Source organism: Oncorhynchus nerka, linkage group LG13 (assembly GCF_034236695.1).
Source record: "Oncorhynchus nerka isolate Pitt River linkage group LG13, Oner_Uvic_2.0, whole genome shotgun sequence".
NCBI lineage: Eukaryota > Metazoa > Chordata > Actinopteri > Salmoniformes > Salmonidae > Oncorhynchus > Oncorhynchus nerka.
This window is the reverse complement of record NC_088408.1, coordinates 19,146,856-19,551,855: the sequence shown is the minus strand read 5'-3', so window position 1 is coordinate 19,551,855 and position 405,000 is coordinate 19,146,856. Positions and strand designations below refer to the sequence as shown.

The window sequence follows — 405,000 nt, the reverse complement described above, 5'->3', positions numbered from 1 at the left end:
GACGAGACGAGACGAGAGGAGAGGAGTGGACAGGAGAGGAGACGAGAGGAGTGGAGAGGGAAGCGGGAGAGATGAGGGATCATTTGTGGAAAGGAGAGGAGAGGAATTGAAGAGGGAAGAGGCTAATGTGGGGGAGGTGGAATGAATAACAACACATCCACAATGGTGGGATGCAGAGGAGAGAAAGGAGGGGAGAAGAGGGAGGGTAGGAGAGGGGTGGGGCTCCTGTAGACTATACGCATAGGGAAACCACTGCATTCTCCTCTCTCTCTCCCTTCCTCTCTGTCTCAGTCACATGCAGACAGGGAAGAAGTGCACCTTGCAAGGCTCTTAGCTACGCTCTTAGCTATGCTATACACCCTGTACTTAACTGCTACTTAACATAGAAATTACCCTCCCGCAGTTTTATCAATGAAAGAGCCTGTCTATTTCCCTCTGCATAGCTACAACTAGGACACATCTCTCCCTCTCCCTCTCCTTTCTCCTTCATTCTCCTTCTCTCTCTCTCTGTCTCTCTCTGTATCTGTGATGCTCTCCTAACAGAGCTGTTGTGGTGGGGGAGGGGAAAGACAGAGCTGAAGAGGGAATGGAGGCTGAGTCACAGTCTACAGACAGACGATGCCTTCCAGGTCCCTCCAACCTTGGTCCTCCTCCCTATTCACATAACCACATCTGCTACCCACGATAACCCCCGCCTCCCTCCCCCTCCCTCCCGTCCTCCTCCATTCATTGTGTCTAAAAGTGTATACATGACCTTTTAATTACGTGCCTCCGAATGACCTCTACTGTCAGCTTAGTTAGTTGGTGGCGTGTAAATATTTGGGACATGGGAAGGGAATGTGGAGTGAGACCTCCCCCACCACCTAGTGGGGGAGGTTGGGTTCTGCATGTAGTGATGGGCGTTGTTTGACTGCAGTTGCAAACATGGTTTAGGTTGACCAGTCTGAGGTGAATTTTGTCGTTACATTTTCAGGTTACCATATGTGTGTGTTTATATGTGTACCGGGTATTGTGTACTGCTTGCTTGTTCACATTTATTAATCACTGGCACACACGCGCACGCACACACACACACACACACACACGCGCACACACACACACACACACACACACACACACACACACACACACACACACACACACACACACACACACACACACACACACACACACACACACACACACACACACACACACACACACACACACACACACACAGTCGGCCAAATATGTGTATTCAAATGTGATTTAACACAGAATGAAGACCTACCGTCTACAGTCCACTCTTGGTTATAAGACCACACAACAGCCCATAGACTCCTCTACTTCACTAAATCCCATTGTGAAATATAGAGCTGTAATATGGGTCAAGGACACTCACTTACACAGCAACAGTTCTCATAAAAGTCACTTGTAATTGCAGACAATTCATTTGAAACCCACTGATGAATTGACTGACACTTCTGACATCGCTCTACAACATTCAGATCAAAAGCCATAAAAGGACAGTTCAACTGGGACATGAGAGAGATATACGGACATTAGACTAGAATGGTAACAATTTGGCCACCTGTCTGGATGCCAGTCCCCTTTAGCCTGATAAAAATTGCATTCCATCAATCTTACAGCCTTGAGGGGAGCCAGATACTCTACTTTAAGTGGATGAGGTTTGTCCATTTGGCCTAATATTGGCATCCAGTATTTCCTCTAACATAGACCACAGCATTCACTGTGTAAAGCTCTCGATACACGGAGAGCTGTTGGGACTAGGGGGTGATGGGGTTTAGAGTACTGCTCAGCACACACTCACCTCTACCCAATGGAACTTCACGTGGATCTAGATGGACTGGATGGGTGTGTCAGCAGTATGGTGAACATACTTATCCCATCACAGGGCTTAGTGGAGCTATCACCTATTTCAATATTGCAAAACAAAATAAACAGTCCAAATCAAACCTCTCAGATCGACAAGAAATGCCCCCACCACCAGAAGCAGGAAATGCGCCAGAATTTAGCAGCCAAACAAAAGTCATAGGTCCTAGTTGTGGGACCCTGGTTGTGGGACCCTAGTTGTGGGACCCTAGTTCTCAGACCCTGGCTATGTCACAAACGGCACCTGATTCCCTACAGAGTGCACTACTCTATAGCAAATAGGGTGCCATTTCTCTTTAAAATGTCTTCACTGAGAAGACGAGGCCATGTCTGCTGAGGCGGTTGATGAGAGTAGTCCTGGCAAACGCTGCTCCTGGACTGCATGTGAACTCCTCCTCTGTTAACCACAGCACAGGGTTTAGTTCTCGCTCCTGTATCTGTTTACATTATCGTGTATCTACCTTCACAATGTCATGAGAGAGAGAGAGACTTGATAGGAAGGAATTGTGGTTCATTCAGAATGGTGATCGCTGTCTGTACAATAGCGACAGGCGTGGCTCTGTGGACCAATCAAAGTCAACATAGTAAATCAACACACATGATGTGTACCAATGATAATCAAGACGTAGATAAGAATAAGCAAAAAACTGTGGACGGTGGACAGACCATGAACAGACACAACCCTGGCCTGCATTACTAGCAAACCAAACCAACACATCAACCAGAGACTGAGCCAACCTGCTCCATGTTTCTGGGTACAGATCCTAGCGTTGGGTGTTCCCTGAGAGGGGTGCAGAGCCTCAGCATAACCATACCTGAAAATCATTAGACTGAAAGATCTTCGCTCCATCTGTTAGAGGAGAGGGAGCAGTGACAGGGAGCACTCAAAGTTGTGACTGCTAGCCTCCACTTCCATAAACTGATCAAATGAATACAGTGCCTCATTTTAAATAATAATGAATTAAATATGTTTCTACTTATCTAATCAACGATACCTGCATCCAAAACTTGAATAAGCATAAAACATTTATGGCGGTTCTTCTCACTAGACACATGGCTGACTGGACCATTCATATAAATGTCTCATCAGGCCTGAGTCGACTACAGGGCCTGCTTCCTGCTGGGTCCAGCCTTGGTGAGCACGCCAAAGGAGAACTCTGGAAACTGAGGAGCAGAAAAATCAACCAATTAACTGGAAAATTTAGCTCATTACCTTAATGTCCAATACAGATCATTTTTTCTTGTTATCGTTTTCCAGTACAGTAACTGTGTGCTATATTCACACAGATCTGACAGCTATAGAGGTTAGCTCAGCGAGGGGCTCACAGTTCAATGAAGAGGAGGCTATTCAATTAAATTAAATTCAATTCAATTCAATTCAATTCAAGGGCTTTATTGGCATGGGAAACATGTGTTAACATTGCCAAAGCAAGTGAGGTAGACAACATACAAAGTGAATATATAAAGTGAAAAACAACAAAAATTAACAGTAAACATTACACATACAGAAGTTTCAAAACAGTAAAGACATTACAAATGTCATATTATATATATATATACAATGTACAAATAGTTAAAGGACACAAGATAAAATGAATAAGCATAAATATGGGTTGTATTTACAATGGTGTTTGTTCTTCACTGGTTGCCCTTTTCTCGTGGCAACAGGTCACAAATATTGCTGCTGTGATGGCACACTGTGGAATTTCACCCAAAAGATATGGGAGTTTTTCAAAATTGGATTTGTTTTCGAATTCTTTGTGGATCTGTGTAATCTGGGGGAAATATGTCTCTCTAATATGGTCATACATTGGGCAGGAGGTTAGGAAGTGCAGCTCAGTTTCCACCTCATTTTGTGGGCAGTGAGCACATAGCCTGTCTTCTCTTGAGAGCCATGTCTGCCTACGGCGGCCTTATTCATTTGTCTCGTCTCTCTACTCTGCCCTTCTTTCACTGCCCTTAATATGGCCAACCAACTGTGACTGTCCCTTTATTTTACAAGATTGGTAACCAAGCTTCCTGATTAAGCTAATTACCACACACATCTAATGTGGAAAAATACACTGTATGGGCCAATATGGACTCTAGTGCACTCTAGTGCACTATGTACTGTAATGAATAGGGTGTTAGGCCCTGGTCAGAAGTAGTGCACTATGTACTGTAATGAATAGGGTGTTAGGCCCTGGTCAGAAGTAGTGCATTATGTACTGTAATGAATAGGGTGTTAGGCCCTGGTCAGAAGTAGTGCACTATGTACTGTAATGAATGGGGTGTTAGGCCCTGGTCAGAAGTAGTGCACTATGTACTGTAATGAATAGGGTGGTAGGCCCTGGTCAGAAGTAGTGCACTATGTACTGTAATGAATAGGGTGTTAGGCCCTGGTCAGAAGTAGTGCACTATGTAGAGTATAGGAGCTTCAATCTCCAGATGCCACCAACACCTTCATGCACAGAGTACTGAACCTGGGGAGGGAGGAAAGGGAAGGAGGGAGAATGGGAGAGAGAGAGAGAGAGAGAGAGAGAGAGAGAGAGGGGGGGAGAATGGGAGAGAGAGGAGAGGGAGGGAGAGAGAGAGAGGGGGAAAGAGAGAGGGAAAGAGAGAGGGAAAGAGAGAATGGGAGAGGGAGAGAGAGGGGGGAGAGAGAATGGGAGAGAGAGAGAGAGAGAGAGAGAGAGAGAGAGAGAGAGGGAAAGAGAGATTGGGAGAGAGAGGAGAGGAGAGGGGAGGGAGAGAGAGAGAGGGAGAGAGATAGAGAGAGAGAGAGGGAGGGAAAGAGAGGATGGGAGAGAGCGAGGAGAGAGAGAGAGAGAGGGAGGGAAAGAGAGGATGGGAGAGAGAGGAGAGGGCGAGGGAGAGGGAGAAGGAGAGAGAGAGAGAGAGAGAGAGAGAGAGAGAGAGAGAGAGAGAGAGAGAAAGAGAAAATATATATGAATAACATTTATCACGTGTATGTTCCTGTAAGCTACTGATGCCAGGTGAAACGTACAGTAGAGGTAGGACACATCACAGGCATTATATTCCCTAGTGCAGCATTGTTGTCCAGAACCAGTGTTGAGACACTCCACAGACATAATGAGGAGAGAAATATGATGAATCACTTGAGACTGATGTATGACTCATTATCATCTAATTCTCTCCACATGAAGAAAGACATGGGTTGTTTACAATCTTTTTTCTCTCCACATTGGATGTTTGTGAGTAAATGAGGCTTCACCAGAAACAGTAGCTAGTAATTTAAAAAATATGTGGACGGTCGCTGTTGCTTGACCTAATTAGCTGTAGTGAAAGCAGGGAAGGGGAGAGAGTTGAAGATACTGAGGTAGACTATGGACATGGCAGGAGTTCTACCTATAATATAATACACACTTTTAGCGCATGAATTCCAGTCATGCGTGCATACATTTTAGATACTAGGTGGTCCCGGGAATCAAACACACTAACCTGGCGCTGCAAGCACCATACTGGACCAACTGAGCTACAGAGGACCACCTACATGGGTACAGGTGGGTACAGTACACAACAGTAGATGGGCTTGAACAGTGGGCTTGGTATTGAGTAGGTTGGGTAGCCATGATGGATAAAATACTGGCTAAAGAAGGGGTAGCCAGGTTACCAGTCCATTTCTGCTTTGGTAAAATTGGTCAAAACAGCTACTCATCACCAAGACAACAATGTAGCATTATTGAGTAATTGAATGCAGGCAGACATGGTCAGGTCCAGAGGGTCAAGGTTTGTTGTTGTGTTACATCTTAACGTTGACTCCTCCTCATACAGGAAGCGCTGGAATCTCCTGACCACCCATGGGTCTGAGCCAATGAAAGATATGGCATGCTGGACAATCTGCTTACTGAAGAACAGGCTAGCCCTGAGGAATACACACACACACACATACATACACATACACATGCACAGGCATATACACACACACACACACACACACACACACACACACAGTCATAGTACTTCCAAATACACTCTCGATTTGCACCATCACCCACAGAATTCAACACAGACAGAGAGAGACTAATTTCATCTATAGACTTGTCCTCTAAATCCACCTCAGCATTGCCAAGAACCGACTGTCCCATACCAATAAAATGACATTACTTTGAATGGGAATGCAGTGAACACAGACAGTCTGTACATCAGAGATCTGCCAATACCTCTTCTTGACTTTGGCTCCTACAATGGGGAGAGGTTGGTGGTCAAATTTCTTCCTCAGCTTTCTCAGGGAGCCGCTCTATGCAAAGCCGTAGATGGCTTACTTCCATGTCACAGCCTCCCTACAGGGAAGTGAGGAACATCTCTTTAGCCAAGTCACCATCACAACAAACTGTTAAAGAGATATTTCACTTTAAAAATTCAGTCTGTCAGAATTCACCATGGCAACAAACATATTTTTAAGGGATAGTCCACCCCTAAACGAACATTTGGCTGATATTTTCTATCCTCAAAAATGGTTTATGAGACCACATCTCATGTGAATTGTCAATTCTTCACAGATGGCTGCCGGTACAAACACGCAGACATAAACAAAAACATTCACGAACACAACTAACAGTGCAGCTCTCTACCTTTTTAAACTGGTCCCTGGTGTACAGGATGCTCATGTCAGCTGGGATGGAGTCAAATCCACAGCTGCCAATCACACCGCTCTGCTGAGGTGGTCCAGCTGCTTTCTCTCCAGGAACTATGGACCTTAACACAACACGACCATACAAACTACCATTCAAACACTATGCCAATCGAGCAAAGGTTCTGTTGTCTTTTCAGGTCTGATATCTGATTCAAGGTTAATTTTACAGTAATGCTATTGGTCAACTACTCAGATTTTGAATGTAAACAACTCTGATGTTATAAAAGGGTCTTAGGTTCATTGTCTCTTTCTCTTTTTGCTCCTGATCTGTGCTGGTGAATCTCTCCCATAAGCTATTGGCCATGGCACTCTCTCTCTCCCATAAGCTATGGGCCATGGCACACTCTCTCTCTCCCATAAGCTATGGGCCATGGCACTCTCTAACTCCCATAAGCTATGGCACTCTCTCTCTCCCATAAGCTATGGGCCATGGCACTCTCTCTCTCCCATAAGCTATGGGCCATGGCACTCTCTCTCTCCCATAAGCTATGGCACTCTCTCTCCCTCTCTGATCATGCTTAGAATAATGCCTTTATTAATGCATTGTAGATTAAGCTTTCTGCCTTGTAAATGTAATCATTCATTTTACAAAGTAATGAAATACACTTGCATTTAGAATTCCATTCCCCAACATTTCTTGATAGCCTATTAACTCAACTATTTTTTATTTTACCTTTATTTAACCAGGCAAGTCAGTTAAGAACAAATTCTTATTTTCAAATTCAATGACGGCCTAGGAACAGTGGGTTAGATTTGTACCTTGTCAGCTCGGGGGTTTGAACTGGCAACCTTCCGGTTACTAGTCCAACACTCTAACCACTAGGCTACCCTGCCGCCCCACTATGGTCTCTTGCATGATGCTAAATCATCTTTATGGAGTCAGGTAGTCTTATTCCGGGTCGCATATGAGATATTTATAATATCATATATATCCAATAATACCTCACTACAGTAAGTGGTGACCCCGACGTGATGCTCAGACCTCCAAACAATGTCATAAAGTGTGATTGAGTCATCACGCTGGGCCTTGGTGCCTGCAAGTCGCCAGTCGCGAGTATCACCTGCTTTCATTCTTGCACTATGTGTATGTGTGTGTGTGTGTGTGTGTGTGTTAATCAACTCCTCATCACCTTATCAGAAGTCAAAAGTATACCATCATCTCCTTATATGATTCCCATATCTTTGCTTTTGCCAACATATTATTATGGTCCATACATACTGATAGAGCAGAGTCTACTGTAATGTACTGCAGTACCCAGGACACAGCTACACAGTCAGAATATTCCTTACAAGCTTAATGCGCAGTGACAGTTTTCCAATTATCATTGGGGGACAGGAGTACCTTGGGAGTCTGGACGAATGACAACTCAGGCCCACAGCTGTGAGAGGCCAACCAGACGCCTCCTTCCTCCCAGGTCTCAACAACAACAACACTCATTATAACTGGCCCCACAAAGTTGAGAACAACCAGTCCTTGTTGGCACATGATGGCCCATGAGTCTGCTTCGGAAACATCAGCCATGAATATTTCAACTTCAGTCCTCTAATAGCTCTGGCTTACCTGGAAACTGAGATCAAAGTTGTCCTGAATGCATGCACTGGTTAAAACACCCATGTTTACAGTGAATCATAGTAGCTGTCCTGAATGCATGCACTGGTTAAAACACCCATGTTTACAGTGAATCATAGTAGCTGTCCTGAAATGCATGGTTAAAACACATGTTTACAGTGGTTAAAACACTGGTTAAAACCACGTTTACAGTGAATCATAGTAGTTGTCCTGAATGCATGCACTGGTTAAAACACCCACGTTTACAGTGAATCATAGTAGCTGTCCTGAATGCATGCACTGGTTAAAACACCCACGTTTACAGTGAATCATAGTAGCTGTCCTGAATGCATGCACTGGTTAAAACACCCACGTTTACAGTGAATCATAGTAGTTGTCCTGAATGCATAAACTGGTTAAAACACCCATGTTTACAGTGAATCATAGTAGTTGTCCTGAATGCATGCACTGGTTAAAACACAAGTTTACAGTGAATCATAAATGCATGCATTGGTTAAAACACACATGTTTACAGTGAATCATAGTAGTTGTCCTGAATGCATGCACTGGTTAAAACACCCACGTTTACAGTGAATCATAGTAGTTGTCCTGAATGCATAAACTGGTTAAAACACCCATGTTTACAGTGAATCATAGTAGTTGTCCTGAATGCATGCACTGGTTAAAACACCCATGTTTACAGTGAATCATAGTAGTTGTCCTGAATGCATGCACTGGTTAAAACACCCATGTTTACAGTGAATCATAGTAGCTGTCCTGAATGCATGCACTGGTTAAAACACCCACGTTTACAGTGAATCATAGTAGCTGTCCTGAATGCATGCACTGGTTAAAACACCCAAGTTTACAGTGAATCATAGTAGTTGTCTTGAATGCATGCACTGGTTAAAACACCCACGTTTACAGTGAATCATAGTAGTTGTCCTGAATGCATGCACTGGTTAAAACACCCACGTTTACAGTGAATCATAGTAGCTTAATAAAATAAGCATTTAGACTGATCATACAGTTTGGAAACATTTGCGTTGTAAGACCAGTTTCACTGTTACTGATCCCACAAGGCAGTGGGATCACTATTCATTCATAGAGTAATTGGTTTATTTATTAATTGATTAATTAATTCAGACTTAGTCATTATAAATCACATACAGTTATAACACCAACTGGGATTAAACTGCAGTATGCACCCATTTAGTGTTTAAATATTAAGTTGTGTTGTTGTTTGCCCGTAGAGAACAACTACTGCGTGTGCATACTGTGTGTGCATACTGTGAGTGCCTAGTCATTCGAAGGCAACTGAAACTGTTGCCGCTGTAAATCATTATATAGTAGCCTAGTCAAACCATGACTAACATCAAATCTTTATTTTACTGGCAGCAGGTAGTATACACTTGCTTCTCTTTTCTGGTTAGGCTAGTGTACTCTGGTATGGAGCGTCACTCTTGGAGGCGTGGTTCAGACCTCCCTCCAGCCACTGTCTGCTCTGTCCAGCCAAGGCCCATTTCAGAGACCCACTGGGACCTTCGGCGCTCTGAGCCTCTTCCACCACAAACTGCCTGTTAAAACCAGAGGCTCCGAATATGATAATATTGTCAGGCCTGGCAGAGGTTACAGTCAACATTGTGCACTAATGCCTATTTACTCAGTGCAATGTGTAAATGGATCTTGGGCAGGGCAGACTACTCTAAATCGCCCCTAGTATTGACTTGTGTTGTGATGTCAACCAATGCAACTACTATAATTTCAACCAATGCATTTCAACAATGGTAGGCGGAATATAGCCATAATGAAATACTACACCACATGGGTTGGCATAATCTGAAATAACTCAAACTTTGTCTGAAAACATATAAACTACGCAGAAGTCTTGATTGAGTCGACTGAGCTGTAGTCCAAAGCTTAATAGTATGCAGTATAATTAATACTACATTGATATTTTTCTAGATTCATAGTGGCTGGTTGGGTTTCAAGGTTTACTGAGACATCTTGTGGCCAGTTGGTGATATTACATCTTGAGTGGAGGCACTGTGTGTAGGCTACAACGTTGCACAACTCATGCCAGTGTGAACTGTAAAATAACATCAACATACCAAGTTTCCTTAATATAATGTATATTCCATCCATATATTCCATTCTACACCTGCATTGCTTGCTGTTTGGGGTTTTAGGCTGGGTTTCTGTACAGCACTTTGAGATATCAGCTGATGTACGAAGGGCTATATAAATCAATTTGATTTGATTTGATTGAGAAAACGAGTCAACAAAAATACGGCAACATTTAAACATGGATTGCATGATGCAACACAATAGTAAACAACATACGGTGAAAATTAGAGGCAACATTAATTGACATTACTCAACCACAACCATTTAGAGAGCATGGAAAGAGAAGACAAGACGTTGACCAAAGACAACCATGTCAGAGGCAATAGATAGAACAGAAGTCTGGGACAATGGTAAACTGGGACTTCCTGTCTGATGTCCATGAAACACAGATTTGTGTGTGCTCTCTGTGCTGTGCTCTCTGTGCTGTCTGAACCAGCAGGAGAACACAACTATCAGTCAACTAAGCACTGTGTGTCCTGGAGAACTACTGGGTCTAGATCAGGGTTCTCCAACTTTGGTCCCGGAGAGATACTGGGTCTAGATCAGGGTTCTCCAACTCTGGTCCTGGAGAGATACTGGGTCGAGATCAGGGTTCTCCAACTCTGGTCCTAAAGAGCTACTGGGTCGAGATCAGGGTTCTCCAACTCTGGTCCTAAAGAGCTACTGGGTCTAGATCAGGGTTCTCCAACTCTGGTCCTAAAGAGATACTGGGTCTAGATCAGGGTTCTCCAACTCTGGTCCTGGAGAGATACTGGGTCGAGATCAGGGTTCTCCAACTCTGGTCCTAAAGAGCTACTGGGTCTAGATCAGGGTTCTCCAACTCTGGTCCTAAAGAGCTACTGGGTCTACATCAGTGTTCTCCAACTCTGGTCCTGGAGAGATACTGGGTCGAGATCAGGGTTCTCCAACTCTGGTCCTAAAGAGCTACTGGGTCTAGATCAGGGTTCTCCAACTCTGGTCCTAAAGAGCTACTGGGTCTAGATCAGGGTTCTCCAACTCTGGTCCTAAAGAGCTACTGGGTCTACATCAGTGTTCTCCAACTCTGGTCCTAAAGAGCTACTGGGTCTACATCAGTGTTCTCCAACTCTGGTCCTAAAGAGCTACTGGGTCTACATAAGTGTTCTCCAACTCTGGTCCTAAAGAGCTACTGGGTCTAGATCAGGGTTCTCCAACTCTGGTCCTAAAGAGCTACTGGGTCTACATCAGTGTTCTCCAACTCTGGTCCTAAAGAGCTACTGGGTCTAGATCAGGGTTCTCCAACTCTGGTCCTAAAGAGCTACTGGGTCTACATCAGTGTTCTCCAACTCTGGTCCTAAAGAGCTACTGGGTCTACATCAGGGTTCTCCAACTCTGGTCCTAAAGAGCTACTGGGTCTAGATCAGGGTTCTCCAACTCTGGTCCTAAAGAGCTACTGGGTCTAGATCAGGGTTCTCCAACTCTGGTCCTAAAGAGCTACTGGGTCTACATCAGTGTTCACCAACTCTGGTCCTAAAGAGCTACTGGGTCTAGATCAGGGTTCTCCAACTCTGGTCCTAAAGAGCTACTGGGTCTACATCAGTGTTCTCCAACTCTGGTCCTAAAGAGCTACTGGATCTAGATCAGGGTTCTCCAACTCTGGTCCTAAAGAGCTACTGGGTCTAGATCAGGGTTCTCCAACTCTGGTCCTGGAGAGATACTGTGTGTGCATGGATTTTGATCCAGCCTTGCAATATAGTCCTCAGATTGGACCACAGTTAGCAGAATCAGGTGTTACTGCTGGGCAGGAATAAAAGCCTGCACACCCACTAGATCTCTGATTTGGAGATCCTTGACGTACAGTAGATATACGTAAACAACGTCTATTCATGAAAGAAAGGGAATGGATTTGTATTGAATACGTTAAGATATACTCATAGAATAAAATACAAACAAATGACATTAAGGGATGTACGGATACATGAGCAGCACAACTAGACAAAAGTGCCTGAGATGTTGAGTAATCCGTACAGTACTGAATGTCATGACTACATTAAAATGCATTACTGTATGAACATTGACCTTAGTTCATATTGTCATACCAAGAGCCATACATACGGTATCTATCATGCATATTTGTATTGATATCGTTACTCGGTTATCAGCAAATTACTTCACAATTTGCCAATTCCAGAGAGCCGTTCTTCACAAATGTGGACTTTCATTTGCAGTGGTCAACAACCATGAGTTCCTTCAGGGGAATGTAGGAGTAATTCCAAACCCAAGTCTCCACGTACAAAAACATCTGGAAAATGTACAACACGTAGGCTACATTTGACAAGTCAAGGAGTCAAGGAGACAAGTCAAGGACTCGGGGCAACAAGTCGAGGAGGAAGTGTCCTTTCAATCCCCAACAAGTCTTTGTTTTTTAATAGCATACTGTACCCCAAGTTTTACTATGAGGCTCTCAAATCCAGATAAACATATTTACTGTTTATCGAATTGTATCTGTTCTTCAGATAAACATATTTTCTAATGAAACATTTGAACTGGAATATACAGGTAACTACCAAGATAAAGGAAACACATGAGTAAATGAGGGATACAAAGGATATTGACAGCAGGTGCTTCCACACGGGTCTGGTTCCTGAGTTAATTAAGCAGTTAACTTCCCATCATGCTTAGGGTCATGTATAAAAATGCCGTTGCCCACTATTTAGGGATCTAAGTGCTTCCACACAGTGTGGTTCCTGAATTAATTAAGCAATTATCATCCCATCGTGCTGTCTGTCTGTCTGTCTGTCTGTGTCTGTCTGTCTGTCTGTGTCTGTCTGTCTGTCTGTCTGTCTGTCTCCAGATCTCAACCAAATTGAACACTTATGGGAGATTCTGGAGTATTTTCCACCACCATCAACAAAACAACAAACAATGTCTTGTGGAAGAATGGTGTTGCATTCCTCCAACAGAGTTCCAGACACTGGTAGAATCTATGCCGAGCTGTATTGAAGCTGTTCTGGCGGCTCGTGGTGACCCAACTCCCTATTAAGATACTTTATGTTGGTGTTTCCTTTATTTTGGCAGTTACCTGTACTTTACAATGCTATGCTTTGTTCCTCTGTGGTTTTGGGAGCTCTTTTGTGCAGCGTACACAAGTTAAAAACAAGAGGTTAAAAACAAGATGGGAGGCAGTGTTCTGGAAACAGTTTGGACTGCATCTGAAAAACGTCTCCTGTTGGGTCACTGATCATAAGCCCATTCAGTCTTTATTTCAGGCCCTTCCACAGAACAACAATGACCTTATGACCTTGACTGCTACAGTAGGTAGGTTCTTCTGTATGTTGAGTCCATAGACTGCTACAGTAGGTAGGTTCTTCTGTATGTTTAGTCCATAGACTGCTACAGTAGGTAGGTTCTTCTGTATGTTTAGTCCATAGACTGCTACAGTAGGTAGGTTCTTCTGTATGTTTAGTCCATAGACTGCTACAGTAGGTAGGTTCTTCTGTATGTTTAGTCCATAGACTGCTACAGTAGGTAGGTTCTTCTGTATGTTTAGTCCATAGACTGCTACAGTGGGCTACTGAGTCTACATCGTCTGCAGCAGTAGGTAAGTGACTGTATGTCCTGACTGCAGCAATAAGTGACTGTATGTCCTGACTGTATGTCCTGACTGCAGCAGTAAGTGACTGTATGTCCTGACTGCAGCAGTAAGTGACTGTATGTCCTGACTGTATGTCCTGACTACAGCAGTAAGTGACTGTATGTCCTGACTGCAGCAGTAAGTGACTGTATGTCCTGACTGCAGTAGTAGTCCTGACTATGATCGTATGGGCATCCAGTGGCTGAACCTATCCAGGAAGCGTTGTACGTGCACAACGTAAAAGTCTATGTTGTGAGAGAAATCAATGCAGATGCTACTGTATGTGTCCGCTAGGGTGCAGTACAGAGCCGTCCCGCCCAGACTGATCACCACGGTTACCAGGCACAACAACAGCAGGATCAAACACGAGTCTCCGCCCACCTCGTCTGCACAGAGAAAAAAACATACTAATTAATATTTTGAACAAGATAATGGTGGTTGGTGCAGATGGTATACACAGATGGTATGAGGTGTTACTACAATGTTATTATATTTGTATTAATTTATAATACGTATAGCTTGTATAGACTGTGTGGGGGGGGGCATGGTGCTCACAACACCAGGGTTGTGGGTTTGATTCCCACAGGGGACCAGTATGTATATATATATATATATATATATATATATATATATATATATATATATATATACACTCACTATTGTCAGTCGCTCTGGATAAGAGAGTCCACTAAAACATGCGTGTGAGAAGACAGAGGTTGTTTTTGGGCTGATCCATACCTGGTTCCATGCCGTCCTCTGGCTGGCTGAAGTGCACCTTTCGTTTGGAGTTGTGTTTGGCTGCATCGGGACCCTCAGGGGGCAGGCCATCTAACGATGCCCTGCTCCTCTTTAGAATGGACACCAGGCCATCTGCTGAGGAGCTCTGGATGGGAGCAGAGTGCTGGGAGTCAGAGATATTATTACAGGGAATAGATGGAAAATAAAAGGCTATATCTGAAATGGCACCATGTTCCCTATATACAGAGCTACATTTGACCAGCTCAATAGGGCCACCTAGAGGTGAAATGATGTATATGTTTGCACAACAAACTGCAATGATGCACAGATGTAGGATTTGATCACCCTGCTGTTGCAGGAAACGCAAACTGTATTCAAGATCTATAAAAAGTTGTAATGTTTTGTCATTTGAGGACGTCATTGTCACAACCATTGACTGATTTATCGAACAGGACCTGTATGTGAGCTATTTGTTCTACAGGCGTCTATTGTGGCCCTTTAATGACATCATAGCCTCTGTGTCCTGTCCTCAAATCTCACTGAGTTCCACCCATGGCCACATTGCTTGGTGTGGCACAGGACATGGAATGAAGTAACAAACACAGCCAACTCCGATTACAGACCCAGCTCCTCTGCCAAGACTTCTCTGGGCTCCCTTGAGCCTGTCCAGGGCTGTGTGTCAATCCAAAAATGTGTGTCCCCTCCCAAACAAGAGACAGAGACCGAGAGAACAGGCAGAGACAGAGACGGAGAGAGAAGAGACAGAGAGAGAAGTGAGAGACAGAGAGATGAGGCGGTAAACATGAGGCCGTTAATGTCTCAGTGTTTCCTCACCTCCTCCACTTGAGACAGTTTGTCCAGGTCTTCGGCTGAGGCTTGGGGAACCCCCGATGGCCACTCCACCACCTGCACCTCCTCTTCTGGACTCTCCTCAAACACCTCCTCTTCATCCACCCCCTGCTCTTCCTCCTCCAACTCTTCCTTTCCTCGCTCTCCCTCCTCTCCTCCCTCCTCCTCAGCCATGTCAGGGAAAGCTCCTGTTGACGTGGTCTCCTTAACATCCTCCTCACTCTGTCTTACAGGGTTGTTGACTCTGACTGCAGAGACAAGAGAAGTGTTGCTTAAAGCACGGACACAACGGTAGCGTTTGCCAGCCAAGAGTACTCAGCACCTCTGAACAGAGTGTCGGATGTAATTTGCAAACCGAGTGCAAACCGGTTCTACATGTAGAATCACACAAAAATGGCATCAGTTAGATGGCCACCAACAAACACAACGAACGAACGGCGACAGAACAGCAGATGAACAGGAGAAGATCAGCAGATTGATTACAGTACTACTGATCACCTGGCTTCACCATAGACAGACACACACACACTAACAGTACTGTAGATATAGCTGAGACAGTACGGAAGCATCATCTGGCATCAGATCCCATTTTATGAGCCCTTATTGATTAGAACCAAACTACAGTCTGAGGCTTTCCAGTGAACAAAAAGGACGATATCATCAACCTCGTATTCACATCTCTAGGCTAAGTGGCCATACTATAATATTGATTTAGGAATTCAAATGATATGTTTTGTGTTGACCTTTTCCATGATGGGATGGTGACCTTTCTTTCTCTCTCCCATCACACTGCCCCCTGGTGTTGTGGCTGTCTTTCAGCACCGTGTCTGCCATGCTCTGGGGGGAGAAACAGCTCTATCATGAATGTCACACCACAAAAACACTCATCTTATGTGATGGATTAAGAAACATGATCAAAATGATGGTGTGTAGTGTACTGTTATTTATTTTCTTACCATTTTCGCACTAAGCATTGGTCTATTACGAGAGAGAGAGAGAGAGAGAGAGAGAGAGAGAGAGAGAGAGAGAGAGAGACACAGAGAGAGACACAGAGAGAGAGACACAGAGAGAGAGAGTCAGATTGGGTAAACTGATGTTTTGAAGCCATTTGATTTAAAAATGTTAAAGCTAACATGACCGGAGGCCACTACAGCAAGTTGGTGTCTGGCATCCAGCTGAATCAATCTACCACAAGCTACTGGGTCGTTGAACCAATTAGGTGCCTTTTCAGTTGTGTAACTCATAAAAAGAGTTTGAATTAAAAAAAACATTTTCCCATCTCAAAAAATAAAATAACGGGGTTGACAATTTCATCTTACTGTAAATCAGCCATAAATCCCCATGTGCTTGTTGTGTGCAACAGGGAGGGGCAATTGAATGCAAGCTTCAAAAAACGAAAACATTTTGAAAAAATGTCTAGCCTGTCTATCTCTGGGTAACAGGGTTGACGTGTTATGTTCGACCCACTCAGTTTTCCACCACAAAACACCAGAAAATGGTCAAAAAGAGTCAAACCAGCTCACCTGCTTTTACACTATGATTAGATGTTCAACATTTCTTTAGAAGAAAAAAAACATTTAAAAAGGAAGAGTTTCACGATATTAAAAAGATAGTTCAGTTCACGTAAGAGGGTTGAACTTAAAATGAGAGCCAGGTTGTTGTTGTTTTTTACCTTAAAATGAATCACATGAAGTAAATAATTATCTTCAGAAATGACTAGGGCTTTACAATGATGGTGAAAACTTACATGGGTTAAAATCTTCCTAAAAGTCACATAGGATATAGGACATAGGATATAGGATATAGGACATAGGATATAGGACATAGGATATAGGATATAGTACATAGGATATAGGATATAGGACATAGGACATAGGACATAAGATATAGGATATAGGATATAGGACATAGGATATAGGACATAGGATATAGGATATAGGATATAGGACATAGGATATAGGACATAGGATATAGGATATAGGACATAGGATATAGGACATAGGATGCACAGAGGGACAATTTTGACTCTTTAGCAAGTCTTTATTCATATTCAAAATCAGATTTATCGAATTTTCCAAAAGGTCTATATTAAAGGGCACTTCATTTAATAAGACAGGCTTTTAAAATGCAATAATTGTGTACAATTCCTACTTGAAATACCAAAGGTACGCAAAAAGGCACTAATTTCATGGAACGCCCCTACGAACACACCAAGCGACATGGGCAGGGTTCTGTGACTGAAAACATTTCTGAGTCTATAGCTTAGTAGAGTAAGTAAGTCAGTCAATCACGGATTACAAAAAGAAAACCAGCCCAGTCACGGACCAGGATGTCTTGCTCCCAGGCAGACTAAATAACTTTTTGCCCGCTTTGAGGACAATACAGTGCCACTGACACGGCCTGCAACTAAAACATGCGGACTCTCCTTCACTGCAGCCGAGGTGAGTAAGACATTTAAACGTGTCAACCCTCGCAAGGCTGCAGGCCCAGACGGCATCCCCAGCCGCGCCCTCAGAGCATGCACAGACCAGCTGGCTGGTGTGTTTACGGACATATTCAATCAATCCCTATCCCAGTCTGTTGTTCCCACATGCTTCAAGAGGGCCACCATTGTTCCTGTTCCCAAGAAAGCTAAGGTAACTGAGCTAAACAACTACCGCCCCGTAGCACTCACTTCCGTCATCATGAAGTGCTTTGAGAGACTAGTCAAGGACCATATCACCTCCACCCTACCTGACACCCTAGACCCACTCCAATTTGCTTACCGCCCAAATAGGTCCACAGACGATGCAATCTCAACCACACTGCACACTGCCCTAACCCATCTGGACAAGAGGAATACCTATGTGAGAATGCTGTTCATCGACTACAGCTCGGCATTTAACACCATAGTGCCCTCCAAGCTCGTCATCAAGCATGAGACCCTGGGTCTCGACCCCGCCCTCAGGAGGCTGAAGAAATTTGGCTTGTCACCGAAAGCACTCACAAACTTCTACAGATGCACAATCGAGAGCATCCTGTCAGGCTGTATCACCGCCTGGTACGGCAACTGCTCCGCCCACAGCCGTAAGGCTCTCCAGAGGGTAGTGAGGTCTGCACAACGCATCACCGGGGGCAAACTACTTGCCCTCCAGGACACCTACACCACCCGATGTCACAGGAAGGCCATAAAGATCATCAAGGACAACAACCACCCGAGCCACTGCCTGTTCACCCCGCTATCATCCAGGAGGCGAGGTCAGTACAGGTGCATCAAAGCTGGGACCGAGAGACTGAAAAACAGCTTCTATCTCAAGGCCATCAGACTGTTAAACAGCCACCACTAACATTGAGTGGCTGCTGCCAACACACTGACTCAACTCCAGCCACTTTAATAATGGGAATTGATGGGAAATTATGTAAAATATATCACTAGCCACTTTAAACAATGCTACCTAATATAATGTTTACATACCCTACATTATTCATCTCATATGTATATGTATATACTGTATTCTATATCATCTACTGCATCTTGATGTAATACATGTATCACTAGCCACTTTAACTATGCCACTTTGTTTACATACTCATCTCATATGTATATACTGCACTCAATACCATTTACTGTATCTTGCCTATGCCGCTCTGTACCATTACTCATTCATATATCTTTATGTACATATTCTTTATCCCCTTACACTTGTGTCTATAAGGTAGTAGTTTTGGAATTGTTAGCTAGATTACTTGTTGGTTATTACTGCATTGTCGGAACTAGAAGCACAAGCATTTTGCTACACTCGCATTAACATCTGCTAACCATGTGTATGTGACAAATAAAATTTGATTTGATTTGATTAAATGAGCATTAGTTAATTAAGGTGTGATTTCATGTCTAGACAAGAATCACTAGCGTGGGATGCTTATAATCAACATTCAAATATAGGGTATGATCTCACATATTATGACTTTAGCTAATAAATCAAATGAAAATGAACAAATGAAAATATACATTTAAATGCAGACCGTGTTTGCTGTTCAGATTCCTTTGATCCCTGTATGGAGCGGTAGTATTGTGGGTGGTGACAGACTGTGACAAACTAAAGTAAATAGGCATGATTTGCTTTCCCTTCTACAGACACAATCAGTAACACTGCTGCAACTAACTGTCCAAGTGATTGTGCATTTAGTCCCAGTTCTAGAACAGCACTATAACACATCAGTAAGTATCTAGCTCACCTCTGGTGCGTCCTGCAGATCTGGCTCAGCATTTCTATGTGTTCCTGTCCAGTGCTGTTGGTCTCAGCTGGGGAGGTGCTCACTGCTACTCTGTTACGCTCTCTCCACTGGCTCTCTGAAAGCACACAGAACACACAGGTTATGATTAACACACACACACACACACAGTGCAATTGGAAGAATGACAGGGTTATATTTTGTCAGTGATGGGTTCAGGACTTCAGGCTGCAGTGACAGAACAGATGTGTGGAGTAGAGTGCAGTACCCCAGTCCTCCTGCAGGGCAGCAAGATTGGACAGGAGGCGCTCATGGTACAGTTTCTCCAGCTGCAGGAACTGCACCGCCCACTGGTCTGATAACCATTAGCAGTTAAGGAAACCAGATACCACAACAGCCAATAACAGCTGTCCCTGAGGCTGTCAACTCAGGATTCAAAAGACAGGATCATATTAACAAACTTGTGACAAATAAGCATCTGGTGTTTTGAAGATGACATAAATAAATACTGGAATTTTAAAGCTACTCCAGGACATGTTCTGCTGCTCAATAAATAAAATATTTGACCAGAATATGTACTTTACTATTTTTCAGTCGACTGTGTTGGATTATTTCCAGTAGAACCCTTTTCTCTCCCCAGAACTTCCACACCCGGTTCTCCCAGAAATCAACCACCACTATGGTTGCATCTTAGGGAATAGGGTGCCATTTGAGAAGCACACTATGTCTCTGGACATAGACACAAACCTTTCACATCCACACACAACTCTCTCTATACCGCGGGGCCCAGTTACCATGGTAACAGAGCAAACAGGGCGACAGAGTAGACTCCAGCTTGGAGACTCCAGAGGAAACAGACTGCAAGGGACAAAGGGAAATCCACCCGTGACAGAACAGGCCAAATACTAACGACCTCGCCACACACGAAAATACCCCACCAATAGAAACTCAGAAACTAAACATCATATTCCGCTCTGCCCAGCACACTTGGAAACACGTTATCTTGGTTACCCAGAGGTCAAATTCTCTCGCAAATGTTTGTCATTTCCTATTTGTCTTCTGGGGAAAATGCCATTAACAATTGTGATAACCTTTGTGCAAAGGAAGGAAGCGAAGTCTCCTCCCTCTCAAATGGAAATTTGAGGCCAAACCCCTTCCCCCTGCTAATTTCACCTGTGTTTATAATGGCCAAAAGAGACTGTTTGTTTTTATGCATTTTTACAATATAGACAATTTTGACTTTGTGTCTGTGGAATCTAGTAGAAACAGTTTATCACCTGCTGGGAAATCACTGCACAAGCACCGCCTTGGCCCAATCCAGATTCATTCAAATAATCAATGAAGAAAACCCAAAACCAGGAACTGCTGCTGCTCGTAATCACATAGTTCTACGTGAGCCTTGACAGATTCTCGTTTGTCCACGTGAATCTGTCCATGAGAGATTAGGAAACACTTTTTAAAAAATGGTCCCTTTCCTTCAGCCAGTTGAATGGATCTTAAAGTAACATTATAAATACTGTCACCACAGTTCCCAGAGTGACATCATAAATCACTGTCACCACAGTCCCCAGAGTGACATCATAAATCACTGGCACCACAGTCCCCAGAGTGACATCATAAATCACTGTCACCACAGTCCCCAGAGTGACATCATAAATCACTGTCACCACAGTTCCCAGAGTGACATCATAAATCACTGTCACCACAGTCCCCGGAGTGACATCATAATTCCCTGGCACCACAGTCCTCAGAGTGACATCATAAATCACTGTCACCACAGTCCTCAGAGTGACATCATAAATCACTGTCACCACAGTCCCCGGAGTGACATCATAATTCCCTGGCACCACACTCCTCAGAGTGACATCATAAATCACTGTCACCACAGTCCTCAGAGTGACATCATAAGTCACTGTCACCACAGTTCCCAAAGCTTCGAAAGAAACACACTGCAATTCAACAGCTCAATTAAAACAAAAGACATAGTGGAGATAAGTATTAGGAATGTGATGGCAAGGATACAGTCCTCATCCAGGGAGTAGGCCTCTGCTATCTGAGAAGAACGAGACAGAGAGAGAGAAAGAGTTAACATCTGGCAATGTTAACATATGTTTCACATGCCAATAAAGTCCTTAAATTGAAATTGAATTGAGAGAGGGGGGGGGGGAGACATTACAAACCGACCTGCTTATTCTGTTACTTGGATAACTCACTCAGAATCAGACTTGTACGTATGTCGGGACTTTACTTAAAAATATAATGTGCTCTCAATATGTTACATAAAGGAAATACATAAACTAGATAGTTTAATTTAGAAAGTAATTAATTTAATTTAATTAGAAATGTATTTTGCTGAAGAAAAATGGTGTACTTGCTTTAGCTGCAGACTCTAGAATAGATATTCTCGTGCTTGGGAATGAAGTATTGGAAGGTATAGGGAAAAAAGACTCAAGATGGGACTCAGATGTCACGTGGTCAATAACAAGGCGTTGTGTGTCAGGTTCACTTATAACATGACGCACAGCAGAACTCAAAACAACTCTGCCTGTCCCTGCCTCAACTCTGTAGAGCCACACATACTCCAGATGCCATGAGATTTCCCATAGAGGTCAACGCCTGTTTACAAGGAGTTTACTTCTCTTGGCCAGTTATTCTGCCAATACTCCACTGATTGTACCAGTCTGATCACAGAGCAACTCTTTCTTCTGTATCAGTGTATAAGAGGCCTGTCCCAAATGGCACCCTGTTCCCTGTATAGAGCACTACTTTTGACCCGGGCCCATAGGGAATGACCATATGTAGGGAATAGAGTGCCATTTGAGACGTAGCCCTTAGTGTTGCCGGTCCTTTCAATGGGGAGTCTAAATCATAGCTTGCTCTTTGTTCCATGATGATCAGAATTGGCAAAGACAGAAAAACAACTACAAGACTATTACAGTACTATGGGGGCCAACGTAGTGGCAGAATAAGATTAGAACAGTGTACAGAGAAAGGGCATCATACCTTTAAAAATGTGCTTGTCTTGTCCTAGTGGCAATGAATTTGCTGATAACTACTTTAATGAGGGAAACAATTACATGTTGTTGTCTCACCTAGCTATCTTTAGATTAATACACTAACTGTAAATCACTCTGGATAAGAGCATCTGCTAAATGACTAAAATGTCAAATGTAATGATTACATTTCTTAAAGCTTGATTTATTCTCCCTACAAACGAAAACAAAACAGAACGGAAAGACAAGATGTTTCAGTGGCAAAAAATAGGTGACAGAAGAGGATGGTACAAAACACAATCGGCCCTTAGGACCAATCCACAGAGGACCAGAACACAGAGGACCAATCCACAGAGGACCAGAACACAGAGGACCAATCCACAGAGAACCAATCCACAGAGGACCAATCCACAGAGGACCAGAACACAGAGGACCAATCCACAGAGGACCAGAACACAGAGGACCAATCCACAGAGGACCAGAACATAGAGGACCAATCCACAGAGGACCAATCCACAGAGGACCAGAACACAGAGGACCAATCCACAGAGGACCAATCCACAGAGGACCAGAACACAGAGGACCAATCCACAGAGGACCAGAACACAGAGGACCAATCCACAGAGGACCAATCCACAGAGGACCAGAACACAGAGGACCAGAACACAGAGGACCAATCCACAGAGGACCAATCCACAGAGGACCAGAACACAGAGGACCAGAACACAGAGGACCAATCCACAGAGGACCAATCTACAGAGGACCAATCCACAGAGGACCAGAACACAGAGGACCAATCCACAGAGGACCAGAACACAGAGGACCAATCCACAGAGGACCAGAACACAGAGGAACAATCGACAGAGGACCAGAACACAGAGGACCAATCCACAGAGGACCAAACACAGAGGACCAGAACACAGAGGACCAATCCACAGAGGACCAATCCACAGAGGACCAGAACACAGAGGACCAGAACACAGAGGACCAATCCACAGAGGACCAGAATACAGAGGACCAATCCACAGAGGACCAGAACACAGAGGACCAATCCACAGAGGACCAGAACACAAAGGACTGTGTGAGGGTGAAAAAACACATACACACACAAACACACACACCTGGTGTAGAGACTGTGGCAGCAGTGTGTGGTCATTGTGTTCTCCCAATGACTGTAGTGAGGCAAGCAGGTCAGGGCTGGGGCCTGGGTGACCACTTCCTGAAAGCACACACAATGTCATGTGCAATACAAAGTTGATGAATAGAGATGGTAGAATGAATAGGTGTAACATTTTAACAGGGATGCAGTAGAATGTATAGCTGTAACATTTTAAAAGGTATGCAGTAGAATGAATAGGTGTAACATTTTAAAAGGTATGCAGTAGAATGTATAGCTGTAATAGTTTAAAAGGTATGCAGTAGAATGTATAGCTGTAACATTTTAAAAGGTATGCAGTAGAATGTATAGGTGTAACATTTTAAAAGGTATGCAGTAGAATGTATAGCTGTAACAGTTTAACAGGGATGCAGTAGAATGTATAGCTGTAACATTTTAAAAGGTATGCAGTAGAATGTATAGCTGTAACAGTTTAAAAGGTATGCAGTAGAATGTATAGCTGTAACATTTTAAAAGGTATGCAGTAGAATGTATAGGTGTAACATTTTAAAAGGTATGCAGTAGAATGTATAGGTGTAACATTTTAAAAGGTATGCAGTAGAATGTATAGCTGTAACAGTTTAAAAGGTATGCAGTAGAATGTATAAGTGTAACATTTTAAAAGGTATGCAGTAGAATGTATAGGTGTAACATTTTAAAAGTTATGCAGTAGAATGTATAGGTGTAACATTTTAAAAGGTATGCAGTAGAATGTATAGGTGTAACATTTTAAAAGGTATGCAGTAGAATGTATAGGTGTAACATTTTAAAAGGGATGCAGTAGAATGAATAGGTGTAACATTTTAAAAGGTATGCAGTAGAATGTATAGCTGTAACATTTTAAAAGGTATGCAGTAGAATGTATAGGTGTAACATTTTAAAAGGTATGCAGTAGAATGTATAGGTGTAACATTTTAAAAGGTATGCAGTAGAATGTATAGGTGTAACATTTTAAAAGGTATGCAGTAGAATGTATAGCTGTAACAGTTTAAAAGGTATGCAGTAGAATGTATAAGTGTAACATTTTAAAAGGTATGCAGTAGAATGAATAGTAACATTTTAAAATGTATAGCTGTAACATTTTGTAACAGGTGTAACATTTTAAAAGGTATGCAGTAGAATGTATAGCTGTAACATTTTAAAAGGTATGCAGTTGAATGTATAGGTGTAACATTTTAAAAGGTATGCAGTTGAATGTAGAGGTGTAACATTTTAAAATAATCTGTTAGATTTGACCTTTTGAGGCTACTCTTAAGGTGTTATCATGGCAGCCATAAAGAGTAAGGACATTCTAGTGCTCTAGTAGCAAAGATACCATTTGTGCTTGTCTTTTGAAACAGCTTGAGGTAGGTGACCCAGATATACTACACAGTAAATATGTCCCGTATACTACACATGCAGTACTGAACGAGAGGTGTGCTTTATGCAGAGTGCTAGGCTACCTGAGGCAGTTCCAGTGTTGGTTCTCTCCTCTCTCTGAGTAGTATCAGTGTCTGGGTCTCTGGAGGGGCTGCTGCTCTTGTTACCCATCCTCTCCTTCACGCTGTTGTTCTCCTCCAACTCAGTGGTTCCCAAACAGTGGGAGGGATGCGGCTGGCTGCCTTAGGGTTGCCACTTACTAGTATTGGATTCTGGCTAGAGATATTGATTTGGTTCAGGATTACTCTATGGGTCACAGAAAACTCCAAAAGCTTTAGGTCAGCTTAATAAAATGTGGGATCCAATGTTCTAGGTTTACCAGTTTGTTGTTGTTGTTGTTGTTGTTGTTGCAGTTTGGAAAATATGAGTAGACGGTTGTATCATCAGTGAGTGGATAAGGTCTATTATTTCATCTCTTTGAATTCTGGTCTTCTTGTTGGGGTTGTTTGGGGCTCTCCCTGATCCTCGAAAACCCTTGACCAGCTCACCAAGGAGCTTATTCCTCTCCTCTTCAACACCCTGCTGGATATAAACAGATGTTATTGTGTTAGTATCAGCGTGTGTTTCCAACCCAGAGATAAACTGCATTATTTCCTTACTGACTGCACTCCTACTTGAGTTAGTGAGAAAACTCAATGTGCAGAAGAGTAGGAGTGAAATGCTAGTTATTTTGCTGAGTGAATCTTTTCTGAGAGAACTCTTTGTGTTACAAGCCTGACCTCCAGGGGACCAAACATACACAAAATAATCTTGGTTGGGGGCCACCTGGAGGTCGGGGGCCCCCCAGATTGCATATGAACACATGATAAGCAATGGCAACATGTGTAGAATTGCAGGGAATTAGCTTTAAAACTGTGCAAATGTCTCTCTTTCCCCATGGCAAAATGTGTAGACCGGCCCTGCACACACACAGAGACAGAGACAGAGAGAGACAGAGAGACAGACAGAGAGAGAGAGACAGAGACAGATAGAAAGCCAGTTGACACAGTGTTTAATAAACAACCTCCATCATAAGACCTAGCCTACATTTATGCTTGAATGAATGACCAGAGAGTATGGATGGAAAATGCACAGAGTGTCAGCTCGGAACACTTGGTGTCATGTGGATGTGAGCGGGTTTAGAACATAGAACTAGAAAATAGAATGTGACAGTTAGAACACAGCTTAGAGCAAGGAGGACTGTGACTCATATGGTGTGAATCCTGTCTACTGTGTAGTAGTGGCTGGCCTTTACCCTCCTATTATCAAACCACTGTGACTGAGCATTACTCATAGCTCTTACATAGATTTAAAGTGACAAAACTCACGGAACATTTGCACACCATTTCTCAACCATGTTTGTATCATCCAACCTGAAACTGACAAGACTACTGATTACAATTAACCTTTTTGATATATAGAGTAATATGTAAAACAGAAATGTTGTCATTTCAGAGGTCTATTTGGTCTTATTGGGTTATTTTTCTTGTAGTCATGTGTACTTTTATTTTGTGACGTTTGCAGGACCATGTATTTAAATCAAGGCTACTTCATGTCGCCAACCAATAGTGAAGAATTGATGCTGAAGCTGATGCGTTCTGCTTTCAAGTGCGTGCTCTGCTCGGTGTTGTCAAAATTATCAGTACAAGCCAAACCTTTCATGTTGTTTCAATTCATGTAAATACTGTTTAAGTCTACACAGTAACAGTAATAAACAGGATTCATGCGCTACAATATCGCAATTTACAGTATATATGTTCACCTAATTAACAAGTTCATGTTTATTATTCGGCAAGGAAGAGCAAACATTTCAGGCTAGTCCAATAAATGTTGCCGATTCAAAAAGCCATTAATGCGAAATTTAGGCTATAGCTTTATGGGCTAACATGCTGTCATAATTATACCCGAAGAGCACTCAATGATAACAACAGTACAAACTGTGGTACAAACTGTGGTAGGCTACCTCATCACGCGGATGTATTCATACTCACACATGCAGTATAATGTCCCGCGGTAGAGAGCAGATATGTGGGTGAAAATCATCGGAACGGTCATCAACGGTCATACAACTCAATCCCTTCCATTCTGAACGCGATGTTGTAAATGCACATGATGCTATAATCGTGAGTGTCACCGTGGGTAGTGATTTTTAGAATCTGTCAACTAAAGGGATGTTCTCTGCGGATCCATGGTTGTTTACGATCTAATCCGGGAAATTTCTGTTGCAGCTCCTCATTGCAAAATATATCACTTTATTGTACAAACAACGGAGGCAATGGGGACATCTTCTGGCTGAACTCTTATATCCCTCACCGATTGGCCTGCAGTAACTAACTAGAGGAATGGATTTATGGGCTTGCATGTGTTTTTTTGCCCAGTATTTACAAAATGTGGGAAAGTATTGTGTAAAAGGCATCTCCTTAGAAACCGTATATAACAATATATATTACAGAGCTTTGGTATCATTCTCATGGAAAGCTTATTCAATATCTGTCACTTGATATTGCACTGGTGTATCATCAGTAAAGTAACTGAGTCCGTGTTCTTCTAGCCTACTCCTATATGCATGTGCTTGATACCTCTGGGGGTCCTCTGTGCATGTTTCCATTATAATTAAATGGTCAAAATGTATTTGAATAATCCCATGGGTAACTTACTATTTAAAAAGATGCATAGCCTTCGTCTGTGTATATGTAGACAATATTTCTAGAAATGGTGATTCAAAGTGTGAAATCCAACAGTCACAGTGTTGAGAATCCTTTGTAACAACGTGGGGGCACATCCAACACAGGCAGCTCAGTAGTATTAACCCTCTGAATGACCCTTATCATACTGTACGTCTGTCCTTTCTAGATATAGTTGCCCTGTTCACATCTGCATTGGTATTTTCATGGAGACTTCAAATGAGTCCTAAATGATGGTGAAGTAGAGCAGAAAGAGAGACAGGCTGGAACGGGGAGCGATCTGTGTATGTGTGGGGTGGGGGCGGGGTCTGACTTTGTAATGGGCTACCTTTAGAAGTGAACTCTGGCTGACTGGGCATCCTCATTACCTTCCCACTGGAAAACAGCCGTAGCGACGGCAGCTAATGGCTAAGCTGTTGCATCATGTTACAATAATGTACCTTAAAGGCCCAGCACTGCTAAAAAACCTGATGTTCCTGTGTTTTATATACATATCCACACTAACAAGTTGAAATAATATTGTAAAATTGTGAAAATTATGATAATACCCTTTTGGTTTAAGAGCTGTTTGAAAAGACGCCTGAAATTTCAGCCTGTTTTGGTGGGATGGTCTTTTGGCCTGCCTGGTGGTGACATCACCAGGCTGTAAATTAGTTATTTGACCAATAAGAAAGATAGTCCAAACCTCTCTGCCAATAAAAGCTAGTTTTCAGTTTCCCACTCAGACTACTCTCAGACAGTCCTAGCAAAATTCTTTCTTGAGAAATGTATTTTTGCTAAAAATCTAATCACATTCCGTAAATACAATAGAGCAGGTCTTAATACCCATAAAACCTAGCGGTCAAACATGGAAATGGTTCCAATCATTTTTCCACCATTCATTTTTCCCATAGGGTATATTTGAAACACTAAAATAAGGACTGTGACGTTTTGACAACCATGTAAATCTCTCTCGGACAAGGTGACTTTTATCAATATATCTGGCGTTATTTACTCTCAGATTCAAACATGCTAATTAGTATCGAAATAGACATCATGCAAGACTACAAATACCTGCAAGCTCCTGCACATCATCTCTAGCTGACACTTTTGCTAACAGGTATTGTGTCAATTTAAAACTTGCACAAGACAATTCACAGAATTGTCCATTTAAAGAAATGTTCCATTACTAAATTTAGCTAACATTAGAAAGTTAATCCTGAGATTCTGTCCTTTGTCTCGATTCAGCAGTCTAATCCAGATCATCATGGCATTTGTACAGTAGTTTTTTATGATTGTCACATTAGCAACTAATCAGCATTTTATTTTGGGGTGTTAAATGCAGGCGAATATATTGAATAAAGCCACCTTGTCCTAGAAAGTTTTACATGGTTATCAAAATGTCACGCCTAAATAAAATAGGAAATAGTAACACAATAAAAACAATAACGAGGCTTTATACAAGAAGAACCAGTACTGAGTCAATGTGCAGGGGTACTTTATACAAGAAGAACCAGTACTGAGTCAATGTGCAGGGTTACTTTATACAAGAAGAACCAGTACTGAGTCAATGTGCAGGGGTACTTTATACAAGAAGAACCAGTACTGAGTCAATGTGCAGGGGTACTATATACAAGAAGAACCAGTACTGAGTCAATGTGCAGGGGTACTATATACAAGAAGAACCAGTACTGAGTCAATGTGCAGGGGTACTTTATACAAGAAGAACCAGTACTGAGTCAATGTGCAGGGGTACTTTATACAAGAAGAACCAGTACTGAGTCAATGTGCAGGGGTACGAGGTATTTGAGGTAATTGAGATAATATGTACATGTAGGTTGGGTGTGACTAGCCAAAAGTGACTAGGCAATCAGGATAGATAATAAACAGAGTAGCAGCAGCATATGTGAAGAGTGAAAGTGTCTCTATGTGTGAGTGTGTGTGTGTGTGTAGTCAATATATGTGTGTGTGTGTGTGTGTGTGTGTGTGTGTGTGTGTGTGTGTGTGTGTAGTGTCAACTCTACTGATGGTTTTGTCATTAAAAAATGTTGCATTATATAGTGCACAGGTTCTCAAACTTTTATATTCAGGCCTCCCTTCCAACACAAGCACTGTTCATTGGTGGAGAGAAAATGTTGCAGGTTTAAGGTTTATTTCCTGCAATTCTACACATTTTGTCATGGGGTACAGAGAACTTTTAGCTGTTTTAAAGCTCTATCATTCAATTGTATACATTTTGACATGTCTAATGCGCATTTGTGTGATATTTGAAAGACTCAAACATTACAACAAAATCTTTGTGCTAAAAAACGTTAGCTGACATGGGCTAGTTGATCTGGACATTTCTGGCAAGTTATAAATATCTCTCTAAGGTACAATACACAATGACTGATATGATAAGAGGAAAATCCCATTTCAAAATGGCACCTTGTGAATTCTACTATTATAACTTTCAACAGTAAGACTGGCTTCCTTTGTTATGATTTTGTAATTTTGTCACCAGAATAAGACCCTGGATATTTATTAGAAAGGAGCATCAAGCTCATCACCAGCTTGCACTTTCCCCACCCTGTGAAGTTCATCGTAGTTGATTCCATCTGTAGCCTAATAAACTGCATGGTTTCCTGAGTCGTAGGAGGACCACACACCATATCATCTCGTGACTCCAACTTTACTTTGTTATGACAGTTATTATATCAATATTTGCACATAAAGCCAAAACACTTTTTATACATTGATTAAAACCGCCATTTCTTGCCTAATTAATTTTACCGCCGACACAAAAAGATCCCACCATGTCGAACGAACAAATTGTCTGTCGCCATTTATAAAATTGTACACATACTTTGTTTCCATCACAGCTGTCCTGATCATTTTAATATGCGGTAACTTTACTCACATAAAAACTGTTGATGGAAGCGTGGTCAATCTGTAGAAAATGCTTCCTTTATCTACCGTTTCCATTAACCTGGGGTAACTTTACTCACATAAAAACTGTTGATGGAAGCGTGGTCAATCTGTAGAAAATGCATCCTTTATCTGCCGTTTCCGTTAACCTGGGGTAACTTTACTCATATAAAAACTGTTGATGGAAGCGTGGTCAATCTGTAGAAAATGCATCCTTTATCTACCGTTTCCATTAACCTGGGGGTAACTTTACTCACATAAAAACTGTTGATGGAAGCGTGGTCAATCTGTAGAAAATGCATCCTTTATCTACCATTTCCATTAACCTGGGGTAACTTTACTCACATAAAAACTGTTGATGGAAGCGTGGTCAATCTGTAGAAAATGCATCCTTTATCTGCCGTTTCCATTAACCTGGGGTAACTTTACTCACATAAAAACTGTTGATGGAAGCGTGGTCAATCTGTAGAAAATGCATCCTTTATCTGCCGTTTCCATTAACCTGGGGTAACTTTACTCACATAAAAACTGTTGATGGAAGCGTGAAAATCAATCTGTAGAAAATGCATCCTTTATCTGCCTGCCGTTTCCATTAACCTGGGGTAACTTTACTCACATAAAAACTGTTGATGGAAGCGTGGTCAATCTGTAGAAAATGCATCCTTTATCTGCCGTTTCCATTAACCTGGGGTAACTTTACTCACATAAAAACTGTTGATGGAAGCGTGGTCAATCTGTAGAAAATGCATCCTTTATCTGCCGTTTCCATTAACCTGGGGTAACGTTTCCATTAACCTTACTCATATAAAAACTGTTGATGGCGTGGTCAATCTGTAGCGTGGTTTCAATCTGTAGAAAATGCATCCTTTATCTGCCATTTCCATTAACCTGGGGTAACTTTACTCATATAAAAACTGTTGATGGAAGCGTGGTCAATCTGTAGAAAATGCATCCTTTATCTGCCGTTTCCATTAACCTGGGGTAACTTTACTCACATAAAAACTGTTGATGGAAGCGTGGTCAATCTGTAGAAAATGCATCCTTTATCTGCTGTTTCCATTAACCTGGGGTAACTTTACTCACATAAAAACTGTTGATGGAAGCGTGGTCAATCTGTAGAAAATGCATCCTTTATCTGCCGTTTCCATTAACCTGGGGTAACTTTACTCACATAAAAACTGTTGATGGAAGCGTGGTCAATCTGTAGAAAATGCATCCTTTATCTGCCGTTTCCATTAACCTGGGGTAACTTTACTCACATAAAAACTGTTGATGGAAGCGTGGTCAATCTGTAGAAAATGCATCCTTTATCTGCCATTTCCATTAACCTGGGGTAACTTTACTCACATAAAAACTGTTGATGGAAGCGTTGTCAATCTGTAGAAAATGCATCCTTTATCTGCCGTTTCCATTAACCTGGGGTAACTTTACTCACATAAAAACTGTTGATGGAAGCGTGGTCAATCTGTAGAAAATGCATCCTTTATCTGCTGTTTCCATTAACCTGGGGGTAACTTTACTCACATAAAAACTGTTGATGGAAGCGTGGTCAATCTGTAGAAAATGCATCCTTTATCTGCCGTTTCCATTAACCTGGGGTAACTTTACTCACATAAAAACTGTTGATGGAAGCGTGGTCAATCTGTAGAAAATGCTTCCTTTATCTGCCGTTTCCATTAACCTGGGGTAACTTTACTCATATAAAAACTGTTGATGGAAGCGTGGTCAATCTGTAGAAAATGCATCCTTTATCTGCCATTTCCATTAACCTGGGGTAACTTTACTCATATAAAAACTGTTGATGGAAGCGTGGTCAATCTGTAGAAAATGCATCCTTTATCTGCTGTTTCCATTAACCTGGGGTAACTTTACTCACATAAAAACTGTTGATGGAAGCGTGGTCAATCTGTAGAAAATGCATCCTTTATCTGCCGTTTCCATTAACCTGGGGTAACTTTACTCACATAAAAACTGTTGGAAGCGTGGTCAATCTGTAGAAAATGCATCCTTTATCTGCCGTTTCCATTAACCTGGGGTAACTTTACTCACATAAAAACTGTTGATGGAAGCGTGGTCAATCTGTAGAAAATGCATCCTTTATCTGCCGTTTCCATTAACCTGGGGTAACTTTACTCACATAAAAACTGTTGATGGAAGCGTGGTCAATCTGTAGAAAATGCATCCTTTATCTGCCATTTCCATTAACCTGGGGTAACTTTACTCACATAAAAACTGTTGATGGAAGCGTGGTCAATGTGTAGAAAATGCATCCTTTATCTGCCGTTTCCATTAACCTGGGGTAACTTTACTCACATAAAAACTGTTGATGGAAGCGTGGTCAATCTGTAGAAAATGCATCCTTTATCTGCTGTTTCCATTAACCTGGGGGTAACTTTACTCACATAAAAACTGTTGATGGAAGCGTGGTCAATCTGTAGAAAATGCTTCCTTTATCTGCCGTTTCCATTAACCTGGGGTAACTACTCCGATACTTGGGAAAAACCTCCCTTTCCTTTAAACAACATTTCATGAAATAACTAAAAACGTGTAAACTCTAACCACTTATTTTCCTTCATAGTTTGTTTGCCTAACCATTACCATCATCCACATAACTTTTTTTTTAAATAGCAAACTCTGCTTTTTTGTGCAAGCAATTGTTCTTGGGGGGGGGGGGGTAGTTACCCCACGTTACCCTACGCAAGTTGCAACGTTGCTTTTGTCAAATGAACCTGGGTCAATGGAAATCTACTGTTACTCTTGTTTACTGTGGTAGTGTTTTGTCACCCTTCTCCAACTAGTTTTTAAAACAGTAGTCTGTGTTGGCATTATTAATAACACATCAGGATGTTGTGCCAAGCTTCCAGCTCTCACACGAAGCCATTCGACTCAGCTGAATGAACAAAGCACAAGAGGGTACACAACCACTGTAGAACAGTTTCAACTTTGGCATGAAAGTTGTAGGACACAGTACACACCAATACCATAATAAATACAGAGAAATATGAAGACATGTAGCTTATAAAGTGTTGACACACAACATGCTGATACTGTAAATAAGATTCATAAAACAAACATCATGGAGTGTGTGTCAGAGGAGGCTGGTGGGAGGAGCTATAGAAGGATGGGCTCATTGTAATGGCTGGAATGGAATCAATGGAATGGAGTCTAACATGTTGTTTCCATGTGTTTGATGGATTTGGAACCATTCCATTGATTCCATTCCAGCCATTACAATGAGCCTGTCCTCCTATAGCACCTCCCACTAGCCTCCTCTGGTGTGTGTGTGTGTGTGTGTGTGTGTGTGTGTGTGTGTGTGTGTGTGTGTGTGTGTGTGTGTGTGTGTGTGTGTGTGTGTGTGTCATCCAGGTGAAGCTGTGGTATATGTATCAGTGAGTCATTGTGATTAGTTGGAGTGTGTGTTGGAGTGCCTTGAGCTGATCTATCAACATAACAGTGAATATTGATCTGCATGAGTCAGAACATACATCATTCAGTGTGAGTGTGCTCTGTGATCTTCCGCGATTTCACTCCCTCTTCTTCATGAGAAGTCCACACTGAGTGATACTTCAACCTACTGGTAGGGAGTTGAAATACAAATGTTTATGTTTTCAAGATGAATTCAGATAAGCACCAAAAAAATGGTCAAAACTTTTCTGTGACGGTGGTATTACATCGTGGCGTTCTCTCTGTACCACTATTAACAACACTGGGAACAAAATGACACAAAATGAACACTAAATACCCATGAATCCTTGCTGCAGTCCGTCCGACGACATCTCCTCGCTTGCCGGCCCTTGGTGGCAACGTCGAAGCATGTGACCATCATGATGTTGGCCTTGCAGAGGTTGACCCTGCTCTCCAGCTTCGCCGTGACAACCTCCAAGGCTTCCAGGCAATCCAAAGAGTCCACCTCAAACGTCTGCCACGGGTCAACTACACAAACACAACGTGAGATTCATGTTTCTAGCCATCATCTCAAAATAACATGAATGAGGAAGGCCTCTGATGACCAATATTAGCCACCTAACATAACATATCCTCACCAACACACCAGACAAGCATAGGAGAGAAGAAGAAGTTTAAGGGCCACAGTAGGATGGAATATTCTATATATTAGACTGATTCTATGACAATACCAAGAGTCAATGCAATGGTTGCTGAAAAGAACTTCACAAACTTCATAAATGCTTTTGTACAGTTGCTATTGCATTGGTCATTCATGAAAAGAGGAATGTCCACACACCTTAAAGTGTAAGTCCAGTTGCTAAGAGAAATAAACTGACTAGTTCATTAATGTCTGATGAATCTACAGAAAACCCCCACACTCCTGGTTCCATTTCTCTGGCTCCAGCCTAAGGTTATGTTTGGCCAGCTCCAGCTCTGTCTTCAGGCTCTCATCTCCTCCACCCTCTGCTGACGGTGCTCCAGGAACATGAGTTTGGCACTGAAGCAAGCTATCCCCTGTTAACAGCAACACAGCCATTTAAGGGCAAGGTGAGCTTCGGCTAAATATCTGATCCAACTCAGAGTTTTTCACAACAACAAACCTAAGTATCCTGGATGTGTCCCAAATGGAACCCTATTCCTAATACATAGTGCACTACTTTTGAACAGAGCACTATGGGCCCTGGTCAAAATGTTTCACTATATACAGTACCAGTCAAAAATGTGGACACAGCTACTCATTCCGGGGTTTTTCTGAATTGTTTACTATTTTCTATATTGTTGTATAATAGTGGAGACATCAAAACTATGAAATAACACATATAGAACCCTGTAGTAACAAAAAAAAGTGTTTGACTCGTTCTGTATATGTAGGGATTAGGGTGCCATTTGTGACACATCTTCTGACTATATTCACCTTAAATGAGAAAATAGTACATTTTCAATGGCTAGTTCATAATTCTATGTATTTATGAATGTATGTATGTACGGTATGTACAGTGTCTTCAGAAAGTATTCACACCCCTTGACTTTTTCCACAATTTGTTGTGTTACAGCCTGAATTCATAAATGTATTTGTCACGTCTGCTCCTGCTCCTCCCCTCCGGCGTACGACGTCGCCAATGTACTAACCACCGGTCCTGGGATTCATCATTACACACACCTGGCACTCATCATTACACACACCTGGCACTCATCATTACACGTACCTGTTACTCATCATTACACGTACCCGTTACTCATCATTACACACACCTGTCACTCATCATTACACATACCTGTTACTCATCATTACACGCACCTGTCACTCATCATTACACACACCTGTCACTCATCATTAAACACACCTGTCACTTATCATTACACACACCTGTCACTCATCATTACACATACCTGTTACTCATCATTACACGCACCTGTCACTCATCATTACACACACCTGTCACTCATCATTACACACCTGTCACTCATCATTACACACAGCTGCCACTCATCATTACATGCACCTGCCACTCATCATTACACACACCTGTCACTCATCATTACACACACCTGTCACTCATCATTACACACCTGTCACTCATCATTACACACAGCTGCCACTCATCATTACATGCACCTGCCACTCATCATTACACGCACCTGTCACTCATCATTACGCGCACCTGTCACTCATTATAATTCACACCTGGACTCCAGTACCTTCATCATTTCCTCCCCTTTATATGTCACTCTCCCATGTTCACTCACTAGTTGGTATTGTTGTTGTGTATTGGCGTTCTGCCTTATGTTAATGTCATGTTCTTAGTTTGGTTTTATTAAAACGTTTCACCTGCACCTGCTTCCGCCCCATCATTACAATATTAAATTGATTTGTTTTCGCAACCCCATAATGACAAAGTAAAAACATGTTTTTAGAAATGTTTTTAGACATTTATTGAAAATGAAAAACATAGTTTGTAGAATACTTTGTCGATGCACCTTTGGCAGCAGCTACAGCTATGCGTCTTTCTAGGAACGTTTCTAAGCGTTTTCACACCTGGATTGTGCAACATCTGCCCATTATTCTTGAAAGAATTCTTCAAGCTCTGTCAAATTGGTTGTTGATTATTGCTGGACATGGAGCTGGTTAGTACCTTCAAGTACCTGGGAACAGTGTTGGACAACAAGTTGATGTTTGAGGAGAACACATCTGTGAAAAGGGACAGCAGAAGTTTTTTCTTTCCTGAGAAAGATTAACTTGTTTAATATCAGCAAGACAGCCAATAACACTGTTTTACAGGAGTTCAATTGAATCCGTACTGATGTTATCAATGGTGGCCTGTTTTGGCAATCTTAATGTTTGCAACAGAAATAGGTTCGCGCTCCAGCAGGTGTATCTCACTGATCATCCCTAAAGCCAACACCTCATTTGGCCGCCTTTCGTTCCAGTTCTCTGCTGCCTGTGACTGGAACGAATTGCAAAAATCGCTGAAGTTGGAGACTTTTATCTCCCTCACCAACTTCAAACATCTTCTATCTGAGCAGCTAACCGATCGCTGCAGCTGTACATAGTCTATCGGTGAATAGCCCACCCATTTTTACCTACCTCATCCCCATACTGTTTTTATTTATTTACTTTTCTGCTCTTTTGCACACCAATATCTCTACCTGTACATGACCATCTGATCATTTATCACTCCAGTGTTAATCTGCAAAATTGTAATTATTCGCCTACCTCCTCATGCCTTTCGCACACAATGTATATAGACTCTCTTTTTTTCTACTGTGTTATTGACTTGTTAATTGTTTACTCCATGTGTAACTCTGTGTTGTCTGTTCACACTGCTATGCTTTATCTTGGCCAGGTCGCAGTTGCAAATGAGAACCTGTTCTCAACTAGCCTACCTGGTTAAATAAAGGTGAAATAAAAATAAATAAAAGGTTGGACAGGGGGGTTAAGGTGGACAGCAAGGTCATCGGGGTGCAATAGGCACATCTCTCAGTGACATTCAGAAAGCAAGTGGTGAGGAGAGTTAACAGCAGCTCATGAATCAGGCACTTGTATCTACAACAACTTACAATATGACCATTTGGCAAAACTGGTTGAAATTACATCATTATCACGTCATTTCAACCAGTTTTGTCCAGTTTTGCTCGCTGGGTGTGCATTCAACTAAGGAATTACTCAGATCCGATCTTACCATTGTTGCTCCTCCTATTAGGGTTCCTCCCAATCTGGGTCACACTGATAATAGATCAGCTCTTATCGCTGATAGAGTCTCTGTTGGGTGTGTTGCTCCTTGTGGCTTCTCTGTCTCTTACCATGCTCTCATAGCCACTGCTCACCATGCTGTCCCTATTGGTCAATAACGCTGTCTTCCCCATGGCCGGGGGCAGCTCCCCGCTCAACACGCTAGTGACATCACTGGCATGCCCACTGAGGTGGTTGGGCCTGCGAGGAGCAGTCAACCAGGCATAGGGCGAGGGTACAGGGTGATCAGGGTGAGCCTCTCCCATCGATCCACAGGTAACTCCGGCCGCTGCCGGGGCTAGTCCTCCGGAGGCCCCTCTAAGCAGCTCTAAGATGTGCCCATTGATGACCCGGACGGGGGACTTTGGTGCAAGGCGTGGTGGTGGGGTCTGAGGCGACCGGGTCTGGTTACGGCTTAGAGACTTGGTGGACCAGGGTGGACTTTGCTCAGGACTCTTCCCATCAGGGGAAAGACCGGTGCTCCTGTTGATGGACTGATGGAGATCCTTGAGAGAAAAGCTGAGGTTCTTGGTACTAGGGATGGAGATCCGGCAGGCATTAGGGCTGGTCATCATCAGTTTCCCTGCCGCAGAGAGCTTAGACCGGCCGGATCTTGGAGACTGTAGGGCTGTGTTGGGGTCAGTTATAAAGGTTGACCTGCTGGTTTTGGGAAAATTGACTGTGTTGGGGGTGTTGTTATGCGTCAAGGGAATGGGCCTAGGGGCCCTCCTTGGGCTCCTGCTGGACCAGGATAGGGTGGGATGGTTTGACTCCCATTCAAAACTTTTGTACTCCTTGGAGCTCACAGAGGACAGGCTACTGCCTTGGTCCAGAGTGTGGAACTCCAGAGGTATTCTACCTAAAGAGTTGGTCCTGTTAGCCAACTGCTCTAGTTTAGCACTGAACAGCCTACTGCTTTCCTCTACAGGGAGTTTCAGCTTCCCGCTATCATGTCTAACACTCAGAGTGGATGGCATGGGCTCCAACGGTGAACTACTGGCTGTGCTGAGAGAACTGTCACTAGTTCTCTGTCTCTGGGTATGCTGCTCCAGGCTGTACTTCCGAGCTGGTGAGAAGGGGAGAGGGAGGCTCTCCCTGGCCCAGGAGAAGATCCCCTGCCTGGCTGAGGATGGCCTCCTCTCCAGGGTCACCCTGGGACTACCAGGGGTGGATGATGTAACATCTGGTTCCATATTTGTATACTCCTCTCTCATCAGACTATAGCTCTCCTGCTTGTTGATATTATGCCTGCCTCTTGGTAGACTGGCTATTCTGTGTTGGTTAGCTGCAGGGTAACCAGGGTTACAGTTCTCTGGTGTATTCTGGCTGCTTTCACTACAGTCCCCAGACAGCTTTGCAGTAATTAAGGAAGAGGGAACAGGTAGGAGGACTCGGTCATGACAGGTGAGGGAACAGGTGGTAACGTCCCCTCTTCTGGGATAGCACCTATTTGCTTGGTTACCATCCCTTCCATTGGCTCTATTCTCTGATGACATCGTCTCATAGCAATCAGCCTCTTTCCAGGCATGTGTGTCACATGATGCTGTACCACTAGTTTGACCCAGAAAAGACATCAACACGCTCTCGTTGGTCTTCCTCTCGTAATTCCTTTCATTTCCTGAACCTTTTAGATGATCGTCCTTCTCAGGTTCAGCTGAAGTATCCACTGGCATGACGAGAGTGTTAGACACCCCTCTGGGATGAGACCCCTCCACATCACTACCCCTATTAACATCAGCGAGCAAGGGGTTTATAAAGGAGGGTAAGAACCTGTTAATCACCCTGTAAAGAGAAGACATGGCCTTGGGTTTGGTGTTGACTTCAACAGCCATGGTCTTAGTGGTATTAGCATGGTCCATGGCCTTGATAGTGGAGCCTGTAGTAGAAGCTGGATCTTCACTGAAGTTACTGATAATCCTGATGGGAAGGGAACCCAGTACAGACACTGAAGCCTGGCCAAAGGAGGAGTGGGCATCCCTGATTTTGATGATGTTCCTCGCCCGGCCTCTACTCTCCAGAGCCCCACTGATGGTCACCTCCTCCTCCGTATTGAACACCAGCTCGTCCTGACCCGTCTGGCCCAACGGCTGCTGGACCGTCACTGTGATGGTAGCCTTCATATCCTTTAGGTCTAACTCTGTGGTGGACAGCTGGGGAAGCTGGGGAAGGATCATCTCTCCTAGGGGAACACTGGTAGCCAAGGAGGAGGTGGAGGACTTGGGGAGAAGAGGGATAGAGAGAGGGGGGGGGGGGGTATCAGGGAGCTCTTGACCGCCTGAGAGGTCCTGGTTTTGGGTTGCAGCCAGTCAGACATCTCTGGGTATCCAGCTGGCTCCAGAGACAGTGGAAGAGGAGGATGTGAGTTTGGTACAGGGCTGATCTGATCTAGATTTCACAGTGCTGTTGTAGGTAGCTGTACTCAGAGGTGTTGCCCCGGCTCAGGCTCTGGCAGACTGAATGTAAACTGATAGAGCCACAGGGGTATGGTTGGTCCTTGTTGGAGCTGGCTGCACTGCCATCCTCACAGTCATACAGACCAGAGTCCTCTCTCTGAAAACTGTCGACCGGAAGACTGCCATCTGTCACCAAGCTCTCTTTCTCAGCCACAATGGAAAACTCACTTCACTTCAAATCCATATTCAGTGGTTTAAAGAAAGATGTATTCTCCCCAGTCTCAGGTCGGCCTAAGCCATCTTGGGGGACTGGAGGGGACTGTGGCAGAAGGTTCTTTTAAGAATGACTTGGTAACCGTCTCGCTCCTGTTGATGCACCCGAGTCGCTCCTGCAGCTTGGCGAACGTGTCACACTTAAGACTCAAGTCCCTCTCACACTGGCCCACTTCTTCTGCTGTATTCTGAAAAGTTGTTCTTGGATGATGCTCTCACTCTCCTTCCTCTCAGTCTCCTTCCATCGCGCACCAGCGACTCCTGTGGCGGGCCGGGCGCAGTGCGCACTAACCAAGGTTGCTAACCAAGGGTGCACGGTGTTTCCTCCAACACGTTGGTGCGGCTGGCTTCCGGGTTGGATATGCGCTGTATTAAGAAGCAGTGCGGCTTGGTTGGGTTGTGTATCGGAGGACGCATGGCTTTCAACCTTCGTCTCTCCCGAGCCTGTACGGGAGTTGTAGCGATGAGACAAGATAGTAGCTACTTAAAACAATTGGATACCACGAAATTGGGGAGAAAAAGGGGTAAAAATTCAACAACAAAAAAAATGTGTCTTATTTTATTTTTATTTGATTTCACCTTTATTTAACCAGGTAGGTCAGTTGAGAACAAGGTCTCATTTACAACTGCAACCTTGTCAAGATAAAGCAAAGCAGTGCGACACAAACAACAACACAGAGTTACACATGGAATAAACAACCGTACAGTCAATAATGCAATAGAAAAAAAGAAAGTCTATATACAGTGTGTGCAAATGGCATGAGGTGGTAAGGCAATAAATAGGCCATGGTATCGAAGTAATTACAGTTTAGCAAATTAACACTAGAGTGATAGATGTGCAGATGATGATGTGCAAGTAGATATACTGGTATGCAAAAGAGCAGGAAAGTAAATAAAAAACAATATGGGGATGAGGTAGGTAGATTGGATGGGCTATTTACAGATGGACTATGTACAGCTGCAGCGATCAGTTAGCTGCTCAGATAGCTGATGTTTAAAGTTAGTGAGGGAAATATAAGTCTCCAGCTTCAGCAATTTTTGCAATTCGTTCCAGTCATTGGCACCAGAGAACTGGAAGGAAAGGCGGCCAAAGGAGGTGTTGGCTTTGAGGATGACCAGTGAGAAATACCTGCTGGAGCGTGTGCTATGGGTGGTTGTTGTTATCGTGACCAGTGAGCTGAGATAAGGCTTTACCTAGCAAAGACATATAGATGACCTTGAGCCAGTGGGTCTGGCGACTAATATGTAGCGAGGGCCAGCCAACGAGAGCATACAGGTCGCAGTGGTGGGTGGTGTATGGGGCTTTGGTGACAAAACGGATGGCACTGTGATAGACTGCATCCAGTTTGCATAGTAGAGTGTTGGAGGCTATTTTGTAGATGACATTGCCGAAGTCGAGGTTCCGTAGGATAGTCAGTTTTACAAGGGTATGTTTGGTGGCGTGAGTGAAGGAGGCTTTGTTGCGAAATAGGAAGCAGATTCTAGATTTAATTTTGGATTGGAGATGCTTAATATGAGTCTGGAAGGAGAGTTTACAGTCTTGCCAGACAACCAGAATATGTAGAAAACTACAAATCCCTAAGTCGGAACCGTCCAGCGTAGAGATGGTAGTCGGGCGGGCAGGTGCGGGCAGCGAACGGTTGAAAAGCATGCATTTAGTTTTACTAGCATTTAAGAGCAGTTGGAGGCCACGGAAGGAGTGTTGTATGGCATTGAAGCTCGTTTGGAGGTTTGTTAACACAGTGTCCAAAGAAGGGCCAGATGTATACAGAATGGTATCGTCTGCATAGAGGTAGATCAAGGAATCAGCCACAGCAAGAGCGACATCATTGATATATATATTGTGTTACTGTCTACTAAGAGTTAGGCCACCCAAGGTTAATTGAATAATATTTTTGTCACCATTATTGGCACCATGGTAAGAAATCTCTAATTCAGTCATTTACATACTTTAGCCTTCTTCTGTGTCAAATCAAATCAAAATCAAATCAAATCAAATCCAATTGTATTTGTCACATACACATGGTTAGCAGATGTTAATGCGAGTGTAGCGAAATGCTTGTGCTTCTAGTTCCGACAATGCAGTAATAACCAACAAGTAATCTAACTAACAATTCCAAAACTACTGTCTTATACACAGTGTAAGGGGATAAAGAATATGTACATAAGGATATATGAATGAGTGATGGTACAGGGCAGCATACAGTAGATGGTATCGAGTACAGTATATACATATGAGATGAGTATGTAGACAAAGTAAACAAAGTGGCATAGTTAAAGTGGCTAGTGATACATGTATTACATAAGGATGCAGTCGATGATGTAGAGTACAGTATATACGTATGCATATGAGATGAATAATGTAGGGTAAGTAACATTATATAAGGTAGCATTGTTTAAAGTGGCTAGTGATATATTTACATAATTTCCCATCAATTCCCATTTTTAAAGTGGCTGTCCTACGAATGTGTGAGGCGATCTGGACAGTTGACAGTGTCTCTGAGCAGTGTTCTGGTAAGTCAGTCACATGGGCCAGCACGGTTGTACTAGTTAATATTACCCAGAGACCCAGAGACTGTAGCAGCATGGTCACTTTATTGTCCCTGTGGCGAGCACAAAATAAAACCATCCTCGTCATCACCACCATCCTCATCACCGTCATACATTATACATAAAGAATACAATTATAGTATATACATACATACAATTTCATTATCTACTGCATGAATCAATAATTTCCTGTTTCATTGCAATGTAATACAATCAATGTTAGAGTCTCCCGTATCTAACCTGTTAGGGATGTTTTTGATTCCATTGTTGAGCAAGGCCAGGATAACACTGCCCAACTCTGACTCAGGACGTGCAGTTCTGCTGCCAGGGGTTCTACTGGATCCCTTTATACTGTCAGCCAGGTCTATCATAATCAACCTGCTATGACCCCCTTGTACTGAGGGTGGAGAGGAAATCAAATACAGGAAACAAAGGAGGAAACTACTGAGATCGTCAGAGAGAATATTGGAGAACTGAACAAAGTATTCAAAGCATTCTTGAAAAACAAATTTGGTACAGTTTATTAAGTCAGAAGATGAAATCACCAGATGCTTATTAGTTGGATAGCCTACTCACAAGTCTGCCAGACAGAGTACAAGTTACGCACAGGTCACAGACCAAAGAGCACACAAATAAATAACTAAGATTGTGTTACTGTCTTGGAAAAGGTCTCTGAACTAAATGTGTACACATTAAAGGGAGGTATCATAAACTTAGCCATGTGTAACATATGGATTTGCATTAGTATACGCATCAAATGTTCCAATGTAAAGTTACACATCTCTTTTCAAATTTCTTTGTTATTACATAAAACCGATCAGTCATGTCGGTAAATATTTTTCCGGGGTATGATGTGATATGGAGGACCCGGCAAGCCAGCCTATTCCCTATAATGTAAACTCCAACATAAATAACTTTAAATATATAACTTCAAATTAAATCAAATTGGTTTAAATGTCATTTTCAGTCAACTTACAAGCAAATACTTTATGAATTTATTGTTCCAAATCAACTCAGAGTTAGCCAACTAGCCAGCTAATGTTAGCCCTACTAGCCTGCTAACATTAGACCTACCGCATGAGTCAGAGAGTTGCTATCAACACCTAGCTTACAGCTACATTAAACCAACATTTTGTAATTACATAACCCCATCTAACCAGTTATCAAAGAATGTTAGCTATATGCAGTTATCTTAGCCAGCAAGCTAGCCAGCCAGCTAACATTAGCAAATCAGCTACTAGCCTAGCCAGCCTAGCTAATCACCATGGTTATGGTCGACGAGCTAGAGCCCAAATACTGGAGACCAGGTAGAACACAATTACCCAACACAACTAAAACATAACCACAGATTAAAAACAAAGAGAGAAAAAATTAAATAAAAAAAGAGATGTACAGATTGACAGCTGGGGCCCATCCGGCTCCGTTAGCTGATTCTCGGCTTCACCGGGAATCAGAGAAATCAAAAATAGATTACAGATGTCCATAAACTAGCACTAAGCCAAGGTGGAAAAAGTTACAAAACTCCCATTGCCTACATCACAGAGAACATACCAAATAGATGACAAAACAAAAAGGAGAACCGACAAGGTATTACACAATTAGAGCTAGCAGGTATGATTTTCTCTTTCGTTTTGAGCCATGGCAAGAAGGCACCAGAGCCTGCCATGCTAATGGGTTCCTACTAATCAAATCAAACTTTATTTGTCACATGCACTGAATACAACAAGTGTAGACCTTACCGTGAAATACTTACTTACAAGCCCTTAACCAACAGTGCAGTTCAAGAAGAGTTAAGAAAATATTTACAAAATAAACTACAGTAAAAAATTATAAAAAGTAACACAATAACATAACAATAACGAGGCTATATATAGGGGGTACCGGTACCGAGTCAGTGTGCGGGGGTACAGGTTAGAGGTCATTTGTACATGTAGGTAGGGGTGAAGTGACTATGCATGGATAATAAACAGCGAGTAGCAGCAGTGTCCAACACAAATCGGGGGGGGAGGTCAATGTAATAGTCCGGTGGCCAGCTGATTAATTCAAATCAAATTTATTTATATAGCCCTTCGTACATCAGCTGATATCTCAAAGGGCTGTACAGAAACCCAGCCTAAAACCCCAAACAGCAAACAATGCAGGTGTAAAAGCACGGTGGCTAGGAAAAACTCCCCTAGAAAGGCCAAAACCTAGGAAGAAACCTAGAGAGGAACCAGGCTATGTGGGGTGGCCAGTCCTCTTCTGGCTGTGCCGGGTAGAGATTATAACAGAACATGACCAAGATGTTCAAATGTTCATAAATGACCAGCATGGTCGAATAATAATAAGGCAGAACAGTTGAAACTGGAGCAGCAGCACAGTCAGGTGGACTGGGGACAGCAAGGAGTCATCATGTCAGGTAGTCCTGGGGCACGGCCCGAGAGAGAGAAAGAAAGAGAGAATTAGAGAGAGCATATGTGGGGTGGCCAGTCCTCTTCTGGCTGTGCCGGGTGGAGATTATAACAGAACGTGGCCAAGATGTTCAAATGTTCATAAATGACCAGCATGGTTGAATAATAGTAAGGCAGAACAGTTGAAACTGGAGCAGCAGCATGGCCAGGTGGACTGGGGACAGCAAGGAGTCATCATGTCAGGTAGTCCTGGGACATGGTCCTAGGGCCCAGGCCAGTTGAAACTGGAGCAGCAGCATGGCCAGGTGGACTGGGGACAGCAAGGAGTCATCATGTCAGGTAGTCCTGGGGCATGGTCCTAGGGCTCAGGTCCTCCGAGAGAGAGAAAGAAAGAGAGAAGGAGAGAATTAGAGAACGCACACTTAGACTCACACAGGACACCGAATAGGACAGGAGAAGTACTCCAGATATAACAAACTGACCCTAGCCCCCCGACACATAAACTACTGCAGCATAAATACTGGAGGCTGAGACAGGAGGGGTCAGGAGACACTGTGGCCCCATCCGAGGACACCCCGGACAGGGCCAAACAGGAAGGATATAACCCCACCCACTTTGCCAAAGCACAGCCCCCACACCACTAGAGGGATATCTTCAACCACCAACTTACCATCCTGAGACAAGGCCGAGTATAGCCCACAAAGATCTCCGCCACGACACAACCCAAGGGGGGGCGCCAACCCAGACAGGCTGACCACAACAGTGAATCAACCCACCCAGGTGACGCACCCCCCAGGGACGGCATGAGAGAGCCCCAGTAAGCCAGTGACTCAGCCCCGTAACAGGGTTAGAGGCAGAGAATCCCAGTGGAAAGAGGGGAACCGGCCAGGCAGAGACAGCAAGGGCGGTTCGTTGCTCCAGAGCCTTTCCGTTCACCTTCCCACTCCTGGGCCAGACTACACTCAATCATATGACCCACTGAAGAGATGAGTCTTCAGTAAAGACTTAAAGGTTGAGACCGAGTTTGCGTCTCTGACATGGGTAGGCAGACCGTTCCATAAAAATGGAGCTCTATAGGGGAAAGCCCTGCCTCCAGCTGTTTGCTTAGAAATTCTAGGGACAATTAGGAGGCCTGCGTCTTGTGACCGTAGCGTACGTGTAGGTATGTACGGCAGGACCAAATCAGAGAGATAGGTAGGAGCAAGCCCATGTAATGCTTTGTAGGTTAGCAGTAAAACCTTGAAATCAGCCCTTGCTTTGACAGGAAGCCAGTGTAGAGAGGCTAGCACTGGAGTAATATGATCAAATTTTTGGGTTCTAGTCAGGATTCTAGCAGCCGTATTTAGCACTAACTGAAGTTTATTTAGTGCTTTATCCGGGTAGCCGGAAAATAGAGCATTGCAGTAGTCTAACCTAGAAGTGACAAAAGCATGGATTAATTTTTCTGCATCATTTTTGGACAGAAAGTTTCTGATTTTTGCAATGTTACGTAGATGGAAAAAAGCTGTCCTCGAAATGGTCTTGATATGTTCTTCAAAAGAGAGATCAGGGTCCAGAGTAACGCCGAGGTCCTTCAGTTTTATTTGAGACGACTGTACAACCATTAAGATTAATTGTCAGATTCAACAGAAGATCTCTTTGTTTCTTGGGACCTAGAACAAGCATCTCTGTTTTGTCCGAGTTTAATAGTAGAAAGTTTGCAGCCATCCACTTCCTTATGTCTGAAACACATGCTTCTAGCGAGGGCAATTTTGGGGCTTCACCATGTTTCATTGAAATGTACAGATGTGTGTCATCCGCATAGCAGTGAAAGTTTACATTATGTTTTCGAATAACATCCCCAAGAGGTAAAATATATAGTGAAAACAATAGTGGTCCTAAAACAGAACCTTGAGGAACACCGAAATTTACAGTTGATTTGTCAGAGGACAAACCATTCACAGAGACAAACTGATATCTTTCTGACAGATAAGATCTAAACCAGGCCAGAACATGTCCGTGTAGACCAATTTGGGTTTCCAATCTCTCCAAAAGAATGTGGTGATCGATGGTATCAAAAGCAGCACTAAGGTCTAGGAGCACGAGGACAGATGCAGAGCCTCGGTCCGATGCCATTAAAATGTAATTTACCACCTTCACAAGTGCCGTCTCAGTGCTATGATGGGGTCTAAAACCAGACTGAAGCATTTCGTATACATTGTTTGTCTTCAGGAAGGCAGTGAGTTGCTGCGCAACAGCCTTCTCTAAAATTTTTGAGTGGAATGGAAGATTCGATATAGGCCGATAGTTTTTTATATTTTCTGGGTCAAGGTTTGGCTTTTTCAAGAGAGGCTTTATTACTGCCACTTTTAGTGAGTTTGGTACACATCCAGTGGATGTAATTGTTCAGCAGTCTTATGGCTTGGGGGTAGAAGCTGTTAAGGAGCCTTTTGGTCCTTGGCGCTCCAGTAGCGCTTGCCATGCTGTAGCAGAGAAAACATTCAATGATTTGGATGACTGGAGTCTCTGACAATTTTCCTCTGACACCGCCTATTATATAGGTTCTGGGTGGCAGGAAGCTTGGCCCCAGTGATGTACTGGGCCGTACGCACTACCCTCTGTAGCGCCTTACGGTCAGATGCTGAGCAGATGCCACACCAGGCGGTAATGCAACCGGTCAGGATGCTCTCGATGGTGCAGCTGTAGAACTTTTTGAGGATCTGGGGACCCATGACAAATCTTTTCAGTCTCCTGAGGGGGAAATGTTTTGTTGTGCCCTCTTCATGACAGTATTGGTGTGTTTGGACCATGATAGATCGTTGGTGATGTAGACACCAAGGAACTTGAAACTTTCAACCTGCTCCACTACAGCCTCGTTCATGTTAATGGGGGCTTGTTCGTCCCACCTTTTCCTGTAGTCCACGATAAGCTCTTTTGTCTTGCTCACATTAAAGGAGAGGTTCTTATCATTGTCGTCAGCAAACTTGATGATGGTGTTGGAGTCGTGTTTGGCCATGCCAAACTGAGGGGCCCCGGTGTTGAGGATCAGCATGGCAGACGTGTTGTTGCCTACCCTTACCACCTGGGGGCGGCCCGTCAGGAAGTCCAGGATCCAGTTGCAGAGGGAGATGTTTAGTCCCAGGGTCCTTAGCTTAGTGATGAGCTTTGTGGGCGCTATGGTTTTGAACGCTGAGCTGTAGTCAATGAACAGCATTCTCATATAGGTGTTCCCTTTGTCCAGATGTGAAAGGGCAGTGTGGAGTACGATTGGGAATGTGTCATCTGTGGATCTGTTGGGACAGTATGCAAATAGGAGTGTGTCTAGTGTATCCAGAAGGATGCTGTTGATGTGAGCCATGACCAGCCTTTCAAAGCACTTCATGGCTACCGACGTAAGTGCTACGGGGCGGTAATCATTTAGGCAGGTTACCTTCGCTTCCTTGGGCACAGGGACTATGGCGGTCTGCTTGAAACATGTAGTTATTACAGACTCTGTCAGGGAGAGGTTGAAAATTTCTGTGAAGACACTTGCCAGTTGGTCCACACATGCTTTGAGTACACATCCTGGTAATCCATCTGGCCCAGCGGCTTTGTGAATGTTGACCTGTTTAAAAGGTTTTGCTCACATCTGCTACAGAGAGCATTGTCACACAGTCATCCAGAACAACTGGTGCTCTCATGAATTCCTCAGTGTTGCTTGCCTCGAAGAAAGCATGAAAGGCATTTAGCTCGTCTAGTAGGCTTGTGTCATTGGGCAGCTCGCGTCTGGGTTTGCCTTTGTAGTCGGTGATAGTTTTCAAGCCCTGCCACATCCTATGAGAGTCAGAGCCGGTGTAGTGGGATTCAATCTTAATCCTGTATTGATGCTAAGTTTGTTTGATGGTTCACCTGAGGGCATAGCGGGATTTCTTGTAGGCGTCCGGATTAGTGTTCTGCTTCTTGAAAGCGGCAGCTCTAGCATGTAGCTCGTTATGGATTTTGCCTGTAACTCATGGATTCTGATTGGGATATGTACGTACGGTCACTGTGGGGACGACGTCGTCGATGCACTTATTGATGAAGCCGATGACTGAGGTGGTATACGCCTCAATGCCATTGGATGAATCCCAGAACATATTCCAGTCTGTGCTAGCAAAACAGTCCTGTAGCATAGCATCCGCGTCATCTGACCACCTCCGTATTGAGAGAGTCACCGGTACTTCCTGCTTTAGTTTTTTCTTGTAAGCAGGAATCAGGAGGATATAACTAGGGTCAGATTTGCTGAGTGGAGGGAGGGGGAAAGTATGCATCTCTGTTTTTTCTCTGGTTGCACATGTGAGATGCTGGTAAACATTTGGTTAAACTGATTTAAGTTTGACTGCATTAAAGTCCCCGGCCACTAGGAGAGCCGCTTCTGGGTGAGCATTTTCTTGTTTGCTTATGGCCTTGTAGAGTTGGTTGAGTGCGGTCTTAATGCAAGCATCGGTCTGTGGTGGTAAATAGACGGCTACGAATAACATAGATGAGAACTCTCTTGTTAGATAGTGTGGTCTACACCTTATCATAAGGTACTCTACCTCAGGCGAGCAATACCTCGAAACTCATCTTGCACCAGTTGTTCCTGACAAAATTACACACACCCCCACCCCTCGTCTTACCAGACGTAGCTTCTCTGTTCTTCCGGTGCATTGAAAATCCCTCCAGCTCTATATTATCCGTGTCGTCGTTCAGCCATGACTCTGTGAAACATAAGATATTACAGTTCTTAATCTCCCGTTGGTAGGATAATCATAGGTCATCAATTTTCTTTTCCAATGATTTCATGTTAGCAAGTAGAATTGATGGCAGTGGGAGTTTACTCGCTTGCCTACGGATTCTCAAAAGGCAGCCCGATCTGCGTCCTCTTTTCCTCCGTCTTTTCTTCACACAAATTACAGGGATTTGGGCCTGTTCATGGGAGAGCACTATATATTTCTTGTCGGACTCGTTAAAGAAAAAAGCTTCTTCCAGTTCATGGTGAGTCATCCCAGTTCTGATGTCCAGAAGTTATTTTCGGTCATAGGAGACGGTAACAGCAACATTATGTACAAAATAAATTACAAACAACGCAATAAAATATAACAATTGGTTATGGCATGTAAAACGTCAGCCATTTCTCTTCGACGCCATTTTAACTAGATAACACATCCACAAAGTCTCCATCTGCTCCTTGTTTACATCACACTTCCTCATGATTGGTGGATTATACCTCACAACCTCCAACACTTAGTCTGGAATGTAATTACATACTAGCATGGCTAGTGGCTAACGTTAGCCAGCTTGAACTAGCTACTGAGCTAGCATACGAATTTGGTAGCACAGAGTAGATCCTCCATATGGCGTTGAGAAGTTTAGAAGATATCTGGAAATAAGTTAATAAATATTTAATAACCCAAAAACATAACTATGTTTGTACTTATAGGTAACCAGATCGTGACTGCAACTAATTTACTAAGTCTTTGACCACACTGTGTTGTTACATTGGTGAGTAAAAACTCCTACGCTTCACATGAAGCAACATGCAAAGTTATTAATGGGTTGCATCCCAAATGGAACCCAAATGGAGTAGGGTGCAACCATAGTTTGTGCAGGAGTTATTATATCTACAATGTACAGAAATTGAAACATTTACATTACATTTACATTTAAGTCATTTAGCAGACGCTCTTATCCAGAGCGACTTACAAATTGGTGCTTTCACCTTATGACATCCAGTGGAACAGAAACCTTTGGCACCGCCCTCTGAGAGCTGCTGTTGGACGTGCAAAGTAAAGAACATATGGGAGCCGCTGCAGGAGGACCATGGTGAGGTGATGTCACTGCAAGTTCTGCTTGTCGGGCCGTTGGCACGGTGGCGTGATGCGATGGCTTCATCCAGGAGAAAAGCAGCTTTCTCAGCGTTGGGGGCAGAAACTACACTGAGGTGCTTGAGCTGCAAGGAAGGAAGACAACATGTTTTATTTAATTATTTAGATTTAAAATTATATACACTGCTGTTCAAAAGTTTGGGGTCACTTAGAAATGTCCTTGTTTTTGAAAGAAAAGCAATTTTTTTGTCCTTAAAATAACATCAAACTGATCAGAAATACAGTGTAGACATTGTTAATGTTGTAAATGACTATTGTAGCTGGAAATGGCAGATTTTTTATGGAATATCTACATAGGCGTACAGAGGCCTGTTATCAGCAACCATCACTGCTGTGTTCCAATGGCACAATGTGTTAGCTGATCCAAGTTTATTTTAAATAGGCTAATTGATCAGGTGCTTTTACACCTGCATTGCTTGCTGTTTGGGGTTTTAGGCTGGGTTTCTGTACAGCACTTTGAGATATCAGCTGATGTACGAAGGGCTATATAAATACATTTGATTTGATTTGATTTGATTAGAAAACCCTTTCACAATTATGTTAGCAGAGCTGAAAACTGTTGTTCTGATTAAAGAAGCAATAAAACTGTCCTTTAGACTAGCTGAGTATCTGGAGCATCAGCATTTGTGGGTATGATTACAGGCTCAAAATGGCCAGAAACTTTCTTCTGAAACTTGTCAGTCTATTCTTGTTCTGAGAAATTAAGGCTATTTTATGTGAGAAATTGCCAAGAAACTGAAGAGCTCGTACAACGCTGTGTACTACTCCCTTCACAGACAGTGCAAACTGGCTCTAAAAAGAATATAAAGAGGAATGGGAGGCCCCGGTGCACAACAGAACAAGAGGACAAGTACATTAGAGTGTCTAGTTTGAGAAACAGATGCCTCACAAGTCCTCAACTGGCAACTGTTATGTTTGGGGCAAATCCAACACAACCCTGGTGGTGGCTGCATCATGTTATGGCTATGCTTGTCATCGGCAAGGACTAGGGAACAGAGCCAAGCACAGGCAAAATCTTAGAGAAAACCTGGTTCAGTCTGTTTTCCAACAGACACTAGTAGACAAATTAATATTTCATTAGGACAACCTAAAACACAACCTAAAACACCTTAATCAGCTTGATATTCTATGGCAAGATTTGAAAGTGGCTGTCTAGCAATGATTAACAACTAACTTGACATAGCTTGAAGAATTAAAACAATTCTAATATGCATAATACTTACAATATAGGTGTGCAAAGCTCTTAGAGACTTATCCAGAAAGACTTGCAGCTGTAATCGCTGACAAAGGTGATTCTAACATGTATTGACTCAGGGGTGTGATATTTCTGCATTTCATTTTTTATACATTTGCAAATACTCCTAAAAACATGTTTTCACAACATGTGGAATAAGTAAAGGGGTCTGAATACTTTCTGAAGGCCCTGTATGTAGAGAGGGAGAGAGGGGGATAGAGGGACTCTAGCACTCCGGACCTGCACAGCAAAAATTGTAATATTAAATGTTGTTCAATGTGACAATGCCAAAGTCACATGTTTTTCTGTGTTCGTAAGACCTGGGGCTTCATTAAGAAAATGTACTTATGCACACGAATGAAAAAAATAAAATGCAGAACTGACGATTCCATGTTTAGCGTAACAAAGATTCAAGTCTGTTCTATAAGCGTTTCAAATTTCTATCTGATCTGAACCGTCCACAACAATAACACCATCGATCATAATTTACCTGCATTCCATAGATGGGGTCCTCATAGAGATATAGGTCTGCTGGTGGGCTGTCCGAGGTTGCCTGACAGTAAGTCCCTGAGGACCTCGTCCTCCCCACAGACATCAATAGCAGAGACAGACACAGCCAGGCTGGTCCCAGTCCTCCCCCTCCTCCTCTCCATGTGACTGTAGAACCAGGAGATGGCACACGGGATGACCCCTAGACTCTGGCTACTGCTATCACTACCCATCATGGTGTGGGACTTATCTGTTAAATACAGCAATAAGGCACACATCACAATCAGTTTGGGTTCTCGTTCTGTGTGTGTGTGTGTGTGTGTGTGTGTGTGTGTGTGTGTGTGTGTGTGTGTGTGTGTGTGTGTGTGTGTGTGTGTGTGTGTGTGTGTGTGTGTGTGTGTGTGTGTGGCACGCATGTGTGTGCTTGAGAGAGAGAGAAAGCGAGTGAGGGCATCTTGGGAAACAGCTTGTGGGGGGAGGGGCTTAATGCCAAGCTTCTTAAGACGAACGTGATCTAATTACACAAACCACAACAGGCTCATTGGAACTAGCAGTATTTACAGTACCTAGAGACCCTCAACTGCACTGCCATCCAGCATCATGTTATGTCTCCACTGTAGGGTTAAATTGGAAGACAGAGGGGATGGACAGGACAGAATTCCCCCAAATTAAGGTTTTAACTAAGCAGTGTCAATTGTCCTTACACAAAACAATCAAAATACAGTCCTCTGAAATGGCAGTATTTACAGAACATATTTCCCTGATTTTAAGAAGAAAATGTATTAATATTAACAGATTGGATTTACGAACAGCACTTTAACATTGTATATCACTGACACTTATTATCAGACACGTATCCTCCTCCATTACACTCTGAAAAAAGACGGCACTTAAATCACAAAGGGTTCTTCCCTGATGCCCACAAGGAACCCTTTCTGAGTATTTTTTTTTTTGTATTCTTCTTCTTTATTTATTCAGTCAAAACCCACTGAGACCATGGTCTCATTCCCAGTGGTACCCTGATCACAACAGTACAACAACCAATACAATGTAAAACAAAACAGAAATCAATACAAAACACAACATTTATGAAAAACAGTTACAGTCCTCAGCTACTAGGTTAACACCCTAAATGAGATTAATTAGACTATCCTTACAAACAGGTGGCCAGCTGAAGCAAAATGGTCATTAAAAGCCCCACAAATGTCCATTTTGTCTAGTATGGGACAAGAGGCTGTTAAAACCTGCTGGGGCAAAAGGGGGGTGGAGTTTTGCTCCAAAGATTTGACCACTTTCCAAAAGTTAGCTGGATTACCACCACTATCTGACACAATTCAAGAAATATGTTGATTTTGCTTTTGTAACCAGAGATAGACATATATTTCTAAAATGTCTGAAGGACCAATAAGATGTGGAATCAGTGAGCATGGTTACATGCACGTAATAATGTGATTATTGTGGATATAATAGTTTGTTTCAAATGTTTATATGCTTTGCAGGAAGAACAGTTTCCTTAATTATTCTGTTTACATGGACACATCCGGCTACTGATGGGACTTTTTATAAATGCAGGAAATTGGCAATCAAAATAAATGTTATACCACAGTGACTATGCTATTTGATTCTGAGTTTTGACATATAAAGAGTGTATGTGAAAAGTGCATACTTTCAGTTTTTCTGAACTCACTTCTCTCATGGATAAGAGGGAATCTTGCGCTACCCGGTGCTGGTACATGTGCAGATCAAATACACCACTGGAACGCTGATTAAGCTGTTTACACGTCATAATATTTAGAAAGATTGCTCAGAAAACCAGGTGTTTTAATCGGCGTATGCTTACTTCAAGTAAGGCCTAAAGCCGATTAAGATAAACAGAGTAAGGGGTTTACATGACTAATACCATACTTGGCCTTCTGCCATAATCAGGATAATATAAAATGATTAGTGTGCATGTAAACTTCCTCAGTCAGTCCAAGCTACATGTCTTTCCTGTCATTTCACAGACAACTCATGCGTGAACCAAGGATTAGATCTGTCTTTCACCCTTAGTATTTTGTGCGGTGCATGTTCATCTGCAACAGAGTTAAACAGGGAAATAAAACAATTAAGAGCCTGATCCGAGTAAGTGATAGTTAACACAACCCAACAGTCACTCAGCCTCAGCTCAGACAAAAAATGTTGCTCACAAAAATTCCTAAAACATCTTTTTATAATAATGCATAAGCGAGATTTAGGTATCTTAACATCTCTTATGCAGGCAACTGGACAATGGTCACTGAACTCAATGGCGAATATCACATTTGCTGTAAACTTTTGAGGGGTATTTGTTAGAATAATATGTAAGAGAGTAGGTTTTTCAGGGTTTTTTAAATTGGATTTAGCATAGTTGGACCGCAGGTCAGACAATTTGTTAAGAGCACATAAGGAGACAGAGGAAGGGCAATAAATTACCATTACTGTCAAATGGGCATTATTACCCAGGCCCACATTTAGGACTAGACATTCAAATTGCTTAGTGACAGGGGTGGTGATGGATACAGAAACAGTCAAGTTGTTCTCTAAAAACATTATATCCAGTCAGAGACAAATCAGAGTCCAGTATAGACTTCTTTAATAACCAAGATTCAGTTATAACCAGAATGCCCGCCAGATTTACAATAAAATACATTTTTGAAATCAAACTTCCAGCATTTACATGAATTACTCCAAGGCCGCAGCTGCGTGAATTCAGATCAGACGGAATCTCTAATTCGAACATGCCATGTTCAGCCGGTAACCCCCTATTTATTCGAAAATGCCATGGGGTTGGCTTGAATTGGAAGCTCACTCTAATTGAATGAGGTTAAAGGTGTCCACATGCTTCCCAGTTCAGTAGAGTTTGTGCAAATACTATGACAACATTTTGTGACGTTTGTTCGTTTTGGACTTTGCTGAGGGTTTTTCGGCTGTTTGGGGGGACACATTTATTTCTGGAGGCAAGCCAAAGTTCGGAGCCGAAGTCTACGCCCCTGTAACGGTTTTCTAGGTGTGGTGAAGGAGAGTCGGACCAAAACGCAGATTGCGATCCATGTTTAATCAATAATAATGAAACACGAACTTTACAAAAACAATACAAAACGTAACGAAAACCGAAACAGCCTATACTTGTCACCTAACACAGCGACAGGAACAAAGACACTAAGGACAATCACCCACCACAAACTCAAACAATATGGCTGCCTAAATATGGTTCCCAATCAGAGACAACGATAAACACCTGCCTCTGATTGAGAACCACTCCAGACAGCCATAGACTTTGCTAGATAACCCCACTAGCTACAATCCCAATACATACACACCAAAACCCCAAGACAAAACACACCACAATACAAAAACCCCATGCCACACCCTGGCCTAACCCAATACATGAAGAAAAACACAAAATACTTAGACCAGGGCGTGACAGCCCCGTCGTCTGTGATTGGTCGACAGTAGGGATTCTTCAATAAATTCTTTGTTGTCATTGAATGAGCGATGACTCGTTTTCATGCACATTTTTTTCACTGAAAAATACTGCACTAAACATCTATGTAGTTAGATGTAAAATTGCGCGACTAAGATCTCTTCTGCAAAAACATATGAAGATCCTCCAATGCCACCACTCATAGGCAATAGATGGATGAAGCACAGAGGAGGAGAGGTGCAAACTCGCAGCACCACTTTGACCTGTAGGGAGAGATTTCAATGATTTTTCAGGGGGACTATTGGGAGCTGGGATGAATTGATGTTGGCCAGAGGAGGGAAATGAGATCTACAGCATGAAGTTTCTCTCCGTCATGTGAAGTGATACCTTGAGACTCCATTAGCCAACTTGAATAAGTCAAGACTTGAATAAGTCAAGAGCTACAGGTAACTATGTTGAGACTATTTTCTAAATAGGTTGCTTTAGTAAAAACTAAGAGTACTTAAAGAGGCAAGCAGCAGTTGTTCCATCCATTTTTGGACTTTTGTAAATTCATGATATGTACCCATTGATTCTTGAAGATTATACTGTAACTTATAAATGTCTCATGAGCTTAGTTCAACTGTCATACCCCATCAGGACCCAAAATATAAGCTTGTTTAACTCCAATGTTTGTAAACAAAGTAAACATAAACAAACACTGAATAGCCTAAAAACATGGTTAAAACAACCATTTTATATCATGGGTGGTCAGTCCTTGCATCCAGCCCCATCCCTCAACGTTGTGCTGAAACAGTGTTGGGGAGGACGCTTTGTTATGGTTTCAACTGCTGATTGAAATATTCCATATGGGAAAAACACCAGCTAAAACGCATTCTTCAAACGAGAAAACCCATAGAACCAAAACGGCATAAAAATCCATGCATTATTAAACTAAATCCTAGACAATAACACCTAAAGCATCAGATAGGATTGTAGAATAGTCAAAGTAGCTGTTGATATGGGTCACAGGCAGGATCCCTATTAAAGCAGGTTGGAAATGACAGACACGTCAGTTGCGTTAAACCCTGCCAGTCTCCCAGCTTTCCTGATTCTATTCGCTTCTATCCACTGCTATTTATATGTTCCCTTTGAAATAGGTGTAAGAAGAGGTTAAGCTAAACGGAAAAGAGATTTAGCACGGCTAGGCATCCGAGGAGAGATTTCTAACGTTACTCTGGTGAATAGTATGAAATAGGTAGGCAGCATATTTCTACAGTGCTGGACCCCTGCTGTTCACGAGACGGCGTCTCTTTTATATTAACTTGGTTAAAAGAGAAGTATGTCAAGCAAAACCTGTATTAACAGTTAATAAACTACACATTGGTGGTGGATGTTTATGTACTTGTCATGTATTGTCATGTTATGTCTTGTTCCTGTTCTTTCTCTTCACTTCGTTTCCCCCTGCTGGTCGTATTAGGTTACCTTCTCTCCCTTTCCTTCCCCCAGCTGTTCCTCATCTCCTCTAACTACCTCGTTTACTCTCTCCCACCTGTTCCCTTTTTTCCCTCTGATTAGGTCTCTATTTCTCTCTCTGTTTCTGCTTCTGTCTTTGTCAGATTCTCGTTTGCTTCACCCTTGTCCCGTCCTGTCGTAATCTGCCTCTTCATCAGATGCTACGTGTGATCAGGTACCTCTGTCCTCTACAACCCGCGCCTACCCGGAGAGACCAGCAGTCTGTTGCCGCTAACCCTGCTATTCTCCTCTGCTGCTAGAAGGGGACTCTCCTGTAAAGATCAGAGGACTTTATGATTTATTTGTCGCCCTCTCTGCGGGTTGTCTATTTTGTCAACCGATACATCTGAAGAGGATTTATGTCTTCCCTGTGTTTGGACATTAAAATACTCTGTTTCTGTTAAACCGCTTTTGGGTCCCCACTCACCTGCATAACAGAAGAATCTGACCAAGAATGGACCCAGCGACTTCGGATCCTCTCCACTCAGCCGTCGAGATCCAGGGAGCGATGCTAGGCAGACACGAGCAGGAATTGTCTGCTGCTCGACATGCCGTTGAGACCCTGGCCGCCCAAGTCTCCGACCTCTCGAAACATATTCACCATCTCCGCCTCGATCCACCGGCTACTTCCAGGGCTTCCGAGTCTCCGGAGCCCAGAATTAATAACCCGCCGTGTTACTCTGGGGAGCCCACTGAATGCCGCTCGTTCCTCACCCAGTGTGATATTGTGTTTTCTCTCCAGCCCAACACGTACTCCAGGGGCACAGCTCGTATCGCCTACGTCATATCTCTCCTTACTGGACGGGCTCGTGAGTGGGGCACGGCAATCTGGGAGGCGAGGGCTGAGTGTACTAACCAGTATCAGAACTTTAAGGAGGGTTTTTGATCGTTCTGTTTTTGGGGAAGAAGCTTCCAGGGCCCTGTCTTCCCTATGTCAAGGTAATCGATCCATAACTGATTACTCTATAGAGTTTCGCACTCTTGCTGCCTCCAGTGACTGGAACGAGCCGGCTTTGCTCGCTCGTTTTCTGGAGGGTCTCCGCGCGGAGGTAAAGGATGAGATTCTCTCCCGGGAGGTTCCTTCCAGCGTGGATTCCTTGATTGAACTCGCTATTCGCATAGAACGACGGGTTGATCTTCGTCACCGAGCTCGTGGAAGGGAGCTTGCGTTATCCGTTGCCCCCCTCTCCGCATCACTACCATCTTCCTCCACTGGCTCAGGTGCTGAGCCTATGCAGCTGGGGGGTATTCGCATCTCGACTAAGGAGAGGGAACGGAGAATCACCAACCGCCTCTGTCTCTATTGCGGTTCCGCTGGTCATTTTGTCATTTCATGTCCAGTAAAAGCCAGAGCTCATCAGTAAGCGGAGGGCTACTGGTGAGCGCTACTACTCAGGTCTCTCCTTCAAGATCCTGTACTACCTTGTCGGTCCATCTACGCTGGACCGGTTCGGCAGCTTCCTGCAGTGCCTTGATAGACTCTGGGGCGGAGGGCTGTTTTATGGACGAAGCCTGGGCTCGGGAACATGACATTCCTCTCAGACAGTTAGGGAGCCCACGGCCTTGTTCGCCTTGGATGGTAGTCCTCTCCCCAGGATTCAGCGTGAAACGCTACCTTTAAACCTCACTGTCTCTGGTAATCATAGCGAAACCATTTCTTTTTTAATTTTTCGTTCACCTTTTACACCTGTTGTTTTGGGCCATCCCTGGCTAGTGTGTCATAATCCTTCTATTAATTGGTCTAGTAATTCTATCCTCTCCTGGAACGTCTCTTGTCATGTGAAGTGTTTAATGTCTGCTATCCCTCCTGTTTCCTCTGTCTCTTCTTCACAGGAGGAGCCTGGTGATTTGACAGGGGTGCCGGAGGAATATCACGATCTGCGCACGGTGTTCAGTCGGTCCAGGGCCACCTCCCTTCCTCCGCACCGGTCGTATGATTGTAGTATTGATCTCCTTCCGGGTCGAAGATTATTTGTCTGTAGCTCTCGACGCCGGTACCGTAGTCCCTTCCTCCTCTCCCGCCGGAGCGGGGGTTTTTTTTGTTAAGAAAAAGGACGGGACCCTGCGCCCCTGCGTGGATTATCGAGGGTTGAATGACATAACGGTTAAGAATCGTTATCCGCTTCCCCTTATGTCTTCAGCCTTCGAGATCCTGCAGGGAGCCAGGTTTTTCACTAAGTTGGACCTTCGTAACGCTTACCATCTCGTGCGCATCAGGGAGGGGGACGAGTGGAAAACGGCGTTTAACACTCCGTTAGGGCACTTTGAATACCGGGTTCTGCCGTTCGGCCTCGCTAACGCTCCAGCTGTCTTTCAGGCATTAGTGAATGATGTACTGAGAGACATGCTGAACATCTTTGTTTTCGTTTACCTTGACGATATCCTGATTTTTTCACCGTCACTCCAGATTCATGTTCAGCACGTTCGACGTGTCCTCCAGCGCCTTTTAGAGAATTGTCTTTATGTGAAGGCTGAGAAGTGCTCTTTTCATGCCTCCTCCGTCACATTTCTCGGTTCTGTTATTTCCGCTGAAGGCATTAAGATGGATCCCGCTAAGGTCCAAGCTGTCAGCGATTGGCCCGTCCCTAAGTCACGTGTCGAGCTGCAGCGCTTTCTCGGCTTCGCGAATTTCTATCGTCGTTTCATCCGTAATTTCGGTCAGGTGGCAGCTCCTCTCACAGCCCTTACTTCTGTCAAGACGTGCTTTAAGTGGTCCGTTTCTGCCCAGGGAGCTTTTGATCTCCTCAAGAAGCGTTTTACATCCGCACCTATCCTTGTTACACCTGACGTCTCTAGACAGTTCGTTGTCGAGGTTGACGCGTCAGAGGTGGGCATGGGAGCCATTCTTTCCCAGCGCTCCCATTCTGACGACAAGGTCCACCCTTGCGCGTATTTTTCTCATCGCCTGTCGCCGTCGGAACGTAACTATGATGTGGGAAACCGCGAACTGCTCGCCATCCGCTTAGCCCTAGGCGAATGGCGACAGTGGTTGGAGGGGGCGACCGTTCCTTTTGTCGTTTGGACTGACCATAGGAACCTTGAGTACATCCGTTCTGCCAAACGACTTAATGCGCGTCAGGCTCGTTGGGCGCTGTTTTTCGCTCGTTTCGAGTTCGTTATTTCTTATCGTCCGGGCTCTAAGAACACCAAGCCTGATGCTTTATCCCGTCTCTTCAGTTCTTCAGTAGCCTCCACCGACCCCGAGGGATTCTCCTGAGGGGCGTGTTGTCGGGTTGACTGTCTGGGGAATTGAGAGGCAGGTAAAGCAAGCACTCACTCACACTCCGTCGCGCGCTTGTCCTAGGAACCTTCTTTTCGTTCCCGTTCCTACTCGTCTGGCCGTTCTTCAGTGGGCTCACTCTGCCAAGTTAGCCGGCCACCCCGGCGTTCGGGGTACGCTTGCTTCTATTCGCCAGCGTTTTTGGTGGCCCACTCAGGAGCGTGACACACGTCATTTCGTGGCTGCTTGTTCGGACTGCGCGCAGACTAAGTCCGGTAACTCCCCTCCTGCCGGCCGTCTCAGACCACTTTCCATTCCCTCTCGACCGTGGTCTCACATCGCCTTAGACTTTATTACCGGACTGCCTTCGTCAGCGGGGAAGACTGTTATTCTAACGGTTGTCGATAGGTTCTCTAAGGCGGCTCATTTTATTCCCCTCGCTAAGCTTCCTTCTGCTAAAGAGACGGCACAAATCATCATTGAGAATGTTTTCAGAATTCATGGCCTTCCGTCAGACGCCGTTTCGGACAGGGGTCCGCAATTCACGTCTCAATTTTGGAGGAAGTTTTGCCGTTTGATTGGGGCTTCCGTCAGTCTCTCTTCCGGTTTTCACCCCCAGTCTAACGGTCAAGCAGAACGGGCCAATCAGACTATTGGTCGCATCTTACGCAGTCTTTCTTTTCGTAACCCTGCGTCTTGGGCAGAACAGCTCCCCTGGGCAGAATACGCTCACAACTCGTTTCCTTCGTCTGCGACCGGGCTATCTCCTTTTCAGAGTAGCCTCGGGTACCAGCCTCCTCTGTTCTCGTCCCAGCTCGCCGAGTGCAGCGTCCCCTCTGCTCAGGCTTTTGTCCAACGTTGTTAGCGCACCTTGAAGAGGGTCAGGTCTGCACTTTGCCGTTATAGGGCGCAGACTGTGAGAGCCGCTAATAAGCGTAGGACTAAGAGTCCTAGATATTGTCGCGGTCAGAGAGTATAGCTCTCCACTCAAAACCTTCCCCTTAAGACAGCTTCTCGCAAGTTGACCCCGCGGTTCATTGGTCCGTTCCGTATTAATCCTGTCGCAGTGCGACTTCTTCTTCCGCGACATCTTCGTCGCGTCCACCCGGTCTTCCATGTCTCCTGTGTTAAGCCCTTTCTTCGCGCCCCCGTTCGTCTTCCCCCCATCCTTGTCGAGGCGCACCTATCTACAGGGTCCGTAAGATTTTGGACATGCGTCCTCGGGGCCGTGGTCATCAGTACCTAGTGGATTGGGAGGGGTACGGTCCTGAGGAAAAGAGTTGGGTTCCATCTCGGGACGTGCTGGACCGTTCGCTGATCGATGATTTCCTCCGTTGCCGCCAGGTTTCCTCCTCGAGTGCGCCAGGAGGCGCTCGGTGAGTGGGCGGGTACTGTCATGTATTGTCATGTTATGTCTTGTTCCTGTTCTTTCTCTTCACTTCGTTTCCCCCTGCTGGTCGTATTAGGTTACCTTCTCTCCCTTTCCTTCCCCCAGCTGTTCCTCATCTCCTCTAACTACCTCGTTTACTCTTTCCCACCTGTTCCCTTTTTTCCCTCTGATTAGGTCTCTATTTCTCTCTCTGTTTCTGCTTCTGTCTTTGTCAGATTCTCGTTTGCTTCACCCTTGTCCCGTCCTGTCGTAATCTGCCTCTTCATCAGATGCTACGTGTGATCAGGTACCTCTGTCCTCTACAACCCGCGCCTACCCGGAGAGACCAGCAGTCTGTTGCCGCTAACCCTGCTATTCTCCTCTGCTGCTAGAAGGGGACTCTCCTGTAAAGATCAGAGGACTTTATGATTTATTTGTCGCCCTCTCTGCGGGTTGTCTATTTTGTCAACCGATACATCTGAAGAGGATTTATGTCTTCCCTGTGTTTGGACATTAAAATACTCTGTTTCTGTTAAACCGCTTTTGGGTCCTCACTCACCTGCATAACAGTACTATAAAGCATTGAGATCCTATAATTCGGTGACGTGATTCTATGTGTAATTGTATGAGGTAAAGTGTGAAAAATGCCTTTGAGCATCTGTAAAAGCACTGCATACCTTCAATTAATGATCAATTATTATGAATTCATTACATCCTATATATCCTGAGTAAGAATTCTATGTTAACTGATTTCCACAGGTCCAGAGATGAACTCAGGAACACTGTGGATTTAAAGGCTCTAGGAGGTTTTATGTTCAGTTAGCTAAGACCCCAACAGCCACCCCACTAAGATCCCTCTGAGGTCTGACTCTGCACATGGGAAGGAACAGAACCTCACAGAATCACTACATGAAGTCAATGAACCACATAATAATGCTAAATGAACTGAACTGAACTTATAAAACCTCTCTCTCTATCTCGCTCTTATAAAAGCTGTCAAGTGTGATTTACTTGATATCACAAAGCAGCACTTTAGGGCTGCATGATGTAATATCTGAGCATTGATGATGATGAATCATAATAAAAGCCAGTGATGGGAGCTAGTCAGTCTGCTATCAGTCTGCTATCGGAAGGAGGATTGCTTTGTAACTCCTTCCCTGCAGAACAGATACAGGAGTCGTCTCTAACTCTATTCTATTGACCTTGTGTCGCGTTCTAGTTATGGGGGCTGAATCATTCAAGAAGCCATTTACTGAGAGGGGGGGAGAGAGAGAGAGAGAGAGAGGGAGAGAGAGAGAGAGAGAGAGAGAGATTCTCCCTGCGTTGCTCTGGGCTGAGTGCAAAATTAACCTCTTTCTCAATGTCAACAAAACAAAGGAACTGATCATGGACTTCAGGAAACAGCAGAGGGAGCTGATCATGGACTTCAGGAAACAGCAGAGGGAACTGATCATGGACTTCAGGAAACAGCAGAGGGAGCTGATCATGGACTTCAGGAAACAGCAGAGGGAGCTGATCATGGACTTCAGGAAACAGCAGAGGGAGCTGATCATGGACTTCAGGAAACAGCAGAGGGAGCTGATCATGGACTTCAGGAAACAGCAGAGGGAGCTGATCATGGACTTCAGGAAACAGCAGAGGGAGCACGCCCCCATCCACATCAATGGGGCAGCAGTGGAGAAAATGATAAGCTTCAAGTTCTTCGGTATATACATTACTGACAATCTGAAATGGTCCACCGACACAGACAGTGTGGTGAAGAAGGCGCATTAACGCCTTCAACCTCAGGAGGCTGAAGAAATTCATCTTAGGCACTTGAGCCACAGACTGTTCACCCCGCTGCCATCCAGGAGGGGAGGTACGTACAGGTGCATCAAAGCTGGGACCGAGAGACTGAAAACCAGCTTCTAGCTAAAGGCCATCAGACTGTTAAATAGTCACCACTAGCCGGCCTCCTCCCAGTATCCTGCCCTGAAATTAGTCTCTGTTACTAGCCGGCTACCACCCGGTACTCTACCCTGCACCTTAGAGACTGCTGCTCTATGTACATAGTCATGGAACACTGGTCACTAATAATGTTTACATACTTTTCTACCCACTTCATATGTATATACTGTATTCTAGTCAAGGCCTATACCATTTAGCTATTGCTGTACATATACAATTATGTCCTACTGTCACGCCCTGACCTTAGATACTTTTTATTCTTTATGTTTGGTTAGGTCAGGGTGTGACACAGGTGGGAAAGTCTTTGCTTTCTATTTCTTTGTTTTTGGCCGTGTGTGGTTCCCAATCAGAGGCACCTGTCTATCCTTGTCTCTGATTGGGGATCACATATAAGTTGTCATTTTCCTTTTGGGTTTTGTGGAATCTTGTTTTTTGTTTAGTGTCTGTACCTGACAGAACTGTGTGCTTTCGTTTTCTATTTTGTTATTTTGTTCGAGTGTTTTTTGAAAATAAAAATCATGAACACTTTCCACGCTGTGCTTTGGTCCACTCCTTTCGACGAGAGTCGTTACACCTACATATCCTACATATATACTACATATTATATTTATATACTGTACATAATGTCTATACATCCCATAATATACATATATATTTATTCTCCGACATAGCTCGTCCTAATATTTCTTAATTCCATAGTTTTACTTTTTAGATTAGAGTGTATAGTTGTGTATTGCTAGATATTACTGCACTGTTGGAACTAGGAACACAAGATTTTTGCTACACCTGCAATAATATCTAAATATGTGTATGCGACCAATAAAATGTGATTTGATTTGCAGGTGGGATGGGATGTGATGAGATGAGATGGGAGGAGATGAGATGAGGTGGGACCCAGGCCTGTGTCACGCCCTGACCTTAGTTATCTTTGTTTTCTTTATTATTTTGGTTAGGTCAGGGTGTGACAAGGGTGGTTGGTTTAGTTTTTGTATTTCTAGGTGTTTTTGTCCTGTCTAGGGTTTTTGTATATCTATGGGGTTTAATAAGTCTAGGTATATATAGGTCTATGGTGGACTGAATTGGTTCCCAATCAGAGGCAGCTGTTTATCGTTGTCTCTAATCGGGGATCCTATTTAGGTTGCCGTTTTGGTTTTGTGGGTTATTATTCTATGTTTAGTTGCCTGTTTGCACTAGTCATATTGCTTCACGGTCCGTTTTGTTATTTTGTATAGTTTTGTTCAGTGTTGCATTCGTTTAAAAAATAGAATGTACGCTTATCACGCTGCGCCTTGGTCTCCTCCTTATGACGACCGTGACAGAATAACCCACCAAACCAGGACCAAACAGCGTGAAAAGGAGGAACAGCGCTTAATGGGGAAATGGACCTGGGAGGAGATATTAGATGGAGCAGGACCCTGGACACAGCCGGGGGAGTATCGCTGTCCTAAGGAGGAGTTAGATGCAGCGAAAGCGGAACGGCAGTCCCAAGATAAAAAATTGGGAGGGGGTCACACGAGGAGATTGCATGAGTCAGGTCGGAGACCTGAGCCTACTCCTCGTGCTTACCTCGCATTGGCCGGGCTAGAATGGGCATTCAGCCAGGAAGGAGGCTGCCGGCTCAGTGCTCCTGGTCACCAGTATACCTCTTTGGACCAGGATATCCTGTGCCGGCTCTGCATACTGTGTCTCCGGTGAGTCTGCACAACCCAGTGCGTCCTGTGCCAGCACCCTGCATTTGCAGGGCAAAAATAAACATCCAGCCAGGACGGGTTGTGTCAGCTCTACACTCCAGACCTCCAGTACGGCTCCACAGTCCAGTACGCCCTGTTCCTCCTCCCCGCACTCGCCCTGAGGTGCGTGTCCACAGCCTGGTACCACCAGGGCCGGCACCATGCACCAGGCCTACAGTGCGCCACGGCAGTCCAGAGTGTCCAGTGACAGTACCCAGTCCAGAGCGTCCGGCGACAGTACCCAGTCCGGAGCCTCCAACGACGGGCCACAGTCCGGAACCTCCAACGACGGGCCACAGTCCAGAGCCTCCAACGACGGGCCACAGTCCGGAGCCTCCAACGACGGGCCACAGTCCGGAACCTCCAACGACGGGCCACAGTCCAGAGCCTCCAACGACGGGCCACAGTCCGGAACCTCTAACGACGGGCCACAGTCCGGAGCCTCCAACGACGGGCCACAGTCCGGAAACCTCCAACGACGGGCCACAGTCCAGAGCCTCCAACGACGGGCCACAGTCCGGAGCCTCCAACGACGGGCCACAGTCAGGAGTCTCCAACGACGGGCCACAGTCCGGGGTCTCCAGCGATGGGCCACAGTCCGGGGTCTCCAGCGACGGGCCACAGTTCAGAACATCCGACGATGATCCATGGGTCAGTGCTACAAGAGCGGACTCAGTGTAAAGAAGGGGGGCGGCGTCCAGAACCAGAACCGCCACCAAGGTTAGATGCCCAACCAGACCCTCCCATATAGGTTTAGATTTGCGGCCGGGAGTCCGCACCTTCTAGGGGGGGGGGGGGTACTGTCACGCCCTGACCTTAGTTATCTTTGTTTTCTTTATTATTTTGGTTAGGTCAAGGTGTGACAAGGGTGGTTGGTTTAGTTTTTTGTATTTCTAGGTGTTTTTGTCCTGTCTAGGGTTTTTGTATATCTATTGGATTTTAGTATGTCTAGGTATATGTAGGTCTATGGTGGCCTGAATTGGTTCCCAATCAGAGGCAGCTGTTTAACATTATTTTTTATTAACTTTTCCATGAGTTTTCCCGAACACTCCAACTTCCCAGCACGGTGGGTCCAACAGTGTCAAATCCACTGGCCCTTACAGGACCTCTCGAGCCGACGCAAGGTCCCGCCAGAGATGTCCTGGATAGGACATCTGTCCTCGGACACAGAGCTCCATGAGGGGCGGTCTGTTGATTTCCAGTACTCCTGCAATACTGTACCGCTCACAGTCTGAGTCTCAGAGTAGAATCTGGTTGATTTACATTGAGGAGCATCTGTTGTCTGTGAAATATACACAAATACCACCTTAATAAACTGCAGGCAAGAAAACAAACATGAGTTGAAAAGGGGTGTTTTGGCTGTCCCCATATGGGAACCCTTTTTGCTTCCAGGTAGAACCCATAAAAGGGTTCCCATATGGGGACAGCCAAAACACCCCTTTTCAACTCATGTTTGTAGAATCCTCTGTGGAAAAGGTTCTACATTAAATCCAAAATGACTCTACCTGGAACCCAAAAAGGTTCCGCAAAGGTGTATCCTATGGTGACAGCAGAAGTACCTTTTAGGTTCTAGATAGCACCTTTTTTTCTGTGTCCCATGATATCATTTCAACCTAATGTCATCAAATAATAAGTACATACTTAGGCTGTGGGTTGCACAGTTCCATCTAAACAACTTAAGATAAATACTGAATAATTTAAAAAAAAATGTAATATTAAATCAAGTGTCCTTTACCCAAAACCTTCAGTTCCCTGCTGTGGGACATCTCTCCTTCTCGCTCCGAGTGAGAGATGCCATAGCAAAAGGTTACATAACGGAACACTATAATGGAAAATGTAACAAAGGCAAAAAGAAGGATAAAGGATATGCTGTCCACTTTAGTCAGTGTTAGTTTTTTTTTGTACATGGGTAAAAAAAAAAAAACTTAAGGAAAGATATTAAGCAATTATGTTATTGTAACCCAGTATTCCAACTTGCACGTCTTGTCATGTTGAGCTAGTGGTGGCGGTGTGAATGAAGGTGCGTGTAATGTCAGAGCGCATCAAGAGGGAGAGCGCTCCCACACAACTAATTATTGCTTTTCTTTGTGCATTCTCCTAGTTGTCCACATGGAGGCAGTGAAGTGCAAACTATAAACACAGTTAGAATGATAAACCAGATATTTCACCAGATGTAAAAATGTGAAGCATCCGGTTGGAGTTTCCACTCCTTACCAAATATGGTGATGAGAGGAATATCACTGTCCGGTCGTGGGAGAAGATGGAGCGAGATGGACTTTGGCCAATATTCTGCTAATTTTCTTATCGATGAAACAATTGATTTCGATAGTTTTCTGTTTCCAAAACTAGAATCTGAAACAAAGATAGTGGACTACGTTTTGTAGGCTTTACCCTTTGCCAACGTTTTTTTTTAAAAATGCGTTGTTTAGGAGTGCAAGGTCAAAATTGAGTTATTGCACACGCGCACTTTGCAGAGTAGGTGTTCCTTAACGAAAATATGCAAAAGAAATGCCATTAGGTTCCCACTAGCTTGCGCTTGGCTCTGCCCACCTCCTTGCGTGGTCTGACCGCTATGATTCATTTGCTCCCATTGAAAACGACAGGCTCTGGTCTGTCTTGGGTTAGTTATAAAACATCTTTGCTATTAACGTGGCACTCGAGTTTGTGGTCTGTATGTGAAATAATCCGATTTCATGTCGAACGGTTTGTGCCTAACATAATGCTTGTTTAGATATTATAGGACATATTTTCAAATGAGAAGATAGTAAGTGTGTCTAGAGGACATTCCATGAACCAGGGCTGTGTTCAGTACATAAAATCACGAGGAGGCTGGTGGTAGGATAGAACGGAGTGGTTTCCATACGTTTGATGTGTTTGATACCTTTCCAGTTACACCATTCCCGCCATTACAATGGACCCGCCCTCCTATAGCTCCACCCACCATCAAATCACATTTTATTTGTCACATACACATGGTTAGCAGATGTTAATGCGAGTGTTTGTCAAAATGCTTGTGCTTCTAGTTCCGACCATGCAGTAATATCGAACAAGTAATCTAACAATTTCACAACAATTACCTTATACACACAAGTGTAAAGGAATGAATAAGAATATGGACATAAAAATATATGAATGAGTGATGGTACAGAACGGCATAGGCAAGATGAAGTAGATGGAATAGAGTGCAGTATATACATATGAGATGAGTAATGTAGGGTATGTAAACATTATATAAAGTGGCATTGTTTAAAGTGGCTAGTGATACATTTATTACATACATTTTTCATTATTAAAGTGGCTAGAGATGAGTCAGTATGTTGGCAGCAGCCACTCAATATTAGTGATGGCTGTTTAACAGTCTGATGACCTTGAGATAGAAGCAGTTTTGTCTCTCGGTCCCTGCTTTGATGCACCTGTACTGACCTCGCCTTCTGGATGGTAGCGATGTGAACAGGCAGTGGCTCGGGTGGTTGTTGTCCTTGATGATCTTTTTGGCCTTCCTGTGACATCGGGTGGTGTAGGTGTCCTGGAGGGCAGGTAGTTTGCCCCCGGTGATGCGTTGTGCAGACCTCACTACCCTCTGGAGAGCCTTACAGTTCAGGTGGTGATACAGCCCGACAGGATGCTCTCAATTGTGCATCTGTAAAGGTTTGTGAGTGCTTTTGGTGACAAGCCAAATTTCTTCAGCCTCCTGAGGTTGAAGAGGCGCTGCTGCGCCTTCTTCACCACGCTGTCTGTGTGGGTGGACCATTTCAGTTTGTCCGTGATGTGTACACCGAGGAACTTGAAACTTTCCACCTTCCCCACTACTGTCCCATCGATGTGGATAGGGGGCTGCTCCCTCTGCTGTTTCCTGAAGTCCACGATCATCTCCTTTGTTTTGTTAACATTGAGTTTGAGGTTATTTTCCTGACAGCCTCCTCTGACTAAAATGGAATGGAATGATCACGGAAACAGTGCTGTACTGAATGACCATTTGAAACACAGGGAGGGGTTGGCTTGTAGCTTCAAAACACACCTCTTCCCTTTAAAGAGTAACTTTAATGAAACCAGATGTTTTAGACTTAGTTATAGTGAAAGACGTCAATTCTGGTCATCATTTTTGCCATTTTGTTGCAAAAGTGATATATTTTGGTAGTTTAGTAGTAAATCTAGCTCCTTTTGCCCCTAGCAGGTCAAATCTACCATTGAAATCGTGATGTGGAGGTGTTCAGTATGAAATACACTCCCTTCTAGATGTGCTGTGTGGTAACACCCAATGATATATATAAACTAGATTACTAATACCTTTGTAAAATAGATTTTGGAAGCTATAGAAATTAATTTAATAATGTCTACATTCACTTTTTTATTTTACTAGGCAAGTCAGTTAAGAACAAATTCTTATTTTCAATGATGGCCTAGGAACAGTGGGTTAACTGCCTGTTCAGGGGCAGAACAACAGATTTGTACTTTGTCAGCTTGGGGGTTTGAACTTGCAACCTTCCAGTTACTAGTCCAACGCTCTAACCACTAGGCTACCCTGCCACCCCAAATGTATTGCAAAGGACAAATCGAGCACGATGCCGCATCGCCATGCGCTTCCCAAATGTTGTAAGGATGCAGAGGGCTCCATATAGCGTTGTATAGCTCCACATCAACAAGATTGGTTGACTGTAGATGAGGGTCCTTTATAAACACAAACTCACTTGCTTGACAACTTCCACCACAACAGCTCTGCGCCGCTATGTGAAGCGCAAGAAGTATGAAAGCCCTCACTTCTGCAGAAGTCCGTAAATGCTGCACGGCCAATGCAGACAGCAGATTGACCATGTAGAGCCTTTAAGCAAGCAGCGCGATGTCCTTTACACCCACACACTTCTAATTATGAAACGTGAAAGCATACCTGTGAGAGGGGATGCCTTGGTAGTACAGTTATGGTCAAAAGTTTTGAGAATGACACAAATATACATTTTCACAGTCTGCTGCCTCAGTTTGTATGATGGGAATTTGCATATACTCCAGAATGTAATGAAGAGTGATCAGATGAATTGCAATTAATTGCAAAGTCCCTCTTTGCCATGCAAATTAACTGAATCCCCCAAAAAACATTTCCACTGCATTTCAGCCCTGCCACAAAAGGACCAGCTGACATCATGTCTGTGATTCTCTCGTTAACACAGGTGTGAGTGTTGACGAGGACAAGGCTGGAGATCACTCTGTCATGCTGATTGAGTTCGAATAACAGACTGGAAGCTTCAAAAGGAGGGTGGTGCTTGGAATCATTGTTCTTCCTCTGTCAACGATGGTTACCTGCAAGGAAACACGTGCCATCATCATTGCTTTGCACAGCAAGGGCTTCACAGGCAAGGATATTGCTGCCAGTAAGATTGCACCTGAATCAACCATTTATAGGATTATCAAGAACTTCAAGGAGAGCGGTTCAATTGTTGTGAAGAAGGCTTCAGGGCGCCCAAGAAAGTCCAGCAAGCGCCAGGACCGTCTCCTAAAGTTGGTTCAGCTGCAGGATCGGGGCACCACCAGTACAGAGCTTGCTCAGGAATGGCAGCAGGCAGGTGTGAGTGTATCTGCACGCACAGTGAGAAGAAGACTGTTGGAGGATGGCCTGGTGTCAAAAGGGGCAGCAAAGAAGCCACTTCTCTCCAGGAAAAACATCAGGGACAGACTGATATTCTGCAAAAGGTACAGGGATTGGGCTGCTGAGTACTGGGGTAAAGTATTTTTCTCGGGTGAATCCCCTTTCCGATTATTTGGGGCATCCGGTATAAAGCTTGTCCGCAGAAGACAAGGTGAGCTCTACCATCAGTCCTGTGTCATGCCAACAGTAAAGCATCCTGAGACCATTCATGTGTGGGGTTGCTTCTCAGCCAAGGGAGTGGGCTCACTCACAATTTTGCCTAAGAGCACAGCAATGAATAAAGAATGGTACCAACACATCCTCTGAGAGCAACTTCTCCCAACCATCCAGGAACAGTTTGGTGACGAACAATGCCTTTTCCAGCATGATGGAGCACCTTGCCATAAGGCAAAAGTGATAACTAAGTTGCTCGGGAAACAAAACATCGATATTTTGGGTCCATGGCCAGGAAACTCCTCAAACCTTAATCCCATTGAGAACTTGTGGTCAGCTCCTCAAGAGGCGGGTGGACAAACAAAAACCCACAAATTCTGACAAACTCCAACCATTGATCATGCAAGAATGGGCTGCCATCAGGATGTGGCCCAGAAGTTAATTGACAGCATGCCAGGGCGGATTGCAGAGGTCTTGAAAAAGATGGGTCAACACTGCAAATATTGACTCTTTGCATCAACTTCATGTAATTGTCAATGAAAGCCTTTGACACGTATGAAATGCTTGTAAATATACTTCAGTATTCCATAGTAACATCTGACAAAAATATCTAAAGGCACAGATGCAGCAAACTTTGTGAAAATGTATATTTGTGCCATTCTCAACTTTTGGCCACGACTGTACACGTTGGTTTATTGGTTTTGGGTACTGTATAAAAACCTAACGCGTTGTTTTTTAAACTTTATTTAACTAGGAAAGTCAGATAAGAACAAATTCTTATTTTCAATGGCGGCCTAGGAAGCGTGGGTTAACTGCCTTGTTCAGTGGCAGAACAACAGATTTGAACCTTGTCAACTCTGGGATTTGATCTTCAAGACGATAATCACTTTTCCTCCCAACACAATACCGCAATAAATGTGACATTGAGAATCATTTATTTTACAGCCTGTTGTCGATTCGAATTTACACCATAAGTGGCAATAAATGTCAGGATTTAGGCACCTTATCACAGTGAGCTAACTCACAGTTCAGAGCTGTATTTCTTTGTGATTCACATACATTTATTATTAGAGCGTGGCAGTGGACTTGTACCTGATCCCCCAAAATGTTGGGGATCATTTACACAACCCCAAAAGGAATATTTATGAGCAATTCATCCAACCACAACTTCTAACCTGAATGCATTTTTTGAAGATTTGAGGGGGTTGGTCAACGACTGAAATTGGGGTCGGGAGTTAACCAAAATATGTCAGTCATTGCTTCAAGCCACACCCCGGGACACACACCAAATGGAGCAAATGTACCTCAAAGTATGTTCAAGAATGTACAAGAACGTTTGAGGAAAATGTGCCATTCAGTAAATCGTTCCGCAACGTAGTAAACGTTCAAGTGAACTGAACTCTCCCCAAGCTGCCACAAAGTCATGTTGTGGGTTTTATGGTTGGAGTGTCTGGGAAGGAGTTGGAGTGATTCTCTGTGATCTTTTAAGGAGGAGTCTGGGAGAATCTCAATTGCATTCTCCTCGCGTCCTCTCTCTCACCTCCTTCTCAAAACCCATTGGATGAGAAAGTGAGAGGTCGGCAGGAAGAGGATCTATTCTTAGAATGGTGGGAAGGCGGTCATTGTTAATGATCATTTTTGTTTTTTTATTTAACCTTTATTTAACTAGGCAAGTCAGTTAGGAACAAATTCTTATTTACAATGACAGCCTAGCCCAGCCAAACCCAGACAACGCTGAGCCAATTGTGTGCCACCCTATGGGAATGGAATTAATGGAACTGTATCAAACAACAAACATATGTAAACCATTACAATGAGCCCGTCCTCCTATAGCTCCTCCCACCAGCCACCACTGTTCAGAATAGGTCTTTATGGACAGATAATTGAATACGTGTGTGTGTGTGTGTGTGTCCTTAGGGTCATTTTTAATGTACTTATTTATTTTCATGGCTAAAAATGTAGCCTGCTGTGCTTGGTATCTCCAAAATGCGCATAGACAGCTTGGATCATTAAGTTTGCCGAAGACAAAACAATTGTAGGCCTGATCACAGACAACGACAAGACAGCCTATAGGGAGGTCAGAGACCTCACCGTGTGGTGCAAGGACAACAACCTCTCCCTCAACGTGATCAAGACAAAGGAGATGATTGTGGACTACAGGAAAAGGAGGACCAAACACTTCCCCGTTCTCATCGACGGGGCTGTAGTGGAGCAGGTTGAGAGCTTCAAGTTCCTTGGCGTCCACATCACCAGCAAACTAACATGGTCCAAGCACAGTACATCACTGGGCTGTATGCCAGTATCATACCACCCTGCACACCACTGCTGGCTTGCTTCTGAAGCTAAGCAGGGTTGGTCCTGGTCAGTTCCTGGATGGGAGACCAGATGCTGCTGGAAGTGGTGTTGGAGGGCCAGTAGGAGACACTCTTTTTTTTTTTCTTTTTTTTTTTATTTCACCTTTATTTAACCAGGTAAGCAAGTTGAGAACAAGTTCTCATTTACAATTGCGACCTGGCCAAGATAAAGCAAAGCAGTTCGACACATACAACGACACAGAGTTACACATGGAGTAAAACAAACATACAGTCAATAATACAGTAAAAAAAACAACAAAAAAAAAACAAGTCTATATACAATGTGAGCAAATTAGGTGAGAAGGGAGGTAAAGGCAAAAAAGGCCATGGTGGCAAAGTAAATACAATATAGCAAGTAAAACACTGGAATGGTAGTATTGCAATGGAAGAATGTGCAAAGTAGAAATAAAAATAATGGGGTGCAAAGGAGCAAAATAAATAAATAAATTAAATACAGTTGGGAAAGAGGTAGTTGTTTGGGCTAAATTATAGGTGGGCTATGTACAGGTGCAGTAATCTGTAAGATGCTCTGACAGTTGGTGCTTAAAGCTAGTGAGGGAGATAAGTGTTTCCAATTTAAGAGATTTTTGTAGTTCGTTCCAGTCATTGGCAGCAGAGAACTGGAAGGAGAGGCGGCCAAAGAAAGAATTGGTTTTGGGGGTGACTAGAGATATACCTGCTGGAGCGTGTGCTACAGGTGGGAGATGCTATGGTGACCAGCGAGCTGAGATAAGGGGGACTTTACCTAGCAGGGTCTTGTAGATGACATGGAGCCAGTGGGTTTGGCGACGAGTATGAAGCGAGGGCCAGCCAACGAGAGCGTACAGGTCGCAATGGTGGGTAGTATATGGGGCTTTGGTGACAAAACGGATAGCACTGTGATAGACTGCATCCAATTTGTTGAGTAGGGTATTGGAGGCTATTTTGTAAATGACATCGCCAAAGTCGAGGATTGGTAGGATGGTCAATTTTACAAGGGTATGTTTGGCAGCATGAGTGAAGGATGCTTTGTTGCGAAATAGGAAGCCAATTCTAGATTTAACTTTGGATTGGAGATGTTTGATATGGGTCTGGAAGGAGAGTTTACAGTCTAACCAGACACCTAAGTATTTGTAGTTGTCCACGTATTCTAAGTCAGAGCCGTCCAGAGTAGTGATGTTGGACAGGCGGGTAGGTGCAGGTAGCGATCGGTTGAAGAGCATGCATTTAGTTTTACTTGTATTTAAGAGCAATTGGAGGCCACGGAAGGAGAGTTGTATGGCATTGAAGCTTGCCTGGAGGGTTGTTAACACAGTGTCCAAAGAAGGGCCGGAAGTATACAGAATGGTGTCGTCTGCGTAGAGGTGGATCAGAGACTCACCAGCAGCAAGAGCGACCTCATTGATGTATACAGAGAAGAGAGTCGGTCCAAGAATTGAACCCTGTGGCACCCCCATAGAGACTGCCAGAGGTCCGGACAGCAGACCCTCCGATTTGACACACTGAACTCTATCAGAGAAGTAGTTGGTGAACCAGGCGAGGCAATCATTTGAGAAACCAAGGCTGTCGAGTCTGCCGATAAGGATGTGGTGGTTGACAGAGTCGAAAGCCTTGGCCAGATCAATGAATACGGCTGCACAGTAATGTTTCTTATCGATGGCGGTTAAGATATCGTTTAGGACCTTGAGCGTGGCTGAGGTGCACCCATGACCAGCTCTGAAACCAGATTGCATAGCAGAGAAGGTATGGTGAGATTGAAATGGTCGGTAATCTGTTTGTTGACTTGGCTTTCGAAGACCTTAGAAAGGCATGGTAGGATAGATATAGGTCTGTAGCAGTTTGGGTCAAGAGTGTCCCCCCTTTGAAGAGGGGGATGACCGCAGCTGCTTTCCAATCTTTGGGAATCTCAGATGACACGAAAGAGAGGTTGAACAGGCTAGTAATAGGGGTGGCAACAATTTCGGCAGATAATTTTAGAAAGAAAGGGTCCAGATTGTCTAGCCCGGCTGATTTGTAGGGGTCCAGATTTTTCAGCTCTTTCAGAACTTCAGCTGAATGGATTTGGGAGAAGGAGAAATGGGGAAGGCTTGGGCGAGTTGCTGTTGGGGGTGCAGTGCTGTTGACCGGGGTAGGAGTTGCCAGGTGGAAAGCATGGCCAGCCGTAGAAAAATGCTTATTGAAATTCTCAATTATGGTGGATTTATCAGTGGTGACAGTGTTTCCTATCTTCAGTGCAGTGGGCAGCTGGGAGGAGGTGTTCTTATTCTCCATGGACTTTACAGTGTCCCAGAACTTTTAGAGTTAGTGTTGCAGGAAGCAAATTTCTGCTTGAAAAAGCTAGCCTTGGCTTTTCTAACTGCCTGTGTATAACGGTTTCTAGCTTCCCTGAACAGCTGCATATCACGGGGGCTGTTCGATGCTAATGCAGAACGCCATAGGATGTTTTTGTGTTGGTTAAGGGCAGTCAGGTCTGGGGAGAACCAAGGGCTATATCTGTTCCTGGTTCTAATTTTCTTGAATGGGGCATGTTTATTTAACATTGTTAGGAAGGCATTTTTAAAAAATATCCAGGCATCCTCTACTGACGGGATGAGATCAATATCCTTCCAGGACACCCCGGCCAGGTCGATTAGAAAGGCCTGCTCGCTGAAGTGTTTCAGGGAGCGTTTTACAGTGATGAGTGGAGGTCGTTTGACCGCTGACCCATTACGGATGCAGGCAATGAGGCAGTGATCGCTGAGATCTTGGTTGAAGACAGCAGAGGTGTATTTAGAGGGGAAGTTGGTTAGGATGATATCTATGAGGGTGCCCGTGTTTAAGGCTTTGGGGGTACCTGGTAGGTTCATTGATAATTTGTGTGAGATTGAGGGCATCAAGTTTAGATTGTAGGATGGCTGGGGTGTTAAGCATGTTCCAGTTTAGGTCGCCTAGCAGCACGAGCTCTGAAGATAGATGGGGGCAATCAGTTCACATATGGTGTCCAGAGCACAGCTGGGAGCAGAGGGTGGTCTATAGCAGGCGGCAACGGTGAGAGACTTGTTTTTAGAGAGGTGGATTTTTAAAAGTAGAAGTTCAAATTGTTTGGGTACAGACCTGGATAGTAGGACAGAACTCTGCAGGCTATCTTTGCAGTAGATTGCAACACCGCCCCCTTTAGCAGTTCTATCTTGTCTGAAAATGTTGTAGTTTGGAATTAAAATTTCTGAATTTTGGTGGTCTTCCTAAGCCAGGATTCAGACACAGCTAGAACATCCGGGTTGGCAGAGTGTGCTAAAGCAGTGAAAAGAACAAACTTAGGGAGGAGGCTTCTAATGTTAACATGCATGAAACCAAGGCTATTACGGTTACAGAAGTCATCAAAAGAGAGCGCCTGGGGAATAGGAGTGGAGCTAGGCACTGCAGGGCCTGGATTCACCTCTACATCGCCAGAGGAACATAGGAGGAGAAGAATAAGGGTACGGCTAAAAGCAATAAGAATTGGTCGTCTAGAACGTCTGGAACAGAGAGTAAAAGGAGGTTTCTGGGGGCGATAAAATAGCATCAAGGTATAATGTACAGACTTTCCTTTGGTCTAAAAAATATCCCAATGCCCCATAGGGTGTCGTCTTTCGGATGGGATGTTAAACGGGTGTCCTGACTCTCTGAGGTCATTAAAGATCTCATGACACTTATCGTAGGGGTGTCCTAGCTAAATTCCCAATCTGGCCCTCAAACCATCATGGTCACCTAATAATCCCCAGTTTACAATTGGCTCATTAATCCCCCTCCTCTCCCCTGTAACTATTCCCCAGGTCATTGCTGCAAATGAGAACGTGTTCTCAGTCAACTTACCTGGTAAAATAACAGAAAAATAAATAAAACTGGGGCCAAGCTTCCTGCCATCCAAGACCTCTTTACCAGCTGGTGTCAGAGGAAGGCCCTAAAAATTGTCAAAGACTCCAGCCACCCTAGTCATAGGGGTAGGGTTAAATGTGGAAGACACATTTCAGCTGAAGGCATTCAGTTGTACAACTGTCTTGGTATCCCTCTTTCCCTTTCTACCCCCAAGCCATAAGACCCCTGAACATGTAATCAAATGGCTACCCAGACTATTTGCATTGCCCCCCCCCCTTTTACGCTGCTGCTACTCTCTTATTATCTATGCATAGTCACTTTAATTATTATACCTACATGTTCATATTACCTCAATTACCTAGATTAACCGGTGCCCCCACACATTGACTATGTACCGGTACCCTGTATATAGCCTCACTATTGTTACACACTCTGCTAACCCTGATGTCCTTGCCGTGTCTGAATCCTGGCTCAGGAAGGCCACCAAAAATTCAGAGATTTCCATACCCAACTATAACATCTTCCGTCAAGATAGAACTGCCAAAGGGGGAGGAGTCGCAGTCTACTGCAGAGATAGCCTGCAAAGTAATGTCATACTTTCCAGGTCCATACCCAAACAGTTCGAACTACTAATTCTGAAAATTACTCTCTCCAGAAATAAGTCTCTCACTGTTGCCGCCTGCTACCGACCCCCCTCAGCTCCCAGCTGTGCCCTGGACACCATTTGTGAATTGATTGCCCCCCATCTAGCTTCTGAGTTTGTTCTGTTAGGTGACCTAAACTGGGATATGCTTAACACCCCGGCAGTCCTACAATCTAAGCTAGATGCCCTCAATCTCACACAAATCATCAAGGAACCCACCAGGTACAACCCTAACTCTGTAAGCAAGGGCACCCTCATAGACGTCATCCTGACCAACTGGCCCTCCAAATACACCTCCGCTGTCTTCAACCAGGATCTCAGCGACCACTGCCTCATTGCCTGTATCCGCTACGGTGCCGCAGTCAAACGACCACCCCTCATCACTGTCAAACGCTCCCTAAAACACTTACATTTACATTTACATTTAAGTCATTTAGCAGACGCTCTTATCCAGAGCGACTTACAAATTGGTGCATTCACCTTATGACATCCAGTGGAACAGTAGTGCACTTCTGTGAGCAGGCCTTTCTAATCGACCTGGCCCGGGTATCCTGGAAGGACATTGACCTCATCCCGTCAGTTGAGGATGCCTGGTCATTCTTTAAGAGTAACTTCCTCACCATATTAGATAAGCATGCACCGTTCAAAAAATGCAGAACTAAGAACAGATACAGCCCTTGGTTCACTCCAGACCTGACTGCCCTCGACCAGCACAAAAACATCCTGTGGCGGACTGCAATAGCATCGAACAGTCCCCGCGATATGCAACTGTTCAGGGAAGTCAGGAACCAATACACGCAGTCAGTCAGGAAAGCTAAGGCCAGCTTCTTCAGGCAGAAGTTTGCATCCTGTAGCTCCAACTCCAAAAAGTTCTGGGACACTGTGAAGTCCATGGAGAACAAGAGCACCTCCTCCCAGCTGCCCACTGCACTGAGGCTAGGGAACACGGTCACCACCGACAAATCCATGATTATCGAAAACTTCAACAAGCATTTCTCAACGGCTGGCCATGCCTTCCGCCTGGCTACTCCTACCTCGGCCAACAGCTCCGGCCCCCGCAGCTCCTCGCCCAAGCCTCTCCAGGTTCTCCTTTACCCAAATCCAGATAGCAGATGTTCTGAAAGAGCTGCAAAACCTGGACCCGTATAAATCAGCTGGGCTTGACAATCTGGACCCTCTATTTCTGAAACTATCCGCCGCCATTGTCGCAACCCCTATTACCAGCCTGTTCAGCCTCTCTTTCATATCGTCTGAGATCCCCAAGGATTGGAAAGCTGCCGCAGTCATCCCCCTCTTCAAAGGGGGAGACACCCTGGACCCAAACTGTTACAGACCTATATCCATTCTGCCCTGCCTATCTAAGGTCTTCGAAAGCCAAGTCAACAAACAGGTCACTGACCATCTCGAATCCCACCGTACCTTCTCCGCTATGCAATCTGGTTTCCGAGCCGGTCACGGGTGCACCTCAGCCACACTCAAGGTACTAAACGACATCATAACCGCCATCGATAAAAGACAGTACTGTGCAGCAGTCTTCATCGACCTTGCCAAGGCTTTCGACTCTGTCAATCACCATATTCTTATCGGCAGACTCAGTAGCCTCGGTTTTTCGGATGACTGCCTTGCCTGGTTCACCAATTACTTTGCAGACAGAGTTCAGTGTGTCAAATCGGAGGGCATGTTGTCCGGTCCTCTGGCAGTCTCTATGGGGGTGCCACAGGGTTCAATTCTCGGGCCGACTCTTTTCTCTGTGTATATCAATGATGTTGCTCTTGCTGCGGGCGATTCCCTGATCCACCTCTACGCAGACGACACCATTCTATACACTTTCGGCCCGTCATTGGACACTGTGCTATCTAACCTCCAATCGAGCTTCAATGCCATACAACACTCCTTCCGTGGCCTCCAACTGCTCTTAAACGCTAGTAAAACCAAATGCATGCTTTTCAACCGATCGCTGCCTGCACCCGCTTGCCCGACTAGCATCATCACACTGGATGGTTCCGACCTTGAATATGTGGACACCTATAAGTACCTAGGTGTCTGGCTAGACTGCAAACTCTCCTTCCAGACCCATATCAAACATCTCCAATCGAAAATCAAATCAAGAGTCGGCTTTCTATTCCGCAACAAAGCCTCCTTCACTCACGCTGCCAAGCTTACCCTAGTAAAACTGACTATCCTACCGATCCTCGACTTCGGCGATGTCATCTACAAAATTGCTTCCAACACTCTTCTCAGCAAACTGGACGCAGTTTATCACAGTGCCATCCGTTTTGTCACTAAAGCACCTTATACTACCCACCACTGCGACTTGTATGCTCTAGTCGGCTGGCCCTCGCTACATATTCGTCGCCAGATCCACTGGCTCCAGGTCATCTACAAGGCCATGCTAGGCAAAGCTCCGCCTTATCTCAGCTCACTGGTCACGATGGCAACACCCATCCGTAGCACGCGCTCCAGCAGGTGTATCTCATTGATCATCCCTAAAGCCAACACCTCATTCGGCCGCCTTTCGTTCCAGTACTCTGCTGCCTGTGACTGGAACGAATTGCAAAAATCGCTGAAGTTGGAGACTTTTATCTCCCTCACCAACTTCAAACATCAGCTATCTGAGCAGCTAACCGATCGCTGCAGCTGTACATAATATATTGGTAAATAGCCCACCCATTTTCACCTACCTCATCCCCACAGTTTTTATTTATTTACTTTTCTGCTCTTTTGCACACCAATATCTCTACCTGTACATGACCATCTGATCATTTATCACTCCAGTGTTAATCTGCAATATTGTAATTATTCGCCTACCTCCTCATGCCTTTTGCACACATTGTATATAGACTCCCCTTTTTTCTCTACTGTGTTATTGACTTGTTAATTGTTTACTCCATGTGTAACTCTGTGTTGTCTGTTCACACTGCTATGCTTTATCTTGGCCAGGTCGCAGTTGCAAATGAGAACCTGTTCTCAACTAGCCTACCTGGTTAAATAAAGGAGAAATAAAATAAAAAATAAAAAATAAATGTTATTTTACTGCTGCTCTTTAATAATTTGTTACTTTATTTATTTTTTTGTGTATTTTTCTTAAAACTGCATTGTTGGTTTTAAGGGCTTGTAAAGTAAGAATTTCACTGTAAGGTCTCTACACCTGTTGGATTCGGCGCATGTGACAAATCAAATTAGATTTGATATTTCTTAGTCCTGATAGAGTCCTTCCTGCTCTATCAGTTATTACGGTAATCCACGCCCATGTCCTTCCCCAACACTTGAATACGGGAGGGATCTGGTACCACCATTTGCGCCGACAAGCCCTTCTGCCATTGAAAAGTGCTAGTAACGCTACTGCCATTTGGCGCAGTTAAATATAGCTAGCAGCTACATCAATTTGCATAGCGTGGCGTCTTTACAGAATTTCTCATATTTGCCATTTTAAATCGTGTTTCAGTTTAGTATTTTTATACAGATATAAAAATGAGTTCAATTAACGTAAAAAAACTGAAAGTTAACGAGTTGAAGGACGAGCTGAAAAAGCGTCAGCTGTCGGACAAGGGGCTGAAGGCCGAGTTGATGGACCGGCTGCAGGCCGCGCTTGACGAAGAGGCCCTGGCTGGAGATGATCCCATCGGGCTGGAGGCCGCGGAGGGAGGCAGCTCTGGGGCCGCTGATGATCAAGAGGACATGGGAGAAGACGAAGAAGACGACGAGGATCCGGTCGAAGAAAGCATGGAGGCCAACGAGGAGGAGGAGAATGGAAACGGAGAGGGAGACCCCGCCGTAGAATGCGAGGAGAACGCGGCTCAGGAGGACGACGAAATGGGCGAGGTGGAGGATGAAGACATGGATCCAATGTTGAAGGAAGGTGTGGACGACATGGAGAAAATAACGTTAGACGCAGAGGATGGTGAGCCTGGAGATCAGCCAGCAGAGGGTGAGTCGCTGGTTCCATTTGAAAATCCCTGGACTGGTTGTCACATGTTTTTTTGCTATACGGGCTGTTTTCGTGAAGCCTGATTGATGTATATTGATTAGATAGGCTAGTGTAGCTAGCAAATCGGGGTAATATTGTTTAACTTGGTCCTAACGTACTGCATGGAGACTACCATTGGACTCACGCTTGATGTAATTTTAGCTGAATGGGTGGTTAGCATGCTAACATAGTTAGCATTCTTTTGTGTAGTTGCTAACTAGAATAGCTAGCTCGCGATTCTAGCGGACGGTGGACAATATTCTGCAGGCGCTGGTGGGCTCGTGGTTCTAAATGGTTAACTATATGACTCGGAGTATCCTAAATTCCTATACAAACGGTTTCTCAAACTGGTTCTAGAAACGTAGCTAAAGGCAAGTATTTGAAAACAGTAGTTGGCTAGTTATCTGATTTAGATAACACTAGCTGGCTAAGATATTTTGAATGAACGAGCAAGAAGTGGCTAACTAGCTTTTAAGCTAACTAGCTAGTTAGTCGCGAATGCTATTGTGGGGGAAGGGGGTCAATCAAAAATAGTCTGCAGTTGTTTTTTTGTCTGACTTGTCGCAGTATGCTATTCTATTGACCGCAACATCTGAGACGGGTGAACAATGGTCTATTTCCCTGACCTTTTTTAATTAATAGTAACTAACCGTAGCTGGGTTATTGTACCCATTTTACTGTGTTTAACGTTACATCTCCTTACATATGTCCTCCAATTGTTGGCCGGCTACAATGTAACCAACCTTACTCCCTGGTCAAAGCAGCCTTTTAGCCTTCTACTGTCTTCCATCACATTCAATGAAAGTAATGAGGTCCTAATGGACTAGTAGTTAGTCATCTGTGTGGGCTAACCCTACCACAGTCACAGTGCGACCTATCCTTTCAATAAAGGAGCACCTCATTATATTTTTCTTTTATTTCCAAAGGGGATGCGGACAAAGACACGAATGCTGATCAGAAGAATAAGAAGGGTGTTAAGAGACGCCGGGAGGAACATGGAAGGGGCTACTTTGAATTTATTGAAGAGAACAAATACAGCTGGTAAGGATGGGAGACAAAATGGCCTTTGGTATGTCTGAAGCGCCATCACAGCTATGTGAACTGTATTGGCTTTAAGCGCCAATGCATTAACTAGCGACAAAACCCTCACTTAACTTACTTTTGTCAACATTACTTAAGATTCATACATGTTTGAATTGAGGGTCATCCCTGGCTTTTAAATGAACCTTACCATTTAACCCATGCAGTGACCACATGCACCTGTAAATGGACTGCATAATATAGCAAGAGGAATGAACAGTAATGTTCTTTTGTTCCCCATTCGGTCTCTTTGTGCAGGAAGGTTTACTGTGTACACTGACAAGGTGACGCAACACTGCTAAAAAAAGAAATGCATGAGAGAGTAGTGGGGGGGGGGTTGCGTAAGGGTACAAGGATGTAGAACTTTTTCCTGGACGCTCGAGTTGCAGATTGGTACTCTCCACGGACTGCTCATTGTTCCTGCTCGCATAGTATCTGTCTTTTCTGATTGTCTCTCTCCACTTTGTCATTTTATTTGGTGTGGTTGATGTTTTTTTTACAGGGATGCTTTCTCGCCGTACAGTCACACTGTGCATCATGGGCTGGTTTCCAGGGTACTTCAAAGTACTTCAAATGGAGATTCCCATTGAGCTTTTTAGTCCAAGACTAGGCTTGATCTGTCTGGAAAACCGCCTCCATGTTTATCTGGAACTATATTTGTTTTTTTCATTGACCAAGTGGACTGTTATCTTGTCATCAAGATGTCACTCTAGCCCAGGTTTCTTCAACCCTGTTCCTGGAGAGCTATCCTCCTGTAGGTTTTAACTTCAACCCTGTTCCTGGAGAGCTATCCTCCTGTAGGTTTTCATTTTAACCCCAGTTGTAACTAACCTGGTTCAGTTTATCAACCAGCTAATTGTTTGAATCAGGTGCGGTAGATAAGGGTTGTACTGAATTTACAGGACAGTAGCTCTCCAGGAACAGGGTTCAGAAAACCTGCTCTGACTGGTGTAAACTAAGAAACCATTGACTGTGCAGCAGAGGCCTTAGTAGCTGTTGGCTAAATCAATCATGGAATCTCCATCGCACCACCCTGGATAACCTCTGGCAAGACTATATGATCCTTGGTCTGAGTGCAGTCTAACTAATGTGTAGATAAGCCAAAGATGGTGCAATTAGTGGTTCCCCGGCTACATATATATAGATATAGATATAGATATAGATATATATAGATAGATAGTCAGGTCTAGTGTGGAGAGAAAAATGTAAACAAATTTATACCCACTCACTACTGTCAGTCGCTCTGGGTAAGAGTGTCAGCTAAATGATTAAAATACAAATGACCACTTAATTTACATTTTAATCTAAGCACAGTGCATTTGAGGACAGAGTAAAATTACCAACCCAAATAGTGTTGGCACAAATGTGAATTCCCCCCCCCCCCATGTGACTATCTCTTGTTCTAATTGGTGCAGAGACTCACATTTTCTATCAATGCTACATTATGGTGTTTCTCTTCCTGTGCCCGGGGCAGTGTTTAATCCTGACGCAGTGTTTAATCCTGCAAAGGCTTCCGTCTACATTCTGTGGACAGACATTTATCCTTGTGTTGTAATCCTCGCCAGTGTAAATATTTGTAGGCTAGTTTTATAAACAACTCTTCCCCCTGGGAAACGGCTTGACTCTGTTTCTGAATTCCTTCAAGTTAAGTCAGTGTAGCACAATATTCATCTTGTTACTATAGTCCCTAGAGTACAGTGTAAGCCCATCTAGGTTATATGTGGAACTAGCTTGTTTGCCTCTCTGTTCCGTGACCATGGGGCTGCAGCTTTCACCTTTAGTGAGAGCAGCGCCACACAATTAAATACATCCAGCATCCTTTTATCCTTCTTGACCCTACCAGGAATCTCCACAGCCATAAACACAGTTTCTGCACACAAGAAGGCCTATTGGCTATTAAGGCTTTTTATAATAAGAAATATAGCCCCTAGGACTAGTTAAAATCTATATTTATTTAATAATAATTCTCCATCTCTTTGAGGCATCAGTGGACCACTGCAGGTATGTATTTGTCTTGTCGTGATTTCTTTAAAATACACCGGACCCCAGAAGCTTAAATGTTGGAGTTCTATTTCCGCCCATATTCTTCTTGACTATTTCCATCGATGCCCTCTTCTTCAGAGAGGTCATCCCAACTGGATGGCCACCCTGGTAGGGCATTCTGGTTCCGTGCGACAGGTTCTAATTCTCTGACATTGTTACTGACTGGCTTTGTTCTCTTTCAGGTCTAGTCTCAAGTCTCCACTGCCACCCCTGGAAGAGGAAGATGAAGAGTTTGACGATACAACAGTCTGTCTGGACAACTGTGAGTTATGTTTGGTGTATAGCGTGGCCGACAGTGCTGGGTTTATTTAATCACTCTACAAACGCTCAGAAGCCATAGCTCCACCTCACTGTCTGTTTGCCATGTCGTTCAATATTCTCACGTCTCTTCTAGTGTGTAGGAATACGGCTTAAAGACCAATGTGTGATGGGACACACTATATGGCATGTCAGGGAATTGAGAAGATAACTGAATAATTGATGCATTTGTTTGTCATCAGATAACTGCGACCTGCACTTCAAGGTGTCCCGGGACCGGTACAGCGCATCCTCTCTCACCATGGAGAGCTTTGCCTACCTTTGGTCTGGGGGCAGGGCCTCGTACGGCCTGACCCAGGGCAAGGCCTGTTACGAGATGAAGGTAGGGAGAAACACTGCTTCTCTTGTCTAGCCCAGTTGTCATTTCATTAGTAATTGTGAATTCGTAATGTTTTGACCTCAGAAACCCATAATCATTTTTCACCATTTTATAATATAAATGCACCATCAGATTTTATCACCTAGTTGCGCCCTCAAATTGCTATTTATTTATTTCAGCTTTATTTAACCAGGTAGGCCATTTGACGACAATTTGTCATTTCCAACTGTGACCTGGCCAAGATAAAGCAAAGCAGTGTGACAAAAACAACACTTACACATAAACAAACGTACAGTCAATAGCACAATATAAAAATCAATGTACAGTGTGTGCAAATGTAGGGAGGTAAGGCAATAAATAGGCCATAAAGGCAAAATAATCACTATTTAGCATTAACGTAAAAAAAAATATATAGATTTGTAAGCCATCATATTAACATTACCAATGTATTATTGTGGTTCTAGTTAACTGAGAAGATTCCAGTGAAGCACATCTTCAGTAAGAACATGGAGGTCCATGAGGTCCAGGTTGGATGGTCCATGGCTACTGGCAGTCTGCTCCTCGGTCAGTATTTTCATTCTATAGGTTTTTTTCTCCAAAAATAGAATGGTTCTTATGGGGTGTTGGCGCTCTCTAAAGGCTGTTAGGAAGCATGACATGTAACTTGAAATGATATAGCCTGTTTCAGTTGTAGTTTGCAAGGTGACTATAAAATGAGTGCAGAAACACTGAAATCCAGAAATAATTTCATGATACATTTCTAATTCTCTACTTTTAGTTCCCTGAACCAGTCAACTGTGTATCATGTCTGATGTGAGTTGTGTTGTGTCATTGCAGGTGAGGAGGAGCATTCTTATGCCTACTCTGGCAAAGGCAAGAAGACTACCAACTGCATGACTGAAGATTTTGGAGAGACTTACGATGAGAACGACGTCATCTGCTGCCTCATCGTAAGTAGCCGGCCTCCATTTATTCGTAATAGTTGCCATAATGTAAATGAACAGGCCGATTTTAAAATTAATTTTCAGACTTTCTGTGATGTCAAGAATACCTCATCAATGAGGCAAACGCACACAATATTTCTTTATATGAAAACCTGATTTGTATGCCACACCCTCTGTTCATAAAGTAAAACATTTCCACCTAAACCGGTTTGACGACTTCCTTGTTGGTACCAAACATTTTGGCCTGTCAATGTTCCATTGAAACTACAAGCTTAAAAATATATATATATATACTGCTCAAAAAAATAAAGGGAAAACCTCAAATAAAACATCTTAGATCTGAATGAATGAAATTCTTATTACATTTTTCTTTACATAGTTGAATGTGCTGACAACAAAATCACACAAAAATGATCAATGGAAATCAAATGTATCAACCCGTGGAGGTCTGGATTTGGAGTCACACTCAAAATTAAAGTGGAAAACCACACTACAGGCTGATCCAACTTTGATGTAATGTCCTTAAAACAAGTCAATGAGGCTCAGTAGTGTGTGTGTGGCCTCCACGTGCTTGTATGACCTCCCTACAACGCCTGGGCATGCTCCTGATGAGGTGGTGGATGGTCTCCTGAGGGATCTCCTCCCAGACCTGGACTAAAGCATCCGACCAACTCCTGGACAGTCTGTGGAGCGAGACATGATGTCCCAGATGTGCTCAATTGGATTCAGGTCTGGGGAACGGGCTGGTCAGTCCATAGCATCAATGCCTTCCTCTTGCAGGAACTGCTGACACACTCCAGCCACATGAGGTCTAGCATTGTCTTGCATTAGGAGAAACCCAGGGCCAACCGCACCAGCATATGGTCTCACAAGGGGTCTGAGGATCTCATCTCGGTACCTAATGGCAGTCAGGCTACCTCATGGACACATGGAGGGCTGTGCGGCCACCCCACACCATGACTGACCCACCGCCAAACCGGTCATGCTGGAGGATGTTGCAGGCAGCAGAAAGTTTTCCACAGCGTCTCCAGACTGTCACGTGCTCAGTGTGAACCTGCTTTCATCTGTGAAGGGCACAGGGCGCCAGTGGCGAATTTGCCAATCTTGGTGTTCTCTGGCAAATGCCAAACGTCCTGCACGGTGTTGACGACTTCCTTGTAATAATAATAAGGCAGAACAGTTGAAACTGGAGCAGCAGCACGGCCAGGTGGACTGGAAACAGTCATGTCAGGTAGTCCTGGGGCATGGTCCTAGGGCTCAGGTCCTCCAAGAGAGAGAAAGAAAGAGAGAATTAGAGAACCCCCACCTGTGGACGTCGGGCCCTCATACCACCCTCATGGAGTCTGTTTCTGACCGTTTGAGCAGACACATGCACATTTGTGGCCTGCTGGAGGTCATTTTGCAGGGCTCTGGCAGTGCTCCTCTTTGCACAAAGGCGGAGGTAGCGGTCCTGCTGCTGGGTTGTTCAAATTCAAATCAAATGTATTTATATAGCCCTTCATACATCAGCTGATATCTCAAAGCGCTCTACAGAAACCCAGCCTAATACCCCAAACAGCAAGCAATGCATGTGTAGAAGCACGGTGACTAGGAAAAACTCCCTAGAAAGGCCAAAACCTAGGAAGAAACCTAGAGAGGAACCAGGCTATGAGGGGTGGCCAGTCCTCTTCTGGCTGTGCCGGGTGGAGATTATAACAGAACATGGCCAAGATGTTCAAATGTTCATAAATGACCAGCGTGGTCGAATAATAATAAGGCAGAACAGTTGAAACTGGAGCAGCAGCACGGCCAGGTGGACTGGGGACAGCAAGGAGTCATCATGTCAGGTAGTCCTGGGGCATGGTCCTAGGGCTCAGGTCCTCCGAGAGAGAGAAAGAAAGAGAGAGAATTAGAGAACGCACACTTAGATTCACACAGGACACCGAATAGGACAGGAGAAGTACTCCAGATATAACAAACTGACCCTAGCCCCCCGACACATAAACTACTGCAGCATAAATACTGGAGGCTGAGACAGGAGGGGTCAGGAGACACTGTGGCTCCATCCGAGGACACCCCCGGACATGGCCAAACAGGAAGGATATAATCCCACCCACTTTGCCAAAGCACAGCCCCCACACCACTAGAGGGATATAGAGGGTTGTTGCCCTCCTACGATCTCCTCCACGTCTCCTGGTGTACTGGCCTGTCTCCTGGTAGCGCCTCCATGCTCTCGACACTACGTCTGACAGACACAGCAAACCTTGCCACAGCTCGCATTGATGTGTCATCCTGGATGAGCTGCACTACCTGAGCCACTTGTGTGGGTTGTAGACTCCGTCTCATGCTACCACTAGAGTGAAAGCATCGCCAGCATTCAAAGGTGACCAAAACATCAGCCAGGAAGCATAGGAACTGAGAAGTGGTCTGTGGTCACCACTTGCAGAACCACTCCTTTATTGGGGGTGTCTTGCTAATTGCCTATAATTTCCACCTGTTGTCTATTCAATTTGCACAACAGCATGTGAAATTTATTGTCAATCAGTGTTGCTTCCTAAGTGGACAGTTTGATTTCACAGAAGTGTGATTGACTTGGAATTACATTGTGTTGTTTAAGAGTTCCCTTTATTTTTTTTGAGAAGTGTGTGTGATATATATATATATATAATAATTTTTCTATTGCAGAACTTTGAGGGCGAGGAGGTGGAGATTTCCTTTTCTAAGAATGGTAAGGAGCCAGTTGTGGCCTTCCAGGTCAGTAAGGAGTCCCTGGCAGGGAGAGCTCTCTTCCCCCATGTCATCTGCCACAACTGTTCTGTGGAGTTCAACTTTGGCCAGATGGAAACACCCTACTTCCCCCAGCCAGAGGGCTACACCTTCCTGCAGCAGGTCGCCATGGACGACCGTGTCCGCGGACCCAAGGGACCCAACACCAAGAAGGAGTGTGAGGTAACTATGGGAACCCATAACGTCACTGGCAGTGACTTGTTTGACACGAAGGCCTCCCTAGCAATGGGGATCTATCCTTGGGTTCAACCAATATTTCAGAATAAACGTCTAGCAAAATGTAACAAATACACAAAATAAAACATTCAGGCGCCTTTTTCTCACTTGTATGTGCATAACTCCTACCATCGTTACTGATCTGTTGTGTATACGTGTGTTATTTTAGGTGATTGCTATGGTAGGCCTGCCCGGCTCAGGAAAGACCACCTGGGTGAACAAGCACATCCAGGAGAACCCTGGGAAATATTACATCCTGGGCAGCGACACTATCGTGGAGAAGATGATGGTCAGTGTTGTTCTGACTCATGGTGTTTGGAGCCTCCAGTATTTTAGAATGTGTTCTCTGTACTGTTCTGAGGATGGGTTCTAGTTGTCTGTCAATTTAGTTTGTGAAATTAACTTCCAGTCCTATCCAATGTTCCCTAAAAAAAACATGTAGGCACTGAACAAATTTCAGGTCTGAGCGCAAACTTGAATGTAGTGAAAATTCTTTGCAACTTCCAGTGCACGTTTACTGTGATCACGGAGGCTGTACCTGCTTTAAGTTAGTTTCAGACAGTGGTCAAGTAGGCTACTATAGCTATTTCATTATAATGTAGACCAGAGTGGCCAACCATCAAAAACAATGGAGAAAATGCATCATAGCATTTTAACACAGAAATAAATGTTCAATCATTCAGCCTACATTAACCTGTTTATCCACTTGTATATCAGACAAGGAGGTGACAATGTTGTTTGATGCCAGAAACCACTTTACAAATAAAATGCATTATTAATCACATACCATTATTACAGAATCAGACAAATGATGCTACCCTCTGCCTATTGGCTACATAGATTATTCAAACCTGTTCCAAAATACAACACTGCCCTTTAAGACAAAGACCTGTACATGTTTTGTTCTCTTCAAATCAAATGTATTTATAAAGCCCTTCTTACATCAGCTGATATATCAAAGTGTTGTACAGAAACCCAGCCTAAAACCGCAAACAGCGAGCAAAACAGGTGTAGAAGCACGTAGGGCGCAATCCCTCCACCATTGCTGACTACAACTGATCTATAACTGGGCTAATAACTCACTAACTAGCTAAGAATGTGAACAAAATGTTCATACGTGACTACTCTCACTTTGATCTCAAAACAAGTGCATCTACTCACGACCACTCATGCTGTAAATGCATTCCAGCTCAAAGTGAGTGGCACAGATCCATATATGGCAATGGTCTATTTGCATATAGGCTTACTGCAGCTCTGATTTGTTATGCTGCACTGGTTTGTGTAGAGTACGGTTTGATTCGTGCATGTCAATACAATAGAATCCTACTCCGATGCGTTCTGCCTACAACAGTCTCTTGCATAGTTTTGCATACCAAGTCTTGCAAAGTAAAAATTTTTTTCGATATGTTGCTTTGAAAGTGACTCTCATTGATTAGAACACAATTCTCAAAGTAAAGGGATAGGTTGATCGTTTTAACTAAGGGGGAGAACTCTGAACTTCACTCAAATTTCTAATCTCGTGCTTCTCTGTGCGGGCTAATATTTCTTCTGCGTAGCAGTCCTGTGGGAGCTGTGCGCAGCTTAGAGGGAACATTGGTCCGATCCTAATGGTTGTATAAGCAGTCCCTGGTCATTTGGCACGGTAGGCCTATAACCTGTCCTATGTATATGTGGTATCTTGTGGCACAGCTATTCATTTTTCTCTGTGTAGATTGGAAGCTTGAAGCGTCAGGCGAAGGACACAACTAAGCTCACGGCCATTTCCCAGCGTGCTCCTCTCTTCCTGGGCAAGTTCATTGAGATCGCTGCTCGCAAGAAGAGGAACTATATCCTGGACCATGTGAGTCTTCATATTCTATACAATCACAGCCAATGATTTCATACACTTTAAACTGACCTTTTAGTCTGTCTTATTGTGAATAAAGTATTAATCTTTGAATATACATGGAACAAACGGTGTACTGTATGTAAATACTGATGCGTACGTCATGATATAGGGTACAAAGGCATGTATGAGAGACAGTCTAGCACTGGCCTATATAAAGTGCCAACAAAGCAGCTCAAATCCTTTTTATTTCTACTCCCACAATCAGTCAACATTATTAATTTCCCCCATCCTTCCTCTCCCCAGACCAACCTGTCTGCCCCAGGCCAGAAGAGGAAGATGTGTCTGTTTGCTGGGTACCAGCGGAAGGCTGTGGTGGTCTGCCCCTCAGACGACGACTACAAGGAGAGGGCCCAGAAGAAGGCAGAGAGCGACGGCAAAGACGTGCCCGAGCACGCTCTCCTCAAAATGAAAGGTAACGACGTGAGCTACTATACTAATAAGTGTTAAAAGTAGACTGGCCTCCTGTGCTAAAAAGCTAGCTATTGTTATCACTAATCCAGAAGCCTTCAGAAAGTTGTAGTAAAACGGTAAGGACACGTACACTGATTTTAACCTCCCAAAAAACTGACTCGTTTTCATATAAGCATGGCTAGCCCCTTGACGCTTTGCCCAGTTGTGGCTGTCTGTCACAAGTGGCCACATCAGGGGGGCAGAGTGACCTTCTCCTAAACTCTGTCAGGGGCACTACCCCTGCCTCTGGACCTGGTGGGAAGAACACAGCGCTTTCCTTGATCCTTCATCACTTCAAATCTTTTTTTTTTTTGTTATGGTGGACATCATAAGCTATTAGTCATACACTAGTCTTTCATTGGGGCTGTTACTTGACCATCGTTTAATGGCTCTTCTCGTGTAGGATTCTTCACCCTGCCAGAGGAGGGCGACAGCTTCGCTGAAGTGAGCTACGCTGAGCTGCAGAAGGAGGAGTCCTCCAAGCTAGTGGAGCAATACAAGGAGGAGAGCAAGGCGGCCCTGCCGGCTGAGAAGAAGCCCAACCAGGGGGCCTTGACCCCCAATAGAGGAGGTGTTGTCCGGGGTGGAGGCAGAGGCAAGAACCAGTTCAACCGCGGAGGAGGACCTGGCCAGAGAGGAGTTGTACGAGGAGGCTTCCAGCAGAGGGGCAACTTCAGAGGAGGTGGGTTGTTGGCCATATTGGTCAGATTAGGGATTTGGTCCAGTTTTAGCCTCGCAACCAATTGATAAAATGTTCCTTGTTTTGTGTGCACTTATCTGATAGAACTGGACAGGTGAAGTCCAATCAAACCACTTTTTCCAATCAAAGGCCTCTGCCCTTATACTTTTAATTTCTCCTTGAATTATTGAGTAGTAGAGAAATGGCTTCCTAATCATTAAAGATGCACCGCCGGTCTAATGTGTGTCCAACATGTCTGCCCCCACCCAGCTCCAGGTCCTCGTGGTGGGTTCACTCGCCCCCCTCGAGGCTTCATGCCCCCTCCAGCCTTCAGGGGTGGATTCGCCAACCGGGGTAACTTCAACAGGGGCGGCGGCCTCATGGCCCCCCAGCGTGGGGCCCCAAGAGGGGGACCAATTAGGGGCAACATGGGCTACAGAGGTGGAGCCATGAACAGGGGCGGTCCAACAATGAACAGAGGTGGAGCCAACATGGGCCGGGGAGGTGGAGCCAGCATGGGCCGGGGAGGTGGAGCCAGCATGGGCCGGGGAGGTGGAGCCAGCATGAGCCGGGGAGGTGGAGCCAACATGAGCCGGGGAGGTGGAGCCAACATGAGCCGGGGAGGTGGAGCCAACATGAGCCGGGGAGGTGGAGCCAACATGAGCCGGGGAGGTGGAGCCAACATGAGCCGGGGAGGCGGAGGAAACAGGGTCAACTTTAACCAGGTGGGTTGGGTTGATGCAATGGAGAAATACACGTTGGTCCTGCTTTATTTGAATATTCCCCTATAGAGGGTGTGCAGATGCTCAAACGATCGACTGCAACTTGTTGATATTAGCAACTTGCTAGGGTTGGTGGATAGTTGAACATTTCTAAACCATCTTTAGGAGACTATCCAAATAGTGTTAGAAAATGTTAATGTTACCATAGTGAATTGAATAGGGAGATGTTAATAAGTGTGTTCCCTCCCCAGGGGTTCCAGCCCAGAGGAGGCAGCAGCCGTGGAAACTTCGGCAATAAGAGCAGCGGATTTGGTGATGGCAGGAATGCTGGAGGTCGTGGTGGCGGATTTGGGGACAGTAGAAACTCTGGAGGACGTGGCGGGGGATTTGGGGACAACAGGAACGCTGGAGGACGTGGCAGGGGATTTGTGGACAGCAGGAATGCTGGAGGACGTGGAGGCTTTGGATTCGGCATGGACAAGGCTCAGGCCTTCAACCAGAGCTGGCAGCAAGGGGTGAGTTTCTGTTTGATGTCAAAGGGCAAATCTTAACTTGTTAGCCTTGTACTACAATTGATACCACTGACTTTGCTGGTAACTGCTTTGAGGGAAAATGTACATGATGTGGTTCTCACCTAGTTACACTAAAAAGGTATGTGGACATGTGCTTGTTGAACATCTCATTCCAAATTCATGGGCAGTAATATTGAGCTGGTCCCCCCTTTGCCACTATAACAGCCTCCCCTCTTCTGGGAAGGCTTTCCACTAGATGTTGGAACATTGCTGCGGGTCCTTCCTTCCATTCATCCACGAGCGTTAGTGAGGTCGGGGACTAATGTTGGACGATTAGGCCTAGCTCGCAGTCGGCATTCCAATGAATCCTAAAGGTTTCCGAGAGGATTGAGGTCTGGGCTCTGCGCAGGCCCTCAAGTTCTTCTACACTGATCTTGACAAACCATTTCTGTATGGACCTCGCTTTGTGCATGGAGGCATTCATGCTGAAGCAGGAAAGGGCCTTACCCAAACTGTTGCCACAAACTCGGGGGGCCTAGCCCGAACCATGAAAAACGTCCCCAGACCATTCCTCATCCACCAAACTTTACAGTTCTTACAGTACTTTCAGGCAGGTAGTGTATTCCTAGCATCCGCCAAAACCAGACTGCTAGATGGTGACGCGTGATTCATCACTCCAGAGAATGCGTTTCCACTGCTCCAGAGTCCAATGGCTTTACACCACTCATGGAAACCCATTTCATGAAGCTCCTGACAAACAGTTCTTGTGCTGACGTTGCTTCCGGAGGCAGTTTTGGAACATGGTGATGAGTGTTTCAATCGAGGAGCATGTTTGGCCTACCACTTCGCTGCTGAGCCGTTGTTGCTCCTAGATGTTTCCGCTTCACAATAACAGCACTCAGTTGACTGGGGCGGCTCTAGCAGGGCAGAAATTTGCCGAACTGACTAGTTGGAAAGGTGGCATCCTATGACTGTGCCACATTGACAGTCACTGAGCTCTCAGTAAGGTATGCTCGATTTAATACACCTATCATCAATGGGTGTGGCTGAATTAGCCAAATCCACTCATTTGAAGGGTGTCCACATACTTTTGTGTGTATAGTTGTTTCTTATTTATTTCTGTCTGCGTCTAACTCCCTGTATCTCTGTCCCCAGTTATGGAACCAGAAGCCATGGAGACAGCAGTATCAGCCAGGATACTATTAAAGACTTTCTGATCAAAAGGACTGGTGGAAAATAATGGAAACCCACCACGAGCCACAGACGTCAGTCTCTCCCACCACCTGTTTTTTTTCTAGAACCAACTTTTAAATTAAAAACAAAAAATACGACAAGACTATGGAGCAACATTCCACATGAGGAAAGAGTCTCTTTGAAGCTTTATGGGTTTTTTCATTTGATTTTGTACATTTTATGATATTTTTCCAAATTTTAAAGAAATCCCATGCTTTTAAAAAATCCCATGTTTGAGAAATATACCACAACATTTTTGCTCTGCTTCAGTGAAATGTTTGAAAGATTTTCATGGTTGTGCTTTTCTTTTTCTTTTTTTTTACTAAATGTAAATATTGTTTGTTGTATAAGGAGTGAGAACACTTACTAACTGAAAGGAACCATCTTTTGAGGCATGGTAGCAATATTATTGTTAGTGATTGTATATGTAGTCCGTAAGCAACAAACAGTTATTTTGCGTCAAACGCCATTATTAGATTTGTCTATTGTTATTTTTCATTATAACGTCAAGCATGTAATCTAAACTCCATAGATCTACAATAAACAACATATTTGCTTTTTTACAAACTTCTATGGCTTATGACTTTTAATTGAGTTCAAAGGTTACCTAAAGTACCTTTTGAATGGGCAATGGCCTGGTTTGCTACTTCAAACAACAAGGACATCCGCCCTCATCTCACCACAGTTGGCGCTTCACATTATGCTACCTATTGATGTAATTCATCCATCATTGATGCACAACTAGCTTTTCTTTTCATCTCCAATGATAGTTTATTCTTATTGAGAATCTTTTGCAAGAGCGACTAGGGGTTTATTCCCTAGGGAGCAAGTTAAACGGGGAGGGAGCTTTTGAAACCGGAGTTCCAATAGAAACTAGTTTTTCGTTGCAAACGTTTTCAGTTTTTGATGACACCCCTGTTCATCTGGATGCATTGTACTTTAAATAACTATTTGAGCAAAGTCATTTCTATAGGACAGTTGATTCCGTAGGATATTGGAAGCCATTTTAGCACTACATTATGCCTTTGATATTGTCATTTTGTGATTTGTATATGTCTTGATATTTAGGGCACATTACTGATTGTGGAACCTGACGAGGCTTGCTTCTCGGGTGTAGATTGAAGTGTGCTTTTATTTAATTTTTCCATATGTTTATTTGGTGTTGTGGCATTTTTATAACCTGGTTAAGCTTTGATTGCTGCGTTTGTAAATAAGACTACACATTAGGCTAGTCCTACATGACCAAACAAACCATTTCCACCATTGTTTACGTTTAATGTTCTGTGCTATTTGAACCTAGCCTGATTGCCAGTCTGTGCTATCATGCCAACTCCTTGTCACTCATTGTCAATGGGAGATGGCAAGAGCACAAACATCTGGGACCAGGCTAATTTAAACCACTGTTTTAATGGAAGAGTATATAAATTATGTGGCTGGTTTAGCACATGTTCAACACTCGGTTGTATGCTATATTGAAAATGGGTGGTGGTAAAAACTACAGCAGTTTGCATTTACACCAGCAAATAAAGGGCTACGTCATGTCAGTGTATACCCACCAGTGTATACCCACCACCCTCACTGATACTAGATGTGAGCGACATTGAAACATTCAAAACTCTCCTTCTGTAGTGTGTGTGCGTAATGGAGGTTCCAGAGACCTGAAGACTTGCGTTAACTCCCGAATGCTACAGCGTTGGCTTAAGATCAGTGGGCTAACAGTCTTGTCACACAGACGATCCAGGTTCAAACCAAGTCAGTCATATGGTTAAGTTGTGTGAACCCTCTGATCAAATGAATTGGTGGCAGTGTAGCTGGACAATGGCAGCTCTTACATTTAACCTCATGCAGCTCAGGCCGAGTAGCCTACCAGCAGTGTTAAAGTGATGTGTGTTCCACTATAACATTGTGTTTCTAGATCACTGAAAACAATTGTATTGAGAGTCCATTTTGTGATTGTTTCATTAGCTTATTTAACATTTTATGAACATGGTGTACTGTATATAGTTGACCACCTTTTTTCTTCTCTATCATTCCAAATTGTATGGATGACGAACTGATTTCCGTTATGCTTCGTGATAAAGCAAGTGAAAAATAACTCAACCAAACAGATACATTTTTCATTAAAGTAATTTGTTTCAGCAATGTGTATTACTTAACTGAGTACTATTCAATATAATATAGTCATTAAGTTGTAGGTAACTTTTGGCTTATCTCCCTGCTGAGATCTCTCTTTTTATTGAAAAAATGTTTTGATATTTTGTGTTTCAGTTATGTTTTTCAAGTATTTTTGTCAATAAAGTGAATGACGCTGATGAAATTGATTTTTATTTATTTATACAAAATAGAGCTTCTCCCTCAATCTCCAAGGGGAGGTTTCCTGGACACAGTTAATCCTAGGACTGGACTAAAAATATTCATTTAGAATCTCCATTAAAAGTACTTTTTAGTCCAAGATCAGGCTTAATCTGTGTCTGAGAAACCTGCCCTTAAGGTTAACTTTATATCTGAACGTGATGTAAAAAGGAAACCTAGCTGCCTATTGCTGCTGAATCTAACATTTCAGAAGTCTGGATGACACCAGCTGCTTTTCCAAACCAGGAGCACACAACAGGGTGCCTGGGATTGTCTCTTGGTAATTGACTTTGAGATGTGTACCCAGACTGCCCTCAGCTCTAAAGCCTTATGTACCCCATTAAAATGACAAGACCCCCCTCGCAGGCTGCAAGTTGAGCCTTGATATTGTCTATAGAGTTCTCTTCACGGGACTATGTCTGAGGCCTATTTATCTGCTAAACCAGATGTAAACATGGAGCTGTAAATATGCGCTCTGAGATTTTTTGACAGTGTCTGCTCCCTATTGGAAGCAAACAGCCAGCACACTCAGTCAGGAAGCCGATGCTCAACAAATCTGTTTAACCATGCCAGCGCATACCTAATGCTCCTTCACTGAAAGAAGGTATTAGTCATTAGATCTGTTATTGACTTAGTACCAACTAAATACAGTGTTAAATGGGGAGATAAGGTGTAGGCTTAGCTGGAGACAAGTGTACTGTTTGTGTGATGGGTGTAAGAATGCTTTGATGGCTATAGCCTGACATAGTGTGATGGGTATAAGAATGCCTTGATGGCTATAGCCTGACATAGTGTGATGGGTGTAAGAATGCTTTGATGGCTATAGCCTGACATAGTGTGATGGGTGTAAGAATGCCTTGATGGCTATAGCCTGACATAGTGTGATGGGTGTAAGAATGCCTTGATGGCTATAGCCTGACATAGTGTGATGGGTGTAAGAATGCCTTGATGGCTATAGCCTGACATAGTGTGATGGGTGTAAGAATGCCTTGATGGCTATAGCCTGACATAGTGTGATGGGTATAAGAATGCCTTGATGGCTATAGCCTGACATAGTGTGATGGGTATAAGAATGTCTTGATGGCTATAGCCTGACAGTGTGATGGGTGTAAGAATGCCTTGATGGCTATAGCCTGACATAGTGTGATGGGTGTAAGAATGCTTTGATGGCTATAGCCTGACATAGTGTGATGGGTGTAAGAATGCCTTGTGGAAAATAATAAAATCAGACTTCTTAATTTAAAAAAAAGTATATTTAATTCTGAAATCATCCATAGTATTTACAGCTTTTACAGTTTTTTCTGAGTAATACAGTATACAACTCATAAAGTCTAAATTATGAATGAATTATTTACAAAAAAATTATACAAAGTGCTTGTGAATAGAATTTGTCTCAAGAGATCTGTCATGCTCCCTCTTATTATATTCCCACTTTCAATATAAAAGTACTTGGAGTTCATTTGGAGGTGCCCTGCCCAGTCTACAACGCTTGACTTCAAACTATGGAAATGTTGTCCATGGTGCAGGCACACGACTCCACGATCATGTTGGGGAACTCGGCCACTTCTATCTCCGTGTAGTCACCCTTCTTGACCAGGTACATCATGGGCAGCGGGGCGCTCTCCGCGATGGTACACTTCCGCTCCCCGTAACCGTAGTTTCGCTTGGGCTGCTTGCACCCTCCAGCGCATCGGTAGGCCTGGTAGCCCGCTGGTTCGATTATCCAATACTGGGTCCACGTGAGCGCGCGGAAATTGATGAAGTATTTTTCTCTGCAGCACGTGTCCTTATCTGGATTGATTTCACAGTCACCTCGAGACCTAAGCAGAAAATGAATAGGGAGTCGTTAGTTAACTTGCACTAATTGATGCGTAAAGGTAGGGTAATTGTTACTGGACCAACGTAACAATATTTAAAAAATATTTGGAATCTGTATAACAAAGCGCGCCTTACCCAAACTCTTCGAGGTTGAGTGTGTAGAGGATCAGCTCAGGTTTTCCCAAGGTGTTTTCCGTCTGGTCCTGGGTGGTAAAGTGGACACTCTTGGCCATTTCTGCCGCGTAGCTGCCAGGTCTCTCGCCCTCGATCCACACCTCTAGGTTCATAGGTGTTTTCTGCTGCCTCTTTGACCAATAGTGCACACCCTGTGTGACATCAAAGCTTATCCAGCCAGTCTCATGGATGGGGATCAACCTACAGGAAATAAATGGTTGATTAAAAACCTTGCACATAGGTTCTACATCATAAGAACAAAGAACAACACATTGCCTAAAGGAAATGATCTGGACATGAAATGGCTTTGCGTAAAATCTTACCGTGAGTCCACCAGAGATGTTGTGTTGGAGCCGTTCTCCAGCATCTCTACCCAGTAGATGGAGACTCTGGCGTTGTTAACCGGACGGTGGTTCCTCCTCTCGGGCATGGAGCGCTTGTGAGGAGGGGCTTTCTTGTACAGTTTCAGTTCGGCCATGGTCACCTCGCTATTATGGGGGATGCGGGTGTCCATGTCAAAGACCATCCGTTGCCGAGTGGTGTCCGAGTACACAAACTCCCCATAGATGTCTAATAGAACAGAACATAGAAAGTATTAAGTATTGAGTCTAAAATTCTCACTAACATGCATGGGTTGAAACTATGAGTGCACACAAAATGCGAGTACCCAAAACAGTAATTTGTGCACCTGTGCCAAACTCGGTCTGCAACAAGTATGTATAACATCCAAGCAATATATTGCTATTTTTATATATATAATCAGATATATTTATGTCTCAAGCAGGCCTACTAGAAAATGATCTTACCTGCATTTCCTGGGATTCCCCTCAGAATCCCCGCCAAGCTTGGCAGAGACCTGCGCCGCCTTTCGTGGTGCAGCTTCAGCATTGACAGGTATTTATTCTTAATGTGCGCAGGCATTACAAGATTCTCCAAATCCCTTTTGTGAATTTTCGGAACTTCATCCAGTCCTAGTTTTTGAAGCAGGGTATCCTTCATGTCCTTGTGCGTGAAAGCTTTGGACACGGTGAATAAAGCCGCAGCACACAAAACGCAGGCACGGAGAAAATCCATCATAAATCTTCCCAACGGGTGTCTTGTCCAGCAAGGAGAAGACAACTACAGTAGCAGAGAAGCTCAGAGCGAGAAAGTGGTCCCCTGACATCAGGGGGCCCTTATAAACACCTGGCCCTCCCAGTCAGTCATTCGCATATTGAGAATGAGGGGGTTGGGCAGGGTGAACGATAGACTATCTCAACAAAAGTGTGACATTAAAAACAACGTCCCCATCAGGGACATCAGAAGTGCCATACTTTAAACGGCAACTATTTCATCAGATTATATTGTATCAGTATAATTTATAGATTCATTTAAACACCATTCCTCTAAAATCGTAAAGGGATTTTATACAATTTATATCCTTCAATTTTATACAAAGCATTTGTAAAATTCAGTCTCCTCCATATCATTGAGAAGTCTAGTGATGTTTGTGGCAAAAAAAAAAGAATACGTTGCAGTAAGAAAACTCCTAAACACAGCATAGTTATTGGGTTGTTATGGGTTGAGAATATTGAATTGATCCAGAGGCATACATGTAGTAGCCTATTTGTAGTATGGTTCTAAGTAATGTTAGTTTGCAGGATGAGATGATTACAAATGGGTTGGTATTAAATGTTCCTATATGTTAAAATCATCCCAAAGGATGGACACTTGATTGATCAAATATTTTGATCAATACTTAAGTATATTTAATATATAATATATATTTATTTATAACAAATGCCTTCCCATTGACTCGTCTTCTTGTTGTCTACATCTGCACAGGTGTTCCAGACAGACCCTGCCCATGTGAACCTGTGCTGTACCCTACACACCTACACAGCCTACACACCCTGATGTGTACATTCCACTGGACAATATAAAGCAAGCCCAGTCTGGCAACTGTCTGTCAGTGTTTATTTCTGTCTGTCTAGCAGCCATTTTAGTTGATCAGGGGCACCATGTATGGCCCATCACTTGTGTGGGGAGGAGGGGCCAAGGGGATTAGATGTTTATTCCAAACCCATCACCCCTTCTGCCCCTCGGACAGATTCAAATGATTAGCCAAACAGACAGTTAATCCAAGGGCCGGAGTGAGGATGTGGATTGGGAGGCTCTTCACATGTTGATGATTATCTTATTCCATTGCAGGATTTGCCTTGCCTATTTTGTCACACAAACATAAGAAGAGGGGCTGGTTTTCCTAGAGTGGGCCCTAGTCTGTGTTTGTGTATTGGGGCTTATTTGTTCGGAGATGTCAGACAGACTAAAGGAGGACACAGGAAGCGTAAATGACAGATGACTGTCAGGGGGACATTGTTAGCCGCATCTGAAGACCACACTCGATGCCCTCCTCTGGAACTACTGTTTTCAAGGCTGTTACAAAATGTTTATTCTAGTGAGCCATTTACCTTATGTTCATATTCTTATATTTTATTATTGTTGTTGCATTGTCGAGAAGGAACCTGCAAGTAAGCATTTCGTTGGATAATGTATACCATGTGTATCCTGTACAGTATATACGACTAATAAAAGCTTGAAACTTGTTTCCCATTTATTAGTTAAAGTGCCTGAAATGTATGGCTACTATATTTGACCTGGGTCAAATAGACTTGTCAAATACCTAAACTATGCATGATTCATTTTACCTGGTACACTGCCTATGTGCACCAAATTATATGACATCAATTTGACCCAAGTCTGCATACATCAATCACTACATCCTAAAGTCTACATAAACATGTGAAACAATTATTTGCATTTTAAGAAATATTCAAATCAATACTACTTATATACATTATAGGCTAAAATAATTTCCACACCAGTGAACATGTGATCCTTTCACTAACAAAGTAGTTTGTTATGTAAAGTTAGCATATGCAATAAGATTGTCTGATGATTAGAAACACCACAGGAGACATGTGAATTCAGACCAGATGCATTGGGTCAGCCTATACATAGCCTATGGATCTCAGTGATCTCTTGAAAGCACAAAACTTTCCTTTCCATTTGGACCCCTAATTTAGTAAATTAAAATACCTTGTGTGATATTTGTCAGTCTTTCCCCCTTCCCTTCTCAATCACAGACAAGACAGGACAGGGCGCTGGTTCAAAGCACAGATGCATCTGATTCTCCCAATGTGCCATTCCTCTTCAATCAGAGGCCTGCCAGCTCCTACAATCAACAACAGAAGTGTTAGTTAACATCTCACATCTGCATTAGAAAAGCTGTCCAATTTATCTGTGATCCGCTTCCTTTTGTGAAACATAACCCCCCCCCTATGCATCTAAACATTACAAAATGGTATAATGATGCACATGACTGTAAAATCAAACATCCGTTCTCCTTCCATGGTTTGAATTGATTATAGAGAAAGAGCTTAAAATTACATTTATCAAAATGTAAAGTGTATGAGTTTCTGTACATTTGCATGGACTTCACTTCAGCACAAAATCAGCAGGCCAGGCCTATTATTTTGAGCATCTCAAATGAGAGAATGAAGCTGTGTGTAAAAGTCAATATTGAAGTTGTAGCCCACATGATTTAAATGACATTACACTATTGTCACTAACTTCCTAATTATGCTATATCCTGCCTGATCTCAACATCAAATATTGAAGAAATGCAATGTTTGCACGTGAATTGCTCTACTTGTAGGCTAATTGCCCAGTGTTCAAGTGGCCAATGTTGGCCAATAATCCTGTGCAGGGACCAACATACCAGGCTGGACAGTCAGTTGTATGGGCTATTTAATTGACAAGGCTATAGCCTAATTATATTTCATATTTTATCACAGTTAATAGGGTCTCCAAAGGAATAAGACTACTTGGTTTTATCATGGTAGTTTATTTCTGTCTGTTCAGAGACTATTGGAGACTTACTATCTTGAAAAGGAATATTGTATCAAATTGCCTCTATGCCCTACCTAGGCTACAATAGTATACATCTATCTACTGTAGATGCTTAATTGACAGGTGAGATTTCATATTTGACGTTGTTACGAAATGATTGACAAACATGATGTAATCAACTAAAGTAACTTTTAATTACCTTCTGGATGACTGTCAAATCTACAATCGGTATCTGTTTGCAACTAGTTTCGATTCAAAACATCAGTAAAAGGAGTCGATGAAGTTCCAGGGCTCTCCAATCCTGTTCCTGGAGAGCTATCCTCCTATAGGTTTTCAATCCAATCCCAGTTGTAAACTAACTAACCTGGTTCAGTTTATCAACCAGCTATGTATTAGAATCTGCTGGGCTAGATTAGGGTTGGAGCGAAAATTTACAGGACGGTAGATCTCCGGGAACAGAGTTCGAGAGCCCAGCGGTAAACGAATGAACGAACGTAAGTAATATCCTTGAATCAAACCTACCGGTACAAGGCAACCATCCCCATCCAATAATTATACAGAATTGATGGCTGTGAAGATTCGCCAGGGGGCGCGGTTGTTCCAAGATATGTCATCAGATCCAATTTGCCACTTCCTTGGCCTAGTACTAGCCTGTGTTGAAAATATAATAATACAAATGTTTGCTTTAATATTTCAACACCGATACGCATATTTAATGGCACAGAATATAACGCAATGGTTTTATACCTTCTCGATCATCATAGGGGTGGTAGAAGATTTTTTAACAAAATAAAATATCGTTTTTGAACACTATTTCCAACTGTTAAACACATGTTTGAACTATTGTCTTTGAAATGTAAATGCCTTTCATGTTGATAGCTCGGCAACACCATATTATGCTAGCAGTACTTTTATTTCTGATAATAAGCTGCAAGAATACAAACATTGGCTGATACGCTGGAAGATAATGCGGTGATAATTAATATTATTGTCAATCAATGAAGTCAATAGTTCACATATTTGACATCTGGTGAGGTCCATTGAAAAATGAAAATCTATTAGATTATTCAAATTTTCCTGACTGGTAACTAAAGAAAAAAGCTAGCCATGTAAACTACTTTGTGATCTATCCCAAAATGATTTAGTGTTTGTTGCTTGCTAATGCTGTGTTCACAACATCTTGTAATTTCATTTTTTTAAAAGTGAAAGCAGCTCTGGATATACATTTTAATGACCTCCATGTTTGATTGTATTGTCCAGTTCAAACGTGATGCACCCAACTCGTATTTACTATTTCACAAATGGTAATTACTACCGTCCCACTTTGTTATGAATGCAGCATTACTCAATGCAATGTGCAGATACAACAATAAATTGTGTTAAGCAATTAAAGGGCCTGTTCTCATTCTTAAAATGTGTCATTCCATTCTATACCAATCAAATGAAATGCTGAATACACGCTGAATACAACAGGTAGACCTTACCGTGAAATGCTTATTTATGAGCCCTTAAATAAACTAAGTTAAAAAATCTATAAAAACTACACACAATAAAATTAAATGTCGGGGATGGCAGTGTGGGCGGCAATGGCAGTGGGGCAGCGAAGCAAAACCATCATGTATTTTGTGATAAAAGCACCACATTTGGCACAGAGGTAGATTCATGGGTTCCGATTTTACTTTTCGTAGCAGGTTAAGAGAATTAACTTAGTAGGTTAGGATAATTAGGTTAAGGTTAGGAAAAGAGTTAGGGTTAGCTAAAATGCAAAAAAAACCACCCCAAAATCTTTTTATGTAAATTTGACAAAAGCTGGATCCCTTCTAGCCATGTACCCTTAAAATATTTAGATATGGAGCCACCCCAGATTTGGTCCCTGGCGGCACGGCAGCCATTTTTCTAAATGGCTACCTAATGGTGTCACTATTTTGAAATTCAGAAGGATTGTTTTAAGATGAAGGCTACAAATTGGCTAAGAGTTAGATTTATGGACCCAGAAAACATTTAGATTATGGAGCCAACCCAGATTTGGCCCCTGGGGGGTGTGGCAGCAATTTCTTTAAATAGCCACATAGGGCAACACTATTTTACAATTTAAAAGGACTATTTTGAGGTAAACACACCATATTTGGTACAGCAGTAGATTTATGTAGCCTTAAAAGATTAAGATATGGAGCCACCACAGGTTTGGCCCTCGGGGGCCGTGGCCACCATCTTCCAAAATGGCCACTGTCGGTTATACAATGTTATAATTCTAAAGGCCTTTCGTACTCCTTGTAATATACTGTGTGTTACTGTTAAACCTTTTGGTTTTCAGGAGATCCAGGCCAGAATATGTGATTTAAAAAAATCTAAGAAGTATAGGTTACTTTCTATAGATTTAAGGGTTGTAAAATAATTGTACAGTCTGCAGCCTTTTAGTAAAATGGCTGCCATGGCCCCCAGGGGCCATATCTGTGGTGGCTCCATATTTGAATCTTTTCAGGGTACCTCAGTCTACATCTGAGCCAAATTTAATCTGCAAATCTCCAAATAAAATCTCTGTCCATTTCATAAATTGACTGTCATGGCCCCCAGGGGCAAACTCTGTGGTGGCTTCATATCTAAATCTTTTGAGGATACATGAATCTACCTCTTTGACAAATTTTGTGTGTTTATCTCTAAATAGTCTTTCTGAATTGTACAATAGTGTTATCCTATGCAGCCATTTTGGGGTGGCTCCATATCTAAATATTTTTAGGGTCGATAAATCTAAATCTGGAGCCTTTATCTTAAAGCTGCAATATGTAATACATTTTTTGGGTGACTGACCAAATTCACATAGAAATGTGAGTTATAGATCTGTCATTTCACAAGGGGTTGGTGGACCATTAATTAGGGAGGATGGAGTGGAATAGGAGGAACGGTATCAAATACAGCAAACACATGGTTTTGATGTGCTTGATGCCATTCCATTTTCTTCACTTAGGCCTGTTCAGCTGGTGTTTCTGTGGTAGCAGGGCAGGGGGACAGGATCCAGAGCGCTTCCAGTAGGATGCATGTGTCTGTTATGCAGGGTTGGGGATCAATTCTATTTCAATTCCATTTGCTGTCATTCTTATTGAAAGCAAGTCTAAGAAGCGTTAGATCAGTTCTATGAGTGCTACTTCTATGCTTCTCTTTCTTACGTTGTGTTTTTGTGTCTTTTACTTTTGGTTTTGTACACCAGCTTCAAACAGCTGAAAATTCAATATTTTTCATGATGGAAAATATATTTCAGTGGTTTAGATGCAACAATGATTATCTACACTATACTTGCTTGTTTAGTCACATAGACTGAAATTAGGCTAACTATTCAAATTTTAGTAACCAGGAAATGGCAGAGCGATTTCTACCTAATGCATCTTTAAAACAGTCCTTCTGAAGGGTGGGTATGATTTGTGGAACGCTCCAACAGGAATATGTTCCAAAAACGTTGTAAATAACAATGTTGTCAACAAACAACGCGTACAAAGTCGTATAGCGGCAGAATAAGATACTGGGTAGGGAGTTGGCTATTTAATAACTTTTTTCAATCACCAATGTCTGTCCTCACTCTGGTAGCCTATGGACAAACATTAAGAATAAGCTTCGTGTTGAGTTGATGCCTGTTTGGAAGCTAGTTAGCTAGGTGAATTAATCATGCTACTTTGTATGCGTTGTTTGTTGGCAACCTTGTACTTTACAAAGTTTTTAGAACAGATTACTGTTGGAACGTTCCACAAATACCCACCCCTTCTGAATTCCATAATAATGTTACCATCAGTGGCCATTTTGACAAATGTGTGCCACGCCCCCCTAGGGGCGGCTCCATATCTAAATATTTTCAGGGTACATCAATCTACCTCTGTGCCAGATTTTGTGCTTTTATCACAATATGCACGATAGTGCCTATTTCTTTCAGTTTCGCCACCTAGCTACAACGACCGCAGTTTCCATTCACAATATTGTCCGCTATCCTTCCAGTATACCCTCGCGTCCTACAGGACAGCAGATGCTGTGACGGCAGTGTGTGACGGTCGCCATGATGAGCTGGGGTTTTGCCTGCAGCAAGCTGTAGTTCGAGAACGGCAAGCGACCGACGTGGGAAGCAAGGGGGAAGGCGGTGTACTGGATTGGTATGAGCAAGAATGCAGCTTTTTTCTTGACGGGAAAAAGCTCAACCCCTCAGAGAAACCGCATTTTCGACGGATACAGCAATGGACATATATTCGAACCATAGTTTTAAACTGTGAAGAGGGCCAGGCAGTTGATTTTAAAATAATTGAATTTAAACGAAAAAACGAGCTAGTTAAGCCTTGCGCCCTTCCATTCTCAGACTCAACAGAGGAGGGGCATTGCATTGAGGCTTTGTAGCATTGCAGATCTAGTGTTGATGCATTTTTTCCGCTGCAGTTTGGGATAACCACATATCAACATCTCAGGGGATTGTTATAACTGCATTCTCACGGGTAATATTTTCACTGGGGGTATTTTTGACAGGAGAAGACTGGAAAAAATACGTAAGGAAATACTACAAGCGGCTTTCATTAGCCTACGTCAAAATCTGCTGGCCAGGGCAGGGTCTGCGATTGTGAGTTCTCCTTTGTGTTTTGGGGGAATAGGATAAATAAAATGAGGAAATATTACATGGCTCACTCACCTCCGATATACTCTATATATACCTTTGTGAGAGGTGGATCATGATAGTTCTATTTTAGCTCGCTATTAGCTTGCTTGCCTCAAAGTTTTTATTCATTTTGCTACAAGGTGAGACCGAGACAAGCTAAGCGAACTTCTTCTGTTCGTCCCTGGTCAGCCGGAATATAAGGTTTAGCTAACTATTTAAGTGAGTTAATATAATTTCCTCTACCAGCATCACCTGACTACAGTTTGAATCATGTCGGGAGAGGTCCGTTTGAAGAAACTGGAAAAGCTGATCCTGGACGGCCCAGCTCAGTCAAATGGCCAATGCCTTAGCGTGGAAACGCTATTGGATATCCTTATCTGCCTTTATGATGAGTGCAACAACTCACCCCTCAGAAGGGAGAAAAACATCTTGGAGTTTCTGGATTGGGGTAAGTTCCCCCCCCCTTTCTTTTGATGTAATGGTGGTGCAATGTGCCCCCCCCCCTTTTACCACATACCTTTTAATAGTAGTAGAGACCTCAGCACAAGGCCTGGTCATGAAGGAGCTGCTATCCTCTTAGCCTAGACCACCTCCACAGCCCCGTTTTTAACTTCAAGGCAATTGTGCTTTTCTTGTGTATGACTGTTTTAGGGTACTTTATATCCAACTTGAGTCGTGTCCCATAACAAATTGACTTTACACACCAACAGCAAATGTTACCATTTGTTGTAGTGGCAGTAGCCAGGCAGTGGCCTAGCACGAGCCCCAAATGTCATGGAACGTTTGCAATGGTGTAACCTCTTCCCCCCACTCACGGTCGTTGAAAAGCAAAGCACACAGGACCACACACAACTTAATCATTTGTTGAAAAAGCGAACTGTGTGTGTAACGACATTGGTGGTTTGGTTCGAGCACCAATGGAATGCGAACGAGCTTTTATCTGAATGGTCCAGTGGTAACTCTGTATGGGTATGCCTTACCGAGATGCCCAAGTGCCAGGTGGGATTTAATTTGGACATTTACCCCGTGTTAACACACTGAGCCAGCCAGAGGCTAGGGGAAACACTGCAATATGTACTGCAATTAGATGCTTTTATTCAGGACTCAGCCATTTCACTGACAGTAGCGGCAAACAATGGAAATCATTTCACTTTTACAAACACCATAGAGACACTATCAAAATAAGTGTGTGCTTCATTTAGGCTAAGGGGTTGTAATGTATTGCGAGTACATGTAGCCTACTAAAATTAAGCATATTTCAACACATTTGGTGGTGTCCTCCTTTTGACCTCTGAGCTTACCACAAGGTTTGATGACATGATTTGACAAATGCTTCATAACGTAATAGTGCTTATACCCAGGCCTGTCACATGAAACACCATTCCCCAAAGATGGATGAGACACTTAAATTCAAAATACACCTTTCACTTTAACTTTAATGTTCACAAAACATAATTCTCAAAACATTGCCATTATAAAACACCATCATGTTATAAAGTACAAGACTAGCTATGACTTATGTCATCCCTGATATCCCCTTCATCAGCCCACAACAGTAGACAAACATTACTATAAGGTTTGCTTTTCATCACTTAGCTTGGTGACCTCATTTTGGTTGATATGGCAACAGACCCCTGTATAACCTGCCATCGGTGAATGGACCAGGCCTAGTTCACCATATCCTTCCGTTATGACCTTATAACACTGACTACCTAGTAGTAAGCAGAAGATTGGAAGAGGCGTTGACCTGAATTACACTATTTTTAAGGCTCAATTATGAAATATGTAACAATTGTTTTATCTGCATTGTTTATTTGCTATTAATGGAACTATGTTCATTCTAAATACTGTCCAGCACAATGCTACAGCACTAGCCTATATTATACACTAATAACAATGTTATAGGCCTAAAACACTCTACTATACTTTATGATACTATACTATAGGCCTACTATCTATGTAGCCTGAGAAGTTGAAGTCCAGATATGAGGAGGATCAGAATAAACAACAATCTGTTTGAGAATGAACTGTTGTTGTGGTTCTGGTATGGTGTGGGTATGATGTGGTGTGATGTTGTGGTGTGGGTGTGATGTGGTGTGATGTTGTGGTTCGGGTGTGGTGTGGGTATGCTGTGGTGTGATGTTGTGGTATGGTTCTGGTGTGGTGTGGGTATGATGTGGTGTGATGTTCTGGTATGGTGTGGGTATGATGTGATGTTGTGGTGTGGTGTGGGTATGATGTGGTGTGATTAGAGGTCGACCGATTATTATGATTTTTCAACTGCGATACTGATTATTGAAGGACCAAAGAAAGCCGATACCGATTAATCGGCTAATTTTGAATTTAAAAATATATATAAATACATATACACTGCTCAAAAAAATAAAGGGAACACTAAAATAACACATCCTAGATCTGAATGAATGAAATATTCTTATTAAATACTTTTTTCTTTACATAGTTGAATGTGCTGACAACAAAATCACACAAATTATCAATGGAAATCAAATTTATCAACCCACGGAGGTCTGGATTTGGAGTCACACTCAAAATTAAAGTGGAAAACCACACTACAGGCTGATCCAACTTTGATGTAATGTCCTTAAAACAAGTCAAAATGAGGCTCAGTAGTGTGTGTGGCATCCACGTGCCTGTATGACCTCCCTACAATGCCTGGGCATGCTCCTGATGAGGTGGCGGATGGTCTCCTGAGGGATCTCCTCCCAGACCTGGACTAAAGCATCCAAACCGGTCATGCTGGAGGATGTTGCAGCCAGCAGAACGTTCTCCACGGCGTCTCCAGACTCTGTCACGTCTGTCACGTGCTCAGTGTGAACCTGCTTTCATCTGTGAAGAGCACAGGGCGCCAGTGGCGAATTTGCCAATCTTGATGTTCTCTGGCAAATGCCAAACATCCTGCACGGTGTTGGGCTGTAAAGCACAACCCCCACCTGTGGACGTCGGGCCCTCATACCACCCTCATGTAGTCTGTTTCTGACCGTTTGAGCAGACACATGCACATTTGTGGCCTGCTGGAGGTCATTTTGCAGGGCTCTGGCAGTGCTCCTCCTCCTCCTTGCACAAAGGCGGAGGTAGCGGTCCTGCTGCTGAGTTGTTGCCCTCCTACGGCCTCCTCCACGTCTCCTGATGTACTGGCCTGTCTCCTAGTAGCGCCTCCATGCTCTGGACACTACGCTGACAGACACCGCAAACCTTCTTGCCACAGCTCACATTGATGTGTCATCCTGGATGAGCTGCACTACCTGAGCAACTTGCGTGGGTTGTAGACTCCGTCTCATGCTACCACTAGAGTGAAAGCACCGCCAGCATTCAAAAGTGACCAAAACATCAGCCAGGAAGCATAGGAACTGAGAAGTGGTCTGGTCACCACCTGCAGAACCACTCCTTTGTTGGGGGTGTCTTGCTAATTGCCTATAGTTTCCACCTGTTGTCTATACCATTTGCACAACCGCATGTGAAATGTATTGTCAATCAGTGTTGCTTCCTAAGTGGACAGTTTGATTTCACAGAAGTGTGATTGACTTGGAGTTACATTGTGTTGTTTAAGTGTTCCCTTTATTTTTTTGAGCAGTGTATAATTGTAATAATGACAATTACAACAATACTGAATGAACACTTATTTTAACTTAATATAATACATCAATAAAATCAATTTAGTCTCAAATAAATAATGAAACATGTTCAATTTGCTTTAAATAATGCAAAAACAAAGTGTTGGAGAAGAAAGTAAAAGTGCAATATGTGCCATGTTAAAAAAGCTAACGTTTAAGTTCCTTGCTCAGAACATGAGAACATATGAAAACTGGTGGTTCCTTTTAACATGAGTCTTCAATATTCCCAGGTAAGAACTTGTCGTAATTATAGGACTATTTCTCTCTATAACATTTGTATTTCATATACCTTTGACTATTGGATGTTCTTATAGGCACTATCTTATTGCCAGCCTAATCTCGGGAGTTGATGGGCTTGAAGTCATAAATAGTGCAATGCTTGAAGCACAGCGAAGAGCTGCTGGCAAATGCAGGAAAGTGCTGTTTGAATGAACGCTTACGAGCCTGCTGCTGCCTACCACCGCTCAGTCAGACTGCTCTATCAAATATCAAATCATAGACTTAATTATAATATAATAACACAGAGAAATACGAGCCTTAGGTCATTAATACGGTCAAATCCGGAAACTATCATTTCAAAAACAAGACGTTTATTCATTCAGTGAAATACGGAACCGTTCCGTATTTCATCTAACGGGTGGCATCCCTAAGTCTAAATATTGTGGTTACATTGCACAACCTTCAATGTAATGTCATAATTATCTACAATTCTGGCAAATTAATTTTGGTCTTTGTTAGGTAGAAATGGTCTTCACACCGTTCACAACGAGCCAGGCGGCCCAAACTGCTGCATATTTCCTGACTCCGCTTGCACAGAACGCAAGAGAAGTGACACAATTTCCCTAGCTAAAAGAAATTAATGTTAGTAGGCAATATTAACTAAATCAAATCAAATGTATTCATATAGCCCTTCGTACATCAGATGATATCTCAACGTGCTGTACAGAAACCCAGCCTAAAACCCCAAACAGCAAGCAATGCAGGTGTAGAAGCACTAAATATGCAGGTTTAAAAATATATACTTGTGTATTGATTTTTAAGAAAGGCATTGATGTTTATGGTTAGGTACACATTGGTGCAACGACAGTGCTTTTTTTTCTGCGAATGCGGATGTGGTTCTGGTATTGTGTGGGTGTGGTGAGGTTCTGCTGTGGTGTGATGTGGTTCTGGTATGGTGTGATGATGTGGTGTGGTTCTGGTATGATGTGGTGTGGTGTGGTTCTGGTATGGTGTGGTTCTGGTATGGTGTGGTTCTGGTGTGGTTCTGGTATGATGTGGTGTGGTTCTGGTATGGTGTGGTTCTGGTGTGGCTAACTGTTGAACTCCAGTAGAAGACATCCACCCCACTGGGCCTCTGGTTGGTTATATCGGCAGCCTGTCCTCTCATACCCCTGCTACTTTTCATACATTGATTGTGGTGGTGAGGATATTTTAAACACACCATACACCTCACTTAGTTACTCACAGTCCTACCCAGGCCATGTGTTGATGGGCATGGTAGAAGTTAGGAGGGTCTGTGGGTGCTGATGGGGTTGATTGTGATGTGAAGGGCCAGGACATCCTTATCACGATGCTGGATGTTCTACTTTTCCCTGTGATGATTCCACAGGGCCAGCTAACAGGAAACACAGGGACTGGATGCTGGGCTCTTTGGGCACATGATGTCATACCAGGAAGTGGCTCTGCTGTGTATTGTGTTGGTCACTGCTGTCCTGCAGCCTGTGACTATAAAGACAGCTGGCAGTGGTCAGGTCACTCACTCACACTCTTCATTTATTAATTAATACACACGTGTACACACACACATTTAGTTGGTGAAGGTTCCTTTTCCATTCTCCCGAGAGGGATCACCATCATGTAGGGGTACTATTGAGTCAGAGGGCGGCCATGTCACGTCACAGTGGATGTCTTCCCTGAACCCTCACTCCATATCAGACCATTGAAGTGGCCTAAACATAGCAGACCAACAGTCGGTTACGTTTTCATGGCCTCCCCCAAATCCTTACATAGCACACGTACCCACTTCTAACAGTTTCCCAGCTCAACCAAACAAACCACCTAACCAATAGAAGGTGAAGCTGAGAATGAATCCTATTTTCTAGCTGCAGGAAGCTGAACCTCCTATATATGAATGACTGGCCCTGGTTTTCTCACCACTCTCTCCCAGAGGGTAGCCTACAACTCGGGTTATTAGCAAGCTCTGATGACCAAGAGGTTTGTAAATGTCCGTCATCTGCCGCTGGGATGACGCCTGTCTCCCGGCTGTGGATCCAGCAGGCCAGGCAGTATTTACAGAACATTTTGGTGTGAATATGAACTCACACACACACACACACACACACACACACACACACACACACACACACACACACACACACACACACACAAACAATCACACATGCAGGACACACACGCACACAGGCTGAATAAGGACCATTACTCTACTCATAAATTACTTCTAAATTAGTCAAACCCAGAGGAACAATTAGCCCCCCCCCCATCCGAGTCTAGACCAATGACACAGAGTGACATTGTTTTCTGAAATTATTTTTCACTTGTGAAAGGATGAATTTATGCAAGGCTTACTAGTTGAACTGTTATGGCTGAAATGGATGCGGAGCCAACTGGCAAAGACATCCTACTGTCTTTCCCTTCACTTAGGCCTGTTCAGCTGGTGTTTCTGTGGTAGCAGGGCAGGGGGACAGGATCCAGAGTGCTTCCAGTAGGATGCATGTGTCTGTTATGCAGGGTTGGGGATCAATTCTATTTCAATTCAGTATTTTCAAAAAGTCTAATGAAATCCCAAGTGGTAGTCTGTGGGTCGTCTACTCAATGTGTCTGAAAAACACACCGTAAACAAAATATTTGTGTTATTTCAGTCTGGTATCATATTGGATCAGTGCCCAGATTTCTGGCTTCAACCGGGAAAACTATTAAAAGCTCAGAACAGGCCCGTCAGAACAGGCCCAGCAGAACAGATCAGGTCCAGCATCTTAGTGGTGCTGACCTAGTATCAGTATAGCCTTTTAGATCATAATGAATATAATTCAAATCAAATTTGATTTGTCACATGCTCCGAATACAACAGGTGTAGTAGACCTTACACTGAAATGCTTACTTACAAGACCTTAACATACAATGCAGTTTTAAAATATTAACTAAATAAACTAAAGTAACATTTAAAAAAAGGAACACAATAAAATAAGAGGCTATATACAGGGGGTAGCGGTACCAAGTCAATGTGTGGGGGTACAGGTTAGTCAAGGTAATTTGTAGGTATGGGTAAAGTGACTGCATCGATAATTAACAGCGAGTAGCAGCAGTGTAAAAACAATGTCGGGGGGGTGGTCAATGTAAATAGTCCGGGTGGCCATTTGATGAATTGTTCAGCAGGCTTGGGGGTAAAAGCTGTTAAGGAGCCCTTTGGACCCAGACTTAGCACTCCGGTACTGCTTGCTGTGCGGTAGCAGAGAGAAGTCTATGACTTGGGTGACAGGAGTCTTTGACAATTTTCTGGTCCTTCGCTGACCAGTAGGGAACCTGATCCCAGATCAGTATTCCTTCATGGCTGAGATGCTGGGTCCGAGTTAATAAATAACATGCAGAAAAACCAGGATATCTCTGCCTTTAGTTTGTTCCCCCTCTCTACCACAGGATGTTGACCCACACAGAGGGCTTGGCATGGGGCAGCTGTAATAGTAGAGTTATATGCCAAATCTCTGCTTGCTCCCAGGCCAGGTTTTCTCTCTCTCCTTCTCCCCATTCCTTGTGCCCTCTGTATGTATGTATGCCTTACTGGGTGTGGCTGGGAAATAGGCCTACAGACAGACAAACACACACGAATATAGGAAGCATACAGACGGTGCATTGCAGTCATTCTTTCAACACAACAGGACCAAGAAAAGAAACATTGCCACATACTAAGTCCCCCAAATGATGCTATTAGATAGCAATAAACAATGTATTTTGTGGTGATGTTGAGCGTCAAATGTCTTGTGATGATGGGTTAATTAGGTGGCCGGGCGCAGGCAGGCCAGTGAAAGCCTGTGGTAGCTAGATAGTGAAGGAGAAGGGAGTGAGTGCTTTGTGACCATGTGTGTGTTCCGTAGCCAGAGCATCCCTGTATTTGTGGAGGCTCAGCTGTGTGTAAAAACGCTGACTAAGCCAGGCCCCAGCCCTTCACAGCTCAGCTGTGGAATTTGGAGTGGAGGCGCAAATTTAGGAATACAAAAGCTGTTTAGGGGATAGCTTTTTGTCCACTTAAATGTTTTTGTAAATTAGCAGACGCTCTTATCAGAGTGACTTACACTTGGCTAGGTGAGACAACCATATCAGTCTTTTTGTTGTTGATGGGGGTGAATAGCCTACTCTTTGAAGAGGTAGTGTTTTAGACCCTCTCTCTCTCATCTCTCTCTTCGCCATACTTTCTGTCATTCTCTTTCTCTCCATTGCAACCTCTTTCCATCTCTTTCTCTTCCATATCATCTTTCTCTTTACATCTCTTTCTCTTCCATATCATCTTTCTCTTTCCATCTCTTTCTCTTCCATATCATCTTTCTCTTTCTCTTCCATATCATCTTTCTCTTTCCATCTCTTTCTCTTCCATATCATCTTTCTCTTTCCATCTCTTTCTTGCACCTTCCCTCTCCCCGTCACTCGATCTCTATGTTCCAGTCTTGCCCCTCCCCTTTTCTCTCCATAACTCCATCCATCCCCCCTTTTCCTCCTCTCTACTCCTCCATCCCCCTTTTCCTCCTCTCTATTCCTCCATCCCCCTTTTCCTCCTCTCTACTCCTCCATCCCCCTTTTCCTCCCTCCTCTATCCCCCTTTTCCTCCTCCTACTCCTCCATCCCCCTTTTCCTCCTCTCTACTCCTCCATCCCCCTTTTCCTCCTCTCTACTCCTCTATCCCCCTTTTCCTCCTCTCTACTCCTCTATCCCCCTTTTCCTCCTCTCTACTCCTCTATCCCCCCTTTTCCTCCTCTCTACTCCTCTATCCCCCTTTTCCTCCTCTCTACTCCTCTATCCCCCTTTTCCTCCTCTCTACTCCCCTATCCCCCCTTTTCCTCCTCTCTACTCCTCCATCCCCCACACCCTTTTCCTCCTCTCTCAGGCAGGCCCGTGTTCCGGTATGGTCACCAGTCAGTGACAGTGTGTGTTTGGTATGGTGACCAATCAGTGTGTTTGGTATATTGCTTTGAGTTTGGAATGTCTGTGGTTCTTCTCCTGATTCTATATTACCACCTAGCGTTTCTCTGGTAGAGGGTAGAGTGGCCTTGGCTTTTGGTGTGTTATGATTTTGAGGATGACCTTCTCTATTTTCAGGTATACACTGGGCTGTGTACAGCAGTGGATGTTAAGGCCTTTTTACTGGTACTTTAGAATGACAAATAATAAACAGGCCGGACTACCTCTATCTGGAAAACAGTAAATGCCTGTCATTCACAATATGTATCGGAGGCCTCATATGATGAAATGGATCTGGTGGTGACTAACCTCCCTCAATGTTGTCAACTAGATTTCACTCATAAAATGAGGCTTCTCTCCTTAGTAGACTAATCAGATCTCTTTGTCTGTGCCTTCTTTTCTACACATTCACAGTGTGTGAGTTAATGTAGTGTATTGAAGGTTTTTGGGGGTTCCTCTTTTTCTCGGGGTGTGTGTGTGTGTGTGTGTGTGCATGCGGATCCTGTTGTTATGGTGGAGTGTTCTCTGACCTCATCCTCCTTGCGTAGTCACAGGAAGCTGTAGCTAGATGAGCAGTCCAGTGACGCTGCCTTCCCTTGCATGCCATCACATCATCGGGAAATCCTGTGGTCGCTCTGATTGTCATCTCAATTGTCTCTGGGAAGGGACGTCTCTGCTGCTGCCCCTATATATAGACCAATACCTCATCTCTGCTTTCCCCCTAGTGGAAGAGCTGAGAGTGCTGCAGGGACAAGGACCATGTCTCTTAGGCTGTCTGTGGATCCGTCAGGTTCTGTCTGTGGATCGGTCAGGTCCTGTCAGGGTGGGAGATTTATTTGACATGAACGTGCCTCTTAGGGCTGTCTGTGGCTCCGTCAGGTTCTGTGGATCTGTCAGGGTGAGTGGAAGGGACTCAGGACTGTGTGCCCGACAGCTCTGTTCATCTGCTACTTTGTTGTGTGTTTTCCTCTTTATCCCCAGAAGGCTTGCTGGATGACATGCTTTAAAGAGACACTGCACTTCCTGATTTGGCCTCGTTTTTCATCAACGTTCATTTAGACATGCTAGCGGCCATGACTGAAGGCAAACAAATGTTTCCACTGCGCCGCTGTCCTACAACACAACATTCTATAACTGGATAGTTTTGTCTCGTCTTTCTAGGAAACCGATCCCAGAAGTAATATCCATACAGGTGTAGGTTACATGTGGGCATATCACAAACATCTCCCAGCTTGACAAATCAGAAAAAAGACTAAACATTTTCTGCTGTAAATATCATATTGATGTTCTTCTAAAGACCGTATGCCTACACTTTAACTAACACATCTCAATCAGTTGTGTGTAGAGAACAACTTCAGCTGTCTAACCAGAACTAGAATGACATTCTATTTGTCTATTTGCCCAAATCTAAGGATTTGGCTGTTTAATACACTGACATGCACAGCTCTCCCTCTCTGAAGTTCTGTCTTCAAATTTGAATTGTCACATGCTTTGTAAACAGATGTAGACGTACTCACAGGCCCTTCCCTACAATGCAGAATACAGTCAAATTATAATAATAGAAAAAAAATAAAAAATTAGTAACACAAGGAATAAATATACAATGAGCAATGATAGCTTGGCTATATTTTTATTTAACCTTTTATTTAACTAGGTTAAAGTTAAATATATATAAATGAGTTTACCGAGTCGATGTGCAGGGGTACGAAGAAATTGAGGTAGATATGTACTAGAGGTCGACCGATTATGATTTTTCAATGCCGATTATTGGAGGACCCCCCCAAAAAAAAAAGCAGATACCGATTATTTGGCCGATTTTTGCATTTTTATTTATTTATTTGTAATAATGACAATTACAACAATACTGAATGAACACTTTTATTTTAAGTTAATATAATACATCAATAAAATCAATATAGCCTCAAAAAACATGAAACATGTTAAATTTGGTTTAAATAATGCAAAAACAAAGTGTTGGAGAAGAAAGTGAAAGTGCAATATGTGCCATGTTAAAAAAGCTAACGTTTAAGTTCCTTGCTCAGAACATGAGAACATATGAAAGCTGGTGGTTCCTTTTAACATGAGTCTTCAATATTCTCAGATAAGACGTTTTAGGTTGTAGTTATTATAGGAATTATAGGACTATTTCTCTCTATACCAGTTGTATTTCATTAACCTTTGACTATTGGATGTTCTCATAGGTACTTTAGTATTGCCACTGTAACAGTATAGCTTCCGTCCCTCTCCTCGCCCCTACCTGGGCTCGAACCAGGAACACATCAACAACAATCACCCACGAAGCATCGTTACCCATCGCTCCACAAATGCCGCGGCCCTTGCAGAGCAAGGGCAACAACTACTTCAAGGTCGCGGAGCGAGTGCTGTCACCGATTGAAACGCTATTAGCGCACACCCTGCTATCTAGATAGCCATTTCACATCGGTAACACCAGCCTAATGGTACTCTAATCTCGGGAGTTGATAGGCTTGAAGTCATAAACAGCTCAATGCTTGAAGCACTGCAAAGAGCTGCTGGCAAATGCAGGAAAGTGCTGTTTGAATGAACGCTTACGAGCCTGCTGGTGCCTACCACCGCTCAGTCAGACTGCTCTATCAAATCATAGACTGAATTATAACATTATAACACACATAAATATTAGCCTTAGGTCATTAATATGGTCGAATCCGGAAACTATCATCTCGAAAACAAAACGTTTATTATTTCAGTGAAATACGGAACCGTTCCATATTTTATCTAACGGGTGGCATCCCCAAGTCTAAATATTGCAGTTACATTGTACAACCCTCAATGTTATGTCACAATTATGTACAATTCTGGCAAATTAATTATGGTCTTTGTTAGGAATAAATGGTCTTCACACAGTTTGCAACGAGCCAGGGGGCCAAAACTGCTGCATATATTTCCTGACTCTGCTTAATTTCCCTAGTTAAAAGAAAGTCAAGTTATCAGGCAATATTAACTAAATATGCAGGTTTAAAAATAAATACTTGTGTATTGATTTAAGAAAGGCATTGATGTTTATGGTTAGGTACACATTGGTGCAACGACAGCACTTTTTTTCCCCGCGAATGCGGTTGTTAAATCATCACCCATTTGGAGAAGTAGGCTGTGATTCAATGAGAAATTAACAGGCACTGCATCAATTATGTGCAACGCAGAACACGCTAGATAAACTAGTAATATCATCAACCATGTGTAGTTAACTAGTGATTATGTTAAGGTTGATTTGTTTTTTATAAGATACGTTTAATGCTAGCTAGCAACTTACCTTGGCTCCTTGCTGCATTCGTGTAGCAGGTAGTCAGCCTGCCATGCAGGCTCCTCGTGGAGTACAATGTAAGGCTGGTGGTTAAAGCGTTGGACTAGTAACCAGAAGGTTTCAAGATCGAATCCCCAAGCTGACAAGGTAAAATCTGTCGTTCTGCCCCTGAACAAGGCAGTTAAACTACTGTTCCTAGGCCGTCATTGAAAATAAGAACGTGTTCTTAACTGACTTGCCTAGTTAAATAAAGGTAAAAAAAAAAAACAGCTTCAATCGGTGTCCAAAAATGACGATTACCAATTGTTATGAAAACTTGAAATCGGCCCTAATTAATCAGCCATTCCGATTAATCGGTCAACCTCTAATATGTACATATAGTAAAGCGACTAGGCAACAGGATAGATAGACGGTAGCAGCAGTGTATGTGATGTGTGTGTGGCGATGGTGTACCTGTGTGTGTGTTGGAGTGTCAGTGTAAGTACGTGTGAGTATGTGGGTAGAGTCCTGTGTGTGTGTGTGTGTGTGTGTGTGTGTGTGAGTATGTGGGTAGAGTCCAGTGTGTATGAGTGTCAGTATGTGTGAGTATGTGGGTAGGGTCCAGTGTGTGTGTCAGTATGTGTGAGTACCGTCTGGTATAGAGGTCCTGGGTGGCAGGGAGTTCAGCCCCAGTGATGTACTGGGCCTTAACATGTGGACATTGAGGAACTTGAAGCTCTCGATCTGCTCCACTAAAGCCCAGTTGTTGTGAATGGAGGAGTGTTCTGCCCTCATTTTCCTGTAGTCCATGATCTGAAGTCGATGAACAGCATTCTCATGTAGGTGTTCCTTTTGTCAAGGTGGGAAAGGGCAGTGTGGAGTGCAATAGAGATTGTGTCATCTGTGGATCTGTTTGGGCGGAATGCAAATTGGAGTGTGTCCAAGGTTTCTGGGATAATGGTGTTGATGTGAGCCATGACCAGCATTTCCTAGCTACAGATGTGAGGGCACAGAGTCTATGGTGGTCTGCTTGTAGGTACTACAGACTGGGTTAGGGAGAGGTAGAAAATGTCAGTGAAGACACTCAGCGCATGCTCTGAGTACACGTCCTGGTAATCCTTGTGAATGTTAACCTGTTTACAGGTCTTACATCGGCTATGGAGAGCGTGATCACACAGTCATCCGGAATATCAGGTGCGCTCACGTACGGTTCAGTGTTTCTTGCCTCGAAGCAAGCATAGAAGGCATTTAGCTGGTTTGGTAGGCTTGTGTCCCTGGGGCACCTCTCGGCTGGGTTTCCCTTTGTAATCTGTGATAGTTTGTAAACCCTGCCACATCCGACGAGCGTCCGAGCCGGTTTAGTAGGATTCAACCTCAGTACTGTATTGCCGCTTTGCGGGATTTCTTCCGGATTAGTGTACTGCTCCTAGCCGTTAGCTCAGTACGGATGTTGCCGTACTGTCACTGTGGGTACTACATCGACAATGCACTTATTAATGAAGCTGGTGGCTGATGTGGTAAACTCCTCAATGCCATCGGATGAATCCAGGAACACATTCCAGTATGTAGCGAAACAGTCCTGTAGCTTAGCATCCGTCTACGGTGGGTCAAGTCTACAGTGGGTGATGAAGTCCCTTCCATGTATGTAATATATTACAGGTTATAGACATGTGCAGTCAGGTGGCAGGAGCGGTGGAGTACATGACTCCATCCTGGATATGACTGAGTTTTACTCAACCCACGGGTCCAGCAGGCGGAGTTCAATATCTACAGGCAGATGTGAGATGCAGGAGGATTGCACTCTTCTCATACTAAGTAGCCTACAGAATAATATGAGAAGAATGCAATACGTAAACTTACATATATATTCTAAACAAAGTGTTTACATTATCTATACTGAACAAAAATATGAATGCAACAATTTCAAAGATGCAACAATTTCAAGGAGTTACAGTTCATATAAGTAAATCAGTCCAATTGAAATAAATTCATTAGGTCCTAATCTATGTATTTCACATGACTGGGAATACAGATATGCATATGTTGGTCACAGATACCTTAAAATGAAAAAAAATAAAAAATAGTATGGGCATGGATCAGAAATTAAGTCAGTATCTGTTGTGTGACCACCATTTGCCTTATGCAGGGCGACACATCTCCTTTACATAGTTGATCAAGCTGTTGATTGTGGCCTGTGTCCCACTCCTCTTCAATGGCAGTGCAAAGTTTTGGGATATTGGAGGGAGCCGTAACACGCTGTCGTACACGTTGATCCAGAGCATCCCAAACATGCTCAGTGGGTGACATGTCTGGTGAGTGTACAGGCCATGGAAGAATTGGGACATTTTCAGCTTCCAGAAATTGTGTACAGATCCTTGCAACATGGGGCTGTGCTTTATCATGCTGAAACATGAGGTGATAGGAGAGGATGAATGGCACGACAATGGGCTACAGGATCTCATCACAGTAGATCTGTGCATTCAAATTTCCATCGTTAAAATGCAATTGTGTTTGTTGTCCATAGCTTGTGCCTACCCATACCATAACCCCACCGCCACCATGGGGAACTCTGTTCACAACATTTATATCAGCAAACCGCTCGCCCACACAATGCCATACACATGGTCTGCGGTTGTGAGGCCGGGTGGATGTACTGCCAAATTCTCTAAAATGAACATTAAATTCTCTGGCAACGGCACTAGTGGACATTCCTGCAGTCAGCATGCCAATTACACGCTCGCTCAAAACTTGAGACATCTGTAGTATTGTGTTATGTGACAAAACTGCACATTTTAGAGTGGCCTTTATTGTCCCCAGCACAAGCTGCACCTGTGTAATGTGTAATTATCATGCTGTTTTTATCAGCTTCGTGATATGCCACACCTGTCAGGTTCATAGATTATTTTGGCAAATTTTCAGTTTTTGATTTGTTAAAAAAGTTTGAAATATCCAATAAATGTCGTTCCACTTCATGATTGTGTCCCACTTGTTGTTGATTCTTCACAAAAAAATACAGTTTTATATCTTTGTTTGAAGCCTGAAATGTGGCAAAATGTCGCAAAGTTCAAGGGGGCCGAATACTTTCGCAAGGCACTGTATTTACTTTCAAGTGTAACAGTTGAAGCCCTCTACTCACCCTGGCCCAGGAGTAGTCCATTGTGGCACCATGGATGAGGGGCACCTCCTTACTACAGACAAGACACAAACACACACAGAAACTCACGGGCCTCCCGAGTGGCACAGCAGTCTAAGGCACTGCATCGCAGTGCTATAGGCATCGCTACAGAACCGGGTTTAATCCCAGGCAGTGTTGCAGCCGGCCACCACCGGGAGACCCATGAGGTGGTGAACAATTGGCCCAGCGTCGTCCTGGTTATGGGAGGGTGATCTGGTGATCTGTCATCATTGGCTTTGCCCCAGAAAATACACAATAATGTTGTTGCTTGGTGGCATCTTTTATGGGGTTAGCTGAAGCCCTCAAATGCTAGCTAGCTAGTTTGCTTGATTAGTTAGCAGGGCTCATACAGTAGCTAGCCAGTTTAAAACATTATTGAAAACAAGCTGGCATCATGCATCAAACATGTTGTCAAGTTTGCTTGCATCGCAGTGCTAGCTGTGCCACTAGTGATTCTGGGTTCGAGTCCTGGCTCTGTCGCAGCCGGTGGTGATCGGGAGACCCATGGGGCAGTACACAATTGGCCCAGCGTCGTCCTTGTTAGGGTAGGGTTTGGCCGGCACGGATGTCCTTGTCCCATCGCGCACTAGCGAGTCCTGTGGCGGGCCGGGCGCAGTACACGCTGTAGTGTTTCCTCCGACACATTGGTGCGGCTGGCTTCCGGGTTAAGAGTTGCAGCGATGAGACAAGACTGTAACTACCATTTGGATACCACGAAATTGGGGGAAAAAAGGGGTTAAAAAATAAATATAAGTTTTTGATTATTCATTAGCTAGCAGGGATCAAACCTGTCTTCAGGTGCAACGTTAGCTGTGCAAGTCTTCCTCTCACATTACTTGTTAGGGAGGGGCTATGTATTTAGCTATACATCACAGTATCATAGCATCGGCTCTCGGACCAACCCAACCGGCTACGAGACAGCTTCTATGCTGCCCCCTATCCTAAAAAAGTGAATATTTTCAAAATTCTTCAAGGTCTGTCAAATTGATTGTTGATCATTGCTAGATAACCATTTTGCAGGTCTTGCCATAGATTTTTTTTGCCATAACATTGCCATAACAAAGGAGTTGAATACTTATTGACCCAAGACATTTCAGCTTTTCATTTTTTATTAATTTGTAAACATTCTACAACAGAATTTCTCTTTGACATTATATAGGGTATTGTGTGTAGGCCATTTACAAAAAAAATCTCTATTTAATCAATTTTAAATTCAGGCTGTATATCAACAAAATGTGGAAAATGCCAAGAGGTATGAATACTTTCTGAAGGTACTGTACACATGCGCACGCATGCCGAGACAACGCACACACACTTTCACACTCATCATATGCTGCTGCTCTGTTCTTTATTATTACTGTTATTCCTGTCTATCCTGATGCTTAGTCACTTTACCTTTATGTACAAATCTGCCTCAAATACTCTTTGGGGAAGCTGTTCCAGTGGGCGAGTTCATTTTGTGCAACCCGGTGCCCTGGGTGGGAGGGGTTCACTAATTTTTGACCATTCCATTGGTCCTCCTAAGGAGAGGTCTCCGCCCGCCCGGGGCAGCAGCCACGCAAAAAGCGAAGTCGCCTGGTCTTTTCCCAGAAACCACAGTGCAACAACGTAATTGTAATCTAAACGCAACCTTCGTTTACCCGTTATGACACACACACGTTCCAAACTCTGGTTTGGACAAGACTGACTTGACCAAAATGTTTCTGGCTCGTTGCCACAAAGGGATTAGTTGGGTTTTAGGTAAAAGGGTGAGAATGTTCAAACGTTTAAACGAAATTGGGATCCTTAACGTTAAGAAAAATGTACGTCGAGGCAGGACGTAAACGGCATAATATCCGCAACAACTAAGAGCAAGGCTCAACAGCTGTTTTGGTTCCCTAGCTAGCATGCTGTGAAAAGCATGATTCGAACCCGTGCACATGCGCAGATACTGTGTGAGAGTGAAGTGTTGCATGTCAGTATCATGTTCATTGATGATAGGCCCTGTTTTTACTGCTGTTGGGAGACATTGGAAGCCAAGAAATTGCAAGATACAGCTTTTGATTGCCTATAGAAAGGCAAAATATATCCTGGTTATAGTATGGTAATACGTTATATCCTGGTTATAGTATGGTAATACGTTATATCCTGGTTACAGTATGGTAATACGTTATATCCTGGTTACAGTATGGTAATACGTTATATCCTGGTTACAGTATGGTAATACGTTATATCCTGGTTACAGTATGGTAATACGTTATATCCTGGTTACAGTATGGTAATACGTTATATCCTGGTTACAGTATGGTAATACGTTATATCCTGGTTACAGTATGGTAATACGTTATATCCTGGTTATAGTATGGTAATACGTTATATCCTGGTTATAGTATGGTAATACGTTATATCCTGGTTACAGTATGGTAATACGTTATATCCTGGTTACAGTATGGTAATACGTTATATCCTGGTTACAGTATGGTAATACGTTATATCCTGGTTACAGTATGGTAATACGTTATATCCTGGTTACAGTATGGTAATACGTTATATCCTGGTTACAGTATGGTAATACGTTATATCCTGGTTACAGTATGGTAATACGTTATATCCTGGTTATAGTATGGTAATACGTTATATCCTGGTTATAGTATGGTAATACGTTATATCCTGGTTACAGTATGGTAATACATTATATCCTGGTTACAGTATGGTAATACGTTATATCCTGGTTACAGTATGGTAATACGTTATATCCTGGTTACAGTATGGTAATACGTTATATCCTGGTTATAGTATGGTAATACGTTATATCCTGGTTACAGTATGGTAATAAGTTAGCCTATTTATGACAATCTGATTTTGTCCTCCTGTTAGGACCACATCTACATAAACATGTCCTGTCCTCAGGAGAATAGGAGTAATGGGCAGGGTGTTGTTGTGGACGGCTCACATACTGTTGGCGTACATCACAGATTGGCTTGTTACTCAGTCATTTGATTATGTTATTATGTCAGAAACAAGAACCGAACAACCCCTGACCTTCAAACCAACCTGGTTACAACTACTGACTGCAGTCCAAAGACTTCTTCACCTCGGGCACTCATCTAATACAAGCAATTTTGAAATATCTTCTCTTTGAAATATAATTCATTCATGAGTAGTTACATTTGTCTTTTGTCTTCCTCCCGAGCAAGGTGCACGTTGAGACACGTACGAGCTGTAGCCAGATGCATATTTTCGGGGATGCTTGCTGCTTATGGTTACAAGTTTCATAATTGACACCGTAGTTCCTTCAGAGAGATCTAATTAGTAGTGTTCTCTGCCATAGGGATTGGTTGTGGCCTAGAAAGTGTCTGCTATGCTGTGAACCGAAGGACTGCAGAGGAGTGTATATATAGGTTTTTGTCCCCCTCGTTTATTCTTGTGGGCAGAATGTGGTAATGGTGTAGGATTCTTCAGAGTTTTAACTGCGCGGCACCTCTTGTACACATTGTATCCTTGTTCGGAACCTAAGGCACCTGCAATGGATAACTGAAAATGCAGACTTGGCCCAAGAGAAAGGCCTAGCCTACATCTGTCATGTCACTGTCCTTAAACACGGTCTGGTCTAAAACCCTTTCTTCCTATCAGTAACAGAAGACAGCTTGCAGGTCAGTACTATGTAATACTTCCTGGGTTAGGTCATGATTGTGGAACCAGCACATCCTGTTATTAGCCTGAAGTGTAGTGCTTGGTGTTATGATGTGAGGATGTAGTCAGTATAGAGGTTAGCTCAGTGTTAATTAAGGCATTCGCACATCACATTTCACACGGTTCTACATGTAAAATCGGTGCGCACTAGTTTCACAAGTTACATTCAGAGGTGCTAAGTACTCTCGAGGCCAGAGTAAGAAGTTCAGCAGACCCCCTTTAAGCCGAGGTGGATAACCTGCACACTTCTCGAGGGCTACAGTAGGCAGCGGGCAGGGTGTAGTAGGCAGCGGGCAGGGTGTAGTAGGCAGGGTGTAGTACGCAGCGGGCAGGGTGTAGTAGGCAGCGGGCAGGGTGTAGTAGGCAGCGGGCAGGGTGTGCTAGGCAGCGGGCAGGGCTACAGTAGGCAGCGGGCAGGGCTACAGTAGGCAGCGGGCAGGGTGTAGTAGGCAGCGGGCAGGGTGTAGTAGGCAGCGGGCAGGGTGTAGTAGGCAGCGGGCAGGGCTGTAGTAGGCAGCGGGCAGGGCTACAGTAGGCAGCGGGCAGGGCTACAGTAGGCAGCGGGCAGGGTGTAGTAGGCAGCGGGTAGGGCTACAGTAGGCAGCGGGCAGGGTGTAGTAGGCAGCGGGCAGGGTGTAGTAGACAGCGGGCAGGGTGTAGTAGGCAGGGTGTAGTAGGCAGCGGGCAGGGCTACAGTAGGCAGCGGGCAGGGTGTAGTAGGCAGCGGGCAGGGCTACAGTAGGCAGCGGGCAGGGCTACAGTAGGCAGCGGGTAGGGTGTACTAGGCAGCGGGAAGGGCTACAGTAGGCAGCGGGCAGGGCTACAGTAGGCAGCGGGCAGGGCTACAGTAGGCAGCGGGCAGGGCTACAGTAGGCAGGGTGTAGTAGGCAGTGGGCAGGGCTACAGTAGGCAGCGGGCAGGGTGTAGTAGGCAGCGGGCAGGGTGTAGTAGGCAGCGGGCAGGGTGTAGTAGGCAGCGGGCAGGGTGTAGTAGGCAGGGTGTAGTAGGCAGCGGGCAGGGTGTAGTAGGCAGGGTGTAGTAGGCAGCGGGCAGGGTGTAGTAGGCAGCGGGCAGGGTGTAGTAGGCAGGGCTACGGTAGGCAGCGGGCAGGGTGTAGTAGGCAAGGCTACGGTAGGCAGCGGGGCAGGGCTACAGTAGGCAGCGGGGCAGGGCTACAGTAGGCAGCGGGGCAGGGCTACAGTAGGCAGGGCTACGGTAGGCAGCGGGCAGGGTGTAGTAGGCAGTGCTACGGTAGGCAGCGGGGCAGGGCTACAGTAGGCAGCGGGGCAGGGCTACAGTAGGCAGCGGGGCAGGGCTACAGTAGGCAGCGGGGCAGGGCTACAGTAGGCAGCGGGGCAGGGTGTAGTAGGCAGCGGGCAGGGCTACGGTAGGCAGCGGGCAGGGCTACGGTAGGCAGCGGGCAGGGTGTAGTAGGCAGCGGGCAGGGTGTAGTAGGCAGGGGGCAGGGTGTAGTAGGCAGGGTGTAGTAGGCAGCGGGCAGGGTGTAGTAGGCAGCGGGCAGGGTGTAGTAGGCAGCGGGCAGGGTGTGCTAGGCAGCGGGCAGGGCTACAGTAGGCAGCGGGCAGGGCTACAGTAGGCAGCGGGCAGGGTGTAGTAGGCAGCGGGCAGGGTGTAGTAGGCAGCGGGCAGGGTGTAGTAGGCAGCGGGCAGGGTGTAGTAGGCAGCGGGCAGGGCTACAGTAGGCAGCGGGCAGGGCTACAGTAGGCAGCGGGCAGGGCTACAGTAGGCAGCGGGCAGGGCTACAGTAGGCAGCGGGCAGGGCTACAGTAGGCAGCGGGCAGGGTGTAGTAGGCAGCGGGCAGGGTGTAGTAGGCAGCGGGCAGGGCTACAGTAGGCAGCGGGCAGGGCTACAGTAGGCAGCGGGCAGGGCTACAGTAGGCAGCGGGCAGGGTGTAGTAGGCAGCGGGCAGGGTGTAGTAGGCAGGGTGTAGTAGGCAGCGGGCAGGGTGTAGTAGGCAGCGGGCAGGGTGTAGTAGGCAGGGTGTAGTAGGCAGCGGGCAGGGTGTAGTAGGCAGGGTGTAGTAGGCAGCGGGCAGGGCTACAGTAGGCAGCGGGCAGGGCTACAGTAGGCAGCGGGCAGGGCTACAGTAGGCAGCGGGCAGGGCTACAGTAGGCAGGGTGTAGTGGGCAGGGTGTAGTGGGCAGCGGGCAGGGTGTAGTGGGCAGTGGGCAGGGTGTAGTAGGCAGCGGGCAGGGTGTAGTAGGCAGCGGGCAGGGTGTAGTAGGCAGCGGGCAGGGTGTAGTAGGCAGCGGGCAGGGTGTAGTGGGCAGGGTGTAGTAGGCAGCGGGCAGGGTGTAGTGGGCAGGGTGTAGTAGGCAGCGGGCAGGGTGTAGTGGGCAGGGTGTAGTAGGCAGCGGGCAGGGTGTAGTAGGCAGGGTGTAGTAGGCAGCGGGCAGGGTGTAGTAGGCAGGGTGTAGTAGGCAGCGGGCAGGGTGTAGTAGGCAGCGGGCAGGGTGTGCTAGGCAGCGGGCAGGGCTACAGTAGGCAGCGGGCAGGGCTACAGTAGGCAGCGGGCAGGGTGTAGTAGGCAGCGGGCAGGGTGTAGTAGGCAGCGGGCAGGGCTGTAGTAGGCAGCGGGCAGGGCTACAGTAGGCAGCGGGCAGGGCTACAGTAGGCAGCGGGCAGGGTGTAGTAGGCAGCGGGTAGGGCTACAGTAGGCAGCGGGCAGGGTGTAGTAGGCAGCGGGCAGGGTGTAGTAGACAGCGGGCAGGGTGTAGTAGGCAGCGGGCAGGGCTACAGTAGGCAGCGGGCAGGGTGTAGTAGGCAGCGGGCAGGGCTACAGTAGGCAGCGGGCAGGGCTACAGTAGGCAGCGGGTAGGGTGTAGTAGGCAGCGGGAAGGGCTACAGTAGGCAGCGGGCAGGGCTACAGTAGGCAGCGGGCAGGGCTACAGTAGGCAGCGGGCAGGGCTACAGTAGGCAGGGTGTAGTAGGCAGTGGGCAGGGCTACAGTAGGCAGCGGGCAGGGTGTAGTAGGCAGCGGGCAGGGTGTAGTAGGCAGCGGGCAGGGTGTAGTAGGCAGCGGGCAGGGTGTAGTAGGCAGCGGGCAGGGTGTAGTAGGCAGGGTGTAGTAGGCAGCGGGCAGGGTGTAGTAGGCAGGGTGTAGTAGGCAGCGGGCAGGGTGTAGTAGGCAGGGTGTAGTAGGCAGCGGGCAGGGTGTAGTAGGCAGGGCTACGGTAGGCAGCGGGCAGGGTGTAGTAGGCAAGGCTACGGTAGGCAGCGGGGCAGGGCTACAGTAGGCAGCGGGGCAGGGCTACAGTAGGCAGCGGGGCAGGGCTACAGTAGGCAGGGCTACGGTAGGCAGCGGGCAGGGTGTAGTAGGCAGGGCTACGGTAGGCAGCGGGGCAGGGCTACAGTAGGCAGCGGGGCAGGGCTACAGTAGGCAGCGGGGCAGGGTGTAGTAGGCAGCGGGCAGGGCTACGGTAGGCAGCGGGCAGGGCTACGGTAGGCAGCGGGCAGGGTGTAGTAGGCAGCGGGCAGGGTGTAGTAGGCAGGGGGCAGGGTGTAGTAGGCAGGGTGTAGTAGGCAGCGGGCAGGGTGTAGTAGGCAGCGGGCAGGGTGTAGTAGGCAGCGGGCAGGGTGTGCTAGGCAGCGGGCAGGGCTACAGTAGGCAGCGGGCAGGGCTACAGTAGGCAGCGGGCAGGGTGTAGTAGGCAGCGGGCAGGGTGTAGTAGGCAGCGGGCAGGGTGTAGTAGGCAGCGGGCTGGGCTACAGTAGGCAGCGGGCAGGGCTACAGTAGGCAGCGGGCAGGGCTACAGTAGGCAGCGGGCAGGGCTACAGTAGGCAGCGGGCAGGGCTACAGTAGGCAGCGGGCAGGGTGTAGTAGGCAGCGGGCAGGGTGTAGTAGGCAGCGGGCAGGGCTACAGTAGGCAGCGGGCAGGGCTACAGTAGGCAGCGGGCAGGGCTACAGTAGGCAGCGGGCAGGGCTACAGTAGGCAGCGGGCAGGGTGTAGTAGGCAGCGGGCAGGGTGTAGTAGGCAGGGTGTAGTAGGCAGCGGGCAGGGTGTAGTAGGCAGGGTGTAGTAGGCAGCGTGTAGTAGGCAGCGGGCAGGGTGTAGTAGGCAGGGTGTAGTAGGCAGCGGGCAGGGCTACAGTAGGCAGCGGGCAGGGCTACAGTAGGCAGCGGGCAGGGCTACAGTAGGCAGCGGGCAGGGCTACAGTAGGCAGGGTGTAGTGGGCAGGGTGTAGTGGGCAGCGGGCAGGGTGTAGTGGGCAGTGGGCAGGGTGTAGTAGGCAGCGGGCAGGGTGTAGTAGGCAGCGGGCAGGGTGTAGTAGGCAGCGGGCAGGGTGTAGTAGGCAGCGGGCAGGGTGTAGTGGGCAGGGTGTAGTAGGCAGCGGGCAGGGTGTAGTGGGCAGGGTGTAGTAGGCAGCGGGCAGGGTGTAGTAGGCAGGGTGTAGTAGGCAGCGGGCAGGGTGTAGTAGGCAGGGTGTAGTAGGCAGCGGGCAGGGTGTAGTAGGCAGGGCTACGGTAGGCAGCGGGCAGGGTGTAGTAGGCAGGGCTACGGTAGGCAGCGGGGCAGGGCTACAGTAGGCAGCGGGCAGGGTGTAGTAGGCAGCGGGCAGGGTGTAGTAGGCAGCGGGCAGGGTGTAGTAGGCAGCGGGCAGGGCTACAGTAGGCAGCGGGCAGGGCTACAGTAGGCAGCGGGCAGGGTGTAGTAGGCAGCGGGCAGGGCTACAGTAGGCAGCGGGCAGGGTGTAGTGGGCAGCGGGCAGGCTTACAGTAGGCAGCGGGCAGGGTGTAGTGGGCAGCGGGCAGGGTTACAGTGGGCAGCGGGCAGGGTTACAGTAGGCAGCGGGCAGGGTGTAGTGGGCAGTGGGCAGGGTGTAGTAGGCAGCGGGTAGGGCTACAGTAGACAGCGGGCAGGGCTACAGTAGGCAGCAGGCAGGGTGTAGTAGGCAGCAGGCAGGGTGTAATAGATAGCGGGCAAGGTGTAGTAGGCAGCGGGCAGGGCTACGGTAGACAGCGGGCAGGGCTACGGTAGGCAGCGGGCAGGGCTACGGTAGGCAGCGGGGCAGGGCTACGGTAGGCAGCGGGCAGGGTGTAGTAGGCAGCGGGGCAGGGTGTAGTAGGCAGCGGGGCAGGGTGTAGTAGGCAGCGGGGCAGGGCTACAGTAGGCAGCGGGGCAGCGCTACAGTAGGCAGCGGGCAGGGTGTAGTAGGCAGCGGGCAGGGTGTAGTAGGCAGCGGGCAGGGCTACAGTAGGCAGCGGGCAGGGTGTAGTAGGCAGCGGGCAGGGCTACAGTAGGCAGCGGGCAGGGCTACAGTAGGCAGCGGGCAGGGCTACAGTAGGCAGCGGGCAGGGCTACAGTAGGCAGCGGGCAGGGTGTAGGCAGTAGGCAGCGGGCAGGGTGTAGTAGGCAGCGGGCAGGGCTACAGTAGGCAGCGGGCAGGGTGTAGTAGGCAGCGGGCAGGGCTACAGTAGGCAGCGGGCAGGGTGTAGTAGGCAGCGGGCAGGGCTACAGTAGGCAGCGGGGCAGGGCTACAGTAGGCAGCGGGCAGGGTGTAGTAGGCAGCGGGCAGGGTGTAGTAGGCAGCGGGCAGGGTGTAGTAGGCAGCGGGCAGGGTGTAGTAGGCAGCGGGGCAGGGTGTAGTAGGCAGCAGGCAGGGTGTGCTAGGCAGCGGGCAGAGTGTAGTAGGCAGCAGGCAGGGTGTGCTAGGCAGCGAGCAGAGTGTAGTAGGCAGCGGGCAGGGTGTAGTAGGCAGCGGGGCAGGGTGTAGTAGGCAGCGGGGCAGGGTGTAGTAGGCAGCGGGGCAGGGTGTGCTAGGCAGCGGGCAGAGTGTGCTAGCCAGCGGGCAGGGCTACAGTAGGCAGCGGGGCAGGGTGTGCTAGGCAGTGGGCAGGGCTACAGTAGGCAGCGGGCAGGGCTACAGTAGGCAGCGGGCAGGGCTACAGTAGGCAGCGGGCAGGGTGTAGTAGGCAGCGGGCAGGGCTACAGTAGGCAGCAGGCAGGGTGTAATAGGCAGCGGGCAGGGTGTAGTAGGCAGCGGGCAGGGTGTAGTAGGCAGGGTGTAGTAGGCAGGGCTACAGTAGGCAGCGGGCAGGGTGTAGTAGGCAGCGGGGCAGGGCTACAATAGGCAGCGGGCAGGGCTACAGTAGGCAGCAGGCAGGGTGTGCTAGGCAGCGGGCAGGGCTACAGTAGGCAGCGGGCAGGGCTACAGCGGGCAGGGCTACAGTAGGCAGCGGGCAGGGCTACAGTAGGCAGCAGGCAGGGTGTGCTAGGCAGCGGGCAGGGCTACAGTAGGCAGCGGGCAGGGTGTAGTATGTAGTAGGCAGCGGGCAGGGTGTAGTAGGCAGCGGGCAGGGTGTAGTAGGCAGCGGGGCAGGGCTACAGTAGGCAGCGGGCAGGGTGTAGTAGGCAGCGGGCAGGGTGTAGTAGGCAGCAGGCAGGGCTACAGTAGGCAGCGGGCAGGGTGTAGTAGGCAGCAGGCAGGGTGTAGTAGGCAGCGGGCAGGGCTACAGTAGGCAGCGGGCAGGGTGTAGTAGGCAGCGGGCAGGGCTACAGTAGGCAGCGGGCAGGGTGTAGTAGGCAGCGGGCAGGGCTACAGTAGGCAGCGGGGCAGGGCTACAGTAGGCAGCGGGCAGGGTGTAGTAGGCAGCGGGCAGGGTGTAGTAGGCAGCGGGCAGGGTGTAGTAGGCAGCGGGCAGGGCTACAGTAGGCAGCGGGCAGGGTGTAGTAGGCAGCGGGCAGGGTGTAGTAGGCAGCAGGCAGGGCTACAGTAGGCAGCGGGCAGGGTGTAGTAGGCAGCAGGCAGGGTGTAGTAGGCAGCGGGCAGGGTGTAGTAGGCAGCGGGCAGGGCTACAGTAGGCAGCGGGCAGGGTGTAGTAGGCAGCGGGCAGGGCTACAGTAGGCAGCGGGCAGGGTGTAGTAGGCAGCGGGCAGGGCTACAGTAGGCAGCGGGGCAGGGCTACAGTAGGCAGCGGGCAGGGTGTAGTAGGCAGCGGGCAGGGTGTAGTAGGCAGCGGGCAGGGTGTAGTAGGCAGCGGGCAGGGTGTAGTAGGCAGCGGGGCAGGGTGTAGTAGGCAGCAGGCAGGGTGTGCTAGGCAGCGGGCAGAGTGTAGTAGGCAGCAGGCAGGGTGTGCTAGGCAGCGAGCAGAGTGTAGTAGGCAGCGGGCAGGGTGTAGTAGGCAGCGGGGCAGGGTGTAGTAGGCAGCGGGGCAGGGTGTGCTAGGCAGCGGGCAGAGTGTGCTAGCCAGCGGGCAGGGCTACAGTAGGCAGCGGGGCAGGGTGTGCTAGGCAGCGGGCAGGGTGTGCTAGGCAGCGGGCAGGGCTACAGTACGCAGCGGGCAGGGCTACAGTAGGCAGCGGGCAGGGCTACAGTAGGCAGCGGGCAGGGTGTAGTAGGCAGCGGGCAGGGCTACAGTAGGCAGCGGGCAGGGTGTAGTAGGCAGCGGGCAGGGTGTAGTAGGCAGCGGGCAGGGTGTAGTAGGCAGGGTGTAGTAGGCAGGGCTACAGTAGGCAGCGGGCAGGGTGTAGTAGGCAGCGGGGCAGGGCTACAATAGGCAGCGGGCAGGGCTACAGTAGGCAGCAGGCAGGGTGTGCTAGGCAGCGGGCAGGGCTACAGTAGGCAGCGGGCAGGGCTACAGCGGGCAGGGCTACAGTAGGCAGCGGGCAGGGCTACAGTAGGCAGCAGGCAGGGTGTGCTAGGCAGCGGGCAGGGCTACAGTAGGCAGCGGGCAGGGCTACAGCGGGCAGGGCTACAGTAGGCAGCGGGCAGGGCTACAGTAGGCAGCAGGCAGGGTGTGCTAGGCAGCGGGCAGGGCTACAGTAGGCAGCGGGCAGGGTGTAGTATGTAGTAGGCAGCGGGCAGGGTGTAGTAGGCAGCGGGCAGGGTGTAGTAGGCAGCGGGGCAGGGTGTAGTAGGCAGCAGGCAGGGTGTGCTAGGCAGCGGGCAGAGTGTAGTAGGCAGCAGGCAGGGTGTGCTAGGCAGCGAGCAGAGTGTAGTAGGCAGCGGGCAGGGTGTAGTAGGCAGCGGGGCAGGGTGTAGTAGGCAGCGGGGCAGGGTGTAGTAGGCAGCGGGGCAGGGTGTGCTAGGCAGCGGGCAGAGTGTGCTAGCCAGCGGGCAGGGCTACAGTAGGCAGCGGGGCAGGGTGTGCTAGGCAGTGGGCAGGGCTACAGTAGGCAGCGGGCAGGGCTACAGTAGGCAGCGGGCAGGGCTACAGTAGGCAGCGGGCAGGGTGTAGTAGGCAGCGGGCAGGGCTACAGTAGGCAGCAGGCAGGGTGTAGTAGGCAGCGGGCAGGGTGTAGTAGGCAGCGGGCAGGGTGTAGTAGGCAGGGTGTAGTAGGCAGGGCTACAGTAGGCAGCGGGCAGGGTGTAGTAGGCAGCGGGGCAGGGCTACAATAGGCAGCGGGCAGGGCTACAGTAGGCAGCAGGCAGGGTGTGCTAGGCAGCGGGCAGGGCTACAGTAGGCAGCGGGCAGGGCTACAGCGGGCAGGGCTACAGTAGGCAGCGGGCAGGGCTACAGTAGGCAGCAGGCAGGGTGTGCTAGGCAGCGGGCAGGGCTACAGTAGGCAGCGGGCAGGGTGTAGTATGTAGTAGGCAGCGGGCAGGGTGTAGTAGGCAGCGGGCAGGGCTACAGTAGGCAGCGGGCAGGGCTACAGTAGGCAGCGGGCAGGGTGTAGTAGGCAGCAGGCAGGGCTACAGTAGGCAGCGGGCAGGGTGTAGTAGGCAGCAGGCAGGGTGTAGTAGGCAGCGGGCAGGGTGTAGTAGGCAGCGGGCAGGGCTACAGTAGGCAGCGGGCAGGGTGTAGTAGGCAGCGGGCAGGGCTACAGTAGGCAGCGGGCAGGGTGTAGTAGGCAGCGGGCAGGGCTACAGTAGGCAGCGGGGCAGGGCTACAGTAGGCAGCGGGGCAGGGCTACAGTAGGCAGCGGGCAGGGTGTAGTAGGCAGCGGGCAGGGTGTAGTAGGCAGCGGGGCAGGGTGTAGTAGGCAGCGGGGCAGGGTGTAGTAGGCAGCGGGGCAGGGTGTGCTAGGCAGCGGGCAGAGTGTGCTAGCCAGCGGGCAGGGCTACAGTAGGCAGCGGGGCAGGGTGTGCTAGGCAGCGGGCAGGGTGTGCTAGGCAGCGGGCAGGGCTACAGTACGCAGCGGGCAGGGCTACAGTAGGCAGCGGGCAGGGTGTAGTAGGCAGCGGGCAGGGCTACAGTAGGCAGCAGGCAGGGTGTAGTAGGCAGCGGGCAGGGTGTAGTAGGCAGCGGGCAGGGTGTAGTAGGCAGGGTGTAGTAGGCAGGGCTACAGTAGGCAGCGGGCAGGGTGTAGTAGGCAGCGGGGCAGGGCTACAATAGGCAGCGGGCAGGGCTACAGTAGGCAGCAGGCAGGGTGTGCTAGGCAGCGGGCAGGGCTACAGTAGGCAGCGGGCAGGGCTACAGCGGGCAGGGCTACAGTAGGCAGCGGGCAGGGCTACAGTAGGCAGCAGGCAGGGTGTGCTAGGCAGCGGGCAGGGCTACAGTAGGCAGCGGGCAGGGTGTAGTATGTAGTAGGCAGCGGGCAGGGTGTAGTAGGCAGCGGGCAGGGTGTAGTAGGCAGCGGGCAGGGCTACAGTAGGCAGCGGGCAGGGTGTAGTAGGCAGCGGGCAGGGTGTAGTAGGCAGCGGGCAGGGCTACAGTAGGCAGCGGGCAGGGCTACAGCGGGCAGGGCTACATTAGGCAGCGGGCAGGGCTACAGTAGGCAGCGGGCAGGGTGTAGTAGGCAGCAGGCAGGGCTACAGTAGGCAGCGGGCAGGGTGTAGTAGGCAGCAGGCAGGGTGTAGTAGGCAGCGGGCAGGGTGTAGTAGGCAGCGGGCAGGGCTACAGTAGGCAGCGGGCAGGGTGTAGTAGGCAGCGGGCAGGGCTACAGTAGGCAGCGGGCAGGGTGTAGTAGGCAGCGGGCAGGGCTACAGTAGGCAGCGGGGCAGGGCTACAGTAGGCAGCGGGGCAGGGCTACAGTAGGCAGCGGGCAGGGTGTAGTAGGCAGCGGGCAGGGTGTAGTAGGCAGCGGGGCAGGGTGTAGTAGGCAGCGGGGCAGGGTGTAGTAGGCAGCGGGGCAGGGTGTGCTAGGCAGCGGGCAGAGTGTGCTAGCCAGCGGGCAGGGCTACAGTAGGCAGCGGGGCAGGGTGTGCTAGGCAGCGGGCAGGGTGTGCTAGGCAGCGGGCAGGGCTACAGTACGCAGCGGGCAGGGCTACAGTAGGCAGCGGGCAGGGCTACAGTAGGCAGCGGGCAGGGTGTAGTAGGCAGCGGGCAGGGCTACAGTAGGCAGCAGGCAGGGTGTAGTAGGCAGCGGGCAGGGTGTAGTAGGCAGCGGGCAGGGTGTAGTAGGCAGGGTGTAGTAGGCAGGGCTACAGTAGGCAGCGGGCAGGCAGGGTGTAGTAGGCAGCGGGGCAGGGCTACAATAGGCAGCGGGCAGGGCTACAGTAGGCAGCAGGCAGGGTGTGCTAGGCAGCGGGCAGGGCTACAGTAGGCAGCGGGCAGGGCTACAGCGGGCAGGGCTACAGTAGGCAGCGGGCAGGGCTACAGTAGGCAGCAGGCAGGGTGTGCTAGGCAGCGGGCAGGGCTACAGTAGGCAGCGGGCAGGGTGTAGTATGTAGTAGGCAGCGGGCAGGGTGTAGTAGGCAGCGGGCAGGGTGTAGTAGGCAGCGGGCAGGGCTACAGTAGGCAGCGGGCAGGGTGTAGTAGGCAGCGGGCAGGGTGTAGTAGGCAGCGGGCAGGGCTACAGTAGGCAGCGGGCAGGGTGTAGTAGGCAGCGGGCAGGGTGTAGTAGGCAGCGGGCAGGGCTACAGTAGGCAGCGGGCAGGGTGTAGTAGGCAGCGGGCAGGGCTACAGTAGGCAGCGGGCAGGGTGTAGTAGGCAGCGGGCAGGGCTACAGTAGGCAGCGGGCAGGGTGTAGTAGGCAGCGGGGCAGGGCTACAGTAGGCAGCGGGCGCAGCGGGCAGGGCTACAGTAGGCAGCGGGCAGGGTGTAGTAGGCAGCGGGCAGGGTGTAGTAGGCAGCGGGCAGGGTGTGCTAGGCAGCGGGCAGAGTGTAGTAGGCAGGGGGCAGGGTGTAGTAGGCAGGGGGCAGGGTGTAGTAGGCAGCGGGGCAGGGTGTAGTAGGCAGCGGGGCAGGGTGTGCTAGGCAGCGGGCAGAGTGTGCTAGCCAGCGGGCAGGGCTACAGTAGGCAGCGGGGCAGGGTGTGCTAGGCAGCGGGCAGGGTGTGCTAGGCAGCGGGCAGGGCTACAGTACGCAGCGGGCAGGGCTACAGTAGGCAGCGGGCAGGGTGTAGTAGGCAGCGGGCAGGGTGTGCTAGGCAGCGGGCAGGGTGTGCTAGGCTAGCCTTCCTTTGTGTTTCAGGTCATTTAGGTAATTAATTGGGGAGGGAGAGAGTCGTCTCACCTACTTCTCAAGGTTACAGTAGTTGATTCACACCTTGAAAGCTATGTTAGGTACTCCATATAAAAGTCAATATAGCCTTCATGTGTTTTGGCAGCGCAATCAACTGACAATATTTTCTGACACTGACATGTCTTTGAAGGTCAGCATTACCCTTAGCTGTTGGCCTTATTGTGTCCTATCCAATTAATTCCATAATGGGGCATGTAATAAGGACTGGGACTAAGGAACCCCCTTCATCACCTCCCAGGGCAATCTGATATGTAGGCCCCGGTTCTGGCCTTGGAGGACTCATAGACACCAGTAAACTCATGTGTTCCTTCATTTGAGAAATGGGCACTTGTGTTCTACTATCAGTAAAACCAGCAGATACCCTGACAGCTGTATCTCTCTCCCACCCTCCTGCATGGTCCACATGTCTCAAGAGGTCCGCCTAGGCGGTTAAGTCCCCTCTAAACTAATCTCTCTGTTAAGTTTCAAGTTTTAATGTTAACTACAGTGAAATGTCTTTCTTGCCAGCTCTAACCCCAACAATGAAGTAATCAACAACAATATAATAGTAAAAATGACAAGGTAGAACAAAAACCCACAAGATAAAGAAATAAGAACACGATAAAGTGAGCTGTGTTCAGTGGGGTTTGTAATGACAGACGGTCAAATCAAATTCTATTAGTCACGTGCCGAATACAACAGTGAAACGCTTACTTACGAGCCCCTAACCAACAATGCAGTTAAAAAATATGGATAAGGATAAGAAATAAAAGTAATATGTCATTAAAGAGCAGCAGTAAAATAACAATCGCGAGACTATACATGGGGCACCGGTACAGAGTCGATGTGCACCGGTTAGTTGAGGTAACATATTATTAAAAGTGACTATGCATCGGTGTGGCAGTAGGTAGGATCCCACTTCTGACACCAGCAGGGAGGCATTCCTGACCATGTTTAGTGCTAAGTCTACATTAAATTATTATGCCCAAAGGGTTTGTGTAGCCTCCAATGATACAATTGTGTAACTTAACAGTGTATCTGTCAATCTAAGCTGAACTCTGCCAGACAGTTCATGTTGAGCTGAGGTGGCATGTGTTTCACATTACGCCAAAACAGAAACTCCAGTAATTCGATGTTCTCATCATGCTGGCATTTTGCTTGATGCGTAGCCTTACAGTAGTCATGACCCAACGCCGATCGAATCAGTTTGTCTCGTCCCCACCCGTCTCTCCTCAGCTTTCTTCATCTTTGAAGTATCCTGTTTGTATGTTAACCGCAGCGAAAGTGAGGCACAGCCTGTTCCGTTTCCAAAACGGCCTACGTCCCTGCTACACATCGGACAATGTGAACAATATGAGAAAATCGACTTACTGGAGTTTTTAGGTAATTGTGTGGTCAAAAGTAGTGCACTTTAAAGGGTACCATTTGGGCCGCTCCTCATTTCATGCCCTGCTCTCCTAGTACTTTGGAGGGCTTGGGGGGACGACATAGCACTTTGAACTCTGGTGTCACTGGTGTGCAGTGCAGCAATAAAGTAAATGTATTGCTCCGATGCATGTTTACGTGCTATGTAAGTGATTCCCAGGATTCCAGACATGTTTATGTATTTAGGTACTTGTTAATGATTTAATGGTTGCACCCTCCTTTCGATGATGGGCTGACATATGGCATATATACCAAACATGACAAAATACATGCTTTGGATTCTATTGAAGTCCCCTTGGCTTATTCACATCAGTGGAGACATGTAGACTGAGACTTGAAGGGGTGAACAGCAGTGTGCAGCGTTTTCCTTAATGTTTCATGGTTGACGTTTGGGTCCCCCTCGTTAGAAGCTGCTTGGGTCCCCCTCGTTAGAAGCTGCTTGGGTCCCCCTCGTTAGAAGCTGCTTGGGTCCCCCTCGTTAGAAGCTGCTTGGGTCCCTCTCGTTAGAAGCTGCTTGGGTCCCCCTCGTTAGAAGCTGCTTGGGTCCCCCTCGTTAGGAGCTGCTTGGGTCCCCCTCGTTAGGAGCTGCTTGGGTCCCTCTCGTTAGAAGCTGCTTGGGTCCCCCTCGTTAGAAGCTGCTTGGGTCCCCCTCGTTAGAAGCTGCTTGGGTCCCCCTCGTTAGAAGCTGCTTGGGTCCCCCTCGTTAGAAGCTGCTTGGGTAGTAGCCTATTGGAAAGTACACGTTATTTTTGGGGACAGCACCACTGACTGTGCAGGGGTTTCCCCGGACGACGGCACCACTGACTGTGCAGCGGTTTCCCCGGACGACGGCACCACTGACTGTGCAGCGGTCTCCCCGGACGACGGCACCACTGACTGTGCAGCGGTCTCCCCGGACGACGGCACCATTGACTGTGCAGCGGTCTCCCCGGACGACGGCACCACTGACTGTGCAGCGGTTTCCCCGGACGACGGCACCACTGACTGTGCAGCGGTTTCCCCGGACGACGGCACCACTGACTGTGCAGCGGTTTCCCCGGACGACGGCACCACTGACTGTGCAGCGGTTTCCCCGGACGACGGCACCACTGACTGTGCAGCGGTTTCCCCGGACGACGGCACCACTGACTGTGCAGCGGTTTCCCCGGACGACGGCACCACTGACTGTGCAGCGGTTTCCCCGGACAACGGCACCATTGACTGTGCAGCGGTTTCTCTTGCTAAATTTGTAGCCTAATTTGATCATTTATTTAATGAGGAAGTCCAGTTGAAATGGAGAGTCTCCTATTCAATAGAGACTGAGAAGGCAGCTTTAGTATAAATGTTAGATACTGCTGACGCCGTCAAGTCCTGAGGTCATACAGCCATTTTGAGTTTGAGGGGAAAGGTAGCAGTCTGGACACAGATCCCTTATTAGGTGACTAGTGAAAGACTACAACTATCACCCAATAGATTTTGTATACAATGGAGGAGGGGGGAAGCAGAAGGCCATTCTTTCCCGGTCAGGTCATGTAGTCAGGAAAAACTCTTGGTCCTAAATAATATCATTGCTAAACAACTCTGGTCACGTGGCCATGCAGGGAAAAAAAATCCTATCCACACTTATTACAAGGTCTCGCCCCACCACTTATTTGTCAATCACCACCTTCCGGAGACACCTGAAACCCCACCTCTTTCAGGAATACCTAGGATAGGATAAAGTAAACCCCCCCTTAAAAGATTTAGGAATATGCTTCCAATAGTGCTGTGAAAACCCATTCCCAGGCCTGACCTAGTGTAACAATACAAGGTGTCTGTCTCTCTCTCCTGGAGACAGCATTTTTTTGTTGTTACCTCACTGGCCATAAATAATCCCTCTCATGGCTTCCAGATGCTCTCTGTAATGGATGTAAGATCTTCTCTCTCTCCTGTACTTGTTTCTGTTTCAAGTACAGAGAGGGTAGAGCAAATTTACATTGGCACATGTATGCAGGCCAGCACACATGGAGAGGGACTTGTTCAAAAGAACACGCACACCTGCTTACGCACGCAGGCCTAGGCCTAAACACACAGTATTGAAAGCACAGAACGCTACGGTGACGCCCGGTTACCATATTGACCATGACATTCGGTGAATGAACACACTTGTCTTACGCTCTACAGAAGTACAATATTTTCATTCAGCTGCATCGTAGTGTCTGTGGATAATAAACTTCTTCTAATGGGCCTGGATCTGTCTGAGGAGCAGCATCTGGGCTAAACCAGTCCGTCTGTGGATTAGTAGGATCCACTCATGTTTTTCCAGTTGTTCTGCATACAGTCACTCACAAATCCTGTATTTCTGACCACTGGAACACTCATATTAGTGACATTGTCAGTATCGCTCTAGTAATAGTGAACTCCGTTGCTAAGCTCTCGCAAAACCATCAAAGAAAAGCCCTCCAGACAAAGTCACGGTTTGGTTGGATAGTCACGTTTAAAGCACTACAAAATGACGTGTGCCACACCTTGACATAGCAACTGTTGCTATGTTTGGCCGACCTGTATATTTTGATAGTGAAGATAAAGATGTAGAACTGGAAGACCTTTGTCTGAAGCTCGGAGTAAAAAGGGTGTGATGTACATTTCTTCACTCTAGGACAAATCAGCACATGATCGTTGGGTATATCTGAGCGAGACTGGGGCTGTGTGTGTTTGCGTGTGTGCGTTTGTGTGTATGAGACCATGTGTCTAGGCCTAGTAACTAATCTTGTGTTCAAGTTCACTACATCCACACAAATGGTTTCCATTTATAAATCAGACTGATAAACATTCTCGCAAGGCAGCTGTGGGCTTGCCTTTGTAATAAACCTTTCTGCACCAGAATGTATGCTAGGCTCGTTCTGTGGAAATTGACTGCTGTTATTTATTTCTTAGGCAGTAACTGATATCGTCAGTCCTGGGCTGGCATTTGCTCTGTACACTCCTAGTGAGACACCCTTTAACTACGAGCACAACTGTGCATGTCAGCTTTAAGGAAAGGGAGTTGGGCTACAGTCTCTCTTCAGGCCCTTTGTAGTGGTAGTGGCCTGGCTAGTTTTCTGGGCTTTCCGACAGACTTTCTCATCATCTTGGTGGTTTTGCCAATGTTTGCCTCACTTACCCACTCATCAGTGAACTGCAGTAAGTGTCTCCCCTACTCTACTCCGGTACTCTCCTCCCCTACCCCTCTCTCTTAGTAGCCCCTACACATGGTAGCAGACTTGGGGTCAGTTGAAACAAGTCTGATGACCTACATACAGTGCCTTGCGAAAGTATTCGGCCCCCTTGAACTTTGCGACCTTTTGCCACATTTCAGGCTTCAAACATAAAGATATAAAACTGTATTTTTTTGTGAAGAATCAACAACAAGTGGGACGACATTTATTGGATATTTCAAACTTTTTTAACAAATCAAAAACTGAAAAATTGGGTTCAAGGGGGCCGAATACTTTCGCAAGGCACTGTATTAGAAGCTGATCTATGTATGGTCAGTTGTCTTCAATTTCATGACTTTATCAGGTACAGGTTTATATACAGGGCCTTCAGAAAGTATTCAGACCTCTTGACCTTTTTCCATATTTTATGTTACAGCCTTATTCTAAAATTGAATACATAAAACAATTTCCTCAGCAATCTACACGCAGTACCCCATAATTACAAAGCAAAAACAGGTTTTTATAAATGTATTAAAAACAAAAATACCTTATTTAAATAAGTATTCAGACCCTTTGCTATGAGACTCGAAGTTGAGCTCAGGTGCATCCTGTTTCCATTGATCATCCTTGAGATGTTTCTACGACTTGGTTGGAGTCCATCTGTGGTAAATTCAATTGACTGGACATGATTTGGAAAGGCACACACCCGTCTATATAAGGTCCCACAGTTGGCAGTGCATGTCAGGGCAAAATCGAAGCCATGAGGTCGAAGGAATTGTCCGTAGAGCTCCGAGACAGGATTGTGTCGAGGCACAGATCTGGGAAGGGTACCAAAACAATTATACAGCATTGAAGGTTCCCAAGAACACAGTGGCCTCCATCATTCTTAAATGGAAGAAGTTTGGAACAACCAAGACTCTTCCTAGAGCTAGCCACCCAGCCAATCTGAGCAATCAGGGGAGAAGGGTCTTGGTCAGGGAGGTGACCAAGAACCCGATCACTCTGACAGAGCTCTGTGGAGGTGGGAGAACCTTCCAGAAGGACAACCATCTCTGCAGCACTCTACCAATTAGGCCTTTATGGTAGACTGACCAGACGGAAGCCTCTCCTCAGTAAAACGCAAATGACAGGCCACTTGGAATTTTCCAAAAGGCACCTAAAGACTCTCAAACCATGAGAAACAAGAATCTCTGGTCTGACAAAACCAAGATTGAACTCTTTGGCCTGAATGCCGAGCATCACGTCTAGGCTAGGAACCCTGGCACCATCCCTCTGGTGAAGCATGGTGGTGGCAGCATCATGCTGTGGGGTTGTTTTTCAGCAGCAGGAACAGGGAGACTAGTTAGGATGAAGGCAAAGATGAATGGAGCAAAGTACAGAGAGATCCTTGATGAAAACCTGCTCCAGAGTGCTAAGGACCTCAGACTGGGGTGAAGGTTCACCTTCCAACAGAACAACAAACCTAAGCACACAGCCAGGACAATGCAGGAGTGGCTTCGGGACAAGTCTTTGAATGTCCTTGACTGGACAACCCGATCTAACATCTCTGGAGAGACCTGAAAATAGCTGTGCAGAGACGCTCCTCATCTAACCTGACAGAGCTTGAGAGGATCTGCAGAGAAGAATGGGAGAAACTCCCAAAATACAAGTGTGCCAAGCTTGTAGCATCATACCCATGAAGACTTGAGGCTGTAATCGCTGCCATAGGTTCTTCAACAAAGTCCTGAGTAAAGGGTCTGAAATCTCTATATTTCTTTTTCAATAAATTAGCAAAAATGTAAAAATGTTGCCTTGTCATTATGGGGTATGGTTTGTGCCGGCCAGGGGTTTGTGCCGGCCAGGGGTTTGTGCCGGCCAGGGGTTTGTGCCGGCCTGGGGTTTGTGCCGGCCAGGGGTTTGTGCCGGCCGGCCAGGGGTTTGTGCCGGCCAGGGGTTTGTGCCGGCCAGGGGTTTGTACCGGCCAGGGGTTTGTGCCGGCCAGGGGTTGGAGTGTGATAGCAGAGCTGTGTGCCAGGTAGGGCAGACTGGCTGTCTCCCTGCCATGCCAACTAGGCCTAACTGGCTGGCTGGGAGAAGAGTGGGGGAATAAGGGAGAGGTTGAGCTCTCTGGATGTTTGTTTTATTTCAGCAGGCATTTCCCTTTTTCACAGGGGCTTATGTTTGGAGAATATTTTTCCTGAACAGAGCCAGGTTGAATGTGTGTGAATTCATGGCAACAAGTAAAGTGAGAAGTGTGTGCCAAGCTAAGCGTCGGCTCGTTCTACTTCCAACAATGTGGACACCGGACATAAGGAAAATGTCAGACTCTTGTGAAATATTTGTTGAAAACCCAGTAATTGCTAATGCCATTTCCCAAATTACTTTCAGTTGTTGAAAAACGCGCACTCTTACAATACAAATAAACACGGAAGGGACATCGGTATTCGTCATACCACACAGCAAAATGAAGTAGTAGCCTGTCTGTGTGTTGTAGTAATGAAGTAGTAGCCTGTCTGTGTGTTGTAGTAGCCTGTCTGTGTGTTGTAGTAGCCTGTCTGTGTGTTGTAGTAGCCTGTCTGTGTGTTGTAGTAATGAAGTAGTAGCCTGTCTGTGTGTTGCAGTAATGAAGTAGTAACCTGTCTGTGTGTTGCAGTAATGAAGTAGTAGCCTGTCTGTGTGTTGCAGTAATGAAGTAGTAGCCTGTCTGTGTGTTGCAGTAATGAAGTAGTAGCCTGTCTGTGTGTTGTAGTAATGAAGTAGTAGCCTGTCTGTGTGTTGAAGTAATGAAGTAGTAGCCTGTCTGTGTGTTGTAGTAATGAAGTAGTAGCCCGTCTGTGTGTTGTAGTAATGAAGTAGTAGCCCGTCTGTGTGTTGCAGTAATGAAGTAGTAGCCCGTCTGTGTGTTGTAGTAATGAAGTAGTAGCCCGTCTGTGTGTTGTAGTAATGAAGTAGTAGCCTGTCTGTGTGTTGTAGTAATGAAGTAGTAGCCTATCAGTAAAGGTTGTTGTGGGGTGGTGTTTTGGTCTGGTCTGTTCTCTGTGGATAGTGAGAAGATCAAGGGACTTCCCCTGGCTGGCTGTGACCTTTGCAGGGCCTCTGACAGGGGAGCCAGGGTACTCTGGATCAGCCTGCATTTTGATAACTGGACCAGGCTGGAAGACTAACAAGTGGATGGATGGATGGATGGAATGAATGAATTACAATTTGATGTGAACCAGGTGTTCTGCTTACACGTGCAAAAGGGTTGACCTAAGCAAAGTGCTCACAGATCTGTAGGCCTCGGTCAAATCCTAACAACTTGACCATAGGCATTAAATAGATCTTTATTATTATGTTCAATAGAACTTTACATCTCCTACTCCTACAGTATTCCTACCCTGGTGAGCCAACCAACTGGCAGTCTACCTCAGGGTTATTGGAGGATCGTTCCAGTAAACAAGGAAGTGGATGAATGGTCTTTCTCCACAAAGTAGGGAAATGCTGCTTGTGTTTTGGCTCCAGCTTACCTTTGTGAGTCACATCGGTGACCCACATTGGTCCATTTCCGCCCGGAGTGCTAGGCTAGGGTAAATGTGAGGGTAACAATAGACAATTTTATCACTGCCCTCTGTACATCCGGACCACTGTCATTTACTATAGTCAAAATAATAGATTGACCCTATATCAACCATATCTCAATAGGTTAACCCTATATTTGTTTTATTTTTTATTTATTTCACCTTTATTTAACCAGGTAGGCAAGTTGAGAACAAGTTCTCATTTACAATTGCGACCTGGCCAAGATAAAGCAAAGCAGTTCGACACATAAAACAACACAGTTACACATGGAGTAAAACAAACATACAGTCAATAATACAGTAGAAACAAGTCTATATACAATGTGAGCAAATGAGGTGAGATAAGGGAGGTAAAGGCAAAAAAAAGGCCATGGTGGCGAAGTAAGTACAATATAGCAAGTAAAACACTGGAATGGTAGATTTGCAGTGGAAGAATGTGCAAAGTAGAAATAAAAGTAATATTATATATAATATTAACCCCTCAGCATACAGGGCTTGACAGCCTGGAAGAGAGACACCTGATATCACTACTAGTGACACTTGCTTTGTCACATTTGAAATATACAGCAATTTTTTTTATTCTCAGGTTTTATGAATTTAATCTTGATTATGCACAATTGTTCGACTTTGCGTATTCTCAGGTCAAGTAACATTTTGTATAAATGCCAACCTTTGTATGAAAACCGGCGTAGCCTACACAATATTTACCTACACTACACACTATTTATAAATGAGTCCCCAGAATGCTAACCTCTCTTTCTCTCCTGCAGCCAAACCCTTCACCTCCATGGTCAAACAGCTGCGCCTACACAAGGAGGACTTTGAGATCCTCAAGGTGATTGGACGAGGAGCCTTTGGAGAGGTAAGCTAATTTTGTGACTTTTTATTGTACGTAAAAATAAAAAAATAAAATAATCACCAGGAAGTTTCTTTAATATAAATAATCTTGCAAGTCATCAGCAAAGACCAAAGCATTTTAAGTGTAGCCTCCATAGGGCTTAGAAACAAATACAACAACCAAACAATGCATGCAAATACAATATAGTCAAGGAATTCAGTCCTAAAAAATGTTTTCATTTAGGAAATCTGTTCCCAAGTTTTCACACAAATAAAATATATGTGATGGTGTCTCAATGTAATATAGGTATGAAATTGTTATCTTCAAATACAATCCATTTTTTTTGTTTCAATTTGCAGGGGGAACAAATGATTATCAATATTTTCTGAGTTATCTACCCCTGCTCTGTGATTTCAGCAGCAAGGCTGGCCGCTAGGCTACATGCTATCTGCATGACTCAACATGTAAGAGAATGCTTTGTTCTCTTCTTCACCATCATTGTGGAAGAAGAAAATACTTATTTAAAAAAATGGAACTGAAACCAAACCTTTATTTTTCTTATTCACAGCTTGGGGGCCTGAGTTGAAATATCGTTTTTATTACGTCTTCTATTGTGTGTGATCTCAAACCTGGGGAATGTTGGTGAGCTAGGCAGGTAGCTAGCGATGGCAGCAGAAACTCAGCTATGTAAGGTTTCATGATCTGTGACACATGGTTGTTGTATATTATAGTTTGTTAGGTTAGCTGCTGTGCTGCTGAGTGACCTGGGATCAAATACTATTTGAAATGATTTCAAATACTTTATCTGTGGTTGATTGAGCTTGCCTGGCTTCATACACCAATGGAATAGTTCCAAACCGGCAAACTCTACCCATCTGCCACTCCAGGCAGGCTAGAGCAAAAGCTGAAAGTATTGGAAAGACTTGGAATATTGTTTGAACCCAGGTGTGGTGGAGCATGTTGGTTGGCGCTATGCCCAGTGCTGAGTTCACTATGGCCTCTTTCAGACCCTTTTTATTGGGGTTTTATTTCACGGTGAGTGGAAGAACAACATGGTTGTGCCCCAGCCCTGGTCCCTAACCCAGTACCAGACTACAGCTTCACGGTTGATTGCCTCTACTTATTGTATTTATGATATAGGCCCTGTGTTTACTGTGTCCCATCTAGCAGCCTAAGTCTGTGCTTTCTGTGCTGTGTCAACAGGCCCAGATCTGCCAGTTTATTTCATAAAGCCTAGTATCTGTAGCCTACATGCTAATCAAAGCATTTGAGTTGGCTAGAAAAAGTGGCTGGATTTGTGTAATTAATTAGTTCCATTTAAAAGTATTTACATTCACAACAACAGTTTCCAGTGGTCGGCAGGCAAAGACTGTAGGATTAGATCTACTTACTGATAATGAGGTCATTATGATTTGAAAGGTCTCTGGCCAGAGGTCTCTCTTATGTCATTCCAGTGGAACGCTATCATAGGGTAACTGAAAGGTTATCTACCATTTTATTTAGTATTTAACCTTTATTTAACTAGGCAAGGCAGTTTAGAACAAATTCTTATTTACATGGACGGCCTACCAAAAGGCCTCCTGAGGGGACGGGGGCTGGGATTAAAAATAAATCAAATACAGTATAAATATAGGACCAAACACACATCACAACAAGGCACAACACTACATAAAGAAACCTAAGACGACAACATAACAGCAAAACATGACAGCACAGCATGGTAGAAACACAACATAACAACATGGTAGCAACACAAAAACATGGTACAAACATTATTGGGCAAAGTCAACAGCACAAAGGTCAAGAAGTTAGAGACAACAATACATCATACAAAGCAGCCACAACTGTCAGTAAGAGTGTCCATGATTGAGTCTTTGAGCGACCCAGGGATGTGTGTACTTTGGGGACCTTTAACAGAATGTGACTGGCAGAATGGGTGTTGTATGTGGAGGATGGATCTCTCAGATAGGGGGGAGTGAGACCATTCACATCTACTGATGACCGCCTTTCCCAGGGAGGAGTTTAGCAGAATTCCAGAAAATATCTCAGGTTTTTCAGAAATCCCATTTTGAGGCCGTTTATTCTCTTCTGTTTAAGGAATCCTCCTACTGGTATTTCTGAAAAATGTTCCCAAAGTTCCCAGTTTTTTTCTCTCAGACATACCAGTTGGAGTTAATACCAGTTAAGCAGGGAGAGAATTCTCAAAATAGGATTTCTGAAAAACCTGGGATATTTGGGAAAGGTTCAGGAAAAATGGTCAACTCTACAGAAGAGTAAGAAGTGGGAAGCTATGTGAACTGAAAACGGAGGCGAAAGAGGACATTTATGAGCAGGGTCTTCTCATAGTCAGCTGGGAGAGAGACCGCGTCTGTCTGTTCGTTGGGAGAGAGATTTAGGTGTCTGTGCGTGATGTTTCGGCTCTCCTGATTAATTGCTTTTATAACACTACAGCTGTCGTACATGTCAAGCTCCGACACATGTCTGAGTGGAGAAGGCTAAGAAAACGGAGTGGGGGGATTACACACGCTATACACAGGGACACTGCCAAGAAGCTTCCCCCCCTCTCCTCCTCCTCCCACATCAGACCAGCAGGAGAAACCCAAACAGCAGAGGAATGTTGTCATTGTGTTGAATTTAGCATTCTCCTTATTTTTCTTCATCTCAGACTCCAATAAGGCAGAGTGTGTTTTTTATTGTGAGTGTTGCGTGTACTCTTGTGTGTGTGTGTGTGTGTGTGTGTGTGTGTGACTGTGGGGATGATTGGTGGTTTAAATTCCTTCCATGGTGGAGGAGGGAGTTGTGGGGAAGCTGAAGTGAAGAAGGCTTTCTCAGGTGTCCTCTGGCTGGCAGGCAGGAGGGAAGAATCCTGCCTGCTGAAGTCCTCTGTCCTCGCTACAGTTGCAACTCAACTCGTTTTAGGAATGCTCTTTACTACACTCATGTCTAACCATGGGGGCTGAATGGGGCTGTGTTAGAGACTACCTAACAGTAGTTTAGCCAGCTAGCTTTCCTATCCTTCCTGCAAACCCATTGTAATGAGTGTTATCTGTGCTGCCGTGTGGCTATGGCACGTTGAGGCCCTTGAGCCGAAAGATCCCAGCTGTGTGTGTCTCAGGGGTCACTATCTTCATGTCCTAGGTCACTTCCTGTCCGCCTTCCTTTCTCCTCCCCTCCTCCACTTCTCCTCCTCTAACTCTGGCCGTGTTTCATTCCACAAAGATGCTCACTCCCCTTCTGCCCTCGTTCACTCCCCTTTCCTGATCTAACAGGAGTGGGTCAAGTTCAGTAGGGAGAAAACGTTTTGGAACTGAACGGATTTATTTCCCATGGTTTGCCCTATTGAACATGACAGGAAAGATGTAATTAATTTGGTGGATGGAAACTTTCTCTCCTCAAACTCTCCTTCTCTCCCATGCTTCCTGTAGGTTGCTGTGGTTAAGGTGAAGAATGCAGACAAGGTGTTCGCCATGAAGATCCTCAATAAGTGGGAGATGCTGAAGAGAGCTGAGGTGAGTTCTGGCTAGTAACAACAACCGCCATAGCATTACAGCAGTGTTAAATGCTAACAACCGCCATAGCATTACACCGTTACAGCAGCGCTAAATGCTAGCAACCGTCGTAGCATTACAGCAGGGCTAAATGCTAACAACCGCCGTAGCAGTACAGCAGGGCTAAATGCTAACAACTGCCATAATGTTACAGCAGCTCTAAATGCTAACAATCGCGATAACATTAGAGCAGGGCTAAATGCTAACAACAGCAATAGTATTATAGCATTTGCTACTCTGGGCTAAATACTAACAGCCATAGCATTACAGCACTACTCAGGGCTGGATACTAAGTTGAGTTAGCATTATGTAACTCCTTGGCTTTTCCATAAACATTGCATTAAACATTCAATGCAAAATGTTCATATAATTGTCAGTTACATGTGCATGTCTCAAGTTTAGAATATTACATGTGAATTTGAATACATAACTTAATTCAACTTTAGCAGACGCTCTTATCCAGAGAGACTTACAGCAGCAATTAGGGTTAAGTGCCTTGCTTCAAGGGCACATCAACAGATTTTTTCACCTAGTTGGCTTGGGGATTCGAACCAGTGGACTCAGTATATCTGTTGCTGCTGTGCTTTTCTTTTAATTGGCAGCTGTTCACAGTGGTCTGTGTGTGTGTCTGTGTAGCCGTTCCCAGTGGTCCCCCGGGCTTGCAGTTTTCATACCTCAGGCTCATAGAACCCAACTCCCCACTGTGTCTGGCTGTCTCTGGACATGGGAAACTGTCTGCAATATAAACGCAACTCTCAAACCCATGTCGTCATTAATGTTCCCCATGACATAGTCTAGCTACAGGTTGTTCATACAGATGGAAATAGATTAATTTTACTATTTTATAAGTTTGTTAGAAAGTGTAATTGAATTGAAAATACTTAATTGACCCCTAAAGGATCTGAAACTGTGTTTCCCACATAAAGATAGAAATACAATCTATTAATTCTATGGTTGTCCACCACTAGCAGACACATGAATTCAGTATACACACAGGTTGAACCGAAGTGTGATGGACCAAAGTGTGTGCCAATGAGAGTAGCTACAGTACATTCCATTCATTCTGTTTATATAATGATTACCCTTTTGACCTCTCCCTCAGACGGCGTGTTTCCGGGAGGAGCGGGACGTGCTGGTGAACGGGGACAGCCAGTGGATCACCACCCTGCACTACGCCTTCCAGGACGACAACTTCCTCGTAAGATCTCCACTAACTTCCCCTCTATTCATATGGGTTTCAATATATGGTATGTCTGCATCCCAAATCGTAACCTATTGCCAATAGGACTCTGGTCAAAACTATGACCACTGATTTTAAGGGGTGTAAAGGGTTGCGTCCAAATGGCATAGGGTACTGGTCAAAAGTAGTGCATTATATAGGGAAGAGGGTTCCATTTGAGATGAACACAAGCTATGGTTGATGGTTGACGGTAAAGGAGGGAGGGATGGGTGGTTGACGGTAAAGGAGGGAGGGAGGGATGGTTGACGGTAAAGGAGGGAGGGATGGGTGGTTGACGGTAAAGGAGGGAGGGAGGGATGGTTGACAGTAAAGGAGGGAGGAGGGAGGGATGGATGGTTGACGGTAAAGGAGGGAGGGAGGGATGGTTGACGGTAAGGGAGGGAGGGATGGTTGACTGTAAGGGAGGGAGGAGGGATGGTTGACGGTAAGGGAGGGAGGGAGGGATGGTTGACGGTAAAGGAGGGAGGGAGGGGGATGGATGGTTGACGGTAAAGGAGGGAGGGAGGGATGGTTGACGGTAAAGGAGGGAGGGATGGATGGTTGACTGTAAGGGAGGGAGGGAGGGATGGTTGACTGTAAAGGAGGGAGGGAGGGAGGGATGGATGGTTGACGGTAAGGGAGGGAGGGAGGGATGGTTGACGGTAAGGGAGGGAGGGATGGTTGACTGTAAGGGAGGGAGGGAGGGATGGTTGACTGTAAGGGAGGGAGGGAGGGATGGTTGACGGTAAGGGGAGGGAGGGAGGGATGGTTGACTGTAAAGGAGGGAGGGATGGGATGGTTGACGGTAAAGGAGGGAGGGATGGGATGGTTGACTGTAAAGGAGGGAGGGATGGGTGGTTGACGGTAAAGGAGGGAGGGATGGGTGGTTGACTGTAAAGGAGGGAGGGATGGGTGGTTGACGGTAAAGGAGGGAGGGATGGGTGGTTGACTGTAAAGGAGGGAGGGATGGGTGGTTGACTGTAAAGGAGGGAGGGATGGGTGGTTGACTGTAAAGGAGGGAGGGATGGGTGGTTGACGGTAAAGGAGGGAGGGATGGGTGGTTGACGGTAAAGGAGGGAGGGATGGGTGGTTGACTGTAAAGGAGGGAGGGATGGGTGGTTGACGGTAAAGGAGGGAGGGATGGGTGGTTGACTGTAAAGGAGGGAGGGATGGGTGGTTGACTGTAAAGGAGGGAGGGATGGGTGGTTGACTGTAAAGGAGGGAGGGATGGGTGGTTGACGGTAAAGGAGGGAGGGATGGATGGTTGACGGTAAAGGAGGGAGGGAGGGATGGATGACGGTAAAGGAGGGAGGAAGTGGGGGAACACTAGAGGAATACAGAGAATGTTACTTGTACACTATTATATAGTATTATTATTACTACTACTACTTTGTCAAAGAGATTTATTCTCTCCTCCCCTCTCTCGGCAGTACCTGGTGATGGATTATTATGTGGGTGGGGACCTTCTCACCCTGCTTAGTAAGTTTGAAGACAGGTTGCCGGAGGACATGGCAAGATTCTACCTGGCTGAGATGGTGCTGGCCATCGACTCAGTGCACCAACTGCATTACGTCCACAGGTGAGTCAGACAGACAGACAGACAGACTCTTTAATGAAGCAGAGGGAAATGTCCCTCCTTAATGAAGCAGAGGGAAATGTCCCTCCTTAATGAAGCAGATAATTTTTTACCTATTATTTAACTAGGCCAGTCAGTTAAGAACAAATTCTTATTTACCATGACAGCCTACCCCGGTCAAACCCGGATGACGCTGGGCCAATTGTGCGCCGCCCTATGGGACTCCAAATCACGGCCGGTTGTGATACAGTCTGGAATCAAACAAGGGTCTATAGTGACGCCTCTAGCACTGAGATGCATTGCCTTAGACGGCTGCACCACTCGGGAGCCCATAACCTTACATGCACTACCGGTTAAAGGTTTTAGAACACCTACTCATTCAAGGGTTTTTCTTTATTTTTACTGTTTTGTACATTGTAGAATTATAGTGAAGATATCAAAACTATGAAATAACACACATGGAATCATGTAGTAACCAAAAAAGTGTTAAACAAATCAAAATATATCTTATATTTGAGATTCTTCAAGCCACCCTTTGCCTTGATGACTGCTTTGCATACTCTTGGCATTCTCTCAAACAGCTTCACCTGGAATGCTTTTCCCACTGTCTTCAAGGAGTTCCCACATGCTGAGCACTTCAGTCTGCTTTTCCTTCATTCTGCTATCCGTCTCATCGCAAACCACCTCAATTGGGTTGTAGTCAGGTGATTGTGGAGGCCAGGTCATCTAATGCAGCGCTCCATCACTCTCCTTCTTAGTCAAATAGCCCTTACACAGCTTGGAGGTGTGTTTTGGGTAATTGTCCTGTTGAAAAACATATGATAGTCCCACTAAGCCCAAACCAGATGGGATGGTGTAATGCAGCAGAATGCTGTGGTAGCTATGCTGGTTAAGTGTGCCTTGAATTCTAAATAAATCGCTGACAGTGTCACCAGCAAGCACCCCCACACCACAACACCACCTCCTCCATGCTTCACGGTGGGAACCACACGTGCGGAGATGATCCATTCACCCACACGTGTCTCACAAAGACACAGAGGTTGGAACCAAAAATCTCCAATTTGGACTCCAGACTAAAGGACAAATTTCCACCTGTCTAATATCCATTGCTTGTGTTTCTTGGCCCAAACAAGTCTCTTCTTCTTATTGGTGTCCTTTAGTAGTGGGTTCTTTGCAGCAATTCAAATCAAATCAAAGTTTATTTGTCACGTGCGCCGAATACAACAGGTGTAAACCTTACAGTGAAATGCTTACTTACAGGCTCTAACCAATGGTGCGAAAAAAAGGTGTGTGGGTAAGTAAAGAAATAAAACAACAGTAGAAAAACATTTGAAAAAAGAGTAGCAAGGCTATATACAGACACCTGTTAGTAAGGCTTATTGAGGTAGTATGTACACGTAGGTATCGTTAAAATGACTGTGCATATATGATGAACGGAGAGTAGCAGAAGAGTAAAAAGAGGGGTTGCCTGGTGGTGGGACACAATGCAGATAGGCCGGTTAGCCAATGTGTGGGTACATACCAGTTTAGGTGGTATGTACATGAATGTATAGTTAAAGTGACTAAGCATATAAGATAAAACAGAGAGTAGCAGCAGCGTAAAAGATCGGTTGGGGGGGAGGCACACAATGCAAATAGTCTGGGTGACAATTGGTTACCTGTTCAGGAGTCTTATGGCTTGGGGGTAAAAACTGTTGAGAAGCCTTTTTGTCCTAGACTTGGCATGTGGTAGTAGAGAGAACAAAGTCTATGACGGGGGTGGCTGGGGTCTTTAACAATTTTTAGGGCCTTCCTCTGACACCGCCTGGTGTCAAGGTCCTGGATAGCAGGCAGCTTTGCTCTAGTGATGTACTGGGCCGTACGGACTACCCTCAGAAGTGCCTTGCGGTCGGAGGCCGAGCAAATGCCGTACCAGGCAGTGATGCAACCGGTCAGGATGCTCTCGATGTTGCAGCTGTAGAACCTTTTGAGGATCTCAGGACCCATGCCAAATCTTTTTTGTTTCCTGAGGGGGAATAGGCTTTGTTGTACCCTCTTCCTGACTGTCTTGGTGTGTTTGGACCAATTTAGTTTGTTGTTAATGTGGACACCAAGGAACTTGAAGCTCTCAACCTGCTCCATTACAGCCCCGTCGATGAGAATGGGGGCGTGCTCGGTCCGCCTTTTCCTGTAGTCCACAATCATCTCCTTAGTCTTGGTTATGTTGAGGGATAGGTTATTATTCTGGCACCACCCTTCTAGGTCTCTGACCTCCTCCCTATAGGCTGTCTCGTTGTTGGTGATCAGGCCTACCACTATTGTGTCGTCAGCAAACTTGATGATGGTGTTGGAGTCATGCCTGGCCATGCAGTCGTGGGTGAACAGAGAGTACAGGAGGGGACTGAGCACGCACCCCTGGGGAGCTCCAGTGTTGAGGATCAGTGTGGCAGATGTGTTGCTACCTACCCTTACCACCTGGGGGTGGCCTGTCAGGAAATACAGGATCCAGTTGCAGAGGGAGGTGTTTAGTCCCAGGATCCTTAGCTTGATGATGAGCTTTGAGGGTACTATGGTGTTGAACGCTGAGCTGTAGTCAATGAACAGCATTCTCACATAGGTGTTTCTTTTGTTCAGGTGGGAAAGGGCAGTGTGGAGTGCAATAGGGATTGCGTTATCTGTGGATCTGTTTAGGCGGTATGCAAATTGGAGTGGGTCTACGGTTTCTGGGATAATGGTGTTGATGTGAGCCATTACCAGCCTTTCAAATCACTTCATGGTTACGGATATGAGTGCTACGGCTCTGTAGTTATTTAGGCAGGTTGCCTTTGGGTTCTTGGGCACAGGGACTATGGTGGTCTGCTTGAAGCATGTTGGTATTACAGACTCAATCAGGGACATGTTGAAAATGTCAGTGAAGACACCTGCCAGTTGGTCAGCACATGCCCGGAGCACATGTCCTGGTAATCCGTCTGGCCCCGCAGCCTTGTGTATGTTGACCTGTTTAAAGGTCTTACTCACTTCGGCTACGGAGAGCGTGATCACACAGTCGTCCTGAACAGCTGATGCTCTCATGTATGCCTCAGTGTTGCTTGCCTCGAAGCGAGCATAGAAGTGATTTAGCTCGCGGCTGTGCTTCCCTTTGTAGTCTGTAATAGTTTGCAAGCCCTGCCCCATCCGACGAGCGTCGGAGCCGGTGTAGTATGATTCAATCTTAGCCCTGTACTGATGCTTTGCTTGTTTGATGGTTCGTCACAGGGCATAGAGGGATTTCTTGTTAGCTTCCAGGTTAGAGTCCCGCACCTTGAAAGCGGCAGCTCTACCCTTTAGCTCAGTGCGAATGTTGCCTGTAATCCATGGCTTCTGGTTGGGGTATGTACTAGAGGTCGACCGATTTATGATTTTTCGACGCCGATACCAATTTATTGGAGGACCAGAAAAGCCGATGCCGATTAATCGGACGATTTTTTAATTATTATTTTATTTTAATTTTTTTATTAGTAGTACCTTGCTCAGAAAATGATAACATATGAAAGCTGGTGGTTCCTTTTAACATGAGTCTTCAATATTCCCAGGTAACAAGATTTAGGTTGTAGTTATTATAGGAATTATAGGACTATTTCCCTCTATACCATTTGTATTTCATTAACCTTTGACTATTGGATGTTCTTATAGGCACTTTAGTATTGCCAGTATAACAGTATAGCTTCCGTCCCTCTCCTCGCTCCTCCCTGGGTTCGAACCAGCAACACAACGACAATTAGCGAAAGCTAACTAGCTAGCCATTTCACCTCGGTTACACGAGCCTCATCTCGGCAGTTGATAGGCTTGAAGTCATAAACAGCGCAATGCTTGACGCACAACGAAGAGCTGCTGGCAAAACGCACGACAGTGCTGTTTGAATGAATGTTTACGCGCCTGCTTCTGCCTACCACCGCTCAGTCAGATACTTGTATGCTCAATCAGATTATATGCAACGCAGGACATGCTAGATAATATCTAGTAATATCATCAACCATGTGTAGTGAACTAGTGATTATGATTGATTGTTTTTTATAAGATAAGTTTAATGCAAGCTAGCAACTTACCTTGGCTTACTGCAATCGCGTAACAGGCAGCCTCCATGTGGAGTGCAACGAGAGAGAGGCAGGTCGTTATTGCGTTGGACTAGTTAAGGTTGCAAGATTGGATCCCCCGAGCTGACAAGGTGAAAATCTGTCGTTCTGCCCCTGAACAAGGCAGTTAACCCACTGTTCCTAGGCCATCATTGAAAATAAGAATGTGTTCTTAACTGACTTACCTAGTTAAATAAAGGTTAAATAAAGGTGCAACATTTTTGGGGGGGCAAATCGGCGCCCAAAAATACCGATTTCCAGTCACTGTGGGGATGACGTGCTCAATGCACTTATTGATAAAGCCAGTGACTGATGTGGTGTATTCCTTAATTTCATCGGAAGAATCCCGGAACATGTTCCAGTCTGATAGCAAAGCAGTCCTGTAGTTTAGCATCTGCTTCATCTGACCATTTTTTTATAGACCGAGTCACTGGTGCTTCCTGCTTTAATTTTTGCTTGTAAGCAGGAATCAGGAGGATAGAGTTGTGGTCGGATTTACCGAATGGAGGTAGAGCTTTGTACGTGTGTCTGTGTGTGGAGTACAGGTGATCTAAAATTGTTTTTCCTCTGGTTGCACATTTAACATGTTGATAGAGATTTGGTAGAACTGATTTAAGATTCCCTGCATTAAAGTCTCCGGCCACTAGGAGCGCCGCCTCTGGGTGAATGGTTTCCTGTTTTCTTATTTCCTTATACAGCTGACTGAGTGCGGTCTTAGTGCCAGCATCCGTCTGTGGTGGTAAATAAACAGCCATGAAAAGTATAGCTGAGAACTCTTTAGGCAAGTAGTATGACCTGCAGTTTATCACAATATACTCAACTTCAGGCGAGCAAATTCTAGAGACTTCCTTAGATTTCGTGCACCAGCTGTTGTTTACAAATATGCACAGACCCCCCCCCCCCCCCCCCCCCTCGTCTTACCGGAGTGTGCTGTTCTATCCTGCCGGTGCAGCCTGTATCCCGCTAGCTGAATATCCATGTCGTCATTCAGCCACGATTCCGTGAAGCATAGGATATTACAGTTTTTTATGTCCCGTTGGTAGGATATTTGTGATCTTACCTTGTCTAGTTTATTGTCCAATGATTGCACGTTGGCGAGTAATATTGACGGCAACGGCAGCTTTCCTAGTTGTCTTCTGCGGGTCCGGATGAGGCATCCGGCTCTTCGTCCTCTGTGTCGCTTCCTCTTGCGAATAATTGGGATGTCTGCCCTGTGGGTTGTTTGGAGAATATCTTGTGAGTCCTGCTTGGTGCTGTTGTTGTTGAAGAATTCTTAGTCTAATCCGAGGTGAGTGATCGCTGTCCTGATATTCAGAAGCTCTTTTCTGCCTTAAGATACGGTTGGAGAAACATTATTTACAAAATGAAGGCCTGATTCACACAATCTCCTCTGAACAGTTGATGTTGAGATGTGTCTGTTACCTGAACCCTGTGAAGTATCTATTTGGGCTGCAATTTCGGAGGCTAGTAACTCTAATGAACTTATCCTCTGCAGCAGAGGTAACTCTGGGTCTTCCTTTCCTGTGGTGGTCCTCATGAGACCCAGTTTCATCATAGCACTGCCGGTTTTTGCGATTACACATGAAGACACTTTCAAAGTTCTTGAAATTTTCCGGATTGACTGACCTTGATGTCTTAAAGTAATGATGGACTGTTGTTTCTCTTTGCTTATTTGAGCTGTTCTTGCCATTATATGGACTTGGTATTTTACCAAATAAGGCTATCTTCTGTATACCACCCCTACCTTGTCACCACACAACTGATTGGCTCAAATGCATTAAGAAGGGAAGAAATTCTACAAATGAACTTTTAAGAAGGCACACCTGTTAATTGAAATGCATTCCAGGTGACTACCTCATGAAGCTGGTTGAGAAAATGCCAAGAGTGTGCAAAGCTGTCATCAAGGCAAAGGGTGGCTAGTTTGAAGAATCTAAAATCTAAAATATATTTTGATTTGTTGAACACTTTTTTTGTTTACTACATGATTCCATATGTGTTATTTCATAATTTTGATGTCTTCACTATTATTCTACAATGTTGAAAAATAAAGAAAAACCCTTGAATGACTAGATGGTTTAGTATATATGTAAGGTCACATTTACTGGGTTGTATGAAAGAAAATAACTCTAAAAATAGAGGTTTTGTGGTGGTCCCCTGACTAACGCCCTGGCTGTGAGGGAGTTTTGTCATAAGGGACGTGACAGCCAATAGGAGAAGCCCTCTGCCTCTAAGGCTGTGTGGTAGGAACCACTCTTCCCTCTGACACACAGGAAGTGGTCACCAGTCCTCATCTACATAATGACAGTGTTGACGCTGAAGAAGCCTCAGATGAACGATTTGAGAGAGAAAGAGCCCAGGGGCTAGGGTGTGCCGTGCTGGCCCTATAGTAACATTGATTGTCCCATAGCACAGCAGCAGTATAGACTCAGTGTCGAGATGGGGACCCACTAATTGTATGGTGTTTTACGTGGAGTCGGGGCGGAGGGGCGGCGGTGGTCGTCTCGTTCCCCTTTGAGGCCCTCTGAGACATTTTGGGCTGGTAATGACAGGGTGTATGTATGGGGGTTGTGGTGGGTTCCCCCTCTCGGGAGAGATTGGCGCGCTTGGTTTGTGGAGGGTGGAGACATTAACAGAAGGTCCCCTGAGGAGGGTGTGTTCTCTGTGTGGGTGTGACTGAAATGACAATGCATTAACCCTGTAATTTCTCCAATATAAGGCCAATTAGAATAACTTGAATCAGTGCATATAGGCCACATTTGTGAAGTAAGGATGGCCTAGTTATAGAAATGGTCTCTGTCAGTCAAGAGGTTCATGCTTGTGCCGATGTAAGCATAATGCCTTGTCAGTACCACAAACATAGCTCACTGTTTTATGTTGAAGACAATACCCTGCCAAGGAGAATTAAAGGTTAAAAATGAACTAAGAAAATAGTGTAGTGGCGGCCCCCTCATTAGTGTCATCTACAAGTCCATGCTAGGTAAAGCTCCGCCTTATCTCAGTTCACTGGTCACGATGGCAACACCCATCCGTAGCACGCGCTCCAGCAGGTGTATCTCATTGATCATCCCTAAAGCCAACACCTCATTCGGCCGCCTTTCGTTCCAGTACTCTGCTGCCTGTGACTGGAACGAATTGCAAAAATCGCTGAAGTTGGAGACTTTTATCTCCCTCACCAACTTCAAACATCAGCTATCTGAGCAGCTAACCGATCGCTGCAGCTGTACATAGTCTATTGGTAAATAGCCCACCCATTTTCACCTACCTCATCCCCATACTGTTTTATTTATTTACTTTTCTGCTCTTTTGCACACCAATATCTCTACCTGTACATGACCATCTGATCATTTATCACTCCAGTGTTAATCTGCAAAATTGTAATTATTCGCCTACCTCATGCCTTTTGCACACATTGTACATAGACTCCCCCCTTTTTTTTCTCTACTGTGTTATTGACTTGTTAATTGTTTACTCCATGTGTAACTCTGTGTTGTCTGTTCACACTGCTATGCTTTATCTTGGCCAGGTCGCAGTTGCAAATGAGAACTTGTTCTCAACTAGCCTACCTGGTTAAATAAAGGTGAAATAAAAAAATAAATAAGTGTGTGTGTGAAGGGCTGTGTGTGAAGCTGAGCATGGTCAGTGATCTGCATTGCCTAACCCAGAGACTAACAGACCAACTCAGCAGGGCCCAGCTTTCTGTTAGCAGGGCCCTCATCTGGCCTGTGTGTGTCTCTCATTGTGTGTGTCTCTCATTGTGTGTGTGTCTCATTGTGTGTGTGTGTGTGTGTGTGTCTCATTGTGTGTGTGTGTCTCATTGTGTGTGTGTTTGTGTGTCTCTCATTGTGTGTGTGTGTGTCTCATTGTGTGTGTGTTGACATCTATTGATCAGGGCCATATGTGTGTGTGTGTGTTATTACTAATCAGAACCATGTGGGCTCCACAGCCCTGTTTCCACCTGATCTAAGAGCCCAATCTCTTTCATCAGACCGACCACTGGCCACAGACATCTCATTACCTTTTAATGTCATCTATCATAGACCCTGCAGCCCTGTTGTAGAAATGGTCATGAATAGTACATGAATTAGCAATGGCCAATGGTGAGTATACACGGTATCTGTATGAGCGTGCTTCCAAACAGTGGTGATGAGGTCCCATAGAGCCCTGTGTGTGTCCTTATCTCGGTCTCTGTGAGGAGACACACAGTGTGTGTGTGTGTGTTGTCTTGGCGGCCAGATGGCCCTTACAGATGGATGCTGGTGAGGTCTTAAAGGAGATTACCTCCCTCTATTCTCAGCCTTAAGACTTCAGGAGCCCTGTCCTGCCTGGGACCGAGCAGACCAATTAGCCACGCCCCCAACAGTCACGTCACCGCAGCCCTACTGGAAGGGAGGGAGGAAGAGAGAGAGGATGGGAGAGACAGGGAGGGTAGGAGAGGAAGGGTATGTCCATCACAGCAGTAAGATGTGACATGTTGTCACAAGAAAAGGGCAACAAGTGAAGAACAAACACCATTGTAAATACATCCCATATTTATGTTTATTTATTTTACCTTTTGTACTTTAACTATTTGCACCTTGTTACAACACTTTATTAGCCATAATATGACATTTGAAATGTCTCTATTCCGTTTGAACTTTAGTGAGTATGTTTACTGTTCATTTTGTCTTGTTTATTTCACTTTGGTTTATCTATTTCACTTGTTTTGGCAGTGTAAACAAATGTTTCCCAATAAAGTCCTTTGAATTGAAAAGGGGGGGTGGATAAAGACACGGGTGACAGGGAGGTAGAGATGAGGCAAGAGAAAGAGACAGCGGGAGGGGGAAGAGGGGTGGTAGCCATGTTCTTTGTTTGATCTCTGCTCAGGGTTTCACTGGGTTTTAATTGGTTTATCTGGAGGAGGAACTCATGATGGCATGCTGGATGACAGGAGAGACACACACACACAGTACACACAGGCTAGGGCCAGGTCTGAGCCTATCAGGAAAGTGAGAGGTTAAAAGACACCCACGGAGGTGTTAAGTAGATGTTAGCGCAGGTGCACACTGGGAAAAGAGTTTGTTCTGAAGAGTATGCATGTCAGTATTGAGTCAAATCAAATGTTATTGGTCACATACACATATTTAGCAGATATTATTGCGGGTATAGCGAAATGCTTGTTATTCGACCATATTCCTAGTCACCTTGCCATGGTTAAATACAGCTTTTCGCTCTTTAAGTTTTGTGCAAATGCTGCCGTCTATCCATGGTTTCTGGTTTGGGTAGGTGTTAATAGTCACAGTGGGAACACTCACATGGTTGGCGGAGAAGGAACAAACAGAAATGACTTCATTGTATCATTTTAGCTAGACTTGAGCCGACTGTTAGGTCTACTTTGTAGGGGGGTGTCCCGTTGGTCTACCTTTTATCCCATTGACTTGATTCAACATGAAAAGAAAATCTCCTTCTCTCTTTGTCTCTCGGGTCAAGTCCCAAATGCCACCAGGCGTTATTCTCTATTTAGTGCACTACTTTTAACCAGGCCCTATTGGGCTCAGGTCAAAAGTAGAGCAGTATGTAGGGAATACTGTGTCATTTGGGCCATTACCTCATTATCCTGCTGTCCAGAGAGAGAAGCCTTTGTTCTTTGGGTTCAGGGAACCTCCCCTCTCTCCCTTCTCCCCTCCAAATCCTCATGCAGCCAGAGCTTCTGTTTAACTGTGGCTGCTTATCAGCAGGAGGTACACCCCTACACCCCATCCCTCCCCAGGCAGGATGTACCCCCATACTCCCTGCTACACCCCATCCCTCCCCAGGCAGGATGTACCCCCATACTCCCTGCTACACCCCATCCCTCCCCAGGCAGGATGTACCCCCATACTCCCTGCTACACCCCATCCCTCCCCAGGCAGGATGTACCCCGTACTCCCTGCTACACCCCATCCCTCCCCTGGCAGGATGTACCCCCATACTCCCTGCTACACCCCATCCCTCACCAGGCAGGATGTACCCCCGTACTCCCTGCTACACCCCATCCATCCCCAGGCAGGATGTACCCCCATACTTCCTGCTACACCCCATCCCTCCCCAGGCAGGATGTACCCCCATACTCCCTGCTACACCCCATCCCTCCCCAGGCAGGATGTACCCCCATACTCCCTGCTACACCCCATCCCTCCCCAGGCAGGATGTACCCCGTACTCCCTGCTACACCCCATCCCTCCCCTGGCAGGATGTACCCCCATACTCCCTGCTACACCCCATCCCTCACCAGGCAGGATGTACCCCCGTACTCCCTGCTACACCCCATCCATCCCCAGGCAGGATGTACCCCCATACTTCCTGCTACACCCCATCCCTCCCCAGGCAGGATGTACCCCCATACTCCCTGCTACACCCCATCCCTCCCCAGGCAGGATGTACCCCCATACTCCCTGCTACACCCCATCCCTCCCCAGGCAGGATGTACCCCGTACTCCTGCTACACCCCATCCCTCCCCAGGCAGGATGTACCCCCGTACTCCCTGCTACACCCCATCCCTCCCCAGGCAGGATGTACCCCGTACTCCCTGCTACACCCCATCCCTCCCCAGGCAGGATGTACCCCCGTACTCCCTGCTACACCCCATCCCTCCCCAGGCAGGATGTACCCCGTACTCCCTGCTACACCCCATCCCTCCCCAGGCAGGATGTACCCCCGTACTCCCTGCTACACCCCATCCCTCCCCAGGCAGGATGTACCCCCCGTACTCCCTGCTACACCCCATCCCTCCCCAGGCAGGATGTACCCCGTACTCCCTGGTACACCCCATCCCTCCACAGGCAGGATGTACCCCCATACTCACCCCTATACCCCATCCCTCCACAGGCAGGATGTACCCCCGTACTCCCCCTATACCCCATCCCTCCCCAGACAGGATGTACCCCGTACTCCCCCTATACCCCATCCCTCCCCAGGCAGGATGTACCCTCGTACTCCCCGCTACACCACTCCCTCCCCAGGCAGGCTCTACCCCGTACTCCCCGCTACACCACTCCCTCCCCAGGCAGGATCTACCCCGTACTCCCTCCCCAGGCAGGATGTACCCCCATACTCCCCCTACACCACTCCCTCCCAACTAGAGTCCCCTCACCACTCCCATCAGGCACTGCTCTGACTCACCCACGCTTCTAAACCAAACCCTTATAAATGGGAAAGATGGGCAGTCTAAAAATATAACTTTAATAGGAAGCTGATTCAGTGGTAAATATGATCATCAGGCACTGTCTAAATGTGTAACTTTAATAGGAAGCTGATTCAGTGGTAAATATGATCATCAGGCACTGTCTAAATGTGTAACTTTAATAGGAAGCTGATTCAGTTAGACGCTGCTATAAAGTAGGAGCAGGCCCTTCATGTGATGTTGACTGTTAACAGTTGAGGAAGGACCTGTCAGTAGCTTCTACAGTGCTTTTATGTGCTTCTCTGTACTGAAGATTAACATTCATAGAACATGTGGAGTCATTTCAGTTTGTCAGAGATGCTGGGTATCAGAGAATGTCTGTCTGTGTGTATGGTCTTGGCGGCAGGTAGCCTAGTGGTTAGAGTGTTGGGCCAGTAACTGAAAGGTTGCTGGATCGAATCCCCGAGCTGACAAGTTAACCCACTGTTCCCCCCGTAGGCCGTCATTGTAAATAAGAATTGGTTTAATAACTGACTTGCCTAGTTAAATAAGGCTAAAAAATATATATACAGTGGCAAGAAAAAAATGTGAACCCTTTGGAATTACTTGGATTTTTCATAAATTGGTCATCAAATTTGATCTGATCTTCATCTAAATCACAACAATAGACAAACATAGTCTGCTTAAACTATATTGAATACATCATTTAAACATTCACAGTGTAGGTTGGAAAAAGTATGTGAAGCCCTAGGCTTATGACTTCTTCAAATGCAAATTGGAGTCAGGAGTCAGCTAACCTGGATTCCAACCAATGAGATGAGATTGGAGAAAAAAAGGCACAGCACACCAACATCAACACCTCATCCCAACTGTAAAGTATGGTGGAGGGAGCATCATGGTTTGCGGCTGCCTCAGGGCCTGGACAGCTTGCGATCAGCGACGGGAAAATGAATTCCTAAGTTTATCAAGACATTTTGCAGGAGAATGTTAGGCTATCTGTCCGTCAATTGAAGCTCAACAGAAGTTGGGTGATGCAACAGGACAACGACCCAAAACATGGAAGTAAATCAACAGAATGGCTTCAACAGAAGAAAATATGCCTTCTGGAGTGGCCCAGTCAGAGTCCTGACCTCAAGAGAGCAGTTCACACCAGACATCCCAAGAATATTGCTGAACTGAAACAGTTTTGTAAAGAGGAATGGTCCAAAATTCCTCTTGACCGTGGTGCAGGTCTGATCTACAACTACAGAAAACGTTTGTTTGAGGTTATTGCTACCAAAGGAGGGCCAACCACTTGTTAAAACCAAGGGTTCACATACTTTTCCCACCCTGCACTGTGACTGTTTACACGGTGTTCATTAAAGACATGATAACGTATCATTGTTTGTTATTAGTTTAAGCAGACTGTTTGTCTACTGTTGTGACTTAGATGATCAGATCACATTTTATGACCAAATAATGCAGAAATACAGGTATTTCCAAAGGGTTCACATACACACACGAAAAGGTGTGTGTGTATTTGGTTTAACTATCCAGAATACCTCACAAGGATAGTAAAACAAGGGGAAATGATTTTTTTTAGGCATAGTGTTTAGGGTTAGAATTAAGGGTTAGGTTTAGGGTTACAATTGGGGTTAGGAGATTTAATTTATTTAACTAGGCAAGTCAGTTAAGAACAAATTCTTATTTACAATGACGGCCTACCAAAAGGCAAAAGGTCTCCGTGGGGACGGGGGCTGGGATTAAAAAGAAAAAAAGAAGTAAAATATAAATATATTAAAAAACACTCATCACAACAAGAGACAACACTACATAAAGAGAGACAACATAGCAAGGCAGCAACACATGACAACACAGTCAGGGTTAGTGTGTGTGTGTACTTACTCGATTTGATTCGGCAGTGCCTATGAATCACAACTCAGTACAGTGGTGTGTAAAATCCTGTCACCAAAACTACTCTACGCTATGAGACGACGCAGCATTTGATGTGTGTTTGTGTCACTGGGGTTTGTTTCAGCAACCCCGGTATTTATTTGTGTGTCGATCATGTGTTGATAAGGCCTGTGGTTGTTTATTCATTTTTTTAGATGGTAGATCTAAAAAGACTCCAACACCATCATTACGTTTTCTGATGACACAACAGTGGTAGGCCTGATTACCGACAATGATGAGACAGCCTATAGGGAGGTGGTCAGAGACTTAACATGGTCCAAGCACACCAAGACAGTCATGAAGAGGGCATGACAAAACCTATTCCCCCTCAGGAGACTGAAAAGATTTGACATGCATCCTCAGATCCTCAAAAGGTTTTACAGCTACACCATCGAGAGCATCTTGATGGGTTGCATCACTGTCTGTTATGGCAACTGCTCAGCCTCCGACCGCAAGGCACTACAGAGGATAGTGCGTACGGTCCAGTACATCACCGGGGCCAAACTTCCTGCCATCCAGGATCTCTATACCAGGCTGTGTCAGAGGAAGCCCCTAAAAATTGTCAGACTCCAGCCACTCTAGTCATAGACTGTTCTCTCTGCTACTGCACGGCAAGCGGTACCGGAGCGCCAAGTCTAGGTCCAAGAGGCTTCTAAACAGCTTCTACCCCCAAGCCATAAGACTCCTGAACAGCTAATCAAATGGCTACACAGACTATTTGCATTGACCCCTCCCCCCCATTCTACACTGCTGCTACTCTCTGTTATTATCTATGCATAGCCACTTTAATAACTCTTCCAACATGTACATATTACCCCAATTACCTCTGTACCGGTACCCCCCTTGTATATAAACTCAGCAAGAAAATTGACGTCCTCTCACTGTCAACTGCGTTTATTTTCAGCAAACCTAACATGTGTAAATATTCAACAGCTGAGACCTAAACTGAACAAGTTCTACAGACATGTGACTAACAGAACTGGAATAATGTGTCCCTGAACAAAGGGGGGTCAAAATCAAAAGTAACAGTCAGTATCTTGTGTGGCCATCAGCTGCATGAAGTAATGCAGTGCATCTCCTCATGGACTGCACCAGATTTGCTAGTTGTTGCTGTGAGATGTTACCCCACTCTTCCACCAAGGCACCTGCAAGTTCCCGGACATTTCTGGGGGGAATGGCCCTAGTCCTCACCCTCCTATCCAACAGGTCCCAGACGTGCTCAATGGGATTGAATGAGCAGTGTGGCTGGTGGCATTATCATGCTGGAGGGTCATGTCAGGATGAGCCTGCAGGAAGGGTACCACATGAGGGAGGAGGATGTCTTCCCTGTAACGCACAGAGTTGAGATTGCCTGCAATGACAACAAGCTCAGGCCGATGATGCTGTGACAAACCGCCCCAGACCATGACGAACCCTCCACCTCCAAATTGATCCCGCTCCAGAGTACAGGGCTCTGTGTAATGCTCTTTCTTTCGATGATAAATGTGAATCCGAACATCACGCCTGATGAGACAAAACCTCGACCCGTCAGTGAAGAGCACTGTTTGCCAGTCATGTCTGGTCCAGCGACGGTGGGTTTGTGCCCATAGGCGACGTCGCTGCCGGTGATGTCTGGTGAGGACCTGCCTTACAACAGGCCTAGAAGCCCTCAGCCAAGCCTCTCTCAGCCTATTGCGGACAGTCTGAGCACTCATGGAGGGATTGTGCGTTCCTGGTGTAACTTGGGCAGTTGTTGTTGCCATCCTGTACCTGTCCCGCAGTTATGTTTGGATGTACCGATCCTGTGCAGGTGTTACACGTGGTCTGCCACTGCGAGGACGATCAGCTGTCCGTCCTGCCTCCCTGTAGCGCTGTCTTAGGCATCTCACAGTACGGACATTGCAATTCATTGCCCTGGCCACATCTGCAGTCCTCATGCCTCCTTGCAGCATGCCTAAGGTATGTTCACGCAGATGAGCAAGGACCCTGGGCATCTTTCTTCTGGTGTTTTTCAGAGTCGGTAGAAAGGCCTCTTTAGTGTCCTAAGTTTTCATAAGCTGTTAGTTTCTTAATGACTGTTCCACAGGTGCATGTTCACTAATTGTTTATGGTTGAAGTTCTTTTGATTTTTACGAAATGTCTTTGAAAGACCGGGTCCTGAAAAAGGGTTGTTTCTTTTTATGCTGAGTTTAGTCTCTCCATGAGGAGGAGATACACTGCAGTACTTAATGCAGCTGGTGGCCACACAATATACTGACTGTTACTTTTGATTGTTAGCTTATTGATTTATTGTTAATATACTTAGTGTATTGTTACTATACTGTTAGTGTAATGTTAGTGTATTTATGATGTATTGTTACACTAACAAAACACTAACAGCATATTAATAAAAAAATCAATACACTAACAATATAGTATTGATGATGTATGGTTACTATACTGTTAGTATATTGATCTATTGTTAGTGTATTGATTTTTTTTTATTAATATGCTGTTAGTGTATTGCTACTTTACTGTTAGTGTTGGTGATGTATTGTTACTATACTATTAGTGGATTGATGATGTATGTAAAAAAAAAAAAATAGATATACATTTTGCCTTTATTTAACTAGGCAAGTCGGTTAAGAACAAATTCTTATTTTCAATGACGGCCTAGGAACAGTGGGTTAACTGCCTGTTCGGGGGCAGAATGACAGATTTGTACCTTGTCAGCTCGGGGGTTTGAACTTGCAACCTTCCGATTACTAGTCCAACGCTCTAACCACTAGGCTACCCTATACTTTTAGTGTATTGATTATGTATTGTTACTATACTGTTAGTGTTGATGTGCTGTTACTATACTGTTAGTGTATTGATGATTTGTTAGCGTATTGATTTATTGTTAATATACTTAATGTATTGTTACTATACTGTTAGCGTATTGATGATGTATTGTTACTATACTGTTAGTGTATTGATGATTTGTTAGAATCGTATTGATTTATTGTTAATATACTTAATGTATTGTTACTATACTGTTAGTGTATTGATGATGTATTGTTACTATACTGTTAGTGTATTGATGATTTGTTAGCGTATTGATTTATTGTTAATATACTTAATGTATTGTTACTATACTGTTAGCGTATTGATGATGTATTGTTACTATACTGTTAGCGTATTGATGATGTATTGTTACTATACTGTTAGTGTATTGATGATTTATTGTTAGTGTATTGATTTATTGATACTATACTGTTAGTGTAATGTTAGTGTATTGATGATGTATTGTTACTCTAATGTTAGTGTATTGATGATGTATTGTTACTCTAATGTTAGCGTATTGATTTATTGTTAATATACTTTGTGTATTGTTACTATACTGTTAGCGTATTGATGATGTATTGTTACTATACTGTCAGTGTAATGTTAGTGTATTGATGATGTATTGTTAACATACTGTTAGTGTAATGTTAGTGTATTGATGATGTATTGTTACTATACTGTTAGTGTAATGTTAGTGTATTGATGATGTATTGTTACTATACTGTTAGTGTATTGATGATGTATTGTTACTATACTGTTAGCGTATTGATGATGTATTGTTAACATACTGTTAGTGTGTTGATGATGTATTGTTACTATACTGTTAGTGTAATGTTAGTGTATTGATGATGTATTGTTACTATACTGTTAGCGTATTGATGATGTATTGTTACTATACTGTTAGTGTATTGATGATGTATTGTTACTATACTGTTAGCGTATTGATGATGTATTGTTAACATACTGTTAGTGTGTTGATGATTTATTAGTGTATTGATTTATTGTTACTATACTGTTAGTGTAATGTTAGTGTATTGATGATGTATTGTTACTATACTGTTAGTGTAATGTTAGTGTATTTATGATGTATTGTTACTATACTGTTAGTGTAATGTTAGTGTATTGATGATGTATTGTTACTATACTGTTAGTGTAATGTTAGTGTATTTATGATGTATTGTTACTATACTGTTAGTGTAATGTTAGTGTATTTATGATGTATTGTTACTATACTGTTAGTGTAATGTTAGTGTATTGATGATGTATTGTTACTATACTGTTAGTGTTGATGTACTGTTGCTATACTGTTAGTGTTGATGTACTGTTGCTATACTGTTAGTGTATTGATTTATTGTTAATATACTTTGTGTATTGTTACTATACTGTTAGTGTATTGATGATGTATTGTTACTATACTGTTAGTGTATTGATTTATTGTTAATATACTTTGTGTATTGTTACTATACTGTTAGTGTATTGATGATGTATTGTTACTATACTGTTAGTGTTGATGTATTGCCACTATACTGTTAGTGTAATGTTAGTGTATTGATGATGTATTGTTACTATACTGTTAGTGTATTGATGATTTGTTAGCGTATTGATTTATTGTTAATATACTTTGTGTATTGTTACTATACTGTTAGCGTATTGATGATGTATTGTTACTATACTGTCAGTGTAATGTTAGTGTATTGATGATGTATTGTTACTATACTGTCAGTGTAATGTTAGTGTATTGATGATGTATTGTTACTATACTGTTAGTGTGTTGATGATTTATTGTTAGTGTGTTGATGTACTGTTAGTGTTTTGATGTATTGTTATTGTACTGTTAGTGTATTGATTATGTATTGCTACTATTAGTGTATTGTTATTGTACTGTTAGTGTATTGATTATGTATTGCTACTATTAGTGTATTGTTATTGTACTGTTAGTGTATTGATGTGTTACTGTACTGTCTAGTATATTGTTGCTATACTGTACTGTGTATCAATGGTGTATAGGTAAGGAGACTAGTGAAGACAAGGGCTTGACATTGTCTGCATTATGTGTGATGTAATATCAGAATAGTGGTCAGGACAGGGTGTTCTGGTTGGGACAGAATAACCAAGCCTCTGTCTGCCTTGTGGGGGGGTAACCTTGTGAGGGGTCTGCCCTATTGGCAGTAGAGGCTGCAAGGGCAACGAACAGCCCAAATAAACACAAGGCTTAATGATGGGAGACTAAAGGCATCCAGGAGCAAACAAACTTTCTCTCTCTCTCTACAGAAGCAAAATCTATTTTTCACTCTCTCACACCAAACACTCACTAGTGTTGCGTTAGTGGTTTTTGCTCTTTCATTCTCTCTCCCTCCCTGTCTCCCCCTCCTGAGATATTTGTGTTTTTCATTTTATTGCACTCCCCCTCTCTTCCTCCATTCCTAGTTCTCTTTCTCAGAGTCATCGGTATATTTACTTTGGTCTCTCTGTCTTCTGTCACCTTCAGGGACATCAAGCCAGACAACATCTTGATGGACATGAACGGTCACATTCGCCTGGCTGACTTTGGTTCCTGCCTCAAACTCATGGAGGACGGCACGGTGAGTAGGCCGACATGTACCAGTCAAAAGTTTGGACACCTACTCATTCAAGGGTTTTTCTTTATTTTTACTATTTTCTACATTGTATAATAATAGTGACGACATCAAAACTATGAAATGACACACATGGAATCATGTAGTAACCAGAAAAGTGTTAAACAAATAAAAATATATGTAATATTTTAGATTCTTCAAAGTAGCCACCCTTTGCCTTGATTACAGCTTTGTACACTCTTGGCATTTTCTCAACCAGCTTCATGAGGTGGTTTTCCAACAGTCTTGGAGTTCCCACATATACTGAGCACTTGTTGGCTGCTTTTCCTTCACTCTGCTATCCAACTCATCCCAAACCATCTCAATTGGGTGATTGTGGAGGCCAGGTTATCTGATGCAGCACTCCATCACTCTCCTTCTTGGTCAACACAGCCTGGAGGTTTGTTTTGGGTCATTGTCCTGTTGAAAAACAGATCGTCCCACTAAGAGCAAACCAGAGGGGATGGTGTAACCCTACAGAATGCTGGTTAAGTGTGCCTTGAATTGTAAATAAATCACCAACCGTGTCACCAGCACAGCACCATCACACCTCCTCCATGCTTCACTGTAGGAACCACACATCAAATAAAATTGTATTGGTCACATGCACATATTTAGCAGATGTTATTGCGGGTGTAGCGAAATGCGTGTGTTTCTACCTCCAACAGTGCAGTAATATCTAACCATTTCACAAAAATACACACATCTAAAGTAAAGGAATGGAATTAAGAACGTATAAATATTTGATGAGCAATGTTGGTGGCATAGACTAAAATACAGTAGAATAGAATACAGTATATACATACAGTTGAAGTCGGAAGTGTACATACATCTTTGCCAAATACATTTTTTCACAATTCCTGACATTTAATCATAGTGTAAATTCTTGGTCTTAGGTCCGTTAGGATAACCACTTTATTTAAAAAATGTGAAATGTCAGAATAATAGTAGATAATTATTTATTTCCGGCTTTATTTCTTTCACCATTTTCCCAGTGGGTCAGAAGTTTACACGCACTCAATTAGTATTTGGTAGCTTTGCCTTTTAAATTGCTTAACTTGGGTCAAATGTTTTGTGTAGCCTTCCAAATTCCCTTGGGGGAATTTTGGCCCCATTCCACCCGACCGAGCTAGTGTAACTGAGTCAGGTTTGTAGGCCTCCTTGCTCACACATGCTTTTCCAGTTCTGCCCACACATTTTCTATAGGATTGAGGTCAGGGCTTTGTGATGGCCACTCCAATACCTTGACTTTGTTGTCCTTAAGCCAGTTTGTCACAACTTTGGAAGTATGCTTGGGGTCATTGTCCATTTGGAAGACCCATTTGCGACCAAGCTTTAACTTCCTGACGGATGTCTTGAGATGTTGCTTCAATATATCCACATAATTTTTCTCCGCCATGATGCCATCTATTTTGTGCAGTGCACCAGTCCATCCTGCAGCAAAGCACTCCCACAACATGATGCTGCCACCCCCGTGCTTCACGGTTGGGATGGTGTTCTTCAGTTTGCAAGCCTCCCCCTTTTTCCTCCAAACATATTGATGGTCATTATAGCCAAACAATTCTATTTTTGTTTCATCAGACCAGAGGACATTTCTCAAAAAAGTATGATCTTTGTCCCCATGTGCAGTTGCAAACCGTAGTCTGGCTTTTTTATGGCGGTTTTGGAGCAGTGGTTTCTTCCTTGCTGAGCAGCCTTTCAGGTTATGTTGATATAGGACTTGTTTTACTGTGGATATAGATACTTTTTTACCTGTTTCCTCCAGCATCTTCACAAGGTCTTTTGCTGTTGTTCTGGGATTGATTTGCACTTTTCGCACCAAAGTACGTTCATCTCTAGGAGACAGAACGCGTCTTCTTCCTGAGCGGTTTTACGGCTGTGTGGTCCCATGGTGTTTATACTTGCGTACTATTGTTTGTACAGATGAACTTGGTACCATCAGGCGTTTGGAAATTGCTCCAAAGGATGAACCAGACTTGTGGAGGTCTACAATTTTCTTTGCTGATTTATTGATTTTCCCATGATGTCAAGCAAAGAGGCACTGAGTTTGAAGGTAGGCTTTGCAATACATCCACAGGTACACCTCCAGTTGACACAAATTATGTCAATTAGCCTATCAGAAGCTTCTAACGCCATTACATTATTTTCTGGAATTTTCCAAGCTGTTTAAAGGCACAGTCAACTTAGTGTATGTAAATGTCTGACCACTGGAATTGTGATACAGTGAATTTGAACCTCTCTAGGGTACGTGGCATGGTAGCGCTCCACCTCGTCAACAGCCAGTGAAACTGCAGGGCGCCAAATTCAAAACAGAAATCCCATGATTAAAATCCCTCAAAAATGCATGTATTTTACACCATTTTAAAGATACACCTTTTTGTAAATCCAGCCACAGTGTCCGATTTCAAAAAGGCTTTACGACGAAAGCAAACCAAACTATTATGTTAGGTCAGAGCCAAGTCACAGAAAAACACAGTCAAAGAGAGGATTTTTCCAGCCAAAGAGAGGAGTCACAAAGCGCAGAAATATAGATAAAATTAATCACTAACCTTTGATGATATTCATCAGATGACACTCATAGGACTTCATGTTACACAATACGTGTATGTTTTGTTTGGTAAAGTTTTTATTTATATACAAAAATCTGAGTTTACATTGGCGCGTCATGTTCAGTAGTTCCAAAACATCCGGTGATTTTGCAGAGCCACATCAATTTACAGAAATACTCATAATAAACATTGCTAAAAGATACAAGTGTTATGCATGGAATTTTAGATACACTTCTCCTTAATGCAACCGCTGTGTCAGATTTTTAAAAACTTTACGGAAAAAGCACACCATGCAATAATCTGAGTACAGCGCTCAGAGACAACCCAAACAGATATCCGCCATGTTGTGTAGTCAACAGAAGTCATAAATAGCATTATAAATATTCACTTACCTTTGATCTTCATCAGAATGCACTCCCAGGAATCCCAGTTCCACAATAAATGTTTGTTTTGATCGATAATCTCCATCATTTCTGTCCAAATACTTCCATTTTGAAAGCGCGTTCAGTACACAATCCAAACTCATGACGCGCGGTCACTAGCAGCAGAAAAAGTCAAAGTTCCATTACAGTCCGTAGAAACATGTCAAACGATGTATAGAATCCATCTTTAGAATGTTTTTAACATAAATCTTCAATAATGTTCCAACCGGACAATTCCTTTGTCTGTAGAATTGCAATGGAACAGAGCTAACTATCACTTGAACGCGCAAGACTGAGCTCGTGGCTCTCTGGCAGACCTCTGACTCATTCCCCTCTCATTCGTCCCCACTTCACAGTAGAAGCATCAAGCAACGTTCTAAAGACTGTTGACATCTAGTGGAAGCCTTAGGAAGTACAATATGACCCCATAGACACTGTGTATTTGATAGGCCAAGAGTTGAAAACTGCAAACCTCAGATTTCCCACTTCCTGGTTGGATTTTTTTCTCAGGTTTTTGCCGGCCATATGAGTTCTGTTATACTCGCAGACATCGTTCAAACAGTTTTAGAAACTTCAGAGTGTTTTCTATCCAAATCTACAAATTATATAAATATTCTAGCTTTTATGGCTGAGTAGCAGGCACTCTTTTCATCCAAAATTCATCCAAAAATGCTGCCCCTTCCCAAGAGAAGTTAAGTGAAATAATCTGTCAACAATTGTTGGAAAAATGACTTGTCATGCACAAAGTAGGTATCCTAACTGACTTGCCAAAACTATAGTTTGCTAACAAGAAATTTGTGGAGTGGTTGAAAAATGAGTTTTAATGACTCCAACCTAAGTGTATGTAAACTTCCGACTTCAACTGTATGAGATGAGTAATGCAAAATATGTAAACATTATTCAAGTTGTCAGTGATTTTAAGTCTATGTATATAGGGCAACAGCCTCTAAGGTGCTAGTGATGGTTATTTAACAGTTTGATGGCCTTGAGATGTCTGTCGTTCAGCTACTCTGTGCCTCACAAAGACACGGCGGTTGGAACCAAAAATCTTACATTTGGAATCATCAGACCAAAGGACAGATTTCCACCGGTCTAATGTCCTTTGTTCGTTTTTCTTGGCCCAATCAAGTCTCTTCTTCTTATTGGTGTCCTTTAGTACTGGTTTCTGTACAGCAATTCGACCATGAAGGCCTGAATCATACAGCAGAGGTAACTCTGGGTCTTTCTTTCCTGTGGCGGTCCTCATGAGAGCCAGTTTCATCATAGCACTTGATGGTTTTTGTGACTGCATTTGAAGAAACTTTCTTGAAATTTTCCAGATTGACTGACCTTCATATCTTCGTAATGATGGAACATCATTTCTCTTTGCTTATTTGAACTGTTCTTGCCATAATATGGACTTGGTCTTTTACTAAATAGGGTTATCTTCAGTATACCTCACCTAGTCGCAAGACAGCTGATTTGCTCAAATGCATTAAGAAAGAAATTCCTCAAATGAACTTTTAACAAGGCACACCTTTTAATTGAAATGCATTCTAGGTGACTACCCCATGAAGCTGGTTGAGAGAATGCCAAGAGTGTGCAAAGCTGTCAAGGCAAAGGGTGGCAACTTTGAAGAATCTCAAATAAAAATTATGTTTTTATTTGTTTAAACACTTCTTTGGTTACTACATGATTCCATTTGTGTTATTTCATAGTTTTGATGTCTTCACTATTATTCTACAATGTAGAAAATAGTCCAAATAAAGAAGAAGAAAAATAAAGAAAAACTCTGGAATGAGTAGTTCTGCCCAAACTCTCTCTTTCTCTCTATCCATCTTTTTTATATTTTCTTTGCACACAACCCAAACACCTCCAAAAACCACCAACCGCCACCCCATCAAACCCTGGGCCCCTCTAGGCTTCCCGTTTGGCTGAAGCCCCTTTAGGCCTTCTCTGTGTCTGATTTCATGGCTGTGCCTGTGGTTAAGACTCTTCTGCTAATTAAGCTGCTCCGAGGTGGTTGGCTATGTGGCTTTGATGAATAAGTTGAGACCTTAGAGGATCCGCCTCTCTAAAGCTGCTGTGACTGGCGCTTCTTTGGCCTAGTCTCAGGGAAGTTTGATTTATTTAGTATGTACTCTATGGCATGGCCTTGTTTAGGTTTGGTGGACATATTTGACTCCAAACACACTGTAGACGCGCAATTAACAACACCAGATTACAGATTATTTCTCTAACATTAAAAGGATTTGTGCAGTTTGAAGGAAGTTAGAGGTAGATTCACGAGCCAATGCTATGCGTATCCTGCCATACCTGTAGACTTCTAGTCATTGGACTAATGCTAGTTAGCATTGGCTGGCGAAAGACTTCCTTCATACTGCACGCAGAGACAAAAAAATGGTATTCACAAGTTCGTCTGACTCTGGGCAAGTGGAAAATTGGTTTAGGCCTAACTGCCAGAATCACACAGTATCCCTTTAATAAAGTATGATATTATTTCTATGGTTTGTCCCCCAAGCCATCCATCGAACCATCGATGTGTCTATGCCTCTATCCATCCACTCATCTCCTGTGCCTGGTCTCCCTCAGGTCCAGTCGTCAGTTGCCGTGGGGACCCCGGACTACATCTCTCCGGAGATCCTGCAGGCGATGGAGGATGGGAAGGGGAAGTACGGTCCAGAGTGTGACTGGTGGTCCCTGGGGGTCTGCATGTACGAGATGCTGTACGGGGAAACCCCCTTCTACGCCGAGTCACTAGTGGAGACCTACGGCAAGATCATGAACCACAAGGTGAGAGGGGGGGGTAAGACTGGACAGAGGCTGACTGTAGCTACCCTGGGGTGTATCATTTGATTTATTTGACCAATCAAAACCACAGCTCTACCACACGTGTAGCCTATACAATGCATTGAAAATCCTAGAGGACCACCCAAAAAGTTGTACAGCCCATTTCCATTGTGGTCCTCTTTTTTGAGGCTGTCAGGCAGGTTAAGGCTTACCGGTAGTGACATTGTACCTACTGTACTAAAACACATCTTGACTAAGACACATTTTTTATTCAATGGTTCAAGACGAGCGTGATTGTTTAGGTGTTGTTGGGCTCTTTGGTGTTAGTACTTTCTATACATAGTTTTATTCTTTCTGACTCCTCCTCTACCCCTTTTCTTCTTGTTCCTTTCCATCGACCGACAGGAGGAGTTAGGGGCTGCTGTGAGTTTCTTTTTGGAGTCTGATTGCCCAGTCCCAAATGGACCCCTATTCCCTACCACCTATGCACTTGTAGATTCCTCTTAGACCTCCACAAGTGCATAGAAAGTAGGGGCTAGGGTTGATTTGGGACTGGGTCTGAGTGTTAGTTGTTAAAGTTTGAGTATGTTCTGTTCAAGGGCTGAATGTATCAAGCTTTTTAGAGTAGGAGTGCTGATCTAGGATCAGTTAAGCTTTTTAGATCATATAAATGAGATTAAATGGGCCTGATCCTAGATCAGCACTGCTAAGAGGAATACTCTGAGAGAATTGATGCATACAGTGCATTCGGAAAGTATTCATACCCCTTGACTTTTTCCACATTTTATTACGTTACTGCTATATTATGAAATCAGTTAAGTAAAACATGTCAATCTACACACTACCTCATAATGACAAAGTGAAATGTTTTTTTTATTTTTAATTAAAAAAAAAAATTGAGCAGTTTTTATTAAAAATAACAAACAGAAATACCTTATTTACATACGTATTCAGACCCTTTGCTTTGAGACTCAAAATTGAGCTCAGATCTGGGGAAGGGTACCAAAAAATGTCTGCTGCATTGAAAGACCTTAAGAACACAGTGGACTCCATCATTCTTAAATGAAAGAAGTTTGGCCAATCTTAACAATCAGGGGAGAAGGGCCTTGTTCAGGGAGGTGACCAAGAAGCCGATGGTCACTGACAGAGCTCCAGAGTTCCTCTGCAGAGATGGGAGAACCTTCCAGGACACCCATCTCTGCAGCACTCCACCAATCAGGCCTTTATGGTAGAGTGGCCAGACGGAAGCCACTCCTCAGTAAAAGGCACATGACAGCCTGCTTGGAGTTTGCCGAAAGGCAGCTAAATGACTCTCAGACCATGAGAAACAGGATTCTCTGGTCTGATGAAACCAAGATTGAACTCTTTGGCCTGAATACCAAGCGTCATATCTGGACGAAACCTATCACCATACCTACAGTGAGGCATGGTGGTGGCAGCATCATGCTGTGAGGATGTTTTTCAGCGGCAGGGACTGGGAGACTATTCAGGATCGAGGCAAAGATGCGCGGAGCAAAGTACAGCAAGATCCTTGATGAAAACCTGCTCCAGAGTGCTAAGGACCTCAGACTGGGGTGAAGGTTCACCTTCCAACAGGACAATGACCCTAAGCACACAGCCAGGACAATGCAGGAGTGGCTTTTGGACATGTCTCTTAATGTCCTTGACTGGCCCAGCCAGAGTCTGGACTTGAACCCGATCTAACATCTCTGGAGAGACCTGAAAATAGCTGTGCAGCAACCCTCCCCATCCAACCTGACAGAGCTTGAGAGGATCTGCAGAGAAGAATGGGAGAAACTCTCCAAATACAGGTGTGCCAAGCTTGTAGAGTCATACCCAAGAAGACTCGATCGCTGCCATAGGTGCTTCAACAAAGTACTGAGTAAAGGATCTGAATACTTATGTAAATCCAATATTTCAGTTTATATTGTAATTAATTAGCAAAAATGGCAAAAAAACTATTTTTGCTTTGTCATTATGGGGTATTGTGTGTAGATTGAGAGAACAATTTAATCCATTTTAGAACAAGGCTGTAATATAACAAAATGTGGAAAAGGTCAAGGGGTCTGAATACTTTCCGAATGAACTGTACAACCCCAGGTCTGTTATACTTCAGCCCATCCTGACTCCAAACCACACCGTTCTACCTTCATAACTCTCCCCCTTCCCATCACCTTTCAACTATGCCATCTAGTTCACCCAGCCATATTTGTTGAACAAATGCCCTGTGTGCACATTAAACCATTACATGTTGGCTAGAACTGTACTGCTTTCTACTGCAACAGGATAAACATGCATGGGCCATATACCATTTTTATTTATTTTTACATTTCTTTGTCAGGGGCCATGTACACAAATAAATACATGAAACGTGAAACGATGTGTACGAAGATTATTCTGCCAACAGTATGGAACTATTCCGCTGTCGACTGCAACAGGGGAACGTTGTGTTATGAGTAAAAAATTAATTAGAAATACAAATATTTGACCAAACTGGACGTAAACAGTATATCTAGGCTGCATCCCAAATGGTCAAAAGTAGTGCCGTAAATAAGGAATAGGGAACCATTTGGGACGTAGGGTATCTTCATTGTTCAGACTCCTTTCCCTCTCCTCTTACCCTCTGCCGGGTGCCCAGGAGCGTTTCCAGTTCCCCCTGCAGATGACCGACGTGTCCGAAGACGCCAAGGACCTGATCCGACGCCTCGTCTGCAGCCGGGAGCACCGCCTGGGCCAGAACGGCATCGACGACTTCAAATCTCACCCCTTCTTCTCTGGTAGGGCCTGATGTTTTAAAACCGTGTGTGTGTGCTAGGGTTTGTCTTCAAATCTCACCCCTTCTTCTCTGGTAGGGCCTGATGTTTTAAAACCGTGTGTGTGTGCTAGGGTTTGTCTTCAAATCTCACCCCTTCTTCTCTGGTAGGGCCTGATGTTTTAAAACCGTGTGTGTGTGCTAGGGTTTGTCTTCAAATCTCACCCCTTCTTCTCTGGTAGGGCCTGATGTTTTAAAACCGTGTGTGTGTGCTAGGGTTTGTCTTCAAATCTCACCCCTTCTTCTCTGGTAGGGCCTGATGTTTTAAAACCGTGTGTGCGTGCTAGGGTTTGTCTGTCAATTATTCTCTGGTGTCATTTCCAGGAGTTGATATAGATAACCTCTTACCTTGTTAATTGGTGTTGAAGTTAGGCTGGACAGTAGACGATGGTATGAGAATCGTTACAATAACAAACCATGATCACAGTTTACCAGTCATATCATGTTTAATGTCATTCCTTTCAGGCATTGACTGGGACAACATCCGTACGTGCGAGGCCCCCTACATCCCAGAGGTCAGCAGCCCCACAGACACCTCTAACTTTGACGTGGACGACGACTGTCTCAAGAACTCAGTAAGTCTCTTTCTCTATGGGACTACATCAAGACTTAGACTCTCTTACTCTCATCTTTCAGTCTCTCTCTGTTTCCATCTTTTATCTGTCCATCTCTTTCATCTGTTTGTAATGTTGTCAAGGTTGACTTGTTCTAAAATAGGTTTTGTGTTATTTCAGGAGACGATGCCCCCTCCCTCACACACGGCCTTCTCTGGACACCACCTGCCCTTCGTAGGTTTCACCTACACCAGTAAATGGTGAGTGGTCGCTAAGCGACAACCTCCGTTTAGTTTCCAAATGAACTTCCACATCTTCGTCAATACATACAGCATACAGAAAAATACATCTTAACCTGGTCCCAGATCTGTTTGTGCTGTCTTGCCAACTCCTATGGTCATTGTCATGTTTGGCATAACAATGAGGATAGGCTATACAGCACAATCAGATCTGGGACCAGTCTACTTCACTCCTACTTCTCTATCATCTGATCTAACCTCAGCCACACTTCCACGAGCACTCAGTTTCCACCGTTGAGAAAGCATTGACTGGTCTAATTGTTTATCTTAGCCTGAAGGCTAATGGTGGTTGCGCTCTCTCTCTCCTCTCCTCTCCACTCTCTCTCTCTCCTCTCTCTCTCTCTCTTCTCTCCCTCTCCCCTCTCTCTCTTTAAGTTCAATGTCAATATAAGGGGCTTTTTTTGGCATGGAAAACATGTTTATTTGTATTTATTTATTTCACCTTTATTTAACCAGGTAGGCCAGTTGAGAACAATTTCTCACGTACAACTGTGACCTGGCCAAGATAAACAAGTGAAATAGATAATAAACTAAAGTTGCCTGGTTGCCCTTTTCTTGTGGCCACAGGCCACAAATCTAGCTGCCAATAGAAATGGGAGTTTTTCAAAATTGGATTTGTTTTCAAATTCTTTGGGGGTCTGTCTATTCTGAGGTAAATATGTGTCTCTAATATGGAATGAATCTCTTTCTCTTCCCTATCTCTCCCCCCTCTTCCCTATCTCTTCCATATCTCTCCCCCCCTCTTCCCTATCTCTTCCATATCTCTCCCCCCCTCTTCCATATCTCTTCCATATCTCTTCCATATCTCTCCCCCTTTCATATCTCTCCCCTTTTCATATCTCTCCCCTTTTCATATCTCTCTCATATCCCCTTTTCCTATCTCTCTCCCCCTTTTCCCTATCTCTCTCCCTATCCCTCTTCCCTATCTCCCTCTTCCCTATCTCTCTTCCCTCTTTCTCCCCCTCTTCCATATCTCTTCCATATCTCTCCCCTCTTCTATCTCTCTCCCCTCTTCCCTATCTCTCCCCCTCTCCCCTCTTCCCTATCTCTCTCCCCTCCCCCTATCTCTCTCCCCTCTTCCCTCTCTCTCCCCCCTCTCTCCTCTAACTCTCTTTTCCCCCTCTCTCTTCTATCTCTCTCCCCCTCTTCCCTATCTCTCTCTCCCCTCTTCCCTATCTCTCTCTCCCCCTCTTCCCTATCTCTCTCTCCCCCTCTTCCCTATCTCTCTCCCCCTCTTCCCTATCTCTCTCACTCCCCCTCTTCCCTATCTCTCTCTCCCCCTCTTCCCTATCTCTCTCTCCCCCTCTTCCCTATCTCTCTCTCCCCCCTCTTCCCTATCTCTCTCTCCCCCTCTTCCCTATCTCTCTCTCCCCCTCTTCCCTATCTCTCTCTCCCCCCTCTTCCCTATCTCTCTCTCCCCCTCTTCCCTCTAACTCTCCCCTCTTCCCTATCTCTCCCCCTCTTCCCTATCTCTCTCTCCCCCTCTTCCCTATCTCTCTCCCCTCTTCCCTATCTCTCTCCCCCCTCTCCCTATCTCTCTCTCCCCCTCTTCCCTATCTCTCCCCTCTTCCCTATCTCTCTCTCCCCCTCTTCCCTATCTCTCTCTCCCCCTCTTCCCTATCTCTCTCCCCCTCTTCCCTATCTCTCTCCCCCTCTTCCCTATCTCTCTCCCCCTCTTCCCTATCTCTCTCTCCCCCTCTTCCCTATCTCTCTCTCCCCTCTTCCCTATCTCTCTCTCCCCTCTTCCCTATCTCTCTCTCCCCCCTCTTCCCTATCTCTCTCTCCCCCTCTTCCCTATCTCTCTCTCCCCCTCTTCCCTATCGCTCTCTCCCCCCTCTTCCCTATCTCTCTCCCCCTCTTCCCCCCTCTTCCCTATCTCTCTCTCCCCCTCTTCCCTATCTCTCTCTCCCCCTCTTCCCTATCCTCTCTCCCCCTCTTCCCTATCTCTCTCCCCCTCTTCCCTATCTCTCTCCCCCTCTTCCCTATCTCTCTCTCCCCCCTCTTCCCTATCTCTCTCCCCCTCTTCCCCTCTCTCCCCCTCTTCCCTATCTCTCTCTCCCCCTCTTCCCTATCTCTCTCTCCCCCTCTTCCCTATATCTCCCTCTTCCCTATCTCTCTCTCCCTCTTCCCTATCCTCTCCTCTTCCCTCCAGTACCCTGTCCCCGGGGCTTCCTAGGGAGGCTCTCTCCCCCTCTTCCCCTATGGATGGAGTCTCTCCCCTTCCCTATCGCTCTCTCCCCTCTTCCCTATCAGGAGAAGACTGAGCTCTTCCCAAGCTCTTCCCTATCGCTTCTCCTCCTCCCCTCTCCTTTCCTCCCTCCTCCCTATCTCTCTCTCCCCCTCTTCCCTATCTCTCTCTCCTCCTCTTCCCTCCTCCCCCTCTTCCCTCGCTCTCTCCCCCTCTTCCCTCCTTCCTCATCTCCTCTCCCCCTCTATGTTGTCTCTCTCCCTCCACCCAGACAGTCTCTTCCCTGCAGCACGCTCTCAGGAGAAGGACCCACTCGTCCCTCAAGGAGGTGGAGATCTTCTGAAGACTGAGATTCCCTATCTCTGCTCATTCCCCATCTTCCCTATCTCTCTCCCCCCTCTTCCAAATGTTCTACTGTCTCCCCTCTGTGTATCACAAATGTTCTACTGTAAAGGTCCCTATCTCTATAGTAGAACACAAATCTTCCTGTAAAGGTTTCTCTGTAGTAGAACACAAATCTTCTACTGTAGGTTTCTCTGTCTCTAGAACCCCTCTTCTACCTATCTCTCTAGTAGAACCAAATCTTCTACCTAAAGGTTTCTCTCTCTGAACACAAACCTCTTCCCTATAGTAGAACACAAATGTTCTACTGTAGGTTTTCTCTGTTTAGTAGAACACAAATCTTCCCTATCTCTCTGCTGTATAGTAGAACACAAATGTTCTACTGTAAAGGTTTACTGCTGTTTAGTAGAACACAAATGTTCAACTGTTTACTGCTGTCTCCCCTCTTCCCTATCATCAAGTGTATGATAGAGTAGGACTGAAATCATTGAGAGATCCAGAGATGCTATTCTAATCCACACGGTGATCTGTACCTTATTCTCCCCATGAACATGTCTCTCCCCTCCAGACCCATTTGTCTGACCGGGGCTGTCTGAGGGAGGCAGGTGGTAGCAGTCAGACACAGATGGATGGATGTGTCCAGCGCAGTCTGGAGGAACAGTCTGGCCAGTTAGAAGGCCTACGAGAGGAGGACACGATCAGGAACCTGGAGAAACAGATGAAGACTCAGCTCAGGCGACCTGCACAAAGCTGTTTTCTCTGTAGCACCACCTCACACTTCTCCTCCTCCCCCTCTCCTTTCCTCTCCTCCCCCTTTCCTCTCCTCTCCTCCCACTCTCCATCCTCTCCTCCCCCTCTCCTTTCCTCTCCTCTCCTTCTCATCCTCTCCCTGTATGTTGTGTTCCAGAGTCCACCCAGACAGTCCAGGCCCTGCAGCACGCGTCAGGAGAAGGACCAGCACCCGTCCCCTCTAACAAGGAGGTGGAGATCAGGAGTCTGAAGACTGAGATTGACATACTCAAGAAAAAGATTGCAGGTGAACATTCAACATTTTACTGTAAAGGTTGTATAGTTGGTTGTATAGCTGTATAGTAGAACACAAATGTTCTACTGTAAAGGTTTACTGCTGTGTAGTAGAACACAAATGTTCTACTGTAAAGGTTTACTGCTGTATAGTAGAACACAAATGTTCTACTGTAAAGGTTTACTGCTGTGTAGTTGAACACAAACGTTCTACTGTAAAGGTTTACTGCTGTATAGTAGAACACAAATGTTCTACTGTAAAGGTTTACTGCTGTTTAGTAGAACACAAATGTTCAACTGTAAAGGTTTACTGCTGTATAGTAGAACACAAATGTTCAACTGTAAAGGTTTACTGCTGTGTAGTAGAACACAAACCAGCCAGGTCAGCATTTACATGCATAGCCAAGTGTATGATAGAGTAGGACTGAAATACATTGAGAGATAAACAGAGATGCTATTCATAATCCACACGGTGATCTGTACCAGGGTTTGGATTCCCACGGGAGACCAGTACAAAAGCATGAACATGTATGTTCTTATCCAGAGCGTACATTTAGCGTCTGCTAACTGACTACAATTTGAAATGTACACTATAATGGAACATGCATCATAGTGAAATGTAATTTGTTGGCCTTCTGTAATGTGTGTTAGACTCAGGTCAACAGGAACATGAGTTAGAAGAAGCTTCATCAGTCCGTAGAGAGATGGAGGATTCATGTAAACACATCAGGAACCTGGAGAAACAGATGAAGAGTCTCAACCTGGAGAAGGACGACCTGCACAAGGTGTGTTTCTCTCTGTATAGCACCACCTGGGTGTGTTTCTCTCTGTATATAGCACCACCTGGGTGTGTTTCTCTCTGCCTATCCAGGTTCTCCTTACCCAAACCAGGTGTGTTTCTCTCAAAATAGCACCACCTGGGTGTGTTTCTCTCTGTATATAGCACCACCTGGGTGTGTTTCTCTCTGTATAGCACCACCTGGGTGTGTTTCTCTCTGTATAGCACCACCTGGGTGTGTTTCTCTCTGTATATAGCACCACCTGGGTGTGTTTCTCTCTGTATAGCACCACCTGGGTGTGTTTCTCTCTGTATAGCACCACCTGGGTGTGTTTCTCTCTGTCAAGGTACTAAACGATATCATAACCCTGGGTAAAAGTGTTTGCTCCGTCTTCATAGCACCACCAAGGGTGTGTTTCAATCTCTATTCTTATAGCACCACCTGGGTGTGTTTCTCTTTGACAGAGTTCACCACGGAGGGTGTGTTTCTCTCTGTATATAGCACCACCTGGGTGTGTTTCTCTGTATATAGTACCACCTGGGTGTGTTTCTCTCTGTATATAGCACCACCTGGGTGTGTTTCTCTCTCCAAATGAGCTTCAATGCACCACCTGGGTGTGTTTCTCTGTAAATATAAAACCAAATGCATGTGTTTCTCTCTGTATATAGCACCACCTGGGTGTGTTTCTCTGTATATGTACATCACCTGGTGTGTGTTTCTCTGTCACATCAAACATCTAGAAAATCAAACCAAGAGTGTGTTTCTCTGTACAATAGCATCACCTGGGTGTGTTTCTCTGTATATAGCATCACCTGGGTGTGTTTGTCTGTATATAGCACCACCTGGGTGTGTTTGTCTGTATATAGCACCACCTGGGTGTGTTTGTCTGTATATAGCACCACCTGGGTGTGTTTGTCTGTATATAGCACCACCTGGGTGTGTTTGTCTGTATATAGCACCACCTGGGTGTGTTTCTCTGTATGTAGCACCACCTGGGTGTGTTTGTCTGTATGTAGCACCACCTGGGTGTGTTTCTCTGTATGTAGCACCACCTGGGTGTGTTTCTCTGTATGCCCACCCATTTTCACCACCTGGGTGTGTTTTTATATGTTTTTTTACCATTTTATTTATGTTTTTATTTACTTTTCTGCTCTTTTGCACCACCTGGGTGTGTTACCTGTACATGACCATCTGAGCACCACCTGGGTGCTTAATTGCAAAACTGTATTATTTTCTCATGTCCTTCACATCATTGCTCCAGCAAATGCCCATTTTATATGTGTTATTGACTTGTTAATTGCTTACTCCATGTGTAATATTGTTGTCTCAGCTCTGCAGTATGAAAAGGGTATAAAACTACCTGGACCCTGAGTCTATCTGAAATAAATACCAAAAAGCAGATGTATTTATCCAAAACGACAGTGAGTGCATCCATTTTCGTATGGATGGCCCCAGCAGGAATCGATTTTGACAACCCTGGCGTTGCAAGTGACCATTCTCTACCAGCTGAGTGCCGTTGGACCGACGACCACCCAGTCTGACCAATCAATCTGTACACGTCTTCCCTCCCTTTAGGACTTAATGGAGGCCAGCGGCAAGATGAAGAGTCAGTCTAAGGAGTTGAAAGAGGCCCACAGCCAGAGGAAGCTGGCCATGCAGGAGTTCTCCGAGCTCAACGAGCGTCTGACTGACCTCAGATCAGCCAAGCAGCGCCTGGGCCGTCAGCTCCGGGACAAGGAGGAGGAGATGGAGGGTTGGTCCCAGAAGGTGGAGGCTCTACGGCTGGAGGTGCGCAAGGCCGAGAGGGCCAAGAAGGAGGTAGAGTAGTCACGTGGTTCCTGTGGTTCTTAGAGGTGTGTGTGTGGGTCTCTACTTTGTGTGTGTGGGTCTCTACTTTGTGTGTGTGTATGTGTGTGTGGGTCTCTACTTTGTGTGTGTGGGTCTACTTTGTGTCTCTCTGTGTGTGTGGGTCTCTACTTTGTGTCTCTGTGCGTGCGTGCATTAACCCCTTGGTGTCTCTCAGATGGAGTCCCAGTCTGAGGAGCAGACAGCTGATGCTCAGAAGGAGAGGAAACTAAGAGAACGCTCCGAGCAGTACAGCAGACTGCTAGAGGAGGAGCTGGATGGACTCAAGGTAACACACACATACTAACACACACTTTTTTTATATTTCCTTCTCACACACAAACATATTTGGATTTTAGCGTCTTGTAGTCATAGATGCTTATTTTAGCCATTTGAAATGGCTAGCTAGTTAGCGGTGTGCTAGTACCGTTGGATCGGTGACGTCACTTGCTCTGCGGCCCAGGTGTTTTGTGGCCTGACTGATAATGCTACTTCATGGCTGACACGGTAGATGTGTTCAGAGGGTCCCCGGTTCGAACCCAGTCTGGGACAGCGGCGGAAGCAATGCTCTTACACACACACCTGGGGTGTATTCTCTAGGAACCAACGTGAGGCAAACGGAACGAAATGAGGGACTATTCTGAACTTGTCCAATAAGAAACGCGCGCTTTTGTTACAAAACGCTTTCCATTGCAAAATATTTTTACTACGGTGTTCACTCATTTAATACACTCCTGTAATTTCTCTGTTTTCCTGGTTGTGTGAATGTGGCCAACTCCTCTCTTCCTCTAAACCAGAAGCAGGTGGAGCCATCAGCCTCGGTGGTGGGCTCGGACCAGAGCCAGGAGGTGGGGAAGCTGCGGGCCGACCTGGAGAAGAAGACTGGGTTCTACGAGGAGGAGCTGAGCAGGAGGGAGGCGCAGCACGCCAACGAACTCAAGGTCCTCCGCAAGGAGCTCCGCGACGCTGAGGGACAGCAGCTCACCCTGCAGAAAGAGATCCTGGTCCTCAAAGACAAACTGGAGAAGACACGCAGGGAGAGGTGTGTGTCTGTCTACATGTTTATGTCTTTGTGTGTGTGTAATGGGTTATGTGCGGTAGGGCCTTCCTAGGTTTGGATGTCCACAACACTAGAAAGCACTCATAAAGACATATAGGACAGTTTATCCAGAGATGTAGACATGGCATTCAGACGTGGTCTCTGTAGTAGCTATATATAGCTTGTCCTCTTCCTCCTCTTCCCAGCGAGGGTTATACAAGGTCAACATGGTTACCGTTACTTCACAATGGCCTCTAGTGTGCTGTACTCGCAGTGTATTTTGATCTTGGATAACTGCTGATACTACGATAGCTAATTTTTCCACAGCAAACAAGGAAAACCCAAACGAAACTCTTTCCTCCTCGATGTCAGAAATTGGGAAATAAACAATCTATAGGTGGAAATGTGACAAAATAAGACAGTTTAGTTTCCCTAAAGAAATGGTCTGTTTCATGTTCCTTGCCAAGGTTCTTGTGAGTATCATGGTACTGGTGACAACCCTACCTTCTACTGTAACCATTCTCCTTAGAAGACCCTTATACATCTCTTAGAGTTCCTTAGCTCTAACTGCCATTGTTGGTCTGTTTACTTGAAGATTGTCATTCAAATAGATTTTTAGTCCAGGAATAGATATACTAAATAAATCCGGTACCGGGAAACCGGTCTATAGAGTTGTCATATTCAGTAGGACAGTTACTCTCTCTTCCTGTAATATTATAGAGATGCCTACCTAACTGTCCTCTTCCTCTTCTTCCCAGCGAGGGTTATATGAGGTAAACATGGTTATAGTTACTTCACCCTGGCCTCTACTGTATTGTACTCCGTGAGGTTTAACTTGAGTTAACTTCTCTCCCCTGACCTAGCTCCCGAGAAGACCCTCGTTCCTGTGTTAGTCCCTTAGATCTAACTGGTGTTATCCCCCCCTGCCTCTGTCCAGGTCGAAGAAGCAACATTGCTCTAACGATCTCTTATACAGTCTGGAAGCTATCAGGATGTGCTTTTCTACCCTCTAGCTTAGCATTCCTGGCTAGCCTCGTTCATACAGACATTTGGAGACTCTCTCTGAATAGCAGGTTCAGTGTGTTATTGGTGTCTGTGTGTGTGATGATGGATCATATCTGTGTGTGTGAGACAGCCAAAGCGAGCGGGAGGAGTTTGAGATGGAGTATAAGCAGAAGTATGAGCGGGAGAGAGTCATTCTGACCGAGGAGAACAGGAAACTCTCCAACGAACTGGACAAGGTGAGATGTTATATACACACACACACACACACACACACACACACACACACACACACACACACATACACACACACACCCTGACCTGAGGTAACCGCCGCCACCAACCTTCTCTCCTGGTAAAGCCAATATAATCACTGTTCAATATCCACCTTCAAAACAGACCACGGTATCCTAAACAGGCAAATGCAACGTCTCGTTGGATCCCAAACTATTGACCTTGGAAGCGGGAAATATGGGAATGAGAAATGGAATTTCCCAAGCAAAATATTTTTGTAGGAGTGATATATTGGACTAAAAGTGCTGTTTGTTTTTGTGGTATTTCCTATTACGGTAAATATGAAGAAAAGACTGAGTGCCTTGAAGTTGATAGCATCCATGGAAAACAGGGAGCATTCCCTTTCCTGAACAAAACCTGCCAGGGAGGGGTAGTGAGAACAACATTCCCCAAGCCTTCCTGAACACAACCTGCCAGAGAGGGGTAGTGAGAACAACATTCCCCAAGCCTTCCTGAACACAACCTGCCAGAGAGGGGTAGTGAGAACAACATTCCCCAAGCCTTCCTGAACACAACCTGCCAGAGAGGGGTAGTGAGAACAACATTCCCCAAGCCTTCCTGAACACAACCTGCCAGTTGTAGAACAACATTCTAAAGGTAGCCTTCCTGGGGTAGTGAGAACAACATTCCCCAAGCCTTCCTGAACACAACCTGCCAGAGAGGGGTAGTGAGAACAACATTCCCCAAGCCTTCCTGAACACAACCTGGCTTGCATACTGAAAGCCAGAATACAAGGATGATGATTTTTGGTGGATATATCCTTCTAAAGGTAGCTGTTTCCAAAGAGATCCTATAAATGTGAGGGAATCTTACCTTGCAAATATTATGTTTAGCCTGTTTAAATTATCCTTCAAACTGTTTTACAACCAACAACTATCTGGCCACTTATCTGATAGTAGCAATATGGTAGTGAGAACAACATTCCCCAAGCCTTCCTGAACACAACCTGCCAGGAGAGTTGGGGGCATTAGTGGAGAACAACATTCCCCAAGCCTTCCTGAACACAACCTGCCAGAGAGGGGTAGTGAGAACAACATTCCCCAATTTTGTCAACAAAAACATTCCATTCCTGAAAAACACAACCTGCCAGAGAGAACACAATAGGATATCTTTGACAACAACATCGGTTTTGGTAGTGCAGACAAATTGGCACCCTATTTACTTCTCAACAGGGCCCATAAGGGTCTGTTCAAAAGTAGTGCACTATATAGGGAATGGGGTACCATTTGGGACACTGACCCATTTGATTGTGTTGTTTCACATACAGTACCTTCATACTGAAAGCCAGAATACAAGGATCAGATGATTTTTGGTGGTTGTATATCCTTCTAAAGGTAGCTGTTTCCATTTGGAGAGATCCTATAAATGTGAGGTTAAAACATGGAATCTTACCTTGCAAATATTATGTTTAGCCTGTTTAAATTATCCTTCAAACTGTTTTACAACCAACAACTATCTGGCCACTTATCTGATAGTAGCAATATGAACCGGAATGAATTTCCTACTGTCAAACCATTACAGGAAAACACACTCCCTCTGCAACTGTCAATGAGCGTTCCTCCCCTCCTCCCTCTCTCGCTCCCTTTGCCCTCTCCTCCTCCCCCAGTCTTCCTCTGCCCTACCTTTCCTTACCATCAATCAATCAATCTATCAAATGTATTTTATAAAGCCCTTTCAGCAGTTGTCACAAAGTGCTTTTCAGATACCCAGCCTCAAACCCCAAAGACCAAGCAATGCAGAGGCAGAAGCACAGTGGCTAGGGAAAACATTAGTGTGGGAGAACCAGGCTCTGACACCACCCTTCTCAACATGCTTTTTATCGCTTTGGCGTTCTCACACAAGTCCTCTTCTGGCTGTGCCAGGTGGATATAACCGACACAATTATAAGAACGGGGTTCCTTGATCAGTCATTTAGGCCAGATTGTTCTTCAATATGTTCAAATATTCATAGATGACCAGAGAGGAAGGGCCATTGATCAAATAATAACCATAGTGGTTATAGAGGGATAGTAGCAGGAAGAGGGGGCTCACTGATCCGTCGACGTTCCTCCCGTCTATCAACAGGTCAGCACCTCAGGTATAAATGTCAGTTGGCTTTTCATAGCCGAGCATTCAGAGGTGGAGACAGCATTTCTGGGAGAGACATAATTAGTAGGTCCGGGACCAAGTAGCATGTCCAGTGAAACAAGTCAGTGTTCCATAACCACAGCAGATAGATTAGCAGCACTACTGGTTTGACTAACCAACAGTGGGACGGGATGTGTGGGGGTAGGCAGCCATGGGGTGACATTGTCATAAGAGACTGACATTTATAACACCGTCTTGAGGAGTGATCCGGGGTGAGGGCTGCAAGACTCCTTCCGTTCCTCCTTGTCACTTTTTAACAACTCCCCGGGAGGGCAGACATGGACGGGGGGAGGTCAGTAATTCTCTCAATATCTTGTCCATGGATCACTCAGGACACCAGATAGGACAGACTGACCTTAGCCCCTAGGCACATAGACTATTGTAGCATAAATACTGGGGACTGAGACTGGGGGGGGGGACATTGGCACCATCCAAAGTTACCCCCTGGGCCAAACTACAATCAATCCTAAGACTTTCTGATGAGATGAGACTGAGTCTGGCCCACCTAATCATCCTCCACCATGGATCGGCAGACCAGGTTTTTCTATTGAAATACAGGAGCTCTATAAGACTCTGGTTACCTTGTCTCCCAGGCTCTCTGGGCAACTATCCATGAGCCCAGCCTGCCCCTCTAGTGGTCCGCCCACAATAACCACAGCAGATAGAAAAAGGTGTTGTCCCTTGAAACATTGCTGCAAATTACCACACTATATAATATCTATGGCTCTGATTGGCTCTGTCCTCTCTCTTCTGTCTTCTCTCTTCTGTCTTCTCTCCTCTGTCCTCTCTCTTCTGTCCCAGGACACCTAGGACAGACTCTTCTGTCCATAAATCTCTTCATTTGTCCAAAGTTACCCCTGGGCCAAACTCAATTCTAAGACTTTCTTCTGAGTCTGTCCTCTGTCTAATACAGGAGCTCTATAAGATGCCCTTCTGCTCAAATTACCACACTATATAATATCTCTGATTGGCTCTGTCTTCTCTCCTCTGTCTTCTCTCCTCTGTCTTCTCTCCTCTGTCTTCTCTCCTCTGTCTTCTCTCCTCTGTCTTCTCTCCTCTGTCCTCTCTCCTCTGTCCTCTCCTCTCCCTCTAGCTGACGCCTATGTTTGAGAAGCTGAGCATTAGCAACAGACAGCTGGAGGAGGAGATGAGGGAACTGGCTGACAAGAAGGAGAGTGCTGCTCACTGGGAGGCCCAGATCACTGAGATTATCCAGTGGTGAGTGACGGAGACATGTATACAGGACATACGTTCACTCTCAAATACACGTCCGCGCATGCTTGCTTACACACACGTACTCTACTTACATACTTACTTACTCACCCCCACTCACTCACTCACTCACTCAGGACCCCAAATATTTCAAAGGTCATACAGATGATTTATTGGTCTTTACAATCTCTTCTCCATTCAGAGAAGCTGTCTACAACAGCTGATAGAGAGCAACAGAAAGAAAGAGAGAGAGGAGACCGAGAGCAATACCTAGCTACTGCTGCTTGGCTCTCTTGCCTGACAGGCAATTTGCACATATCACACATACATGCTCACTGTACCAGTGAAGTGAAGCAGCGATGAGTGGTGCCCCCTGCCTGCCACTCCAGGCCACTGCAGTAGGAGAAACAGGAAGAGTGTGTCTCAGAGCTCCTTTATAGGAGGAGACCTAGTCAGTACAACTGAATGCATTCAACTGAATTGTGTCTTCCGCATTTAACTCAACCTGTTCAGGGGCAGAACAACAGATTTTGACCTTGTCAGCTCAGGGATTTGATCCAGCAACCTTTCGGTGACTGGGCCAACGCTCCGACCCGCCATTTGACCTGTTTCACTGCAAGTACTATTGGGTAAACTGTACGAGTGAAATGGAAATGTACGCACTCCCCCTGAGACTCTCTCTGAGAGTGGGGTCATGGACAGGGATCTGAGACTCCCTCTGAGAGTGGGGTCATGGACAGGGATCTGAGACTCCCTCTGAGAGTGGGGTCATGGACAGGGATCTGACACTCCCTCTGAGAGTGGGGGTCATGGACAGGGATCTGACACTCCCTCTGAGAGTGGGGGTCATGGACAGGGATCTGACACTCCCTCTGAGAGTGGGGGTCATGGACAGGGATCTGACACTCCCTCTGAGAGTGGGGGTCATGGACAGGGATCTGACACTCCCTCTGAGAGTGGGGGTCATGGACAGGGATCTGACACTCTCTCTGAGAGTGGGGGTCATGGACAGGGACTCATCCCGTCTGAATCTGCCCAGGGTCAGAACAACAGCTTTTTCACCTTGTTGGCACGGGGATTCGAACTTGCAAGAATTCGGTTACTGGCCCAACTTTCTAACCGCAAGGCTACCTGCCGGACCACAGGGACCTCTAGTGGGGGAAATGTGTATGTACAGACCAGGGAGGATGTGACTGGGACTGGAGGAAGCCTATTCACAACCCTGCATGTATTTACACATAGAAGCTGTACCAAATGGCACCATATTGCCTATTCAGGTCACTACTTTTGACCAGAGCCCAAACCCATAGGGCTCTGTTCAAACGCAGAGCACCATATAGGGAATAGGGTGCCATTTGGTACACGTCCTTAGTATAATACTCATTAGGGTAATGGTGAGTTATTGTGACCTTAGCTGGCATGTAGTTTGTGTTAGGGAGGCCCAGTTAAAGTCAAAGGTTTGATGAGGATATATGTAACGTATACTGCAGATAGTTGTGAGGGCTGTTCATATACCGATAGCTGTATTTATTGACTGTGTGACAGGGTCATCCTGAGTTCATGTAGAAGGTCTGGTACATGGCGTGATTAGTGTGATGCCTAGGGCTAACTATAGGGTGTGTGTTTCTGTGTGTGTGCGCCAAACAGGATTGTGAGTGTTTGCATAATGATGTGAGTGTATGTTATGGAAAGGTTTGTTTGTGCATAATATGTGTGTGTGTGTGTGTTCCAGGGTGAGCGATGAGAAGGATACGCGAGGCTATCTCCAGGCTCTGGCCAGTAAGATGACTGAAGAACTGGAGGGACTGAGGAACACCAGCCTGGGAGCCAGGGCTACGGTGAGACGTGTACTTATATATACGTACACAGTGCCTTCATAAAGTATTCAGACCCCTTGACTTTCTACATTTTGTTAGGTTACAGCCTAATTCTAAAAACATTAACTCCTCAATCTACACACAATACCCCATAATGACAATGCACAAACAGGTTGGCACACCTGTATTTGGGGAGTTTCTCCCATTTATTTTCTGTAGATCCCCTCACGCTCTGACAAGTTGGTTGGGGAGTGTTGCTGGACAGCTCTTTTCACGTCTTCAGAGATGTTAGATCGGGTTCAACTCCAGGCTCTGGCTGAGCCAGTCAAGGACATTCAGAGACTTGTCATGAAGCCACTCCTGCGTTGTCTTGGCTGTGTGCTTAGGGTCATTGTACTGTTGGAAGGTGAATCTTCGCCCCAGTCTGAGGTCCTGAGCCCACCGGAGCAGGTTTTCATCAAGAATCTCTCTGTACTTTGCTCCGTTCATCTTTGCCTCGACCCTGCCGCTGAAAAACATCCCCACAGCATGATGCTGCCCCCACCATGCTTCACCGACGGGATGGTGCCTGGTTTCCTACAGAGGTGACGCTTGGCATTCAGGCCAAAGATTTCAATCTTGGTGTCATCAGACCAGGGAATCTTGTTTCTCATGGTCTGAGTGTCTTTAGGTGCGTTTTTGGGAAACTCTGTGTGCCTTTTACTGAGGAGTGGCTTACGTCTGGCCATTCTACCATAAAGGCCTGATTGGTGGAGGCCTGTAAAGATGGTTGTCCTTCTGGAAGGTTCTCCCATCTCTACAGAGTAACTCTGGAGCTCTGTCAGAGTGACCTTTGGTTTCTTGGTCACCTCCCTGATCAAGGCCCTTCTCCGATTGCTCAGTTTGGTCGGGCGGCTCTCGGAAGAGTCTTGGTAGTTCCAAACTTCTTCCATTTAACAATTATTGAGGCCACTGTGTTTTTGGGGACCTTCAACCGTTACCCAGATCCTGTCTTTGAGCTCTACAGACAATTCCTTCGATCTCATGGCTTGCTTTTCGCTTTGACACACACTGTCAACTGAGGGATCTTATATAAAGCAGGTGTGTGTGCCTTTCCAAATCATGTCCAATCAATTTAATTTAACACAGGAGGACTCCATTCAAGATATAGAAACATCTCAAGGATGATCAATGGAAACAGGATGTAACTGAGTTCAATTTCGAGTCTCATCACAAAGGGTCTGAATGCTTACGTAAATAAGATATTTGTTTTTTATTTTTAATACATTTGCAAAAATGTATATCATTATATGTAGATTGATAAGGATTCTTTTTTAATAAGGCTGTAACGAAACGTGGAAAAAGTCAAGGGGTCTGAATACTTTACGAATGCACTGTACACACACACACACACACACCTCACATCTGCATTGAACTTTCCCTTCTTTCTTTACCTCTGTCTCGCACTCTCCCTTCCCCCTACAGCAGGACATGCCGTGGAAGGTGCGGAGGTTTGCTAAGCTGGACATGTCAGCCCGTCTGGAGCTGCAGTCTGCACTGGATGCTGAGATCAGAGCCAAACAGACCATCCAAGACGAACTGAACAAAGTTAAGGCCTCCAACATCTCCACTGAGTGGTACGTCCACTGCTGCTCTTACTTACTTACTTACGTCTACTTTTAAGCTCTTACTTAGTCTAAGAACTACACTGAGAATACACTGAAATCTTTACATGGGATGCCAGGCACAATAAAGTGCAGTACATTGCAATCTGTAAAGAAAGTCTGAACCACCATTGCTCTGTTACACTTGCATGATCTGATTTGACCTTGTTGACATTCTCTTGTTCCTCCATCCTCCTCTCTCCTCAGTAAACTGCAGGAGTCGGAGACTAAGAACCAGGACCTGCTGGCTGAGATGGAGAGGCTGAAGAAGGATACAGAGGAGTTCCGCCTGCGTAGGGGTGAGACTGGAACCATCACCTCTGACCTGTGTTACTCCTCTCCACCCCATGTTTTCTATTTGAGTGACAACCTTTTACTTTTTCTATGGAATAACTGGACCAACTAAGAAATGGGAGAGCGCCACATTTTTTCTGTGCTAAAGCCACTTCACCGTACAGCATGCTGATGTGATGGTTGTCTTCTGTAGGTGTGAAACACCAGGACTCCCAGAACTCTTTCTTGGCCTTCCTCAACGCCCCCACCTCAGCCCTGGACCAGTTCGATGTAAGTAACCTAAATAATTTGTTCTGAATTCCATTGTCTCTGATTCATTTAAATATTAGATTCATTCTTTAATCAACCTTTATTTTTATTTAAAGAATTGTGAGTGGCTGTTCCTTCCTTCACTTAAAAGGCAACATTGATTTTGTTCAGAACATTCATTTTCTTTTATTGATTTAGTTTCTTTCATTTGTATGAATATGTCACATCTTGTTTTTATTTGGTTCTCCATGCTTCCATGTTCTGCTATATCAGGACTCTTTCTCCTCATCCTCATCCTCTTTAATTGAGTTTTGGGAAGACGTAAGTTTCTGTTGGGCAGTGGGCAACTTAACGTGTGTGTGTGTGTGGAGCCTTAGACTGTAGATAGACTATAAGCTAACTAGCTGCCTCGTAAAGAGTGGTGATGTCATTTGATCCAGTGTTTGTGTGAGTTCGTGACCCCTCTGTGTCCATTTGTGTGCGTGTCTGTGAGCATCGTTTGAGAAGGTGTGCAGGTGCACACTTCAGGAAAAGGCTGGATAATTGTGACATAGCCATTGAGTGAGGGTTTGGGCTCCTTGGCTTTTAGCGCAGACTTCAAGTGGAACTGACACCATGTCATATATGAAACAAACAGATATCCTGTTATGTATCATATTAATATCAGTCAAAAAGATCAAATTCCCAGTTTATGCTACAAAACCAACTTTATAAGAGGTTTTAAAAGTAGGTTATATTTGACTCAACATTCCATGACGTAGAGTTTGGAGAGTAAGGCATAGTTGGGAGAATATATGGATACAGTTTAATGCATGATCAATGTACTGTAATTCAATCCATTTCTTGGTAGTCCAACATATTGCTATCAGGTTGTAAATCTCAGCTGGCCTGGTACATTGTTTGCTGCCTCCAGCCATTCGGGATTCAGTTTTAATGACTCAGTATTTTGAACAAAAACGGACGGGTGTAACCAAGGCTGAGAAGGTTAATACAATGAAACTAACAAGGGCAATGATCACAAGTCAGTCATAACGTGGCTCATAGGCTAGCTTATCTATTTATGTAGCAATTTATTTAGCACGCTTAAAACATGCAGTCTTAACGTTAGCTAGCTTCTGGGAGGATGACGTGTCATTGGGTGAGTGACCGACTTTTCCCCTCATATCTTTGTCTCTGGCTACAGCTAGAGTTCTAGGTGTCATTTGGTTAGCTAGTAAGAAATGTGAATCACTTTGCTAGCTAGCTATTCTGAGCTTGAATGATTGTTTGTTATCCACAGTTAGCATATATCTTAGTTGTCAATCAAATGTATTCGATCAAATGGGCAGGGAAGCAGGCAAGTTCCCATTCAATTATAACTAGTGGGTTGGGACTAGTATGCATTGGCAGGCAAGCTGCAGAAGGGCGAGCCAGCTACTCTTTCCCCATCGTTTATCAGTGCAATTTTGGTGGAAAAGTTAGAGGGTTTATCTACTATTCCCTCATTAGATTTGAGCTCATCTCGTTCTGGCTAACATTAGTTGTTGATCTTGTTGTTGTTGATGTGCATAGGCAACTGAGGGAGAGCTAGCCAACCTTTTCATGGTTGTTTGACTGTAAAGTTCCCAAATGTAACAGAACTCCTGTGGTATTTATATAATTGCAGAAATCCATTCAGTTGTATTTTGTTGCTTTTGGCAAATGCTGCCTAAAGATGTAATGGCATGCTGTTACTACAGCATTTAAACACACAGTCAAAGTGAATGATGGCAGGCCCTTGTGACAAATGACTTATTTGCATATAGGCCTACTGTAGCTCTGATTGGCTATTGCGCACCGGTCTGTGTAGACTCCGGTCCTGGACAAGACCGATGTTTGTTAGGTTTTATTTACTGCAGTGTCTATTGATTGTCAAAAAGCACAGCTGCTTTCCCCCTCTATATTGCTATAGAATTTTCACAAATACCTTACTCTGTCGTTCCCAAACATTCTATGAAGGTATGAACACTTAGATATGGTAATTTACAAGTTGTTGCATGTCAGAGAAAACAGAAACGAACATTTTAATTAAATTATTCATACCCCTTGACTTATTCCACAATGTATTGAAAATTAAATACAGAAATGTTTTATTTACATAAGTATTCACACTCTTGAGTCCATACTTTGTAGAAGTGATTACAACTGTGAGTCTTTATGGTTAAGTCTCTGAGAGCTTTGCAAACCTGGATTGTATGTATTTGCACATGTATTATTTGGTTTATTCTTCAAGCTCTGTTTGTTGATCATTGCTAGACAGCCATTTTCAAGTCTTGCCTTACAGTTTTGACTTAAATCTTGAAAATCTAACTCAGCCACTCAGCAACATTCAATGTATTCTTGGTAAGCAACTCCAGTGTATATCTGGCCTTGTGTTTTAGGTTATTGTCCAGCTGAAAGGTGAATTTGCCTTTCAGTGTCTGGTGGAAAGCAGACTGAAACAGGTTTTCTCTAGGATTTTGCCTCTGCTTATAGCTGTTTTCCATTTCTATATATCCACCCCAAAAAAGATCTTGCCAATGGCAGGCATAGCCATAGAATGATGCAGCCACCACCAGCTTGTAAACATGAAGAGTGATACTCAGTGATGAGTTGTCGGATTTGTCCCAGACATAACATTTCGTATTCAGGACAAGAAGTTAATTTCTTTACCACATTTGTTATTCAGTATTACTTCAGTGCCTTGTTGCAAACAGGATGCATGTTTTGGAATATTTTTTATTTTGTACAGGCTAGTATTATGGAGTAACTACAACATTGTTCATCCGTCTTTAGTTTTCTCATATCACAACCATTAAACTGTATCCGTTTTAAAATCACCATTGGCCTCATGTTAAAATCCCTGAGTGTGTTGATACACCATCCAAAGCCTAATTAATTAACTTCACCATGCTCAAAGGGATATTCAGCGTCTGCTTTTTTGTATTTTTATGTCTACCTTCTTTGCAAGGCATTGCAGGCTTTGTGGTTGAATCTGTGCTTGAAATTCACTATTCGATTGAGGGACCTTCGAGATAATTGTACTGTATGTGTGGGGTACAGAGATGAAGTCGTTCAAAACGCATGTTTAACATTATTAGGGTTGCACATTTTGGGGAATATAGGTGGAAACTTTCCGTGGGAATTAACGGAAATATATGCAAATGACATGTTTTGCATTGGATATATTTACCATATCATATGGAGACAGAAACATAAACCTTTTACCTCATCAAATACAACAGGTGTAGACCTTAGTGAAATGCTTACTTACAAGCCCTTAACCAACAATACCAAGAAGAAAAGTAAGATATAAGAAAAACAAATAATTAAAGCGCAGCAGTAAATAACAATAGCAGGGTTATACACAAGGGGTACCGGTACAATGTGTGGGGTCAGTGGGGGGGGGGTACAAATAGTCTGGGTAGCCATTTGATTAGCTGTTCAGGAGTCTTGTGGCTTGGGGGTAGAAGCTGTTTAGAAGTCTCTTGGACCTAGACTTGGTGCTCCGGTACTGATTGCCGTGCGGTAGCAGAGAGAACAGTCTATGACTAGGGTGGCTGGAGTCTTTGACCATTTTTAGGGCCTCCCTTTGACACCGCCTGGTATAGAGGTCCTGGATGGCAGTAAGCTTGGCCCCGGTGATGTACTGGGCCGTACGCACTACCCTCTGTAGTGCCTTGCGGTCGGAGGCCGAGTAGTTGCCATACCAGGCAGCGATGCAACCCGTCAGGATGCTCTCGACGGTGCAGCTGAGGACCCATGCCACATCTTTTCAGTCTCCTGTGTGGGAATAGGTTTTGTCGTGCCCCCTTCACGACTGTTAGTGTGCTTGGACCATGTTAGTTTGTTGGTGATGTGGATGCCAAGGAACTTGAAGCTCTCAACCTGCTCCACTACAGCTCCGTTGATGAGAATGGGGGCGAGTGTAAACTGAGTGTAAAACATGGTCATTGTGGATGTTCAATTATATTCCTCTTACTATAAAATAATGGCATGGTACTTATACGCATATCTTATCAGTTAAATGAACAAGCCAATAGCCTATGGCATGGAACATAGCCAGATAACATACAGTAGGCCAACTCATTCTGTTCTAGTGAAATACATTTTCTTCATATCATAATGTTTCTTTAGACCTGACTGAAATAAATAATGGATTTATTATGATGGTGTTTATTCAACTGATTTATTATACTTTTTTTTTACATGTAGATGTTCCAAAGGCATATCAGCGGCTTGTACTCCGCTTGCTTGGAGGCCTGGAGATACTAAACATGTTTATGATAATTAACTGTCAATTACCGTGACACCGCCTGCCTTTTGCATAACCGCCACAGCCCTAATTGTGTGTACATTTTGAATTCAAGCTATAACTCAACAAAATGTGTAAAAAGTAATGGGGTGTGAATACTTTCTGAAGGAAATGTATATGAACAGCTTTTAATAAGATTTCATGTTGCTAAAACGCTGTCAATTCGACTTTAAAATAATTTTGTAGACTGAGGATTCCTTGTATTGTATTTATTAAGGATCCCCATTAGTTCCTGCTAAGACTGCAGCTACTCTTCCTGGGGTCCAGCAGAAATGATGGCAGTAATATAGTTTCTAATACAAACATTTTTTCTCATTAAAATACATTTTACAACAGATTTCACAATTCATTAAATGTCTTCTACTCTTCTACAACACACATTCCAGGTGTACATGTGTATAGTGTGTTTGTACCTTTGTGTGACTCTTCACAGTCCTCGCTGTTCCATAAGGTGTATTTTTCTTTGTATTTTTTTTTACATCTGATTCTACTGCTTGGGTCAGTTACTTGATGTTACTACTTGAGTTCCATGTAGACATTCACTCTACGGACATTCTTTAAAGTCATCCATGGCTACTTGACTTTGAGTCCAGACACTACAGAACATACCTCTGTTTAATACCCTGTTGTGAGCTTCCCTTTCACACGGTAGTACCATCACGAGTTCCCAGATTAGACCTAGAGTCTACGTCCCAAAACAGCACCCTATTCCCCACAGTGCACTGGGGCTCTGGTGAAAAAATGTGCACTATGTAGGCAGAGATTTCCCTACCCAGTCCTTCAGTGCAATGTGGACATCTTCAACAAATAGATAGGACACAAAAAAGGAATGGTAGCCTATTTAATGTTTACATCTCTCCATTTCTCCATCCCTCTCTCTGTCCCTCTCTCCCCCCACTGAAGCGCTCTCCATCAGTTGGGCCAACTAGCAAAGGCAGACGTGTAAGCTAAGCAGCAGCTCTGTGCTTGTTATTTTGTCTGTGCCCAATCATCCTCTGAATCATCCTCTGAATCTCAATCCGGTCTTTTGCATGAATGGGAATACATTGTCTGTGTTGTGTTGATTGTGTGCTTGGGGAAAAAGCAACCTTGGACTTTCAAATAAGTTATATCAAATGCTTCCTTGTAAAGGAGCCTGTTACTGCAATGGCCTGCACTGTAGGCCTCCAATTAGCTACACTAGCCTAGCCTATATGTTGTTGTCCTCCAAGATTTCCCCAAACCAAAAGCATGGTGTATGGTGGTGCTGTTCTCTCTCGTGGTACGGTCAGCATGGTCAATGGGTTATGTGTAGCGCCCCTGTCATGTGCATGGTTCATGGGTTTGTGGTCCAACCTCTAGGCTTCCTAATCACCAATGGGATGGTCAGTCCTATATCTACTATGACCACAATCCCCATTTACCTTTTTAATACTCTGCATCTACCTGGTTCAATGGATTTCTTGCTTTTCCCTCTAAGCATGGATGGTGCTTTTTGGTCCCTCTTGGTTTCCTTACTTTCTACCAGCTCCCAAACACCATGGCTGCATTCCAAACACTTAACAGACACACCCTCTCCCCTCAGCCCTCAAATTAAGTGGACACTTCTGATTACGTATCATGACGTCTGATGAGTTTACAGGGAGGAAGGAATTCATTTTAAATGGACCACCCTTGCCCGGAAATTCATCACTCGTTCGTCCCCCGACGGTAGCTTGTGGGTGCTTTATATGCGCTACAGTCAATTGAGTGCATGTCTACTTATATTAAATATGTAATTATTAATTATTAATATACACCAACTGTACGATAGTTATCAAGTTAATTAGCTAACTAACGTTAGCCTGCCTAGCTGGAACAGAAGGAAAATGTTTTATTTCTACCATTTCCAAAAGATAACCAAACAAAAACATCATTACTTTTACGAGGAGTGTTTGTGCACAATTTCTAACTTTGTTTTTACTTACACTTGTATGTTGAATCCATATTGACGTTGGGGTTTTATGTTTGGGCTTTTCTTAGCGGATGTACAATCGTCTCAAATTGAATTATGGGGCCCCGAAGTGAACATAATTGTACACTTGCAAACTAGAGGTCGACCGATTTATGATTTTTCAATGCCGATACCGATTATTGGAGGACCATAAAAGCCGATACCGATTAATCGGCCGATTTTTTTTATTTATTTATTTATTTGTAATAATGACAATTACAACAATACTGAATTAACACTTATTTTAACTTAATATAATACATCAATAAAATTTTCATTTTGGTTTAAATAATGCAAAAAACTAAGTGTTGGAGAAGAAAGTAAAAGTGCAATATGTTCCTTGTAAAATATGTGAAAATAAAAGAGAGCCGCACACTCTTGGAGCTCAGATGCAAAAATGTAATACCAACGTTTCGACAGCCAAGCTGTCTTCATCAGGGTATAATCACAAACACTGCGGGATGACTCGTTTATATAGTGTCAAAAGACACAGGTGTCTGTAATCATGGCCAGGAGTGGCCTAGTATCATTGGTTAATAATCAAATATTAAAATGTCATACAAAGAACAGCATACAAACAAATGGATAGCATACGATCATAGATTAATTTGACTATACAAGTTTACAAACAATTACAATGGCAAAGTCACAATAATCACAAGAATGGCTTCAGATCAAAGTCTACGTTGAGACCGAAGGGCGCAAGGGTCTTTAAATTAAAGATCCAGGCAGCCTCTCATTTTAACAATAAATTATCAAGGTCACCCCCTCTCCTAGGGAGGGTGACATGTTTGATGCCAATATAACGCAGAGACGAAATCGAGTGGCCTGCCTCCAAGAAGTGGGCCGCAACTGGATAAGTAAAGTTTTTACACCTAATGGTGCTACGATGCTCTGAGATACGTACTTTTAATTCGCTCTTTGTTTTACCTACATAATTTTTACCACAAGGACAAGTTATAAGATAAATAACTGCACATAATAACACCTTTTATTGGGATCGATTTCCCTGTTTGTGGGTGTTTGAAGGATCTACATTTATAAGTGCCATTGCATTGAGCACAGCCATTACACTTGTAATTTCCATCCAGTAGGGGCGCAAATAGACATTGTTCAGGAATATCTTGGGGTGGTAAATCAGAGTTTACCAATTGGTCTCTGAGATTTCTGCCCCGCGAGAATACGACCAAGGGAAGGTCCGAAAACACATTACCGAGACTATCCATGTAAAATATGTGCCATGTAAGAAAGCTAACGTTTCAGTTCCTTGCTCAGAACATGAGAACATATGAAAGCTGGTGGTTCCTTTTAACATGAGTCTTCAATATTCCCAGGTAAGAAGTTTTAGGTTGTAGTTATTATAGGAATTATAGGACTATTTACCTCTATACCATTTGTATTTCATTAACCTTTGACTATTGGATGTTCTTATAGGCACTTTAGTATTGCCAGTGTAACAGTATAGCTTCCGTCCCTCTCCTCGCTCCTCCCTGGGCTCAAACCAGCAACACATCGACAATTAGCGCGCGCTAACTAGCTAGCCATTTCACTTAGGTTACACGAGCCTCATCTCTGGAGTTGATAGGCTTGAAGTCATAAACAGCGCAATGCTTGACGCACAACGAAGAGCTGCTGGCAAAACGCACGAAAGTGCTGTTTGAATGAATGTTTACGCGCCTGCTTTTGCCTACCACCGCTCAGTCAGATACTTGTATGCTCAGTCAGATTATATGCAACACAGGACACGCTAGATAATATCTAGTAATATCAACCATGTGTAGTTAACTAGTGATTATGATTGATTGTTTTTTATAAGATAAGTTTAATGCTAGCTCGCAACTTACCTTGGCTTACTGCATTCGCGTAACTCCTTGTGGAGTGCAACGAGAGAGGCAGGTCGTTATTGCGTTGGACTAGTAAGATTGGAACCCCCGAGCTGACAAGGTGAAAATCTTTCGTTCTGCCCATGAACAAGGCAGTTAACCCACTGTTCCTAGGCCGTCATTGAAAAGAAGAATGTGTACTTAACTGACTTGCCTAGATAAATAAATATTAAATAAAGGTGTAAAAAAAAAAAAAGCCAAATCGGCGTCCAAAAATACCGATTTCCCATTGTTATGAAAACTTGAAATCGGCCCTAATTAATCGTCCATTCCGATTATTTGGTCGACCTCTATTGCAAACTCCATTAGAAAACGAGGGCTGAGTGGCTTACGTTGCAAACTTCCCTTGCTTGGCTAACCATTTCGACCGACGATAAATATGGTCGTGGGGATTTCCCCCAAGGGCTTAAAGCGAGAGGGTAAGTGAAGGAGGGTGTGTCTGAGTTTGAAACGCAGCCCATGTCTTCCATATCCTGTAACTCCTTTTATTCTTTCTTTCTACCTCTCTTTTCTCCAGGTGGACTCTGTGGATAACTTCACTCCCTCCAACACCCCATCCAGGGACGAGGACTCCAAAAAGTCTCGCTCACGGTCGCCCTCCATGGCCAGCGACGTAGAGCCCATTGAGGTGAACGCTGACCTCTGAATTTTGACCACTACACTGGTTTATAGCGTAGGTATATATTTCGCTGTACTCAAATCTCTCTCTCTTCTCCCACACTCTAGTTGATAGACCCACGAACAGTCCAGACCCCCACCATGCGACCAGGAGGCTATGGTAGTATCGGCCGCTCATCACCCAAGGTAAGACCTGACATCCTCCTTGTTCTACTGTTTTAACCACAGTCAATACTTTGTAATGTCAATCCCATGGACCTGACAAAGACCAAGCTAAGATTAATATGCTTACCGTTTCTGTACTTAAATAAAATGTCCCTTTAATGTGTGTGCGTGCGTGTGCGTGCGTGCGTGTGTGTGTGTGTGTGTGTGTGTGTGTGTGTGTGTGTGTGTGCGTGCGTGTGTGTGCGCGTGCGTGTGTGCGCGCGTGTGTGTGTGCGCGCGTGCGCGTGTGCGCGCGTGTGTGTGTGCGTGCGTGTGTGTGTGTGCGTGTGTGTGTGTGTGTGCGTGCGCACAACCTTTCTGTATTTGTCCTGTGTTTTGACCAGCCGTCTGTTCTCCTCTGTTTGTCACCTGCAGCCCAAAGCCCACCAGTTTGTGGTGAAGTCCTTCAGTGCTCCCACCAAGTGTAACCAGTGCACCTCTCTGATGGTGGGACTCATTCGCCAGGGCTGCACCTGTGAAGGTAGAACAGGGGAGAAGGGGAGTGATAAACGTGGGGAGGAGGAGAAGAGAGGGAGGAAGACAGATGGGAGAATGAGGAGAGAGGGGGATAAAGGGAGGAAGACAGATGAGAGAATGAGGAGAGGGGGGGATAAAGGGAGGAAGACAGATGGGAGAATGAGGAGAGAGGGGGATAAAGGGAGGAAGACAGATGGGAGAATGAGGAGAGAGGGGGATAAAGGGAGGAAGACTGGGATTTGAGAAAAGGGAGTGAAGGAAAAGCTAGGATGGAAGCAGGAAGAGTGAAGTGGGACTAGACCGAGGTGGCAGTACATTCTCTTTTAATGCTTGATGTGGCTATACATGGATAAAACCCCTCCTTCTCTCCTGTCTGGTCCTGTAGTGTGTAACTTCTCGTGCCACGTGACGTGTGCTGACAAGGCTCCAGCGGTGTGCCCCGTGCCACACGACCAGACCAGGGGGCCGCTGGGCATCGACCCTCAGAGGGGCATTGGCACCGCCTACGAAGGACACGTCAGAGTACGTAAGACACAGAAGATTGTATTTGTTTATGCACTCGTTCAAAAACTTTTGGTTGAAATTTCCTGCTGGAGTAGCTCCCTACATGTGAATTAAAGTGGACCTTTAAAAACGTCTATCTTACCTTGTATGTATAGCCTCTCTATCAGGGGCTGACCTGTGTGTGTTTGTGAGGTTTGCCTGTTAACGGTGTGTGTGTGTATAATAAAATATGTCTGTCTGTAGTACTGGGATGGGAAAAAACCCTGCGCAACCAATAGCTCCCCAAAAAAAGGGTCTGGGTCTATGTGGGAGACTAAAGTGTTTGTCTGTCCCTGTGTGTGTTCCCAGGTGCCCAAGCCCACAGGGGTGAAGAAGGGTTGGCAGCGGGCGGTGGCCGTGGTGTGTGATTTCAAGCTCTTCCTGTACGAGCTGGGAGAGGGCAAGACCACAACGCCCAGTGTGGTCGTCAGTCAGGTCATAGACATGAGGTAAGGACTACAACCTGAGCGCTGTCTGAACTACAACTCCCATTGATGGGAGAGAGATGGCTGCTTATTAGTATTACCTATGGGTTTAGTTCTTTAGTTCACTCTCTCTCCTTTTTTGTTTTCCAGGGATGAGGAGTTTTCAGTCAGCTCTGTTCTGGCGTCGGACGTCATTCATGCCAGTCGCAAGGACATCCCATGTATATTCAGGGTTAGCCTTTTATTCATGAATACATACATGTATACATTCATACTTTTACTCAGTGATTACTCCCCCACCTTGTTCCACAGTCTTCAGATTTCTCACATTTTAACAATACGTCTGCTTTTGTTTGGGAGGCCGTTCTGAAAGCTGTCTCCTCTCTTAGTACCTCTGACCTCTTACCCCTCCAGGTGACGGCATCCCAGCTCTCCCCCTCCTCCAGTCATAAGCCTTCCATCCTGATCCTGGCCGACAGCGACCACGAGAGGAACAAGTGGGTGGGACTTCTCAACGAGCTGCAGCGCATCCTCAAGAAGAACAAGCTGAAGGAGCGCTTTGTCTACGTGCCCAAAGAGGCCTACGACAGCACGCTGCCGCTCATCAAGACCACGCAGTCCGCCGCTATTATAGGTTGGTGGAGGACGCACACACAGCCTCTTTATTTTGGCCATGTAGTACTGAAGTCAATATATGGACATGAACAAAACTCTATCTGACTAGTTTGTAGTGTAGAGCCATTACATGTTGAGCTGCAGTCTCCCTCTGTCTTTACCATGGTCCTAATGACTGCAGTACAGATGCACCTTTGGCCACGCAGTAGACTCTGAATCAAATGTCCTCTTGTTGTTTTCTCTTCAGATCACGAGCGTGTTGCCCTGGGCAATGAGGAAGGCCTTTATGTCATCCATGTCACCAAAGATGGTAAGACTTAGGACCCACCTGGAGACGGTGAGACTTTAGGACCCACCTGGAGATGGTGAGACTTTAGGACCCACCTGGAGATGGGGAGACTTTAGGACCCAGCTGGAGATGGGGAAACTTTAGGACCCACCTGGAGATGGGGAGACTTTAGGACCCACCTGGAGATGGGGAGACTTTAGGACCCATAGGACCCACCTGGAGATGGGGAGACTTTAGGACCCACCTGGAGATGGGGAGACTTTAGGACCCACCTGGAGATGGGGAGACTTTAGTACCCACCTGGAGATGGGGAGACTTTAGGACCCACCTGGAGAGGGTGATTCACTTCACCCATTATGCAGTTGAATTCTCACCACGTTAGCTATCACAGTGGAGAAGTTTTTGACCACTCTCTCTGCCTGCTCTCTCCCTCTCCTCTCCCCCCTCCTCTTTCCCCTTCTCTCCCCCTGACTGTCTCCCTCTCCTCTCCCCCCTCTTTCCCCTTCTCTCCCCCTTCCTGACTGTCTCCCTCTCCTCTCCACCCTCCTCTTTTCCCCTTCTCTCCCCCTTCCTTTTTCCCCTTCTCTCCCCCTTCCTGACTGTCTCCCTCCTCTCTCCTCTCCACCTTCTCTCCCCCTCTTTTCCCCTTCCTGACTGTCTCCCTCCCCTCCCCCTCCTTTTTCCCCGTCCTCTTTCACTTCCTCTTCTCCTTCTCTCTTCTCTCCCCTCCTCTGACCTCTCCTGACCTAACAGAGATCATCCGTGTTGGGGACAATAAGAAGGTCCATCACATTGACCTGGTCCCCCAGGAGCAGCTCCTAGCGGTCATCTCCGGCCGTAACCGCCACGTCCGTCTCTTCCCCATGGCCGCGCTGGACGGACGGGAGATGGACTCCTACAAGCTGGCCGAGACCAAGGGCTGCACGGCGCTGGTGTCCGGCTCCGTCAGAAACAACTCCTTCACCTGTCTGTGTGTGGCCATGAAGAGACAGGTCATCTGTTACGAGGTGGGTGGTGTGTGCAGGAAGGATGGGGTTGGTGGGACGTTTACAAACAACTCCTTCACCTGTCTGTGTGGCCATGAAGAGACAGGTCATCTGTTACGAGGTGGGTGGTGTGCAGGAAGGATGGGGTTGGTGGGACGTTTACAAACAACTCCTTCACCTGTCTGTGTGTGGCCATGAAGAGACAGGTCATCTGTTACGAGGTGGGTGGTGTGTGCAGGAAGGATGGGGTTGGTGGGACTTTTACAAACAACTCCTTCACCTGTCTGTGTGTGGCCATGAAGAGACAGGTCATCTGTTACGAGGTGGGTGGTGTGTGCAGGAAGGATGGGGTTGGTGGGACGTTTACAAACAACTCCTTCACCTGTCTGTGTGGCCATGAAGAGACAGGTCATCTGTTACGAGGTGGGTGGTGTGTGCAGGAAGGATGGGGTTGGTGGGACGTTTACAAACAACTCCTTCACCTGTCTGTGTGTGGCCATGAAGAGACAGGTCATCTGTTACGAGGTGGGTGGTGTGTGCAGGAAGGATGGGGTTGGTGGGACTTTTACAAACAACTCCTTCACCTGTCTGTGTGTGGCCATGAAGAGACAGGTCATCTGTTACGAGGTGGGTGGTGTGTGCAGGAAGGATGGGGTTGGTGGGACGTTTACAAACAACTCCTTCACCTGTCTGTGTGTGGCCATGAAGAGACAGGTCATCTGTTACGAGGTGGGTGGTGTGTGCAGGAAGGATGGGGTTGGTGGGACTTTTACAAACAACTCCTTCACCTGTCTGTGTGTGGCCATGAAGAGACAGGTCATCTGTTACGAGGTGGGTGGTGTGTGCAGGAAGGATGGGGTTGGTGGGACGTTTACAAACAACTCCTTCACCTGTCTGTGTGTGGCCATGAAGAGACAGGTCATCTGTTACGAGGTGGGTGGTGTGTGCAGGAAGGATGGGGTTGGTGGGACGTTTACAAACAACTCCTTCACCTGTCTGTGTGTGGCCATGAAGAGACATGTCATCTGTTACGAGGTGGGTGGTGTGTGCAGGAAGGATGGGGTTGGTGGGACGTTTACAAACAACTCCTTCACCTGTCTGTGTGTGGCCATGAAGAGACAGGTCATCTGTTACGAGGTGGGTGGTGTGTGCAGGAAGGATGGGGTTGGTGGGACGTTTACAAACAACTCCTTCACCTGTCTGTGTGTGGCCATGAAGAGACAGGTCATCTGTTACGAGGTGGGTGGTGTGTGCAGGAAGGATGGGGTTGGTGGGACGTTTACAAACAACTCCTTCACCTGTCTGTGTGTGGCCATGAAGAGACAGGTCATCTGTTACGAGGTGGGTGGTGTGTGCAGGAAGGATGGGGTTGGTGGGACTTTTACAAACAACTCCTTCACCTGTCTGTGTGTGGCCATGAAGAGACAGGTCATCTGTTACGAGGTGGGTGGTGTGTGCAGGAAGGATGGGGTTGGTGGGACGTTTACAAACAACTCCTTCACCTGTCTGTGTGTGGCCATGAAGAGACAGGTCATCTGTTACGAGGTGGGTGGTGTGTGCAGGAAGGATGGGGTTGGTGGGACGTTTACAAACAACTCCTTCGCCTGTCTGTGTGTGGCCATGAAGAGACAGGTCATCTGTTACGAGGTGGGTGGTGTGTGCAGGAAGGATGGGGTTGGTGGGACTTTTACAAGCCGTTTTACTCTTTCGTGTGTTACAAATGATGTAATATAACTTTGCTCATAAAATATATTTTAAACCAATATATAGGCTCTATTTATGGCATTATGAAGGGTCGATTAAGCCTAAAAATATTAAAGAATTAACTCCCAAAATAACAACATGATGGTTCTATGTCTCCCAGGTGAACAAGAGCAAGGCACGTCACCGCCGACTGCAGGAGCTCCAAACCCCAGGTCCCGTCCAGTGGATGGGTCTCCTGAGCGAACGGCTGTGTGTGGGCTACCAGGCTGGCTTCACGCGCTACAGCATCCACGGGGACTGTGCCCCGGTCACCCTGTTGCACCCTGAGGACCACACCCTAGCCTTCATATCCCAGCAGGCCCTGGACGCGCTTTGTGCCGTGGAGATCTCCTCCAAGGAACTACTGCTCTGCTTCTCAGCCATAGGGGTCTACGTGGACTCGCAGGGCCGCCGCTCGCGCCAGCAGGAGTTGATGTGGCCTGCCGTGCCCAACTCTGCCTGTGAGTTCTGAACCAGCACAACTGTGTTAAAGCCCAATTCTGCCACTTTTCAACCTCATTCACTATCCAGCACCATACTAGTGTCTTCATGTGTGAAACAGAGCGTTTTTCTGATCTGTGGTTAAAAAGAGAAGAAGAAAGGTCCTAAAAAATTGTTTCTCTGTGACATCACAGGGTACGATTAAAATATTTTTTTAAAACATTGATATTCAAAACCTGCAGTGAGTTTCTAGCTCAAGGGAAGCTATTGTCTTGCTCACCACGTCACCGCACATTTCATAGTGTTTTAAAAATCACTTTTTAAAATGTTTCAAATTTTTGATGATGTAATCGGGTAGAACTTTAACTATGTTGATACTGGGTTTGTGCTGGAGATAATCAACATGAGATTGAAAAGTGGTGGAGTTGCCCTTTAACCTTTTCATAAGCCAAGTGTTTTATATAAGGTTTTATTTCTCCATTGTTTACAAACAACAGGAACCAAATCAAACCATGCATATTGCCTCTGAATATGTTGAAAACTATGGTGTGGATGTGATGGACTGTCAGTCCTTGCTTCTAGAGTGTCTGTGAATTTGTGAGGGGTTACATTTCCCTAGCTCCATCCCAAAAGCACCCCGGGGTCTGCCGTTTTGCTGAAAAACCAATCCCAGAATGCACACTACCGTTCAAAAGTTTGGGGTCACTCAGAAATGAGAGCAGCACATTTTTTTGTCCCTTTAAAATAACGTCAAATTGATCAGAAATACAGTGTAGACATTGTTAACAATACAGGTGATTTTTAATGGAATATCTACATAGGCTTACAGAGGCCCATTATAAGCAACCATCACTCCTGTGTTCCAATGGCACATTGTGTTAGCTAATCCAAGTTTATAATTTTAAAAGGCTAATTGATTATTACAAAACTGAAAACTGTTGTGCTGATTAAAGAAGCAATAAAACTGGGCTTCTTTAGACTAGTTGAGTATCTGGAGCATCAGCATTTGTGGGTTCGATTACAGGCTCAAAATGGCCAGAAACAAAGACTTTTCTTCTGAAACTCATCAGTCTATTCTTGTTCTGAGAAATGAAGGCTATTCCATGCGAGAAATTGCCAAGCAACTGAAGATCTCGTACAATGCTGTGTACTACTCCCGTCATAGAACAGCGCAAACTGGCTCTAACCAGAATAGAAAGAGGAGTGGGAGGCCCCAGTGCACACCTGAGCAAGAGGACAAGTACATTAGTGTCTAGTTTGACAAAGGCGCCTCACAAGTCCTCAACTGGCAGCTTCATTAAATAGTACCCACAAAACACCAGTCTCAATGTCAACAGTGAAGAGGCGACTCCGAGATGCTGGCCTTCTAGGCAGAGTTACAAAGAAAAAGCCATATCTCAGACTGGCCAATAAAAGATTAAGATGGGCAAAAGAACACAGACACTGGACAGAGGAAGATTGGAAAAAAATGTTATGGACAGATGAATTTAAGTTTGAGGTGTTCAGATCACAAAGAAGAACATTGGTGAGACGCAGAACAAATGAGAAGATGCTGGAGGCGTGCGCGACTCCTTCTGTCAAGCATGGTGAAGGCAATGTGATGGTCTGGGGGTGCTTTGGTGGTGGCAAAGTGGGAGATTTCTACAGGGTAAAATAATTATTGAAGAAGGAAGGCTATCACTCCATTTTGCAACGCCGTGCCATACCCTGTGGACGGTGCTTAACGCCGTGCCATACCCTGTGGACGGTGCTTAACGCCGTGCCATACCCTGTGGACGGTGCTTAACGCCGTGCCATACCCTGTGGACGGTGCTTAACGCCGTGCCATACCCTGTGGACGGTGCTTAACGCCGTGCCATACCCTGTGGACGGTGTGCGTGCCATAACGCCGTGCCATACCCTGTGGACGGTGCTTAACGCCGTGCCATACCCTGTGGACGGTGCTTAACGCCGTGCCATACCCTGTGGACGGTGCTTAACGCCGTGCCATACCCTGTGGACGGTGCTTAACGCCGTGCCATACCCTGTGGACGGTGTTTAATTGGAGCCAATTTCCTCCTAAAAATAACCCAAAGCATGCAATAACTATTTAAGGAAGAAGCAGTCAGCTGGTATTCTGTCTGTAATGGAGTGGCCAGCACAGTCACCGGATCTCAACCCTATTGAGCTGTTGTGGGAGCAGCTTGACCGTATGGTACGTAAGAAGTGCCTATCGAGCCAATCCAACTTGTGGGAGGTGCTTCAGGAAGCATGGGGTGAAATCTCTTCAGATTACCTCAACAAATTGACAACTAGAATGACAAATGTCTGCAAGGCTGTAATTGCCGCAAATTGAGGATTCTTTGACGAAAGCAAAGTTTGAAGGACACAATTATTATTTTAATTAAAATAATTATGACCTTGTCAAAGTCTTTACTATATTTCCTATTCATTTTTCAACTCATTTCATGTATGTTTTCATGGAAAACGAGGATATTTCAAACTTTTGAACGGTAGTGTAGCTTTAAGCCTGAAGCTGACGTTGGCCTTCTTTCTCCTCACCAGGTTACAACGCCCCCTACCTGTCAGTGTACAGTGAGAATGCTGTGGATGTTTTTGATGTCAACACCATGGAGTGGATTCAGACCATACCATTGAAGAAGGTGAGAGTATAGGACTGCAGATGTAGCGGAGGGCCGTTAGTCGAATTGGTGTGTGTGCATGGTAGGTTTAACCTTTGACCCCGTTGTATCTTCCTGAAGGTGCGACCTCTGAACCCGGATGGATCCCTGAACCTCCTGGGTCTTGAGACTGTGAGGCTCATCTACTTCAGAAACAAGACTGCAGGTCAGTGACACACAGGAAATGCATCTAGACTGCAGGTCAGTTAGAATAAATCATTGAGATGTGTACCTCTCCTGAGTGTAATTCTCATTCTAATGGTCGTATTCCACAATAGGATTGTCGTGATTTTTTGTTGTTGATGACGTGGTCAATCTTGTTAATATTCCAGAGGGTGACGAGTTGGTGGTTCCTGAGACGTCAGACAACAGCAGGAAGCAGATGGTTCGCAGCATGAACAACAAGAGACACTTCTCCTTCAGAGTCCCTGAGGAGGAGAGGATGCAGCAGAGGAGGTACACTACATAGTACATACTACATAGTACACACTATGTACGGTGCATTCGGTAAGTATTCAGACATTTCAGACCCCTCAACTTTTTCCACATTTTGTTACGTTATAGCCTTATTCTAAACTGGATTAAATAAACATTTTTCCTCATCATTCTACACACAATACCCCAAAATGACAAAGCAAAAACAGGTTAGTAGAAACTGTGGCACGTTTACTAAAATCAAAAACAGAAATACCTTATTTACGTAAGTATTCAGACCCTTTTGATATGAGACTCAAAATTGAGCTCAGGTGCATCCTGTTTCCATTGATCATCCGTGAGATGTTTCTACAACTTGAATGGAGTCCACCTATGGTAAATTAAATTGATTGGACATGATTTGGAAAGGCACACACCTGCTTTATATAAGGTCCAACAGTTGGCAGTGTATGTCAGAGCAAAAAGCAAGCCATGAGGTCGAAGGAAATGTCCGTAGAGCCACAAGACGGGATTGTGTCAAGGCACTGATCTGCTTCCAGCCTATAGACAGAAAGCTCCTGCGCTCAGGTCTGTTCAACGCTGTCCCTCCAATCGGATTCCACGCTTCAAGATTGCTTCGATCATGAGGACTGGGATATGTTCCGCATTGCGGCGAACAACAACATTGATGAATACGCTGATTCGGTGAGCGGGTTTATTAGCTCGTACCCACAGCATCTATTAAAACATTCCCAAACCAGAATCCGTGGATTCATGGCAGCATTCGCGCAAAACTGAAAGCGCGAACCACTGCTTTTAATCAGGGCAAGGTGACCAGAAACATGACCGAATACAAACAGTGTAGTTATTCCCTCCGCAAGGCTATCAAACAAGCTATGCGTCACTATAGAGACAAAGTAGAGTCTCAATTCAACGACTCAGACACGAGAGGTATGTGACAGGGTCTACAGTCAATCATGGACTATTGAAGGAAAACCAGCCCCGTCGCAGACCAGGATATTCAATCAATCATTATCCCAGTGTGCTGTTCCCACATGCTTCAAGAGGGCCACCATTGCTCCTGTTCCCAAGAAAGCTAAGGTAACTGAGCTAAATGACTGCCGCCCCGTAGCACTCACTTCCGTCATCGTGAAGTGCTTTGAGAGACTAGTCAAGGACCATATCACCTCCACCCTACCTGACACCCTAGACCCACTGCAATTTGCTTACCGCCCCAATAGGTTCTCAACCTCAGGAGGCTGAAGAAATTCCACTTGTCACCAAAAGCACTCACAAACTTTTACAGATGCACATTCGAGAGCATCCTGTCGGGCTGTATCACTGCCTGGTACGGCACCTGCTCCGCCCATAACCGTGAGGCTCTCCAGAGGGTAGTGAGGTCTGCACGACGCATCACCGGGGGAAAAGTACCTGCCCTCCAGGACACCTACACCACCTGATGTCACAGGAAGGCCAAAAAGATCATCAAGGACAACAACCACCCGAGCCACTGCCTGTTCACATCGCTACCATCCAGAAGGCGAGGTCAGTACAGGTGCATCAAAGCAGGGACCGAGAGACGGATGTTTTTCAGTCTCAAGGCCATCAGACTGTTTAACAGCTATCACTAACATTGAGTGGCTGCTGCCAACATACTGACTCATCTCCAGCCACTTTAATAATGGAAAAATTGATGTAATACATGTATTACTAGCCACTTTAAACAATGCCACTTCACATAATGTTTACATACCCTACATTACTCATCTCATATGATATGTATATCCTGCACTCAATATCATCTACTGCATCTTGCCATCTTTATGTGATGTATCACTAGCCACTTTAAACTATGCCACTTTTATATGTTTACATACCCTACATTACTCATCTCATATGTATATACTGTACTTTATACCATCCACTGCATCTTGCCTATGCCGTTCTGTACCATCACTCATTCATATATTTTTGTTATGTACATATTCTTATTCATTCCTTTACACTTGTGTGTGTTTTAAGGTAATTGTTGTGAAATTGTTAGGTTAGATTTCTCGTTGGTTATTACTGCATTGTCGGAAGCACAAGTATTTCGCTACACTTCCATTAACATCTGCTAACCATGTGTATGTGACAAATATAATTTGATTTAAAGACTCGCAGACCATGAGAAACAAAGATGCTCTGGTCTGATGAAACCAAGATTGAACTCTTTGGCCTGAATGCAAAGCGTCACATCTGGAGGAAACCTGGCAACATCCCTACGGTGAAGCATGTTGGTGGCAGCATCATGCTGTGGGGATGTTTTTCAGTGACAGGGCCTGGAAGACTAGTCAGGATCGAGGGAAAGATTAACTTAGCAAAGTACAGAGAGATCCTTGATGAAAACCTGCTCCAGAGCGCTCAGGACCTCAGACTGGGGTGAAGGTTCACCTTCCAACAGGACAACGACCCTAAGCACACAGCCAAGACAATGCAGGAATGGCTTCGTGACAAGTCTCGGAATGTCCTTGAGTGGCCCAGCCAGAGCCTGAACCCGATCGAATATCTCTGGAGAGATCTGAAAATAGCTGTGCAGCAATGCTCCCCATCCAACATGACAGAGCTTGAGAGGATCTGCAGAGAGGAATGTGAGGAACTCTCCAAATACAGGTGTGAGCCATACCCAAGAAGACTCAAGGCTGTTATCGCTGCCAAGGGTTGTTCAACGAAGTTCTGAGTAAAGGATCTGAATACTTATGCAAATGTGATATTTCATTATTTATTTTTTGTGTCTTAAAAACCTGTTTTTGTTTTGTCATTATGGGGTATTGTGTGTAGATTGATGAGAGGGGGGAAAAACAATTTCATCCATTTTAGAATAAGACTGTAACATAACAGAATGTGGAAAAAGTCAATGGGTCTGAATATTTTCTGAATGCACTATAGTAAACACTACATAGTACACACTGCACACTACATAGAAGACACTACATAGTACACACTATAGATGCTTCTTATTCAGAGACCCAGAGAATGAGAGATGGCAGCAGAGGATGTACACTATTACACCCTACATAGTACACTATAGACGCTTCTCCTTCACTCTCCACAGGGGCATTCAGTCAGCTGATCTGTGTTTGTGTCCCTTATGTAGGGAGATGCTGAGAGACCCAGAGATGAGGAACAAGCTGATCTCCAACCCCACCAACTTCAACCACGTGGCCCACATGGGACCTGGAGACGGCATCCAGATTCTCAAAGACCTGCCCATGGTAAGAACCCCAACAGTCCATTTCAGTCTGCTTTAGTCTATACCAGATCCTCAGTAAAGACCTGCCCATGGTAAGAACCCCAACAGTCCATTTCAGTCTGCTTTAGTCTATACCAGATCCTCAGTAAAGACCTGCCCATGGTAAGAACCCCAACAGTCCATTTCAGTCTGCTTTAGTCTATACCAGATCCTCAGTAAAGACCTGCCCATGGTGAGAACCCCAACAGTCCATTTCAGTCTGCTTTAGTCTATACCAGATCCTCAGTAAAGACCTGCCCGTGGTAAGACAGACCACTACAGTCCATATCAGTCTGCTTTAGTCTATACCAGATCATCAGTAAAGACCTGCCCGTGGTAAGACAGACCACTACAGTCCATATCAGTCTGCTTTAGTCTATACCAGATCATCAGTAAAGACCTGCCCGTGGTAAGACAGACCACTACAGTCCATATCAGTCTGCCCGTGGTAAGACAGACCACTACAGTCCATATCAGTCTGCCTGTGGTAAGACAGACCACTACAGTCCATATCAGTCTGCCTGTGGTAAGACAGACCACTACAGTCCATATCAGTCTGCCTGTGGTAAGACAGACCACTACAGTCCATATCAGTCTGCCTGTGGTAAGACAGACCACTACAGTCCATATCAGTCTGCCCGTGGTAAGACAGACAACTACAGTCCATATCAGTCTGCCCGTGGTAAGACAGACAACTACAGTCCATATCAGTCTGCCCGTGGTAAGACAGACAACTACAGTCCATATCAGTCTGCCCGTGGTAAGACAGACAACTACAGTCCATATCAGTCTGCCGTGGTAAGACAGACAACTACAGTCCATATCAGTCTGCCTGTGGTAAGACAGACAACTACAGTCCATATCAGTCTGCCCGTGGTAAGACAGACAACTACAGTCCATATCAGTCTGCCTGTGGTAAGACAGACAACTACAGTCCATATCAGTCTGCCCGTGGTAAGACAGACAACTACAGTCCATATCAGTCTGCCCGTGGTAAGACAGACAACTACAGTCCATATCAGTCTGCCCGTGGTAAGACAGACAACTACAGTCCATATCAGTCTGCCCGTGGTAAGACAGACAACTACAGTCCATATCAGTCTGCCTGTGGTAAGACAGACCACTACAGTCCATATCAGTCTGCCTGTGGTAAGATAGACCACTACAGTCCATATCAGTCTGCTTTGTAAAGACCTGCCCGTGGTAAGACAGACCACTACAGTCCATATCAGTCTGCCCGTGGTAAGATAGACCACTACAGTCCATATCAGTCTGCTTTGTAAAGACCTACCCGTGGTAAGACAGACCACTACAGTGTGTCCGTAGATTTCTGCTCGGTATTTGTTCCTCTTTTATCTGTGTTTGTATGTTTGTTGTCGTTTGTGATTGAATGTCAATATGTGTGGTCATCATCTCTATATAAATTGTTGTATGTATGCATATGTGTTCATATTTGTATCATTATGTGAATATGTGTATTCACACATTTTTCTGTCTTTGTGTTTTCATCTCCATAATCTATATATCTTCTGTGCTCATCTGTCGGTCTCTGTCCTCATCCGTCCCCGTCGGTCTCTGTCCTCTCCTGTCTTAATGCAGAACTTGCGTGTTCAGGAGAGTCGTGCTGCAGGCTTCAGTGGCTCCGTGTCCATCCCCTCCATCACTAAAAACAGAGCCGAGCCGGGACGGTCCATGAGCGCCAGCAGTGGACTGGGCATCCGTAAGTACCACACTACCAAACACACTAGGCTAGTAGGCTTGATAAAGAAATATTGTATAATAAAAAGGGGATTAAAAAAGCATTGTTATAAATCTAGGACTGGGTAGTGAAATGGTGTGCCTGTTACTAATGAAAAATGGAAAGTAGATTTATATGCATTTGTGTTGTATTGACTGATACAAATGATTATCTTCCATTCCTACCTCCCCCTCTCCCCTTCTCTGTCCCTCTCTCTCCCCATTCCTACCTCCCCCTCTCCCCTTCTCTGTCCCTCTCTCTCCCCATTCCTACCTCCCCCTCTCCCCTTCTCTGTCCCTCTCTCTCCCCACTCCTACCTCCCCCTTCTCTCCCCTCTCCCCTTCTGTCCCTCTCTCTCCCCATTCCTACCTCCCCCTCTCCCCTTCTGTCCCTCTCTCTCCCCATTCCTACCTCCTCCTCTCCCCTTCTCTGTCCCTCTCTCTCCCCATTCCTACCTCCCCCCTTCTCTGTCCCTCTCTCTCCCCATTCCTACCTCCTCCTCTCCCCTTCTCTGTCCCTCTCTCTCCCCATTCCTACCTCCCCTCTCCCCTTCTCTGTCCCTCTCTCTCCCCATTCCTACCTCCCCCTCTCCCTTCTCTGTCCCTCTCTCTCCCCATTCCTACCTCCTCCTCTCCCCTTCTCTGTCCCTCTCTCTCCCCATTCCTACCTCCCCCTCTCCCCTTCTCTGTCCCTCTCTCTCCCCATTCCTACCTCCCCCTCTCCCTTCTCTGTCCCTCTCTCTCCCCATTCCCCCTCTCCCCTTCTCTGTCCCTCTCTACCCATTCCCCCTCTCCCCTTCTCTGTCCCTCTCTCTCCCATTCCTACCTCCCCTTCTCTGTCCCTCTCTCTCCCCATTCCTACCTCCTCCTCTCCCCTTCACTGTCCCTCTCTCTCCCCATTCCTACCTCCTCCTCTCCCCTTCTCTGTCCCTCTCTCTCCCCATTCCTACCTCCCCCTCTCCCCTTCTCTGTCCCTCTCTCTCCCCATTCCTACCTCCTCCTCTCCCCTTCTCTGTCCCTCTCTCTCCCCATTCCTACCTCCCCTCTCCCCTTCTCTGTCCCTCTCTCTCCCCATTCCTACCTCCTCCTCTCCCCTTCTCTGTCCCTCTCTCTCCCCATTCCTACCTCCCCCTCTCCCCTTCTCTGTCCCTCTCTCTCCCCATTCCTCTCTTTCTTCCCTTTCCCTTTTTATTTCTCTCTCCAGGTTCGTCATCTCAGAACGGCAGTGCGTTGAGGAGAGAGCTCTCTGGGGGTAGCTACAGCTCTAAGCGCCAAACCATGACCTCTCCCTCCGAGAGCTCCTTGTCCTCCGGAGGGGGTATGGACGGCTGCAGCGACGCACCCCTCTCCCAATTCGACAGAGAGGTATGTGACCAGCCTAGCGTACTCCCTCCCTAGGGTGCCTGGGTGAAGTGCACTTGATTAGGGCTAATAAAACTAAACTACTAACAATTGGGTAGAATTGTGTTGAATCGGGTGAATGTCTCATATGATATACCATTAGGACATGAAGTTGTTCTGATCAGTCATATCTCGTAGTGTTCTGAGTTGTATTTTGGTTGTGATAGTTAAATGGATGGGTCTGAAATAACGTTTAATGAATCATTTGAGCACAGTTGCTCTAAATATGACACGGATCACTCAGGTGAGAAATGGTGCCATATCAATACACAGAGAGTAAAAATACTCTAGCTGGTGACCAATGACGTGGAAGACCTATAATATAGAATATATCAAACATATACATATCAAAGTGTTCCCCATAACTCTGCCACCACCACATCCACCACCCAGCCTCCGTGTTCTCGTGCCTCTCGCCCTTCGCCTCATCCCTTCCTCAATCCGATTGGTTCCTGGCACCAGCATGCTATCCCCATCACAGCCCCTCACAGGGAACTCAAATCGGCCCCCTACCCTACCCAATCCTGACCTCAGCCACCCCCTATGGTTATCTGCACATGGCCTCTCCTCTCCCACCCGCAGCCTCAACCACCCACCCAGCCAGATGTATCTACAATTCACCCTTAACTACGGATTCAGAGTCAGATAGTTCTTCATCCCCATGATGATTCAAGTTAGATTTGGCGTATAATAATCTGGTCCTAGATCTGTGATTAAGAGCAATTTTTACCTCAAGCATCTAGCCATCCTCCAACAGTGATTCTAGCCTTAGCTAGCCATCCTGCCTTTGGCTCCCTCTTCTGGCCTGGCTGTCTACCATACCAACCCCCTCCCTCAGACCTGGCTGACTGTCTACCGTACCCCCCCTCCTTCAGACCTGGCTGACTATCTACCGTACCCCCCCTCCCTCAGACCTGGCTGACTGTCTACCGTACCCCCTCCTTCAGACCTGGCTGACTATCTACCGTACCCCCTCCCTCAGACCTGGCTGACTGTCTACCGTACCCCCCTCCTTCAGACCTGGCTGACTATCTACCGTACCACCCTCCCTCAGACCTGGCTGACTGTCTACCGTACCCCCCCTCCCTCAGACCTGGCTGACTGTCTACCGTACCACCCTCCCTCAGACCTGGCTGACTGTCTACCGTACCACCCTCCCTCAGACCTGGCTGACTGTCTACCGTACCACCCTCCCTCAGACCTGGCTGACTATCTACCGTACCACCCTCCCTCAGACCTGGCTGACTGTCTACCGTACCCCCCTCCCTCAGACCTGGCTGACTGTCTACCGTACCACCCTCCCTCAGACCTGGCTGACTGTCTACCGTACCACCCTCACTGTTCCTCATACCTGGCTGACTGTCTACCGTACCACCCCCACTGTTCCTCATACCTGGCTGGCTCCATCGTGATTTGTGCCTGCCCCCATCTCACTCCCCCCAGCCCTCTCTACGCTCCCCCAGCCCCAGCATGTTGTTCTCTGGGCTGGGCCGCTGAGTCTGTAACTCTTACCTCTCCAGTGGCAGGCGGTCTCACCATCGGAGAAGACCCCTGATCTGAAAAGGGCTTTAAGGACCCTGCTTAGTAAGATGAAGGTAATGTCAGCACCCATACACATACAACCAACCCAGACACACTGTATCCTCAACCACACACACACACACACACACATACATACAACCAACCCAGACACACTGTATCCTCAACCACACACACACACACACATACATACAACCAACCCAGACACACTGTATCCTCAACCACACACACACACACACACACATACATACAACCAACCCAGACACACTGTATCCTCAACCACACACACACACACACACATACATACAACCAACCCAGACACACTGTATCCTCAACCACACACACACACACACACATACAACCAACCCAGACACACTGTATCCTCAACCACACACACACACACACACACATACAACCAACCCAGACACACTGTATCCTCAACCACACACACACACATACAACCAACCCAGACACACTGTATCCTCAACCACACACATACATACAACCAACCCAGACACACTGTATCCTCAACCACACACACACACACATACATACAACCAACCCAGACACACTGTATCCACACACACACACACACACACACATACAACCAACCCAGACACGCTGTATCCTCAACCACACACACACACACACACATACATACAACCAACCCAGACACGCTGTATCCTCAACCACACACACACACACACACATACATACAACCAACCCAGACACACTGTATCCTCAACCACACACACACACACACACACATACAACCAACCCAGACACACTGTATCCTCAACCACACACACACACACACATACATACAACCAACCCAGACAAGCTGTATCCTCAACCACACACACACACACACACACACACACACACACACACATACAACCAACCCAGACACACTGTATCCTCAACCACACACACACACACACATACATACAACCAACCCAGACACGCTGTATCCTCAACCACACACACACACACACACACACATACAACCAACCCAGACACACTGTATCCTCAACCACACACACACACACACACACATACAACCAACCCAGACACGCTGTATCCTCAACCACACACACACACACACACATACAACCAACCCAGACACGCTGTATCCTCAACCACACACACACACACACACATACATACAACCAACCCAGACACACTGTATCCTCAACCACACACACACACACATACATACAACCAACCCAGACACACTGTATCCTCAACCACACACACACACACATACAACCAACCCAGACACGCTGTATCCTCAACCACACACACACACACACAGTCGTGAAGCTTTGCCCCAAAGCCACCATCAGTCCCCCTCCTGTCCACTGCACCATTTCAGCATCTGATGGCCATGTCACAGATGCCCTGCCCCCCCTTGTCTCTGGCTAGAGGGTTGTTGCTCGTCCCCCTCTCCCCTGGCCTGCTCTAGTGTGGCTCCGCTCTTAGGTACCTGAATTGGTTTTCAGAATAGTGTGTCACCATCCTCTACCCTGCATGTTTTGTCTGTTTCCATATTCTCCCCCTGTGGCCTAACCCTGGGACCTAACCCCCTGGGACCTAACCCTAACCCTGGGACCTAACCCTAACCCTGGGACTTAACCCTAACCCTGGGACCTAACCCTAACCCTGGGACTTAACCCTAACCCTGGGACTTAACCCTGGGACCTAACCCTAACCCTGGGACCTAACCCTAACCCTGGGACCTAACCCTAACCCTGGGACCTAACCCTAACCCTGGGACCTAACCCTAACCCTGGGACCTAACCCTGGGACCTAACCCTGGGACCTAACCCTGGGACCTAACCCTGGGACCTAACCCTAACCCTGGGACTTAACCCTGGGACCTAACCCTAACCCTGGGACTTAACCCTGGGACCCTAACCCTGGGACTTAACCCTGGGACCTAACCCTGAACCCTGGGACCTAACCCTCTGGCCTTCCCCTTACACTAACCCTCTGGCCTTCCCCTTACACTAACCCTGTGGCCTTCCCCTGACCCCAACTCTGTGGCCTACCCCTTATACTAACCCTGTGGCCTAACCCTAACTCTGTGGCCTACCCCTTATACTAACCCTGTGGCCTTCCCCTGACCCCAACTCTGTGGCCTACCCCTTATACTAACCCTGTGGCCTTCCCCTAACCCTAACTCTGTGGCCTACCCCTTATACTAACCCTGTGGCCTTCCCCTGACCCTAACTCTGTGGCCTTCCCCTGACCCTAACCCTGTGGCCTTCCCCTGACCCTAACCCTGTGGCCTACCCCTGACCCTAACCCTGTGGCCTTCCCCTTATACTAACCCTGTGGCCTTCCCCTAACCCTAACTCTGTGGCCTACCCCTTATACTAACCCTGTGGCCTGCCACTAACCCTGTGGCCTACCCCTTACACTAACCCTGTGGCCTACCCCTTACACTAACCCTGTGGCCTACCCCTTACACTAACCCTGTGGCCTACCCCTTACACTAACCCTGTGGCCTACCCCTTATACTAACTTTGTGGCCTTTCCATGACCCTAACTCTGTGGCCTTCCCCTGACCCTAACTCTGTGGCCTTCCCCTGACCCTAACTCTGTGGCCTTCCCCTGACCCTAACTCTGTGGCCTTCCCCTGACCCTAACTCTGTGGCCTTCCCCTGACCCTAACTCTGTGGCCTGACCCTAACCCTTATACTAACCCTGTGGCCTTCCCCTAACTCTGTGGCCTACCCCTTATACTAACCCTGTGGCCTACCCCTTACACTAACCCTGTGGCCTACCCCTTACACTAATCCTGTGGCCTACCCCTTACACTAACCCTGTGGCCTACCCCCTATACTAACCCTGTGGCCTACCCCTATACTAACCCTGTGGCCTACCCCTATACTAACCCTGTGGCCTACCCCCTATACTAACCCTGTGGCCTACCCCTATACTAACCCTGTGGCCTACCCCCTATACTAACCCTGTGGCCTACCCCCTATACTAACCCTGTGGCCTACCCCTTACACTAACCCTGTGGCCTACCCCTTATACTAACTTTGTGGCCTTTCCATGACCCTAACTCTGTGGCCTTCCCCTGACCCTAACTCTGTGGCCTTCCCCTGACCCTAACTCTGTGGCCTTCCCCTGACCCTAACTCTGTGGCCTTCCCCTGACCCTAACTCTGTGGCCTTCCCCTGACCCTAACTCTGGCCTTCCCCTGACCCTAACCCTTATACTAACCCTGTGGCCTTCCCCTAACTCTGTGGCCTACCCCTTACACTAACCCTGTGGCCTACCCCTTACACTAATCCTGTGGCCTACCCCTTACACTAATCCTGTGGCCTACCCCTTACACTAACCCTGTGGCCTACCCCCTATACTAACCCTGTGGCCTACCCCCTATACTAACCCTGTGGCCTACCCCCTATACTAACCCTGTGGCCTACCCCCTATACTAACCCTGTGGCCTACCCCCTATACTAACCCTGTGGCCTACCCCCTATACTAACCCTGTGGCCTACCCCCTATACTAACCCTGTGGCCTACCCCTTACACTAACCCTGTGGCCTACCCCTTACACTAACCCTGTGGCCTACCCCTATACTAACCCTGTGGCCTACCCCCTATACTAACCCTGTGGCCTACCCCCTATACTAACCCTGTGGCCTACCTCCTATACTAACCCTGTGGCCTACCCCCTATACTAACCCTGTGGAAACCCAACCCATGTATCTGATCATAACCATTAGTGTCTGTTCTGACTGATTATCAGGAATATCCTCTGGATACTGTGGCTCTCCTCTCTCATAGGCCATTACGGTACCTGTGGACAGTTGTTGCGCCCACAGCCGAAGCCTACTGTAGAAATAGCCATAGAAGTGAAACATTGTTTGTGAAACAACAACTCCCTCACTCTACCTCCCTTTTAAAGTGTTGAAAAATTCCCTTCACTATCCTAAAATTGCCAGGTTTTCCAGATATCCTAGTTGGAAGATTTCCGGAATCAGGATGAAATGAGCAGGACATTTCTGGAAAACCTGTCGATTTGGAAAGTTACTGGAGTATTGAAACCCTACTAGGGAGACACTCTCAAACCTGGTTTCCCTAACTAGTGTCTCAATGCTGTCCACGACATTACACTGTACTATAGTAGGCATGGCATATCATTTTGGAGGACCAACAATGTATGCAGGCTTTTGTTCCACCTCAGCACTAACACACACACACACACACACAAATGTGATAAACTAATTGTGGTATAGCTTCAAGACCAATGGTACAGTGCCTTCAGAAAGTATTCAGATCCCTTGACTTTGTTACATTACAGCCTTATTCTAAAATGTATTAAATATCATATTTTTTCAGCAATCTACACACAATACCCCATAATAACAAAGCAAAACAGGTTTTTATAAATGTTTGCAAATTATTCAAATTAAAAAACAAATACCTTATTTAAATAAGTATTCAGACCCTTTGCGATGAGACTCGAAATTGAGCTCAGGTGCATCCTGTTTCCATTGATCATCCTTGAGATGTTTCTACAACTTGATTGGAGTCCATCTGTGGTAAATTCAATTAATTGGAAGTGATTTTGAAAGGCACACACCTGTCTATATAAGGTCCAACAGTTGACAGTGCATGTCAGAGCAAAAACCAAGCCATGAGGTGGAAGGAATTGTCTAGAGCTCAGAGATAGGATTGTGTCGAGGCACAGATCTGGGGAAGGGTACCAAAAAATGTTTGCAGCATTGAAGGTGCCCAAGAACACAGTGGCCTCCATCATTCTTAAATGGAAGAAGTTTGGAACCACCAAACTCTTCCTAGAGCTGGCAGCCCGGCCAAACTGAGCAATCGGGGGAGAAGGGCCTTGGTCAGGGAGGTGACCAAGAGCATGATGGCCACTCTGACAGAGCCTTCGAGAAGGACAACCATCTCTGCAGCACTCCACCAATCAGGCATTTATGGTAGTGGCCAGACGGAAGCCACTCCTCAGTAAAAGGCACGTGACAGCTAGCTTGGAGTTGTCCAAAAGGAACCTAAAGACTCTGACCATGAGAAACAATATTCTCTGGGCTGATGAAACCGAGATTAAAGTTTTTGGCCTGAATGCCGAGTGTCACATCTGGAAGAAACCTGGCACTATCCCTACAGTGAAGCATGGTGGTGACAGCATCATGCTGTGGGGATGTTTTTTCAGAGGCAGGGACTGGGGGACTAGTCAGGATCGAGGCAAAGATGAATGGAGCAAAGTACAGCAAGATCCTTGACAAAAACCTGCTCCAGAGCCCTCAGGACCTCAGAATGGGGGCGAAGTTTCATCTTTCAACAGGACAATGACGCTAAGCACACACAGCCAAGACAACACAGGAGTAGCTTCATGACAAGTCTCAATGTCCTTGAGTGGCCCAGCCAGAGCCGGACTTGAACTCAATCGAACATTTCTGGAGAGACCTGAAAATAGCTGTGCAGCAACCCTCCCCATCCAACCTGACAGAGCTTGAGAGGATCTGCAGAGAAGAATGATGTGCCAAGCTTGTAGAGTCATTCCCAAGAAAACTCGATGCTGTAAGACTCCCGAGTGGCGCAGTGGTCTAAGGCACTGCATCTGAGTGCTAAAGGCGTCACTACAGACCCTGGTTTGATCCCGGGCGGTGTGCCAACCGACCGTAATCAGGAGTCTCATAGGGCGGCGCACAATTGGCCCAGCGTCATCCGGTTTAGGGGAGGGTTTGGCCAGGGTAGGCCGTCATTGTAAAATAAGAATGGGTTCTTAACTGACTTGCCTAGTTAAATAAACGTTCAATAAAAAAAACTTTTTTATCGCTGCCAAAGGTGCTTCAACAAAGTACTGAGTAAAGGGTCTGAATACTTATGTTAATGTGATATTTCAGTTTTTTTTTAAATAAATTAGCAAGAAATTCTAAACTTGTTTTTGCTTTGTCATTTGGGGGTATTGTGTGTAGATTGATGAGGGGAAAAAACAATGGAATACATTTTAGAATAAGGCTGTAACGTAACAAAATGTAGTTAAAGTCAAGGGGTCTGAATACTTTCTGAAGGCACTGTATGTGTTGATTATTTGAACCAGGTGTGTTTTGAGCTGGGCTGGAACATAATGGCCCTGCCACTGACTGCTGAGTACTGTAGTAGTAGACAGCAGACCGGACCTCATGTAGGCGCTTTGCTCCAGCCAGTCACTTCCGGTCAATCGAGCTGCTCATTGTCTGTTGATGTGGAAGGTTTCTAGCGCTTTAAGTCCTTGTTGCCTAGCGCTCCATGTGATATGAAGTGATGTCACCATGTCCACATCAGCAGACACACACACAGGTCCCTGAGGACTTGTTGACCAGCCTCGATCTACTGGAACTCATTGGAGGGATCAGTTGTGTTCAGTAGGCATGAATTTGAGAAAACATTTTTTAAACGATAAACTACTGGCCTTCTTTTTCTCAGACAAGTTCAGTCCCATCCTGTGTTTCACAGCATTGCATGCCTACTGAACGTGACCTAGCCTGTTCTGTGGTTAGCTGTGAGAAGAGTATGACATCTAAGTGCCTCTCTCTCTCTCCCTGTCCCTCTTCTCCTATTCCCTTTCTCTCTCCAGGACTCTGACTCACCCCGTCACTCCACGGCGTCCAACAGTTCTACATTCAGCAGTCCCCCCAGCCCGGCCTCACCCCACAAGACCAAGTCCCTCTCTCTGGAGAGCACAGACCGCATGACCGGCTGGGACACATGAGTGACAGACAGCACACCGCTGCAATCCCTGACCCTCACTGGGCCCCCCCTCCCCTGGCTCCGCCTATCCCCTGCCCACGGAACTGCACCTGCTGCCACAGGCCCCTCCCACTTACTTCACCTTTGACTGGAACTGAGATCTACAAACAAACACAGGGAAAGGAAGTGTTTGACCAAGAAGGAAATACTAGGAGAACATATGTTAATGCGCGTGTGTGTGTGTGTGTGTGTGTGTGTGTGTGTGTGTGTGTGTGTGTGTGTGTGTGTGCGTGCGTGTGTGTGTGTGTGTATGAGTGTGTGTGAAGTGTGTGTGTGCGTGCGTGCTTGCAAATGTTTGTGTGGACGCCTGTGTGTGTGTTTTTTTGAAGGGGGCATACTTAATAGGAATGAAAATTGACACATCCTTCCATCTGCTTTGTAGCTGATAGCTAGAATAAGCGAAGCGCTAAGTTTAATTGAAAGTACTTTTGATTACAGCACTACTAGCCCCATGTTGAGTATCTCCCCATGTAATTGGCAACTCCTGTAAAGAGACAAACCTCAAGTAGCGACAAGAAGAAGAGGATGAATATGGAACAATAACAGATCATTTGATACGTGTACATAGCAGCCTTTGGGTTTGGGGGGGACCACCTTTTATTTATTAATCAGAACAGGATGTTTCACAGAGGATGTTTCCTCTTTCTTTCATTTGCTTTCTTCCGGAACGGTAGTTAATATCAGAAGAAAAGGGGGCATTCCATTGACAATACAAGGCTCACAAAAAAAAGCAATGATGTTTATTTTTATTTTTCTCATGAAAGTGAAATATGTGCAGTGACTTCATTTGTTTGTACCATCAGTGAAAAGCTACAGTAAAGCAGTGCAAAAAATACAACTATGATGAGGGGTATTTTAACTCTAGGTTGACCCCTGACCTCACGTGCTTCATGTTCTAGAATTCTTAGGGACAGCAGAGTTTAGAAGCAGACCGAACATTCTATGATGACATCACAGCTCCTTCTGCCACTTCCTTATGACATGGCCATTGACCTCATCCACTGAACTGGGACCATTATCTGTGTAGTGTAGACCTAGTACCGTAAGTACAGTAATAGACCAATCACCGACCAATTACAAAAAGCTGATTCCCATCACAACAATGTACATAAGTTAAAAGTAGAGAATAATATATAAGGGAAATACAATAGAGAAATACGTGATGGGAGAAGATCTGGGATTCCTTATTTTTTGAGAATGATTTGGGGTTATATTCACACGAAAGCCATTTTAAACCACAGTTCTTTTTATGATTGCTTTTAGATTTTTTTTTTACAAGTTATTTTTATTTCATGTATGAGACAAACCGTTGAGTGTTATTTTGATTTGGGTTTGAGGAAACTCTTATGGGTCACATGGACCCCTGCTGTTGAGTAAATATGTGCATTTATTTTAAGCTAGTAGTCAGATGCATTCACACTTAGACACACAGGTGTTTCCTCCTCCACTCTTTCCACTATGATCCACAGTTAGATCAGTTGAGGGGGATGTATATTTCCAAACTGATAGTGATTCCCTGTGGTACTGACCTGTGAACCTCAAATATGTTCCTTTGACTTCTAAGAGAGATTTTGGAAAGCTTGTTATAACCAAAAAAGAATGACTTGAATCTTGAGTCTTCATTATTTTTCAGAGAGCCTTGCTTATTTTTCAGAATGTTTCAATAGATTAGGGGAAAAAAGAGACGATACAATTGTAAAGAGATGTTGATTTGAATTAACAGACACCGCTGGGCTAAAATGGAGGTTTAAAAATGTAAAAGAATTCTAGGGTGACCAGGCCAACGCGTCATTTCTGTTACGTTCTTACTATCAACTGGTAATCTGTGTATTGCTGTCTGCTAATGCAATCACCTTCATGTAGACCAAAACAGGGGTCCATTACATTTTAATTTGGTCAACTGAAGTTCCATTCTAATTCTCCTCAATGCCTCTCGGAGATGGAATTTCTGTTTACTTACCTGAATTGAAATGGAATTGACCCCAATCCTAATGCACACCACAATGGTGTCGATCATATTTGTGTCGAACGGAAACAATAATTGACTTGATATTGTTTCTGAGCATTGGTCATGTGCTTAGATCAACTGTCTCTTATCTCTGAAGAGGAAGGGAGAGGGGACTCTTATTCTGGAAAATAAATATTTTCTAATGAGGAACTGTTTCTATGTTACAGACCATTTAATGAATTACAATTGTTACTTACTGCTGAAATGGACCTTCTGTTTAGGAGGGTTGTGGTGTACCAAGTAGTATACATGGCAGGTTATCTTTAGCTATCCTATTAAGTGTAGAAAAAGATGACACACAAATTCCTGCCATTGGACTCCTAAATCTTAACCCTAAACCACAATTGTATTCTGTTCCCTTGTCAAACACAGCCATGTATCTCTAGCCTGCTCATGCCACGTGTTTTTGAAAACCATTTTATATTGAGGTTGAAAAATAAGAATTTCTCTGGAAGAGTCAGTCTCGCTAAGCTGGTTTTACTCAACCGTCTCAACTTATTCTCCTCTCTTAAGATTTCCTTTTAAGCTACCAAGTCTCCCTATTCATATCTGCTGGACCTTATCTGTAGAATGTATTTGCTGAGAAAGAGGAAATATCTTAGTCTGAGTATTTCAGACCAGGCTTTAAATTGTACATCCCACTTATTAAAAAAAAAAAAACCTCAGGAATGTCACGACCAATGATTATTTTCATCCTAACAATTCAAATGAGTGTGACAGAACAGTCTATACTTGGGAAATAAGAGCTCAATTTAGTCGCAGTGTAGTTAGCTGTGACTAGGTGTAAGGGTCGAACAATTCAGCGAAGTGTTTTGAATCGAGGATGAGAAGAGGGGTGAAAGGCAGTAGTTTGAGGCTGAGGTGCCACCATGCTAACCAGATTTGTTTTTAAGAAAACGCCTTTGCATTTCAGTGAGGTCTTAAGTTCCTTCTATATTATTTAGCTCTTTCATATCACATTACACATTTTTTTCTAGGATAGCTTTGTAATAATTTGTACAGTTTCGCATGTTATAGATGTAATCATTTTTTTGTTTTGGATTAGTTTTTAATTTTGACTTGTTCATTTTATTTGAACGGTTGGGGAGTTTTATTGAGGATACCCACTACAGGTGATGTAGATTCTTTTTGCACAGAAATATTTAAGGTGTAAGGTCAAACAAATAATGTATGGAAACTGGCTCATTAAGAGAGAGCTCATTATATTAACCTGACTCCGATGTATTTCAATAAAACGGAGGGCTGTTACAAATACGGCTTCACTGATGTTCGTGTCCTGATTTCCTTTCTTTCCTTGGGAGGGGACATATAGCCTGATTCACCATGGTTTGGCTTCCAGGCTTGGCCACAGATCCACTTACACATTTCCCATGAGAAGAGTTTATTAAAAATGTCACAAATGACCCTCCCTCCCCAATTAAAAAAAAAGAAAGAACAAATGTACATCTATTCACATTGCCATTACTAGAAGAAGTTCTGGTTTACATGTAACTATACAATTCATAGGAGAGGAACAATACAACTGATTCTAATTCTGAGGGAAAAGAACACTATCATATTCTACCTATGAGACTGGAGTTTGTAAGTCCGCTGTTATACAATACAGCCTCTCACTTCACAACTGCTCATTCATCAATAGGACAGACAGACTCCTGGCCCTACTCCTCACTTACAGTACCTCTAACAGAAGTGCAATGAAAACAATAGACGTGTCAAAGTAGAACCAGTCTACAATAGTTCACGTACAGGTAAACAATGTGGTCTATAAGAATAAAGTCTTGTCTTTTAAAGAGTGCTTTGGCGACCGATAATGGAGCGATCTAGAATCTAAAATCCTTAGATTCATCCCTCCCTGAGTAGTGGAACGTGCCGATAGATAAGAACAAACAGCATTGGAGAGACTACTCTGTATTCAAGAATATTGTTTCTTCCGTGTTATTGGTGCAGGTCCATGTTACAATGTCCGCTATCTTCATTTATCAGTGCTGTTTAGTGAGGCTGAGTGAGGGGACATGTTGAGGTATGATTATCAAACAACCATGCAGTATGTCCTGTTTCTACAGTCTCCTTACTCTCAAACTGTCACACAAAGATCTAGTATGCCCAGTCCCAAATCAACATCCACCTCTAGGCCTAGACACTTGTGTATTTTAAAGGATGGCATGGGTTTTAGCTACAGGGTCGTGTTTAGGGGGAAGTTCAGGCAGTGGCTCCATTCTCCTTTAGGACTCTGTGGATTCCGTTGCCGGGGGCGCTCTGAATGGCCTGGGTGATGTTGCTAAGGTCCTTGATGCTGCTGTGCTGCGATTTGCTCTCAGGGCGCTGGGTGGAGCCGTGCCTTGATATGCTGTCCTGACGGTTGGTGCTGCAGTGTCTGGACCCTGATTGGTCGTTGAGGTGGAGCATGCTGTCGTAGGGGAGGCGATCCTCGACTCCGTGGAAACTACACGCCGTGTACCTGACAGGAGAGGAGAGAGACTGTTGGTCAGGTATCTGGGACTATACATAACAGTGATGTCCCATGTTGTGTTTACCCCCCTTATCCCCGTCCGTCCCTACCTGCCGTCTCTGGATCTATAGAGGCTGCGGACACTGCTTGCCCGGCTGGTGCTCCCGCTGGGGGGCTCGTCCAGCATGGCCAGGTAGGTGGAAGACGCGTGGGTGGAGGTGCCCTGTGTGGACGTCCCTCTGGACTTCCTCACCACGGGGGTGTTGGGATCCTGCAGGAGCAGCTGGGAAAAATCTGGCTCCTGGAGCACCTGTCTACTCTCGTTCACCACACTACTGGAGAAGGGAGAGAGGGACGAGACGGGGGGAAGTGGAAGGGAGGGTTGGGGGGGAGGCCATGCAGAGGAGGGAGGGGAGAGAGAAAGGGAAGGCAGTGCAGTAGATGAGGAAGGAGGAGTGTGTGGAACGGGGTGGGAGAGGGGGTTAATGCTCTGATCACAGGGGAGGGGGTTGAGAGCAGAGAAGGGGCCTATCACTACCACTACTATACACCACTACACATCACCCGCACCACTACACATCACCCACAGTTGTTCATTTGAAATCTCCACTTTACATAAAGCCAGCAGTTATAATACATTCAGGCCCTTTACATTTCTATCACAGAATTGAATAGAGCCCTTTGACTTGACCTAAACTAAAGAAAACGTGTAGTGGCTTCATTCCATATACAGCATCTCTATTTGATAGAAATCATCTTTGCCAAATGAATACTACCAGTAATCATGCAAGTCATTAGAAAAACATTGATGTTCATGACAGTTATATAGTGCAAATCTACTTATGTTAGGGAGAGAAAACGTGTTTGAGCAACTTACTCTTTGCGTGTCTGTCCGTGTAAGAAGCTGGCCCATTCGAAGCAGGTCTTCTTGCTACCCACCCAGAACACTGAAGGGATCCCGACTACCAACATCATAAAATACTTAATGAGGAACAGAGACAGGTTTGGTCTGTTGGTCTGCGAAATCTAGGACACACAGAGGAGAGGTGTGAGTGTCTGCCATACGGGAACTCTACTAGCAATCAGTGCTGGATTGAAGCAGTGTGTGTATGTGTGAGTGTCTGCCATACGGGAACTCTACTAGCAATCAGTGCTGGATTGAAGCAGTGTGTGTATGTGTGAGTGTCTGCCATACGGGAACTCTACTAGCAATCAGTGCTGGACCATGCCCCAGGACTACCTGACATGATGACTCCTTGCTGTCCCCAGTCCACCTGGTCATGCTGCTGCTCCAGTTTCAACTGGCCTGGGCCCTAGGACCATGTCCCAGGACTACCTGACATGATGACTCCTTGCTGTCCCCAGTCCACCTGACTGTGCTGCTGCTCCAGTTTCAACTGTTCTGCCTTATTATTATTCGACCATGCTGGTCATTTATGAACATTTGAACATCTTGGTCATGTTCTGTTATAATCTCTACCCGGCACAGCCAGAAGAGGACTGGCCACCCCACATAGCCTGGTTCCTCTCTAGGTTTCTTCCTAGGTTTTGGCCTTTCTAGGGAGCTTTTCCTAGCCACCGTGCTTTTACACCTGCATTGTTTGCTGTTTGGGGTTTTAGGCTGGGTTTCTGTACAGCACTTTGAGATATCAGCTGATGTACGAAGGGCTATATAAATAAATTTGATTTGATTTGATTTGATTGAAGCAGTGTGTGTATGAGTGATTGTACATATACAGTACCAGTCAAAAATGTGGACACCTACTCATTCAAGGGTTTTTCTTTATTGTAACTATTTTCTACATTATAGAATAATGGTGGAGACATCAAAACTATGAAGTAAAACGTGGAATCATGTAGTAACCAAACAAGTGTTAAACAAATCAAAATATATTTTAGATTTAAGATTCTTCAAAGTAGCCACGCTTTGCCCACTCTTGCCATTCTCTCAACCAGCTTCACCTGGAATGCTTTTCCAACAGTCTTGAAGGAGTTCCCACATATGCTGAGCACTTGTTGTCTGCTTTTCCTTCACTTTGCGGTCCAACTCATCCCAAACCATCTCAATTGGGTTGTTGTCGGGTGATTGTGGAGGCCAGGTCATCTGATGCAGCACTTTATATATTTTGATATGTTTAACACTTTTTTGGTTACTACATGATTCCATATGTGTTAGTTCAGAGTTTCGATGTCTCCACTATTATTCTACAATGTAGAAAAATAAGAAATAATACCCTTGAATGAGTAGGTGTGTCCAAACTTATGACTGGTACTGTATGTCCGTGGGTGGGAATGTAGAATTCAGTGAGTATGACCTTACTGTGTGTGTGTGTGTGTGTGTGTGTGTGTGTGTGTGTGTGTGTGTGTGTGTGTGTGTGTGTGTGTGTGTGTGTGTGTGTGTGTGTGTGTGTGTGTGTGTGTGTGTGTGTGTGTGTGTGTGTGTGTGTGTGTGTTCTAACAGACTGAGCAGCTTGTCGCTTAAGGCTTAAACAAATCAACAGCCAGCACAATGTCATGTCTCTCCCCCCCCCCTCTCCTCTACTTTTCCCTCTCTCCTTTTCCCTCCCTCCACCCTCTCTCATTTTCTCTCCTCCTCCTGCCTTCATCCCCTCACTCGTTCCCTTTCTACCTCCCTTCTGTCATATTTTCTTTCCCTCCTTCCATCCCCCTCTCTCAATCTCCCTCTTCCCTGCTCCCCTGTAGATAGTCAGGCCACACAGTGATCTACTGCAGAAGAATTGACAGTTCAGCAGAACACAGTCTTAGTAAGAGCACACACACTATCTCCCCCTCCCGGTCAGAAACACACCCCGCACTCACCATCTCCCCCTCTCCCGGTCAGAAACACACCCACACCATCTCCCCCTCTCCCGGTCAGAAACACACCCACACTATCTCCTCCTCTCCCGGTCAGAAACACACCCACACTATCTCCCCCAGGCAGAGCAACCTGGGGTTCAGAGAGACTCATTACAACAGACTGAGATAAGAGGAGAGAGACTGAATCACTGCAGCCATACATCCCTCCCTTCAGTTAAGATGTTTTATCTTGTAAACTCCTCTAGATGGGCACATCATTGTTGGCCAATTGTTCTAATCAGAAAGGCTCTCTCAGGAGGAAGTAAAATGACCCCTGGAGACAGCAGGACTGAACCTTTTTATTCAAGTCAATGTAGGCCAACACATTGTACAGTTCTAGTAATTATATTATTTGGGAATAACCCTACTGTAGCCCTGTTTAGTCATATCTGAGTCCTTTCTCTTTGCCATTCAGCAGACGCTTTTATCCAAAAGCATCTTACAGTCAGTCGTGCATTCATCTTCCTATACAGCGCCTTGCAAAAGTATTCACCCCCTTAGCGTTTTTCCTATTTTGTTGCATTTCAACCTGTAATTTAAACAGATTTTTATATTTATTTCATGTAATGGACATACACAAAATAGTCCAAATTGGTGAAGTGAAATGAAAAAAATCTAAAACGTAAAAGTGTGCATGCTATGTATTCACCCCCTTTTCTATGAAGCCCCTAAATAAGATCTGGTGAAACCAATTACTTTCATAAGTCACATAATTAGTTATATTGCACACAGATGGACTTTAAGTGTCACATGACCCCAGTATATATACACCTGTTCTGAAAGGCCCCAGAGTCTGCAACACCACTAAGCAAGGGGCACCACCAAGCAAGCGATACTATGAAGACCAAAGAGCTCTCCAAACAGGTCAGGGACAAAGTTGTGGAGAAGTACAGATCAGGGTTGGGTTATAAAAAAATATTCCAAACTTTGAACATCCGAAGCACCATTAAATCCATTTCCAAAAAATGGAAAGATTAGGGCACCACAACAAACCTGCTAAGAGAGGGCAGCCCACCAAAACTCAAGGACCAGGCAAGGAGGGAATTAATCAGAGAGGCAACAAAGCTCCACAGCGGAGATTGGAGTATCTGTCCATAGGACCACTATAAGCCGTACACGCCACAGAGCGGCCAGAAAATGTTTTTCTGGGGATGTTTTTCATCGGCAGGGACTGGGAAACTGGTCAGAATTGAAGGAATGATGGAACTTGTACACATACTGCTTTTACGAGAATAAAAAAAAACACTATACACTGCATGACGTAAAGGGGTCTGAAAACTTTCTGAATGCCCTGTAGCTACAGATAGCATAGCCCCTCTCTCTGCCCCATTTTCTCTCAGCAACAGAACCTCTGGGAGAGAGAGATTAACTCACTGCTCTATAGTGTTTGCCCTATCTTCCCCCTCTGCTGTAACTCATCAAAAAGGCCTCTAATGCCGCCATAAGCCATCTCTGTTGGACACACACACACACACACACACAGGGCTCAACGGTATTTCAGAGCATATGCAGAACAGCTGGCAGGTATATTCACTGTAATTTTCAATCTCTCCTTTCCCAGTCTGTACTCCACACATTTTAACATGATCACCATCATTCCTGTTCCCAAGAACTCTAAGGCTTCATGCCACAATGACTACCGCCCTGTAGAACTCACATCTGTAATCATGAAGTGCTTTGAGAGGCTGATCAACTCCATTATCCCAGACGCCCTAGACCCACTCCAATTTGCATATCACCCCAACAGATATATAGACAACGCAATGTCAATTGCACTCCACACTGCCCTCACCCACCTAGATAAGAGGAATGTCAATGTGAAAATTCTGTTAATTGACTACAGCACAGCGATCAACACCATTGTCCCCACCAAGCTAGACACCAAGCTTAGGAACCCAGGACTGGACATCTCCCTCTGCAACTGGATCCTGGACTTCCTGACGAGCCGACCCCAGGTGGTGAGGGTAGGCAACAACACTTCCGCCACACTGACCCTCAACACGGGAGCCCCTCAGAGGTGTGTGCTTAGTCCCCTCCTGTACAACCTGTTCACCCACAACAGCGTGGCCACGCACAACTCCAACACCTTCATTAAGTTTGCTGACGACACGATGGTGGTAGGCCACGGTGAGACAGCCTACAGGGAGGAGGTCAATGACCTGGCAGTGTGGTGCCGGAACAACAACCTCTCTCTCAACATCAGTAAGACCAAGAAGCTGATCGTGGACTACAGGAAATGGGGGGGTGAGCACGCCCCCATCGACGGGGCTGCAGTGGAGTGTATAAAGAGCATCATGTTTCTAGGGTGTCCACTAAGGATTTAAAACACGCGCACAGTCGTGAAGAGGATTAGAAGGTTAAAAAGGTTTGGCATGGGCCCTCAAATCCTCAAAAAGTTCTGCAGCTGCACCATTGAGAGCATCTTGACAGGCTGCATCACTGTATGGTATGACAATGGCACCAGCCTCGATCGCACGGCGCTACAGAGGGTGGTGGGGACAGCCCAGTACGCTGTGAAAGAGAGGCCTGGAAAATCATTAAAGAATCCAGCCACCCAAGCCATTGACTGTTTTCTCTGCTTCTGCACGGCAAGCGGTACCGGTGCATCAAGTCTGACACCAACAGGCTTCTGAACAGCTTCTATCTCCAAGCAATAAAACGGCTAGATGGCTAACAAAATGGCTATACGGACCATCTGAGTTGACCCTTGTATTGTATTCTTATATTGGACTGTTTCTATGCACACTCACAGGGCCATACACACACTGACGCTCACACACACAATACGCACATACACTTCTACTGACTCTACACACACCAACTCACATACAATCATCATATATGCTGCTTCTGCTCTGTTTATCATATATATCCTGATGCCTAGTTACCTTACCCTTATACATACATGACCAAAAGTATGTGGACACCTGCTTGTCGAATATCTCATTCCAAAATCATGGGCATTAATATAGAGTTGGTCGCCCTTTTGGTGCTATACAGCCTCCACTCTTCTGGGAAGGCTTTCCATTAGATGTTGGAAGATTTTTGCGGGGACTTGCATCCGTTCAACCGCAAGCACATTAGTGAGGCCGGGCACTGATGTTGGATGATTAGGCCTTGCTCGCAGTCGGTGTTCCAATTCATCACAAAGGTGTTCGATGGGGTTGAGGTCAGGGCTCTGTGCAGGCCAGTCAAGTTCTTCTGAGCTCTACCAACCATTTCTGTATGCACCTCACTTTGTGCACGGGGTCATTCCTGGAACAGGAAAAGGCTTTCTCCAAACTTTTGCCACAAAGTTCGGAGCACATAATCGTCTAGAATGTCATTGTATGCTGTAGCATTAAGATTACCCTTCACTACACGCTTCAGCACTCGGCGGTCCCATTCTGTGAGCTTGTGTTGTGTGGCCTGTTGCTCCTATACGTTTCCACTTCACAATAACAGCACTTACAGTTGACGGGGCAGCTCTAGCAGGGCAGAAATTTGACGAACTGACTTGTTGGAAAGGTGGCATCCTTTGATGGTGCCACGTTGAAAGTCACTGAGCTCGTCAGTAAGGCCATTGTACTGCCGATGTTTGTCTATGGAGATTTCATGGCGGTGAGCTCGATTTTATACACCTGTCAGCAATGGGTGTGGCTAAAATAGTGTATCTACCCCTATCACTCCAGTATCCCTGCACATTGTAAATATGCTATTTATTATTTGTATATCTTGTGGATTTTTGTTCTACCTTGTTATGTTTAATATTTCATTGTTATTTATTACTGCATTGTTGGGGTTAGATCTGCAAGAAACGCGTTTTACTGTATTTGCATGTGACATTAAAACTTGAAACTAGACACAAACACCACACAGCTGTTCCACTAGGCCAGTTTGTGGGCAGATCTCTGTGCCAACCAAACCAAGGTCATTGGATGGTCTCAGCACTAAATCTCCAGTTTACCACTAATTAAAAGGCAAGAGATTACACACAATCAATGTGGTATAGGAGCTGTTAGGACAAATTGACAGCACTGAAAGACAGAGTCCCCCGTGACTGAGGTGAGCAGCAGACTATAACAAACCCTGTTATCTGAACCACAACTACTAACACAAACCCTGTTATCTGAACCACAACTACTAACACAAACCCTGTTATCTGAACCACAACTACTAACACAAACCCTGTTATCTGAACCACAACTACTAACACAAACCCTGCTATCTGAACCACAACTACTAACACAAACCCTGCTATCTGAACCACAACTACTAACACAAACCCTGTTATCTGAACCACAACTACTAACACAAACCCTGTTATCTGAACCACAACTACTAACACAAACCCTGTTATCTGAACCACAACTACTAACACAAACCCTGTTATCTGAACCACAACTACTAACACAAACCCTGTTATCTGAACCACAACTACTAACACAAACCCTGAACCACTATCTAACACAAACCTGCTATCTGAACCACAACTACTAACACAAACCCTGTTATCTGAACCACAACTACTAACACAAACCCTGTTATCTGAACCACAACTACTAACACAAACCCTGTTATCTGAACCACAACTACTAACACAAACCCTGTTATCTGAACCACAACTACTAACACAAACCCTGTTATCTGAACCACAACTACTAACACAAACCCTGTTATCTGAACCACAACTACTAACACAAACCCTGTTATCTGAACCACAACTACTAACACAAACCCTGTTATCTGAACCACAACTACTAACACAAACCCTGTTATCTGAACCACAACTACTAACACAAACCCTGTTATCTGAACCACAACTACTAACACAAACCCTGTTATCTGAACCACAACTACTAACACAAACCCTGTTATCTGAACCACAACTACTAACACAAACCCTGTTATCTGAACCACAACTACTAACACAAACCCTGTTATCTGAACCACAACTACTAACACAAACCCTGTTATCTGAACCACAACTACTAACACAAACCCTGTTATCTGAACCACAACTAGCCCTAACACAAACCCTGTTATCTGAACCACAACTACTAACACAAACCCTGTTATCTGAACCACAACTACTAACACAAACCCTGTTATCTGAACCACAACTACTAACACAAACCCTGTTATCTGAACCACAACTACTAACACAAACCCTGTTATCTGAACCACAACTACTAACACAAACCCTGTTATCTGAACCACAACTACTAACACAAACCCTGTTATCTGAACCAAAACTACTAACACAAACCCTGTTATCTGAACCACAACTACTAACACAAACCCTGCTATCTGAACCACAACTACTAACACAAACCCTGTTATCTGAACCACAACTACTACTACTAACACAAACCCTGTTATCTGAACCACAACTACTAACACAAACCCTGTTATCTGAACCATCAACTACTACTACACAAACCCTGTTATCTGAACCACAACTACTAACACAAACCCTGCTATCTGAACCACAACTACTAACACAAACCCTGTTATCTGAACCACAACTACTAACACAAACCCTGTTATCTGAACCACAACTACTAACACAAACCCTGTTATCTGAACCACAACTACTAACACAAACCCTGTTATCTGAACCACAACTACTAACACAAACCCTGTTATCTGAACCACAACTACTAACACAAACCCTGTTATCTGAACCACAACTACTAACACAAACCCTGCTATCTGAACCACAACTACAAACCCTGTTATCTGAACCACAACTACACAAACCCTGTTATCTGAACCACAACTACTAACACAAACCCTGTTATCTGAACCACAACTACTAACACAAACCCTGTTATCTGAACCACAACTACTAACACAAACCCTGTTATCTGAACCACAACTACTAACACAAACCCTGTTATCTGACCACAACTACTAACACAAACCCTGTTATCTGAACCACAACTACTAACACAAACCCTGTTATCTGAACCAAAACTACTAACACAAACCCTGTTATCTGAACCACAACTACTAACACAAACCCTGCTATCTGAACCACAACTACTAACACAAACCCTGCTATCTGAACCACAACTACTAACACAAACCCTGTTATCTGAACCACAACTACTAACACAAACCCTGTTATCTGAACCACAACTACTAACACAAACCCTGTTATCTGAACCACAACTACTAACACAAACCCTGTTATCTGAACCACAACTACTAACACAAACCCTGTTATCTGAACCACAACTACTAACACAAACCCTGTTATCTGAACCACAACTACTACTACTAACACAAACCCTGTTATCTGAACCACAACTACTAACACAAACTACTAACAACACAAACCCTGTTATCTGAACCACAACTACTAACACAAACCCTGTTATCTGAACCACAACTACTAACACAAACCCTGTTATCTGAACCACAAACTAACACAAACAACTACTAACACAAACCCTGCTATCTGAACAGACACAACTACTAACACAAACCCTGTTATCTGAACCACAACTACTAACACAAACCCTGTTATCTGAACCACAACTACTAACACAAACCCTGCTATCTGAACCACAACTACTAACACAAACCCTGTTATCTGAACCACAACTACTAACACAAACCCTGTTATCTGAACCACAACTACTAACACAAACCCTGTTATCTGAACCACAACTACTAACACAAACCCTGCTATCTGAACCACAACTACTAACACAAACCCTGTTATCTGAACCACAACTACTAACACAAACCCTGCTATCTGAACCACAACTACTAACACAAACCCTGCTATCTCTGACTACTAACACAAACCCTGTTATCTAGAACCACAACTACTAACACAAACCCTGTTATCTGAACCACAACTACTAACACAAACCCTGTTATCTGAACCACAACTACTAACACAAACCCTGCTATCTGAACCACAACTACTAACACAAACCCTGCTATCTGAACCACAACTACTAACACAAACCCTGCTATCTGAACCACAACTACTAACACAAACCCTGTTATCTGTGACATTAAAACTACTAACACAAACCCTGCTATCTACCACTACTATTAACACAAACCCTGTTATCTGAACCACACAACATTTACTAACACAAACCCTGCTATCTGAACCACAAACTAAACAAACCCTGCTATCTAACATACAAACCCTGCTATCTGAACCACAACTACTACTACTAACACAAACCCTGTTATCTGAACCACAACCCTGTTATCTGAACCACAACAATAACTACTAACACAAACCCTGTTATCTGAACCACAACTACTAACACAAACCCTGTTATCTGAACCACAACTACTAACACAAACCCTGTTATCTGAACCACAACTACTAACACAAACCCTGTTATCTGAACCACACTACTACTAACACAAACCCTGCTATCTGAACCCACAACTACTAACACAAACCCTGTTATCTGAACCACAACACTACTACTAACACAAACCCTGTTATCTGAACCACAACTACTAACACAAACCCTGTTATCTGAACCACAACTACTAACACAAACCCTGTTATCTGAACCACAACTACTAACACAAACCCTGTTATCTGAACCACAACTACTAACACAAACCCTGCTATCTGAACCACACAATTTACTAACACAAACCCTGTTATCTGAACCACAACTACTAACACAAACCCTGTTATCTGAACCACAACTACTAACACAAACCCTGTTATCTGAACCACAACTACTACTAACACAAACCCTGCTATCTGAACCACTACTACTACTAACACAAACCCTGTTATCTGACCACAACTACAACTACTAACACAAACCCTGTTATCTGAACCACAACTACTACTACTAACACAAACCCTGCTATGTGAACAACACAATAACTACTAACACAAACCCTGTTATCTGAACCACAACTACTAACACAAACCCTGTTATCTGACCACAACTACTAACACAAACCCTGCTATCTGAACCACAACTACTACTACTAACACAAACCTGTTATCTGAACCACAACTACTACTACTAACACAAACTGTTAGGCCAAAGTTATCTGAACCACAACTACTAACACAAACCCTGTGAACCACAACAACATTTTACTAACACAAACCCTGCTATCTGAACCAGTTGTACTACTACTAACACAAACCCTGTTATCTGAACCACAACTACTACTACTAACACAAACCCTGTTATCTGAACCACAACTACTACTACTAACACAAACCCTGTTATCTGAACCACACTACTACTACTAACACAAACCCTGTTATCTGAACCACTACTACTACTAACACAAACCCTGTTATCTGAACCACAACTACTAACACAAACCCTGCTATCTGAACCACAACTACTAACACAAACCCTGTTATCTGAACCACAACTACTAACACAAACCCTGCTATCTGAACCACAACTACTAACACAAACCCTGTTATCTGAACCACAACTACTAACACAAACCCTGTTATCTGAACCACAACTACTAACACAAACCCTGTTATCTGAACCAAAACTACTAACACAAACCCTGTTATCTGAACCAACTAACACAACTATCTGCAACCAAACTACTAACACAAACCCTGCTATCTGAACCACAACTACTAACACAAACTATCTGACCACAAACACACACCCAGCTATCTGAACCACACTACTAACACAAACCCTGTTATCTGAACCACAACTACTAACACAAACCCTGTTATCTGAACCACAACTACTAACACAAACCCTGTTATCTGAACCACAACTACTAACAAAACCCTGGCAAGAGATTACACACAACCCTCTATCTGGTATAACACAAACCCTGCTATCTGAACACAACTACTAACACAAACCCTGTTATCTGAACCACAACTACTAACACAAACCCTGTTATCTGAACAGCACAACTACTAACACAAACCCTGTTATCTGAACCACAACTACTAACACAAACCCTGCTATCTGAACCACAACTACTAACACAAACCCTGCTATCTGAACCACAACTACTAACACAAACCCTGTTATCTGAACCACAACTACTAACACAAACCCTGTTATCTGAACCACAACTACTAACACAAACCCTGTTATCTGAACCACAACTACTAACACAAACCCTGTTATCTGAACCAACTAACTACTAACACAAACCCTGTTATCTGAACCACAACTACTAACACAAACCCTGTTATCTGAACCACAACTACTAACACAAACCCTGTTATCTGAACCACAACTACTAACACAAACCCTGTTATCTGAACCACAACTACTAACACAAACCCTGTTATCTGAAACAACTACTAACACAAACCCTGCTATCTGAACCACAACTACTAACACAAACCCTGTTATCTGAACCACAACTACTAACACAAACCCTGTTATCTGAACCACAACTACTAACACAAACCCTGTTATCTGAACCACAACTACTAACACAAACCCTGTTATCTGAACCACAACTACTAACACAAACCCTGTTATCTGAACCACAACTACTAACACAAACCCTGTTATCTGAGAACCACAACTACTAACACAAACCCTGTTATCTGAACCACAACTACTAACACAAACCCTGTTATCTGAACCACAACTACTAACACAACCCTGTTATCTGAAGACAGACTAACACAAACCCTGTTATCTGAACCACAACTACTAACACAAACCCTGTTATCTGAACCAAAACTACTAACACAAACCCTGCTATCTGAACCACAACTACTAACACAAACCCTGCTATCTGAACCACAACTACTAACACAAACCCTGCTATCTGAACCACAACTACTAACACAAACCCTGTTATCTGAACCACAACTACTAACACAAACCCTGTTATCTGAACCACAACTACTAACACAAACCCTGTTATCTGAACCACAACTACTAACACAAACCCTGTTATCTGAACACAACAACTACTAACACAAACCCTGTTATCTGAACCACAACTACTAACACAAACCCTGTTATCTGAACCACAACTACTAACACAAACCCTGTTATCTGAACCACAACTACTAACACAAACCCTGCTATCTGAACCACAACTACTAACACAAACCCTTATCTGAACCACAACTACTAACACAAACCCTGTTATCTGAACCACAACTACTAACACAAACCCTGTTATCTGAACCACAACTACTAACACAAACCCTGCTATCTGAACCACAACTACTAACACAAACCCTGCTATCTGAACCACAACTACTAACACAAACCCTGTTATCTGAACCACAACTACTACTACTAACACAAACCCTGTTATCTGAACCACAACTACTAACACAAACCCTGTTATCTGAACCACAACTACTAACACAAACCCTGTTATCTGAACCACAACTACTAACACAAACCCTGTTATCTGAACCACAACTACTAACACAAACCCTGTTATCTGACTACTAACACAAACCTACTAAACAAACCCTGTTATCTGAACCACAACTACTAACACAAACCCTGTTATCTGAACCACAACTACTAACACAAACCCTGCTATCTGAACCACAACTACTAACACAAACCCTGTTATCTGAACCACAACTACTAACACAAACCCTGTTATCTGAACCACAACTACTAACACAAACCCTGTTATCTGAACCACAACTACTAACACAAACCCTGTTATCTGAACCACAACTACTAACACAAACCCTGTTATCTGAACCACAACTACTAACACAAACCCTGCTATCTGAACCACAACTACTAACACAAACCCTGTTATCTGAACCACAACTACTACTAACACAAACCCTGCTATCTGAACCACAACTACTAACACAAACCCTGTTATCTGAACCACAACTACTAACACAAACCCTGTTATCTGAACCACAACTACTAACACAAACCCTGTTATCTGAACCACAACTACTAACACAAACCCTGCTATCTGAACCACAACTACTAACACAAACCCTGCTATCTGAACCACAACTACTAACACAAACCCTGCTATCTGAACCACAACTACTAACACAAACCCTGCTATCTGAACCACAACTACTAACACAAACCCTGCTATCTGAACCACAAACTGTTATCTGAACCACAACTACTAACACAAACCCTGCTATCTGAACCACAACTACTAACACAAACCCTGCTATCTGAACCACAGCAAATTTACTAACACAAACCCTGCTATCTGAACCACAACTACTAACACAAACCCTGCTATCTGAACCACAACTACTAACACAAACCCTGCTATCTGAACCACAACTACTAACACAAACCCTGTTATCTGAACCACAACTACTAACACAAACCCTGTTATCTGAACCACAACAACTACTAACACAAACCCTGTTATCTGAACCACAACTACTAACACAAACCCTGTTATCTGAACCACAACTACTAACACAAACCCTGTTATCTGAACCACAACTACTAACACAAACCCTGCTATCTGAACCACAACTACTAACACAAACCCTGCTATCTGAACCACAACTACTACTACACACAAACCCTGTTATCTGAACCACAACTACTAACACAAACCCTGTTATCTGAACCACAACTACTAACACAAACCCTGTTATCTGAACCACAACTACTAACACAAACCCTGTTATCTGAACCACAACTACTAACACAAACCCTGCTATCTGAACCACAACTACTAACACAAACCCTGCTATCTGAACCACAACTACTAACACAAACCCTGTTATCTGAACCACAACTACTAACACAAACCCTGTTATCTGAACCACAACTACTACTAACACAAACCCTGCTATCTGAACCACAACTACTAACACAAACCCTGCTATCTGAACCACAACTACTAACACAAACCCTGTTATCTGAACCACAACTACTACTACTAACACAAACCCTGCTATGTGAACAACAACAATAACTACTAACACAAACCCTGTTATCTGAACCACAACTACTAACACAAACCCTGTTATCTGAACCACAACTACTAACACAAACCCTGCTATCTGAACCACAACTACTACTACTAACACAAACCCTGTTATCTGAACCACAACTACTACTACTAACACAAACCCTGTTATCTGAACTACTAACACAAACCCTGTTATCTGAACCACAACTACTAACACAAACCCTGCTATCTGAACCACAACAACATTTACTAACACAAACCCTGCTATCTGAACCACAACTACTACTACTAACACAAACCCTGTTATCTGAACCACAACTACTACTACTAACACAAACCCTGTTATCTGAACCACAACTACTACTACTAACACAAACCCTGTTATCTGAACCACAACTACTACTACTAACACAAACCCTGTTATCTGAACCACAACTACTAACACAAACCCTGTTATCTGAACCACAACTACTAACACAAACCCTGTTATCTGAACCACAACTACTAACACAAACCCTGTTATCTGAACCACAACTACTAACACAAACCCTGCTATCTGAACCACAACAACATTTACTAACACAAACCCTGCTATCTGAACCACAACTACTAACACAAACCCTGTTATCTGAACCACAACTACTAACACAAACCCTGTTATCTGAACCACAACTACTACTAACACAAACCCTGCTATCTGAACCACAACTACTACTACTAACACAAACCCTGCTATCTGAACCACAACTACTACTACTAACACAAACCCTGTTATCTGAACCACAAACTACTACTAACACAAACCCTGTTATCTGAACCACAATAACTACTAACACAAACCCTGTTATCTGAACCACAACTACTAACACAAACCCTGTTATCTGAACCACAACTACTAACACAAACCCTGCTATCTGAACCACAACTACTACTACTAACACAAACCCTGTTATCTGAACCACAACTACTACTACTAACACAAACCCTGTTATCTGAACTACTAACACAAACCCTGTTATCTGAACCACAACTACTAACACAAACCCTGTTATCTGAACCACAACAACATTTACTAACACAAACTATCTGAACCACAACTACTACTACTAACACAAACCCTGTTATCTGAACCACAACTACTACTACTAACACAAACCCTGTTATCTGAACCACAAACTACTACTAACACAAACCCTGTTATCTGAACCACAACTAACTACTAACACAAACCCTGTTATCTGAACCACAACTACTAACACAAACCCTGTTATCTGAACCACAACTACTAACACAAACCCTGTTATCTGAACCACTACTACTACTAACACAAACCCTGTTATCTGAACCACAACTACTAACACAAACCCTGTTATCTGAACCACAACTACTAACACAAACCCTGTTATCTGAACCACAACTACTAACACAAACCCTGCTATCTGAACCACAACTACTAACACAAACCCTGTTATCTGAACCACAACTACTAACACAAACAAACCCTGTTATCTGAACCACAACTACTAACACAAACCCTGTTATCTGAACCACAACTACTAACACAAACCCTGTTATCTGAACCACAACTACTAACACAAACCCTGTTATCTGAACCACAACTACTAACACAAACCCTGTTATCTGAACCACAACTACTAACACAAACCCTGTTATCTGAACCAAAACTACTAACACAAACCCTGTTATCTGAACCACAACTACTAACACAAACCCTGCTATCTGAACCACAACTACTAACACAAACCCTGCTATCTGAACCACAACTACTAACACAAACCCTGTTATCTGAACCACAACTACTAACACAAACCCTGTTATCTGAACCACAACTACTAACACAAACCCTGTTATCTGAACCACAACTACTAACACAAACCCTGTTATCTGAACCACAACTACTAACACAAACCCTGTTATCTGAACCACAACTACTAACACAAACCCTGTTATCTGAACCACAACTACTACTACTAACACAAACCCTGTTATCTGAACCACAACTACTAACACAAACCCTGTTATCTGAACCACAACTACTAACACAAACCCTGTTATCTGAACCACAACTACTAACACAAACCCTGTTATCTGAACCACAACTACTAACACAAACCCTGTTATCTGAACCACAACTACTAACACAAACCCTGTTATCTGAACCACAACTACTAACACAAACCCTGTTATCTGAACCACAACTACTAACACAAACCCTGCTATCTGAACCACAACTACTAACACAAACCCTGTTATCTGAACCACAACTACTAACACAAACCCTGTTATCTGAACCACAACTACTAACACAAACCCTGTTATCTGAACCACAACTACTAACACAAACCCTGCTATCTGAACCACAACTACTAACACAAACCCTGTTATCTGAACCACAACTACTAACACAAACCCTGTTATCTGAACCACAACTACTAACACAAACCCTGTTATCTGAACCACAACTACTACTAACACAAACCCTGCTATCTGAACCACAACTACTAACACAAACCCTGTTATCTGAACCACAACTACTAACACAAACCCTGTTATCTGAACCACAACTACTAACACAAACTCTGTTATCTGAACCACAACTACTAACACAAACCCTGTTATCTGAACCACAACTACTAACACAAACCCTGCTATCTGAACCACAACTACTAACACAAACCCTGCTATCTGAACCACAACTACTAACACAAACCCTGCTATCTGAACCACAACTACTAACACAAACCCTGCTATCTGAACCACAACTACTAACACAAACCCTGCTATCTGAACCACAACTACTACTAACACAAACCCTGCTATCTGAACCACAACTACTAACACAAACCCTGTTATCTGAACCACAACTACTAACACAAACCCTGTTATCTGAACCACAACTACTAACACAAACTCTGTTATCTGAACCACAACTACTAACACAAACCCTGTTATCTGAACCACAACTACTAACACAAACCCTGCTATCTGAACCACAACTACTAACACAAACCCTGTTATCTGAACCACAACTACTAACACAAACCCTGCTATCTGAACCACAACTACTAACACAAACCCTGCTATCTGAACCACAACTACTAACACAAACCCTGCTATCTGAACCACAACTACTAACACAAACCCTGCTATCTGAACCACAACTACTAACACAAACCCTGCTATCTGAACCACAACTACTAACACAAACCCTGTTATCTGAACCACAACTACTAACACAAACCCTGCTATCTGAACCACAACTACTAACACAAACCCTGCTATCTGAACCACAACTACTAACACAAACCCTGTTATCTGAACCACAACTACTAACACAACCCCTGCTATCTGAACCACAACTACTAACACAAACCCTGCTATCTGAACCACAACTACTAACACAAACCCTGCTATCTGAACCACAACTACTAACACAAACCCTGCTATCTGAACCACAACTACTAACACAAACCCTGCTATCTGAACCACAACTACTAACACAAACCCTGTTATCTGAACCACAACTACTAACACAAACCCTGCTATCTGAACCACAACTATTAACACAAACCCTGCTATCTGAACCACAGCAACATTTACTAACACAAACCCTGCTATCTGAACCACAGCAACATTTACTAACACAAACCCTGCTATCTGAACCACAACTACTAACACAAACCCTGCTATCTGAACCACAACTACTAACACAAACCCTGCTATCTGAACCACAACTACTACTACTAACACAAACCCTGTTATCTGAACCACAACTACTACTACTAACACAAACCCTGTTATCTGAACCACAACAATAACTACTAACACAAACCCTGTTATCTGAACCACAACAACTAACACAAACCCTGTTATCTGAACCACAACTACTAACACAAACCCTGTTATCTGAACCACAACTACTAACACAAACCCTGTTATCTGAACCACAACTACTACTAACACAAACCCTGCTATCTGAACCACAACTACTACTACTAACACAAACCCTGTTATCTGAACCACAACTACTACTACTAACACAAACCCTGTTATCTGAACCACAACTACTAACACAAACCCTGTTATCTGAACCACAACTACTAACACAAACCCTGTTATCTGAACCACAACTACTAACACAAACCCTGTTATCTGAACCACAACTACTAACACAAACCCTGCTATCTGAACCACAACAACATTTACTAACACAAACCCTGCTATCTGAACCACAACTACTAACACAAACCCTGTTATCTGAACCACAACTACTAACACAAACCCTGTTATCTGAACCACAACTACTACTAACACAAACCCTGCTATCTGAACCACAACTACTACTACTAACACAAACCCTGCTATCTGAACCACAACTACAACTACTAACACAAACCCTGTTATCTGAACCACAACTACTACTACTAACACAAACCCTGCTATGTGAACAACAACAATAACTACTAACACAAACCCTGTTATCTGAACCACAACTACTAACACAAACCCTGCTATCTGAACCACAACTACTACTACTAACACAAACCCTGTTATCTGAACCACAACTACTACTACTAACACAAACCCTGTTATCTGAACTACTAACACAAACCCTGTTATCTGAACCACAACTACTAACACAAACCCTGCTATCTGAACCACAACAACATTTACTAACACAAACCCTGCTATCTGAACCACAACTACTACTACTAACACAAACCCTGTTATCTGAACCACAACTACTACTACTAACACAAACCCTGTTATCTGAACCACAACTACTACTACTAACACAAACCCTGTTATCTGAACCACAACTACTACTACTAACACAAACCCTGTTATCTGAACCACAACTACTACTACTAACACAAACCCTGTTATCTGAACCACAACTACTAACACAAACCCTGTTATCTGAACCACAACTACTAACACAAACCCTGTTATCTGAACCACAACTACTAACACAAACCCTGCTATCTGAACCACAACTACTAACACAAACCCTGCTATCTGAACCACAACTACTAACACAAACCCTGTTATCTGAACCACAACTACTAACACAAACCCTGTTATCTGAACCACAACTACTAACACAAACCCCTATCTGAACCACAACTACTAAACAAACCCTGTTATCTGAACCACAACTACTAACACAAACCCTGTTATCTGAACCACAACTACTAACACAAACCCTGTTATCTGAACCACAACTACTAACACAAACCCTGTTATCTGAACCACAACTACTAACACAAACCCTGTTATCTGAACCACAACTACTAACACAAACCCTGCTATCTGAACCACAACTACTACTACTAACACAAACCCTGTTATCTGAACCACAACTACTACTACTAACACAAACCCTGTTATCTGAACTACTAACACAAACCCTGTTATCTGAACCACAACTACTAACACAAACCCTGCTATCTGAACCACAACAACATTTACTAACACAAACCCTGCTATCTGAACCACAACTACTACTACTAACACAAACCCTGTTATCTGAACCACAACTACTACTACTAACACAAACCCTGTTATCTGAACCACAACTACTACTACTAACACAAACCCTGTTATCTGAACCACAACTACTACTACTAACACAAACCCTGTTATCTGAACCACAACTACTAACACAAACCCTGTTATCTGAACCACAACTACTAACACAAACCCTGTTATCTGAACCACAACTACTACTACTAACACAAACCCTGTTATCTGAACCACAACTACTAACACAAACCCTGTTATCTGAACCACAACTACTAACACAAACCCTGTTATCTGAACCACAACTACTAACACAAACCCTGCTATCTGAACCACAACTACTACTACTAACACAAACCCTGTTATCTGAACCACAACTACTACTACTAACACAAACCCTGTTATCTGAACTACTAACACAAACCCTGTTATCTGAACCACAACTACTAACACAAACCCTGCTATCTGAACCACAACAACATTTACTAACACAAACCCTGCTATCTGAACCACAACTACTACTACTAACACAAACCCTGTTATCTGAACCACAACTACTACTACTAACACAAACCCTGTTATCTGAACCACAACTACTACTACTAACACAAACCCTGTTATCTGAACCACAACTACTACTACTAACACAAACCCTGTTATCTGAACCACAACTACTAACACAAACCCTGTTATCTGAACCACAACTACTAACACAAACCCTGTTATCTGAACCACAACTACTACTACTAACACAAACCCTGTTATCTGAACCACAACTACTAACACAAACCCTGTTATCTGAACCACAACTACTAACACAAACCCTGTTATCTGAACCACAACTACTAACACAAACCCTGCTATCTGAACCACAACTACTAACATTACATTTAACATTTAAGTCATTTAGCAGACGCTCTTATCCAGAGCGACTTACAAATTGGTGCATTCACCTTATGACATCCAGTGGAACAGTAGTGCATCTAAATCTTTTAAGGGGGGTGAGGGATTACTTTATCCTATCCTAGGTATTCCTTAAAGAGGTGGGGTTTCAGGTGTCTCCGGAAGGTGGTGATTGACTCCGCTGTCCTGGCGTCGTGAGGGAGTTTGTTCCACCATTGGGGGGCCAGAGCAGCGAAGAGTTTTGACTGGGCTGAACGGGAACTGTACTTCCTCAGTGGTAGGGAGGCGAGCAGGCCAGAGGTGGATGAACGCAGTGCCCTTGTTTGGGTGTAGGGCCTGATCAGAGCCTGGAGGTACTGAGGTGCCACAACCTCACAGCTCCGTAGGCAAGCACCATGGTCTTGTAGCGGACAAAGCTTCAACTGGAAGCCAGTGGAGAGAGCGGAGGAGCGGGGTGACGTGGAGAGAACTTGGGAAGGTTGAACACCAGACGGGCTGCGGCGTTCTGGATGAGTTGTAGGGGTTTAATGGCACAGGCAGGGAGCCCAGCCAACTGAACCAGTAATCCAGACGGGAGATGACGAGTGCCTGGATTGACCCGCAACTCCTGTGTGAGGCAGGGTCAAACCCTGCGGATGTTGTAGAGCATGAACCTACAGGAACGGGCCACCGCCTTGATGTTAGTTGAGAACGACAGGGTGTTGTCCAGGATCACGCCAAGGTTCTTAGCGCTCTGGGAGGAGGACACAATGGAGTTGTCAAACCGTGATGGCGAGATCATGGAACGGGCAGTCCTTCCCCGGGAGGAAGAGCAGCTCCGTCTTGCCGAGGTTCAGCTTGAGGTGGTGATCCGTCATCCACACTGATATGTCTGCCAGACATGCAGAGATGCGATTCGCCACCTGATCATCTGAAGGGGGAAAGGAGAAGATTAATTGTGTGTCGTCTGCATAGCAATGATAGGAGAGACCATGTGAGGTTATGACAGAGCCAAGTGACTTGGTGTATAGCGAGAATAGGAGAGGGCCTAGAACAGAGCCCTGGGGGACACCAGTGGTGAGAGCACGTGGTGTGGAGACGGATTCTCGCCACGCCACCTGGTAGGAGCGACCTGTCAGGTAGGACACAATCCAAGCGTGGGCCTATGGAGATGCCCAACTCGGAGAGGGTGGAGAGGAGGATCTGATGGTTCACAGTATCGAAGGCAGCCAATAGGTCTAGAAGGATGAAGCAGAGGAGAGAGAGTTAGCTAGCAGTGCGGAGCGCCTCCGTGATACAGAGAAGACAGTCTCACTGAATGACAGTCTTGAAACCTGACTGATTTGGATCAAGAAGGTCATTCTGAGAGAGAAACGGAGAGCTGGCCAAGGACGGCACGCTCAAGAGTTTTGAGAGAAAAGAAAGAAGGGACACTGGTCTGTAGTTGTTGACATCGGAGGGACGAGTGTAGGTTTTTTCAGAAGGGGTGCAACTCTCGCTCTCTTGAAGACGGAAGGGACGTAGCCAGCGGTCAGGGATGAGTTGATGAGCGAGGTGAGGTAAGGGAGAAGGTCTCCGGAAATGGTCTGGAAAGAGAGGAGGGGATAGGGTCAACGGGCACAAGCTACGTTTGCTCACAAGACGCGAGATTTCATCTGAGAGAGGGGGAGAAAGAGGTCAGAGCACAGGGTAGGGCAGTGTGAGCAGAACCACGGTGTCGTTTGACTTAGCAAACGAGGATCGGATGTCGCGACCTTCTTTTCAAAATGGTTGACGAAGTCATCTGCAGAGAGGGAGGAGGGGGAGGGGAGGAGGATTCAGGAGGGAGGAGAAGGTTGCAAAGAGCTTCCTAGGGTTAGAGGCAGATGCTTGGAATTTAGAGTGGTAGAAAGTGGCTTTAGCAGCAGAGAGAGAAGAGGAAAATGTAGAGAGGAGGGAGTGAAAGGATGTCAGGTCCGCAGGAGGCGAGTTTTCTCCATTTCCGCTCGGCTGCCCGGAGCCCTGTTCTGTGAGCTCGCAATGAGTCGTTGAGCCACGGAGCGGGAGGGGAGGACCGAGCCGGCCTGGAGGATAGGGGACATAGAGAGTCAAAGGATGCAGAAAGGGAGGAGAGGAGGGTTGAGGAGGCAGAATCAGGAGATAGGTTGGAGAAGGTTTGAGCAGAGGGAAGAGATGATAGGATGGAAGAGGAGAGAGTAGCGGGGGGGAGAGAGAGCGAAGGTTGGGACGGCGCGATACCATCCGAGTAGGGGCAGTGTGGGAAGTGTTGGATGAGAGCGAGAGGGAGAAGGATACAAGGTAGTGGTCGGAGACTTGGAGGGGAGTTGCAATGAGGTTAGTGGAAGAACAGCATCTAGTAAAGATGAGGTCGAGCGTATTTCCTGCCTTGTGAGTAGGGGGGAAGGTGAGAGGGTGAGGTCAAAAGAGGAGAGGAGTGGAAAGAAGGAGGCAGAGAGGAATGAGTCAAAGGTAGACGTGGGGGAGGTTAAAGTCGCCCAGAACTGTGAGAGGTGAGCCGTCCTCAGGAAAGGAGCTTATCAAGGCATCAAGCTCATTGATGAACCTCCGAGGGAACCTGGAGGGCGATAAATGATAAGGATGTTAAGCTTGAAAGGGCTGGTAACTGTGACAGCATGGAATTCAAAGGAGGCGATAGACAGATGGGTAAGGGGAGAAAGAGAGAATGACCACTTGGGAGAGATGAGGATCCCGGTGCCACCACCCCGCTGACCAGAAGCCTCGGGTGTGCGAGAACACGTGGGCAGACGAAGAGAGAGCAGTAGGAGTAGCAGTGTTGTCTGTGGTGATCCATGTTTCCGTCAGTGCCAAGAAGTCGAGGACTGGAGGGAGGCACTAGGCTGAGATGAACTCTGCCTTGTTGGCCGCAGATCGGCAGTTCCAGAGGCTACGGAGACCTGGAACCCACGTGGGTCGTGCGCGCTGGGACCACCAGATTAGGTGGCCGCGCCACGCGGTGTGGAGCGTTTGTATGGTCTGTGCAGAGAGGAGAGAACAGGGATAGACAGACACATAGTTGACAGGCTACACAAGAGGCTACGCTAATGCAAAGGAGATTGAATGACAAGTGGACTACACGTCTCGAGTGTTCAGAAAGTTGCTTACGTAGCAAGAATCTTATTGACTAAAATGATTAAAATGATACAGTACTGCTGAAGTAGGCTAGCTGGCAGAGGCTGCGTTGTTGACTATGTAGGCTAGCTGGCAGTGTCTCGTTGTTGACACTACACTAATCAAGTCTCCCTGAGTGTAATGGTTTCTACTGTGCTACTGTGCTGCTATTCGGGGCCAGCTGGCTAGCTAGCAGTGTTGATTTACGTTACGTATGCTAAAAGAACGACAATAGCTGGCTAGCTAACCTAGGAAATCGCTCAAGACTACACAATTATCTTTGATACAAAGACGGCTATGTAGCTAGCTATGTAGCTAGCTACGATCAAACAAATCAAGCCGTTGTACTGTAATGAAATGAAAAATGTGATACTACCTGTGGAGCGAAATCTTTTAAATGCGACCGGATTGTTGAGTGTGGGAAGTTCTGTTACGTTAAGGACGACGAATAGCTGGCTAGCTAACCTCGGTAAATTAAGATAATCACTCTAAAACTACACACTCTAAACTACACAATTATCTTGGATACGAAGACAGCAAAGACAACTATGTAGCTAGCTAACACTACACTAATCAAGTCGTTCAGTTGAGTGTAAGTTGTGCTGCTGTTGTGCTGCTAACACAAACCCTGTTATCTGACCCACAACTACTAACACAAACCCTGTTATCTGAACTACAACAATAACTACTAACACAAACCCTGTTATCTGACCCACAACTACTAACACAAACCCTGTTATCTGAACTACAACAATAACTACTAACACAAACCCTGTTATCTGACCCACAACTACTAACACAAACCCTGTTATCTGAACTACAACAATAACTACTAACACAAACCCTGCTATCTGAACTACAACTACTAACACAAACCCTGCTATCTGAACCACAACTACTACTACTAACACAAACCCTGCTATCTGAACCACAACTACTAACACAAACCCTGTTATCTGAACCATCACAATAACTACTAACACAAATCCTGTCATCTGAACTACTAACACAAACCCTGTTATCTGAACCACAACAACTAACACAAAGTGGGTGGGGTTATATCCTTCCTGTTTGGCCCTGTCCGGGGGTGTCCTCGGATGGGGCCACAGTGTCTCCTGACCCCTCCTGTCTCAGCCTCCAGTATTTATGCTGCAGTAGTTTATGTGTCGGGGGGCTAGGGTCAGTTTGTTATATCTGGAGTACTTCTCCTGTCCTATTCGGTGTCCTGTGTGAATCTAAGTGTGCGTTCTCTAATTCTCTCCTTCTCAACTTCTTTCTCTCCCTCTGAGGACCTGAGCCCTAGGACCATGCCCCAGGACTACCTGACATGATGACTCCTTGCTGTCCCCAGTCCACCTGGCCGTGCTGCTGCTCCAGTTTCAACTGACCTGAGCCCTAGGACCATGCCCCAGGACTACCTGACATGATGACTCCTTGCTGTCCCCAGTCCACCTGAGGAGCGTGCTGCACTCCAGTTTCAACTGTTCTGCCTTATTATTATACGACCATGCTGGTCATTTATGAACATTTGAACATCTTGGCCATGTTCTGTTATAATCTCCACCCGGCACAGCCAGAAGAGGACTGGCCACCCACATAGCTTGGTTCCTCTCTAGGTTTCTTCCTAGGTTTTGGCCTTTCTAGGGAGTTTTTCCTAGCCACCGTGCTTCTACACCTGCATTGCTTGCTGTTTGGGGTTTTAGGCTGGGTTTCTGTACAGCAGTTTGAGATATCAGCTGATGTACGAAGGGCTATATAAATACATTTGATTTGATTTGAAACCCTGTTATCTGAACTACTACAACAACTACTAACACAAACCCTGCTATCTGAACTACAACAATAACTACTAACACAAACCCTGTCTATCATTCTTTTGGAGAGATTGGAAACCCAAATTGGTCTACACGGACATGTTCTGGCCTGGTTTAGATCTTATCTGTCGGAAAGATATCAGTTTGTCTCTGTGAATGGTTTGTCCTCTGACAAATCAACTGTAAATTTCGGTGTTCCTCAAGGTTCCGTTTTAGGACCACTATTGTTTTCACTATATATTTTACCTCTTGGGGATGTCATTCGAAAACATAATGTAAACTTTCACTGCCATGCGGATGACACACAGCTGTACATTTCAATGAAACATGGTGAAGCCCCAAAATTGCCCTCGCTAGAAGCATGTGTTTCAGACATAAGGAAGTGGATGGCTGCAAACTTTCTACTATTAAACTCGGACAAAACAGAGATGCTTGTTCTAGGTCCCAAGAAACAAAGAGATCTTCTGTTGAATCTGACAATTAATCTTAATGGTTGTACAGTCGTCTCAAATAAAACTGTGAAGGACCTCGGCAAGTTTCTGACCTTGATCTCTCTTTTGAAGAACATATCAAGACCATTTCGAGGACAGCTTTTTTCCATCTACGTAACATTGCAAAAATCAGAAACTTTCTGTCCAAAAATGATGCAGAAAAATTAATCCATGCTTTTGTCACTTCTAGGTTAGACTACTGCAATGCTCTATTTTCCGGCTACCCGGATAAAGCACTAAATAAACTTCAGTTAGTGCTAAATACGGCTGCTAGAATCCTGACTAGAACCAAAAATTTGATCATATTACTCCAGTGCTAGCCTCTCTACACTGGCTTCCTGTCAAAGCAAGGGCTGATTTCAAGGTTTTACTGCTAACCTACAAAGCATTACATGGGCTTGCTCCTACCTATCTCTGATTTGGTCCTTCCGTACATACCTACACGTACGCTACGGTCACAAGACGCAGGCCTCCTAATTGTCCCTAGAATTTCTAAGCAAACAGCTGGAGGCAGGGCTTTCTCCTATAGAGCTCCATTTTTATGGAACGGTCTGCCTACCCATGTCAGAGATGCAAACTCGGTCTCAACCTTTAAGTCTTTACTGAAGACTCATCTCTTCAGTGGGTCATATGATTGAGTGTAGTCTGGCCCAGGAGTGGGAAGGTGAACGGAAAGGCTCTGGAGCAACGAACCGCCCTTGCTGTCTCTGCCTGGCCGGTTCCCCTCTTTCCACTGGGATTCTCTGCCTCTAACCCTATTACAGGGGCTGAGTCACTGGCTTACTGGGGCTCTCTCATGCCGTCCCTGGAGGGGGTGCGTCACCTGAGTGGGTTGATTCACTGTTGTGGTCATCCTGTCTGGGTTGGTGCCCCCCCCCCTTTGGGTTGTGCCGTGGCGGAGATCTTTGTGGGCTATACTCAGCCTTGTCTCAGGATGGTAAGTTGGTGGTTGAAGATATCCCTCTAGTGGTGTGGGGGCTGTGCTTTGGCAAAGTGGGTGTGGTTATATCCTTCCTGTTTGGCCCTGTCCGGGGGTGTCCTCGGATGGGGCCACAGTGTCTCCTGACCCCTCCTGTCTCAGGCTGCAGTAGTTTATGTGTCGGGGGGCTGGGGTCAGTTTGTTATATCTGGAGTACTTCTCCTGTCCTATTCGGTGTCCTGTGTGAATCTAAGTGTGCGTTCTCTAATTCTCTCCTTCTCTCTTTCTCTCTCTCGGAGGACCTGAGCCCTAGGACCATGCCCCAGGACTACCTGACATGATGACTCCTTGCTGTCCCCAGTCCACCTGGCCATGCTGCTGTTCCAGTTTCAACTGACCTGAGCCCTAGGACCATGCCCCAGGACTACCTGACATGATGACTCCTTGCTGTCCCCAGTCCACCTGGCCATGCTGCTGCTCCAGTTTCAACTGTTCTGCCTTACTATTATTCGACCATGCTGGTCATTTATGAACATTTGAACATCTTGGCCATGTTCTGTTATAATCTCCACCCGGCACAGCCAGAAGAGGACTGGCCACCCCACATAGCCTGGTTCCTCTCTAGGTTTCTTCCTAGGTTTTGGCCTTTCTAGGGAGTTTTTCCTAGCCACCGTGCTTCTACACCTGCATTGCTTGCTGTTTGGGGTTTTAGGCTGGGTTTCTGTACAGCACTTTGAGATATCAGCTGATGTACGAAGGGCTATATAAATACATTTGATTTGATTTGTTATCTGAACCACAACTACTAACACAAACCCTGTTATCTGAACCACAACTACTAACACAAACCCTGTTATCTGAACTACAACAATAACTACTAACACAAACCCTGTTATCTGAACCACAACAACTAACACAAACCCTGTTATCTGAACTACAACAATAACTACTAACACAAACCCTGTTATCTGAACCACAACAACTAACACAAACCCTGTTATCTGAACCACAACTACTAACACAAACCCTGCTATCTGAACCACAACAACATTTACTAACACAAACCCTGTTATCTGAACCATCACAATAACTACTAACACAAACCCTGTTATCTGAAACACAACTACTAACACAAACCCTGTTATCTGAACCACAACTACTAACACAAACCCTGCTATCTGAACTACAACTACTAACAAAAACGCTGCTATCTGAACTACAACAACATCTACTAACACAAACCCTGTTATCTGAACCATCACAATAACTACTAACAGAAACCCTGCTACCTGAACTACAACTACTAACAAAAACCCTGCTATCTGAACCACAACAACTACTACTAACACAAACCCTGTTATCTGAACCACAACTACTAACACAAACCCTGTTATCTGAACCACAACTACTACTACTAACACAAACCCTGTTATCTGAACCACAACTACTAACACAAACCCTGCTATCTGAACCACAACTACTAACACAAAACCTCTTAACGGAGGACAGAACATTATGAGCAGTGCAGGTGCACTCATGTGAGAACAACACACACTGTTACAAATGTACACACACTAAAAACCTACAATAGCAAGGAGGAAGTGTTTGAATTATTAACTTATTCTCCAGATGAGTGGGGATGTGTTCCACAGCTCCAGGCAGAGAGGAGCTTCTCTGAAGTGCTTCATCTATTAGAAACAACCAATCTGAGAGGTCTCCTGTGTCTGTTTGACCTGGAGCACTGGAGCTATGTGTGTTGGGAATACAACTATTGTGTGAAACCAATATATACTGTATTCTCTGTTGTTTTTCTTTCCTGTATTACATTTTGCACCAAAATTCAAAATCAATATTTTCCAGTTTTTTTCGCGGGACCCCATGAAAGCTCACTGAGGTCCCTCGGGTCCTAGGCCCCCTAGGTTAAGAACTACTGATGTAGGGGTTAAAATAATATTTGAGTGCAGTTGATTGTAGTTTCTATAAATGATGACAGTAGGTATATAATCTGGTATAGCCTGGTACATACAGGTATATGGTATAGTGGTCAGAGTAGGTGTAATGTTTCATAGTAGTTAAAGTATGGGGAGTGTACAAAACATTAGGAACACCTTCCTGCAGTGGTGTAAACTACTTAAGTAAAAATACTTTCAAGTACTTCTGAAGTAGTTTTTTGGGGTATCTGTAATTTACTTTATGTGAGAGGGAGTTTTTCCTAGCCACTGTGCTTCTATACCTGCATTGCTTGCTGTTTGGGGTTTTAGGCACTTTGAGATATCAGCTGATGTAAGACGGGCTATATAAATCATTTTGATTTGACTATTCATATTTTTGACAACTTTTACTCCACTACATCCCGAAAGAAAATAATGTACTTTTTACTCCTTAAAATTTCTCTGACACCCAAAAGTACTTTATTTTGAATGCTTAGCAGGACAGGAAAATTGTCTAATTCACTCACTTATCAAGAGAACATCCCTGGTCATCCCTACTGCCTCTGATCTGGCAGACTCACTAAACACAAATGCTTGGTCTGTAAATTATGTCTGAGTGTTGAACTGTACCCCTGGCCTAACAAGAATATTGTGCCGTCTGGTTTGCTTAATATAAGACATTTTAAATGATTTATACTTTTACTTTTGATTCTTAAGTACATTGAAAACCAATACTTTTAGACTTTTACTCAAGTAGTATTTTACTAGGTGACTTTTACTTGAGTCATTTTCTTTTAAGGTATCTTTACTTTTACTCAAGTATGAAAATTGGGTACTTTTTCCACCACTGCCCTCCTACAACCAATGCTGTATGTCAAATTTGTAGATTTTGTTTCATATTGCATTATCACTAAAGCATTTGTGATTGTTAATCTGTGTTTTGTCGTTTTTAGCTACATAAAAATGTAGTAAACAAAAGTAGCTAGCTAGCTAACATTCGCAAGAGATGACTCGTGTTTACATTATATGCATTAGCTTGCAATCTACTACAGTGCGTATTGTAGGCAGGTAAACATGCCAAAATTAATACAGTATGCATTTGTTCACGTATTGTAGTCGGGCAACGTTTCATTCTGATGTCTGAGTTTATTTTCTCTTGCTTCAGCCCAAATAATGGATTTCAATAAATATTGTGTTTTTATGTGGTTGCAGGGGATGTGGTGTAGATCTCACCTGGTATAGACAGGGGATGTGGTGTAGATCTCACCTGGTATAGACAGGGGATGTGGTATGGATCTCACCTGGTATAGACAGGGGATGTGGTGTAGTGGTATAGATCTCACCTGTTATGGACAGGGGATGTGGTGTTGTGGTATAGATCTCACCTGTTATGGACAGGGGATGTGGTGTTGTGGTATGGATCTCACCTGGTATGGACAGGGGATGTGGTGTTGTGGTATGGATCTCACCTGGTATGGACAGGGGATGTGGTGTTGTGGTATGGATCTCACCTGTTATGGACAGGGGATGTGGTGTTGTGGTATAGATCTCACCTGTTATGGACAGGGGATGTGGTGTTGTGGTATGGATCTCACCTGGTATGGACAGTGGATGTGGTGTTGTGGTATGGATCTCACCTGTTATGGACAGGGGATGTGGTGTTGTGGTATAGATCTCACCTGTTATGGACAGGGGATGTGGTGTTGTGGTATGGATCTCACCTGGTATGGACAGGGGATGTGGTGTTGTGGTATGGATCTCACCTGTTATGGACAGGGGATGTGGTGTTGTGGTATGGATCTCACCTGTTATGGACAGGGGATGTGGTGTTGTGGTATAGATCTCACCTGTTATGGACAGGGGATGTGGTGTTGTGGTATGGATCTCACCTGGTATGGACAGGGGATGTGGTGTAGTGGTATAGATCTCACCTGTTATGGACAGGGGATGTGGTGTTGTGGTATGGATCTCACCTGGTATGGACAGGGGATGTGGTGTTGTGGTATGGATCTCACCTGGTATGGACAGGGGATGTGGTGTTGTGGTATGGATCTCACCTGGTATGGACAGGGGATGTGGTGTTGTGGTATGGATCTCACCTGTTATGGACAGGGGATGTGGTGTTGTGGTATGGATCTCACCTGTTATGGACAGGGGATGTGGTGTAGATCTCACCTGGTATAGACAGGGGATGTGGTGTAGTGGTATAGATCTCACCTGGTATGGACAGGGGATGTGGTGTAGTGATATAGATCTCACCTGTTATGGACAGGGGATGTGGTGTTGTGGTATGGATCTCACCTGGTATGGACAGGGGATGTGGTGTTGTGGTATGGATCTCACCTGGTATGGACAGGGGATGTGGTGTAGTGGTATAGATCTCACCTGGTATAGACAGGGGATGTGGTGTAGTGGTATAGATCTCACCTGGTATGGACAGGGGATGTGGTGTTGTGGTATGGATCTCACCTGGTATGGACAGGGGATGTGGTGTTGTGGTATGGATCTCACCTGGTATGGACAGGGGATGTGGTGTTGTGGTATGGATCTCACCTGGTATGGACAGGGGATGTGGTGTAGTGGTATAGATCTCACCTGTTATGGACAGGGGATGTGGTGTTGTGGTATGGATCTCACCTGTTATGGACAGGGGATGTGGTGTTGTGGTATGGATCTCACCTGGTATGGACAGGGGATGTGGTGTTGTGGTATGGATCTCACCTGTTATGGACAGGGGATGTGGTGTTGTGGTATGGATCTCACCTGGTATGGACAGGGGATGTGGTGTTGTGGTATGGATCTCACCTGGTATGGACAGGGGATGTGGTGTAGTGGTATAGATCTCACCTGGTATAGACAGGGGATGTGGTGTAGTGGTATAGATCTCACCTGGTATGGACAGGGGATGTGGTGTTGTGGTATGGATCTCACCTGGTATGGACAGGGGATGTGGTGTTGTGGTATGGATCTCACCTGGTATGGACAGGGGATGTGGTGTTGTGGTATGGATCTCACCTGGTATAGACAGGGGATGTGGTGTAGTGGTATAAATCTCACCTGGTATGGACAGGGGATGTGGTGTTGTGGTATGGATCTCACCTGGTATGGACAGGGGATGTGGTACTCTCTGCAGCGCTCCTGTACCCAGGTAGTCTCCCAGACAGTCCTATAGCTGTTCTCATACAGGTAGCAGGTTATGACCGTCAACAGAGGGACCAGGTAGAGCACAGAGAACACCCCGATACGGATCATAAACTTCACCAGCTTGTCCTGGTTCTCCTTCTCCAGAGGGATCTCCATACGCACACGGTTCAAAGCAAGGATTCCCGCTAACAGTAGTGCCACGCCCACCTAGAATCAGACAGAGTTGATATTGAAGGAATAGACAAAAGATGTAAATATGGTATATTTGTTGAGTAACGAGCAGTTCCATTCAGATCCACTTTTTAATGAATGATGAGATGTGTATGTCTGTGGTATAATCAAAGGAGCAGGCACAAACAGTGTCAACACGTTTACTGAACTTTGTGTAAACGTAAACTTTGTGCACACATGAATCACCTAGGTTTTGTCCCAAATGCCACCCTAATGCCTACATATACGGGGCTAGTCTGCCAATTGGGACTCACACCTACTTCCTCTGTGACTCATTCCAGCCCACTCACCAAAACATCCAGACCCAGTGGAGCCAGCAGAAACCATCTCAGCGCTGTGCGGTCATACAGCCCCACGAAACACACCCCGCTGACACTATCCCCTTCTATCTTGTTCATAGCTGTTAAAGTGACGGTGAGACAACCAGGTAGGCCCCAGGCACAGGCATGGAAGATCAGGGCCTTCTTCTCTATGGCCTCACTGCCCCACTTAGGCACGGCAGCCAAGAACCAGGTGAGGGTGAGGATGACCCACCACACACTGCCGGCCATAGTGAAGAAGTAGAGTATCATAAAGAACAACGTGCACACCTGGATGGAGGGGAGAGGAGTGGGAAGGGAGGGGGAGGGGAGAGAAGAAGGGGGGTTGAGTGGAGGAGGGGAGAGAGGAGGGGAGTGGAGAGAGGAAGAGGAGGGGAGAGAGGAAGAGGAGGGAGAGGGGAGTGGAGGAGGGAGAGAAGAAGGGGGGTGAGTGGAGGAGGGGAGTGGAGAGAGGAAGAGGAGCGGAGAGAGGAGGGGAGTGGAGAGAGGAGGGAGTGGAGGAGGGAAGAGAAGAAGGGGGTTGAGTGGAGGAGGGGAGAGAGGAGGGGAGTGGAGAGAGGAAGAGGAGGGGAGAGAGGAAGAGGAGGGAGAGGGGAGTGGAGGAGGGGAGAGAAGAAGGGGGTGAGTGGAGGAGGGAGAAGAGAGAGGAAGAGGAGCGGAGAGAGCAGGGGAGTGGAGAGAGGAGGGAGTGGAGGAGGGAAGAGAAGAAGGGGGGTTGAGTGGAGGAGGGGAGAGAGGAGGGGAGTGGAGAGAGGAAGAGGAGCGGAGAGAGGAGGGAGTGGAGGAGGGAAGAGAAGAAGGGGGTTGAGTGGAGGAGGGGAGAGAGGAAGAGGAGCGGAGAGAGGAAGAGGAGCAGAGAGAGGAGGGAAGAGAAGGGGGTTGAGTGGAGGAGGGGAGTGGAGACAGGAGGGAGAGGGGAGTGGAGGAAGGGAGAGAGGGAGAGGAGGTTGAGAGGGAGAGGAGGGGAGAGAGGGGGAGGGGAGTGGAGAGAGGGAGAGGTGGGGGCGGGAGCGGGGAGGAGGGGGTAGAGGAGAGAGGGAGAGGGAGGGTGGGGGGAGGGGATGAGGGGATGAAGAGGGTAGAGGAGAGAAGGAGAAGAGAACGAGGTTTAGAGAAGACTGAAGAAATAGAAAATCCAAGAACATAAAACATATAATTTTAGTTGTTTTGTTACAATATCCCTGAATGTCAAAGAGAAAATAGAAAATCATTCAATAAATTAGTTAATCAATCAATCGGTTATCAATGAATCAATCACTAAGCCAATGAATGGTCACCTTGTTGTGTGAGCCCTGGGTGACGGTGGACGCCCGGAAAAGGGCAGAGCTCGCAGCGTGGCACGCCACCCGGTCCTCCAGCAGGAAGCCCAGCAAGAACACCAGTGACACCATCATGTAGCACATGGCGTAGAAGATGATTGGGCGCTCCGGGTAGCGGAACCTGGACACATCGATGAGGAAGGTGAGGAAGGTGAAGAGGGTTGCCGAGAGACAGACAATGGACACCACGCCGATGAAGTAGCGGGCAAACACCAGCTCGTCCCGCTGGAAATACATGTTGGGGCAGGGAGGTGAGCAGTCCGTCACACCCAGGAAGGAGTAGCCCAGGTCGGGGTCGATCTTCAGCTCACGGGGGCACCAGAAGCCATAGTCGTGCTGGACGGAGATGGGTGACTCAGTGGAGTCTGCGCTGGAGAGCAGGTCTCCAGGACGGGGGTATGGCTCGTCACAGTCTGGGAACCTGGTGAACGGAGAGGAAACAGCTTATGAAAGACTCATTACATTTACCTTACAGAAAGACACAAAGTTAAACCTTCATTTTACGGGACAGTTTCCTCAGATTCAACCTTGTATTTTCAAGGAAATTATATGTTACTATTATGTAATTAACATTTTGCCATGTCATGAGGTTATGGTACAGAAATTAGCAAGTATTTTCTGAAAAATGTGTGGTAATAGGATGAAACAAAAATTGTATTTGTCTCAGGTGTGTAAAGTTACACTGTGTAAAAGTGTACGCTTCACATTTTCAAACAGTACATTTATATTTTCCAACAGGGCTATACAATTGGATGAGGGTTTCTTCTCGCCATGAGTAGCCTCGTTTCACTGCCAAAAATAAAATTAAACCATCTAGTGTTCAGCGAAATAACAACGCAATGAGAAATACAGGCAGCCTAGTCAAATAATGAACATCCAATCACATTAACCATTACTCTCTCGTGCGAAACCTTCACTCTTGCTCAGACATTCAGAAACGAAACATGACAATTTAAAAATGAGCCAAGGGAGTTTAAGCGAGAATAAAGATGACTTTCGAGTAGTAAGACGTATAAAAGCAACAGATAACTGTCAGGTGTGTGCGTACTGGTAGCGAAGTCAGGTGCAGGAGAGCAGAGAGTTGTGAACAGGCGAGAGCAGAGAGTTGTGTACACGTTATTGAGGCAGGAGAAACCAACAGACGGACGCAACTGCGTCAAAACCTCCAGCCCATAGGCAAAGGTGCAAAACGCGCAAAACAGTCACAACAATTTATGTTTAACAATCAACATCTTCGTGAACAACACGGTATAAGCAAACCAGTCCAGCGCGTCAACAATTAACACGTAACACAAACCATTTCACACAAAGACATGAGGGGGAATAGAGGAATAAATACATGCAGTGTGTTTGGGAAATGAATACCAGGTGTGCAGGGAACAAGACAAAACAAATGGATCAATGAAAAATGGAGTGGCGATGGCTAGAAAGCCGGTGACGTCGACCGCCGAACGCCGCCCGAACAACGAGAGGAGCCGACTTCGGCGGAAGTCGTGACAATAACATTAATAAGAAGGTGCTAGAAGAGTATTATTTGGTGAGCTACCGAGTGGCTAGGACAGGCAAGCCCCATACTATTGTAGAGGACTTCATTCTTCCTGCTGCCGTGGATATGGCAGGAACAATGCTGGGGGAAAAGGCAAAAACAACTATACAGACAATGACTTCATCAAACAACACTGTTTCACAACGCATCAGTGACATGGCAGGATATGTTTTGAAACAATTACTGCTTCGCATACAAGCCAGTGAATTATATGCGTTACAGCTGGATGAGTCAACAGACATGTTGGGACTGGCACAGCTCCTGGTATACAGTGCCTTGCGAAAGTATTCGGCCCCCTTGAACTTTGCGACCTTTTGCCACATTTCAGGTTTCAAACATAAAGATATAAAACTGTATTTTTTTGGGATGAATCAACAAAAAGTGGGACACAATCATGAAGTGGAACGACATTTATTGGATATTTCAAACTTTTTTAACAAATCAAAAACTGAAAAATTGGGTGTGCAAAATTATTCAGCCCCCTTAAGTTAATTCTTTGTAGAGACTTTACAGTCTCTCGATGTGCAAAACTGATAGAGACATACCCCAAGCAACTTACAGCTGTAATCGCAGCAAAAGGTGGCGCTACAAAGTATTAACTTAAGGGGGCTGAATAATTTTGCACGCCCAATTTTTCAGTTTTTGATTTGTTAAAAAAGTGCGCTGGTTATCAAGGGCAAAGTATTGACACGTTTTTTTGAATTGAGAGACGAGCTTAAAAGTTTTTTTTACTGACCATCATTTTTCACTTGACGAGTTTCTCACAGGACTGGCCTATCTGGGTGATGTTTTTTCTCGCCTGAATGATATGAACCTCGGATTACAGGGACTCTCCTCAATGTGTGGGACAAAATTGAGGCTATGATTAAGAAGTTGGAGCTCTTTCCTGTCTGCAATAACAACACACAGGTCTTTCCATCATTGTATGATTTTTTGTGTGCAAATGAAGTCAAGCTTGCGGACAATGTCAAATGTGATATAGCGGAGCGACTGAGTGAGTTGGGTGTGCAATTACGCAGGTACTTTCCCAAAACGGATAACACAAACAACTGAATTCGTTATCCCCTTCATGCCCTGCCTGCAGTCCACTTACCGATATCTGAACAAGAGAGCATCATCGAAATTGCAACAAGTGGTTCTGTGGAAATGTAATTTAATCAGAAGCCACTGCCAGATTTCTGTATAGTGCTGCGCTCAGTTTCTTGCCTTGGCAAATCAGGCTGTTAAGACACTGATGCCCTTTGCAACCACGTACCTATGTGAGAGTGGATTCTCGGCCCTCACTAGAACGAAAACTAAATACAGGCACAGACTGTGTGTTGGAAATGATTTAAGACTGAGACTCCAATACAACCCAACATTGCAGAGTTATGTGCATCCTTTCAAACACACCCTTCTCATTAACCTGTGGTGAGTTATTCACAATGTTTGATGAACAAATAAGGTTTTATATGTAAGATGGTTAAATAAAGAGAAAAATGATTGATTATTATTATATCATTATTTGTGCCCTGGTCCTAAAAGAGCTCTTTGTCACTTCCCACGAGCCGGGTTGTGACAAAAACTCACGCTCATTCTTATGTTTAATTAATGTATTGTATAGTGTGTGTGTGGCAGGCTTACAATGATAGCAAAAAAACAACATTTGAGAGTGCGCTGACTCTGGTGCTAGAGGGGGTACGCAGCTGGAGGTTGAATGTTTGAAGGGGTACAGGACTATAAAAGGTTTGGGAACCACTGCCCTAGAGTACAGTAGACTACTAACCTGTTACAGTCCATCTCTTCTGGCCAGGTGACTCCGAACATGTCCATGAGTTTGTAGCAGTCTCGCTTGGCTCTCTGGCATGGCCGTCGGCAGGGCAGTGTCATGCGTCCGTACTCAGTACACACCGGAGCATAGAGGGCACACAGGAACATCCTCAGCTCTGAGGAACACTGCAGGTTCACAATGGGGTGGAAGGGCTGCGGAGGGGAAAACACACAGCTGTCAGGAAGTGTATATTAATGCAGTGTTTTGTGTGGGGGGATTCAAATTGATTTACACAAAATACTCTGTAATGTCAAAGTGGAAGATTCTAACATTGTAAAAAATAAGAATGCATTTTTCAAATAATATATCTTGATTAGATAAGCATTGAACCCCCTTTGGCAGCGATTACAGCTGTGAGTCTTTCTGGGTAAATCTCAAACTCAAACAAATACTTGGGCAGTACAACATATATACCATATACCGGGGTATTTGGAGAAAGCCATGGGATGGTTTTTCAATACCTTCAGTAACATCAAAACTATTTATTTGAAGTGTTTCAATAAATTGTAATATTTGTAGTGACTTGTTAAGTTAATACTTGCAGTCAACTTGTGCAGTGTGTTAGGAGATGTATTTTCATTTCACCTGCCACATTATTTGACATTATGAAGCGTACCGTAGTTCCCCCGAACAGTTGAGACAGTGTTCTTCATTTCACCTGCCACATTATTTGACATTATGAAGCGTACCGTAGTTCCCCCGAACAGTTGAGACAGTGTTCTTCATTTCACCTGCCACATTATTTGACATTATGAAGCGTATCGTAGTTCCCCCGAACAGTTGAGACAGTGTTCTTCATTTCACCTGCCACATTATTTGACATTATGAAGCGTACCGTAGTTCCCCCGAACAGCTGAGACAGTGTTCTTCATTTCACCTGCCACATTATTTGACATTATGAAGCGTACCGTAGTTCCCCCGAACAGTTGAGACAGTGTTCTTCATTTCACCTGCCACATTATTTGACATTATGAAGCGTACCGTAGTTCCCCCGAACAGTTGAGACAGTTTGTTTGTAAATAACACAATGGGAGAAAGCGGGAGCTGGTGAATCCATCATGTTCTATATCTATCAGTGAATCTCTGCTGTGCACATGAGGCGATGACGTTACACTTTTATGTAATTCACTACTAAATGTTTGCCATCAGACATCTTATATCCTGTTTGACAAACAAAGAGGTGTAATGAGTTCTTCTCCCCTCTGCTCTTCCTTCAGAAAAGCACTTTGTTCATTTGCACAATTTCTCTCATTCACTTTCGCTTGTAAATGTCCACACTCACCAAAAATGACATATGGTAGCTACTAGCTATGCTTGTATGACTTTATGAGCTGGATTTGCCTGTCTTTGCAATTAGCTTATGTTCGTTTTCGCTCATTAGCATTTAGCTGATCTTGCTATTATTTGTGATAGCATTCTGTTAATAGATGCCCAATGGGCTGTTTTTGTGTTTTAAGCGTTCCCGTGTGTGCTATACCGGTAATACCATTAATCATGGGATGGCAGAAGAACGGTATGACGGTATGAAAATCTGGATAACGCCGAAGTCCACTGGATTGTACAATATTTGACATTCTTCAAGTTGCATATTTTAGAACACAGTTTGAAAGTAGCGAGTATAGCAAAAGAAGGCATTCAGAGTTGCACTCATGGATTATTCAAACTCGCCTTCTTGCCCTCTAAAACAAGATGCAAATTTTTCCGTTTTAGAACACAGTTTGAAAGTAGCGAGTATAGCAAAATAGAGCATTCAGAGTTGCACTCATGGATTAATCAAACTCGACTTCTTGCCCTCTAAAGCAAGATGCAATTTGATCCATCCTCAATAACAGGGGATCATCATAGCTTTCACCTGGTCAGTCTGTCATGGAAAGAGCAGGTGTTCTTAATGTTTGTACACTCAGTGTACAATCATACACACAGAGAAACTCACACACACTGTATGTCAAACACACTGTGCATCTACCACAGAACATGTTAAACACACAACCTGTCAGCCTTAAAGAGACACACACAGACAGCAGAACAGTCTTCTAAAGCAGAGTAATATACATGTGCAGCCAAAAGAGCTCAAACAGACAGGAACATCTTGTCGGACATAGTTTGACAACCCTACCCCCTATCCTCATGATACTCCTCCCCCCTTTCTCTCCCCTTCCTCCCTACGCCTGGCACAATAAGACAGAGGGAGGAGTAGGACAAGCTTGGTAACCCCCCCCATGCATTCTGGGAGAGAACGGTAGCTAGGCAGCAGCTCTGGGGTATGGCTTTAGTATGCAAATCCCCAGGGTGAGTGAAGAAAGGGCCCCCACCAGCCCCCAAGGAGGGGGAGGGGGACAAGACAGGTGAGCGAAATGGAATTTCACTAAAAGAGTCAGAGGGAATACTAGTGGTGGGTATTGGAACAGAACAGAACAGAACATGATAGAACAGAACAGGCCAGAACAGAACATGATAGAACAGAACAGGCCAGAACATGATAGAACAGAACAGGCAAGAACATACAGTACCAGAACAGAACAGGCCAGAACAGGATAGAACAGAACAGGTAGGATCAGAATAGGATAGAACAGAACATATCAGAACAGCCCGGAACATACCAGGCCAGAACACAAAAGGACAGAACATACCAGCTCAGAACAGGCTTCATTTTCATTTCACATGGCGAACTCTTTAAGGGAGGGTATGACGAGTGTGTTTCATTTGGTGACCTTAGAGAGGACAGGAAACACACAACTATATTTCTGAATATATACATTTCTCAATTATGGGGTTTGAATCTAATTCTTGTATAAAATGAGTAAAGATTAAACTATTCGTGAAAGGATGTAATATGATGTTAAACCTTTAATGTGAGCGCTAAGAACCTTGGCGTGATCCTGGACAACACCCTGTCGTTCTCAACTAACATCAAGGCGGTGGCCCGTTCCTGTAGGTTCATGCTCTACAACATCCGCAGAGTACGACCCTGCCTCACACAGGAAGCGGCGCAGGTCCTAATCCAGGCACTTGTCATCTCCCGTCTGGATTACTGCAACTCGCTGTTGGCTGGGCTCCCTGCCTGTGCCATTAAACCCCTACAACTCATCCAGAACGCCGCAGCCCGTCTGGTGTTCAACCTTCCCAAGTTCTCTCACGTCACCCCGCTCCTCCGCTCTCTCCACTGGCTTCCAGTTGAAGCTCGCATCCGCTACAAGACCATGGTGCTTGCCTACGGAGCTGTGAGGGGAACGGCACCTCAGTACCTCCAGGCTCTGATCAGGCCCTACACCCAAACAAGGGCACTGCGTTCATCCACCTCTGGCCTGCTCGCCTCCCTACCACTGAGGAAGTACAGTTCCCGCTCAGCCCAGTCAAAACTGTTCGCTGCTCTGGCCCCCCAATGGTGGAACAAACTCCCTCACGACGCCAGGACAGCGGAGTCAATCACCACCTTCCGGAGACACCTGAAACCCCACCTCTTTAAGGAAATACCTAGGATAGGATAAAGTAATCCTTCTCACCCCACCCCCCTTAAAAGACCTAGATGCACTATTGTAAAGTGGCTGTTCCACTGGATGTCATAAGGTGAAAGCACCAATTTGTAAGTCGCTCTGGATAAGAGCGTCTGCTAAATGACTTAAATGTAATGTAAATGTAAATGAAAGAATTGTATTCCCTTTAAAGTTTAACTAAGTCATTGGCCCGCCCCGTGAGCACAGACATGATCTGGCGTTATAGACCCGCCTTTTCTTTTGTCACGAATAAAAAAAAACTCCTGAGGAAATCCTCTTCAGACTAAGCAAACCCACAGCGTGTGCTGTGATTACGAATAGTTATTCTATTTCTAACCATACCACGTGGAGCATGGGCTACGCGGCTGGAAATGGTTCAACTCTGAGACTATCCATCCCTACAGAATAAGAGCAAATCATAGATAATAATTACTAGTCTGCAGCTAGAAATTATGTCAACCTGGGATGCGAAGACTGACAACCGCCGAAACATCTATCCTATGAGAACATTTCTGAATGGTACTCTGAAGTATCCATTCTAACTACGAAAGACTTTGATCTTCTGGGAAGCAGAGAGAGAGAGAGAGACGCTCGCACGAATTCTCCAACAGACAGACAGATGATTCCAACAGAGATCACGATGACACACTGGGCGGAAATATATATTGATTGCAATTAATTTCCGAAAGAGTGAGCGTTTATGTGCAAAGGATTAGCATTTCAATTCATGTAATTATCAACTGTGTAGTGACTCCTGTCTTTCCCGCCCTCTTCAGTCCACACCCACATCCCTTTGTCCACCAAGCCGTCATATCAGCTTAGCCCACTAGGGAACCTCCCCTATCATTTCCTTTAACCAGAACTGTTGTTTGTTTATGCATTTCTGTGCTTATTTAGTTAGTTAGTAAATAAATGATTAAGACAATTGGTGTACAGGTGATTCATAGTAAAGGCTGGGTTCCTGCAGATAACCAACCATTTACGACATTTGGAATGAGAATAACGTGAGGTAAAGAATAATTCATTAATTAGAAGAAAATATCTGAAGAGTTATATTAGGAAAATTATAGCTTTGTAATCTGAAAATTATAACTTTGTCATTTTCCTTGGTGCCCCAACTTCCTAGTTAATTACATTTACATGATTAGTTTAATCACATAATTATATTTACAGAGAATTGATTTAATAAAATAACAGTCTTCACTTGTGACAACAATTGTTTTGGGTCATGAGAAATGTGATTTATTAAACAACGGGAAGTTGTGTGACTAAACATAACCTATAATAACATAACCTATAACCTTTTTTAAATGAACCTACAGTTGAAGTCGGAAGTATACATACACCTTAGCCAAATACATTTAAACTCAGTTTTTGACTTCACCTATATTAACTTCACCTATAGTAACATAAACTATATTAACATAACCTATTTCAACTTAACCAATAACCTATATTAACTTCACCTATAATAACATAACCTATATTAACTTAACCAATCATCTTTATTAATTTAACCTATTTTAACATAACCTAGAATTTTTATTAACTTAACCTTAATTAACTTAACCTATAATAACATAACCTTTATAAACTTCACATATATAAACTTCACCTATAACCTTTATATCTTAATCGATAACCTTTATTAATTTAACCTATATTTTATTAACTTAACCTATAACCTTTATTAATTTAACCTATAACCTTTATTAATTTAACCTGTTAACATACATTTTATTAACTTAACCTATAACCTTTATTAACTTAACCTACAATAACATAACTGTCACGATCGTCATAATGATTGGACCAAGGCGCAGCGTGTGTAGAGTTCCACATATTTTAATCAATCGAAACTCACCAAACTAAACAATAAAGCACAAATGAAACGTGAAGCTAACAGTGCTACTAGGCAACTATACATAGACAAGATCCCACAAATCACAATGAGGGAAATGGCTACCTAATGATGATACCCAATCAGAGACAACAATAAACAGTTCTCTCTGATTGGGAACCATAACAGGCCAATATAAACCATTAATCACCTAGATGACCCACCCTAGTCACAATCACACCCAACCAACATAGAGAATAAACAGCTCTCTCTGATTGGGAACCATAACAGGCCAATATAAACCAATAATCACCTAGATGACCCACCCTAGTCACAATCACACCCAACCAACATAGAGAATAAACAGCTCTCTCTGATTGGGAACCATAACAGGCCAATATAAACCATTAATCACCTAGATGACCCACCCTAGTCACAATCACACCCAACCAACATAGAGAATAAACAGCTCTCTATGGTCAGGATGTGACAATAACCTATATTAACTTAACCTATATTAACAGACACACACGCACACACACACACACAAACCCACTCTTCCTATGACTAAGATAGGAGGCACATCCACCAGTCATTCATCATCACCATAGCTTAGCCTACATACTGTATTACACCAGTCATTCATCATGATGTAGAAATGTAGCTCCAGTAGACAGGATCTCATTTCTGTTCAGTCTGGGCTGCCTCCCAGACGTCTGGCTCTATTTAAAGGGATTAGGATCACTGTTTGGCTTGCCGATTCCCACACAAAGCAACCACATCACATTTACATCCAGACATCTTTTGTAAATGCCTTGTACATATCAAATGCAATATTTCTGCTTTCAGATTTTCTATCCACCATGACATAAAGGTGGTGACGTTGATGTGTCATTTTATTATGGTTTAGTGACTGTTGGAACATGAGGCTGGACAAAATAATGAATGAATTCAACCCTCACATACAGTTTTTGAGTGTAGAAATGCCGTTGTTTTGTGTGCTTCACAGCAAGTCGCACTCGCCTGGAAAAAAATATTTTACTGCATTAAATTGGAATATCAAATGCCATGCGCCCTCATCACCAGGGAAAGGACATTATTTTGTGTAGGCTTGATCACTTTCTACTGGAACTGTACTAGTCTGGTTTATTCTGTTGTTTCTGTGTCTTTCAGTAGACTGGTTCACGTACACACCTGTCAACAACATATCCATCAACCTGTCAAATCAATCATGAACATATCCATCAACCTGTCAAATCAATCATGAACATATCCATCAACCTGTCAAATCAATCATGAACTGATCCATCAACCTGTCAAATCAATCATGTCTGAATAGAAAGGGGGAAGATCTGTAAAGGGGGAAGAACAACAGATTTAGGGCAGTTTTGTGGAAAATCTGCAAAACAAAATGTAATTTCCAATTTAGCAGACATACAGTATGTACTGGATGGCGTGAATGCATTCTCTGCGAATGCGTGAACATTGCCTTTAAATTTCAATCGCACTATAGTCCGTTACTTCGGCAATACGGGTTGAATCCAAACATTAGAGCGTATTATAGGATCTCTATGGGAATAAGTTCCTTTATAGTAACCAATCTGTCTGTTCCACCAACCCGGCAGCATTCCTTTTCATTAAACCAACATGACACACCTGGCATCTTCTTCCTAATCAAACCTTATAGATCAAGCCAGCAGGCAAAAACATCATCCACATTTATCTGCTCTGTATAGAATACAACAGGGTGCCAGTCTCCAGTCCGGTGACATGCATTAACCCAGTCCTGTTATGGTGTTACACACACAGACAGTCAGGACAGAGACAGGACATAAAAGAGACAGAGACAGACAGGACAGAGACTCCCTCCTCTCTCTCCCTCTTCCTCTCCTCTCTCTCTGTTCATCCTCTCGCTCCCTCTCATCTCTCTCGCCCTCCCTCTTCCTCCTCTCTCCCCTTCTCTTTCCCTCCCTCTTACCCCCCCCCCCTCTCCCTCCCTCTCTCCCTCCATCTCCTCTCTCCCCCTTCTCCCTCCCTCTCTCTCCCTCTCTCTCTCCCCCTTCTCCCTCTCTCTTCCTCCATCTCCTCTCTCTCTCCCCTTCTCCCTCTCCCTCTCTCCCTCCCTCTCCCTCCCTCTCCTCTCTCTCTCCCCTTTCTCCCTCTCCCCCCTCTCTCCTCTCCCTCTCCCTCTTCCTCCATCTCCTCTCTCTCTCCCCCTTCTCCCTCTCCATCCCTCGCTCTTCCTCCTTCTCTCCTCCTTCCTTCCTTCCTTTTCCCGTCTCTGCTCAATTCTCTACATTACTACCCTAACTGCCATGGCAACGGCTGATGCACCAACGGATGGAGGGACTAGTTTAAGGATGGGCCATGGTGTGTTCAGCAGAGGTCAGAGGGCGGCGAGCGGGGACCACCTCCTGAAAGCCACAGAAAGCCTGCTCCTTTGTTAAAAACACAATTGGGACCTGTTTCCCAGGCAACCATGCAGTGTATCTCAAATGGGGGAAGGGGAGGGAGTGACAGACAAAAGACTGAGATATGGAAGAGGAGAGAGAGGGATAGGCCACCTCCTCCTTCAGATAGCCAGCCATGTCATTCACATAACTGTTAAAAAACACACACAAGCTGTTGTTTGGCGGTAGCCTACGTTCAAATATGACATTTGTAATGTCTTTATTCTTTTGGAATTGTAATGTTTACTGTACATTTTTATTGTTTATTTCACTTTTGTTTATTATCTAGTTCACTTGCTTTGTTAATGTTAACCTATGTTTCCCATGCCAATAAACCCCTTAAATGAGAGAGAGAGAGAGAAAGACTCCATTCAGCTCAGTGTTATAAGCAGTGTATTTGACACTGTTTATTGAGGGTTTGGATCAGATTGAGCTGAGTTTATCAAACCATGACATGGAACATATATTCTGCGCTAGCTACTAGCTATGTGCACACTGTGCATGTCTGTCTGATGGTCATCAGAGACCAGTCAGCCTTTTACATGGATTCACAACGAATGGGTGGAGTACCTCTTTTATATACGACCGTAAACCTTATCTGTAGCGGATACAAATGTATGTCAAATAAGAGCATAACGGTCGGAATGAAAATAATTAATAATTATATAAAACCATTTTTTGTTCATTATTGCTACTTGACCGTTTCATAAATACAGAAAGTATTATATTCAGTCAGCTATACTGTATATTCCACCAAACATTCAATAATCTAATGGTAAAGGCTAGCCAATACAAGACAAACAGAAAACTAGAATCAGCCACCATCCATCCCTATGGCCCCCATACTAGATGGTTATACCACCATTACCAGATTTCTGGCACACTCTAAAAATGCTGGGTTGTTTGGATGTCCCAACAGCTGGGTTGCAGGCATTGGCTCCCTTAGTTGGGTTGTTGATGCTGGGTTATTGACTTATGACCCAGCAGGTCAGCTCAGAAGACTGGAAACACAGCTTAGTAGAGGCATGGCTTTCATATAGTTCGTTTTGGCCACCTTTGAGAGTAAATGTCATTCCAGTTAATCTGTTCTGTTATATTGATATCACATGTTAAGGTTGAACACTGAAACTTTTGTAGCTTTAATGAGTCTTACACAAGTGTATGAGTTGGGGCCTAGTGGTTAGAGCGGTGGGCCAGTAACCAAAAGGTTGCTGGATCGAATCCCAGAGCTGACAAGGTAAAAATCTGTCATTCTGCCCTGAGCAAGGCAGTTAACCCACTGTTCCCCGGGCACCGTGGATGTCGATTAAGGCAACCCCCTGCACCTCTCTGATTCAGAGGGGCTGGGTTAAATGCGGAAGACACATCTCAGTTGAAGGCATTCAGTTGTACAACTGACTAGGTCTCCCCCTTTCCCCAAGAGCCTATATATATCCCAATATTGGGATAGTTACCACTTTGTTACAATAATAATAATACTTTAATACTGATATTAATTTTATATTAAAATATGTAACTTGCAAAAATAATCAAGGAAGATGTAAATTTGCAGTGGACAAACATAACATTATGAACTCTGACATGTTGTCAAAATAAGTGATCTGAAAGCCACGCCCCTAATAGAACATGCCTCCTGGAAATAAGCTGTGGATTACATCTAAAAAGACCCAGATGCTGGGTCAGCGCCGCATGAAAGTGAATAAAAACACAACTGATGGTTAAAGTAACCTATGTTGAGTAATCCAAACAACATGTTGGGTTATTTACGCATGTGTTCTGGCCAACATTTACCCAGTGCTGGGTTACCCAATAACCCAAATTGGGTTGTTTTTAACCCAACATTTATTTTAGAATGCATGTTTACATCAGTATGTTATCTATCTATCTCCTTTCTCTGTTCTACCCATGACAGTCAGATCAGATCGATGACAGGCAGGCAGGCAGGCAGGCAGGCAGGCAGGCAGGCAGGCAGGCAGGCAGGCAGACAGACAGACAGGCAGGCAGGCAGGCAGGCAGGCAGGCAGACAGGCAGGCAGGCAGGCAGGCAGGCAGGCAGGCAGGCAGGCAGGCAGGCAGGCAGGCAGGCTGTAGACACTGAGTGTTCTCCTCCAGAGACAAGTGCTAGTAAGTGATGGTACTAATGTCCCAGCCATGAAGGTTTTTAAAGAAATACCACTTCAGAGGGGTTTCTTTCCAGACAGGGATGAAAGGAAGTCACAATTTCTCCATGTTATAGGCCATCAGATCAAACATCAATCCTCATTTGGCTTTTCTCTTCCTAAAGGCTCTGGTGTTCTCCTATCGACCAGTCGGCCATGCCGAAGCTAGTAGAAAACATGGTGTGTTCATAATCTACTGGGATTCATGTGTTTTCCCAACATCAAACTAGCTTTTGAATGCGCTAACAGAGACATGCTTGTGTGAAAGCATGTCTAATCAAACTGAACAGTTGTGTCTAATCAAAAGCCTCTAGTGTACATTCAAACAAAACAAGTGTGAAAACCATGGGCTGAAAGACAACAGTGAAGATTCACTCACCTGGCTTGTAATATAGTAGTTAGAAAAGTGGGTTGGTTCATAGGGAACTAGGGCCGTTTTTGTACTTTGTAAATGTATGCTAGTCATTTTAAGGACAAAATGCGATGACTGCTATGGGTTATGAATCACAACCGACTAAACCCCTCTAACAGAGGTTGGGATCTCGGGAATATTTTGGGAATGCTACAAGGAATGGCATCATGGGAATGTGGTGGGATATTTAAAAGAGATAAGCTGGGTTGATTCAGAGCAGATGTGATGTAGTGTGATGCCTCTATCTCCTGAGGCTAGGGCACATTTAGAGCAGAGGGTAGTTACATAAGATGGGTAGTGGTGGAGAGTTGGGTTGGGGGGCATGGGGAATTGGGTGGATGGATGGATGTATCCGATGGATGGATCAGATCGATGGACGTATGGGTGGATAAATGGATAGATGGATAGATTGATGGATGGGGGGGATGTATGGATGGATCAGATCGATGGACGTATGGGTGGATAGATGGATCAGATGCATAGATTGATGGATGGGGGGGGGTGTATGGATGGATCAGATGGGGAATGGATGGATGGATCAGATGGATGGATGGATTAGATGGGGAATGGATGGATGGATCAGATGAATGGATCAGATGAATGGATCAGATGAATGGATGGATGGGGGGATAGTAAGGCAAGGAAGCACACCTGCAAAGTACTGGATAGATTAAATATGCATACCACTAGGATCAGATGAACCTAATAGGCCATGCATCTGCTCTCTGATTGAGTTCATATGCCAACAATCAACAATCAAGCCGGTTACATAAAGTGGGGTTCATAGTCTTTAAAGCAGATAGGACTTAAAATCGTCTCTAGTTGCTGTTGGCCTGTCTGTCACAACAGAAACAGCAGGTTGCTGTTGGCCTGTCTGTCACAACAGAAACAGCAAGATGCTGTTGGCCTGTCTGTCACAACAGAAACAGCAGGATGCTGTTGGCCTGTCTGTCTCAACAGAAACAGCAGGATGCTGTTGGCCTGTCTGTCTCAACAGAAACAGCAGGTTGCTGTTGGCCTGTCTGTCTCAACAGAAACAGCAGGTTGCTGTTGGCCTGTCTGTCTCAACAGAAACAGCAGGATGCTGTTGGCCTGTCTGTCTCAACAGAAACAGCAGGTTGCTGTTGGCCTGTCTGTCACAACAGAAACAGCAGGATGCTGTTGGCCTGTCTGTCACAACAGAAACAGCAGGTTGCTGTTGGCCTGTCTGTCTCAACAGAAACAGCAGGTTGCTGTTGGCCTGTCTGTCTCAACAGAAACAGCAGGTTGCTGTTGTCCTGTCTGTCTCAACAGAAACAGCAGGTTGCTGTTGGCCTGTCTGTCTCAACAGAAACAGCAGGATGCTGTTGGCCTGTCTGTCTCAACAGAAACAGCAGGATGCTGTTGGCCTGTCTGTCACAACAGAAACAGCAGGTTGCTGTTGGCCTGTCTGTCTCAACAGAAACAGCAGGTTGCTGTTGGCCTGTCTGTCACAACAGAAACAGCAGGTTGCTGTTGGCCTGTCTGTCTCAACAGAAACAGCAGGATGCTGTTGGCCTGTCTGTCTCAACAGAAACAGCAGGATGCTGTTGGCCTGTCTGTCACAACAGAAACAGCAGGTTTCTAAGAGGAACCATTTAAATCTGCAGCAGACTGCTAGACCAGCACGCAATTCACTTCACAGCCTCACTTAATAGTTGATGGTTTTAAAAATGGTCTCAAAAGAAATGTTAAAAGTTCATTTATCCCATAATGTTTTGGTAATACGTTCTCAGTCCACTGGGTTAGAGGAGTCGACTGAACGTAGGCTACCGCTTTGACATTATCAACAATAGTTACCCATGCCAGCACTGTCTGCTACTGTTACCATGTCCATGGGGCAGACAGATAGACCACTGAGTCTGGCACAGATAAGGACAGTACAGTTTCAGTCTCTTCAGCCAGACACACAGTACTCCTCAAGCACTTGATTAAACCCAGCAGCAATAATCTTACTATCCCAACTAAATGCCTGAAATATGAGAGAGAGAGAAAGAGAAAGAGAAAGAGAAAGAGAGAGAGAGAGAGAGAGAGAGAGAGAGAGAGAAAGACTGTGTTTACCTCCATGGCGAGCGCGGCAGTCTGCTGGTCGTAGTGGTTGAGGTGGTTGGGCATGAAGGTGGAGTTATAGGACAGCCCCTGACACAGACGCAGGGTGATGGGTTCACAGGTGAACATGCTGTGGCTCCCGGCTGCAGACTCCATGGGGATGGCCTCCACCACCACCGCTGGAGGCATCAGCATGGACACACACAGCACCCACAGCAGCTCCATGGTCCCCGCAGGCTGGTGCACGGACAGGGACAGGGTTAGGGAAGAACCCAGGCTGCGGACAGGGACAGGGTTAGGGAAGAACCCAGGCCGCGGACAGGGTTAGGGAAGAACCCAGGCTGCGGACAGGGTTAGGGAAGAACCCAGGCTGCGGACAGGGACAGGGTTAGGGAAGAACCCAGGCTGCGGACAGGGACAGGGTTAGGGAAGAACCCAGGCTGCGGACAGGGACAGGGTTAGGGAAGAACCCAGGCTGCGGACAGGGACAGGGTTAGGGAAGAACCCAGGCTGCGGACAGGGACAGGGTTAGGGAAGAACCCAGGCTGCGGACAGGGACAGGGTTAGGGAAGAACCCAGGCTGCGGACAGGGACAGGGTTAGGGAAGAACCCAGGCTGCGGACAGGGACAGGGTTAGGGAAGAACCCAGGCTGCGGACAGGGACAGGGTTAGGGAAGAACCCAGGCTGCGGACAGGGACAGGGTTAGGGAAGAACCCAGGCTGTGGACAGGGACAGGGTTAGGGAAGAACCCAGGCTGTGGACAGGGACAGGCTGAATCATCAGCCTCATTCACAAAGCAGTAGGTCGGTGATGGAGAGCAAAGTGTTTGGATACAGGTAAGTGGCGATCAGGGGAGAGACTGGCCCTGTTCCTGGTCTCAGAGTGTACCAGTCTGTGTGTGTAAAAAGATGGCTGCCATGGCTGAGGCTGACTGTCTCCATCACCCTCATGAATCATAGGATCTTCATCACCTGAGCATGAGGCCTGGCTTTGGGTTGTCTGACCACAGGAGTCCCCTTCTCACCACATAAACAGGTTATAAACAATGATTTAGGTCAGAGAGTGGATCCCTGCAATAGGTGTAGATGTCAAGGGATCTGGGGCAAAAATAGACAGAAACAATTAAGTACATTGTAGCCTGAATAATACCTGATTGCAAATGTCAATAACTGCACTCGATCTGACTAAAATTAATTTTACATCTTTGCTCAATATTTTAAGGGGCTCTTTAGAAAAAAATGATCCATTATTGTCCTTTAATGACAATTAGAATATGGTATGTGGATATGGAATAAATTCATTAGTAAAATGTGTACACTAATTCTATCTACGTAGTAACAGTAGGCTACCATCATAGTCAGTGCTTTACTTGGGCAGGAGCTGTCCGGAGCGCCATACCAGCACTTCACAGTTTTGGGGAATTGTGTACCAGCTACTCTATAAAACAAAGTAGATTATCGCCGGTCCAGATTTACAGACTGGGCAAAAAAAGTTTATCAAAGCAGAATGAAGGCGGGATATGCATTAAAGAGCAATGGAGAGTGGACATTAATTTCCTGATTATGCTTTGTTCAAGTTTATTTGCCGCTAATCTGTGAATCTCTTTGCCAACCTGAATGCGCATGATACGCTGTTCCAAACTGTCAAATGACGGGTTGTAAAGGTCCTGAAAAGATTATGGAAATGTGTTTAAAATATTTTTGTTAATGAAATTCATGAAGGAATAGAATTTTAATATTATCAATCATTTAAAAATCTACATATCAGCCATTATCGAAATGACCCTTTAGTGATTGTGTGTGTGTGTGTGTGTGTGTGTGTGTGTCAGTGCGACTGGGCCGTTGCCCAAGGAGAGAGAGCGCGACATTTCAGCAGCACGTATAAAATAATGACAGACAACTAGATAGCCAATTCAAAACAGAACTTGTAGCAGTTGTCACGCTAGTTAACCATTGCTAACTAAGCATTCATGTGGTTGTCGCCTTTCCACTGGCACTAAATAAATCTGCACCATTGGAAAGCTATGATTCACCTCTATTAAACAGTAGCCATGTAATTACGAAAACGTACAAAATATTCTAATAAACGAATTGACAAATTACTTGCTGTGCATAGATCTCCCCTGAAACATGAATATTTGAGCCTTATATATAAACATGTCTAGTTAGATACCTTGCTTTGAAGTAGGCTACCTTATCCATTTGATCCCTGATTCATTGAATTAGGGAATTATTTTATAAAAGACAAAAGTATTTGGTTCTAATGTTCTAAAGTTTTATATCAAGGGTGTCAACCATTCTCCAGGATAGCTCATGTGTGTGCAGCCCAAACATCAACCGCTCAACAGGACCTCACGTGGATGCGGAGGACCTTGATAAGCAGACGTGGGTGTTTCAGGGTTGGATCAAAAGACAAAACTACATGGGATTATACACAGCAGCCTTCCAGTGTCAATAATGCTTACGTGTTCGTGTAGGCTATAATGATAGTCATGAACATTTGGTTAAAAGTAGTGGAAAATGTGTATGAACCGTTAACAGTGAATGATCAGAGGTCTCTATCATAATTTAATTTGTGAACTTCAGTGAACATTGTCTAATGGACCGACATAGAAAAAGACAGCAGCACTTCTAATAACACAGTTATAGCACAGAAATGTGCATTGTATCTTGTCTCTGTAAATATGCACACATCCTGTAGGAAGATAATTATTCCCAAAAGCTCTTTTCCACAGCATTCTTTACTACCGCTACCATGCCATTATTACTAAAGAACAGCGTGCACTTTCAAATATGACACGTAAGATGACCAAAATGTTGACACAATATGTGATACGAAAAAAATGTATATACCGGTAATGTAGTCAAATTACCGTGCGTAATAGCATTTACTCACGCCTTCGGCTGGCTTTTTGTGCATAACATGCTTAGAACAATGTTACAAAACTACAGGTAGACACAACAGTGACGACATAAAAGTGTAGTAGTTTTTATTTGTCAAAGCCAGCTGGTCACTCCACCGACCGCGTAATGGCCAAACCAATGTTATCCATTCCGACAAAATAAAATGTAGCAGAACAAAAGATGACGGTTGAGCTTCTTCGTCTCAACTGATGTTTAATATATGAAGGCTAGTCTACATGAACTGAATCACTACAAGCGTATTGCGATGGTAAATTGTTAGTACCATCCCGCCAGCAGTATTGGCAATAGGCTACATGTGTTTGCAATAAACATACCATATTTAGAAGAGTGACAGAAAACATAATCAAATAAGATTTACCTTTCTGTCGGCAGTTTTTTTTCTACGTGTCGGGGTTTTCCCACTCACCGAGCCCGTAACAATGAGTGAATAGCCCACTCCTCTCCTCTCGGTTTACGAACGCGATAATGTTATCGAAGAACGAGAGCGCGCATTAAACGCGGACGCGCCAATTTAAACCAATGCCTTTTCTATATTGCAGTAGTTGTCTGTAGCCCTATGAATATGTTCTAATATTTACCTTAGCCTACTGAAAACAAAATACAATTTCAGTTTTGAAATGACAAATGTGTCACACAAATGTGTAAAACTAATTCAAAAAGTAAATTTGTCATTTCAAAACTGAAATTGTATTTTGTTTTCAGTAGGCTAAGGTAAATATTAGAACATATTCATAGGGCTGAAGGCCTACCTGGAATACAATAAAAACTATGTGGATAACATATTTCTCTATTTTTTACGTTTTTATTTGATTCCAGGAAGAGGCCTTTAGTGGGTGTAAGGAATTGCTATTTCGTATGCAGGTGACTAACTTACTGCTAATTACATGGCTACAACTCACAGTAAAGCCTGTGGGGTCCCCTACAGGATAGCTCCCACATTACACACATAATCTCCCTTTTTTAACCGAACACTGTGTGCCCGAAGAAGATCCTACGATGGTGGACAGACAACTGAGCCAATGGCGGAAGACTACAGACTACAACCAGCTGAACCAATCCGGAGATCCGATCTTCCTAGGGTCAACCTACTTTCTGTGACGTATATAAGAGCTGTGCTGACTGTTTACGCTCTCTCTGCCTGCCGTTCCACACGAACTAACGGAAGAGCCGTAATTACGTTGTAATACATATTTTCACTCTGAATAAACTGTTTACTTGTCATAAAATTTACCACTTAGTCTGAATCGATCCTTGACCGGCTCACCCATCTACATATCCAATTGCTAACATGGGGCACACACATGTGTAAATAGTCTAAGTTATTACTTCATATTGCAACACGAAGCACATGCATGCGGCTCCTTGTGTGTGAGTGTGTGTGGTTTGTATTTCGGTCGGTGGCAACAGCGCCACCCTTGTGTGTCAAGCGGTGTTTGTGCCGCTCATTTCGTTGCTCTTGACGACGCAAAGCAGCGACAGTGACAGGGTTTATAGAGAAGGGAGGTGAACCCTAGGCAGGGACGCCGCTATGGATTTTAGGCCTGATGAAAATATATCACATTGGGCCTCACCACCACAGGCCACACCAACCCTGCGCAATTGCTGTACCCACACACCTCCAGAACTCAATCGACCCATTCAAAGCTTTAAATAACTCTACGTTTGCAGGCTTGCAACTCTCTTGTAATCCAATATCTACTGTCCGATATTTACTGACAGTGAGCTGTGAAAATATAACACTGTGCAGACATGCATGCAACATTCTGCATACAGTGGAATTCACTATCTGATGCAAGACGGATATCCTCTATAAGACATGTGCTAAAAGCCATCTTTTACAGTTTAAATGTCATTTTAATGGTAAAATTCTTGAATGGAAAATTTTCTTAACATTAAAATATATATAACTTAAATATACATTAACCTTTTCAATGAAAATAAATGAACATTATCATCTATAGAATGATATAACAAACAAAATAATAAAATCAGCAGTAGATTTCTGAACTAAGTACACATACCAACTGGAAAATAAGCAGCTGTAAAAGTGGAAATGGAAAACAAAATGGAAATGAAAAGGCCTGATGGTGGCGCTAGAGGAAAGGTCAAGTGGTCACCAAATCAATAGGGTTCTTCCACTTGGGGTCTTGATAGTGCAAAACAAATTATGGCAATCCAGCCATTGCTTTGAGATATATCTTGTTCTCAGTCTTGCACCCAGCCTGTGGGCATTGTGTGTAGTGATCCAATATCCATATCCATGCCATCTAACAGTTAGCACTGACCCCTTGCTCAGCCTTAATCACCAAGTGCCCAGCCTTTTTGCTAGTAAAGTCACTGATCAAGTCTTGAAGTCCAGCTTTCTAGCTACGTAGCTGACTTTCAATGGGACAGCATGACAAGACTGCAAAGCCTGTCCAGGGACATAGCGAACCTCAAATAGTTTAAAAAAATCAGTTTTAGTTTACTGAAAGCTCTCTCGCCACCAGCAACAGTCACAGGCAGTGTGCAAAATATACGTAAAGCAACGCACACTTCTCCAAAAATGCTTTGCAGCTGCATCTTACAAGTTGCATTCAGGAGACCAAGAGGGAACAAGTTAGGAGGGAAAGTGGCAGCATATACAGTGTTCAGGTGTCTTACTTCATGTTGAAACTCAGGTGTCAGATCTCTGGAATACTTCATGATCAGTGGTTGGCACACAGAAGGAACTTTATCCTCACTAATCTGCCCAACTTTCAGAACAGCAGAAAATTATTCTACATTTTTTTCAGTGGTGTGGAGCTTAGTGTCCAAGTCACTTATGATGTTGTCCAAAGCAGTAAAACACCTTGTGTTCGGAAACACCGTTGCTGCACTGTCCTGAGCCGTCTCCTCTTGAGAGATCTCATCATGGAATCTCTTCCTTTTCCTCTGGCAGCTGTGTTCCTTGCTAAATTGAGGTACAACATCCATTTGCGTAGCAATCAGTGTTGCCTCAGACAGGAGAGACTCCCATCCATCTCTAAAAGCCTCCAACTCCAAGAGCCTCCATCTCTAAGAGCCTGCATCTCTTCCTTTAAGTCTCTGATATTGGCTGCCTCTGTGTCAAGTGCAATTTTTCCTGACTGGAGAATCACATTCCTGTCCTCAATGCATTGCAGTACCTGCAATTATGCCACTGACATGTCATTCAACACAATGCTGCTCACCTCCTCCTTCAGTTGGGAGTAGGGCTGGTTCAGGGGTATGGGGATGGGGAGACAGGGCTGGTTCAGGAGTATGGGGATGGGGAGACAGGGCTGGTTCAGGAGTATGGGGATGGGGAGACAGGGCTGGTTCAGGGGGATGGGGAGACAGGGCTGGTTCAGGGGGATGGGGAGGCAGGGCTGGTTCAGGAGGATGGGGAGACAGGGCTGGTTCAGGGGGATGGGGAGACAGGGCTGGTTCAGGGGGATGGGGAGACAGGGCTGGTTCAGGGGATGGGGAGACAGGGCTGGTTCAGGGGGGATGGGGAGACAGGGCTGGTCAGGGGGATCAGGGCTGGGGGATGGGGAGACAGGGCTGGTTCAGGGGATGGGGGATCAGGGGGGGAGACAGGGCTGGTTCAGGGGGGATGGGGATGGGGAGACAGGGCTGGTTCAGGTGGATGGGGATGGGGAGACAGGGCTGGTTCAGGTGGATGGGGATGGGGAGACAGGGCTGGTTCAGGGGGATGGGGATGGGGAGACAGGGCTGGTTCAGGGGGATGGGGATGGGGAGGCAGGGCTGGTTCAGGGGTATGGGGATGGGGAGGCAGGGCTGGTTCAGGGGGATGGGGAGACAGGGCTGGTTCAGGGGGATGGGGAGACAGGGCTGGTTCAGGGGGATGGGGAGACAGGGCTGGTTCAGGGGGATGGGGAGACAGGGCTGGTTCAGGGGGATGGGGAGACAGGGCTGGTTCAGGGGTATGGGGATGGGGAGGCAGGGCTGGTTCAGGGGGATGGGGAGACAGGGCTGGTTCAGGGGGATGGGGAGACAGGGCTGGTCCAGGGGGATGGGGAGGCAGGGCTGGTTCAGGGGGATGGGGATGGGGAGGCAGGGCTGGTTCAGGGGGATGGGGAGACAGGGCTGGTTCAGGGGGATGGGGAGACAGGGCTGGTCCAGGGGGATGGGGAGGCAGGGCTGGTTCAGGGGGATGGGGAGACAGGGCTGGTTCAGGGGGATGGGGAGACAGGGCTGGTTCAGGGGGATGGGGATGGGGAGGCAGGGCTGGTTCAGTGGTATGGGGATGGGGAGGCAGGGGAAACAGGGCTGGTTCAGGGGGATGGGGAGACAGGGCTGGATCAGGGGTATGGGGATGGGGAGGCAGGGCTGGTTCAGGGGGATGGGGATGGGGAGACAGGGCTGGTTCAGGGGGATGGGGAGACAGGGCTGGTTCAGGGGGATGGGGAGACAGGGCTGGTTCAGGGGGATGGGGATGGGGAGGCAGGGCTGGGTTCATGGGGATGGGGATGGGGAGACAGGGCTGGTTCAGGGGATGGGGATGGGGAGGCAGGCTGGTTCAGTGGGGGATGGGGAGGGAGACAGGGCTGGTTCAGGGGGATGGGGAGACAGGGCTGGTTCAGGGGGACGGGGATGGGGAGACAGGGCTGGTTAGGGGGATGGGGAGGCAGGGGAGACAGGGCTGGTTCAGGGGGATGGGGATGGGGAGGCAGGGCTGGTTCAGGGGGATGGGGAGACAGGGCTGGTTCAGGGGGATGGGGATGCAGAGCTGGTTCAGGGGGATGGGGATGGGGAGGCAGGGCTGGTTCAGTGGTATGGGGATGGGGAGGCAGGGGAGACAGGGCTGGTTCAGGGGGATGGGGAGACAGGGCTGGTTCAGGGGTATGGGGATGGGGACAGGGCTGGTTCAGTGGTAGGGGGATGGGGAGGCAGGGCTGGTTCAGGGGGATGGGGATGGGGAGGCAGGGCTGGTTCAGGGGTATGGGGATGGGGAGGAGGCAGGGCTGGTTCAGGGGGATGGGGAGACAGGGCTGGTTCAGGGGTATGGGGATGGGGAGGCAGGGCTGGTTCAGTGGGGGATGGGGAGGCAGGGCTGGTTCATGGGGATGGGGAGGCAGGGCTGGTTCAGGGGGATGGGGAGGCAGGGCTGGTTCAGGGGGATGGGGAGGACAGGGCTGGTTCAGGGGGATGGGGAGACAGGGCTGGTTCAGGGGGATGGGGAGACAGGGCTGGTTCAGGGGGATGGGGAGGCAGGGCTGGTTCAGGGGGATGGGGAGACAGGGCTGGTTCAGGGGATGGGGAGACAGGGCTGGTCCAGGGGGATGGGGAGACAGGGCTGGTTCAGGGGATGGGGAGACAGGGCTGGTTCAGGGGGATGGGGAGGCAGGGCTGGTTCAGGGGGATGGGGAGGCAGGGCTGGTTCAGGGGGGATGGGGAGACAGGGCTGGTTCAGGGGGATGGGGAGACAGGGCTGGTCCAGGGGATGGGGAGACAGGGCTGGTTCAGGGGATGGGGAGGACAGGGCTGGTTCAGGGGATGGGGAGACAGGGCTGGTTCAGGGGGATGGGGAGACAGGGCTGGTTCAGGGGGATGGGGAGACAGGGCTGGTTCAGGGGGATGGGGAGACAGGGCTGGTTCAGGGGGATGGGGAGACAGGGCTGGTTCAGGGTGATGGGGATGGGGAGACAGGGCTGGTTCAGGGGGATGGGGGATGGGGATGGGGAGACAGGGCTGGTTCAGGGGGATGGGGAGACAGGGCTGGTTCAGGGGATGGGGAGACAGGGCTGGTTCAGGGGGATGGGGAGGCAGGGCTGGTTCAGGGGGGATGGGGATGGGGAGACAGGGCTGGTTCAGGGGGATGGGGATGGGGAGACAGGGCTGGTTCAGGGGGATGGGGATGGGGAGACAGGGCTGGTTCAGGTGATGGGGATGGGGAGACAGGGCTGGTTCAGGTGTATGGGGATGGGGAGACGGCGCTGCTGAGCCTGAAGCTGCATCTGTTGGGCCTGGCACCAGGCAGGGGCAGGGACAACTGATTTAGTATGAATAGCTTGCTAAAAGTTCACCTGCATTGATTAAATGTTTTATACAAAGGTTCTTTGGATGTTTACTTTTTGCTAAAAACAAGAAAAGAAAAATAAACCGTTAGTTTTATTAATACATTGTAATTAAAATGTTCTATTAATGATGATAGGTTAATCATTTAATATTTTAAAAAATTTACCTAATGTTTGAATAATTTTTTAGGGCCCCTGTCAGTCACAGGCCCTTAGGACCATTCTAACTGGCGCATCAACTTTCCCCCACACCGTTTGAACAGGGAGTCTGGAAGAGACACTACGTAGAGACAGTACTGGAGCTCCACATCGGCAAACCGAAGGTGAGTGACTGGGGGCCTGGACAGTGTTTAAAACAACCTGTAAGGAACAGACACAGTTCCTGTGTGTGTGTGTGTGTGTGTGTGTGTGTGTGTGTGTGTGTGTGTGTGTGTGTGTGTGTGTGTGTGTGTGTGTGTGTGTGTGTGTTCAGACTCCCTCAAAGCAGTAGTTCATCATCCCAGAGGTGACGTCCATAAACGCTGTGACCTTAGACCAATAAGAAAGTATCCTCAGAGAGGTGCTTTCCGCACCCCAGGTCCAGTGAGAGATGGGCGATGGCAGCACCACAAGGGGGTCCCAGCCTTAGGGGCTGCCCCCTTGGAGGGGTACAGACATACACCCCACTGACACGGAGATTGAACTACCTGGAGAATCTGGACCCCATAGAGCATGGCGTAAGAATACTTCCTCTGGTAGTTTGTGTGTGTGTATAGTGAAATTTACATCAGTCTTAAAATACAAAGCATTTACCATACCATTGCATTCATTCCCAAATGAAAGCACAACCTATCATGCACTGCACCTGTGGCCTGGGATAAATACAGTTGTATTGAATTGAACAAATCAGCACATCGGATTAAGTAGGTTTAAAATTCCCATGTAACTTGACCTGGTGTTCCTGTGACATGATCTAAGTAAAAAACAGCGGGGTGATCATCACCAACCAGGCCAAGCCAGACAATACAACGAATAAAGAGCTGTCGAAATACAATTCTAAACTACACAAGGCCAAGCCAGTCAACACAAAGAAGAGCTGTCTGCAGTCATTCACTAGTAAGCACCTCTTACTTAATAGAATGTGACACAGTTGTTCTTCTATCCTCATGGGGACCTCAAAATAATTTCCATTGAAAATTCTATTTTCCCTAACCCATAACCCTAAAACACTAACCCTGATTCTAACCGTAACCCTAAACCCTAACCTTAAAATAGCGTTTGTCCTCATGATGGCATGGGAAATAACCACACAAGAGAGAATTTTCCTTGTTTTACTATCCTTGTGGGGAATTTAGGTTATTTTAGGTCCCCCACAAGGATAGATGAACCAACCCATACACCAGAGGCATCATGCATATGGAATAGACTTCATATGGAAATGTATGTTAATACACTACCCAGGGGACTGTGTGTGTGTGTCAGTGAGGACAAAAACACTGATGCTGCTTCAGGGGAGGGGCAGAGAAAAATTCTAAAGTGTTTCCATCTACAGAAATACCAAACTAAAAGATAAAACACCTAAATATATTGTAAATAATACAATAAGTAGTTGACTAATTCTCTCATTTGACAACTTAGACACGGACATGGACAATACAGACACTATAACATGTAGACAAACAGTACACCGTACAGTACAGCATACACCACAATACACCATACAGTACACCGTACGCCATACACCATACACTACACCATACGCCATACAGTACACTATACAGTACAATACACCATACAGTACAGTACGCCATACAGTACAATACACCATACAGTACAATACACCATACAGTACAGTACGCCATACAGTACACCACACAGTACAATACACCATACAGTACAGTACGCCATACAGTACAATACACCATACAGTACAATACACCATACAGTACAATACACCATACAGTACGCCATACAGTACAATACACCATACAGTACAGTACGCCATACAGTACAGTACACCATACAGTACAATACACCATACAGTACAATACACCATACAGTACAGTACGCCATACAGTACACCATACAGTACAATACACCATACAGTACAGTACGCCATACAGTACAGTACGCCATACAGTACACCATACAGTACAATACACCATACAGTACAGTACAGTACACCATACAGTACAATACACCATACAGTACAATACGCCATACAGTACAATACACCATACAGTACAGTACAGTACACCATACAGTACAATACACCATACAGTACAATACACCATACAGTACAGTACGCCATACAGTACACCATGCAGTACAATACACCATACAGTACAGTACGCCATACAGTACAGTACACCATACAGTACAATACACCATACAGTACAATACACCATACAGTACAGTACGCCATACAGTACAATACACCATACAGTACAGTACGCCATACAGTACAGTACGCCATACAGTACAGTACGCCATACAGTACAATACACCATACAGTACAGTACGCCATACAATACACCATACAGTACAATACACCATACAGTACAGTACACCATACAGTACAATACACCATACAGTACACCATACAGTACAATACACCATACAGTACAGTACGCCATACAGTACACCATACAGTACAATACACCATACAGTACAGTACGCCATACAGTACAATACACCATACAGTACAGTACGTCATACAGTACAATACACCATACAGTACAATACACCATACAGTACAATACACCATACAGTACAATACACCATACAGTACAGTAGAATACACCATAGAGTACAGTACGCCATACAGTACACCATACAGTACAATACACCATACAGTACAGTACGCCATACAGTACACCATACAGTACAATACACCATACAGTACAATTCACCATACAGTACAGTACGCCATACAGTACAGTACGCCATACAGTACACCATGCAGTACAATACACCATACAGTACAGTACGCCATACAGTACACCATACAGTACAATACGCCATACAGTACAGTACGCCATACAGTACAGTACGCCATACAGTACACCATACAGTACAATACGCCATACAGTACAGTACGCCATACAGTACACCATACAGTACACCATACAGTACAATACACCATACAGTACAATACACCATACAGTACAGTACGCCATACAGTACAATACACCATACAGTACGCCATACAGTACACCATGCAGTACAATACACCATACAGTACAGTACGCCATACAGTACACCATACAGTACAATACACCATACAGTACAATACAGTACACCATACAGTACAGTACGCCATACAGTACAGTACGCCATACAGTACACCATACAGTACAATACACCATACAGTACAGTACGCCATACAGTACAATACACCATACAGTACAATACACCATACAGTACAGTACGCCATACAGTACACCATACAGTACAATACACCATACAGTACAGTACGCCATACAGTACAATACACCATACAGTACCATACAGTACACCATACATACAGTACAATACACCATACAGTACAGTACACGCCATACAGTACAGTACGCCATACAGTACACCATACAGTACAATACACCATACAGTACAATACGCCATACAGTACAATACACCATACAGTACAATACACCATACAGTACAATACACCATACAGTACAGTACGCCATACAGTACACCATACAGTACAATACACCATACAGTACAATACGCCATACAGTACAGTACGCCATACAGTACAATACACCATACAGTACAATACACCATACAGTACAATACACCATACAGTACAATACGCCATACAGTACAGTACGCCATACAGTACAATACACCATACAGTACAATACACCATACAGTACAGTACGCCATACAGTACAATACACCATACAGTACAATACGGCATACAGTACAATACGCCATACAGTACAGTACACCATACAGTACAGTACACCATACAGTACAATACACCATACAGTACAATACACCATACAGTACAGTACACCATACAATACACCATACAGTACAATACACCATACAGTACAATACACCATACAGTACAGTACACCATACAGTACAATACACCATACAGTACAATACACCATACAGTACAATACACCATACAGTACAACATATCTTACAGTCCACCATACAGTACAGTCCACCATACAGTACAGCACATCTTACAGTACACCATACAGTACAGTACACCATACAGTACAATTCACCATACAGTACAGTACGCCATACAGTACAGTACGCCATACAGTACACCATGCAGTACAATACACCATACAGTACAGTACGCCATACAGTACACCATACAGTACAGTACGCCATACAGTACAGTACACCATACAGTACAATACACCATACAGTACAGTACGCCATACAGTACAATACGCCATACAGTACACCATACAGTACAGTACGCCATACAGTACATCATACAGTACACCATACAGTACAATACACCATACAGTACAATACGCCATACAGTACAATACGCCATACAGTACAATACACCATACAGTACAATACGCCATACAGTACAGTACGCCATACAGTACAATACACCATACAGTACAGTACGCCATACAGTACAGTACGCCATACAGTACAATACACCATACAGTACAGTACGCCATACAGTACAATACACCATACAGTACAATACACCATACAGTACAGTACGCCATACAGTACAATACACCATACAGTACACTATACAGTATAATACACCATACAGTACAATACACCATACAGTACAATACACCATACAGTACAGTACACCATACAGTACACCATACAGTACAGTACACCATACAATACACCATACAGTACACCATACAGTACAATACACCATACAGTACAGTACACCATACAGTACAGCATATCTTACAGTCCACCATACAGTACAGTCCACCATACAGTACAGCACATCTTACAGTCCACCATACAGTACAGTCCACCATACAGTACAGCACATCTTACAGTCCACCATACAGTACAGCACATCTTACAGTCCACCATACATTACAGCACATCTTACAGTCCACCATACAGTCCAGTACATCTCATAGTCCACCATACAGTCCAGTACATCTCATAGTCCACCATACAGTCCAGTACACCATACAGTATAGCTTGCAGTACACCATACAGTACAGCTTGCAGTACACCATAAAGTGCAGTAAACCATACAGTACACCATCCAGTCCAGTACACCATACAGTACACCAAAAATATAGAATCTGCATCTGTTGTCCCTCTTAGATGTTCCTGTCTTTGGACTTGAGTCCAAGTTCTGGAACAGAGCAGCAGAATCGTTTCCGCCCCCAGCGGGCCACACAGAGCCTGGAGTATCTTGTCTCAGTCTAACCAATGGAACACTGGGATACGTCCTGGTCCGGGGAGGTCAGCGGACCAGACTCAGACAGGAAAGACTGAGGGCATCAATGAGGACACACAGGATCACACCAGTACGAAACACTATGACCTGCATGTTTAAAATGAATCTATCATTCCTCCCTTACTTCTTTCCTTCCTTCCACCTTCTTTTGCTCCTTCCTTCCCTCCTTCCTTTCATCACAAAGGTCACAGGATCACGCCTAGTAAGACCAATTCCTTCAATGCACATTCTTGGTGGAACTATAACAGAATGATAAAGCTCTCCATCAAATAAGAATCCTTTGTCTCTGTGCTGAAGTCTCTCTGTCCAAGGCAACATGTGACATTACATTCTTATTCAATCAAAGCTTTATTTCTTATTGTGCATCTACTGTATCACATATCATTCACGTACATGTTGAGGGTTTTAGCAACACCACAACTACCAGCTTCCAGTGGTGGATCCTCATATCGCCACCCTGTGGAGCACTTATGTACTGCAGTACTCAGACGCCAAACAGCACTGCAGACTACAGGAACAGAGGCAATTGGGAGGAGGGAGAATCAGAAAAGAAGCTGTTCAACCAACACAGTACTGGGAAGATGGACTGATAGTGTCCTCTTGACATGGGATTTACATCAAATCATGTTTACCTTAATTTCCACTAAGTTTCATTATGACAGAAATACATAATATAAAAACATATGGCTACGTCTGGAAAATGTAAATACAATATTCATTAGAACAAACGCAGGTGCAGGAAATGTAACAGTTTTATTTTCAGTTCACACACCCATTCAATATGTAATATAAAGCTAAAGCCATTTAGAAACATTGAACCAGTGTCCCAAACTATGAAACAGTTGTCAGTTAACTTTCCCCCCCTTCTTTATATTCAATACAGCTTCATTCAACACACCGTAATCAGAATAGCATATATTGGGCTGAAAAAGGCATTTTGGAGTTCAATACTGACAGAGGTTTGACAGAAATTGGTTTTGGAATTAAACCTCAGTATTTGTATCAATATCATACTGTACATTTAGCTGAATGTCTTGTCCATGTACAGTATTCATTCATTGCATATATAAATTGTCCTTCAAACAAAAAGTATGTCTAAATTGTCAATGTATTATGTATTACCAGAAACTATAGAAAATAAACAATTAACATGAATGTTAAAATCCACTGTGGACATTTGATGGTCGTTCAACAAATGTTAGTTACTAGTATTTTATATTACGATGAGTACACAGATGGAGAGTTACTGGTATTTTATATTACGATGAGTACACAGATGGAGAGTTACTGGTATTTTATATTACGATGAGTACACAGATGGAGAGTGTGTATGAAGTATCAAAATAGATACGGTAATATATAGCTAGGTATTTTGATTTGGCATGGATTTCAAAATCTATAGCCATTTGTCTCATTTCACATTAGCACTGTAAATCCTATTTACTGTCTAATTAAATATATTTAATTCATAATTATCTGAGGTTGGTGTCTATATTGCTGACTTAGCGACAAGTAAATGCACAAGCTACTTTAGTCTAGTGAAAAGCCCATTTTAAAAATGGTCCTAGGTTTGTCTTTCTCTGATAAGGAAAAATGTGAACAGGATACATTTGCAGAAGCTTAGCTAGTATTTAGTAGTCAGTCTTTAGTGCCAGTCTGTTTGTCACATCATGCCAACTCCCTGTCACTCATTGGCTGCGTTCAGACAGGCAGACTTATTCTGATCTTTTTTTCACTAATTGAATCTTTGATCAATCAGATCAGATCCTTTGACAATACTTGGGCAAAAGATCAGAATTGGGCTCCCTATGTAAACGCAGAAATGGAATTGGTAGGAGATAATTGTTTGGATGCTGCTCAACATGACAATGGCCTATTGGTCTCGTGGTTCCCAACCAGGGGTACTAGGACCCATGGGGGTACTTGAAAAGACCCATTACACCATAGGCTTACTGCTAAATGCACGAGGGGGTACTTTAGTGGTCGTCCGGACAGAGCAGTCGGTGGTACGGTAACCCAAAAAGCTAGTCCATCTTAAATTCCACGTTCGTCCGGACAGCTTAAATTCCACGTTCGTCCGGACAGAGCAGTCGGTGGTACGGTAACCCAAAAAGCTAGTCCATCTTAAATTCCACGTTCGTCTGGACAGACAGGAGCGAGACCGCAGCACACCACAGGATTTCTACAAGTCATTAATCCTAACATGCGATTGTCTGACCTATATGTTAAGTCAGATCACCAAACAACGGTTTCTCCAATTCATAGAACACCATGTATTTTCATTAGAGACGCAACTCACAATTCTGCCGTTTTGTACACAACTTTCCAATATTGTTCTCCAGTTAATAATTATATTAATTCAATTGACCACTGAACCATGTCAAATATACATACACCATTGTATACAAGCTGAATGAGTTTAGAGAATACTCCTATAATGCCCCTTTGGTCAACGTTCGTTCATTAGCATGAAACAATGGTCTACACAAAGAACAGCTCAAAAGAAAACAGAAGTTACACAGGTTTAACAACAGTCTGACATATATTTCATCTAACGTCGAATCACAACTCCAGCTTTAATCAGAGTAAATCCAAACAAAATCAGGTGACACAAATATCTTTGTATTTTGGATGAAAGTAAAAAAAATAAAAAATAAAGAGACAAGGCTTTATTCTTCAGAATGGCACTTTGTATACTGAAATTATACATTTTCAGGGATTTATTTTTCACCGCAGTCCAATTCCCAACCCTACTTCTCAAAGTGTGTAATGGTTCACACCTCTTCATGGAATGGACAGGTGTGAGAACTCCCTGTACTCAATACACCAAAACAATGAGGGAGGGAACGAGTGTACACTTCAGGTATAGAGTCCCACAGCGTAGGTGTCATAACATCCATATAACCAAGAGGCCAAACAAGGAAATGGTTCCAATCGTTTTCCCACCATTCATTTTCCCCATAGGGGATGTTAGAAACAGTTAAAATAAGAGCCGTCTTTCGTCTAGGCTTTACTCTGGTGTGGCATTTTGATAACCGTGAAAATCATTCTTGGACAAGGTGACTTTTATCAATATATTCAGCTCTATTTACTCTCAGATTATAAAATGCTAATTAGCATCAAAATAGACATCATACAAGACCTCAAATCCCTACAAACTCCTGCACGTCATCTCTAGCTGACACCTTTGTAAGTCGCTCTGGATAAGAGCGTCTGCTAAATGACTTAAATGTAAATGTAAGAGATAGTGTGTCAATTTCAGTGGTGGAAAAAGTACCCAATAGTCATACTTGAGTAAATGTAAAGAAACCTTAATAGAAAATTAAAAGGTGAGTCACCCAGTAAAATACATAAGGAAAAGTCTAAAAGTATTTAGTTTTAAATATACTTAAGTATCAAAGTAAAAGTACAAATCATTTCAAATTCCTTATATTAAGTAAACCAAACGGAACAATTCTATATATTTTTTTTTAACGGACAGCCAGGGGCACTCTCCAAACTTAGACATAATTTCCAAACGAACTATTCGTGTTTAGTGAGTTCGCCAGATCAGAGGCAGCAGGGATGACCAGGGATGTTTTCTTGATAAGTGTGTGAATTGGACAAATTTCCTATGCCGCTAAGCATTCAAAATGTAATGTAAGTACTTTTGGGTGTCAGGGAAAATGTACGGAGTAAAAAAAGTTTTCTTTAGAAATGCAGTGAAGTCAAATTAAAAGTTGTCAAAAATATAAACAGCAAAGTACAGATACCCCAAAAACTACTTAAGTAGTACTTTAAAGTATTTGTACACCACCGGTCAATTTAAAACGTTCAAAAGACAGTTCACAGAATTGTCAATTTAAAGAAATGGAGCCAATTTATTTATTAAATACATTTAGCTAACAGATAAGAATCTCTGGATTAACTACCTTTGCCTCAATTTGGCAGTTTAGTCCAGCTCATCATGGCATTTGTAGTTCTTTATGATAGCAACTAATTAGCATTTCATTTGGGGGGATTAAATAGAGGCGAATATATTGATAAAAGTCACTTTGTCCTAGAGAAATTTAACATTTATCTAAACCTCACACCAGGGTTAGCCTATATGAAAGACAGCCCTTATTTTAAGTGTTTCTAAAATCCCCTATAGGAAAAATGAATGGTAGAAAAACAATTGGAACCATTTCCTTATTTGACCGCTAGGTTTTATGGGTATTATGACTCATACTGTGGTGGTCTATAGGGGTAGAGAATGGGACAACAGTCTGACTGGTCTTACAGTATAAAGGAGAATGACTAGAAGGTTCATCATCATCACTGCCATCCTACTACAGGAGTAGAGATCACAAAAGCAGTGGAAGGAATTGTTTTTGCCGCTCCGTGTCACTTAAATATAACCTGACAGTTTTGATTTAAAGCTGCTTTTTTGAACAATAGATTTCTGTTAGATACAGAGTCCCAAATACAGACAAGAAAACCCCCTAAAATCACACTGTGTCCCAATCCTCCTGTCATACAGGTAAAAAAATAAACATTTGGTTGATCTGTTTATTTCTTATGGCACGTACTGCCTTTGTCATTTTCTTGCCAACAAGGCACAAAGTCCATCAACTTACTGAGAACACGTTATATGAAAGCCATCACTTCTTCCCCTCAACGCATCCCCTGCTAAATTCCAAACCAGCCCCTAGCTAGCCTCTACTTCCTAGGCACTCTTGTAGATAGGAGAGGATTGAGTAGGGTTGAACAATCTTCACCTTGCCATCCACAGGAGACAGGACAAACAGATCTGGAACATGGGGTGTATTCATTATGTCGGATTCCTTTGCAAAAGTTTTGCAACGGAAAACGTTTTGCAACAGAAACAAGAGTTTCTATTGGACACATGCAGGTAGGTCCCTCAAAGTTTGGTTCCGTCTGCTCGGTTTGTTTCCGTTTAGTTGCTGCAGTAAACGGTTTCCTTTGCAAACGGAATCCGACTAATTAATACACCCCAGGCTAGGAGTTGATTTGGAATTCATCTTTTGTTGACACAAACCACAGATGAAGCTCCTTTCATTCGCCCACTCACTCACAGGAACCAACCAGAGTGCTTGGCTCAGTCACAGAAACCAACCAGAGTGCTTGTTTCTCCAAATGCTACTTGCCAAGCTCAGTTTGTAAGGCTGAAAGGTATGTTAACATAATAACAGTAAAAGGCAATTCATTTCTCGAAGAAAAGGGTATATGTTCTATACGTTTCAGTAACTTGCAGGGAATGACTATGTAAATACACAAGTATTAACATCCAGTCTTTTAAATTATGTAAACATATACATCTTTCGTTGAGGTCAGTACATTGATCCTCTTCATATAAAAAGGTTACTGAAGCATGGAGCGGATGTTTTTTGGAGTGGACTCGTCGTGCAGGTGTTTGGTGGTGAACCTGAAAGACAAAGCAGGATGAAGGCATAGGGCTGAAACACCTAGCTTGTTTTTAACCTTTACCAAAATAAGCCAATTTAATGAAGGTTTTTAACAGATATACAGAAGTGCCTTGGGATTGTTTGCTGTATTTCCGTGGGAGCAATCCAGAGAGCACCCTCTACCACTCAGTAATATTGGAAGCTAAGGAGCACTCCTACCACACTACCATTTATAAATCATCTGGCATTTCAACTGAATAAGGTGAGACATCAGAGAAGTACTAAACTAAAGCGAGGATAGAGACTTACTTGAGGGCGTTCAGGAGACCTTCAACATTATCTGCTGGCTGTTCTTTCAGGACCTTTATGCATCCCTTCATCTGATGAAAAATAAATTTTAAAAAATGCGCTATTACTCTGGATACACATGTAAAACATTCAAACAGAAATTCACACACATTTTCCATTGGCATGACTTAGACAAAACAGCGAGATACACATGATGCTAACGTCAGGCTTTCAGTAGCCACTGTATGTATAGAAGATGTATTATAGAAGATGTATTATTCCATACGGGTTGGGAATTTGTTTCCTGCTTTAACCAACTCCTCCGCACTGGGAGCCTTCTGTAACCTCCAGGTCACCTTCCCCTGTAAACTAACAGTATAGGTGAGAGAGGAGGTTCTCACGTCTATCTTGGAGGACTTGTTGAAGGCTCCGTTGGGATGGACGTGGTCGTACAGGATGATGACTCCAACCATCACTCTCATACAGAACAGCAGCGTGTCCTCACTGTTGAACCGGCACGTGTAGTCTCTGGAGGGAGAGAGGGATACACACACACGCCAGTTCACAGTTGTTTATAGCGTGGCATTGATAAACAGACCCACTCTTAGTCACTCTGCTAAATGTCTACAGGTAAAGTACATCAAGTCAACTCACGGTGTCTCCAGCATGACTTTACAGACACTGGCCATTGTACTGAGAACGTCAGTGGTGTTCTCCAGGGGTAATGTCTTGTTCTGGAGATATAACAAGGTAACAACACAAACCATCGTCAGACTGAAGAAATGAGGGAACCAGACTTAACTTACAACACCCACCTGCTTCAAAATCTGACTGAACAGGGAGTAACACAACTGAACTCTAACAGACACTGCTGCTATTAACACAAATCTAACCATCAACTCTTTTCACAAAGCAGCTAACAATAAGAAGGAAGTCTCTTACCTCTGTTACGAAGTTTGTCGTAGCTGTGCTTAAGGTTTTCAGCATGGGCGTCGCCTCGGCGTAGAACAGTGACATTCTGTTGGCCATCTCATTGTTGACCTCTCTCTCTATATCCAACTAAAGACAAAACAGGAAGAGGGTCAACATCTGATCCATCTTTAGCTTCAAGGCAGAGGACAGTGGATGTCAACAGAGGACTGCTAACCAGGCCTTACACAGACAAGCTATTCTGTCACATTCAGACTAAAATAGACATGACTACAGTCACAAAATTCAGGTAACTTTCCAAAAATGACCAGGTTTTTCAGAAATCCCTGTTGGAAGATTGGTAAAGTTACATGATTTTTTGCAACCCTAGACCGACATAACAGTTCTCTCAGACTCACATTCATGTTGTTTATCCTGTTTCGGCTGATGGTCCTCCTGTAATAACTGAAGTCATTCTGGATGGCAGGAATTCTCATCTGAAAGTTAAGAGGACATTCATTTAGTTCCAACAGACAACATGGGAACTGTTATTTGTCAAGAGGGAATAAAATAGGTGCTAACTTTGCACTTGTGTACAGAAATGAACCGTTTGAAATTACGTGTGTGTGTGTGTGACTGACCTTGAGTTCGTCGAAGCGCAGGGTAAAGTGAAGGATCTCAGCAAACTGTTTGGCCAGAGCCTGCTCCTTCTCTAGATGCTGGGTGGGGGTGTATGGGGGGCATGTCAGGGACTCCAGCAGGCTCTGAAGGGCCCTCTCTACAGGAGAAGAAACACAGTTAATACATTACAAACATGAGGTAAGTTTTAAACACGCCAGGCTCTCCAGCAGGCTATGGAGGGCCCTCTTCAAACACCTGAAGAAGGAAAATGGTAAGGTTGTAAAAAAATAAAAACATGTTTCATGTCTCCAATGTGAAAAAGATTACATAAAAAAATATAATATTAATAGTATACCAACATTTAATTGATTGGCTTTTGATAGTAATTAAAATGTCAACCCCCGCCACGCGAAGTGCTTCTTCGTGGAAGGATAAAGGTTGGACTTACCTAGTCTCAGAGAGAAGCCGTAGAACTTTTTGAGTCGTATGACTAAGGGACAGACTGAGTTCCAGGCTCTCTCCTGTAGGATCATGTCATTGGGGTTCTGAATGGCCTGGGCGGAAACAATGACAGACGCTATGGTTAAATGTACATCATCTATATGGAATTTTAAAAAATGGAGTAATGAAAACCATTCTGAGATGTCTGGTATGAAATCATCAATTTAGCTTTACATTTATAGGTTTGAGTGAGTGTGAATATGCATAGCCTGTGCCTACGACTGTGTGTGTGTGTGTGTGTAAGCATATCCAGTAGATATACATACCTCTCTTATCTCCTGTCCGGCTCCCTTGTAGGCCTGTAGGCCAGAGAGGATGCTCTCAGAGTCCTGGAGCACCGCGTTCACCTGGTTCCATACATCTCTCTCACAGTCTGTGGGCTGTGCATCTGACACACACCACAACAACAGTTAGCCTGGCTAGCTAGCAGGCAGCATATAGACAACACAACAGTTAGCCTGGCTAGCTAGCAGGCAGCATATAGACAACACAACAGTTAGCCTGGCTAGCTAGCAGGCAGCATATAGACAACACAACAACACTGTACTGGAGTGGACATTAAACTCATACACATTCTGACAATTTGGTTTTCAATGATTATGTGACACAAACTGTAATTTAACAGGAATGGGGAACTATGTGTATGCCTTTATTTGATTGTCAAAAACCAATCATGCATGCATGTATGCATAGGGCGTTTTCTAACACAGTAATACCATTTATAATGCTTAGAATAGAATCTCAGCAACGAATAGCATGATACAATATACTTTAGTGAGGGAATTGTAAAACATTCAGCAAGCATGACATAAACATGAATATCTCTGGTTCAAAGATAATCTAAGCACGAGGAGACAGGGAAAGGCTACTCTGTGGTAAACAGAAGAGCAGCATGGGATCTGCCAGTATAATAGCAGCATGACCTGCTGCTCCCTACAAGGCTACAGAAGGCAGCGGCTTATAGCTCTGCCCTTTAGATGGCTAGCTCTTAATCATACAAGGCATTTTCATATTAGAAGCTGCAGCTAACACACATACAGTCAATCAGTAACCTACATTATTTCCCAACAGACTAAACATAGAACATCAGTTGATGTCAAAATACTATGACTGTGGAGAGTAAATGCATTGTAAAACATTCCCTTTCTCTATGGTAGATAAACAAGAGAAGGAATTAGGCTACTACTAAGGAATATGCTTGGCGTGAGTGGAATAGGCTACTACTAAGGAATATGCTTTGTGTGAGTGGAATAGGCTACTACTAAGGAATATGCTTTGTGTGAGTGGAATAGGCTACTACTAAGGAATATGCTTTGTGTGAGTGGAATAGGCTACTACTAAGGAATATGCTTTGTGTGAGTGGAATAGGCTACTACTAAGGAATATGCTTGGCGTGAGTAGAATAGGCTACTACTAAGGAATATGCTTTGTGTGAGTGGAATAGGCTACTACTAAGGAATATGCTTGGCGTGAGTGGAATAGGCTACTACTAAGGAATATGCTTGGCGTGAGTGGAATAGGCTACTACTAAGGAATATGCTTTGTGTGAGTGGAATAGGCTACTACTAAGGAATATGCTTGGCGTGAGTGGAATAGGCTACTACTAAGGAATACGATTGTGTGAGTGGAATAGGCTACTACTAAGGAATACGATTGTGTGAGTGGAATAGGCTACTACTAAGGAATATGCTTTGTGTGAGTGGAATAGGCTACTACTAAGGAATACGATTGTGCGAGTGGAATAGGCTACTACTAAGGAATATGCTTGGCGTGAGTGCATCCCCCATGTCTCTCTGTCATTTTTTAAGCCAAGAGTATATTTTATTATGTTAACAGTTCAGCTGCTGTCTCTAGCCTATATCATGTGTAGGAAGAGTTGCAAGGCAATGAAGCAATGGACATACAGCCGAGCCACATCCAGATGTTACACGATTTACAATAACATGAGGCTATGGTTTACGATGACTATGTCAGCTCTAACTACATCTGGGCCTAGTTCTGCTTTCTACTCAAGGACAACTAAATCAGGAAAAGCAGAGCACTGAAAAGGTCAGGACATCATCAGGACATATTAAACGTCAAATAGGATAACATCAGTTTTAGTTTGTTTTTGTTTGTTGATAATGCATAATTTACTGCCATTAGACATGAGGAAATGAGGTGCATGCAACAACAAAACAAACTGCTTTAAAACAGATCTCTTGATTAGAAGAGAGACAATAGGCAAGCAAGGTGCTGTTCTAGGAGCATAGACTACGAAACATGCAGGTAGCTTAGTAACAGGGTCAGAATTAATTCCAGTTCAATTCGGGCCAATGAAAAAATTATCCTAATTGAAAATAACTGTTACTTCTCAGTTGTGCAATTGGAAGCGTATTGAAATGGAACTGTCCCCAAAACCTGGTTAGTAAAGGAGCTCTACAGAAGTAAAGCTCTAGAGAAGGAAGAACACAGGCCAGGCAATAGCTGTGCTCACTTTCAAAGTCAAGGAAAAAGTTTGGTCCTTGCTCAAGTTCAGTGCAAGTGAGCACTTTTAACAGATTCCCCATTTGGTTTCTGAAAGAGAGGAAAGCCAGAGAAGAAAGAGAGAGAGAGGTGTGTTGTGTTAGAGATAGGTACAGGCAGAGACCGACACAGCTTTATGTCCAGAGGGGACCCATAGATATAAACCACTTGCTGACTGACTGACTGCTTACACCTCCAGTCAAACTCCTGCACACTCCTCCTTCAGACTTACTTTCAAAGTCCAGGAAAAAATGTGGATAGTTCTCTATTTCCCTTGTAAGGACTTTTAGAAGATTACCCATTCCAGCAAACCTGATCAAAAATGATAAAAACAAAAATAAATACTTTTAGACACATTTAAATATATTCACAAATGCAATGTGTCAAATGATTCAAGAGTAGAAATAACATTCAAGGATTAAAAAGAGAATGCATTCATTTGTAATCCCCTTTGAATACATTTCACAGTACATAGCACACCAACAAAAAGGTTATTTCAACTTGTTTCTCCCTTTTATAGGGACTTGGATAACCACAGTGACAATAATTGTGTAAAGTGACTACATCTCAGAGGCAGGACTGGTAATATTGGTTCCCTCAGAGACACTCTTCTAAAGACCGCTGTCAAACATTCAGTCCACTAGCATTCTCCAACCCAGGGTTGCCCAAACTTTGTCCTTGGGACAGGTTCTGGTTTTTGCCCTAGTACTACACAGCTGATTCAAATAAATCAACTAATCATCAAGCTTTCATAGTTTGCATGAGCTGTGAAGGGCCCTGGGGTCCCAAGGACAGAGTTTGGGAACCCCTGCTCTCACCAGCGTGTGGCAACGTCCCACCATTAGGTTCTCTCAGTGTGTGTGGCAACGTTCCACTATTAGGTTCTCGGTGCGCGTGGCAACGTTCCACTATTAGGTTCTCTCAGTGCGCGTGGCAACGTTCCACTATTAGGTTCTCTCAGTGCGCATGGCAACGTTCCACTATTAGGTTCTCTCAGTGCGCATGGCAACGTTCCACTATTAGGTTCTCTCAGTGCGAGTGGCAACGTTCCAGTATTAACCGAGGGTGTCCTCTACACAACATCAAGATATAGGCCTAGTGATGTGATTTAGCTAGTTTAAATTGTGTGGTTAGGTGTTCATGGAATGCATGTACAAGGCCTGTGTAATGGAACAACAGTGGCTCCTCCATGTGTCACAGTGTGTGTGTGGCTGTGCATGTGTATTTAAAGGCCTAAGGAAATGAAACAGAGAGTAGAATAACATTCTGATCAAGTCTTTAGAAGATAAAGTCCTTTAAGATCCCAGAAAGGGCTAGTTAAGTCTTAAACGCCGGTTGAACTACTCTTTAAACCGTTTCATTGGAGGCAACAAGACTGTAGTAATTTCCAGAGGATTGGCTACCTTAAGCAATGCTTAGCGGGTGGTCACTATAACACATAATTACACAGCGGCCTAGCTACATCAGAGACTAGTGAACATGATTACTGCCTTAAGAGTGGGTGATCTGATGCAGTCCCTGCTGGACCAAACAGAACGGGGAGAGTAAATGAGTGCCAGATTTAGGGAGATGATCACAATTGGCCTATTGGCTGTGTGTCTACTTATGCCGGTGTTTTGATTGGTCCATAAGCTAAGGGTGTCAGTAAAACATATTTAATTTTCTATATATATGATCATCACAGCACATGTCTCCCTCATCTCTTAAGGTTAGATCTTTACAGTGATAGGCTAACACTTACACAGAATGCACCCCTACACTGCCTTCTGTACATACTCACTCCCCCCATTTGTGTTACAGCACAAATTCAAAATTGGATTTAAAAAAAATACTCACGCATCCAAATACAATATTGGATATTGACAAACTGAAAACATGTTTCTTAATTTTTTTTTGTATGGAAAATGAAATACAGAAAGATGTTGTTTACATAAGTATTCACACCCTCGAGGGTCAACACTTTGTAGAAGCACCTTAAAGATTTGAGTCATCTTGGGTATGACTGGATCAGTTAATGAACATCTGGATTTGGGGATTTTTCAATAGGATTCAAATCTGGGTTTCGGCTTGGCCACTCAGACTTACACATTCTTGTTTTGAAGCCATTCCAGCGGTGATTTGGCTGTCTGCTTGGGGTCATTGCCCTGTTGGAACGGAAATCTTTGTTTCCACTCTGAAGCAGGTTCTCATCAAGGATTTGGCTCCATTCATTGTTCCCTCTATCCTTACCAGCCTCTAACCTCTGAAAAGCATCCCCATACCATGATGCTGCCAACGCCATGCTTCATGGTAAGGATGGTATTAGATGGATGATGAGCTGTGCCTGGTTTTCTCCAGAATAGTGCTTTGCATTCAGGTCAAAGTTTGTCTCATCAGACCACAGAATCTCCCTGACTAAGGTCCTTCTTGCCTGGTTGCTCAGTTTGGTCGGGCGCCCAGAGTCTGGGTCGTTCCATATTTTTTCAATTTCCCCACTGTGCTCTTGGAAACTTTCATCACTTTGGAAATGGATTCCTCCCCTTCCCCAGATATATCCCTAGTCACAATTCTATCTGGGAGATCTATGGACTATAGTTTCTGCTATGACATACACTCATTTGTGGGACCTTATATAGACAGGTGTGTTTCTCTCTAAATCATGTCCAAACAATTGAAGAAAAAAGGATGATCAAAGGATATTGGATGCACCTGAGCTCAATTTGGAGTCATAGCAAAGCAGTTTGAGTACTTATATAAAGAGTTTTCTGTATATATTTTTTTCAATATATTTGCGAACATTTCTAAAAACATGTTTTCACTTTGTCATTACAGGGTAGTGTGTGTATTTTTTTTATTTGACCTTTATTTAACTAGGCAAGTCAGTTAAGAACAAATTCTTATTAGATGGGTGCATTCAGGCTGTAACAACAAAATGTGGAATAAGTCAAGGGGTCTGGATACTTTCTGAAGGCAGTGTAAGTCCACCGGTCAATACTCCATTTGCCATCTTTAGCCCCTCACATATCCCTGGGAATGTAATCCACAGAAAATATGGAAATAAAAAACTAAATGCACCTATCTGCACGAGAGCCATCATACTACAATTCAAAAACAGAGCACCACTTTTGCTGCTAGGGGGTGGTGTTGCATCATGGTGCTTATTCCCAGTACAATCCAGTCCTTCCGTGAATAGGACAGGCTATACTAGAGTATACCACTAGGTTTGCTTCTCTCCACCATCCATACCTTAATTCATCCAATCATGGTCTCAATTGTAAAGATTCCTGAGAACATGATTAAACAAATCAGTCGTGTTAGTGCCGGGCTGGAACAAAAGCCTGTACCCTCTGTTTCCTCTCTGGAACGAGAGTTGGAGAGCCCTGCAGTCATCCTAGCGAGGCCTGGTAAAGAGGCAGAGGAGGACGTGGAAGACAATGGGGTTTCTGCCTTGCTTGGCTGGCCGGTTATCAGTTAGATGGTGGATATTCACTAGCGTTTCCCGTCTCAGTCTCATGTGTCGCACAGAGAAATGAAGAGTCAACAAGTCCAGGCCCAGGGCCAGTCTAAACAAGCACAAGCTAATAATTCAGAGAAGGAGAGGGGGTAGTGGGTATCACCATAGTAACAACAATGTGCTGACTAGCTGTATTATTAGTGTACTATTAATCACCTTTAGGGTGCCTAGTTTCACGTTTCAACGTTTGTCACGTGAACCGGACACAGCAGGTGGAAAACAGTACAGTGAAATGCTTACTTGCAAGCTCTTTCCCAACAATGCAGAATAAAAGTGTTAAAATAGATTATCTAATGAGAATGATTCCCATTCAGGTCAGTGGCTATACCATTACTCCAATGTGCAGGGATACTGGAGTGGCGGAGGGAGGAAGGTGTACATGTACACGGGGGTAAAGTGGCTGGTAGCACGAGAAATACCCATGGTAATTGGCCTCAATGACCTGAAATGGTCTGCATAGAAGGCCTAACGTCAGGAACACTGACTACAAACAAACATGTTCCTATTCAAATTCCTTTGAAAAACCAGGGAATATGACATGTTTAAACACACAATCTCCCTCCCCCTTTTGACCTGCCTCTGCAGTGAACTGACAGTAATAATGAATGACTCCTTGGCGGTCGGGATGTGTCTGTGGAATTCTTCAGAAGACCTTCCCAGCGTAACCCTAAGAAGCCTCTGACAGAATGGTACATATATGTAGAGCAGGGGGATTCAGAACGGCTTGATTCCACTTTCATAACTATTTACCTGCATGTTTTAACCTGAAAACCAATGATTGAATTTCTCTGTGATTCCTGTCTTGGACTGGGTCAACCTGGAAACACAATGCCTCCATAAAGAGCTCTTATTTCACCAGCTTTATGAAAAGAGCCATTGTGTAACATCATAACCCATATTTTAAAGTGAAGTCTTTTAGAAAGACAGAAATGAATACTGCTGTCTAAATGTAAAGTCTAAATGGTTGTTTTACTTCATCTCTCTGCTGTGACAGAGTTGTATTCCTCAGTAAAGAGGTGCTGAATACGTTCCACAATACTTTCCTGTTGTGGAAACGGAGAGATATGCGTCACGCATTGTGCTTTGTAATTAAACTCGCTCAGTGCAATTAAAGTCCAAACGAGCAGCATGCTAAAACTGCTTTTCTCGCTGCGTTAAGATTTGAAACAACCTCCGTTGGGGAAAAGAGCAGAGAGTCCAGAGAAAACAACACAAACCACAACATATTCTGCTCTGGATTGAAACCAGGAAATAATTTTGGTGCACATATTTCATAACGGTCTTAAGTTACTAACTAAACCCTGCCGGGTGGTTGCCCAGACCAACAGTCCTACTCCCATGTTGTGTTATAGAGCTGAGGATGTGCAACAGTCCTACTCCCATGTTGTGTTATAGAGCTGAGGATGTGCAACAGTCCTACTCCCATGTTGTGTTATAGAGCTGAGGATGTGCAACAGTCCTACTCCCATGTTGTGTTATAGAGCTGAGGATGTGCAACAGTCCTACTCCCATGTTGTGTTATAGAGCTGAGGATGTGCAACAGTCCTACTCCCATGTTGTGTTATAGAGCTGAGGATGTGCAACAGTCCTACTCCCATGTTGTGTTATAGAGCTGAGGATGTGCAACAGTAAACGTGTGCAATAAGAAGGTAGATTTATATTCTACTGTTGCAAAACTGCTCTACTGAATCTGACCCTGGCCTTAAACATGATATGGACTTGGGTTTGTGGATTTTACTGCAGGAGTAAAGCTTCACCTGGGTCTGATCAACCACCTCATAAACATGTTTCGGTCTTCATTACCCGAAAGCTGTGACAACATGGCAACAGACTGAAAGAGAAAGTCCTGTATTTTAAATAACAAATCGAGGCTAATCTTAGACTAGCGATAAGTACCATGTTATCATGATAACCACAGTGGCATTGTTACAGGGTTGTTACGCATCACTGAATGAGTAAAGTGCGGTGGTGTGGTTAGGGCCAGGTTTCACCAAGCCTCAGAGTAGCAGTGCTAATCTAGGATACCATGACATCTTTCTGATCTAAAAGGCAAAACGGATCCTCGATCTGCATAACAACTATTCTGACACTATGAATCCAGGCACGTCTAAACAATGTGATGAAGAAATGTGTTACTGTACCGTTTCTGGAGGAGGACTTTGCTTCCCTTCTAGAGCATCCACTTCTTCTTCGTTTCTGAAAAACAATCCAGGACACTTTTGTCACCATCTCATTGTCTTGCACAGAGTTTTGAACATCCAAAAGTAAGCACTGTCAATGAGCGTTAGATCAACAGTGAAGGGTACGTATGACCATATTGTTCTCGTTGTGCCTCTGACTATGTGTGTACGTCTGTGTCCCAACAACGAACAGTACTAGGATTCCGTTTATCAACTTTCTCCTGGGTTGAACACGTACCTAAATTATTCAGGAGTGAAAGCCATAGCGCCATTCTAAAACAACAAAGCGGCAGGCGGAGGCACGATAATTAACAACGCAGCTCTCGGCTGTCCCATGTTAACTGGGTTATTAAATATCCAGCAGTGACATCTTCCAAGTCCTAGCCTACTGAAAACCCAGACCGCAGGGCAAGAGCACACGTGCCCACACACACATGATGAGGCCCATCACGACTACAGGGACTGCCACAGAGCAATGACTCAAATGTGTAGAGCAACAATGTCACTCTGTATTTGTCCCACATACTGCAGGCCTGTATGGTTTACTGTAAAAATAGGCATGGCATAGGCTTACTGTAAAAAGAGGCATGGCATAGGCTTACTGTAAAAGAGGCATGGCATAGGCTTACTGTAAAAAGAGGCATGGCATAGGCTTACTGTAAAGAGGCATGGCATAGGCTTACTGTAAAAAGAGGCATGGCATAGGCTTACTGTAAAAAAGAGGCATGGCATAGGCTTACTGTAAAAAGAGGCATGGCATAGGCTTACTGTAAAAAGACACTTCAAAACAAAAAGGTCCTGTGTTGCGTAGGGCAGTGATGATACCAGTATCGCAATATTTTTTCCATGGCAAAAAGGAAAAACACGAAGCAGACACTTTTGTACTTTAAAAACCTTCTGTATGTAAAATTGTGTGCTATAGATTGGAAAATAAATCAAATGTGACTCTGGATGACAACATGATGTTTGTTTTTCACATTAGGGCTGTTTTCCTGAATAGGTTAAAGCCGCTGTGTGTTTCCTTGCCACGATTCTAACGGGCATCGTGATACTGGTATTGTCCCAGGCCTAGTGTTATGACCGTGTTGGGCATCTAGAATAGTAACACACAGCAGTAATGTGCCAGGAAAGATCAACATTCTGAAATCCATGACTGTTTGTCTTGTTCACCATCAGATCTGACAAATGTAATATTGAGTAATGTTAATGGCAATCAGGCTAGACAAAAAGACAGATGTGCAGGAGTAGCTAAATGTGGAAGTACAAAATGTTCTTGTTTTTTTAAAATCCCCAATACCCACATTACATGTTATGTAGCTGACATTTGTCAAAAATCCTCAAAAGCAGTCAAACACAAGCAACCATTTTTCTCCCACCACTGTGTGCCAATGTGTAGGCAGGGAAATGAAGTCATCAGAAAAGAGGAGGTGCAAATCAACTGGACAACCCTGAAGATTGTCCACACAGCCCAGCCAAGGAGAGATGTGCTGACCTGGTTTCACTGAGATGACTTGCATTGTTCACTCAAGTGTACACACACACCTCGCTCTACTGGGTTTCCCTTAGACCAGGTCCTGTCCTAAGGCGGCCCCAGATTATAGCTCTGCTTTAGGGCCTCTGGTCCTAATGACAGCCCCTTAGCCTCCAATGCTCTGGTGGGTCACAATACACCTTTATCACTCTGGAGTGGACAGAAAGAGACAGATCTGCTCCTTCTACATCGATTCCCATCTGTCACAGAAAATATTCCTCACTCCCTCCACCAAACCTGCCTGGCTGTGGAGCGAGGGAAGAGAGGATGAATGCAGGGATGGATGGGGAGGGCTGGTCTGGTCCCATGGGGATTGTTGCAGTGGTGGAGCTGAGCAGCACTCCTTATATGGTCATTAGTGGAGCGCAGGAGGATCCCCATGGTTCAACATGACTGGTCTTTTATTCTCACACACACACACACACACACACCATACCAAAACTTCAGAAAAACAGTTTGGTACTAGTATTTTTGTTCCTTACGGTACTTCTGTCAAATGTCTCACGAACCAACTGTCTATTAGCGTAGCCGATGTGTCTCTTATAGCGTGTATGAAACCAGAAAGAAAATAAGCCCATTTCAAAGTTAATTGCCAGCAAAACGTTACTCTTTCACTTTAAAAACACACACATTTTTAAAAATCGGTCTCTCTCACATCACTCCCAAAGGTTATTTAAGCAATAATGCCCGAGGTGTGGTGGTATACGGACAATATACCACGGCTAAGGGTTGTTCTTAGGCACGACGCAACGCCCTTAGCTGTGGTATATTGGCCACACAGCATACCAAACCCTGAGGTTCCGGATTGCTATTATAAACTGGTTACCAACTTAATTAGACCAGTAAAAAATGTTTTGTCATACCTGTGGTATACGGTCTGATATACCCAGCTGTTATACTGTATGTTTGTTTTACTCCATGTGTAACTCTGTGTCGTTGTATGTGTCGAACTGCTTTGCTTTATCTTGGCCAGGTCGCAATTGTAAATGAGAACTTGTTCTCAACTTGCCTACCTGGTTAAATAAAAGGTGAAATAAATTATTACCATTATATTGTTATGTAGTTTGTTTTTACAAATCTAAGTAAAATGTATTATATAATTGATTCATGAATGCATACATGGCTGATGTAGAAAATGTCTAATGTAATGATATTGAATTCAAAACATGCCTGACGATTGAACAGTAGCGGAGTTTATCTGTCTGGATCATGTGCCATAGACTTTGGCTAATATGATTTCATTTTTTGCAGTGATATCAGGGACGTCACTAGGCCTAAAATAATAATTTGCCCCCCCTAAATAAATCAATATATCAGTCAATATATTTTGTGTGATTTTTTTCTTCCCGTCAACAGTTCCATCGCATCTTAAACTTCTTACTGGGCAGGCACTAGGACCTGGGGGGTGCTGCTGCAGAGGCTGCTGCACGCGCTAGTGACAGTTAGGTCTACTTGTAGCTAACATTTTGGTTAACGTTAGCTCCTGCTGTGGCAGTAGACTGCTAGCGAACAGTATACTGACAGGAAAATACTCTGACAGGACGGATTCATGCAGATAAGCTACGATGTGAATTTGTGGTAAGTTAGAACAGAGAGAGTATTCACTACTACAGACTTCGGTCATCATCAAAACTTTGTTATTAACCAATACGTTTTTATGTGAGTCAAGTTACAGTGTAATAGATGTTGCGAGCTAACTAACGGTAACTTTTAAATTCAACATAAGTTACGTGGCGATGATATCTAGTTAACGTTGTATTTAAATGTAGATTTGCCAGGCTATAAATGAGACAGATGATGTAACATCATGCATATATCTTGTTATACTCAATTGCTTTCATTCAGTAGGCCATTGCAAAACAATTATTAGTAGGTCATGTGTAGAAAAGGTGACAGTGTTGATCACAATGTCATTGTATTATCCTCAATTTCTCAAATGTAGGCTAGCTAACGACTAACAGCAGCTCTGCCGAAGGCCAATCCGATGAGAAATTAAGATTTTACCAGTTCAAACAAATTAATTAAAACTTAAACTGATTCATCTTTCAGTTAAATTTGTACAGCATATGTCTTACTTTTGTTAGGCATAAATAAATTATGTTATGATATCTTAAAAGGGTCATGCAGAAAGAGGCTTCTATGCAAGGCAGAGATCAACATGCAGGCTGTATAAGTGAGAGAGCAAGCAAGCCCAGAGAGAGAGGGCCGACAAACGGATCCAGAGAGGGAGGGCCGACAAACGGATCCAGAGGGCCGACAAACGGATCCAGAGAGGGAGGGCCGACAAACGGATCCAGAGAGGGAGGGCCGACAAACGGATCCAGACAGGGAGGGCCGGGCCGACAAACGGATCCAGAGGGATCCAGACAGGGACAAACGGATCCAGACAGGGAGGGGACAAACGGATCCAGACAGGGACAAACGGATCCAGACAGGGAGGTAGAACAACAAACGGATCCAGACAGGGAGGGCCGACAAACGGATCCAGAGAGGGAGGGCCGACAAACGGATCCAGAGAGGGAGGGCCGACAAACGGATCCAGACAGGGAGGGCCGACAAACGGATCCAGACAGGGAGGTAGAACAAACGGATCCAGACAGGGAGGTAGAACAAACAGATCCAGACAGGGAGGGATCCAGACAGGGAGGGCCGACAAACAGATCCAGAGGGAGGGGAGGATCCAGAACAAACAGATCCAGACAGGAGGGCCGGGATCCAGACAGGAAGATCCAGACAGGGAAGAACAAACAGATCGACAACGGATCCAGAGAGGGAGGTAGAACAAACGGATCTGGAGGGGACAAACGGATAGACGGGGACAAACGGATCCAGACAGGGGACAAACGGATCCAGAGGGGGTAGAACAAACGGATCCAGACAAACGGATCCAGACAGGGGAGGGCCGACAAACGGATCCAACAAACAAACGGATCCAGAGGGAGGGAACAAACGGATCCAGAGGGCCCAGATCCAGAGAGGGAGGGAACAAACGGAGGGAGGTCCAGAACAAACAGATCCAGACAGGGAGGGAGATCCAGTAGAACAAACAGATCCAGACAGGGAGGTAGAACAAACAGATCCAGACAGGGAGGTAGAACAAACAGATCCAGACAGGGAGGTAGAACAAACAGATCCAGACAGGAGGTAGAACAAACATCCAGAGATCCAGACAGGGAGGTAGAACAAACAGATCCAGACAGGGAGGTAGAACAAACAGATCCAGACAGGGAGGTAGAACAAACAGATCCAGACAGGGAGGTAGAACAAACAGATCCAGACAGGGAGGTAGAACAAACAGATCCAGACAGGGAGGTAGAACAAACAGATCCAGACAGGGAGGTAGAACAAACAGATCCAGACAGGGAGGTAGAACAAACAGATCCAGACAGGGAGGTAGAACAAACAGATCCAGACAGGGAGGTAGAACAAACAAGACAGGGATAAAACCAGACAGGGAGGTAGAACAAACAGATCCAGACAGGGAGGTAGAACAAACAGATCCAGACAGGGAGGTAGAACAAACAGATCCAGACAGACAGGAGGTAGAACAAACAGATCCAGACAGGGAGGTAGAACAAACAGATCCAGACAGGGAGGTAGAACAAACAGATCCAGACAGGGAGGTAGAACAAACAGATCCAGAGAGAGAAAGTAAATCAAGCCGCTGCAGCAACTCCTTCCAGAAATGAGAGTGATTTAGATGACAGACACTGGGCACCCAAACAAGTGAAGCTGAATAGCTACCCACACCGAAAAGGGCATTTCAGCACTGCTGGTTTGAGAAATACAATTGGGTTGAGGACTCTGTCCACAAAAACACAACTTTCTGCTTTCCATGTGGAGTTTTTGGCAAAAACATTACATTTGATTTGTTTGTCAGTAATTGCTGGAAAAATGGGGGGGGGGGGGGGTGTTGCTTATCTTCAGTTAACATGAAATGGCATCAACACACAGAGACAGTGTTATGGCATGGCAAAGCTAACCGGCAACTAGCAGTCATGGGAATATTGCTCAGATTTTAACATCTGCCCATGCTAGTGATATTGCAGAGAGAAGGGAGTATCTGAGGAGAATTGTTGCGGTCACCTCAATGTTAGGGCAGGGACTCTTTCCGTGTCAATTATGAATCTAGTGAAAGCACAAATAGAGGCAACTTTCTTGAATGTATGGAGCTTTTGAAGGAGTTTGACCCTTTCCTGCAAAGGTACAATACTCCATCAAATGTGACATCTCTCTCTCCAGAATCTCAGAATGACATGATCGAATGCTGTGCTCAAGAGATTACGGACACCATGGTCTCAGATGTCAAAGTCTGGAATGTATTCCATTATGGAGGATGAGGTCAGAGATGGGCAGTCTGAACAGTTTGTGTTAGGTATGTAACAGAGGGCACAGTCAAGGAGCGTTTACTAGTACTAGCAGAAATCAAGTCATTTGATGCCCAATCGATAGCAAATGAGTTGCAACAGCGCTCCAAATGAGAGGTAGCAGGCCTAAAGTGCGTTGCACAGACCCACGATGGGGGGGTAGCAGGCCTAAAGTGCGTTGCACAGACCCACGATGGGGGGTAGCAGGCCTAAAGTGCGTTGCACAGACCCACGATGGGGGGTAGCAGGCCTAAAGTGCATTGCACTGACCTATGATGGGGGTAGCAGGCCTAACGTTGCACTGACCTATGATGGGGGTAGCAGGCCTAAAGTGCGTTGCACTGACCTATGATATGGGGGTAGCAGGCCTAAAGTGCGTTGCACAGACCTATGATGGGGGGGTAGCAGGCCTAAAGCAGGCGTTGCACAGACCTATGATGGGGTAGCAGGCCTAAAGTGCGTTGCACAGACCTATGATGGGGGTAGCAGGCCTAAAGTGCGTTGCACAGACCTATGATGGGGGTAGCAGGCCTAAAGTGCGTTGCACTGACCTATGATGGGGGTAGCAGGCCTAAAGTGCGTTGCACTGACCTATGATGGGGGTAGCAGGCCTAAAGTGCGTTGCACTGACCTATGATGGGGGTAGCAGGCCTAAAGTGCGTTGCACAGACCTATGATGGGGGTAGCAGGCCTAAAGTGCGTTGCACAGACCTATGATGGGGGTAGCAGGCCTAAAGTGCGTTGCACAGACCTATGATGGGGGTAGCAGGCCTAAAGTGCGTTGCACAGACCTATGATGGGGTAGCAGGCCTAAATTGCACTGCGATGGGGGTTGCATTGCACTGACCTATGATGGGGGTAGCAGGCCTAAAGTGCGTTGCACAGACCTATGATGGGGGTAGCAGGCCTAAAGTGCGTTGCACTGATCCACGATGGGGGTAGCAGGCCTAAAGTGCGTTGCACTGACCTATGATGGGGGTAGCAGGCCTAAAGTGCGCAGACCCACGATGGGGGTAGTAGGCCTAAAGTGTGTTGCACTGACCTATGATGGGGGTAGCAGGCCTAAAGTGCGCAGACCCACGATGGGGGTAGTAGGCCTAAAGTGCGCAGACCCACGATGGGGGTAGTAGGCCTAAAGTGCGTTGCACTGACCTATGATGGGGGTAGCAGGCCTAAAGTGCGCAGACCCACGATGGGGGTAGCAGGCCTAAAGTGCGTTGCACTGACCTATGATGGGGGTAGCAGGCCTAAAGTGCGCAGACCCACGATGGGGGTAGCAGGCCTAAAGTGCATTGCACAGACCTATGATGGGGGTAGCAGGCCTAAAGTGCGTTGCACTGACCTATGATGGGGGTAGCAGGCCTAAAGTGCGCAGACCCACGATGGGGGTAGCAGGCCTAAAGTGCGTTGCACTGACCTATGATGGGGGTAGCAGGCCTAAAGTGCGCAGACCCACGATGGGGGTAGCAGACCTAAAGTGCGCAGACCCACGATGATGGTGCAACTGTCATGAGTGGGTCCAAAGGAGGTGTACAAGCACATTTCAGAGTGCTGAATCTGGAGGCTATTTATGTACATTGCTTTGCTCATGAGCTTAATTTGGTGTTGTGTCATACTTACAGGGCTATTCCGGAGGCTGCGGAGTTTCAGTTTCTTAGAGAATGTGTATTTGTTTTTCAGTACAGCCCAAGTTAACCACCACAAGTTCAAAGAAGCTCAGTCCAAACTTAGAATAGCATCAGCTGAACTTGTACAGCTTTCAAACACTCGCTGGGCAGCCAGCTGCGACCCAGAAATGCAGTCCTGGACACTAACTGTTATTTAGGATTGTCTATCTGCCACTGGATCTCCCATGGCTGTTGGTCTGAGAGCAAAGCTTCATCAGTTCTCCACTGTGTATTTACTACTGATGTTTCAGTCCCTCCTTTCTGTAACTGAGGGACTTCATCAGTTCCTCCAGAAAGAGACTGTAGACCTGTCAGAAGCTTGTTTCAGCAAACAAGCTGTATGTGACACACTGATAGGCAAACGCACAGATGCATTTTCCACAGAACCTTATGACTGAACCAAATCACTGAAGTTCACAATATTCCAGAGGCAGATGCAGCAAGAAAGCGCAAACAAAGGAAAAATGGGAGATTTTGTGGTGGAGACCTCCTTGGGTTTAGGCACAGAATTGTAATGTTCCCAAACAATGAAAACAGAGTTGTTGCTCCCCTGCTTGGGCAGGATGGTTTGTGAGCTTGACCAGCGATTCGACTGTAGATGCAGGTCTGCTCAACGGCATACCGGCATGCAGCCCCAACTCAAAAAACTCCCTGGAAACATAATGCTTAACTGAGTTTGCCAAGCACTATGGTATTGATGATAAAACAGAAAGATGTTTGTGGCCAGAAAAGAGAGGCTGGATGTCTCTCCCAAAGATATGCTTGCTGTGCATAACCTCCTGGATGAATGTGTTTCCTTCTCTGAAGGAAATCATTCAGGTTGTCCTCACAATTCCTGTGATCAGCTGCTCCTGTGAAAGGTCCTTTAGTGCACTGTGCCGGCCGCACTCCTAGTTGCATGAGACAAATGGGTCAGAAAAGGCTTGCAAGTCTTGCAGCCATGTCCATTGAGGGTGAAGTGCTTGGACCACTAAGCCACAATAGTATTATTGACCGCTTTGCCATCTTTAAAAATAGGAGGTATACTTTGATGTGTCCACCCACAAAATAAGCATCAAGAGAGAGAAGCAGGAGGAGCATTTCTGTAATATATTTGTTTGTGATCTTACTCCTAATTCTTTTTCAGTTTTTTTTATTTTTGTTGAATTTAGTTTTGCCCCATTGTAGATGATACTGTTTAAGTTCTATGCATCTGAATTATTGGGTTAATTTTGAGCAACAATTAACAAAAAGGTGAAATTTAAATAAAGATTTTAGCTAATGGTATAATTCTCTCCCTCTAAAAGTATTTTGGCTCGATAGTACAGCCATTTTTGTGCATTTTGTTGGATGGATAGAATTTAATTAAGTCATATTAGATTAGTGTCTAACAAATTATGAGACAGGTACACTTTTAAATATAACCTTATTTTGATCAATTTTACACCCGTTGGGACTAAAAATACACGATGAAAAGACATTTTGGGTGCTTTCATATCCTGGGGCAGTATGCCCAACCCCCCCTAAAAGAGGCTTAGCCGCCCTATCCATGAATCTCTAGTGACGTCTCTGAGTGGTATCATTTTGATACTAAACCTGGTATCATGACACACACAAGGATCCCCATGGTTTAACACAAGTGGTCTTCTCCAAGCTACACACCCCTCTACTCACCGCACGTGATACACACTTCACTGACCCAACAGCCTCTTCCTCTCCCTCACTCTTTCTGGAATGATAATGGAGAGATTCAGTCTGCGTTTCCGCTGACAGACACAGAAGGTACTGGAATCGGCAAGAGACATTGGCGGCATCCTATTCCCTTTTTAGTGCACTACATTTGACCAGGTCCATAGAGCCCTGGAGGGAAAAAAGTACTGCACTAAATAGGGAGACATTTGGGACGCATGCAGAGTTCTAGAAAATAAACATGTTTTTCCAGCAGAGTGGAATTTTCCAGCCCAATGACCAGTGTTGCACCTCGTCAGAAGAGATAGGATAGTGTCTCTCTCCATCAGAGGGTCTGAAAGGCTTTGGTCATTCAATGGAGGCCGAATCATGGCCAGTCCCTTAACAGTGATGTGGTGTTGCTCATAGCATGATGAAGTGGCGTCTACAGGAAAAGCCTGCTTACTGAGTAGACATACAGACTAGTGCAGTGCAGGGTGTAGGCTAAGGCTTCTATCTAGATACAAATGTGATGGAGTGTCATCGTGCAGAAAGACGTCCAGCGTGTATGTATGGGAGTCTGGTGATAATGCGATGCAGATTGATCAGTCAGTCTGGAGCTGTGGTAGTTTCACGGTGAAGAATGGGTGTTGTCCTTGACCTCTAACTTTCAGATCTCCTATCCTGTCAGGAATTAGGGACAACGTGATCCATCTAGTCTCCTCAGTCCTTCTGAACACACCACTTGCTAACCACCTGCAGCCTCCTGCTGTCTGGCCAGTAAACTGTTGCCATGGATACCGTGGGTTGTTGGACAGTGGGGGAAGCACACGCAGATGGTACTTCTGTAGTGGAACCCCTCAGGGCTTCCTCACTGCCACAGTGACTGTTAGCAAAAAGGGAAGGTTCATTGGTGTTAAGTGAATTGTCACTTATGGCCAGGATTCCTGCTAACAGTATTTTCAACGACTGCTGTGAAATTCTGTAGAGACCAAAGAGTCGGTGGCATCCTGTAAGACAAGTCACCCGCTTCTGTGAGAGATGACATTCACAGAACAATGGATTCCTATCCAACATTTACATAAGAAAACACCCAAGACCACACTACTCATTGAAATGGAAGCAGGACATTCAGTCAGATATTCTACTCAACACTGATTCTACTGTAGGCGTTCTAAGCCAGCCAGACAGATCCCCTATCTTGCTTCTAATTCAGACCAGGGGGAACTTCATTTCAGTCATCCCAGAAGCAGAAGAGACAATTGAGGAACATGTTTCTCTGTCACTTTCAGTGAGGATCTAGAGTGAATGTGTGAGGCAGACAATTCTCAGAGAGACAGAGAGAGAAAACATCTGTGTCATCTAGGTCTAGTAAGTACTTAAAAGGCTCTGTCAGAGTCAAGAAGACGATTTCTTGACATGGCAGGACTTTATTATCATAGTCATCGCAAATGTTTAAATGCACATTAAATATTGGCCATACTAATGACCTGAATGAATAGCATATCAGCCAGGCAGTCTGTTGTTGACGATCTAACTGATTTGACCTGGGAATCCAATTCATTAGGAGAAAAAGATTCTCAGAGTGGAGGAAAGCCACATGTGATGCTACCTCCCCGCTGCCTCAGGATTCCTAGATGTATGTATGTATGTATGTGTGTGTGGGGGGGGCAAAGTGTTTCCCCTGTGGTGTAGTGAAAGAGAGAGACGACATCTGCCATAGCGTCGCGTGATCAGCTCTCAGCCAGACCATCTAGCAAATCTCAAAACTGCATTGAAACAGCATGGAAGTCTCATCTCAGTCCACTGAAACAGTAGATTAGATTTAGTGTGAAAGCACACAATTGTTCATCAGGAACCTTATTTATTTTTTATCTGACCAATGGTTTACCAGACACATTGACAGAGAACATATTCTGAGCCATTCGCAAACTGGGGATTAGTAGATGTTCAGGGTCAATTCAATTTCAATTGAGTTGTCCAGATTAGAAAAATATCGTATGTATTCATGATTTGGGGAGGGGAACCCGCCTACCCACCCAAACACCATGGTTGCCTTGCTTCTGACCGACCGACCAACTGCCACATAGCCTAGGCCTCCTCTGTAGGCCACTCAGCTACTCACACTCCACTAGCACTTAAATGAAAGGCTGGTGCTAAACGTATACACCTTTACTGACTGTAGCCCCCACATGTGGTTCTGTAGTCCGTGAGAGAGATATCTGATAAACTGACTAGAAGTTAAAGGGTCATGGCATTGGCATCAAAGGAAACATTAGAATTTTAGACTCCTCCCCCCCCCCCCCCCCCCCGCCATTGTTTACCAAACAGTGCAGGCCTTAAAAGTTGAAGCACACCGTGTAGGGCATTCACTTACAGCTCTAGAATCTACATGAGACATAGTAATTTAGCAGGACTTACAGCAGTGATTATTTACATTTTCGTACTGGTCCCCCGTGGGAATTGAACCCACAACCCTGGCGTTGCAAAACGCCATGCTTTACCGACTGAGCCACAAGGGACCAGTAGTGAAATACAATTAATTTCAAGAGGGAGCTACTAAATGAATGTCCACACCTAGTTATTTAGCAGATGTCATTATGAATCACATACAATTTATCATTCAATCGTTCTCTACAATATTACAACCTTAAACTGCTTGTACTTAACAGTGTTGATTAAATAAGAACGTTAGTTTGCTGTGACGGTTGCTAGTTTAGACTGCGCAGTGATTGGTTGCATCTCTCCCATATTTCGGTGTTGGGAAGGTGGTAACATTAGGAGGCATTTCTGTGCTTTGGACCAATCAAAATCAACATGCTACTCTCACCATTTTAATCTCCAGATCTGTGGCTTTCTATTGCCCTAGCCCTGGTCAATCAATGTTGAGGGGCAGTTTCTATGGCAACTTTAAAAAGGGGAAGACTCAGAAACTCACAGTGAAAACTGGAACAATTGTTTATTGTGGAGGGTAGCTACAGTTGAAGTCGGAAGTTTACATACACTTAGGATGGAGTCATTAAAACTTGTTTTTCAACCACTCCACAAATTTCTTGTTAACAAACTATAGATTTGGCAAGTCGGTTAGGACATCTACTTTGTGCATGACAAGTAAATTTTCCAACAATTGTTTAGACAGATTATTTCACTTATAATTTACTGTATCACAATTCCAGTGGGTCAGAAGTTAACATACACCAAGTTGACTGTGCCTTTAAACAGCTTGTAAAATTCCAGAAAATGTCATGGCTTTAGAAGACATCACTTGAGTCAATTGGAGGTGTACCTGTAGATGTATTTCAAGGCCTACCTTCAAACTCAATGCCTCTTTGACATAATGACATCATGGGAAATTCAAAATAAATCAGCCAAGACCTCAAAAACAATTGTAGACCTCCAAAAGTCTGGTTCATCCTTGGGAGCAATTTCCAAATGTCTGAAGGTACCACGTTCATTTGTACAAACAATAGCACGCAAGTATAAACACCATGGGACCGCGCAGCCGCCATACCGCTCAGGAAGGTGACGCGTTCTGTCTCCTAGAGATAAACGTACTTTGGTGCCAAAAGTGCAAATCAATCCCAGAACAGCAGCAAAGGACATTGTGAAGATGCTGGAGAAAACAGGTAAAAAAGTATCTATATCCACAGTAAAACAAGTCCTATATCAACATAACCTGAAAGGCCGCTCAGCAAGGAAGAAGCCACTGCTCCAAAACCCAAAACCGCTATAATAAAAAAAGCCAAACCACAGTTTGCAACTGCACATGGGGAAAAAGATCGTACTTTTGGGAGAAATGTACTCTGTTCTGATGAAACAAAAATAGAGCTGTTTGGCCATAATGACCATTGTTATGTTTGGAGGAAAAGGGGGATGCTTGCAGCTCGAAGAACACCATCCCAACCGTGAAGCGCGGGGGTGGCAGCATCATGTTGTGGGGGTGCTTTGCTGCAGGAGGGACTGGTGCACTTCAGAAAATAGATGGCATCATGAGAGCATACTTCCAAAGTTGTGACAAAATGGCTTAGAGACAACAAAGTCAAGGTATTGGAGTGGCCATCACAAATCCCTGACCTCAATCCTATAGAAGATTTGTGGGCAGAACTGAAAAGGTGTGTGCGAGCAAGGAGGCCTACAAACCTGACTCAGTTACACCAGCTCTGTCAGGAGGAATGGACCAAAATTCAGCTTGTGTAAGGCTACCCAAAACGTTTGACCCAAGTTAAACAATTTCAAGGCAATGCTACCAAATACTAATTGAGAATGTGATGAAAGAAATAAAAGCTTAAATAAATCACTCTACTATTATTCTTTCATTTCACATTCTTAAAATAAAGTGGTGATTCTAACTGACCGAAGACAGGGACATTTTAACTAGGATTAAATGTAAGGAATTGTGAAAAACTGAGTTTGAATGTATTTGGCTAAGGTGTATGTAAACGTCTGACTTCAACTGTATGCAAGGGATAATCAACAAGGGGCTATGAGTTCTAGGAAAAGAATGAATGACGTGGAAGGTGTGTTCCACGATGAGCTAGCGAGGTGGAAATTACCTTCCACAGAGATGCATTACTTTCCAGAAAACGCATGGAGCCCCGAGCTGATTATCCCTTTAATACCATGGCTATAATTTAACACATTTGCCGCTAGAAATGTGTTCAACATCCACTGAAGTAGCTGGCAAATTTACTAGATAGTAACAGTAGTTGCCTTGGTAACCAAACAGACTTGCTAGTTTAGCTAACCAAACCATCAGTCCTAGGTTGCTATTATGAAAAACTAATTCAACAATGTCAGTAATGTTTTCAATTCAACTTTTTCTTTCAAAAGCACCTCAAACATAGAACATGTAAGAATGAACTATTGCCATTGAATTCTACCATGCGGATAAACCGTGCGTTATTAGGGAATCAGGTATTCAACAATACATTTTAGTCGGTTAGCTTTGAGAGAGCGAGATCTACATACACATTTGTATTCAGCAGATTTAATTTAGAAAAACCCCGCTAAATCACACAAACCTGCAGCCACTAGCTAACTGTCAGTTGATGTTCAAAGTTATCGGCGGTTTGCCCTCGGAGCAGAGACCGCTCTATTATGCAGCAAACACTTTGACTATGGCCGTAATGACATTCAAAGTTATCGGCGGTTTCCCTCGGAGCAGAGACCGCTCTATTATGCAGCAAACACTTTGACTATGGCCGTAATGACATTCAAAGTTATCGGCGGTTTGCCCTCGGAGCAGAGACCGCTCTATTATGCAGCAAACACTGACTATGGCCGTAATGACATTCTATTCACTCTAATCAGGCTCAATTCTGAGTAAATCGTCTAACTTTTAAACTACGTAATGGTAGAGACAAAGGGCTTGGGCTAATTGTTTTCCTCGTGCATTTCTCTATTGAATGAATCATGTTATGGATGAACACCCTACACAGAAAGACAGAAGATATTTTGTGTTTCAGTATGGACAGTCTTAAAAAGGATGAAAGAGGAAGTGGCGGTCAGGAGAGCACTATTCAGATGACATAACTTGGTCAGTGTAATCTCCCATGGCTGTATTCAATTGCTGTTATGAAACACTGTATATTCCCCCACTACTGAAGAAATGGAAGTAGCATCTAGCAAGACACACATAAACAACAATATCAAGTATTTTTCAGTTTTTCAAACCAAGGCTACAAAACCTGTTATAAAGCCAAGGAAGAGCACATAAAATCAACACGAGTTAAAAATAACTTCTGTTAGGAAGAGTTTCGTAGAAGGACTGGCAAGAGCAACAACGACTATTCAGACCATATTCAAACATCTTGTCTTTGGACAACCATCACGTACAGTGAGTAGATCTATGTTGGAGGGGAATTCATGCCCCGAATCCCCAGTAAGTCGTAAACCACCCTCAAGCCAAAACACCCAATCAAGGTAAAATTTCATGGAGTTTTAGCTTCATAATGACAGAAGAACCATAACAGTCCTTCTGAATCTGACTTTTTATAGCAACTACGTAGGCCTAACATCTGGCCTTGGTTTACATGTCTAACCTCAGAGGTGAATGTTACAGAAGGACAGCAACAAATACTACTCACTGTAGCACAACAGTAGTGGAGTGCTGTAGACTGTGGATCTGATTCTGTAGCAAGGCAAGTGTGTTTCGGGGTCTGTGCGACAATGCCTATCCTACTCATCCTCTATTACGGTAACCTTTAAAAACAGTGGTCTCATCACCTTTTACTGGACATAAGTCATAAGCATTCCTTATGAGTAGAACATTGCCATATACAGCACCTTCAGAAAGTATTCATAGACATTGTTGTGTTACAGCCTGAATTCAAAATGGATGAAATACATATATTTTTTTCTTCACCCACCAACACACACACACACACACACAACCCCATAATGACAAAGTGAAAACATGTTTTTAGAAATCTCTTGAAAATCAAAGCTCATGTTGTCACAAGGGACATTGCGCTACCGCTAGCATTATTTTTTTTGCCAAAGACTTACTAAACAAAACAAAAAAAACACATCCCTTCTTCAGGACCCCGTCTTTCAAAGATAATTCATAAAAATCCAAATAACGTCACAGATCTTCATTGTAAAGGGTTTAAACACGGTTTCCAATGCTTGTTCAATGAACCATAAACAATTCATGAACATTCACCTGTGCAACGGTTGTTAAGACATTAACAGCTTACAGACGGTAGGCAATTAAGGTCACAGTTATGAAAACTTAGGACACTAAAGAGGCCTTTCTACCGGGTCTGAAAAACACCAAAAGAAAGATGCCCAGGGTCCCAAAAAATTGCAATGTCCGTACTGTGAGACGCTTAAAACAGCGCTACAGGACGGACAGCTGATCATCCTTACAGTGGCAGACCACGTGTAACAACACCTGCACCGGATCGGTACATCCGAACATCACACCTGCGGGGCAAGTACAGGATGGCAACAATAACTGCCCGAGTTACATCAGGAACGCACAATCCCTCCATCAGTGCTCAGACTGTGCACAATAGGCTGAGAGACTGGACTGAGGGATTGTAGGCCCGTTGTATGGCAGGTCCTCAACCAGACATCACAGGCAAAGACGTTGCCTATGGGAACAAACCCACCGTCGCTGGACCAGACAGGACTGGCAAAAAAGTACTCTTCACTGACGAGTTGCGGTTTCGTCTAGCATGCCGTTTTGTCTAGCATGCCGTTTTGTCTAGCATGCCGTTTTGTCTAGCATGCTGTTCAAACAGCTGGGAGACAGACAGAAGGGTGTGTTCCTAACTCAACTGTTCTACCTTGTTGTCTAGCAAAAAGATCCAAGGTGGATAAATAAAGATTAGTTGGCTATTCATTGGCACGTGGGCTTGTGCGACTGCTGACTGTTTGAAATGCACTGTATTTGACCTTTAAATTGTAATTGAGAAAACACAGTGTACAAAACATTAAGACCTGCTCTTTCCATGACAGAGTGATCAGATGAATCCATGTGAAAGCTATGATCCCTTAACCTCTTCAGTCCACCCTCTACTTTTTTTGAACATTCTGTTAAAAATCGCGCAACATTTCAGCGCCCTGCTACTCATGCCAGGAATATAGTATATGCATTTGCTTAGTCTGTGTGGATAGAAAACACTCAGACGTTTAAAAAAACTGGTTAAATCACTGCTGTGGCTTTACCAGAACGGCATTTACATCGAAAAGCACAGGAAAAACTGATCACTGAAAATGGGAAAATATATCCATGCGCTACTTGATCCCATTGATAAAGGTGAACCACAATTAATTGACTGGGGTTGCAGTACCTACAGCTTCCACACGGTGTCTAGAGTCTTGTCATTTCCCTTCGAGTTTTTTCTTGGTCAAACACATGCAGGACACCGTATCTAATCCGGTCTAGGACCGGATATTTTCGTTGAGTTTCTAGCCGGACATTTTTCCAGACGGACAGCTAATGATCTTTACATCGCCTCCTGATGAATTTTATCGCTTATTAACGTTTACTAATACCTAAAGTTGCATTACAAACGTATTTCGAAGTGTTTTGTGAAAGTTTATCGTCGACTTTTTGAATTTTAAAAAATGACGTTACGTTTTGAAACAATGTTTTTTCCGTTTATCACACAGTCTACATATAACGATATCTAGGCTTTATATGGACCGATTTAATCGAAATAAAGACCCAAATAGTGTTTATGGGACATCTAGGAGTGCCAACAAAGAAGATGGTGAAAGGTAATGAATGTTTTCTATTTTATTGTGCGGTTTGTGTAACGCCGAAATGCTAATTATTTTGTTTACGTCCCCTGTGGGTCTTTTGGGGTGTTGCATGCTATCAGATAATAGCTTCTCATGCTTTCGCCGAAAAGCATTTTAAAAATCTGACTTGTTGCCTGGATTCACAACGAGTGTAGCTTTAATTCGATACCCTGCATGTGTATTTTAATGAACTTTTGAGTTTTAACTAATACTAGCATTTAGCGTAGCGCATTTGCATTTCCAGAGCTCTAGTTGGGACGCAAGCGTCCCGAGTAGAAGCAACAGGTTAAATGTATCCTGTTAAATCCACTTCAACCAGTGTAGATGAAGTGGAGGAGACAGGTTAAAGAAGGATTTGTAAGCCTTGAGACATGGATTGTGTATGTGTGCCATTCAAAGGGTGAATGGGCAAGACAAAATATTTAAGTGCCTTTCAATGGGGTATGGTAGTAGGTGCTAGGCACACCGGTTTGGGTCAAGAAATGCAATGCTGCTGGGTTTTTCCACGTCCAACATTTTCCCGTGTGTATCAAGAAAGGTCCACCACCCAAAGGACATCCAGCCAACATCACAACTTGAAGCATTGGCGTCAACATGGGCAAGCATCCCTTGACACCTTGTAGAGCCCACGCCCCAACAAATTGTGTCTGTTCTGAGGGCAAAAGGGAGGGGGCAACTCAATATTAGTATACTCAGTGTATATTGTGAATCACCCATTAGTTTGAAACAAATCCTAATTGGCATCAAAGGAACATTTTAATTTTAGACATCGGCCCACTATTTTTTGAAGAACTTTGTTTACCAAAATGGTGCCAGCCTTAAAATGAAAGCACGCCGTGTGTGGGGGAGGGACAAGAAGTAAAGAGTTCCTTAGTCAGTCAGCCCAGCCAGTGAGAGAGACTGAGGGTTGCTGTGGTATTCAGAGCCAGATAGGACAGAGAGGAGTGCACTGCCCTGCCCAGCCGTACCCACCCTTACTACCAGTTTATTACCGCGTGGGACTCCAGGCGTAGAATTCCTCCAACATCGACCTCAATAGCACCTCTGTTCTGGTGGTGTTTGAATGTCAAACGCACTGCGATACAAAGGAACCATGTCTCAGTATATGTGTGAGGGGGGGGGCATCTACACCATTAGGCATCTTCTTGTGTGGGGGCTACTATGGCTAAGCTAGCTAGGCCCAACATAAGCACAGAAATGTTAGGCCTATTTATTGTAAGCTTTCGATTAGATGTGAAGCCATAACATGGAGGAAGTAATGAGGTGAGGAGGCCTAGACATAACATGGTGATTTAACATGATCTACTCCCTGTAGATAATGTGTGGCCCATGTAATAATCAGACCAATCTGATTTGTGATGACATTTCCCATCAGGGATGAATAAAGTACTGTACCTATCTGGTTTTAGCAGTATGAAACAGTATGCACTCACTACTGTAAGTCGCTCTGGATAAGAGCGTCTGCTAAATTACTCAAATGTAAGCAACAGCGACAGCGATTGAAACTAATTCGCATCACTGTATATTACCAGTACAGTCTGAGGGGACAACGAATCACCATCACAGGGTGTTGTCTAAATGAGATATAGCCTAGGTCTGATGTCACAGGTCCCGACTACTGCCCATCTACTTATGGTTCAGAGACACATGGTTATGGAGGAGAAGTAACGGACCTGCCGTTTGGCTGTGGTCCATATCAGGCTGTCAAACATATCTAGGCCTCCTCACCTCATTATTTCCTCCTCAAAATGGTCAGAATTCCTCGTTTTTGCACTGTGGCTGCTGGCCAGCAGGTTGTCCTCAGCAACACAGAGTTAAAAACCCTACCGTTCAAAGGTTTGGGGTCACTTAGAAATGTCCTCGTTTTTGAAAGAAAAGCCATGTTTGTTGGTCCATTAAAATATCAAATTGATCAGAAATACAGTGTAGACATCGTTAATGTTGTAAATGACTATTGTAGCTGGAAACGGCAGATTTTTTAATGAAATAGTTACATAGGCGTACAGAGGCCCATTATCAGCGACCATCACTCCTGTGTTCCAATGGTACGTTGTGTTAGCTAATCCAAGTTTATCATTTTAAAAGGCTAATTGATCACTAGAAAACCCTTAAGATATGTAAACATTATTAAACACCCATCCGTAGCACGCGCTCCAGCAGGTGTATCTCACTGATCATCCCTAAAGCCAACACCTCATTTGGCCGCCTTTCGTTCCAGTTCTCTGCTGCCTGTGACTGGAACGAATTGCAAAAATCGCTCAAGTTGGAGACTTTTATCTCCCTCACCAACTTCAAACATCTGCTATCTGAGCAGCTAACCGATCGCTGCAGCTGTACATAATCTATTGGTGAATAGCCCACCCATTTTTACCTACCTCATCCCCATACTGTTTTTATTTATTTACTTTTCTGCTCTTTTGCACACCAATATCTCTACCTGTACATGACCATCTGATCATTTATCACTCCAGTGTTAATCTGCAAAATTGTAATTATTCGCCTACCTCATGCCTTTTGCACACAATGTATATAGACTCCCCTTTTTTTCTACTGTGTTATTGACTTGTTAATTGTTTACTCCATGTGTAACTCTGTTGTCTGTTCACACTGCTATGCTTTATCTTGGCCAGGTCGCAGTTGCAAATGAGAACTTGTTCTCAACTAGCCTACCTGGTTAAATAAAGGTGGGAAAAAAAGTGGCAATATTTAAAAAGTGGCATTGTTTAAAGTGAATAGTGATCCATTTATTAAAGTGGCAAGAGATTTGAGTGTTTGGCTGTTTAATTAACAGTCTGATGGACTTGAGATGGGACCGAGAAGCTGTTTTTCAGTCTAGCTTTGATGCACCTGTACTGACCTCGCCTTCTGGATGATAGCGGGGTGAACTGGCAGTGGATCGGTGGTTGTTGTCCTTGATTAACTTTTTAGCCTTCCTGTGACATCGGGTGATGTGTCTTGCAGACCGCACCACCCTCTGGAGAGCCACATGCGGTTGAGGGCGGTGCAGTTGCAGTACCAGGCTATGATACAGCTGTCAAGTGCATCTGTCAAGGTTTGTCAGAGTTTTGGGTGAAAAGCCAAATTTCTTCAGCCTCCTGAGGTTGAATAGGCACTGTTGCGGCTTCTTCACCACACTGTCTGTGTGGGTGGACCATTATAGTTTGTCTGTGATGCGTATGCCGAGGAACTTAAAACTTCTCCATTGCATTTCCGGGGGGGGGGTGCTCCCTCTGCTGTTTCCGGAAGTCCACGATCATCTCCTTTGTTTTGTTGATGTCGAGTCAGGTTGGTTTCCTGACAGCACACTCAGAGGGCCCTCACCTCCTCCCTGTAGGCTGTCTCGTTGTTGTTGGTAATCAAGCCCACTACGGTTGTGTCATCTGCAAACTTGATGATTGAGTTGGAGACGTGCATGGCCACGCAGTCATGGGTGAACAGGGAGTACAGGAGAGGGCTGAGCACGCTCCCTTGTGGTTTGGGGTGTCAGCAGAGTAGAGATGTTGTTTCCTACCTTCACCACCTGGGGGCAGCCCCTCAAAGTCCAGGATCCAATTGCACAGGGCGGGGTTGAGACCCAGGGCCTCCAGCTTGATGAGCTTGGAAGGTACTATGGTGTTGAATGCTTAGCTGTAGTCAACAAACAGCATTCTTACATAGGTATTCCTCTTGTCCAGATAAGATAGGGCAGTGTGATGGCGATTGCATCGTCTGTGGGCCTGTTTGGGCGGTATGCACACTGAAGTGGGTCTAGGGTGGCCGGTAAGGTGGAGGTGATATGATCCTTGACTAGTCTTTCAAAGCACTTCATTATGACAGAAGTGAGTGCTACGGGAAGTAGTCATTTAGTTCAGTTATCGTTGCCTTCTTGACTACAGGAACAATGGTGCCCATCTTGAAGCATGTGGGGACAACAGACTGGGATAGGGAGCAATTCAATATGTCTGTAAACACACCAGCCAGCTGGTCAGCACATGCTGAGGACGCGGCTAGGAATGCAGTCTGGGCCAGCAGCCTTGCGAGGGTTAACACGTGTAAATGTTTTACTCACGTCAGCCACAGAGAAGGCAGGAGGGGGGCTGGATTTCTTTTTGTAGTCCATGATTTCCTGTAGACCCTGCCACATACGTCTCGTGTCTGGGTTGTTGAATTGTGGCTCCACTTTGTCCCTGTACCAGCATTTCACTTGTTTGATTGCCTTGCGGAGGGAATAACTACACTGTTTATATTCAGCAATATTTCCAGACCTCTTTCCATGGTTAAATGCGGTGGTTCGCGCTTTCAGTTTTGCGCGAATGCCACCATCCATCCACAGTTTCTGGTTAGGGTAGGTTTTAAGTCACAGTCACATCTCCAATGCACTTCCTTATAAACTCACTCACCGAGTCAGCGTATAGATGAATATTGTTCTGAGGCTGACCGGAACATATCTCAGTCCGTGTGATCAAAATCTTGATGCGTGATTTCTGATTGGTCAGACCAGCGTTGAATGGTTCAATTTAATGGTACATCCTGTTTGAGTTTCTGCCTGAGACGGTAGGAGCAATAATGCGCCGTGGTCGGATTGGCTGAAGGGAGGGCGGGGGAGGGCTTTGTATGCATAGTCGAAGTTAGAGTAGCAGTGATCAAGTGTATTACCCTCACGAGTACTGCAGTCAATATGCTGATAGAATTTAGGTAGCCTTGTTCTCAAATTTGCTTTGTTAAAACCCACAGATACAATAAATGCAGCCTCAGGATATATGGTTTTCAGTTTACATCAAGTCCAGTTTAGTTCCTCGAAGGCCGTTGTGGCGTCTGATTGTGGGGGAATGTACACAGCTGTGACGATAACTGACGAGAATTCTCTTGGGAGGTAATATGACCGGCATTTGGTTGTAAAGAATTCTAGGTCGGGTGAGCAGAAGGACTTGAGTTCCTGTATGTTGTTATGATTACACAATGAGTCGTTAATCATGACGCATACACCCCCGCCCTTTCTCTTCCCAGAGAGGTGTTCATCTCTGTCGACGCGATGCATAGAGAAGCCCGGTTAGCTGAACCGATTCCGACAACATATCCTGACAGAGCCATGTTTCCGTGAAACAGAGAATGTTACAATCTCTGATGTCTCTCTGGAAGGCAACCCTTGCTCAAATTTCATCTACCCTGTTGTCAAGAGACTGGACATTGGCGAGAAGTATACTCGGGAGCGGTGGGCGATGTGCACATCTACGGAGCCTGAACAGGAGGCCGCTCCGTCTGCAGAGTCGTTGTTTAGGATCAGCTTCTGGGAATAGATCCATGTTCTGGGTGGTGGTACAAACAGAGGATCTGCTTCAGGAAAGTCGTATTCCTGGTCATAATGTTGGTAAGTTGACATCGCTCTTTCGTCGTAATGTTGGTAAGTTAACTATAGAGTGTGCAGCTCTCTTTTATTTTCAAATTTACTCCGCTAGCCAGCACCTCGCCTAAATAGGTGTGCGTTTCTTTTCTTCTAGTAAGTTGACTATCGCCAATAGTTCTTCTAGGCTGTATGTAATAAGACTTCAGATTTCCTGGGGTAACAATGGAAGAAATAATACATACATCTAAATACTACACTGTTTCCTAAGGACTGGAAGCGAGGCGACCATCTCTGTCGGCACCATTTTGCATTAAAATAGTGTTTACAGATGTGTGTATATGGTCTGATATACCACGGCACAACGTGGAGCGCTAGGACACAGCCTTCAGCTGTGGTATATTGGCCATCCATTACAAATCCCTGTAGTGCCTTATTGCTGAACTGGTTACCAACATAATTAGAGTAAAAATAAATGTTTTATCATACCCATGGTATACGGTCGGATATACCACGGCTGTCAGCCAAGCAACACTCAGGGCTTCGAATCACCCAGTTTATAATAGAAGTCATAGAAAAAGTATGAGGGAGGAGTCAAATCACAACATAAGATATCTGAAAAAGAGGAAGAGAGTCAAACAATAACACTTAATGAGTGTCATGTTCCTAGAATTAGGATCTCTGTGGTCATGTTCTGAATCCTTCTTAACGCTGTAGTTAGTTTCAGGACCTCTTTCACACTACTGCCAAAGCGCGCTCGCTCACTAGATCAATTCCTGAATGCTGCTCCTGATCCCGTGTCTTTTTTGTCTCCACTCTGTTACTAAAGCTTTTATACCCCTGCCCAAATAATATCCCCAATGCTTTCACAGACTGTTCCCATGGACCAAAACAGCAGAATTCTCCCTCCCATCCCAGACTGTTCTTATGGACCAAAACAGCAGAAATCTCCCTCCCATTCCAGACTGTTCTTATGGACCAAAACAGCAGAAATCTCCCTCCTATTCCAGACTGTTCTTATGGACCAAAACAGCAGAAATCTCCCTCCTATTCCAGACTGTTCTTATGGACCAAAACAGCAGAAATCTCCCTCCTATTCCAGACTGTTCCCATGGACCAAAACAGCAGAAATCTCCCTCCTATTCCAGACTGTTCTTATGGACCAAAACAGCAGGAATCTCCCTCCTATTCCAGACTGTTCTTATGGACCAAAACAGCAGGAATCTCCCTCCTTTTCCAGCAGCTGCTGAAATCAATGAGCACGCTGCGGAGCTCAGACAGGCAGCCATGCAGGCAGCCAGAGGAGAACAGGATTATTAGCCAGAGGACACTCTCCAGGATTATGTCTAGGCTATATCACTGACCCGTCTATTAAAATCATACAGATGCTAACGAGTCAACTGTTTGACATTATTTGGCAGAGTGCAGGGCGAACTGAAATGCCTGAATAAACCAGGGTTTTGGGTCATCATTGACATGTCATAATTTAAAACACTAGGACTAACGACTGAACAGTTCCTGAGTATACGGCAGGTGAGATGGGTTGGAAGTCAAGCCTCGGAAAAGGAAACTGGCATTTGAAAACATTCAGAGGCATACAGAGAAATAGGCTCTATAAATATACTTATGACAAAGACTGTTTAGAGGCGTTTTCAACCACAGAGATGTACACATTGATATGAGTTCAGTATAGGCCTACTTTTTCCCAACATGATTCATGCCTCAGCTCTGGCTTCAACTTCATTGCAGAATGTGTCATTTTATTTTAAAATAGGCTACTATTGTGAGTAGTAGGCCGAATGTTTGTCCATTTCTCCACATTTCTAGGACCCCTTCCTTCCACACAACACACTGGAACCTCCCTATTAGATTTCAACACAAAGTCTTCCAGTCTTCTACTCTCCGGATATCAATAAGAAAAATAAAACCGGAGCAGGAAGTGTGTGTGCTAACAGAGAGCAGCCATAGAACCGGGGCAGTTCAGTTCAAAACACTTGTTTCCCAGACAGAAAGGTTGGGTGCAACAGGAACTGCCAGATGATGATTTACATGGCAGCAGTACAGGTCATAAACAAATAAATTTTCTCCCAGACAGGAAATGAGTTAAGTGGAAAAATAAAATCTTGGAATGCCAATATTGAAAACAAATACAAATCTGAAAAATGGCTACTATAGCATGTAGGCTAAGGCTAGTCGACTGCTTTAGGGACACTTCCCAGGATTCATCACCTGTCACAGTTTGACATGCTTTAGGGACACTTCCCAGGATCCATCACCTCATGTCACAGTTTGACATGCTTTAGGGACACTTCCCAGGATCCATCACCTCATGTCACAGTTTGACATGCTTTAGGGACACTTCCCAGGATTCATCACCTAATGTCACAGTTTGACTTGCTTTAGGGACACTTCCCAGGATTCATCACCTAATGTCACAGTTTGACATGCTTTAGGGACACTTCCCAGGATCCATCACCTCATGTCACAGTTTGACATGCTTTAGGGACACTTCCCAGGATCCATCACCTCATGTCACAGTTTGACATGCTTTAGGGACACTTCCCAGGATTCATCACCTAATGTCACAGTTTGACATGCTTTAGGGACACTTCCCAGGATTCATCACCTAATGTCACAGTTTGACATGCTTTAGGGACACTTCCCAGGATCCATCACCTAATGTCACAGTTTGACATGCTTTAGGGACACTTCCCAGGATCCATCACCTCATGTCACAGTTTGACATGCTTTAGGGACTTCCCAGTGTTACTAACATGCATCACCTAATGTAACAGTTTGACATTGAACAATGTGGCTGATTAAATTCAACTCCACAACTTACGATGGAGTTGAACGGCGACTCGAGTGGGCGGACAGGAGCGCCGACGTAACAAAATGAAGTTATCAAAAACGACTGATTTCAGCTTCCAAATAAAAGTCTGTATTTACACACAACATTGGTCTACTGACTTCAGCATTGGTCTGTGTAATTGTAGGCTATTCTTTGGGTGCTGAAAAAAAAAAATTGTCACCACTCAACTCCATCGGTAATGGTGGATATGGGGTTTAGTTGTCTATGAACAAGGTAGCCATAGAGCTATACAGATCTATATACAGTTGTTCTGAGGTAGCCTAAAGGCTGCTTCACGGATTAACGTGTTCAGTCAACCTATCTAGGCCTATCCAGAGGGCAACCCAAGCTGCTCATCCCAGTCTGAACAATGAGTCTCTGGTCTGTACTGCTGCTGTCTGAAGCGATTCCAGGTGGCCCTTTGGCTGATTCAGCATGTTGCTGCACCATGGCAACTGCCTGATCTGTAGAGGACATCTGAAGGGGTTTAAAACGTGGTGATGTTGCTAGCCCGTCCTTGTGGAAGTCACGCTTTAGGCTAAAGCAGACAGGAAGTCACGCTTTAGGCTAAAGCAGACAGCAGTCGCTAGGCTATATGATAAGTTTGCTAGGCCAATATATCATAGGGTAGGGCCTTATTTGGTATTTCATGAGGATCCCCATTAGCTGTTGCAAAAGCAGCAGCTACTTCTCCTGGGGTCCACACAAAACATGACATAATACAGAACATTAAATAGACAAGAACAGCTCAAGGACAGTACAACATTTTTCTTTAGGCACAAGTAGCCTACACACACTATCTAGGTGAAATAGGGGGAAGCGTTGTGCCGTGAGGTGTTTTTTTCTGTTTTTTAAAAACCAGCTTTGCTGTTTATTTGAGCAATATGAGATGGAACAGAGTTCCATGCAATAATGGCTCTATATATAATACTGCACACTTTCTTGAAGGGTGTGTTAATGTGTTACTGAGATGGTTGTTAAACACTTCTCTATGTGTTGAAAGATGTGATCATCTGAACAGCACAACTGTGATTGTAACCCTTAGGCATATGTCTTGAATAAAGCTCAGAGGAATTAGGCTACTTTGTTAGTTATGCCTATTACCAAAATAAAATATTATTTAGGCTATTGGAGGAAATCCTGTGGAATAATTCATTTTATGCCCCAAAGAAGCTTGTGACGCAAAGCTCGATTTAGACTTGAACGAATGACTACCAAAGCCAAATGTAGGCTCTCGCTCTTTAAAAAAAAAGCTGTTTTATAAAGAATTTTAATAAAACGCAACACGATAAAGACTAAAAGAACCAACAAATCATACAATAATTCTGGCAAAGCTTTAGGGCAGCTAAAAAGCATAAAGCACTTTTGTGCTAAAATTTCAAAATCAGACCATGTGTAAGGTATGCTTTTGCTACTGCTGATTGTTAATTCACCCTATAGCAGAGGCTCAAAAATACAAACCCTCTCACTGGTTATGGAAGTGGCAAGCAAACGCATCCTGTTTTTCAGACACAGTCAGATGTAGGGCTGGGCGATATGGCAAATAAATTATCACGATATCAATATTTTTTTCATTCAATAACAATAATTATCACAATATGAATCAAACCGTGGTTAGAGAGTTGGGCCAGGAACCGAAAGTCTGCTAGATCGAAGGTAAAAGATTTGTCATTCTACCTCTGAACAAGGCAGTTAACCCACTGTTCCCCGATAGGCCATCATTGTGAATAAGAAGTTAATTGACTTGCCTAGTTAAATAAAGGTTACTTTTTCTTATGTGAGCTCCACATAAAACTATACTTGGAAGGAAAATTGTTCCATGTTTGTGGCCAGGGAGCACGTACCTGCGGTCAATTAAATTGATAAGGCTCTTGAAACCTTCCTTTTTGACTGTGCTAATTGGTAGCATGTCCTTAGCAATACATAATAGCATTTGTCATGTCTTTTGTCTTTTCGATGTTTGCTTGTAGGGCATAAACGCTGTCAGTGTTGACTGCTTCAGGCAAACATCCCTAGATTGGTATTGATAAACTCCCCTCAAGCACCAGCCAATCTCAAACTTCCTGCATGTTCCAAAGAGTGATTTGGCTTCAGATGTTGAAAAAGGTTTGTAGAATTACCACCCGTTTACGGCACAATTTGCACCGAACATTGCTCTGCTCTTTGTCGAACTTCAAAATGCCAAACCACTTCCAAATTACTGAAACAGTTTAACCCTTTTTATCAATAATAATTTTGCTGGAAGCTGCTCCTCCTCCATGGTTATCACTACCACTGTTTTCACCTACATCACTCATTTTTCGTGGTTAATAATAGCTACTCCATCACTCGAGGTGCTAAGTGTTTTTTAGTGAGCGTATACCTCTCCACGTGTATATAGTCACTTCTCCCCACGTTCCTGCTGCGTCACAGAGGTGAAATGGACTGCTGTACCTAACTATTCTATATCGACATTATCAAAAATGAATCTAAACATATATCAATATTGAGGGAAGTAATTACCTCGATAATTATTGATACATCGCCCAGTCCTAGTCAGATGTAGTACAAAACTGAGCGGAGGACGTTTGTGGATTAGCTAAGACTTTACACACCCCACCCCAGTCCCTTCTCTGCCAGCTGGAGCGGCAAGGGGAGAATTTTGGGCGGGAAAACTATGCCGATATTGTTTGCGATGAGACAATAGTTTACTTCAAATTGTCTTTTGCACTCTGTCCATAAAGCCTAAAGCTACATGTTAATAAGGTCAAACATTACTCAGCATAATATATGGCTTCTATGGAATGTTGAACAAAGTTCTAACAGTAATTGATTAGTCATGGTTCAGCAACCCCTCTGCAGGAAACAATATCATGCATTGCTCCAATTAGGCTACAGAATTGTAGGTATGATTCTTCAGCTTTTCAAACTGCCTGAGGCCAAACAAGGGTCAAGAGGAAGTTTAGCATACTCGGTTCAGTCATTTCCAGGTACAAAAGGTCCATATTCACAAAAACCATCTGCCATAGCAGTGACAGCACTGACTGAAGAAATGCTGCAACAAGATGCCTTGCATTCCAACTGAAACAAAGCACAGAGGCAGACATCAAAATGCCCCGCTACCAGCTCAGCTGTCCACGTATGTCTAACAGGCATCGTTTCACAATGGATGGGACAGTAATGGATCAGTAACACTACAGCCCCACTACAGTAACACTACAGCCCCACTACAGTAACACTCAGTAACACTACAGCCCCACTACAGTAACACTACAGCCCCACTACAGTAACATTTACTCAATTAAAGTGTTAAGTGTTACCAGATATACAGGGGAAGTAATGCAGGGAAGTTCCGGAGACACCTGAAACCCCACCTCTTTAAGGAATACCTAGGATAGGATAAAGTAATCCTTCTCACCCCCTCCCCCTTAAAAGACTTAGATGCACTATTGTAAAGTGGCTGTTCCACTGGATGTCATAAGGTGAAAGGACCAATTTGTAAGTCGCTCTGGATAAGAGCATCTGCTAAATGACTTAAATGTAAATGGATCAGGGAGAGTAATGGATCAGGCGATGAAGGAATGTCTCAGTCTGGTCTGGGCACAACAACACAAAAATGCCAAGTTCTCAGGTGGTCCAGTCAGCTGTTCCCATTTGTACTTCACCATTTATATTTCTGACAACTTTTACGCCACTAAATTCCTCAAGAAAATAATGTACATTTTACTTCATACATTTTCTCCGACACCCAAATGTACTCGTTACATTTTGAATGCTTAGCAGGACAGTAAAATGGTCCAATTCACATACTTATCAGGAGATTATCCCTGGTCATCCCTACTACTTCTGATTTGGTGGACTCACTAAACACATGCTTTTTGTAAAGATGTCTGAGTGTTGGAGTGTGCCCCTGGATATCCGTAAATGTAATGTATAGGGTGGCAGGTATCCCAGCTTTTAGAGCGTTGGGCCAGTAACCGAAAGGTCGCTGGTTTGAATCTGTCGATGTGCCCTTGAGCAAGGCATTTAATCCCAATTTGCTCCAGGGACACTGTACTATGGCTGACCCAGCTGATCGTCCTTGCAGTAGCAGACTACATGTAACAACACCTGCACAGGATCGGTACATCTGAATATCACACCTGCGGGACAGGTACAGGATGGCAACAACAACTGCCCGAGTTACACCATGAACACACAATCCCTCCATCAGTGCTCAGACTGTCCGCAATAGGCTGAGAGAGCATGGATTGAGGGCTTGTAGGCCTGTTGTAAGGCAGGTCATCACCAGACATCACCGGCAACAACGTCGCCTATGGGCACAAACCCATCGTCACTGGACCAGACAAGACTGGCAAAAAGTGCTCGTCACTGACGAGTCGCAGTCTTGTCTCACCAGGGGTCAGATTTGCGTTTATCGTCGAAGGATTGAGTTACACCGAAGCCTGTACTTTGGAGTGGGACCGATTTGGAGCTGGAGGGTCCGTCATGGTCTGTCACAGCATCATCGGACTGAGCTTGTTGTCAGCAGGCAATCTCAACGCTGTGCGTTACAGGGAAGACATCCTCCTCCCTCATATAGTAACCTTCCTGCAGGCTCATCCTGACATGACAATGCCATGAGCCATACTGCCCGTTCTGTGAGTGATTTATTGCTAGACAGGAATGTCAGTGTTCTGCCATGGCCAGCGAAGAGCCCGAATCTCAATCCCACTGAGCACGTCTGGGACCTGTTGGATCGGAGGGTGAGGGCTAGGGCCATTCCCCCCAGAAATAACCGGGAACGTGCAGGTGCCTTGGTGGAAGAGTGGGGTAATAGCTCACAGCAAGAACTGGCAAACATGTTACAGTCCATGAGGAGAAGATTAATGCACTTAATGCAGCTGGTGGCCACACCAGATACTGACTGTTACTTTTGATTTTGACCCCACCTTTGTTCAGGGACACATTATTCCATTTCTGTTAGTCACATGTCTGTGGAACTTGTTCAGTTTATGTCTCAGTTGTTGAATCTTTTGTTCATACAAACATTTACAAATGTTAAGTTTGCTGAAAATAAAACGCAGTTGACAGTGAGGACGTTTCTTTTTTTGCTGAGTTTATGAACATGCAAGGGTCGGATTAAGCAGGCAGCTAAATAACATTAGCTAGCACCTATATCAATTAGCCAATTATCTCGCTAACTACTAGTTAGTACAATAGCTAACTAGTTGTCTGGCACACTCACTAGTAGCACTTTAGCTTTCGAAAACCTGTCTCAGTGGTTAGCTTCACCCACGGCAAGGAGTGTCTATAAAATTGACAAGATAGTCAAGTGACCCCTCTAACAATGGAAATACATGTCTTCAAAGATGGAAGGCAAGCAGGAGGAGGCGAGAACAGGTGGGACCCTTCTAGCCAATGAGGGCACATACATGTGAACTAGGGTTGGGCAGTATCCAGATTTTCATAACGTTTCTGTACCATACCGGAGTATACCATATACGGTATTACTGGAAGTACACACAAGAGGACCTATTATTTATTTTATACATTTCTTTATGCACAAAACAATTTAGGCAGCATCTTGATCCAGGCAGGGATTGATTGGTTACAGCAGAGACAAGAAGCTTGATCTTGTCATCTAGCCACTTAGCTAGAAAGTTCACAAACCAAATTAAAAGCTTGAACCCTGAGCTGGACATAACTACCCCGGTGTACAGTATATCACCTAAGCCTAGTTTGAACAACAGGCCATTAGTAGAGGACTCAAAATATATCACAATATTATTTATGTGCTTAGTTGGCTGTACCTGCACCAATACTCCAGTACTTTTCCTTCAAAATGTCTGTAGCTTATGAACGTTTTGGCCTACAAACTTCTGAACCACTCGATGAAAATGGGAGACTAACGAACACGACCGGGTTCGTGAGACCCCCACAAGTGTCACGGGACTCGTCTGAAGGTAACCCACACAAATGAATTGAAGTATAGCGGAAGTTGTGCCAACAACAATATGAGATTAAATGGGTATATTTCCTGAGCTTTCTTACATCTCCTAGATATTGGACACTTCAATATCTTATTCCTTGTGATTTATTATTTGCCATCTATGTATTTGTTTTTCGATGCTTCTCTATGGGTTATAGTAGTATAGTAGCCAAATTAAAATTCCATTTTTTTGGGGGGGGGGGGATACCTAAAGGGGTCCTAAAATTCCAAATCAAATATCTAAATGAGCCATGGTACGACCAACGTAAAACAATTCCGTACGTTAGCTTAGTAACCCCCGGTGTTGGTTGGTTGTAAATGTGTATCTAGACCTTTTTTGGAAGTATATACCGGCCACAACGGGAGTAAATTAAGTTAGTTGCACAGCGAAACTCCATATTTGGTGATCAACGAGTATTTTGACATTATAAAGCTTGCAGAGCACAGATACAGCAGGTTCAGTTGTCGATGAATGAGTTAGCGGCACTCATGTCAGGCTCATGACCAGAACCGTTTCATTGCAGAAAATAACTCCGTATTTGGAAGTTGTATTATTATTATTTGATACATTGAAATTGTAGTTTGGCAAGTGTTAGATAATGGACTAAGGTAGCTAACTAGCTAACACACCATGCATGAAATCAGATTTGGGCTAACACGAGTAGGCTAGCTAAATTAGCAATATCACTACCTGCGGCTTATTCAATTCATGTGAACTCGCTTGACGGTGAATGATTCTGCGTCGCTAACGTTGGCTACCATGTTCAGCCACTATCGTTTCTTTATTAGCCACAAAACGGTTTTTAAAAGTTGACCGGTCACTTACACTTACCGGTGATTTCTTCGAATACCTATTTTGAATGGGAGATCCGACGTCTTTGCACCCCGATAGCGCCACTTTCACCCCCAACTTTCAATGGTACAACAACAAGTGTACCCCTCCCTCCAACGCAGTAAAAATCACGTCTTCCATACACAAATGTCATTGGTTAGTATATAGGACCCATACGATATTGACCAATAAAACAGAAATTAGCTTCCTCTTTGGCCAATAGTGACGTTGAAACAGTATTGTGGGCGTGTTTCACGCTACTGCTGAAATGAATCCGGAAAATTGTTCAAAATAATTACATGATACTGGAGTGCAAGAGGTTGGAATTCATTTTTAATTTAGTTAATATCTAGTTTTTTCATGTATCTGTATATGTGATTAAGGTACTCATAAAATGGCAATATGTTGACCTATACGAATTATATTTTAAAATGTAGCAGTGTTATATACGTTTTTTGCCATCTATGTAGACACCACATTGCCATGGATTCAGACAGCTCTGGGGAAATTCGAATCCACTGTGTAAAGTAGTACTTCCTTTGTGCAATGCCAGCTCTATAATCAGGCTTTATAAAGATTGATTGATGTGCTCACAGGTATGTCTGAACATAGGCAGAGAACATGGCCCCCAGGGTTGCGATTTACAATGCAACATTCTCCACTATGGACATAAAAAATGACATGAACAGCCTTTGAGAAATATCAAGGCCATAGAGCATAACAGCTTGCCTCTCCAAGAAACGTATGTTGAATGCCTACTGTAAAACGTATCAACCTCATACACCAAATACCATGCATTCATTACAAACCATTATTATATGAGGCATCGGATCCTTGAAGTTGATGGCATGACATGACAGATTTGTAGAGCCAGTATGATGGCCATCCTTGCAAGTTCAAATCCCCGAGCTGACAAGGTACAAATCTGTCGTTCTGCCCCTGAACAGGCAGTTAGCCCACTGTTCCTAGGCCGTCATTGAAAATAAGAATTTGTTCTTAACTGACTTGCCAAGTAAAATAAAGGTAAAATAAAAAAAATAAAAAAGAGAGTGAGCTTACAGTGCCCAGGGACTTAAATACAACAGTATGTGTAGTCAGTTGGCGTATGTCTTACCTGGCATTGAATAGGAGGACATTTCGTTATTTGAATGATGGGGCAATGTGCATAGTTCATATCTTATCATACTCTGCTATATTCCTTGCTGTCCCTGGCACGTCTGGTGTCACCTGTGGATAATGCACCTACAGTGGCTCGGACGTTGGCCGGTTGTAGATAAATTCCACCAGAGGGCAGTCATTTAATACAGACTGACCGATGGAAGGGGTTACTTTGAGGCACAGGCACGGCATACTAGTCTATGTTTACATCAGTGGCAAATGTACATCTGGTGGGGCAAAAAATAATAATACTGTTTAAGATGCATACCAGCAAAGTCATTACACAACACAACACTAAACAATATATTAATTTCACTATAACAGTGACAAACAGTGTCCACAAACTATTAAGGCCTACATAAAGCTGTCCCAACAGCAGAGTCCCAACAGCAGTCCCAACACCTTACCACTGCTACACCTGGCTTAAGTAAAAATACTTTAAAGTACTTCTTAAGTCGTTTTTTTAGGTACCTGTACTTTACTATTTATAGTTTTGACTACCTTTACTTGACTACATTCCTAAAGAAAATAATGTACTTTTTACTCTATACATGCCTGTGTTGTAGTGTGCCCCTGGCTGTCTGTAAAAGATGTCTGTGTTGTAGTGTGCCCCTGGCTGTCTGTAAAAGATGTCTGTGTTGTAGTGTGCCCCTGGCTGTCTGTAAAAGATGTCTGTGTTGCAGTGTGCCCCTGGCTGTCTGTAAAATATGCCTGCATGTTGTAGTGTGCCCCTGGCTGTCTGTAAAATATGTTAATTCAGCCTCATTTACTGCCTTTTTAAAACACATAAGTCATTAATGAGCGAGCTAGGACGGACATAGTCAAAATAACTATTTGTTCAGGACTTTTGAAATGTACAGTGAGAGAATTCAGAACATGTGACTTCTTACAGTATCCTCCCTGTACACCAAGTCAGAACTGTAGGATAAATAAAGGGGGCATATAAGCAGACAATGAAAGCTCTTTCAATATTCAATGATTACATTTCTATAAAACAGGCTACACACAACACCACCAAGTCTGAACAGTACACAAAATGATGAGGGGAAAAGGGACCAAATGATTAGGGTGAGACACATGGGCTACTTACAGCTTACTACACAACATACACTTACGCTTTATGAGCTGCAGTATACTTATCTCCCTGGCATATGCAGCAGCATACAACACATTTTTGGACTCACCTTGTTGTGCTCACTTGAACAGGAAGGTGGCAAGGCAGTCCTTCGTGGGTAAATTCTGTCATGAAACATTGTCATCAAAGTCTGTCTGGATTTATGGTGCTTTAAATAAAATAAACAAGGTTGAATCATGATGACGTCAGTGATCTTCAGGTCGGAGCTCTAGAAAGAGACCCGAGTTCCTAACAGTTTTTTAAAAAAATCTGTGTTTGCAAACTGATATGTGATACGTATTAATGCCAAAATAACATGCAAAACAGGCTCTGCCCCACCTACCTTGAATTACAGGTCACCCCTAGTTTACATTATCCCTAATCATCAGGCTAGATTGTATACTTACATGCTCTACATCCTCTACTTCATAAATAATCATTTGGAATTTGTTGTCAATGTCTCTAAATAACAACATGTTTGAAACTGTAATCCTCTGGGGTGCTCAGCATTTACCACAATATGATGAAAGATAATTGAGGGCTTCAATTCAGATGAGCTACAGCAATAGTGCATCAATTAGTTCCAATGCAGAAGACTTTGTGGTGAAAACTTGACGTTGACATGTTTTGGCCTCATCAAGAAGAGGTTTTTGTAATTTAAAAAAGTAACTAGGCAAGCCAGTTAAGAACAAATTCTTATTTGCAATGACGGCCTACCCCAGCCAAACTCGGACAACACTGGGCTATGGGACTCCCAATCACAGCCGGATATGGTGCAGCCTGGATTTGAACCAGGGACTGCAGTGACGCCTCCTGCACTGAGATGCAGTGACGCCTCCTGCACTGAGACGCAGTGACGCCTCCTGCACTGAGATGCAGTGACGCCTCCTGCACTGAGATGCAGTGACGCCTCCTGCACTGAGATGCAGTGACGCCTCCTGCACTGAGATGCAGTGACGCCTCCTGCACTGAGACGCAGTGACGCCTCCTGCACTGAGACGCAGTGACGCCTCCTGCACTGAGATGCAGTGCCTTAGACTGCTGCGCCACTCGGAAGCACAGGTTGAGTCAGTTGTGTCCTGGAAAACCTTGCAAAACAGAAGTTATTATTCAAATCCCAGACAATAAGGTAAGCAAAAAAACTTGCCTGCAAATGCTGTCAGTGGGCCTTTTCGGCACAATTCATCATTCTAGCTAAGCACAGCAGTCTCCAATTTTACTGATTTGAATGGCCTCAGACACATTTTACATTTAACATTTAAGTCATTTAGCAGACGCTCTTATCCAGAGCGACTTACAAATTGGTGCTTTCACCTTATGACATCCAGTGGAACAGCCACTTTACAATAGTGCATCTAGGTCTTTTAAGGGGGGAGAAAGATTACTTTATCCTATCCTAGGTATTCCTTAAAGAGGTGGGGTTTCAGGTGTCTCCGGAAGGTGGTGATTGACTCAGACACAGGGGAAACCTCACCTGTTTTTGGTTGTGAATTAAAGAAAAAATACCAGTGTGCAGTATATTCAGATTACTCCCTGGTACATACTGTCCTGAATGACTTGAATGAGTGATGAATGCAGATATTTTTCTTCTAATGTTTTATTGTTTTCCACCTTGAACATGGGAGCCTTTCACCAAAGTTTCTTGCTCTCCTGAAGTAAGAAATGTTAAATGATATATCCACATTTCCAATTGGTGGGTCTGAATATAAATGTTTGTAACGAACTGAGTAATAGGCCAACAAATGTATGCAGTGATCTAAAATGTCACCTTGTTTTGAAAGCTGAATTCACAGCCCAAGTGTGTCTCTCTCTCTCTCAGCAGCTTGGCAAACGACGGCTGTGCCAGAGGGAGGACACATGACAGTTTGAGAAATGAGAGGATTTTCAATGAAAACGCCCGAAAAGAAAGATTCTTCGCTGGGCCAGGAGGGATCTACAGGGTCATCCATTTGGGTAAATTGCTGCTGTAATTCAACCAAAGTGACAAGAAGGTGTAGTGTCACACACCAATGTGTAGGATGACCGCTGTTCTTTGAAAATAGCATTTCCTGAAATAGTGTGAATTGATCCACTCAGACACACCAGGCTTCAGCTTGTCTTTTACACATGCACCAGGGTTTCCCTTAAGAAAATGTGAATTTAATTTACCTGTTATTTCAGAAAACTACCAGATTCTTCTATGTTAGGGCGTCCACTCACAGTGCTCAGAATGACAGAAATCACATTTAGGGCTAGGCGTACAAATAAATAATCATACAAATGATGGATATTAAACATTTAGGTACATGTAAGTGTCTTATATCGGTTGAAAGCTTATATTCTTGTTAATCTAGCGAAAACATGCCATGTGATTGTTTGAGGACGGCGCCCCACTAAATATTTTTCCACCGGCACAGGTTTCATAAATTAACAAATAGCGATTAAATATTCACTTACTTTTTGAAATTCTTCCTCTGATTTGTCATCCAAAGGGTCCCAGCTATAACATGAATGGTCGTTTTGTTAGATAAAATCCTTCTTTATATCCCAAAAAGTCTGTTTAGTTGGCGCCATCGATTTGTGTTATCCACTTGTTCAACATGTAGAGAAAGGAATCCAAAAATCTACCCCTAAACTTTGATTCAACAAGTCAAAATATGTTTCTATTTACTCCACAGATACCCTAAAATGTAACCAAACTATAATATTTGTAATGGAAAGAAGTATGTTCAATAGGAAACCGATTTTAGCAGGTGCGTTCTGTCTTCATGGCATGCAAACACAAATGTCCAAGACTGTGTCCTTCTACTAAAACTGTTATTTCTTATTCGTTTTTGAAGTTACATTTTTTTAAATATGTTCCCCATTACATGTCACCAGTAGTAAATGAATCGTTAATCTCTGTAATTTGGTTACATTAATTAATGTTTATTTATCGTCTTTAAAAAAATCTATGGCTAATGGAAACCCTGACACGACACGCACGCACGCACACACACTCTCCCGCACACACATGCACACACTATACTACACCCACCCCACACACACACACTATTGTCCAACTAATTGGTTTCTGTTTCTGCATCACATCCTTGACAGAAGACAGCCGTTCTCAGATCTGCCAAGCATTTGAGACTCCAAAGCTCTCGTTAGGTCTTTCTGGGCATCTGATCTCATTAACATTATCATAGCCTCTGCTACTTCATTACCCAGACTCCCTTGGTAAAGAACACTCAGATTGACTGAATTTGTTGTTTGTTTACTTAATGCTTCCTCTCTCACCTCACACATAGAAATGGGAAACTAGAGGTGTGTTTGTGTCTGTATGTGTGCTTGCACTGCATGTGGCTGTGTGTCCACGGACTGCACGTGCATGTGTGTATGCATGTGTTTGGGTGTGTGTGTGTGTGTGTGTGTGCACCTGTGTCTGTGGGTGTATGCACATTTGTATGCACGTGTGTGTGTGTGTGTGTGTGTGTGTGTGTGTGTGTGAACCTGCGTGTGTTATTGCATAGCGGCACACTTCCTAAGAAAACAGGCCATAAATGGTTGGGGCGGCTGGCTGTAAAGGATTCCTGGGTTATTGATGGCAACACAATCTCCCTTCGTGTTCCGATCGATGGCTGGCCACAGCCAAATTATTGGCTTGGTGCTCTGTCAGAGATGGCAATAGCTGATAGGACTGGATGATGTGTCTGTGGTGCAGGAAAAGTGTAGGGAGGTAGAGGAGAGACAGGGAGAGAGAGAGAGATGAAGAGGAGAGACAGGGAGAGAGAAAGGGAGAGAGAGATGAAGAGGAGAGATAGGGAAAGAGAGAGATGAAGAGGAGAGACAGGGAGAGAGATATGAAGAGGAGAGACAGGGAGAGAGATCTGAAGAGGTGAAACAGGGAGAGAGAGAGATGAAGAGGTGAAACAGGGAGAGAGAGATGAAGAGGTGAGACAGGGAGAGAGAGATGAAGAGGTGAAACAGGGAGAGAGAGAGAGCTGAAGAGGAGAGACAGGGAGAGAGAGGGAGAGATAAAGAGGAGAGACAGAGAGAGGGAGAGATGAAGAGGAGAGACAGAGAGAGGGAGAGATGAAGAGGAGAGACAGGAAGAGATTAAGAGGAGAGACAGGGAGAGAGATGAAGAGGAGGGTCGGGGAGAGAGGGATGAAGAGGAGAGACAGGGAGAGAGAGATTGAGAGGAGAGAGGGAGAGATGAAGATGAGAGACAGAGAGAGGGAGAGATGAAGAGGAGAGACAGGGAGAGAGAGAGATTGAGAGGAGAGACAGGGAGAGAGAGATTGAGAGGAGAGACAGTGAGAGAGAGGGATTAAGAGGAGAGACAGGGAGAGAGAGGGATTGAGAGGAGAGACAGGGAGAGATAAAGAGGAGAGACAGGGAGAGAGAGGGATTGAGAGGAGAGACAGGGAGAGAGAGGGATGAAGAGGAGAGACAGGGAGAGAGAGGGATTGAGAGGAGAGACAGGGAGAGAGAGATATGAAGAGAGAGGGAGAGAGAGATTGAGAGGAAAGACAGGGAGAGAGAGGGATGAACAGGAGAGTCAGGGAGAGAGAGAGATGAAGAGGAGAGAGAGAGAGATGAAGAGGAGAGAGAGGGATGAACAGGAGAGTCAGGGAGAGAGAGATATGAAGAGGAGAGAGGGAGAGAGAGATTGGGAGGAGAGACAGGGAGAGAGAGGGATTGAGAGGAGAGACAGGGAGAGATAAAGAGGAGAGACAGGGAGAGAGAGGGAGAGATGAAGATGAGAGACAGAGAGAGAGAGGGAGAGATGAAGAGAAGAGACAGGAGAGAGAGAGAGATTGAGAGGAGAGACAGGGAGAGAGAGGGATGAAGAGGAGAGACAGGGAGAGATAAAGAGGAGAGACAGGGAGAGAGAGGGAGAGATGAAGAGGAGAGAGAAGGAGAGATGAAGAGGAGAGAGAAGGAGAGATGAAGAGGAGAGAAGGAGATATGAAGAGGAGAGACAGGGAGAGAGAGAGATGAAGAGGAGAGACAGGGAGAGAGAGAGATGAAGAGGAGAGTCAGGGAGAGGGGGATGAAGAGGGGAGACAGGGAGAGAGAGAGCTGAAGAGGAGAGACAGGGAGAGAGAGAGATGAAGAGGAGAGAGAGAGAGAGGGAGAGATGAAGAGGAGAGACAGGGAGAGAGAGAGAGATGAAGAGGAGAGACAGGGAGATAGAGGGATGGAGAGGAGATACAGGGAGAGAGAAGGAGTAATAGTGTAAAGATAGAGGTTGAAATGGCTCTGCAGTGTCACAGTCCATAATTTAATCTGATTGCACCCCTAATCCTCTGGTAATCTCTAATCAGATTAGTGTCAGACATTAAGGAAAACATTATTGACTTTAACACGATAGATAGGCTAGGTAGACTTGTGAAGCTTTTCAATCTTATGCTGGAAATTAATCCCTAATTTGTGTCACTAAATCCTGGTGGCTGTATGTATATTGATCTATTTGTTGTGAGACCTGGATATAATTTGCACATCAAATTGACTGTCAAATCAGAGTAAAACAATAATTACATAAGATTATCAAGATTATAATTTTGAATCAGTTATTTCCTAGCAAGCTGTCAACTCAGACATGATTGTTGTTGTTGTTGTCATCGTCATGGTGCTTCCCACCGGTGGTGACGGTTACGGAGTTTAGTTTAGCTCATTCATTTGACTATTTTGAAAAGAAGAACACATAAAACTTGTAATAGACATAAAATACCAGAGAGCAGTTATTAACACAGTAAGGATACCAGAGAGCAGTCTTCAACATATTGAGGATACCAGAGGGCAGTCATCAACACATTGAGGATACCAGAGGGCAGTCATCAACACATTGGGGATACCAGAGGGCAGTCATCAACACATTGAGGATACCAGAGGGTGGTCATCAACACATTGAGGATACCAGAGGGCAGTCATCAACACATTGGGGATACCAGAGGGCAGTCATCAACACATTGAGGATACCAGAGGGCAGTCATCAACACATTGGGATACCAGAGGGCAGTCATCAACACATTGGGGATACCAGAGGGCAGTCATCAACACATTGAGGATACCAGAGGGCAGTCATCAACACATTGAGGATACCAGAGGGCAGTCATCAACACATTGAGGATACCAGAGGGTGGTCATCAACACATTGGGGATACCAGAGGGCGGTCATCAACACATTGAGGATACCAGAGGGCAGTCATCAACACATTGGGGATACCAGAGGGCGGTCATCAACACATTGAGGATACCAGAGGGCAGTCATCAACACATTGAGGATACCAGAGGGCAGTCATCAACACATTGGGGATACCAGAGGGCAGTCATCAACACATTGGGGATACCAGAGGGCAGTCATCAACACATTGGGGATACCAGAGGGCAGTCATCAACACATTGGGGATACCAGAGGGCAGTCATCAACACATTGAGGATACCAGAGGGCAGTCATCAACACATTGAGGATACCAGAGGGCAGTCATCAACACATTGAGGATACCAGAGGGCAGTCATCAACACATTGAGGATACCAGAGGGCAGTCATCAACACATTGAGGATACCAGAGGGCAGTCATCAACACATTGAGGATACCAGAGGGCAGTCATCAACACATTGGGGATACCAGAGGGCAGTCATCAACACATTGAGGATACCAGAGGGCAGTCATCAACACATTGAGGATACCAGAGAGCAGTCATCAACACATTGGGGATACCAGAGGGCAGTCATCAACACATTGAGGATACCAGAGGGCAGTCATCAACACATTGGGGATACCAGAGGGCGGTCATCAACACATTGAGGATACCAGAGGGCAGTCATCAACACATTGGGGATACCAGAGGTCATCAACACATTGGGGATACCAGAGGGCAGTCATCAACACATTGGGGATACCAGAGGGCAGTCATCAACACATTGGGGATACCAGAGGGCAGTCATCAACACATTGGGGATACCAGAGGGCAGTCATCAACACATTGGGGATACCAGAGGGCAGTCATCAACACATTGGGGATACCAGAGGGCAGTCATCAACACATTGGGGATACCAGAGGGCAGTCATCAACACATTGGGGATACCAGAGGGCAGTCATCAACACATTGAGGATACCAGAGAGCAGTCATCAACACATTGAGGATACCAGAGGGCAGTCATCAACACATTGAGGATACCAGAGGGCAGTCATCAACACATTGAGGATACCAGAGGGCAGTCATCAACACATTGAGGATACCAGAGGGCAGTCATCAACACATTGGGATACCAGAGGGCAGTCATCAACACATTGAGGATACCAGAGGGCAGTCATCAACACATTGAGGATACCAGAGGGCAGTCATCAACACATTGAGGATACCAGAGGGCAGTCATCAACACATTGAGGATACCAGAGGGCAGTCATCAACACATTGGGGATACCAGAGGGCAGTCATCAACACATTGGGGATACCAGAGGGCAGTCATCAACACATTGAGGATACCAGAGGGCAGTCATCAACACATTGAGGATACCAGAGGGCGGTCATCAACACATTGAGGATACCAGAGGGCAGTCATCAACACATTGAGGATACCAGAGGGCAGTCATCAACACATTGAGGATACCAGAGGGCAGTCATCAACACATTGAGGATACCAGAGGGTCATCAACATTGAGGATACCAGAGGGCAGTCATCAACACATTGAGGATACCAGAGGGCAGTCATCAACACATTGAGGATACCAGAGGGCAGTCATCAACACATTGAGGATACCAGAGGGCAGTCATCAACACATTGAGGATACCAGAGGGCAGTCATCAACACATTGAGGATACCAGAGGGCAGTCATCAACACATTGAGGATACCAGAGGGCAGTCATCAACACATTGAGGATACCAGAGGGCAGTCATCAACACATTGAGGATACCAGAGGGCAGTCATCAACAGAGGGCGGTCATCAACACATTGAGGATACCAGAGGGCAGTCATCAACACATTGAGGATACCAGAGGGCAGTCATCAACACATTGAGGATACCAGAGGGCAGTCATCAACACATTGAGGATACCAGAGGGCGGTCATCAACACATTGAGGATACCAGAGGCAGTCATCAACACATTGAGGATACCAGAGGGCAGTCATCAACACATTGAGGATACCAGAGGGCAGTCATCAACACATTGAGGATACCAGAGGGCAGTCATCAACACATTGAGGATACCAGAGGGGTCATCAACACATACCAGAGGGCAGTCATCAACACATTGAGGATACCAGAGGGCAGTCATCAACACATTGAGGATACCAGAGGGCAGTCATCAACACATTGAGGATACCAGAGGGCAGTCATCAACACATTGAGGATACCAGAGGGCAGTCATCAACACATTGAGGGAGTCATCCAGAGGGCAGTCATCAACACATTGAGGATACCAGAGGGCAGTCATCAACACATTGGGGATACCAGAGGGCAGTCATCAACACATTGAGGATACCAGAGGGCAGTCATCAACACATTGGGGATACCAGAGGGCAGTCATCAACACATTGAGGATACCAGAGGGATACACAGAGGGCAGTCATCAACACATTGAGGATACCAGAGGGCAGTCATCAACACATTGGGGATACCAGAGGGCAGTCATCAACACATTGAGGATACCAGAGGGCAGTCATCAACACATTGAGGATACCAGAGGGCAGTCATCAACACATTGAGGATACCAGAGGGCAGTCATCAACACATTGAGGATACCAGAGGGCAGTCATCATCAAGTCATCAACACATTGAGGATACCAGAGGGCAGTCATCAACACATGAGGATGAGGATCATCAACACAGAGGGCAGTCATCAACACATTGGGGATACCAGAGGGCAGTCATCAACACATTGAGGATACCAGAGGGCAGTCATCAACACATTGGGGATACCAGAGGGCAGTCATCAACACATTGAGGATACCAGAGGGCAGTCATCAACACATTGAGGATACCAGAGGGCATTGGGGATATTAGAGGGCAGTCATCAACACATTGAGGATACCAGAGGCAGTCATCAACACATTGAGGATACCAGAGGGCAGTCATCAACACATTGAGGATACCAGAGGGCAGTCATCAACACATTGAGGATACCAGAGGGCAGTCATCAACACATTGAGGATACCAGAGGGCAGTCATCAACACATTGAGGATACCAGAGGGCAGTCATCAACACATTGAGGATACCAGAGAGCAGTCATCAACACATTGAGGATACCAGAGGGCAGTCATCAACACATTGGGGATACCAGAGGGCAGTCATCAACACATTGAGGATACCAGAGAGCAGTCATCAACACATTGAGGATACCAGAGGGCAGTCATCAACACATTGAGGATACCAGAGGGCAGTCATCAACACATTGAGGATACCAGAGGGCAGTCATCAACACATTGAGGATACCAGAGGGCAGTCATCAACACATTGAGGATACCAGAGGGCAGTCATCATCAGTCATCAACACATTGAGGGATCATCAACACATTGAGGATACCAGAGGCAGTCATCAACACATTGAGGATACCAGAGGGCAGTCATCAACACATTGAGGATACCAGAGGGCAGTCATCAACACATTGAGGATACCAGAGGGCAGTCATCAACACATTGAGGATACCAGAGGGCAGTCATCAACACATTGAGGATACCAGAGAGCAGTCATCAACACATTGAGGATACCAGAGGGCAGTCATCAACACATTGAGGATACCAGAGGATCAACACAGAGAGGCAGTCATCAGAATCACATTGAGGATACCAGAGGGCAGTCATCAACACATTGAGGATACCAGAGGGCAGTCATCAACACATTGAGGATACCAGAGGGCAGTCATCAACACATTGAGGATACCAGAGGGCAGTCATCAACACATTGAGGATACCAGAGAGCAGTCATCAACACATTGAGGATACCAGAGGGCAGTCATCAACACATTGGGGATACCAGAGGGCAGTCATCAACACATTGGGGATACCAGAGGGCAGTCATCAACACATTGAGGATACCAGAGGGCAGTCATCAACACATTGAGGATACCAGAGGGCAGTCATCAACACATTGAGGATACCAGAGGGCAGTCATCAACACATTGAGGATACCAGAGGGCAGTCATCAACACATTGAGGATACCAGAGGGATACCAGAGGGCAGTCATCAACACATTGAGGATACCAGAGGGCAGTCATCAACACATTGAGGATACCAGAGGGCAGTCATCAACACATTGAGGATACCAGAGAGCAGTCATCAACACATTGAGGATACCAGAGGGCAGTCATCAACACATTGAGGATACCAGAGGGCAGTCATCAACACATTGGGGATACCAGAGGGCAGTCATCAACACATTGAGGATACCAGAGGGCAGTCATCAACACATTGAGGATACCAGAGGGCAGTCATCAACACATTGAGGATACCAGAGGGCAGTCATCAACACATTGAGGATACCAGAGGGCAGTCATCAACACATTGAGGATACCAGAGGGCAGTCATCAACACATTGAGGATACCAGAGAGCAGTCATCAACACATTGAGGATACCAGAGAGCAGTCATTAACACATTGGGGATACCAGAGTGCAGTCATCAACACATTGAGGATACCAGAGGGCAGTCATTAAACACATTGGGGATACCAGAGGGCAGTCATCAACACATTGAGGATACCAGAGAGCAGTCATCAACACATTGGGGTCATCAACACATTGGGGAGGGCAGTCATCAACACATTGAGGATACCAGAGGGCAGTCATCAACACATTGAGGATACCAGAGGGCAGTCATCAACACATTGAGGATACCAGAGGGCAGTCATCAACACATTGAGGATACCAGAGGGCAGTCATCAACACATTGAGGATACCAGAGGGCAGTCATCAACACATTGAGGATACCAGAGGCAGTCATCAACACATTGGGGATACCAGAGAGCAGTCATCAACACATTGAGGATACCAGAGAGCAGTCATCAACACATTTACCAGAGGGCAGTCATCAACACATTGAGGATACCAGAGGGCAGTCATCAACACATTGAGGATACCAGAGGGCAGTCATCAACACATTGAGGATACCAGAGACATTGGGCAGTCAGTCAACACATTGAGGATACCAGAGAGCAGTCATCAACACATTGAGGATACCAGAGAGCAGTCATTAACACATTGGGGATACCAGAGTGCAGTCATCAACACATTGAGGATACCAGAGAGCAGTCATTAACACATTGGGGATACCAGAGGGTGGTCATCAACACATTGAGGATACCAGAGAGCAGTCATCAACACATTGGGGATACCAGAGGGCAGTCATCAACACATTGGGGATACCAGAGGGCGGTCATCAACACATTGAGGATACCAGAGAGCAGTCATTAACACATTGGGGATACCAGAGGGTGGTCATCAACACATTGAGGATACCAGAGAGCAGTCATCAACACATTGGGGATACCAGAGGGCAGTCATCAACACATTGGGGATACCAGAGGGCGGTCATCAACACATTGAGTGTACCATTAACACACAGTAAAGTCTGGGATGTGGCAACATGGTTATAAGATAAGATATAAAAATCCTGAAAACAAATAGAAGAAAACTATTTTTTTTCATCATTGTAGTTAAACAGGAGGGGACATTCATATGGGCACACAAGACATCAGGCAGTTTTTAACCTTGGCCATTGACGCCAAGTTCTTGTGCAATCAGGCGAGGCATTGGAGCGTGGAGGCAGAAATGGAGCTTCAGGTGCCAGCCCATTCCGCTAGCATCTCTTTCCAGTGTAACCTCCGCACTCACAGAGAGAAGGTCTGGGTCCCAGATGGCACCCTATTCCCTATGTAGCGCCCTTGGGTCCAAAGTAGAGCACACCATAGAGAATAGAGTGACATTTGGTACACTGACAAGAAGCCCCGCTGCCTAGGTACAAAGACCTGGCACTGTCTGAGCAGCTCCGGGGACATGTGTCCAGCCCGACCCAACATGGCTACACTGCAAGCTTCAGGCTTCAGCTTGTCTTTTACACACCCAGGGTTTCCTTTAATGTGGCACCGGACAATGTGACCGGGAAGATTTGAATTGATCTGCTATTTGAGAAATGTATCAGATCCATATGCGTTGGGTGTATAACCCATTAGGGCGTCCACACACGTTGCTCAGAATGACAGAAGTCCCATTTAGACTATGGTAATGCATCTTAACAGAACATGCAACTCATGTAATGAAGCAGACAATAAAACATCATTTTCAAACATTTGCACACCATAGAGAATAGAGTGATATTTGGGACACTGACAAGAAGCCCCGCTGGCTAGGTACAAAGACCTGGCACTGTCTGAGCAGCTCCGGGGACATGTGTCCAGCCCAGCCGACCCAGCACAACATGGCTACACTGCTGCACTCCTCCGGCCGCCGGGATCTGTCCTGCTTTATTCAGCAGCCCACAGTACTCAGCTAGTAGACTACAATGGTTAGATCAGGTTATCGTGATCAAATAGAGCATCTTTCTACAGTTACGGTCTATGATGTGTTTCTCATACACACCTAAATGGCTATTCGAAAATGATATTAAAGGATAAAATGGGAGAAACTACAAAGAGAGGGCGAGAGAGGGTGATTGAGGGAGAGAGAGAGAGGTACAGTGAGACCACAGGAGGCTGCTGAGGGGAGGACGGCTCATAATAATGGCCATAATGGAGCAAATGGAATGGCATCAAACACCTGGAAGTAACCATGGAAACCATGTGTTTGATGTATTTAATAACATTCCACTTATTCTGCTCCAGCCATGACCACGAGCCCATCCTCCCCAATTAAGGTGCCACCAACCTCCTGTGAGTGAGAATGGTGGAGAGAGGTAGAGAGGGCAGGAGAGGGAGAAAAGGTAGAGAGAAAGAAGGAGAAAGAGAGAACTAAAGTTAGAGAGGAATGAGAGGTAGAGGGAAACATAGCTACACCTACCATAATCATAGGGGATGAAACACATCTCAATATGTTTGTAACCCTAGGCATCTTCCTGGTCTGTCTATAAGTGAAACATGTCCAGAAAAGTCCTATGTGTGAAGTTGTAAATTACCAAAAGGATGTGGCATTGCATCTTATATTGCCATTGCTTGTATATTACCACAAGTTGTCTTTGTCATTTAAACTTGAGAGGTAAAGAGAAAGAGGAAGAGAGAGAGAGAGAGAGAGAGAGAGAGAGAGAGAGAGAGAAGGAGATAGAGAGTTCAAATGTGCACCGAATTCAACAGGTGTAGACCATTAAGTGAAATGCATACTTACAGGCCATAACCATAGGTATTAGGTGAACAATAGATAAGTAAAGAAATAAAAAAACAACAGTAAAAAGACAGTGAAAAATAGCAGTAGCAAGGCTATATACAGTAGTGAGTCTATAACAGTAGCAAGGCTATATACAGTAGTGAGTCTATAACAGTAGCAAGGCTACATACAGTAGTGAGTCTATAACAGTAGCAAGGCTACATACAGTAGTGAGTCTATAACAGTAGCAAGGCTATATACAGTAGTGAGTCTATAACAGTAGCAAGGCTATATACAGTAGTGAGTCTATAACAGTAGCAAGGCTACATACAGTAGTGAGTCTATAACAGTAGCAAGGCTATATACAGTAGTGAGTCTATAACAGTAGCAAGGCTATATACAGTAGTGAGTCTATAACAGTAGCAAGGCTATATACAGTAGTGAGTCTATAACAGTAGCAAGGCTATATACAGTAGTGAGTCTATAACAGTAGCAAGGCTACATACAGTAGTGACTCTATAACAGTAGCAAGGCTATATACAGTAGTGAGTCTATAACAGTAGCAAGGCTATATACAGTAGTGAGTCTATAACAGTAGCAAGGCTATATACAGTAGTGAGTCTATAACAGTAGCAAGGCTATATACAGTAGTGAGTCTATAACAGTAGCAAGGCTACATACAGTAGTGAGTCTATAACAGTAGCAAGGTTATATACAGTAGTGAGTCTATAACAGTAGCAAGGTTATATACAGTAGTGAGTCTATAACAGCAGCAAGGCTATATACAGTAGTGAGTCTATAACAGTAGCAAGGCTATATACAGTAGTGAGCCTATAACAGTAGCAAGGCTACATACAGTAGTGAGTCTATAACAGTAGCAAGGCTATATACAGGCACCGGTTAGTCGGGCTAATTGAGGTAGTATATACATGTAGGCACTGTATGGTTAAAGTGACTATGTATATATGATAAACAGAGAGTACCAGTAGCGTAAAAGAGGTGTTGGTGGGTGGCGGGACACAATGCAGATAGTCTGGGTAGCCAATGTGCGGGGGCACTGGTTAGTCGGGCTAATTGAGGTAGTATGTACATGAATGTTTAGTTAAAGTGACTATGCATATATGATAAACAGAGAGTAGCAGCGTAATAGAGGGGTTGGGGAGGACACACAATGCAAATAGTCTGGGTAGCCATTTGGTTACCTGTTCAGGAGTCTTATGGCATGGGGGTAAAAGCTTTTGAGAAGCCTTTTGGTCCTAGACTTGGCGCTCTGGTACCGCTTGCCATGTGGTAGTAGAGAGAACAGTCTATGACTGGTGACTGGGGTGGCTGTGGTCTTTGACAATTTTTAGAGCCTTCCTCTGACAACACCTGGTGTAGAGGTCCTGGATGGCAGGCAGCTTAGGGCCGTATGCACCACCCTCTGTAGTGCCTTGCGGTCGGAGGCCGAGCAGTTGCCGTACCAGGCAGTGATGTAACCAGTCAGGATGCTCTCGATGTTGCAGCTGTAGAACCTTTTGAGGATCTCAGGACCCAAATATTTTTAGTTTCCTGAGGGGGAATAGGCTTTGTTGTGCCCTCTTCACAACTGTATTGGTGTGTTTGGACCATTCTAGTTGGTTGGTGATGCTCTCAACCTGCTCCACTACAGCCCCGTCAATGAGAATGATGCTCTCATGCATGCCTCAGTGGGACTCCGTTTCTATGTTATCTTTGGTTCCAGCCTATTAAGAATTAAGGCCTATGCTTCCTCCCCTTCCAGGCTCTTGGCAGCACTTGTCCCTTTCAGTTTTTCAGGGCTAAATCACATCTAGTGGTGTGTTCCTCTCAAGCACTTCAGTCTTTCTTCTGAAACGGGAAACTCCAAAAATAAGGAGAACATTAAAAGATGCAAAATGGAGAAGACAATGTCCGGTTAAATAATCTTGGATTATTTCTTGCCCGAGGTTGCATCAGTATTCTGTAGAGGGGAGAGAGACATGATTGTACTGGTGATTAGGTGTTTGTTTTAGTAACGAAACATTAACTATTGACTTAGTTGAATGTTAGTTTGACGAGAACTACTTTTTTTTCCCACACAGTCATCTTGACATTCACAAAAGATAATATTGAGCAAATTCTATGACTTCTTAGCTTGCGGTGTCATTATAATTCTGCTCATCTATTTGAAACGTAAACATTTTTATCTCCATGACATGATGGAACATATAATGGCAAACAACACAGGGAAACACATGAATATTCTCCCTTTTAGTGAATAATACATGAAGGATTTTTATTTGATTTATTTTTTAAGAATGGTGCCGGATTGGATGGCTGCCGTTTTACGGGCTCCTAACCAACTGTGCTATTTTGATATTTCTTTTTTTAAAACTTATTTTGTACAAAATGTTGCTGCTACCATCTCTTAGGAATGAAAATAACTTCTGGACATCAGAACAGCGATTACTCACCTTGAATTGGACAAAGATTTTTTCTTTAAGAAGTTTGACACGAAGGATATACTGCTTTCTCGGGAGCGGGCCCAAACCCCCCTCATTTGTGTGAAGAAAAGATAGAGTACGTGCACTAGATCTATAACACAATAGATCTGGTAAAATATATATTTTTTAAACAACTTTTTTTTTGTTTTTTTGTACCATCATCTTTGAAATGCAAGAGAAAGGCCATAATGTATTATTCCAGCCCCATGGCAATTTAGATTGTGGCCACCAGATGGCAGCAGTGTATGTTCAAAGTTTTAGAGTGACCCAATGAACCATTGTATTTCAGTTCAAAATGTTGTATCAAGACTGCCCAAATGTGCCTAATTTGTTTATTAACAGCTTTTCATGTTCAAAATTGTGCACTCTCCTCAAACAATAGCATGGTATTCTTTCACTGTAATAGCTACTTTAAATTGGACAGGGCAGTTAGATTAACAAGAATTTGAGCTTTTTGCCAATATCAGATATTTCTATGTCCTGGGAAATGTTCTTGTTATTTACAACCTCATGTTAATTGCATTAGCCTAAGTTAGCTCAACCGTCCCGTGGAAGGGACACCGATCCCGAAGAAGTTTTAAATCCGGTTTACCTCACTCATTTTAACTCCTTCTACCTCTTCTACCAGCATGTCACATGTGCAATCAGAGGAATACAACTCTTGACCACCTTTTGTCCACACATAGAGACGTATACAAAGCTCTCCCTCGCCCTCATTTGGCAAATCTAACCATAATTATATCCTCCTGATTACTGCTTACAAGCAAAAACTAAAGCAGGAAGTCCCAGTATCTCGCTCAATACGGAAGTGGTCAGATGACGCAGATGCTACGCTACATGACTGTTTTGCTAGCACAGACTGGAATATACTCCGGGATTCATCCAATAGCATTGAGGAGTATACCACCTCAGTCACCGGCTTCATCAATAAGTGCATCGACAACGTCATCCCCACAGTGACCGTACGTACATATCCCAACCAGATGCCATGGATTACAGGCAACATCCGCATTTCAAGTTGTGGGACACTATGCGCTCAGACAAACCATCAAACATGCAAAGCGTCATTACAGGATTAAGATTGAATCCTACTACACCGGCTCTGTCGCTCGTCGGATGTGGCAGGGCTTAAAAACTATTACGGACTGCAATGGGAAACCCAGTGGCAAGCTTCCCAATGACGTGAGCCTACAAGATGAGCTAAATGCGATTTGAGGCAAGCAACACTGAAGCATGCATGAGAGCTGTTCCGGACAACTGTGTGATAACGCTCTCGGTAGCCAATGTGAGCACGACCTTTAAACAGGTCAACATTCACAAAGCCGCAGGGCTAGACGGATTACCAGGATGTGTACTCATATCAACACCATCATCCTGAACACACTAGACCCACTCCAATTCGCATACCGCCCCAACAGATCCACAGATGATGCAATCTCAATCGCACTCCACACTGCCCTTTCCCACCTGGGCAAATTCACCTATGTGAGAATTCTGTTCATTGACTAAAGTTCAGCGTTCAATACCATAGTGCCCACAAAGCTCATCACTAAGCTAAGGACTATGGGACTAAATACCTCCCTCTGCAGCTGGATCCTGGACTTCCTGACGGGCCGCCCCCAGGTGGTAAGGGTAGGCAACAACACGTCTGCCACGCTGATCCTCAACACTGGGACCCCTCAGGGGTGTGTGCTTAGTCCCTTCCCTCAATGTGAGCAAGACAAAGGAGCTGATCGTGGACAACAGGAAAATCCGGGCCGAACAGGTGGCGCAGGGGTTTGAGGCACTGCATCTCAGTGCTAGAGGTGTCACTACAGACCCTGGTTCAATCCCGGGCTGTATCACAACTTGCCGTGATCTTTCTTGAACTGCATTGTTGGTTAAGGGCTTGTAAGTAAGCATTTCACAGTAAGGTGAAATTGAATACCTGTTGTATTTGGCGCATGTGACAAGTAATGTTTGGTTTGATGAGCACTACTGTGTATTATTATGTAACCTGTGGCTCCATTGACCAATGAAACAAATCCAATTCCACCATATGTTTTGTGTTGCATAACCATCTAGAAGAAGAAGAAGCTAGGAGACCTTCGGGCACCCATCTTTGTTTTGATGAAAACAAACAGCTTTTTCGGCGCATTGTTAGGCCGTTCACGTCAAGATAAACAGATTACATAAAGCCCCATAATTTCAATTTTTATTTTCCGCTCACTGACCGAGCCAGTCCACAACTGACTGTCTTTGTTAGATTGGATTGGGATTTGGACTGGTTTATGTATGTGTGTGTGTGTGTGTGTGTGTGTGTGTGTGTGTGTGTGTGTGTGTATTTGTATGTGTGTGTGTATGTGTGTATGTGTGTATGTGTATGTGTATGTGTGTGTATGTGTGTCTGACTCACACAAAGTGGAGTCCTGAGGTGCATCTCTTAATTATGCCAGAGAGTTTAATATTTGCTTATGCCATATTGCCACTGGCTTATTGAACCTTTCTTTTACCAGAGTGAGAGGTTTCAGAAACCGCTGGGGGAGATAGTCCTCTTTTCAGTTGGGTGATTGGTGTTGTTATTGTATGATTGAGCATTAAGATCGAGCATTGTATTAGGAGATGAGTCCATAATTGATTTATGATCAAGCATTACAGATAGCTGTAGTTTTGACCAGTATATAGATGCAGATAATGTCCTAGCCCTGGTTAGCAGGGTTGGGGAGTAACGGATTACATGTTCGGGATAACAAAATAACGGTTACTGTAATCCTTTACATTACCAGCAAAAGTATTGTAATCAGATTACAGATACTTTTGAAAACCTAGATGATTACTTCAAGGATTACTTTTAAATTCAGAAAGGCTGTTTGCGGAACATTTCTCTGTTTTCTCAATGACATTCAAATCAGCATTTTTTCCCTCTTATATAATACACTTTAATACGCCTTAAACGTGTCAAATGTTCTTATTAAAGTTTTTTCCACAAACAAACAAACAAATAAATAATTGCACAGCATAAAAATATTGAGCTTGACATCCAGACATATCCTCCAACACAGCACACATACACAGTCAAATAGTATCTCACAAGCTATAATACAAAACTAAATGGATTCACAAGCATAAGTCATCACCTCCCAGTCTTAGAAACATGACAAATAAAATGTGTCCATTGTCATTTCTACCAGTGATCCTAACAAGCATTTGTTCATAAGATGCTTCCTCCAACATTAATTCTATTCACTGTTTCGGAGTAGGAGTGGCTTGACCCTTCTCTAGCTGCTGTAACCATACCAACAGTGATAATTTGTTACATTAGGTAACTCTGTTCTATCGCCCAAGAGACATATTCTCTGTGAAACTGGAGTTGTTAACCCCAACCATTCCTCCAGATATTTCAAAACATCCTTCTAGCAAGGTAGCACTAATGTACATTCCCATATTGTGAGTAAAATATGTCCCAGTGTCTTTTTGGCATTTCCAACACAGAGAATTGTTGGTCAGCCACATCTTCTATAAAGCCTTGTTGGGGTCCAATAAAACCTATGTAGTATCTTATATTGAGCAAGTCTCCTCCTGGCTTCCCTTATGTTCCTCCCTGAGCTGGACAAGATCTTCAACCAGATCTCATCCTCAATTCACACTTAAGGTCAATTTGACATATTCTTCTGATGTTTTTACAGTCTTTACTCTGCAGATGACTAAATATTGAGCAAAACATGTCTGCTTTATGTTTGGGTAATTCCAAATACTCAGCTATTGGGTTCTTTCCTGGATTTTGTTGATACCCGGTTAACAAACTTTCTCTCATTTGTAAATATTTCCAGAAATATCTGTGTTCTCCCACATCATATTTTTGTACCAAATCTGAGTATGACATTAAAACATCTTCATTGTTCAGATCACCTATAGTATGAATTCCTTTCATTAGCCACTGTTTCCAGTACACAGACTTCTTCCTATCTGTAGCCTAGGATTGTGTCACAATGATGAGTATCCTTGTTTTAGGTGTGAAATTCCACATATCTTCTGTACTGTTCTCCACACCTCTTTTGAGTGCAACAAAATTGGGTTGGGAGTTTCAACAGACTTCTGCCCTGTAAGACTATGTGACAGAGTATCAACAGACCTCTCCCCTGTAAGACTACATGACAAGAGTATCAACAGACCTCTCCCCTGTAAGACTACATGACAGAATATCAACAGACCTCTCCCCTGTACGACTACATGACAGAATATCAACAGACCTCTCCCCTGTACGACTACATGACAGAATATCAACAGACCTCTCCCCTGTACGACTACGTGACAGAGTATCAACAGACCTCTCCCCTGTAAGACTACGTGACAGAATATCAACAGACCTCTCCCCTGTAAGACTACGTGACAGAATATCAACAGACCTCTCCCCTGTAAGACTACGTGACAGAATATCAACAGACCTCTCCCCTGTAAGACTACGTGACAGAATATCAACAGACCTCTGCCCTGTAAGACTACGTGACAGAGTATCAACAGACCTCTCCCCTGTAAGACTACGTGACAGAATATCAACAGACCTCTCCCCTGTAAGACTACGTGACAGAGTATCAACAGACCTCTCCCCTGTAAGACTACGTGACAGAGTATCAACAGACCTCTCCCCTGTAAGACTACGTGACAGAATATCAACAGACCTCTCCCCTGTAAGACTACGTGACAGAGTATCAACAGACCTCTCCCCTGTAAGACTACGTGACAGAGTATCAACAGACCTCTCCCCTGTAAGACTACGTGACAGAGTATCAACAGACCTCTCCCCTGTAAGACTACGTGACAGAATATCAACAGACCTCTCCCCTGTACGACTACGTGACAGAATATCAACAGACTTCTGCCCTGTAAGACTACGTGACAGAATATCAACAGACCTCTGCCCTGTAAGACTACGTGACAGAATATCAACAGACCTCTCCCCTGTAAGACTCCCGTAAGACAGAGAGTATCAACAGACCTCTCCCCTGTACAGACTACGTGACAGAGTATCAACAGACCTCTCCCCTGTAAGACTACGTGACAGAATATCAACAGACCTCTCCCCTGTAAGACTACGTGACAGAGTATCAACAGACCTCTCCCCTGTAAGACTACGTGACAGAGTATCAACAGACCTCTCCCCTGTAAGACTACGTGACAGAGTATCAACAGACCTCTACCCTGTAAGACTACGTGACAGAGTATCAACAGACCTCTCCCCTGTAAGACTACGTGACAGAGTATCAACAGACCTCTCCCCTGTAAGACTACGTGACAGAGTATCAACAGACCTCTCCCCTGTAAGACTACGTGACAGAATATCAACAGACCTCTCCCCTGTAAGACTACGTGACAGATATTCCACAGACCTCTCAACAGACCTCTACCCTGTAAGACTACGTGACAGAGTATCAACAGACCTCTACCCTGTAAGACTACGTGACAGAGTATCAACAGACCTCTACCCTGTAAGACTACGTGACAGAGTATCAACAGACCTCTCCCCTGTAAGACTACGTGACAGAAAATCAACAGACCTCTCCCCTGTAAGACTACGTGACAGAGTATCAACAGACCTCTACCCTGTAAGACTACGTGACAGAGTATCAACAGACCTCTCCCCTGTAAGACTCAACAGACGTGACAGAGTATCAGACAGACGTGACAGAGTATCTCTCCCCTGTAAGACTACGTGACAGAGTATCAACAGACCTCTCCCCTGTAAGACTACGTGACAGAGTATCAACAGACCTCTCCCCTGTAAGACTACGTGACAGAGTATCAACAGACCTCTCCCCTGTACGACTACGTGACAGAGTATCAACAGACCTCTCCCCTGTAAGACTACGTGACAGAATATCAACATACCTCTCCCCTGTAAGACTACGTGACAGAATATCAACAGATCTCTCCCCTGTAAGACTACGTGACAGAATATCAACAGATCTCTCCCCTGTAAGACTACGTGACAGAGTATCAACAGACCTCTACCCTGTAAGACTACGTGACAGAGTATCAACAGACCTCTCCCCTGTAAGACTACGTGACAGAGTATCAACAGACCTCTCCCCTGTAAGACTACGTGACAGAGTATCAACAGACCTCTCCCCTGTAAGACTACGTGACAGAGTATCAACAGACCTATCCCCTGTAAGACTACGTGACAGAGTATCAACAGACCTCTCCCCTGTAAGACTACGTGACAGAATATCAACAGACCTCTCCCCTGTAAGACTACGTGACAGATATTCAACAGACCTCTACCCTGTAAGACTACGTGACAGAGTATCAACAGACCTCTACCCTGTAAGACTACGTGACAGAGTATCAACAGACCTCTACCCTGTAAGACTACGTGACAGAGTATCAACAGACCTCTCCCCCTGTAAGACTACGTGACAGAAAATCAACAGACCTCTCCCCTGTAAGACTACGTGACAGAATATCAACAGAATATCATTAGACCTCTCCCCTGTAAGACTACGTGACAGAATATCAACAGACCTCTACCCTGTAAGACTACAGTGACCTCTACCCAGAGTATCAACAGACCTCTACCCCCCTGTAAGACTACGTGACAGAGTCTCAACAGATCTCTCCCCTGTAAGACTACGTGACAGAGTATCAACAGACCTCTACCCTGTAAGACTACGTGACAGAGTATCAACAGACCTCTACCCTGTAAGACTACGTGACAGAGTATCAACAGACCTCTCCCCTGTAAGACTACGTGACAGAAAATCAACAGACCTCTCCCCTGTAAGACTACGTGACAGAATATCAACAGACCTCTCCCCTGTAAGACTACGTGACAGAATATCAACAGACCTCTACCCTGTAAGACTACGTGACAGAGTATCAACAGACCTCTCCCCTGTAAGACTACGTGACAGAGTATCAACAGACCTCTCCCCTGTAAGACTACGTGACAGAGTATCAACAGACCTCTCCCCTGTAAGACTACGTGACAGAGTATCAACAGACCTCTCCCCTGTACGACTACGTGACAGAGTATCAACAGACCTCTCCCCTGTAAGACTACGTGACAGAGTATCAACAGACCTCTCCCCTGTAAGACTACGTGACAGAGTATTGTGGCAAACCTCTTCAAGGTTAGGAGCGTTTGTCACAAACTAAGTGGTAAACTGTCACCAAATCACCCAAGAATGAGAGTTCTTTCGAACAGGACAGTACCTGTGTGTTTGTCCTGGTCCACCCAGGCCGTAGGCGAGGTCAAGGATAGCAGGGTTCGGTACACGAATCGGGTTCTCGGTAGGTCCAGGTCCAAACGCCAACAGGTAAGTCCAAAACAATCCAGCTCATACACGGTAAATCCAGCCAATCTCTATAGTCTCTTTCTCTATTGTTCATAGCTCCTTCCAGCACTCTCTCTCCCTCTTCCTGGTTTTTCTTGACCCTTTATCTGTGAGTCGGCTCCACCTTCTGAGGGTTCCCCTTGCTTCTGGGACTTGTAGTTTTGGAGGTCGGCCATTTTGTGATCTGTAGTTCTGACAGGGGTGGCCATTTTAGTGATCGGGCAGAGCCCGTTTATTAGTTCTGCTCTCACATATCTGCCACTTATCACTCGACCCCCTTCTTTGCCACATATCTCTCCCCCTAGATCCGACCTAGGTCGGGCTACCGCAGCAAAATATGCATGCATGCGGGATAACCCATCCGCGTTTCCCATTTCCTTCCCTGCTCTGTGTTTCAAGTCAAAATGAAACGGTTGGAGACTCAAAAACCACCGCATCACCCGAGCGTTCTTCTCTTTAGTGGGGCATGGTCACTGATGAGGGTGAAGTGGCGCCCCAGCAGGTAGTACTTCAGGCTTTCTAGAGCCCACTTTACTGCCAGCGCCTCTTTCTCAACGACTGAGTAGTTGGTTTCCCGTGGTTCCAGCTTCCTGCTTAAAAACAGGATGGGGTGTTCCACCCCTTCTACCTCTTGGGATAGCACTGCTCCCAAGCCGACCTCTGAGGCATCCGTCTGAACCACAAACTCTTTCTCAAAGTCTGGTACCACCAGCACTGGATTACAGCAGAGAGCCTCCTGTAATGTCCTAAATGCTTTGGTGGCCCTTTCATCCCATTTGACCATGTTTGGCCCTCTGGCTCTAGTCATGTCGGTAAGTGGGGCGGCCACTGTGGCATAACTTGGGATGAACTTCCGGTAGTAACCGGTCAGCCCTAGGAAGGCTCGAACCTGCTTCTTATTTACTGGTTTCGGCCATTCTCTAATTGCCTTCACCTTCTTATGTTGGGGTTTGATTAACCCTCTTCCCACAGTGTATCCCAGGTACTCTGTTTCCTCTAACCCCACATAACACTTGGCAGGGTTTGCTGTGAGCCCTGCCTTTCTAAGGGCGTCTAACACTGCCTGTACACGGGGTAAGTGGGATTCCCAATCTGGGCTGTAGATCCCCACGTCATCTAAATAAGCTGCGGCGTATGCTTTGTGCGGTTTTAGGACTTTGTCCATGAGCCGTTGAAAGGTGGCTGGGGCCCCGTGTAAGCCGAATGGCATGACGGTGTATTGAAACAAACCGTCAGGTGTTGCAAAGGCTGTCTTTTCTTTGGCCCTGGGGGTCAGAGGAATTTGCCAGTACCCTTTTGTCAGATCAAGGGTCGTAATGTACCGAGCATGACCAATTTTCTCCAGTAGTTCATCTACTCGGGGCATGGGGTAGGCATCAAACTTCGAGATTTCATTTACCTTCCGAAAGTCGTTACAGAACCGCAAAGACCCATCGGGCTTGGAGACCATCACAATTGGGCTAGACCACTCACTATGTGACTCTTCGACCACTCCAGCTGTCAACATTTTCTCAGTCTCTGCTCTAATCGAGCCTCGGGTACCCGATATGGCCTCATACTCACTTTTCTCCCTGGTAGGGAAACGATATCATGAGCCGTAACCTCAGTTCGGCCAGGTACCTCTGAAAACACATCTCTGTTTTTCTGGATCAGGGTCTTTACTTCCTGTACTTGCGCTGGGGACAGAGTGGGTGAAATATTTACTTCGGCTGTCTCCTGAATGTGTGTGGGGTATGTGACCATTAGTGTTTCTCTCTCTCTCCATGCTTTTAACAGGTTTATGTGATAAATCTGTTCCTGGGGCCGTCGACCTGGCTGTCGGATCCGAAAATTGACCTCTCCTATTCTCTCCAGTACTTCATATGGTCCTTTCCATGTGGCTAGTAGTTTACACTCTACCGTGGGGATCAGCACTAACACCTTATCTCCCGGTTGAAATTCCCTCAGGGTAGCCTGCCGGTTATAAGTGTGCCGCTGGTGTTCCTGTGTTTGTCTCATGTGCTCTCTGACGATGGGCATGACTGTGGCTATCCTATCTTGCATTTCCGTGACGTGCTCTATGACACTAGTATACGGGGTGGATTGGTGCTCCCAGGTTTCCCGGGCGATGTCTAAGATTCCCGGGATGCCTCCCATATACCAGCTCAAAGGGAGAAAACCCCAGCGAGGCTTGAGGAACCTCTCTAATGGCAAACATCAGATACGGCAACATGCAATCCCAGTTTTTCCCATCCTTATCGATTACCTTCCTGAGCATTGACTTCAGGGTTCGGTTGAATCTCTCAACCAGCCCGTCCGTCTGAGGATGGTAAACCGATGTCCTCAACTGTTTCACCTGCCACAGTTTACAAAGGTCCGCCATAAGGCGGGACATAAAGGGGGTCCCCTGGTCGGTAAGGATCTCCTTTGGAACCCCTACCCTGGTGAACAAGAGCACTAATTCCTTTGCGATATTTTTGGAAGTCATCGTCCGAAGGGGAATGGCTTCTGGGTAGCGAGTGGCATAATCTAGAATGACCAGAATGTATTGGTGCCCTCTGGCGGATTTGGGTAGTGGGCCCACTAAATCCATCGCTATCCTCTCAAATGGCGTTTTGATTATGGGGAGTGGCACTAACGGGCTTCTAAAAGCTGGTCGGGGAGCTGTTAACTGGCACTCCGGGCACTCTCCACAATGCCGAGCCACTTCAGCTTGAATTCCTGGCCAGTAAAACCTCCTTACAATCCGGTCTCGGGTTTTATCGATACCAAGGTGTCCACCCAGAATGTGCCCATGAGCTAGATCCAGTACTGTCCTCCGGTACCGAGTGGGAACCAACAACTGTTCCACCACATCAACCCCTATTTTCGAGACTCTGTACACCAAACCCTTTTTCATGATGAAGTGGGGAAAACTATTAGGCATCATCCCAACATTTATGGGAGTACCATCTACGACCTGCACATCTGCTCTGGCTTGCTGCAGCGTTGGATCCTGGTTTTGGGCCATCCCAAAATTAGTCAAGGACCCTGCCAGGTCTGCTGGTTCTAGATCGTCGTCCTCTGGATTCAGATCGACCCCAGCCCCACTAGTACTGGGCTGTTCGTTATCAGCGAGGTTTGCCACTTCATCCTCCTCCTCCCCTACTAGCACCTGTGATGTTGTCCCCTGGGAGACCTCTTTTCTTGGCTTTGGTTGAAGGCCCCATGCTTCTTCCTGCTTGGTCAGGGTTGTTGGCTTCTCAAATATGCCATTCTTGTGGCCTAACCGCAAAGTTAGGAAAGTCTCGACCCAATATTACATCATATGGCATCTTTGGGACCACGCCGACCTCATAATCCAGCAGACCGTCCTCTGTTTGTATGCTCACTAAGGCCGTGGGGTACAGACGGGTATCCCCATGAATGCATGTAACACTGATATCCTGTCTTGTATCCAGTTTATGATTCGGCACTAGGCCTGCAACGACCAGGGTTAGCATACTGCCGGAATCCAGCAGTGCTTCAACCTCTTTCCCTTCAACCTTCACCCTGCACATATGTTTGTTTCTTGATCTTTCAAGTACAGTGGTTACAACAGGACATGCATACCGTATATCATCTTCATTTTCACCAAGGTTACATTGCATTGGCTCTTCTTTAATAGGGCAGTAGGCTGCAATATGTCCTGGTTGATTACAATTGTAACAGATAATAGGGGTTCGGGGGGGAGACCCCCTCGACCCCCAGTCCCGGTTTCCGTTTTTTCCCTTAGTGTCTTGGCCTGATTCTGATTCTTTCCTCCTGGCCCCACGCTGCTCTCTTCCCCCTCTAAATGTTGGGACAGCCTTACCCCGTTCGCTGGTTCGCCCATGCCTGGGGAACGGGAATCTTTCCTCCTGTGCCTGCTCAGCTGTTCTTGCCGTACAATACCGTTCAACCAGGCCCACGAGGTGGTCGGCGGAAAGTACCTCGTTCTGGCCAACCCATCGTCTCACTTCTTGGGGTAGACCTCGATGAAACTGGTTGAGTACGATGGTCTCGACAATCTTGGCGGATGACCGGGTCTCTGGTCGCAACCATTTCCGTGCCAGGTGAATCAAGTCGAACATCTGTGTTCGTGGGGGTTGTCCCGGTCGGTAAGACCACTGGTGGAAGCGGTGTGCCCTCACGGTATCAGTCACTCCCAGTCTAGTCAGGATCTCTCCCTTTAGTTTATCGTAATCCTGTGCATCTTTCAACTCCAGGTCGAAATACGCTTTTTGAGCGTCCCCTGCCAGGTATGGTGCCAGAAGCCCTGCCCATTCTTCTTTCGGCCACTTCTCCCTCTCTGCCGTCCTTTCGAAGGTGGTAAGATATGCTTCCACATCATCCTGCGCTGTCATTTTTTGAAGAAAATGATTGGCCCTCCTTTGGGTATTTGCAGCTGGTAATTGAGCCCCAATTTGGTCCGCTAGCCCCTTTAGGCCTTCTCTTAACTCCCGGGTGTTTCTCTCTTGCTCTTCTGTGAGCAGCTGGTTGGTGCGGTGCTGGATCTGTAACGTGTCCTGATACATTCGCATTGCATCCTGATGAACTATTTGTTGAGCTCTAGTTGCCTCTTGTTGGGCGGCCGCCGCTTGTAACAGGGCCTGTATGGCTCCCTCCATACTCATTTTCCTGAAAAACTGTCCTAACCAAACAAAGCCAAAACAAAAAAAAACCTGACTCCCCTTTGGAGTGCTAACTGAACATTTATTATTATTATTTTTTTTCTACCTAACCAGTGGTATGTTAGTCCATGCCCGCATCCTCCTCCACGTGTGGCAAACCTCTTCAAGGTTAGGAGCGTTTGTCACAAACTAAGTGGTAAACTGTCACCAAATCACCCAAGAATGAGAGTTCTTTCGAACAGGACAGTACCTGTGTGTTTGTCCTGGTCCACCCAGGCCGTAGGCGAGGTCAAGGATAGCAGGGTTCGGTACACGAATCGGGTTCTCGGTAGGTCCAGGTCCAAACGCCAACAGGTAAGTCCAAAACAATCCAGCTCATACACGGTAAATCCAGCCAATCTCTATAGTCTCTTTCTCTATTGTTCATAGCTCCTTCCAGCACTCTCTCTCCCTCTTCCTGGTTTTTCTTGACCCTTTATCTGTGAGTCGGCTCCACCTTCTGAGGGTTCCCCTTGCTTCTGGGACTTGTAGTTTTGGAGGTCGGCCATTTTGTGATCTGTAGTTCTGACAGGGGTGGCCATTTTAGTGATCGGGCAGAGCCCGTTTATTAGTTCTGCTCTCACATATCTGCCACTTATCACTCGACCCCCTTCTTTGCCACAGTATCAACAGACCTCTCCCCTGTAAGACTACGTGACAGAGTATCAACAGACCTCTCCCCTGTAAGACTACGTGACAGAGTATCAACAGACCTCTCCCCTGTAAGACTACGTGACAGAGTATCAACAGACCTCTCCCCTGTAAGACTACGTGACAGAGTATCAACAGACCTCTCCCCTGTAAGACTACGTGACAGAGTATCAACAGACCTCTCCCCTGTAAGACTATGTGACAGAGTATCAACAGACCTATCCCCTGTAAGACTACGTGAAAGAGTATCAACATGCCTCTCCCCTGTAAGACTATGTGACAGAGTATCAACAGACCTCTCCCCTGTAAGACGACGTGAGAATATCAACAGACCTCTCCCCTGTAAGACTATGTGACAGAATATCAACAGATCTCTCCCCTGTAAGACTACGTGACAGAGTATCAACAGACCTCACCCCTGTAAGACTACGTGACAGAATATCAACAGACCTCTGCCCCGTAAGACTACGTGACAGATTATCAACAGACCTCTACCCTGTAAGACTATGTGACAGAGTATCAACAGACCTCTCCCCTGTAAGACTACGTGACAGAGTATCAACAGACCTCTCCCCTGTAAGACTACGTGACAGAGTATCAACAGACCTCTCCCCTGTAAGACTATGTGACAGAGTATCAACAGACCTCTCCCCTGTAAGACTACGTGACAGAGTATCAACAGACCTCTCCCCTGTAAGACTACGTGACAGAGTATCAACAGACCTCTCCCCTGTAAGACTACGTGACAGAGTATCAACAGACCTCTACCCTGTAAGACTACGTGACAGAGTATCAACAGACCTCTCCCCTGTAAGACTACGTGACAGAGTATCAACAGACCTCTCCCCTGTAAGACTATGTGACAGAGTATCAACAGACCTCTCCCCTGTAAGACTATGTGACAGAGTATCAACAGACCTCTCCCCTGTAAGACTATGTGACAGAGTATCAACAGACCTCTCCCCTCTAAGACTACGTGACAGAGTATCAACAGACCTCTCCCCTGTAAGACTATGTGACAGAGTATCAACAGACCTCTCCCCTGTAAGACTATGTGACAGAGTATCAACAGACCTCTCCCCTGTAAGACTACGTGACAGAGTATCAACAGACCTCTCCCCTGTAAGACTATGTGACAGAGTATCAACAGACCTCTCCCCTGTAAGACTACGTGAGAATATCAACAGACCTCTCCCCTGTAAGACTATGTGACAGAATATCAACAGACCTCTCCCCTGTAAGACTATGTGACAGAATATCAACAGATCTCTCCCCTGTAAGACTACGTGACAGAGTATCAACAGACCTCTGCCCCGTAAGACTACGTGACAGATTATCAACAGACCTCTACCCTGTAAGACTATGTGACAGAGTATCAACAGACCTCTCCCCTGTAAGACTACGTGACAGAGTATCAACAGACCTCTCCCCTGTAAGACTACGTGACAGAGTATCAACAGACCTCTCCCCTGTAAGACTACGTGACAGAGTATCAACAGACCTCTCCCCTGTAAGACTACGTGACAGATTATCAACAGACCTCTACCCTGTAAGACTACGTGACAGAGTATCAACAGACCTCTCCCCTGTAAGACTACGTGACAGAATATCAACAGACCTCTGCCCTGTAAGACTACGTGACAGAATATCAACAGACCTCTGCCCCGTAAGACTACGTGACAGATTATCAACAGACCTCTACCCTGTAAGACTACGTGACAGAGTATCAACAGACCTCTCCCCTGTAAGACTATGTGTATCAACAGACCTCTCCCCTGTAAGACTACGTGACAGAGTATCAACAGACCTCTCCCCTGTAAGACTACGTGACAGAGTATCAACAGACCTCTCCCCTGTAAGACTACGTGACAGAATATCAACAGACCTCTCCCCTGTAAGACTACGTGACAGAGTATCAACAGACCTCTCCCCTGTAAGACTAAGACGTGACAGAGTATCAACAGACCTCTCCCCTGTAAGACTACGTGACAGAGTATCAACAGACCTCTCCCCTGTAAGACTACGTGACAGAGTATCAACAGACCTCTCCCCTGTGACACGTGACAGAGTATCAACAGACCTCTCCCCTGTAAGACTATGTGACAGAGTATCAACAGACCTCTCCCCTCTAAGACTACGTGACAGAGTATCAACAGACCTCTCCCCTGTAAGACTATGTGACAGAGTATCAACAGACCTCTCCCCTGTAAGACTACGTGACAGAGTATCAACAGACCTCCCTGTAAGACTACGTGACAGAGTATCAACAGACCTCTCCCTGTAAGACCTGACAGTAAGACTATACGTGACAGAATATCAACAGACCTCTCCCCTGTAAGACTACGTGACAGAATATCAACAGACCTCTCCCCTGTAAGACTATGTGACAGAATATCAACAGACCTCTCCCCTGTAAGACTATGTGACAGAGTATCAACAGACCTCTCCCCTGTAAGACTACGTGACAGAGTATCAACAGACCTCTCCCCTGTAAGACTATGTGACAGAGTATCAACAGACCTCTCCCCTGTAAGACTACGTGAGAATATCAACAGACCTCTCCCCTGTAAGACTATGTGACAGAATATCAACAGATCTCTCCCCTGTAAGACTACGTGACAGAGTATCAACAGACCTCACCCCTGTAAGACTACGTGACAGAATATCAACAGACCTCTGACCCCGTCAACAGACTAAGACGTGACAGATTATCAACAGACCTCTACCCTGTAAGACTACGTGACAGAGTATCAACAGACCTCTCCCCTGTAAGACTACGTGACAGAGTATCAACAGACCTCTCCCCTGTAAGACTATGTGACAGAGTATCAACAGACCTCTCCCCTGTAAGACTACGTGACAGAGTATCAACAGACCTCTCCCCTGTAAGACTACGTGACAGAGTATCAACAGACCTCTCCCCTGTAAGACTACGTGACAGAGTATCAACAGACCTCTCCCCTGTAAGACTACGTGACAGAGTATCAACAGACCTCTACCCTGTAAGACTACGTGACAGAGTATCAACAGACCTCTCCCCTGTAAGACTATGTGACAGAGTATCAACAGACCTCTCCCCTGTAAGACTATGTGACAGAGTATCAACAGACCTCTCCCCTGTAAGACTATGTGACAGAGTATCAACAGACCTCTCCCCTGTAAGACTACGTGACAGAGTATCAACAGACCTCTCCCCTGTAAGACTATGTGACAGAGTATCAACAGACCTCTCCCCTGTAAGACTACGTGACAGAGTATCAACAGACCTCTCCCCTGTAAGACTACGTGACAGAGTATCAACAGACCTCTCCCCTGTAAGACTATCAACAGTGACAGAGTATCAACAGACCTCTCCCCTGTAAGACTACGTGACAGAATATCAACAGACCTCTCCCCTGTAAGACTATGTGACAGAATATCAACAGACCTCTCCCCTGTAAGACTATGTGACAGAATATCAACAGATCTCTCCCCTGTAAGACTACGTGACAGAGTATCAACAGACCTCTGCCCCGTAAGACTACGTGACAGATTATCAACAGACCTCTACCCTGTAAGACTATGTGACAGAGTATCAACAGACCTCTCCCCCTCTCTCCCCTGTAAGACTACGTGACAGAGTATCAACAGACCTCTCCCCTGTAAGACTACGTGACAGAGTATCAACAGACCTCTCCCCTGTAAGACTACGTGACAGAGTATCAACAGACCTCTCCCCTGTAAGACTACGTGACAGAGTATCAACAGACCTCTCCCCTGTAAGACTACGTGACAGAGTATCAACAGACCTCTCCCCTGTAAGACTACGTGACAGAGTATCAACAGACCTCTCCCCTGTAAGACTATGTGACAGAGTATCAACAGACCTCTCCCCTGTAAGACTACGTGACAGAATATCAACAGACCTCTCCCCTGTAAGACTACGTGACAGAATATCAACAGACCTCTCCCCTGTAAGACTACGTGACAGAGTATCAACAGACCTCTCCCCTGTAAGACTACGTGACAGAGTATCAACAGACCTCTCCCCTGTAAGACTACGTGACAGAGTATCAACAGACCTCTCCCCTGTAAGACTATGTGACAGAGTATCAACAGACCTCTCCCCTGTAAGACTACGTGACAGAGTATCAACAGACCTCTCCCCTATGTGACAGAGTATCAACAGACCTCTCCCCTGTAAGACTACGTGACAGAGTATCAACAGACCTCTCCCCTGTAAGACTACGTGACAGAGTATCAACAGACCTCTCCCCTGTAAGACTACGTGACAGAGTATCAACAGACCTCTACCCTGTAAGACTACGTGACAGAGTATCAGACAGACCTCTCCCCTGTAAGACTACGTGACAGAGTATCAACAGACCTCTCCCTGTAAGACTATGTGACAGAGTATCAACAGACCTCTCCCCTGTAAGACTATGTGACAGAGTATCAACAGACCTCTCCCCTGTAAGACTACGTGACAGAGTATCAACAGACCTCTCCCCTTAAGACTACGTGACAGAGTATCAACAGACCTCTCCCTGTAAGACTACGTGACAGAGTATCAACAGACCTCTCCCCTGTATCAACAGACCTCTCCCCTGTAAGACTACGTGACAGAGTATCAACAGACCTCTCCCCTGTAAGACTACGTGACAGAGTATCAACAGACCTCTCCCCAGTAAGACTATGTGACAGAGTATCAACAGACTTCTGCCCTGTAAGACTACGTGACAGAATATCAACAGACCTCTCCCCTGTACGACTACGTGACAGAATATCAACAGACCTCTCCCCTGTACGACTACGTGACAGAATATCAACAGACCTCTCCCCTGTAAGACTACGTGACAGAGTATCAACAGACCTCTGCCCCGTAAGACTACGTGACAGAGAGACTATCAACAGACCTCTACCCTGTAAGACTACGTGACAGAGTATCAACAGACCTCTCCCTGTAAGACTACGTGACAGAGTATCAACAGACCTCTCCCCTGTAAGACTACGTGACAGAGTATCAACAGACCTCTCCCCTGTAAGACTACGTGACAGAGTATCAACAGACCTCTCCCCTGTAAGACTACGTGACAGAGTATCAACAGACCTCTCCCCTGTAAGACTACGTGACAGAGTATCAACAGACCTCTCCCCTGTAAGACTACGTGACAGAATATCAACAGACTTCTGCCCTGTAAGACTACGTGACAGAATATCAACAGACCTCTGCCCTGTAAGACTACGTGACAGAGTATCAACAGACCTCTACCCTGTAAGACTACGTGACAGAGTATCAACAGACCTCTCCCCTGTAAGACTACGTGACAGAGTATCAACAGACCTCTCCCCTGTAAGACTACGTGACAGAGTATCAACAGACCTCTCCCCTGTAAGACTACGTGACAGAGTATCAACAGACCTCTCCCCTGTAAGACTACGTGACAGAATATCAACAGACCTCTCCCTGTAAGACTACGTGACAGAGTATCAACAGACCTCTCCCCTGTAAGACTACGTGACAGAGTATCAACAGACCTCTCCCCTGTAAGACTACGTGACAGAGTATCAACAGACCTCTCCCCTGTAAGACTACGTGACAGAGTATCAACAGACCTCTCCCCTGTAAGACTATGTGACAGAGTATCAACAGACCTCTCCCCTAAGACTACGTGACAGAGTATCAACAGACCTCTCCCCTGTAAGACTACGTGACAGAGTATCAACAGACCTCTCCCCTGTAAGACTACGTGACAGAGTATCAACAGACCTCTCCCCTGTAAGACTACGTGACAGAGTATCAACAGACCTCTCCCTGTAAGACTACGTGACAGAGTATCAACAGACCTCTCCCCTGTAAGACTACGTGACAGAATATCAACAGACCTCTCCCCTGTAAGACTACCTCTCCCCTGTGACAGAATATCAACAGACCTCTCCCCTGTAACACTATGTAAGACAGACAGTATCAACAGACCTCCCCTGTAAGACTACGTGACAGAGTATCAACAGACCTCTCCCCTGTAAGACTATGTGACAGAGTATCACAGAATATCAACAGACCTCTCCCCTGTAAGACTACGTGACAGAATATCAACAGACCTCTCCCTGTAAGACTACGTGACAGAATATCAACAGACCTCTCCCCTGTAAGACTACGTGACAGAGTATCAACAGACCTCTCCCCTGTAAGACTACGTGACAGAATATCAACAGACCTCTCCCCTGTAAGACTACGTGACAGAGTATCAACAGACCTCTCCCCTGTAAGACTATGTGACAGAGTATCAACAGACCTCTCCCCTGTAAGACTCAACGTGACAGAGTATCAACAGACCTCTCCCCTGTAAGACTATGTGACAGAGTATCAACAGACCTCTCCCCTGTAAGACTACGTGACAGAGTATCAACAGACCTCTCCCCTGTAAGACTACGTGACAGAGTATCAACAGACCTCTCCCCTGTAAGACTACGTGACAGAGTATCAACAGACCTCTCCCCTGTAAGACTACGTGACAGAGTATCAACAGACCTCTCCCCTGTAAGACTACGTGACAGAGTATCAACAGACCTCTCCCCTGTAAGACTATGTGACAGAGTATCAACAGACCTCTCCCCTGTAAGACTATGTGACAGAGTATCAACAGACCTCTCCCCTGTAAGACTACGTGACAGAGTATCAACAGACCTCTCCCCTGTAAGACTACGTGACAGAGTATCAACAGACTCTCCCCTGTAAGACTATGTGACAGAGTATCAACAGACCTCTCCCCTGTAAGACTACGTGACAGAGTATCAACAGACCTCTCCCCTGTAAGACTACGTGACAGAGTATCAACAGACCTCTCCCCTGTAAGACTATGTGACAGAGTATCAACAGACCTCTCCCCTGTAAGACTACGTGAGAATATCAACAGACCTCTCCCCTGTAAGACTACGTGACAGAGTATCAACAGACCTCTCCCCTGTAAGACTACGTGACAGAATATCAACAGACTCTCCCCTGTAAGACTACGTGACAGAGTATCAACAGACCTCTCCCCTGTAAGACTACGTGACAGAGTATCAACAGACCTCTACCCTGTAAGACTATGTGACAGAGTATCAACAGACCTCTCCCCTGTAAGACTACGTGACAGAGTATCAACAGACCTCTCCCCTGTAAGACTACGTGACAGAGTATCAACAGACCTCTCCCCTGTAAGACTACGTGACAGAGTATCAACAGACCTCTCCCTGTAAGACTCAACAGACCTCTCCCCGTGACAGAGTATCAACAGACCTCTCCCCTGTAAGACTACGTGACAGAGTATCAACAGACCTCTCCCCTGTAAGACTACGTGACAGAGTATCAACAGACCTCTCCCCTGTAAGACTACGTGACAGAATATCAACAGACCTCTGCCCTGTAAGACTACGTGACAGAATATCAACAGACCTCTGCCCTGTAAGACTACGTGACAGATTATCAACAGACCTCTACCCTGTAAGACTACGTGACAGAGTATCAACAGACCTCTCCCCTGTAAGACTACGTGACAGAGTATCAACAGACCTCTCCCCTGTAAGACTACGTGACAGAGTATCAACAGACCTCTCCCCTGTAAGACTACGTGACAGAGTATCAACAGACCTCTCCCCTGTAAGACTACGTGACAGAATATCAACAGACCTCTCCCCTGTAAGACTACGTGACAGAGTATCAACAGACCTCTCCCCTGTAAGACTACGTGACAGAGTATCAACAGACCTCTCCCCTGTAAGACTACGTGACAGAGTATCAACAGACCTCTCCCCTGTAAGACTACGTGACAGAGTATCAACAGACCTCTCCCCTGTAAGACTACGTGACAGAGTATCAACAGACCTCTCCCTGTAAGACTACGTGACAGAGTATCAACAGACCTCTCCCCTGTAAGACTACGTGACAGAGTATCAACAGACCTCTCCCCTGTAAGACTACGTGACAGAGTATCAACAGACCTCTCCCCTGTAAGACTACGTGACAGAGTATCAACAGACCTCTCCCCTGTAAGACTACGTGACAGAGTATCAACAGACCTCTCCCCTGTAAGACTACGTGACAGAGTATCAACAGACCTCTCCCTGTAAGACTACGTGACAGAGTATCAACAGACCTCTCCCTGTAAGACTAAGACTGTGACAGAGTATCAACAGACCTCTCCCCTGTAAGACTACGTGACAGAGTATCAACAGACCTCTCCCCTGTAAGACTACGTGACAGAGTATCAACAGACCTCTCCCCTGTAAGACTACGTGACAGAATATCAACAGACCTCTCCCTGTAAGACTACGTGACAGAATATCAACAGACCTCTCCCTGTAAGACTACGTGACAGAGTATCAACAGACCTCTCCCCTGTAAGACTACGTGACAGAATATCAACAGACCTCTCCCCTGTAAGACTACGTGACAGAGTATCAACAGACCTCTACCCTGTAAGACTACGTGACAGAGTATCAACAGACCTCTCCCCTGTAAGACTACGTGACAGAGTATCAACAGACCTCTCCCCTGTAAGACTCGTGACAGAGTATCAACAGACCTCTCCCCTGTAAGACTACGTGACAGAGTATCAACAGACCTCTCCCCTGTAAGACTACGTGACAGAGTATCAACAGACCTCTCCCCTGTAAGACTACGTGACAGAGTATCAACAGACCTCTCCCTGTAAGACTACGTGACAGAGTATCAACAGACCTCTCCCCTGTAAGACTACGTGACAGAGTATCAACAGACCTCTCCCCTGTAAGACTATGTGACAGAGTATCAACAGACCTCTCCCCTGTAAGACTATGTGACAGAGTATCAACAGACCTCTCCCCTGTAAGACTACGTGACAGAGTATCAACAGACCTCTCCCCTGTAAGACTACGTGACAGAGTATCAACAGACCTCTCCCCTGTAAGACTACGTGACAGAGTATCAACAGACCTCTCCCCTGTAAGACTACGTGACAGAGTATCAACAGACCTCTCCCCTGTAAGACTACGTGACAGAGTATCAACAGACCTCTCCCCCCCTGTAAGACTATGTGACAGAGTATCAACAGACCTCTCCCCTGTAAGACTACGTGACAGAATATCAACAGACCTCTCCCCTGTAAGACTACCTCTCCCCTGTGACAGAATATCAACAGACCTCTCCCCTGTAAGACTACGTGACAGAATATCAACAGACCTCTCCCCTGTAAGACTACGTGACAGAGTATCAACAGACCTCTCCCCTGTAAGACTACGTGACAGAGTATCAACAGACCTCTACCCTGTAAGACTACGTGACAGAGTATCAACAGACCTCTCCCCTGTAAGACTACGTGACAGAGTATCAACAGACTGACTCCCCTCCCCTGTAAGACTACGTGACAGAGTATCAACAGACCTCTCCCCCCCTGTAAGACTACGTGACAGAGTATCAACAGACCTCTCCCCTGTAAGACTACGTGACAGAGTATCAACAGACCTCTCCCCTGTAAGACTACGTGACAGATTATCAACAGACCTCTCCCCTGTAAGACTACGTGACAGAGTATCAACAGACCTCTCCCCTGTAAGACTACGTGACAGAATATCAACAGACCTCTGCCCTGTAAGACTACGTGACAGAGTATCAACAGACCTCTCCCCTGTAAGACTACGTGACAGAGTATCAACAGACCTCTCCCCTGTAAGACTATGTGACAGAGTATCAACAGACCTCTCCCCTGTAAGACTCAACAGACGTGACAGACAGAGTATCAACAGACCTCTCCCCTGTAAGACTACGTGACAGAGTATCAACAGACCTCTCCCCTGTAAGACTACGTGACAGAATATCAACAGACCTCTCCCCTGTAAGACTACGTGACAGAGTATCAACAGACCTCTCCCCTGTAAGACTACGTGACAGAGTATCAACAGACCTCTCCCCTGTAAGACTACGTGACAGAGTATCAACAGACCTCTCCCCTGTAAGACTACGTGACAGAGTATCAACAGACCTCTCCCCTGTAAGACTACGTGACAGAGTATCAACAGACCTCTACCCTGTAAGACTACGTGACAGAGTATCAACAGACCTCTCCCCTGTAAGACTACGTGACAGAATATCAACAGACCTCTGCCCCGTAAGACTACGTGACAGAGTATCAACAGACCTCTCCCTGTAAGACTCAACAGATGTGACAGACAGAGTATCAACAGACCTCTCCCCTGTAAGACTACGTGACAGAGTATCAACAGACCTCTCCCCTGTAAGACTACGTGACAGAGTATCAACAGACCTCTCCCCTGTAACGTATCAACAGACTGACAGAATATCAACAGACCTCTCCCTGTAAGACAGACAGAATATCAACAGACCTCTCCCCTGTAAGACTACGTGACAGAGTATCAACAGACCTCTCCCCTGTAAGACTACGTGACAGAGTATCAACAGACCTCTACCCTGTAAGACTACGTGACAGAGTATCAACAGACCTCTCCCCTGTAAGACTACGTGACAGAGTATCAACAGACCTCTCCCCTGTAAGACTACGTGACAGAGTATCAACAGACCTCTGTAAGACCCCTGTCCCCAGACTACGTGACAGAGTATCAACAGACCTCTCCCCTGTAAGACTACGTGACAGAGTATCAACAGACCTCTCCCCTGTAAGACTACGTGACAGAATATCAACAGACCTCTCCCCTGTAAGACTACGTGACAGAATATCAACAGACCTCTCCCCTGTAAGACTACGTGACAGAATATCAACAGACCTCTACCCTGTAAGACTACGTGACAGAGTATCAACAGACCTCTCCCCTGTAAGACTACGTGACAGAGTATCAACAGACCTCTCCCCTGTAAGACTACGTGACAGAGTATCAACAGACCTCTCCCCTGTAAGACTACGTGACAGAGTATCAACAGACAGAGTATCAACAGACCTCTCCCCTGTAAGACTACGTGACAGAATATCAACAGACCTCTCCCCTGTAAGACTACGTGACAGACATATCAACAGACCTCTCCCCTGTAAGACTATGTGACAGAGTATCAACAGACCTCTCCCCTGTAAGACTACGTGACAGAGTATCAACAGACCTCTCCCCTGTAAGACTACGTGACAGAGTATCAACAGACCTCTCCCCTGTAAGACTACGTGACAGAGTATCAACAGACCTCTCCCCTGTAAGACTACGTGACAGAGTATCAACAGACCTCTCCCCTGTAAGACTACGTGACAGAGTATCAACAGACCTCTCCCCTGTAAGACTACGTGAGAATATCAACAGACCTCTCCCCTGTAAGACTATGTGACAGAATATCAACAGATCTCTCCCCTGTAAGACTACGTGACAGAGTATCAACAGACCTCTCCCCTGTAAGACTACGTGACAGAATATCAACAGACCTCTCCCCTGTACGACTACGTGACAGAGTATCAACAGACCTCTCCCCTGTAAGACTACGTGACAGAATATCAACAGACCTATCCCCTGTACGACTACGTGACAGAGTATCAACAGACCTCTCCCCTGTAAGACTACGTGACAGAGTATCAACAGACCTCTCCCCTGTAAGACTACGTGACAGAGTATCAACAGACCTCTCCCCTGTAAGACTACGTGACAGATTATCAACAGACCTCTACCCTGTAAGACTACGTGACAGAGTATCAACAGACCTCTCCCCTGTAAGACTACGTGACAGAATATCAACAGACTTCTGCCCCGTAAGACTACGTGACAGAGTATCAACATACCTCTACCCTGTAAGACTACGTGACAGAATATCAACAGACCTCTGCCCCGTAAGACTACGTGACAGATTATCAACAGACCTCTACCCTGTAAGACTACGTGACAGAGTATCAACAGACCTCTCCCCTGTAAGACTATGTGACAGAGTATCAACAGACCTCTCCCCTGTAAGACTACGTGACAGAGTATCAACAGACCTCTCCCCTGTAAGACTACGTGACAGAGTATCAACAGACCTCTCCCCTGTAAGACTACGTGACAGAATATCAACAGACCTCTCCCCTGTAAGACTACGTGACAGAGTATCAACAGACCTCTCCCCTGTAAGACTACGTGACAGAATATCAACAGACCTCTCCCCTGTAAGACTACGTGACAGAATATCAACAGACCTCTACCCTGTAAGACTACGTGACAGAGTATCAACAGACCTCTCCCCTGTAAGACTATGTGACAGAGTATCAACAGACCTCTGCCCTGTAAGACTACGTGACAGAGTATCAACAGACCTCTCCCCTGTAAGACTACGTGACAGAGTATCAACAGACCTCTCCCCTGTAAGACTACGTGACAGAGTATCAACAGACCTCTGCCCTGTAAGACTACGTGACAGAGTATCAACAGACCTCTCCCCTGTAAGACTACGTGACAGAGTATCAACAGACCTCTCCCCTGTAAGACTACGTGACAGAGTATCAACAGACCTCTCCCCTGTAAGACTACGTGACAGAGTATCAACAGACCTCTCCCCTGTATGACTACGTGACAGAGTATCAACAGACCTCTCCCCTGTAAGACTACGTGACAGAGTATCAACAGACCTCTCCCCTGTAAGACTACGTGACAGAGTATCAACAGACCTCTCCCCTGTAAGACTACGTGACAGAGTATCAACAGACCTCTCCCCTGTAAGACTACGTGACAGAGTATCAACAGACCTCTCCCCTGTAAGACTACGTGACAGAATATCAACAGAGGTGGAAGGATAACTTCCCGTTCTATTGTTATCCAATCCAAGCCAGCATCCCTTTGCCCCAATGCTTCGCCAATTTAGCCATTTCAAATGATAAATTGTACAGTGTAACATCTGGTAAAGCCTCCTACATCCATTGGTGAGCACATCTTCTTCATATTTACTAATCCTGTTTTTTTCCCCCTGTCCCACCAGGAAGTTTGAAAAGCCAGGCTGAGTGGGCGGGGAGCTTATATTCATGAGCTCGCCTTGACTGACAGCTCTTTGAAATGTTTTTGTTTTTTTCATACATCTCCCGTTTGGCATGGCTCTTTTGATGCGGTTCACAGCAGCACTGATGGATGTGTTGACATGACTACGGTGTCAGAGTTTTGAATGACCCTTTCTCCACCTTGTGTTCTATGCTGGCTGAAGACCTAGCTAGACAGTAACTATATAACACCAGACTCGGATGCAAGGGGAGACATAAGTATCTTTGCCATAGATTAATAGGGTAAACTTTTAATTATATTTGCTGACACCCTACAGGCAAATTTTGTAGCTATATAAATCACGCCCCTCTACAAACACGCCTTTCTCCGATGTTGGTTACATGCCGGTACTTATTTAAATTAGGTAAGAGAATATCATGTTAAAATGGGAGTTGATGTCACCCTATCCCCTTAATAATCCCGCCCTCCTGAATCCAAGTGTTTGACATGGGGGAGGAGAACAGTAACTTTATGATGAAACTTTATCAATGTAGAAGTTACAGTAATTTTTCATACTTTGGCATAATAGACTACATGGCCAAAATTATCTTGATACCCCTTCAAATCAGTGGATTTGGCTTTTTCAGCCGCACCCGTTGCTGACAGGTGTATAAAATCGAGCACACAGCCATGCAGTCTCCATAGACAAACATTTGCCAGTACTGAAGAGCTCAATGACGTGGCACTGTAATAGGATGCCACCTTTCCAAGTCAGTTTGTCAAATTTCTTCCCTGATAGAACTGCCCTGGTCTACTGTAAGCGCTGTTATTGTGAAGTGGAAACGTCTAGGAGCTCAGCGCGAAGTGCTAGGCCACACAAGTCCACAAAACAGGAGCGCCGAGGGCTGAAGCGTGTAGCGCTTAAAATGAATCTGTCCTCAGTTGCAACACTCACTGCTGAATTCCAAAATGCCTCTGGAAGCAACTTCAGCACAATAACTGTTGGTCGGGAGCTTCATGAAGGGGGTTTCCATGGCCGAGGAGCTGCACACAAGCCTAAGATCACCATGCGCAATGCCAAGTGTCAGTTGGAGTGGTGTAAAGCTTGCCGCCATTGGACTCAGGAGCAGTGAAAACGCGTTCTCTGGAGTGATGAATCCCGCTTCACCATCTGGCAGTCCGATGGACTAATCTAGGTTTGGCGGATGCCAGGAGAATGCTACCTGCTCCAATGCATAGTGCCAACTGTAAGGTTTGGTGGAATAATGGTCTGGGGTTGTTTTTCATGGTTTGGGCTATGCCTTTTTGTTCCAGTGAAGGGAAATCTTAATGCTACAGCATACAATGACATTCTAGATGATTCCAATTGGGGGAAAAGGCCCTTTCCTGTTTCAGCATGACAATGCCCCATACACAAAGTGAGATCCATGCAGAGGGTTTGTCCAGATTGGTGTGGAAGAACTTGACTAGCCTACACAGAGCCCTGACCTCAACCCCATCGAACACCTTTGGAATGCTGACTGCGAGCCAGGCCCAATCGCCCAACATCCGTTCCCGACCTCATTAATGCTCTTGTGGCTGAATGGAAGCAAGTGCCCGTAGCAATGTTCCAACATCTAGTGGAAAGCTTTCCCAGAAGAGTGGAGGCTGTTATAGCAGCAAAGGGGAGACCAATTCCATATTAATGCCCATGATTTTGAAATGAGATGTTCGACAAGCAGGTGTACACACACTTTTGATCTGGTTTCATCCTAATATCATCAAATCATCAGATTTTGACTGATGGATGCATTTATACACGTTTAAACATATGGTGGATGCATTTATACATGTTTAAACATACTGTGGATGCATTTATACATGTTTAAACATACTGTGGATGCATTTATACATGTTTAAACATACTGTGGGTGCATTTATACATGTTTAAACATATGGTGGATGCATTTATACATGTTTAAACATACTGTGGATGCATTTATACATGTTTTCCCCTGGGCCCCCTCCTCCTAGCCTGGGTACCAGTCTGTTTAGCTAATGTTCCACTCTTTGTACTCCGTATCATATACCAAAGACTGCAGAATTGCCAGTTTGTTTAGCATGACAAGGAGTGGAATGATAACTAAACAGACTGGTACCCAGTCTACCCTCCAAATGCCAGCAGAGTAACTGGAAACTAAGCTATTTTATTTCACCTCGTTTCCATTCCCACCTAACGCTGTCATCACTGTAATATATCTGAGAGAGAGGATACCCCCGGATTTATCCTAGATCATCTCAAGGACAGCCTTGGGCCCTGCAATTGGCCCAGAGCGGAACACAAGGCTCGTCTGTGACCATGCGGCCACACCCACCTATCTTTCTGGAAATGCAGCAGAACAGGAGATGGTGCAGAAGTCCCTATCCCTGTCCCAGCCTAGCCTGCCCATCCCATTCCCAGTCAATGACCCTGGGCCCATTTACAGAAAGCAGTCAATAATCTTATCAAGACAAGCAGAAAGAGCTGTCTGCGTCACCTGACTAGAGTGGGTGTGGCAGGCAGTCCCGTGCAGCCACAGCTCCACACCTTGAACAGACGACATTGTGTCTTCAGCACCCCGCCTCCCCTCCTTCCCTCCCTCTACCCTTTCACACAGGGAGAGAAGGAGAATTCCTATTTCTGAACTGTGTGATTTCTTTCTCTCTTTCTGATTGATATTCTGGACCAGTGTGCCTGTTCTGCAGTGTGGGTTTGTGAATGCTGGTGCCTGTCAGGGAGAGGAGAATCGCACTGCAGTGGCGGGTGGAGTGAGGACTGGAGAAGGGAGGGAAGAGGCAGGAGTATGAGGAGGTGGGGAACACACACACAGTACTGTGCCTGCCAGGGAACCCTCTCTGGAATGACTATGTCACGCTTTTATTTATTAGGCGGAACTAATGTTGTATAGAAATGCTTCGGTATAATGATGATTCTCTGTGATCAAATCCCTCATTAAAAACAAGGAGCATGTGAGACTACATCTATGATACATATAGAAATAGAAGATTGTATTGTTGATTACACTATATGTTAGCCGATACAATGAGATAGAATGTCCCAACGTCTACCGCAGCTAGATGAACAATACGTCTAGTTTGAGAAAGCTCGTTTCCTTGCTTCAGTGGGATGTGAAAGGACATTGATAGAATAATACGGTATGCGAGCACAAAAGCAGCCTTGAATCATGGCTGTGATAAAGATGAGCAATAATGACTGTATAAAATAAATCATTCAAAATACTGACCTATATTTTATGCAAAAAAAGGGAAAATTATATTATTTTATTATAATACAATTGCTCAGAGTAATATTTTTTTTTCTCTCAAAAAGGTAGGAGTCAAAATGATTGACACCCCTTTTTTTTATTTTACCTTTATTTTACTAGGCAAGTCAGTTAAGAACAAATTCTTATTTTGAATGATGGCCTAGGAACAGTGGGTTAACTGCCTTGTTCAGGGGCAGAACGACAGATTTTTACCTTGTCAGCTCGGGGAGATGATCTTGCAACACAAGAGTCCAACGCTCTAACCTCTAACCGCAAAGTCCAACGCTCTAACCTCTAACCGCAAAGTCCAACGCTCTAAACTCTAACCGCAAAGTCCAACGCTCTAACCTCTAACCGCAAAGTCCAATGCTCTAACCTCTAACCATAAAGTCCAACGCTCTAACCTCTAACCGCAAAGTCCAACGCTCTAACCTCTAACCGCAAAGTCCAACGCTCTAAACTCTAACCGCAAAGTCCAACGCTCTAACCTCTAACCGCAAAGTCCAACGCTCTAAACTCTAACCATAAAGTCCAACGCTCTAACCTCTAACCGCAAAGTCCAACGCTCTAACCTCTAACCGCAAAGTCCAACGCTCTAAACTCTAACCGCAAAGTCCAACGCTCTAACCTCTAACCGCAAAGTCCAACGCTCTAAACTCTAACCATAAAGTCCAACGCTCTAAACTCTAACCGCAAAGTCCAACGCTCTAACCTCTAACCGCAAAGTCCAACGCTCTAACCTCTAACCGCAAAGTCCAACGCTCTAACCTCTAACCGCAAAGTCCAAATCTCTAAATTCTAACCGCAAAGTCCAACGCTCTAAACTCTAACCGCAAAGTCCAATGCTCTAACCTCTAACCGCAAAGTCCAACGCTCTAACCTCTAACCGCAAAGTCCAACGCTCTAAACTCTAACCATAAAGTCCAACGCTCTAACCTCTAACCGCAAAGTCCAACGCTCTAACCTCTAACCGCAAAGTCCAACGCTCTAAACTCTAACCGCAAAGTCCAACGCTCTAACCTCTAACCGCAAAGTCCAACGCTCTAAACTCTAACCATAAAGTCCAACGCTCTAAACTCTAACCGCAAAGTCCAACGCTCTAACCTCTAACCGCAAAGTCCAACGCTCTAACCTCTAACCGCAAAGTCCAAATCTCTAAATTCTAACCGCAAAGTCCAACGCTCTAAACTCTAACCATAAAGTCCAACGCTCTAACCTCTAACCGCAAAGTCCAACGCTCTAACCTCTAACCGCAAAGTCCAACGCTCTAAACTCTAACCGCAAAGTCCAACGCTCTAACCTCTAACCGCAAAGTCCAACGCTCTAACCTCTAACCGCAAAGTCCAACGCTCTAACCTCTAACCATAAAGTCCAACGCTCTAAACTCTAACCGCAAAGTCCAACGCTCTAACCTCTAACCGCAAAGTCCAACGCTCTAACCTCTAACCGCAAAGTCCAACGCTCTAACCTCTAACCGCAAAGTCCAAATCTCTAAATTCTAACCGCAAAGTCCAACGCTCTAAACTCTAACCATAAAGTCCAACGCTCTAACCTCTAACCGCAAAGTCCAACGCTCTAACCTCTAACCGCAAAGTCCAACGCTCTAACCTCTAACCGCAAAGTCCAACGCTCTAACCTCTAACCGCAAAGTCCAACGCTCTAAACTCTAACCGCAAAGTCCAACGCTCTAACCTCTAACCGCAAAGTCCAACGCTCTAAACTCTAACCATAAAGTCCAACGCTCTAACCTCTAACCGCAAAGTCCAACGCTCTAACCTCTAACCGCAAAGTCCAACGCTCTAACCTCTAACCGCAAAGTCCAACGCTCTAACCTCTAACCGCAAAGTCCAAAGCTCTAAACTCTAACCGCAAAGTCCAACGCTCTAACCTCTAACTGCAAAGTCCAACTAACCGCCATCGATAAAATACAGTACTATGCAGCCGTCTTCATCGACCTCGCCAAGGCTTTCGACTCTGTCAATCACCATATTCTTATCGGCAGACTCAATAGCCTCGGTTTTTCGGATGACTGCCTTGCCTGGTTCACCAATTACTTTGCAGACAGAGTTCAGTGTGTCAAATCGGAGGGCATGCTGTCCGGTCCTCTGGCAGTCTCTATGGGGGTGCCACAGGGTTCAATTCTCGGGCCGACTCTTTTCTCTGTATATATCAATGATGTTGCTCTTGCTGCGGGCGATTCCTGATCCACCTCTACGCAGACGACACCATTCTATATACTTTCGGCCCGTCATTGGACACTGTGCTATCTAACCTCCAAACGAGCTTCAATGCCATACAGCACTCCTTCCGTGGCCTCCAACTGCTCTTAAACGCGAGTAAAACCAAATGCATGCTTTTCAACCGATCGCTGCCTGCACCCGCATGCCCGACTAGCATCACCACCCTGGATGGTTCCGACCTTGAATATGTGGACATCTATAAGTACCTAGGTGTCTGGCTAGACTGCAAACTCTCCTTCCAGACTCACATGAAACATCTCCAATCGAAAATCAAATCAAGAGTCGGCTTTCTATTCCGCAACAAAGCCTCCTTCACTCACGCCGCCAAGCTTACCCTAGTAAAACTGACTATCCTACCGATCCTCGACTTCGGCGATGTCATCTACAAAATGGCTTCCAACACTCTACTCAGCAAACTGGATGCAGTCTATCACAGTGCCATCCGTTTTGTCACCAAAGCACCTTATACCACCCACCACTGCGACTTGTATGCTCTAGTCGGCTGGCCCTCGCTACATATTCGTCGCCAGACCCACTGGCTCCAGGTCATCTACAAGTACATGCTAGGTAAAGCTCCGCCTTATCTCAGTTCACTGGTCACGATGGCAACACCCATCCGTAGCACGTGCTCAAGCAGGTGTATCTCACTGATCATCCCTAAAGCCAACACCTCATTTGGCCGCCTTTCGTTCCAGTACTCTGCTGCCTGTGACTGGAACGAACTGCAAAAATCGCTGAAGTTGGAGACTTTTATCTCCCTCACCAACTTCAAACATCAGCTATCCGAGCAGCTAACCGATCGCTGCAGCTGTACATAGTCTATTGGTAAATAGCCCACCCATTTTCACCTACCTCATTCCCATACTGTTTTTATACTGTTTTTTATTTATTTACTTTTCTGCTCATTTGCACACCAATATCTCTACCTGTACATGACCATCTGATCATTTATCACTCCAGTGTTAATCTGCAAAATTGTATTATTCGCCTACCTCCTCATGCCTTTTGCACACATTGTATATAGACTGCCCATTTTTTTTCTACTGTGTTATTGACTTGTTAATTGTTTACTCCATGTGTAACTCTGTGTTGTCTGTTCACACTGCTATGCTTTATCTTGGCCAGGTCGCAGTTGCAAATGAGAACTTGTTCTCAACTAGCCTACCTGGTTAACTAAAGGTGAAATAAAAAATAAAATTTAAAAAAAAGTCCAACGCTCTAAACTCTAACCATAAAGTCCAACGCTTTAACCTCTAACCGCAAAGTCCAACGCTCTAACCTCTAACCGCAAAATCCAACGCTCTAAACTCTAACCGCAAAGTCCAACGCTCTAACCTCTAACCGCAAAATCCAACGCTCTAACCTCTAACCGCAAAGTCCAACGCTCTAACCTCTAACCGCAAAATCCAACGCTCTAACCTCTAACCGCAAAGTCCAACGCTCTAACCTCTAACCGCAAAATCCAACGCTCTAAACTCTAACCGCAAAGTCCAACGCTCTAACCTCTAACCGCAAAGTCCAACGCTCTAAACTCTAACCGCAAAGTCCAACGCTCTAACCTCTAACCGCAAAGTCCAACGCTCTAAACTCTAACCATAAAGTCCAACGCTCTAACCTCTAACCGCAAAGTCCAAAGCTCTAAACTCTAACCGCAAAGTCCAACGCTCTAACCTCTAACTGCAAAGTCCAACTAACCGCCATCGATAAAATACAGTACTGTGCAGCCGTCTTCATCGACCTCGCCAAGGCTTTCGACTCTGTCAATCACCATATTCTTATCGGCAGACTCAATAGCCTCGGTTTTTCGGATGACTGCCTTGCCTGGTTCACCAATTACTTTGCAGACAGAGTTCAGTGTGTCAAATCGGAGGGCATGCTGTCCGGTCCTCTGGCAGTCTCTATGGGGGTGCCACAGGGTTCAATTCTCGGCCGACTCTTTTCTCTGTATATATCAATGATGTTGCTCTTGCTGCGGGCGATTCCCTGATCCACCTCTACGCAGACGACACCATTCTATATACTTTCGGCCCGTCATTGGACACTGTGCTATCTAACCTCCAAACGAGCTTCAATGCCATACAGCACTCCTTCCGTGGCCTCCAACTGCTCTTAAACGTGAGTAAAACCAAATGCATGCTTTTCAACCGATCGCTGCCTGCACCCGCATGCCCGACTAGCATCACCACCCTGGATGGTTCCGACCTTGAATATGTGGACATCTATAAGTACCTAGGTGTCTGGCTAGACTGCAAACTCTCCTTCCAGACTCACATGAAACATCTCCAATCGAAAATCAAATCAAGAGTCGGCTTTCTATTCCGCAACAAAGCCTCCTTCACTCACGCCGCCAAGCTTACCCTAGTAAAACTGACTATCCTACCGATCCTCGACTTCGGCGATGTCATCTACAAAATGGCTTCCAACACTCTACTCAGCAAACTGGATGCAGTCTATCACAGTGCCATCCGTTTTGTCACCAAAGCACCTTATACCACCCACCACTGCGACTTGTATGCTCTAGTCGGCTGGCCCTCGCTACATATTCGTCGCCAGACCCACTGGCTCCAGGTCATCTACAAGTCCATGCTAGGTAAAGCTCCGCCTTATCTCAGTTCACTGGTCACGATGGCAACACCCATCCGTAGCACGTGCTCCAGCAGGTGTATCTCACTGATCATCCCTAAAGCCAACACCTCATTTGGCCGCTTCGTTCCAGTACTCTGCTGCCTGTGACTGGAACGAACTGCAAAAAATCGCTGAAGTTGGAGACTTTTATCTCCCTCACCAACTTCAAACATCAGCTATCCGAGCAGCTAACCGATCGCTGCAGCTGTACATAGTCTATTGGTAAATAGCCCACCCATTTTCACCTACCTCATTCCCATACTGTTTTTATACTGTTTTTTATTTATTTACTTTTCTGCTCATTTGCACACCAATATCTCTACCTGTACATGACCATCTGATCATTTATCACTCCAGTGTTAATCTGCAAAATTGTATTATTCGCCTACCTCCTCATGCCTTTTGCACACATTGTATATAGACTGCCCATTTTTTTCTACTGTGTTATTGACTTGTTAATTGTTTACTCCATGTGTAACTCTGTGTTGTCTGTTCACACTGCTATGCTTTATCTTGGCCAGGTCGCAGTTGCAAATGAGAACTTGTTCTCAACTAGCCTACCTGGTTAACTAAAGGTGAAATAAAAATAAAATTAAAAAAAAAAAGTCCAACGCTCTAAACTCTAACCATAAAGTCCAACGCTTTAACCTCTAACCGCAAAGTCCAACGCTCTAACCTCTAACCGCAAAATCCAACGCTCTCTAACCGCAAAGTCCAACGCTCTAACCTCTAACCGCAAAATCCAACGCTCTAACCTCTAACCGCAAAGTCCAACGCTCTAACCTCTAACCGCAAAATCCAACGCTCTAACCTCTAACCGCAAAGTCCAACGCTCTAACCTCTAACCGCAAAATCCAACGCTCTAAACTCTAACCGCAAAGTCCAACGCTCTAACCTCTAACCGCAAAGTCCAACGCTCTAAACTCTAACCGCAAAGTCCAACGCTCTAACCTCTAACCGCAAAGTCCAACGCTCTAAACTCTAACCATAAAGTCCAACGCTCTAACCTCTAACCGCAAAGTCCAAAGCTCTAAACTCTAACCGCAAAGTCCAACGCTCTAACCTCTAACTGCAAAGTCCAACTAACCGCCATCGATAAAATACAGTACTGTGCAGCCGTCTTCATCGACCTCGCCAAGGCTTTTCGACTCTGTCAATCACCATATTCTTATCGGCAGACTCAATAGCCTCGGTTTTTCGGATGACTGCCTTGCCTGGTTCACCAATTACTTTGCAGACAGAGTTCAGTGTGTCAAATCGGAGGGCATGCTGTCCGGTCCTCTGGCAGTCTCTATGGGGGTGCCACAGGGTTCAATTCTCGGGCCGACTCTTTTCTCTGTATATATCAATGATGTTGCTCTTGCTGCGGGCGATTCCCTGATCCACCTCTACGCAGACGACACCATTCTATATACTTTCGGCCCGTCATTGGACACTGTGCTATCTAACCTCCAAACGAGCTTCAATGCCATACAGCACTCCTTCCGTGGCCTCCAACTGCTCTTAAACGTGAGTAAAACCAAATGCATGCTTTTCAACCGATCGCTGCCTGCACCCGCATGCCCGACTAGCATCACCACCCTGGATGGTTCCGACCTTGAATATGTGGACATCTATAAGTACCTAGGTGTCTGGCTAGACTGCAAACTCTCCTTCCAGACTCACATGAAACATCTCCAATCGAAAATCAAATCAAGAGTCGGCTTTCTATTCCGCAACAAAGCCTCCTTCACTCACGCCGCCAAGCTTACCCTAGTAAAACTGACTATCCTACCGATCCTCGACTTCGGCGATGTCATCTACAAAATGGCTTCCAACACTCTACTCAGCAAACTGGATGCAGTCTATCACAGTGCCATCCGTTTTGTCACCAAAGCACCTTATACCACCCACCACTGCGACTTGTATGCTCTAGTCGGCTGGCCCTTGCTACATATTCGTCGCCAGACCCACTGGCTCCAGGTCATCTACAAGTCCATGCTAGGTAAGCTCCGCCTTATCTCAGTTCACTGGTCACGATGGCAACACCCATCCGTAGCACGCGCTCCAGCAGGTGTATCTCACTGATCATCCCTAAAGCCAACACCTCATTTGGCCGCCTTCGTTCCAGTACTCTGCTGCCTGTGACTGGAACGAACTGCAAAAATCGCTGAAGTTGGAGACTTTTATCTCCCTCACCAACTTCAAACATCAGCTATCCGAGCAGCTAACCGATCGCTGCAGCTGTACATAGTCTATTGGTAAATAGCCCACCCATTTTCACCTACCTCATTCCCATACTGTTTTTATACTGTTTTTTATTTATTTACTTTTCTGCTCATTTGCACACCAATATCTCTACCTGTACATGACCATCTGATCATTTATCACTCCAGTGTTAATCTGCAAAATTTATTATTCGCCTACCTCCTCATGCCTTTTGCACACATTGTATATAGACTGCCCATTTTTTCTACTGTGTTATTGACTTGTTAATTGTTTACTCCATGTGTAACTCTGTGTTGTCTGTTCACACTGCTATGCTTTATCTTGGCCAGGTCGCAGTTGCAAATGAGAACTTGTTCTCAACTAGCCTACCTGGTTAACTAAAGGTGAAATAAAAAATAAAATTTAAAAAAAAGTCCAACGCTCTAAACTCTAACCATAAAGTCCAACGCTTTAACCTCTAACCGCAAAGTCCAATGCTCTAACCTCTAACCGCAAAGTCCAACGCTCTAACCTCTAACCGCAAAATCCAACGCTCTAAACTCTAACCGCAAAGTCCAACACTCTAACCTCTAACCGCAAAATCCAACGCTCTAAACTCTAACCGCAAAGTCCAACGCTCTAACCTCTAACCGCAAAATCCAACGCTCTAAACTCTAACTGCAAAGTCCAACGCTCTAACCTCTAACTGCAAAGTCCAACACTCTAAACTCTAACCGCAAAGTCCAACGCTCTAACCTCTAACCGCAAAGTCCAACGCTCTAAACTCTAACCGCAAAGTCCAACACTCTAACCTCTAACCGCAAAGTCCAACGCTCTAAACTCTAACCGTAAAGTCCAACGCTCTAACCGCAAAGTCCAACGCTCTAACCGCAAAGTCCAACGCTCTAAACTCTAACCGCAAAGTCCAACGCTCTAACCTCTAACCGCAAAGTCCAACGCTCTAACCTCTAACCGCAAAATCCAACGCTCTAAACTCTAACCGCAAAATCCAACGCTCTAACCTCTAACCGCAAAATCCAACGCTCTAACCTCTAACCGCAAAGTCCAACGCTCTAACCTCTAACCGCAAAATCCAACGCTCTAAACTCTAACCGCAAAGTCCAACGCTCTAAACTCTAACCGCAAAGTCCAATGCTCTAACCTCTAACCGCAAAGTCCAATGCTCTAACCTCTAACCGCAAAGTCCAACGCTCGAAACTCTAACCTCTAACCGCAAAGTCCAACGCTCTAACCTCTAACCGCAAAGTCCAACGCTCTAACCTCTAACCATAAAGTCCAACGCTCTAAACTCTAACCGCAAAGTCCAACGCTCTAACCTCTAACCGCAAAGTCCAACGCTCTAAACTCTAACCGCAAAGTCTAACGCTCTAACCTCTAACCGCAAAATCCAACGCTCTAAACTCTCTAACCGCAAAGTCCAACGCTCTAACCTCTAACCGCAAAATCCAACGCTCTAAACTCTAACCGCAAAGTCCAACGCTCTAAACTCTAACCGCAAAGTCCAACGCTCTAACCTCTAACCGCAAAGTCCAACGCTCTAACCTCTAACCGCAAAAATCCAACGCTCTAAACTCTAACCGCAAAGTCCAACGCTCCTAAACTCTAACCGTAAAGTCCAACGCTCTAACCTCTAACCGCAAAGTCCAACGCTCTAACCTCTAACCGCAAAGTCCAACGCTCTAACCTCTAACCGCAAAGTCCAACGCTCTAACCTCTAACCGCAAAGTCCAACGCTCTAACCTCTAACCGCAAAGTCCAACGCTCTAAACTCTAACCGCAAAGTCCAATGCTCTAACCTCTAACCGCAAAATCCAACGCTCTAAACTCTAACCGCAAAGTCCAACGCTCTAAACTCTAACCGCAAAGTCCAATGCTCTAACCTCTAACCGCAAAGTCCAACGCTCTAACCTCTAACCGCAAAGTCCAACGCTCTAAACTCTAACCGCAAAGTCCAACGCTCTAACCTCTAACCGCAAAATCCAACGCTCTAAACTCTAACCGCAAAGTCCAACGCTCTAAACTCTAACCGCAAAGTCCAACGCCTAACCTCTAACCGCAAAATCCAACGCTCTAAACTCTAACCGCAAAGTCCAACGCTCTAAACTCTAACCGCAAAGTCCAACGCTCTAACCTCTAACCGCAATGTCCAACGCTCTAACCTCTAACCGCAAAGTCCAACGCTCTAAACTCTAACCATAAAGTCCAACGCTCTAACCTCTAACCGCAAAGTCCAACGCTCTAACTAACCGCAAAAATCCAACGCTCTAAACTCTAACCGCAAAGTCCAACGCTCTAACCTCTAACCGCAAAAATCCAACGCTCTAAACTCTAACCGCAAAGTCCAACGCTCTAAACTCTAACCGCAAAGTCAACGCTCTAAACTCTAACCGCAATGTCCAATGCTCTAACCTCTAACCGCAAAGTCCAACGCTCTAAACTCTAACCATAAAGTCCAACGCTCTAAACTCTAACCGCAAAGTCCAACGCTCTAACCTCTAACCGCAAAGTCCAACGCTCTAACCTCTAACCGCAAAGTCCAACGCTCTAACCTCTAACCGCAAAGTCCAAAGCTCTAAACTCTAACCGCAAAGTCCAACGCTCTAACCTCTAACCGCAAAGTCTAACGCTCTAACCTCTAACCGCAAAATCCAACGCTCTAAACTCTAACCGCAAAGTCCAACGCTCTAACCTCTAACCGCAAAATCCAACGCTCTAAACTCTAACCGCAAAGTCCAACGCTCTAAACTCTAACCGCAAAGTCCAACGCTCTAACCTCTAACCGCAAAGTCCAACGCTCTAACCTCTAACCGCAAAATCCAACGCTCTAAACTCTAACCGCAAAGTCCAACGCTCTAAACTCTAACCGTAAAGTCCAACGCTCTAACCTCTAACCGCAAAGTCCAACGCTCTAACCTCTAACCGCAAAGTCCAACGCTCTAACCTCTAACCGCAAAGTCCAACAATCTAAACTCTAACCGCAAAGTCCAACGCTCTAACCTCTAACCGCAAAGTCCAACGCTCTAAACTCTAACCGCAAAGTCCAATGCTCTAACCTCTAACCGCAAAGTCCAACGCTCTAAACTCTAACCGCAAAGTCCAACGCTCTAAACTCTAACCGCAAAGTCCAATGCTCTAACCTCTAACCGCAAAGTCCAACGCTCTAACCTCTAACCGCAAAGTCCAACGCTCTAAACTCTAAC

General features: G+C 45.0%; 6 protein-coding genes and 1 pseudogene across 10 annotated transcripts; 2 read left to right on the top strand and 5 right to left on the bottom strand.

Moving 5' to 3' along the window:
• Positions 1–12,035: 12,035 nt before the first annotated feature.
• On the bottom strand, positions 12,036–27,332 carry LOC115139192 (consortin-like). Of its 2 annotated transcripts, XM_029676327.2 has the most exons (12): positions 27,117–27,332; positions 25,466–25,668; positions 25,170–25,362; positions 23,693–23,790; positions 21,601–21,631; positions 19,847–19,933; positions 19,582–19,696; positions 16,320–16,341; positions 16,107–16,200; positions 15,349–15,611; positions 14,515–14,659; positions 12,036–14,162 (listed from the first exon to the last, which is right to left on the bottom strand). In XM_029676327.2, exons 3-12 carry the CDS (start codon positions 25,255–25,257, stop codon positions 13,954–13,956), a joined length of 1,152 nt encoding a protein of 383 aa, XP_029532187.1. In that variant the 5' UTR covers positions 25,258–25,362; positions 25,466–25,668; positions 27,117–27,332; the 3' UTR covers positions 12,036–13,953. The 2 variants fall into 2 exon arrangements, with proteins under 2 accessions (XP_029532187.1, XP_029532188.1); XM_029676328.2 differs by having other exon boundaries at positions 25,170–25,665.
• A 7,097-nt stretch (positions 27,333–34,429) lies between these two features.
• Positions 34,430–66,430, bottom strand: LOC135574760 (kinesin-like protein KIF26B; annotated as a pseudogene).
• Positions 66,431–82,160: 15,730 nt separating this feature from the next.
• LOC115139191 (heterogeneous nuclear ribonucleoprotein U-like) lies at positions 82,161–96,572 on the top strand. The gene is made up of 14 exons (XM_029676324.2): positions 82,161–82,796; positions 83,762–83,876; positions 86,141–86,220; positions 86,459–86,598; positions 87,060–87,159; positions 87,433–87,545; positions 90,204–90,467; positions 90,691–90,810; positions 92,233–92,361; positions 92,653–92,821; positions 93,263–93,541; positions 93,809–94,263; positions 94,512–94,775; positions 95,928–96,572. The coding sequence occupies exons 1-14, from the start codon at positions 82,340–82,342 to the stop codon at positions 95,976–95,978; spliced, it is 2,736 nt and encodes a 911-aa protein (XP_029532184.1). The 5' UTR covers positions 82,161–82,339; the 3' UTR covers positions 95,979–96,572.
• A 3,279-nt stretch (positions 96,573–99,851) lies between these two features.
• LOC115140453 (left-right determination factor 2-like) lies at positions 99,852–101,423 on the bottom strand. The gene is made up of 4 exons (XM_029678784.2): positions 101,156–101,423; positions 100,673–100,919; positions 100,311–100,550; positions 99,852–100,177 (listed from the first exon to the last, which is right to left on the bottom strand). Exons 1-4 carry the CDS (start codon positions 101,421–101,423, stop codon positions 99,853–99,855), a joined length of 1,080 nt encoding a protein of 359 aa, XP_029534644.1. The 3' UTR covers position 99,852.
• A 6,658-nt stretch (positions 101,424–108,081) lies between these two features.
• Positions 108,082–233,832, top strand: LOC115140381 (serine/threonine-protein kinase MRCK alpha-like). Its single transcript, XM_065026231.1, has 43 exons — positions 108,082–109,312; positions 148,024–148,115; positions 151,517–151,600; positions 152,742–152,837; positions 154,289–154,437; positions 172,869–172,962; positions 178,538–178,738; positions 181,374–181,512; positions 182,013–182,122; positions 182,282–182,361; position 185,392; positions 185,499–185,679; positions 185,838–185,966; positions 186,605–186,738; positions 188,308–188,550; positions 188,756–188,866; positions 189,375–189,619; positions 190,752–190,857; positions 194,133–194,257; positions 195,984–196,089; positions 197,536–197,684; positions 197,919–198,010; positions 198,199–198,275; positions 198,528–198,575; positions 203,470–203,508; positions 206,939–207,049; positions 207,148–207,225; positions 207,619–207,724; positions 208,106–208,242; positions 208,573–208,712; positions 208,839–208,920; positions 209,103–209,322; positions 209,551–209,613; positions 210,346–210,599; positions 212,443–212,782; positions 215,307–215,404; positions 215,504–215,588; positions 215,755–215,878; positions 218,973–219,090; positions 220,707–220,827; positions 222,049–222,209; positions 223,766–223,840; positions 230,386–233,832. The coding sequence occupies exons 1-43, from the start codon at positions 109,135–109,137 to the stop codon at positions 230,518–230,520; spliced, it is 5,457 nt and encodes a 1,818-aa protein (XP_064882303.1). The 5' UTR covers positions 108,082–109,134; the 3' UTR covers positions 230,521–233,832.
• Positions 230,892–285,927, bottom strand: LOC115120971 (frizzled-3-like). The gene is made up of 8 exons (XM_065026230.1): positions 285,272–285,927; positions 272,793–272,989; positions 269,440–269,902; positions 268,133–268,432; positions 267,567–267,818; positions 235,893–236,041; positions 235,126–235,350; positions 230,892–235,024 (listed from the first exon to the last, which is right to left on the bottom strand). Exons 1-8 carry the CDS (start codon positions 285,482–285,484, stop codon positions 234,766–234,768), a joined length of 2,058 nt encoding a protein of 685 aa, XP_064882302.1. The 5' UTR covers positions 285,485–285,927; the 3' UTR covers positions 230,892–234,765.
• A 14,421-nt stretch (positions 285,928–300,348) lies between these two features.
• On the bottom strand, positions 300,349–348,043 carry LOC115120973 (CYFIP-related Rac1 interactor A-like). Of its 4 annotated transcripts, none has more exons than XM_029649966.2 (12): positions 347,911–348,043; positions 315,460–315,514; positions 310,058–310,137; positions 307,587–307,708; positions 307,268–307,373; positions 306,840–306,976; positions 306,618–306,695; positions 306,232–306,348; positions 305,944–306,023; positions 305,691–305,817; positions 305,311–305,381; positions 300,349–305,021 (listed from the first exon to the last, which is right to left on the bottom strand). In XM_029649966.2, exons 3-12 carry the CDS (start codon positions 310,125–310,127, stop codon positions 304,958–304,960), a joined length of 972 nt encoding a protein of 323 aa, XP_029505826.1. In that variant the 5' UTR covers positions 310,128–310,137; positions 315,460–315,514; positions 347,911–348,043; the 3' UTR covers positions 300,349–304,957. The 4 variants fall into 4 exon arrangements, with proteins under 4 accessions (XP_029505826.1, XP_029505825.1, XP_029505824.1 ...); XM_029649965.2 differs by having other exon boundaries at positions 347,917–348,043; XM_029649964.2 differs by lacking the exons at positions 310,058–310,137; positions 347,911–348,043 and adding an exon at positions 309,797–309,876.
• Between the last annotated feature and the right edge of the window lie 56,957 nt (positions 348,044–405,000).

What these genes read in the sequence shown, in the direction of transcription:
- LOC115120973 (XM_029649964.2), bottom strand. Translation starts at nt 309,869, where the DNA reads ATGGGGAATCTGTTAAAAGTGCTCACTTGCACTGAACTTGAGCAAGGA. An exon ending in ACAAGTCCTCCAAGATAGAC is followed by an intron (nt 305,382 to 305,690) that starts GTGAGAACCTCC and finishes ATTTTTCATCAG; the next exon opens with ATGAAGGGATGCATAAAGGT. An exon ending in GGTCTCCTGAACGCCCTCAA is followed by an intron (nt 305,022 to 305,310) that starts GTAAGTCTCTAT and finishes TTTGTCTTTCAG; the next exon opens with GTTCACCACCAAACACCTGC.
- LOC115120971 (XM_065026230.1), bottom strand. Translation starts at nt 285,484, where the DNA reads ATGGAGCTGCTGTGGGTGCTGTGTGTGTCCATGCTGATGCCTCCAGCG. An exon ending in CACTGGGTCTGGATGTTTTG is followed by an intron (nt 267,819 to 268,132) that starts GTGAGTGGGCTG and finishes GTCTGATTCTAG; the next exon opens with GTGGGCGTGGCACTACTGTT. An exon ending in CACGGACAGACACGCAAAGA is followed by an intron (nt 235,351 to 235,892) that starts GTAAGTTGCTCA and finishes TCCCTTCTCCAG; the next exon opens with TAGTGTGGTGAACGAGAGTA.
- LOC115139191 (XM_029676324.2), top strand. Translation starts at nt 82,340, where the DNA reads ATGAGTTCAATTAACGTAAAAAAACTGAAAGTTAACGAGTTGAAGGAC. An exon ending in AGGCCTGTTACGAGATGAAG is followed by an intron (nt 86,599 to 87,059) that starts GTAGGGAGAAAC and finishes TTGTGGTTCTAG; the next exon opens with TTAACTGAGAAGATTCCAGT. An exon ending in CTATCGTGGAGAAGATGATG is followed by an intron (nt 90,811 to 92,232) that starts GTCAGTGTTGTT and finishes TTCTCTGTGTAG; the next exon opens with ATTGGAAGCTTGAAGCGTCA.
- LOC115140453 (XM_029678784.2), bottom strand. Translation starts at nt 101,423, where the DNA reads ATGGATTTTCTCCGTGCCTGCGTTTTGTGTGCTGCGGCTTTATTCACC. An exon ending in ACATCTCTGGTGGACTCACG is followed by an intron (nt 100,551 to 100,672) that starts GTAAGATTTTAC and finishes TATTTCCTGTAG; the next exon opens with GTTGATCCCCATCCATGAGA. An exon ending in CTCAACCTCGAAGAGTTTGG is followed by an intron (nt 100,178 to 100,310) that starts GTAAGGCGCGCT and finishes TTTTCTGCTTAG; the next exon opens with GTCTCGAGGTGACTGTGAAA.
- LOC115139192 (XM_029676327.2), bottom strand. Translation starts at nt 25,257, where the DNA reads ATGGGTAACAAGAGCAGCAGCCCCTCCAGAGACCCAGACACTGATACT. An exon ending in ATCTGCAGGACGCACCAGAG is followed by an intron (nt 16,342 to 19,581) that starts GTGAGCTAGATA and finishes CTCTCGTAATAG; the next exon opens with ACCAATGCTTAGTGCGAAAA. An exon ending in AACTGTCTCAAGTGGAGGAG is followed by an intron (nt 14,660 to 15,348) that starts GTGAGGAAACAC and finishes GCTCCCATCCAG; the next exon opens with AGCTCCTCAGCAGATGGCCT.
- LOC115140381 (XM_065026231.1), top strand. Translation starts at nt 109,135, where the DNA reads ATGTCGGGAGAGGTCCGTTTGAAGAAACTGGAAAAGCTGATCCTGGAC. An exon ending in TCTCCAACGAACTGGACAAG is followed by an intron (nt 190,858 to 194,132) that starts GTGAGATGTTAT and finishes CTCTCCCTCTAG; the next exon opens with CTGACGCCTATGTTTGAGAA. An exon ending in CCAGGGCTGCACCTGTGAAG is followed by an intron (nt 207,725 to 208,105) that starts GTAGAACAGGGG and finishes CTGGTCCTGTAG; the next exon opens with TGTGTAACTTCTCGTGCCAC.